A 569,582-nucleotide genomic window follows, 5' to 3' on the forward strand; every position below is an offset into this window, starting at 1 on the left:
ATTGTATTCGGTCAGTGTGCATTAATGTTTCTATATAGACTCGTTTCGAGACGTTCGTTTTGCAAAGCGTTACGCTTTCGGAGTGTTATGCATTAATGAATATAGTATAGGGCATACGTATTGTTTTGCGAATACACGTATCACTTTATTGGTACTTTCGACGACACGTGCGCGGTTTAACTGTAAAACTTAATATTGCGCCACCAAACGACGAAATGCATACACCGTTGTTCGTGTTATCACAAATCGGTCGTTACTGTAGCATGGCACGTAAGTTTACATGATCCGGAGGTGTTTTCTTTTACAACATTATGGTTCTTGCTCGCAGAACAAGCTTGCGAAATCTGAGGACAAAAATTATTGTTACACAGATCTTTTAATACCACGAATAATCAAAGCGATTGACAATGCGTTGACTATTAACGTTAAATATTATTATTATATATCAACCTTGTTTTCATTTTCATATTACACTATTATAAGCGAACAATGCTTAATTTCAAATAAATGTTTTCGATATCTTTATTGAAAAATATAAATTGTAAACTTTAGTCTTAACATGTTGATTGGCGCAATAAACAAATCGCTTTAAATACATATATTGTTTATTTCGTGTATTAAGAATAACATGTCGCGTACATTTTTGACTCATAACAAAATTTCCATTAGCAGACTTTTTAGGAACATTTACTTTTATCCATAGTTATGAGATCATGGACATGTGTATTATGTTTACATCAATTATAAATAAATACTGCTCCATAAACAAACAAACACGGTAATTGATACACCTGGATCAATCAGATCCTACATTTGCTGCGCGAATGTTACAATAATATTATTATTAAATAAATGTACAAAATGACACTCTCAAATATGGAACGTTCTACAAAAAACTGGTAAGAACGCAGTTTTAAAGCGATATTAGATCGTAATTTATAGATTCATCGAATGAAACGTACAAGCCCCTTATTGCCGTTCCCATTGAAAGGACCACTGCAAGGGTAGGATGACCACGTTTTTGAAAAAAAAAAAATAGACATTTAAGTTTAAGACATTCCCGAGTGGAATTTTACAGTTTAGCTGAAGAAACAAATCGTAAAACATAAACTACAAGAGTTATCATTAGAATTATTTTTCCATCTGATTCTTAATCAATTTTTGCACGAAATAATCTACACACCTAATTGTTTTACTTAGCGTTACAACCACTAAACGGAATACAAATTCCAATACAGTAGGGACTCTGTCATCCGACGGTTTATTTTTTTTGCTTTCTCTCTATTCCGGTTGCTGACAGTAACTATCGATGGGGAAAATTACTAGTCTATTACCGTGATAGGCAATCGAAATAGAGATCCTATCACGAATGATTATTACGAATAACCTACACAAAATTTCTTTCACTGATAACTGTTATGAATAATTAGAATAAATTCTAATCATCGAAAATTATTATAAGTGACTGAAATATTATATAATTTCCTTCATCATTAACGATTTATAGCAACAACAAAATTTTCGGTTAATTGTAATTATTATTTGGAACAAAAATTAAAAATCTCTTAATTGTATGGTTTTTTTAACAATTTCTTTCATATTTCGCGATTAATAACTCGAACTTGAATAATAAATACATTCCGAAACTCGAAAATACATAACTAGAACTTGAATAATAAACAAATTCCTTATCTTTTACCATCAAAATTTGTCAAATGACTTTCAGTTTTGGTCCTTGATATATAGCAAATATATTAAATAAATCTATCTTTCAAAAATTAGTGCGAATCGCGCGTAGAATTTGGCGTAGTGATCGCAGGAAGAACTTACCGACGGAGCAATTATAATTTATATTTCTGAATAATGCAAGCTTTCTATAGACCCGTAAAACATGGTTCGCGATTCATGTCTCAGGCTCGATGACTGTCGAGAAGACCTCGATTGAACTTCGATAGATTTCTTTTCGAAAACATTAGCGCCGAGGTAAATGCATCGCCGAAACAACGAACTACGTTCAGAACGGTAGTGTTACGCATCACGTAGCTGATCCTTTTCTTGATCACATGTAGCGTGAGGGCAATAAAAGCGAGCAAATACACTTGTGAAATAAAGCAACAACGTCCGTAGGGACTGGCCATCTTGGAAAGATATGTCGCATCGGTCAAAACGTCAACAATATAGTGTGTATTGTTCGATACATGCCGCCAGCTTGCTTTAACTGCGGTTGACTACACGCCTAATCAACGGGAGTAAAGGCGACACGGTGGCGTATTTGACACGCGGACGTAATCGCAAAAGAAGCAGAGCTTCGTTGAATGATGAATCGCAGTGACGGATTGGTACAACGACGACGTGTAGTTAATAGCAGTAGTGGCAGTAGTCTAGGTCAAGATGGTTCAAACGATATTGGCCACAATGACAAATTGTCTGGCCATGGCGCAGATACAGATTCTTCTACGCAAAAAGATCTTAATTCAAATCCCACGATCGATGACGATTCTGATAAAGAGACACGATTAACGTTGATGGAAGAAGTCTTACTGCTTGGTCTCAAGGACAAGGAGGTTTGTTGACATTATTGGCCTACAGTGGATTTGCAAATGTAACATAACTACAGAGTAAGCGAGCAATTTATACCTAAGTTTTAAAATATATATTCTTTTGCAGGGATATACTTCATTTTGGAACGACTGTATAAGCTCTGGATTACGTGGTTGTATCTTGGCGGAACTTGGATTTCGTGGTCGTGTGGAATTAGAGAAAGCTGGTATGCGTAAGAAAGGACTCTTAGTGAGGAAATTACTATTGAAGAATGATGCACCAACAGGAGACGTTTTGTTAGATGAAGCTCTAAAACATTTAAAAGAAACTGATCCACCCGAAACTGTTCCTAGCTGGATTGAATATCTTAGCGGTTAGTATATACTGATTGTATATATGATATATATTGATTGAGAAACATACTTGTTCAATTAGTAATTTAGTACTTTAATAAAAATTTAAATTCATTTAGGAGAAACATGGAACCCACTTAAATTGAGATACCAGTTAAAAAATGTTAGAGAAAGATTAGCGAAAAATCTTGTAGAAAAAGGAGTTTTAACAACAGAGAAACAAAATTTCTTACTCTTTGATATGACAACTCATCCTCTTACTGATATCTTTGCCAAATGTCGTCTTGTAAAAAAGGTATATATGTCCATATATATTACGACGTTATATTCCACATTCACTATTTCCATTTGTAAAAAATATCTTATCACATGTGTTTGTGTGGGTGTAAACTGATAAGATTACTTACGTTTAGTTGGCTTTAAGGTTTTCATTGTATTGTTTTACATTTGTTAACATTATGCAGGTCATACTATAAGATGATTTTAATGTTTCACAGATTCAAGAAGCTGTATTAAATCGTTGGGTTAATGATGCTGGCCGGATGGATAGGCGAATATTAGCTTTAGTAATTTTAGCTCATGCAGCTGATGTACTAGAAAATGCATTTGCACCACTTTCTGATGATGATTATGAAATAGCAATGCGACGAGTACGGACATTATTAGATCTCGATTTTGAAGCAGAAGCTGCTAAACCCAATGCCAATCCAGTCCTGTGGGCTGTATTTGCTGCATTCACTAAGTAACAGATCTTTTACAAACTACAAGTGTATAAAGTAAACATTGGGTACTAGCGTGAATACTTGGGATTATAAATTTTTGCATGAATTTTAGTTGCAATCTGAAATGTAATATCTACAATCATTGTTAATGATCATACAATTCAGACCAAATACCTTAAACCCGACTGTATGAAGCAGATTTAGAGTATTAGTCATCTCCATTATTGTTATTTAATACATTTGATAGCAGAAATGTGAATGTTCATATTTAAATATTACAAAAATAACAAAATTTAAAGTATGAATGAGTATATTGCGTGTGGGGTAGTGCCATGTCAGTTAAGAAATGAAAGATTGCACTGTGCAGAGTTCTATCTCATATCTTCTCAGTATCTATTGTGTCTGAACATGGACTGAAAATGTTTATAGACACAGTGTTTATGTGGCTATCATGTAATGTCAAATTAAGTGCCACATTCCTGCTAGTTGTCTGAATGTTAAAGCGATGAAAGTAATTCTTTGCACAGTTGTGACAATGACGATGAATTTTTACTATTTCTTTAAATGTTCATAATAATAATTGAAATTGATTTATTTTTAAAACTATTTTTTATGAAAACATTACATTATAGCTTCACTAGGTGGCAGTAAAGTACTCAGATGTTAAAAGCATAATCTACAAATATCATTTTTGTTGCCCATTTAAGTCTTTCTTGATTTATCGTCAAGATCGATAACCAAATATATATTGTGAAAATATTTTCATGGAGCAAATCAATATTCATTCACACGTTTCGTTTTAATCATTTACGACATGCAGATACATTTTCAATGTTTTCTGTTATTAATTTATCATGTACATTGTGAACATTATAAGATGTGATATGTGAGTAGAAAAATGCAAACTGGGGATTTGATTGTTATAAGTAGAGAATCACTCTCTGCGAGAACAAAACAAACATCATTGTGTATAAACTTGGCTTTGTCAGAAATAAGTACTCTTTTTCTTTTCGTATAATGAAAAAAATGTAAGTAAACAGCACTAGCATCTGTCACTTCTAAAAATTTCTTGCGTATATATATATACAGCGATCAAAAAGTACTGAATATTATATTCAGTCTTTATAGTTACGAAAAATCGTATGATCTTATAAAAACATGTTTTTTTAAATCTTCTAACGACACTGGTACTATAAAAATTTAATATATAATTTTCAATGTAACATATCTTTTAAAACAAAATTATCATTCATGTGATTACTTATAAATTCTGGAGTTTACATATATCATAATTATTAAATATTCGTAATATGTATTCTTTTTACAATATTTATTTAACAGTGGCATTTCTATGTATTTAATTCACAAATTTTATTTGTGATATCCATTTACCTTCACAGAAGGAGGTTTATTCTGGATTTGTAAACATAAAATGATCATATTAATTTCAATATGAATTTCCTAAAATCTTGTCTTGATTCAATTATCATTTATATATTTGAACAATTTATAATTCTCAAACCGAAAAACATGAAAAATTCTATACATATTTACTGTTAACTGATAGTAAAGTAACTGAAAATTCTATATTTTTAGTAATAATGTTTCTGTTATTAATTTAATTAACCTACTAGCATAGTACTTCTTAAATTGAAATAACACTTAATCTTAAATATCTTTATGTGATTACATATTTCTTGGACCATCTTGAATGCATTAAATACAATATCGTTGTCCAATAATATGAAGATATATTATGTAATGTATTATTCACAATGTTGAGGGAATTTTTACATAAGTTTGTATAAAATATAAAATTATTTTTTGTTTCCGAAAATAATAAATTTATTTTTGTCTATATATATAATTTAAAAGTAATAAACAAAGATAAAGAAGTAGGAATTTTAAAATCCTTTATTATTGCTGCCTTAGTATTATAGCTATTGTTATTTCTTTATACTCGTATAGCAATACCGAAATATTATACATACTACATTTAAAGTAATATAAAACCAGAAGAGGTTTAGAAAGTATTAGTTATTGTTACATTTCTTGTATTATGACAAATAGTTAATAAACACAATAATTTTATACTTGCACATTATTGAAATATTTGCTTATAAATAATGAATAAACACTACAAAGTGGTTCTAAAAAACAGCTTGCTGGACAAGCATATTGAAAAGATATAATATATCAATCTCAATGCTTCCGTTAATTTAAATAATTTTTCAAATTATTGGAACTCTACTGCCACTTGGTAAAATTCTTTAAAATTCGTTTTACTTTTCGAGAAGTAAATATAGTACATATATATATAAATTAAATTACATGTCACTGATTCAAAGCAAATTAAACCATAAATAGCTGGCATTTTGTTTGGTTTCACAATTTTTTTAAAACACGTAATTTTAAGAATACATTTTTAAAGATGTATATGCATTAAAGGAAAAGAATCAAAATTCATAATTTTTAAGATTACAAATCATAATAGGTTATTGATCACAATTGATCATTTTAGAAATACGTGATAAACCAATCTAATAGAAGGTATTAAGCTCATTTTAAAAAAAACTTATTTCAATTGCTGGTTCAATAAATTTTATTAATTTGCAATATTAATCTGGTATCATGGATACATTTATATTGAATAAAAATCAATTCTTTTCAAGTAAATTATATAGTTTCAATATTTTTATTTGTTTATTTTTGTTGTATGCCCATATTTATTCATGGATTAAGATATTAGATATATATGTACATGTTTATGTGTATTTACGAATTGTAACTTCTTAACATATTTTAATTAAGAGATGTAATGTATATTGTACAAAATTAAGACAAGCAATGAATAACATGAAATTTCCATTTCCACAATAGTTATTTGGTTTTAGTAAATGTATATTACACAATTTTATTGACGAAAAGTTTTAATTTTCCATTATTTGAAATTACTTTCAAAAGCCAACATAAATTATATATTTTAAATATTATTAAATACTAAAACATATTCTCGTTCTTTTTAGACAAAATAAATAATCATTGAAAGTAAAATATATTTTTATTGTTGATTATTTATTAGAAATAAGTTTATATTTTACAAATGGCTTTTTTTATTATATACATCTCTGTACAGTATTGTATGTACAATTAAATCACGCATTTCAGTTAGGTGTATGAAAAGTTTACAGATTATGTAATCATGGTGTCCTAGATAATCAAGTATCGAAAATTTGTATTTGCAACAAGTATTTAAATTAGAAAATATGACAATAGTTAATACATAGTGACTTTTTGTAATTGTAGTAGTAAATAATTGGAAATATTTAATACTCCAGGTACCCATTGAATATTAACAGTCGAAACTACTTTAATAATTGAAGTATAAAAACAACTTGTACAGTTTTAGTTGCCATGCTGTATGCGTATGTACAGTTAATTATACACACTGAACACATAGTAACTAACATACAGGCACGAAATCAGATAGTATACAAAACTATGTATCTCCATTCTTTCATTTCTAACATATAGTAGAACATTCGCAAGTTCCAGCAAAGGTTGTTTGAATTAACCCATATTGACCCGTAAACATCCAACTTTCATTTTTTTCAAAAAGTTTATCTGCTATACCTGATTGCAAACCAACACAGACATCTGATTTTATTGTCCTTAAGCTAAGTATATGTGATGGTTGAAATCCTCTTAATGCTTCAGTAAATGTCGTGGTATATGCAAAATTTATATCGCCAAGTAATTTTCTATAATTTAAGTCCCCTTTAAATATTATTAATTGGGCTTCTGATAGTTTTGCATATAATTCTTTATCATGTTCTCTCATCTCGGCAAAATCATATGGTCCTGTCCAATAGGATTCTTCCTAATAACAATACACATAGAACATTAAATTTCATATTATATTTCACTGAATTACGTAAAAAAAAATTGCTATACCTCGATAATCCATGTGTTAGTTTTCAAATAATTGTTTGCTAGTTCAGCTAATTCTTCTAAATTTTTATTCAATGAATTATTCATGTATTCCAGAGTCCAGTGAAAATCATTTTTTGTTATATCACTTACATACCATGGATATTTTTTTACATAAAATCTTATTTTTGTGGCAAGTTTACTAGCCATCAAAAATGTTGCTAAACATAAATCAGTAAAAAATTCATACCCTGCATTATCCAGTACCATATCTATAATACATGTGCCATTAGTTTTTATTTTTCTTAATAAATTCCAAACAAATTTGGAATTGTCAACTAGAATATCTGATTGCAATGATTCCAGAATTTCTATGGAGTTTTCGCTTTGACTAACTTCTGCTGCAGCACTAAGTGATAAATCACATCTACAAAAAGAAATGCATTGCCAGCTTTGATCAAATTTTGCAAACAAATGCTGAAAATTAAACATACTTATTGCCCCAAAGGTTTAGGTGAAGAAACTTGAACAATTCGTGGATTGTATCATCCAATGATAAAAGGTTTGCTGTTTTTGTGTAGTTCACTGTATAAACACCCAAAGCTTCTATGCTAACTAATGAACCAGTAAAAGCACTTTGCTTCTGTTGTTGAAAAACGTCATAAGTATGCAAATATTTTCTGAAAATAAATACATAATTATGATATATATGTATATGTATATATATAAAATTATTTAGTACGAATTTTTAAACCATACTTAAGAGCAAATTCTTGTGCAAGGGTCCGGTACATGTAACATTCACAATACAACCAAAGTGTATTAAACCATGTAGGTGTAGTTCCTTCTATCTCAGTCCGTTTTACCAGATATTTATTCCATTCATCAGCATCATTATCTTGTGCATCAGGTACTGTTGGCAAAGGCTTCAAAGTCTTATTAGTAACCATTTCATTCTTTAATTTACTAATAAATCCTATGACCTGTTTAATTTCTTCGGATACATGCTAAATAAATATATAATTTTAAATACTAGATTATATAAAAAAATATTTGAAGTGTCAAGCAGCTCAAACTTATATACAATACCTCCCCATATAGTTTTGCAATATCTTCTTTGTTACGACTCAAGGTATCAATTATTTTAGTTAAAATTACTGGTAATCTGTCTTTGATTGTTATGTAAGCAAAACTTCTGTAATAAATATTAATAATTGCTGGTAATTAATTACTAGTAATTAAATAAATAATAAAAGGTTATATATTATTACAAATTATTTACCGCTTGTAAATCCCTCTTAGAGGTACGCCAGTGGGTGTATATATGTCTTGCAAATCGAAAATGTCTATGGAACTTGATTTTTGAGACATGACTTCAGAATCTGGAATCCTTGTTACGCCTAAACTATAATAGAGCAAGATCAGTTGTGCACAAAATGTGAAATCTAAAATAAATAATAAGGAAAGATAACGTTTCATGGTTTGGTGGCATATTACATAACAGCATTGAGATTCTGCTATTTACTGGGTGTTTGTTCTTTTATTTCTGTTAATTGTACTGTACTTTTTTTCAAATATTCAGCGGATGCAAGACGATGACGATCAACAACGAAAGGTACATTGTACATTATCGTCGTATGATAGTAACCACGTGGTCTTACCATAAACGAAGTATAGGAGTAGAATAGACATCCAATTTATTATTTTGTCACCCAAAAATGAAGCTTCAGAATCAGAAGAAGAAGTGTAATCGCTACATTTAAGAACCCCGACTCGGGGCAACCAGGTACTTGCTCATAGGGAAGGACAGTAACTGCTTTGTTTTGATTAAATAGCAATTCACAGCTGATCAGTGCTGCCCTCTTAACCAAAAATAAAGAGATGAAATGGCAAGTGAACAAAAAAAAAGTACATCAGCACAACCACATGCGAAACGTCACACATCAGAGCCAATGTAACTCACTTTACTGTGCTTGCGGTCTTACTCTTTCCGCACATCCGTACGCCTGGCGCACATACGGAGCGATATTCGACTTGCACTTGTAGCCTCGTAAGATTCTCGACCACATTGTTCAGCATATTTTCGAACGATACTTCGAATGTATACAGAGTGTCCCAAAATTATCGTATTTACGAGAAATGAGGGGTTCCTGAGGTTATTTGTAGCAACCTTTTCCTTAGCGAAAATGCAATACGTGGCTTCGTTTACGAGTTATTAACGAAAAATAGTGACCAATGCAAGGCAAGCGCGGGAACTTCGAGAGCCAGTTGCACGTGGCTTTGGCAGAAAGGCGTAACGGATTCCGGCCGCGTTCGAAGTAATGAACAAATGAACTTTCCGAATGCTTTTTACTACGTAACAGTGATATTTTTAAGAAAAAAGCTGTTCACTTTTATTTTAGAACGTCTGAAGAATATTTACTAATTTTTCGGAGTCGAAATAGTAAGTAGTTTAACCGTGACAGCCGTTTTAATTATTAATTGAGCAGATTATAGTGAAGATCAATAATAAGAAATCCCGTCAAACTCACGCAAAAGATATTTTTATTTAAATAATCCAAATAATTAAATGTTTAATAACGAAACAGAATTCAACGAACGATTCACAAAGCAAATTTAATAATAAATTGCATCAAAGAACATAAAGGATATGTTTATTTAAGAATTGTGAAGAATTATTAATAGTAAACTTACTCATTTAGATAAGGATGCATTTGCTGCTTGGAAATGTGGGTCACAATTCACGACGTCGATGCACTGACCTTGCACAATGTTCAGTAAATACCAGGTCAATGGCCTTACCGAGGAAAGGATGCGGTCGGAGGGGCCTCAGGTAGGATCGGCATGGTAAACATAGAGTTCACTTTTACAACATTATCGCCAAACACATCCACGACAAGGAGTTCACTTTCAAATCACTGTCACAATATGTTTTGAGAAGTTGAGCAGGATCAGACCTGGCTAATTATTGCATCTTCCTGGATGTTAATGCAAGAAAATGAAGAATATTTAAAAATTAATGGATGTTGATTTTATCTAACAAATGTTTATATTGGTTGATAAATATCACATGTCTGATTTTTAAATGAATAGTAAAAACTTCATATTTCTTTTTAAAAGATGTTTATTTTATCAAAATATGATTCATTTGCTTTGATACTCTTTTCCGAAGTTTTAACGTATAGATGCCATTTGTAAAGTTCTGGTCTTTCGAATGAGTAAATTCGGCTATGGAGATTTTAATACCATCTTCATTGTGAAGTGTTTATTCCGTAAAGAGAGTTCTATCTATAGATGCTTAAAAAATAAGAATCTATTGGTGATAAATGAGTTAAATAAGACCGATATTTCAAAATTTCATACTTGAATTCATTTAATTTTGAAACTCTCCCTTGAGACGTAATTCATACAAAAAATTACACAAATATTTGCAGGATTTATACTCATAAAAAACTCAAAATAAATGACTAAGGTACAGAATTTCGAAAAAATTCTTTTGTTTATGTTAAGCTTTGCACGTTGTACTCGAAGTCATTTTAACTCCAAAAATAAGACATTTCTTTCGACCTACAGTATGTAATTTCAATTTCATATGATGCATTGCATTTCATACGTATATCAATGAACCCATTGACTTATGTAACTGTTATATTTTTAACAATACATAAAGTCAAAGTCACATAGAAAAGTACATATGTATATATGTATATGTACAATACGAAATATTTTAACTTAACAGGAAACCACCCGGGTGAGAAGCCAGTTGTTGCTAACGAACGGGTCATATGTATTTGTAGGGTACGAACAGCGAAATGTGCAAACCAGGGTCTCATACTGGTATTGTATCACCAAATTACAATACGCACGTTTGGTGTTTATCATAAAGTAGATACAGAACTGAAGCATTATAATTTTGTTATAAGCTATGCAGATTTAAAATATAACACAGCAGCAATGTATCTTTCGGTCTAGCCTAATTACAGTTTCAGTGTCCGTAAATTAAAAAATTGGAATACAAACGAGTTCACAGAAGACGAATATGTCTTAACAAAATTTTTAAAAACGTGACCCCGGATGGCATTTGCAAAATAAAAATATTTTTATTTTTCGAAAAAAATAAAATATTTTTCTGTTGGATTATGTACAACGGACAAAATGATTAAATATACATGTATGTCGACAGGTATTATTTTTCCTGCCTGAACTAACACTTTATTTTTTCAAACAAAATTTGTAACTTTAATAGTTTTGGCGATATAAATTCAAACTTGAAGGTAATTTTCATAAAAATCAGCAAATAGTGGAAACTTTGAGTGCTTGTAACTCTTAAAAATTTTCGACCCCCCACCCCCCCAAATGGGGGTCGTAAGGACTACGACATCTCTACTACGTGATAATGTATCTAGAGACAATATTTAGATAATGGACTTTTGGATACCAGAACAATGCAAAAATAAATGTTCGGTTATGGGAGTTTCTCTATTGTATATGTACTATTACTTCAAATGACCTCAGGAACCCCATATTTTCCGGAAGTACCATAATTTTAGGACACCCTATGTGTACCATGTGTATATGTATATTGTATATGTATAGAAAGTAGAATACTCGGCTATTTAAAAAAGATACTTTATCAAATCGTATCTTCATCAATTTCAACAAACATCAGTCAAATCAAAATTTCTTTCTTTCGTTAACAATCTCAGTGAGTCGAAAATGATACACACATACTCTTAATTTTTAAAAAATAGTTTCGCTATCTTAAATTTCACTTACCCATTTTTATTATAAAAGCATAAAATCCGCAGTCTAGTAATTACACTAACCACCAAACTTATCAAGTTTGACCTTAGATTATAACAAAAACATTCAGCAAATATTGTTTTAAAAATGTAACTCCTATAAGTAACATAAAACTGCAAAGCTATAATCCGCCTATTTTTAGAAACTACTGTATAAAATCTGTATTAAAGTCCATTTCTTAAAATAAGTTGTTAACGATATACATGTAATGTGGTTTCATATTAACGGTTACAAAACTTTTCATTTCTCTCGAGATGATGGCCAACCTGTTTAATCCACAAACAATTTCTTAATTTGATATAATATTTTCATGTTTCTCACCCAATGGCATAATCGTTAATGTGAAACTAGTGCTAACATGCAAGATACTCGACAACAAGATGCAAGAAAATTTGCAGGATTATTCTTTATGGCAAGATAAGATGAAAGTCGAGTGAGAACAAAAATTACGACCTTCACTTTGTCGGTAAGCTATTAACAATAAAAGTTTATAATACTGAGGTGCGAGTCAGTTCTCCGTCTTCGAGGATCAAGATCTTCAATCGTTAACAACTTGAAAATAAAGTTTAAATCATACTTTTTTAATTCTCGATTTTCGTCTTACTATCGTCTTACTTTTGTCTTACTTTCTATCACCCCTCAAATCTCCAAACTGTTGCCGAATACACTATATACTACATATAACAACAACTATTTCATGCTGGTCATAAACCACAGATAACAACAATAATTGGTTATCTGAACTTGTTTGGCACATGTTTCTCTTCTGATCTTATTTTTTCAATGATTTTTTGTTGCTGTTCTATTTTTGTTGTTTTCTTGCGTAAATCCTAAAAAACATGCATTATATTTTATTACATTGCACATAATATTGTATATATACTTTCATTAGGAGAAACCAATTTAAAGATTATTGAACACACCATTTCCAGTTGAGTGATTTTATCTTTCAACTGAGACACGTGTTTAATTCTTTGCTTATGGTTTTGATGGCCTATTAGCTCGGCATATTTTTCACTAATCTCTTCGTGATCTTTTTTTAGGCGCGCATTATATTCAAGAAGTTTTCTGATCTCTCTGCAACAACAAAAACATATTTTATTATTTCAAGAATGAAATCTTTTAATAAAATAATTTATATGCGACTGGAACGTACTCTTCGGCGGCTTCTCGTCGGGCTTTTTCTTCTTCTAGTAATTCAGTCTTGTCCTCTATATTATTACGCCTCTCCTCAAAGGTTCTAACCGTATTAGAAAGTTCTTCTATTCTGACATTTGCCTATAAATGTATCCTTATAAATTCTACAATATAATTATACTATAACAATGATTTGAAGTCAATACCTCATTTAAAGTATCTTTGTATTTTATTGTTTCAGCTTCCAAGAAATTATTACTTTTTGCTATTTCTAATTTACTTTCTTCCAATTGTCGAGCAAGTTCACGATTTATCGTTTCTAATTGAGAAATTTCGAGTTCTTGAGTACTATTCTTTTTCTCCAATTTAAGCAGCATATTTTTCGTTTCATCTAAACGTTCAGCCATGTTTTGAAGTCGGATTTTCATCTAATATTTAAAATCAAAGATGAATTAGGTTAAATAAAATCCATTAAATCAAGATTTATAGTTGTGACATAAAAGCAAATAAAGATACCTCGGCATTTTGTGCATCTTTTTTATCACAGTTCGCATGTAATTGTGTCACTTCCTTCGTTGTTAACTGTTTTAAATCTTGGATTTTGGCTTCAAATACAGATTTAATCACATGAATTTTGTTTACTTTTTCAGATTCTAATTGATTCACTAATACTCGTTTGTCATCGAACTCTTTCATCAGATCATGTATCTGACTATGTACCACTTTCGAATTATTACGCATAATGGTCAGTAACTCGTGATGCTCGTTTACACTATCTTCTCCACGTTTTAATTCACGCTGCAACTTTTCGACATCGGTATTATTTTCAGCTAAATGTTTAGTTAATGTAATAACCAATGCTTGATTTTCTCTCATTGTAGCTTCAAGTCTAAACAATATTATAAATGTTTAGAATATAATGTACATTAAAAAATGTGTATACATAAATAAAACAATACTTCTTTTTCCTAGCTGTCATTTCTGTTGCTTCTTTTCGAATTTGGTTTTTTAGAGTCTGCAATTCTTCCCCTTTTTCTGCCAATTCCGCTTCTGCTTGATCTAATTCCAATTGCAAACTAAGACCAAACGTTTCCTAAATTATATAAAATGTGTTTTTAAAAGTTCAGTTAAATTTACGATTGTATTTTCAGATAGTCACCTGGATCTGTGTAGAAGACTTCAACTCTCCTAAAATTATTGAAAGTTTATTTATTTCTGCATCTTTCTCTGATAGTTTTTCATCCAATTCTGATCGTTCCTTCTCGATCCGAGTCAGGTATGCTGTATATCTTTCTTTGGTTAATCGCATTTCTTCTTCTACGGCAGTTTTTGCTTCTTTGACCATAACATGCACCTACATAAACGAATTTGTACATAAATAAATAAGCGAATTATATTCATACAATTGGAAGCTAGGACAGAAGAAAACTTCTTTTACCCGTGTATCACATTCAATAATCATTCTTTTCAGCCTTTCTTCACATTTTGTAATTTTGTTTGTTAAATTATTAATACAAGTATTAAGTTCAAGCTTCTTCTGTTCCAATGAACAGACCTCTTCTTTATGATTTTCTGATGTTTTTTCTATCTTTTTCATTAATCCTTCAACTTGTTTTACAAGACTTTGAATCTACGAATCAAAATTACAATTACTCAAATAGTAGTTGTACTTACAAAATTTAATATTCTAGTATTTACGTTGATTATTTACTTTATCCTCACTGAGACGTTTCTGGTTGGTCAATGCAGACTCTACTGTATCTATCTTTTTCTCGAAATCTGATATACGACTTCTGAGATCACTTTCTAAGTCTTCCTTAGCTTGGATTTCATGTGCTTTAGCTTCACAAGCTTCAATTAATTGTTTTTGAATGAGCTCTATCTCGGAACGATGTCTCTTGATATGCTCCTGTAATACCTCCTGTTGCAATTGAATCTGCAAGTAAAAATTGCAAATTGTATAATACTTCAATTGAATAAAAATATGTTTCTAATCCTAAGAAATATTTCACAACCATAGATTCTCTTTCGTTCTGATGGCGTTGTTCAACTTCTGCTTGGTTTTTATGTAATTCTTCCAACTGAGAATGTAACTTTTGTATCTCTTCCTGCATTTCATGTATGTGTTTCAAATATTCTTCTATAGTTTTGTTTTTATTTGAACATTCTACTTGCAGATCTGCAATCTTATGATCCGAAGTATATTTTAATTTTGTATCTGATGAAGACAAAATAGATCTACTTTTTATCTTTCCACTTTGATTTTGAACAGCAGGTTTCTTTGCTGGTTGAGGCTACAAAAATATGATTCAATTAAAAATAAAATAATTAATAATAAAATTTCTTTCTTTCAAAAAAGTTACTTACCGTTCTGAAAATTATACCAGATTTGTTACTACTGTGATTGCAGACTGACAAATTACATTCAGTGCTATTTGTACTTCTATTATCCTGAAATCTATCTGATTTGTCTAGCATAGCCCCTCTTACTTCAGTATCAAATTTAGGATCATATGCTCCTGGTGGCGGTACATCATCTGTAAATGTATACTTATATTGTGTAATACTCATTTAATAAACAACAATTACTATTTTAAGTAATATGAACATATGAAATCAAAATAATAAACACCGTATAAGCACTTACTTTCCAATTCGTTAAATCTTTTGATCTTAGCTTTTGCAAACGACATAGTAAAATGTTTATAATGTAACGAAACAACAATGTACAATTGACAAAAGTCTGTGTCAAATTATTAATCACTGAATGTCTGAGGATGTTTTACTTATATTCTATGTATAATCCCTCTTCTTTGGTTTAGTGTATCTTTACGTGACTGTGTAACCGTAACAGTGGCAACTGTTCTAATTTGAAATGACTGTTGCAGAAATCACATCGCTATTTACCCAATGAACGGATAGTATTCGGTAAACGACCAATCTCGTTAAGAAGCTGGAATAGTCACGTGACTTTATCACTCTCTTTTTCATTTGTCGGTATCTGTACAGTTTTCGTTGCAGAAGTAGTATTATCTAGAGATGTGTAGCTGCTTGATAAATACGAGATGGAGCCACAGGCGTTTTTCTTGTGGTAAGTATAGAATAAATAAACTAACAGATTATAATATTTCCACTCAACACTTATTATTTATTTAGGGATTTGATATTTTTAAATTTAAATATTTTGATATGAAATTAGCAGACTACTAAATAAATTATTCCCGTTTCGTATATACATGTTTATTCTAAGAAGATTTATTATAAATGGAATACCCCCGTTGGTAGGTAACAATAATAAATGAATTAATGGTAACGAGAACTTCGTTAACATAATTCGTAAACTTAATCAATTTTTGAAAATCGTCGATAAAATAGAAATAAATTAATTATCTACATCTGCCACATTACTCCCATCCGAGTATTTAAAATCATTTAAATATTGAATCTTATTTTCCTCTCTTCCTTGGACCCAGGATATGTTCGTATCTGCCAATAATTTTGATAGCGAAAATTCGATTTAATGGACTGTCTGGCAATAACTTTATATGGATCTTCGTACTGTGGTGTTAGAGGTAGTTTTACTGCACCTACTCTTAAAAATACATGCGAACATGAATTTAAATCTTTATTAAGATTTAAATACCTTGTTTTTAATATAATGCGTCGTTTGACGTGGTTTCAACATTTTCATGTATTCCCTTAATTTTTGCAGAAATATTCTCTGATTAACCGAAGCTTTTTCTTCTAAAAAGTTTGTAATAAACATTTCTGCTACTGACTTTCTTTTTAAACAGTCCCTAATCCTAACAAATCTATTGGTAAAATTTGTATCCAATCTTCTTTTTTTATGACAATAAATCGCTGTTTTTAATCTTCGATGCAATCTTTCTATTATTCCGTTTGACACAGGATGATACTAAGTTGTTCGGATTCTTTTAAATCCAACCATTTCCGAAAATGCATGAAGAATTTGTGATTCGAATTGACTTTCCCTATTTGTAGTTACAGATAATGGTGTACAATACCTTGAAATCCATGTATTAAAAAATGTCATTGCTATTGTATCTGCAGTAATATCTTTAATTAGTATTGCTTCAGGCCATCGAGAGAAATGATCGATCATCGTTAAACAATAACGATATCCTCACTCAATCTGCAACATCTTTTGTCATATTTGGTTAAACAAATCTTTGCGACGTCTTTTTCATAGACCTACTTCCAGGATGTTATAAACCATGTACAATACTTAAAATTGTCTCAAAATGTTTGGGATTGTAGGGTGCACAGCGAGTACAACCGATACTAAAATTCCGCGATTACAAAATCTCTCGGATTGTAAGGCCGATTACGCTAAGCAACGGAATTGATTAATATCGCTATTCGTCTGATTACAGATGAACGAAGGTTGAAAGACTATCCGAGTGGAAGACTAGAATGAGCTGGAGTCTACTGAAGTTAAATGAAGCAGAATGACTGCGATTCAGAACTTGGTTGAAACGGACAGTGCATGCCTGTTGAAACAAAGTCGCAGACTAGTGACCGAGCGAGAATGACTGAGTTTAACTGACATTGACTGACGGAGAGAAGACCACTGGTGGAATAACTACGTATGAATGACAAGAGAATGACAGGAATGAGACAAGAGAAGAATCAGTTTCGAGTTTTTATACCGTTTCGTGGTCAGAAGACTAGAAACTGATTGGCCAGTAACGCGGCGGGTGGGCGGGGGCTGTAAAAGTGGCGGAGCACGCAATGCCGCAGGTAGCAAGAAACCCCGGATGGGCGGCCGACGCGGTAGGTGTGGCGACCCTGTTATAAAAAAGGGTGCCGATTAAAGATGCTGGTATGGAAAAGGCGTGCATTACTGGAAAATGCAGAAATGTCTTTTTTGCCGGAAAGATGATTCGAAAAAGCATAAACTTAAAAAATGCAATGAATAACGAACGTGACCTTTTGTCGATTGCACGTCGTTCGTTGCAGAACTGTAATTTGACTCGCCGAGCCAATGATTCCCCGTAAATAAAATTGTTTTCTAGGTGTAGAAGAAAATGTAATTCGCCCCGAAAAAAGTTGGGCGGACGCAGTATGAAAATTCCGTTGAGGGACGGAATAGGAACATACGGTCGAATACATATTATCTTGTATAATATTGCAATATAAGATTGAATTTGAATTAGCTATTATATTAATTTTTGTAATCGCAGTATTGCCGAATTTCCTTCGACGATATTGATGTACTTCCGCTAAATCTTCCGTTGTTACTACAACAGGCACTTCAATTGCTTTAGTTCTGGAAACAGCATCTGCAACTACATTCTCGTCTCCTTTAATATAATTTAATTGCGTAGCGAATTGTCCTATGAAGTCCAAATGTCGAAGTTGTCGGAGTAAAACTTCCGAGGATTTCTGTTTAAATGCAACAATTAAATGCAACGGTTTTTGATCAGTTTTAATAATTATGTCCCCTCCTTCTATCATAAACCTAAAAAATTTCGAAAAATTTTTTGAATAAAATGCTATTAGTTGCCACTCTTCATTAACATATTGTTTCAATACAGCTCCCATTGGTGTATCTGACGCATCTATAGTCAACGCTAAACATGCATTTATTGCATGATGTACTAATAACGTTGTATTAATCAATTGTTCTTTAAAATGATGGAAAGAAGTTTTTTGTTCTTCTGTCCATTGAATTATTCTTTTATCCTTCTTATTAGCACGTATAAGTAAAGAAAGTAGAGGAGATAAAAATGTCTTATTCCGGGGGGAAAATCTTCTAAGTTCTGTCCTATCAGTCGGAAGAGGAAAATCTTTTCAAGCTTGTACTTCATCTTCAATAGGTCTTATATCTTCACCATTGACTAAATATCCTAAATATTTAACTTCTTTAACTCCAAAAATAGATTTATTTACATTAATAGACAATCCATATTTTCGTAATCGTACAAAAATTATTTTTAAATGTTCCTTATGTTCTTTTTCATTTTTCAATACGATAATTATATCATCTATATAACCATAACAAAAATTTAAACCTCTTAACACATTATCCAGATACCTTCGAAATGTTTGTGCAGCATTCCTCAATCCAAATCGTATAACTAGGAAATCAAATAAACCAAACGTGGTTTGGTATATCATCAGAAGCCATTGGTATCTGATTATAAGCTTTAATAAGGACTATCGTCGAACAAATGGTTGAATTTGCTAATTTAAAAGAAAAATGTTGGGAACAGGAAAAATATATAGAAAAAGATATAAGGAACAGGATAGCGATCAGAAATTGTTATCGAATTTAATCTTCCACAATCTCTACATGGACGCCATTCTCCATTTGTAAAAGACTTGCCTATTGACTGGACGATGGCCTACACAGTCTTTGCCGCATTATCTCTTCAAATTCTGCTTTCGCAATTTTTAATTTTTTTGATATTAATCACCTATTTTTTTCTGCAATACATTGACCATTAGTTAATATATAATCACAAATATCTCTTTCTCTTTTTACAACATCTTTTCGAATTGGTTTTGTAATATCAATATATTTTTGTAATAATTCTTCATATATAAAAGAATTATTTATCGTTGAAACCAGATGATTGTAGTTTTGTTTTTTTTGTCTAAAATCATTTTTTTATTTATATCCATTAACAGATTATAATAACCTATGAAATCGGCTCCTATAATCGAATTTTGTATATCCGCTATAATGAATTCGCATGCAAAATTTCTGCGTAATCCTAAATTTACAGTAACTAACTTTTGATCATACCATATTAAATTTGTTGATATTGTATTCTTTTCAAATACTTTTCTTGACAATAATGAAATATCTGAACCAATATCAATTAAATATTTCATATCTGAACTTTTGTCATTAATAGTCAGACAATAATTAACATTTAAGCTATCATGGATCCCCTATACTCCAGACAGCATTTCTAATTTTTCGGTAACAATTCTTCATTTTGCCTTTCCCTTCTATCGTTTCCAGTCCATAAGCAGGATTCCTTACATATGAAAGAAATATCTCTAAACTTTTTATGATAATAACATAATGATTTTTCATTATGAAACCTCGTCCGTGATGTGTTCCTACATCTTCTAGATGTAATTGATCTTGATCTGCTTCTAAAATTATTTCTTTTCATATTAATAGCTCCAATTTCAATTTGTTTTTGTAATTCTTGAATTTGCGAATTTATGATATCTATTTTTTCTTCTTTTTCTGTACTGAAATTTAAATTTTCCTCTGATTTAACATTTAATATTACAAATATTTCTTGGCTCAATTACTTCAACAATCTTATCAGCCTGGTACAATAGCTTCGAAAGATCCTGCATGTCAGTAATAGCCAAAAGGCCTCCTACAATGTCTGCAAATTGTTTTTCATCGCATATTTCATTTTCCCATCTTAATTTTGATTCACCTGATTCATCAAATGAAGGAATAATCCGACTTTTCAAATTTTCATATTTATTTTCCGAAAGAGAAGTATTTAAAATATCCGAAATAAAAGATAGTACTAAATGATCAAAGTTTATAATTGTATACCGGGACACCATTCTTTCCAAAATGGTGGAAGTTGTAGTATTGATGCAGCATTAACTTACTTTGTATCACCGGTGTAATTGATGAAGAACATTCCTTACTTGAAGTAGTTTTATCAATATTAATAACTGAATCTTCATTTTCTTTCGTTTGAATCCTGGTTGGAGAATGATATAACGCCATTCTTCTTTGTCCTTTAAAAAATATCACGTCGCCGTTGCCAAATAAGTGTGTGAGTATAGAATAAATAAACTAATAGATTGTATTATTTCTACTCAACACTTATAATTTATTTAGGTATTTGATATTTTTAAATTTAAATATTTTCAATATTTTGGTTAAATTTAAAATGGTTTTAATATTTTAAATCAGACTAATAAATAAATCATTCCCGTCTCATATATAGGTGTTCACTTTACGAAGATTTATTATAAATTGTATACCCGTTTTGGTAGGTAACAATAATAAATGAATTAATATTTACGTGATGACGAAACTTGATTAACATAAACCGTAAACTTAATCGATATTTAAAAATTGTCGATAAAATAGAAAACATTAATTATCTACGTCTGCCATATTCTAACAGGAAAAAAAAATTCAGTTGATATAGAAATATTCTCCGGATTGAAAAATTCTGTGACATTTTGTTATAACTTTTGATCCATTTGAGGTATTGCAATGAAATTTTTACTAAAAATATTTAAAAAATAATCGTTCGTAACTATAGATAATTAAATATTCTTTGTATTTGTTAAGCAATAATTTTTTAATTATTTTAATTGATATTTTTAATTAAATAAATTGGTCAAATTTAATTTCACGAACTATTTGTTACTTTCTATATGTATATTTTATATGTATGTAAAATATAAATTGAAGTAATCTTTTTGTAATCTACATATTTTTATAATTTATTTATAATTTATATTTATTTAGTATGTATTTATTTATTTTTATTATTTATAATTCATATTTATATTAATTACAATTTCTTAGCTAATTGAAGAGTACAGTAACGTTTTTGTATCGAGTAAATTTTATCTGTTTTTTTAGACTTCGAATAAATCTTCGGATAGCTTTTGTCACCTCGAATGAACGCGTTGTCGTGTGTCGTGCGGTGCCTCGAATGTCAAAGACCCAGCGACTGACCACTTTTCAGCAAAGATCCATTTTTCAAGATAATTTCCTACATATCTTTTAAATATTCACTTGAAGATTTCTATTTCAAATGAGTCCCTTTTTCATTCATAACCGCAAATCATTTCCCTTATCACTCACTTCTAGGGATCTTTGTTAGGCGCTATTGCGTGAGGTTCTAATAGATTTTAATTCAGACAAAATCGAGACTTAAATTGTATTAAAGTATATTTAATATTCAGTATGTCTGTCCGGGAAGAGCTCCGAACAACAAATGCCTCAATTTTCAATCGTTCGTTGCTAACATTAATATTTGTATTTTGTTTCTACATAGCGCTATATCGCATAGTTTTGAATATTATTGATTTTATAATAAACAAAATAAAGTAGTTACCTGAAGTTATTCTAATTTGAAATTCTCTCCAAAATGATATTTGGATGTGACGATTTAATTTACTGTGTTCACATACGAACAAGACGGGAGCCGTAATAGCGCTAATTGCCACCACGGGTTATACATATGTATATAGAGAGAAGTTGCGAATGCTGCTCAGTCCTCTACCAGTAATCCACGCAGTTACAATTACGTAGTTGCAGTTGATTAAATGTAATTACAGGAAAAGGAGATGCAGCTGTTGATTGATTTTTTTGTAAATTTTTCAAAATATAGAAGAGAGCAAATAAAACTAATTGTAGGATGAGTGAGGAAGGAACAGTTATTTAAGACATTATTCAATGAGATAGGGGGCAATCGTTGAGTCGGTATAACCTATAGTTGTCATATGTTTTAGAAATTTATTAACAACTAACGGGAAAGCAATTAAAACTAATTTAGGGTCGATGAGGAACAATTAAATAACGACTTTTCGATGTTCTATGTTGAGATAGTACGACTTCTACTTATCGAATTGCAGTGACGCGCTCATACCTTAGATTGACTTTGTGTGTATCGTCGGCAGACATCAGGGAATCGCGATTGCGTGATGATTTTTAGGCAATTTTTTGAAAAGTAGAAGTAAACAATTAAAAGTAATTACAGAACAATAATCAGTGATTAAAGAGCGAATATTTAATAACTCATACAGTAGGTTTTATGCATTATTTCAGAAATGAGAGATATTATTAAGAATCTCCAATCTATCATAAAAGTTCCTAGTTACCCAACAGAAGTTTTATTAATTAGCAATTAAAGAGCAATTGCTTAAGCCATCGCATATTGAGCAATTTAAATTTTGTTCTCTGTGTTTGCAACCGTGGACAGCATGAGCTCCTCTAGTTCCGTATACATTCATTTATAAAATATCTCTAGGTGTGTCAGAAAAGTTTTTTGGATATTTCTCAAAAAAGATAAATGAGCAATCAAAACTAATTAGTTGGTAATTATAGGCAATTAAAGAGCAATATATCCAGCTATGTTTCATTAATATTAGTTGCTATCGTGAGTCAGCTTCACACGAATGGTAATCCTGGACTAACTCGAGACATGGGAATACCCTTTCTGCGTTATCAAATCCCTAGCAAGTGTCGCTAATTATTTGTTTTCGAAAATCGGTTATACATAATAAACTGCAATAGTTGATATAAATGCATATTATAATGTTTCAATTTTAATCTTTGTTTGGAAATACTAGTCGGAATTTCCAAACACTGTAACGTTCACCATCGAATACTTTAATGTTTCGTTTTATACCCGCACTTTCCATTGTTCTAAAACACTTAACAAAGTTAATTAAAAAAAAACGTTGCCTGAGCCCATAACCTGCTGGGATTATGGAATGAAAATGAATATGATTCTAATTCTTTTCTTAAAAAAGACTTTATTTTATTCTTTTATTGAGAGAAGGTATATGGGCGAAAACGATCGAGCGACCAAACTCTACTGAGAGTCCGGTAAGAAAAAAACGCTTCTTTTATACCCTTCTTGGGTTCGTCTTATCCACCAATCAGAGACGTTTATTTGTCGCTTTTCACATTGTATACGTGACGCTGGGATCCCCAAACAGTCAGGGCACGATGTGTATCTAATGGTACCGGTGATGATGTATCGCGGTATCTATTATATACAGTTTACATTATCGTCGTTGCCCGCTGATGGAACCGACGAAAATGTAAACCGATATCTTAGTATCTTAGTACTAAGTAAACTATAGATTAATTTTTGTTCGAGGCTAAAATTTCCTTTTTTTTCAACACGCCCCCTCAAAAATTAAACAAGAAAGAAATACTTGATTTATATGTAACAAAAAAATATGTATGTCTAATATTCTTATATTTATTAACTAGATATGATATACCTTCTCTCTTCTGGGGAAATACAATTGTTCCGTCCTTCCACGGAATTTCGGGCCGCATCGGCTCAGCTTTCTCTGGGACGAATTCCCTTTTCCTTCCACCCCCCCCCCCCCCAAAGAAGAAAAAACATTTATTGACGGAAAAACTCCGACTCAACGAGGCGAGTTGCCCGTCCGTCAACGAGCGACGTGCCATTGACAAAAGGTAGCGTCCGTTAGGTTTCTAAGGTCGTAGATGCCATAACTTTCCTTCCGGCAATGAAACCATTTACACCCTTTAAACAAGGTACGCCTTCATAGGCAGCATTTTTTATGACGGGCTAGTACGCATCGCTTCGGTCGCCGTCCAGGGTTTTTTGCTACCTGCGGTACTGCGTGCTACGTCATCTCCGCATCCCCTTCCATCGCATCAATGTCCACTCAATTTCCAGTATTCGATCCACGAACCAGTATATAAGCTCAAACCCGATGCAAAGGCCAGTCTTCACTCGATAGTCAGCATCACCTTAGTCTTCAAGCAGTCGTCAGTTTCAGTTCATAACATCAATCGTGATCATTCCTGTTTAGTGACACATTCTAAACCAAATATTTGTCCCTTTCTAATCAAACGGACAAAAATATTGCTCCACTCCGTCGCGCAGCGGACTCGGCATTACAACCCGAAGGATAATTAGTGGAACACAGATCAGAACTTTTTAATGTTTTTAAAGATTATGTTGCAAAATGTAAATCTCATTTTAATCTGAGGCTGGATAATTTGTACTGTGATAACGGTAGAGAGAATATCTATCGAATGAGATGAAGAACTATTGTATAGATAAGGGTATAAGTTATCACTTGACTGTTCCACGAACCCCACAATTAAATGGTGTAGCAGAAAGAATGAACAGGACGATCACAGAAAAGGCCCGAGCGATGATAGCCGTTGCAAGTTTAGATAAGAGTTTTTTGGGGTGACGCCGTTCTTACTGCTACATATTTAATAAATAAATCTCCAACGAGGGGATTGAAACAAAATAAAACACCGTTTGAATTATGTGCATGATAAAACTAGTAAATCCAAATTTGACGAAAAGTCATGGAAAGGAATACTAGTAGGCTATGAAACAAACGGGTATAGAGTGTGGGACGTGAAAAAGGAAAAGTATTTCCTTGTCAGAGATGCAATATTTGACGAAGTTAATTTCCTAAAGTCAAGGCCGGTAGTGAATATTAAAGAGATTAGCTGTGAAAAATCTCAAAATAAAATTGAAATTTCTGATGTAATGTCAAATTCAATAAAGAAATCTGATAATGGGAAATCAGATAGTTCAAGTTCGGAAAGTATAGAAAGTAAAACTGATGTTTCTGACGTAAAGTCAAAATTAGTGGTTGAATCTAGTAAGTCTGTTGATGGGAAAACAGATAAACTAGAGAGTATAAATCCGAACAGAATCAATGAAAAATTCCATAATGGTAATATGGAAATGACAGTAGATAGATCTTCTTCTCATAACAATACAAATACAGATAGTAAAATTAGAAATAAAAGAATGTTATCAGAACCAAGAAGGAGTGATAGGATTAAAAGGAAACCGCACATTTCATATGATGAAGAGGACATGCCGATTGATTATATGATGTGTGCACAATCGGTAGTTTGTGAAACTCCTGCATCATATCAGGAAATAAATAACAGGAATGATAGGGAACAATGGGAACAAGCTATTAGAGAAGAAATTAATTTTCTTATGCTAAATAAAACTTGGACATTAGTACCAAGGCCTAGCAATAGAAATATAGTAGATTGTAAATGGGTATTTACGATAAAAGATGATGAATTTGGAAATCCATTAAATATGTAACACAATAATGAGTGTACTCATTTATGAATGTTGCAAAATAATTTTTGTTATTTATTGTAGAAGGAGTGATTGGACCGCACACGTCCGAATGTACTATTAACAAAGGTCTTTTTATATGATTTTTATCCTTTTTCTTTTTAAATGGCAATCGTGCTTGTTTCCCACTAATGCAAGCTTCGCATAAGTTATTATTTGGTATTATTTTATTTACCAATTCTACATCGCTAATCATTCCTTTATTTCTTAACTCTAGGAATTTACCTTTTCCAATATGTCCTAAACGCTCATGCCATAGTTTAAAATCACCTTTGATAATACTGTACATTTGGACTGAGTTCACTTGTTCATGCATTATTTTAAAATCTATTGTAACAAGATTGTTCGAGGACTTACCCCTGATGATCACCTTACCGGACTTCAAAATCTGTACACCTTGTTTATCAAATACAATCGTATTACCCATACTTTGCATCTTCGATACAGAGAGCAAATTATATGGTAGTTCCGGCGAATATAGGACGTCCTTCAATTCTCCTGCGACTCCTGTGTCACTGATTACGTTCAGTGTGCCCCTTTTTGTTGCCATGATGTACTCTCCAGATTTTGCCACCGATATCCTGGTAGGTGTCTTCAGCTCCTCGAAACGTGTTGCCAAGTCCTTCCTATTGATAATATGGTCGGACGCTCCTGAATCCAATAAAAATTGAATCCATTCTCTTCCATCTTTACTGCATTCCACATGTCCTGCCATGAATGCAAATCCATCTGTATTTGCAGCATTTGTATTTTGCTGCACATACTGCACTGTTTGTAATGTTCTCCTGTTTTCGCTATTTTTATAGTCCATGGCTCTCTTGTGGTAGTAACAATCCTTCTTTGTATGTCCTTTTCTTCCACACTGGTAACATTTTGTCGCATGTGTTGCTTTTGTTTTCATGTTCATAGATGTTTTATTGCGTATTTTAAAATTTCCATATTTTTTTGTTTTCATAGGAAAGTCTTGATTTGTGAATCTCCTTTCATTATTTTTTTGTTTAATTGCCTGGAGAATCTTTACACTCGTATCGGCATTCTCATTTAACAATTTCACCTCTTGATCCAATAATCTGTTTTTTACGAATGCAATACTAGTTGTCTTCAGCTAAAGTTTCAATAGCTGTTATCACTCCATCATAAGATAATGGAAGTGTTAGTAACAAATGAGAAATTACATCTACCTCTTCTAATTTTCCTCCAGCTGCTTTCAATTCAGTGATTAGGTCGTCAAATGTCGCGAAGTGTCTCATCAATTGGGTATCACTTTGCAATTTCAAGCTCAGTAATTTCTTCCGCAGAACCAGTTGAGTAGCGAGACTTTTTCGCTCGTACAAATTGTCCAAATTCTTGAAGATTTCTCGCGCATTGATTTCTGGTTTCACGAAACATAGTAACGAGTCTGCCAGATACTCTGTAATTATGCCTTTAACAGTTCGGTCTGCTTTATCCTACTTCTCCGTTTTATTCTGTGGTGGTTCATCGTCGATTACGTGTATAATGTTTAATTCTGTCAGCACAGCACGTACACGGAATTTCCAAACACTGTAACGTTCACCATCGAATACTTTAATGTTTCGTTTTATACCCGCACTTTCCATTGTTCTAAAACACTTAACAAAGTTAATTAAAAAAAAACGTTGCCTGAGCCCATAACCTGTTGGGATTATGGAATGAAAATGAATATGATTCTAATTCTTTTCTTAAAAAAGACTTTATTTTATTCTTTTATTGAGAGAAGGTATATGGGCGAAAACGATCGAGCGACCAAACTCTACTGAGAGTCCGGTAAGAAAAAAACACTTCTTTTATACCCTTCTTGGGTTCGTCTTATCCACCAATCAGAGACGTTTATTTGTCGCGTTTCACATTGTATACGTGACACTGGGATCCCCAAGCAGTCAGGGCGCGATGTGTATCTAATGGTACCGGTGATGATTATATCGGTATCTATTATATACAGTTTACATCACCGTCGTTGCCCGCTGATGGAACCGACGAAAATGTAAACCGATATCTTAGTATCTTAGTATCTTAGCACTAAGTAAACTATAGATTAATTTTTGTTCGAGGCTAAAATTTCCTTTTTTTCAACAGTTTTAATATTTTAAATCAGACTAATAAATAAATTATTCCTGTCTCATATATACGTGTTCACTTTACGAAGATTTATTATGAATTGAATACTCTCGTTTTGGTAGGTGACAATAATAAATGAATTAATATTTACATGGTGACGAAACTTGATTAACATAATCCGTAAACTTAATCGATATTTAAAAATTGTCGATAAAATAGAAAACATTAATTATCTACATCTGCCATATTCTAACAGGAAATAAAAATTCAGTTGATATAGAAATATTCTCCGGATTGAAAAATTCTGTGACATTTTGTTATAACTTTTGATCCATTGGAGGTATTGCAATGAAATTTTTACTAAAAATATTTAAAAAATAATCGTTCGTAACTATAGATAATTAAATATTCTTTGTATTTGTTAAGCAACAATTTTTAGATTATTTTAATTGATATTTTTAATTAAATAAATTGTTCAAATTTAATTTTACAAACTATTTTTTACTTTCTGAAAACGTATATTATAAATGCATATTAATAATATGCATCATATTATTAACACATATTAAACTCGAAAGACCGCCAGGCCCCGTGGCGCGAAATCAATGCGTATGCCTAAAAAGACGATGGGCAATGAATCGACCCAATCCGACTCAGCGTGGCACGTGATCGCCGCCTTTGGTGATCTGTCCTGATCGGTGGTTAGTCGGCGCGGCACCCCGAATCTTGCGATCCAATCCAACAGAAGTGTACGTGCCACGGTCTCGGCGATCGGGAAAGCTTCCTGCCATCGGGTGTAACGACCGACGCACGTCAGGCAGTATCGACGATGTCCACGGACCGACGATGTCCACGTGAATGTGCTCGAATCGCATCGAAGGCGCAACGAAACTGCCGATGGGTGTAGACACGTGTCTACTGATTTTCGCCAGCTGGCACGGAATGCACGCCTGTGTCCAGGATTTACAATCTTTTCAGATACCTGGCCACACAAAACGTTCCGCTATGAATGTCGTGGTTGCCTTGACGCGAAGGCGTCGATGTATCACAATACAAAATGGCATTCGTTCCGAGGAGCGCAACCCTTTTCAGCACGAGGGATGAATCAGAATGTAGAAGAACGCGTAGTTCTTCGTCCTCGCGTTTCCGCAAGTTTCACATAGTCGAGCGCTCTCGAAATTATCGCTACTCGGGACAATTACTCGGCCACCACATTGTCTTCCCCGTATTCGTTCAGGCGACTAAATAGTTCGCGAAAGTATCGTTCATGCTCCTCGATGGAGCTGGATGCCACAAGGACATTGTCTATGTACACATAACACTACTTGACTCCGCGCTGCGAAGTGCGAAAGACATCCAGGGAAATTCGAATAAGCTGAACGGTGTTGTAATCGCGATCTTAAGTATATCGTCTGGATTCACTGGTATCTGATTAATTATACGCGCGTACCAAATAAATGGTTGAGAAAATAGTTTTACTGGATAGACGCTATGTGGAACTGGTTACATATCCGGGATTGTCCTCGCGTTTAACGCATGATAATCGCCACACGGACGCCACAGCCAAGTGAAGTGCCGATGACCAACAGCTTTCTAACCTCCGTGCTGTGCCATCTCTGACCATGGCCTCGAATTCGGTTCTTGCAATTCTCAGCTTGTCAGACGCGAGACGTCGCAGTTTACACGCCACCGGTGGTCCCTCCGTGGTTCGTATGTGGTGTTGCGTGGACGACGAAGCACTCTTCGTCGCTCGGTGTCCTCTCAACGGTCGCGTGATGTCCGGGAATTCGGCGAGGATCAGGTGGTACTTCGTGTCCCCTGATATTGCCCGAACGCTCTGTTCAGCTGGAGAATACGCGTCCGCGCGTCTTCAGGGTCGTGATTCCATCAAGGAGTCTCTTCGCACGCAGGTCAACGAGGAGGTGGTAGAAACTAAGGAAGTCGGCTCCAATGATGGGTGTCGTGACGTCCGCGATGACGAATCGCCCGTCGCAGGTCGCGATTCAAACGCAGTGAGATGTATCCGTACGTCAATATTCTCGAACCGTTTGCCGCGTGAAGCACATATAGTGTCTTTTCACGCGGGCCACTTACGCGCGAGTGCGGATATACACATAGATCGGATCCGATGTCCACCATGAAATTTATTTTCGTATCGCAATCCGTTACGAAAAGGCGGCTCGTCGTCGGCCTGGAATCGCTGGCCGTCGCTAACGATTGGCCCGGTTGTTTCCCGATAGGGAGATGCAAGGGTCGCGGCACTTTCTCGCTGCGAGGCGAATCATCGCGGTCGCGCGATCGCGACCGTCAACTCAATGAACTGCGGTGTCCACGTCTCGACCGTGAACACAAGCGGCGGTAACCGTCCCTTTCGATGCGGAAAGCGGCGATCTTGCGGCGAAACTCCGCCAGTTCTCCGCGAAAATTGTCACTACTGGCCGACGCAACGGCGATTTGCGGGCACGGTTTCATTTCATTCACCGCGTTAGCGAGAGTGGCCAACTCAGTTAAACTGTCCTTCTGTCGCGTAAGTAGTAATGTTTGTACACACGTTGGAAGGCGTCCCAACCACAATGTCTTTAACCCTTTCGCTACGGGCGGGTTCTCCACCGCGGTACTTCTGCTGAACGGAGTGCTGCGACATCACTGCACGCTACGCGACGGCGATCGTCAGCGGGAGTCGGTACTCCGCGGCGGTTGGCGGAGAACCCAAGCTGTTTGAATTGAATGAATTTTTCGAACGAAAAAATTTTTCTCCAAAGGGTATTTATAAATAAAGGGTATTCCAGGGTATTTTATAACGTCTTAGCATGCGCTTTTTAATTTACAGTATGAGAGAAAATAATATTATGCAATATAATGCATCTTATGGAAAGCTACTATAGTGGTCCGTAGTACCTCAGTAGCACCATATGGAAAGCCATTATAGTAGTCCGTAGTACTTCAGTGGCATCATATGGAAAGCCACGATAGTGGTCCGTAGTAGCGAAAAGGTTACAAAAATCGTCAGACACTGTGTCAACCGCGAGACTCTGCAGCTGCTGTAAAAAAATCGACACCTTCCGATCACCAATTTCTTCTTGTTCCAGGAGGTGGCGAATCTTCTGCTCTTTGGAATTCAAAAAGCATCGGATTACCACGGTCTTAATGGTACATACATGCCGGTGGTCAGCGGGTCGATGATTAAATCGATCACTACATCGACAAATCGACTTTCGAGGATCCCGTAGCGAGTCGAGTCCTGCGTTATTGCCGCTAAAGTAAACTGCGACTCCAGCTGCCTAAACCAAGTCGCCGGAATTTCTCCCAAAAAGGCGGGACGCGGACGGCTACGCGCGGAGCGCTACCTCTGCTCTTGTGACGTCTGCAGAGCTCATCTCCGCATTTTTGAGGACACCACAAATTCGAAAAAAAAAACATTTTTTCACGTCGGGGTCACTGTTCCGTCTTGCAACGGAATTTTATTTTTTTCGGTAAACGGTTTTCCATTAGTACGTTTAGGGGACAGCGAGATCCCATCAATAAATTAAATTAAGGTGCGTAGTCACAATCACACCAAGTCCGCTGTTGAAACAACCATAAACGAAAATTTGGAAACACCGTCAGGAACACCATCTGCATCCGTCTTTATTTTTATGATAGGGTCACCCCATTGTGCCGTGTCGTCCACGTTCTCGAGTTTTTCCCGCCATCTGCGTTGTTGTGCGATATGACCAATCGCCTTCAAGTTTTCTCTCGGCGAGAAGTATATAAGAACAAGAAACTCTTGACCAACTCACTACGTTTTATTCTGGCTTAACATCGTTGTCCATATCGTTCAACGTCGCGGTCGCTCGTCACTCTGATTTACGTTTCGTTCAGTCTCGTGGGCCATATTCTCAAGTCGCGGTTACTAGTCACTCCGGTCTATCGTTCGCACATAGTCTTGATACGATTGTCTCTGTTAAGACAGCCTTGTCAATCTTCACAATTCGATCGATCACAACATCTCCGCTAATCGATCATTCTTGTACGATAAACCACGATCTATTTAATAAAACAGTTGTTCATTTTTAATTAAACGGACAACGATATCGTCCTATTCTGTCGCGCAGCGTAATCGGTCTTACAACCCGATAAATAGTTCATATTGCGGAGTAACGATATCAGGTGCTCATACGGCGCACCTCTACAGTCACCAATAATGTGGTAGTCGGGAGGAATAATCGAGAACCGTTCGTGATCGCTGGAGAGTCAACGTTCGACTGTCTTTTTACATCCAGGCCTCGTCGTTTATAGTTTGATCGTTCGAACAAATGACGGACAAAAGACCGATGGTATCTTTAATAAATAGTTACAACATATTTCAATATCGTCAAAATCCCTGACATCGAGGGCAAAGTAGAATGCTTGCCATGGAATGGTCTATCCAGTATCTTATATGGTTCATTTTTGTAATATCCTGATACCAAAACATTCTATTATCTAAAAATTTCATTTAAATTCTCTACTAGATGATAATGTATCTAGAGACAATATTTAGATAATGGACTTTTGGATACCAGAACAATGCAAAAATAAATGTTCGGTTATGGGAGTTTCTCTATTGTATATGTACTATTACTTCAAATGACCTCAGGAACCCCATATTTTCCGGAAGTACCATAATTTTAGGACACCCTATGTGTACCATGTGTATATGTATATTGTATATGTATAGAAAGTAGAATACTCGGCTATTTAGAAAAGATACTTTATCAAATCGTATCTTCATCAATTTCAACAAACATCAGTCAAATCAAAATTTCTTTCTTTCGTTAACAATCTCAGTGAGTCGAAAATGATACACACATACTCTTAATTTTTAAAAAATAGTTTCGCTATCTTAAATTTCACTTACCCATTTTTATTATAAAAGCATAAAATCCGCAGTCTAGTAATTACACTAACCACCAAACTTATCAAGTTTGACCTTAGATTATAACAAAAACATTCAGCAAATATTGTTTTAAAAATGTAACTCCTATAAGTAACATAAAACTGCAAAGCTATAATCCGCCTATTTTTAGAAACTACTGTATAAAATCTGTATTAAAGTCCATTTCTTAAAATAAGTTGTTAACGATATACATGTAATGTGGTTTCATATTAACGGTTACAAAACTTTTCATTTCTCTCGAGATGATGGCCAACCTGTTTAATCCACAAACAATTTCTTAATTTGATATAATATTTTCATGTTTCTCACCCAATGGCATAATCGTTAATGTGAAACTAGTGCTAACATGCAAGATACTCGACAACAAGATGCAAGAAAATTTGCAGGATTATTCTTTATGGCAAGATAAGATGAAAGTCGAGTGAGAACAAAAATTACGACCTTCACTTTGTCGGTAAGCTATTAACAATAAAAGTTTATAATACTGAGGTGCGAGTCAGTTCTCCGTCTTCGAGGATCAAGATCTTCAATCGTTAACAACTTGAAAATAAAGTTTAAATCATACTTTTTTAATTCTCGATTTTCGTCTTACTATCGTCTTACTTTTGTCTTACTTTCTATCACCCCTCAAATCTCCAAACTGTTGCCGAATACACTATATACTACATATAACAACAACTATTTCATGCTGGTCATAAACCACAGATAACAACAATAATTGGTTATCTGAACTTGTTTGGCACATGTTTCTCTTCTGATCTTATTTTTTCAATGATTTTTTGTTGCTGTTCTATTTTTGTTGTTTTCTTGCGTAAATCCTAAAAAACATGCATTATATTTTATTATATTGCACATAATATTGTATATATACTTTCATTAGGAGAAACCAATTTAAAGATTATTGAACACACCATTTCCAGTTGAGTGATTTTATCTTTCAACTGAGACACGTGTTTAATTCTTTGCTTATGGTTTTGATGGCCTATTAGCTCGGCATATTTTTCACTAATCTCTTCGTGATCTTTTTTTAGGCGCGCATTATATTCAAGAAGTTTTCTGATCTCTCTGCAACAACAAAAACATATTTTATTATTTCAAGAATGAAATCTTTTAATAAAATAATTTATATGCGACTGGAACGTACTCTTCGGCGGCTTCTCGTCGGGCTTTTTCTTCTTCTAGTAATTCAGTCTTGTCCTCTATATTATTACGCCTCTCCTCAAAGGTTCTAACCGTATTAGAAAGTTCTTCTATTCTGACATTTGCCTATAAATGTATCCTTATAAATTCTACAACATAATTATACTATAACAATGATTTGAAGTCAATACCTCATTTAAAGTATCTTTGTATTTTATTGTTTCAGCTTCCAAGAAATTATTACTTTTTGCTATTTCTAATTTACTTTCTTCCAATTGTCGAGCAAGTTCACGATTTATCGTTTCTAATTGAGAAATTTCGAGTTCTTGAGTACTATTCTTTTTCTCCAATTTAAGCAGCATATTTTTCGTTTCATCTAAACGTTCAGCCATGTTTTGAAGTCGGATTTTCATCTAATATTTAAAATCAAAGATGAATTAGGTTAAATAAAATCCATTAAATCAAGATTTATAGTTGTGACATAAAAGCAAATAAAGATACCTCGGCATTTTGTGCATCTTTTTTATCACAGTTCGCATGTAATTGTGTCACTTCCTTCGTTGTTAACTGTTTTAAATCTTGGATTTTGGCTTCAAATACAGATTTAATCACATGAATTTTGTTTACTTTTTCAGATTCTAATTGATTCACTAATACTCGTTTGTCATCGAACTCTTTCATCAGATCATGTATCTGACTATGTACCACTTTCGAATTATTACGCATAATGGTCAGTAACTCGTGATGCTCGTTTACACTATCTTCTCCACGTTTTAATTCACGCTGCAACTTTTCGACATCGGTATTATTTTCAGCTAAATGTTTAGTTAATGTAATAACCAATGCTTGATTTTCTCTCATTGTAGCTTCAAGTCTAAACAATATTATAAATGTTTAGAATATAATGTACATTAAAAAATGTGTATACATAAATAAAACAATACTTCTTTTTCCTAGCTGTCATTTCTGTTGCTTCTTTTCGAATTTGGTTTTTTAGAGTCTGCAATTCTTCCCCTTTTTCTGCCAATTCCGCTTCTGCTTGATCTAATTCCAATTGCAAACTAAGACCAAACGTTTCCTAAATTATATAAAATGTGTTTTTAAAAGTTCAGTTAAATTTACAATTGTATTTTCAGATAGTCACCTGGATCTGTGTAGAAGACTTCAACTCTCCTAAAATTATTGAAAGTTTATTTATTTCTGCATCTTTCTCTGATAGTTTTTCATCCAATTCTGATCGTTCCTTCTCGATCCGAGTCAGGTATGCTGTATATCTTTCTTTGGTTAATCGCATTTCTTCTTCTACGGCAGTTTTTGCTTCTTTGACCATAACATGCACCTACATAAACGAATTTGTACATAAATAAATAAGCGAATTATATTCATACAATTGGAAGCTAGGACAGAAGAAAACTTCTTTTACCCGTGTATCACATTCAATAATCATTCTTTTCAGCCTTTCTTCACATTTTGTAATTTTGTTTGTTAAATTATTAATACAAGTATTAAGTTCAAGCTTCTCCTGTTCCAATGAACAGACCTCTTCTTTATGATTTTCTGATGTTTTTTCTATCTTTTTCATTAATCCTTCAACTTGTTTTACAAGACTTTGAATCTACGAATCAAAATTACAATTACTCAAATAGTAGTTGTACTTACAAAATTTAATATTCTAGTATTTACGTTGATTATTTACTTTATCCTCACTGAGACGTTTCTGGTTGGTCAATGCAGACTCTACTGTATCTATCTTTTTCTCGAAATCTGATATACGACTTCTGAGATCACTTTCTAAGTCTTCTTTAGCTTGGATTTCATGTGCTTTAGCTTCACAAGCTTCAATTAATTGTTTTTGAATGAGCTCTATCTCGGAACGATGTCTCTTGATATGCTCCTGTAATACCTCCTGTTGCAATTGAATCTGCAAGTAAAAATTGCAAATTGTATAATACTTCAATTGAATAAAAATATGTTTCTAATCCTAAGAAATATTTCACAACCATAGATTCTCTTTCGTTCTGATGGCGTTGTTCAACTTCTGCTTGGTTTTTATGTAATTCTTCCAACTGAGAATGTAACTTTTGTATCTCTTCCTGCATTTCATGTATGTGTTTCAAATATTCTTCTATAGTTTTGTTTTTATTTGAACATTCTACTTGCAGATCTGCAATCTTATGATCCGAAGTATATTTTAATTTTGTATCTGATGAAGACAAAATAGATCTACTTTTTATCTTTCCACTTTGATTTTGAACAGCAGGTTTCTTTGCTGGTTGAGGCTACAAAAATATGATTCAATTAAAAATAAAATAATTAATAATAAAATTTCTTTCTTTCAAAAAAGTTACTTACCGTTCTGAAAATTATACCAGATTTGTTACTACTGTGATTGCAGACTGACAAATTACATTCAGTGCTATTTGTACTTCTATTATCCTGAAATCTATCTGATTTGTCTAGCATAGCCCCTCTTACTTCAGTATCAAATTTAGGATCATATGCTCCTGGTGGCGGTACATCATCTGTAAATGTATACTTATATTGTGTAATACTCATTTAATAAACAACAATTACTATTTTAAGTAATATGAACATATGAAATCAAAATAATAAACACCGTATAAGCACTTACTTTCCAATTCGTTAAATCTTTTGATCTTAGCTTTTGCAAACGACATAGTAAAATGTTTATAATGTAACGAAACAACAATGTACAATTGACAAAAGTCTGTGTCAAATTATTAATCACTGAATGTCTGAGGATGTTTTACTTATATTCTATGTATAATCCCTCTTCTTTGGTTTAGTGTATCTTTACGTGACTGTGTAACCGTAACAGTGGCAACTGTTCTAATTTGAAATGACTGTTGCAGAAATCACATCGCTATTTACCCAATGAACGGATAGTATTCGGTAAACGACCAATCTCGTTAAGAAGCTGGAATAGTCACGTGACTTTATCACTCTCTTTTTCATTTGTCGGTATCTGTACAGTTTTCGTTGCAGAAGTAGTATTATCTAGAGATGTGTAGCTGCTTGATAAATACGAGATGGAGCCACAGGCGTTTTTCTTGTGGTAAGTATAGAATAAATAAACTAACAGATTATAATATTTCCACTCAACACTTATTATTTATTTAGGGATTTGATATTTTTAAATTTAAATATTTTGATATGAAATTAGCAGACTACTAAATAAATTATTCCCGTTTCGTATATACATGTTTATTCTAAGAAGATTTATTATAAATGGAATACCCCCGTTGGTAGGTAACAATAATAAATGAATTAATGGTAACGAGAACTTCGTTAACATAATTCGTAAACTTAATCAATTTTTGAAAATCGTCGATAAAATAGAAATAAATTAATTATCTACATCTGCCACATTACTCCCATCCGAGTATTTAAAATCATTTAAATATTGAATCTTATTTTCCTCTCTTCCTTGGACCCAGGATATGTTCGTATCTGCCAATAATTTTGATAGCGAAAATTCGATTTAATGGACTGTCTGGCAATAACTTTATATGGATCTTCGTACTGTGGTGTTAGAGGTAGTTTTACTGCACCTACTCTTAAAAATACATGCGAACATGAATTTAAATCTTTATTAAGATTTAAATACCTTGTTTTTAATATAATGCGTCGTTTGACGTGGTTTCAACATTTTCATGTATTCCCTTAATTTTTGCAGAAATATTCTCTGATTAACCGAAGCTTTTTCTTCTAAAAAGTTTGTAATAAACATTTCTGCTACTGACTTTCTTTTTAAACAGTCCCTAATCCTAACAAATCTATTGGTAAAATTTGTATCCAATCTTCTTTTTTTATGACAATAAATCGCTGTTTTTAATCTTCGATGCAATCTTTCTATTATTCCGTTTGACACAGGATGATACTAAGTTGTTCGGATTCTTTTAAATCCAACCATTTCCGAAAATGCATGAAGAATTTGTGATTCGAATTGACTTTCCCTATTTGTAGTTACAGATAATGGTGTACAATACCTTGAAATCCATGTATTAAAAAATGTCATTGCTATTGTATCTGCAGTAATATCTTTAATTAGTATTGCTTCAGGCCATCGAGAGAAATGATCGATCATCGTTAAACAATAACGATATCCTCACTCAATCTGCAACATCTTTTGTCATATTTGGCTAAACAAATCTTTGCGACGTCTTTTTCATAGACCTACTTCCAGGATGTTATAAACCATGTACAATACTTAAAATTGTCTCAAAATGTTTGGGATTGTAGGGTGCACAGCGAGTACAACCGATACTAAAATTCCGCGATTACAAAATCTCTCGGATTGTAAGGTCGATTACGCTAAGCAACGGAATTGATTAATATCGCTATTCGTCTGATTACAGATGAACGAAGGTTGAAAGACTATCGGAGTGGAAGACTAGAGTGAGCTGGAGTCTACTGAAGTTAAATGAAGCAGAATGACTGCGATTCAGAACTTGGTTGAAACGGACAGTGCATGCCTGTTGAAACAAAGTCGCAGACTAGTGACCGAGCGAGAATGACTGAGTTTAACTGACATTGACTGACGGAGAGAAGACCACTGAGAATCAGTTTCGAGTTTTTATACCGTTTCGTGGTCAGAAGACTAGAAACTGATTGGCCAGTAACGCGGCGGGTGGGCGGGGGCTGTAAAAGTGGCGGAGCACGCAATGCCGCAGGTAGCAAGAAACCCCGGATGGGCGGCCGAAGCGGTGGGTGTGGCGACCCTGTTATAAAAAAAGGTGCCGATTAAAGATGCTGGTATGGAAAAGGCGTGCATTACTGAAAAATGCAGAAATGTCTTTTTTGCCGGAAAGATGATTCGAAAAAGCATAAACTTAAAAAATGCAATGAATAACGAACGTGACCTTTTGTCGATTGCACGTCGTTCGTTGCAGAACTGTATTTTGACTCGCCGAGCCAATGATTCCCCGTAAATAAAATTGTTTTCTAGGTGTAGAAGAAAATGTAATTCGCCCCGGAAAAAGTTGGACGGACGCAGTATGAAAATTCCGTTGAGGGACGGAATAGGAACATACGGTCGAATACATATTATCTTGTATAATATTGCAATATAAGATTGAATTTGAATTAGCTATTATATTAATTTTTGTAATCGCAGTATTGCCGAATTTCCTTCGACGATATTGATGTACTTCCGCTAATTCTTCCGTTGTTACTACAACAGGCACTTCAATTGCTTTAGTTCTGGAAACAGCATCTGCAACTACATTCTCGTCTCCTTTAATATAATTTAATTGCGTAGCGAATTGTCCTATGAAGTCCAAATGTCGAAGTTGTCGGAGTAAAACTTCCGAGGATTTCTGTTTAAATGCAACAGTTAAATGCAACGGTTTTTGATCAGTTTTAATAATTATGTCCCCTCCTTCTATCATAAACCTAAAAAATTTCGAAAAATTTTTTGAATAAAATGCTATTAGTTGCCACTCTTCATTAACATATTGTTTCAATACAGCTCCCATTGGTGTATCTGACGCATCTATAGTCAACGCTAAACATGCATTTATTGCATGATGTACTAATAACGTTGTATTAATCAATTGTTCTTTAAAATGATGGAAAGAAGTTTTTTGTTCTTCTGTCCATTGAATTATTCTTTTATCCTTCTTATTAGCACGTATAAGTAAAGAATGTAGAGGAGATAAAAATGTCTTATTCCGGGGGAAAAATCTTCTAAGTTCTGTCCTATCAGTCGGAAGAGGAAAATCTTTTCAAGCTTGTACTTCATCTTCAATAGGTCTTATATCTTCACCATTGACTAAATATCCTAAATATTTAACTTCTTTAACTCCAAAAATAGATTTATTTACATTAATAGACAATCCATATTTTCGTAATCGTACAAAAATTATTTTTAAATGTTCCTTATGTTCTTTTTCATTTTTCAATACGATAATTATATCATCTATATAACCATGACAAAAATTTAAACCTCTTAACACATTATCCAGATACCTTCGAAATGTTTGTGCAGCATTCCTCAATCCAAATCGTATAACTAAGAAATCAAATAAACCAAACGTGGTTTGGTATATCATCAGAAGCCATTGGTATCTGATTATAAGCTTTAATAAGGACTATCGTCGAACAAATGGTTGAATTTGCTAATTTAAAAGAAAAATGTTGGGAACAGGAAAAATATATAGAAAAAGATATAAGGAACAGGATAGCGATCAGAAATTGTTATCGAATTTAATCTTCCACAATCTCTACATGGACGCCATTCTCCATTTGTAAAAGACTTGCCTATTGACTGGACGATGGCCTACACAGTCTTTGCCGCATTATCTCTTCAAATTCTGCTTTCGCAATTTTTAATTTTTTTGATATTAATCACCTATTTTTTTCTGCAATACATTGACCATTAGTTAATATATAATCACAAATATCTCTTTCTCTTTTTACAACATCTTTTCGAATTGGTTTTGTAATATCAATATATTTTTGTAATAATTCTTCATATATAAAAGAATTATTTATCGTTGAAACCAGATGATTGTAGTTTTGTTTTTTTTGTCTAAAATCATTTTTTTATTTATATCCATTAACAGATTATAATAACCTATGAAATCGGCTCCTATAATCGAATTTTGTATATCCGCTATAATGAATTCGCATGCAAAATTTCTGCGTAATCCTAAATTTACAGTAACTAACTTTTGATCATACCATATTAAATTTGTTGATATTGTATTCTTTTCAAATACTTTTCTTGACAATAATGAAATATCTGAACCAATATCAATTAAATATTTCATATCTGAACTTTTGTCATTAATAGTCAGACAATAATTAACATTTAAGCTATCATGGATCCCCTATACTCCAGACAGCATTTCTAATTTTTCGGTAACAATTCTTCATTTTGCCTTTCCCTTCTATCGTTTCCAGTCCATAAGCAGGATTCCTTACATATGAAAGAAATATCTCTAAACTTTTTATGATAATAACATAATGATTTTTCATTATGAAACCTCGTCCGTGATGTGTTCCTACATCTTCTAGATGTAATTGATCTTGATCTGCTTCTAAAATTATTTCTTTTCATATTAATAGCTCCAATTTCAATTTGTTTTTGTAATTCTTGAATTTGCGAATTTATGATATCTATTTTTTCTTCTTTTTCTGTACTGAAATTTAAATTTTCCTCTGATTTAACATTTAATATTACAAATATTTCTTGGCTCAATTACTTCAACAATCTTATCAGCCTGGTACAATAGCTTCGAAAGATCCTGCATGTCAGTAATAGCCAAAAGGCCTCCTACAATGTCTGCAAATTGTTTTTCATCGCATATTTCATTTTCCCATCTTAATTTTGATTCACCTGATTCATCAAATGAAGGAATAATCCGACTTTTCAAATTTTCATATTTATTTTCCGAAAGAGAAGTATTTAAAATATCCGAAATAAAAGATAGTACTAAATGATCAAAGTTTATAATTGTATACCGGGACACCATTCTTTCCAAAATGGTGGAAGTTGTAGTATTGATGCAGCATTAACTTACTTTGTATCACCGGTGTAATTGATGAAGAACATTCCTTACTTGAAGTAGTTTTATCAATATTAATAACTGAATCTTCATTTTCTTTCGTTTGAATCCTGGTTGGAGAATGATATAACGCCATTCTTCTTTGTCCTTTAAAAAATATCACGTCGCCGTTGCCAAATAAGTGTGTGAGTATAGAATAAATAAACTAATAGATTGTATTATTTCTACTCAACACTTATAATTTATTTAGGTATTTGATATTTTTAAATTTAAATATTTTCAATATTTTGGTTAAATTTAAAATGGTTTTAATATTTTAAATCAGACTAATAAATAAATCATTCCCGTCTCATATATAGGTGTTCACTTTACGAAGATTTATTATAAATTGTATACCCGTTTTGGTAGGTAACAATAATAAATGAATTAATATTTACGTGGTGACGAAACTTGATTAACATAATCCGTAAACTTAATCGATATTTAAAAATTGTCGATAAAATAGAAAACATTAATTATCTACGTCTGCCATATTCTAACAGGAAAAAAAAATTCAGTTGATATAGAAATATTCTCCGGATTGAAAAATTCTGTGACATTTTGTTATAACTTTTGATCCATTTGAGGTATTGCAATGAAATTTTTACTAAAAATATTTAAAAAATAATCGTTCGTAACTATAGATAATTAAATATTCTTTGTATTTGTTAAGCAATAATTTTTTAATTATTTTAATTGATATTTTTAATTAAATAAATTAGTCAAATTTAATTTCACGAACTATTTTTTACTTTCTATATGTATATTTTATATGTATGTAAAATATAAATTGAAGTAATCTTTTTGTAATCTACATATTTTTATAATTTATTTATAATTTATATTTATTTAGTATGTATTTATTTATTTTTATTATTTATAATTCATATTTATATTAATTACAATTTCTTAGCTAATTGAAGAGTACAGTAACGTTTTTGTATCGAGTAAATTTTATCTGTTTTTTTAGACTTCGAATAAATCTTCGGATAGCTTTTGTCACCTCGAATGAACGCGTTGTCGTGTGTCGTGCGGTGCCTCGAATGTCAAAGACCCAGCGACTGACCACTTTTCAGCAAAGATCCATTTTTCAAGATAATTTCCTACATATCTTTTAAATATTCACTTGAAGATTTCTATTTCAAATGAGTCCCTTTTTCATTCATAACAGCAAATCATTTCCCTTATCACTCACTTCTAGGGATCTTTGTTAGGCGCTATTGCGTGAGGTTCTAATAGATTTTAATTCAGACAAAATCGAGACTTAAATTGTATTAAAGTATATTTAATATTCAGTATGTCTGTCCGGGAAGAGCTCCGAACAACAAATGCCTCAATTTTCAATCGTTCGTTGCTAACATTAATATTTGTATTTTGTTTCTACATAGCGCTATATCGCATAGTTTTGAATATTATTGATTTTATAATAAACAAAATAAAGTAGTTACCTGAAGTTATTCTAATTTGAAATTCTCTCCAAAATGATATTTGGATGTGACGATTTAATTTACTGTGTTCACATACGAACAAGACGGGAGCCGTAATAGCGCTAATTGCCACCTCGGGTTATACATATGTATATAAAGAGAAGTTGCGAATGCTGCTCAGTCCTCTACCAGTAACCCACGCAGTTACAATTACGTAGTTGCAGTTGATTAAATGTAATTACAGGAAAAGGAGATGCAGCTGTTGATTGATTTTTTTGTAAATTTTTCAAAATATAGAAGAGAGCAAATAAAACTAATTGTAGGATGAGTGAGGAAGGAACAGTTATTTAAGACATTATTCAATGAGATAGGGGGCAATCGTTGAGTCGGTATAACCTATAGTTGTCATATGTTTTAGAAATTTATTAACAACTAACGGGAAAGTAATTAAAACTAATTTAGGGTCGATGAGGAACAATTAAATAACGACTTTTCGATGTTCTATGTTGAGATAGTACGACTTCTACTTATCGAATTGCAGTGACGCGCTCATACCTTAGATTGACTTTGCGTGTATCGTCGGCAGACATCAGGGAATCGCGACTGCGTGATGATTTTTAGGCAATTTTTTGAAAAGTAGAAGTAAACAATTAAAAGTAATTACAGAACAATAATCAGTGATTAAAGAGCGAATATTTAATAACACATACAGTAGGTTTTATGCATTATTTCAGAAATGAGAGATATTATTAAGAATCTCCAAACTATCATAAAAGTTCCTAGTTACCCAACAGAAGTTTTATTAATTAGCAATTAAAGAGCAATTGCTTAAGCCATCGCATATTGAGCAATTTAAATTTTGTTCTCTGTGTTTGCAACCGTGGACAGCATGAGCTCCTCTAGTTCCGTATACATTCATTTATAAAATATCTCTAGGTGTGTCAGAAAAGTTTTTTGGATATTTCTCAAAAAGGATAAATGAGCAATCAAAACTAATTAGTTGGTAATTATAGGCAATTAAAGAGCAATATATCCAGCTATGTTTCATTAATATTAGTTGCTATCGTGAGTCAGCTTCACACGAATGGTAATCCTGGACTAACTCGAGACATGGGAATACCCTTTCTGCGTTATCAAATCCCTAGCAAGTGTCGCTAATTAATTGTTTTCGAAAATCGGTTATACATAATAAACTGCAATAGTTGATATAAATGCATATTATAATGTTTCAATTTTAATCTTTGTTTGGAAATACTAGTCGTGTTTAAATAACATCGTCATCATTATTATCACATAAAGAAGAACATCTGATACCGTGTCTGCTATTTCAAATTGAATTTAATCGTAACGGTTTTCTACTATTTCTCTAGGCTTTGATCAAAGATAAGATTTTTCAAAGATTCTGTGAAATCCTGCAGTAACACAAATACTTTTAACTCTCATTCATTATGGATGATTACATTTGTAACAAGTGTTATGCTACAGCCGGAAGGGGAAGTCAACCGTTTTGTTTAACACAATATGGTCACATATATTGTCAGAGGTGTATTCAATCAGGTAAACGTAATCAAAATAGAAATGTAATAATTTAGTGAAGAAATTACGCAACATTAAAAGTAATGATTACAATACATACAATACAATTTATATTATGTTATTAATATAGTAGTATTTATAAGTAATAAACATTCTCATTTCTCTGTAATGTACATTCTCTTTTGAAAATGCATCGATATTGAAATTATTTGCTTGTCACAACGTTTGTTCCTTCAACCTATAAGTTTTCCTTTGATATCTTTTATTATTATTAATGATAAACTAAATATTTAAGGCGTCTCAGTCAAATCGGACACCCTGTATAATAAACATTTTTACTTTGATAACTACAAAATATAATTTTTTCCAATGCAGCTGAGAAACATTGTCCGCAATGCCAACAAGAAGACATCTTTTCTATAGAATTACAACAACCTTCTCTATCTAAAGTACAAAACTTTTTTACACCAGTTAAGGAAACATTGGAATCTCTGAACACAATTTTTAGTTTTCAACATAATCAGATAAAAATTGTGACACAACGTTTCCTGGAAATGGTTAGTTATTAAAAATTTCGTGGTCATATTGATTATTACTAATTGTACGATTGGATTTAAGGATAAGAAATATGAATCACTGAAAGTTCACTACTACAATCTTAGTCAAAGTATAAAATTCAATAAAGATAAGTATAAAAAGCTAAAGATGGAAAACATCAAACTATCCCAGAAATTGACGTCCTTGGAAATACATAATAGAACATTGGATAACTTTACTGAGACATCAACACCAGTGAACTCTTCAAATAGAAAATTCAGAATAAGGTACAAAAAGTTCACCAATGATCAGCAATTTATATTGATGATATAAAAAATGTCTAGATAATCAATTTTATGTTTGAATTCACAGACACACTGCAAGTATTTCAACTGGTGGAACTAATTTGTCATCAACATATAAAACGTTCAATGATTTGCGCATACCAAATTTCCAATCCGTTAAATCACGTAGTTCTTATGGAAAAACCGATACTAACTCTACACATATATTCAGACGATAAATCAAATTTATTTATGATTTAAATAATTTTATAGTTAATCGAAAAGACTGTATCCATTCCATGTTAGGCACCTAAAGGTTATCGATTTAGATGAGATGGATAATCATTGTGATCAATTTGATATATTTGGACTTTTTTCTTTCCCAAATGAGTTATAATTTAATACACAATCGATAAATCTGAGTAAAGGCGGATAACAAATAGCGATCAAAATTGAATTATGTTCAACTGAATTTCGTAATGCTATCAGTAAAATAAACTTATAACAATAAGAAAAGTAGTAAACTTTAAATTTGTATTTCTTTAAAGGTAGCAGTTCTACTGAATTAATTTTGCAATTGATATTAATATGAGCAATAAAAGTTGCAATAAAATAATATTAAGTTGTTATTACTAACGTTAATATTATTAATAAGATGGTGTAATCTTTATTTCATACAATAAAATTAGGTTAAATTCCCATACATATACATGTAGTTCTTGTTCTTCAAGTATATAACAAATTGTTATTAACAATGTAACTATGAAATATACTGAAATACATATGTAATATCTTAAGCATCTTAAATAACATGTTCTACGATGCAGATGAAAAATGTGAAATGTTGAAAAGAGCGGCAATATTCGGAATATAATATGATATATGGTAATAAAATGACAAATATACGTAATAAGTAATGAAATAAATATTATTTAAAAATTACATATTATAGATGTATGACATAGAATGTGATATAGGGTGTTCCACAATTATTTTAACAGTCGAAAATGAGGGGTAGCTGAGGTCATTTGAAGTAACTTTTTCCTTTGCGAAAATGCAATCTGGGGCTTTGTTTACGAGTTATTAACGAAAAACACTGGCCAATGAGAGGTGACGGTGCGAGGGAGAGGGTCCGCGAGAGAGCACGAGGCTTTGACAGAAGGTCGGGACGAACTCGAGCCGCGTTCGAAGTATTGAACAAGTCACAAGGCGAGAACTTTCCGGATTTTTTTTACTACATAACAGTGATATTTGTAAGAAAAATGCTGTTCACCTTTACTTTAGAACGTCTGAAGAATATTTACTAATTTTTCGGACCCGAAATAATATGAAGTTTAACCGTGACAGCCGTTTCAATTTTCTGGTGTGCATGACACCTCGTGTGTACCGTATGAAATTTTTATGCAAGGTGTACAGTGAAGATTAACGAATGATTTGCAAAGCTGATTTAATAATAAATAATCGAGTTAAGGGACGTAAAGGATTTGTTTATTAGAGAGATATGAAAAATATTATAAGTAAGAAACTCACCCATTTAGTTGAGGATGCATTTGCTGGCTGAAATTCACGATGTCGAAGGGCACTGACCTTGTACAACGTACAGCTGATCTTTCACTGCACTGTCACCAAACACTGATCACTTAATTAATCACTGATAATCCGAAACATTTGTGGATATTACGAAAGATGACTGAGACGCGTTTGCAGATAATCGTTTATACGACACGTTCGCGGATAATCGTTTATTCGACGCGTTCGTTCGGCAATCGACGTTTCACTGCCAAAAAATCGAGGCCTTGACCGTGGGCCCTTGTCTTTCGTCTTTCGGTCGTCCGAGGAAATAACACCCGATACCATTTTCTTCGAAGCGCAGGGTACCGCCAAATGAAATAAACAAGATATGCCGAGACGTAAACTGTGTCCGACCCGCTGTCACCGACGGTACCCTTTTTTTTTTCTTTTTTTTTTTTATCGTGGGGGAAATCTGCTGGCCAGACACCACCGCCCCGCCCGGGGGGGGTGGGACGGGGGTAGTGCGAGGTTTGACCCGCTAAAACCCCCACGGCGGCCTAGGGCGCTGGCGATTACTGGGAATCCACGGAAACTCTTAACGAACACAACCGCGGCTCCCCCTCGCCTGGCCGGCCACCAGGATGGAATGGCGGTGGCCGGCCGCGTCCCGGGGGGAGATTTATCCTCCCCCATGAATAATCTTGATTCGGCGGTGCGGGGGACCGCTCCCCGCACCGCCTCGTCACGACGGCCGCTTTTCAATGAGGGTGCCCAGGGCCCCCGCCCTGGGCAAGGCGGCCGTCGGGGGCGACGATGTTCGTCGCCCCACTCCCGGTATAGGGAGGACATCTTCGGTTGGCGGGCGGCGGGCAATTAAACCAGCATGATCTGGTACACCCACCGCCCGCCTATTCTCAGCTGCTCGGGGGGGGGGGGGGGGCTCTAGGCGTGGGCGCACACGCCGCACCCCCCGCTCACGGCGACCCCGCTCGGCAGCCTCCTTCTGCAACATTACCTGTTCGCAGAAGGCGATGGCTGCCGCCCATTTTCTCGGGCTCTCCAGCATGGCCCCAACTAAGCTGGAGAGAGCGAGGTCGCGACCAACTTCCCTTCTTAGGACTCGGCGCAGCACTGAAAAGGCGGGGAATACCTCCAGTGTATGCTGCGCCGAGTCCTCCTCCGCGCCACAGTGGTGGCACACCGTCGTCGCTTCCCGACCGATGCGACACAGGTAGACACCGAAGCAGCCATGCCCGGTGAATACCTGCGTCGCACGGTAGGAGAGCCTGCCAAACCGCCTCTCCCGCCACGAGGCGAAGTGCGGCAGAAGAACCCCAGTGACGCGCTCGCCGGCATGGGAACAAAGCTCCGCATGCCATCTGGCGAGCGCAAGTCCCCGGGCCTGGAGCTCGAAGCACTGGACCGCCTCCTGCTCCGGCGGGTCCCCCCGAGCCCGGCCAGCGATGCATATGCGCCTATAAATATAGGCGCGCATCAACGCCTGCAGCTCGAAGGGAATTTCTCCCGCCAGAGCAAGCGCCGCCACGGTAGACGTGGTGTGGTAGCCTCTTATGAGGCGAAGAGCCATCTGCCTCTGAAGCCGGCGCAACAACAGTGTGTTGCGCCGGTTTGCCCTCACGGACGGCGCCCAAATCGGGGCGCCGTATAAGGTCATGGACCGCACCACGCCCAGGTATAGGCGTCACACCATATCGCCCGGCCCCCCGAGATTGGGCAACAGGCGGCCTAGCGCAGCCGCCGCCCTCTCAACTCGGGGGACGAGGCGGCCGAAATGCGCTCCGAACCTCCAGTGGCTGTCGAGGATCAGTCCGAAATACTTGATCTCAGACTTCACCTCGACGCAGGCTTCTCCAACCCGGATCCACGATCCGGCCGGTGGCCGCGACCGAGGCCGTCCAAACCAGACGGCCTCGGCCTTCTCCGGGGCCATCTTCAGCCCCAGATCGTGGATCCTCGCGACGACGGCTGCGACCGCAACCTCCGCTCGTCGGATGGCCCTCTCGAAGGTGTCCCCGACGGTGACCACCAACGTGTCGCCTGCATAGCAGACAAGGGTGGCACCGTCGGGCAGGGAGGCCTTCTCCAGGACCGCGTTATACCCCAGGTCCCACAGGAGTGGTCCTAGCACGGACCCCTGTGGGACCCCGCAGTCCACCTCCCTCCGAATCATCCCGTACCGGCCCGGGTATTCTACCCACCTGTCCCGCAGGTAGGCCCCGATCACCCGCCTCAGATAGGGAGGCACCTGATGCTCAACCAGGGCCCCCCTAATGGTGGACCAGGGCAGGGTGTTGAAGGCATTGACGATGTCAATGGACACCGCCAAGCACAACCCGCCCCGTGCCACGGCATTGTCCGAGAGGAACTTAAGACGATCGATTGCGTCGATCGTCGACCGTCCCTCCCGGAAGCCGAACTGGCAGTCCGCCAGATCGGGACCATCGCGGGACAGGTGCCTGGCGAGGCGGGCGGCAATGATGTTCTCAAAGATCTTGCCCACCTCGTCCAGGAGACAAATGGGCCGGTACGCGGAGGGAGAATCCGCAGGCCTCCCATCCTTCCTTAAGAGGACCATCCGACTTCTCCTCCAGAGGTCCGGGAACACCCCGGACCCCAGGAGCCCGGAGTAGAGGCTTCTTAGCCTCTCGCCCAGGACGCTCATGGCAAGCAACCAGACCCGGCCGGGGATACCGTCCGGCCCCGGGGCAGTATTCTTGCCCCGGAGCCATTTGACTACCCCGGCCATTTCCTCCGGCGCGACCTCCAGATCCGGGGACCACTCATGTCCCTCTAGCTGAGGGACGGACTGGGACGCCTCCCCGCTGACGGGGAATAGCGCGTCCACGACCCGTCCGAGCATCCCCGGATCCAGGCTCTCCGTCACAGGGGGCGCCCAGGGACGTAATCGTCCCATCGCCATTTTGTATGGGCGCCCCCATGGGTCTCGGTTTAAGGTACCGAGAAGGTCGCGCCAGGCCTGGCTCTTCGCTTGCCTGATGGCCAGCTGCAGGGCGACCACCTTCTCCCTGTATCGCCCATACAGCTGGATAGCCAGCTCCACGTCGGAAAGTCGTCGTCGACGGGCGCGGGCGTACTGGCGTCGCGCGCGGACGCACTCTGTGCGCAAATCCGCTATCGCGCGCGACCACCAGTACACCGCCTTCCTCGGGAAGACCCTGGCCCGGGGAATGGCGACGTCGCAAATCGACGTCATTGCGCCCCGGAACCAATGGGCCTCCCTTGTCCCGTCGACTGGCCCAGCCGGTGTCGCCGGTCAGGCCTCGACGTGGGCTGCCGCCATCAGAGCGTCCTGGTCGAGGCGCTTCAGCGCCCACCGCGGCTGAGGCGATCCCTCATCAGCGGGGCGACCTCGGGGCGTCGATGGGGCGGCGGGGAGGCCGAGAACAATGTACCTGTGGTCGGACAGCGTCTCGACCTCCTCCGCCACCCTCCACCCCGTAATACGGCGCGCGGCTGGGGACGTTGCCCATGAAAGGTCAACGATGGACCCCCCATTGTGCCGCACGCACGTATGGACCGAGCCCGAGTTTAAAAGACGGAGCTCGAGTCCCGCCGCCCAATCAAGCACCTCCCGGCCCCTCGGGTCTGTCCTGGGGGAACCCCAAGCTGTAGACTTGGCGTTGAAATCCCCCAGGACCAGCACCGGACGTGGCTGGCAGCGGGAGACGCATCTCCCCACCACATCCAGATACTGCTCGAATTCCTCGAGGGACCATCTCGGAGGTGCGTAAATCACCACAACCGCGGTGCCGCCCCAGTCAACGGCCAGGTATCCCCGGCCGCGCTCGATAACGGAGCACGCCGGGGACCCCGGCCGGCCTCCCCATATTATAACGGCGGAGCCGCTCAGGTCCCCCATCCAATGTGGATGGTCGGGAATCCTGTACGGCTCCGCCGCTACGGCCAACCCGGCACCCCGCTCGGCCATGAATTGCACAAGAAGGTCCTGTGCCCTGGCCGAGTGGTTCAGGTTGGCCTGTATTATAGGGCCCTTGGGCCCCATTATAGGCAGGCCTCAACATCCATCGCCGCCGCGGGAGCGGTGGCGTCTGGGGTCTCTTTGGCCCCCCTAGTGTGGCCCAGGCCAAGGCAGCGATAGCACTGCAAGGGCCGGGCGCTGAGGGCCTCCACCGTCGCCTGAGTCCAGCCCACCGTGATTTTGCCCGCGACCGCAACTTTGCGTGTGGCCGCAGCAGGGCATTGGACCCAGAGGGTGCCCAAACCAGAGGGGGAAGGCCGGATTTCGCCGGTCCTCACATCCCCCTGGTCGCACCCTCCCACACGGGCGACAGCTGTGGCAAAATCCGCCGGCGTGGTCGAGTCGACCAGGCCGCGCACCCTAAGGTCGGCCTTCTTTATTAGGCGCGCGACCTTCACGCCGGTTCCCGCCAGCGCGTCCGCCATCTTTGCGGCAAGGACAGTGGCCTTGGTAGCCCCATCTGCTCCGGGGACCTCCAAAATAATCCCCCCCGTCACCGCCCTCCTGGGCTTCAATCAGGCGATGCCAATTTCTGCCAGGTCTATTTTGGACCTGGCAGTGGGCATCGCATCGGCATAACTCATCGACCCGCCGGCCGGTACCGTTATTGTAACGGCAGCCGTGCGGGGCGAACGCGGCGGCAGAGGAGCCCTCCTGGGGGCAGCCGGTGCCACCCGTTTGGCCGCCCTCCCGTTCGGAGCGGCCTTGGCAGCTGCCGCAGATTTAGCTGGTCTTTTTGGTCTTCCGGCCAACTACCTGGGACCACACCTCGGTTGGAGGTGTGGTGGAAGGCAGCGCAACCGCAGGGGCGGCCCGCGGCTGAGCTGGCTGACTCTGGGCCGCCTTAGCGGCCACAGCCCCCCCTTACCGCAACCCTTTTTTCCCCCCTCCTGTTCGTCGGCAGAGGGGGGGGGCAGATGGCACGGGTGCCACCGACTGCGGGCCCCGCACCCGCGGAACCAGCTCCCTCCTGAATGATGCCAGTTTGGCATCAATCAGGGAGCCGATCTGCGCCAGCAAGTCTGCTGGCGCAGCCGCGGGCGGGGGGAAGGACCTTCCTCGTCCAGGGCATTTGGGCCCTCGGACATCGGCAACCGGCAGCTGCCCCGTGTCCCCCCCCCCCGGGGGACAGCGGCGGAGGCATCCCGGCAACGGGCAACCTCAGCCCGCAACTCCGCCATCTGGTCCTTCAATTGGGCGTTTTCCGCCTCCAACAGCCGGGTAGCGTTGGGAGCTGACCTAATTGCCAGCTCCGCAACACCCACCCGGCTGTTCAGGGCCGCCGTCCGCAGGGACCTGACCGTACTGGCCTTTAGACCCATTGCAGAGATGGAGATCCTGGCCACGTCGCCCAGGCACTCCACTACTGCCGCCGCTACGTCCCGCGTCGGGCGGCCGCGGAAATCCGCAGCGACTTCCACCTCATCGGGAAGTGGGTCGCTCGAACTCGCGGGCCTCGGCCCCGGGACAACCGGGTCAAAGATGCCCGCGATGAGGCTTTTTTCGGCCTCAGCCTGCTTACGCTTGGCCTCGTGGAGACCAACGTACACGCCAGTCGACGGTGGCCGGCCTCTCTTCCTTGTTGAAGAGGTGCCCGGGACGCTCTGCGCTGAGTGATGGGAGGAGACAGAAAAGTCTGACTCCTCCCCCCCATCGCAGTCGCCAAGCCCCTCTGCCGGCCTCTTCATTGCTCTGTGTCTTCGCGACACCGGCTCCACATATCTCTCGAGGCGCACGATGGTTTCGCACGCCTCCACCTCACGCTCGCTACCCCCTCCCCGGTTGTTTTTGTAAATGAATCCATAACTGATCCCACGAGTGTGGTCGGAAAGGAGGTCACCCCGGGTAGAGCCGCCATACCCGGGGAAGGTTAATACGCCCGGGGGGTCGCCAGGTACCCCGGGGTTGTCCGCTAACGATTGGTGCACCCACCAACCATAGCTGGCGCTTACTCCAGCTACGCCCTCTTCACCGCGCAACACTGCTTGGGGCTAGGGATTTTTTAGAGAGGTTGTCATCCTCGCGGCCCGGCCGGCTAAGGCAAGACCCCCGTTCCTGTAAAACATAACCACAGGTTTACGGTATGTGTCCGACTTTAGTAGGCCCCTCACCTCAAGCCACTCCAGCTAGGTAGAACCTGCCAGGGAATAAATTCCCCGCTGGCACAGCCTTGAGGATCATTAGGGCACGAAGCCCCCCCACCACGACAAGGTAGCGGACACGGGGGGGGGGCGACGGTACCCTGCGCTCTTAGAACGTAATTAATGGCCGTGCGAAGAAAATGGTATCGAGTGTCATTTCCTCGGACGGCCGAACGACGAACAACAAGGGCCCACAGTCAAGGCCTGAATTTTTCGGCAGTGAAACGTCGACTTCCGAACGAACGCGTCGAATAAACGATTATCCGCGAACGAGTCTCAGTGATCTTTCTTAATATCCACAAGTGATTCGGATTATCGGTGATTAATTAACTGATCAGTGTTTGGTGACAGTGCAGTGTAAGTGAACTTCACAAATAACCATACTAGAGGTTCCACCGACAGTATCCCTCGAATGTTGCGGTCATCGACCTGGGATCAGCTGTTCGTTGTACGAGGACAGTACGTACGAGTCAGCAAATGCATCCTCAACTAAATGGATGGGTTTCTTATCAATAATATTTTTCATATTTCTCTAATAAACAAATCCTTTACGTACCTTAACGCGATTATGTATTATTAAATCAGCTTTGCGAATCATTCGTTGAATTCTGTTCGGACACGGAATTATTTAAATTAAAATATCATTTACGAACTTTGTTAACGTTCACTGTACACCTTGCCTAAAAATGTCGTATGGTACACATAAGGAGTCATGCACACCAGAAAATTAAAACGGCTGTCACGGTTAAACTACATATTATTTCGAGTCCAAAAAATTAGTGAATATTCTTCAGACGTTCTAAAGTAAAGGTGAACAGCGTTTTTCTTACAAATATCACTGTTATGTAGTAAAAAAAATCCGGAAAGTTCTCGCTTCGTGACTTGTTCAATACTTCGAACGCGGCTCGAGTCCGTCCCGACCTTCTGTCAAAGCCTCGTGCTGCGGACTCTCTCGCGGACCCTCTCCCTCGCACCGTCACCTCTCATTGGCCAGTGTTTTTCGTTAATAACTCGTAAACAAAGCCGCAGATTGCATTTTCGCAAAGAAAAAAGTTACTTCAAATGACCTCAGCTACCCCTCATTTTCGGCTGTTAAAATAATTGTGGAACACCCTATAGAATGTAATTGTTGGGAAGTTACAAAGGGACTATAATATTTCTTTTAATTATAGAAACTAAAACAAAATTAAATAAAAATATTTCATTAAACTACAGTCAAACCTGCTTTTTTTCTGCAGTTTTTTTCTGCCGTCCCTATTTACCGCACAAAAACAGCTTTGACTGTATTCATATATCGCATAAAAAGTCGCATAAAAAAACACCGCACAAAAAAAGGTTTAACTGTATAAATTATGAATTTTAATACATTATGAAAAAAAACGACAGAAATCGTTTTTATAATCGTTAAAAATAATATATTATTTTTATATTTACGATTATATTATAATCGTATTAAAATCGTTTTTCGAAATATACAGAAATAGTTTTTTTTCATAATGTATTAAAATTCATAATTGCACAATTATTGTTACTGCACAATTACTGCACAATATATACATATATATTGTATTATATATAACTTGTAAACTACAAATTACAATAAATTATAAAATACAGATGAAATGACATGAAACATAATGTACAATATGAAAGTGTGCTGTCCACTGTCCTGCCTGAACATGATGGGAATCACTATGTCTACACAGGGTGTTCGAAAAGAAGCATTGAATATTATGCGAGAGAGAGTTGTATAGGTGTTTGAAAAAATGAAGATCTATTGGAGATATATCTGGTGAATAGGGTGGATGTTGCAAAATTTCATACTTTTTGATTCATTTAATTCTGAAACTGTTTCTTGCGATGTGATACAGAATTTGCAAAGAATTATTTTTGCTAAAATATGACGCTGACAATATCCAATAATAATAACATAACGGAAGCAAAAAGACAAACATTTGCAGATACCTAATATGTCTAATACCTCATATGCAGCAAGCTAATAACGAAACGATTTGGACAATGTAGCTCTGTCGCTCTTGGAGAGTCCGCCATTGAGAAACCTTTCAAACCTCCAGTTAGTTAATCCAACGAATTCAAAGTAAGAGGACACATTATCTTGTTATTTTCTATATAGCATTATTTTCTTGAATTGTAGCGCCGTACAGTGAACGGTTTCCGTAGAAATAACTGCTTGAAAAAGAAACAGGTACATAACAGTTTCGAAAAGAAAGGCTGTTTTTCATCCTAATGGTTTTAACAAACAATACTAGCTGTAATGCGCAGTTTTTTTGTACGTACATACATTCTTAAGCACCGATTGGTTCACACTTTTACGACCTCTGTTGTTTACCACAAAAAATAGTACATGTTAATGCTCGTTGGTGCTCCTTGTGAGCTTCGAGCTCTGTAGAATTTTGTACGTGGTGTGCCGTCCGATTACTAAGTCTCTTATGTATCTCGTGAGTCCCTTACGGTCTCACGTATCTCTCACGATGTCCCTAGAGTCTCATGTGGTCTCTCCTGACTCTCGTGTATCTCCTGAATGTCTCTTGTATTCCGAACCGTGTCTCTGACGATGTTCTCTCTCACTAGAGGACCGGGGTCATCCCTAATATTACCTCGGTCCTCCCTACTCTTCTTGATCTAGGATGGGCGGCAAGGAATTACGGTCTAATCACTGCAGTTCCAGAAACAGTGAGACTGCCCCAAAACGGTGGGTCGGGAGTTAGCAGGGAGAATGGCAAACTAACACCTGCTAAACATTCCGCGCTGATGGGCCTACGTGCCCAAACAGTGCCAGACCCAACCGTAATTGACTGGACCGTAATCAAGGACCAGGAGACGTTATGACGGGGGCGCACGTGCCCGGAAACGGCCAAAGACAGACCCATACCGTCGGGATACCCAAGCACATAGCCCCTGCCATAAATCCTGGCCACTTGGCCGCAACAGTACATAATCTGTGTAAATCCATGAACAGGTGTAACATAAATTAAATTATTTATCTATAGAATTGTTTTATTATTTTATAAACTGATATTTTAATGTTTTCTTAAGGTAATCACATATCAAACATAAATCAAAAGTTTACATAATTCATTATAATTATGTATACAGGGTGTTCCACAATTATTTTAACAGCCGAAAATGAGAGGTAGCTGAGGTCATTTAAAGTAACTTTTTCCTTTGCGAAAATGTAATCCACGGCTTCATTTACGAGTTATTAACGAAAAACACTGACCAATGAGAGGCGAAGGCAACATTTTTCGACCGTAGCGTGCGATAGAAGATGGGGGGGGGGGCTTCGTGCTGCGTTCAAATCAATGAACAAGTCACGGTGCGTGAACTTCTGAATTTTATTTTACAACGTGACAGTGATAATTTTGAGAAAAACACTCTATTCATCCTTATTTCAGAATGTCTGAAGAATATTTACTCATTTTTCGGATCCGAAATAATATGTTTAGTTAAGTTTAACCGTGACAACCATTTTAATTTTCTGGTGTGCATGACACCATATGAAATTTTTATGCAAGGTGTACAGTGAAGATTAACAAAGTTCGTAAATGATATTTTAATTGAAATAATTCCGTGTCCGAACAGAATTCAACGAATGATTCGCAAAGCTAATTTAATAATAAATAATCGCGTTAAGGGACGTAAAGGATTTGTTTATTAGAGAAATATGAAAAATATTATCAATAAGAAACTCGCCCATTTAGTTGAGAATGCATTTGCTGGCTGGAATTGTGGCTCACGATGTCGAAGTGCATTGACCTCGTACAACGTACAACTGATTCCAGGTCGATGACCGCAACGTTCGAGGAATACTGTTGGAGGGACCTCTGGTATGGTTATTTACCAAGTTCACTTTCACTGCACTGTCACCAAACACTGATCACTTAATTAATCACAGATAACACTGTCCGACAAAATCAAACTTTTTTTCTGGGTTCCTACAGCCACTATGAAATTCTTGTAGAGCTTCACTCCCTGAACAAGAATTCGAGAACCGAATTGCTCCATCACCCTCAGTTTTTTAAATAAACGAACTTTTATAAAAACCCAAAATTTTCGACAAAAAATTCAAATATTATTTACGAAAAGTGGGTGCTCCATTGGATCCCTCCATCGGTGTTGATTACGCGTAGCTTCGGCCCTGTCGGACAGAGAGAAGCGAACAGCGAAGCTCGTGGCGGCAAAACGTTGTATACATGTTGCCGTCGAACATTTTCTCGATCTACTCGAAATGTACATCGTTCCGACACTTTTACCGGACCGTTTCTTCTTGAGGAATGTCTACAGAATCCGATCCTGGGTAGAGTTTTCGTGCTGAACAAAAAACTTTTCGTAAAAATACAAAAATATTGCGCAGAAACTGCTCACGTCGACACTTTTTTAAACTTTGACATTAATTTATTGCTATTTAGGACCAAAAACAATTAATAAATTGCATACCACTATAGTCGGGAAACTTTCCCCTATCTTTTAACACATACTAGAACTTTCTAACGTTTGTACTTTTCATGCAATACCTCATTTTTGTCGAAAATTTTGGGTTTTTACAAAAGTTCGTTTATTTAAAAAACTGAGGGCGAGATGGAGCAATTCGGTTTTCGGATTCTTGTTCAGGGAGTGAAGCTCTACAAGAATTTCATAGTGGCTATAGGAACTCCAAAATCGTGTCGGACAGTGTAATCCGAAACACTTGTGGATGTTACAAGGAATAACTGAGACTCGTTCGTGGATAATCGTTTATTCGCCCTTCCCCATGCGGGTCCAGAGGGGGCCCGCATAGTCGTCGCCCACGTGCGAGAAGGGTGTAAAGGGTTCATCCGCGATAAGGGCAACGTGCCTATGTGCTGGGACGCTGGAGATGTGCGATGCCTTGTGCAAGTTACGTACCGCCAGGTCACTCTTCTCACTGTTTCTCGGGCCCCCAGGAGCCAGTACGTCCTCCTTAGTACGCTCAAAGTGAGCTGTAGTCCACCGAGGAGGGCCGTAATGTGCACAGCCTCCACCAGAAGATCTACCATTGAGTGCTTCGGGAGGAGGATGGGGGGACAATTTTCGTCGTACGCGCGGGACGAGTTGTCTAAACGTCCCCCCCCCCCCCCCCCCACGCAGAGCAATCCTGCCTCGTTAAGAAACGGGTTCAATCGCCGCAAGGGCGGCGATTGCCCGACGAATTAAGATTTTTCAACGGCTCGTATCTCCGATGCGAAGGCGTTACCCTGCAGCCAACGAAGCCACGAGATCCGTGCCTGTCGCATCACCGACATCTTGCAACCCGAGGAACCATTTCTCCCTCGGCGAAGGGCCGCGACGAATAAAAAACAATTGGCGGTGACGCGCAGGTGACGCCAGAGGGGTCTCTTCCTTGCCACTTACGCGAACCGTCTGGACGCGTAATTTCTGCTCCAGGATCGCGGGAAATTCGCGCGGCGGCTGCGGCCAGCCGGACCGTGGTCCCGCGAGTCAACGGGGACCTGTCCACCACAGGAGGTGGTTGACTAGCTCGCTAGCGAGCAGTTCCCGAGATGCGCAGTCTGCGGGATTCTCAAGAGTAGGCACATGACGCCACGGACTATCCGGTAGCAATTCGTGGATGCGGCCCACGCGATTCGCCACAAAAACGGCCCACGTGGAGGGCGTCCGGGTCAACCACGCGAGCACCATGCGTGAGTCCGTCCACGCGTGGATCTCGAGACGATCCTCGAGGATCTCGCCGGCAACGGGCTCCAACAGCTCGGCAGGAGGGCCGCCGCACAAAACTCCAGATGCGGAATATTGACCGTTTTGACGGGAGCGACCTTAGTACGTGAGGCGACAAGGATCACCTTGTTTCCAAGAACCGGTCGCGATAGCAAATACACCACCGCTCCATACGTGTGAGATGACGCGTCCGCGAACCCGTGCAGCTGGTACCGCTCCCCCTTGCGCGGGGACTGAAGGGTGCCGAACCAGCGTGGCACACGCGCGGCGCTTAACAGAGTTCATGCCACGTCTGGCTGAGCTCATCCAAAAGTGGAGCGTCCCAATCCGCACCCCTTAGCCAGAGTTCCTGTAGTAATATCTTGGCGGTCTCCATAGATCAACCCCACCTCCAAGCGGCGGAGACCGGGCAATGTTTCTCTATAGAAGCGGCTAAAAAGGGCTATGGCAAACCATTACGTTAGCAGTGAGCTTTTGCAATGATCTGCGCGCAGTGGCGTTATTTGTGGAATCGGGGACATGGATCTCGTTAAGTTCATGCGTCACTAACATATAACGAATAAAACCAAGAGAGTGAGAAGCCAATCAAAGAACAAACACGTTGTGCATGGCGTGAATGCAATGACTTCCCTACTACAGGCCTAGACGCTGGGTCGACTGCGGTGCTTGCGCGAGGTGCTTGACACTCGCCGCCGCGGCCCTCAGGCTTGTCGAGAGGTGTTGCTTCAGTGACACGGACTGGCTGCATCGGGTCTTGCAGTCAGCCTTTAAACAGGATTCATGAAGCCAAAACTTAATTGTCATCAGCCGGCTTAGCAAGCTGCACAATTGCTGTCGTGTGGCAAAAAGAGGATGAATAAATACGGCAATTTGCCGTCGAATGCAGCGGTGGTGTGCGGTGCCGAGCACCCGCCACCGTGGTCGGACAGAAGTAGGGCCAAAGCCATAAATATAGTTAGAGTAGGATACACGGCCTAATGACCGCATAGAGAAGGCGCCGATTGATCCTTGTCTCGGTCCCCTTGCAACTGTTCACCGCTGATTTAACATCGACCGGCATAAGCGAGATCCGCTTCGTCCAGTCAGAGCTGGCTACGGCCCTAATGCTCCTAAGAATAGACAATAAGTAATATCTTGGCCTTGACTACAGCCGGAGCTGCCCAGCCCAGCGAGCCATACAGCTGCACGATTGTTGACAATACCGTTCTCTTCGTGACCACCGCAGTGGAGTCCGGAGCGACGGTGAACCTGAAGGAGTCGGAGTCGGGGCTCCAATGTGCCCAGCACAGGGTGATTAGGCTGGGCCTTTCCCGAGAGACCCACCGCCGCCAATTGTTAAGTACCAAGTACCAGAGGGATGCTGGCTGCCCACTTCCCGAGTCTGAAACCTCCTCTTCGTAGGAGTTGTTCAAGCTCGTCCCGGCAGTTTCCGGTTTCCTCCACTCCGTCGGCACTGAAGAGAGCGTTATCCACGTAAAAATTGGTCTTCAAGATGGCTCGTGCACGAGGGAAGTCGTTTCTCTCGTCCTCCGCTAGCTGCTGTGAGACGCGCTGTAGGACGTCCTCTTCGTGTACACGGATCTGCAGAAACATCTCGATGTCTACCTTGACCACGAAACACGGGACTCGCCAGCGAAGGGGCACCGAGAAGATGTTTCGCTGTAATTTCGGTCCCGGCAGTAGAAGATCGTTGAGCGACAGCCCGTCGGTAGACAACGTGGACGTGCCGTCCGCGTTCCGCTTCACCAGCAGGTGGTACCGGAGGAAAACCTTCAATTCACTCGGCCCCGAAGGCGTCTCCTCCATATGATCAAGATGCACGTGTTCCTCCAAGAACACTCGGTACACGACCTCCAACCGACTGTCGCCCCTGACGCGTCGCTAGAATCCTCGGAGCACGGCCAGGGCTCGGTTCCGCGATGAACCAAGAGCGAGGAGTAGCTCGGTACTCAGGGGTAGCCGAACTATACAGGGTGTTCCACAATTATTTTAAGAGCCGAAAATGAGGGGTAGCTGAAGTCATTTGAAGTAACTTTTTCCTTTGCGAAAATGCAACCTGCGGCTTTGTTTACGAGTTATTAACGAAAAACACTGGCCAATGAGAGGTGACGGTGCGAGAGAGAGAGAGAGAGAGAGAGAGTCCACAAGAGAGTCCTCAGCACGAGGCTTTGACAGAAGGTCGGGACGGTCTCGAGCCGTGTTATTGAACAAGTCACGAAGCGAGAACTTTCCGGATTCTTTTTACTACATAACAGTGACATTTTTAAGAAAAACGCTGTTAACCTTTACTTTAGAACGTCTGAAGAATATTTACTAATTTTTCGGACCCGAAATAATATGTAGTTTAACCGTGACAGCCGTTTTAATTTTCTGGTGTGCATGACACCTCGTGTGTACCATGTTACGAGCCGAGGGCCAGGCAGTTTGGGTGGCCGGAGGTTGCATGCAATTGGAATTTTTTGGATGAGGTGCGTAGACCAGCCGATGTTTATTTCGACACGGGTGGCTACCTTCAAGGAAAGTTAGGATGAGGTGCGTAGACCAGCCGATGTTTATTTCGACACGGGTGGCTACCTTCAAAGGGGTTAGGGCAAGGTGTTTGGAGAAATTGGTGTTAGGGTGCCTCGTAACTTTGTTAAAAAGAAATAAAGATATACCTCGAGCGGTTGAGGTATACCTTGGTGGGTTTTTACCTACTACTGGTTCGAAGCAGGAGATGGAAATGATTGAAGTAGAAACCAAAGAGAACTGGTAGAAACTAATTTATTGCGCGTTGAGTTTAACAAGTGTGAGTGTGCGTTCGCGGACTCTAAACGCGTTTTCAGTTTTTCGCACTGAACCGGCGGGGGCTTCTGATTCTAGGTTGTTACTTCGTAGATTTGGTCGAAAGAGAATTGAACTCAATCTCGCTAACGTTTGCGTGTCGACGAATGTCACGAAACTAGCCCAATTCCCGGTCGCGTTTGAGTCCTTTATATACTAAGATTTTTGTGGAAAAATGGTAGTGGGGGTGTTGCTACGTGGTCCGGTTCCAGAACGTTCGTCGTCGTACTCCCTCGGAGGTACTCGACTCACGATATACAAATCCACCCCCGGCTGGCTGGCGCCAGCCTGGCGTATGCCTTCAGGAAGGAATATAAAAAATACGCGTGAGAAGATTCTCCGTATGTTACAATCATATGAAATTTTTATGCAAGGTGTACAGTGAAGATTAACGAATGATTTGCAAAGCTGATTTAATAATAAATAATGGCGTTAAGGGACGTAAAGGATTTGTTTATTAGAGAAATATGAAAAATATTATCAGTAAGAAACTCATCCACCAACTCACCCTAAACATATTATTTCGAGTCCGAAAAATTAGTAAATATTCTTCAGACGTTCTAAAGTAGAGGTGAGCAGCGTTTTTCTTAAAAATATCACTGCGGACTCTCTCGCGGACTCTCTCTCTCTCTCTCTCTCTCGCACCGTCACCTCTCATTGGCCAGTGTTTTTCGTTAATAACTCGTAAACAAAGCCGCAGATTGCATTTTTGCGAAGGAAGAAGTTACTTCAAATGACCTCAGCTACCTCTCATTTTCGGCTGTTAAAATAATTGTGGAACACCCTATATACCGCCCATCCGCCTGCCGTGCAACGGTGCTCACGAAATACTCCTCGCATCTCAACTCGTCGGGAGCCCTCCCGCGCGCGACAGTGCAGGGATGTCGCGGTGGACTCGCGATTGCCCCCGGGAGCCGATGTGAGGCCCGAGACGACCCAACCAAATACGGTTTTCTGTACAATAGATTCTCCCATTGTTCCGCGGCGATCAGACCGCCGTACCGATCGGCCCCGATTAAAATATCGATTGGGAGGTTCCGGGTCGGATCAAGGTCCGCCATGACGATATCCTGCAGGTGCGGGTAATTCCGAACGTTGACGGTCGTCTTGGGCGCGTAGGCATCAGCACGAACGCGAAAAGCGCCATAGGGTCGTTCTCGCGCCCGTCACGGTGATAGCTGCGGTCTGTCTGGGCATGCGGAGGGCCTGGACGATGGTCGTCTCCGATTCCTGGTCCAACAAAGCCCTCACCGCCCCTCCCCCTCGTCGCGTGTGACCTACACTAGAGTGGTCGTGAGCAGTATGGGCCTGTTCCCACTCTAGCACGTGACGCAGTTGTGAACCGCGGACGACGCGGAGATGTTCGTCGCATTATCCTGCACGTGTTCGACGGCGATTTTCTCCGGTTTGGCAGGGTATGGTGCGGACCATTGCAAACCGAGCAGCGCGATGCGAAGGAGCATGAAGTCCCGGCGTGGCTCTGTCGGAGGCAGTTGAAGCAGCAACCGTGCCCCCTCACAAATTCCCTACGCAATCTAGGGGGCATACCCTTGTACGCAGCGCACCGGAACAACGGATAGTTGTCTGAACATTTCGGGCAACGCCGCTGCTGTCGCAATCGCAAGGGAGCGTACCGGTGGCGAAGTTCAGGCCGGTCTGCGGCCCGCGGGGCTACGTGATGGCTCAGGGGCCATCACCCGCAGTCGCAATTCGGCCCGAACAGAGTAGGTTATTGATTTTGTGTCCCTTTTCTATATAAGAATTCAATTTTGAAAAATGACTGTTTTAAATTATCAAGCTTTCATAAATACTTAAAATGCTTAACAATATATTCTCTGTTTTTAGAAGAAGCACTTGTTTACTTGACGTTAGAAAATTATTAACATCAATAGGATATTCAAAATTGTTGTCATGTTTTATTATATTTGTTTATTTCGTTTATTTCTCCTAATTTTTTGTTAAGAACTGGCTTAATTAAAAAGTTGTTTACAATGAATATAATTAAACTTAGCAATTCGACTAACTTTTTATCAATAGCATCAATTGGTTGCTGTATTTGCTGTTGGGTGTTAGTTCTGTTAATTATTGCTACCATCTGCTAAATCTAATCCTGTCTTACAACCTAATACAGAAAGAAATCTAATTAATACTCATAATTTTTCTCACATGCAATATTTAAAATTGTTTTGCCTCTTGTATTTAGAGTATTAATTTCTACTCCATTCTTTAGGCAATTCTCAATCTCTTTAAAAGAAAATAAAAATAAAAATTAAATTAATTTAATTAAATTAAAAAATAACCACTCCTCAACCTCTCTTCACATACTGGTATATGCTGTATTATATCTTCTTCCTGTTGTCCTTGATTTTCTTTTCTGGATTCATTCCAAAAGGAATGTGTTTTTCGAAGCTTCCAACTTACTTTCTTCTAAATCATTCTTATGTTCTAATTTGTTAGGTATATTGTTATCTTCATATACTCTCTCTATCTTGCTTGTCAGCATCCATCGACATCAATAAATATAATATTATGATCATCTTGACCTACGCAGTACTTCTTCGCAAGTTATGAAACGTTGGAATAAACATGGTAATCTAAAATATAATCATCTTTAAATGACTGTACCGGAAGAAACCGCTAAAACAGTCTATTTGTTGACAGTGAAAAACCAGTGGATCCAAATGATTAATTTTCGAAACTGCTTGGGTTGTTGAAATAAAATAAAAGACCTACTTCTAATGTTACATCAATAACGCCACGTAAGAGCTATTTAAAAAAAAAACGTCTGAAGACGTTGCAAAAACCGTTCGACCAAAAAAACACAAAGAACTTCTCCGTAAATATTTGGTACGTACATATACAGTAAATTCTCCCTAATTGTCCCTGTTAGAGATCTGCTTACATTATTCATGTGCTACGCTTATACGCGCCATTCCTACCCCTATGCTAAGATTCGACAGTCAGAATGACAACACATGATACAATAACTTTTTTTTTATTTTAACATTTTTAAACTGAATTTAAAAACAAAATTGTGCTGCTGGCTTTTAAATTTGCCGACAGTCCCGATTTTCGTTCCTTCTCCCAGCATCCTGACCGCTTTACGACTTTCTTCCAGGGAAATAGGAATGGAAGAATTACTCATCACAAATGGGATTGGATGATGCCAATGTATTTCCATTGATAATCCATTGGAATCCGCCAATTCCATTTGTGGGGTCTCCCACCTGTCGCTTGGAGCAAATTCCGAGCAGAATCCTTGACACCATTAGACACACTGGCCTTGAGTGGAAATTTCAAGAACGGTCAGGCGCCTGAGAACTCTGTCTTGCAATTTTGTTCATGACCAATGAGAGACGAACTCGATTGGCGCTAAACGATTTTAATGAATACCTCTTCTTTCTGAGCGCTTTAAATCCCATCATTTTAGCCCCAAAAAAAATCTAAACTCGGGCCCAAGTGGTAGGCGTCAAGGCGTGGTAAAGAAGCCAGACTAATGCTCGAGAACAGCCACAATACGAGCCGAAATGTAAAAATGCCTGTAATATAGACAATTTTACGTGATACTGCTATTGTGGAAGAGAGAGAGAGAGAGAGAGAGAGAGAGAGAGAGAGAGAGAGTGTGTAAACTCTAATTCTTTTTCCTTTTATAGATATTATAAATACAGGGCGTTCACCGTAACGGTCGCCACTATTTTTGAGGCATTTAAGCCAATCTGACAAAAAAATGTTTCGAATAAAAGTTATTCAGTACTTTGATGGGAATAAAGGGCATTAATAAAAATTGAGAAAAATTTTTTTATTCAATAAGAAACTAAGGTCACCTTAACTTTTTTAAATAGCACTAAGTATTTTTAACTACTGAACCCGATCCTGGGTAGAGTTTTCGTGCTGAACAAAAAACTTTTCGTAAAAATACAAAAATATTGCGCTGAAACTGCTCACATCGACACTTTTTTAAACTCTGACATTAATTTATTGCTATTTAGGACCAAAAACAATTAATAAATTGCATGCTACTATATTCGAGAAACTCTCCCCTATCTTTTAACACCAATTAGAACTTTCTAACGTTTGTACTTTTCATGCAATACCTCATTTTTGTCGAAAATTTTGGGTTTTTACAAAAGTTCGTTTATTTAAAAAACTGAGGGCGATGGAGCAATTCGGTTTTCGGATTCTTGTTCAGGGAGTGAAGCTCTACAAGAATTTCATAGTGGCTATAGGAACTCCAAAATCGTGTCGGACAGTGTTATTGGACGATGCAGTCTACTCTGCCACACATACAGCGGGTATATCAAACACGACTAGTACTCAACAACACGTTTATTCACGATGATGCTTGGCATAAGAGAGAGTGGTGCTTCGTGGTTTCCAACGGGCACCCGGCAAGTCGCTTCTATAGAGGGGAACTCACTAGCTAACTTGAGGCGGCACGTAGCGTCACCTGGGTACATGGTCGTAACACAGGCCCTACATCCGTTCAACTGGCGCGCCATTTGAGGCACGCGTCGTGAAATTCTATTTGTAAAGGAACTTGAACTTTCAAATGAACAAAATTTATTGCATCTTAGGATGCTAGGTCACATCGTCCAGTGTATTTGCGAAAGATGTTCAATGTACTTTAAGTTAAATATATTCCCTGAAAATGTTTTGACAAATTGCACAGGATTTGGCTAGGGTTATCATTGCATTGGCGTGAAATCTGCCGTGAGAAAATGTAAAATGTTAAAAAGTTGAGCGGATATTGGTTTGATTTAACAAATGTCTAAATATACAAAAATTACCTCTAAAATTACCTCTTTCTATACTTATTCCTGAAATGCTTAAGATAATATAACCTTGTAACTCTTGATTGCGTATTCGTGTTAAGAACAATGCGGTTTGTGGATGCGTTATATAATTAAGCATATAAAGTATTTAATTTAACAGCCTCATTTCCCACAATGGAAAATAAAATGTATTATCGAAGACGTTGGGAGTGGCGGTGATTACAAGGGCATTTAACATTGGCTGTTTGGAGCTGAGCTAATAATGTTCTAGCAGTCATAGCGATGTGCTACCATCCAAGGAATGCGACATGAAATTGCAGTGTAGATGGTGGAGATAAGTGTCAAATGTCATGAAATATTGTTGCGCAGCGTAGCAGGAATTGCACCAGAGTGCACAAAAATGACAGATTCTAATACAGGAATGAGGATAAATGATTACATACATATTCAATCGAGGACCATCGCCGTGAGATCAAAGTGGTGCGCAGACTTGAAATAACATTACCGCACAGTGTGCAGGAGTTGGTCATTTTGACCGGCTCGGTATGTTTACTGTTAAAATGTATATATAGAGACTCGACTTTCATTTAGTTTATGATAGGTTTACGGGTTTAGCGTAGCCACTCAAGATGTAGTCCCGACAACGGGCAAACTCCAGAAGATGGTTGGCAGCTCAAAGTCGTACAGTTATCCGATAGGACGTATTTATTGACACATGCTTAGAAATTTAGGGAACAAGTGTGGTAGACGACCTCAGGTCGTATCGTTATCTTAAGGTATAAAGATAGTCTTTCTAAAATATCTGGCCACAAAGTGGAGAAGTCAGCGATACCTTCGGACCATTAAGGAATGCCTATCTTTAATTTCCTTTTTTTCTTTTCGTATCAAGATTTATTTAAATTAAAACACACATTTATAAATCTCGAAAGTAAAAGAGCTAATTGGACACAAATTTTACTTGTAATAAAATAATTATTAACTTTCCATTGTCACAGTGACTTAAAGTGTCTAACATTTATTATCGAAAAAGTGATATTGTTGTAAGGAATGAAATTAACAATTAAATGAGATATTAAGAGTTCTAGTTTTTGCATTTCAATAGTATTGCTAATTTTTGAGTGACAGTTATTTGAAAACTAAACTGTGTCTGAATGATTCAGTATGACATACACGTTACGCATTAATATTGAACTAATTTAATATTAATGTTAATAATAAATTAATATTAATTAATATTAACATCTAAATATCTAATAGCTGCCACTTTTCGTTTCTTCGGTAAAACATTTTATTTCTCAACATATCCAATCCTTCGCCGGGACGGAATATTCGAGAATCCGATGAGGTAACCGATTTTATTATTTGAAACTTCTTTACAAATTAAATTTCGCGCCGCGTGCCTCTGATGACGCGCCAACCGAATGGATGCGCGAAGATAATAAGTCCACAAGCACTATAGAAAGAGACAAGTTATATCGTTCGTCGGTATGACTTGTTTCACATTTCATGCTCTCGTTCACTCGTTTTTCCTCTTTTTGTTTGACTGTAAGGGCATCACTGTCTTATCAATCGTCAACCAATCACAGCAAAGAAAATGTCTATATTGATCCTCGTTAATGGATCGAGCGGTGGCCTAGAAGTGGGCAGAAGTAGGACTCATCACTGGAGACGTTTTCGGGGGATCGTCGATGCGAGGATCCTTCTATGATGCCGGCAAATAGAAACACTACTTATCAGTGTAGTAAATATACGATTGGGGTCACGTCATTTATACTAAAAAATAAGTTGTTCTATATAGGTTGAAATCTTTTTTATCTTATTTATAAGACTTCAAACTATTATTTAAAACAAAACAAAAAGATCGATTTTTTCAAAATTTGTTTTTCATAACTGTTTAGTTCCTTTAAGACCTAGACGAAAATGACAAAATGTACTCTCTCGTCCTCATCTCATTGGTCAGAGTATGTATCCATTCTCGTCTATATAATATTGTAAATATTGGTTTCCAGCGAAATATGAATAATGTCGAGTGCGACCAGTGTAACAATTTGCTTGTGACGTAGGGACGTCCAACGCATCCCCCGAGTGGTCTACAATGGGAGGTTTGTTGAGGGAAAATTTTGGGGAACTTGCGGGCGCGAAGGACTCCCTATGTTCCAGGTAAATGGTCACATTAAACGAGACACGCAACACGGAATCAGTAATGGACCATAGGGTGCTACGCCTAAGAGCGTGTAAATTATGTGTTGTTGAATGTTGGATCTACTTTTGTACCTTATACCTCATCTGTGATCAAATTGAATATTATTCAGAAATGTTACAACCAGCAATAGTTCTGACATAACTTAGTTTCGCATGATTTCATAGAAAATCTGATATTATTTAAATAATACTTATCGCAATTTCTTTTGGTTTTTAGTAATTTTTAATACATTTTATATGACATTGAATATCACGGCATTTTTAAGAGATAAATATTATCTTAACACATTAAATAATTTATAATTCTTGCACTTTAATGTATTTACAAATAATTGATATGTTTACGAAGAAGCTAACTATGTAATTTTTTTGCAGGAAAGCTAAGAATATTACGATCTATTCATGGAGGTATACTTCAAAAGAATATTTAAAAAATTGCAGGGTAATTTACAATTTAATAAGTATTTTAATGCAGTATAATGATAATAATAATAATAATAATAATAATTAATAATATCAACTAATAATGTTATTAAATATTTTTTACATGTACATAGTAATGTATTTATAATAATTCGTATTTTATCATTAGGGAATTATTAGTGTTTAAAAGTAGCAAAGATTTTATGTAAACAGGTAAGTCTTTTTTGCACGATCAGTCCTTTGTCACAGAAAGTAGAACATTTTTTTAATCCCAACTGTGTTTTCTCAGTGGTGTATTTAACGAAACAGCGTTGTTATTAATTAAACTGCTATAAAATATTTGTTATAGTACTTTACTCGTACATACGATTGTAAATATTTGATTTCTTATAAACATTATTTCTGAAGAATATCTTATGTCGACTATAATTGTTTTTACTTTTGTATTCAATATAATATTACATTTACCAATTATGTTCAGGATTTTTTATGTAGTGTATAAGTTTTCCTTTCTTTTTTTACTTTTCCACCTGTTTATATATTGCTTTATAATCAGGAAAGGAACTTGTCATAGTTCATTTAGGCAAATGTAGCACCAAGAGACAAATATTATTACATAAAACAAATGTTAGTATTGCTTTTTACGTTCGTACTGAAATTTTATACAACAGCAAAAGTAATCAATATTAGAAAAATAACAATAGAAATACTTAATACACTGTATTAAGGTAGAATGTAATATTACAGTGTATTAATGTGGTTAAATAAGCTTACAAAATGGAGACAGTCTTAATATTAAGAGAATATTATTCCTTCTTTTAAAAATCAATTTCTTTTGTATTTCTATCGAATTCTTGACTAATTAATAAATACGTAGAAAATTGAATTATTTTTAATATATTTGGAAGTACAAAACTTAAACATTTTGTATTCACCACCTTTTAAATAATCCTTCACTGTATTTAACTATATATCTGTAGTTGTGTTAATACTAATGTTAACATGAACGGTAGAGATAATGCTTATAAACAGTAATTAATTGTATAACAATATCATTAATAATATTAATAAATAAGTTAAATAAAATAGACCATTAGAAATACTCCTAATTTTGTTAATTTTACTGTTTTCGAATTTCCTACTTTGTATTCGATTTTGAAATATGAAAAGGATTAATGGATTCTATATTCTGTTTAAATTCCGTAAAGCGATCGGTACCATCTCCCTGGATTTAGCATCCTGAACATTTGGTTATCGAATACAAGAACGTGTGGTAAGATAACCGCATTAAAATCGCATTACGTAATAATACTGCGTTAAAGTTATTTTACAGTGTCCATGCAAAACACATACACATTTACAAAAAAGTAGTATAGCTTAATGTTTGTAGCATTAAAGTATAATGTACTTTGCGTTCTTCTTTTATTTATCATTTATTTATTTTACACTCGTCAAGTGTCAACGCAATTTCCAATTATATTTCTTTGCATAAATGCAATAGTATGTACGTTTTACAATTACTGATTCGTCATGGTAACAACACAGTTGGTTTCCATTATATGATATACTATAGGAAATCACAAAAGGTGTGTTTCTTCTTAGATCAAAAACTAAATCGTTCTAAACGCATACAACATATTTCATGTAAATAGTTTCATATGAAATTGTTTCAAAATGACTTTGACAGTGTTGATCACATCTTAATAACAGCATTCCAAAAAACAATTTTCAGTATTTAAATTGCTGCTGTATATAAAACAATACGTTCTAGAAATCGATGTCTTTTGAGACATAGTGTAACAACTCTATACAACAGTTCGGTATCGTTGGAACAGTATAGCTGTATCAATTCCAGGATAATGGATTACGAGAAGATCTCTCCTTAGAAAGTAAGACGGTCCTCATCGAAATTGCTAATTCAAGGATCTAGTCTTCAGTAGTTTCGATAACCTATTGAAGATACCCCCCAACTCTCTAAAAAAGAGATACCCCTCGTTTATATGGTTTTATAATATTCGCAACTCTATATTATTTTTTGTCTACAATTTATGTATAATTTTTAATTATTGACGTGACACGATGCGCAATACGTTACATCATGTAAATCCAGTTACATAAAATCTTTGGCAAAGGCATGATTAATCATTGACCCATGATTCTGTAAATATGTATATAATATTATTATATTCCATAAACAGCTACTCGCCATTTGTCATTGTTTTTTTTACATGATTTTGATTACTTCCAGTATGAGCATTTGGGAACGATCTTGCTCGTGAAATGCACCAGGTCGACATTATTTAATATATGTTGATATTGTTATCAACCGACACTGTCTCCCATTACTTCTGTTTCAGTTTCGTGTTCTGCATGTTCCAATTCTTCATTTGTTTCAGTTTCGTCATGTGCGTCTACAAATTCCTGTTAGCAAAGATTAAAAAAACAATTAAATTTGCGACAAACAAAAAGGTGCAAGAAAAACTACTAATATCAAAGTAAAGTTATGTATTATGCTGAGACGTATCATATTTAAATCTATTGTAAATTAGTGTAATTTCTATTTTTTTCAAATTTTGATAATGCTTTTACCTGAAGAAAAAGAATTATATATACTTTTCAAAACGTATCAATCTTGGGCTAAAAAATATATATTTACAATAATTTAATATTAATAAATATAATTAATAACTTGAAAATAAAGTTTAGCGAACTGAACATCTATTAATTGCTTGCAAAACCTTTTTTAAAACGATTGAAAACAATTAACAGTTATGGACGAAATAAATGCCGTCCATGAATTTATCAAAAAAAAAAAAAATTGTACTAATACTATTATCTACTAATATTAATTTTATACTTGATATTTTGTTTTAAGATATTTAACTTTTTCATATTTTTATTCCTTATCATCATTGTTTTCATTTTCTATTACAATGTCTTTATAATAATTTTTTTCCGGATTTTAGGTATTTTCAGTTATACAGATCAATATGTTTTAAACGCTCATGCAAATATGATGTAACCTTGAATTCGATCAATATTTTACTGAAGAACAAAATTCTGCATACACATTAAAAACACATATTAACACTCGAATGACGATGCTTAGATGCTAGGATGGAAATCTTACCCTAGGAGAAATGTATCCTTGGCAGTATTTATAATGTCTTTGAAGAAAATTTTGAATTTGCAATTCAAAAATTAGAACTGCCGTATAACTAAAAAAATTGATGTTTGAAAATTCTGCAACATTTCTGATACCACATTCACATACAATGAACGTTACGAAGTATACAATCGAAATTTCAAATGTTTTGTACAGAGTCATATTGCTTCGTACAGAGTCATATTAAATAATATTTATTTATATTTATTATCATTATAATTATCATGATTATTATAGTTTGTAAAAATGAAAATGAATATCACTTAAAAGAAAGAAGCACAATTCTATACAAGTAAAAGTTAATGTCCGATCGAACACCTGCTGATCCGTTATCCGTGTGTTAATGAATGTGCAAAGCTTAAGACTTATATGTTTAATAGTTGCCCCCTCAAACTTTTTTCTTGTTTATTATCACAATAAGAAGCTTCGTCTAAATAAATATATACTATAAAAATATAAGTAAATATCATAAATACGCTAATAATAAAGTAAATTTAGTTTCTTACATCTCGTGGGTTATCGTCAATACTGTTGTCTTTGTTCCATACGTCACCTGTAATAAAAATAAAATGAGTGTACTATTATTATCTGTACCAGTTTCTTCATGTATGCAAGATCCAACAAATATTAACCTATATTTCAAATCATTTGAAAAGAATGTAAAAAAAACTGACCGGGCTCCGTTTGTGTCTGATTCGATATAGTGCAGGTTTCTGAAAATTCACGACGCTGTATGTCTGCGTCAAGAGCATGAAGACGTTCTCTGCTTCTACGCAATTCTTTCCTCAATCTTTCTCGTTCCTCTTCTCTACCTTTTATAATTTCCTGTAATGTAGAAACAAATGTGTATAATCTGATATAATTTATAAAAAATTTATTATATAAAATTTTGATTTTGTAAACAGTGTAACTATTTTTATGTACTTTCAGTCTGAGTAACTGTAGTATATTTTTTTGTTCCATAGTATACATTACGTAATGTAACGGTATACTATATATTATATATATTATATATATATATATATATATATATATATATATATATATATATATTATTATACGGTATATATACATTTCTAAAAATCTTTCCAAATATTAAGAAAATATAATTTCTTCATTGGTTTATATTAGTAACAAAAATTAATCTAATTTGAATATTTTATTGAGGTTGCTATTGGTTTCCTTTTTAATCAAACTTTATCTTAAAACAAGCGTCGAAATGTTAAGAGATTTGTGATAGTGTGCCAAAAAATATTACTGCACAAAACAGAAGATGATTACAAGACAAAGGTTAAAACCAATTAACTCATGAACGACAGGGACCGTACGAAATATGGACCTATATCTTTTAATATACATTAATACAAAAATATTATTATAAACTTAATAACATTAACATTATGACATCAATTTTATAATATTAAAGTAACGTTATTATCATGTAAATATATTATTAAAAGTTTTCTATATGTGTATAGCCCCAGTGTTGAGGGGTTAAGGTGTGGTATGATGAAAGAAGCTAAATTTGGAGTTACACATTTCAAGTATAAAAATATATACATGCACCTAATATAGAGCAGATAAGAAGGTTAAACTTGTTTTTTAAAATGGAATGATATGAATGTATTTTATTTATATTTTTTGATAGAGCTTTTCGAGACCAATACAATGATCTATAAATGAAGGGCATTTAAGATTACACAAGGTCAACTGTCGTATCTTACTAATTTATATGTACATATATTGGCGTACTTACTGCTACAACAAATATTCGAAATGATGACCCTGTACTTCAATATAAAAGTGATTTGAAATAATTTATTCTCCATTAGTGTTGACTTTGTGTAACCTTGAATGATCTCCATTTGTAGGTCATTGTATTTTTCTCAAAAGGATCTGTTAAAGGCTTTTGTAAAAGCAAGCAACTTATTCAGGTGGCCTGTTTTAAGTGCCTCACCCTGTATATGTATATATAGTTGAAATAAAAATAAAGGTATAATGTGTATACCCTAATATGGGATCGAAGAAGTATATTTTACAAATTCATACCAGTAACTGCGATAATTGGGATGTTAGAGAATGGCACACTGGTTGTAAGCTGGCAACTGATACGGCAGGTTGTTGAGGGTGATGATACATTCTCGGTGATGGACAACCAGTCGCTTCACAGCTTGGTGGTATTGATAGCACTGACGTTCCACGCGATGCAAGAACGGTTTCCGTTTCACTTACGTTCAAAGCAGAGTTTAGAAGGCCTACTAATTGGTTTGCTAAAAGAATGTAAAAGAATTACACTTTAATGCAAAATCTACACATAAGAAAATTGCAATATTTTATTCTTCACTTATAAAATACCTTGACTAATAGCAGCGAGTATAAGTTCAGCAGGTTCTTTTTCTATGCTCGAAGGTTCAGATGCCATGTCTGCCACATGCTCGAAGTCTTCTTTTGGTATATTCAAGATATCTGCTACTAACAATTGTTTTTCTATCAAAGCTTGCTTAATTATATCATCTTTTCTCCTGAGACACTCTGTAAGTAAATAAATATGGATACAGACTACGGTACGATCGTTTATCATTATAAACATTATAATTCAAGATGTTGCATGATGATACAGGAATTCTTATAATAAATATATAAACAATATACCTATGGATGTAAGTACCGGTTCTGCAACATGTACAGGTGGCACTTCTACGTGTACTTCCAATGGGTCGATTAATGAAACTTGGGTACAAGTAACCATTCTTAATGGTTCTCCCATACCTAAATAAGAAACAATTTTTAATTTATGTTTAATTAAAGTTTAATAAATGTATTTATTAGATCTATATAAACATTCATAGAACAGGTTATACAACTAATCATTTCAATGATTACTTAGTGAAATCTGTGTAGAAAAGAAGCATTATAGTAATAATTATAACATAAGAAAGCCAACTTTTAAAAATCTTTTTACTTGCTTATCCAGCATGTGCGAATTGTATCTGAACATGAAAGTATTAAAAAAAAAAATTTGATAGTACAGAAAAATATTTCAAACAAAAATTGCATTGTATTAATAGTGTTATATGATGTTGATGTTCGTCTGTTTTTGTGATGTTTTTGAATAAGCGTACAAAGGTCAAAATCATATTTTTTAATGGAAAGGATACTTCGCTTCGGAGATATGATCTCTTAAAGTTAATGTGCTGCCAGCTTAGCATTACCCACTGGATAACCGTTTCATCCATCGCCGAACCGTTTCATTCATCAATTGCCAACTAACAAGCAGTGTGTCATTCTTTAACATTCCAATTATCACAGTTACTGATATGAATCCATAAAAAATACTTTTCTGATCCCATATTATGGCATATAGCATCAATATCGTATGTCAATATTAATACCATGCAACTTTTGTCTGAAACATTTCTCTGTATTATCAATATCTTTGGAATATTTTCACTTTCGGATATAGCTGACACACATTGTATATCTTGAACGCAATAAATACTAGACGATATTACTTAAAAGTAAATACCTTTTTTTTCAAACAAAGGGAACAGCGGTAACGATATTATAAATACGTATCAGATAACATTTCGAAATAAAAAATGGTGAATTACACGTTTAACAGAGTGTTCTGTTCTTGAAGAAAACTCGATTAAAAGGTTTTATGATTTAAGTGCTTATGTGTTGTTTATGTTTGCAGTCAGGAGATATGGTAAATTACAAATAAGCATATTATCTGAAACAACCACTCAGTGGTTTGCGTGTCGAAGCGAAATGCAGACTCAATTTTCTCGAAAACAAAGCTTTATAGAAAGAAAATATGATTCATAATTTCGGTTTATTGATGAAATCTTACATTAAACAGTAGTTAGAAAATAAACATTTGAACAAACCCGTGGTAGAAGATTCAGACGGAAGTTGCTGCTGGGGTTGTTGTTGCTTCGTTTGTTCAGTCGTTGAAGGTTCAGCAGTCGCTGCAGATGCACTAGGTTTTTCTTCTTCGTGTTCCACACTAATATTCTGCACGGAATCTCTGGACTCGGCTTCTTGTTCCTGCTCCTGATCCGTTTTGTCAGGAATATTGTCATGTTCGGTCGAGGTTGAGTCCTCGATTGTAGGTCCTGGTTCCTCTGGCAGTGGAGTGGGTGGAGTAGGTCTTCTACCTTGCTTATCACGAGCCTTGTACGCCTCAGCCGCCTCGGATATGTGTTTGCACCATAACTTCCGTTCGGCAGGCGAGGCTGCGACCAGATCGTAGATCTGCGCCCCGTTTTGCGACGTGTTGACAAGGTAGAGCGAGTTCTTGTCCACGGCGTTGTGCCTGACGAGAACGGTGGAGACCTTCACGATAGGACTCAACACCGAATTTGCTTGATTCGTATTGATGAACTTTAGCAGGTACTTTTCGTCTTGCCGATGCAACAGGAATATCGTATCATCTAGCAGTACTACATGCAAATCGACGGGTTTCGCTCGATTCTGCTCGGTTCGTCGCCATTGCAACGGACCTTCGTAGATCAACTTTCGTTTCGTGATGTCTAGATTTTTGAACTCCTGAACGGTCGGATGATCGAATTTATCGAAGGCTGATCTGTCAATGGTTCGCTGGATCTCTGCCAGCCTCTGATAATCTTCGGCCTCGCGAACTGCTTGGTTCACGCGACTAAGGATTTCCTTGCTCCGATCGAGACTCCTCAAAACCGCGGCCCTTTCCTTCTCGTTACTCTCCGGTGTATACTTTGCCAGGTTCTCGAAAAGTAACGGGTACTTGGTCAGTCGCAGCATTCCCGTTAGAATGTGATCCTTAAGTTGTAACCTCCGACACAGGGGGTTCGCTTCGATTTCGTTCAGGAAAGCATTCAATTTCGGATCTTTACGCCGTCGATCGCGCAACGCATCCAGGGCTACTTGCTGTTTCGCGCAATAAGTCGATGCAGCTCTTTCGAATGCTTCCCCATTCTCGCCTTCGAACATGTCCAACAACAGCTCGCTCACGTCGCCCACGCACGGATTCTCCTTTTTTTTGCGTTTCATTGTTTGGTTGAACCGCGAGTGGATCGTCACCATCTCGTCTAAATTTGAAAAGAGTAATTGTATTTGGTCTAACGGAAGTACTAGGGATTCCAGGAGCGGCTTGTGGAAGACGTGCGACAGGACCCTCAACGCTCGCACATGAGATCGTTCGGTGTGGAATAATTCTGAAATCAGAACAGCCGAATTTGTATTCTTACGGAGATCGAACTTATAAAAAAAATTAACAACTGTATGAAATTATTTCATTTACAAATTTACGTGATGGAAATGCAGAAAATCAAAATCTATTGGGTTGGCAACTAAGTAATTGCCGATTTGTTCAATGAAATAAAAAATTTTTTTTCACTTAGAATGAAGTTTAATCTGTAATGTATTTTCCATTTTGTTCGATGACCTTTTGCCATCTCTCCGACAACTTGAAAATTCCACGCTTGTAGAAAGTCTGATCCTTTTCGGCCGAAAACTGAGTTAAGTGAGATTTTACAGCGTCATCATCATTAAAAGTTTTACCACGAAGGGAGTTGTCCAGGGATCGAAATAAGTGGTAATCCGATGGCGCGAGATCAAGGCTATATGGTGGGTGTAACATCAATTCCCAATCAATATCCATCAATTTTTGCCGAGTGGACAAAGACGTGTGCGGCCTAGCATTGTCCTGGTGGAAATGACACCTTTACGATTGACCAATTCTGGTCGTTTTTCCTTGACCGCTGCATTCAATTTGTCCAGTTGCTAACATTCACGGATAATAAAAAATAACATAATAATAATAATAATAATAATAATAATTTTATAATATAACATTTACGGATATCATAAAAATGGGAGTGAGAGACATCTATAACTGAAATCGGCAATTACTTAGTTGCCAACCCAATAGTAACATATGACGATTCTGAAACATTCTGCTTTGCACTTTAATGACACTTTTTTAATCCCTTCGCTAAAACTGATATTCTATACGCAGAACCGTACTACATAATTACATCTATATGTGTACCTTAATTGTTACTACAAAGTGCTACATGAGTATCATGTCTCTTAATTATCTAAATGTTTCTTAAAAGAAAGTCTTACACGTCAAGTGTTGCTTCTTTTACTTCATATTTATGTCGCATCCTTTACAAAATAATAATTCCAGATGATTGGTTGATTGAATGGAGTGAGATTGTTAGCATACTCTTAAAGCATTAACTTTTTACATATTTCTTTATCTGTTTTCCTACTGTTTACGTTATCATTAAGGACGATACCGACATGATAATTATTTACATTTCTGGGAATGATTAAAAAGGTAAAACAGCTACATAAATCGTAATAATTTTCGACATTTTTTGCTTCTTTCTAGGAAAAAACTACTTCTTTATTGCAGTTCAGTGTTTTGAAAGTCTCAAATTGAAATTTTTCACTGGAGGAGCATGTAAGAAGAATCAACTACAAAAATATTTGTAGTAATCTGAATCGTATCGATGTCGTTTAAATAATAGAAATATCCTAACTTACTTTCCATTTGGAATTTATGTATATGTAAATATTGCAAAGTCAAGTTAATATCCATCAAACCGAGGATATAGAATCACGTTACAATGGACCCGAAATATATTTTCGTGGCACAAAAAAAATCTGTTTTCTGCAATTATATGTTTCGTTGTGTAAGTCTTGTTCTCAGTGTGAAAAGTGGCAAAACATAAGAAGCAAAACGGAAATTGACGAATCGAGGGTTGGAACTTGAATGGTTCTCAGACACATCCTACTATATATCCACTATGTTTGTGACGTTTTAACAATAGGTCAGTTTGTACAGTTGACATTCAGTTATCAAAAGTGTCACTTTTAACAATTTTATTTTTAAAATATGTCATGTGTTTTAATCTGTTTAGGTGTGTAGATCTATTTTGTATATCTATGAATTGCATTACAGTACACTGTTCAGAATTTTGTTAGGGAAGAAGGTAAAGAGAATTCTGTTTCTGAATTATCTTCGTTCAATTATATCACTTTGTAAAGAACGATTTGGTCGAAACTTAATTAGACAACGATAAAAATAATTCCTTCGGCTATAAATTCACGGAACAATTATTAACATATACGTATTTTAATCCTACGAAAAATATCTTTTCAGAAATGCCTAATTTCTCGTTATTTTCAAGTTGTATGTTATTCACACAAAAATCTGCGCCATGACTTGCCAATTCAAAAGTTATAACAGCAAACATTTTACTAGCTTTTCCCGGAGATCGAAGATGCAAATGGGTCGGACTACAGTGAAACTGATTCCGGACGAGAAGTTTTGTCAGATATTGAGATATAGGTGCGTTGCGTATTGTAAATTGTTTTTTCGTAGAGTTGGCAACGATGAATTGATATGTATATCTCGAATAACAATCTTCAATTTTAGTGTTTCAATGAAGAATAAATTTATACATTCCGAATGATTTTCTTTAACTTCAACTTCAATTTCTCGCACTTCAAAAATCTCTATGATGAAATTACTATTCTCAACATTACTGAAGGCCAATTTATTATGAATTGTATTGTTATCGTATAACGCATTATAATATTACAATAGATACGATTCTGACAATCATTTTTTTTATGTAAAAAATGTATTTTTATAATAAATTATTTTTAAATGTTTATAAAATTATTGTACATAAAAATCGTTATCAAAATTGGTCTCTACAATCCGAACAAAAATATAACATGGCCTACTTCATAATGAACAGTTTTCTGCGCGTTTAACGATTTAGCTGATTTTATTAGCCCACCGTGCGTCGGTGTTGCGAGGGTTAAAGGATTAAGTATGGAGATCGCAGCGAGGGGAGAGACCAACCATTAATGACTTCCTGTCGCTTTTTCTCGGCATTGCTGAGTCTGGCGAGCACATCCTCAGCGACACCCTGACTCCAGTCCGGCGGATCTGGCTCGACGTCAACATCGCTGTCCCACGAGGTCGATGTGTTCGTCGCTGAGGTGGTTGGATGTACCTGCTCCAGGCTGGTACTTGGACTGTCCAGACTTCTCGTCGACAGGCTGCTATTCGACGAACTGCCGGCTGAGTTCCCAGGGAACGAACCGGAATGATCGCAGTCACTGAAACCAGCCCTAGAGTCAATTGTTAGCGAATTATGCATTCTACGTTTGAACTGTACCAGCCAGTTCAGCCACTCGAAACTTTTTCAAGCCGTCTATACCATCGACTAACATTAACCTTAACATGTTACGTAAGATCCGTGAAATATTCGAATTGGTCGCGGCGCATAAATTCGAGCGGACATGCAGAGACCGTTCCACGCCTTTTATCAATTCGAGATGGTCCAAGGTGCATTCGTATTTTTCATCTTACGCAATTATGTTAAGCAGACATTTCCATGAGACTGTTATTCTTATTTTTAGGAGGGTATAGATACCGCATAGTGGATCCAATATGTAAATTAAAACTAACATTTTGTTATTACTACGTACATTAACAAATAATTTAAGTCCAGCTTAACGCCTGCTCTCGCACAAAATACCAATTATATTTTTAGTTTGCCGACAAGATACAGCGAAAATCGTCGAGTTAATTTCTCGAGAATTGTCACTAATTGATGCGATGAAACCTCAGAAATTCGATTTAAACAAACTAAAAGCGAGCTGAATTTATAATATGACCGTTAAAGTAAATACAGCAACAAGAAAAACACGCGATGAATTTCGATCTTTTGAATACGTAATAGGTTCGTCTCGAAATTTTAGAGAACATTTTTCTTGGAAAATATGTATACATTGCAACTTTACGTTTATATCAGAATTAAGCGCAGTGTCATTACTGCAGCAAGATAATAGTTTTAACGAAATAGTTTCTTACTTAAAAAGAAAGCTTTTCGCTTTGAAAAGTCAACATATTCGACATTTTTAACAACAATGCAAATTCTATCGTAAATACAATGTCAGAGACACTTTGCATTAAGTAAACCAATTATATTGGTGAATTCCAGCGTAAATATAAGAAATCCTGAATCTTTCAGAAGTATGAACATAACTCGTATCATTGTTACAATACGAAGATATTTGGAGGTCCTCCAGTTCTCGCACGAGGTAAACGATGATAGGGTTACAGGTTAACCCCTTGCACTACGATTTCTTTCACAGCTATGTTGATTAGCGCTTCTTCGACTTTAATCATTTCTTCGATAGAACGAGATAATTTTAGTTTCTCGTACACTCGCGTCGGCATTTATGTTGACACCTTCGATTGTTAGGCATTCTTACATATGTCTGTCGCGTATCTCCCTTTTGTTTGAAATTTGGCGTTTGCCGTTTATTGTTTCCCTCACATCGACAATGCATCAATATCGAAGGAGAAGCCGAACTGTTAATATTATTCTAAACTTTTCAATTGAAAGTGTAATTCTTGAATTGTTCTATCGTCGGAAAGTAAGTTTACATGTATTAAATTTTATTTTTTAATTAGAATATTAAATTTATAGTTTGTTATTTGTATGTTTGTGTATATATTTTATATTATAGTAGGTAATTTCTTACGAAATACCAAAAGTTAGAGAATTGAGTGCAACAGAACGAGTACAAATATATAATCGTCGAGCAAATAGGAAATTATTGAAAAAATTTGCTATGGACTTCAGCATTTCAAGAAAAGGTGTAAGAATGATATTTCAAAACATAAATATTAGTGGGAAACCAGAAAATTTAACTGGAACTGGAGGAGGAAGACAACAATTTGAATGGCCGTATATCGCAAAAAGGCATATATATATACATGTTACCGCGAATGACCGAAATTGGAGAATGTCGACTTTCACCGGTGAATGTCAACAGATACCAAATACGTCGGCGAAAGATCGAATATTTCATTACATTGTTGTACATTCGGACCCTCTCCGGCGTGTGTCGACAATCACAGATATGCTCTGGTGGAGGTCCAAAACAGAAGAGTCAAAAAACAAGTGACTCGCTCTCTCCCGCCAAATCCTTTGTTGTAAAAGCAAGGGACTCTTGTGCAATTCAAAGTGTCATAATAGTTTAAGTTGTTGCAATAAATAAGATTTGAATCACATAAGTAAGTAATTTTTTTATTACTATTATTTTCTTTTCTCATGTAGAATGTACCGTGTATTTTAAATTCTTGGTCATTCCTTTCAGAAAGAGAGGCGAAAAAGTTACGTCACCCTTGTGGCGTTTTATAGCGACTGAATTACGGAGAAGAAAATATAAATCTCCAACATGTTTTCAACATTCACCATTAGTGCTTCGGGTCGTTGTCTTGCCGAAAGACGAACAACCTATTTCTTTCAAATTTATGCATCGAAGAAAACAATTTCTCCTGTAATAATTCAACATACTTTGAGTCGGCCAGTCTCCCTTGGGTTATGGCTAAATTTCCAAAATTCGATCGTTATTAAAACAGCTCCATATCATAATGGAGCAACCTCCATGTTTCACAGTTGGAGTCATAAGAGTTGGTTTAAACGCATCTCCTACTTTCCCCTATATATGTATGTATAATATTGTCTTCCTTTTACTTGACTTCATTTCGAATTTTGATTCATCACTCCAAATAACTGTTTCCCAGAACGAAATTGGCTTTTTATTAGCTTAATATGTCTGAGCAAATCTTAAACGCTTCGCAGCATTCGTAATATATACATTCATCACTCCAAATAACTGTTTCCCAGAACGAAATTGACTTTTTAATTATAAATTTTAATTTTAATATTATAATATTATCATATATATATATATGATAATATTATAATATTAAAATTAAAATTAACCCAAGGGAGACTGGCCGACTCAAAGTATGTTGAATTATTACAGGAGAAATTGTTTTCTTCGATGCATAAATTTGAAAGAAATAGGTTGTTCGTCTTTCGGCAAGACAACGACCCGAAGCACACCTTAAGAGTTGCAAAAGAATTTTTTTAAATTTTAACTATATAAACTTTAATTTTAACTATATACAATATTAACTATATAATTTTAACTATAACTGAAAGATACACAAAATCGAAATTTATAGAAGCATTGAAGAAAGAATGGAATGAAATAAGGCTCTCTATGCTGAAAAAATTAATTGGAAGTATGTCAAGTCACCTTTCAGAAGTAATAAGAGCCAAGGGATGTCGAACTTCATACTAAAAAAATTACAGTAATGCAGGACGTGCATTAAATTAAAAAGTCAAAGAGAAAAGTCGTTAACTTAATTTTTGATCATTTATAATAGAACGTGTCAACATAAATACCGACGCGGAGTGCGTGTCACAATTTACCTTCGTTCCTAGATCTTGATAACAAAAGAATCGTATTTTGGTTCGATTTCGAAGAACTGGATAATATTCATATTTGGTTATGCATGATATCTTTATCTCGAGTCTGACTCATTATTATAGTGCAATGGGTTAAGAGACCTCTTTCACACAGTAATACATGTAGGGAAGACCGGTGACGGTCGTAACACTTTAATTTTAGAATACGATTACACGTACACTATCGTATTTAAAACGGCAATTATTGTACGAACCTCTTGCCTATTTATCTGAAATTATTCAGTTACGATGGTTTTGTTGTGCATTAAGGAATATTCAAGTTATTAATAAAATATGGGAAGCGGGTAAAATGTTACAACCGACCCCGACCCCGACCCCGACCCCGAGACGGTTGCAGGACCTTAGACATCTTCGTATGCTTTTATATCCTTGCGCCAGTCGAGCTCGCCCCTCATTGGCTAGTGTTTATCGTTAATAATTCGTAAACGAAGCCGTGGATCGCATTTTCGCTAAGGAAGAAGTTACTTGAAATGACCTAAATAACATAATTTTGGGACACTTTGTATGTATATATCCGAAATTATTGAAGATACAAAGTCGCCCTTTTCCTGGTACACCCGAAAAATACACGTATCTGAATACGTATTTTTATTATATTATATACGTACTTTTATTATATTGAAAAAGATATTTTTCACCACAATAACCGACTCCACGACTCTATTAACGTGTGAAAGAGGCTCCAAGGGTTCGCTGTATCTACTCTCCGCGGACTGTCGGCGTAAGCTGCCGATCGAATGGAAAATAAACGAAGCCAGGTTGGTCTTTATACCTCTCGGATCTCGTACGTCGTTCATGAACACTGTGGTCCTCGTGATTGGCGACGTCGTCAGGAACTTCGGGGAACCGTTTCTCGACGTTCGAGCACCCCGGTAAGATATCGTTCGACTGATCGAGGGGCGAAGATGGTTCCGTGCACGATATTGGACTAGTTAAGTTTTCGTTGCCACGAGAATTAGGTCGAGGACGGCGTCGCGAACTATGCTGCCTCATCTCTTATATCTCTTTAGCCCTAAAGGGCTTCCGCGATGGGACAAAGCCGATAAGCATGAGCTGTCTCTATAGTAAACGCGACATTACGTGTACACCGGTGGATCAGGAATTTTTACCTGTGGAAAGGAAAACCGCGAAACCATACGTTACATACCAATTCGTCGCTTTTCATTTTTTTTCCCCCCACTAAAAGGATTAAGCGATCTCGTTATCATTCGTTTCCAATTACTGATCTATGCGACTATGCGACAATGATGTACGACACTGCATAAAACCGTATCGATTTATGTTAAGCAAAATAATTTCTACTTCCTGTATATTGCTATCCTTAATCGAATTGTCTTAACTAACAGTTCCGACCATTCAAAAGAATGAAGCTTTGAATAAATAAAATCGTTTTTAAATAAGTGAAAGCAAATGGAATCGCATCTGGAACTCTATGAAATATATAAAGTATTCTAACTTTGCTTAAAAGGTAAAAGGCACGCGATGTAAAAATATCCTAAAAAGTGGCATTAGTAGATAAGACGTTTCAACTAAGAACGGCAGTTAACGAAAACTACTGACCAATCAGAGATGAGCTCGGTTAGCACGAGGCGGCGAGCCAACGAGCGGTTGAAGTCTAGTTTCACTCATTGGCTCGGTGGGCGCAAGGCAGCGTCAAATTATCGTCTCTGATTGGTCAGTGTTTTTCGTTAATAACTTGTAAACGAAATCGCGGATTGTATTTTCGCTAAAGAAAAAGTTACTTCAAGTAACCTCAGGAACCTCTCATTTTCCGGAATTAACATAATTTTGGGACACCCTATATACAGAAATGTTTCGAACAAAAGTTGTTTGTTAAAAAGAACAGTATACGCGCGAATAATTAATTCCTTGCAATTTCCATTTTTTATCAAAATACGAAGGACACTTGACAAAATATCAAACACTTACACCATGTGTCAGACGCATTGCCTAATAGCCTACATGCTTGCACTGATTGTAATGGACAAGTTCTTCGACATTTCTTCCATTAAACATCAACTAAAGGTTCCTCGCACCTTAATAATTTTGTATTCTATATTTAACAAACTTTCGAATGGCATAATTAAATGTTGCATATTATGGTAAAAAAAAACTGAATTTTGACCCTAATATTTTGATAAAAAAAGATAATATCAGAAAAAGTAATTGTTGCCGTGTATGCTCTTGTTTATACCAAAAAACGTTCGAAACATCTTTTTATACAAATTGTATTTTACAAGAAAAATTACGGTGAAACAAACGAAGGTTAAACGATTCATCCTTTATACAGTATTATAATTCACACCATGAAAAGTTGGTTATCGGTAAATTGTAATTGATAGCTGCACAAGTTATAACTAGACTGCGGATTTTTATGCAAAATAAAAATTGTCTGCATCGATTGCAAGAAAGATAGCAGAGTCTTTTCTTTCCTCAATAAAATCTTAATAGATTAAAAATAAAACATTGACATTTTTTAATGCTTTTAAGCATTCTATCAATTTAAATTGGAACTACTTAATTTTGGTATAAATGCATAAAATCCGCAATCTAGTTGTGAGTAAAACCATGTAAGATAAGTAGCGTTTTCCTTTGTAAAAATAGAATGCAAATACTTATTGATATTGTACATTGACAACATGTACGGGTACTTCCAACTTTTATAATCTCTGACAGTCCTTTAGTAGATAGATGCTGTTTTTGGTTTGTTTTCCGTTTTAAGCACTTTCACTTTTATTTGAGATACATTTTTAATTTCACTACATTAAAACTTAATTCCTTTATAGTATACTTTGTTAGCCAGTATCTCTCAAATAGTTTTCCATAATATTTATAAATTGACGAATCTCGCGAGTCACGGTAGAACATATATTTTCTTTGCTTCTAGAATTAGCTTTTGTTTTATGCAAAGCTGCGTTACCGTGTCAAAAAATAAACTTTGACTATAGGCTATGGCTGTACCATATTTATTCTACTATTAATTAATTTTTGTATGAACAAACTTCCCTACAATTTCTTTTTTTTTTAAATCATGAAATTAAGAATTTCAACGAGTAAATTCAACCGAATGAAAATAATTCTCGTCGGAAAAGGAAAACTATTTACACGAACGAGTTTGTTGATCTGGGCACAGCCCAATTGCGCTGTTTTCCGGTGGCAGTTTATTCACGTTTTTTTAAAACAATTTACAGCTTTTCAAACGTTTTGAACTCTGTGTATTATTCGCTAAATTGTTCAAAGTTTATGTCAAGGTTATGCCAATTTCTATCGTCATCTGTCATGACATCATTGCAGAATTATTAAAATGAAATTCACGCTGTATTTCAAATAATAAACACTCTGACGACGGATCATATCTACAACTATACAATTGACAATACTTATGACCATTCTCATACAGTTTTTCAGAACACATTTTCTAGGATACTTCTCACAATTTGGTGTTGGTCTTTCTGCTGTTCCTAGCGTAACAGAAAATTTGAATTTGTTTGTATAATTAATCTCTTTTTGGGATTGGACTATTAAATTTCAGACTCGACGAATGATTAGTATTTGTTCGTATTGCGCTATTTCCATGGGCACAGTGATTCGTATCAGCACGTATACCGAGAAGATTTGATTGATTTCTAACTAAAAAATAATTGGCGATTCGTAAAGTAAATCGGCTCGAATCGATAACGTAGGACATACGCGACCTACATGTCACGAGCAGACAGTTATAGACATTTGGTCTATTAGGGAATGTGTTAACATCCCTGAAAAACGCGTCCATTATGTAACTTAGGTTAGGTTTTAAACAGCCGTGGTTCGTCCTTGTGCAGTATTGTATGAACAACGCACGTACTTGTAATGTTTCTGTTCGTTTATTGCGCAAGAATCGATATAATAATAACATCCGTGAACAATTATACTGTCCGACACGATTTTTGAGTTCCTGTAGACCACTATGAAATTCTTGTAGAGCTTCACTCCCTGAACAAGAATCCGAAAACCGAACTGCTCCATCACCCTCAGATTTTTAAATAAACGAACTTTTGTAAAAGCACAAAATTTTCGACAAAAATGAGATATTGCATGAAAAGTACAAACGTTAGAAAGTTCTAATCGGTGTTAGAAGATAGAGGAGAGTTTCCCGAATAATAGTGGCATGCAATTTATTAATTGTTCTTGGTCCTAAATAGCAATAAATTAATGTCAAAGTTTAAAAAAGTGTCGACGTGAGCAGTTTCTGCGCAATATTTTTGTATTTTTACGAAAAGTTTTTTGTTCAGCACGAAAACTCTACCCAGGATCGGATTCTGTAGACATTTCTGAAGAAGAAACGGCCCGGTAAAAGTGTCGGAACGATGTACATTTCGAGTAGATCGAGAAAATGTTCGACGGCAACATGTATACAACGTTTTGCCGCCACGAGCTTCGTTGCTCGCTTCTCTCTGTCCGACAGGGCCGAAGCTACGCGTAATCAACACCGATGGAGGGATCCAATGGAGCACCCACTTTTCGTAAATAATATTTGAATTTTTTGTCGAAAATTTTGGGTTTTTATAAAAGTTCGTTTATTTAAAAAACTGAGGGTGATGGAGCAATTCGGTTCTCGAATTCTTGTTCAGGGAGTGAAGCTCTACAAGAATTTCATAGTGGCTATAGGAACCCAGAAAAAAAGTTTGATTTTGTCGGACAGTGTTATCATCGGATATCCAAAGACAGAATGGTTATTTATTCATCAATTTTATCCTCTGTTGAAAAATTTAAAAAACCGCTATAACACCGTTCGAAAAGGTATCGACACTTCCAAAGATAATTTTAGTTAGACGCTAAAGTTCAATGATCGCATATGCAAATATTATTCTTCGCGGATCGTAACTGTGTAAAACGGAACTGTCCGGAAATGGAAATAATCTCTTATCGGTAAAGAGTTATTCAAGCCTCCAAACAGTTGACAAAGAATTTCATTTTTCTGAGACGCTGTTTGTAGCTTCAAATTTTCGATCGGAGTCGTAGATGTGATCGCTGAAAGAATCCATTTGGTGTTTAACAGTAAACCTTCCATGCCCTAAAACTAACCGCGTGTTGCTTCATAACGATGAAAAGACTGAATTTATTTATATCTTTCTGCTATTTTTATTATAATGTATACTGGAATTTATAAGTTTAATCAATCATTTTCTATGAAAATCTACGAGATCTTACAATTTTAAAACAAAAAATGTGAAATCGATCACTTTGACCGGTTAGGTAGGTTCAGCATTAAAAACGACAATTTTATTTTCATAATATTATCGCATATGCATTAGACGAACTTGATAAAGGAGTTAATAATGTTGCTAAAACATCCTAATGAAATAACCAGTGTCTGTATTTTTTAAACAGATATAAAATAATGTATTGCCTCGTTAGACGTAACAGTTGCTGCATAGAACTTTCTTTCTATTGTTAATGATTTTAATAGTTAGAAAATGACATATTGGTATTCCTAAATCTTTTTTATCTTTTCACTGTTCAAAATTTTACGTAGTCATCTTTGCCATAAATGCATAAAACTTATAACAAAAATGAACACATTAATTTGCACGTCAAGATTTTCTTTATGGCACATGTTATCATTACGTTTACCTTTATCGTTATTGAAAAATCTGTTCACTTTTCAAATCTATAAATATTTATAGCTATTTAAAGAGCACTTCTTGCTAGGGACTGAGTGAACCAAGCAAGATTCTATGCTTAAATAAATTATGATATTTCACTGTAAAAGCTGTGAGATGGAATCAGATAAGTGCATTGTGCGTTTGCAAAACTTTATTGCAATAAGTTAGTATACTGTGCGCATTACTTTGATTACTTTATAAATACGTAAGAGTCTGATTTCGTCTTGCAAGCTTACAGAAAAGACGTTCGTTCTTGCCTCGTTTTAAGGCTACGTGCACGTAACAGAAACAATTACGTCGAAGATAATAGTCTAACAATGTTTTCTGCACAGACGATAATAACTATTTCTGTTGGAGATTGAAAATATGCGCGTTTCGCGTCGAATTTTGCAAACACCAGTCTGCATGTATTTACTATTTCAACTTACCTATATTAAATCTGTCGGGAAAAAAGATTGTAGAGGAAAAGAGAATGCCTCGACGGCGGTAAGTTTGCCTAGCATAAAAATATCTTTCATCTATCCGAGGTGGATTACAATCAGTACGAATTGCTTGGTCTCCATAGAAACCCATAAAACCGAATGTAAGGGATTGTGGTTGCTGAAAGGTTACGCACTCTTTTCGAGTAAAAAGTCGACTAGCAGTGCATTGGCATTTTCGTTCTCTTATTATGGTTATTACACCGTTACTCGCATCCCTTCAAATAATCGAATGTGACAGATAAAAGGGGGGAATGAAGCATCAGAATATTTTATACAAGTATAAAAAACTCGTGATCTTTGCATAAGTATTATTCGGTAGAAGATTAATGCAATTTTCACGAAACGGAAATTATTATAATTTATATTAATTAATTTCTATAATACAGTAGAGACTTCTCCTATCCGAAGATTTATTTTTGTAATATCCTAATATCAAAACATTCTATTATCTAAATAATATAATGATTAGACAATCGAACATTTAGATACTAAAATATTGTAAAAATAAATGTTTTGCCAAGGGAGTCTCTATTGTATCTGAGTGTTTCAATTCTACCTATGAAAAATCTTTAATGTCAGGATGAAGCATTCATGGTACGTTATTTCATTTCATTTTAATCCTTTCAGTACTGAATAACGTGAAAAATGTGTTGCGGAAGAAATATCTGCTCTTTATGTCATTTAATTATTATATAAATATTAGTCAAATATATTACTTGTGTTTAAATTGAATTTATATTATAAAACAGATCAAGTTCGTGGTAGATAAATGACATTTTTTTATGAATGTCTACACATTAGCAGTTAACTAACAATAAATATTTGTCTGCACACAGAATTCCTTCAACAGTATTCACTGTGAAGTAAAGCTTGGTTTAGGAGCAGTTTCCATTTTAATTTACAAGAATAGTACATACAGGGTGAGTCTCGTAACGTGACGACCTCAAATATATTTGTATGAAAACCTCAATATTTGTTGTATAAGAAAACAACAGATAGAAGTTGCATGGCTTTCAGAGGGACATATGAGCCGTTTATTTTGAAAGTGGCATAAGTCACTTTGTTTTTAAGTCGATATATTTAAGGGTTTGCGTTTTAACACGTTTTAACACGTTTAAAAATATGGATGCTAACTTTCGAGAAGATTTACTTGTATTTATTTTTTGTTATTTTGCATTTTTATCAAGATATGGAGGTCACTTTCAATTTTTTAAACGGAATAGATAATATTTCTTCCTAAATTCGGATAAAGCGTTGAATTCTACATAAAAGAAGTATTAGACCAAACGGGGCCTAATATACGTAGTTACTGAGACATTAGCAAAATAAGTTTTATTTTAAGCGATGTTCGAACTGCTGCCCGTTACGATCAATACAATTACGCGATCTTATTATTAGAAAAGGAGAAACATTGTCAAGAGTTTCTACTGTTATTGCACAACATGCACGGCTGATACGTTGTTGCATGCGTTGTTACCAATGCAACATTTAGGACTGTGCTTTCCAATACTGATCAGACGCTCATAAACGAAGTTGTCCGACTACGTTGCGTTAACAATCACGTCGATTAATGGTCTTTCCTAATAAACGTAATTTACTTTCGTTAATATCTCATTAACTATGTATCTTAGACTCCATTTGGTGTAATACTTTTTTATATAGGATTCAACGCTTTGTCTGAATTCAGGAAGAAATATTAACTATTCCATTTATATAGAAAATTGAAGGTGTCCTTCATATCTTGATACAAAAGCAAAATAACTGATTGTAATACTATGGATCCCATTCGAAGCCGTATAACACCAATCTGCAACATTTTCTCGTACAACATATATTTTATGAGTTATTTGAGGCCGTCATGTTACTAGAATCACCCTGTTTGTATAAGCTTGCAATTAGAATGCGAATCTCTCGCACTTTTAGCGAATTTAAATCACAAAAACAATGAAACAAAGACATTTAAAAAAGTCAATCTTATATTTTATCATGTTTGAATTAGGATGTTTAATAAACTCTATAATTAGGATGCAACATATTATTATTTCTGTTTCTATAAAGTAATCGATATAACCTTAAATAACCATGAACACGACACGCTTGATTGTTGCAATCTCTGAACGACTAAAATAAACAAAATGTTTACAGATTCTTCCTGTAAATTTCAACTTCAGAAAGTTGCAAAAATATCGGCAATCCAATAGGTTCGATACGATCCAATTTGATTCGGATATCGTCACACCTATCGTATCATCGTCCCGCGTCAATATTATTTTCATAGTAATCGGGAAAATTTCAGCTGTATTTCCCGGGTTTTTCATTTATCTGGAATAATTGAATAGCGACTGGCAAGGTGTACCGAGTATAAACGAGAGCTTAATCGATGTCGATCAAACTAAGCCTTATCGAAGCCGCTCCTTCATCACTTTAATCAACCCCCACTCCCTCCTCTCACCCCAGATATAGAAGCGACATCGAGTGCGGCCGATACGCTGTCTTGTGCATACAATCGTTGGTACGTAGGCATCAATGGTACCTGTATTCTTCCGACGAGTACCTGTGTTCTTCGTCTCGTACGCTGACACCCTCCTTTAACAAACGTTTGCTCGATGAACTTCCTCACCGACTGATACGAAATATCGAACTTTCCGGCTGTTGATCACATTTCGGTTAAAACGTAGTTTCTTTCAGTGTCATCGGACCACGTTCCTTCAGCACAAGGAAGAAACGCGGTTAACGGGGCTATGAATAGAGACTCCTACGTGTATCCGTCTGTTCGAAGCAATTTTGGTGTGACAAGTGTAACAGAAACAGGCATTCCAAGCTTCCCAATAACTGTAGTTGCATTGGATCGTTGGCCCTTGTTTCTGTCGAAGCTATTAGGCCGTCACGGAAGACGTGCATTTCCAAATGTTCATTTCCGAATCGTCGGCGTGACAAGAAATAATTACAATAGTCAGGATACGTTACACGAAACGCCTGCGAACCATTCTACAATACAAACAGTTCCATTTTGCCACGGAGCCGGGTAAAATAGTATTTTAAATGGCAAATAGTAAATAGATATTTTATTTAGGATCGTGCATGTATTTTTGAGAATAAATTATTTCATTCGTTGTAACGAATTTTTAAGATAATATTTCAATTAGTATTTGATATGAATAACACTAAAAATATTTTTGCCATAGTTCGGAATATGATAGTGCAAAATTTATTTTGCTAATCGAGAACGAACAAAAAAAAAAGTACACTTCCTCTGCATTATAAATATACATAAAATGTGCACTTTGTTACATGCGAATAGCTGTATTTAAACAGACAATCGATTTTATTTGCAAACATGATTTGTTATGTTATCTCATCTCAGGTTACGTTAATCATTTTCACAATTTGTTTCGAAATTAAGAACTATAGAAAGTATGTTACTTCACGTTTTACGTTATTAAAATAAAAACTATTTTATATAATGTTTTAGAATGTACAAATAAAATATTTATTTCATGCTTTAGCTGTGGATTATAAAAATAAAATATTACGTTTACTGAAATTTCATGTCCTACTTGAAGTACTATTTTATTTGAATAGTGAAGAATCTGTTATTTAAAATAGTATTTCAATTATTTTCTCTATAAATATTACCCAGAGCTCTCATTTTCTATCGCTTGAAGCAACGAATGGGAAATGGAGAGAATAAAACTACGCGATATATCCGTGACCGTTCTAGTAATTTTCCACATGTGAAGAATCATAAAGTTGTAAACCGAAGAAATCGATATGTCCACGTTGAAGTTACTTTCCCTCTTGATAATTGAGCCGTTTATTTTGAAAGTGACATAAGTCACTTTTTCAAAAAAATCGAGTTAATGGTAACACTAATTACAATCGAACGGTATCTTTTCATTTATAAAAAAAAAAGTGACTTATGCCACTTTCAAGAGTAAAAAGGAGAATTTAATTTTCCTTTCAATAATTTGAATTATTAACTAGTTAGTTGTTTTTAACGTGTGTACTCGTTGTAACACAAAATGTTGCCGTCTCTTCGCAACGAGTATACTCGTCGAAGACAAAAAATATACAGGGTGTCCCAAAACTATGTTGCTTCCGAGAAATGATGTAGGTCATTTGAAATAACTTTTCCCTTAGCGCAAATGCAATCCGCGGCTTTGTTTATAGATTATTAACGGAAAACAATAACCAATGGAAGGCGAGCTCGGTCGATGGCAAGCCAAGCCAATGAGCGGAACTAGGCTTCGGCCGCTCGTTAGCTCGGCGTTTTTCGTTAATAACTCGTAAACAAAGCAGCGGATTGTATTTTCGCGAAAGAAAAAGTTGCTTCAAATGGTCCCAGTGAGCCCTCATTTCCCAGAAGTAACATAATTTTGGGACACTCTGTATACGGTGATATTCTTTGTTAAATTATATATTTTATAAAAGTGTTGTATTTGAACGAAATATGAAGAGAATCAAACGTATTCAGTTTAATTGATTAAGAATTAACACGACACGAGCTTACATTTTTTTTTGAAATCGCGTACTCGTGTTTCCCATGAACGCATAAAATCCCATCGTTGTTTTACAATCGGAACGTGTGTGTTAATGTTAATTAGAAAGTGAGTGGACGAGGTCATACATAATCTAAAATCCTTCTAAATCCTCAAAAAAATTCCTTCTAAATTGTCTCAAAGTCTAGGGACGAGAGTAAACGAAGACATAAAAAGAACACAAATTGAATCGTTCTATCAGGGAAATTTTATTATATATATAATATTAATATTATAATTATTATATTATAAATTTTTAATTATTAATATAATATATGTATAATATTAACATTATAATTATTAATATTATATATATATAATATTTATTAAGGCCAAAGAAGCGCTATAATCGACGCAGTTGTGAAAGAAATTGTAGTACAAGGGATCGATTAGCATCCACAGCGAAATAAAAGAAGATTGCGCGTTTTTGGAAAAAGGGCAAATAGGAACAGCATAGTGCAGAATGGTCTTCCGATAAGAGGTTCCCAAAGAAGCTGAGCCTACTACGGCTAGTGTATCGATTCGAAACTATCGATTGCTTCAAAAATAAAGGCCAAGACATCTATCTGTGACCCGATATCACTTTGGCCCCCGTTTAGAGGCGTGCACACGTACTACGGCCAGATCGATAACAGCGGATCACTTTCTTTCTTCTCCCCCATTTATGCACATCGATCTTTTTTAAACCTAGATGCATTAGCCAGCTAATTCCTGCGCGTAATACCGGCGGTCATTGGATATTTAACGAAACTTCGCTATAAATGGCCGCCACGTGAACGCATCAATTTCATATGCATATTGTGCCGCGTATGCGATCGTTGGAAACGGAATATTTGTTGCAGCAAAATGTCTCTTTCCTCGTAATGTACAGAACAGACCTGGGCAAATTTTACTTCAAATAAAAACGAAAAATAACTATTCGAAATCATTTATTTCACACCGTTATTTGAAAATAAAAATAATGTCGATTCATCAATTCAGATAAAGCGATTTCAAGTAACGAATTATTTCGTTATTTCTTTATTTCAAATTGGCCAATAGAAAATAATGCTGAAAATAGTAATGAACGAAAAGATTATATTTTATGAGATCCTCGCAACAGTTTGTTTAAAGCGGAAAGTGTAAACCAATCCTAAACATTAAATTCAACTTCATTTCTTGTAAAAATGAATATAAAATAAAAGAACATGTTATTTAAAATAACATAATCGAATAGTGTTCAATACTTTACGAAATAGAATATTCATTCATCTGGGCAATTAATCTGCTTCACATTATTGATAGTAGAGAATTATTATAATATCGATAGGCGAATTATTAGGATAATCATGCTAATAAAACGTTTTTGTGCAGTCTGTATTATTTGACGTGAAAAGGATTTGTATGTTTAGCCTTTGTTATTAGTAGACTGCAAATTTCATGCATTTATCAGAGAAATGATCATCGGTTATTTGATACAGTAGAAAGATTAAAAGCACTTAATAATGCCGATGTGCATCGGGCCTATTGAAGTGATTATAAAGAAGGAGCGAAATGTTTGTAACGCTAAACCTACCAAGCAGTAATAGTAACTAGCATGCATTGCTCGAATTTATTTAGATTTTGCGAAGTTCTTATTATAAAACTTGCAGAATTGCAGAATTGCAAAATAAGAAAACGGTTATTTTGACCGCGGTAGGTTACATCTATTTCTTGCAACAGATGCAGACAATTTTTTTTTTGCATAAAGATCCGCGGTTTGGTATTAGCAATGGAAACATTAGTTTAGTTCGAGAGAAATGAATCTGTGAATCGGAAATAGTGGATTCTTATGCAAAATAAAAAAGTTGCACATCCAAGGCACAGAACAGAATACCTGTAAACATTTAATTCTTTTTTTAATCCCTTAACGATCATATTCCTATATGCCAACGGCACGAAATTAACAAAAAATGGTTTTAAACTGTATAAACTTTATACTTCTTGTAACAATCAAGTGAAAACAAGTTTCAAAATCCGTTTACAGTTCTGGAATGACACATACTTAGATACATTAACATTTGGATAAAATTTCGTACTTTGACAAATGTACGTGTTATTTAAATTAAAAGTGCATATTATAGTGAAACATATAACACATTGTTTATATTGAAATAATGTTTGGTTTAGTGCATAGGACAAATGAAAAAAAGATAGTAGAAATAAAATAAAAAATAAAAATTAAAGAATTCTAAAAAAGGAAATTAATATTTAATAGACAGATTCACTACACCCGCGAATATGCATCCATGCAACATATATTTCTTAACTTTTGTCCGTAAGTGTATACGTATAGATGAAAATATTGTTGCGTTAAGGGATTAATAATTTTAAGATGTTATAAATAATGGAGGTCGATCCTTAAAGTGTTCTGACACCTTCTCAGTTTTATGTTTCACGTACTTATCTTTGTTATAAATGCAGAATATCTGCAGTCTACACACAATGATGTTTTCTTATCAATATTCCAAGGAACAGTTTAAGTTACAAATATCAAAATTTGTCGTGGTCATTTTACGATCGTTGCCAATTGATTGTAATCATAATGGACGCGACCCTACATCATTCTGCCGTTCGCAGAAATCTATTCCACTAATATATGAAACGCGCATGCCTCGAGTTAATATTTTCCAATGAACTAATTGTCCCCGAATCGAGTGTCTGCCTATTGTTGTGCCATTTACTTTACGGAGCTTTAGCTTTCAATTTCCTACTACAGAATTTTTCGACAAAAAAGACGGTGGTATCGCATGAAAGCAAATGAATACAGTAGATGTACCGCTTTATGATTAACGCGTCACTTCCGGCCATCTGTATTATTATTCATATTTCCTTATTTGAAACTGATCACAGATCTTAGCGATCGACAGAACTTCGAACTAGTAAATATCGTTTGCAATGGATACCTACAATTAATGAAAAAAACCATTTTTTTTTCTGCACCACAAATATTCATAGTAAAGAAGAAACTGTGGAATTGTATGTTTCTCTTAGAGAAACGCGGTGAGAAATGCGTATTTTAGTATTTTTGTACTGTGACAATTCTTGAATCATTTTCTTTATCATACCGCATGTTAGATTAAATCTTGCATGTTTGTTATGCGACGCAAGACTAAGAATGTTTTCATTGAAATTCGTATAAATCGTTAACGTGAAAAGCGTGATCGAATTATACGCGTTGTTATGTCATCGTGAGAATTCAATTTCGAACAGCTATATGTTATATGCGATCAATCGTATCACTTTGCTGGGGAACGTTCAAGAGAAGCTGTCGCGGCGATAAATAAAAATGAACGTGGTCGTACCGTTGTTGACGGAAGGGAAAGCCGTAAAAGTGTAATTAACTATAATGCACTTCGCTTGAATTAAGATCCGACGACATATTTGTGTTTATGTTGTACCGAATGACCGTAAAAATGCCGGCCATCTTATTTTATTATTCAAACGGCGTTCACGTACACCCCTGGCAGAATAGATCTGTAAATGTTACTCATTCCGCAAAATGCTAGATCCTGTTTAACAAAAGCTACGATAAAAAACGAAATACTTTCGAATCAAATCGAACATCTTCAATAATTTCTTGCACACAAAGTACAATATTTTTATTTATAAATCGGCGTTATTATTATATTATATATTATAAAATTAATATATTATAAATAATATATATTATATATTATATTATAAAATAACACTGCGACTGTTCATGCATAATGAAAATTGTGTACACGGTTTGCCAGATGCACGAGCTATGTAGATATGTATTTCGTGTTTCAACAGTCTTAATTTGTTGAAAACGATACTACAATACGTTAAAAAACTCTTCAAATCATGTTATTGCTTTGCATGCGATCTACTCGTTTTTGCGGTAAATGCATAAAATACACAGTTCGGTTGTAAAGATATGTACAGCGTACAAAAATTAAATTTACCATAGTGAAGAAATGTATTATAATTTGCTTCCTGATTTGGTTAAAAAAATTGAAGTTACTCTCTGCTCGCAATGTTTAAGGTTTCCTCATAAGCCGTTCTTTCTTACTTTGATAATAATAATTTTCATGCAAAATAAAAATTGCATGCATTAATTGTAAAATACAGGAGCTATATTTATTTAATATCTTAATTATTTTAATAAATGGAAAGTAATTCAACAGTAATTTTTTATTTATCTAAATGTGTTTACCGTTGCATAATTGACCCAGTAAGTTTTATGATAAACGCATAAAATCCGCAGCGCGATTACAACAATTTCAGTTTCCACATACATATTATTCTCAATGAAGCATCGAATCACACGACGAAATTAATGAATTTCAAAGTTTAAACGTTGTTCTCAGAAATCGAATGAATCTATATAAGATATCGAACGAATCTATCAGATTCGCGCGCAGGATTCCCTGAATCCCCGTTATCCAGCATTGTTTTTTTCCAAATAAAAGCACAGAGAGACAAAGACAACATCACCCACACGAGGTTATTTATCGAGTCGCGGGTCAAAGCCACAATGTAGTTTCATGCTCTATCGAGTAAAAGTGAACTTCGTAGTCGGCTCTCTCGGCGGGGTCAATAATTCCACGGTGTAACTTTTTTTTTTTTTTCGAGAAAAGCGATAAAGGCTACACCGATGACTCCAAACTACTCGAAAAGGTTAACGACTTGGCGCTTCACCGTGCAATTTTTCATGGTCAGCATTATCCTTCTTTTCATCCCTTAGTTTTGCGACGCCTGCTGGTTACACACGCCGATGAACGGGGAACGGACTGTTCAAACTGTTCGGCTAGTTCGAGAAGCTTCAGAGTTTGCGCGATGGAAAAGGAAATTGAAAATAAAGGAGTGTTTGACTCGCGGAAAACGGACAATTGTGCCAACGATGACGTCTGGATTCATTTGAATTTAAGCATCGAAGACACGGATTCCGAGACAACGCGAGACAAATTTTTAACAATAGGGTAAGAGGCCCAATTACCGAGAATGTTCGGAATACCGTCACTTTCATTTACTTTAACGGCAATCACAATAACACGACAAGAATTATAAACAAAATTGTAATACAACATTTGATATCATATTAATAGAATAAGATTATTCAAGTATTCCATTAGTTTACTGTAACTTCTAAAAAAATTATTGAAAGTTACTAGTTGTGTGTTCGTCGCGAACGATACCCCTTTCGCTTACCAATTTTGTCGAGAATCGAAATATTTAAACATTCGTGTAAATAATCATATTTATTAATAATTAATATATATTTATATTTACTTATATTATTTTAAATAGTTAGCTTTCTGTTGGTCAAACCAGTACTTTTAAACTATAAAAATCATTAGATTTTATAAAGAACGTATAGACATTAACGTTTCGTGAACAGTTTTAGAATAAATAATGCAGTATATAACTGGTACACGTTTTTGATCTCTTGTCGTATTACCAACACTCCATAATTAATGCGCACACCCTATATTGCAAGTATTGGCTGCGTTTATATCCTATATTTAATACAATTTAGTAAAGTTTGGTTTTAATTTAAGTTGAAGAGGTTAACAGAAAATTTGGGACTTATCGGTATTCGGGCCACGGTAACTAATAAAAGTAGCTTTATAAATATTCTTATATTTGACGATGTTCTGAAAATATTTAGTTGTGTAACTAGAGAATTAAACAATATGAAATTACGTTTGCTTATATAGAAAAGATAATTTGCCAGAAACATAAACAGGATTAACAATTATTTCTGTGCATAGTCGACAACTTCCACTTACAACTCTCTTTACATTAGTTTGAAATTCGACTTTCCTCAAATTGTAAATAAGAAAAATATTCAGTATGTCTGCTTAACCTGATTAAGCATGCAAAATTATGTTTGATTGGTGATGTGAGGTATTATCGATTCTGGGATACCCTATACGTAATACAGTGGTGTGCACAATTACATAACGTTTACATTGTCACCGATATCTAAACAAAAACTGAACAAAATATCGTGTTTGTTTATTTCTACTTTTCATTATTTCTAACATAGCAATATACAAATATAATGTTTTGTTAAGTTTTGTTAAGTGTTTCAGTTAAAGAAGACCCCCTACAGTGTTGTGAATAATTATAAACTCATAGTAACTTTTACATTTTTACCGATACTTATACAAAAACCAAAAAAGCTATATTTGTATATTTCCATTTTCTATTAATTGTAATGTAGAAATATACAAATACGATGTTTTGTTCAGTTTTTGTTTAAGTATAACAAAAAAATGTAAAAGTTACTTTGAGCCACCTACTTATTCACACCACTGTAAGTAAGTGTTACTAACAGGAAACTATCACTATTTAACAATATTTTAAGATGGATCGAAATAGACTCAATCATCGGGGTCTAATCGTAACCAACGTGGAACCTTTCGTCAGATAAAGTTTAAATAAATCAGCAATCCAGCAATTACTGTAACGACAATTCATAACATTAGAGCAACTGTTTGCAAGTGAGAAATTATATTGCTGATAGTTTTTAATTAACAGATACTACTCCATATTCTTAGTTTAAGTTTTTACTGATGAATATTTATAAAAGTTCACAATTTTCATCTAATATTACCGACAATTTCTAAAGAGCGTCATTTAAATTGGGTTTAAGCAATTCACAAGATCAGATGTACATTATCTCCATTACGGGTCGAGTCGGTTTTGTTCGGATCAAACTCGCAGTATCCGAATTTTCGGATCATCAGAAAGCCTCGCGTCAATTTGCTATAAATAGTTTATTCCCTTGTATACTTGCGTTCAATTGACGTGCATCTCGCGATTTTACTTCAAGTAACTCAAAACACAGTAAATTCTCCCCAATTGTCCCTCAGTTTGTAAACGAAAATGGACAATTTGGGAAATGGAGATACGATTATTCGAGCCTCGCGGCTCGTTTTTATAGTTACCGATTGTTAGAAACTATAAAAACGTGACGCGAGGCTCGAATAATCGTAACTTCTCATCCCAAATTGTCCATTTTTGTTTACAAGCCGAGGGACAATTGGGGAGAATTCCGGAATTAGCATATCTGCTTAACTCTCGTCCGTCCCTTCATGTCAATTTGATACAGTAAACTCCCACGTAACATGCGTTTTTTTAACGCGAATTCATAATAACGCGCCAAAGACATTGCGATCACCATTTCTCGCACAACGCGCTATCTAATGAACTGAAAATATGTGAAAACAAACATCTGATTTAATCGAGATAAAGATGTAAAAAACCGAATTCAGACAGCGACTAACAAGCAACGCTACGAAAGCATTTTTCCAATACTGTTTAACAACTAGTATGTAGCGAATTTGAAAATAATAAATTTGTTAAATTATTTCTTTCGTTTGATGTATACGGTATAAAATTCTATCAATTGTTTTTTTCTTTCTTCTTTTTTCATTAAAAAGCGATACATTCTATTTCTTCATTCTAGAAGGAACTGTAGAGATGTTAATTTCTTTTTCATAGAATTGTGGAGGTTGTCAATATTCTTTGCATTATGGAAGGACTCCTCTATGCGACTGATTTTTTGATGTTGGTGTTACAGTTACTTTACAGAAGTAGAGATCGTTTTATTAGCGAATAATATAAACGTGAACAACGTAAACAATCTCCGTTAGAACTTGGCCCATCTCGTCTTGGATTTTCACTCCCGAAGAAGGATTTTACGTTAATTATTTATCGTTACATCTTATTAATCTTTTCCCATTTTGATATTAAAGGATTGACGAAGTTGTAGAAATGAAGGACAAGTGAGAGTTAAACTGTGTTAGCCTGTTTTTATGCAAAATAAAAATGTTCTAAGATAATAGAAAAAGACGAAAGTGAGATAAAAATCGCAATTGCTTCTTTTAATAATTTTGATAAATTGATAAATAACGTAACAGTATTATCAATTTCTTCTTATATAATAATGAAGATATTATTAACATTTATTTGCAAACAATTTTGTATGATATAAGTACGAGAAATTCATAGTTTGATTGACTGTTGAATGATATTTCTTGTAAGTATTAATTAACAGAAACACACAGATTCAGTGCATACCTGTTTAAATTGTGAACTGTATCCTACTATTTATACACCATTTTTATACATTATTTATCCTGGAAACTGAGCACCATTGACATTTCTATAATAAAAAGTAACGACTTGTTAAACACGCTGTGGATTCTTCACGTCAATTTCCTCTGCACTCGATTCCTGATTCCTAAACCTCATATTCCAAAACCAGGATCTATTTTTAAGTCAGCATTTCAAGTCACTACCTTCTCACAACACAATAAATTCACGATCAATTTGAAGGCTGACACGCTGATTTCCGAGCGTCTAGAACATTTATTATTGACGTAAGAAGGCATTAAAGTCACCACTTCTAAAATGCCACGAACTTTCCGAATGACGCGCCACAGCACCTATGTATGTCACACTGACAGATATTTCTTCATAATAACTATTTTTATCATTCTCCCTCAATTAACTCGAATTATCGGATACTTTTAAGGCGCCTAAACAACATTTAAATTATTAACACAGTTTTCTCCGATCTTTTGTATATACATTGGGGCATCCTACAACGAATGTGAGGAAATACAATAAAAGTATAATTGATAACTCTTCTCCTTCCTCTTCTTAATAATTTTTTATAAATTTACACATATGTCCAATGTATAAAATGTAAGTATAATAATTTAAATATATAGTGTGCATATTTCCATGTTATCATTATTTTATTTCATTTTATTCAATTTTGTGTGAAATCATTGTATGTATTCCAGTAAGGTTTGTATTGTATATTTTGGTAATGCATTTACCAAATTGATCTTATAATCATTGTAGGAAAAGTTGAAAAGTCAATCACGGATTGAAAATTTACAGAGTGTCTTTTGACACCTTTGGTAAAAATAGAGCTCGATCAAAATTTTAGGATGTCTTTTTAACCTGTTTGTTAAAAAATAGTGTTAATAATTTTAAGAATGCAATATCATCAGGCAATGTAATAAGGAAAATACAACACAGACGTAGATTTTTAAAATACCGAGAATATCTTCCTCAGAGAAGTGGATTAACTTTCAATAGCTTAAACAATAGGGAAAATGAACAATATATACCTATCATTTATGATGTACACATACAAATTATATGATTGGAACTTCTGTAATAAGAAGTACAGTTCTGATGTCGTCAATATGTTAATATCCGTCCCCAAAGGTTAATTAAATATTTAATTGAGTAGAGAATTGGTTTCGTTCACATAAAATTGAAAAATTTATAGCATATTTCGCTAGTCTCAATTTCATCACGAAAGTAAAAATTTACAACATCGATTATAAGAAATAGGAATTAAATAAAAAAGTCATTCTGTTCCTTAATAATTTCAAAAAAATTATAATAGCATGATCGCAGATTTAATCCTTAACTGTATAATGAATTTCACAAAAATGATGGATCCCAAATAAAAAGTGCAGAAATATGTGTTAATCTAATTCTGAATAAACTTCATTCTTAGTTTTGGTGTATAAAATAATACAAACATGTAAAATTAAACTTCTTCTACAAAACAAAATAGACAATGTTGTGGTCACTCATCTTATGACTTCCACGTACTATTTAATGCTTTGTCTACTGGAAACCTGTTAATAGAATTTTGAATTACTGCGTTATAATACGAGAAATCTAAACAATCTCTTTCTACACGATAAACCCCTTAAAAAATTATTAGATAACGTTACGGGAACGTCTTGTTGGCACACGACAGACGATAACAGAATATTATGTTTCACAATATAAAATTTATACTTTTACACGCATTGTTTTATATCATTTAGATTTAACGAGGTTTAGAAAACTATCTAATTTATTTTTTACACGATTTACTTTAATTGGTCGATCAATTAATTAGTTTCTCCATTTAGATTCGGTTTAAAAAAAAGTTTCTCTTTACGAAAAAGTTTTGAGAATTTCGTAACCGTTTTGCAATCAAATTTTTTGTAAATGTTCTATTTATGCACTCTACGTAAACTAACACATCTGTTGTCATAAATTGGTTACGAATAAAAGATCCGATCAATAAGCATGCTAGTGATAAATCGTTTTACGCTTCTCGAATTAACGACATATTACTTTTTTTATGAAGAATTTATGTTAAATTGATAGTTTCAGTATTTCTTATTTTTAGTTCTGTTTTCGATCATTAGAACATACTTCACCCTTAAAGGACCAGCACCTAATAATTCCCACGCGCGCGCGTGTCGATCATTTATTTAAATCAAACAAGATTGAGTCTAAAGAAGGAAATTCTATGTCGTTAATGATGTTGATGCGATTTGTTCGAAAACAATTCCTTACTTCGTACTCGATTTTCACGTTTAGAGTTGTATCGATTTAATTTTATAATCGTTACAGAAAAGACAATTCATAAGGAAAGATTAAGCTTCAAAAATAACGTCAACGAAAATTTTAACCTATTGCTCTCGAAGAATGTTCTGTAGCGAAATAGTAACGAACGTTTCAAATAAAATATAAAATGATATAACGTTCGACGTAATTACCTTGTTTAAATAGGATCGCATTGATACAAGCCATACAAAACAAAAACGTTTAATTTTAAAAGTGCCATAATTACCAGTGGCGTTGTCACGTCCCCAAAAGTTTTGAGAATGCGTTTACGAAAGCTTTCCTATTTAAATAAAAGAATTAAGAAAAAAACAGAAGTTTCATGCATACCAATCTAATAATATGTTGGATTAAACAATGTAGTTCGTATGAATGCATAAAATAGAAATCTCTGGTATTTAAGCATGAAGGCAAACCAACATAGTTGGTATGTTTTAAATAACTTTAAATAATGTTTTGTATCTGCTTGTTCCATTAGCACAGTGTACACCAGGGGTGTCAAACTCGCGGCCCGAGATGAACATTTCTGATGTCAAGTATCAGGACGTAAACAATAATTTAACTTTATACATGTGTTTATTACAATGTACTAGTCAAAATAAAAATATTTGTTTCTATGAACATTGATTTTTTTGCGGCCCACCTAAAGTTAAGCATTGTTTATTTATTATCATGGCCCAAGTTAGCTTTTGAGTTTGACCACCCCTGGTGTACACTATATGATATATATTGTAAATAAAATAATTTATGTCTTAAAAAGAAATATCACCCAAAGAATTCGAAGCAATGCGTTAAGAACTATAGCTGCTGCCTCGTGGTATGATATTCAAGATGATTTAGATAACAATTTTGAAATCAAAACGCAATAAAATATAGAATAAAATGCCATCCCAACGCATTGACAGAAATTAGAAAATTAAAAAAGAATACGTATATAATATATAGTAGAATGTAGAATATAGTAAAAATAAAAAAAAGAAGTGACCATAAATATCGAAAGTGTTTACGTGATCCCATTAACATGGTCCATGCTCTAGATACATCCTCTAAGATCCTCCTCTTATCACTCGAAATAGAAATTCTTTTTCGAAAATTCCAACAACTGTCGGAGATACTTCAGTCAAGCTATTGTTCCAACAACTTCCCGAAACCTCGATGCTAATGTACGCCCAATCGAACTACAGTTTGCCGGATTGTTTTCACACAATTGTGATCGATTATGCGAGTACGATGATTTATGATATTTATTAATAGATTTATCGGTAGAAGTCAGGCAAATATGGAACTCATACGTCAAAATTGTAACGAAGAATAATGAATAATGTATGTTTATTATTTATAAATTATTATAATAGAGGGTGGTCTAATAAGAGTTAGCACTTGAACAACATTGTTATTTTTGGAGATACGAAGAGACTTTATTAACCCGACGTCTCTCTCAGTATAAATGCGGCAAGATATGTGTTTGATAGGATGTTGCATAGCTTGATCAATTTCTTTAACAAAATATTTAAAACAAATAATTTTAGTAAATTTTTAATTCAAACAACACAATTGCCAATAATATTATAAAAAATATAAGGATACGAGTTATTATTATTAATGTCATTTTGTTTAAAGCAGGTTGATAATTTAAAACTTGGGTACGTGATGTCCCATCACACAGACGTCCTGAGTTAACAGAGAAGTAGTTTGGTTAATAAAATTAAAATATCCCCTGAACTAATCACTTGTTTACATACACAAAGCACTACTTTTTCTATTTAAAAAAATGCTGAACTGCTCAAACTAATATATAAAAGTATAGAATTCTACCTAAAAGAGTGAAAGTAACCTTGAAAGCTCCGAAAAGCAAAAAAATATATTACCGTCGTGTTGTAAACCTCTGTATACTGAGATACATTTTTTAATAACGTTTCTTCATATATGTCCATAAATAACAGAGATATTGAATTTTACTTACTAGATCAGCCTGTATATGAATGTACGTCCAGTTTGTACTTTCCATATTTTCCTATTATTTCTTTATTTTCCTATACTGATCAAACAACTACATGTACACGGTGAGTCACGCAATTAAGACGGAGTATATATCGAGTTTGGTATCAGGTAGAAAAAAGTTGTAGAAGAAACAGTTGATTGGTATGAAGGTGTCTATTTTTCTACGACTTTGTTCTTTTCGTAAGTGCAGCGACGCATCTGAAAAATGCAGATGCACATTTATTTAAAATGGAATCGCATATTTTTGCTTACTCGTACTGATTTCTCGACTTATTCTGCGTAAAAAATCGTTAGGGTACTATGTCAACAAAATCACTATTTCATGAGATATTTCACATTTTTACTAAGATCCTAAATAACCATTTGCGAACGTAAAACCAGTGTTGCTGGGCTGCCGGCTAAAACTTGACGTCAATGGCGTTCGAATCACGTGACGAGGTAAATCGCGGATTATTTAATTTTGTTATGAAAAACATTAAGAAACTATATACGAAGTTCGTCGAATCCGAAGGCTGAACGTTCGAACATTTTTTCTAAGCTAAGTAAAGGATTAATAAAAAAAAAATATCTCACGAAATATTGATTTTGTTAACATGGTAGCCTAATAGTTTTTTATACAGAATAGCCCGAGGAACTAATATGAGTAAACAAAAATATATGATTCCATTTTTTTAAAAATGTGCATCTGCATTTTTCAGATGCATCGCTGCACTTATGAAAATAATGAAGTCGGAGAAAAATAGGCACCTACATACCAATAAACTTTTTCCTCTACAATTTTTGTCTATCTGATACCAAACTCGAGATATAACCCGCCCTAGTCGCGTGACTCATCTTGTGACTACATTGCTTAATAACCATCTGATTTAAAGTACTAATAAATAAATGAATAAATAAATAAAAATACATTGCTTGAAAAAATAAATAATAAGAAACATGTACATGTTGGGTCAAAGTGACCCTGCTACCGTAAGGCTCGTCGTGTCGCGTGCCATGAGTAGTCCGAGGATTAATCTGTTAACCGTAAAAGACCAATTCAAACTGTTGATGAGCTGCTTCACATTTTCCGATTTGTTTAGTTAATCACTCCGACATATGTCTTTCTCTTGTAATATTTAGTTTCATATAGGGCAGCGGAGCCGGTTATTGTGGGGTGACCAATTGCTGTGCCTTTGGTTTCTTTTCGGACATATTTAACTTTATATTCATCGAATAAGAGGTATTAAATTTTTTTATTCTTTTATTTTGTATATTCTGTATATTTTTAAATAAAAAAGTTTAATATATCTTATTCGATAACATAAAACTAACGATGTCCGACAACAAACCAAAGGCACAACAATTGGTCACCTTACAGTAACCGGCTGCGCTACCCTAATCGATTTGCATCGTCGTTGAGAGAATTCTCATTAAATCCATCTTAACTATTTGTTAGTATCACATTCTAATCGACTTGACCATAATGAAAACGAGAACATGCGATCCGACTGGTCTTGGCCCACAACGAACTGGTGCGAATCATCTCACGTCGAAGATCGATGATTACGAACTTTCATCAACACGAGTACCCTTAGTTTAGGTTATGTGTCATATGTAAATGAGTAAATGGATCTACTTAATAATGTCTGTGATGAACAATTTCCGTGTTCAGATAACAGAATATCTGCGATCTATTGTCTTGTTAATGAATTTGTAATTACTTCGGTTAAAACTTGGCTGATTTCTCCGAAGCATATGTATATCTATTAACCGAATTATATCTATATGAGATCCTAGCATGCACAGAAACTAAGTCTACCTAATCCGAACTCTCTTTAATCCGTCTATTTGTTAATCCGTCCCTGATGATCCATGGTGGGACAGTATTTCTCGTGGATAAAATATGATAAATTAGAAATTCGGATAAAGCTAACGAACGAAAACCTCGAAAATTCGATGCGATTAACCTTAATTAATACCAACATCAATATCGATAGTCTCATAGTTCGAGTATTAGCTCGGGGCGTGTGAAACACGTCGGGTTTTTATCACGTGTAAACGTTTGTCTACCTGTTTACGTTATGTTGTTGTTTACGACATAACCTCTTTTACAGTCTTATTGCGTACTGCCAGCGTCATGTTTTACCAAAACGAATTTTTTTAAAACTCTGTATTTTTGTCACTTGTTTTCAGTCTAGTGCGCGTATGAATTCTGCGGACATTCGTATAATTTGTTTATAAACCGAGTCTATTCATTCGAAGTACCGAAACATCTTCAGAAATGGCATTTTTGCATTAAAAACCCATTGGCAAAATGTGTCGAAGCGAACGGCTCGTATTTCGATCGAATAAATATTTTTCAAAAAAAGATACGGAAGTTTCTACCTCATTCATTTAAAAATCCAACAAATTGCTATGTCGTTCATAACACTATAAAATTTATGTAAAGCATTAGGCCAAAGCGTGATAACAAAAAACAAATGAAATATGAATCAGCAGCATGTTACAATTCACTTAACACTTCCAAGACCGCGCTAGAGACCTCGAAAATTCTCATAAAATTAAAATATTTCATTCTATTGAACGAAAATGACTAAGCAAACTTATATGGCGTCAATTACTTCTTCAGCATTCGTACCTCATGAAAATCTTAATAAAATTAAGCAATCAGTTTTAATTTTTCATTAATCATCCATTCGGTCGTCAATCGACTGAATTTAAAACGGGGAGATCTCCACATTCGGTTGGCTAAGTGTTAACATTAAATTATTTGATTTAATAATTCGGTCCGTCCCCTGCATCGCAGACAAAAACTGATCATTTCACCCCCAAACTAGGGGAGTTTGTTCATTCTTGCTAGAATCAAACTTCAACAAGTCTGTTTTTCGGAATCCGGAACAGCGATTTTGATGCAGTCGGTCGCAAAGAATCATAATTGGAAAACATTATGGAAGCAACGATAAGCAAACTCCGTTTTTTTCTTTTTTTTTTTTGTCGAAACGAAAAACAGGTCGATGATCACAATATTCGAAATAATTCAACATACTCAACGTAACTGGTTAACCATATCGAACATTCGTAGTCTGACAGACAAAACTAGTCGCGACAATGAACGTATTAAAAGAAAAAAAAAAAGAAGCACCGACCAGAGAACAATCGTTAATTCGTTGAATCAACAATTGCCTGTTGATCACGCGACTGGTTGAAAGATTGCACAGATATTCGTTCAATGTTTCCAACGGTCGATATCCTTTCACGGTGGGAAACGGGAGAAAGATCAACGATATGCAACACAATAACGGGACGCGGCGCCGGGTAGCGATCCGAGGGAAATCGCGGAACTCGTCGATGCCGATCCGAAATTCTCACGTTAAGGGTGAACGACGACGTTGCGGGAAAACGGTACGTGCGAACGCGTGGGTGTATCGTGCTGTCGAGGCGGCGCAACAGCCATCCGCGGAATTGAACGTTTAACGTCAGACTGAAGTCCTCCTGGCCTGGCAAAGACACCTTCGGCCCCGAGGAAGAGACGGAATCGAGTCTGCGCCGTTCGCACGTGGAAAACACAGCCGATCTAGACCGTCGAAGAAACGAAAAGTCGCCGGGAAGAAGAGCAGCCGGAGAACTCTGCCAAAAATCTATACACGATGTGCCGGAAAAATTCCAGGGTCGAGTAAAAGCCGGGAATAGACGTTCCGAGTGCGGTTTCGGAATTGAAGCCGGAACCGGCGCGGCGCGGCGCGGCTGCTAGTCTCGCTCGCCGTTAACGCTCGTGTCAATATCAAACAATCGAGAAGGCATTATTTCGAATTTATTATCTGTATTCAATACGGTTCGAGTTCGGTGATCGGTGGCCGTACGACTACGCTGCGCGGGGTGTTGTAACTGTAGCGCCGTTACCGTTTTCAAGTGTTTCGGATATTCGCACAGCGACGGGCTAAAAAGTACAACACCTGACGAAAAGTATTTGAACGCCTTTTGAAACGCGCGATTAGTTCTTCTAAAACCGAATAGAATTATTTGAATCTTTTTTTAAATGTTAAAGGAACCCTGCATTGACTAAAGTACGTTTCCTTTTTAATTTTGTTATTACTTGAGACGACAAAAGAAATTAAATAAAAATTAACATTTCGTAAGTTTCCTATCTGAACCTGGAACGAAAATTTAAAAAATGCGTTTCGTAGATCCCGATAACTTACGTGCGTTGTTGCACAGTTACCTACAGCCACCGAATGATTGTAAAGATTACTTGTTTTTCGTTGAAATCCATAAAAAAACTGCGATCGTTAATTGTCTGTAACGCATAACAACATCAACCGATTTCGTGGTGCATTAATTTTGTTGTGGACTCGGATAAAAAATTTAAGAAACGAGGGTTTCTTATTTTTTGTTGTCATTGCAAATTCCAATGGATATGCACATATTCATTTGAGACATTGTCATCACGCTGGCAAGAGGTCACAAGTAACGACAGAAATTATATTGTACAATAAATATTACTAAATTTATGAAAAATCTATTATTTCCTTTCATTTCTTAAACGGACAGAACTTTCCGGTAGACCTAATATTTCAGTAATTGTACAATAAGCTGATCTCTTTAACATTAAAAACAAATTGAAATCATTTAGTCCAATTTTTGAAAAAGTTATCGCGTTTCGAAAAGTGTATCAATAGTTTGGTCGGTCACTGTACACTGATTTCCAAATGGAATACGAGCGAATTTTGCACAGAATGAATGAACTCTTTGCTATCGGAGGATTTTCTTACATCGCCTATCAACGAGTCGAACATATTTATTCGTGAAGTAGTTACTGACGCTTTGAATGAAGCATAAAATGATGTATCTTTATGCAAAATAATACAGCCAAGCACAATTTCTTTCTTTTCTCAATAATTTTAGTAAGTTCAAATTATTATATCAATATTCTCAGTTGTTTTTAATGTTTTCACTGTTTTAAATTGCATCTACTCATTTTTGTCATAAACGCATCAAATATCCATAGTCTATGTCTACAAAATTGGTTTACTCAGCTAAGAGGTTAATATAATAGGAAACGCTGTATATAGCAAACATAATTCATTTAACCACTTTCTTCGTTGAATGCTGTTCCCGTTAGAAAATCGGTTGATATTGCTTGAAAAATCACGCGGTTGTTTTACGATCTCTTCGACAGAAAGTTTATAGAATACTGTTCAAGGTCTAAAAATGAAGTCTGGAACGTTTTGCGAAATGTTCGGAAGAGTATATCCCGGACAGCGGTAAACAAACTATAATAATTGACAGAATGCCTAGAATAGCGGGAAAGAAAACAAATGTACAAGCTCACTTTTCGGCGAAATTTGTTGCTTTTGCATTATTGTTAGAAAGCATTGCCGAATTAACTATTTAGATCGTATTTCACTGTGTCAGGCCACGCTCGAATGCTCAAAATTGCGCCGATTTGTTGCCTCGCTTTCAGTAATTACTAAATCGATAATAAATGTTAAGTCGTAATTGCTGTAAACAAATTTTCCCACTTCCTTTAGATCGTAATTTTCAAATAAATTTATATATCGAATTATGTGATTTCAACTATATTTTTTATATAATGCATGCAGTCAGATTTTCATTATTTTATCCCTTCTACATTAATCATTAAAATTTATTAAAACAAAAAACGTGCTTATCTTTGGAAATAACACTATAATACAATATATTTAAGTCTACTATATAAAAGAGTATAATAATTAATACTAAGCCTATCATGATCAATTCATCAGCTACTACTTCCATCGTTGTAAAAATTATAAATGTACCATCATGGGAAATGATTGAATAAATTACATTATTGATGCAACTGCTATAATAGAAACTATACAAAATCTGAGTAAGTAGAATTTTATTATTTTTATGAGGCAATGCACACCAGTCAATTTTACTGTTCGGTACGTTTAGTATTAATATGAAAATACGAAAGGAAGTGAAAAATTATTTGCAGAATTCAGTAAATTTAACTCGAATAGGGTGGTAATTAAAAAAGTTATATAAGCTTAATGTATGGACTAGATCTTATAATCCCGAAACTATAAAAAGTGGAGTTTTTAAGATTTCGCCAAGTCAGTATTCAACAAATTTTGACTTCTAATCTCATCTACGATGACACTTATATCAAAGAGTACTCCATGCTTCGTAGTTTTTCACCGAATGGGCAAAGATCAGAAATTTGAAATGTCAAATTTCGTAATTTTTCTATGGTAAAACTATTAGTAACCGAACATAGTATATATATATATATATATATATATATATATATATATATATATATATATATATATATATCTTATATTATTAACATTTACTGAATATGTCAATTTCTTGTTAAAATTTATAGACGTAATGTTTACTTTATAAAAATCAATGCACGTTACCAAGTGATTTCGATACGATAACAACAAATTATGCTAACTGTTTATATAGAATGTTTGTTACTTCGGAACACATTGAAATTTATGATGACGTCAAATTCAATTGTCCAAAGTTGCTCGAAATGAAAAAACGGATCTAAATCGTCATTAACACAGAGTTTATTATCATTCATTAGATGTTCATTTGATGTTTTATGTGACGCGTAATGAAAGTTACAGATAGAAAATAAAAATAAAATTTTCAATATATTCAGAGTTATGACATTTGTCTGAAACCAATATTATGCGAAACGATCGCTACGAATTTTCAGATACCTCCGTGAAACCAATGAAAAATTATTTTAAACAAAAGCTACTCAGTATTTAGGCAATAATAAATTATATTAATAAAAATTTATATTAAAGTCTACATTCGATAACACAGGCGTGATCACAATATTGCTTAAGAAAACATATATTCCTTTTTATGTTAATGAATGCATTCTTTTTAAAATTCTCAGCTTAAGAATTATGATTTTTGTCCCGAATTATTTTGCACTTGAAATATACTTTTTCACAGCTATAACAAATTGATTCAATATATCTATTCGAATAAAAATGAATCGCAGATAAATAGCGTACTGGAACGACGATTACGCGTATCTGATACAGATCTCGACTGTATACTACTACCGTTTGTTTACCCATTTACATTGCTCTAGAACTTTTAAGATACATCCTGGGTATATCCGTTTCCAGCCAGTCGCGCAAAAGCAGCACGCCAAGTGGTGACGCTTCAAGGTTGCCAGAAAAGTCATGTATACATGGAATTCTATCATTTCGATGATTTTACTACGAAACTATCCTAGCTCATCGCTCTAACACCTACAACTAAACTTATGAAAGTTGACTTATACGTATTTTCCGAAATGACCGATCTTTACTATTTAAAATTACAAAATTATATAAAATATCTATGGTTGTAAGGAAAAACATGGCACATCAAGATTCCAAAAAATTTTAGTTCATACATTAATACGTAAATGTAGGAGAATATGTACGAGGCGACCCATTTAACTCATTCACCCGAATTTTTCTGCATGTTGTATAAAAATATATTTCGAACAAAACTTATTTGGAATAAAGAGGGACATACACGGCAGCAACTAATTTTTTGCTCTTTTGCATTTGTATCAAGATATAAGGGTTACTTTGAATTCTCTTTAACTGCATATAATGCACAACATTTAATCATGCCATTTAAATATCTATTAAATAATGAATAAAAAATTATTGAGATGCAAAGGTTCAGAAACTCATGTTTATCAAGGTTACATTAACTCAATCAATGTAATCGTGTAGGCGATTAAGCAGTGAGTATGACACATATGTGTGTTTCATATTCTGATAAAAAAAAAAGAAAAATAGCAAAAGATTAATTGTAGCCCCTTTATACCAACAAAACATTCGTTCGAAACATCTTTTTATAAAACACGTAGTTTACAAAAAAAATTACGGTGAATGAATTAAATGACTCACTCTGTATACTCTGCCACTCTGAGACACTACTTGAAATTGTCTCACCATAATTCAGTACTACGTTTATGTTCCTAAAATTGTTTGTATTTAATCTGGTATGAGAAAATTTAAATGCAATTGACGAAGAAATATATCGTGCAGTTTAAATTACTTCGAATGCAGGTTAAAAGATTTTTTTAAGAAATTCTAAAAATTTATTTTGCATTTGCTTCATTGGAAATATTCATTTTTATGTCTCTAAGTTATGTATTGATATATTATGATATGATTATGCATTGACATATATGTTTACCAAGGAAATGCAGCTGCAGGATTGCTGTAAAATTAATTATCGGTTTTAAATAGACTGCGGATTTTTATACAAAATAAGAATTGTCTGCACTGATTACTTATTCATTTTGTTCCTTAACCACTTTAGTAAGTTGAAAATAATGCAACAGGAAGCATCAAATCTTTAGGAGGCATCAAATTTGCGGTCCAATTATAAATGATTTTTTATACGTACAAACGATTTTTTATCTATAACAATAATCGAATCGCAATCGATGCTAGTGCAATCATTAAGAGGGCATATCTACATTTAATATATTAAATGTAATTATGCAGAGTGCTCCGGAACAGTTGAGACAAAATTTAAGAGACGACTTTTCGCGACGACGAAAAAAGATATAATACTAAAGAAATTACGTTTTTAGCTTCGCTTTTAAGTAATCATATTATTGTAATATTTACATTGAACAAACTGAATATTACTGGAATTTGTAAAATATGAAAGAGTTAAACTAACGTTTCCTATGGTAAATCTTCGCTTTTTAGTTTCGTTTTCATAAATTAAATGGCTTTGATATTGATCTTCAGCACTTAACGTGTTAAAGAACCTTCTGACAAAAACAAATTTCTTATTTTTTGATTTTCGTCGTATACGGTTACGAAGAATCATCCTGCATATTAATTACTTCAACAGAATGAAGACATTTTAATTGATAAATGATAATTATTAAGAAAATAAAATTAAAACTTATGGTTTTGTACGATCATTATAATATTCAACAACAATGTCTGTTTGAATACTTTTGGGAAGTATTTCGATCGAAGTTTCTGAAATGAACCGATTTCGATTGCAGTTTGAATAGAAGTTTCGATGTCTCTCTATGATGATGGCAGAAGTAGCCTGCACAACGAACTCTTGATTTCAACTGAAAAATTGTTACTCTCATCTCAGTAAATAAACATTTACTCCGAAATTCAAAGACCTTTGAAATTGAAGCAATTTTCGTAACGAATCTATTTTGGCAATTATACAATTACGCAAGACAGTTTGAGGAAATTGTCGAAATACTTGGTGCTATGATTCGTTCCGTATCTCGATGGAAGTATGCAAGTAGTTCGTCAACGAAAAAGAATTCACGCGAATCTTTCATATACGTGACACACTTTCTCGAACATGCTCAACCAGGGTGGATCTAATTTTTTGACTATCGAAAATTTGGTGCGCGACCCTCTAAATTTGCTTTACTCGATAGAAAAATCATTTCTACAAAAGGGGGGTGTCAGTAAGACGATGGGAAAAGGTGATGCAGTTGACTTAAAATTTGTTTCACTAATTTTACTCCAATCCTGCCTGCAATTCTATTTTTAAAGAATATTTTAATATATTTTAATATTTTAATATTAATATATATTTTATATTAATTATATATTGTATAATATTTTAATATTAATTAATTTAATAAAGAATATGTCTATTTTGTTGGAGAAGTTGTTTTTATTTAACAGAACTGTTATTTAATAATAATATTTGTCTATAAGTTTGAATAGCTTTTCAAAAGTTTGTGCCTTTAGCGTAAATATGGTATGAAGCTAACTGTTTCTTGCGAGCATGAATTTACCTGCTGCAACTACGGTCTACGTGAAAACCTTTTAGCTATTCAACTAACCCTCGGGAACTTTTCTGCTTAGGCCTTTTCCAAGAGACCCTCCCTTCATTTCTAATCATAAATCCGTTTCGTACGCCCTTCGGCCGGAGAACTCATTCCAGTTAACCCTTTTCCCTACAACCATGTGTGAGACTCGTGGCCAAACATGATTATCACGGGTGGTTTCTTAAAAAAATCTTTTAACCTGCATTCGAAGTAATTTAAACTGCACGATATATTTCTTCATCAATTGCATTTAAATTTTCTCATACCAGATTAAATACAAACAATTTTAGGAACATAAACGTAGTACTGAATTATGGTGAGACAATTTTAAGTAGTGTCTCAGAGTCGCAGAGTGTACAGAGTGAGTCATTTAATTCATTCACCGTAATTTTGTTGTTGTTGTAAACTACGTGTTTTATAAAAAGATGTTTCGAACGAATGTTTAAATGGTATAAAGGGGCTACAATTAATCCTTTGATATTTTCCTTTTTTTTATCAAAATACGAAACACACATATGTGTCACACTCACTGCTTAATCGTCTACACGATTACATTAATTGAGTTAATGTAACCTTGCATCTCAATAATTTTTTATTCACTGTTTAATAGATATTCAAAGTAACCCTCATATCTTGATACAAATGCAAAAGAGCAAAAAATTAGTTGCTGCCGTATATGTCCCTCTTTATTCCAAATAAGTTTTGTTCGAAATATATTTTTTGGGTCAGGCCCAATGTAAATGACAGGTGCCAATTTTTTTTTTTATAAGCTGTGAACCATATACAGGATTATCAGCATTCATTTCAGTTATCGTGTTATTCGTGACCGCGGTGACACGTGAAATATACTTATATATATATACTATATATACTATATTTATAACCTTGACATAACCCTATAGAAGATTATCAGCAATCATTTCAGTTATCGTGTTATTCATGGCCGCGTTGACACGTGAAATATACATATTTTCTTAGCCATGTTAATAAAGTGTCACTAAGAAATGTTTTAGAAAAGAAAATTTACTTCCGGAAGCGATAGTGACAGAAGTGATATTGTACGTGCTCTACGCGAAAGACACAAATAATCAACAAAAAGTCTGGAACTATACGGAGACTTCTGGCATAAAACTGGAAAGTTTATATCAGTTAGGTGTTAACGAAAAGGAATTAGACATTTTCAACATAATATTTGATACAATAGAAGTTCGATTAGCCGAATCAAAAATTGATAGATCGAGGTTTAATCGAGGTCCTTCAATGTTTTTAGTTATGAACAATAGTAATTAATATTTGACTTTTGTTTTCGTCGTCTATAATCATTATTGATGAGGAAAATTGTTTTGTGTTGGTCATAACAGTTATTGTTATTGTTAAGGAGAAAAGAGTGTATTCTTTGAAAATTATCTTAATCACGCGACATTAACCATATTGTGTTTTTTCTTATTGTCTCATTGCTCAGAACTGTCATTAGCACCGAATCAAGATTTCCGCCACTGACAAGAATTATGAATGAGAAAAACAAAATTTCCCTCGCCGATAAGTGTTACGTACGAGTAACTGGAATAAATTCCTTCCGTCGAAGATTATTGTAAGCGACCGAAATAGAAATTCCGTCATAGTTGATGTTTATTGGCGACGACAAATATCTACGATTAACCGTAATTGTTATTTTTTGAATAATTTCTTTTATATTTCGCGATTAATAATAGGCTCCAACTTGAACAATAAATATGTTTTCCACTGATTTTTTCATTAAAAATTTTTAAATAATTCTTTTTGGTCTCCTTTAAGACTGGTTCTTATTTGTATGCAATATTTTACTGTAAGATAATTAACAAGTTTATACAAATGAAAATTCTATTTATTTTTAACAGAAACCATTATATTTTAAGTATAAAGTATTTATCATTTTGAACGTATTTTTCTCGGAACTATGTCTTCGAAATCGGTGCCAAGAAAATATCTTTGAAATTAATAAATCGATTCTACTGAAATTTTCTATAATCATTTATAAATACTTTTGTATAGTTATATACACATATATAGAGTTATTTCAGAATTTTTACTACCGTCATAATTTCTGTTCTCAGAAACATAAAGCGAGCGATTTCGTATGCTTTGGAATACATTTTCCAGTTGAAACAATTGCAACTTTTAGAAAAATATAAATGGTACGTTTAAAATAATCAACCACGACAAGAATTATTTCTACTAGCCTATTGTACGATTTCATTTTATTTTCATGCAGACAAATATTGACTGCCGCGAAACTGAGACATTTTGACGAATTGCAATGTGCAATGGGAATAACTGTCATTACTATTTCGCGTTTATTAAACAAAACAATTAATCAACTTGTTCTCGAAATTGTGTTGTAATTTAAACATGGTTAAAATTGCTTTAACGCACAAAACATGGAACTACTTAATACGTCATCTTATGCGTAATGCGGTTTTCCTAAGAACAGAACTTAAACCATAAAACTCGTCACAATTGTGACTTATCTGTTTCATACGTCTACATATACGTATGAACATGAAGACGTATCATACATCATACAAGGTGTTACTATCGAGCAGGGACGATTCTACGTGCGAAAATATATCGAAAAAAAAGTTTTTTGTCCGTTTGAAGCTTCGTTTACGAGAAAATTAAGTTGAAAAATGTGTAGATAATACGTTTATATTAGTCACGACCCGTCCGGCAACATTACTTATCCCCAAAAACTCAGAGGAGATTTATGTATACATATATTATATCTAAATTCGCAAATTATATTTTTTGAAAAAAGGAAGAATTCGCGAACGAGCTGCATTGTTAGGCTCCGCAATTAACATTTCTGTTGTTAAAGGTAATTGTAATCGTATTAAGAGCAAATGTCGTCTAAGCGATTTTCTGCTTCACGTAAATATTCAATTAAAATTATCCTTAATATTCAATCCTTAATATTCAATTAAAATTATCCGTAATATTTAATCCTTAATATTCAATTAAATTTGAATATTAAGGAAACTAAAATAATAAAAATGATATTGTTTCCGGCGTTCTTTATATTAAAGAATGTCCAAATTTGCCATCCAAATCCATCGTAAAAATTTAAACAAATTTAAACGGTAAATATGTATTTCTTGCGTCTGTTAGATATTCGAATGATTGAAAAAATAACTAAAAAATAGGGATAGCCAGAAATTAGGTTTGATGCGTAGCTACTACTAGAAATGAAAGATAAATTGTTATCTACTTTACCAATATCAGGTATAGACTAAGCCGCACAAAAAATAAGTTTTGCAGACTTATGTTGTCGAAGATAGTTTAAGACGTTGCAGGCTAAACACTACAATCTTGAAAATCAACTTTGTGCCTTAAGACCCAAAGAGTTGAATGAGAATGTTTGCACCGGTTACTTTTAAGTAAAATAAAATAGTAATTAATAATTAAATGTCTACGATTTATTGTCACCCATTGTTTATCCTCGCCTAATTGTAATAACTGAACAGTACAGAAACTAGCATTACAGTTTCTTACTTTACTCAATTTTTCTTATTAAAATGCATAATCGCAGAATACGTTAACGCTATTCAATATTCCACATTCCTCCATTTTATACTGGACTTTATTTTATTTGTACATGTGTAACGTAGTAATGGATACTTTAGAACAATCTAAACTTTTAGTAATGATAATACAAAAGCGAATTTATTCAATTTGTTGGCCGTGTACGATCATACCTCGCCCAAAAATATTTGTTAATCTATCTGATATTTGAATATTGGGTAATTCAGAGAAAAAAATACTTACTTTGTTTTGGAAAGATTTGGATCACTGGTCTTCCTTTTTTCCCGTAGTTGTCGCTGTAAAGAGAAGTCACAAGAATATGTAGAAATTTGGTCCGGCAAGGGTTTCTAAGACAAATTGCTTCTACAAAATTTAATGTAGTCGTATTTTTCAAAAAATAATACGCAGGCTGTTCCAGTAAGAATTAGCACTTGAATGTCAAAGGGATATGATATGAAGAAACTTTATTAACACTAAACTTACCAAGCAGTAATACTAACTGGCATGCACTGCTTCACAAAAGTGAGAAGACCGAATTTATTTAGAATTTGTAAAGTTTTTATTATAAAATTTGCTCCAATAATATAACTTATTCAAGCGTTTTCCACGAAAGAGTCTCGGAACTTCTCAGAATTGCAAAATAAGAAAGCGGTCACTTTGGCCGCGGTAGGTTTAGTGTTAACAAAAGTACGTTAGTATATAGAGGATCATAATACAGCTGTAATCATTTATTTCCAGCTGAAAAAGTTTCAGAGATTTCAAGGTCACCTTCAATCTTTTTTATAGGATCATATATTTTTTCGTACATTGTTTTATATATATAATTATTCAACCGGACTTAGATTTGGACAATTTGTTGATCACTTTATAGTTAAATTGTTTTTATTGTCGTAAGTAATCTTGAACATCTTAATTCTCATGGCAACTTGCATTGTCACACTGGAAATAAAAATCGTCCGAATCTTCGTCCTACTGTTTTAGATCCGATATTAAAAAGTTTACTATGCATAAATATTCAGGATGCCCAAAAAATCTCGTAAGTCCTTGAAAAGGGTGATTATATACTGAGGCGATTTCAAGTAACATTTCCTTAGCGGAAACGCTGGTTACGGTTTCGTTAAAGAGTTATCAACGAAAATTTTCGCTAAGGAAAAAGTTACTTTAAATGACCACAGGTTATTTTATAACCCCGTATAATTTAGAGTCCACATTTTTGTACGAAATCCACGTTTGCCAAACATCTTGAAATGTTTTTGCAAAGTTAAAATATCTCCTGAAATAATCATTTGTTGACATACGTTGGTAAATATGTACCTTCTTATAGAAAATATTGAATTGTTTAAACTAATATATAAAAAGATATGATCCTATTTAAAATTAAAAAATAAATACAAAGGATATGATTCCATTTAACTTTTACTACCATATTATAGGACTCTACGTATATGCTGGAATACTTTTGTTAATCAAGTTTCTCCATATTGTCAAAAATAACGAAACTATTCAAATGCTAATCCTTAGAAAATCACCCGGTATAAATAAAGTCTCAAGTGACTCAAACGATCTATACATCTCGTGGAAGCTTACTGAAAATTAGTTAGAATAAGAGTAAGAAAATTAGTAAAAAGGGAGTCCTCACCTTGTGATGTATCCGCTCTTTGTAACTTTCAGACCTGTTTATGTTTGACGTCTTTGGCTTACTGGAAATATTTTGCTGCACCCTAAGTAATCGTAATTAAATAAGCGTAAATTTATATCTATAACGTAAATAAGATGAACAACAGCAATTAGTACAGTGAGAACAAAATCGTAAATGAAATTTGAAATACATAAAATATGAGTATATTCGTGGTAAAACGAATGTAGCAAGTTTGTTGGAAAGAAGATTATTAAGTGTACTTAGGAACAAGTGGAACAAAACCATAAACGATCTTCATTTTCGTAATGATAGATAAGTTTTCATGATAATAGAATCCGTTGCACGCCTCAGTACAAGTGTATTGACGGAAGTTTAGAAAAAGAACCTCTCGGAGTTGGTTTAAAATGGTAAGTGTCTGAACTTTGATCCCACGACTTTCGCTAGAAAATGGGAGACCTTAGCATGTAACGTTGTATATGTAGAGTAAATCCAAAGGTTTTCTAACGAGTGAACGGTGATCTATATCCTTCGATTTTCTTAGTTGTGTAATTTTAATAATGGCTTTATGGGAACCGTCTAAATAACAGGTTACACATTTTTTAATTTACGATTATTGATATTGTTACGGCGACTTGTCTAAATCAAGTCGCTGTAATATGAAACTGTCCTGTTGTGTATAACTCCTTAACACGTTCCGTGCCACGTGTACCATCGATGGTACACGCTTGCATATTTACTTAGTGAACTGAACAAATTGTTTACGAGAAATTTAGAACCGAAGAATCAATTTCCACCGCAAGAATGGGCGTTGATAAGTTTTTGTTACGTTGTTATGTGTACGAGAATTAATAATTGCACGTAATACATCAAGTTTTAGTAAAATATCAAAGTGTGAAGATTCGAGTAAAAAAAGCTCGGCACGGAACGTGTTAAAGAATAATAGAAGATAGGGGTTGCCACGGAAAAGAGTGTTACCAACGGAAAAATCGAAGAGTCGAGATCGGACCGTCGAACGAGCAACATTTCAAATTGAAAGATCTAAGATATAATTGTATCGAGTTGTGTTATAGTTAATATTCTTTATTGTAAATATATATAAAATGCCGCGACGCGAGAGAAATGGTGTAATTCGCAACAATATTGTATGGCGATTCAATTTTCTTCAGAGATACTTTTTTAATAATTTTACTGACTTGAACCGGTTCTAACAGTTAGAACTAAAAATGGATTCGTTCAAATCCGTTGTATGTTTATTTTAACCCTATTTTCAGACACTTTGAATAGAATTACAATTTGATCGTCGGACTTTACAAGAACTACATTCGTTTCACGAAGAATATCGACTTCAAATGTATTTCCAGACAGACAACAATCTAACAGTATAACCAAGAACCAATACCATTTCAATTCTGATTTTTACAAACTTCTTCATATCGTAAATTTGTTTTTAAATTTACGTATTACTTTACACGTAATCAATTCCTTTCGCGACTCAGAACCAATATTATTAAAAGCGATTGTTGAAAAAAATCTTACCTCTAAGATTTCATAAATGAATGCAATTGTTTGAAGTTACTTCTGTTAGTATTTAATTGTAACGCATAATTTTTGGATGATTTTCGTATCATTGTTAAACAATTTTAAATGCGACGAGAAAGGAATATACAGGGTGTTCCAAAATTATTGTACAAGCGGGAATGAGAGGTTCCTAAGGTCATTTGAAGTAACTTTTTCTTTAGCGCAAATGCATTCTGCAGCTTTGTTTACAAACGAAAAAAAATCGTCCCTCGATGGTCAGTGTTTTTCGTTAATAACTTCTAATCAAAGCCGCGGTTTGCATTTTCGCTAAAGAAAAAGTTACCTCAAATGACCTCAGTAATCCCTCATTTCGCGGAAGTAACATAATTTTGGAACATCATGTATATTCCTATCTATGTAGTAATGATAAACAATCTATTTATATATTTTAGAAAGAGGAATTTTGAATTAATTTCAAATAAACGTTGGATCACTTCAGTCATTATTCGTTTTTCTTTGCATAATTATATAATAGAACGATATATTTTTCAATATAAATAAACTGTCGTACTGAACAATATTGGTTAATAAGAGCTCTGTTCTGTACATGTTCATAGGGGGTCAAAAGTGATACGATATCGGTTGAAGAATTATATAGTTTAAGTAGACTGCGCATTATTGTATGCATTCTTAACAAACACATTTGAGTGAAATACAATTGAAAACAATAAAGCCTCCACTTCCGTATTAATAAGAACGCGCGTTTATCATTTCAATATTTACGAATCTCATATGCTTCCGGTTTTTAATTTGCATAAATTTATTCGTATAACCGTACGAAAATTCCATAATAAAATCGTAATGATCATGATTTGTTTGATCAAACACAGAAAAGAATGCTTTGTATATAAACATTGGATATTATTTATTAACAGAGAGACCATTGGTTGCAGAGAGTAATTCTAGTTGTGCACGAGAGGCTTTATTGTAGATATTTAAATTTAGCGTAATTCAAATTTCATTTTATTTGATAACTTAATAAAACTGTTAACACGAGGAGTATGGTTTCGATCCATGCCAGTCTCTGTAAATTTGCATCACCGTTCGTAGTCTAACAATAAGTCGTGGTGTACGCTTCAATTAAAATTAATAGGACAATCAACGCAATGTCTGCTACAACAATATGTACAAAAGGTTTCATCTCCTCATATTACGTCGAATTGCATTGATTAATTAACACATTATTAAAAATTCTATCATATTAATAATTTTCTTAATTTTTTCTCGTGAAATCAACAATACAAAGTGTGCCATATCTCAACGATACGGCGGTCAGCCAGTTAAGCAGTAACAACATTGTCCAACTAATTTTCACCTTTCTGTTTGCGTTTCCATAATTAATAGCCGATACTTATAAATATTGGATGCACTACACACGCATTAAAAATCGTTCTTTTCCAATATTCTTCCTTTTTATAGGAACTAATTTTGAAAAAGACATTTTCTGAACTATTTTCAGCTTTAACCGTAAATACTATACCAATGTTCCTTGCGTATTCCCAACGTGTGTTTTTTGCAAATATTATAAACATTTAAACGTGTTATTTATGATATTTATAAACAGCGAGATTAAAATTTATTTTAGAGATTAGAATCTATAAAAATCGTCAACTAGTTATCGAAATGCAAAAATTGGTGATTAGCAGTGTAATTAAGAATGAAAATGTATCGGAATATGATCGAAACTGTTTGTTACACATTCGTTGTGGCTCCGCAAATACGTTCTTTGATACGTACACCATGTATTGTTCAAATGAAATTGTAAAATATTTCCTTTGCTGCATTAATATCATTGAATACATTATCGTAGAACCAATGTTATTATTGTCATACTGGACCTGTTATTTAATTCTCAAGGATTCTCTATATTTTCCACGTTCAACTATTTGTATGTATTCGTTTGAAATATTTGAAAAATGTAGCATATATTTTCAAACCATAGATATGGGAGCTATGAAAAAAGTTCATATACACATCATGCTTAACGCTCAAAAGTGACAGAACGCTCAATTATTGTAGACGAAATGTAGATTAAATACCAAATGAAATATTACTCTAATTTTTATTAATACCTAATCATGGTATGGTTGCATAAACGTGCATAATTCGACGGAATTGTTCTATTATTTAAAACATTTTGTAACAGCAAAAAGTGTAACTGTCAGACTCTCGCTGCCAGTATGAATCAGATTTTGTATTAAAAAAGGACTGACGCTATTATAAAAGAATATATGAGATCAATAAATATAGCATTAATATTATTTGATATATTTTGATTTAAATAAAATATTTTTGAATATATTTATAATATAATTTTCTCTAGTTCATATATCTTATTAATATTTATTTTCGGTCACTTCACAAATATCACTTCCAGATGTCTGTGTAACAATTATCAATAATCTGTCTATTATTCTCATATCTGGATTTGCATACAATAAAACTAAATTTGATTTATACACGATTATCAATTTTTTTCAGATAGTATAATCGGATGCTATCATTCTATCAGAAATTATACATTCAAGATAATTAAGCTGCATTCGACTAATTTTCTACCGAAATTCCATGACTTGTAAATGTGACTACTCCATGGATTTCTCATATACGTAAATGGTATTATTTCATTTATAGCTGTCTACCACTAACATGTGTCATTTTTGCTATATTCAGTAGTTTTCGTAACATTTCATAAAATACAATCCTAATTGTGAAAATTTATGCTAGAAATCACTTTAGCAAACAAAGATCGGCGCTATGTGAATTCTATCAAAAAGCATGCGTATATACGAACTTATTTCATTTTTCGATACATAAGGTCCAGCTACAAATATACCGGCTGATTCAAAATTTCTCTCCTCCGTTTCAATAACACTGTCCGACACGATTTTTGGATTCCTATAGCCACTATGAAATTCTTGTAGAGCTTCACTCCCTGAACAAGAATCCGAAGACCGAATTGCTCCATCACCCTCAGTTTTTTAAATAAATGAACTTTTGTAAAAACCCAAAATTTTCGACAAAAATGAGGTATTGCATGAAAAGTACAAACGTTAGAAAGTTCTAATTGGTGTTAAAAGATAGAGGAGAGTTTCTCGAATATAGTGGCATGCAATTTATTAATTGTTTTTGGTCCTAAATAGCAATAAATTGATGTCAAAGTTTAAAAAAGTATCGACGTGAGCAGTTTCTGCGCAATATTTTTGTATTTTTACGAAAAGTGTTTTGTTCAGCACGAAAACTCTACCCAGGATCGGATTCTGTAGACATTTCTGAAGAAGAAACGGTCCGGTAAAAGTGTCGGAACGATATACATTTCGAGTAGATCGAGAAAATGTTCGACGGCAACATATACAAGACGTTTTGCCGCCATGAGCTTCGCTGCTCGCTTCTCTCTGTCCGACAGGGCCGAAGCGTAATCAACACCGATGGAGGGATCCAATGGGGCACCCACTTTTCGTAAATAATATTTGAATTTTTTTTAGTACTTTAATGTTCTGTTTTTTTTTTACATATTTCTGTGGATAATAATCACCAAACTGTGATATATTTCACAAAAAAAATCACACCAGAGTATTTGGAGTTGGTAACGAAAGTATTCTAACACTAGTATAATTTTGACTTCTACGCCATATAATTAAATAAATATTTAAATATATATTTAACGATATGTCTCAAGAAGTTTAATATTTTGAAAATGATTATTTATTCATGATCGTATTATCGTTATAATTTAAATGATAACTGTATACATGATATACTTGTAATTCGAACAAATTCAGAATAAAATGAATATTTTTTGTTCATTATTTTTCTTTTATTATTTCTCCATTTTTAATTTATGATTCACAGTTTGGTGATTATTATCCATAAAAATATGTAAAAGAAGACAGCACATTGAAGTACTAAAAAAAATGGCACGCCCCACACGCTGAGTGGGTGCCCCATTGGATCCCTCCGTCGGTGTTGATTACCCATAGCTTCGGCCCTGTCGGACAGAGAGAAGCGAGCAGCGAAGCACATGGCGGCAAAACATCGTGTACATGTTGCCGTCGAACATTTTCTCGATCTACTCGAAATGTACATCGTTCCGACACTTTTACCGGACCGTTTCTTCTTCAGAAATGTCTACAGAATCCGATCCTGGGTAGAGTTTTCGTGCTGAACAAAACACTTTTCGTAAAAATACAAAAATATTGCGCAGAAACTGCTCACGTCGTCACTTTTTTAAACTTTGACATCAATTTATTGCTATTTAGGACCAAAAACAATTAATAAATTGCATGCCACTATATTCGGGAAACTCTCCTCTATCTTTTAACACCAATTAGAACTTTTTAACGTTTGTACTTTTCATGCAATACCTCATTTTTGTCGAAAATTTTGGGTTTTTACAAAAGTTCGTTTATTTAAAAAACTGAGGGTGATGGAGCAATTCGGTTTTCGGATTCTTGTTCAAGCAGTGAAGCTCTACAAGAATTTCATAGTGGCTATAGGAACCCAGAAAAAAAGTTTGATTTTGTCGGACAGTGTAATCAGTTGCGATTCTTAAAGACTTTGATGCACTAAACACGAATCAGAAAAATCATTTTTCTATATTGTCCTCAATTTTTGAAAAAGGTAAAGTCTTTAAATTCAAGAGTTATTTATTATATACTTCAACCGTCAATGATATACTAGTAACATTATAACCAGTTAGATATGTTAAAATAATGTTTAAACGGAACAGGACGGCTATGATCTACCAATTTCCGCGGGCATTTTTCGATTTTGTTTTATTTGTATTAATTTTCATCGATTTATTTAATTTTTTAGTTCGAAAATTATTGAATTTTTAATTTGAAAATTAAGGTTTCGAACTTAACTGGATCGCATAGTTTTTAACTAACTAAAACATTTTAGCATGTCACGCGCTACTGCTAGACTGCTGATTTTTATGCGAAATAGGAAGTGTCTGTATTAATTACAAGATATAGGAGCTACTTAGATATTTATTTCGTTTCTTGATCATTTTGAGTTTAAGATGAAAATACAATGGGACAATCAAAAACTTGCTACATTACTTGAAATAAACCAAATTATACAATCAACTGAAAACGTGACTTTCAGTCGCTAGTATCCCATTCAAATAATATAATTTTAATAAGTAAATGCAAAATGATCATTGACTTCGAGCCTCTCTGATTCCACTATTTTCTTGTGGAACTTTCTATTTTCTCAATCCAAGACTATTAGGTTTTGTAATAAGTTCGTTCGCGTCGACAGCTGCATAGCAGATCTGGGCGCATTTGAAATATTATTTCAAATAACATGTTACTTTATTTCATAATTACTTCCATTCCTGTAATTACTTTTGAAAGAACGTTATTTGAGATATAAACCTATATTTTCTGACAAGAAAACACAAATGGACTTAGTACACAACCTAATAGTATTCTAACATTTGTTGATGGTTTTCGAAGAGCATAAGAGATCTGCTTTATCGCGCCCTAAAAATCTTCGTATTCAAGAAAAGTGTACACAACTATCCGAAAAAATTGGCGCGTAAATGGTGATTCACTCCTGTGAACATTGTTTAAACATGTTTAACTGCTTATAATGATACAAAAATTCCGTCGTAAGTGCGACAGTCTACGGAATCGTTCGTATAACTTTTATAATTAAAGAGAGAAAGAATTGTCAAAAATTGCAAAATCTGTAAGAATTGATTATCGAAACAAAAAGATTCGTGTTCGACGGTGATGAATGTATTTGAAACCGAGCTTCACAGAGACACGTTAATATCAAAAAGATATAATAGAAAGAAAACTGATACCAATTGTCTACTTATGTTAAGGAGTACAAATTTTGGAGGTAGACTCAACGTAGAGAAATCTCAGTCGAAATAACTCTAGACGCTTCCCGTACGGAGGATAAAATTCAACGCGATTTTAAACGACAATCGTATGATTATTGGAAAGAACGAAACAGTCGGTATTAAAACAATTGAGACAATTAAAAAGTTCAACACAACCGACGTGCAGACATCGTTCGATAATGCAGAGTGGCGTGAACGACAACGGGCTTGTTGTGTCTTATAACACTGTTTCCGAGACTGCTTTGTGTATTGAAATATGAATAATGTGGAAAACATACATTTCAGAAATATCTTCTCGCGAGGAAGGATTGTCCATGCTATCAGCGTGATCGGAGGCTCCGCTGTAAGCGGAAATGCGTCCTCTTTCGCTGCTACTGCGCGCGTTTCCGGCTACGCCGCTCCCGCGAAGTTCTCCTGAAAACATGAAACAAACGAGAAACGCGTTCATTAATTACTCCGATTAATACATTCTCCGCTCTAACACACGTTCGAGTAATTGCTAGCGTAAAACTCGATTCACCGTCGTTTCGACGAATATTTTTTTTTTCTGGTTTAACGCTCGACGACAATTTCGTCCGTTAATAGACGTGTGTGTTTGCATAATTCGTTGTTCAGGAAATTATACGACATTGTAAATGATTACGCTCGTCGGAAAGTCCTATAATTTTCTCCTTCCTCTCTTTTCTATTTCAATTTGTTTTACAGAGGACTTCAATATTGTTGCGACCTACAGTGGAATATTAGGTCCAAAAAGCTGGCCAAAATACGATTTTTCAAATCTTCCGCGAAATAAAGAAGTTGGCTTGTTTGAACTATTGAAATATGCGAACGACAGTGGTACCAGTATTATTATTTATGTACTCATATAGCGTTGTTTTAGAAGATTTACTTGTGTTTGTTATCTCAAGATACTGATATTTTTCTCAGTATAAATAATTTCGTATAAACATTAAAAAATCACCACTTTTCATTGCGGTAAAGTGACTTATGCCACTTTTAAAATAAACGGCACATATACAAAATGTATACCACACTCAACTCCGTCTTTTTGTTCGAGGATGAACGACTTGAATGTGAAAAAAGAAAACAGAAAATAGTGCAACAGTAGAGTTAAATTATTTTGACTGGCCTTGTTGCGCATCAAAGGCCATTGCAGACAGATTCTCCGGGTAACCAACGATTTTCAATAGTATATCACGCCACGATTTTATTTTCTTTCGAAAAACCAAAACATTTTTTTTCTGAACGTTTCAGATTCTAGGGAATTGATCGTACAAGTTGAAAAAGCGCTGCGTTCATTGCATATTTAGAAAATACATGGACAAATTAACTCCAAAGACCGTTTGTTACAGATTTAACAAACGGGCCAGATGTAGCCCAGCTCCGTTATCTAATCTTCAACGCACGTACACTCCGCAACGATACTACTGCATAAGATACTCTACTAGGTGAAGCATTTAAAATAGACCATACACAAAAAGATTCTGTCAGATGAAACTTACTTGATTTCGAGAGTAGCATATTCCGAATTCGAATACATACAGGGTATCCCAAAAATATCTCGCAATCCGGAAATAGGGGATTCCTGAGGTCGTTTGAAGTAACTTTTTCCTTAGCGGAAGTGCAATCCGCGGCTTTGTCTACGAGTTATTAACGAAAAACAGTGACCAATGAGGAACGAGATAAGTTGGTGCGAGACGGTCGAGCCAATGAGCGGAACTGGGCTTCGTGCGCTCATTTGGCCCGGTCGCCTCGCGCCAGCCGAGCTCGCCTCTTATTGGTTACTGTTTTTCCTTAATAACTCGTAAACAAAGCCGCGGATTGCATTTTCGCTAAGGAAAAAGTTACTTCAAATAACTTCAGGAACCCCCATTTCCGGATTACGAGATATTTTTGGGGCACCCTGTTAGCTATGTAGTAGATAAAAATATATCAAATTATTTAAAAAATGGAGTTTTTCCTTTATACATCCGTCTGTAAAAAAAAATTAAGAACATGGTTTTATGTCACCATCGAAACCAAACAAGTTTCGTTTGACACATTCTTTTCACGTGGTCTGTTTGAAACATCTTACCCGGTATAAAGCTGTAAAAATCTACGCTATATGAGTGGATTTTTTTTCTTTCGTATACTATACGTCTTAGTTATTTCGGGAGACTTTCTTCGGCATCATGATATAATTGATCTAAGAATTACGAAGCTAGATCACGACACAACCATAAGTGATAGAATAAAGGCAAAGTAAGAAGTAGACTGCGAATTTTATGAATTTATGAAAAAAATGAATACATGAAATTCAAAACGGTAAAAATATTGTTCTAAATGTTCTACCTTCTGTTAATATCCTGCATCTTACAGTCAATGCAGACAATTTTTTTTTTTACTTTGCCTAAAGACCCGTACTCTAATTATAAGTAATGGGTGAAGTCGTGCTATTGTTCATTTGTATAAAATTCTACAAGAAAGAAAATAAAGTTCTAGAAATAAGTTAAAACCATAAAAGTTCCAAAACATTAGGAACAAGATCGATGCTTTGTGTTTAATTATTTACCCCCCCCCCCCCAACCGCGGGCAATGTGAAATTCGCGTTCAAAATATTTCGTAAAATTTATCAAAAATGAACTAAATTCAAAAAATTTGTTTAAATTTTTTATTTCTTTGTTTCTTTTTTTATATCATTAGTTACATTAAAAATGCGATTGCATATCGGAAAATCGAAAGCTCGTCCGTGATTAGAGGGTTAAAATGTGGTACGAATTTAATTTTTTAAAGATGCGGTTGTTCATCGAGAACTAACAATTTCGTGGTTGTAAATGATAAAACTGAAATATACAGGATGCATAAGTTATTTTGTATAATACGAATTAATATGGTTCTACGCAACGTCTCATAGCAATGTAGCAATATAGGGACCAGAAATCGTAGACCACGTGGATTCGTTTCAGAGCTATGAATGACGACTACGCGTCTACGTTATCGCACGGACGCGATAATGAGAATTTCAAACGAACATTTCAATTGAAGTTGCTGTTTAGTGCTCTCGGGCATCGAATTAACACGGGCCTCGGTGTCTGGCATTTCTCCAAGTATCCAGCCTTATGCGGAGGCTTATCAGGTAAGGAATGCGGCTCGTGGTAAAAGCAGATCATGACAGTGCGAACGGATAGGATTGCTACATTAATCTCCTGTTAGACAAACATTCAAATCAACGGTGATTTATTACGTCAATATCCTTTTAAAATCGGTAATAACCGTGATATTTTCTACGTAACACGTACTGTTCCAAGTAGAAGCCACAGACGTTGGCGCGTTCGCAAATTGATGTAACATGCGATTCTGGCTAAACAAAATGATTTTTCTCTTCGCATTTCCTTCTACCCGAACACGCATATATTCGAAGTACCTACTTTGTTTTTTACGTTTTGTGATATTCATACCTATTTATGATTATTTTTCACTTGTTTGCTCGTGCAGATAAAAACGCAAATGGTCTAGAAAAAATTGTAAAATAAATATATAAGCATAATAAGTACATGTATAATATATGTATATATGAATCTATAATAAGCATGAGAAGGTATTGTAATAATTTGATTTAATGAGTGGATTTCTTCCTTTTGTGTGCTAAATTGTCACACAATTTCTGCTACACATTTTTTAAAAAATGTTTTCTCAAAGGAAGGAATATATACATATAAAGTACATATATAATGCATATAGTATAATAAACATTATAATTATAATTTAGTAACTAGACAAATGTGTGCAGAGTGATCATAATTTCATCGATTCTTTAAGTCATGTCTACTTTCAGCATTATATTTAGTTATATGTATTATAACTATATCAAACTATATTCTCTATTGCCATAAACTTACATGTACATAATATACGCAAATAATATAGAAACAAGAATCATTTTGCTCAGCTAGAATGGCGTTATAGACCTCTGTGGTTTGCTAATCAAGATTTCATATTTCGCGTAAAACAGATCGAATTAAGCTCGAACCGTAAACATTCTCAAATTAGTAAGTAACACTTTAAAGAAATAATAAAATATTATTATTAATTAATAGCATATACAACTGTCCTGTAACAATATTTTATCCATATCTTATAAGAGAATAGGTTCCATTTAATAGCACTTTATGAAATTGTGAAGGCTGTTATTGAAATAAACATTGGCAACAGCCATGTCAACGACCAACGATAACATATAGATTGCATACATTGAAAGAATAATTAAAAAATGTAGATATTTTTTATTTTGTATTATTTACGATAAGTCTAAATAGCACACCGTTATAACTATGCACAATTAGGAAAACTATTGTCGAGAGCCTAGCATTTTTGTACTTCAGATATTATAACATCACGCGTTTATACATATACACTTACTGACAAAAGTTAAGAAACAACGTATTCTAAGATACATAGGTTGGAACTAAAAATAGCATAATGAGATAACACATCCCATACATCAATGATCAATGAGTTTTTTCTCATACATGCTTGTACAAGAGCCATAATTAAATTGAATCGAAGAAATAAGACAAAAGCTGCGTGACGTAAGTTAAGAAACATACATCGCTTAAGTTATATAATCACTTTTAATAAAAAACAGCGATGTGTCAATATGTCTGTAGTTTTCATAATAGTCTAATAAGATGTTGGATAACCCTTGGATTTGAGGACTGTATTGCATCTGCGTGGTATAGATTTGATTAATTAATCGAACACAAAACAGTCGAAATTTCCGACCATATTTTCGTGATTGTTTCCATTAATTCTGCTTTATTGTTAAAAGAGTGACTTGTCACCAAAATTATAAAACGATTCGATGAATATGGAACTGTTAAAACGTCACCACGAACTGGCAGACCGGGAAAAATAGATGAAAAACTAGATCGTGGAATTGCAAGAGTTTCTAAATCGAATCTATTTTACACTGCTTTTGAAATTAAAAGTCAACTGTGTCCGGAAAACATTAGTAGCAGGACAATTAGCCGTCGTTTAGATGAAAATAATCTTTTTTCACGTAAAGCATGCAAGAAACCACTTGTGTCGAAGAAAAATAGAGCAGCTCGGTTGGAGTTTGCTTGAGAACACCTTAATTGGACTACTACCGAGTGGTCAAAAATTTTATGGAGAAATGAGAGTACGTTAAAACTGCTTGGAAGCGACTCTAAAATAATATGCGACGCCCTACTGGACAACGATTTCATGTTAAATACCTAAAACCGACGGTAAAATTTGTTAGCGGCATTGTAATAGTGCGGGGTTGTTTCTCGCGTAACGGCTCCAGTCCATTAGTACAAATTAAGGAAACAATGGATAGAATTGCGTATCGTGACATCTTACAAAATCATATGCTGCCATTTGTCAATGAAAAAATGCCATCAAAGTGGTTAAGTTGGTTAAGACGTTTCTTGCAGAACAAAATATTAATGTAATCAAGTGGCCAAGTCAATCCCCGGACTTGAACCTAATTGAACATCTGTGGGATTACATTGGACGTCAGTTAGGAAGTTACTCTTTTAACAATAAAGCAGAATTAATTAATTAACAATCACGAAAATATGGTCAGAAATTCCGACTGAGTTTTGTGTTCGATTAATTGAATCTATACCACGCAGGTGCAATGCATTCCTCAAATTCAAGGTTTATCTAACATCTTATTAGACTATTATGAAAACTACAGGCATTGACGCATCGCTGTTTTTCATTAAAAGTGATTATATAACTCAAGCGAAGTATGTTTCTTAACTTATGTCGCGCAGCTTTTGTCTTATTTCTTCGATTCAATTTAATTATGGCTCTTGTACAAGCATGTTTGAGAAAAAACCCATTGATCATTGATGTATGGGATGCTATCTCATGCTATTTTTAGTTCCAACCTATATGTATCTCAGAAGATAGAGAATATACCGACGTGTATCAAACGATTACGTTGTTTCTTAACTTTTGTCAGTAAGTGTATATGTACTTATTACAAATAGACAAATTCCACAATGATCACTGACTCACTCGATTGATATTTAATTTTTAATTGCTCGAGAACATATAACTATTACGTTTTACGGGCGTCTGATCTCTCAAAGTTGCAATAACAATCTATTTTAGAAGGTTCTGTTTTTGAATGATTACATTATACATACATATGTATGTAGACACGTGGAGATACCGTGTGCGCTTACGCTTCCCGCATAGCATTGGCGACCATTTTTGTAATAGTGATTTGGGTACAATTTTTTTAATATAAGTATCTTAGTCGCTTGATTCCGTGAATGACCTTAGATAAATTCTATAACTTTACCATCGACCGTATAATTATTTCAAAATCGTTCTAAAACAATTGATTATCGGAATAATACATCTGTTCTACGTGAAAAAGTGCACGGAAGGTATCAATCATGGAAAATATATTTTGGCAAAAATCGAACAGTTATCTTTTCAGTTCGTATTAATTATTATCGAATGTTTTATAGCCGCAAAACGTATCAACCTCGAAAATATGTGAAAAGTTATTAAAATGATGATCGACGTTCGCTTAACTAATGTAGAATTTGAACCTCATGCTCAATATTAAAAAGATCAAAGTTTTCCTCTGTCTCAGAAACGCTTCTATCACGAGCATACACGTTTGTTATTTATAATTTCTTGTAGATGTGTCAATTATTGTTTGCAATTGTAGTCTTTGTTAACTACATGTATTGTAAACGTTTAGAACTTGAAAATATGAACTAAGTTTTCGTTTTCTTCAAAAATAAATAAATAATAATAATAACAAATAACATAGGAACCAAGTAAAGTAGTAACATGTGAATATGAATTCTCCTTTGAACCTCTCGAAGTACAAACAAATTTTAGTATTATGGATTATATGTTACTGTTTTCGATACGAAAACTTCAAAAATTGTTCCAAAAAAAATTGTGTTCCGCTTTCCTTGTTTTTTCCAACTTTGTTGTACCTACAAATCTACAATTATTTAAACATTTAAATAATTCTGTAATCAACTATATCTAAATGATAAAATTTTACATATAGCATCTAAATAATAAAGAACTATTAATTTTACCATTTTACAGAGTAACATGGGAAATATTATATTAGACAAAAGACTTGGTTAATTTGAAGAAAAAACATTTTACATTAATAAATATAAATGTATTAAAAAGAATATGGCTAATTACGCACTAAATAATCAAGGTTAACACGTATTCATAGAACTTCAGATTTAATTAATAAATTTCAAAAATTGTAATTTTGGAAGTATCATTCCTTTATATATATAATCGTCAACTTTTTTATTGTTCTAGTATCTGTCATAACCAAACTCGTACTAATTAAGAATCTTACGCAAAAATCGTACTCAACAAATTCTTCGAATAAAATTTTATTCGATTTAAGATATTAAAATTTAAGATATTATTATAGATTATAGATTATATTATATATTTAAGATATTATTGATTTAAGATATTTTTCGAATAAAATTTTATTCGAATAATGACTAACGTCGAATCATGGTAACCATGGCACGATCTTTTCGAAATTCGACTACGTTACAATGTAGCCAATGCTATCAACTTTAACTGTCTTTAACCCAAAAAATTCATAAATGTTATTAAAACATATGTAAATAAACTTCGTGAACGTGACTGCAAATGATGTTACAGTCTTTTCTCGCAAAAGATCCGAAAGAGAGTTGAACAAAAACGCAATTTACACTAGAATATCCCCTCAAATAGCGGAATAAATACTTATTGAAGCATCGGTAGCGCCTAAAAATATCATGGTTAAAAAACTCGGTGCTCTTGAACCCCGTAAGCAGACAGATAGTTATAGATCTGCAGGGGTTGGTATGCCGAAGGGGTGCAACGAAGGAAAAGCTTAAGTCTCGTGTATTTTTAGATAGCGCGATATAGGCGCGTGTCACAGAGGCCGGAAACCGTTTTCTGGGCCCCTCCTTCCCGTTTTCTTCGTCGTTGTTGTCGTTGCCGTCTGCGCTCGTGCCGCGCAAGATCGCTCTTATTTTCCTTCCAGCCATTCCAACGCGTGCCTGTCCCGTATGGCTTCGGTAACGACACCGAACCATTCGTCGAACATGATCGACAAATGAAAACGCGTGCCAGCCGTCGTGCATGAATTGGGTTGGCCCCGAAGTTCGTTTCGTTTTCGACTAACGTGCACAACGTGTACTTCGAGTTATATTTTAAGCAAAGAAATGATGCAGCTGATCGATAAAAGCTTAAAAATTTATCAAACATAATAACAATTTCGTTGTTTCTGAGTATTCATTTTTAACAACAGCATCAAACGTGCACATTGCGGAAGGAACTTTTCAAACAACCTCGTACTTCTCGAAATTCACGTTACGAAGAGGATTTTTGCGAATACTTCTATTCGTATTTCATTTATTTCATTTAGCAACGCTATGTGTACTGTTGTACAATCATAGTCACAACAAAAATATATGCAGCTCGCGCGATAATATCTGTGGATATTTTACATAATGATCGATTCTACATACATCGCCCATTGAAGGAAAAATATAATTCTAACTGAAGAAAGGCAAAAACGCCCAAAAAATGGTTCATTTATTAGGACAAATAAACAAGTGAACTGTGAATACCTATAAGAAGGCATTTTTTCCTGTCCAATGAACAGGACTAAACTTAATCGATTTGTTATAGAAACACACAAGAACGTTGTTACCAGATTGCGTATTTTGTGAATTCATAATATGCTGTATAAGAATATTAGCTGTGCAATGAAATACGAATATTATTTGACAAATGATAAAGCTTAGCTAATATTTCGAATTGGTTCTTTTATCGATCAAAATCATTAGAAGAGAAAATAAGCTTTCGTTGAATGTCATAGGGATATCTTTTTGACAATTATAATTAAAAATTAGAAACAGAATAATTAAAAGTTTTTCTAAAAAATTAAATTTGTCCAGGACGTCTCAGTTCATTAAATTGAAAAATACGTAACCTCATTGTTGATATTCAGCGACAATCGCTTTTACCGTTCGAATCAAAATAAACAGAACTTATTGAATCGAGAATTGTTATGTGCTCATAGTAAAGTCATATCGAAACGTATAGATGAACGAAACATTCATGAAATGAAAAGAAAGGAGCAAGTTCGTTTGCAAGATATGTATTTTGCGAACATATGCTTCTATACGCGTAATGCCTGCATCTTTGTACCTCGAGCATTTTTAGTTCTATTTCGACGTATGATTGCAGTTTTTGTAAATTAGTCGACAAATACGCGAATTCGCACGATGGTACGCAAACGGACTCACGCCAATTAGGCCTTTAATTCGTCTACATATGTAGCTGCGTGCGATTTCCACGGAATACTGATCTAATTTCGTCTTTCGCGAGTATTTGTATGATTGCAACGGTCCGGTTACACGAGATGTATCGGTGGAACGTCGATGGTGCAGAGTGCCTCGCCTATAAACTTCATGAAGACACGCCGCCGTGCACCTTGTCCGGCTTTTATAGGTGCACGAGAATTTATGAACGCGTCTGGTAACACGTCACGACTAATTTCTACAGAGCGGCTTGTTAAAACTTCGCGCAGATCTCGTTCCGAACTTTTCCACCGGCCAAGAACTTTCTTCCTACCGGAAACGCATTCTTTTGCCGGAAGCAGTGAACTTTCGAGAACGTTGGCCAACATTTTCATACGTGGTAGAATATTTACGCGATCATCGAACAAGCGAGAAACAACCGAGAAATAAATAAATCGTTACAGTGGACAAAAGATTTTGCGATAATATTTTTTAAGACTGGACTAAATCACTTGAACTTTTTGGAGATGTTAGAGGGACTAGTTTACTACGTTATGAATGAAATACATTCTTTTAATTTTGCTATTACTTTGATTGAAAAGAAATGAAAAAAACACTCGTTTTTTAATCTTTTTATCTGAGCCTATAACGAAAATGTATAAAACGCGTCTTATAGATCTCCGTAACTTATACGTAAAGATTGCGAAAATCGCAGTTTCATCACAATTTTTGACATTTTCAGAAATCTACAGTTTTTCAAATCTTTCAACGCTTGTAGTTTCACTTGGCGTTAACCAATTTCGATAAAATGTTCAGTACGCACATAAGTTGCCGAGATATGCAGCATTTTCGTTATAGGTTCAGATAAAAAAAATTAAAAAGAGAAACTTTTTTACTTCCTTTGTCATTAAAGGCAATAGCAAAATTAAAAAGATATATTTTAGTCATTGTACAGTAAACTAGTTACTGTGACATCTCCAAAATTTAAAATCATTTAATCCAGTCTTAAAAAAGTTATTGCATTTTAAAAGGTATTACGAACACTTTTGTCCACCACCGTACATATTCAACGATTGTTTCGCAAATATTTGACGAGTTAATCATCGTCTGGACAATGGCAAATCACATTTCGGTGTCCCATTGTGTTTTTAATACAGAAATAATTAAATTGTAGTTGTTTAGCGTTTACATTGTGCATACCTATAAGCAATCTACTACAGTTTAAGTTGAAAATAGCTTCTTCGCATCTTCCGACTACAAAATGGCGTGCTGTGTTGGAAAATAGCAGCGAATAATTCGAGGATAGCGCAGGTTACTGACTTCAAAGGTAAATATTAATTTAGCACAAGACAGCAAAAAATTCTTGTATCGTCCGACGGTGCACGTTAAGGAAACAAACACGATTTTGAATCTCAAATTTCAAAAGATGCTCAACAAAATATTGTTAGCAAAAATTGGATTACACTATTTGCAGCATATAAACGGGTTGTTCAGAAAGTTCAGTGCAGAAAGTCTGTAAAATCATATTTTAGAAATAAACTTACGTAAAAAATTAATTCAGAACTAGATTTTTTTAACATAAATTTAAATTCTAATAAATTTGTAACATAAATTAAAATTATAATAGATTTTTTAATATGTACTACTATAATAACTAGAAACGAATATATAATTACGATCTTTGAAAAATTGTTGATCTTCGAACTCCTGTGACATTCAGTAAAAGGAATTTTAAAATATTTTGTGTCCAGGTCGTGTAAACAGAGACTTGGCTCTTTAAAATAAGCACAAATAGATCGTTGTAAGACTGTTTGACACAAAAGTACAAGAGTTCAAAGTTCGACAATCTTTCGGTTATAATTTCGTTTTCCTACAATTTTGTGGAGAAGTTCGCGTGCTATAATATAATATATATAATATATAAATTAAATATATATATATATATTATTGAATATTTACTTTGTAATAATAAGCCAAAAGTAAATATTCAATAAAATGCAACAACAGTATACATATTAGACAAATTACTATATCATAATTTGAAACCGTTCTCATCATTATCTAATAAATTTGTCTGCGTACAATAAATACGTGTAAATAAGTTTCTTCGTTAATAAAGATTTGAAATAATAACAAAAGTTTTACCCGTTAACATCAATAAACTATTATTATTATGAAAATATACGATCGCCTTTTGTCAAATAATTAGATGCCCGTACTAATTAGTATGTTCGACAATTTAAACATGTTTATAATAAAACGGCTCGCTATACAAATTTTCAGAAATATTTACAACTTTTATAAAAAAAATTCAAATTACTTTTAATAAATTACCCTCCGAATAAGAAAAATTTACCGGATCCGCGAAGTTTGGAGAACAAGAATGTATTGAGAATGATGCCGTAAGTGAAATAGTAGTAAACATAAGCGAATACATTGAATTTATGATCGGTCACGGACGATGAGAGTATTTTTGGGACAAACCTGGATCTTTCTGAACGGCAATGACTTCCTTCGCGTCGGTGTCATCAGGCTTGTTCGATGAATCGGTCTCGTTATAAAATGCACTGTCGTTCAAATTCTCACAACACGATGACACATTCAAATGATCCAAACCGACAATTATCGCTGTCTCTATGATGTCGCTTGGCTCGCGAGTTTTCCGCACGGCGGAAAACGTTTCCCATACTTTTCCGGCAATCGAACCTTTGCTCGTGTGAGGTATCACGTTTCTCTGCTTGATCGTTTTCAGCTTCGTTTTCTTTGTAACTTTGTCTTTGCTAACTTTCTCAAGCACCACGGACGAACCTAATTCGATCGATACATCTTTCTAACGTTTCAGAGCTCAAAGATCCAAGTCCACTTAGAACTCGAAGAATCTCCGCGCTTGACATTGAAATCTACATCTTTCATTCTTTCGAGTATGAGCAAATTGAAATTACTATGTTCTTTTTAAAAACGTTTACTTTCAATTAGGACACGCGAAACTGTTCAACTTGTTAAGCAATAGGTATCGATCGAAACGATGAAAAAACCTTATTCTATCGATACTTCATATTTCCAAATCGTAATTTAATTTGAAGTGCTTCGATGCACTTTGTATGATCACGTGTAACATAAAAGTCACAGCAACGGAACATTTCGCACAATGTTATTGAAGATCTATATTAATTTCGAAACGATATCTTTTTTTAAAGCAGAGTGGAAAATTAAAGCAAGTCATTATTTACGCAGAAACTATGAGAACTGAACAATAAAACAATATATCAAATGTATGACTTGCTTTCGCAATCACCAATATAAGAGTCAAAAGTCACCCGTTCCAGTCAACAAATCCACCAGCAACAACAACAATAACAACAATAATAATAATAATTCTTGAAGTCCGAAGATAATCTGGGTTGGCTTTTATCTTACGAGTAGACGGTGGATCTTGACGCGAAATAAGAACTTTCCACATCATTTATAAGAAACTGAAGGTTAATTGAAAATAAATTTCTTCATCGCTGTATAATCCGAATTTTCTTAAATCGATATAGAAACATTTCTATACTTCGAAATTAATAATTCTGTAGACACAAATGAACGACGAATTCAAAAGTAAAAGTTGAACATCGCGTCTTTGCCACATAATCGATAAAAATTCAGTTAAATTGATAAGCACGACAAACGAGTGTGCGACTTCGAGGTTATACCGAATTATATGAAAGTTTAGTTCCAAAACATTGTTAACACAACGTAACGAAAAGCAAGAAAAAGACGAATCGATGATCGAAATGCATACAGCCAAAGCTACTTGGTTCGAAGTGGACGGATTCAGTTATTCGCACGATCTTTACCGTTACCCTTCAGCTTCCGATTCAATCTGTTCCTGTATCTCTCCGACGAGAGCCTGAAGCTAGCAAAGCCGGCGATCAGGGGCGAGGGGTTGGTGGTCGTCGGGTAAGGGTTGCAGTCCGGTTCCCCCTCCAAGGGGTCGCGCAACTGTTGCACCTCGACCATGTGCACAACTTTGAGTTCTCTGCACCGTCGAGGAAATAATCGGGGCGGTTTCTCTACTTCTCGCGGCAACAACCGAGCTGACACTAATTTCCCTCGAAGCTGCTCACGCTTCTTTTCCACGGAGACTGCCGTTGGTTTCCGGTTAGACCCCACCAGACCGCTCCCCCGCTCGTTTTACAACGTCGGCCGCGTGTGTGCGTGTCCCTAAGCCGTGCCACGGAGATCTACAGGGTGTGCGTGATCTCGATCTTCGAGACCCTCCAGATTAACCCCTTAGGGGACAGATCTGGGACGATCTTCGCGTTCACAAGGTATTGATGTGGTTAAAGTCTGTCTTAGAGGGTGGAACACGTCTCCTGCCTCTAGCTTTCTTGCAACCCTGGCACTGGCCAGACTTCAATTTTCCTCTGTTTATCGATTACTTAACACATTCGCTGCCAGCTACGCAAACAGAAGCTGCTCGATCTGCACCCTTCGTTTCCGTGACCAGATTATTTTCATGCTTAAGGTAAAGGTGTCAATTATGAAACGTCTCACTATCGTAACCCCTCCCTCTTAAAACGATAGCACAAATAATGCAATAAAAAATAGATAGAGCATACGAAGCCCACATCTTAATCCACATCTTTGAACATTGTTATTTATAAAGTCACTCGTGCAAATATCGTTATGTAACGATCGGCTGTAAAAAAGATATCTATTCAAATGCGGGGGGGGGGGCTTCTAAGTAAGAACATACAGTTCCAGATCGGGTACTTCAATCTTTTTCATTGTACCGATTAATGGAACTCGGAGACATATTGGGTACACGCTTGTGCTCTACTATTTCAATCGTATTATTTTTTATTCACATTAAATAATTATTTTAAAATCCATTACGTAGTCTAAAAATATCGATCTATCGAACACTAGTATGTAACAGTAAATATTCGACAATAACATTTTTAAATCGTAATCAAATCGACGATAAACGGACAAAATTTTCAGAATAAGGGAAAAGGCGCCATTATGGAACACTTCTCAAGAGATATAAGATTATCATCAATTATGTTATGTTATGTTAATTATATTGTTATATTATGTTATATTTATTATGTTACGCTATGTTATCTTAATTATGTTATGTTACGTTATGTTAGGTATGTTATGTTACGTTATGTTAATTATGTTGTGTTATGTTAATTATGTTGTGTTATGTTATCATCAATTATGTTACTATTGAATAATTATACTACTGTTCGATAAACTGATGTTTCTAGATAACGTAATGAACTTTAAAACATCTATTTATTATAAATAAAAAATAATATGAATAAAATAGTGAAACATGAGTCTGGAACATCGTTTTCGTAACACATTACCGTGTTTCATAACTCGGGACAATGAAAAAATTAAAGTACGCTTAGAAACACCCGTATTCGAATAAACATTTTTTTAACAGCTGATTGTTACGTAATAGCACTTCTGCGAGTGAATTTATAAAGAACAATGTTCAAAAATATGGGCATAATTTTTACATCCATTTTCATATATACGCTCTATCTATTTTTATTGTATTGTTTGTACTACTGTATCAAGAAGAGGTCACGATTTAGCGGTGTTTCATATTAAGTACTTTTTATCTTACAGTTTGTTACTTTCTAACAATCTGCAGCTGAGTACAGGAAGTTTCTGCTATTTCTATGTATGTGAATTATCAGAAATGTTACATATCAGTATAACGCTTACAATCATTAGTAGTCTGCGAATCTTATGCATTTATAACAAAAATGGCGAGGTCGAATAGAAAACCGTAAAGATATTAGAAAAATTTAATAACGTCGTTTCGTTGTTTTCGACTCATTAAATTTATTTTGAAAGGGGAAATATATTTTCATTGAATTTCTATCTCTGACGACAAACTTAGACAATTTTTATTTTGCATGATGATCCGCAGTCCGGCCATTAGTTCTTTTAAAAAATTTTAAACTTTTAAAAACTTTAAAAAAATTGAAAATTACAAATGCGTACAGAAAAAATATATTTTTAAATAAAATTTGTATGACAAATTTATAGGTGCATAAAATTCCAATAACGTGATCATTGTTATCAAACCGTTTTCAGCTAAAAAATTTGAAATTGCGTAGAACTACGTTTCCCATGTTCAACTAGAGAATTTGAAATGTCGCAGAACTATATTTCCCATATTCTGAATGAATTCTTGAAAATCTACAATGTCATCCATAATTCAAGGAATTATTTGGATAATATAATGTAACCAGTTCATTTGAAATCATTATTTAAAAGAAAATTATCGAGCTTCTCTCAGACAGAGTTTAGCCATTAAATATCTATTAAGGCGTCGGTATGGTTGGACCATAATATATCCCACCAATTTTTAAATTATCAACCTGCTTTAAATAAAATTACAACAATAACGATAATAATAACAATAAATAACGCATATCCTTCTATTTGTTTATAATATTATTCATAAATGTATTATTTGAATTAAAAATTTCTTTATTAAAATTATTGTTCTAAACATTTTGTGCAAGGAAATGATTGATGTATGTAATACTGCACCATAGTGCAGTATCTAACTTACGTCATATTTTTATACCACACTGACGCCAAGTTAATAGGCTTCTGATAAATAAAGTGTTCACACTGTACGTACCAAGCATTCGAAGTAATTGGAATGATTTATCTATGAGAAATGACCGGACTGGATTTATTTAGATTGTGCCAATCTCTATTGTAAGTTGTGTTTGAATAAAGAAACCTATTAAATCGTTTTCTATGGATGTATCTTTATAATTTGAGCAATTATAATCCATTTGTAAAAAGAAATATATATAACTGATCATTTTATCGACGCTGGTAGGTACTGTGTTAATTCGCTGCACTTAATTCATTTGCGATCGCTGTGGCTTCTTTTGAATTTTAATGTATTGTATCGAATAATAATTTAGTGATTAATTGATCTTCAGTTGGTAGCGTCCATACATTTTGAAAGCGTCAAACACATCAGATAACGTCATTCCACAACGAACAAGTTAATACGTGTATAGTAATTGATATAATAAATTAATAAAGTAGCTTGCGGCCCTCAACATATGTATTCGTATTCTCGTGAATTAATAAGAAAAAGAAAAGCTCTTCGTTTTACTATAAGTACGAAATAATAGTCGCTAGCATTATGTTACAACGATGACAATGCTATAATATATTGCAAATAACGCATAAAACACTACATGCTATCATTTATATGAATATAAAATACCCCATACTGTCTACTTCCTAGATTTGTCTCCATTAAATTTCCATTTAGAAAATTAAACAAATTTCTTAAAAGATACTATTTTCAAAATTAAACCGCAAAGAATTTGTTTTATCAATAAATAGTTGTACAACTTTCTTATATGAAACGATGATTTACACCGGTAATAAAATATGTTGAAGTATGTGTCGAGATTTTGAAAACAGAGCATTGTCACTTTACAACAAAAAATTTTCTTTTTCAATAAATCCTAATAACTTTCCCGATATTTGAATCTTATTCATTATTCAAATAAAGATAGTTTTCCACTTGTATTACTTAATATGTATAATAGTCGATTTTAGTATTCGTAATAAATAATCTGCTTATTACTCAAACATTAAAATGTAAATTCTTTTATATGTATATAAAATGAAACCATCATATATTAAACATAAATATTACAAACGTTAGATGTTCCAGTTCGTCCCTCGTTCAATACATAAAAAGCTATTTACACATAAATAGAAAAAAACAATAAATAGAAAAGCGGATAACTTTTTCGAAATCGATTTCAAAATTTTGTTTCATAGACATACTGTATAGTAAGAGATTCTTGTAAAAATGATAATATAATTTCTGATTTATTAGAATTGAAACAAAATAAAAAGTTCATTGAAACTTTATTCGATTGTTAATTATATAGAGTTTTTTATCAGACTATATCTATTATCAAGACTATAATAGATGCATAAAAAACGTAATCCAATAATTAACTTGACTGGATAAATATATCAATTATTAAGGGAACGAAAGTTTAAAATTATTCCTTCTTCAGTTGTACCATCTGTTACGTAACATAAATCTACATACAATTTTGAACTCGAAATATTTTAATGTCTTTTCATAAAATAAATATATAATATAAAGATATAGGTAGTGTAAAACGATCCAAAAAAACTTCTTGTTGATGATAAATTATTTCCACACCCCGTATATAAACACAAATCAGCGTAACAGAGATTCTAGTCTGGTTTTCGCGGTTTCCTCTCCCCTTCTCTTCCTTCCTTCCTTCCTCTCTCTCTTATATTCTATAGAAAAGAATAGCAGACAACTAACACAGAACGTTTTGTGAAACTTCCTTATCAGACTGTGATTATTATAACAGTACCGCTCGATAGGAACCACCCACACTCGCTAGTTTGACATCAAGCACGTACAATCGGTTACGCATCTAAATGTTTCTACGATTGTTTTTCCTAAGAAGTATAAAATGCACATATATAAGAAGCACTAAATGTAAATTTCAAATGTTCGTTCATCTCATAAAAATAAACTGAATATCGTCAACGCTATGAATATTATACAGCATACATAGTATTGGAAAAAATATTCTAATGACAATCTAAAGGTATTTTTGAAAATTATTAAATTATCCATTTAATTTTTGTTTGTTTGAATGAGCTTATAACAATCTAAAATCGTGGATAAATGTAAGTTAACATTTGTCTCTATATCTAATGGAATGGAATCATTAATGGAATCATTAACAACTTTTATGTGCAAAATCGTGCATCCGCACTTACATTACATTTTATACGTTTAATAACTCTGATTTAGCTTCTTGTGCTCGCTAATCGAAGATATTATATTATACACTGTTTAAAAAAAAAAAAACTTTATCGAGCAGATATATCAGATTAGAAGAAAGAGTACATTCTAAACAACCATTATGCACCATCACAAATTGTATCACTATTAATAACCCTATATCAAAATTGTAAAATTTTTATCACCAAGAACATGCACATGGATATATATTTTCACTAAGATAATAAATTTCACTGTTAATTCTTAATGGAGGAGGCTTTAACTAAGCAGAAGCTTCTGAATAATGATTGGTATAACTTGTGTTGTTCAATACTTGTATGAAATAAAGCCAGTAAACTCGCGATAACGAATCATGTGAATAAAGAAGAAAAAATGACGTGTGAGTTATATTTACATCGCTCAATGAGCATATGCCAGTGCCACATAACAATTTAATGTATATCTGTATTAGCACTGTAGATTAGATCTCCACAGGCCTCTTGGACTCGTTATTTATATTTGTTTACCGTTAATCTTTTACTTAATCCATTACTCAAACATTAAAGGAGATAATGATAAAATTATACTTAAGTAAAGTCGATAACATACAGTGTGTTCGAATAAATATGTCAAATACTTTAAGGGAAGATCCAATAATCCAATCTTAGACGAAAATAAAAAGTGACGACTATGCTATAACAATTTTGTTTTCAAGCTATTAACAATTAATATCAATCAACGCCAGTGAATCAGGTATACGTCTCATACAGTAAGTCATTATCAGCGATCTTCCTGAAGTGATTTACGAGCGGCACTATTGCTGAATCACAGAGACTTATTATTGTCAATATCTTGAAAACAAAGTCATTACAGTAAAATCATCATTATTAATTTTAATCTTAGGTTAACGTGTCGAATTGCCCCTGGAAATATTTAACACTCGTAGTTGAACACTCTGCTTACTATATTGTATTATTTAGACTTGTAGAATCATTTTTTGAAATGTCTATTGCATATAACTCAACATTCTGTAATGTTGATTTTTCCTCTCAAAGTCTTATTAAAATTGACAGAGTTATCTCTCTCTGCTAACAGCACATTGATTGACGCGAATAAACATACTCTTATCGCTAACAAAACATAAAGGAAAATAATATTTGTAATTTTCTCATTCAACAAAGAAATGAATTTCTTCGGTATCATAAATTAGGGGAACAGAATAGATCTAAAAACATCAATGGATATAAAATCCCTGGCCAAAAAGATTAGGACTATTTATAATTGTCCTGCGATAATCGTAGGATTAAATGGTCAGAACGTATTTGAATACTAATTTTTATGAATTACTAATAAGGCTTTGCAAGTTATATGATTCACCCTGTATATTCGTACATACATAGTAATAATTTGTGTTTCCCCCTTTACCTTTATTATAGCATCCACACTTTCCGGCATAAACTTTTTTGTGCTTTGTCTTATCGTATTCATTATTTCGAAATGATTTTGCAAAATATCCAACAATTTTTTTTTAGATCAACCATTGTCGTGACAGATAGAAACGTATACAAAAGTCTTAAATAAATTCCAGACATTTACTTAAATTAATACAATATGTCTATAGTGTGTATATATATACATATTATGATACATACAAATTATTAATATGTACGTATGTAATATATATGTGCTTAATAAGTAGTTAATAAATATTATTATTAAATTATATTCTGACCTTTTAATTCTATGATTATCGTGACAGCAGGAAATGGATTGTCACAATTTTTTGGTCAACAATTGTGTACAAGGTATCTTATTTTAATCATTAATATGCGATTATCTCCAAAACTATATATTCGTTACTTTAACAAACATTTCATCCGAAACTTTTTCTATTTCGAGGAGGGCGTAAACCAGTTATTTTATTTGTACGTGTACACCGAAAGGACGCACAAAGATCATCGATATTTGTTTTAATAGAATCACATAATTTGTATGCACGATTCGATGCTCCTCAGAATTTTGAATAAGAATGTATTAACGAACAAAATAACGGCATTGTTTATGTCCCCCTCGAAATAGAAATAGTGTCGTATGAAAAATATTTTCATATAACAAATAACTCTGGAGATAATCGCATATAGTGATTAAAATGAGACACCATGTATTATATTTAATACATACGATTTATTTTGTATTTTATTTGGAAAATATCAATGTTTATTGATATTTGCACTTGACTCATAAATTTTGCAACTAAACCGTGATAAACACATAATCTCTGATAATAAGCTTACACATCTTTCTATGAGTCACGAGAAATTGCTTCAAAACAGAAAAATGTACTTCCATTCCGGAAAAAGAATAACCTAAATAATGGACTTTTAGATAGATAGTACTTATTAAATAGATTAAAAGATTTCAATAAACATGCGTTAAAAAATTAATACTTTCAAAGTTTTCTTTTATTTTATTATTGTATATTTACGATCTATTCTTAAGTAAAATATTAAGGATTGCAAGAATATTATTGCCGAGTGATACCTCTGCTCACGTCAAACTCTTACATTCCATTTTCAAAGTTATGTATACATTTTTGTTTCGATTAAAGGAAATGAAGAATTGTTTTCCCAACTTTGAAAATATTAATTTTTCGACCTATTATTTAAACTTTTTTCATCCATTTGACAATTATATGTAGGAGATTGGAACCCCCTTTGCATAACCTTATATGTATATCAATAATTCATAAAGAGTCTAGAATTGTGAAAGCAGCAAATACAAAGACGATTTTTATGACACAAAATATTTAACTTAAAAATATAAATAAATAACTTGCTTACCATTTTCTCCATCTGTAAGTGCGCCAGCATCTTCTTCACTCTTCTTAAGTTTATCCACTGCAATGACAAGATATTTTGTATTAAACAGAAAATGGAAAACAATTCTACATCAGTTGAACGTTCAGTGACGTAGAACATAAACACTAATATTCGTATACTTACCATGCAGCATATGATTTTGAGAATGGTGATGGTGATGAGACGATGGAGGTTTCCTCTCTGGCCTTATACGTTCCATCAATTTGCTTATACGGTCGTTGCCTCTTTCCTTTCTAACTAATGGCCCAGGACAATTTTCTTCTACTACGCGAACACACTGGCGATGTACACTCAAAGAACAATCTGTAATGAGAAAGATTTATTACATTTCATATTAAACTATTTTGTTTAATAAAGAATTTTTTGTATTGAATTTACAAGGAGAGACCATGGATATGGAAATCGCTTTTAGGATGAGACAGGATATAATTTGTAGTATACATATAGTGTAATAGTAGCATCACACCGTTCGTTAAAATGAATTTTTGTTCTTGAGATATCTCACTTTAAAGTTTTATTATAAATATAGGCAATGTGTTAGTTCCACCATAGACACTTTGTTAGTTGTACGTATCTACACTTTTGATGATGCAGCAGATCTAACAGACAATGAAAAACCGGCTTTTAAAAATATAAATGATGTTTGTTTTTCAAACAATCAATTGTTCAATCAATTTGTAAATGTGACGAAAATTTAGCATTTTTTATATGGTGTTGCATTGTTTCATGAATGGCGTTCCGAGAATTTATGTTTTCCATGCTTTTATGGTACGTACCATCCCACTAATTGTAAGAAATTATGTATGTGCTTTGAAATGTAAACATCATCAGAAGTGTAGATACTGCTCGTCCACGAGAAGATGGCATAGAGAAACTTCTCCACCACCTAATATCCCATCTACTTACTATACACAGACTACACCTAAAAGTGAGGTCTCTCCGTACCCCACTGTCGACATCTGGGTCATTTTCTCGTGGACAGGCAGTACATACTACTAACAATGTCTCCACGGTCAACATTACCTATACTTATAAGAAAACTTTAAAGTGAAATATCCCAAATCATTTTGACAAACAGTATAAGGGTATATTATCGCTTTTAAGATAAGACTGGATATAATTTGTAGTACATATATATACACTCATGATCTCTCCTTGTTAGTTTACATGTAAACATTTACGCACCACTACATAAATATCCTTGAGGTCCAATTCCACCAATGATAAGTTGACAATGGTTACAGTAGGTAATAGTAAAGTACTGATTAGCAATAAAATGATGCCCCCTGATTGTCATTTTCCTCGTTTTCCCCGTAAGCAAACGTGCCTTGATGTTTGACTTATCTTTTGCAACGAAAGTAGGTACTCGATCTAAACCGACGGTTCGCACTTGGAAAATTTTCGTTAATATTGTTGCCAGACCAGCTGCTGTTGTAAACTGCCGTAAATCTACGTTCTCTTTTTCTATATCTTCTCTGAAACATTTCATAAATAAACAATAATGTAATATCAAATACCAATATGACGTAATAAATCTTTCTATTAAAAAGATACAAATTAAGAATCTTACAGGTAAGGCTCCATCTTAGGTAACAAGTATGTTTCTATGATTTTTGTCTCTCGTGTCTTATCTGACGCACTCTCATCCAATTGTGCATCGCTTGGGCCAAATAATGTACCCAAGCCTGCAGTTCTTTTTTGTTGAAAATCTGCAAGTTGTTCGTTTAGCTCTTCCTTCGCCCGCGTTCGTGCTTTCCAGAAAATCTATAAAAAAAAAGATGTTTTGAATGCTAGTGATAACTTGTTAGTACCAAACATGCAATGAAATACATACCCTTCGCAGTATCTCTTCTTTATCAGATTCTTTTAAAAGAACATCATCTATTTCATGTGCTACGTTTTCGTCTACATTATGTAGACGAAGAGGCTAAATGAAAAAGTTTTCGATCAAAAATATCTCCAAATTTTATATCTTTCAAAGATTTATTTATCTTTAAATACTTACTGCACCAGGTACTAAAAAACTAGAATGAATTTCATATGCCCATTTTCTCATTTCCTTTGCATTGCCTTCTTTGTACAGGTCTGTCACTAAATAGAACAACTGTAATAATACAAGTTGTTTTAGATAATGCAGCCTAAAGTTTACATTTTAAAATATATTATCTGTACATCTGAATGATGAACTACTCACCAGACTGGAGGGATCACTATTTGATAAAACATAATTAATAAATACAGCAAGGTGTGCGTGATGCCCCCATAATCGCGTTAAAGATTTGAATGGGCCATGATCTTCCAACTGTCCCTAAAGTTATGATCAATCGAAGTTAAATCAGAGAATAGGTAACTGATGAAGCAGTGTAATATTTTATAGAAAACTTACAACTTCTTGGTCACTCATATCATCATCTTCCATTGACATGATTGGTTGTTGTAACGCTGGCAATCCAGGAATGCTTTCATTTAAAGTTGTCTGTACAAGAAAAGTAATTACAGTATCTAGAATACTTGAAATTTTAACATATTAAATTGCTAAATAAGACTTACATCGTTTATAGTAGAACTGGAGGTATCGTTCCCTGGACTAGCAACTGGATATGGAGGTGGTGGAGTTCCTGGAGGAGTGATACGAGGTATTTCATCTAAATCATTTTCACTATGCCTCACATGCCTTGGAGGAGAAAGATCATTCATTGACTCTGATGCTATTAAGCGTCTACTGGCTTCCGACGGAGAAATTGTGGTAGTTCCTAGTTGTTCGGGGCTCGATTTTGTTCGTTGGTGTTTATTAAGTGAGTGTGAGGACCCCAAATTTGCCCCCTGCGAAAGCTATAATAAAGTTCAACATAATAACTAAAGTATTACTGATAACAATAAGGCATAAGCATAGGAAGAAAATAATGGGATACAATTCATTGTGCAAGACTGTAGTAAAATACACAATATGTACATAACCACAATATAGATTTCATAAATCATAACTAGGTAAATACTAATAATTGAAATAAAGAGATATGTACTTTCATAAGGTATTAAAAGTATGCATAGAGGCAACATACACGTTTAACAAATAACAAAAACTATACATCAATGCATTATACAATCATACCTAAAAAGACATTACTCAAAAATGTTACATATTATTCAAGCAATAAAACATCAATGAACAATGAACGTAGTTTTCTTTGAATAAACATTTGACATGTCTGTACATGAACCTATTTGATTGTAATATTTATTGTAGAAAAGTATAAAAATACCAATTTTCGGTTCTTTAATAAATGCTTAAATATCACATGACATGATTACACTTATTGAAATAAAACGTAGTAGAGTAATTTAGCAAATGTAAAGATATGAAACTATGTGACTGTTCAATGGACAAATATGAGTTAATTGTAGTACATGTATACATTATCGTGTGACACTTTCTCTTTACCATGCATTTGTATACATTACTTATTTAATGACTTAGTGATTAGACTACTTACAGAGTTAGGGATGCCATGACTGGTGGTTGAGGGCGTTAAATGAGTCAACAGATGACGCTCCAGCTCCAACTGGGCTACGTTGTGTGTATTTGTAGGAGGAGGTCTAGGTGGCAATGGTGGCGGAGATAGGCTTTGCATGGACAAGGATTTACGAGATGGTAGAGGTGGTGGCACATCACCACTGCTACTACTCAAGGGTGGATAATAGCCCGGGGAACACGAAGTGTTTGTTACCAACGAGCAAAGCTGTAAGACACAACAAAAGCTGGTTAGATAAAGTTAGCAAAAGCTTAAATACATCCCTACATGACTGAACTTGAAAATTTCAATTATAATGCGAGCACACCTTACGTAAAAATTACACTTACGCAGCTTAAATAGGGACATGTACAGAAGCAATGAACGATCTATCATATTTTGTTATTAACCATCAAACAATATTAGCTATTAATATACTGATAAAAAAATTCAATATACTACAAAATCAATAATAGAATATTATAATAATACTCCAATCAATATGCATTTTATTTAAAAAAAAAAAAAAAAATGAACACTCTAATAACATCATGCTGAGAAAATATTTGGAACATTGAACAGCATCAATTGAATTGTTGAACATTGACATAAAAGCAAGGCAAGAATAAATGTTAATGGAGTAAGCATTAAAACGACCTTGTATTTTATGAACAAAATAATGTGTCATACTATGATATATATATGTTATATATGTATATGTACATGATTGTATAATTTACTAGTATAAAATTTGTGCACTACATTAGTAAAATGAATAGAAATCTAAAAATTTATTTGAAAAATGGATAAAGCACACTATAAAAAAGAAAAATCATACCTGTTCATTGGTAGTAATGGCAGCTAGCTGCTCCTGTAATGTGCGTACTCTCCTTTCAGCTCCTGCTAATTCTGCTTGTAGTCCTACGTTGACATTACCACCACTACTCGCAGTCTTTGCAAGTTCATTACGAAGTTTGTCAACATAACTTTGTTCGTTCTCCAACATAAGCTGGAATGTATGAACACGCTGTGTTTCCAGTTGACGTTTTTTTTCGTGCTAAAATATGTAAAAATAAATTCTTGTAATTATTAATTACATAGAAACAAAACAATGAAAAACTGTAAGCATTATTTTCACAAAAAAGCTATAGAAGTTCCTATGATATAAGCAAAATATTAAAAAATTAAGTCTTACTAATCAAATAAAATAAACTTGAATAAAAAACAAATCATTACAATATTACTACAATAAAAACTTGTATCCTAATACAATTGTAATAGAAACTGTTTTATCTATTTAAAAGATGAAGAATAATTTCAGAGATAAATTACTAAGGAAACAAAGTGCAAAGTAAAAAATGGTCCACCAAATGAAAACGAAAATATAATATGTCACACATTCGAAATCAAAATGATTCCAACAATGAAAGTTGACACATAAGCATAAAATAGCGTCACATACAAGTATTCCGTCCGTGTAGAAACGAATACACAATTCGTCTGCTTTAGCAGTGCTTTGGGGACTAGAAGCGAAGTTGGCACGGTTCTAATGTTTGAAAGCAATTGGAACTTACGTCAACCGGTTGGGGGCCCGTGATGCGTGCATTGCATTGCGCGCCGGCTGGTGCAGTGGACGCTCTGTGCAAAGAAGTCGCTGGCTGCGAGGGTGATACCATCGTAGTACCGGCTGACAGACTGACTGGCCGCTGATGCTGTCCGCCCGCCAGACCAACCTGTAGCCCTGTGGCCGTCGTCGCCGCGCTGCTCGTCGCAACTGGCTTCTGCTGCACTGTCAGTACCACCTGCGTCGAAGCTGCAACAAGAGTTCAAGGACGATGATTAGTCACCTTTCGCATACCTCTGCCGGTCCTTCCCCCGCGTTTCACCCTCAGTCTTTCTTTTCAGAACTACTCGCGAATAATCGTCTCGCCTGCTCTCCGTTGTGACACACACTTTTTTCGACCTTAACGGGGGAGCCTCAAGTAAACCGTTAAAATAAGAATGATTTTCTGCAATTTTTGTATAATGTATAATAAAACATTGATAAAACTTTTCGTCACTTTCCATGTATATTCTTTAACATTTCAAGATACATAAACTTTTTTCGTTATATTTTATTGACGTTTACTTAAATAATAAATCTCGTCCTCCGTGAACCTTCCGATCGACGACAATGTTGATTGTCGTACAGTTTATCATTTTCGTCCTTGGCCTAGAACAAGAAATAAAACGGAAGTTTTTTTCATAATAAAACTACGCGCCTATGAAATTAAATCCTGATTTTAAAAATACGAAATGAATGATTATACGTAATTGTGTAACATTTTTATTTTAACAAAAATCACTTATGTTCTCAGAGTCGCATATTATCATTCCTTTTGTATTTTTTAAAATAGGATTTAGGTTCATACGACGCGTAGTTCTATTATAAAAAGAACTCCGTTTTATTTTTTATTTTAGATCGAAGGATAAAAACCCGTCAGCACCATCGGTCGGGATTATTTCAGTAAACATCCATAAAAAGAAAAATTTTCAGAAAATTTTTCAGTTTCAGAAAAATTGCCAAATATCATCTGTACTTTATCGCTTTACTTGAGGCACCCCCATATTCCACTAACTACTCTTGTCGCTGTGTCGTCGTCGTTGTTATTTCTATTGTAGTCGCTGTCGTTACTTGTGAAATATAAACTTCTTTTGTACAAACATTTAATAATTTTACTGTTTATTCGATGAATAATTGTACGTTTGTAATTACGAGAACTGATACAAACGTAATATCATTATTTTAACCTAAAAAGTGTCGGCCCACAAATTAGTAAAATCAAAATTACTTCACTGTCCGATTTTGTTCAATACGTGTCCTTGTCGTTTTTGTTTCCAGAAGCTATAGTCGACTGATAAATAAAAATCAAATGGGTCTATGTTTTTCATATGTCGTTCTAAAGATTGTATTTTTTATTTATATCCTTCTTATTTAAAGTTTACATAAGGACAAATAGAGTGTGCAAACTATTCTATATTATCATTTTCAAATATTATCAAAGACTTGTCATATCATTACTGTTCCATTTTCTTTTTATATTTTCAGTGTGTAGTTGACAACTGAATCCCGGACAGATCGCGTGCGATGCTTGTAGATTCTTACATATCCTATTCATGCGTAGAGACCGAAACCGCCCGAGACCGTCCGAGACCACCCGAGAACCGAGCATAGTCCCGAAGCTTTCGGGAGTCCCGAAACACTCAGGATCTCGAGATCTCGAGCAGTAAAATGTATCGAGATCCCGCCCGATCCTGTTCGAATTTCTTCGCCCAGTCCCAAACTTCGGGATCCCGAGACTTGAGCGGATTTGTACACTCCCACTGATTATTGTGAGGTTTATACTGTCGCAGGCATTGTAGCTACTTTAGAATACAAAGTAATTAGAGGGGAACCACTGCCTTTCATTTTGCGGTGCGAAACGAAAGAAGCGCGATCGGATTTTGACAAGCATCCGTGACAATGAAACAGTTCAAGGCTTCATAGAACTATACTATGCGACACAAGGGTTCAAGAGTAGAATTATCTACAGTGAACATAAGACCGCATATATTTACACATTTATAGCATGTGGAAATGTGTAAAAATGATATTAACATTTTTAATTTATTTTTATCGCAAACAATCCTCTAATTGGTAAAAGAATTATTTCGCTTATTTCAATTTTTATACAATAATATATGAACATTGAAATTTGCATAAAGTGACCATTACATTGTGAATGGATATGGGATTCTCAATTTTTATAAGATGAATTAATTGTAAAAAAGCATTATATCATATTTTATTATGTTCCATCAAATTAAATATGACACAATTGTGTAATTTCAAACAAATAGAATTGAAATCCTGTACAGAGAATAATGTATTAGAATATGAAATTAGACAATATTTCAAACTTTAAACTACAATATCTCATATTTAAAAAAAATCAGGTAGTATACGATTATTAGAAAATGGAGAATTGATATTTCCTCGAAAAACAGCTTTGGGTATTTTCAGTCAATTACATTGTTTACTCGCAAGTAATACTACTTCGACGAAACGATAACCAAACGATGTTAAATCATTTCACAAATGATTGCACTTTCTGGCATGAATTTTTGTTGTAAAAAAAAAAACGATGTCCATACATCATTCTCGTTACTTTCCATGGAAATATATTAAACGCAAATGTATTTATAATGTGTATCACACATTCTACCAGTCATTCGTATATATGTACCTATTTTCATCAAATTAATTTTAAAATCATTATAAGAAAAGCTAGAACGTCAATTAAGAAAAAGTGATTAAAAATAAAAAATAATTTAGAATAAAAATGTTATTCCAATTCTTTGATAAAAATAGTATTAAATTGAAATTTTAAAAGATATCATTTGACCTCTTTAGTAAAAATAGTGTTAATACCGTGGGCACACGTCCGAGGCACATAGAGCAATGTATCCGGAGGTAACTTTGACTAGAAACTTTATATCTTCTTTTCAACTTTACAACACATTCTTTTCCTCAAAGATTGCACTATATTCTGTTGAAACACATCGTTAACAGAACGTACACGAAAGTCTTAAAAAGGAAGTCTGGCTGGAAAAGATTAGAATTATCGTCTTTTTTCAGAAGGAAATGTATTTTCTGAGAATTCGACGATAACCGGATATGTACTCGTCTGGATCTAGAAACAACCCAACGAGCACCGCGCGGAATATTAAACTGCAAATAAACCGAATAACTGGACAATGCTTGATTATCTTGCACTAGGTCGTGTCACAAGGTTCATTCAACTGTTGAGCGTTGGTTTATTGTTATTGCTGTTATCAATATTATTATTTGGTATCCTTTAATACTGCTATTATGGAAATGTCGGATTATTAAAAAAAAATAATAATAATTTTTTCAATTAAAATACACATCTTATTGATCAAATATGTACCATTTGCTTGTACGCACTTTTGTCAACGTGTTTCCGACAAATAAATAAAATATAATTTTTAAACATCTAATTGACCACTTAGTACGATCAGTTTGCGACTGTTAAAAAATCCGACATCACATTTGATACGACCCTAATAAGCTGCACACTTTACATAAAAGCTCCGTCGAAATGAAAAGTCCAGGAAGATTATACGGAGGCTTATGAGGTGATCAGATAGAGAGGTGACTGAAAATACCGGAGTACGGTTTTGCACGAGCTTTCTTCCAAGCCTGCCTCAGGTCGTACGTGGTTCGCGTCTTCATATAGACACAAATGAAAATAGACGCGTTTGAAATGGATCGATTTTCGAGCGATTTCGTGTCGTCGATCAGAGGTAACATGCGACGGATTGGTGTGCGCGCACTGAGCGCGGTGTCGTTCACGAAACTGCGTAAAATGATCCTCGAGTGAGTCGATGCGATCCGAAGAGCGGGCAACACTCGTACCGAGAAACTTGGCCCCAGGTGTGTGTATTAATATGAATGACGAGATTCTTATGTTTACACGCGCGTACGACTAATCTTCGATATATGACCAGGCACGTGTGACTGTACTGCAACACCTTGGCAATTCCGTACCTCTAATATTATCGTCCACCTTTAAATCTCAATCAACCGTAATGAAAAAAAAGGCTACCGCTGCTAGCCGTATTTTTATCGATCAATCCGTAAACCTAGCGAATCAATAAACGTTTCTCTTTTTTATCCAAGTTTCGTGATGCTAAAAGCAGTACAGAAATTTTCTTAAGGGGATACTCGTGTGTAGAGGTGCATTTTTTAAAGTCTTCTTTGGGGTTCATTTAAAAGAAAACAAACGACTACAGAAATTCCTCCCTAATTCGTGCCCAGATTGCGATTATAAAAACGAGTCCAGTTGAGCAAAACGCCTAGATATATTCTTTAAGTGAATATTTTCAACATTTATCCGTCTGCAAAAAATTTCCTCCTGGCTGAGATGATTTCAACTGTTCTGCTAATCGAATATAAAAAATAAGGTGGTATTTTCAAAAGTATGTAACTATCGTCCGTACCAGGATAAGCAACACGTATCACTATTTAACAATAATGGCGGTAGTTTGAAGTTCAAGTTTTGCTTTTGTAACTACTTTTCTAGTTTTTGTCATATAAAACATTAGATAATATCCAGATTTATTGAAGGAACACGATAGAGGCAGGTCTGTGCCCAAATTTGAAGACAATCGGATAAGTAGTTCTGGAAATATCGAGTCAGCCAAATCAAAAGATATGGTTTCGAGAGAAACGCATTTAAAGTTTCTCTTGCTAATTATATACAGGCATGTTTACGTATTTATAACGTGTATAAATTCGTATTTTTACGAATTGTATGAAATTGTTCCGCAGACATATTTTTAAAATCATATACTTTAACGAAATAAATACTACAATGAAATAAAAATTGACTTTTTCAAATTTGTACATCAGGATAACCCCTTAAGATAAGAACAGAAAACATCAGGAAGGTAGAATACTCGTCAAAGAGAGCTTAAAAGAAATGGAAAGAAAATAGAAGAAACAAGAAATAGCAAAGAAAAAGAATATTTATGATGAAATGGATACAGTCAGGTAGGAATAGAATGTTCAAGGAAACAGAAGATAGAAGTATGGTAGTGTAGCTGATTACTGTGGAGTGACCAAATACTGTGTTTCTACTTTGTTTTCGTGCATAACTAACTCTATATTTATCGATTAAAACATGTTAAATTTTTTTATTCGAAAATAAAATAAAAGATTACAAAAATGCAATATGTTTTATTCGATAAATGTAAAGTTAATTTTGCACGAAAACAAATCAAAGGCGCAGTAACTGGTTAAGAGCTGTATAAAAGAAAAGAGAAAAATTTAAGAAATCAATTAATAAATTTGTGTTATAATATAGTCTTAGGTCAGATAAAATATATGTTCACACACAAAGATAGGGTTAAAAATATATACTTATTTAGGTAGAATTACGTAGGTATAACTACGAATGGAACACATGTATGTATTTTACAAACATATAAGTATTGGGGTATACATACTATGCATCGGTGAGAGTTAAGAATTTCAAAGCAATGAAGTCGAAACAAAAATATCATATGTATGTATAGAGAGAGTTCCACGACACTTATGAATTGATAATTAAAAGAGGTTTCAGATGCTATATATAAATATAAATACTGAACTTCTGATTTTTTTATTCTTCCTGAATGAAAGTTAATTGAGACTAGTAGAAATTCGGATAGTAATAACTTTGTAATAATCATACAAAACTTTCATTTCTGAACTGGCAAAATCATGATGAGTTCATAAGTTTCATCACAGATATCGCATTTACAATTCATTCATTATTACTTGTTACAATATTTCGTTATTTTTTGTTCTCATATTGTCATCATTCCAATATCTCATATAATTCGACCGCTGATTTTTATACAAAATGAAAATGTCTTAACTCATCTCTAGCAACCAGCAAAATTGAAATTTATTTTCTATCTTGCTTATTCTGATGACCATCATTATCTACCTTTTTTGTATCTTTAAAAACTACAAGATAGATCCATCAAGAATTGCTGCTGCGGAGGAGTGTTTTAATTATTATGATACATGATATACGATTATATTACCAAAATTGTTAATACTGCGTATTGATCACAATCTTCGTATTTTATGTTTCTACTCTATCTCATACATATTTGTACCATCCCCTCAATATTAAGAATGTTCCTTTTCAATATCATTCCAAGGTCATAGTTTTATGGAATTTTCAACTCGTCTTGACGCCGACTACAACTTCGCATCATAAAAACAGATGTTAATATGCAAAAAATATCGATGATCTTGAAAAGTCCTTCAATAGTAACGGAAATGATGGCAAGATACGGAAGCTACCTATATATACTTTAAAATGGTATTTTAAAGTTTTTTAGTCATTGAAATTATTCTCTTGCTTTAAATTGCGGTTACTAAAATGATAATAAAAATGAGTAGCTGAAATATACAATTGTGAAAACGTAAAAAGAATATAATAATACTGTTACAGTATTTTCAATTTATCCATATTATTAAAGGAAACAATTTGTTTCATTTTGATTTCCGTTTCTTACAATCGTCTAGAGAAAGGTTTATTTTGCACAAAGATCCGCAGTCTAGTTATTTGCTAAACTAAGTATGTTAACACTCGGATGGCGGGACTCGGGTCCATTTAAATCGGGTCCATTAAATCAAATCATATCTGATCTTACGCATACTCGGTTATATTTTTGTCAAGAAGGTTCGCTGTTCGACTGTTAATACATTGTATTGTATGTGCACATGTATATACATGTAAATACACAAACTCCTTAAAGTGGAAAACTCAAACAACGAGCGAAAATTAAGATAAAAGTTTATGAATGCATTGTTCAGAAGCTATGTATTGTAGCCGTAAAAATATTGTCTGCTTTCATACTCGTGAACAAAGAAGAATACTGATAGTTAGAAAAACAAGAATTAATTTAAGGAATTATTTAAAACAATGTAAGACACTACTACGCTTTATATAAAACGAAGATATCAAAATTGATTTTAATTTGTAGAAAAATGTGCAACTATAGTATTTGATTTGTGATTAACTAAATATAATAGTATTTGATCTTTGAGTAATTAACTATAATAGTATTTGATCTGTTGTTATCAGTAATAGTTGTGTGTAATGATCGTATCTTGAGGAACACCATCCGCGGATGATTACCTCGATAAATTTAAAAAAGGCCGATGTTCAAATATTTTAAACATTACATTACATTTTATTAAATCTTACACACAGACAGAATAATGACTGTATAAAATTAATTTTATAATATAGTAATTTTAAACAAAATTGAATCAAAGAATTTCGCTATTTTTAGAAATCTATTCCTAAAAAAAGTTATTTATATAAATGTCTGGATCAGCAGAAATGAAATGATTAGATTTGATTTAAAGATAACTATTGATTTTTGCTCCTTGATGTCTGCTACGAATTTTTCATGTTTTTCGTAAAATACAAAATTCATATAATTTCATAAAATTCTTTGGAATGTAATTTCATCCTATTTTTAATTTACCTCATGTCTTTTCCGTGAAACATTACCACTCTAATTAGTCAAAAAAAATGTCCTTAAGAATTATTTATCTCTTTTTTAATATGTTAGAACCTCTACGATATGTCCCATTGAAACGTTTGATAAATTCACGAAGATGCCTATATCTTTGAAAAATTATTTATAACCGATTATTAAATAAATACATAGAATATATAGAAACATGGAACATAAAAATATAGAACACCTGAGGTGTTAGAATTTAGTATTAGGTACGTGGTACGTTTACTAGCATCGTTTGTTTCAGGATCAGTCTTCTTGATTACAATATTGCATAAAGTGAAGCTCGTTCTGTATACAAAATATTTTGTCAAAATGTCACGTTCCGCGTTATAACATAACGTAACAATTTGCATAAAATTGGCTTTATAAAACGCAAGATCGTGTCAGCTCAGATATGCAAAACCGGTAGCGATTATTTCGCGTAATTAATATCCGGATACCAGTGAGGTAATTTTTATTAAATTGGTGTAATTGAATGAGCGAATTATTTGGGAGAGAAGTGAGAATCGATGAATCCCATGATCGAGAATGATGAATAACAAATGAGAGGCGATTCAACACGTTCTGTATGTGTGAAAATATTGTTGTGTGTAAAATTAGCGTAAAGATTTGCGTTGATATTTTAATACAACAATTTAATTCTTTGCACTTGAATGCCGACTCTAAGGGGTCGTTAAAAATTTCTGTACCACGTTTCAAAAGCATTTTGATATTATCAAATTTGTTCACATTTCAGAGACTGCTAACAGCCAATAGCCAATAGCCTCAATTTCATGCACATAAAATGCAATAAATCATATAAAATGGAAATATTGCAGGTCAATAAAACTGTCTTGGATTTAGAGTTGAAATAACTTCGAGTGCAAGGGATTAATAGATTGATAAAATGTTATCATTAGACTGCGGATCTTATGCATTTATGGCAAAAATGTGTAGATCAAATACAAAATTGTAATGACATTAGAAAAATTTAAGGATAATGCTTCATTATTTTCAACTTCTTATGATTATTAAAAGAGGAAAAGGATTTTTCTCTCATTTCTGGTACTCCTCTTACGTCAGCAATCCGTGTTATAACGGATGATTCCTAACAAGGAATTTATCAACATGCTCTGAACGTCCGCAGTGATAATCGCCGAATGTCCTCGCTGGACAAATTGTAAAGCTAAAGCAAAAGCAAAGAAATCTTATGTTCCACAAAATTAATTTAGACAGTTTTTATTTTGCATAAAGATCCGCAGTTCGTTGCCAACAATACCATCGCTTGTCTGTAGCGAAACATATTGAATATGTTCGCCTCGCTGCGACTGCAGAAATTTCCTCGTTAACGTGATCTTAAGATAAAAAAGATTCAAGACTCCGGTTTGCGGAAAGCCCCGAATGAACGATTGAGTCAGCTGTAAACCGACTTAGCGGTCAGCTGTGAACCTGCACGTATACTGCAGCCACCTTTCCTCGTAAAACTATATTTGTTTTAAGTAGCCTACGACTCTAACACGATTAATCCCTGTTATAGCATTCGCGATAATCTAGTTCCAATTCCTATGTATTTATAACACGCTAAATTTGTTAGGATACATCGAATGAACAGAATTTTAGTAGCACGATCTCCCTTCTCTTCTTTTTTTTCGAAGAAAAAAACACCTTAAGATTTCCTTACGATTTCCTCGAGGAACGCGTTCTACATTTAGAAATCACGCTATTTCTAAGTCGTAGCGTCGATTTTAAATATTCATGAGTCCGACGAAATCTGAATGCGCGCAAGAGCTACAGCATTAAGAAATTAAGTGGGACAGCTACCGTGCTTCAGAAAGTTATTAGATTTAGGAGGCGCAAGAGCATCTTACGATGACGTGAAAGCACTTCAGCGCCCGTGTCTTTGTCTTTGTTTTTACGTTTTTTATCTTCCGCAGACAGATATTCGATCTGTTACTTCACAATACATAAACCGAACAAAGAAGCTGGTTCGGTTTGACTGATTTATAGAATTCGAAGAAGGAAATAACTGTTCGTGACTTTAAAGGAAGAATCGTTTCTCGGAAAGTTTTAAATTTCAACGATAACGACGATAATTGACGTTTTGCGATTCAAATCATAGCGAGTACCAAATTCTAATACGATGTAAATAAAACAAAGTTGAGTGCGATGTACTGAAGTTATAAGACACTACTACCATGAATTTGTGACATTACGGATTTTGTGCATTTATGTCTAAAATGGCTAAATGATACACAAACAAACCAATGAAAACATGAGAAGAATTTTAAAATGTTGCTACATTATTTCCAACCCTTTAGAACTATTAAAAGAAGAAACACATTTTCATTTATTTCTTGTTTCATATCATTGAAGCATGAAATTTCTATTTTGCCTAAAGATCCGCACCATTTTTTATGAAGGAATCAATAATAGTGAGTCGATGAGTTCTTATTTATCATTTCTATTTTAATCGTTGGTCGATTTGCGCTTGTTCCTCCTTAATAATTACCCTAATAGAACGATCCAATTTTCGTTGCTTGTCTGCCTTTATTCACTTTCATGCTTAGATTTTGATAACAAAAGAATCGTATCTCGTTTCGATTTGGAAGAAACGAATAGCGTTCATATTTAGCAGATTATGTATGAAATTTTCATTGCGAGTCTGCCTTGTCATAATGCAAGGAGCCAATAGTAATAAATTTAAATAGCGATGTAAAAAGAAATAGATTTTGTATTATATAATACCCTTTCTGAAAACGTTTGATAAATCACTCGACCACGTGACGCACAATTTATATGAAAAAATAGAATCGAATCGTTCTATTGAACGTGCCATAGAAGATGCGAATTAGGCAAGAATTCAAACAATTGCACGATTTTGCGGAATAACAACATGTAAGGCAAGTGTCGCCCATTGTGCCTCACCTGGGCTGTTAGAAAGAAGAAGACAGATTCTATGCACGGTCACCGCTATAAACTCGCATGCTTACATCACTGGTAACGTCGCGTCGCAACAGAGACATCGTCTATGCCGAAGTGTCCGAAGCATAAAATTTAAAACAGTCATTCGTAATCTTCTTGAACGCTTTCTCTTCTTCTTCTCTATTTTATGTAATATGGAAAAAACTTTACACGTATGTAGTCATTAATTGGGTATTCCCGTTTAGAGCCGCCAGTTGTCAGGAGTCAAATGGTTTAAAATTTTGTATAAATGTTTAGCTACATTTCAAGATGACACAGTGCAATTTCTATGCAATTATCTTTATTATTGTCAACATTATTTTACAATTCCTGCACGATATGATTTTCTATAGCTGTCATAATGGCCCATTGCAACTTGATCGATCTTCTTCGAAATTTATACGTATAAGAAACAGTCATTCTTTTATCTCGTGAAATAAGATCATCCTAATATTAATAACAGTTTTTGTTTTACAGGTTTTGGACTACGAATTCAACTTCTGCAAGTTCTATTCACCTTTTTGAAAATCAAATTTATCCTTTCGCAAATAAAATTCACTTCTAATAAAATTATTTGTAACAAAATTCGTATCGAATTTAAAAACTGAATAATATTTTATAAATAATTATTTATTGCACATTTATTATTTTTAATGAATTTTACATAATTTTGTAAATACGTATATAAATTCATATTACATTTAAAAACTGTATTAATTTTATAAATAACCATTGAGGTGAATTTAATTTGCAAAAGAATAGATTTCATTTGTAAGAAGACACACAAATCTGTGGCTGCAAGGAAGAACGCTGCATGTCACATGTTTTCACTCCTCAGATATTGTCGCTTAAAGTTCTGATAACTAATGCTTCGTATTAGTGATGTATACATTTTTTGAGTCGATAAAATTTATTTTCACGATGTTTTTCCTAATAAATACGTAAATCCTATACATATACTACAGTTCAGTTAAAGCATTAACTTAAATTTTTTGGAATTGCAACTTACGGCATTTTTCCTTATAACCAAAGAAATAAGGCTAACAAATGAGTTAATTTGAAGTGTAATGAATGTGATTCATAAAAGGATATAAAAGTTTCAATTTTACTGAATTATCTATCGTTATATGTATAGAGTAAGATTGTGATTTTTCACAATTACTTAAATTATGCTGTGTTATTTTGAAAGATGAGATGTAAAAATAGAAAATTGCAGAAAGATCTACAATTTAAAGAAATATAACAAAAATGTTGTTCTCCTAATAAACGATGATAACTTATACAAAACAATCATATTCTGATTATTACCATTGGTCGACATTAGTATTATAATGCGAAGCTTATATGTACGTAGGTACTTGCAAGCTAAATTTTTAGCTAAATTTTTTAACATTTTAACGGCCAGTATGTATCACGTATACATGATCTATCCTATAGTCTGGCTTAGATCAGGGTAGTTATCAATCGACATCGTGTAAACATGGTCTTTTTTGTTCTCAATCTTGAAAATATTTCTTAATAAAGCAGGAAAGTAAATAAATATCTCATTTTATAATTGAGATAACAATGATTCTATAATTTCTTTTTAAATAGGAAACAAATATTTTGCTATAAGCCTACAATTTTTACGATAAGTAAAAATTTGTACATTATGGAGAAATGAGGGAGGGGTGCTATAGAAAGGACGCGTAAATATCCTAAAAGTGGGAGAGCTAATCACGATTCTTCAATACCACAATTAACCCTTCTATGCTCTTTCGGATCTAATTTGACTCAGGCTGTATATTAGGTTTATATAACTTTTTTAATTATCACCTTATCGGAGTCATGAATTCTGCAAATAAATATCTACTGTCTTTGTATTTTTACATTAATTATTATATCCTTTGATATAATAAATTTATAAACATTGTACAGTATTCAAAGATGTGCACTTTTTAATTAAATCTATGTGATCTAAAAACCATTAGTGTAAGTTCGTATGAACACTATAAAAGGGTGACCAACCTTACATTTCTTCTTTTACAATTGTTCCGATTACAAAGACACTTTCACACGGAATAATCGAATACATTTCTTAATTCAAGCATACATTATGATAAACGTGGCAAAAAGACTGCACAAAGTCAGTCTCATTATTCTTATAAACCAATACGGACCGATCACCGTTAGCGCTCGGTAGATTTAATGTTAAACATAGCAGTACGTGATCGAATATTTTTTACAGTAAAAATAAAATTTTTCAGTGCCAGTGAACATTTTTTTTCTTGTAATCTGAACAAGCATTTCTTGATGAACAATAAAATGTTCATTGTTCGTTGTCTTTGTTTTAATATTATTCGAATTATTACTTAGGTTTTCAAATTTACTTGAGAATGGCCTAATAAAATAAATATGATGTATCAGTACCCACACTATTTTAATTCAAAAAGAATTAAATTATGAACCCTGTGAACCATTATCATATATCTAGGTATACGTACAGTGATGTAAATAATTATAAACTCAAAGTAACTTCTACATTTTTAGTGAAATTTAAACGAAGATTTAACAAAACGCCATATTTGAAGTCACATGCTAATCTATCAATGTTTTTTCATTTAATTTCAGTTTTAATGTGGTATTTTGTTTTGTTGTTTCTCCTCCATAACCAAAGAGATGATGCACTGCAATTTTTAAATCTTACTTCACGCATCAAATTGTAAATTTGTTGTTAATTTATATATCACGATTGCATTTTTATATTTACTGGGTTCAAGTTATATCAATTATTATGGGTTCTATAAAATGTCGGATTATAGAGGGTTAATATACATATATATATTTTGTAATGACGTTGATTCGTCATTTTCTTACTTTCATTGCTAATTACTAGATACCGAATTTTTATGCAAAACAAAAATTGCATGCACTAATTACAAGATGCAGGAGCTACGTAGATATTGACTTTATTCTCCAATAATTTTAATGATTTGGAAATAATGTGTCCACTGTTTTGTATTCGATCTATTAATTTTTGTCATAAATGTATAAAATCCATAATCTACTAATCACACTATATTCTTGTCTGTTATCATGCACTACTCAAACATTGAAATCTCTCCATCTCCTATTGGTTAAGCGAATCATCTAGTTCACTTCAGTGTTCATGTATTTATAACTTAATTACTCATTAATTGTGACTGGTTATAAAACAGACTTTTAAATAATTTACAATACACTTCCCTTATTGACTATTTTATAAAATTAGGAATAGAACAGAAGTTCTGTTAAATGTTCACGAAGTTTCCATTGCTTCACATTTTCTGCAGAACCTAGAATCGAACGTTGTTTAACAAATAGTTCTGGGAAACTAATATCAATTTCTTTATTAATTATAAAAAGGATCTGCACAATAAAGTTACTTTATGTATTGAACGATAAAAATTATTAATAAAATTTTCGGACATGACTCGGACATGGAACTGGACGCGTCGCTAAGTCTATTAATTATTTTGTGTATAATGAAGTGGCACATCTCCTCTTGTAATTAGTATTCTACAAATAGTTATCATCGCACATGTACATAGAACGCTATTTATCCGCCTATTTTTATAAAATTACGGGTTAATGTCCCACGGCATGCTACATTAGATTACGCCCTAAGTGATTAAAAATCAATGACTCACAAGAATAACTTGCAAAGTGAGGTATCACCCCATCTAAACTTGTCGGCTTCCTGTCCAGGGTACATGAAAGACGCAATCGACGGGAAAATCCAATCGCGAAAGAAAAAAGTGTTTACCCCCTATCGTATTTTTTGCGTAAACATACCGAGTAAGATGATTGAAACTATTCAAGTAATTTGTGAATAGATTGTTCGAACGAGCCACAATGATGACAACCAACTAATTGTGATATGCACAATTACAGGCTCAAAGTAACTATTACATTTTTACTGATATTTAAGCAAAAACATAATATAAATATAGATATGTACACAAATATGTTGTTAAGTTAAGTTTTTGTTTAAATATTACTAGAAATCTAAAAGTTACTTTGACTCTATAATTATTGAAACCATTGTGAATAGTTTGAATCTAAACAATTGAAAAGTGAAATTAGAATAACTCAAGTGTCATACTGCAATATTTACGACATTTATGAAAAGACTCGAATTAAAGCAATTCAAAGTAAAGAAAAACCACAAATTATGATTAGCATCAAATTATCTTCCATTTGTCAAAACTATTAAAAGAAAAAAATCCACTCTGTGCTACCTCCTAATATTTGAAATTGATGCAGAATATTGTTATTTTGCACAAAAAGGCTAATTATAATACTTAATATCGACTCGCTTGAATACAGCTTAAAATTCCATCACAGTTGCAATGATCAAAAGCACTTTAATTCGAATTGTACCATTTTGCAACTTCCAACTATGTTTTCGGAAAATTTTATTTAAATGCTCCAAAAGGCAGTGCCTATTAAAACGGGTAGAACTTACAACACGTTTTTCCAAAATTGTGTTTTTAAATAGCTTATTAACCTTTCCAACTGTGTAATACCTATTCTTATGCTTGTACATATGAGGGGGTCAAAGTCATAGCAGTGTAAGTCACATTTTCTTCATTGTGAGAAACAAAGAATGTTACTGTTTACTAACAAGTGTATTGTTCTGTACTGATGTCGCAATGTCTTTTAATTTCATTTAATTCTTAGCCACAATGAGCCAAAGGTATGTTGTCCCATTGCTTCTTCTTTACAAGAAGTGAAGTAGTTGCGCACCGCAATTTTTAAATCTCATTTCACACATCTGAGTAAAGTCACTTTTCTCAAAAATTGTAAAATCGTTGTTACTTTACATCTAGAAGTTGGCATTCACTGATTTAAAATTACGTAAATTATTTTAAAGTAGTCCAAATAGCTCGGACCATAAATTGGGGGTTGAGTTAATTTATAGTTAAGAGAATGTATAGTTAAATTAATGTATAGTTAAGTTGTAATTTATTTCACTTGTCTTTCTAACATTTGGCATGGGTAAATCACACTTCAAATTTTCGAAAATATTTCTAACACCACTACGACTTTAATTCCCTTATAGGTGTGTCTTTAATGTGTCGACAGTACCCCTAATATGAACCTATTGGAGTAGAAACTGTTGCACCTATGAATATATGTAGTTTACGTCAGAAATTTTATTTTTTATATTATGGAACGACAACTTGTGGTAATAAATGTTAAAGTTACGTTGTTCACTTTATGTAGTTTATTTCTCGTAGGTGAATGTGGAGATGGTATCGTTACCGCGGAAACGGTTCCAGAATATTAATATCGCGGAATTCATCGCTACATCTCTAATTTTATTAATTTTGTAATTAAAACAATATTATGGTAATGAAGAATTCTCCTAATAACATTGTCGAAGTTTAGGCTTCTTTTCTGTGTTTTGTAACTATGCGAGACCACTTAACGAAACAAGATGACGTTCAAAAAAATACAAAAATATACCATATTAATTTATAGGATAACCAAAACAATTCGATCACTCTGAATATTTCGCTCATTTTTAATTATGTGGAAAAACAAGAATGTAAAATAGTTTTTGAACTGGAAGGACAAATGTTATGAAAATTCTTAAGCTCATATTCTTCTAGATTTTAACATCATCGACGTCATAATTTTTTATATTCAAGGTTGTGTAAAAGTTATAGTATCGTAAGTCATTAGATAAGTCTTGATCCCAGTTTTTACATCATGATAATCAAAATATATACTCCCATTTAAAAAAAAAAAAGAACATCGATGAAATCAAACATACAAAGAAGTATGGCTTTGAGAAAAACTTTCTGTTTATCATAACATTTACTCCTTCAAACCGAACAATGTTTTATTACAACAAGTTTAACACATTACCAAAAACAAGCAAACTATTAAAAGTGATCACATTGATTTGTTCATCCTGTGTGCATTTGTGTACCTCAAATAATTTATAACGTATGCATTTTATGGACAATTGTTGAATACAAAAGTTGAGTACAAAAATGTTTCTATTTCACAATTTTTCATAAAACGCATAATTTAAAAGTTACTTCAGATGTGCAAGTTACGCTATTCACTCTGTATGTCAAATAGCAATAGAATAATTATTTAATTATTGATCGTCATTCGCTTATAAGGCGACTCGAAACACTAATAAGAAATTATTTAGATATTCGTAGTACTAATTCCTATATTTTTTAATGAACATAAAACAGTATTTAATACAGCCAGATCACTTAGGATCTGAATAGCATAATCGATAAAATAACGTGTTGAAATATTTTGCAAACAGAGATGATAATATACAAGAAAGAGGTCGTAGAAAAGAAAGAAAGTATGTAAACTTACACTTTATCAGCTGTACAACATCCGTATGCGTGGACTGCATTACATTCACGCCGTTAACCTGGAAATACCAAGAACAATTAAGAATACTGTACACGTAACACGACATATGCTGTTCGTGAAATAGAAATCAATCAAATTCGTAACAACAGTTGTTCGTAACTCAAATTTATGAATCAGATAATTCCTATGTTATAGTAACACGAATTGCAAAACTTTCTCGTTAAGTATTAACTTCCATGGATTTGATTCATTGCTATTATCCGATTAATAATCGTAGGAAAACTCACCTTGATTATTTTGTCGCCCGCGTGAAGTCCAGCTCTCGCGGCTGCACCGCCTACAATGCATCAGAATTTTAAAATTTTGTATGAGGCAATCGCCTATTTAAAATCAGTTCTCTTGAAACATTTCGAGAGAAACCGTTCGTTCTAACCATAATTTCTTGTTCCTTCATTACATGTACTGTTTTCCTACCAATTCTTCGCTAATCTTCCGGGTGTTAAAACACCTGAAAGTTGAGGGAACATTAACTGGTAATTTGCCAATCACTGAATACTCAATTATTTCTTCTCCGACGGCAGGAGAAAAGAAAGTTTTCGGGCAAATTCAAACAGTTTTGTAAGGTGGGCGTCTTACGAAAACTATTCCCAGTCAAAAGGTGAAAAACATACTTTCTGATACTTTCAAAATACAAGTTAGCAGTGGAGCATTATTTACCGTTAATATGATTGTTTCAGGATATTTTAATGACAGGACAATGGGTCACAATACACGATAATTCAACAATCAATTTAATTATTTCTTCGTGCATATTTCCGCGATTCTAACGAATTTTTATAATGTATGCATACATTGAACTGCGGATGTTTAAGCGAGCGTGGATCTTTCTAAAACATCGTTTTATACAAGATTCTAAATTTTGAGAGACTAAGAATAAAATAGAAAGTTTAATTAAATATCATCAAGTTCTTGATTTCGCTCTATTTTTCGCGATAAATCACGCAATCGGATAATTGTTCGATGTTATATCGCATAATTTCACAAAAATGCGTTTGTTTGATCTGAATTTTCAACATGAAAATGTAAATAAGGAATATCAACTTTCTCTAATTACCGATATCTTCGACAAGGATTTCGTAAGCATAGATTGGTCCACTCTAAAGATAATTTTAAACTATTTACGCATCTATAATCTAAAGCAAATTTGGAGTTGTAAACTCGCTTTTCTAAAATATTTGTTTCTCCAAAAGCTGAATATAACAAAGAAAGAAATGTTTGCAAGTTTCAATCAAAGATCTATAAAATATCTATTAATAGTAGGAACTCCAGATACTGATTGAGTAATGTTATTATATGTATAGAAACACGTTGAAATTCATTGTATAAATCTTAAACACTGCTGAGAACGGAGAAACAGTTCACATAAACGTATGCTCAAGAAAAGAAATTCTACAGAAACTTCATTTTATTTCATTAATCATTCATATGATTAACAATGAAAGAAGAATAACGTGTAATTTTATACACGTTTCTATATACTATCGTGTCTAATTAATTAATATTTATCGTAGGACATAATACACTGTTTGACTAAAGCTATTCAGACGTTACAATATACTGCTTCATAAACCATACATAGCGAGACTAGATTCATTCCTAAAAAATGCTGATTGCGCTGGACTATTTTATAATTTCATAAATTTTTCAGCTATTCGAATTCGCCCAAAAGCTGAGCTTACAATAAAATTCGAATACTCGGACACTATATAAAATGTTCCTCATTTATTTTCAATTGATTCATACTACAAACGCGTAGGCCACTGTCACGTCGATTACTGATTACCGCCGATATCAAATTGTCAAAGAATATTAATAAAAAAAAAAACAATAATAATGAGGTGAACACTATGAGAACGTAGCAGAAAAAGGATTTTAGCACCGTACGAATTAAATTATCTTATTTTTTTACTTAAATTATTTTAAATTGTTTCAAGCCAAAAGTTCGCTATCGAATAATTTATAATTAATGATTTTGTTATTCGTGTCTGTGGGGGTATACGCACTCTCCTAGACGAATATTCCTACACCGTTCCTCGACGAATCCTACATTAATAGATCTAACAGTTCTAGAATAATCCAAAGCACTGTGCAATTTTAATAATTTCGCATATCTGCAGTCTATCAGCAACGTAGTATATATAAACAAATGAATAATACTTACGAGAAACGCAGAAAATTCGCGTGGCTGATCAACGTGTTGGCAACGAAAACATAAATAATTCTCTAATAGTTGTTCTCGCGAATTGCATAAATACATCTACCCCTATAACGCTAAAAGGGGCTCGCCTAAACATCCGCAGTCCGATAATAACGAGATAGAAAAGTGCCGAGCGTGCGAACGTTCTTTTTGTAGTCGGTTTCGCTATGGCTATCCGCACTGTAAACTGACCGAATACACGGCGGACGGCAGAACCGTTCGAACGACTGAATTTTACAGCGGATCCCGAAGCAGCGTTATTCTGCAGGTTTTCGCACTGAAACGAGGCACGTTGAAATTTCGACTGCACGGTGACGTACCTTCCTTCACAGATTGAACATAGACGGGGTTATCACCGGAGACTTTCATCCCGTATCCGGCATCGTCCTTGTAGACGACGAGGGTGGCGACGGGTGCTGGTTCGACGGTTCCACCCCCGGCGGCGCCCACGCCGCCACCGACGCTGCGTCGCAACGCCGCCGTTCCATTCATCCCTTCTTCGATCTCCGCCTGGCCTCCCCTCACCTCTGCGCCGGCTGCAGTACAACTATATCACCTGTGTAACGAAGAAAATCGACGTCAACGATACAAATACCAAACACGTATTCTAGCTATCTAAAAATCTAAGGAAAAAGCAGGGATTGAAAAGGATCCGAAAGTAACTAGTTCAAACTGTTACGGAAAAGTATGCCCGGAATTTCTCATTCTAACGTTCCATGGTGCACGATGGTATGGAAGACGATAATTTGTTACTAAAATGCAATTTTTCAACTTTTTAAAAAATTTCAAGGTTTCTTTGATCGGTATAAAGTTTTCCATTAAATGAACATCAAATCTTCTTTAAATATTAGGAGAAAGAAGAAAAAGTTCTGGAACCAGTTACTATGTGCCTATGATCTACAAAGATTAGCTACTGTGTCTCATTTATCGTGCTCCATCCCTGAATACTGTATTGCAGTTACCATGCTACCTCCCTGAATACTAAGCCTCAATAATTGTGCACAATAAAAATTTAATATTTAACATACTTTAATAAATTTTATGTTCTATAAATAATATAATATTTACATTTCTCCTCTTTAAAAATATGAGACAGATGATTTGAGATTTGAGGTTATGTAGATCTATACTATGTTAAGCGGTACAGTAACGCATCGAGCGAAAAATAGGTTCAGTTACTGTGCACAGTAAACAAACTGCTTAAATTTAAACTAAAAGCAAAAATTAAAATAAGCAACCACTGTTTTGTTTTTACATAATCCTAATACGTTTTACCAATGCAATTAAGATTGTGATATTTTACCTAGAACGATTTATTTTGCTGAATATTGATCTTGAATCGTTCAGTATTTTCTTAAGCTTTTTCATAAATCTTTACTGAATTCAATATCAAAAAATTAAAATCATTTTTATGGTATTTAAAGTAATTCTGTCTTTTACGTATTTAATTTTAACAAATAAATTATGCTCGAAAATAAACTAGAAGAACAGTAATTGACCACCCCATGGTAATTGGCTCCACTATTTCTATTGACGACTCCTTGGAACTTCGAAATCCAGAATGTTAATAACTTCATATAACATTTTGCGATTCGATACAGCATTATGAAAGCAAAGATATGAAATTATGATTAAAACAAACGTATATCAAACTTTATCGTCCAATTTTAGCACTTTTTTAATAATAAATTTGTAGACTCGAAACAGATATAGATAAGAAATGTGCCAAATAATGACGATCTAGCCGCATAGCAAGGTTCAGGTCGGGTCCCGAAAGTTCACAAAATTCACGGGTACCCGAATCCTTACTCGAGTCGAACTGTTATCGTATACACGTAAAGATTATGAAAACGTAAACATGATGGTTTTTTTATGATTTTTCGTACTTGATGTAAATAATAAATTGTAAATCCGCAAGGAGAAAAACATGTATTCAAATATGAGAAGGGGAAATCTATTTTATTTCAAATTAGAATGAAGAAAACGTAATTATTCTACTTTTTCTGTAAGTAATCTCATTCGTGCTGCTGTCCACTTCCACTAATCCATGATATTTATATTTCGTGGAGAAGAAAGTTTTCTGAAAAATATGTTCGCATTTCTTCATTTACGAATAATTGGATAGAATAATTATGTTTTCTACATTCTAATTTAAAATAAAATAGTTCTGTCTCATATTATATTGATATAAATTGTTTTCTTTCCTTGTGATTTTTTACAATCTTATTTTACTTACATAAAGTACGAAAACATATCCAAATCTGTCAGAATAAGATAAATAAATATTTTCTTGAACAATCATTAAAAAACCATGTTTACGCTTTGATAGTCTTTCCACATACACGAGTACCTGAAATCTCGGGTACCCAAACTTTGTAAACTTTTGGGACCCGATCCAAATCCGAAAAAATTGTCGACCTGACTCGAAGGTCGGGTACCTGAGACACATAATAAAAAAATATAGATCATCAATTTATATATAAAACTTTCCTTTTTCTATACGTTTTTAATCCGGGGACACGGAATTTACGACAGGCGCGAAAACTGGAACATCTACCCTAGATGCCGTCCGTCGTATAAATATCTAACATAGTTCAAAATCATTACGTTCCTTCACTGTTTCTGAATTTTACGAGACTTCTGTGATTTTATTATTTTCTTATAACTATCTCTAGTCTACTAAGAATAACTTAAAACCATGATTTGATCATTTTTCTGCGTGCATAAATATAATACTATCCCATTGTCGTGCAATACCGATCGAATTAGGATCGACCATTTCTTTATTTGTAAGTTCAATCTATGGGTATTTCAAAATTATTTAACGAACGGTTCACCAATTTTCTTTTCGCCTTTTCGCACAAAAAAATGTAAATTTCAAAAGAAAAGAAAGTACAACGGACAGAAGGGAATTTGAATGCACGGTGTTGAAATAGATTCTCAAAAAGGAAATGACACAGAGACAGTCTGCTGAAATGTTCAATGTGTCAAAAACCACCGTAGGCGATATATTCATAGCAAATAAAATCATAAAATCATAGCAAGAGAAATAAAGAAAAAAGAAAGCTGCAAGCAAACGGAGAAATCTCAAGAAAACAAAAGAAGAAAGAAACTATAGGAACAGATGAATAAAAAAATAGGATAATTCAATAAATAGAAAGCTGGAGAATAAAGAAATTGCCCAGTTCGTTGGTTACAAGGAAACGTTCGAAGAAGATTTAGTGCAGTGTACAGGTTGGGTACATAATGAGTGCACAAATCACGAAAATATCAATTATTTTATTTGTGATGTATATCAAAATAAAGATACGACATTGTCTTAACAATCGAATGTCTTTTTGTTAATATTTTAATTATTTAAACTACAAATCATCTTTCTTTAATTTCAATTTTATTCTTTCTAACCGAGAATACAACAGTAAAACTTAGAACGATCGACACTGTATGACTTTGCTCTAATCAATCGGTACTATCGACAAATTTTCAATCTTTCATTTTTTTTAGCGAATTTAATTGAATTAGTGATAAGCATTATACAAATATTTATCATCTTACGCGAATGATAATCTCATTTTCTATCTGTTATTATAAAATTATGGATACCGCTTACGAAACAAATTTCAACATCAACGATGTTATTAGACATTTATATAATGTAAATGCAACAACGTTTGCAATTGGGAATATTAATTATTTTGTTAACTGCAATGTTTCATCGTCGTCACTTTTTGTCCCGAGGAAACATCTCTATTTGATTTGATTGTTACTATTAAATATTCAATTTAATATTGACTGCTATCAATACAGAAAGAGTACGTTATTGTTTTATAGTATTAGGCTACCACAACGTGGTTATATTGGGAATACCAATTATCCAATTGTACAATCCCCGCGAATAAATTTACTACCCTCGTATGCGTTTCAAGCATTCGTTGCAACGTTTCGATTTATTATATCATGCACAATGTATCATGTTAATCTAATTAAATATTACTGTGCGAAACAATTTGAAATGTTAAAGGTTACGTCTAGCATCCAAATTTTGTGAACTATCCATACTTTTGAACAAGTGTAGTTTTGAACAACTTTTGCTTACCGTGAATAAAACGGTAATTTTTTTAATGGTATTATTACATCTTCAACTACTTTTTAGACTCGTAAAACATTACTTTCTAAAATCCGTTACATTCATCGTAAAACACAAGGAGCAACTTCGCTCAAAATAATCTTTAACGCAAGAACTAACCAGTCGAAACAACTGGTTCTAGATTTTTTCATTTACAGTTCCTGACATTATAAAAATATTTCTATGACAAATTTTTAAGTGAACTTCTTTAGTCAAACATACATATATTACTATAGAAATCATACGAAGTTTTAATATGTAACTTCAATCTTGTTGTTGCTATAAAACAGTAGTCGTGTTTAGCCCTCGATAATCCCATTGTTAACAATAGAATTCCAAAGTACGATTGAAATCTTATCCGAATGGGAAAGTATCTACAGATTAAGTATCTAAGATGCATTATCTCCCGCATGAAACCCAAAGAAATGTAAAAATATACATATAGTAGCAACTAGACGAAATTCGAGAGTCGAGTTTAAATAAATTGCTCCTAGTGATCCTAAAATAACCGGTTGATTGACTAAATTAATTTCTGTTCGATTTCAGTGTTCATAATACGTATTTGTTTAAACATTTGAAAACTGTTCGTCCTATACGAGACTCACATCAAGTATAAACAAATAGGTGTTCGCACGATAATTAGCTCATTCAATATTTTCCCGAGCTACAGTCATTCTACTATTCTAATGCTATAACACTGCTTACGTCTGTTGGAATTTCTTAAAATGGATACCATCAGGTTAAATGCAAGCAAGCAGTTACTGTGTATTAGGTTTCTCAATCTCCCTGACTGATCATTCGATAGCGAATAATAATCGAGCATTGTATACGAATAAAGTTCGCAGTATCTATGGAACTAGCCGTTGTTTTTCGTTATTAATATCCATCCGTTTTCTATGTCCTACAACATATACGGTGAGTCATCGAACGTTCTCACCTAAAATAAATATCTCCATTGTTCCTTATGATACGAGAAAATGTGTAAAGAAAAAAATGATCGATTCATTGAACAATTATTGCGATAGAGCAAATTTGTCCTTTGAGGTTATATTTTACGAAATTTTAAGGTCACCGTTGCTTTTTTTTTTAATGGAACATCATGTATTTTCATTGGTATAATGCTTTAGCTAGTTGGAAAAACAAATTCAATCATGTATAATATATTGATATTCAGATAAGCTGCGGGGGAATTATTTTTTAAAAAGTATAACTAATCGTCTGCTATGTCTGCAGCATTAGTGTAACGTTGCAGTAATAGAAAAATAAATTCAACTATGTAAATTATGTTGCCCTTCAAATAACCTTCAAAGAAGTTATGCATAGAATGCAATTGTTATTTAAGTCATATAATTAAATGGACAAATATAGAATGTCGGAGAATATGTCTAGAACGGTGTTCATTAATTTTTAAATATTTTTGTGATCTGTTTTTTAAAAATGTTTGCACCCCATTTAAGGTGTAATGTTAGGAGATTATGTATCTACAATATGCAATGATTTTACTTTAAACATTAGTGTCATCCTATTTAAAAAAAATTTTGATAGACATGAAATATCGAAAAACAAAATGTTGAAAAAATCTACTTTAACTCGACAACTGTCCTTCTAAACCCATTTTTCTTAAGACCTTCTTTGACATCATTAAAAACAACAAAAATATTTTAATATTATTATTATTATTATTTTAGTATATTGTAGTATTAGATGAAGGATCTTGTTTGTATTTTACATAGTATCTTAAATATTTGGGATGAAATGAGAAGATTTACACTCGTGTTAAATTCCAAAATTTCAATTTTTGAGTTTTCCACTTGTAAGTTCTCCACTTTCTGTTTGCATTCAATCGAAACAGTATAATCCGTGACTGTGAAGTGAGATTTAATTAAATTGCAAATTTCGTCACAATTTCTAATAGTAGTATTCAACTTTTCCTTATACTTTCCGTTTTCTCAACTTTTCATTTGAGTAACTCTGACAAACATCGAATGAACAAACTTTTTAACATCCTTTTAAAACAATGAGATTTAAAAAACATAGTGACGAAATTATTGCATAAGAGCAAAATATTATATGTACATTACATTTTACAACATTCGAAAGTTATTATTTTTTAATACTCTTCCGTGCAAATTTCATTACGATGGCGTTTTAGGTTCAGAAGTTATGCCAATAGATCACTAAACCTTTGGGTCCCAATTAGTCTGTAGCACGGCGACTGTTACATTAAACCTGCCGAGCACTAAAACTCTCTGTCATTTATATTACAATTTATGCTTGAATTAAGAAGTTTGTTCATCTTTACAACTTCAACAATTGTAAAACGAAAAATGTGAAATTAGTAATTTTAACCGACATGCAGGGTTTAGTGTTAAAACTGAAAAATAGCATAAAAAGAACTTTCAAGTAAGATATTTTTAATGGATAGATGTATTGCAAATTGGACTATTATGAGCTAAACTTGTTGTTTTCTAGACTCTAAAGGGGTTGCTAAATTTTTTGAAAATAATGAATAAATATCTTAAAAAATTTGCGTGCTTGAACTGCAACAAAGCTTTTGACAGACTGGGGCATACGAGTGTTGAAATGTCATGTGTTCGTATATTTTTCTTCGTTGTTTTCAATTCGAAAAATAAGGAAAAGCAAACGGTCGTGTGTTTAAAAATCGTTCATCTGCATCAGGCTATCATTCTAAAAAAACAGCACCGTCGTACAGTTGTCCTTTTCCCCGAAAAACTGACCAAAATATAGACTTTCGAAATATGTACATATAAAGCAAATATAAGCTCATGTGGTACTTTAAAATAAAAATTAAAATATTGTAAATATAATTATCTATTATAATTAATTAAAATATAATGACTGGTTACTAATATAGAGACCTCCAAATGTGACGACGTTTGATTAGCTTCAATAACCTTGCAATCCGTGGCACGTTTAGTCCGTCAAGAATACTTTCTATCTAAAAAATTCTATTTTGAAATATTTTTTTCTTTAAATGCATGTTGCTATTATAAACTCTGCACTTTGACAAAACAAAATAACATTGAATTTACTTATGTAATTCTCTCCAATATACCGTAAATTTTATTCATACTTCGATAAAACGTTAGAGAAATAGTTGTGTTTTACACGAGACTTCACAGCGAGAATCACGGAATCTTACAAAAAATTGCAGATTTAGACAATATTCAAAAAAGTCAATCGGTATCTATGGACGCCTTCCGTAAATAAAGTTACGGACGCTACTCACAGTGCCGAATCACTTTTTCCCCTTTTGTTGTATTAAAAACTTGTAAAATAACATAAAACACATTATTTTAATGCAATGAATAATAAACATATTATAACAAAATTTAAAAATGTTTTCTTCTCTTCAAAAACATGCATATCAATCGGATGTTTCACTGAGCAGGTATGTATATGTATAGGTAGAATCATGTCATAAAATCTGCAAGGAGTTATACTTTAAAAGCATCAAGACAAATTGGGACATTTTTCAATGATTATTACTGTAACATACAGCCGAAGAAATTTAAGAAAAAAAATTCCTTTTAATGTATCGCAAATGCTTTGTGATAGTGAAAGTATTCCACATTCATCAGAATCTGAATTCAATTCAGAATCCGAAACTGATATATAAGATAAATAAATCAAATTGAATAATGAAATGGTGTTTTACGTTAATTCATTTTATTTATAGCCTACGATTGTCATTTAATACAAAAACCTAAAATATCTGTATTTATTTGATTTAATTTGAACTTCTCATTACATATTTTCGAATCAAGAAAATATCATCTATAATGAAAATCAGAAAAATGTTACTTTTTATAACAATTAACTTAAAAGAATATATTTATTTTGAAATTAAAAATTTTTTAATTTTGATTACAAAATTCAGTGTCCCTAAAAACATGACAATACTATTTTTCATTAGAATCATATAAAATTATGGATTGTGGTCAGCTTTCCGGCTAAAAGTACATCTGTGCGCTGTCTTCCCAGTCGATCGTCATCTCGTCAATCATCTTTATTTCTACGATGAACGCGGAAACGACGGACAGTTATAGTGTTCTATCGCGATAGAAAGCGTATCGAAACGTACACGTGTTAAATATATAAATTTTAATTTTTGTTCCGCAATATTTTTCTATGTACAGTAAATTTTTCTTCTTCTTCTTCTTCTTCTCTCAAATTGACCCTCAGTTAGGAAACAAAAATGGACAATTTGGGAAGAGGAGGTACGATTATTCGAGCCTTGCAGCTCGTTTTTATAGTTGTTGACAATCGGTAAATATAACAACGAGCCGCAAGGTTCGAATAATCGTATCTCCTCTTCCCAAATTGTCCATTTTTGTGTAAAAGCTAAGGGTTAATTAGGGAGTATTTCATTATCATCGAACATTAATTTTTATAGCTCTCATTAAATATGGCCAAAAGGAAATGTAGGCAATACACAAATGAGTATTATCTCATTTATAGAAAACCCAATTGCTAACCGAAATTCAGCTTACATACTTCATATACAGAAGATCTCTTTCCAACAGAGCTAGAGCATGACTTTTAGAGCATGTAAAAAGAAAACATCCTGACCACAAGAAACAAGCCCATTGATTATTTCAAAAATTTGAAATTGAAATGTATGTAACCATAGGAATTCTGAATCATCTTTATTTTAAAAAATGTACAGAAAAAATAATGATGGAATAATTGTATTTTACGAAATAGCATTAATAATTGTAAAACGTGGAACCTCGCATACAGTTGATGAAAATGTCATGCGACCTGTCTTTGAAATCTTGTTGAAATGTGTACTGCATCTAGAACCAGCTAGTATGCTAAAAACATTACCAATGAGTAAAGATATAATACGCAAAAAAAATTGATGAAATATTATCTGATATCGAAAAGCAATTGACTGAAAAATTAAAGAACAGAAAATTTTCATTGCAAATTGACGAATCTACGGTTAATGGTAATAAGGAGATTCTAATGGCATGTGTCTGTTCCATACGTGTAGACTGCACGCTATATGAAGAAATGCTATTCGCAAAATTTTGGAAACCAACACTGGATTAAGCATTTTTAATTTTCTACAGACATGGTTTGATGAAAATCAAATACCTTTTGAGAACTTGATATCCTATGTAACTGATGGTGCTCCATCTATGGTTGATAAAAAAATGAATTTACTGTTCATTTAAAAAGAAAATGTCTTTTAATCTTTACAATGTGTTGTGTGACATATTGTCATCATTTAGTTGCCAAAAATATTAGTCCTGATATTAATGAATCAATGTAAGTTATTAAAACAATAAAATTGAATCTCATAGCAAGCATAAACAACTTTGTAGAAAATTTTGTATTGAGTGTGAAGAGCAGCATATTAGACTTATTCTACACATGGAAGTCCAATGACTTCCTGAATAAAATTGCTTGACTAGATTCGTAAGCTTATTTATACAATTATCAAGCTTTTTAAAAAACACAGAAGAGCAAGATTTAGTGGAGGAAAAAAAGAATTACAAATGCAACATTTACTTTTTGTCTTAGATTTGTCTAAATGAGGTTTCTCTTCAGTTTCAATGAAAATTATGTACTTTGGTAGATCATAAACATGTTTTGAAAACTTTTACTCAAAAATTAATAATTTTCCAAATTAATATACAAAAAGGTGATTTAAACAACTTTCCCGAATTATTAAAAAATATTAAAAGTTTCACACAGACCAAACTAGAAGAAAATATACATATTATTTACTGAAATTGAAAAAACTAGGTAGTTGGTTTTCAGATTTATTCCCATTTGAAGTTCAATCTTAGATAATGATCCCATTGTGTGTGGTTGTGATATCAAATTCAGTGAAGTGAATATAATATTAATAAAAGACATATGCACACTCAAGGTGACATAAGGTTGAAACTAAAAATATTATTAAACAAAAAAATAATAAAATATAATAAATATTATTACAAATATTAAGAACCTAGTAACTAAACATCAGGTACAAGGTTTACATTAAATAAAGGAGATATGTGAAATTACTTTAAAATTTAAGCATTAATTCTAAATATTAGATAAATCAGATACATGTATCTTTTTAGTTGAATTAAAACTTGTTGAGAAAAAGGATAGTAAGAGAAAGGAGGTTGAGAATCGCTGGTATAGATTGTTTATGTTTGCTAATTCTAGAAAGAAACAAAGTTGACAGTGTACCTATTTTGCCAGAAGAAATTTGTGATTAATTATTGCAATTAAATACAAGGCGTTATTGAAATTTTATAAAACCATCTGTAGAAAACATTGATGACTCTGCTGATTTGAAATCCTGTGGCAGAAAAGCGTTGTGTGCCATCCTGTGTTACTTTAAGTTAGCGGAAAACAGTACTCAAAAACGATTTAGTATAGGAAATAATCAAATTAATACAAGAAAATACAGATTTTTAAGTTCTTAGGTACATATTAATTTACTATAACATAATTGTAATGTCCTGTGCTAGGATTATTTCTGTTATTTACTGTTTATTTTCATAAGCCTATAACACAACTATCATTTATTCAATAAATGTCTAACCATCTCATTCCAAGGTATGATACATATATCATACTTAGTATGGAACAGTTGTAAATAACATAATATTTTTAAGCTTTAAAATGATTTAAGTTGCTAACAAAGTACAACAAGCTACTATTCCTCAACTGTGTTAAAATGATTAACTTCGTTGAAGTTATAATTACATTTGGTTACTGATAATAATACTATAATCTCGTAACACTAGTAATACTATAAACAACTATATCTTATTTAAATGATGAGTTTACAGCAACTTCTTTCTAAATCTTTCACAAACAAACACCTTCTCAATCTAAAAGGTACATCCAAAAAAGTGAAAGAATATTTTCTTTCTCCAAATTTCGAGAACTAATCGATCTTTGATGTTGAATAATATCAAAGAATTAAAAACTCTAATTGAGGCAGAACTTTGTTGTAACACGTTAAATAATAATAGTAGCACTATGCCTAAAAAATACAGACATTTATAACAAATTGAAAGAATATCAAAGCGTAGAAAATAGATTCAACATGACTTACCAACAAAAAAGCATATGCAATGAATTATTCAATTATTCATATAATATTATTCATATATATAATAATATTCATATAATATAATATGCAATTGAATAGCATATTATTTGTGCTTCATTGTAAGGACAGTCAATTTATAATGACAATGAAAAATATATCCCAAATAAGAATCCAAAATGTAAAAGACAATGGTTGTCACATAATAACATTATACTATACTCTACATCAGTATTTTATCCTGAAAAAATTGTATTATGTCTATAATGAGATATTGTAGGTGATTCACTTTGAATTTCTAAATCAAAATGAAACAATCGAACAACAGATAACACACAGAAGAAATATAACATATTACTTAATAAATGTTTGAACCTTGTGTCTTAATATTTCATTACTTATTGTTTCGCTCATTTAAGAAAATAGTTTATCTACAAAAACATGTTAATTACATTGATATCCTATAATCTGAATGTGAGTAATACATACAATTTGTGGAACGGGTATCAAAAATTGTTCTAATTCATCTCCAATATGTACTGCAGAAGTAATATGATAATGATAAACTGAAAAATAACATACTTTTTAATAATACTGTAAAGGTGTCTCCATACATAGGTTTAGGTACTCGCGCTTATCTACAGTGCTCACTAAATTCATATACTTTACTGTGCTTTTGTGTAGGGAGACTGATTAAAAATTGATGCATTGAAATTCTAGGTTAAGAATAATTTTGTTAACTGCTAATTAATTGACAGTTTCTAATCCAAAGTTCAGTTATCTGTATGTTATTTGATTGTGTGAACAAACTCTTAATGACGTCCTTCTTTATTTTATCATTAAACTATATGATATTTGAAGTTGCCATGAAATTATATTTTCACATGCCATAGATGTAGTTACATTTAAGAAAATAGTTTATCTACAAAAACATGTTAATTACATCGATATCCTATAATCTGAATGTGAGTAATTCATACAATTTGTGGAACGGGGATCAAAAATTGTTCTAATTCATCTCCAATATGTACTGCAGAAGTAATATGATATTGTAATTAGAAGTTTTGTATCTATACTTTAATATTTATATTTTCATTTATTAAAGCTTATTATTCATATATAATAGCTTGCAACTTTATTGATTACCAGACTGCGGATTTTATACATTCTTGACAAAAAGTAAAACAAAACTGTAAAGACATTAGACGAGAGAGGAGGGTTTGAGAATATATATATATATATATATTTTTTTATATTATATAAAAGTTATTAAAATTATTCAAAGAGGAAAGACATTTTTATCTAACTTATGTTTCTTAAAATTAATTATTAATTACAGTTTCATGTGAGAGAAAGTCATTATCAGTGAATGCGATAGGTGTTGTACTCTACTATAGCAATGCACATCGCAAAAATAACCTTACAAAATATTAAAATCTACAATCGTGAAGTTGTACCACACCGACCATACCCTCTAGCTCTGTATCAATTACCATCTATTTGAATCATTGTTAAATTTTCTAACCAAAAACAATTTCAATTGAGGGAAACATGTCAAATTAGCAACAAATCAGTGTTTAATACAAAACTTAAAAATATTTTGCAAAGAAAATCAAACAGTTAATGAAAATCCTGAAGAAAGTTACTGAAAATGAATACATCAATGATTAAATAACATAACCACTGTACATTCATAGTAAGTGTTTAGAAATTGCTCAATTTATGAAATGACCTAATAATAATATTTATTATTATTATTATAAATACAAAACTGGGCAGAGTGCACTACTATCAATAGCATTTGTTGTACAACTTACTGTCTTTTTTTATAAATGATATCAACAGTCTTGTAACTAACGAAATTATCAATACCATCAATGGCGTTAATTATATATTAATTATATATTATTAATAATTTGAGAAGCAATCAATTTTATAAAAAATGAATATCTAAATTATTCGACGGAGTCACACCCCGATAATAAAAATCACGTTCGACCATCTGTGTAACGCGATTAGTGAGAGTTAACAGTTCGCCATCTCCGTATCATAATTCGTCGAAAACATGTTCTGACATCGAAGTATTTATCGTACCCGCAGCATTGCAAACAAAAGATTATATACTTTTTGCATTATTTTACGTTGGTATAACCATATCAACGCGGCAATACACTAGTTCGTTTACGTTTGAAATAGAACAAGATTAGTCTAATAAGATGTTACATAGGATTAACCCTTATCTAATAGAAATATTTTAGTTTTTCAGTTTTCTTTGTGACGCGAAACGGATAAAAAAACTATAAATCAAAATACTGGATTTCCAAAATTTGCCGAAAAACTGTTCATTTTTATTCATCTTTCATTTTTAGAGACTTTATTAATTAACTATATTCACATACTTATACATGAAAATTAAGATGAAAGTTATGAAAACACTGTATATATAGTGTATATGTAGAATTGATTAAAAATTGTCTACAATATAATACAAATGACGCGTTAATCTTTAATATTTTGCGCGAAAAATTTCTTATAGTTTTATTATTAAGTTTAATTAAGTAAGTTTTATTATAGTTTTATTATTATAAATAAATAAGAGTTTCCATCATAGTTATAATACAAAAATATGGAAATTATCAATTTACTCTGAAACCATATTTTTAGATTATATTATAAAACAGAAATAGTGATAAACAAACAAAAATCTTATCATCATTTGACATAGGTATGTATTTAATAAAATAACACTTTTTAAGGAAATTTGTACACACGCTTTACCAATAAAAGAGGGTTAGAATTATAATTCTGAAAAATATATGTAGTTGGAGTCAGTTTTCAGATTATAATTGTATATTTTTATTACATGATAAATGATTAAATTTTATATATTTCCATAGCACTGTAATAATATTGTAAACAATGTCTATAAAACGAGATAGAGTATCCTTGATCTAATAACATATTTTAATAAAACGTAAAATTTCCATGTTATGAATAGTAGGATTTTTTAAGTATCGTCAACAAACTGACTTATATTCAAAGGTAAATTGTGTGCTTAGTAAATTGATATTAGAAATCAAGATACAATTTCAATGAGCCGTGCTGTTTTGTCGACGACAAACCGATACCCATTTTGTACGTTACAAAACATGCAAATGGAAACTGACCGCCGATTCTAAGAAAACGTAAAACAGTATGTGACAGCGAGGAAAATTCAAGGAATATGTCAAAGAGAAACTGAGAAACCATGCATGACATTGTATTAATCGATATAGCAGGTTAATAGGTCAGTCGGTTTTAGTGTATTGTAAGTATGAAGAGATGAGAAAAAAGACAATTAAAAAAAGAGAAAATACACGGATATAAGGTTTCAAGAATGACTCGCGAATAGGCGTACCGACCACAAAAATACGTACCTTTCATTTAATCTATTTCGTAGTGAAACGATTCTTGTGTGACACACCAGTGACGGAGTAGAAGCGCAACAAAGCGAGATATCACTTCACCTTGGCACTATATTCCACGAGAATTATATCACAATTGTCATAACAAAAGAACACATATGAACATGGCTGGTGACGGGTAATTATTCTGCCTCTAACACTTTCACGGCACATTTTGCTATCTCCTGATCATACATGATAAGAGAACTATTTGGTAAAAAAGGAAGACCTTTTTTGTGTTCGGTATGCAAACGAGTATGCACAATACGCTGCTACGAAGGCACTGATTTTTTTTATAAAAATCCACATTCGATCAAACGAAAATACACTACTAACAAGTGTCAGCCATCTTGTATTGGAGCGAAGCACAACCCAACATCCCATAGTGCATCACGACGGCTACAAGAGTTTGTCCCAAGTTTACACTAGCGAGATGTTAAAGAAGAGAATAGCTGCACACGATTGGTCTACAATTTTAAAAGACTTTTCTCATTGGTTAAAAATCTATCGGTGAATTTTCATTTGTACCATCGTGATTCGTTTGAAATGCATTCAATGCATAGGCAATGATTAAATTTGTACACTCAATTATACAATGGAGAAATTGGCAAAATCAATAATTAAGAAAAGTTTATTTAATTATAACCATTAAAATATCTTTTCAGATATTTCGTAATAATTAAAATTGACGTTCTTACTTAGTTATATAGAAACTATAAGCAAATAAAATACATTCGTCAACTTAATATACATAGTTCTCTGTATTAAAGTTCAAATTAAATTAAATTTCAAGCAATTTCTAAAGATTTTCTTTACAAATAACAATATGTATGTGTAATACTTAGAATCTAATCATTTCTTATTTCATTTTTGGTAATTGTAAAAATATTTATGTAATATATTACACTAATGCGATATTTAAAAAAGTAACTAAAATATTATAAAATTATATAACTTACAAAAAAAATTAGATATCCGATACTTCAAAACTTTATTAATTAATTTAATTTCTTTATTGTAAATGCACACTATATAGATGAAATATTTTTATAAAATAGTAATTGTATGTGGTTAAACTTTTCATTTTATTATATACAAACGTAAAATTATTTCTAGTACATTGCTGTTTGATTTATAGTGCAATACATATTTTGAATAATTAAATGTAATGTTGATGTAAGGATTACAGGAAATTAATAAATAGAAATGTGCATAAGTATAATGAACACTACACTACTTATTAAATATATGTTTGATTCAATATATTGTGAATTATTTAATAGTGGATAAAAAAAATCATATGGCAAGGTAAGATCTAAATTTGGACCACCTACGAAATAATATTTTGATGGTTTTGACACATCGTGGAATGTAACATAACTAATGATATCTACTTTTAATATGTTTGTGCAATTCTCTGGCCAACAAGTTGACCATGATATATCAGACTCGTTAGAAAAATAAATACCTATTCCTTGTATATTATAATTAGTCAATGTCTTGGAATTTGCCAAAGCAGAGAACAAAATATGTAAGTGTATAGAAGTTATCAATCCAGAACAATGCAATCGGTCATTGACTATTTGTCCCTCTACAATATTTTGAGGTATTCTATCAAGTAAAATTTGTGCCCAATCAGCTGTATTATTGTTAGTAATATTGCCAGTTTTTGAAACATAAATACTATATTGATCTGTATCAGTAATATTAAACATAGAATTCTTCAGAAGAAAATGCATAGTTCGATTTTGTAATTCTATACAAGATGATGAGTTGAAGTTATCAGTACTTAAAGACACAGAACATCGTAATTTAATGTCTTCTCCAAAGTTGACAATGTGTCTGTTTATTTCACTACATTGGCCACTTCTCATAGCTATAGGCAATGTTAAGAAACTATCGGTTTTATTAAAAATAACAGATTTAATGTCGCCAGTCTTACTTAAACTACCAATGACTAGTGGTTTTCCAAACATGTAGCCGGGATTACCGCTAAGAGTAAAACTCTTTTCTTTATCCAGATCGCTCCACTCATAAACTACTTCAAACTGTTGATAGAAACTTTGAGAAACATTGGCTATAATGAAATATGCATTAATGCTGTTAAGTCCCATTGAACCGTTATGAATAATCAAGTACTTCACACTCGTAACGACATTGTAACATGATCCATTAATACAAGACCCTGGTCTAACAGTATTATTGCATTCCTTCCAAAGATATTTACAATAATAATTATTTAATGTTAGACACACATTCCTCGGACATATCTGCAAATGTAAATTCGTTATAATATATATATATATATATATATATATATATATATATGTATATGTATATAACGGTAATTTGAAAAATGCTACAATTTTATAAGTACCTGTTCTGACATCTCATTGTAAGTTTCATTTAATAAATGTGGTGAAGCAATAACAGTAAAATTATTAAATGCCATTGGGAAAAGAAACCTGTTTGTATTAATTAACTCAGTTTGCAAACACCGATCCTTCCATTGACGAAGGTACATCAAAGTCTTTTTGAATGTGCATGTATCAATAAATCCAGATTGTAAAATTTCTAAAATGTAAACATAAAAAACATTCTTTTAAAATATTTTTAATAATAATCGTACTTACATTATGATTATATTCTACATATACCAAAAGGTTGGATATATGCATTTTGTATTATCCACATGATGTCACCATCTTGGTAAGCATCAGAAGAATTATATTCAGGTACATGTACTTGGTCTTCCCATTTCCATTTCAGTCTATCTGGATTTATTGCCACTCGTAAATCTTTTTCAGTTTTCATATTCTACATAAAATTGAACATCTCAGAAATCATAAACGACAAAATATTTTACTTAATTTATATTGAAAACTTACCAAGTCATTAATAACACTGTATGTTGGTGGAAGATTGTCATACAAAATGCAGAAGAGATTGCTTGCTAGTTTTTCAAGTACAAATGATGTATTATTCCGTTGTATAAAATTTCTACCATAACAGTAACGTTTATCATATAACTCAGCTTGATTGTATTTACAATGCGAAAAAACTTTTAAGTGAAAGTCATTGCAATCCCTGTCACAACAACAATTGATATCACAAGATGATACCTTTTAAATAAATAAAGTTAATTAAATTAGTAAACATAAAGGATATTTTCATATAGTGAATATAAGCTATAATGAAACACATCAACTTACTACTAAGTCACATTCACATACATCAGATTGTATTTTATGTATAGAATGATTTCTTATCTCATTACTAGATTTTATTTTATGAGGTGTTTGTATACTTGGTATAATACGAATTTTTATACTCTCTGTTGAGTCTATAGGATTATTAGAACTATCACTAGGTAAAGTATAAATATTGTTGATTGTGGTAGATAATGAATCATGTATTGCATCTTTTTCTACTAAATCATTACACTCTGTTTCATTAATACAGGTAAATATTTCTTCAATCTTTTTTGCATATATTATTTCATTACACACCAGGTAAACAAATAGTAGTATAAATGGTTTCTTAACCATATTGATACGTTTGCATTAAGTTTTAATATTTTGTAAGCTTTGTTAATAAAAAACAATATCTATATACATGTTTACATATGACATCCATATTTTTCAAAATTTCGTGTGAGTATATGCAATTCTATTCTAATTGTTCCCATACTTTCTGTAAGTAACTCAAATCGATCCAAAGAATTAATTAAAACGTTTGGTGATTTTAATTGTAAAGTTATCCCTAAGAATTTGTCTCTCAGTCTATCTTTCCAGTTACCTATAGAAATATTTATATTAAAAATATAATATATATATATATATATACATAGACTGATCAAACAATGTATAAGATTTTTTAAAAACATATTTAACTTACCAATTGGTTTCCATGTATGACATTCTATGGAATGCGAGCCAGGGGATAATGGAACATTACAAACACCATATGATGTAAATAATATTCTTTCATATGTATCTCTGCAAAATACTTGAAGTAAAAGTTTAGGTGAATTTTGAAGAGACTGTGTTGTATAATGTATATCTATTGGATGATCCCAAAATGGTTCATTTGTATATAAATCGCTACTTTCTTGTGTCTGTCCTTCTTCACAACCATTTAAAATTTTCCAGCCATTACCTATAACAAATGTACATTCTCTACACTCGAAAATAAATTAATAATAATTATTTATACAATAATAATTGCATTACCGGCATGAAAACTCCACTTGCATAAAAGCCGCGATTGTTTAAAACTTATTGCAGACGAAATTTGGCCAATTACATGCAGTTCGGCCATTCCATAGAATCATATTATTTTCTTTATTATCATGAAAATACACATAAAATATTAAATTTGATATTCTTGCAACTTTTTAAATTGCACTTATTAATAAATAATAATTCATAGATTTAGAATCACCATAATGAATGAATTCTGCTTTTCTTAAAGTTTTCACAACTTATAAATTATTTCAAAAGAATAAATATTTATAACAACTTTGTCACATAAATACATTATCACGAAACATGACAGCACTAGATTGCAATGGAAACTGGTACAATGGACTCGTGGAGGGGGTACTATTGGAAAGAGTACCTGTATTCTAATTATATCTCAGCGCCACCGACGGTGGAGTGACAAGCTTTTGGTAACTTGGCGCATGCACCCTGCCTCACGATCCGCTTGTACGTGAGCTTGATGCTTCGGATCATTTCGGATAACTTCGGGAGTCGAGGGAGAAGGCAAATGAGAGTCCTCTCTCGCTCTTGAAATTCCCTCATAGCTGCAACGATAAGGGGCAGGAGTGGCCGTATGCTATTTTATGCTTTTCAAATATTCTAGATATTTTCAGTTCCTGATTAAAATAAAAAAATTTCAATGAAAATTATTATTATAGAAAAGCGCATTTTAATTATTCTTTTTTTTCTACTTATTATTTCTTTTCTTCCATTTCTTATATGTTTATTAACACAATTGCATTTTAACAGTTGAATGGATTTCAATAGAACTTTATACAGTGATTCGCATTAATATTCGGACACGATATTATTAGAAAAATTATTGCTTCTTTTTACTGTTTATGATAGTTTTATTGAATCAATTGTTTTCTCATATAATAAAGCACTTCTTAAAGTAAGTAGAAACATAAAATTTGTTTATTTATTGCACATGTTTTTTTGTATTTTACGTATATTTGTTTATAAACAAATAAAAATTCGACAATTGGTTATTTATCAAAAGGAAAAGGGAAAATTATACAGAGATATAGCTACATTATTAAATATAAGCAAGAGTAGTGTGGTAGATATTATACGTTGGTATATTCGTGAGGATTGAATCGATTTAATTCCTCAAAAAGATCGTCCAAAATTACTAGACTCTCGCGACCAACGCAAGATAATAAGAAAAATAAAGAAAAATGATAGACAAAGTGCTACAAAATTAACAAAGAAGTTGTTCGTAGAATCTGGGAAGAAGGTACACCTGGACACTGTACGACGGGTATTAAAAACCCATGGTTACAACAGAAGAGTTCCTCGTAGAAAGCCATACATAAATTAAGCAAATCGCAAGAAAAGATTGAGCTTTGCAAAAGAATATTTTTACAAACACAACTGGTGGTGGAATGATGTAATATTTTCGGATGAAAGTAAATTTAATCTTTGCGGATCCGACAGTCAAAAAATGGTGCGGCGTAAAGTAAACACAGAATTAAACATTTCAAATTGAAGACCGACAGTGAAACACGGTGGTGGGAGTGAAAAGTGTGGGGTTATATCTCGTTTGCAGGTGCAAGTGATGTAGTTTTTGTCGATGATATTATGGACAAAATGAAGTATTTAGACATTAAAAAAAAAAAATTTATTACAAGTGCTATAAATATACGTTAAATAACAGTTTTAAGTTTTATCAGGACAATGATCCTAAACACAAGTCTAGTATTGTACAGGAATATTTATTATACAATTGTCCAAAAGTACTACATTCGCCTCCTCAATCGCCTAATTTAAATCCGATTGAAAATTTATGGGATCAATTGGACCACAAAATTCGTACAGTACCTACAAGGACAACAACAGAGTTAAAACAACGTTTGTTAGACGAATGGAAACGGATTTCACCGGAGTATTTAAATAAAATTATCTGTAACAAGCCCAAGCGATTACATGAAATAATAAAACAAAAGCGTCAACCGACAAAAAATATTAATATTATGATAATGTTGCGACGGCAACACCGAAGGTCGAACGTTCCTGGCCATCCCTTGAGTAATTAAGCGATATACCTGCGACAGTAAAAAATGCATCCGAACGAAAATACCCTTCGACCCGACGAACGGACAACACGACTCATAAATTCCATATTTCACAAAACGGAAAAATTACAACCCGAACTTTCGAACAGTTTCCCACTCCTCATTTCAAGTTCCTTCCGACACACCCATCTCCAATCAAAAACGCTTCATTTCCTCCACCAAAACCCACCATCCACCAATCAACAAAAAAACCGAGGTGACAAGCGGAAGGGCACCTAAAACGTTAGTCAGAACTGTTAGAACTCCCAGAACTCATAGAACTCTAAGAACGCAGATAGAACGCAAATAACGCATCGCTAAGACCATAGCTGTACTGTAATATTAAAGTGTACATAAAAGCAACCAGCGACTTCGTTCAACTTAATTCCATTTGGAAACATCGCGCATATACAGATAACATAATTAAAAAGATTTTCATTTTATATAAAATTAATGTAATTCATTCACTGTCCGAATATTTTTGCGACGTTAAATTTTGTCACAATCTTGTTTATCGCTTATTATACAAAAGTACATGCGTAATAAATAAACAAAATTTATGTTTCTACTTACTATAAGAAGTACTTTAATATATGAGGAAACAATTGATTCAATAATACTATTATAAACAATAAAAAGGAGCAATAATTTTGCTAATAATATCGTGTTCGAGTCAATGTATACAGATTTAATATTTTCATCGCAACGTCAGATTAGATTTCGAACAAAATCGGTCCACGGATAATGATAGTTATCTCTTGTAGTTCTTTCCTTTTTTGTATACATATATTTAAAAAACTGTTTAAAGTAAATTTCACAGAAAACTAAATTCTGTATAAATCAAGTAAATACATTCTTTTTATATTTTCTCTAATAAAAAAAAATTAGCATAATATTAAACAATACGCATGTATTATCGCATGAACAAAGACAAACAGAACAGTTGCGCACAACATACCACAATTATTTTGCAAACGTAACGAAAATTTTTATCAAAAAGTCTTGTAAATTACATTGCAATACAGTTAGTTCTGATTTATTTATTGCGCTAAGCACCGAAGAAGTTTTATATGAAAGAGCAACAAATCAAATCAATACAATTTAATCACATGTTGCATTGTATTCTAACAAATATTAATATTTTCTTTACCGACCAAGTTTGAAAAGACTTTACAAGATTGACAGTTTCTCGACGGCTTTTTCAACAAATTTTCTTGTGATTGTTGTTTAAAAGATTGTTATGCTTGTTGTAAATATAGTATAGCAAACAGAAGTATGCATAAATTTTAATAAGAAATTATCTTAAAAAAAAAATTTTAAGAAAAGATCTGCAAAAAGTAAAGGGTTCGACGAGGATTGCCCTTACATTTTTTTTACTGGAAGTAGAGCGAACAAACCAATTTCCGAAGTCATCATATATTTCATATGAATTAGCGACGGACAAGAACAACAACACGTGACGTGGAGGAACCGTTCATCACAGTTCACACCATCTTATGCACGATTGTGTATATAGTCAAGGTTATGTCAAGGATCACGTGCGCAACTTATACCATGCGAGTACGTTTGCGCACCCTCGTCAAACCCACCGATTCAATCCTGCAATCGATCAGCTTATATACAAACGATCCACAATGGAACAACAAACGAGAAACGTAGCCCTCTATGAAGAGATGCTAGGATTAAAACGGAGATATCCTACAATAAGATATACTGTCATTGCATTCACCTACAATTGTTATCAGTTGTTATCGAATCAGCAAAAATGACAGTTCACTTGAATCTTTTAGATCACCTTTAAACTGTCTTAGATCATATCGTCTAAGACTTGAGATCATCATAGCAATCATTGATCATAGCGATATACAATGTGACCACTTAACCTTGTTGCTAATGTGTTTACTGATATTGTTTCTGTAAAATCTATCGATGTTTTTGTTCCCTTATTTATAAAAGAAAAATCTGTAACCAATAAACAACAATGGCTGAATCAACTTTTTCGAAATCAGCGAGCGAATCGCAGTTTGTTCGAAATGAACCTGTGAATTATACTACCGGTATTTATAATTTGAAATTTGCAAATTTAATGTCGTTTAGAACATAAATAACATATTTTAGAAATTCGACAAATGATGCATGGTTTTGGAGATGGTTTGTAAGAAAGACGTGCGAAGTTTCTGAAAGACGAGGAACTTCAAAGAAGGGTGCCAGCATCTGTGCAGAGGATCTAATTTTTTTGTTGTGCAATGATAAAGTAAAATTGCAGTGACTTATAAAATATTTAGGCACGTGTAACGTTATTTTTTAGTTCCAGAACACATCAAGATAAATATTTACCCAAACATTTGTATTACAGAATTAAAGGAATATAAGTCTTCTTTGAACAAAACATTGGATAATGAAATGCCCGAGGATATCCTAAATACCGAAAATTTTGAAAATTCCAAGACTAAAGGACCGTTTCATAGTTTTCTGAATTTAATTGACAACACCGGTGAACTTTTCGAAGATGCATCTACTGTTGATGAGATTAAACAACAGAGAAATGTTCGTGCAGCACTCATGACAAGGTCCATGGATGAAGCTAGATATTTCAAATTCAGTAAAGCTCAAAACGCATTGTTTGCAAATAAAAATAGACAGAAATGCAGCGACTGGCTGTTACCAAAGAGTGAGCATTAAAATGAAAATATGCATTCTAACAGATACAGCTTGGAATATTAAATGTATTTTAATGTTTAATGTTTTTTAGGTGATATAACTATATCAACGCATGTGAACAGTAGCATAGATTGTGGATTTGGGTCAAAAATAAAATTTATGGAGATACTATGGATTGACACAGACTCAGTTATATACTTATTATCATGACAAGGTTTGTACTATTTGAAGAAAGTCATTTGAAATACATTCAAAGAAATTTGAGAAAATCTTTCGTTAGCTTGCAGTGACAAAATCAATATTGCCCGTGGAAATTATCAGAATCCGAAGGTTCCGATCTCGACAATTAGACATGACCGGTCCGTTTGATCGTTGGTCAATGAAAAAACCGCATCTGATCTTGTTATTTTAATATTATTATATTATATAATATAATAATATTAAAATAACAAGATCAGATGCGGTTTTTTCATTGATATATATATATATATATATATTATGATTATTATTATTATACATTATATCTTGTTAATATAAGCAGAAAAGATAAGAATCAGTTTAATTATGTAAGCAAGATACATATTTTGTTATCTCGAGGAAACATATCTACGCGAGATTATTTTCTATCAGTTTAAATTGTTTAAATTAAACTGAAGTTATACTTTTTATACTTATTATTCTATAACATTATTTTGAACCCAGTATGTGGAATAAAAGAGCAGACAGTTCGCGAAAATTAAAGTGGAATGTAGTACCTATAGTTTTTAGATTCTATTTATATAAAGAGAATGATGAAAGGAACGAAAAGTATAACAAAGATTCTCGTGTGTAAAATCTGGCAATATATTTCTCATTTTTCCTAAAAAATTATTAAGTATTTATTTAAGTAATTAATTAATTATTTAGATGAGGGCAACATACCATTGATTCCAATGATTTTTAAATATGAACAACATTTGAAGTCTGGTGGTTGGTCATGGAAAAAGGGGATGTTATAATCCTCTATACGTTTCGAGGATGAATGTGGATCTGGTATGTTATAAAAAAAATAAAAACAAATTTTTAAATATTCTTCAAAATTTATTGTTATATTCCAAAAATTGACGATGTTACAGTATAACAGCAAGTATATATGATAGCAGTGCAGATTATTTGATTAAAGAGAAGAATGGTAATATTCCCGTTGACGTGGAACAAGATACAGTCCTCGCAAAGTCCTCGCAAATAATTTCGACAAAATATAACTTTATTATACGTCGGAGTTCTGGAATAACATGTATAAGTGGATAAGAGATACTTTTTTATATAAAAGTAGAAAATTGGAAGACATGTTATTCTTTTTATCTTATTTTTTATGAGGAAACATCTCCTACCTGCTTGTCCATGTTATTCGGGAACACCTATATGATTCTTGCTTGAAGTTTGTTGTTATATATGTTATTTGTATATTTGCATATTTAAAATGCTTTATGCAAGAAATAGAAAACGTTCCTTCAACAAGTTATAATGAAAGATTGATAAAATATGAGATCTATCCTAGTGCAAGCAGTACCTCTGAGTCTGCTATAGATAAGCAGTAATAAGCAACATAAATTATATCAATGAATGCAACACATATAATAAAAATAATAATGTACCTATATTTAATGTTTGAAATAATAAGATATAAATGAAGTAATTAAAAAACACTTCAACTACTTTGCTTTTATCCTTACGTAAATTTATTTTTATAATACCATGAAGAAGAAATAATAGACTAAAAACCATACATATTATCGTAAAGTACAATTGAAGTATGGATATAAGTGAAAAGCAAACAACTTTTAATTTAAATTTTGCGGGTTATGTTAAAACATGTCGTCCAACGACCTAACTTTGTATGTAGTACAAACAAACATCTCTAACAATGTATGTAGTAAGGATTTGAAAATTTTCTATCTCAGCGCCACCGATGGTGGAGTGACGAACTTTTGGTAACTTGACTCATTGAAGAAAAATTCGTCGAATGTAAGTATTTATAACGTAATGTAAATATATAAATTTAATACTGGAAGTTAAGTTTGATTAGAAGTTATATTTTATCTAATATATTTATAATGTTATTTGTAGACAGCTACGAAAATTAAAATATGAAGAATTATGCTTGTTCTATTGTAATCAATGGTCATCATGTTGACATTGCCTTAAAAATTTATAGGTAACAAAATAGATAATCATGTGTTTATTAACTATTATTATATATATTATTTATTTTTTCAGTAATCGCATATTGTTAATTGTAACACATTTTAAGAAGTTTGGGTCATTGGTATCGGTAACTAGAGGACCTTTAATACATCAGTTAACTAATAGTGTATTTTCTACAAAGTAAGTAGCTAATGTATATTGTATTACATATATATGTTTTACAACTATTTGGTGCAATGATAAAGGAAAATGTACATTGCAGAGTTTTGTTTGGAAAGGATGATATCGAGGTTGTGGCAGCTGCTAGGTTCATAGCGGAACAAATTAATGCAGATAAACCATTATTATTATCGATATCTTTGAAAAGTTATGATCCAGATACAATTAAAGCTATTGCCTCAACTGTAAATGAAATGAAAGTGTGGTAATGTGTTGTAAATTAATTACATCATTATGAGTCTCATTTTTGGTCAATTAGTCATTGGCCCACCTGGGAGTGGGAAAACTACATATTGTCATGCTATGTCAAACTTTTTGGAGAAGCTAGGTAGAAAAGTTGCTGTAATTAATATCGGTAAAAATAAATATTTATATATTGTTTATATATATAATAAAAAAGGATTTTATTACTGTTACCATTGTTTACAGATCCAGCAAATGAAAACATGCAATACAAACCAGTAGTAGATATATCTGAATTAATAAAACATGAAGATGTAATGTCACACTATGGTCTTGGACCAAATGGAGCTTTAGTTTACTGTATGGAATTTTTAGAAACAAATATAAAATGGCTAATAACAAAAGTTTTAGATTTAAAGGAATACTATATCATTATTGATTGTCCAGGACAAGTACATACTAATAACTATATATAACTCTCTCTCTCTCTCTTTCTCTCTCTCTCTGCGCGCACGTGTGTGTGTATACATATACAGATTTAAAATACCATAATTTATGAGTCTAAATAAGAAGAAAATCTTACATAAACATAGATTATTTATCGTCTCATGATAAAGTTATAAACACAAATATGAAATTCCAAGAGAATAGAATCAGCAGAATTTAAATTTTACGCGAGTTCATTTATGTAAATTGTGTAATAAAATTTAACAAAAATTAATATTAATTTAATAATTAAGAATAGTTATTCTCAACTGACAGAAAACTACAAGTAAATATCGTTTAACTCTTTCCTTCAAATTCTGTATTTTTATTTATAACTGTTTCATAAAACATTAAATATCCTATGTTTATGTAACATTTTTTTCTTATTTCAATTCGGAATATACTGACAAAGTATGGTACTTTACACTTGGGACATCCTGTAAGTCTAGATAGTGGCTTCTGAATACTTATAACTATGTGAAAAACGATATAATTTTTGTAAAACTGGACTAAATAACTTGAAATTTTTTTAGATGAGAGAAGGTCTAGCCTATTATGCAACGACTAAAATATTATTCTCTAAATTGTCTTTTATTTGAATCTCTAACGAAAATTTAAAAAATGCGTTTTGTACACCTCAGTAACTTACATGCATGCTGAAAATCTCATCGAAATCGGTTGACGCAGAGTCAAGCTGCAAGCATTGAAAGATTAAAAAAACTGCAGGTTTCTGACATTTATTGGTCGAAAGTGTCAAAAATCGTGACGAAACTGCGATCTAATTGTTTATAGCTCACATCAAGGTAATCCGATTTCGATGAAGTTTTCACCATGTACATAAGTTACCGAGATCTACAAAAAACATTTTTTAAATTTTCGTTACAGGCTCAGATAAAAAGTACAGTTTAAAAAAAGTTACACCATTTTCCAAGTGGTCTTGAGTATGTGACCGCCACTGTATATGTATACCTATAGTACTCTTACTATATAAATCTAATTTCCATTAAAATATATTTATATTTTTCACAGGTTGAATTATATACACATCACAACTCAATCAGTACAATTGCTGATAAATTGGAACAAAATTTAGTCAGGCTATGCAGTGTACATTTAATAGATTCTCACCATTGTAGCGATGCTGGTAATTCTTTAAAATATTTATCATACTTTTATTAATATTATATTCACAAAAATAATATGTGCTAATAATATTTTTATTTATAGATAAATATTTATCTTCTTTAATTCTTTGTACCACAACCATGTTAAAACTAGGTTTACCTCACGTCAATATTATGACAAAATTTGATGAGATGAAAAAATTTAGTGATTGCTTAGATTTTAATGTAGATTTTTATACTGAAGTTCTGAATTTAAAATACTTATTGGATAAACTGGATGAAAACCCTTTTACATCAAAGTAATTTTCTTTTTATTATACCGTTTTATACTACTTTTCAGAATTACTATTTTTGATAAATAAGAAGTATTACATTTTTCCAGATTCAAGAAATTAAATGCTGCTTTCGTATCACTGATAGAAGATTACAGTCTTGTTAGTTTTATACCATTGGATATTTCTAATCAAGCATTGTTACTGCAAGTAAAAAATTCAATTGATAAAGCTAATGGTTATATCTTTGGTGGAAATGAACCTCAAGATGTTCAAACTTTACTTGCATGTGCTATTGGAGCAGAAAACGAAAATGAAAGAATGTCAATGATAGATTCATATTTTGAATAAAGATTGAATAAATAATGTAAAAAAGAATCAAAGAGATAATTGTATATATTCTTATTTTAACATGTGTGGTCACGCGGAAATGATTCGAAAAGGAAAACACAGATTCTGAGAAAAATGAGTTTAAGATTAAGTATAGTAAAATATTTATTGATCTAATTTTAAATTCATTTTTCTCAATATCTGTTTTTTTCTAACGATCCCTTTTCAAATGACCACTCACATATTCAGAATTTTTCATTGAAAATTTGTCAGAATCTCAAATTAAGAAAAGGATTAAACAAAACTTTTAACTTCAGTGACTTTAGCTTCAATGCATGGCACATTTATAAACACTAAAATTAACAGCTTTATAACAGCACTACATATAATTACCAGCTTTGAGGCTTCCGACTCATCAATTTAAGCTTCATGTAAATTACAAAGTAGTATCAGACATGTGATCTCTGTTAGGTATTAAAATACTTAAAATTTTTCAAAAATATATCAAAGATAAGTATACTTAGGTATAAGTGTAGGAAATGATACAATTAATCATATTATTTGAATAATTTATTGAAATTTTGATCAGTTGTTTTGACTCACAAATATTTGTGCCAAATCATCATAGTCATATGTCCTTTTCAAAAATATATCCTCCAACTTTAATCCTGAGATAGTCTGAAATATTACAAAGTTTACCTAACATATTGAAATATTGAATTATATATGTCTTGCATTGCTAAGAACATTATGTTTACTATATAATAACTATAATACTCACTATAATACCACTATGTAATGCAATTAGACATAAAGGAATATCAATTGACACACCAGGCTTTAGTGTTCCAATTTTTGTAGTAGATATACCACACCATGCAATAGAGTTACTAGATTCCAAACAAAGCATCAAATCCATACTTCTTTCGCTAAAAATATATGTATAATTATATAATTTTTAAAATTTGTACACATTATAAAAACACTTGTTAAAATACATTTGAAATTCTTACGATGTATTCATTATACGACAATTGAATGTAAGTGATTGTTCAAGGTAAACCTTTAAAGAAATGTCTTTAATAGTAACTCGCAGATCACCATATTCAGGTGCCTAAAAAATTAAGGTATTAATAGAACTACATAAAACTTAAATGTTTGCAAAAGAAATAGTAAATAATATGACAAACCATCCTTTGTAACTGACTTGTTTGTAGCCTTCCTCTTTCTCCTAAATTACTTCTCCAAACAATATCTAATTTTCCAATATTTGTTGCATTGTGCATCATTTTGGGATCTTTTAACAAAGTTAATTGTGGTTTTAAACAATACAAATACTGCCTACTGCAATCAGTATCTAATACATTAACTGATCCATAGATAGATTCTCCCTTCCCATTTGTATTTAGAGTTGACACTGAAAATATAAAATGTATGTAATTTCACCTACTAATAGTACACTGAAAACTTACCACTAAATAAGTGAGATGATTCAAGAGAAACTTTTTCTAAACATATTGGACCTGCTGTGAGATTCTGTATTTGTGCTTCAAGATATACTTCATCTGACTTTAAGGAAATAATGCTTTTTGTTAATTTTTTATATGAAACAATTAAATAAGTAAATATTATAATTAACAAAAATTATTGTCATACAAAATTTATAATCATAAGAATGTTACCTCTGCGTTATAAAACTTTGTTTTTACATCTAATGGTTTCACTACTTGAAGTTTATAAAATTTTTTAAATGACTGTGGAGTAGCACCTAAATTCATAGGTGTGTAAGTTACTTCACATACTAGTCTGAAATATATTTCTATTGGTTATTTAGATTTAAGTATTTACAATAATTTGTTGACTCTACATCCTTACATATGTGTTCCTATTTCTTTCACTTCATGGTGTATTACTTCATCGACTGTACCACCAGGTGGTAAATCTTTCATTTCCCCACTATTACCAGAAAGAGGAATAATTTGAGTACTTGTTTGTAAATCTACCTAAAACATAAAATATTGTTGAAAGTAAACCATTAGTTTGGAACATGTACAACTGCTATTGTAATATACTTTTAATGTATAGTACCTTTCAATAATATACAAATAAAAATATCAAAATCAATATTGTGATTAAAACACAATACTTACTTTAACAGTAACATCTTCTACTAATTGGCTACTACCATTATGTACACACAGATAGCTTGAAAACATTTCACCTAAATAAATATTCCTAGAAAAATATATATATAGTTTTAATTAAAATATTACATATAAAAATTGATAACGAAATATAAGTACATAATATAACTATAACTTTGTTATATTGTGTATACATTCAATTATTTACTAATATAAATTAGATAAAACAATTCGTAATATAATTATTGTACGAGGATGTATATACCCAAAACTTTGTGGTAACACCATAAATTGTCCTACAGTAAGAGTTTCCATTCCTTGCAAAGCAGTACAATCATTTTTAAGTTCATTATTTAATGTATTACCAGGAAGATCCGTTGAATCGCAAGTTACAACAATTGGACTTGCAAGAGTAGGTCGGGTTAACCTCATTACTGAAAATTAATATTTTCAGTACATAAATGCAAATAGTATTTAAATTCTAAATTAATTTAAATGTTTAATTTAAAAAGAGTATAATATACATATCTACATTTCTGTAAAAACTATACCATTATGGAATTGCACTTATTACCTTTCAATGCTAGTAAGTGTTCATTTTTTGGTTTAGTTTCCATTTCAGTAAAAATTATTAGTAGTAAGTATTTTGAAAAAAAATTTCTTCTTAAAGTTCAGCAACAGTATCTGTCAAACGTTACCTATAAAACCTAATCTATAATTCGATTCGATTTCAAGCTCATAACACATATACTGTTTTAAAAACATTGGAAGTAGTTGTCGTACAAATACAAATATGTAAATGAAATAAATATTTAAACAAAATTTCATATGTACGGAAATGTAAAATTTACACACTGATTTACGCTATAAATACACTGTATACTACAAGTAGGGCTCGTGAGCCTCTTGTCTATTTTCAAAAGAAGGACGATTTCTATGTACAATACATAGAAATAAATGAGAGCAATGCAACGCAACATTTCTTTCTTCCTTCCTTTATGTTAAACGTGGTTAGACAAGAGAGAACAAGTTCTCAAATTCTTACATCTTGCAAATCCTGACTACAGGCGATATCTAAAGGCTCATTTCCATTGTATTGGCTTTTGTCACGCTGTTTTGCCGATCGACTGGTATAGACAAAGACAAACAAGTTTGAAGTGTTCAGTATTTCTTCAGTATTATTTGAGAAGGGTACAGTTTCACTTGAGAAGCCAAACGCTATGTCGATTCGTTTTCGATTCGTACATAGATCTGAGAATATATGGATGGAACATACAGAATGTCCAAAAAATGTCTCGCAATCCGGAAATATGGGCTTCTTGAGGTCATTTGGAGTAACTTTTTCCTTAGCGAAAATGCAATCTGCGACTTTGTTTACGAGTTATTAGCGAAAAACACTGACCAATAAGAGGCGAGCTCGGCTAACGCGAGGCCGAACCAATGAGCGAAACTGGGCTTCATGTATTCGTTGGCTAGGCTGCCTCGCGTCAGGTTTTTGTGACACCTTGTATATCATACTCTGACTTTGGAAAGGGGAGAATAAGATCCGCTATAAGAGAGGGCTACATGTTCTTCGACTGTATTCGATTTGACTCGGAATCACTTGGAACCATGCACCTAATTCGGCTTGACTCGGAATCATTCGGAACGCACGAAAATAGCCAAAGCGCATATGGCTCCGACCATATGTACATATGTATCTGGGACCTATGCCTGCAAGCTTGTATTATTATTTTCGAAGCCTGTGTGTACATCCCCACCATTTTACTGCGCATCCAATCCGTAGTGGATCCTGTCTCAGCAGTGAATCGTTAGCCAATTATGTAAAGCAAACAAATTTCTATATCGAGCCGCCCTAACAGCCTGGAGATGTACAGGAGTAGGTCCTATTACTGTATATTTTTAGGTCCATGAGACACACAAACTTAAAATGTAGAGAACACAGTTTCCCCTAATAAAACGCCACCCCGCGTCCAAAAGTCTTAATTTGTTTTTCCGTTTTTTACGTCCATGTATAAGGAGGTTAATTTTTTTGGAATTGTCGAATTACATTTATGAAGCAATAGGAAGGCTGCGTAATGGCTATAGATGGCTCTTGCGTATTCACTTCGCGTGTTTGTCTATCTCGTTCGTAGTAAATCTATGCTCGAGGCAGCCAATCAGATGACAGGAAGTTCAAATTCAAACGAAAGCTGGTCAGGATGTCTCCTCAAACGACAGTTACAATTTCGACTAGAAAATTATAGAAAGTTTTGAGTATTATTAATGACCACGTAACGTGAATGATAAGAATAAATAAATATTAAGGTATATGTTGTCGTACAATTCGATTTTAGTTCATTATTTGTAAATATGTCGGATAGCATAAAAGTTGCGATTAAAGTAAGACCTTTGATCAAACGTGAGAAAGATGACAATTTGCCGATACAATGGGTAGTTCACGGAAACTCTATTGTGTCGACCGACACAGAGCTAAAGAAGCGTGGTGATGGCGGATTCTGTTTCGGTATTTATCAATTATTTTTAAACTAGTCATAATATATATAGTGAATGTTACTTGAATGGACCTTTCACTTCATGCTCTTTGTTGGCGTGTTGACAGATCATATTTTTGATGTAAATGCATCGAATTCAGATGTATTCGACAGTGTAGTAAAGCCTATTGTCGATGCTGCCGTAAATGGTTTTAATGGAACTGTGTTTGCTTATGGGCAAACAAGTTCTGGGAAAACATACACTATGATGGGTACGTTAAATGAACCTGGAATTATACCATTAGCCATTGAACACATGTTTGATGCTATAACTAACTCAGCTGGCCGTGAATTCTTATTGAGGTTTGTGTGTAACATAATTAATAAGAATAATACTATTATATCGATAATGTTATATTTGCTAACATATATTAGTTCGAATCATAAGTAATTTCTGTGCTTTAATATAATTGTAACAATGTATTTATTGTCCTAATTAGGTTTTGCATTTATTATATAAGCAAGTATCTGAATGCAATTTATCATTTTCCTATTATCATCTTCCAGAGTATCATATTTAGAAATATACAAAGAAAAAGTCAATGATTTATTAAATAGAACCGGCACTGACTTGAAGTTGAAGGAAGACAGTAGTGGCCAAGTAATCTTGCAGTGCAAAGAAGAAATCACCAACTGTCCAGAGAATATGTTATCTATAATGAAAAAGGGTGACAAGAATAGGAGAACAGGAGAGACCAATATGAATGAGCGTAGCAGTAGAAGTCACACTATATTTAGAATCGTAAGTATTCATAGAATTCTTTGTGTCACATATGGTATTCCACAGAGTTTATATATATTTTTCTTTAGACTATTGAAAGTAGAGAGGTTGGAGGAGATTCAGATAGTGCGATTCAAGTGTCGCAGTTGAATTTGGTGGATCTTGCTGGGTCCGAGAGAGCACGGCAGACAGGAGCGACTGGTGAGAGGTTTAAGGAAGGGTTGCACATCAATTTGTCTTTGTCAACATTGGGACTAGTGATCATGCAGTTGAGCGAATGTCAGGATGGTCAGAAATATATAAACTTTCGTGACAGTAAATTAACCAGATTATTGCAGAATTCTTTAGGTGGCAATGCTATGACAGCGATAATCTGTGCTGTGACTCCTGCCGCCGTGGACGAAACTCAATGCACTTTGTCGTTCGCGTGTCGTGCAAAAAGCGTGAGAAACAAGCCACACATCAACGAGGTGATGTCTGACGCAGCACTCCTGAAACGTTACGCGAAACAGATCTCGAAACTTCAAATGGAATTGGAGAAAATTAAAACGGAGAACCGGGCCGCGGAAGTCGAGAAAATGGAGTCGAAATTACAAGAGAAGGAACGTGTTAATCAGATGTTGGAAGAGCGTATAGGACTGCTTAAGACCCGAATCGTCTCCGGAGATATCACCGGTGACGGCTCGTTCAAGTGCAAGTCAAAAAGAAGACAGACCTGGGGTGGTCCAGGAATGTTCAAACATGTGGAAACTTTTCAGCCGAAATCAGGCTTACCGACGATAAAAGAGGTATCTCGCGAAAAGTCTTGTAGGAAAAGCATTATTCAATCCGATGACATCGATCTGATGAACCAGACTTTTCAAACGGCTTTCACCGACTTCGAGCTGGAATTATTCAAGAGCGAAATCGATCGAGAAGACGAGGAGAATGGTAGTGACAGCGATGACGAACCGTTTATCACAAAACGCGTTACTTTCAGAGACGATGTCTACACCATTAAATCGAAGGATAGCATTATACCAGAGAAAATCAGTATATCGCCGGAGAAATGCAACAGTGCAACCCAAACTGTTAGCTGCCAGGCGTCTCCTTCGACACCGAAGCAGGTTTTGCGGCGCCGCATTAATTATTTGACCAATGAGTTTACAGAGCTCCGCGAATTCACAACTCTGGAGAAGCAGCTGTTAGGAGCTGGTGATGGGCCCAAAAAATATACTCCAGAGGTGAAGAAGCTGCTAGGAAGTTTGAATCTCACGGAAGAGACAAACGTAAACCGCGTAATCGCTGAATTATGTAAGAAACTTGACAAACTTGAGCAAGAAAGTATTCTGGAGAAAGAGGCGAGTCGGAAAACAATGAAACGGTTTTCGGAGATGGAGATGCAAATGAAAAACATCATTTCTGAAAGAGACGAATTTCAGTATATGAGCGGTGAGTTGCGCGTGGAACTGAGAAAGAGAACTGCAGAATTGGAACTGAAGAATATGTCCGAGGAAAGCGGGAAGGAGGAGGAACTGAAGAAAATTTTGGAACTGGAGAGAAAGCTCAAAGATGTTACTCTGCAGAACACTGAGTTACGCGCTGAATCGACGAAAATGATTAAGAAGTTAGAAGAACAGGAAACGATTGATAAACTTTCTATGTTGAAGGAGAAAGTTGAAAGTATAACATCGGAGAGAAATGAACTGAAAGAGAAGATGCAAATGGAGCAGGCGGAATATCAGAAGATGATGGAAAAGGTGAACGATTTGACGTATCAAGTTGAAGATGCAACAAATCAAAATGGTGAATTCGAACGCATCAATGCCGAATTAAGACAAAATATTTCCGATTTGGAAACCAAAGCGGTGGAACAGATGAAAGCAATATCGGAATTGGAAAGTAAAGTCGGAAACTTAGCGTCCGAGAAAGGGGAACTACATCGTATTATTGCTGAGAAAGACGAAGAGAGTTCGAAGCTGGAATCGATTGCGAAGGAAAGGAACCGTGCGATAGAAATTATAAATCTAGAGAAGAAGGAGCTTGAACACGTCAATTCGCAATTGCTTGATAAGCTGAATAAATTAACTATGTCAAAGTTGGAGTTGAAAGACAATGATAATATCATCCACGATAATGGCAATTTGACTATGAATGAGACGATAAGGGACAACACGGATAATCAATCTTTTCTATCCTATTCGAAACAGTTCAACGACAGTACCTTCGACACATCGGCGTTGATGTTGAGCATGGAGGTGGAGAAAAGTCAGCTGGAACAGACTTTACACTTGAAAAATCGAGAATTGGATGAGATTAAATGCGACGTTCACAGTTTGAAACAGGATATAGAGTCTCTGCAGAAGACTATCTATCTGCTGACAACCGAGAACATGGAGATGGCTAATAAATTGACCGCTGAGCACGAGAACGCGAAACAGGCGGAGATGAATCTTCAGGGGACGATCGACGAGTTGTACATTCGCATTTCCGAAGTGACGAACGAGAAGATCATTTTGGAGAGCAATCTGGCATCTCTGAACGGTCAACTAGAGTTGATGCGTACTAGAGACGCGTCGCCGAAAATCGTTAGCAACGAGGATGACATGTTCGCGTCGTACATGACTAAAATCGACAAGCTGACGGCCGAGAACATCGAGCTATCTGCTACGATCGCCGAAAGGAATAGAGAGGTGGAGAGTATCAAGGAAAGCAAGTCACTTCTGTTCGATCACGAGTGCATGCACAAGGAGAAGGCAGCTGCTCTCGCGGAAAGGAATGAATGTTTGCAGGCGGAGAACGGCGAGCTCTCTACAGACTTGATGGATAAAATTGAAGAGATCGACGAGCTGAAGGAAAAGTGCGAGATACTGGAGAAGAAGATGGAGCAATCCTTGAAATCTGTCGAGTCTGATGACACCGCGAAATATCTACAATCGGAGAACAGTCTGTTGAAAGCGGAAATTATAGAACTAAAGATGAAGATGACAACACTGTCCGAAGAGAACACAAAGTTCTCGAACAACCTACTGCAGACCATCGAGGAGCTCGACAGTTCTCGCAACGAGAAGATGCTCGGCGACAGTGCGGAAAGTACCTGCAAGGAACATATTCAGGGAGATGATCACGAGACTCTGACAAGCGCCAACGAGGTTGTAATGTTGCAGGAGAAGGTCAGCAGATTGACTCGTTTGAACAAAAAACTGAGCGACTTGAAGTTAACATCTTGCAATCAATGCACCTATCTGAAGAACTTGAGCGAGAGTCGAAGAGCTCTGAAACTGGAGGCCAAATCGCAGAACCAAAAGTTCGAAGATCTCCAGAGGAAGTTCGCCCGGAAGTGCGAGGACGTCGAGATTCTGAAGAACAAGATCAATCAGAAACTGAACGCAAGCGACCGCGAACTGTCCCCAAACGTCAGTTACGTCGACGATATGGACGTGAGCCTTGTCGAAGAGAGGATCCACACCTTGAACGACGAGCTTCAGACGTTGAAGACAGACCATGGTAAGTTGACTGGTCTATACGAGGACAAGTGCAACGAGCTTCAACAATTGCACAGTGAACTGAGTATTGACGAAGAGTTGACCTCCAACTTTATACCGAAGGAACGTTCTGAGAAGAACAGCTGCAGAGTGGCTCAGATTCAGACTCACATCGACCAACTGATGGCTGACATAAATGACATGAGGAAGAACAGTATGCACTTTGCTGCTACACTGAACCAGGTCAGAGGTGAGAAGGCGAGCTTGTTGAACAAGATCGATGGCTTGAGAACCAGCAACGAGGAGCTGAAACAGAAGCTGTTCATGTACGAGAACATCGCAACAGGGAACGTACAGGTTCTGGAGAGCGAGCTGACCAACATGAGCAAGGAAGTCGAGCAGTTCTTCGCTCGGGAGAGGATGCTTGAGAGTCAGAGATTGACTTTGGAGATGGAGCTCGAGGAGTTGAAGGTTGACCGGGACGATAAGTGCGCGTTGATCGAAACCTTGAAGAACGACTTGCTGACTGCAAACATCAATGACAACAAGTACAAGGAAGAGCTGAAGTTATTGAAAAAGCAGCGCGAAGAGTTGGAGCAGCGACAAAACAATCTGTGTGAAGAGCTTCAAGAGAAAGGCGTTCACGTGGAACAGCTCTACCGTCAGAGCGAGCAAGAGAAGCTGGCCTTGATGGAGACGCTGCGAACGGTTGAGGGCGAGCTGCACAACCTAACGAACAACTTAGAAACGAGATACAAGAGCGAGTTCGACTCGATGTCCATGCAGTACCAGCACCGAATCGAAGAATTCGAGAACAATCTTCGATTGTTGAATGGTACGTTGAACAAATACGTCGATGAAAATCTAAACTTGAAGCAGGAGCTGGACAAGCTTAAAAGCATCGAGGAGAGTAGTTCTTGCAAAGAAAAGACTCTCATTGCCGACATCGAGAGGCTGAACGAGGAATTGAACGACATTAGGCTGTGCATGATGAAGGAGTTGAGATCTCTCAAGTGTAGCATCAACTCTGCGGAGATCTCCAAACAATCCGTGAACGAGATCTTCCTGATCCTGGTGCAGACTCTGGTCTCGAAGGAGCAGGAGATGATCAAGACAATGCGGCAGACGTATGAGGAGGAGAAACGGCAATTGGAGGACAAGATAAAGCAGAGCGCAGATTCTGAGAAGCGCGCGACAACCTGGACGAAGGAACTGGAGGGCGAGATCGAGAAGTTGCAGGCGGAGCTAACTGAACGGGAGCACAGCCAAAAAGGATACGAGAATAAAATCACTCAGTTGGACCATCTGCTTAGCGAGTGTTCCCGTGAGAACGAGGTTCTCAGAGAAAACATGAAAACGCTCGAGGTAGACCTGCACAATCTGCAGACAGAGTACGAGAAGTTGTACAAGACCGACAGCAAGCAAGAGGAAGCGATCTTCGAGGCTCAGAAAAGGGAGAAAGAGGTAAAAGAAATACTCAAGAGCAAAGAGCTGGAATTTCAGTCGAAGCTCAAGGCTGAAACCGAGATGTATGAGAAGAAAATCAACGAACTCTCTCGCACCCTGGACTGTTACAAGTTAAAGAACCTGGAGATGAGCAGCGTCGTGGAGGGACTTGAGGTCAACGAGAAGAAGCTGAAGAACATCATCGAAACGAACACGGTCCAGATCAAGAAGAACGATCAGAAGATCAAGACAATAGAAGCGGAACTCGAACAGCTCACGGAGGCTTACAACGAAACGAGTCAACAGTTGGAGCAAAAGTCTCTGCACATAGAAGACATTTCGGCGATATTAAGGAGTAAATGCGACTTGCTGACCGAGTATAGGACTAAGTTTGAGGCTATCTTGCCGGAGTGCAAGATGTTGAAAGACCATGTCAGCGATCAGAAAGCAATCATAGAGCGATACAGGCAGGAAGTCGAGGAGTTGAAGACGGAGAGGGAGGAGCAACTCAAAACGATCAAGGAAAAACTCAAGGCGGAGGAGATCAAGAACGCCGGGCTGAGCAATCAGTTGAACAGCAGAAACGTCGCTATGACAGAAGAACTGAATGAGCTGAAAGAGAAGTACGAGGAACTCCAACTGGAGAATGCTAAGTTGGAACAGAAGATCATCAGCAACATCAGAGCAGAGGCGGAAATAGAGGAGTTGAAGGAGATGAACAAGAGACTGCAGAGTAGCTTGGAGGGCGCAAGCAACCGCGTGGCGGAGCTCCAAGAAGTCAGGAACCAGACTCTGACGCAGTTGATTGATATCAAGGCCATGTATGATACGCTGTTGCAGGAAAATACCAAGGTCAAGGCGGCTCTATCCTCATACGAGACCAAGTACGACGCTTTAAATACGTCAACGCATGAAAGCAAATTTAACGAGCTTCTGCTCGAAAAGAATACCATTGCTCTTGAGCTAGAGTACAAGAAGCTGCAGCTGACTCAACAGGAGAAGGAGATCAACGAGTACGTCAGCCAGGTGCAAGAGCTTCGGGACAAGAACAAGGAACTGGACGAGGAGCTGGAGGAATACGCGGTAATCATCCAGGAGCGAAGCGTCGAGATCTCCGAGCTCGAAAGCAAGTTGCATTCCCGTTTTACCGAGAACAATCGAATTGTAGAGCTGGAGGAAAAGCTGCACAGCTTGAACGAGGAGAACAGAAAGCTTCGTGACCAGGTCGACGCCTTGAAGATGAGGCTGCAAATGGACATGGAGGAGATGTCAAGCGATGACGATGTCAAGACGCGACAGAACAAAAACGTGCTTCGGATGTTGAAGAGGGAGAATCTTGACTTGCAAAGCAAGCTGAACAGCTCAAAGAAGCAAATGGAAGCGAAACCAAGCAGCAGCGAAGCGAACATTTCAGTACAGAACACATCGATAATGGATCAGTCCAAAGATTCTAGCAAGAAGGTGCTTAACGACTTGGAAGACGCACAGATCCGGCTTACAAAACTTCACGATGAAAAGTGCGAAATTATGAAAGCGTTAACGAACTCGAGGCGGCAATGCGACAACCTGTCCAAGGAGAACCTCGAAATGAAGAACATACTGCAATTATACAAAAACAAACTAGATCAACCACACTCGGATGCGAGGGTGAACGAGAAACTAGGAGACTCGATTTACGATGAGAACAAGATCACTAGCGAACTAGAGAGTCGAACATCCGAACTGAACCAAATGGAATGCGCCAACAAAATACGAGATTTGACGTCTAAAAACAAAAATCTGGATATCGAGCTTAGAAAATGTGCCTCGATCATCCACGAAAGGGACATCGAGATCTTGAAACTGAGAGAGATAGTGAAGATTTTAAGGGAAGAGCATAATAAGCTGAAAAGCGAGATCGGAGAGTTTCAAAATCGGTCCAGAAGCAACAAGAGCATCAAAAACTGTATCGAAGAGTTTGATTATCGATTGTGGAACAAGACCAGCACAGATAACGAAAGCGTGAAGAAGCAATTGCAAAATAGCATCGCCGAAGAGAACGACAAATCAAAGGAGCTTAAGAAAAAGATTCATGACCTGGAGCTGCAACTGGTGTCGAAAAATGGGCAACTGGCTGCGTTGGAAATTCAAATACAATCCGAAAGTTTTCCATATCAGAGGAAGTGTAAGGAATTGAAGGAGCAATTGCTTGCCTTCCGCAATAAGGTATGGACAAGTACAGGGTCTCCTACTTCTCTAATATCAACGAATTTTTCATTTGAATAGTTTCTTACAGAACACAGAATTGAGTTTGGAAATTCAGAAGCTTCGAAAAGCTGTGAACGATGTGAACTCATGGGAATGCGATGTCTGCAGACGTTGGCGCATAAACAGAAAAGATCAGGGTTGCCAGACAATACCGGTGAAGACAATACGTTTCTGCAGTACTAACAGTGGTGTTGTAGAGGTACGTTCAAGTTGTTAATGACTAGCATACTCTAATTTTTGTAATGCAGAACTTCGAATATTTGTTTGTACAGGATCACGTAAAAATCGAGAAAATTGAAAAAATTGAGAAAGAGAAGAGAATGTTGAAAGAGTTATGCCGCTCTCGGAACCGTCATATCAAAGAATTAGAAATGGAGATAAATAGGTTGAAAGAATTGATAAAGATGTAGGATTGAAGCTCCGTTAAAGAAAAAGATATTTTAGTCACTCAGTTTATTTAACTTGTTTAAACTATTTTAGAGTTTAGATGACGCGAGCATTTTACTTTCATGCGACAATATTTTATTGGAACATAAAATATTGATCAGCCGTGTACATATGCAACAACATGCAATTAATGCGCACTTGAATAAATCTAAGGAAATTTCATCGTTCGTTTTACGACAGCCGAACTACGAATTTTATACATTTACAAACTATGCGAATATAAGAAGCAATATACAGTAACTCTTTGCTCTGATTGGCTGTCGATTGACCGCTGAGACTGGATCCACTGTGGATTAGATGCTCAGTAAAATGGTGAGGATGTGCACGCCAGCTTAGCGAGTAGAAAAACGTACAGAAGTAGGTCCCATTACTGTACATAATAAGAGAAGAAGCTTTTATCACTGTTACTATTCTTTATAGACCCAGCAAATGAAAACTTAGAATACAAACCAGTAGTAGATATATCTGAATTAATAAAACATGTAAACGTAATGCCGAACTACGGTCTTTGATCAAATGGTAAGCAATTCCTACTCCTATTTTAGCTAACGGAGCGCATTGTGGTCGGAGAATCTTGTTGCAGAAACTTACATACAATTTATTCTCGTCCTTAGAGCCGTTTCCGGGGGCAGCGAGGCTTCTCATCCAGGATGTGGCAGACGAACTGCTTTGCTTTGATTGACTGAAGATTCGCGGCTGAACAGTGCTCAATGAATGTTGCAAATGAATAGTATAAATTTCATACATAGCTCTTTTCGAAAAATGTTTATTTGATCGAAATATGACCTACTTGCTTTAATGCACATTTCTTTTCCCAACCAGTTTTTAATGTATAAATGCCACTTTTACAGAAGTTCTGGACTTTTGCATGAATGATTTTAATACTATCTTTGCAAACGAAGTGTTTGTTCTGTGAAAAGAGCTATGTAGGTGTTTAAAAAAATGAAAATTTATTGAAGATAGATCGGGTGTTGCGTAAAATTTCATGCTTTGATTCATTTAATTCTGAAACTATTTCTTGCGATGTAATAGAGAAATTTTAAAGAATTCTTTTTGACAAAATATAACGCTGGTAATATACAATAAAACTTTGAAAGAGATTATGGAATAAACAACAACATAACATTTGCGGGTTATGAAAATCCAACATATCATATGAAATTAATATGTAATTAAGACAATGTAGCTTCGTCGTTCTTGATCGTCTGTTTAGGTTAAGCCTTTTCATTAGTGGTGTCAAGGATTCTGTTTGGAATTTGCTCTGATTGGTGGATTGGAATAATAATCATTGGCATCAATCAATCCCACTAAAGAGAACGGACAATCTCCGTCACAGGCCAAGGATGCATTTTTTGTGTGGCCGTTTCTAATTGGTTCTAAGAACAAAAGTTGACTGCACATTTACTGTACATACTGTAATATCTCAATGTGCTGACCGTACATACAGTAATATCTCAAGTTTTGCAAGATTCTGTGGCCGCAGCGCGTTCCGTTAGCGAAAGTAGGAGTAAAAGTTGCTTTACTCTGATTGGTTGACGATTCGATGCTAAGACAAAATTCACTGCAGATTAGATGCGCAATAAAATAATAGAGATGCTTGTGAAAGCTAAGAGAAGTAGAAAAATAGTACAAAACCTGAGGTATACTGTACATAAATTAGTTTTGCATTTCTCCTAGATGACTTTAAAAAATAAATTTTTTAAAAACATAGAATTTAGTTTCAAATGGTATGAAATTCGAAGTATCAAAGTATATTAAATGAACACAGTATATTTCATAACAAATAACCAATAAATTTCTTTTTTGATCAAGGTGGAAATTTTGCTAGATATAGCCCTCTAGTGGTGACTGCTATAAATTTCGAACATGTACATAGTCAAAGTCAATTCTATACTGATTCTTATTCAAAGGATAATCCATATTGTATTACAATTTCATGGAAGTGTCGCGTTTTTCTCATTTCCATCGTGTATTTATGAGCTGAATAGGATATACCACGACGATACGAACACACGTTTTAAGGAATTTTCTTGTTTATCTTTTCAAGTGTTGATAAAGTTGCATATTTTTATCACTAATAGTTGTAAAAGTAATACCGGGGAAGTGTATGTATGAAATTTCAAAACGGACTGGTTCATGTTAGGGACAATGTCATTATTCAATAAACCGAAGAGGAATATTCGTCGTCGACATTTCAACGACGATGACGAAGATAATGAAAACAGGATGGAAGTGGAAGACGCGCAGCCAGTCAAATCTAAGGCAAAGAAGAAGGATATGCCGAAGCAGACGCTCCTTAGTTTTGGAGAGGAGCTGGAAGAAGGTGAATTTGAGAAATTGAAATATATATATATATATATATATATATATATATATACTCACACACATGGATGTTATATCAATTTTTCATAATTATATTTTAACACGTTCGTTATCAGAGTCCGTTTCGGTAACAGCCTTCATATTTGTAACATTCTACTAAATACAACGTAACTTCATATAAAATATGAAAAAAGATATTGTCTTAAAAAAGTCATATATTCTAGAATATTATGATATGCGTTACAATTTGAACTAATGGTAGGTGTGAAATTAATTTGGTCTTCTTTATAAAAATACAAAATTATAGTAATCACATATTGTACGTAACCATTGATAATGAATGTGTTAATTCTAAGAACTCTGAATAACCTGCGTACGTATGTCTCTAGAAACTATTGTTTGAAACATTCTGTGTTATGCTATTTGAACAAATATGTCTGTAAATATAAATTTCCATATTGTATTAAAATTTGCATACCAAACTTTAAGGTACTAAAAGTTTACGTTTAATTAAAAGATTTTATTATGAAATACATGAAAAAAGTAAAAATTTAATATTGAAAATTAGAATACAATAAATGAATTATGAAAACTATTTTTTTATTTGAATTATTCTAAATGGCTTATACCTATTTAGCAATCAAATTTTTATTTCAGCTTAACAGTGTACGGTTTCTATTAAGATTTCTCCTTCTGAAAACTTGCATTTCTTATAAATATGTTAATAATATTACATTTTACAGCGGATGATGGTGAAGTCTTTAAAGTGAAGAAATCATCAAGGAGCAAAAAATTGATGAAACAGCTAGATCACGAGAGGAGAAAAAAGAAAGGTGAAGAGAAAATGCAAGTGGACTCTGAGCAAGCAAACATGTCCATTAAACAGGAAAAAGATTTAGAAATAAAGACAGATGATCTAGTAGTAAGCCATCTCTATGATGTTTTATTAGTATTAGAATTTCTCCAACTTGTATCGCTTACAATATCTAAAACATAATTTGCTTTTTTCATTATCCATCTGGACTGTCAAGTATACCTCATAAAATCAATTTTTACAAACTGTTTCTATATAAAATTTGGATAACTTATTGATTGTAAAATATGATGATATTCATATATCAGGTGAAGAATGGCATATCAATGATTAATATTTTATCCATATTAAATTATATACATATATTGTATGCTTCATGCATTACAAGTTAGATCTTGTTATTAAAGTTTATTACTAACTTTGAATTATGTATTTATTAACTTTGCATTTTTTCACCATAAAAATTTTGTAAAAAAATGATTACCAAATTTTAATATATAAGATATTATTTTTAATATAATATAATAATAATTTAATAATTAACAATTTTCATTTAATGATTAATATCAATTTTTATCAGGTAAAAATAAAAAATACAGGACCTTTAATTTTAAATGGACGAGCTGCATTGGCAGCTGGAAAAGATGATTACATGTCTGATGAAGAAGATGACGAATCACATAAATTTAGAAGAAATACAGATAAAGCTGATACAATGAAAATTCTTCTGGAAAGTATGTAATCTATTTTTGGCCTTTATTTTTATATTAAGAGTTCAATTTCTAATCAAATTATACAAAATTATAGGTGGATGTATACCTGATGCAGCAATGATTCATGCAGCTAGGAAGTGTCGACAAAAGGCAAGAGAGTTGGGAGCTGATTACATTCCTATAGAAGAGCAAAGGTAACAATAAATGAGAATCAGCAAGAAAATTGATAAATAACCGCAATGTAAAATTTGAATTTAATTGTGAAAATTCTACAAGGTGGTCACATGACTTGTGTGGTCAAATTTAATAACAAAGCAAAATTTTCTTAGCACACGAGAATAAACGTTTACGTAGCTATCCGACTGTGCAATCTTCTCATTATGTGGATTGTGTAGTATGAACATTAGTGGCTTACAAAATTTGAAACTAATAATTCAATAACGTATACTAAATATATGGTTCGACATAAAGTATTCTCCTTTATATTATATAACATTTATCTCAAACATTTTTTTTGCAGTTTAATACTTGGGAAAAGATATCATGCATGCATTTTAGTTGTACTTACCGTAAATACATACATGCATACACACGCGCGCGCGCACTTTTATAGTACATAAAAATGTTTGATCTTGGCTGTCATAGACGTGAAGATTTCCGGATCAGTGAAGATCTGTGCAAGAAAGATACCCCAAAATTGTCCTTGAGAATGATTTTCAGGGTCAAATTTTTTTTATTGCATTGTATTCTACGCATCATGGGGCTAAAAAGTATCAAACGAAACATGAGTCGGAACTCAACAGTTCTCATAAAAAATAATAGCAAAGTCACATTAACATTACACATTAAGTGCCGCGTCGTACTGGTCCCTATGGTCCAGCACTAGATATGCTGTTTACGGCAGGCAAAGATGCCGCGCCGGGCCTTATTATGTTGTGCTTTTATTCTAGGCACAAATGGAAGATGAGCTAAACTTGGTTCGTCAGTGGTCATTTAACATGTAATTAGAATACATATAAAACGCAGTAAAAATGTTTAAACTTGAAAATCAGGCTCAAGGACAATTTTGTAGCATCTTTCTGTAAAAACAGATCTTCACCGATCCGAAGGTGTAGAATACACCTATAACAACCAAACATTTTTATACACGCTGTACACATTCGCGTTCACCATAGTACTCATTATTGTCAGAATTTTCTGAGTTAATTGAAACAAGTATGTAGCAAATACTGACATATTAAATATAGTGCTGTAATGTGTGCGTGTAAGTAATATTTATCTATGTACAGCTATATTGAACTATGGTGAATATAAAGAAATCTTGGTGTTCAGAATTATTGGCAAAAGATCATGCTATGCAGAAATATTTTACATATTTTGTGAATATACATATATTGATTTTTATAGTGATGATAAAGGGAAATCGAGACTTATTAGAGAAGAAGATCATGACAGAAGTGACGATGATGATTCTCAAGATCGAATTGATATGACTGTTAATACTGAAGCTCGTGATAAAGAAAAAAGAAGAGAAGCATTTCTTGCATCACAAGTACCAATAAAACGTAAGTTCTTTCTTGTATTCATGCAATAATGGCACTCTCCAAAACAAATTTTAAACTATTTTGTTTTATCAGTTGAAAATAATATCTATCTTCTAACTTTTTCTTTAATGGATTCCAAGAGAAGAAGGTCTATTTTTACAAAGGTGCGCTTAGATTTTGCCTCAGATCCTTAATTATTAAAATAAACTCTCTTTCTTTAATCCTTTTGATATCAACTATATCGACTGTAGTTGACGGTTGCCAAATGTATTCTTATGGATAAGTATAACCAGCTGGTCTAAATATTATTATTTAAAACAACGAATGTTCGTTGTAAATTAAATTTCTTAAAAATTGAGGGTAATGGGGAGAAATGATTATTGGGTTCAGTATCAAAATTTCTAAGAATGACTACTTCGTTAATTATTGCTTATTGAAGTACCACAAGAAGTTAAAATTGGTCGGTAGTGTAATTAATATGTTATTATAGTAGTAGTAATATGTTACTATTATACTTGTTATTGATACATGATGCGATTTTTATCGTTAGTTTCAGACGACGAAAGCGAACACGAAAATGAAGAAGAAGAATGGGAAGCTCAGCAAATAAGGAAAGGTGTGACAGGTGCACAGGTAATATATCTTTTTGTTTCATTCATTCCCGTAATTATTTTTCTATCGCATTTTATGGTAAAAAAAATTGTAGATTGCAGCAGTTCAACAGGATTCTATGATGCAGCAGCAATTCACACTAGGTATGAATGTAAATCAAATAATAGGAAGTGGGGTACCTTTAGAAATGGTAATGATGCCAGCTCCACCACCCCCGCCAACAATACAACCACCAGATCCAACAAAAATAGTACCAGTTACTCCTCAGGAAGTTGTCAATAAGATACGTGCAAGGTGGTAAATTATTCAGAACCAAATATCTATCATTGATAATGCAATATTTGCATTATTTCTTTTTTTCTCGCTTATTTCTTGTTTTAATATACATTTCAAGTATTACAATTTGAAAAATCTGATATAAAAAATATAATTTTTTAGATTGGACAGTCTAAAAGAAGTACACCGACGTCATCAATTAGATCAGGATCGTTTAGAGCAAGAATTAGGACAAACTATGAAAGAACTGGACGATGGCGAAATTCGCGCACCGCAGCTTGCACAGCGCTTCAGATATTACCAAGAGTTGCGTGGGTATGTCACTGACTTGGTAGAGTGTCTTGATGAGAAGGTGGGTTTATACGCTGTCACGTTTTTTTATGTGCACTGGGGTTTTCCATGCAATTTCTGGCTGCGTAAATCATCCAGCCACATAGAAACAATGCATTTTTCTTTGCCATCATTTCAATTTTTATTTTATTATCTTATTTATATTATATTATGGATAGAATATGATTCTTTTATAGTTTATAGTTTCAATTTATGTTATTAGATGTACTTTAAAAAGAATCAAATCCGTTTAAAAAATTTTAATTACTTTGTTTCTAAACTTATGACTATCTTTTAATATATTTTGGTTGCACGTATTTTGTTTCTAATAAAGAAAAATGTATGTCAAAGATCAAAATATTCAAAAAATTAAGAAAAATTTATCATGTATTCTTATATTGCCGGGGGTCTATATCTTCTCTGTATGAAAAACTTATTTGTAATAGAATAAAAATTACTTTTAAGTATTTATTAAAAATTGAAAAAATTAATATGAGTGGTAAGTAAATTGATATTGATTTTAAACTCGTTCATAAGCAACAGATATCCAATGACTGTGGAATTACATATTGAATTCTAGTAAATGTTACATCTTATAAATTATTTCTATACGAAAAATGATTTCATTATCTGCAAAAGTTGTGGAAATCATTTCTTAGAATAAACATAATTCCCAAAGTCATTGAGTTAATACATTGTGTGAATGTTAACATGTAACTTTTTTGTTAGCTGCCTCTGGTTGTTGGATTGGAGCAACGTTGGTTAGATCTTTATAGCGAGCGTGCGACTGAACTAATGGAGAGAAGACGGCAGGATACAAGAGATCAAGCAGAAGAAATTACAACAGCTGCAAGTCAGTTATTTTAGTATATTTCTGCTGCATAGTTTTAAACCAATTTCTAATGTATTAAGGTTATCAATATAAATGTAATAAGTATTTCATTACGATTTTTAATCGCAACAATAAATATTTTTTATGGCTTCACGTTTAACATAAACTGCTTAACAAATTTTAGGAGGTCAGCCTATACGAAGGGGGCCAGAAGTTGAAGCTCGTATTCGTCGAGCAACGGAAAGAGAAGGCAGAAGAGCTCGTCGAAGAAGAGCTAGAGAACTAGCTCCTACATTACCAAAACATATTGACGGAATGTCTAGTGACGATGAAGTCACAGAACAGCAAAATCTTGCTTTTAAACAAACAAAAGGTTGTATTTTATTAAATTCCACAAAGTTTATTGAAATGAAACAAACCAGCAGAATATCTTAAATTCTTAAAAATTTGCACCTATTTCTACTTATCTTTATATAACTTTATATAACTTACAACTTTTTAGATGAAATTGATAATGAAAGCAAAGAAATTTTCTTTGATGTAATGGATGAGTACTGCACCTTAAGGGGAATATTATCGAAGCTGGAATCTTGGAGAGAAACAGACAGAGATGCTTATATGGAGGCGTATGTTTCCTTATGTATACCGAAAATCATATCCCCTATCATTAGATTGCAACTGCTCACATGGAATCCAATTATGGTATTTATTTCTACGAATTTTATATACTATATTATAGCGAATTTGTTGATGTATAATTTTACGTTTTTATATTAGGAGAGCGCTGATATAGAAAGAACAAAATGGTATAACACACTCTTGTTATATGCATTAGATAATAAAGAAACTGAAGAATCGCTCAAAAGGGATCCAGATATTAGATTAGTACCATCTACGGTGGAAAAAATTGTCTTACCTAGATTAACATGTAAGATTGTTATGTTTAGCATAACTCAAGTATCATATTTTGTTACAAATTTTTCTTGTGTAATTACTGATCGTGAATGCAAAAATAATTTATGATTTATTGATTTTTCTTTAGCTATAGTCGAAAAAATATGGGATCCAATGTCAACATCACAAACATTAAGACTCGTAGGCACAGTGAATCGTCTTATTAGAGACTATCCTAATTTAAACGATACAAGTAAACAATTAGAGACACTATTCAATGCCATATTAGAAAAAATAAAAGCCGCAGTTGAGAACGATGTTTTCATACCAATTTTTCCGAAACAGTGAGTACACGTTGTATTCTTTTCCAAAAACATCAGTAGTGAATTATAAGAAGTAACAATAAGTTTATTTTTCAGAGTTTTGGATACTAAACATCAATTTTTTCAAAGGCAATTTTCAATGGCTGTCAAACTTTTGAGAAATTTATTAAGTTGGCAGGGTCTTCTTGGCGATACACAATTAAAAAATTTGGCACTTGGTTCATTGTTAAATAGATATCTTTTAGCCGGTTTGAGAGTTTCTGTTCCAACTGATGCTTTATTTAAGGCAAACATGGTAAGTTATTATTACCTTAGTTTCCAATTAAATACAGTTTTACTTTAATCGACTTGTTATTAGTTCTATTTCATATTTATTATGAATGAATCAATAATTGTGCTATATTCTTGTAACAGGTAATGAGTACATTGCCCCGTGCATGGTTGCAAGGTGAAACAATAGAACATTTGAGAATGTTTGCTACACTTATTCAACAGCTTAGCGAACAATTGGATCAAGCGAATCCAGCGCATAAGTAAGTATAAATTATTAAATTAAATTCTATCAATTTAATTTTATAATTTACACAATTCTAAGATATATCGGCAAATTTTCCAATTTTTACCACAAAATATTTACTTACTGTTTGTAGTACTAAAAACAAAATTAATAAGTAGATTGTATCGCAGTGTAAATTAACTATTCACTTTTACAGTGAAGCCTGGGAATACTCGAAGTCCATCCTGAAAATAATCAAGCCTTTGTAATGTATTAATCATGTACGCATTTCTTGATAAATTTATGATACCTTTATTTTACGATATTCATCAATACGCCTACCTATAGTTTTGTATGCACCTGAAAAGATCTTGTACATGGCGAATTGTAGTACAATTAATTGTGTAATATATAAAAATGTAATTTTGTATAGAAATAAATTAAGTAAGATTCTGATAATAGTATACTTTCCAACAACTGTAAATAAAAAAGAAAAGTATATGAAAATAAACATGTAAATATTAGACTGTTCAGCGTTTCTATTTATATCTAGAAAAAATAAATTTAATAATTTTGTAATGAATTTGGTCTTTTTAAATTGATACTTAAATTTAAATAATCTAGATAATGATATTTCTTTCTATTAAATGTGAGAAATTTAAATTGGTAAAACAAGATTCACCTTATTTTCGTTAGAACTTATAGGATACTGTTTAAGCATATCTAGTTGTTTAATAAGATTTTATTCAATATAACTATATATATAAGATTATATTATTAAAGTTAATGAAAAGAAATTTTACGTATTACAATTTTTGCTAGAATTATTTATAGGAAATAAATAGGTTTTGCATGCAATAATGTTAAAAAAGAAATATCTCTTATGATTCATATATTACATAAAAATATGCAGAGAAAACGTAATAGGCTAATTTATACGATTGAAGATAATTTACAGAGGAGATAAGATTTACTCACACAGATGAAGAAGTTTGTCATGGGTCACAGAGATAGGGACAGTAAGGGTCATCTCTTGACTCCTATGAACTCAGTTTACTTTTGTTGAGCTACTACTGCACACCATGAGGATTACAGGTACAGACAAAACATTTTTATTCATAATTAGGAAGAAATATTTAATTACTCTTTATTATTAATTAATATATCTTACTACCAGATCACTGATATGATACACTAAACACGAATTTATATTTATTTTAATATATTTATTATAACAATAAATAAATATTTACAGTTCATAAAAATAACTAAAAAATTTTATCGTAATTTTTATAATTATATTACATATATTTTACAGAAATATCTTATTTCTGTTGTAGAAATATATATTTATATAATTATTCTGCTGTGAATAATAATTTTTATGAATAATCATAATGAGATAATAAATTTAATCTGGACAATTAAGGAATATACTATCAAAATATTAATTAAGAAAAATTCTCTTACAGATGTTAATGATATGCTACAAGTGCTAATACATAAATTAAGAGGAGCTATATTCGTTCTACTTGTATTGTGCAATAACAATGTTGTATACATGTTGTTTCAAACAGGAAAAGAGTATACTTATTCTTATACAGCACTTTCAAGTTCCGGTGTTTTACTACCAAATCTTGCATCATCTTCGTGGGGATTTCACGGAAAACTTTTAATTCAATCAGAGCAAAATATAACTACTATGCAGGTATAGTTTATTTAAAGCTATTATTTAAATACATAACATGTGGAAATATTTTTATTACTTGCAAATTGTTGTTTCAAATAATGCAGTTACAATGTATTACTTTTTTTAATTAGTTGGAATCGTTGAAAATGACTGTATGGAATGGTAATACGCAAGAAAAAGGCAATGATCAAGATATTACTGATGATGTAGCAGAACTTCTGGAACCATTTCAAATTACATATGGGAATGGTCTTATCAAAAATTTTAGCACAGTGGCTACCTCCCCTTGGTCCATAAATATAAAACGAAGTATAGCTGGTATTTTTCAATTAGATCTCCTTAATTTGGAGAAGAATATAGCTTTTCGTTCTACTGAGGTAAGTGCTGTATATACTCCTGATAGAAAATTCTCAACTACATAGAAGTATTTACTAATTTGAAGATTAGCTTGATGATTTGTTAAAATTATATAAATCTATAAGAAAGTAGTCTTTATTACGTTTTGGAAAAACTTTTTAGACTTTACTTTTAAACTTTGATCAGTATTATTTAATTTTTTTGTTCGAAAGAACTTAAAATAATTGAGTAATTAGATAATCCGAATACACTGTGAAAAAAGAAGAAAGTAGTATAAAAAGATAATAATCAAAGTTCTGCTATTTGTAATACTAAAAAAGGAAAAAGTGGACTCAACTTTTCCATGGGAAAAATATACTTATTTATAAAGCTATGCCTAGTCTCGTGAGGCAACCTCAACTGACATTTGTCTTAATTATACTGCTTCAAGTACTTCTTTAGTATTTGTGTTACAAGCACGTAAAACTGCATGAATACTATTGTCTCTATACTGTGAGACAAAAAATCGACAGTCTCGTGAAGTTCCTTTGCAATATCTAGACATAGCAAAGTCATTATAACAGTCTATATTTTAGAAAAATCATTATGGACAATGTGATATTGAATATATTACTAATTCTCAAGAAGGCAATGAATTGGTGATAAGAAAATTTGTAGACCCTCGAACATGTATTGGTCATCCTCATCGCACATGGTCTAATGTCCCAAAAATGTTGTGTCCTAATGGTGACCAAGTATGTACATACATTAACATACAAAAAGTAACCATTGTTTTATAAAATAATTTAATTAAATAAACTTGATGTTATTTTAGAATCCAATATTAAAATCCAGTGAAAGGATGTACAAAATTCAGGCAAATGGAACCTTAAACGAAATTTTATTTATTAATGCTACTGGAGGCATATATGTTCAACCTTTTCAAAGTTTTGGAGAAGCTCAGTTTCATTTTACAAGGTCATTCCGTGGTCTTTTATTTTTCTAATTACTAAATCCGAACACCTAAACCTATATTTTAACGTTCATGTTCTGTTACATAGACAAATTTTCAAGTTAATTTCAGTAGAAGATACAGCAAATAAAATACCTACTCAAAACTTACATTCTATGACTCTTCAACATGAACTTCCAGAACTTGATCTTACTCAAGGTAGAGGTACTCCTGACAAAAATACTATTTTCAAATCTGTAAGTTCTTCTTAGTATAATAATAAAAATAATTAATATAAAATAATATATAACATTATATAATTATATAACATTGTTATACATCGTAGATAGGAACTTTATTAGATAGATTAAGTCAAAGACTCGAAAATCCAGGTTTGGATACAGAAACTGATAATTTACACAATAGTACAATCTCTATCTTACTTTATTATCTTGGGATGTTGGATGTTGTTGATTTACGCATAGCCTACACTAAAATCTCAGGGACAAGTTACAAAGAAGAAACTATCCGGTATTTATTCATATTATTTTTGTATTTTTAACATTTCATGCTTGATACATTGTTTCGTTCAATTGTATTGTTATAGAAATATGTTTCTTGAAACTCTTCCACAAGTTGGAACAAAAGATGCTGCACTGTTTATAATGGAAGTAATCCAAGATACAAAAGTATCAGACATGTCTGCAATTCAACTTCTTACTCAATTACCATTTCATATTCGAAAACCTGATGTTCAATTATTACGAAATCTTCAAGCACTTCTAAATTTGCCAGAAAAAATTTCTGCTGAAGTTCAAAATACTGCAATTCTCGCATATGGAACGTTGATCTATAAAACATGTTTATTATATTGTCCGTATGAAATTTTAGATGACTATGTGCGCCTTTATTTGGATAAATTTACAGGTATAAAATTGGTAATACCTACATAATTCGTTTACTTTTCTACTATCGAATAAATAATTCATAGAGACACTGGAATACGAGAAGAAAATGATTTGGTTGGAAGGATTAGCTAATATACAATTAGGAAGAGTAGTTGAATTTTTAAAACCTATTGCTAGTGGTAATAATGCAGAATCACGACATTTTCGAGTTCTTGCTGCTTGGGCGTCTCTTCCAACAGCTCCATTAAGACCTGATGTTGTAAGTATTTTCTTTAAATTTATCATATAACTAATTATTAAAAGTTCCAATTCTTAATTTACAGATTTATCAAGTTTATTGGCCAATTTTAATCAATAAAACTGAACATTTAGAAATGAGAGTAGCTGCATTAACGTTGTTAATTGTTTCAAGTCCTACATCAAGCAGATTGATATCGTTGTACTGGTATATGCAAACAGAACCCAATCAACATCTGTACAATTATTTTTATACTACTTTAAAATCCATGGAACGAACAACGTATCCTTGTTATGTTCACATGTACGTAGATGCACCATTTGTGAAATTTGTAGATATATATCGAATAGTTCTTTCATGATAATAATTACAGAGGAGTTATAGCTGCGCAATTTACAAGAGTACTTCGTCGATTACCAACAAATCAGTATTCAATTACCGGTAATTATTTATTTGATTATCAAGATATGTACAGAAAATTTGGAACAATGATAAGTGGTATTGTTGTTGCTAATCCTTTGACCAACATACCTGAAGTATTATACGTAACCCTCAACACTTATGGAAGTGCAATTAATATGAATCATTTATCTGTAAGTTATAATTCTTCAAGTTTACTATGCTCGTACAAGTGTGCAGTTTCATCTGTTGATTTTTTTTTAAATATGCATATATAGTTATATATAAAAGGTGAAGGTCTTCTACAATCATTATCGACATATTTTGATGGTCCATCACAAGTGAAAGATATATTAAAACAGTTCAAAATAAATCAAAAGGACAGTGGTCCTGTACATTTAGAAGTAATTGCTCGTGTTCAAGAGAAAACGGTTTTATGCCTTCACTTAAATGAAACAAATATTATATCAGGATTTAAGTGTAAGTTTATAGACATTTTCTGTTAAAAAATAACATATTACTTTTACATTTTTGTTTATACATTATACTTTTAGATTTATCATCTTTACCTAGCAAAGTGTATCACATATATCAAAATGTTGAATTTCATATTAACCAGCAACGTATTAACGTACCAGTAACAATAGAATCAGTACAAGTTACAGATTTAGGAGCGAATGCTAGACTTGCAGTGACAACTACATCACTGTTTTCTATGAGGGGAAACTTTACACATGTCCCAAGCGGTCGTAATAACCATGTTATTCTACGGTGAGTAATATATAAAATATACAGTTCGTCTGGTTTGTATACACGCAATTATTTCCCTAATTATTAAGCATGTGAAGAAATGTTCCAGACAAATCTTTTATGATATAAAAGGAGATACATCATGATGTTTAATTTTTCAATGATATTGAAAAATCTGAAGATCATAATTCAATTTCGATATAGATATATATTTTTTTTACGACATATTCGTATAAATGACATCGGACGTATTTGAAAACATTGCTTAACATTAAATTATTCACCTTTAAATTTTGCCTAATGGCATTATTTCATTAGTGATAATGGTTAAGAATAACATGAAATTCTAAGAAAAACATGACAAAAATAACCGTTTTTGATGGGAGTAAAGAACACATAAACACAAAATCGCTTCTTTTCAAAGCTAATACAACGTCCGACCTTACAAATACTTCGTGGTATAAATATATCGAATAATGCTAATGTTGACGTCATGTCAAATTTAAAACTTAATACCTTAATAATGGCTTATGCAAAATAAAAGCATAAGTAATGTTTTGAAATTGGTTCGATGTAAACTATAAGAATATGTAATAAACAATATAAACTTCCATTTAAAAATTTGACTATGACCTTCATAGGATTATTCATTATTGATATCATACAACATTGTCTAAAACAATTCTTTGTATTTAATAGTTGGAAAAATAATTACGTGTATACATTTAAACTGGACACACTACATATTTTTTAATTGTTTTTCATACATTTTATTTTATTAATTTGTTTTTTTCAGTACATCCATTCATAGATCAGAAACAATTGAAAATTATAATCCTTTAATTGATGTATGGCATGGTGCTGAAAGAGCTCATTCTATTCATGCATATGTACCAGTTAATATTACACTTGGTTTCGAAGATCGTCCTTTTATTTCATATAATACTCCTGGAGGTACTAATTGTATAAATTTGATTATATATTGTAGAATAAGATTTCTAATATTCTGTAGAAAAAGCATAATTTTCTTCTTTAATCACTACCTTAGAACATCTTAAAATGGGTCTCACAGTTCATGTTAGGACAGCTACCAATATAAGAGGAAAGAATGTTAAAGCAAAGTTGCTTAAAATTTGTCCTAATTGCAGCCTATTATATATAGTTAAAAAAACACCAATGTATAAACCAGAAGTAAGTATATTATTATTTTTTTGTCAATAATTTACAGGGCTGGACACATTACTTTCTTTTTTTAGGAAGTACCATTGTTTCAAATTGATTTAGCAGAATTAGGAAGCCAAGTATGTGTAAAATTATTTGACTGTGAAACTTCAATATCATCAGAAAAATTAATTCGTGACGTATTCTTTTCACATCAAGCTAATTGTCCGTATGTAAAATTTAATTCATTCCATTATTACAATATTTGTGTCATATATATTATTAATTATATGTTAATTTTTAATTATTTTAGTATTTGGCCATTTCTGCAGTTTGCTTTAACAGCACTTCATTTCCTAGATTACTATACATATGTTCCACCAAAAGGTAGTTGTGGTTTAGCAGCTTATATTAGTACAATTGATTCACAGCGAACTCAAGTTAGTATATGTATTAATATTGATATATTTAAAATACCTAAGTTATACATTTCATATCGTGCATTTTTTTATAAGGTGAGATTTGAATATATCAAAGGCCCAAACCATCATATGCTATCCTTAACACGTCGGAGCCTTGAATCGTCACAAGTTCTTCAACAATGGAATGTAGCTGCTCTTTATGAAATTACAAATTGGGTTTCTGATGTAATGAAAATTAAAGCAACTAAAATTGTACCAGGGCAGAAAGTTTTCAAGGTAAATTGTGTAAAGTACAAGTAAGAAAGTTATCTAAGCTATCACATGTTTTGTGCATTAGTTTTGTTTAGAGACAGAAAAAGAAATACCTTGGGATTGGAACTTCATTAATATTGAACCAAGTGAACCTGCTAAAATAGTATTAAATGCAGCATGGGGATTTGCTGATACAGCAAAAGGTAAATGCACTGGATCTTCAGTAACACTGAATTTACTTGGTGAAGTCAGTAAGGATCAATTACAAGAAGCTCAAGAATCAAAGTGGCCATATAAAGAATGTCGTGAACAGTCTAAGGGAAAACAATTTACACCATTTTCTGATGTATGTTATGAAGCTTCAAGAGAATTATCCACTTTGCGGAAATATCAAGTTATTGCACAACATGAAAATGTAAGTTAACGAATTATTAATTCGAAGAATATATAATAAAAATTATGTAATTACAATTAGATGCCAGAAAATTTGATGAAACTAGCTTGGAGATTTCGTGCATTTTTTGATTTAATTGGGGGAAACAGTAGTTCAAATTCTATGTCCAAAGAGTTTAAAGTTACAGCAAAATTTCCAAAGAACTCGGAAATTGGTGAATTATCACTGAACGATGATAAAGTACTTATCGAATATAACTATTATTTTATTGATACTTTCTTAACAAGAACTAGAATCCACAAATACACAGACTGGTCATTTATGAAAGCATTTTTTGGTAAGTCAATATTAATTTCTTCAGTTAAAACTTTCACGAACAAGATAATAGATAAATATTTGTACCTGCAGAATTGATTCTATTTTATTACAGTACATTACCTGACTTAATCACTTCCAAATTTAGGCACATGTATTATAACACCAGAAACTATAAGATCAATTCACAACGTGAATTATTCATTTCAAAACAAACATGAAGTTTTATTACTTGGTCAGTGTTATGATGAAAATCCAAAATATGCAATAACATCGCGCAATGATTTATATGGTGTTAGTATCAATATCTATGATGAATTAGATACTGTACGAATTATACCTAATGAAATTGGTGGAACTCTATACAATAACACAATATATATTCCACTGCCGCAAAGCTATATGTTCCATGCCCTGGGTTCCAAAAAGTAAGGAATAATTAATATTTTCACAACATTAAATAACTGATTTTATGGCAATTAATGTTATTCTCTTAGATACATATCTATAATACTAATGTATTTTAAAACATTTAAGTTTTAATTTATCATTATTATGTTTCAGAGTACGATTAGATAAGAATACCATTGACATGATAGTTCCTAATCTGTATTTATACCTGCATTGGACACAACAACAAGTTCTTTTGTTCTTTCCAACATATTTACTAGAATTTAGTTGTGGTATATGTACATTACAATCTTCTGATAGTAATAATTTATACGAAAAATTATAACAGATTTTATTTAGAATCGGCAATAATTGAATTGAAATAACATTGTATTAAAATTATGTAATTGTAATAAACTGTTTTTACATATGTTCAATATCAACATGCTCAAAGCATTGTATAATATATCTATGTAGAAAGTGGTACTTGTATCTAATAAATATATCTCTGTTGAGAAATTTTACAACTGGAAGCTAATGTGTCACGTATACATACTTGCATAAAACCAGATTACAAATTTCAATAAAATATGTTTATTTAATAAATATATAAATACAAAATGATAATGCATGTCACAAAACAGAAATATTCCAATATTTAACTAATCCTTGGAAGTTTATGATTATTATGTAAAATTGTAACACAGTTGATTACCTCCTAAATAATGCTATATGCTCTCAAATTAACATAACTTATCAAACAAAATCTAAAATAAAAATATTATTGCAATTACGTGCTTTTGAGACATAAATCTAAATGTTGATTCATAGAAAATTCTAATATTAATTCCATACAAACAGGACAGGGATATTTATCAGTTTGATTGGATGATATTTCTAGAACTGTGTCTGCTGTTCTCTTGTTATCAAAATCTGTTGAGTCATCATTGAATACACTTCCAATACAATCTTCTAAGTGATCCTTCAAAGAAATCTCAGGAGGAATGAAAACATTACAAACTAAACATTTGAAATCATTAGTTTTGGTTACCTGGTTTAAGTTAGAATTTGTAACGCGATAAATATCTAAATCATCAATAACTGAGGAAGATAAATCTTCACTAGGCGAGCTACTTACAGAAATTATACTATTACTTTTAGATGGATTTGTATCATCTACATCTGTTTCTGAAAGACATTTATCAAGATGTTCATTTATGTCATTAAGTACGAAACTTCTATTACATACAGGACAATCTATTAGTCTTGATTTATCTAACTTAGGTTGCTTATTTAAAGATGTATCCATATCAATTTTCCTTTTCCGTGACAACATAAAATCCCCTTCTTTTGGTTGTATTTTACTAATGCTAACTTTACAAGTTGATTGTTTGTCTCTTGTCGTTAAACACAAATCTACATGTTTACTTAGATCATTATTTGATATAAAGTTATCACATACAGGGCACTCTACAAGCTTTATTTCCTTAATTGAATTACTAGATTTTTCCAACTTTCCATTAATAAATGTATTAATTGTTTTATCTAGTACCTGAATATTCACATCTGATTCAAAATATTTTTTATTGTTACTAAATTTGTCTAATAAATTGCTTTTTCCTGTATTGGAACCTCCAATAGTTCCAGAAGAAGAAAATTGTGTACTGCAAACAGATGTATTCTTTATCGAATAATTTGAACTACCTGGACCTCCTGTACCCCACCCATGTACATTGTTTGTATTATTTCCAAGCTTTTTCAATCCATTTTGCAAACCCTGAATGTTTGAAATTGATTTGACATTTTTTGGAGTAGATGTAAATGACTTGTCAGTAATACTGGAAATGGGTTTTCCATTAAGCCAGTTAAGTATATTGTTTGGTGAACCATGACTTTCTGGAGTAGATTTTTCTTTGTCTTTGTTTTTTGAACCTTTTGCTTTAAAGTTCTCTGGCTCTTTTATTTTAATAAACTGACCATTACAATTCAGTTTGTGTTCTTTCCACCAAAAATCAGATGGACCTGGTGGACGATTCATAGCTCTACGTACTGTACCAAAATATGGGGCCCTTTTCTGACAAGGACCATTGCATCTCCACCAATGTTGTTGATAAAGCTTAACTTCATCGTGGAAGCTATGATATATCTGTAAGACCAATTGTTTGTGTTATCCTTGAATTATATAGTTGTTTATTATATATACATACAGTTATTTTTGTTCCAGCTATATTATTTATTCTATTCATATGTTTACAGAACTCTGGCCCATGTCCATCTCTGTCACGATTATTGTTTGTTAGAAATAAATACCCATGAATCATTTCATGCTACAATACAAAATATAAAAATTGTTAAACAACTTACATATATAATTAATAAAGTAATACAAGTAATAAAATATTTACCAATAGAGTTTCCACAAGATCTTTTCTTGGCCTTAATTTTAACAATGGGGCACTCAGTGAAATTACACATTGCCTATTTCTTGAATGAAAAGTACATACTCCGGCACAACTATAATTTGAAAGTATGGAATGAATATAAAATGAATGAAATCATCAAAATTTTCTACAAATTAAAGTAAAACCATGTTTATAATAAAGATTATATAAAGAAATTTCAACTTTCAAATATTACTGACCTTGTCATTCTACTACTCCATTTAACTTCAACAGGCAATAAAACATTCCAGAAAAAGCGCTCATTGAATTGCATGAACAATGTATAAATATTAGGAGTTGGATCAATTAATTCTAAGGTTTGATCAATCAATGTCCGTGGCTTATAATTCTCTTTATCTATCTAAAAACAGATTATTTCAATATTGAAAATAAGTTTACGTTATCAAATTATCAAGATATCGGAGAACATATTGATTTTTACATTTTTTGGTATAATTGCATTTTCAGTTAATCCAAAACAATTCTCCTGCTGATATACCTCGTATGCTAAATTGAAATCATGAGACTTTATTCTCTTTTTCATCTCTTGAGATTTTATCATTATTTACTAATGTAGACAGTGTCTCATAGAAATGTACAAAACCTACGCATTTGTCAAAACTAATGTTTATAACACACAATATGAAAATTTAAATGATGAATCCGTTGCGTGACCACACAAACATAGAAACAATTTGCGATGGCGCTACCGTATTATGATCTCCGACAAATGGCGGTAAGAGGGAAATTCGAATATAAAAACTAACGTTATGGTCATACATAATTGTGTATTTCATAGCTTATGTATATTTTCACCCTGGCGCAATAGCTTACAATAGCTAGAGAGATAACGAGAGAGTTACCATGAAATTTTACGATGAGAGTTTAGTTGGTAAGACTCTCTAATAGAGGAATGTAGGAGAAGTCATCTAGCTTCTTGAAAGATTTCTCTAATTTCTTGTAGATAGAGTCGAAGCTCTGAGTCCTTCAGCATAGGAAGTCATCAATCCTCAGTCAAAGACCTCTCGGACCTCTCTCTCGTTCAGTCCCTGATCTCGAAATCATGATACGTAACATCCTACAACTCTTGTTTTGACGGACTTTCGCGCGCCGATCAATTCCTACGCATCCTCACCCTCGTGCGCGCGCCGTCGAGGCACCACCACCACCAAATGTAATCGAGCTGCAATCGAAAGATGGGCCATCCAGCTGGAGGACTCCAATTTTCCTATTAACCGAGAAGGAAGAACTGGAAAGGAAGTTAGAAAGAGATTCAAGACTCTGCCAAAAACGGCAGATTTTATTTAGAGCTCAATCAATAAATTTTTAAATTTATATTCTAGTTATTTTTGCTATCACACTAATCCGTTACGAACAGGGCGCTTCGGCGCTCCACAAGCACGCGACCCACAAAAATTCCCTAATTCCACCGAAAAATACGCAACATATTTATTTATAAAATTTATTGCTTATTTTATAATTGTTGTTTGTGGAAGAGATTGAATAATTAATTATAAGCAAAGATAAAATCTTTGGTAGGTTATATATTAAGGTTATAAGTTCCTAGCCAGCTTCACACGGATTAAATCTTACGTTACGGCGTGGACCGTGAGTCGTGGGCCAACATCAACCAACGTGGACATCCCTTGCAATGTGTGGCACTGCCAGAAAAAGTAATATCAGACAATATCAAATCGACCAATTGCACTTTCCTGTTTCTTGAAAGACTCTTTGAAATGTTCAGAGTTCCAGAATCAGAATAGGCCCCTACAATCGATCTTAGAATGTAGTATGTATTCTGTTTGTAGAATAGCACTGTCCGACACGATTTTTGGGTTCCTATAGCCACTATGAAATTCTTGTAGAGCTTCAATCCCTGAACAAGAATCCGAAAACCGAATTGCTCCATCACCCTCAGTTTTTTAAATAAACGAACTTTTGTAAAAACCCAAAATTTTCGACAAAAATGAGGTATTGCATGAAAAGTACAAACGTTAGAAAGTTCTAATAGGTGTTAAAAGATAGAGGAAAGTTTCCCGACTATAGTGGCGTGCAATTTATTAATTGTTTTTGGTACTAAATAGCAATAAATTAATGTCAAAGTTTAAAAAAGTGTCGACGTGAGCAGTTTCTGCACAATATTTTTGTATTTTTACGAAAAGTTTTTTGTTCAGCACGAAAACTCTACCCAGGATCGGATTCTGTAGACATTTCTGAAGAAGAAACGGCCTGATAGAAGCGTCAGAACGATGTGCATTTTGAGTAGGTCGAGAAAATGTTCGTCGGCAACATGTACACGATGTTTTGCCGCCATGTGCTTCGCTGCTCGCTTCTCTCTGTCCGACAGGGCCGAGGCTATGGGTAATCAACACCGATGGAGGGATCCAATGGGGCACCCACTTAGTGTGTGGGGCGTGCCATTTTTTTTAGTACTTCAATGTGCTGTCTTCTTTTACATATTTTTATGGATAATAATCACCAAACTGTGAATCATAAATTAAAAATGGAGAAATGATAAAAGAAAAATAATGAACAAAAAATATTCATTTTATTCTGAATTTGTTCGAATTACAAGTATACCATGTATACAGTTATCATTTAAATTATAACGATAATTCGCGATCATAAATAAATAATCATTTTCAAAACGTTAAACTTCTTGAAATATATTGTTAAATATATATTTAAATATTTATTTAATTATATGATCTAGAAGTCAAAATTATACTAGTGTTAGAATATTTTCGTTACCAACTCCAAATACTCTGATTGTGATTTTTTTTGTGAAATATATCACAGTTTGGTGATTATTATCCACAGAAATATGTAAAAAAAAAAACAGAACATTTAAGTACTAAAAAGAAATCAAATATTATTTACGAAAAGTGGGTGCCCCATTGGATCCCTCCATCGGTGTTGATTACCCATAGCCTCGGCCCTGTCGGACAGAGAGAAGCGAGCAGCGAAGCACATGGCGGCAAAACATCGTGTACATGTTGCCGACGAACATTTTCTCGACCTACTCAAAATGTACATCGTTCTGACGCTTCTATCAGGCCGTTTCTTCTTCAGAAATGTCTACAGAATCCGATCCTGGGTAGAGTTTTCGTGCTGAACAAAAAACTTCTCGTAAAAATACAAAAATATTGCGCAGAATTTACAAGAATTTCATAGTGGCTATAGGAACCCAGAAAAAAAGTTTGATTTTGTCGGACAGTGTAGTCGATGACCGCTATGGTAGAGACTACCATACCATACGTGTTGTATGAAACTACGTTGTATATCAAAGTTAAAATTTATTTATTGTCGCTCATAATACATAATTCTATATTTTATTTTCTTATTGCTGATAAACATATATTTCAGTTCTCTAAATTTTTCAAAATTGTAAATATCTGAAGTATAAAATATAACCAACATAAACCTATATTTCAAATGTAAATATTTGTACTTGTTTATTTATTTTGACAACATCCTACACGAGGTATCTTTTGGATCTAGATTATTTGACTTTAGAGGCTGCATTATAATGTAATAATTTAACAATTTTATCAATCACGCTTAATAACTGCCTGATGTACCTGTAAGTTTATAGCAGGATGTTTAAAAATTGTAGAAAATATCACTACCGTTTCGATTGCAGAAATCTGTATGAATATGTAGATGCTTACCACTCCTATTGCTGAATTTAAATCAACTATGTATGTTGTATGCCATGTAATTTTGATTCAGATATAAGGTATCATCACTTTCACAAATAAGTGGAGCACTGGGACTAACCTTGAAAAATACAGGCATTTCACATCTCTAAAAATGTTACAAATTAAAATATCGTTAATCTTGGAAATGTTGTAAAATATAATACCATATTTGCTCCTGTCGTATCATTTGCAATTCTATAAGAGGGCTAAATGTTAGAAAGCGAAAAATTAAAAATAAGACCGAAATGAATAGAAGAATAAAATCTTTTACTTTTTACCTTGAATTCATGTTTTTGGTGATTGATATTGAGATTTGATATACTTCGTATTGGACTGATCTGAAATGTAGAACAAAATATAATTATAACAGTAATTAATTTAATTTTGCAACAAATTTGTAAACATTTCTTAAGAAGGCTACATATATTTACCTTTGTACAACAATTAGTGAAATTATGACATTCACCACACTTCTCACATTTATGTTCATGAGCAGGACAAGCTTTCTGCTTATGCATTCGATTACTTGTTCTATAACATTTTTCGTACTTCATAGGTACATTACGTAGGTATAGTTTTTCATAGTCATGACAAACAGACATTAATTTGATCAAATTGAGGTCTTCTGTTTCCAATAGTTTTGACTGAAGCTGTTTGTCTGTTATATTGATAATTATTTTATCTCTAATTAAACTGTCTGTTAAGTTCCCAAAATCACAAATTATTGCTTTCTCCTTAAATAAGAAAGAGTAGAACAAATATATGATCACTAATATAAAACAAATACAACAAATATTATGGATACAAGTTACCTTCAATTCAAGAATGTAATTATCAATTGATTGATCTTTCTTAGGTAAGCTAGTAAAGAAGTTGTATCGTTTTACAACTTCACTTTCTGGAACTTCAAAGAATGTATCAAGTTTCTCTAATAACATTTCTAAATTATTACAATTATCTATTGTGGCTATGGCATGCAGACCATGTTCTCCTATATTCGTTTTTAATAAATGGATTTTTAAGTCTTCTGATTTTTCAGTATAATTATTCTTTTCTAAATATTCGAGGAATTCTTTTTTCCATTTGAGCCAATTCTTTGTTATATCTCCATCATTAGATAAAGCTGTTGGTTCACTTGGTTGATTACCCATTTCTATATTAGTTTCTTGGCCAAAATTATACTGAACATGTATGCAGAAAGTCTATAATAATTTAGAAACAATTACTTACATTAGTTGTATTTAATTTTATTAGTTGTTCATAATTTGAAAGTATTTTACTTACTTATTTTTCACCAAATGTATTTTCTTCTAAGACTTGAAATTGTTACATACAATGTGCAGTAATAAAGAATTCTGATCGGATCGAACGAGATCTAAAATACGCGTCAGGGAGTCCCCTAAGTTAGTACATACGGCTTCAGACGTCATGCAGTACATATTATCAGATAGTACCAGATTGTACCAAGCTACAAAACGAAGCGTCTTTTTGTTATCTTCGGGTCTGTTTATACCTGTGTGTGTTTGTTGGAATAATAAAAAATATATCTATATTAATAATAAGTAAAATAAAACAAATGACGTTATTACTATTGTGTATACCTTATTTAAAAAATCTTTTCCATATTAAATTAAGATAAATAATAATAAATTAATTAAATTATATATAAGAAGAAAATTAACAAATAAATTGTACATGTAAGATAAGATTCTACGAAGTGCTGTCATACATAGCTGAGATGATAATAAAAAAATGTCCCTAACTTTTCCTACAGAGTTGACGCTCCCTGAGGTAAACTACACTCTGTTGAGTAAATCTTAAACCATATACATATACTATTAGACAAGACGCCTATGCGGAGAAGCCAAGAGTTCGATGAAAAAAGGCGAATCAATCAAAAAGGCGTCATACTGTGACGTGCGCAGAGTAAAAAGATGATCATTTAAAATTGCTAACATGGCATTAGACCAATCAGGCTTTAAGTTCAAACCTTAGATGCTATCTATGTACAGTAATACCCGTAATACCTAAGTTTCTGCAAGATTCTCCGATCGCAGCGCGCTCCGTTAGTAAGAATAGGAGTAGAAATTCTTTTGCCCTGATTGGCTGACGATTTAATGATAAGGCAACATTCACTGTAATTTGAATGCGCAGTAAAATGGTGGAGATGCTTGCAAAACCTAAGGTATTACTATACAGTAATGAGTCCTACTCCTGCACACCTCTATATCGCAGCTTGATCCATTAGCGACTGTTGATATAGGAATTTTCTTTGTTCTGATTGGTGAGATAAGATCTATTGTAAATTGGATGTGCAGTAAAATGGTGGGGATACGCGCGCCAGCTTAGGGAGTAAGAAAAACGTGCAGAAATAGATCATTACTGTACTGTATCGACCCCAGTCTTCACGTTTGCTTCATGCCTCGTGTCTAAAAGTCCAGTTTATACTTAGGCACAGTCCTTCAGGTCCATGGACTCTAAAGCTCAAGGAGTTGGGCCGTAAAAATATATTGCATATATGGTCTATTCTACACCTCCTCTGTAGTTGGACTACAACCTGAGAGTAAAACTCTCGAGAGTTGCTCTATAGTTTCGTATATACGAGACACGCCAGGCCCTTTACCCCTTCTTGCTTAACTGTGTGCGGAGTTTCGAGGCTCGACTCAACTAGGACCACTGTCAGATAACTATTCTCCCGAGACGAATTGGTTTCGACTGTGAGAGTAGCTATCTGTCAGTGGCCCTAGTACAACTCTAGCCACGAGACTCCGTATACAGCTAAGCAAGACGCGGGCAGGGGTAAAGGACCTGGTGGATCTATAGTTATAGAGCAACTCTCGAGAGTTTTACTCTCAGATGGACATTCGTCTTTATTCTTACACCGTGGACGTGGACATGGATCGTGAATCTACTTACAGACGCATGTGTGCTGGATGTTAATTGCCACAAACATCAGAGTTTAGCTTCCGCGGTTTTGTGCCATCTGTCATCATCTTAGATTTCACTTCTCTTGCCATATAGACGCTACTACTTACTCACCTCCAATTACACCAACCATCTCCATTTTTTACAAGTGTTAATGTTTAATATTTAGTTTTCTCTGTATCAATAACATTATTTTAAATTTTCATTTACCATGCCAAAGAAAGGTGGATTTATTTGTGCCTATCGTCCTTGTCCGAATAGCACCGGCCATGGGGTATCACATTTTTGCTTTCCAATGGATCCAATTAGGTAGGTTCGTATAATATTTTTAAACATAATATATGTCATTGTGTAGGATAAGTAAAAGGCAAGGAGACATATTAAATAGGACTTGTTTATTTTCTGTAGTATCGCATTTGGTAAAGAATGAAATTAATCAGAAAGGCTTATTTTTTTATCATTGACATTAAATTCCGAATAAACACATTGAGTCATGTTTTTATATTCATGGACTAATAAAGTATTTAAAATTGATTTTATAGCTGTTTTGTAAACTTGATATCTACCTTTGTTCTTTAAATATCTTTCCTATTTATATTTTTTTTTATAAACAAGAGAAAAATATTTAAATTAAATTTTGCCTTAATTTCTAGTATTTCCATTAAAGTGTAAAATACATATTTTATTATACAATAAAAGAAAAGTTGAGAATTTTTAAACTGAATTGACGTTTTAAAATCTACAATACTATAGGTTACCTTCGTTTAATATAATGCAAATTAAATACAAATTATAAAATTTCAAATCTAAATTTTTATATTGTTCTTTTAGAGCTAAGGAGTGGATAATTGCTTGCGATAGAAGAGATTTAGAAAAATATTCAACAGAACATGTGTCAAAGCATTATAGGTTATGTGAAGAGCATTTCGAAGATAAATATCTAATGAGAGGCAAAATAAGAAAAAACTTGACAAGTAATGCAGTGCCAACAATATTTTTATGTGAAGAACAATCAGAGGTCCATAGAGGAACAATTGGCCAAGAATTAATTATTTCAAGTAAGTAGCTGCTTTCTAGAACTAGATCTTTTTGTGTAGTCATTACTCTTTAAGATTTTGTTCAGTTATTTTTACTAGTGTTATTTCTACATAACTAGCTAAAGTATATAATGCATGTTTATTAATTAAAAATGTATGGATATCTTAGCAACTTAGTATACACTGTTGTATATCTTTCTAAAGTTTTCTTTAAGTCACAAACAAGTTGACACTTGATGTTGTTACTGTGAATAGTTACTCTTTTATAACCTGCACATATTATACATACAGTAAGGAGCATAACTGAACCAGTAACTATAAGTTTTGTATAAATCATTATTTATTGTTAAGAAGATAGGAGAATATTAAAAAGTAAATGTTGTAGTCATTTTTATAACAGCCAGAAGTGACACAAGAAATTTTTTCAATAACTAATATCTCCTCATTCAGCAATGACAATAAAAATAGATTGACTCGGTTTTGCACCGGTCCATAGAAGGAATCTTTACGTGGAATGTTCTAGCAGTGTGTTTATATCTAGCAGTTTTGTATGTTTACAAAATGTTATTGCACGTCTTAGCATTCAGTTTCTCGCAATCAGTCGAACGGAAAAGCACGCAAGTGAAGTAAGAATAAATATGAAGTCAATTGCACCATATTGTTTAAAAAAAGTAATTTCTTTTTTGAATGATGGCGTATTAGTCAATCGACAGTGTAGAGAATAAGAAAAAAATACTGTAAAAATATATTATTAAATGTTGGAGGAAGACTAAAAAAATTATCACTGCATGCTGAATGAAGAATTATATGGTTTGTCACATTTGGTGAAGCTTCAAGCGCTACTGTGGTTGCGAAATTATTAAAAGAAGATACGAATATACAAATAAGCAAGTGGACAGTACGGAGAACCCTCAAAGTAGCTGAGTTTAGAAGTTTTAAAAAAAATAGAAGCCAATGTTATTGAAGAAGAATATTAAACTTCATTTGGAATTTGCCAAAAAATACCAAAACAGACGAGACCAAAATTAACAGAATTTGTTCAGATGGTATGTCTTGGTACTGGATTTGTAAAAATGAAAGGCTTAAATCACGACATGTAAAGCAGACGGTAAAGCATGGAGGTGGATCCCTAATGTTTTGGGGGTGCCTAACAGCATTTGATGTTGGATCATTGCATCAAATTAATGGCATCATGAATCAGTACATGTACAAGGATATTTTACAAGATCATCTCATAGAGGCTGTTAATAATATGCCTTTTTAAGAAGAAAATGTTATCTTCATGCATAATCGAGACTCTAACCACACTGCTAAAAGTGTAAAAGATTGGCACAATACTAACAAATTCTCTGTTCTGGATTGGCCTGCGCAAAGCCCGGACCTCAACTCTATAGAGAATCTATGGGATTTACTAAAAAGACGACTTTGGGATTCATATGACTCCCAACCAACTTCAATCACAGATTTGTGTAATAGAATTCAAGAACAGTGGGAACAAATATCTCCGGATTATTGCAGAAAATTAGTAGAAAGTATGCCAAAACGAATTAGTACAGTTTTGCAAGCAAAAGGATTGTGGACGAAATATTAAAAATAAAGAATACATTAAATATTGTCAAGTATTGGACGTGGTGCAAAACCGATCCAATTTATTGTTGTTGTCATTCCTAAACAACAAGACATTAATTATTGCAAAAATTTCTTATGTTACTCCTAACTGTGGTGAAAATAATATAATTTATTTTTAATTTATTATAATTTATTATAATTTATTTAGTTTATTTTTCGTTATTCTTGTATATTCCTAGCAATAAATAATGATTTATACGAAACTTGTGGTTGTTGGTTCAGTTATGCTCCTTACTGTATATGTATATTAGTTTGATGAATATTTAGCAGGTATATTATAATCACTTCAATATTATCAAGTACCTAAATGTAAGAAAGTAAAAAATTTCAATACAATAATTTTAAATACTTTATGTCACAAATATTGTTATAATTTAATATATATTAAATATAGTTTTAGAAAGTAGTTAGTGAAATTCCCATTATTTTTGATAGCAACTTATGAAAAAACAAAATGTTAATAGTAATTTGTTTTAGGGACACCACAGATACCTAGTGCTCCTAGTACTTACACCAGAAGTATTTTTAACATGCCAGGTAATTGTGCTATTTATATCATCTGTATTAATTTGCGTATAAATAAAATTTCGGAAAAATCCGTAATATTTCCCACTATTTTCTTTCTACAAATAAGTAATTAATTTCAACTATTTAAGAATTTAACAGTAAATATTGTAATTGTAAATAATAAGTAATATTACAATTTATACTTTCAATACAATTGTTATATATATAGGGTGTTCCTTAACTGGTGGTATAAGCAAGCAGGGGATGATTCTGTGTGAAAAATTGAATCAATATGTAAAATAATATTTTTTCGTGAGTAGTTTTGTTTTCAAGAAAAATAACTTTGAAAGTTAGTTGAGGAACATGGGAACGTTTTTGAACAGGAATATAGGTAATCCACAGTGAAATCTGTCGAACTGAAACTAGATCAAGTGCATGCATACTCGACAAATTTTCAAGTTCATTATTTTTTTCAAAAACAGAGCTTCTTATGGAAAAATTTTATTCTACATTTTCGCGATTCAGTTTTTCACGTAGAATATATTCCCTATATATAAAGACTAGAAAATAATATTTTTCACTTTATTAAAGATATGCATTCTTAATTATAGTTCCTATTGCAAAGACTGAAAGTCTTAACAATGTTACTTCAACATCTACACAAACATCATGTCGTTTGACTGGAATCACATTGAGGAAGAGAAAGTTAGAAGACTTCTTTCGTATGTGTGATAAATATTTAAGTAAACCACTTTCCAACATTATTAAAGTTCAAGCAATGTTAAAAGACAAACAAGCCAATGGTGGAAGGTATTCCACAGACTATAAACAATTTGCTATGGCTCTGTATTTTTTAAGCCCACGAGCATATTCTTTTATGACTAAGTTATTGTATCTTCCATCCAAGCGAACATTAGAATTGATGACATCAAAACTAGCTATGAAACCTGGACTGGATAATCTGTTACTTTTTAAAGCTTTAGAGACTAAAGCTAAATCAATGTCTAATTTAGATAAGCATTGTGTCCTATGTATAGATGAAATGCCACTGAAAGCAAATTTATTTTACTGCACCAAACGTGATGAAGTTATTGGCTTCCATTGCACAAATATAAAACGGACACTTTTAGCTCACAATGTTAATGTTTTTATGTTAAGAGGTATAAATTCTGATTGGAAGCAGCCACTTACTTATTTTTTTGTACATTCTCAACTTTCGGCTGTGGAATTGCGAAGTAACATACATAAATGTATAACTCTATTACATCGAGCAGGATTATATGTACATGCTCTCGTTACCAACATGGGTACTAATTTCACACAATTAGCAAATCTTTTGGGAATAACGTCTGAGAATCCAAAATTTACGGTAGATAGTAAAAGCATTTTTTACATATTTGATACTTGCGACTTAATTAAAACGACTAGAAATAATTTATTGGATAATGTTTTGTCTTATAATGAGAAAATAACGTCATGGTCATTCATTGAACAATTTTATCAACAGGATAAAAAACAGTTTTATAGATGTGCACCTAAACTTACAGATGTTCACATTAATCCTTCTAATTTAGATAAGTTAAAGTTGAAGTTAGCAACTCAAGTCTTAAGTTATACTGTAGCAAGTGGAATGAATACATATATAAGTTTGAATGTACTTCCAGGAGATGCTCTCTTTACTACAGAAGTTATATATAAATTGAACAAACTGTTTGATATTTTAAATTCTAAAAAAAAGAACAACAATTGTATATTCAAAAATGTTTTTGAGGGTCTCGATTATCAACTAGAATTTTTAAATGAAATGCTCACTTTCTTTTCAGACTTACATATCTTGGATACCGGAGGTCATGATTTAACTTTACATTCAAAATTTAAAAGTTGCTGGATTATTACCATTAAATCAATTTTGCAGCTTTGGACAGTATTAAAAGCAGCAAATTTTAAATCACTTAGGACTAGATATTTTAATCAAGACTGTCTTAAAGACTTTTTTGACTCTATTCGAGAGAGGAGTAACTGTATTAATCCTACACCTATTCAATTTGCGAAAAACTTTAAAATATTATTTTGTCAAAGCTATTTGTGTACAAATGGGATCGAATTTAAAGATGATTTTGAAGGAATTTTTACCACTATTAGTACCTGTTCTAATGTTGTTTCCCTTCATGTACCAGAATTGCCAGCAAATATAGAAGCAGTAGATTTACCAGATAAAGATTATAGGTACCTAAACTTCAGCGTGCAGAATGCTTTCAGTTACATCTGTGGATATTTATTAAAAAAAGCTTTAATTATTCACAAATGCGACATTTGTATTCAATTTTTAAAGGAGTGTGAAGAACTAGACATTAATAATTTGTTAATTTATTTTAAAACGCATGATAGTAATGAAAGTGTTTACAAAGATTTAAGAGTTCCTAGCAAACAGTTCGTACATTTTCTCTACACATTAGAACAAATTTTTATGAAAATTTTCGAAGAAGTTATTATTGAGCAAGGGATTTCCCATAACTATTTACAAAAAATGATACAAATTCCATTATATCATCCTTGTTCAAATTTTTCACAGTTGTATTTAGTTAAATTATTTATTAGATTAAGAATATTTTATTCTTTAAAATACGTGAATAAGGATTCTAGGATCAATAAAAATAACTACAAGAAATACCGAAAAATTAAAATATTATCATATATATAACAACAGTGTGTAGAAAGAACATTCAAAATATGTGTTATTATTGCAATATGTGCTTATGATTTAAACTGTATGGATGTGCGTATCATTTAATGTAACATATACTTGCAATGTAGACTGTAAGTGTATTATTCTATGTATTTAATACATAATGTATGTTTGTAATATAATGTGTACATAAGGAATGTAATGCAATACATTTATGAATTATGTCTTCGGCTTGTAAATGTATGGTATTGTTTTAGGAATAAAATTTAAAAAAGATACTATTAAGTCCCGTAAACCACAATTGCTAGCAACATATGATTGTATATAGTAAATATAGAAACAAGAAATACTGTAATATATGTAATAAAACATCGTTTATTTACTATTTTCATATAACATAAAGAAAGGATTCATTCTTTATTAAAATTGTGTATTTTCTTAAATTTAATTATCTACACTATACATACTAATAGCTCATAATTTCCATAGAAGTTACAGAAATATATTTATTATTTATCATCGCCTGTAAGTGGCTGATTTTAACGTCGACAAAATAACAAAAGTAGCTAAAATATAAATTTTTGTAGCTTGAAAGGGACTCGAACATGGTACAAGTAAGTGATACGAGCAGATCACAAAGTTTTGATGTAGTTAGGAGAAACTAAAATTACGCAGGTTACTACTGCTTATAACTGCCTATGGTCAGCTTCGAATACACAGCAATACCTTAGGATTTACATGATTTTTCTATATTCGAGAACTTTTGCAAGCATCTCCGCCATTTTCCTGTGTATCCAATCCGCGGGAGATCCTGTCTCAGTAATGAATTGTCAGCCAATTAGAGTAAACGAATCAAGCTATAGCCCATTGCTGTATTGCCATATGTATCAGTAATATCAATCAAAAAACGCAAGTCAAGTCTTAAAATCGCTACCATAGACCATATAAATTATTTCTGGTACACATATCGATTAACGACCTAATTTTACCCTCATTGTACGTCTTTTATTAGAGGGTTTCCGCCAATCTCTAATAGTGTAGAGATGGACTCTATACAGAAGGTCTCCGCCGATGGTGGAGTGATGACCTTTCGCGCAAATGTGAGTCTTTCTCTCTCACTCTTGAAATGTAAAGTTCCCACATAGCTGCAACGATAAGCGGTAGAAGCGGCCGTATGCCATTTTATGCTTTACAAATATTCTAGATATTTTCAGTTACTGATTAAAATAAAAATATTTCAATGAAAATTTTTATTATAGTATAAACTTCTATTAAAGAATAAACTGAATAAAGCACAGTAGCTTTAATGAATATATATATATATATATATATATATATATTGGGTTCCTCCCGTTCTTCTGTACAACAATCCGTCTTAGCCAACGGTCCGATTTTCTTTGTCCATCGGCCCGGCTCGTCCCTGCACAAGGCCAGCCTCCACCACATTGCCAGCGCTTATCTCCAAACCTAAATATCTTGCGTTCTTCGAACCCGAATCGAACGAACCCCTCTCTGCGTTCCATTACACTCGACCCCCTGTCGGTAATGGCGCGAGACGGTACCCCAAAAATTGCGATTACTTGACTCAGCACGCGTAAAACGTTCTTGGATAAAGTGTCACGAACAGGCTCAAGTATACAAAATTTAGTGAATCCATCAATGATCGTTAAAACCTGGGTATTCTTTTTTTGACTACGAACAAAAGGCCCGACGTGGTCAAGATGCACGGTGTGGAATGGCACAGCTATTTTTTCTATTGGATGTAATAATTTAAATTAATATAATCCTCAATAATTGGCAACGGAAACTTCATAAGTTTTGTCTTTCGGTTCAAGACCCGATAGTCTATTGCCATACGCGTGTCTCCAGTAGCGTAGGGCGACGTACTCGGCCGAATTATACCGTTCATTTCCAATTCCGCCACTATGTTACGAACTATTTCCTTATCGGCCTGTGAGAGACGATAAGGTTTATGAAAGACTGGTTCATCATCTAATAATTCAATTTTTAGTTTCGTTACCGAGGTCCGACCTAATTCGTTACAATTTAGCGCTACACAATTTCGATATTCATTTATTAACTCCAATAATCGACTTTTATCTCCAACACTACTATCACAGCAGATATCTGTCTCCACTATCGGTCTTCTTTCACCATAACAAGTCATGTTTACCTCCAACACTTCTCTGCGATAACCACCACAATACATCTCTGCCAATAATAATTTCTTTTGACAATTGATCGACCGCTACGACCAACACCCCAACTTTAAACGGTATATTGTCAATAAATATATTGATTTTAGAGCGTCCAATGGGGACCACTTCCGAATTATTGAAACCGGACAACACCTTATTGGTGTCTTTCAACGTCAAATTTAACTGGCGCGCGAAGCTTTCCCGAATTATCGAACATTCGCTCTCTAAATCAATTGTGCATGTTTTCTCCCTAGACTCTACCACACATTTCTTTAAAGATTTAGCCAAAGGATCGACCTTCACCTCTAATGCTTGAGCCCGATGGTTCCCGACGTTTTCGCCCGACACCGATGCCCCTTCCTTTTCTAGTCATGCTCTCTCACTCTTTCCTTTTCCTGCGTTTTCCTTACGTAGCTTCCTATAGCATTTACTGTCTGTATGGCCCAATATACCACAATACCCACATTTCACACCAGTTCTACCTTTTGCTAAAGCACCATTTCCATCTGTTCCCACGGAATTTCTTACCCCCGCTCCTTGCCAATATCTGTCGTTCCTTTTATATCTAGTGGACAATTATACTTTATATGCCCCTTTTCCCCACAGCGAAAGCATACACCCGATTCCACTCGTCTCGCTTTATTCCATATACTTTCCCGGTCAGAGAAATCTCTTTTCCCCTTGGTAACATTCGATCTATTGGATAGTTCAATCGTAAGCGAATCTAAACAGTTCGTTAGTTCCGGAATTGTTTTTTTCTTGGCCACCGTTAGATTCATTCTAATATGATCGTCATGAATGCCATACACCACGCACTCAACTAACTTCTCTTCTGATACGACCAGATTTAGTTTGTTAATTTTTTTTAGTTTCTTAAAACAATATGCCTGCAAACTTTGCCCCGGCACACTTTTGTACCCGACTGCAACTTCTAAACGTTTGCCAAAATTCTCCTCCCCGGCAAATTGAGTGCTAATCAGTTCCGCAAACACGTCCCACACCAAAGGAGGACTCGTAAGACTATCGTACTACTGTTTGGCAATCCCTTGCAATTTACCTACTGCGTAAAAAACCTTATCTGTCTCCTCCCAATTGCAAACTACTGCCAATTCGTTAATCTTTCGCAGCCATTCCAACACCGACGCGTCTCTAACCTCAGGATCAAAACCCGGAATGATCTTATCATTCGTGAACTGTTTAGCACGTTTAGAGCCTGCTCGAATAGCGTCCGTCAGAGCTGCCGTCAATTTCGCAAAATCGGACTCACCAATCCCCGAGGTACCGTCACCCATACTCGAGCTTCTTCCTCCGTCCGATCGTGCTTCCCTAAATCGCTTCCTGTGGGTGGATGGCTGTGGCCCCGTAACCGAGTCCCTACGTTTCTCCATTTCCCGTGAACTCCGAGACCGCTGCCTATGATATCGGCTCGATTTTCGGACTCGCTCTCGTTCATAATTGTCCGGCGACTCTGATCGTCTCTTACCGACATTCTTCGACATCTCACGACCTTATACCACTTCGTCAAATTCACTTATCATTCACTCGAAGACGATTTTCGAATAATCAGGTCGACACTCAACACGCGAGTGCATCCCACTTCTGAACTATAAACTTCTATTAAAGAATAAACTGAATAAAGCAGTAGCCTTAATGAATATACAGGGTGTTCCACAATTATTTTAACAGCCGAAAATGAGGAGTAGCTGAGGTCATTTGAAGTAACTTTTTCCTTTACGAAAATGCAATCCGCGGCTTTGTTTACGAGTTATTAACGAAAAACACTGGCCAATGAGAGGTGACGGTGCGAGAGAGAGAGTCCGCGAGAGAGTCCGCAGCACGAGGCTTTGACAGATGGTCGGGACGGACTCGAGCCGTGTTCGAAGTATTGAACAAATCACGAAGCGAGAACTTTCCGGATTTTTTTTTTACTACGTAACAGTGATATTTTTAAGAAAAACGCTGTTCACCTTTACTTTAGAACGTCTGAAGAATATTTACAAATTTTTCGGACCCGAAATAATAAATAATTTAACCGTGACGGCCGTTTTAATTTCCTAGTGTGCATGACACCTCGTGTGTAACATGTGAAATTTTTAAGCAAGGTGTACAGTGAAGATTAACAAAATACGTAAATGATATTTTAATTTAAATAATTCCGTGTCCGAACACAGTACAACGAATGATTCGCAAAGCTAATTTAATAAATAATAATCGTGTTAAAGAACGTGAGGGATATGTTTGTTAGAGAAATATGAAGAATATTATCAATAAGAAACTCACCCATTTAGTTGTAAAATCCACTTCATGCACGGAAATGTGTGCAGGATAGTGCATTGACCTCGTACAATGTATGATGAACTGCACAGCTGATCTGTATCCGACGGCGACGAACAGAAGGATATCTCCGGGCAGGCAATTTCAACGTTTACTTTCACTGCATTATAACTAAACATTGATCACTTATCAATAATATTTGTGGACCAACTTTCCTGGGTTAATATGTATGGCCCTGAAAAGAGCAGATTGTTTTATGCGACGCGTTCTTCGAAAAGTTACTTCAAATGACGTCAGCTACCCCTCATTTTCGGCTGTTAAAGTAATTGTAGAACATCCTGTATATTGGGTTCCTCCCGTTCTTCTGTACAACGATCCGTCTTAGCCAACGGTCCGATTTTCTCTGTCCATCGGCCCGGCTCGTCCCTGCAAGGCCAGCCTCCACCACATTGCCAGCGCTTATCTCCAAACCTAAACATCTTGCGTTCTTCGAACCCGAATCGAACGAACCCCTCTCTGCGTTCCGTTACAATAGAAAAGCGCGTTTTAATTATTCTTTCTTTACTACTTATTATTTCTTTTCTTTCATTTCTTATATGTTTATTAACACAATTGCGTTTTAACAGTTGAATGGATTTCGATAGAACTTTATACAGTGATTCGCATTAATATTCGGACACGATATTATTAGAAAAATTATTACTCCTTTTTACTGTTTATGATAGTATTATTGAATCAATTGTTTTCTCATATAATAAAGCACTTCTTAAAGTAAGTAGAAACATAAATTTTGTTTATTTATTGCACACGTTTCCTTATATTTTATGTATATTTGTTTATAAACAAATAAAAATTCGTTGTGAGAACTCGGTACCACAGAAATTATTGGTGGTAGACGCTTTACTTGTGAAAATGGGACGAAAAGGAAGAAATTCGTCTTTTGAAATCCGACAATTGGTTATTTATCAAAAGGAAAAGAGAAAATTATACAGAGATATAGCTAAATTATTAAATATAAGCAAGAGTAGTGTGGCAGATATTATACGTTGATATATTCGTGAGGATTGGATCGATTTAATTCCTCAAAAAGATCGTCCAAAATTACTAGACTCTCGCGACCAACGCAAGATAATAAGAAAAATAAAGAAAAATTCTAGACAAAGTGCTACAAAATTAACAAAGAAGTTGTTCGTAGAATCTGGGAAGAAGGTACACCTGGACACAGTACGACGGGTATTAAAAACTTATGGTTACAACAGAAGAGTTCCTCGTAGAAAGCCATACATAAATTAAGCAAATCGCAAGAAAAGATTGAGCTTTGCAAAAGAATATGGAATGATGTAATATTTTCGGATGAAAGTAAATTTAATCTTTGCGGATCCGACAGTCAAAAAATGGTGCGGCGTAAAGTAAACACAGAATTAAACATTTCAAATTGAAGACCGACAGTGAAACACGGTGGTGGGAGTGAAAAGTGTGGGGTTAAATCTCGTTTGCAGGTGCAGGTGATGTAGTTTTTGTCGATGGTATTATGGACAAAATGAAGTATTTAGACATTTAAAAAAAAAAATTTATTACAAGTGCTATAAATATACGTTAAATAACAGTTTTAAGTTTTATCAGGACAATGATCCTAAACATAAGTCTAGTATTGTACAGGAATATTTATTATACAATTGTCCAAAAGTACTACATTCGCCTCCTCAATCGCCTAATTTAAATCCGATTGAAAATTTATGGGATCAATTGGACCACAAAATTCGTACAGTACCTACAAGGACAACAACAGAGTTAAAACAACGTTTGTTAGACGAATGGAAACGGATTTCACCGGAGTATTTAAATAAAATTATCTGTAACAAGCCCAAGCGATTACATAAAATAATAAAACAAAAGCATCAACCGACAAAAAATATTAATATTATGATAACATGATTAAAAAGATTTTCATTTTATATGAAATTAATGTAATTCATTCACTGTCCGAATATTTTTGCGACGTTAAATTTTGTCACAATCTTGTTTATCGCTTATTATACAAAAGTACATGCGCAATAAATAAACAAAATTTATGTTTCTACTTACTATAAGAAGTACTTTAATATATGAGAAAAAACAATTGATTCAATAATACTATTATAAATAATAAAAAGGAGCAATAATTTTGCTAATAATATCGTGTCCGAGTCAATGTATATGTATAGATTTAACATTTTCATCGCAACGTCAGATTAGATTTCGAACAAAATCGGTCCACGGATAATGATAGTTATCTCTTGTAGTTCTTTTCTTTTTTGTATACATATATTTAAAAAACTGTTTAAAGTAAATTTCATAGAAAACTAAATTCTGTATAAATCAAGTAAATACATTCTTTTTATATTTTTTCTAATAAAAAAAAAATAGCATAATATTAAACAATACGCATGTATTATCGCATGAACAAAGACAAACAGAACAGTTGCGCACAACATACCACAATTATTTTGCAAACGTAACGAAAATTTTTATCAAAAAGTCTTGTAAATTACATTGCAATACAGTTAGTTCTGATTTATTTATTGCGCTAAGCACCGAAGAAGTTTTATATGAAAGAGCAACAAATCAAATCAATACAATTTAATCACATGTTGCATTGTATTCTAACAAATATTAATATTTTCTTTACCGACCAAGTTTGAAAAGACTTTACAAGATTGACAGTTTCTCGACGGCTTTTTCAACAAATTTTCTTGTGATTGTTGTTTAAAAGATTGTTATGCTTGTTGTAAATATAGTATAGCAAACAGAAGTATGCATAAATTTTAATAAGAAATTATCTTAAAAAAAAAATTTTAAGAAAAGATCTGCAAAAAGTAAAGGGTTCGAACGAGGATTACCCTTACATTTTTGTTACTGGAAGTAGAGCGAACAAACCAGTTTCCGTGTCACCATATATTTCATATGAATTAGCGACGGACAAGAACAACAACGCGTGACGTGGAGGAACCGTTCATCACAGTTCACCAATTTACGCACGGTTGTTTAATATATGTAAGGTTATGTCAAGGATCACGTGCGCAACTTATACCATGCGAGTACGTTTGCGCACCCTCGTCAAACCCACCGATTCAATCCTGCAATCGATCAGTTTATATACAAACGATCCACAATGGAACAACAAACGAGAAACGTAGCCCTCTATGAAGAGATGCTAGGATTAAAACGGAGATATCCTACAATAAGATACACTGTCATTGCATTCACCTACAATTGTTATCAGTTGTTATCGAATCAGCAAAAATGACAGTTCACTTGAATCTTTTAGATCATCTTTAAACTGTTTTAGATCATATCGTCTAAGACTTGAGATCATCATAGCAATCATTGATCATAGCGATATACAATGTGACCACTTAACCTTGTTGCTAATGTGTTTACTGATATTGTTTCTGGAAAATCTATCGATGTTTTTGTTCCCTTATTTATAAAAGAAAAATCTGTAACCAATAAACAACAATGGCTGAATCAACTTTTTCGAAATCAGCGAGCGAATCGCAGTTTGTTCGAAATGAACCTGTGAATTATACTACCGGTATTTATAATTTGAAATATGCAAATTTAACTTCGTTTAGAACATAAATAACATATTTTAGAAATTCGACAAATGATGCATGGTTTTGGAGATAGTAGTGAGCCTTTAATGGAATCTGCAAGAATTGTAGAAGAAGTAGTTTTACAACAAATGAGGACGATCGTAAGAAAGGCGTGCGAAGTTTCTGAAAGACGAGGAACTTCAAAGAAGGGTGCCAGCATCTGTGCAGAGGATTTAATTTTTTTGTTACGCAAAGATAAAGTGAAATTACAGCGACTTATAAAATATTTAGGCACGTGTAACGTTATTTTTTAGTTCCAGAACACATCAAGATAAATATTTACCCAAACATTTGTATTACAGAATTAAAGGAATATAAGTCTTCTTTGAACAAAACATTGGATAATGAAATGCCCGAGGATATCCTAAATACCGAAAATTTTGAAAATTCCAAGACTAAAGGACCGTTTCATAGTTTTCTGAATTTAATTGACAACACCGGTGAACTTTTCGAAGATGCATCTACTGTTGATGAGATTAAACAACAGAGAAATGTTCGTGCAGAACTCATGACAAGGTCCATGGATGAAGCTAGATATTTAAAATTCAGTAAAGCTCGAAATGCATCGTTTGCAAATAAAAATAGACATAAATTCAGTGACTGGCTCTCACCAGAGAGTGAGCATTAAAATGAAAATATGCTTTCTAACAAATACAGCTTGGAATATTAAATATATTTGAATGTTTAATTTTTGTTTAGGTGATATTACTATATCAAAACAAGGGTATGCAATTTTGGGGTATTTAGCATACGAAACAGTAGCACAAATTGTGGATTTAGCGTTGTTAGTAAGACAAGACCAAAATAAAATTTATGGAGATGCTATAGATCGACTCAGACTCAGTTACGTGAATCCATATACTTATAAGCCATATTATCATGGCAAGGTTTGTACTATTTAAGAAAAAGTCTTTTGAAATGCATTCAAAGAAATTTGTGAAAATCTTGTGCAATTTTCTATTTATTAGGTTGCAGTAACAAAACCAATATCACCCGCGGAAATTATTGAAGCTCTCAGAAGGTTTTGGTCTCCACAATTAGATATGACGGGCCCGTTTGTTCGTTGGTCAATGAGAAAACCGCATCTGAAACTTCTTGCCTGTTAATATAAGTACGAAAGGGTAAGAGTCAGTTTAATTATGTAAGCAAGATGCATATTTTGTTATCTCGAGGAAACACATTTCGAAATGATTTGTCAGTATTTTATACCAGAAGTATTTTGTTCGACTTTGAATTTAGTATGTAGAGTCAATGTATGCAGAGTCAATAATATAGGATATTTTAAAATTGACCAATGTTTATTGACATGTTCCTGTACCTCCTACACTGTTTAACTTAGATCGCTAGTTTTTCACATGACTGCTATTACATAAATTAGTACAGTTTCTTACTTTTCTTTTATTTTTTTTACAAAATTTTCTACTCATGTGATCTACATTTTAACATAAGATTTATAGTATCCCTTTTTACAGTATTTTGTATACTTTACATTTGGTAGTCCCTGATGTGAGTTTAATTATATAATTATAGTACAGTAAAGTTTTGAACTAATGTACGATACGTTTCTGTTCATTGTACTTTCCAAAAAATACTTGGATCTGTTATCCGGCTTTATGATGTTACGAACCTATACGGAATATTATCGAATTCCGTACTCCGATACTTAGGACAAGTAGCGAGATGTATTCCAGAAATATTGAAGATTCTGCTTATTCCGACTTGTCCTTAGTATAGAAATTGTGAAACCTTTTTCTAACATTGAATGTGCTATATAAGTAAATATTATCTACAAATTTGAGCTAATCTAATGAACTTTACAATCGCTTTAAGAATTCACACAGATGCTAATTCTGTTTTTGTATCATGGTGAAAGCAATGTCGATACTCGTACTTTTCCTTCAGCACCGCCAGTTATGCATGTTCCGGATTGATTGGCGGTGGACCAATCACAACACAATGTGCCTTTATGACCACCTAATTCTAAGACTTTGGCTTGTGCACCTGGTGGCATCTGTAAAGTAATTTCTGTTTTAGTGTTAATTTTAAAATTAAATTACGTTTAAAAAAAGTTACATACCTTGTATATGTTTCCTCCAGTTTGTGTACAGAGTAGCATATAATTACCGCTTTGGTCGAACGTAAACAGTTTCCCATGGACAGTATTTTTCTCCACTTTTATCTTCGTCTCCCAAAGAATCTTTCCCGAATGATTCAAACTCCTTTGACATAGTTTACCGTCTTCACTTTGAGTACAAATGTTCGTATAATCATTAATTAATTCTATATCGATAACTGGACTCGAATGACAACTAATATTATCAATAATTTCGTTCCGTCTTAAATCATGAATCAAAATATTTCCGTTTGATAATCCTGTGATTAGAAGTTGACCATTGTGATTAAATGCAGAGCATAATGCGGTTACGTTTTGTTCTAATGGTAATGTTCTTTCCAATCTTCTTGTCTTAATGTCGTATAACAAAAGTTTTCCTTCGTTTGAGTCCGACACGGAACATACGAACGTGGATTCAGTCGGATTGCAGAGTAGAGTTATGATTCGGGAGTTTTCATGTTGAATGTCCCACAAAGTTTTACAATCGCGAGTATCGTGCAACTGGATTAAACCGTTGTTATCACCGTGTAAAAAATAACGTTCATTCTTTGAAATCCAGTCTAACGCTGTTATAGCTTTGTTCGAGTTTGCTGTGGCAGAGATATATGTAGTAACAGTCCTATTAATAAATAGGAATAAGTTTATTATATTAAAACATTAGCTCACAAATAAAATCAAACTTGATATACTCACTTTGGTGATGGTATCGGAGTCCAAACTTTTATAATACCATCAGCATCACCTGTAGCGACATACGAACCGCTCGCATTACTTTTACATTGAATTATTGACGTTTTATGCTCCGTATACTCTTCCTAAAAATTATTTTCTGTTAAGTAAAATTTGCAATACGCCCATAGCATAAATAAAATTATATTACCTGGCTAAGAAGAATATAAGTAGAATCAATTTTATCTTTAGCCTTGCGTTCAGCTACCGCATCGATGGACGAGTCTCTTTTTCTAGAGCTAGTTAATCTTGAATCACAGCTAATGCTTCTTTTGGTAACGGTATCAGATTTACTGATTGAACTCAATTTCCCCTTGGCGTTTGTTCTTTTTGTAGATACTGTCTCGGGTTCGGTAGCCTTTTTCGAATTTGCTGCAGATTTTCTACTTAAAATCGGACTAGAACCTCCACCTATATTTCGTATCAGGTTCCTTAGAGTTTTAGGATTTTCGAGCAAAGGAGATTCTCTATACAAGTAAAAGTAAAAGAATTAGTCGAGTTGAAGAAAATTATATACATCTTCTCTTTTCTAATGGTATAACTTTTACAACAGATGCAATACTTACTGTGCTATTATATAAAAGTCATCCATAATAGGTGGATGCTGAGGAGCTGGTCCTGGATTCACATCCATTACATTGTCGATCTTAACAGAATCGCTTAATCGTTGCTTGAGGGCTTCATTTTCCTCTTGCAACCGTTTTAATTTATTTGTGTCTTCGTCTATAGTGAGTAATGTTGGTAGTGGCATACACTAGAATTAAAATAAATGTTTCATAGCTTTCTGTTTACTTTTTAAGAAAGGGTTTTTAAAAGGAGCTTGTATCAAATTCTTTGTATTCAAAAGACTATGAAACTTCCATAGAACCCAGCATGTGATTAAATCATGGAACTAATAATATGAGAGACAAGATGCAAAATACCTTTCACCTACTTGGAAAATAGTAGCAAGGAAATTGTGCAGTGATAATAACATAGTGTCTTGCCATTGTCTACTAAAATGCACGGAATATGCTGGGTTGTCTTCTGGATTTTTAACAAATGGTAATGCTGCAAGATAAAAAAAAAATATAAAGTAAAATTTTATCTAGGAACTAAACAAAGGGAACAGTTCAATAGCCTACCAAACCATTCCTTCCACTCTGAATGTCCCTGCAACTCTGGTGTCATTTTCATAAAAAATTCTTGAATTCGATCTTGCTTATTGTTTAGTGCTGCATTTACCAAATACATTTTTAAAACAGCATTTTCTAATTTTCTTACAGCTGGTGTAAAATGGCTCTCTAGTCGAGAAAACATTCTTGTATCTAAATGTCCCCATAATTCCCTCAAAGATGTCAAATCATAATTGTACACATATTGCATCAGTTGATCCACAATCTTGTCTACCTAATAGCAAATAATTAAATAAACATTGAACACAAACACTGAATAAATTTTGTATGATAAATCTAGCTGAAGAGAAATCATATAAATTCTACGAAGTTGACAAATATCATAGTGCAATAGACAAAATTATAGAGACGTGTAAATTCCTATATGCAACTTTTTTAATGTATTGTTTTTATCTTTTCTCTTTTTTATAGTATTTTGTTGTATTCTTACCCGAAAACCTTTCTCCTTTTCAGCTTTTAAATCGTTGTCGAAAGCTTTCAAGGTTTGACTGAAACCTCTAAAAAGTAAGTATTCCTTGACCAATTCATCTACATACTGAATATGAGACATTTTCCCGCGAATCTCGTCAAAATATCTCTTTTTTCCTTCAACTGACAGCTGTGTATTGTCATCCTTTGGCCATTTTGATACTCGCTGAATGTGCTCCCGTTCTTAGAGCCGTTTTTCTCGTCTACTAGTACAAGAGCTTTTCTATCCCCACCATTCTACTGTGCATCCCAGCACCATGCAATTGCTTTAGAAAAAGAATGAGAAATGATCGAAAGAGATAGAACGAAATCAGTGGACTGCATGAGGGAGTGTTCACACGGTCAGAAACCTAGGCCGTCTCACTTTACCGTGTTTCTAGTCTCACTCTTTTAGCGCATCCGTTCGTCTGGCGCTAGATCTGAAACACGCAGCGTGATATTCCACTTATACTTGTCTCGTTGGATTCTCGAGTACATATTCCAATGTATTTGCGAAACAATGCTGAATGCCTATTGAGACATATATTTTAAACATATATGTTTGTAGGAAATGTTTCGACAAGTTGAACAGGATTAGGATCAATGTTGCAAGTGATCGAAATATGACCTACTTGCTTCGATGCACTTTTCCCAACGAACTTTTAATGTATAAATGCCATTTTTAAAAAAGTTCTGGTCTTTTGCATGAATAAACTCAACTATGGAGATTTTAATACTATTTTCGCATGCGAAGTGTTTATTCCGTGAAAAGGAGTTCTATAGGTGTTTAAAGAAATAAAAACTTGTTGGCGATAGATTGGCTGAATAGAGTGGATATTGTAAAATTTCATACATTAATTCATTTAATTCTGAAACTGTTTTTTTGCGATATGATACAGAATTTTGAAAGAATTCTTTCTAGCAAAATATGATGCTGGCAATACACAATAATTAGCTGGGTTTAATTTTGTTTAACTTGTTGTCAAACTTGTCGTTTTTAAATACGCTGGATGATGTGATTTGAATTCTACGGGGAGACAGGTACAAGTAGAATATCATACCACGTGTGTCAGATGAGGCGCCAGGTGTACGGATACGCAAAAAGATTGAGATCGAAAGCATGGTAAAGTGAGATAAACTACATTGGTAGCTGTGTGACTTGTTTTATATGTGTTGTACTGATGTTGTGCTCTCTTGCCCACTCGCTATTTCCTCTCTTTGTGAAGGCAGCTCTATTCAACTGGTAAATCCTCAACCAATCAGAGCAAAGCAATTTCTCTACCATATCCCAGTTGAGGAGCCTCGCTGTCCCCGAAAACAGCTCTAAGAACGGGAGATGACTCAACTCCTACACGGTTTTCTTCCTCTCTAAGGAAGTGCTTATATCCCCACCATTTTACTGTGCACCCAACCCTCAGTGAATCCTGTCTTAGCATTAAATCGTCAAACAATTAGAGCAAAGCAATTGCTATACCCATTCTCGCTAATGGAGCGCGCTGCGGCCGGAAAGTCTTGCAGAAATTTAGGTATTACTGTACTACCAATATTCATTCTGTAAAGAACTCTAGGTATGGTAAATGATCATCATAAATTAGTTTCCATTTATTTCTAAATAACGCGTGGACTAACATCGAATAAATATTCTGACAAAAACATTTTTTATGGAATCGATTTTTTTAAATCGATGCTTGGATATTTGATTTTAAAACGAATCAATTCTTTTAATTATGAATTGATCTTCGATTCAAAGTCGCCATAGTACCATTAACAATTGCCATTTACAACATTTCATCTTCCTAAATTCATTGCCTTTAAATGATTGGTTAATAAATGAAAATCAAATTGTTCAATAAAAAGGTATTTATAACACTATCGAAATATCAATTGCAAAAAATTAAAAACAAATTAAATTAAACTTGTATATTTATTTATTTATTTAGGACTTGAAACAGACGAATATATAGAGTAGTCTAAATTTCGTATCATATTCAAATTCGCGCCATAGACTTTAGATTAGACGCCGCCATTTTACTTTAGCTTCCCTTTTTGCCGTTACCATCCCTTTCCATCACCGAGCAACACCAGCATCGTTCGGTCCTGCTCAAGATTCAGGATGCCGAGCAGAGAGTCATTCGGTTTCCATGGTTTCCATGCGCCTTACAACATAACAAAACGCAGCCACGGCCCATGTCATATGCCACGAGCACTAAAAAACGCTTAACAAATTTCATTTCAGTAAAAATGTTTTGTGTGTATGTACATTTAATAATTTAAGTATTTGTAAACATAAAGAAGAAAATATTACATTTGCAGATTTGTATGACAAATAATGTATTAGTTAATGAACACGATATGTTATCTTGATGAATAAAGTGGAGATTCCTCTTGAAATGCAATTTCGAAATGTAGTTCGTAATTATGAAAAAAAAATGGTTGCACATTTATTTATTTTTCGTAATAAAATAATATTGTGATATTAAACACTTCTATCTATAATTACAGAGTTTTTATGAAACTTCAGCGACACAACAAAACGATGCCGATAGTTAATTTATTTTATTTAATATGTAAGATATGTCTCAAAATTCCATCTTGTATAAATATTTTTGCACATCTCTGTGTCGTAAGAGAATTATTAGCAAATTTAATATTTAAAGTATTATATGTAACTCTTGCAGAATTATTATTATATAATTAGAAACATTAAGAACAATTAATTTCACATTAACATGTTAATCTGAAATGTTAAAACAAACTCAGGAAATTGTTCTAAATATACGTTGTGAAATTTTGAAGATATACTGTGCAGCTGGAAGAAGAAAAAATATGAAACAATTAATAAACAATGATATAAACTTGACTACAAGTACAGTTTTAGAAAAAAATAAATTAGAACTGAATGGGACAAGATTACAATCTTTTCCAATTAAAAATCTGGTTAAGCAACAATGTGTTCAAGATAAAATAATCAGCAAAGTAATAAATATTTCAAATCTAAATGATAGTATTAACATTAAAACAACAAAAGTATTAGAAGAGCAAAATATTACGAAGCCCATTAAATATGAATGGAAAGAAAAAGATGAAAATGTAATAGAGGTAAATGAAAGTACTGAATGCACAACTGGTAAGACAATTTCACTCTATATCTTAATAAATGTATTTTGGTCAGTATATTTTTACTTCTTTAAATTTTCATATGTACATAGCATTAAAAGTTGAGAAAGCTAAAGTTCCAATATTATCAGAGGAAGCTTCACCACTTAACTCAAAGTTATTGGAGTTTTCATGTTCCATTTGTAGTAAAGAATGGAAGACATTGACTGAATTAAAAGTGCATATAAAAACGCATTCTTCAACAAAACCTTATATGTGTGAAAAATGTGGTCAGGCATACAAGCGTAAACATGCATTAGAAATTCATATAGGAATGCACAATGGAATTAATCCATTCCAATGCAATTTCTGTAGTAAGTGCTTTTCACAAAAAGTATCACTTGTAAGACATTTGCCAATGCACACTGGTGAAACACTTTACCAATGTGAGTTATGTGGCAAAAGGTTTATACATCATACATCTTATAATATGCATAAACTATCACACAGTGGAAAAAAATCTTATAAATGCCATGTTAGTAATATGTTTAGATTTTATCTGTTTATCATTTTGTTCTCATAAAAAATATTAAATTGTCATTAATGTCTGCTTTTATTACAGATTTGTGACTTATCTTTGCTTTCAACATCTCATTTAAAAAGACATATGCGAGCTCATACTGGTGAAAGGCCATATAGCTGTACATTGTGTGGAAAATGTTTTGCACAACGATATAATTTACTTGCACACCAAAAGCTTCATTATCCGTTTGAAAATAAAACAAAGATAATTAATGAAACACAATATCAGTATGTATATCAATTTAAAAATTTGTATTATAATTTTATATTTATAACATGACTATTTCATCTACAGATGTAGTTGCTGTAATCTGGTATTTGGACGTAACGAAAGTTTGCAGGAACATATCAGACAACATGGAAATAGAGATGATAAAACTCACTCATAATCTCTTCTGTTGAACCAAAATCAAATAATTTATCAAGGAATGTAAATACCGAGGACAATATACTATATGAAACGTGGATATGATTGAATCATTCGAAATTAGAACAAAATCTGTAATTCTTGAAAACCCTCTGCCCAAAATTGATGAGAGTTCCTTTGCAATCACATTCGATGATCAAAAATTGCCTATGGAAGTACAAATTATAAAACAAGTTTGCAGGTAATTATAGTCATCAGGTACTTCGATTTTAAATGATGATCTCCTCATTTGATGAAACTCATGTGTGATCAACTGTGGGACGATATTACAATAAATGCTAACCAATATTTATAAAGACTAATGTATCTTTCAATATTTTTAAGACCAGCATCTGAAAAAAGTTAGCTATTTTTTTTTTTAAATACACGAACAATTTCTACATTATATTTTAATAATTAGATTATAATTAAATTAATTCATTTAAGTAGAATAATGACAGTTCCTTACATAAAAGTATTTTTGAGACAACGTGTTCACTCTACATGTAACTAATTGCTATGTACCAATGAACTTGTTAAAAATAAAGTATAATAAATCTAAAATAAACAAAGCTTATAAATTCTTGCAATTAATAATTATCTTCATCAGGACATTTCTTTGAATCACGTGGCATTTGACTAGGCATTAAATTTTTAAATGATGTAACACCATAAGTTCTTAGCCATGTCTTTGTTTGCAATTTTGATGATGACAGTGACCTATAAATTTAAATATACAAAGTCAAGCTAATATGAAAATTGGGAAATATATGTACTTACTGTCTTATTTCTTCAATTACAGTATTTACCATTGCAGGAATAGCAACTTGTGAAAAGTGCTCAATTTCAGTGAAAAATTTAGGTTTCTCAGTGGAGTAACCTGTATACGATTTATAAACGAAATTGATTAATGTATTAAAAGTCAGCTTATAATCATCCGTCATCAACTACAAGAGCAATGAAATCTAATTAAACAAGGTTTATAGGTTTTATATTTACAACTGAATTGTGATAAAAATTCATACCACTAAGCAAAAAAATCCTGGATTATTTACGTGATGATTTAAGTAAATTGTTCTTGTTTTTATTACAAGATCAGTATACATTTCTTTCAAGTATTCCGGATTTTTTGTTTCCATCAGGAACTTGAAATAAATGACAAAACTGCATTATATTGTGCAGTGTTATTAAGGTCGAAAGAAATTTTTTTTGTACAAACTTGATCAAATAAGGTTTCTTCACTTGACGCTGATTCGCTTAAATTATCTGGAGTATGTAATTCTCGATGGATTAACGTGCTCCTACGTTGCATCATTTTTGCCTGATGCCGTTTTCGCTTTAAAACTTCGTCTTCTTCTATGGTCAGTCCTTTATCCAAAATGACCTAATCGAGCATACTTATTACTGAATTCGTTAATCATCAATTATTAATATCTTATACCCTTAGATCGCTTTCTTTATTTATTTTGGAATTCGATGTATCAATGAACTTCAGGGTTGCATTCTCTTGTTCTCCTTGAAATTTGATATACTTTTTTTCTTCAATTTCTACCTCACTTTTCGTCGAAAAGACTCTAGGAAGCGATGAATTGCTGTCGCGTATAGAAGTTTCATTTTTACTTTCTGCTTCTTGTTCAAAGTTATCTACTTCCTAACAATGATAATTTTTACAACAGTACTTGTAATAATATCACTGTAATGACATGGGATAATATTATTATTATTCATACATGGCCTGAATCATCGTCATGAACGTGTACCATAGTACCTTCAGATTCTGTACTATATTCGTTCATACTTCTGCTTTCTTTTGGCGAACCCTCCATACTTTCCTTAGCGCATGTATAAACATCAAACTTTTCCAGAATCCAATTGCGATGAATTTTTTCACTTTTTGTCAATACGAGAATTGGCTTAGTATTCGAATACCGTTTACACATTTGTATAGTTGCATGCAAGTCCATTTGTGTAATGCCAATTTTCTTTTCAGATATTAATGAAGCAATTTGATTATGATCTGCTTAAATGTATAGGTCAATTACGATTGGTCTGTACTTGATGAAGAATTTAATATATAATTTAATATATTTTCAACTAACGAAACCCATAACTATTCCCTAACATTTCTTGAATCGCCAGAAATTCTCCACGACGAGACATGTCATTAAATTCTTCTCTATTTGCAAAAATGAATGACTGCCTTTCTAGGTTACTATCTCCTAATTCTTTTGTGGTATACCATGAACAGTACTTTATCTAAAATCAATTGTTAATCTTAAACACTTTACCTCAACATTTCTACATGTAGCTATATTACCTTCTTTGAAAATGTGTGAACAACATGGAGAGCTAAAGATACTTTTTTCACTGCTGATGGACCCGTAAGTACTAATAAAGGAGGGCTTGCTACATCGTATGGTAATACATGCAAATCAATTGTAGGTGTATTTAATTGTTCTAATAAAGTTAATTTTGTTACAGTACGGGCTGCTGTTAAATCTACTGGTGATGCAAACAAAGTGGCTGCAACAATCTGTTTGAATTAATTTCTTCGCTATAATTAAACTATTGTATTTGACCATTTAAATCCATACTTTTTCTGAAGTAAGTACAGGAACACCATCAATTTTTTGTATACTTGGTATGGAGAACATGAGAACAGCTTTATAATTAGGCCATTTTGTGCAACCATTACCTCTAAGATCTATTTCATCAATGAAACCCTTAAAGTTTATTAATTCTAATAAATCTGAGATTCTATTAAATTTCAAATCTATTATCCGTAAACTGTACCCATCCTAAACGAAAATGTGAGATTTGAAATATTTTAATAATTGATGAATCAGGTATGGTATGATGGATATCATTACCTTAAAAAATTCCAGATTGGAGATTCTATTATATCCTAAATATATTTCTCGCAAATGTGGCAAAGTGTTGATATTGTATTCGGGTATAGCAGATCTAAACGATGTTATACAATTGCCTTCCAGGTTGAGATGTTGAATATTCAGTTTATCCAAATTCTCAATACATTCGATTAAATTGTATGACAAATTTAAGTATTTCAAATATCTAAAAATATCACATTGGAACAATACTTTTCTTTCTCAAGTAAACAGTATGTATACTAACTTCAAATTCTGCAAGCCGGTGATTACTTCTATTGCATTGTGAGATAAATCTAAGTGCACGATACTCCAAAAACAACTGATATCGCGCATCTCTGATATATAATTATAGGATAAATTTATATATGTCAAGTACCAAGGTGGATGAAAATCTAAAATCGTACTGATTCTATTATGCATTAAATTTAAATACATTAAGTATGGAACTTTTCCCAAAGGAGACAAATTCGATATATAATTATATGCAAGATCAATATATCGTAAATAACGATGGAAATGTAAAGTTGCAATGTTTGATATAGCCTATAAGAAAATGGTCTGTATTAAAACAAAAACAAAAAAGATTTTTTTGTCAGTGGTGCTAATAAGATACCATATTCCTCATGACATATTTGTTTAAAACATAGAGGCCATTTTCTGGGGATTTAGCCAAGAATGACGACCCAATTCCAATTAATCTATCTGTTAGAAAACCGCAAAACTCTAAATCATTCAACATCACTTCTTTAAGGTTTCTTAATTGCACAATGGGTGCTTTATCATCATCCCATGCATTTGCATCTAAAGCATAACTACCCCAACTGCTTTCAGTGGCACAATATATTGCATCAATATTTGTTGGAACTGGCATATGGTCTAGTACAATCGATGAGCTAGACTTCAAATTTATAAGAAAATTATTAGTTTGGTTTTATTAAATACAACTACCAAGTAATATTTACACTTGAGCTAGATGAAATTGAAGAAGACGATGAACTAGACTTGTCATACAAAATTTCATATGGCACATCTCTGTCTTCTAATGAGCCCCAACTCATATCACTATGTAACAATAAATCAGAATCACTGTCAACATGATCATCTTCAACAGGATCCTTATGTGGTTTTTCTTTTCCAATAGTAATTTGAATTACATTTGATCCATACAGTGATGTGGCAGAAGAGAAGAGATATGTAGGGAACTACATTAAAAAAACGATAGTAAAAATTAAATACTGTAACATTAATCCTAAATTTGAATTAACATATTACATTACCTTCCTATTGCTCATTTTTATATCAAAAATATTCATATAAATCAGTAATTAATGATTTTCACATATTTATAAACAGTTGAATACGTTGTTACATATATGGAGCATAAAAATAAATTAATAACTATATACTAGCAACTAAAGCTTTTAAAGCTACATCCGAAAAACGGTAGTGATGCCATCCTTCATCTACTGTTAAATCTGCCGCTCCTTTAATTTTATAAAACGATTGTGCAGGATTCCACTCAAGGACTGAAAAGTCTAATCTGCAGCAATTGTTATCTAAGGCTTCCTGTAGTGAACAATACATTTGTTAATTAAGATTTATTTAAATATTAACATAATTAATAATGAGTTCTTTATATTAGATAGTTTATACCTTAGCTACACTTTTTAACAATTTACTACCAATATGTTGTTCTCGATACTTTTGAGTTACATATATATCTTCTAAATACATGGCTTTCCCACACCATGTAGAATATGTGTAGTATGAAATTGCATATCCTATTACTTTTTCATTAACTTCTGCTACAAAGCAAATGAAGAAGGGTTGTTTTGTGTCGAATCCATCTTTTTCCAATGCTAAAATTAATAAATTCATTTACAACTTAATTTTTAATATTAAACAAAAATACCTTAAACTACATCAATACTTTTGTAATCAATTCTTGGTCCCTCCGACATTTTTTCAAAATCTGCCAGTTCCTATAAAAATGTAACAACAAAAGTTGAGGGTATATTATCTACATATATATAGATTTGACAACAAATAAAAATGTAATATTCTACTTGTATTAAGTTCCTTATATCTTTGCAATCTTCACGTTTCGCTTTACGAATTATAGTTTCCATATTTAATAATAAATTTAGCTTTCCTCTCTGTTGATAGCAACTTACAAAACACGCGTGGATTAACTTAACCTTCGACTCTAAAAATGTACATAATCAGTACTTATATATGTAAATTATTGACATTAATTAATACTTAATTATATTTGTTAGTTAATAAAAGTATGAATATCTATAAAATATAATTTAGTTCTCTGTAAATAAGTGTATAAATAGAATAATTATTATTCATTAAAATAGGTTATGTATCATTTAAAAAATAATGTTAATGAATATATACGCATAATATTAAAACAATTCTAAAAGCAAATCGTTCTTATCTCTTGCCGTAATAATTAAATACCTATTTCTTGTTAGAAAAATGAGTTTATTTCAGAGTTTAACAATATATAATATAATTAATGATTACAATCGACGTATATAATTAGAAGTTGTATTTAATAATTCAGTTTCTATGCAACTGGAGTATAATCACAGTTAATTAGGAATCAATCAATGTTCAACTTCGTTTTATTCAGTAAGTGATTAAACGTGATTATACAAAACTTCAAAAGAATTTCAAATTTTCGCGGGTGGTTGTATCGATTCCGTTCGTTAAATGAACAGCAACTTCCGGTCAGAGACAACAATGACTTCCGGCCGCTGATGCACGGTTTCACCGTTTGTATTCACTGGGTTCGGTTTCGGTGCGTCGTGTGATGTCATTTTGTGCGATCAGTGGTGTGGTGACGTTCAAAAGATAATTCGGGTACATAGTCGGTTCGCGATCCTCGTGTATTCTTCGTAGTAATTGATACAGAAAAGAGAAAGATAAGAAAAATGTCAGAGATTGACGCGAAAGTGAACATGTCGCTTGGTAAGTGGCCAGAATCTCGAAAATCTAGCGGTTTTGCCGATAATCCTGGGTGAGCGTTCGGCTACCGTTTCTTCTTTTGCACGAATTCAATATGGCGACGGAAAAAATCGTAAGCGTAGATATACTCACCAATTTATTTTCGTTCCATTTACGCCCAACGATAGATAACAACTCCAAAAACAGAGTGCGTCTTAATGACGAGGCTTAATTAATTCAGAAATTAATTCTTAACCACATTTAATCGTTGTCGATAAAAGAGACGTATGTGGGATCTTTCGATTACTGGAGGAAAAAAATGTCCTTGGAAATTTACGATACGTTTGGCAACGTTAATGGTGAGATACACATTCCTATTCGGCAAAAAAAGATAAAAAATAGCATGAAGATAATGGGACCATTCAATACAACCATGACACTAGATACATTCTCGTGAATTCAGCGAATAATAGTGAAAAATGACAAAATAGCCGCCGTAAAGGATTACTCTGATTCACGTAAGATTATAGTGGAAATTGGAAAATTGACGAACATGAACCCGGGACACTACATATTTTGGACATTGCCGCAACCGAGGCCGTGACTCACGTTTCACAGAAAAGAAGTCAACTTTCTCGTTGCGTGGGATACGCGCGTTTGCGTAACTTTCGTTATATTTTTATCTCTGCTATCATGTTCCTCGAGTTTCTCTTCCTTCATGCAATGAACCTGAAATTGTGCACCATCCACGAGACAAGAGACTGATTATTTCATCTTTGGTGTATAATGTAATCTATGCCAACAACTGTATGCAAAAGGTTCTGTTCACTGTTAAATTAAATTGTTTAATTTGTTTATGAATGAGAGTATACAAATATATTTATACAATGAGCGTCTATCACCCAGGATGATTACATTTTATGCTTAAACATGTTCAGTTCGAAAATATATTCATGATAACAGGATATTCCATGAAAATGGTTTGTTATATGTGTATTCCAATGATAAAGAACAGATGAAATCTAGAATAAGCTGATAATGGCTGTAACAATTTCGAGGAAATGAGAACTCTGAATAATTCTGTGTAAACTATTTGTTTGCACAGATACAATGTTTGTGGAAATTTTATATTAGCAGAGGAAACATAAACGGTCACTATGAATCCAATTTAAAGAGGAAGAAGTTCTAATTCAAGATCCTTATTAATATCAGAAAATTAAAATCACTGTTGTTCATGCAATTAAATAATTATAAAATCAATGAAAAGATATGAAACCAATATTTGCAAACATACATTATGCAAACATTCATACAATTTTTCTGGATTCCTTTCATTCAAAGAATAATTAATTACATATCTTTAAAAGAGCACGAACTGAGCCAAAAGTTATGAATAATATAAAAAACAAAAAAAATAGTTTCTTAAACATTATAAGGAAGAAGACAAGAACTTGATTGGGCCAAGTTAGAAATTGAAGGAAGTGTGATAATACAGAAGATTAGTTATCTTATATTAAAAAATTGATGGAGGAGACATTCTATAAACTGTTCAGACATAAAAAGGAAGAATCATACAAAAACAATAGTCACAAAAATATTGGTGAAAGAAAAAGTAATTATACGACTGGATCCACTCCTTGGAATAACAGTAACAATGGACATTTAATAATATCATTAAAGGAGCAAGAAGACGGACTGGTAATGAAGGAAACAATATATTTATAAAATACTAGTAGAACCTCAAAAATATCAGAAAGGAGAAGAAGAAGGAACATTGTAAAAATGATAAGAAGAATCATTGATCATCGTATTAAACATCAGCCTCTGAATGCTTCTTGGATACTACATACAATGCTTGGATGATACTACATATGATGAAAAAACTACTTGGATGAAACTACATAAAAACTATAATAATGATCTTAAACTCATATGCTTTGTGAACTAAAAATATAACATTCTCTATATATTTTATTATAGCATTGAAAGATACAAGAAAATATTAGTTTAAATAGTAGTACACTTCACAATTAGGAGGGTTCTAATGTGTTAACAGTCATTTTGTGATTTTTTCATTATAATAATGTGTTTGATTTTTTGTTACTATTTATATTTTTATTTACTATTAATATTACAGTTAAACTATTAGTAGAAACTTCTAAATTATTGTTGTGTGGTTTAGAAAACATTGAACAATGATTCATAGCACAGGACAATTGAAAGTTATCATTTTAATATATTGAATTAAAAACTTTATCTATATACTTGCATCCAATGAAAAATGATTCAAATATACTTATATGTATTGGAAGAAAATCAGGGAAATGTTTAAAGAAAAATTTATGTGAAAACAGACCAGTTTCCTTAATGGAATTAATACACTGAATTTTTCATCTCAAATTATCCTTCAGTGTTACCTGTACAGGAGGGAATTTTTCACATATTCCAGATTACAGTTTAAACCAAACAAATTATCTTCCTGAACTAAGGCAGTACGTTCACTAAACCTTGTGAATTTTCTTCCTTTTAAGATGAAATCATAAAGATGGAGAAAAAGGAGAAAAAGAAAAAGGCTGGGACCGCCAATGGCAAAGCAGGTGCGAAACGTACACAAGGAAGTACAAGAGGACGGAGTGGACTGAGAGGTAGAGGTGCAAGAGTTAAACGTAATATTGGAACTACTAAAAAAGAACAGCCATGGCAGGCTGGACAGAATAATAACAATGTGCGTGGAGGTTTTGTGAGAAAACGGTACAAGAAAAACAATGGTCTTACCAGATCACGAAGCAATTTAACATTGAATCAAAAGTCTAATACGCGAGGGGCTTTCAATGTTCGCCGTGGTCGAGGCAATAGATTTGGCCTGACTCGTAGTAGAAGTCGTACAAATTTGACTTTTACTCAAGGAGGATTTTTCACCAATAACAAAACACCGTTGAAAAGGACAAATAGTCTGCCGAATTTACGAGACCCAACTTCGGTCCATAATCGGCTGGGATATCAAAGTCCTGCTCAAATTGCTTATCGAAATCGTGTCAAGAGAGCAAAACAATTATTGTTACAAAGACAAAATCAAAGATTATCTTTGCAAAATCAGTTCAGAGTAAGTATTTTATTCTGCACAAATACAAGTATATACAATACATTGTCACATAGAAACTAACATAATTATTTTGTTGTAGGTACCACAAGCAGGGAAGTCCTTGTTGTCGTTGCAACAAAGAAGCGCCATAGAGAGAAGACAACAGATTTTAACATCTCAACGTCGTTTTACTACTGGCGGATTGCGGTCAGATCAAATTGCCAGAGCACAGAGGCGTGCACAATATGAGCAGAAATTGATGAGACTAAAGTATGATTATAGTACTTTTCACATTATCGTTTGAGTAGTTTGTAAGAAATTTTACATGCGATTTTTTGGTATTTTTTTAAAGAGGTTTTTTAAAGAGTTTAATATGATAAAACAATATTTGTAGTTCTCCACGATTAAGTACTAATTCAAATGTGAACTCCATGTGTACGTTGGGAAATGAATATACTCCTAGCACGCATCAACGTCCGCTAGCTCTTGCACCGAGCCGAAACGAAAGCGCTGTAAACAGTTTGCGCCAGTTACCCAGAGGAACTGGACAGGAATTTAGACAGGGTGTACAAAATTCAAATGTGGTATGTTTAAATTACAAGCTGTGAGGACTATTGAAGTAGTTATTGCGATAAGAAAGCAGCTTTAATTTTAGGTAATTTGAATAAATTAACATGAAGTGTTTAATGAACTTGATGGATTTCAGGTCGTTCAGATACATCGTTTTATTCGACAACCTACACGTAACATCCCGTCATTGGATACCGGAGCAGACGTCGATGATCGTACCTTCAGTGAACTCATGTACAGCATATCTTCGAACCTGGGCGTCACGAGAAGAACGTTAAACGATAGATTTAGTTCTTGAATTTAACGAAAGAATTTGTTTTGTATTTAGAGTATAAGACTGTTGAGGCCAGAGATGAAAGTTTTATGCTTAAAACATAGATACAACAATTTTACAAATTGTATTAATATTTAAGTTGTGCCACGTGCAAAAGAAAGAAATCTAATTTCCTCGCACGTACTTTTGAATTTTTTCTTTCATATTTCTGATAATATGAACGTTTATTTTTAAGCCGTAGAATATAGATGATTTATGTTTCAAATCTGATAACAAAATTGATATATATATATATATATATATATATATATATATATATATATATATATATATATATATATATCAATATTATTTTTAATAAAATTTAATATTTCTATTATTTTCAATGTTTGACATTACCTTCAAATATCTTGTTCAGAATCTCACGTATGGTTAATCATTTGTTCAATTCCTTTCAATATTAATTTTTCGCTGATTCATTTGCATATACAAGATTTTATTGCCCAAATTGATGAAATATTATAACATGTATCAAGAGATGGCATTTCGAAATTTTTTGTCAAGACACTTATAAAGTAGAAATTAATGTATACTAATCTTTTACTATTTTGTTCATTTACAACTTAAATACCGAGTTATTTCTAGAAACTCAAGGCCTCGATAAGCATTCTATTTGTTCCATAATTGAGTCATAAGCATCATCTGAAATGTGAAGTATAATAAGAAGTTAAACTGAGATACTGTAACTACATACGAATTATCAGAACATTAGAAAAAAGGATGTAGTTCCTAAGATAACCGTAAGTCTGGTTTAATAAGAAAAATATTGTTATCGAACGGAGTGGTATTAATACACGACCGACTCATATAAAGCGTATCAAGTTACATCTAAACTGACATACCAATGAATATATAATATCGTAGTATGAAATCAATGCTCTCTCTGTTAACAATTATTTGATTATAAACGCTTGTAAGAAAATCTGTATTTCAATTCTACATAGATTACAATGTAAATTGACTTTTTATATTTTACTGTATCAACATAATTTAATACATGTATCTTCTATGCATATAAAAGAGAACAGATAAATATCACAGGTTTATTACAATAATATAAAAATTAAATTTAATCGGAGGATTCATTTTCCCAATTTGCTGTTTCTGCTGTTTCTTCTAGTTACAAGACGATTGTAACAAAAGAACTTTTTAATTACTGTTGACATATATCCTGGAATTATCAAATTGAAGTGATATCGACTGCACATAAATACATGTATTCATTTATTGTAATGAGACAAAGAAACATTCATTCACTGCCTACTCTGCTTAATCTACACTGTAGATTCTGTAGTGAAGTTTATTCTGAATCTTGTAAGTTGAACGTTCTTTATGATGGCTCTACGCACATATTCGCCTGCAAGTCTTATAAGTATCAAAGTGTCACTTTTTGTTTTCTCATAAAAGTTGCGTTGCAGTATTAAGTGAACAAATTAATTAGATCGTCTTCTGCAAAGAATAAATTCTACAAACTTAATTACTGATAACATGTCAGTCAAAACATTATCGCTTGCATCAAACATTACACGAATCCTAAAGGGACAGGTAGTTATTTTAGCTATTTAAGCTAGCTATTTTTATTGAAACGTATTGTTACTGATACGGGAAAATGTTATGTTTCAGTGTATTCTCCGATCATCTATTACTTTTCAACAAATTCGACGGCTACAAGTACACGAGCATGTTGCATATACTGTGTTGAAAAAAGCTGGAATTCTGACCCCGCCGTTTAAAGTAGCTAAAACTCCAGATGAGGTCGTTAATGTGATTAAAGACCTAGATATAAAGGACATCGTTCTTAAAGCTCAAGTCCTTACTGGGGGTCGAGGAAAAGGACATTTTAAAGGTACCAATGTTAGCGGTGTTGTTATGTGTGAAACGTGAGTCTGATTAAAAACCTTTCAATAATTAAGTAATTATCCATTTTAAGAGTATTATTCAATTCAAGTAGTTTCTTTGCAGGCCTGAAGAAGCAAAGGATATAGCCAGTAACATGATAGGTAAATTTTTAATAACAAAACAGACTGGAGAAGATGGACGGATTTGTAATTCAGTAATGGTGACAACTAGAATGTACCCCCGCAAAGAATATTATTTATCAGTTATGTTGGAACAAAGCTTCGATGTGAGTCTTACAAAGAAATTAAATTATTTAGAATTGATTAAGGATTAATAAATTCCTTTACAAATTTCAGGGAGCAGTTGTAATCGTCTCTAAGCAAGGCGGTGTTAATATTGAGGAAATTGCTGCTACAAATCCTGAAGCTATATCGTATATTCCAGTTGATGTTATGAAGGGTCTCTCGGTTGAACAAGCAAATAAAATTACAGATATTTTGGGTATAAAAGGAGAGGACAAACAAATTATTTCAACTATCGCTTGCAATCTTTATGAGTTGTTTATTGAAAAGGACGCTTTGTTGCTTGAGATAAATCCGTTGGCCTTAGATCTTTGTGAAGAATGTATGTTTAAAAATTATATAAATAATTCATTGAATAAGAATATTTGATCAGCAATTTATATATTTTCAGATCATGTATTAGACTGTAAATGTTCATTCGATGATAGCGCAGAATTCAGGCAAAAAGAATTGTTCGCTTTACGTGATATCTCCCAGATGGATCCTAATGAAGTCCGAGCAAGTAAATTCGATCTAAATTATATAGCTCTCGATGGAAATATAGGATGTATGGTAAATGGGGCTGGATTAGCCATGGCTACTATGGATATAATACAACTCTATGGTGGTTCGCCAGCCAATTTTTTAGATGTAGGCGGTACTGCTACTGCAGAAGCTGTTAAAGAAGCTTTTGAAATAATAGCTTCTGACGCAAAGGTAATTAAAATAAATATTTAATTGAGCATCCTGAATAAATGTTTTTGCTTGCTTCGCGTTGCTAGCCTTTGTGAATAAAAATTTACACAATTTATTTAATTTATATAATATAAATTGAATGTTCTTTAAATTTTTAGATAGAAGCCATTTTCGTGAATATATTCGGTGGTATTATGAGATGCGACATAATTGCTCAAGGAATTATTGACGCATCGAAAGACTTGAATTTGAGTTTACCGATAATTGTAAGATTGCAAGTAAGTTATCAAGACACTTGATACATATCTGGAAAAGTCAATACATTTTATTTATCACTTACAAAGGGTACCAACGTGGAGCAAGCAAAGACATTAATTCAGGATGCTCGTTTAAAAGTTATTTCTATAGACGATTTCGCCGAAGCAGCCGAGGCGGCCGTAAAATTGGCACTAATGGTGAAGTTTGCAAATTCGCTAAATTTAGATATTTCTTTTGTAAACAAAGCGAAATTCGATGATAAGAATAGCAAATGCAAAAAATAAGCAAAAATTATAGCGAAAGAATGTAAAAGCATTGTATAATTTTTACTCTTTTTTTTATATATGTAGTCTTTTTGTATTCGCTTTACTATATTCAATTAATTACTTTTAAATCGATAATGAAACTCTTAAAAGCATAAAATATACAATAGACTGTGATTATTGTCGTAGTTTTATATGTATAACATATTTATAGGGATCTGAATGTTATAAAAGAATAAAGGTCTCTTCTCAATTTGCAGTGCGTTAATATTTTAGCTACTGGAAGCCATTTCATTTATTAAAGAACCCTCAATTATTGAGTAATTAATTGCTGCTAAAGTGTTGAGTAAATGTAGTAACAGTACTTTTTATTTTGAATCATTATATGAACCGCTGTTCTCTATTTAGTTTTGTGTAGACAGTCAAAATATAAATTTATGTAGATAATTTGTATAGAATATCTTAACACATATAAGGGCCACATTGAAACATTGAAATAAATAAGCTGATAGTGTGAATGATTTCTGTTTCAAATAATCATTAACTTAGTAGAAATGTGGTGCCGCCACCGCGGCTCAACGCGTGCGGAGTTTGCGTCATGTTTTTGCAGGAAACGTCAAGAAAGGTGGGGACATGAAGGCGCAGCTTACGCTTGGCAGTCCACTGCCACTGCTTTAGTAAGATGGCTACTATGTTGTCACGGTCCATCTCACTTGCTGAGAATCTTGCCCGATTCAACGGCTCTAAGGTACGTTAAGGTCATATTTTACACGTAGTAACCTTCCATCTATTTGTTTTTATTCGCCTGGAAATAGTTGGTTTGTTTACATACCGAATAAAATTCATCGGATACGTCGTATGATTCATACGAAGGGCAACCACCATATTTGATGTCTGTAGTCTGCTAAATTGGGCGCCAGGGTCAGTCGATTCGAAGCCAAAGATCGCGGCCTCGCACTAAACTCGATTTTTTCACAAATTATGAATATGACAGTTATGCAATGTTCATGCTAATATTTCTATGTTCGTTCATACATTCATTGGTCATTGACTCTACGACGTCTGTTCGTATTTAATTAACAGTGATTGAATTATGTCCGAACAAACACCACTTGTCAAACAACCAACAGTGTCATGTTTTTGAAAATTCAAAGTTCAAACTGGTCAAGTGATCATTCGTCGTTTGTTTTCCCTTTATCAGTTCCTTCTGTATGTCTTCATACTCTTCATCGATATTTATCAACAAATCGTTATTTTCGGAAAAGATATTTAATATGGAAATTCCGAAAATTATGACAGGCTCAGTTACGAAAATTACCTAGTAATTATTGCAGTAATTGAAGAAGATAATGTTATTTTTAAACAGATAACTTCTTAACATCTTTAAAGGTTTATTTTAATCCCTTAAATCTTCACAATATAAAAAACTTCTTTGGCTACAGATTTTCTTTTGTTAATTATAAAAAACGAGTTATGGACAATAGAGATCTAATATAACATATGTAGGTCATTATCACTGGTCGATCTCTAAGTTTAGATTATTTTTAAATCTAATAGGCAGAGTATTTTGAGACTATGAAATGTCAATGACAATGACAAGGTGTTGGACTCTGTATCTAAAACATGTTTGTTTCTGATCTTGGACATTATTCCTTGTACTATTAAAAATATAAAATATGGATCAATTAGATGTTGTAATAGCTACATTATTATTTAAATTAATTATTTAATAAGGATATCATGTTTATTATACATAGTATGGTCTATGTTTATTGCTTTTATGTTAAATAAATTTTTTAATTTTTTGTTTTTGTAGATACTAAGATGCAAGACAAACATAGTGAAGCAACCAGTAAGGAATCTAAATGTGCACGAGCACATCAGCTACAGCCTTTTAAACGAAGCTGGAGTGCCAACTCCAAAATTTGGAGTTGCAAAAACTCCTGATGAAGCAGCAAAACTTGCTGCTGACTTAAAAAGCAAAGACATCGTTTTGAAGGCGCAAGTTTTAGCAGGTGGTAGAGGAAAAGGTCATTTTAAAGACACCAATGTCAGTGGTGTAAAAATGTGTGAAACGTAAGTCAATAGAAATGATTGTATTGAAATGTGTATCATTTTTTAATATATACCTATTTTATTTACAGGCCAGAAGAAGCAAAGAAATTAGCCAGTCAAATGTTAGGTAAATTATTAATTACAAAGCAGACCGGTGAAGCGGGTAGGATATGCAATGCAGTGATGGTGACACAGCGTATGTTTCCTCGCAAAGAGTATTACCTCGCAGTCATGATGGAAAGAGCCTTTGGAGTATGTTGATGAATAATATATGAAATTCGAATCGATAAGAAAGGAATGTAAAATATGTAAACTTTTACTTTAAGGGTCCAGTTATAATAGCTTCGAGTCAAGGTGGTGTAAATATTGAAGAAGTTGCAGCAACTAATCCTACCGCTATCATGTACGAGCCTATCGACATTCAAAAAGGAATTACAAAAGAACAGGCAGATCGTATTGCCGTTAAACTTGGTCTGCAAAATGTTAAGGATTATATTTCCAATATCATTGTAAATTTGTATCAAATGTTCATTAAGAAGGATGCTCTTCTCTTAGAAGTGAATCCTCTTGCAGAGGACATTAATGGAAACTGTAAGTTCAAAGTAAGAATTAATAGGAAAAGGTATCAATTAACATTATACTTAATTAGAAACGTTATTTTGTTGTATTTAGATTTTGCTTTGGACTGCAAGTGCAGATTCGACGATAATGCTGAATTCAGGCAAAAAGAATTATTTGCCTTGAGAGATTGGTCTCAAGAAGACACTAAAGAGGTTGAAGCAGCTAAGTTTGACCTGAATTACATTGCACTCGATGGCAATATTGGCTGTATGGTTAATGGAGCCGGTTTAGCTATGGCTACTATGGACATAATAAAACTACATGGAGGAGAACCAGCTAATTTCTTAGACGTTGGCGGTGGAGCATCGACCTCTGCTGTAAAAGAAGCATTTAAAATTATTACATCCGATTCACGAGTAAGTAGTACGATTCAATATTCTTTGAACAAACCATACAAATTTGTTATCTAATTAAAGAAAATATTTTGTTTGCATCAACATAGGTTCATGCTCTCCTGGTTAATATATTTGGTGGTATTATGAGGTGTGATGTTATTGCGGAGGGAATTATAGCTGCAACTAAAGAACTTAGTTTAAAAATTCCTGTCGTTGTTCGATTGCAGGTATTGTGACTAAAGAATAGTGCTTTTCCTTTTTAAAAATCATTTATCACAAAATTCTAAAGCATTCAAATGTTTTCTTATTTTAGGGTACAAATGTAGACGAGGCGAAAGCCTTGATTGCAAACGCAGGATTAAAGATTGTGCCGATCGACGATCTCGACGAAGCTGCCCGAGTTGCAGTTAAATTGTCCACGATTGTTAAGTTGGCGCAATCGGAGAATCTCAGCGTTAATTTCGAGATACCTTCGATTTCATAGATATAGCGAAAATTGTAATTTACACGTTATTACAAAACGAAGAAAATCAAGAATATATTCTCGAGCATTGTTAAACGGTTGGAACAACATTTGAAAGTAATAAGTACATAATAATTTCGAATGTTATTTCTGCGTTATCTCTTTAGAATCATATTTTCAGTGTTTCGAATACCGCTGCGTGTCGCGCTGAATAGAAGAATGTTCGTCAAATGTGTTCTAGACAAGACTTGTACTTTTCTGTAAGAACACACACAGCTTCTTCACAGTCCTGTAAATGTTGAATGCTAGAAAAATTATTCTGACTATATCCATTCGAATTCTTTGGTGTTGCTTCTTTTCCAATGTAAGCACAAACTTACTGTTGACAGAAGTGTGTAGGCTTTTCCGAGGGTATCATTTATTGCTTACCCATCAACGGGTCTCTGTGATTCAGTATTAAAACTAAGTTATATGATGTATATTTATCAACATAGCTATATATTTTTTGCACGGAAATTAATACAACATACTTTCAATCATTGTCCGCGAAGGAACCAATTGTAATACTATCCACAAAAAAGAAATTGTTGTATGTAAGCTATATGTCATCCTAGCAAAGGCCTGTTTAATGTAACATAGCATACATGTAGTTATATGTATACATATATAAATTATTTTACGTAATTTTCATTTGTTTTATTTTTTGTTAACGATGGAGTACGCAACGCGAATGTTTTTCATCACCCTGAAATATAATGATAATATAAATAACACGTCGATTCTCGTGCTAAGTTATCGAAAAAAATATCAAATAATTGACACACTCTGCAATGTCGTCCATTTATAAGAACTCTTTCAGAACAAATTTTCTTTGATAAATATATATATATATATATACAATGTAATGCTACGTTAAATACAATGCAAACGTTTGAATAAAACTGCAAAAGTTCTTTCACGTGTTCTGCAGTTTGAAAGTGTTATCAGTTCATTAATGCTTTTTTTAAAGAAGAATATAACTGTATAAAGAAAAATTTAGATATAAAAACATTATATGAATAACATATTTATTAACTTGAAACTATATACAGGTTTTTAAACATTTGTTACAAAAAAAAAACAAGATTTAATTTCAAAATATATTTGATTTGAATTATTGTATCATGGTTACTTCCAGGTTGGCCCACCTCAGCTGACCAAATACGCCCACCGCGTACGCGTGCACTGTGCACCTGCGTGAGAATTTGAGCCAGTTGTGCTGGCTGAGCGATCTTTGAATTGGTATATGTGCTATGTAGACAATTGTAACGCCTCTTATGGTGAAAAAGTAAAGCTTAATTCGAGGTCCGTACAGCGTCAATTGGTATAGTGGCAAAACGCTCAAATTATTAGCCGAAATCGACTGTCGGTAATATAGCTAACAGTGTGAGCGTTTTGCTACTACTGCAATTAGCGTTGCACGGATCCTGAACGGGGCTTCACTTTTTCTCCAAAAGAAGCTCCATCATCACCCGAATTAGGCTAAATCAGTGTAGTCAGAAAAATAAGTTACGCAAGTAGTGGGACCAAGTGATACATGCGTGGAAATTCCGCACAGCAGCATGACGCGTCTACTGTGTGTAGTTCAGAATTATAATACTCAGAAAAGTAACTAACAATAGAATTAATACTCCTTGGGTAGCTTATTTCTCTGACTACCAGTGTAACCATTTGCCTGCAACATACGGGTATCCCTCGCGGCCACACTTACAGTGGGTGGTTTGAAGTGGATTTTGGGGAGCGTGCGGATGCGAGGAACGCTCTATAGTATGTACGTTGCAGGCAAATGATCACACTAGTAGTCCACTGTGACTACGTGCAGAACTCACACTGCTGAACAGAGCTTCCAGCATCCCACCGTTCGTGAAATTTCCACTCAAAGCCAATGTGTCCATTGGTGTCTAGTGTGTCCAATGGTGTCAGGGATTCTGTTTAGAATCTACTCCATGTGACGGAGAAGAGACTTCACAAATGGGATTGGACAATTCCAATGGATTACCAATGGAAATCCCTTGGCATCATCCAATCCCATTTGTGATGTGTAATTCTCCCACTCCTATTTTCCTGGAAAAACGTCGTAAAGCGGTCAAGATGTTAAGAGCTGTACTGTTGAGTACGCTGGGCTAAATATAATAGCCTTCTAATATTAGTGTATTAGAAGTATGTACATACAGTCGGGAACAAAACTAAGTAGATAAGAAGAGAGAATAGATATCAATAAAATTTAATCTAATTAACATTATTGTTGTAAATCTAAGCTTTATTTATTCTGTGTTCTTATTATACAAAGATTATTTAGTGAAAAATTCATACTAATAATTACATTATTAGGTACATAATCCTCATTTAATAAAATAATTAATTATTTTTCGTGGAGCAAAAATAAGTGGACACACAATAGTACAGTAACATGTAGTACATAATAACAGTAGTTAATATTTTGTGTTAATATTTTTGAAAAATTCGGATTTGTCGGTTCTCTTATCCAATGATTGTTTGCTATCCAATAAACTGTATAGTTTTTATATTGAATTCAAGACAGGAGCAATGGAATATTCGAATCCTTAAAAAACTTCCTAGTTTTGTTTGTGTTATGTTTCAGGACATTGACTTTACCATTGCTATTTCTAAATTTTTATTTATAATATTGAAGTATTTGTACTAGTTTAATATTTTTTAATTTGTCTAATACTGTTTCAAGAAAAACAACTCCGCGCTTTTAACGCTTCATCTTTTTTTCTCCAAACTTGATACTGCCTTTTCAATTGCCGCGATTCAAATTTACTTTCATCAGCCTTTATTATGTTTTTCAAAAGTGACAATGGCATATTTATATATTTTTTTCGCCAAAAACAAACGACTCTTCATATTAATTAAATGACTTACGCCTAGCCTTGTAGCATACTAGACCAGCTTCGTGTAACTTCCTATTTGTTGTTTCTGTTTGAAACATTTACTTCTAACGTTTCTGCAATGTTTCCTGCCGGAATTCTTGGAACTTGTCGGTTTTTGTGGACAACTCGACAGACTTCATCGTGGCACATCGTTTGTGTTGACGATTTGTTAAATTTTCCACGGTTTTACGTAAAAAATACTTTTAATAAATTTGTTCTACTGCACTTTCACACACAGAAACACTATACTTCAGTAATGTCACATAGTAATTTAATTTTTTACGGTAGTCCGAAACAATTAAGTAGCAAACTTGTTTTGAAATTTCTTCTGTTAGCAACATTCTTTGAATATTTCACAAATGACATTACTCTAAAAAAGCTTGGATTGCTACCGGTAGATTTGTTTGGGATTTTTACGTGTAAACATGGCCAATCTGTGAAGGTTGTTTACATTTCCTATCTTGCGGAAGGATTGGTAGGTGCACACTTATTCTTGTCTCTCGACAAATAACTGATTATTTCGTTAAACATCGACTGTATACGCAAATATGTAAATATTAGTTTGAATTTTTCATTAATAATCTATATACTATAAGGCTATAGAATAAATAGAGAGGTTAAATTCATAAAGGTTAAGTTCATAATAACAATATAAATCCGTTTAAATTTTATTGATATCTTTTCTTTCTACTTGTCCACTTATTTTATATATATATATATATGCATACACACACGCGCGCGCGCACACACATGGAAATTTGTAGTAAAAAAGAAAATTTTATTTAATCAAAAATACTATGGTTTGAATAACGCGCGTTAAGATGCCTATTGTACTCGCTGTATGTAGATTGCCAATCGCCACCATCGTGTCCTGGAACTGGTACCTCAGACTTGGGACAGTAATAGGGGAGGGAGACACCGTTTGTTGTCGTTTGTCAGTTGTTTGCACTTGTCTCCATAGTTACGTGGATATCAGTAGATATTGTCGGCATCGTTGGTGTATCGTAACGAAAATTTCGTATTTGTGACGCTATTCTCTCCTGTAATTTTAGTTTATCAAATTCGAGACTTTTAACTTTGAAAATATGGTGAGAACAAAAGCAGATCGCGTGCCAGGCAAAGGTGATGAAATTTTGTGGAAAATTATTTGTCATCGAACATTCTATTCTTTTGTTTGCGTTTGATATTGGTTTCTATTCGGTGTTTAATCTTCTGTCATTCAAAGTTTTAGATGTTAAATTAAACGCTGTCTTTCCTATTTTTCAATTTTCCATAAGAAAATTAATGAATACTAATTAAATTTCTTAAAAATTATGTCTTAAATTCTTTGTAGCCGTTGGCGGCAAAGCACCGGCTAAGGCCATGAAAAGTACTCCAGTGAAAAAAGTTGCAGGAACGAGTAAAGGTAGAAGAAATTTCAAGTTTGTAGTAGCTGCATAAACATTTTTTCTTCATTATGTATAGTATATATTACTGAAATATCAAATATAACAATTTTATTTTAGGAAAGAATTATTCAGGTGGTAATCCATATCATCCAAGAGAGACACCTGTATGGCAAAAGCCAATTACATGCTTCCTCAATCAAGATTCTTCCAAAGATTGTACATATCCTTCGACATCTCAGGTATATTTTTATATATTATATTCAACATGTAACTTGATTAAGAAATATGTTTAACGTTAATTTATCACCGATAGGAGAATGAAGATCAAAACACAAGTGAGGAGACAGGAGATGAATCAGATTAAAAAGTCTGCAGTTCAAAATTTTCCAATCAGTGCCATATTATCTTTTTATCATTTTTCAGTACAATAATTATTTATTTTTTGTAGATTGCATAAGCATAACTAATTTATGTTTTTATTAATACATGACAAAAACTATAAGTTTTTAAACATATGTAATAAGAAACACAGCAAGTGAGTTTAATAGGTTTCTATGTTTTTGATACCGGGAGTATTTTAAATGTATAAGTTATTGTAAACATGTCTTTTCAAATATGATACCAAATATGTTTAGCTCATTGCGGATGCTTATGCAAATATTGTTTCTACTCTTAAGTTAACAATCATGCCTAAAACTTTTGGAACTTTGTATTTTTAATATTGATATATGCATAAAATCTGCAGTCTGGCTGTAAATAATTATCTCTAGTTACGAAGCTTTAAAACTGTAAAATATGTAATAAATAATGTATTTTTATACATAGACGGATGTAGTGATTTTTTAGTGTATCTTATAATGTGAAATTCGTTCTTATTTTACACGAATATTCAGTTGCATATGTGATATGATGAAACAAAATTTGTTGTCAATTTCTTGCACACAGTATGTTTGTCTTCTTTCATGCCATGGTCCTAGGAATATGAGCCGTTTATTTTGAAAGTGGCATAAGTCACTTTGTTTTTAAGTCGATATTAACACGTTTAAAAATATGGATGCTAACTTTCGAGAAGATTTACTTGTATTTGTTATCTCAGGATACTGATATTTTTCTCAGTATAAATAATTTCGTATAAACATTAAAAAATCACCACTTTTCATTACGGTTTCAAAATAAACGGCTCATATATGGATGTAGCATATTGACTTTGGATAAGGGATGATAATGAGATGCGCCGTAAGGGGAGATTGCATGCATTTCGGCTGTATTCGGTTTGATTTGAAACCATGCACCCTAATTTCGACCTCACTCAGAACGCACGAAAATAGTCGAAGTGCATGTAGTACCCCTTATCGTGAATCTCAGCAACGAACCTGAAACTTGTCCATGATCTCAACCACCATGTAAATATACTATTATGGTCTAAGAAGGATTGTACATTTCAACTTATATAACCGGCAACCCTGTTCGCGCATGGGTCAACATTTTTGAGGTCATTAACATCAAAAATTCCAACAGAAGTTTCTCCTCTATGATATTTGTTTCCAGTGACTGTCGTTCCTGGTCGTTCCGATAGGTTCAGGAACGCACAATTACCATCAAAATTTTGGCAGTCGAAGTTGCGGTAAAGATTCGCAGTATTGAAATGTTGCGGGCGGTGAAATTTCATTAAAACAAAGTTTTCTAATAAGGTCTTCGACCGAACGAACGGGTTCGATTTCAGTGTCACCTGTTCTCCGGAATCTCCGAAATTTTCTGTTCTTTTTGTTGAATTACAACAGTAGAAATATTGGGAACGACAACTGTAACCGGCTGTGAAAAAGTTTTCAATCATGGCTAGTGTATCTTATCACATTGCTAACTTGCTGGAGAAGGTACTTATCATAACTTTTTAAACGAACTCTTTATCATATTAGACATTACGAATCTTTATTTGTTACTTTGCTATTATCTTACACGAAAATATTAATACTGCAACCGATAATGATACTCAATTTTTACATAACCTTTATCCGTGTAAAAAACTTCTGTTGATTTTATAAAGTGAGTTAATCTTCGATACGAGTATATATCGATCTATTTATCTAAGTTGATTTTATTTTTTGTAAGTGAATGAATCCACTATTCTTCACTATTACCTATTAAAGATGAAAATCGTTTGCTGTAATAAGTGCATCATTTCGATAAGAGTCAAAGCAGCATAAATTGTTCAGGAATTGTATGTAAAAATTATTATAATTATTTAATAGTCTTTTATGATAATTTTAAACCTTGACATTGCATATTTTCGTGGATAATGGTGTTTTCTTTTATATCTTAGTTTTATTATAAAAAATAAATTTATTCTTTTTTCTAATAAATTTGATTATTCTAGATGACTTCCAGCGATAAGGATTTCAGATTTATGGCAACCAATGATCTGATGAGTGAATTACAAAAAGATAGCATTAAATTGGACGATGAATCAGAGCGTAAAGTTGTAAAAATGCTTTTAAAACTGCTAGAAGACAAGAATGGAGAAGTACAAAATCTTGCTGTAAAATGGTACAGTTATATATAAATTAAGTTTAGAATTAAGACATTGCTTTTAATAGTATATTTTAAATTAGTTTATGATAGATGTAAATATCCAGAACTTCCTTTATTTTAAAAGTCTAGTTAAGTTCTTTCTTGCCTTTGCAAGATTGTCTCTGTATTTGGACATGATTACAGAAACGTGTCCGATTTCAGTTTGGGCCCATTAGTCAATAAGGTAAAGGAGTACCAAGTGGAAACTATTGTAGATGCACTGTGCAGTAACATGGTATCAGACAAAGAACAGTTAAGAGATATCTCCAGTATCGGATTGAAAACTGTAATCTCCGAACTTCCTTTAGGATCCAGCGAACTTGTTGCAAACGTTTGTAAACGAATAACTGGTCGTCTTAGCAGTGCTATCGAAAAAGTAATTGTTGTCGTTAAATTGCTAAAATATTTAATTATGCGCATAAAAGAAAAACTACTAATTATTATTTACATAGCAGGAAGATGTATCTGTACAACTTGAGGCTCTTGATATCGTAGCTGATTTATTGTCTCGATTCGGTGCTTTACTAGTCACCTTCCATTCTATCATTTTGTCTGCTCTGCTGCCACAACTTTCTTCCCCGCGTCAAGCAGTTCGAAAACGTACCATAGTAGCATTGAGTCACCTGTTGACTTCGAGTAACAATTACTTGTACAATAAGCTTTTGGATCATTTGCTTGAAGGTCTTTCTATTCAAACTGCTAAAAATGTGGTACGCACTTACATACAATGCATCGCATCTATTTGGTAAGTATTTATTAGAAAAATGTTTTAGCTCACTCTACTTGTGATTCTCTACTATTACTATTAAATTTCAGTCGTCAAGCCGGACACAGATTTGGAGAGCAAATAGGGAGGGTAATGCCTCTAATCTTACAGTACAGTGTGGACGACGACGATGAACTGAGAGAATATTGTTTACAAGCTTTTGAATCTTTTGTATACAGATGCCCCAAAGAAATTACACCACATATAAGTAAAGTGAGATATCTCTTCATACAATATTGCTACGGACGTAGAAGCGTGCTTCAGACTCAACAAACATCGTTTCTGTAGATTATAGATATTTGTTTGATGTACATCACATACGACCCAAATTATAATTACGATGATGATATGAACGACGCGTCTGATGGAGAAGGTGCTGTGATGGAAATAGAAGAAGATGGAGAGGAAGATGCAGAAGACGAGTATTCAGACGATGATGATATGAGTTGGAAGGTTCGTAGAGCAGCTGCAAAGTGTCTTGAGGCTGTTGTTTCCAGTAGACGAGAACTTCTCCCAGAACTTTACAAAGATGTTTCACCAGCTCTAATTGCAAGATTTAAAGGTATTTGTACAAAATAAAGTATTCAAAAAAATGTCTATTAACTAAATATATTGTGTATGTTAATAGAAAGAGAAGAAAACGTAAAATCGGATATATTCCATGCATATATCGCTCTTTTGAAACAAACTAGACCAGCCACTGGAGTACCACTTGATCCTGATGCGATGGAGGACGATGACGGTCCGATATCGTTACTTCAACAGCAAGTTCCGTTAATAGTAAAAGCAGTCCATCGTCAGATGAAAGAGAAAAGTATTAAAACCAGACAAGATTGTTTTTCACTGTTAAAAGAGTTAGTACTCGTGTTGCCTGGTGCTTTAAACAATCATATACCGGCATTGATATCTGGTATTCAATACTCATTGGGAGACAAAAATTCTTCATCAAATATGAAGATTGATGCACTGGCTTTCGTGCATACGTTATTAATCACACATCAACCAGAGGTCTTTCATCCTCATATGGCAGTCTTAGCACCACCCATTATAGCTGCAGTTGGAGATCCATTTTACAAAATTACAGCGGAGGCGTTATTGGTATTGCAACAGCTTGTTCAAGTAATTAGACCGCATGGTAGGTTGCAAAATATTGCGTTTAAACGAATTTAATAAAATTAGCAGAACTAAGATACATGTTGTTTCAGATAAGCCATGTTACTTTGATTTGACATCATTGTCTGGCGAAATATATCGTTGCACATTGACCAGACTAAGAACAGCGGATATCGATCAGGAAGTGAAGGAAAGAGCAATTGCTTGCATGGGTCAGATTCTAGCTCACTTTGGGGACATTTTGTCAGATGAATTGCATGTATGTCTGCCAATATTCCTGGACAGGCTTCGTAACGAGATAACACGACTTACGACTGTTAAGGCCTTAACTTGTATAGCATCGTCGCCTTTGAGAGTAGATCTTAAGCCGATTATGGTATGTGTAATCCATTGTACGGTATACATAATTCAAAATTTGAATTTTATGTATATTTCGTTGTATTATTATTGTTGGACGTTCTATAGGACGAGGCTATTCCAATTCTTGGGTCTTTTCTCCGAAAAAATCAACGAGCTTTGAAATTGTGTTCCCTACCACTTTTAGATACTTTGGTGCAAAATTACAGCTCTGCTCTTCACGTAGATTTATTAGATAAGGTAATGGATATTAAAGAGCAACATATGAGTAAATATCAACCACATATATTGAAAGTATATAATAAAATAATATTTCGTTCAATAGGTAACGACGGAGCTACCGGCATTATTAAATGAGACTGATCTACATATTGCGCAATTAACTCTTAATCTTCTCACTGTTATCGCGATGTTACACCCAGTCGCCCTGACAAGGGTGTCTGATAACATCCTTCCAGAAATATTAGTGTTGGTAAAATCTCCACTTCTCCAAGGTAATCTTAATTAGTATTTGAAATTGCTATAATATTAGAATTTTCATTCACACACATTGTCGTTCATTCCTTTATTTTTATAATGCAGGGGTGGCCTTAACTTCTATGCTGGAATTTTTCCAAGCATTGGTCCAGGCAGACATACAGGGTCTGGGATATAGAGAATTGCTTTCGATGTTAATAGCGCCCGTTAATCAATCTGTTCTTCATAAGCAAGCCTATCATTCCCTCGCTAAATGTGCGGCTGCGTTAACAATTACTTGGCATCAGGAAGCTCAAGCAGTGGTAGAACAATTTCTAAAAGACGTTCAGAATCCTCAAAGTGACGCACAACACATCTTTGCGCTGTTAGTCATCGGTGAAATAGGCAGACACGTGTAAGTAATGTCGCAAATTGTTCTGAATATACGTATGTCTATTTAATTTTCTTTTCATTTAGGGACTTAAGTGGAATCGCATCTCTGAAGCATATAATTTTAAACTCATTCTCGTCCCATTCGGAGGAAGTGAAATCGGCAGCCAGTTACACATTAGGGAACATAGCAGTCGGCAATCTTCCAGAGTATTTGCCATTCATATTGAAGGAAATTGAGGCACAACCAAAACGTCAATATCTTCTTTTACATTCGTTAAAAGAGGTAGAGAACGTTATGTAAAATTATAAGTGCAAAAGTATACTAAATAATTTTAGACTATCTCTTCAACTAAAAGGTTGTCCTTGCAGGACACATTGTATACATATTTGAAATATAATATGATCATCTAATTTTACAGATCATCACATGTCAATCTGCTAGTCTGTCCGGTGTGTCCCACTTGCAAAACTTTGTGCCTTCAATCTGGATGTTGTTGTATAGGCATTGCGAATGTACGGAAGAAGGCACACGCAACGTCGTCGCAGAATGTCTAGGAAAACTTACTCTGATTGATCCTGCTACCTTATTACCAAAACTACAAGAATCATTGAAATCACCTTCTGCGTTCATGAGAACTACTACAGTCACGGCCGTCAAGTTCACCATTTCTGATCAGGTACATCGAAAGTAATATTGTCGTCTTATACATAAGTAAATTGTAATGTTTCTCACAGCCTCAGCAAATCGACGCCATGTTAAAACAATGCATGGGCAATTTCTTGGTGGCTTTAGAGGATCCTGACCTGAATGTAAGAAGAGTAGCTTTAGTTGCATTCAATTCGGCAGCTCATAATAAACCAATGTTGATCAGAGATTTATTAGATTCTGTGTTACCACATCTGTACGCTGAAACTAAGATAAAGGTACTTGAAGTATACTTTTATTGCGCGCGCGCGAATGTTACTTCTCTATCATAAGAGAATATTAATCTTTTCACTTTCGTATACAGAAAGAACTGATAAGAGAAGTTGAAATGGGACCGTTTAAACATACTGTAGACGATGGTCTGGATCTTAGAAAAGCAGCATTCGAATGCATGTACACGTTATTAGATTCATGCCTCGATCGGCTGGATGTTTTCAATTTTCTAAACCACGTCGAGAATGGCCTCAGAGATCACTATGATATCAAGATGTTGACCTACCTTATGACGGCCAGGCTCGCTCAACTGTGCCCTACGGCCGTCTTACAAAGTGAATATTGCACACTAATTATTAGATCGCAGATCTTATGCATTTATAGTATATGCGCAGTCTTAAATAAGTAGTACATTTATTTTATTTTTATCACAACTTATTAAATTTGGAATGTTTATAAAGGACTAAAATCCACTAATTATAAGTATTACTTATAAAGGATATTACTGTGATTTTTATTTATATAATATTAATGTGCAGGGCTGGAAAGGTTAGTTGAACCGTTGAAGAGTACGTGTACAATGAAAGTAAAAGCAAATTCAGTGAAGCAAGAATATGAGAAACAAGATGAATTGAAACGCTCGGCATTGAGAGCAGTTGCAGCGCTATTAACAATTCCAGATGCTGGTAAATATTTATTCGAATCGCTATATAGATTGAATAATCTGAGCTCACGTATTCTTCTTTTTTAGATAAAAATCCGTCACTATGCGAGTTTGTAACTCAGATCAAAGCAACGCCCGAGTTGCAACCACTTTTCGAAATAATTCAGAAGGATTGCAGCGGAAGCAGTATGAATGAAACCAACGCGATGGATCAGAGTTAAAAGTCTACGATCTGGCTTTTTGTATTTCACATTAGACCGCTGTTAGCTATGCATGATCGCGGTCATATTATTCATAGTTTATTTCTATACGTTATTTTTTCATTATTGTCCTTGACCCGAAACGTAGTTTGAAATGAATGTGATTTCATGTAACACGCCATGTATAAATTACGAAAATAAATTTGCCAATTGTAAGCATTTTACGATAACGTATCGGGCTTCGATTTATCGGTAAAACGACCGAGTTTAATTTTTAAAGCGAAAACGAAAAAATCGTCCGCTGAATATTTTAACTAATAAAAACCAAAAGGTTTTCAAAACGTGATTTTTCTTACATTTGGAGATGCTCAATTTAAGATTGCACTAATCGTTGGTGTTATATATATTCATTCATATTTTAATCGACTCACTTGTTCAAATCCTTAATGAATTTCTTAATTTCCTGACAAGTTTATAATTATTCCTTAAAAATATTATATAAAAAATCTTAAAAAACAAAGGATCGACCAACGTAGGTATATATGTTTGATATTAAATGTCTCTCTCTCTCTTTCTCCCTCCCTATTTACACTTTCCATTTGGAAAGAAATTGGATCAATGTGTGATCATATAAGCGGTACTGTGAGTGAACCGTTTAGCGAGAGAATAAAGTTCAGACAGACCTTCACCTAATTCCGAAACTTGTCACGCGAGTCACATTTTTCATAATTAATTTAAGAAATTAGTTTTTGTTCACCATCATTAATAATTTCAAAGGCTCTTAAAAAATTGTTTAGAAAACATATAATTGTCTTTAATCAAGGATATCAACTGTAACATACAATTTATAAAAATTATGTAATTCGATAATAAAATTCCGGCATTTCGAGAAGTATTCGTTTCGTAAGAACAAGAACCGTAGCATAATACATTCTAGGGATCGAGGTCTACTAAAAATTTCAGACGATGCAAAGAATCACGTAGGCATCCGTGGGGCGAATCGGACGAATCGCTTTTAACTCGTTGTCAGACAAGGATACAACATGCTTTCGTGTGCGTATAATGGGACAGAATGCGAAGATGCAGGCTCATCGATTCGTCAGCGTTAAATTGCTTTTATAGCTCCTCATACACGCAAGAGGGAGGACGGTTATATATCAGTTATCATTCTTATTACTCTCGAGTACAATTTCAAGTGAAAAATATTCAGTCGAATATGTGGATAAAACAAGTTTCTTTACAATCTTGAAAAAATAATGTCTAATTTGCACCATAGATTACGTTACAGTTGCATTCTAGAACAATTGCTGACAGATGGCGTCTATACAAGCAAAATGTTGCGAACACGTTTACTCTATTTTTGTTATAATAATAATTTGTATAGAAAGTTGTACTTTTAAATAAGACAATTGAACGAGTACGTTTCATTAACGTATTAATTACTGTTAGCGATCTTTAATCTGAAATCATCCGGCAGAATGCAATGATTGGCAAATAATACCGAGTGTGGTTTCGAAAGATGCACTGCATGCCTTGGTTCTTCATTTTCTTTTTCCGTGTCCGGTCCGGTTCCTTGCAGCACAGAGAGCTCACAGTAACTTCAGGGCCTGAATAATACATACATTGATTTCTTTCGAAGAAGTCATCCATAACAAGTGACTGAATAAATAATAAAACAAGGAAATATTAAATAAGATAAGAATTAAATTACGAGGTTAGATACCATATATAAGTATATGAAGGATCTGAAAACAACTTAATAGAAACATTTTCCCGCCTTTTGATGACAGTAACAAACAACAACATACGGAAAATATAAGGATGTTGACCCAGAACTGCTATCGCTCGATCATACGCGATAATCTTAACGACAAGAAAAACACAAGTTAATGAACTTTGACATTTCCTCGTTTGTGTTTAATGCATACAATCTTCAAGATTACTTTTTTTCTTTCTGAGATAAATGAAATAATGAATCACATTATGTTGACAGCTTTATCGATTTCCATCGACAGAAAGCAACATGGAAATTCAACAAAAGTACATATTGTGTAACACTTGCTATCCTATTTAAATTGTTTGAGGCAGTTTTAACAAATTGTTACAGGAGCAAATAAAATCGGTAATTTTGTAAATGATTTTTTAATAATTCTATAATATTACACATATCCGAGTGAATTTAACTTTGGTGAATTTAGGATTTCCAAATGGGCCACCCTTTCGCTTTTCGGTCGCTAGGACCCGTGGGTTGGCCGATCGTGAAACAGTGGTGGGGGATATATAAAAGGGGAGTACGTCCACGGAACGACGTACTGTGCGGTAGTACAAGTTCGCGATCGCGTTGATCTCCCGCGGTTTCTAAATTCTTTCTAAAACTTTCGCACGAAATTTTGATAGTGTCTGTTGGTGTAATTAGTGAAACATTATTTATCACATTTCAAGACCTAATTCGCTGTCTTTATTTTTCTTCACGTACAAACTTGACTTGATTGCCAAAGAGAAATACCATGTGTCTTCGTACATCGCTTGGTATAGAATCCATGGAGCCGGCAGTGGCGCATCATCAACAGAACAACAAACTGCAGAAAGCAAAAGAAAAGTACATGAAGTTGCACGACGACTTGGTTGCCAAGGAACTAAACATTATCAAGGAACAGAAGACCGATGCTGTTTTTATTCCGGAACTAGCCGATGACATATTGAGGGCTAGTACCATAAATTACAGCTCGCTTCTGAAGACGTTGTCAAAATATTATGAGACATTGCAACAGACGAAATTTTTCAAGTATGTATCTTTTTATTATTTTCAGTATATATTATTATATTTTTATTATTATTTTAGTTAATTTCACTTCACAGTAATTTTGTGTATTTTGTTATGTATTGCTTTTTATGTGTTTATACATTGTTTTTAAATATGCTCATGATTATGGTAAATATCCATCCTATTCCTTATAATAATTCTTGCATTTTATTACATCATAGTTGGCAGAAAATTTTGGTGTTATTAGGTAAACTAAGTTACTAATTTTGTGATATTAGGTAAACTGGCAGAAAGTTACTTTTTTGAAGGCGTAACATTTGGTTAGATTGCAAAATTTGTATTTTAGATAATATTTTGAAAGATTGATAAGTTTGCAATTAACAGTAATTAATAGATGAAAAGATGAACAGGTAGTATACAGGTTTCTAGATAAAGTTCATTGTTAGTTTTAGGTATATTTGAAAGAAATTTGGGTAATCCCTCTAGGTATATGTAACCACACACAATTGCAAACAATTGAAATGAGATAATAGGTGGCGTTTTACGAGTTATCTCATATAAAACAAATAACCATAATGTGCTTCATATTTTCATATTGTAATTAATGAAAACGTAAAAATATCATTTTCCATCTGGAATATAATAGTCTTGTAGCTGTCTTTTTAAACATCAAACTGAATTAAAAACTGTCGGTGTAAAGTTCTGTAAAATATAGACGTTTGAGCGATGATAAGGTTATGAATTCGATAACGATAAAACGTAAACGGAAAATTTTGCAAATTATTTTAAAAATTCGAACTTTTAACACATTCTTTGCGTATAAATTCAGACTCTGTGAAGAAGCTGATGTGGTTAATATTTTTTCCATTAAATTTTTGTAATTTGAAAATAAATAATATTTTTATTCTATTTTTATCGTGAGTAAATATAAAATTGGTAATTTGCATCGGTATCCTGCAGCCTAACAATAATAGATTAAAATAGATAATATTCGTCAAGAATGAATCACGAATAAAAAAAAAATGAAGCAGAAATTAAATAAGAGGCGAAAGTAATTAGAGCATGGAGCGGTCTACGTGACTATGCGCCTGAATAAGAATGGCACCGAGCTCAACATGATACTAGGGTTGCCACCTTTTCCCATTACAGTATCCGGGTATTACAGGACGTGTAATGGGAGAGATGTACGTATGAGAAATTGCTACGTGATGCTTCCAAATTGAATTAGATCTAAGAAAGATATTTTACAAAACTGTAAAATTTGTAACGGAAACAAAAACATGCGATCTGCAATATTATTTTTCTCTTCCTGCGATTGTAGAATTAATATGCAATTATACACTTTGATCGGCCGCGTGAATCATTCTTGTATCCATCGTTTATTCTTGATGTTTATTGATTCACGTTTGGTCTTTGATCTATTTCTGCATCAGGTGGAGACCGATCAATTATTATCCTTTCTGCAATATGCTTTAGCTGACAGATATCTGTCGTTTCTTCCAGTGCACAAATAATTGACCATTTTGTTTAAATTACTGTAGAAATTTCGACGCGTGACGTAATTGCATTAATGATAATTTGAGATTCGGTTGGCACGAGTATACAGTAAGAACTTTCCATTTGAATACCAGAAGCTACAGGTGGATGTTCATAAAACAGAAATGGGATGCAAGCGAAATAGATTTGTGAATGTTATAAATACACGCCATTGAATTTATAGCATTTTTCTCTTTAGAGTGCATTCACTCGTGACTAAAAATAGCTGGATATTGTACAATAATTGTGCGTCCCATAACGGTGATTCTCGGACACGTGCTTTCTCGTTACCTTTTCAGAATGCCACGTTCCGCGCATGCGTGGGAGAGAGACAGATGGAATGACAGACAAACAGTCGGTCACGCATTCTCCACGCGCGCGAAACGAAACTGGCCAGGCCCCGTAACAATTACGTAACGAATGCAAGTTTGATAACGAAACGATATCGTAGAAAGACCAAATAAAAATGTAGTCCATCCTCGAAGTTAGCTTTTCAATCGTGCCCGAATCTTTCGATGAAACCGGAATGAATTTCGCGTTTTGTCGATAGTGTTTGTAACATTTAAATATGTAGATAGCGCGACCGCCGCCTAAAATATGTTGCACATCGTAACACCGATAAATTGATACGTTTCTTAATCACACTGATGGCCTTTTTATCGCGGTCCCTTCATTGTACTCTACGTTGCCGAATGTTGTGCGTCACTGACGCTTAATTATGCCCGGCCGATAAAAACTAACGCTCCATGGACACGGTGAAAGCGAAGATCGACCTCGCCTTACACCTTTAAGGTTATTTTTATAACGTAACCGTTAACGGTGTCAAAGCATTTTCTAATTCAATTCTAATGTCTCGACATATTAACACAGTACGAGGAAACATATTGAGGTTAATACGTTCACGTAGGATGTAGGCGATCGCCTAATTATATTTAGTGTCATACATATATATACACATATATACCTGACACTAAATATGTATATAATGTATATATATATATATATATATATATATATATATATATATATATATATATATACATATATACATGACACTAAATATAATTAGGCGATCGCCTACATCCTAATAAATATAATATAATATAATTAGTATATAATACATATACTATAATAAATATAATATAATATAATTAGTATATAATACATATACTATAATATATATAGTATATATATAATATAATAATATAATATTATATTTAATATAATAAATATACTGTAGCTAATGTTGCAGTATTTTCCTCATGTGCACAAATGGATATTTATTTATACACTTGCACTTGTCTATTTCGGGCAACACGTGACGATACAAAAATAAGTCTGTCAACGAGAATGAATAGAGGGAACGTACGCTTTCTCGTCCTTCTTTTGCATTCTCAACTGTTTTCAGATTTGTATTTCTGATCAGCGGCCAAGTTACAAAAATCCGTTCGTGTGCATATGTATGTATTTAAGAGAACAAAAATTCCGGAGGCCCGAGGGAATTTGAAGGGAAAAAGTTCCGGAATTATTCATGAGTCGTCTGGGAATCGAACGTCTTTCCCCGTAGGCCTGCCGTTTCGACAGAAATGACAGGTAGTCACGATGGAATTTTAATGACGGTAATCCCGAGGAACATCTGGTCGGGAGTGGTTCAGGCTGGGCTGGCTGGCTGGCGCTCGGTCAGCAGGATGGTTGACGAGCAAGTGTGCGTTAAAATCTGGTTCGCGTCAAATTCGTCTTCGTTCTGTTTGCTTGAACGTCTTCGCTTTCGTCCTAAAAATTGTCACGTGCCATTTGTCGACTAGCATTTCATGACGTCAGCAAAAGTCAGACAGCAATTAATCAATTGAGTCATCTGAATCCGCTAGTGACGTGATGTTATCGCCCTCCAACATCGAAATTGCGTTGATATCTGTTATCGTAAGAAACCGAAAACTGGTGTCGGAAATTCGGAAGTTCTGATTTCGTGTGCGAATAATGAATAGCGCCGCCTACATATACTTGGTATGACGACTAAAGATTGAAAACTGAATATACGTTATTACGAATTGCTATCCTATATTGTTAAAATTATTATTATTTTAGAAAGCCTCTGTTCGGCCAAGCATACGTACGGGGGGAGCAGAAAACCAAGTGCAAAGAACGAGTTGATTCGTCGGGGCCGGTTAACAGAGGCTGACTAAAAAGACGAATGCGTCCCTTCTACATCTGATCGTTCATCTCGAACGGGGTGGGGACTATACATATATGTATGTACAATGTAACTGATCGTTTGATTCGCGTCTAAATCAGAATGGCAATTGCGAGAGGTAGCGTGTGCGTGCCATCTCGCACGTCTGCTGGTTGGTACCTCTTGATAACTGGCTCATAATACCCCGTGTATTGTATATCTTGCAGTTTAATGCTTTGGATGTCGCGCAGAACAGGTCGTAAGCCCAGAAACGGTCGCGCGCATTCAGGCGTCGTATTACGAGCGTGCGGACCTGAAACGTGTGGACTCGATTGTTTCCTTTTCTTACGACTGGACCCCCAATGATAGGAGAAAAATAGATGAATAGAGTCTGGCCACCCTCGTCCGGCTTCTCAGCTGAACAAGCCATTCTGTAAACGTAAACGTCCCTTCCGGACATGGTTTACAACTCCGCTGTTTACACAAAGAATGATTCCTTGCCCTTGGGACTGGAGACCCAACTCTCCTTACATAACCTGCTGTTACTGTCAGCCGATTCCTGTTCTATTAGATCGACGTATAAGATTCAATTTAATAAAAATACAGTCATCGAAAATATTCAACCGTGTGTGTGTCAACCTCGTACAGTTCGAAAATTTGTATAAGAATCGGATATTGGGAAAGTTAAGGATCTCCGATATATGAGCCGTTTATTTTGAAAGTAGCATAAGTCACTTTTTCAAAAAAATCAGGTTAATGGTAACACTAATTACAATTTAACGGTATCTTTTCATTTAAAAAAAGTTTGTAATCAATAAGTTGAGAACTATTGAGATTTGTTCGAGAGAAGTTTTGCTAATTAACGGTATAACAAACATGTTTATTTTGAAAGTGGCGTAAGTCGCTGTACTCAGGAAATTAATTGCGAGGCTTACTGTAAAAGAAATAGAGACGTGTGATAAGTCTGTGTGAAGTATTGTTTTGAATTATTTTCAGTATTATACTCTATTATACCTCCAGACCCGCCAACAGATGGCTATAAAATGTTTTATAAACTAACTTTAGATGAAAAAGATGAATTTCTAACTTTGGATTTGTCACCAAAAAGAGGAAGACCTAGGCGTTATTCACAAATAGAAATGGAACCGTTATACGCTGGATCTCGTCCTGTTTCTTCAGCAAAATACAAAGACATGATAGACTTGCTTAATTATATACCCCCAATATACCACAGTTATTTAAAAAATTTGAAACAAAACACGATTTCCGAGGACTTAATCACTCCTATTGATGACGAAAATTCAATTGAACCGATGTATTTTCATATAAATTACTTATACTTATGTTTCAGAATGTACGAATTATTTTTGTATTTTATGAATATTAAAATAAAAAATACTTAAATCAAACCTTTATATTAAATATGTTCATGGTATAAATTATTATTATATATGTAATTTATTCAACAATTTTAGTAAATCACTGCCCTTTCAAAACATCGCTTCGGTAAAATACGTCGGACAAAATTAATTTTTTGTCAGTCATTTTTCTAAACTATTTATTTTGAAAGTGGCTTAAGTCACTTTACCGTAATGAAAAGTGGTGATTTTTTAATGTTTATACGAAATTATTTATACTGAGAAAAATATCAGTATCCTGAGATAACAAATACAAGTAAATCTTCTCGAAAGTTAGCATCCATATTTTGAAACGTGTTAAAACGCAAACCCTTAAATATATCGACTTAAAAACAAAGTGATTTACGCCACTTTCAAAATAAACGGCTCATATCGAGATACGATCGATGAAAATACGATTTATATGAGATCGGTACAATGTATCGCGTGGTAGAAGATACAGAGAAAAAGGCCTTTGCCCGAGGTTCGGTCGTGTTCTAACTAATTGATGTGAGAGAGCGACGCTGGCCGCGCGGTGATCCAGAATGATTGGTGTAATCACGATACGAGCCGGGATACGGTTACTTGCCTCAGACATCTATTATCAGTGCCGTCTCGCTGCACTTTCATTGACGCGTTGTCGCTAACGGCGGTTCCATGTGCACGCCCTCACAATCTTCGGTCCCAAAATATTGTATACGTATTTATTAAAGTTGCGGCGCGCAAACAAATTTATTCATGGAAGCAAGAAGGAGTCGCGCCGCGCGAATTGATCTTTATTTACCGAACGGTGAATTCGGAGGATTTAGCAGTCGTCTAATTAGTGGCTTGTAGAGATGTTTATGCCGACTCATGATTGCTGTGCATTTTTTTTTCCCCTCCCCACTCGAGAGAAAATTGACCCGTTGTTTCGCAAATTCTCCGTGCTCTTATTGCGTAAATGTATGCAGAGCCTTTACAGGAACACGCGAGGCAGGAACAGAATGCATAATCCTGTTCCGAAATTCTCGGAAATGTCTTCGATAGTGTGCGACGAGAGACGGGTCCGGTCGAGAACCTTTCGCGGGAAGAGGTCCAACTCGGAATCCGAATGTTGCTTGCACGTGATGCATCCACGTATCACAGGATGCGTCAAGAATATTCGGACATTTGTCAGTCTGTCGATATCGCAAAATAATTCGTTGATCGCTCGATAGATACTCTAACCACGGCAGCAGCAATTCTATCCGCGAACGAACAAGTCGGATCAACAATAGTCTAACGGTTTCTATTGGAACAGTTATTTAGTGTAAAACTGGGAATTTTCCAGTGCAGTTATTTAAAAAATCTGTGGAAGGACATTTGCCAATAACGGATGTGGCAACAGGCCTTTAAACATTGTCTGTTTTGCTACGAATTTAGGTCAAGTGTTCCAATCGAAGTGTCAACGTCGATGTGTCTGTTCAAACTTTGCGGAGTCTGTTCGCAGATTTCACTTTGGTAACGCACAATATCATATGTCCGCGATGCACGACACACATTAACCGCTAAATTTGCATTAGATATATCTAAGCGTGAAATATAAGATTGGAAAGTTATCAGTGGTCTAGTTTTAGTAACAGTAACATCTTCTAAATTAACAAGATTAGATTTAGTTTCAGATTCAGGCAGATTTTTCCTTATCCTTAACAAATTTCTAATCGAAAGTTTAACGAGTTATCACGCGACAACTACCGTTTAACCCTTTGCACTCGAGTGGCGACTCTGAGGCATCACTAAAATTTGTTATATCACTTTCTAACATAATTTTTACATTAACAAAGTTTAGATTTTAAAAAATTGTTAAAAGTGTAACCATTGTGTAAGTCGCAAGACTCGATTTCGCACGCATAAAGTGCACATTGTCATGTAAAATGAAGATACTGTAAGTCAGAAAAATTATTTCAGATTTACAGTTAAATTAGCTTCCAGTGCAAAGGGTTAATCATCGAAAATGTATGATTCGCAGTCGGTTGGAAGGGACAAAATTATTTCGAGAGTTTCTTTTTCGAAATGCAAAAAGAAATGAATGCGATAATGTGATAAACAATCTGATAAACAAGATGATAAAGGTAAGGATAGACACGCGACCGTGGAACTTTCATCATTGACGCGGCGAATGAAATGATGCAACCAGTCTACCGACTACGTGCGAATTGATTACGCCAATATGGCAGGCCTACGGTAAATATTAAATGCTACCAGGCCTGCATCCTCTGTTCGAAGTTTAAATATGTTTTTTTGTAGTACAGAGCGGTTCAGTAATCAGTTCTTGCTCTTGATGTCTCTTCGTCTCTCTTCGCCTTCTGAGTTGCACAATTTAGTTTCTCTTGATACATATTTTCTTTCGTAATTATGTTTCGCGAAAGTGTGATCCAAGAACAGTCTGGTCGTTATCTCGGAGAAGAAGAGATCAGTCCGCGAATCGTCTAAGCTTATTTGTTTTAGGTAGCTTCGTTTATTTCCACAGTCAATTTTGTAGATCCTTTCGAATTCGAAATCGTACAGTTGAACAAATTTGAAAGATTAATCTCTCGAAAGATTAATAAATAAAACAGCGATGAAAATGATGTTTTCTCTAGCGCTAGTGCTCTATTGGAAGATTGAATCAAGATTAAAACGGTAAAGCTAACATTGCGAGGTAGACGATTTGTTCTTTCTCGTGTAAACTGAGCTATCTCGGACGTTGGATCGTCTGGCGCCTAGAATGATGATACCGCGCGAGTCTCGTGAGTTGAACTTAACGGAGAACCGGATTTGGTAATAATAAGATGCGGTCACGTGAGACGTGTAAAACCAAGCCGAGAATATTGACGCGTACGTGTTCAGTCAATTTTCGATCTAATTACTAACGTCATTACAGAATTCTTCTTTTTCTTTTTACGGATGGGTACCCGTTGAAAGAAAAAAAAAAGAAGGAAACATTTTATCAAAAGATTTATTATCTTAACAGTGTTTCATTGGATTCCTGGGAATCATAAAATTTATTCATAAAATTATAGGAATAATTCTTTTTGTTGTTGCAGGATTCTGTTCTACACTACACAACCAGCCCATGTAATCATGATCGCAGCAGTTCTGTGTGTAACGTCGGCTTTGGTACCAACGAAAGATAGATTACAGGGTGCTGGTCATCCTTACTCGAGAACAACCACTTTCATTTATTTGGCCTCGTTTGTGATGCACCTCGGCGCTCAAATTTGGATGACCTTCGTTTCAGGTAATTAGAACCGCATAGGGAAGCTCGGCTAGTTTACCGGTGGTCGTTATCAGGACAACAAAGAAGAATAACATCTCTAATAACGATTATTATCACTTCAGGTCTGTCGTTATACTTTGCATTGCCCAGGCACACGTTTGGCGAGGTGCAGCGAATTCTATTCCCCAGATATTTCACCATTAATGCGTGTCTTAGCCTGACTACGCTGCTCATTTTTATCAAACATCATCCAGCCCATACATGGGATACGGAAATAGCGATACAGGTATGCACATTCTCAAATAATTTACATGAGATACACTCATACACGAAAGTATTCGAACGCTTACGTTTCTAACATTCGATTAATAAAATATATGTGTTAAACTGAAGCATTTGATATAATATGACACATATAACAAGGGATCGGTCTTAAGACTGCGTAAGCAAAATTAGAAAATAATTCAAAAATATAGCGCGTTTTTACAGTACATTTATTGTAAACACGTATCAGAAATGGCTCACAAAAGTATTCGAACGAAACAATTAACAGTTATTTAAATTGAACGATTAAAGGTTTTACTAGGAAGTTGATCCACCTTTTGCTTTTATAACAGTCCTAAATCTATTTTCCATTGAGTGGAGCAACTTAGAAGTAACATTTGCATCTATTGATTGCCATATTTCAATAATATTTCGTTTCAACACTTCTTTCGAAGTAATAACCGTATTTCTTAATCATTTTTCTACTTCATCTCATAAATGTTCAATGGGTTTTAAATCGGAACTCTTTGCGGTGAATGTGGCACCACGTGTGGAACATTTTACAATACCTATTCTTTGACTATTTTAGCGGTATGCTTCGGATCATTGTCAGACTGAAACCAATAATCGCTAGGCAAATTCAATTTTGATACATTGCTTTTTAAATTTTCCTGCAAAAATTATTAAGTATTTCGTTTTATCCATTATCTCATGGATGAACACAAGGCTTCCCACTCCACTAGATGCCATGCAGCCCCAAACTAATACAGATCCATCATTATGTTTTCCTTTTCCTCCAAACACTTTTACGTCCATCGCTACCAAAAACGTTAAATTTACTCCCATCAGAGAATAATACTTTGTCCCAGAATGAATTATTTTCATAAATAAATTTGTCGGCGAATTTTAAACGTACAATTTTATTTTTCTTGCTAATAAATGGCTTTCTTCTTGGATCAGACAGAATTAGAACCGCGAAATCTACGGCCGACTATAAAACATAATGATGGATCTGTATTAGTTTGGGGTTGCATGGCATCTAGTGGAAAATTTAAAAAGCAGTGTATCAAAATTGTATTTACCTAGCGATTATTGGTTTCAGTCTGACAATGATCCGAAGCATACCGCTAAAATAGTCAAAGAATAGAAATTGTAAAATGTTCCACACGTGGTGTCACATCCACCGCAAAGTCCCGATTTAAAACCCATTGAACATTTATGAGATGAAGTAGAAAAATGATTAAGAAATACTATTATTATTTCGAAAGAAGTGTTGAAACGAAATATTATTGAAATATGGCAATCAATAGATGCAAATGTTACTTCTAAGTTGGTCCACTCAATGGAAAATAGACTTAGGGGTGTTATAAAAGCAAAAGGTGGATCAACTTCCTAGTAAAACCTTTAATCGTTCAATTTAAATAACTATTAATTGTTTCGTTCGAATACTTTTGTGAGCCATTTCTGATACGTGTTTACAATAAATGTACTGTAAAAGCGCTATATTTTTGAATTATTTTCTAATTTTGCTTACGCAGTCTTAAGACCGATCCCTTGTTATATGTGTCATATTATATCAAATGCTTCAGTTTAACACATATATTTGATTAATTGAATGTTAGAAACGTAAGCGTTCGAATACTTTCGTGTACATGCATGGCGAGGATAACAAAATGATAATGATTGTTTTTTTCAGGTGTGTGGAATGTCTGGTGCATTCTTTTTGGAGCTACTAATTAGACTTTATCTGACTCCGCCCCTGTTGCAATTGATAGTTCAGAAAAATATATTGGAACGTGCTGCTGGAGTCGGTAATGAGATTGGTCGCCACAATCCAGGTCCATTAAAACATTGTCCACACTATTTAAACATTCACAAAACCTTTCGACGTGTTCACGTTTATATTGCTATGGGGAATATGTTGACTATGGGATGTACAGTCTTGCATCTTCATTATATAGCCAGCAAAATATGCGTTCTTTAATAATATTCTAATCAGATCTTCCACGAGCACGTGTACACGGTGAGAATTGTGAAAATAGTTTTATTTTTCACCAATGTCTCCTACAACGCTAGCCATGGTGTTTGGATTAAACATATGGATCTAGCCTTCCAAATTCTCGTCAGATCACTTATCGAAAGTGATACGTGATCTTGTAACACGAGTATTCGATGTAATTTAGCGAAGTTTCATCGGGGATCAGAACTGTAAACGTTAGAGGTGCTTAATACTGGCAAACAAGGGATATGACTCCATCCATTGTTGTCGCAATGCATTAATTATAATAAAATGTTTGAGGAACGATGATCAACGTAAGTTCCACTTTGTATGTAACTGTGAATACGTGCAAATGTGAAATTTTAATGTTAATCACTCTTTCCTTTTTGTTTTCTAGCGACATGAATTTTATCTGTTCGTGGATAGCGCACGTGCCGCGGGATAAAAAGTTAAAGAAATAATATGCTAATCGATACAGAAATTAGTGAATATGGTTTTAATATTTTGTTAAAAAAGAAAGTCGAAATTTCGAGGAATTTTGAAAAGATAATTATCATAAGAATCTGACGTAGCAAAATGTGTAATATATTTTTATAAATTAGAATATTCGAAGATGTAAGAATGCGAAATCGTTGACTATACTGTTAGGTAATAAATAGCTTACTCTGTATCAGAGTTAATAATATTTATTAAAATAGCAGTAGTATATAATGCTAATCTTACAGCTGCGTGGAGTCGTCAGATGTTTGATTGAAAACATGATATTACTGCAAGAATTTAATTTAACTGATTGACTAATTTTCTGACTCATATACTCGCATTACATTATTGTAAATAATGCATATCGCCCATATTATGTTAACTGTAAATTATGATACTTCGAACAATAATATAAAATTTGTTTTTCTTTTTTAAATATTGATTGAAAGTGTATTGATTGTAATCCTATCATATATGTTCGCTATAGAAATTATGATTTCTAATGAAAGCATGGATTATTGGTACATTGAATTGTCTTAATGTTAATTCAAATAATTTATGTATAAAAAAACTACCTTTAATTACAAGTTCATGATACAATCTTACGTTTTAAGGTTCATTGAAAACTTTTCGTAAGTATGTAATTATATTATCACATAAGTTGATTTCTTCGCTAATTCTAGTATCACCAATACTACCGCTATAATATTTGTCATTGTAATAAAAGAATTTACTGTTGCATCCCCCACTTATTAAATCATGATTACCCACACGCTTGGTTGCTACGATATAATTTTCGCTTAATACAAATATATTGATTGAATTTGGAGATTATGGAAAAGTCTATTGTTATATTCTATGATTTTCTAAAAAAATCATGTAAATATGGAAATATAAACATATATACAGTCATGCCGCAATCGAGATATTTCATTTCGATTTATTTCACGGAAGGATTCTAAATAACACAATCTGCTTCGAGTTTCCTGAATTGATCACCAAATGGAATATCTCGAACACGTTAATTTTACATTACGATAATATACATGTGATTCGTCAGTCTCTATATGCCGTGTCCTCGGAACACATCTACTGATGACTGAAATTTCCTCTTATACAAATATTACACTACTATTTCAGTTATCATCCAATGAGCTTCTACGTGTATTTGTTATTGTTATTTCACACGCTCACATGTACATTTGCTTGATAATCCTGAGAATCTTAAATACGTACATAAATACCAGTGGCACAATGATAATACACTGCATTATCGTTCAGTTAACATGTACACATACTCGATATTTTTAGATCAGTTCAGTCATATTCAATTTGAAAATTTCAATTCATAAGTCTATTTGAACTGTATCAAAGTGTTACTTTCTCAAATTTTTTTATAATTCTTTCGATAGATAAGCATTTCCGATATTAATTTTTTTACATCCTTTAAAAATAACTAGTATTTGTACATGCTTATTTTACAGGTACAAAAAGAAATGAGAAAATGTATGATGAATTGACAAATCCATACGGAATATTCAAATGAAACGATCTAACGAATTTGTGTAACAATTCGTCAAGAAACTCTTTTACATGAAGATGCGAACCTATTAGAAAATACATTTTTTATACTCTGAGAATTTCTGCAGCTTTGTTGTAACAAATTGCAATCCAATCAGGCTGGGTTGCACCCCATTGAATTTGATTCACCTCTCCTTCTGCTGCTGTATAAGCTAGAATAGGATCTTCAATAGCTCTTGGCATTTGCTGTATGTCCCAAATTAATGCTTGATGATCATCACCAGCTGTGCATATGTGACAAGAGGAGTGTGGTGCCCAAGCTATACCATTTACACTTGCTCTAAAAAATAAATATAAAAATGAAAGATATGAAATAATAGAAGAAAGGTAACATTAAGACAACAAGATGTTTTTTATACCTATGATTATTTAATCTGGCAACTGGTGTACATGGAACACGAACATCTAAAATGATCACTTCACGAGCATCCATAGCTACTGTCGCTAGATAATTTGGATCCTGTTTGTTCCATGCAAGTCTTAAGAGCGGTGTGTGTTGAGGGTCCTCATAAATTATTGTAGAATGTTCTAAATGTCTTAAATCAAACATCCTGACAGAACCATCAGCTCCAACAGATGCAAACATGTCTCGTCCACCCCCAGCTCGACTAAATGCTATATCATACACTTCCTTGTCGTGTGCAATCAATTGTGTTTTAACATGTCCTGTGACCATATTCACTCTTCCTAACACTTGACCTGTTTCTAAACCCCAAATCGTGCATGTTGTATCTATACTAGCAGTGCCGATTAAATTTGGATCCACTTCATTCCAATCAAAGGATGTAAGAGGAGCACAGAAGTCTGAATTTTTATTATTATTTAAAACACATTCCAAACGAGTTTCTGGCTCAGCAGCTCTCCAAACTCTTAAGTAATCACCGGATGTAGCTAGAAGATCTGGCAGCAATCCTAAACATAAAATTTAAAAAATTAATAAAAATGATTTTTGGAATTAGATAAAGAAAGTGTAAACATACCTTTACTGTCTGGTATCCACATTACTTTTGTTGTTGGATAAGGATGATCGAAAGTGCTTTTTGCACTGAACTCTGATGTTTCTTCATCGAGAGAAACTATTTGCACTTTGTTGTTATATTCTTCTACGAAACTACCAAGGGCCAAACGAAACCTCTTATCAGGTCTTACCGACCAATTCATACTGTAGAGAGGCCATGGTGCCTCGTATTTGTAGATTTCTTTTCTTTTAGGGGGCACACTGTGCAAAGCCATTATTACCTTCTATTTTTCCTACTATAAGTAATATATGTCAAATATATTATGTCATAGTCTTGTAATATTGAAATGTAATAAAATCGTAACAAAGAACTAAAATTATTCCTTATCATAGAAATATGATACTACATTCTGTTTAATTATAACACGATTCGCTAATGTATAAACAAACAGAAAAAATCATTACTTCGTGACACTAACCTCAGAATTTAATGTTTTCGAAATACAATAGCTACGAGTACAATTTACTCAAGAATTTCAGAAGTTTACTCCTCCATGTTAAACTTGCATTCGAGGAAAGAACCTTGTGTTTTCGAATATCGAATAGAAGAAGTTAATAATCACGTTACAGAGTTTCATAAAGGTATACAATATACAATAAACCACATCTCTCGCGATAACATAAAATGGCGCTCTTTTAAATTTGACATTTTGTCGCTATAACAATTATTGTGACGCGGAATTTCATATCAATGGAGATAATCTGATTCATATAACGGGAACAGATTATCTTTTTTGCATACTGAAAATCTAAATATCGTAAACATTGAGTTATGTAATGATATTAATAATTTGTATATTTCATAGTTCTTTTACAAAAGATTACATATATGTATATATATATATGTATATATTACCTATAAATTTTTAATAATTGTGATAATCGTTTAACGTATCGTAAGCTAATTTGTTTAAACTTACACTTCATATAGTGTATGTTGCTCAGATCGTGAATAAGAAAATATACATTCATCGATCAGAAATTCTCAGCGAGCAGGCACATAGATTTAACTTTACAGTGCTGTCGGAATTAATATCCAATTGCAATTTTTCCAAGTACAAAGCGACTTCTTTTAACTTTAATTTAAAAATTCAAACATTGAAACATCTCAAAGAGATAACATTAAAATATAATTTTCTATTCGATTGTTGATAATCCGTGATTCCGGAGAGAATCATTTCATCCTTGATAGTAGCGCCACTTTTGGCGAAATTGCGCAATTTCTTAGACCTTAGACATATTGTATACTACTAGACACACATGTGTACTTACTAGATTAAACCATATGCATATGTACACACACATATATATATACACGGCTTCAGATAGTTCGCCTGAAGTAACGACGAATCATCTATGAAACGTCACGGTGAACCTGCTGTATAAGCTACGCTAGTATGATATATTTGCAATTTCGAAAGAGTGACGCACCGATGTCCTGAATGTGTTGAACTGTTTTGACATTTTGATTTGGCATTAATGAACATGCGAAAATGTTTAATATTTAGAAAGCAAATTCAATTAATCAAATATGAAATATATTTAGCTAATACCGAAATTAAAAGTAATGAAATACTTACAGGTGGTAAGTTACGTTCCCACCACTATTTTGATTCTTTTTGCAGCCTTTGGAACAACACACACGCGCCATTGTCTTAAAAAATGTTCAAAATTAAGTTCGCACAACAAGATGATCGATAGCGGATATGAGCAGATAGCATCTAACAGCATCTAAGGTTTGAACTTGAATCCTGACGCCATGTCAGTCATTTAGAATGACCATCTTGCACGTCACAATGAACTATCTTTCGTGAGTCATCTTTGCATCACCAGCAGGACTCGGAATTAATTGCATGACAGAGACAAAGCATTTTCGGAGACTGCTCTGAAATGTGCTGCAGAATGGCATTATCCAATCCCATTTGTGAGATCTCTCCTGCAGCAAATTTCAGAGCAGTCGCCGAACGTGGTCTATCTCTGTCATGTGCAGTTAACTCCGAGTCTTAGCCTAAGGATTGTTCCGTACACGCACTATATACATGCTGTGTCTACTATAGTAATACCTCAGGTTTTGCACGATTTTTCTACCTCCCACTTTTCCTCCCATTTTTTTACCTCCACCATTTTACTGCGCATCCAATCCGCAGTGAATCCTCTCTTAGCATTGAATCGACAGCAAATCAAAGCAAAGCAATTTCTACGCTTATTGTCGCTACCGGAGCGCGCTACGATCGGAGAGTCTTGCAGAAACGTAGGCATCACTGTCTACGATGTGTATAGTGCGCGTATAGAAAGAGCCAAGAGATCAGTGAAGCAAAGGTAACTGTTCACTGTGACGTCACGCAGATTAAAAAGATGATCATTCAAAATAGCTGACATGGCATCAGGGTTCAAGTTCAAATCTCAGATACTTATCCTCTATCAATCAACGTGTTGTGTGAATTTAGTTTTGAACACTTTGAAAATAATGTGCATCCCTCAATATTTATTAACCATTCAAGACAATATTCTCCATCCCGTTTACCATTGTCCCCTGTACTTCGCCACAAGTGGCACAAGGCATAGTTGAGCGGACTTGGAGAGTCTTACAAGTTAACGAGGAACCATCAATCCTATGTCTGCACGAGCAATATCGGTACGGCTAGTTAAAGCAAAGTTAGTTAATAAAAACATTGGTAAAAGAAACCCGTGAGTGGACGATCTTATTGGCGACACGAATTTACAAAATATAAATCAAATATTTCAGAACTGAATACGAGAGGTGCGTCGCAAATCGCACGAGTAATTTTATAAATAGAAAATGAAAAATTCCCAAGTAGCTTTATTTGTAAATTCGCAACGCTACATGATAATGTCGTGTTTAGCCGTTTAAAGCTACGTGGAATTTTGGCATAACCAACATTTTTCTCTTAACCGTGCTGTTACGTGCAGCTACGGGGATTTTGTTTTACGGAACACTAACGAAATGTGTTTCTCGAGTATCGAAACGTTAATTATAAGAGAATCGTGGTCAATAAATATTGCGAAGTTAATTCAAGAATTAGAGTTCGTAATCAATCGCGTTCAATGAAAATTGCGATGCTACTTCAAAACAGACGCGATCACGAAATCTCGATGACTGTTTCCGCAGTACAATCATTGGGCAATATGAGCCGTTTATTTTGAAAGTAGCATAAGTTACTTTGTTTTTAAGTCGAGATATTTAAGGGTTTGCGTTTTAACACGTTTCAAAATATGGATGCTAACTTTCGAGAAGATTTACTTGTATTTGTTATTTCAGGATACTGATATTTTTCTCCGTATAAATAATTTCGTGTAAACATTAAAAAATCCCCACTTTTCATTACGGTAAAGTGACTTAAGCTACTTTCAAAATAAATAGTTTAGAAAAATGACTGACAAAAAATTAATTTTGTCCGACGTATTTTACAGAAGTGATGTTTTGAAAGGACAGTGATTTACTAAAATTGTTGAATAAATTACATATATAATAATAATTTATGCCATGAACATATTTAATATAAAGGTTTGATTTAAGTATTTTTTATTTTAATATTCATAAAATACAAAAATAATTAGTACATTCTGAAACATAAGTATAAGTAATTTATATGAAAATACATCACTTCAATTTAATTTTCGTCATCAATAGGAGTGATTAAGTCCTCGGAAATCGTGTTTTGTTTCAAATTTTTTAAATAACTGCGGTATATTGGGGGTATAGGTCTTCCTCTTTTTGGTGACAAATCCAAAGTTAGAAATTCATCTTTTTTATCTAAAGTTAGTTTATAAAACATTTTATAGGGAATATCATGGTAAAATCGTATCCATTGAATTTTTAGCACTATTCTTTCGCACTTATAAAAATAAGACCAGTGATCACAACTTTTGTAAAAATACTGAAAATAATTCAAAACAATACTTTGCACACACATATCACACGTTTCTATTTCTTTTACACTAAGCCCCGCAATTAATTTCCTGAGTACAGCGACTTACGCCACTTTCAAAATAAACATGTTTGTTATACCGTTAATTAGCAAAACTTCTCTCGAACAAATCTCAATAGTTCTCAATTTATTGATTGAAAATTTTTTTAGAATGAAAAGATACCGTTCAATTGTAATTAGTGTTACCATTAACTCGATTTTTTTGAAAAAGTGACTTATGCCACTTTCAAAATAAACGGCTCACATACAAACAACAATTATTAAATATACATACATTTAAATATAATTTCATTTAGTAATTGAAACTGGAACTTTATTCCGTGCGAATGATTATATCATTCGCAAAGCTATCGTTAACATAAATCTACTTCCAAACTTGAGAATAATCCAAACCGTAATTTTACGTTCGCAACACTAACTCAAATAGCTGTTAGACATTCGTAACGCTAATTCAATTCGCGATATGCCCATCATTGATAGCCGTTGTGAGGCGGTAAAGCTAGGCCATATACTAATACTACAACACAACTATTGCTACAACCACTATTACTATTGCAGCAAGTAGAGTGACCAATTAACATTACATATACATAATCATTTTTACCTTACTTTGCGTGATATTAACCTATAAGTAAAGAATCTGAAAATCTTAGCTAAAAAGAGTGTGTTATTAGTTTCATATTATTCTTCAAAATGAATCTGTTTCGATTGCAATTAAAATTATGACAAGTTACGGTCGAAAATTGAATACGTATCAACGCGAACTCTAGTTATCCGAAAAGAAAAAGGTAATGACTATTGCATTCGTACAGAAAACGCAAATTATGGAAATATACACACTAATTAGATATAAAATACAATTCAATTCGTAGAATTGAGAAAACTATTAATAAAAAAGTGCATGCGACCCTCATTTCGATGTGTCATTGGCTTTGAAATTTGAAGTAGGAAGAATGTAAAGGAAAGTAGGAGAGAAGAAGCAGCAGCAGAAAGTGAAGAAGTTTCCATAACCCAAGCATCAGGTCTGATTTAAGATTAGAAACAAAAATATTGATTTCTATTAAGGAAAAGGTAAAATTCATGTTGATATTGAAAAAGATCAAATTTTGTTACATGAGGAGAAAGTAAAATAAATTTAGATCAAAATTAAGAAGAAACTAAAATTTTGTTTTAGTAAGAAGTATATTAAATTTCAAACATAAAATTGGAAAGTGAAAATAAGATTTGGTTTTAGGTGAAAGTTTATTAAATTTTAATTAAAATTGAGAAGAAAACTAGAATTTGATTTTAGGAGAAAGTAGGGTAAATTTAGATTCAAATTGAAAAGAAAAGGAAAATTGTTTAAATTGGTTGCATAAGTTAAAGTTAAAATTGCGTCTGAGGGAGAGAGAGAGAGAGAGAGAGAGAGAAAAAAAATAAAAATTTTAAATAAAAGGGAACATACATTTGGGAAGATCTTCAGAAGCAGGCCTTCAAGGCAAGAGGCAGCTTTCGGAATGGGAGAGTGAAGCAGTGAGATTGGAAAGTATCTTGTTGTCTCATTCTCACTCATTCCAAGAGGTGCCTCTCCTTCAGCATTACTAGGAAAATCAGATCTGACTTATCTTCCTGCGAACGCTGCTCTCGCCTGGAAGGTGCTCCCTTGATCAAACCACTCCTGATGGAGGAACCCCTGGAACCCGACTGTTTTCTCTGGCGATTGCATTGCTGCAACTAACTGAGCCATGTAGCGTATATTGGGTTGGCAACTAAGTAATTGCCGATTTCAGTTATAGATGTCTCTCACTCCCATTTTTATGATATCCGTAAATGTTATATTATAAAATTTATTATTATTATTATTATTATTATTATTATTATTATGTTATTTTTTATTATCCGCGAATGTTAGCAACTGGACAAATTGAATGCAGCGGTCAAGGAAAAGCGACCAGAATTGGTCAATCGTAAAGGTGTCATTTTCCAGTAGGACAATGCTAGGCCGCACACGTCTTTGTCCACTCGGCAAAAATTGATGGATATTGCTTGGGAATTAATGTTACACCCACCATATAGCCCTGATCTCGCGCCATCGGATTACCACTTATTTCGATCCCTGGACAACTCCCTTCGTGGTAAAACTTTTAATGATGATGACGCTGTAAAATCTCACTTAACTCAGTTTTTGGCCGAAAACGATCAGACTTTCTACGAGCGTGGAATTTTCAAGTTGTCAGAGAGATGGCAAAAGGTCATCGAACAAAATGGAAAATACATTACAGATTAAACTTCATTCCAAGTAAAAAAAATGTTTTATTTCATTGAACAAATCGGCAATTACTTAGTTGCCAACCCAATATAATAGCCGCGAACGGTTTGTTGCCGACCTAACGGAGATAGATAGACGAGAGTGGCGGTTACCTCTCGATGAACGTTGATCGCTGCGATCGATAACGGTCGATAATTTTGATTATTTCTAAATATTGAATGTTAGTAACAATTTATTTTGCAAGAAAGCTATTGGGCACTCGCAAGACTATTTTATCGTCTAAATTTTTTATAAAAAATACCAACGAGATTGAAATAACAAAAGAATTATAATTGCACAAATCGATCGATGGTTTATTAAATCAAGCTCCTTTTATTAATGAATTCTGGCTTCTTAATGTTTGTTAGAGATACGGTTAAGTATGTCTCCTTGGCTATTTCGCCATTTATTTTGTTAATGGAAATAATGAACAACTCCAAACATACAGAGTGATTTTTGAAAAGAATTCTTACATCGAAAATATACATTTGATAAATTTATTATTTCTAGCTGTTTAATAATTATAAGAATTTCTTTCAGAACACGAGGTACACAAAAACTTTTCGAGCATAAGTATTTCGAAAAATTATTTCGGCAAATTACCTTCCTTGCATACAGATCTCGAAGTTTGTAAAACTACTAGCTCCAGTTTTAAAACAGTCTTACACTTCTATTAATGACATTCACTGAAACTTTTGAAATATAAAATGTTAAATTACAAGTACCATTTTCATCGTTTAAATGTATGGCCCGCTCAAATTTTTGGCCTTTGAATCGCAAAACATACCATAATACAAACGAGGTATAACGAATACTCGATTTTTGCTCAGACGTTTAAATTTCGTAGGTAACGACAAGTGTGAGACGGAAATGGTAATGGGGCTTCAGGTGACCCGTTATACTAGGTGACCTAGATATCAGGTGACACAAAAATATATTGGATACTATAGATCTACTCTGTCTGTGATCAAGCCATAGACTTAGGATCCGTAGAATGGATTTTAAGTCTGTAATTAAGTACTCGTAATAGAAACGGAGTATATGAGATATTCGCTTCCCGCTAACGTACCTAAATTCATGAACTATCGGTAACGCAGAGTGCGACACCGAAATGGTAAATGGATCTTAGGACCCCCTAAACAGACCCCCAGCCTAACCTAGACAGAAAAGCCCACATATGCAATGGCTGTGCGTATTCTAAGCGTGTGTTTGAATGTTTCTTCGAGATATCAGCGTATGGTTAAGGTTATGTATATATATTCGCAGTAGATGTTAATTACTAAATTAAATCACTCTTTAACGATTTACGGTAGCAAGGAATGCGAAGTTACCTCCGTTAAAGACGGAAAGCTGTAAACTTCAGAGTAGTCAATCGTAATGGTACGTAATTCGGTAACAATCGGTTAAAGGAGCGAAAACGCTGAATTGTATTCCGTTGCGAAGATCAGGCCGTAGATTTCGGTGCAGCTAACAATGCCCGTTTTGCTCGGTTAAAAATGATGTAGCATAGAACAGAAGAAAGATGATAGAGAAAAGGTGAAAGGCGAAAGAGAAAAGAGGCGAAAGACTAGCGCGAAAGAGACAGAACGACGAGCGTGTTCGAACGGACAGAAGAATGGTTTTGGGGTAAGGGGCAGCGGTTCGATTAACGGTCGAAGCTTTTAAAGGAGAAACGAGAGGCGGTGAGGACGCGCGACAAAGTTTTCGATAGCTATTATCAATCGACGCGATAGAAAATCAGCGATAACGTGACACGAGCCAACGAGAAGTCTACTTACGTGTTCGCGAGTGGGTAATGCGGCTCAAGATCGCCGAACGAAGCGTCAGTACCGTTTTCGATCTCGGTGCCGCGGATCCGATCGTTTCCACGTTGTCGTTGTCCCCTCGTCGGTAGAGAACGTTGTCCGATCGCACAGGACAGATAGGAGACGGATAGGGATCGCGTGGTCGGGGTGATCGCGGGATCGTAAATCGTAACCTGTGGCGGTGTCCGTAACGTACGCGTAAGCCTAAGAATAGTTGTCCAGTGGCCGAAATCGATCCTCGACGGTCGTTTCGGCGGCGCGTCGCGGCAGATGCGTGTTCGCTTCGATTCGCACCGCGTTCGTTCCCTTGATCGATCGAGTTCTCGTCAGGAGCACCGCGAAGAGGAGATCCGGGGAAGTACCGTGGTTCGATCGAACATGGACAGGAGCCGGAAACGATTCGACGCGGCCGTGACCGATGCCGCGAGCAAGCCGGAAACGCGTCGAACGCGCGGTCTTCTCGTCTAATACGACACGGAAAGCAAAAGGAGGAGGAGGAGCGGAGGAGCAGATTCGCGAGGCGGCGGTGCGTTCGTTGGGCCGGTGGCTTCTACATGGATACCAAATGGATCGTCCTGTCGACGGTCGCATGGCTCGCTTGGTCCGCTCGGTTCGCGTGTCCGGTGAAAGGGGAGTCCGGCTGTCGCGAGGCCCGGTTGGCCCGCAGCTGCGAAACTCTCTGCGAGATAAACCGTCCGCAGGTGTCCTGCGAGCTCAGGATAGCGGTTCTGCTCCCGGCGGATCCACGATTCGACATCTCGTTGCCGAAGGTGCTGCCGGTCCTGGGTAAGGTTCTGGCGAGCGCGATTTCGATTCGCGGCGCGCGCGCTTCGATCGTTTCGACCGGCCGTTAGAATTGTTTTGTCCGGTTCCGCAGATCTGGCGGTGAACGACGCGAGGTCGCGGGGCTTGCTACCGCCTTGGTTGCAGCTGCAGTTCCTGTCGCAGAACGACCATTGCGACGCGACGTACGCGCAGATCGGCGCGATCGACAGTTTCTCGAGCTGCGTACACCTGTTTCTTGGGCCCGCCTGCGACTACTGCGTTGGTAAGGGATCGTCTCGTTCGGCGTTCGAAGGGGCGTTTGAATTCACGGTTCGAGTTACGGTTCGTTTTCAGCGGCCGTCGGCAGAGTGGTGAAGTTTTTCGACGTTCCCCTGATCACCACCGGCGGTTTCACGTACGACTTCACCGAGAAGAAGACCGAGTGCAAGGACGAGTACTTTATGACCACCAGAATCGGCAGTTTGGCGTTCAGAGATCTCGCGAACTTTTTCGTCGGCCTGATGAATCGGTGCGTTGCAATCGCGTTGTCACCCCCCCCCCCCCCCCCCCGCCCCAATGTCATCATCCCCTATCGCGTTGTCGTTTTCTATCCCGCCGAAACCAAACTGGTCCGACACTGTCTTCGTGATGTTCTGCCGGTAGATACGAGTGGCGAAAGGTGCATCTGGTTTATACAACGAACGGACAGAGTCGAGTTGCCGGGAGGCACACTTGTCAGTTGATGATGAAATCCATGGTAGAATTTATCAAGAAGCATCCAAACTTTGCGTACGGCACGTTTGATGTCGAGAACACAGAGATCGGAGATTATCCAGAGGCGTTGCGGGACCACGTGGGCTACGGGTACGGTGGTGAGTTGTGCCATTTCTCTACGTCCATGTAATCGCGCGTTTGTCTATTTTCGACGCGGATTCGAATCTCGGACTCGGGCTCGGACAAATACGTACTCCCGATCGACCGATCTCGAGGAATCGCGCGTTACTATCGCGAGCGAACGTGCTTTCGCGCTATCTGTCCGACTATCTAGCTGGTAAGCTCCGATCCGGTTCCGCCATCCGCGATACCTTTGCTCGCGAGAAAACGGCTCTCCGCGATCGTGTACGCATTCGATCCGTCGTATCAATTAGACGAAGCCGAGCTTATCTCTGCTTCGTTTCGTTCTTCCGTTATCGGGTCGCGTTATCGTTCGGCCAAACCGATTCTATTATTGTTCTTTTCTCGTCGAACACCTCTCGACGTGTCGGCGAATAAAGTCTATATTTAAACGTTTTCACGACGAATGCGAGAGAACACGTATACACGCCGATCGATATGCTCGTTGCAAGGATCTCGCGATCGAAACGTTCTCCCCTCCCGGATAATCGCGCGAAGCATCGTTAGGAGCCATTTTATAGAAAACATTATCTGTACCGTACACACGTACATTGATTAATTTATGCTTTCTTTTGTTCGTTTTCGTCGTAATTTTGTATCTCTCTTTTCCTTTCTATTTCTATACGTTTCATACTCTTCCTCCGCATCGTTCACGTTGCTACGACCGGCCTAAGGGACCCGTATATAACAAATAATAATAATAATAATAATAATAATAATAGTAGTAGTAATAATAGTTGTTGTTGTAGTAGTAGTAGTAGTAGTAGTAGTAGTAATAATAGTAGTAATAATAGTAGTAGTAGTAGTAGTAGTAGTAGTAGTAGTAGTAGTAGTAGCAGTAGTAGTAGTAGTAGTAGTAGTAGTAGTAGTAGTAGTAGTAGTAGTAGTAGTAGTAGCGGTAGTAGTAGTAGTAGTAGTAGTAGTAGTAGTAGCGGTAGTAGTAGTAGTAGTAAAAGCTCGGCTCACGGATCGTCGATCGCCGATATCTCGAGCTTCGAAGCTTCGAGATATCGTTGCTCGTTGGATTCGAATTCGAACGCTTCGCGGTTTTTACTGGAGGCGAGAGCAGATCGCGCATATCTCTCGTCGATATACTGGAACTCTCGTCCCGGTTCGGTCGGTACATCGTGATCGGTGGGAAGTCGCTGGGGAGCCGAGGGCGAAGGATAGCACACGGGCTAACGTGTCCGCGGCTCGATTAGTTTATTAGGTCGAACACGCGGTGGACCAAGGTGGAGCACGGTCGGAGGACCACGCGATGATCGGACGCATGCGTTCGCATTCGCGTCGCTCTGCCAGCCTGCGAGCTTTCTGATCGCGGCGCGGCGAGGCGAGGCGAGGCGAGGCGAGGCGGTAATGCGAGGCGAGGCGACGAGGCAAGGCAGGCGAGGCAACGCGCAAGCACGAGCGCCGCGGTTTCGTTCCGGAGAAAGAGAGATGCTGGACGAGATCAGCGAGAGGAAAAGGAACGGGACGATCCGCGACGGCCGGAGGACCGTCGTCTCTGGAACGCGCTCGAGTCGCTTCAGTTTCGATCGCGCTGCCCGTGGAAGTTTGCTTCGCCCGCGCGAGCCGCGTCGCGCCGATCCGCTTCCACGCGGAGCTTATCTCCGGCAGTCGAACCCCGGTAACGGTGGCGGGAACGAACTTTGAAACTGACTCGGAGGCGAGGGGACAGTTCGAGTTTCGAAGTCGCCTGTCGAACGGGAAACGCGAAGGACGGGATGGAGAGGAAGAGACGTCGGGAATCGGCAGACGCGGCCGAGTGAATCGACGGTCGAATGCGCACGACGACGCCGCGGCTTCGATCGGGACGCGCGCGAACCGACCACGCGATCTCGCGAAATCGGTCATGTCGTCTGGACGGGGCACTACGCGCGCGGCCCGCCTCAACGACGCTCCTATCAAGCTGACGTTGTTCCTGACCACCATGTGCTGCAGCGCGGGCACGATACAACAACCCGCGAAAGGGTTGAAAGAATTGAAAGAGTGCGGCGAGACGCGGCTGCGGGAGACATCGTCGAAACAACGGGAGCCGGTGATGCTGGCCGTGATCACGCCGGCCGATCCCCGACACGAGCAGAGCTTGCTGAGGGTTCTACCGGCGGTTCATCTCGCGGTGGAAGCTGTCACCTCGGCGAAGGGACCTCTGCCAGGATGGAGGATCGAGGTCGAGCATCGGGACTCGCGATGCTCGAGCACGTACGGCCCTTTGGCCGCGTTCGACTTTTACATCAACCGATCGGCAGGTCTCCTCCTCGCGTTGCCTTCTTGCGTTTTCGATCGAGCGTTATCGTGCCCGATCTTTCGAACGCGACGACGCGTCGACGGCACAGTGATCGGTTTCTGTACGAAAAGCGGGCACCTTTCTTCATTTTATTGGGTCTACCGGAAAGTTCTGTCCGTTTTTGAAACGAAATATAACACAATTTTCATACATTTAATAATATTTATTGTAGAATATACTTTCCATCGTTACTTACGACTTCTTGCCAGCGTGACGGCAACTTGTAAATGCCATTTTTACAAAAACGATTTATTTTTAGAGGCGAAGAACTCGACTAGTGCTTGGTTGACGTCAGCTTCAGTTTGGAATTTTTTTTCCTGTAAAAAGTTTTGCAAAGAGAGAAACAAGTGATAATCGGAGGGTGCTAGGTCTGGGGAGTACGGTGGATGCGACAGAATTTCCCAACCTAGCTCTGCGATTTTCTGACGAGTCGCCGAAGCAGCATGTGGTCTGGCATTATCATCGGTAGCCATGTTTTCACGATCGCGTTTCACTTAATAATGACACGAGACATCTTTGTTTCAGTTTATTTAGGAGAGTACATGCGTGTAAACGCAATGATAAAGAGAGATAGTCGTATATGTCTCAAATCAACATGTGCATATGGATTGAAACTTGAAGTGACACTATCGGACAGAACTTTCCGGTAGACCTAATATTTGGATTTTCCTTGGAATGGAATAATGAAAAGAGAATGCGGTGTTTTAATTGTTTTGTAAAAGGTTTTTTCTAAAATGCAATTTTTCTTTTCGATTCAATTAAATCGAACACTCACGATACGATATTTTCATGTTACGGACATTGTTCCGAAACCGATGGTTCGTTCGATTCTTTCCGGGAGAAACGGTTTTGTTTTCTTCGTCGTTCTTTTCCTCGTGCTCGACATCGACGGGCCGGATGCCAGTGAAAGTCTGCATACGATCGTAAAAAAGAAAATAATTCATAATTATTCTCGTCGGTTTCAACGGAGCGCGGTCATCGTTGAAAATGCGATTTTCAAAATACGATCAACTCATAATTAAAGAATAAAATGAAAATTGTACGTAACCCAAAAAGTGCGAGGAGATAAAAAAGTGTCCTACGACAGAATTTAAGTACATAACCAAGTGCATTACGAAATAATTATAAACGATGATGCACAATTTAGGACGATTCGGAGATGGGCTACTCCGAAGCCCATCCTCAAGCCGTGTCCGAAATGGACAAACGGTAAAAAAGATCATAGTAAATGATATAAGCAGCATGCTTAATTGACCACCGGCGAACAAACTTATGCATTACGGAGGTATTTTTTAAAACCGACTTTTTTTCCCGCTTTTTGGGTATGAACCGAGCACTGTGCGACGCCCGACGGACGCTCATCGACGGATTCGATTGTTATCCGCTATCTATAATTAGGATTGTTTACGCGACGACGTCATCGTATTTTCAGTCGGCTACCGATCGTTTTATCGACGACGCGTTATCGAGTCGCCGCGAAAGATCGAGTCACGATCCCGACTAAGGGGTTTGAAACGGGGGGTGAAACGAGTTCGCTCCGCGAATGCACGACGCGCGATCCTCCGTCCATTCTCACATTTTACGCTCCGGGCACCCGAGGGAAACGGAACGTCGGGAGAACGTGCCCGGACCAGCAGCTTTTGCATAAACAATGGGATAAAAGCTTACCGCGGCTCGCTCCTTAACCCGCCCTCTCGCCGCGAATCCGATTTCTATTCTCCGAGCGCAATTCTTCTTTCTTGGTCGAGCGCAAGAGTCGTCTTCTTGTCTTCGGTCGGCTTTACGCGGCGAGTCGGAAAAAAGTGTTTACAAGAGCAACGCCGCGGATCCGCCTCGATCGAGACACGCGGGAATCATCAGCACGGTCCTCGACGCCTCGATTCGTTTCAGGCCCGCGCGACACGCGACGAGCGAGCAAAATTCTGCTCTCCCGTTTGCATCTCATGAATCGCAAAGGTTTCTCGAACGCGTCCAGCCGTTTATCCGGTCGCAGATCTCTCTCTTTCTCTCTCTCTCTCTCTCTCTCTCTCTCTCTCTCTCTCTCTCGCTGTCCGAAAGTTCCCGAAAGCTGTCGCAGCGTATCGTCGAGAGTCGTATTCTATCGTCGTTCCGTTCGAGATTTACGGCCGGTCGTATTTTTACGGTGACGGATAGAGAGGTAACGGCGAGAAAACCCGACGACGACTCTGGGCCTGGTTTCGCCGCCTCGCTTTCAGCGTAATTTCCGCGAGATTTTTTGGACCACCGATTACGCGCGACGCGATAGAGTGCTCGGAGCCAACGTGATCGGTGGAAAGTAGTTCGAGTTCGATTTATAGCATCTGCGCGCCGATAAACGTTATCTCATTGTGAAAACATTGTCCGGAGATCTGTATCGGTAGCCGTGGAATTCTCGTCGGACGTCGAGCGATTCCGGCGCGGGAATGGCAATGGATCGCGGGAACGGTGATCGGTGGGATCACGCGACGATACTCGTGACGCCTGTGCTTATGACGATCTCACAGGGATCCTAACCGTCACCTAACCCTAACCATAACCCGGCAAAATAACCAAGGCAGGTTACAGTAACCCACAGTAACCTACAGAGCGGGAGAACGGCTCCCGAGTCAGCCAGAGAGTGGGTTAACTCGTTAAGGGCGGGTGACATGACCCGATCCGTAACCCGGTTACTACAGGAAGGTTACAATAGACGGTTAGTAGATAGGTAAAAATGTATAATAATACGTAACCGGGTTCGGCTCTGTGTAACCTGTAAGAGGGGCTGCTGATAACCCGATCAATCCGTTCTTGAAATCTGTTGCAGTTATGGAATAAAGCTACGAAAAAAATTGTTGAATCTGCTAATTGTTTTACTTCGATTAGACAAATGTTGTCATCGAATTCTATTGGAATATTCTACGAACGTGCCGTCCATCGGCGCGCAGAAACGTGTTATATTCTAGATTGCAACTGTGTTAGAGGGAAATTCTCTTTTGTTTTGTTACTGTCGATGGTATTCGGTCTTTATCAGTTTCGGAAGAAGCGCGCTTTACGTTCTTCAGTATTTCGATCGTGTTTTACCAGTTGACACGTTTAATAATTTCATTTTACGTATCTTTTTCGTTTGGTTATATAATATACGTACAATGGAACATCCTGTTCGTCGGTACTTCTAATTTAATGCGAACGAGGTGAAATCTACGCAGCTCTCTTGTCAATGGATGTAAAATAAGATTAACAGAATGTTATTTTCGATTTGTAAATATCAAGTCATCGTTTTATCAAATCGATGCGTGTTAGCGAAAAGCGACGCGTTTCAGTTTCCTTGCGAGAACTTTGTGCACAAGAAAAAGTAGTACATTTCGATTTTTCTATCGAATAGTAGCATTTTCTTTACATGAGCCGTTTATTTTGAAAGTGGCATAAGTTACTTTGTTTTTAAGTCGATATATTTATGGGTTTGCGTTTTAACACGTTTAAAAATATGGATGCCAACTTTTGAGAAGATTTACTTGTATTTGTTATCTCAGGATACTGATATTTTTCTCAGTATAAATAATTTCGTATAAACATTAAAAAATCACCACTTTTCATTACGGTAAAGTGACTTAAGCCACTTTCAAAATAAATAGTTTAGAAAAATGACTGACATATATTAATTTTGTCCGACGTATTTTACCGAAGTGTTGTTTTGAAAGGACAGTGATTTACTAAAATTGTTGAATAAATTACATATATAATAATAATTTATACCATGAACATATTTAATATAAAGGTTTGATTTAAGTATTTTTTATTTTAATATTCATAAAATACAAAAATAATTAGTACATTCTGAAACATAAGTATAAGTAATTTATATGAAAATATATATATATATATATACATCAGTTCAATTTAATTTTCGCCATCAATAGGAGTGATTAAGTCCTCGGAAATCGTGTTTTGTTTCAAATTTTTTAAATAACTGCGGTATATTGGGGGTATACAATTAAGCAAGTCTATCATGTCTTTGTATTTTGCTGAAGAAACAGGACGAGATCCAGCGTATAACGGATCCATTTCTATTTGTGAATAACGGCTAGATCTTCCTCTTTTTGGTGACAAATCCAAAGTTAGAAATTCATCTTTTTCATCTAAAGTTAGTTTATAAAACATTTTATAGGGAATATCATGGTAAAATCGTATCCATTGAATTTTTAGCACTATTCTTTCGCACTTATAAAAATAAGTCCAGTGATCACAACTTTTGTAAAAATACTGAAAATAATTCAAAACAATACTTCACACACACTTATCACACGTCTCTATTTCTTTTACACTAAGCCTCGCAATTAATTTCCTGAGTACAGCGACTTACGCCACTTTCAAAATAAACATGTTTGTTATACCGTTAATTAGCAAAACTTCTCTCGAACAAATCTCAATAGTTCTCAATTTATTGAATGCAAATTTTTTTAGAATGGAAAGATACCGTTCGATTGTAATTAGTGTTACCATTAACTCGATTTTTTTTGAAAAAGTGACTTATGCCACTTTCAAAATAAACGGCTCATATGCAGCGACGAGGACTAACATATTGTGCTTCTCGCTGCGAAAACCAGTTCATTTTAGTGGTTCGACTAGCAACGGATCATTTTTATCCGCGTAAAATAACACCTTTCGCTCCTTGCTGCGAATAGCAAATAGCATGTTTTATTCTTCGCCGCAGAGAATGTCGCATCAAATAAATTAATAAAATAGGTTGCTTGACGTTATAATATCGCAAGCATCGCACAGTGATCTCTCTGGACCAAAACAATTGTTTTAACCCTTTGCACTGGATGCTATTTCAACTGTAAATCTAAAATAATTTTTCTGACTCATAGTATTCTTATTTCACATGACAAAGTACATTTTATGCACATGAGATTGACTCTTGTGATTCACACAACGGTTACGCTCTTAACAATCTTTTTAAATCTAAACTTTGCTAATGTAAAAACTATAATTAGAACGTGACATCATACATTTTAATAGTGCCTCAGAGTCACCACTCGAGTGCGAAGGGTTAAAAAAGTGGATGCAATTATATACAGATACAAACAAATTCTCTAATGAATAATATATATATTCTGATCAAATTCAATATACATTCTCTTGGGATGCATTAATCCGTCATAAGAGCGGGTTAACCGGGTTAACCGGGGTTACTCTACGAAACTGAGAGCAGAACCGGGTTCGAGTTAGGATTAGGATTCCTGGATCGGTGGGATCACGCGACGGTACTCGTGACGCCTATGCTTCCGGCGTTCGTATTCGCTCGAGCTTCGAGCAACTGGTTGCCCATCGTGCCCTCCTTCTCGATAGATGTTCGTGTTCGCGATCGAACCGCGGGGAGAAAGAGAACGGGGGAACGAGATAGATTTTCTACGGGTAGCCAGAGGGCGAGAGAAAGGGATGATCGCGCGAACGGCTCGCGTCACGGAAGCCTTCCCTGGTTCGCGTTCGCGTTCTCGTTTCTGCGTCTCGGAGACGGAACGGTTTCGATTCGTACGCTGATTTTTGGCAGCGCAGATGCGTTTCTGGGTCCAGTCTGCGACTACGTGATCGCACCTGTCGCGAGATACGCCGGGGTTTGGGGCATTCCCGTGCTGACGGCGGGCGGTCGGGCGGAAGCGTTCCGCCACAAGAGCGAGCACTATCCGACCTTGACCAGAATGATGGGTTCTTATCGGCTGGTGGGCGAGGCGCTCAAGAACATCTTGAGGCGATTCGGGTGGAAACTGATCGGGCTTTTGTATCACAATCATCCGATGACGAGCAGCCGCGGCCATTCCGAGTGCCACTTCACCCTCAGCGCCGTTTTCACCGCTCTAAACAAGACGTCTTACCATCGTAGTTTCGATCAGGACGAAAGCCAGAATTACAGGCGGTTGCTCGAAACTCTCTCGAATTCCGCCAGGAGTAAGTGTTATTTGATGTTTGAATAACATTCGGAGGATTGCAAGTTACAATAAATTCGTAAACCTCAGCTCGTAAACCAAAATGGGCAATTTGGGAAGCGAAGATTCGTAGAGCTTCACTCCCTGAACAAGAATCCGAAAACCGAATTGCTCCATCACCCTCAGTTTTTTAAATAAACGAACTTTTGTAAAAACCCGAAATTTTCGAGAAAAATGAGGTATTGCACGAAAAGTACAAACGTTAAAAAGTTCTAATTGGTGTTAAAAGATAGAGGAGAGTTTCCCGAATATAGTGGCATGCAATTTATTAATTGTTTTTGGTCCTAAATAGCAATAAATTAATGTCAAATTTTAAAAAAGTGTCGACGTGAGCAGTTTCTACGCAATATTTTTGTATTTTTACGAAAAGTTCTTTGTTCAGCACGAAAACTCTACCCAGGATCGGATTCTGTAGACATTTCTGAAGAAGAAACGGCCCGGTAAAAGTGTCGGAACGATATACATTTTGAATAGATCGACAAAATGTTCGACGGCAACATGTACACGACGTTTTGCCGCCATGAGCTTCGCTGCTCGCTTCTCTCTGTCCGACAGGACCGAAGCTATGGATAATCAACACCGATGGAGGGATCCAATAGGGCACTTCTTCAGAAATGTCTACAGAATCCGATCCTGGGTAGAGTTTCGTGCTGAACAAAAAACCTTTTCGTAAAAATACAAAAATATTGCGCAGAAACTGCTCACGTCGATACTTTTTTAAACTTTGACATTAATTTATTGTTATTTAGATCCAAAAACAATTAATAAATTGCATGCCACTATATTCGGGAAACTCTCCTCTATCTTTTAACACCAATTAGAACTTTCTAACGTTTGTACTTTTCATGCAATACCTCATTTTTCTCGAAAATTTTAGGTTTTTGTAAAAGTTCGTTTATTTAAAAAACTGAGTGTGATGGAGCAATTCGGTTTTCGGATTCTTGTTCAGGGAGTGGAGCTCTACAAGAATTTCATAGTGGCTATAGAAACCCAGAAAAAAAGTTTGATTTTGTCGGTCAGTGTTATTAGAGTCTCGCGGATTATTTTTATAGTTGTTGACAATCGGCGACTATGAAAACGATCCGCAAGGCTCGAGTAATCGTATTCTCTTTTCTCAAATTGTCCATTTCCGTTTACAAGCAGAAAGGTGATCGAGGAGAATTTACTGTATCGGTTAACGATAGGAGTTCGAGAAAACAATGCACCCGATGCTCGAAATACGTACGGATAGAACAGAGATCCAAATGTTTGCAGCAGATATTAACATTCCTAAGTAATCTTGTTTAAACCGTTATTGCTGTCGTATAGCATGATTTGATTCTCCTGTTGTAAAATAATATGGTGTCCGATGGATGTCCGAGATGAGATAAAATAAAATCGGTCTAGTAGTAGCGGGCAACGGATGGGGATCCATTGATGATTTTATATCTATTGGATTGGCAACTAAGTAATTGCCGATTTGTTCAATGAAATAAAAAATTTCTTTTTACTTGGAATGAAGTTTAATCTGTAATGTATTTTCCATTAGTTGCCATCTCTCTGACAACTTGAAAATTCCACGTTCGTAGAAAGTCTGATCGTTTTCGGCCAAAAACTGAGTTAAGTGAGATTTTACAGCGTCATCATCATTAAAAGTTTTACCACGAAGGGAGTTGTCCAGAGATCGAAATAAGTTGTAATCCGATGACGCGAGATCAGGGCTGTATGGTGGGTGTAACATCAATTCCCAAGCAATATCCATCAATTTTTGCCGAGTGGACATAGACGTGTGCGGCTTAGCATTGTCCTGGTGGAAAATGACACCTTTACGATTGACCAATTCTGGTCGCTTTTCCTTGACCGCTGCATTCAATTTGTCCAGTTGCTAACATTCACGGATAATAAAAAATAACATAATAATAATAATAATAATAATAATAATAATAATAATAATTTTATAATATAACATTTACGGATATCATAAAAATGGGAGTGAGAGACATCTATAACTGAAATCGGCAATTACTTAGTTGCCAACCCAATAGATCAAAGATTAAGTAAAGTATGACGTATTTAAAGAAAGTTGGTAAAATTGGTAAAGTGTACCGATTTTGACGATTAATGACTTGACTTTTTTTTTATAAATGTTAGTGGAACCAGTTCACTGTACAATGACTAAAATACTTTCTTTTTCTAGTTTTGCTATTACAGTAAATCCTTCCTAATCGACGCTCCGATTGTGCACAAAACTGAACAGTTTGGGAAGAGGAGATACGATCATTCGGACACCTCTCGGCTCGTTTTTATAGTTGTTGACGATCGGTGACTATAAAAACGAGTCGCAAGCCTCGAATAATCGTATTTCCTCTTCTCAAATTGTCCGTTTTCGTGTACAATCTGAGCGTCAACTAGGGAGAATCGACTGTATTTGGAATAAAAAAAAATGTAAAAAATTATCGTTTCTTTCACTTTTCTATCTATAATGAAAATTGAAAAGATGCATTTGATATTTCTCGGCAACATGTGCGCACGCTGAAAATTTCATTGACATCGGTTCATCACGACATAAGCTGTGAATAATTAAATATCACGAGAATCGTAATATTTCATGAATATTTAACCAGAAACAGGTAATTTTTACATGTTTTAGCGGCTATGCGACGACCGATTTCAATGAAATTTTCAACGCGTATATAAGTTACCGAGAAGTATCAAACACATTTTTTAAATTTTCATTACAAATGAAGAAGTATTTTCAACGTATATAAGTTACCGAGAACTATCAAACACATTTTTTAAATTTTCATTATAAATGAAGAAGTATTTTCAACACGTATATAAGTTACCGAAAAGTATCAAACACGTTTTTTAAATTTTCATTATAAATGAAGAAGTATTTTCAACGTATATAAGTTACCGAGAAGTATCAAACACATTTTTTAAATTTTCATTATAAATAAAAAAGTGAAAAAAACGGGAGTTTCTTAAATTTTTTTATTCCAAATAGTAGCGAAATTGGGAAAAAAGTATTCTAGTTATTGTGTGTGTAGAGTGAACTAGTTCCCCTAACATTTACAATAATAATTACACCGTTTTAAAAGGTGTGTGTGCGCGTGTGTGGTCACTTTTGCTCCTTACTGTAGTTGAGACATTTTTCAAAAATCTTGACGTTCTACTGACAAATCCGACTATGTACATACATGGTAGAACGAGGTGACCACATTACGCATGTGTCTGACAACGGAGAGTTTGGTGAGAATGCGACTCCTCGTGTATCTCGTTGATAGATGAGAAACTAACACGACGAAATCATTTTTTAGGAACGAAACGCGTAACATTGGGATTTAGAAACGTCCTCGCCGTTGTCCGAGTCGAGTCCGGGTCGCGATCCAATTTGCGAGAGGCGTTCTCGCGAACGCGAGAGCCGGCACGAAAGATCATTTTTCCCTGGTTGTTGCAGTTGTAGTGATGTGCGCCAACGCGACCACCATCCGGGAGATATTGTTGGCGGCCGAGGAGCTCGGCATGGTGGATTCCGGGGAATACGTGTTTTTCTCCATCGAGCTGTCGTCCAGGTAAGCCGACGATATCCCTCGCCCCGACCCGAGGGCGAATTACGAAACCGATTAGAACGTAATCAAGGCGGGATCGTAATGCGATCAGAACGCGACGCGCGCAACCGGAAACGCGAGTCGAGGACTCGCGGCGTGCCGCACCTTGCAATCCCATCGATCGAGCGAGAGAGGACGAGAGAAGCGCGTCTCCACCCGATTTACCCTCGAATCGGATTTCGTGGAACGCATCGGAGCAGCCCCCGCAAACCGCAATCTTCCCTCCCGCCCTTCCCGAACGCCGACGAACGCGGCACCGGCGTGTCTCGTTCGCGGAAAGCGAAATTTGTTTATTTGTTTGGTTGATTTTTGTTTTTCAGCGACAACGATTCGCTGGAACCGTGGAGGGTGGAAACGGACAGCGACGAGAGAAACGAGAAAGCGCGGAAGGCTTATCAAGCGTTGCTAACGGTGACACCCCGCACACCGGACAACGTCGAGTACTTGAACTTCTCGCGAAAAGTGAAATCGTTGGCCCAGAGCAAGTACAATTTCACTTTCGGGAACAGCACGGTCTCGACGTTCGTCACGGCGTTTTACGACGCCGTTCTCCTCTATGCCCTCGCACTCAAGGACAGTCTGCCGGAACATCCCGATAAGGTCAATTTGGACGGCGGTAATCTCACGCGACGTATGTGGGGGAAGAGCTTCAAAGGTAAAGGAGTCGGCACCCGGCACCCTTTTCCCTTCTCCTAGGGTGGTGGAGCCAGTTTCCGCGGGGTGTGATCAATTGCCTGTGGCTTCCATTTGTTTTCCGCTATGATTAACTTTATATTTGTCAAATAATGATGGAGGACCCACTTGTTTGTATAGGGTGTCTCAGCTAAACGAGGCCACCACCTAAGTATCTCTGTTATTTTCGAAGGTATCGAAAAACTTCGCGAACAAAAGTTTTTCAATTCAGAGAGACGCGTGATACGAGCTTTCGCAGCTGGCGAATTTTCGGAGATTTCATCTTCACTTTCTTTAATTATGATCATATTTTTTTGTTTATACATTAGTTGATCCAGCTGAACATTTTCTACAAAAAAGTATTCATTTATGTATGTCGAGAATTTATTAGATTAGCAGATATTTTCTCTTTAATTTTGTGCTTTTTGCCGTGCCGAAAAGTGCGTATTATGTACATTAATCTTATGCACATACTTTCATCGGAAAATAACACTGAACATCTGCTGAACTAATCATTCTTCGACATACTTAAATTAATACTTTTTTGTAGAAAATGTCGAGCTGCGTCAACTAATGCTTCGAAAAATATACGATTATGATAAAAGAAAGTGAAGATCACCTTGAAATCTTCGAAAATTCGCCAGCTACGAAAAAATGTATTACGATCATATGGACCGTTTATTTTGAAAGTGGTGTAAGTCTTTTTTTTTTAAAAATGAGATATGACGTAATTTATGCTTGATATAGTGTAAACTTTTTGTTTATAACTAGTTAGTATTAAATATCTTAAAAAATGCCAATGCTTTGTTCAATTTAAAATTGGCCGGTAAAAGAAATTGCGTCATCATTGATTATGAAAGTGGTGTAAGTCCAATTTCCATCACGATGCCAAAGCCTATTACATACGAAAAATATAAGGATATGCAGCAGCTATTACCTTATATACCTCCTGCGCATCATGAATATTTCAAAACACTGCCACATGAAGAGCATAAATAATTAATAATACCAATATCTTGTGTTAAGTTTAACAATATATAAATATAATTAACGTTCAAAATAAAAAATGCTAATCCTATTTTATTTCTTGTTATTATTTATAAACAAAATTGGATTAATATGAGATATATTTTAAGCGATATTTGTTATTTCAAAATTGAAATTAAATGATATTTACAATTGACTAATTATGGAAGTGGTGTAAGTCCATTTGCAGCCTGGAAATTGTATATTATTTTAGTTAAATTCGCCTAAAAGAAATTTATATAATCAAATTACATATTGATAAATTAGTACAAACATTCCCAGATTGCACGTAATTAACCTATATTTTTTAATTGTGGACTTACACCACTTTCAAAATAAACGGTCCATATTATGCATCTTTTTGAACTGAAAAACATCTGTTAATAAAGTTTCTCGATACCTTCGAAAATAACCGAGATACTTAGGTGGCCTCATTTAGCTGAGATATCCTGTATAATATAGTCCTTACTGGTACGCGTTTACATTTCGAGGATCTGTACAAAACGGGAAGGACGAGCACACGGGAACGTGCAATATCGTCGCTTGGCATGCACACATATGCATGCATCGCACAAAGGTCCCGAACGCAAGCTACATTTAAATCATAATACATATGAATCCAGTGCACAAGTAATAATTTACTTGCATCTTAAGAGATGGATTATCTAGCGTTAAGCGCTACATTCACGGAGCACAAAAAACAGCTGTTTTACATTGGTTTATAAAAGTAACAATAAGACATTGATTCTGATTTTTAACAGGTGTTATTGTAACATTTGCCGTAAGTGACATATAAATTGAACAAAAAACTCATGAATGTATCTTCACGATATAAATGATCGTCATTTTGACGGGTTCCGTAAATCTAGTGTTAATAGAGATTTCGCGATTACCATAGAAACTAATGTTCTCGGACAAATAATATATATTATTTTTTAATATTATATATATATATATAATATTATTAATATATTATATTATATTATATTATATTATATTATATTATATTATATTATATTATATTATATTATATTATATTATATTATATTATATTATATTATATTATATTATATTATATTATATTATATTATATTACATTATATTATATTATATTATATTATATTATATTATAGATATATTATTTTTAATATTTATATTTTCTTTTATTTTTATTTTGTTTATTTTTGAACAAGGAAATGGAACGCATACTTATTCGACAAAAATATAAAGTTAATTACGCCTGAAAACAAAATAAAGGCAAAATTGGTCACCCCATAATAACCACCTACGATTTCTCGTGCATCGGCGCACTGTTGGTTCCAATCGATGAATTAGCTGTTCACGACGATTTCAGCAATGTTTTAAGACGCGAAGACGCGTTTTATATAAGTCGTTGAATTCGTCTTGACGTCGACTATAACATTATTAAGTAAAAAAGACATAGTATCGATTAAAAAATCATGGTGACTTCTTATTTAAAAAATATTTTATTTTAATTTTCTATATTGATCTTTAGAGAAGACCGAGAACTAATTAATTTTTGTTCCAAACATTTTCTTTATCAAAGCAGCAGATCTGTGACCGGAACCGCACGGAGTGTCAAGAGATCGTTGTTGGTTCTGTTAATTTATAGTGTTTATATTTTGATAGTAGTATTTTTGTTGTTACCTAATATTGTTGTTGTTCGATCGATAATCAAGACAGTAACCTCTTGACGCTCCGTGCGATTCCGGCCACAGATCCGCTTTAAACAATAATCATTTTCATTGATGGACGTTAGGGGAAGTGGTGTTGGTGTGATTATACAGGTAAATGTATGTAGAAATCATTCCACTTTGAAAGAATGTGCTATCCGTTGATAGTCGAAAAATATTAATTGTTGACAATTATCGTTAAAATTATCGCAAGTTAAAGTTATCGTAAAATGTTGACAATTATCCTCAGTTAATTGAATATTAATGTTCAAATAACTTACAAACGATATTTCTTATGGACAACAGAATTTTTAACACGTTGAACGCTGCGTCACCCATATCTGGGTGACGTTTTCGCAGTCATCGTCCAATTAAAGCAGGATTTTGAAGGTAATTTATAGTAATTTTATTTGTAACACAACTATGACGAATATAGACAATATGGGATAACAATAAAATGTAAAGTAAACAAAAACAAACATTAAAAATATACTTATACTAATAGTAAAATAAAATAATAAAATATAAAAGTATATATATATATACTTATATAATACTATTTCATCGTAACTAATAAAGTGTTATAATATTTTAAAAACAAATTTAAATATAACTAACAAATTATACTTATATTTAAATTTGTTTTTAAAATATTATAACACTTTATTAGTTACGATGGAATTCGTTAAAACATTGTAATCATAATTGGGGTGACTCTGAACACCCGGGACAATGCGTTGTAGTATTTTGTAAATTTTTTTTCGCTTCTTGGCGCCGGGAGAAACTCCACCGATTCACGCTGGGCGTTCAACGTGTTAGGTACGAGAAATGTACTATTGGTAAGATAAATGTTTACAAACATCATTTTATTATTCACATGTCATCGCAATTTTTCAGTCAATTCCGGTGCTTTGAAAGAGAAAAATGTTTCGAACAAAAATCAATTGATTCTCACAGTCTTCTATAAACATCTCAACATAAAAACGCTTGAATAAGTTATATTATTGGAGCAAGTTAGTATTACTGCTTGGTAGGTGTATAATAAAATATAGTATAGTGTTAAATAAAAAATTAAGGTCACCATGACTTTTTAATTGTTACCATATCTTTTTTACTTAATAAAGTTATGGCTGACGTAAAGATGACATTCAACGATCTACACTCATACACGAAAGTATTCGAACGCTTACGTTTCTAACATTCAATTAATCAAACATATGTGTTAAACTGAAGCATTTGATATAATATGACACATATAACAAGGGATGGGTCTTAAGACTGCGTAAGCAAAATTAGAAAATAATTCAACAGTATATAGCGCTTTTACAGTACATTTATTGTAAACACGTACCAGAAATGGCTCACAAAAGTATTCGAACGAAACAATTAATAGTTATTTAAATTGAACGATTAAAGGTTTCACTAGAAAGTTGATCCACCTTTTGCTTTTATAACACCCCTAAGTCTATTTTCCATTGAGTGGACCAACTTAGAAGTAACATTTGCATCTATTGATTGCCATATTTCAATAATATTTCGTTTTAACACTTCTTTCGAAGTAATAACCGTATTTCTTAATCATCTTTCTACTTCATCTCGTAAATGTTCAATGGGGTTTAAATCAGGACTTTGCGGTGGATGTGGCACCACGTGTGGAACGTTATATAATACTCATTCTTTGACTATTATAGCGGTATGCTTCGGATCATTGTCAGACTGAAACCAATAATCGCTAGTTAAATTCAATTTTGATACACTGCTTTTTAAATTTTCCTGCAAAATTTTTAAGTATTTCGAATGTCCATAACACAAGGTTTCCCACTCAACTAGATGCCACGCAGCCCCAAACTAATACAGATCCACCATTATGTTTTATAGTCGGCCGTAGATTTCGCGGTTCTAATTCTGTGTTCCAAGAAGAAAGCCATTTATTAGCAAGAAAAATAAAATTGTACGTTTAAAATTCGCCGACAAATTTATTTATGAAAATAATTTATTCTGGGACAAAGTATTATTCTCTGATGGGAGTAAATTTAACGTTTTTGGTAGCGATGGACGTAAAAGTGTGTTTGGAGGAAAAGGAACACAGAATTAGAATCGCGGAATCTACGACCGACTATAAAACATAATGGTGGATCTGTATTAGTTTGGGGTTGCATGGCATCTAGTGGAGTGGGAAACCTTGTGTTCATCCATGAGATAATGGATAAAACGAAATACTTAAAAATTTTGCAGGAAAATTTAAAAAGCAGTGTATCAAAATTGAATTTAACTAGCGATTATTGGTTTCAGTCTGACAATGATCCGAAACATACCGCTAAAATAGTCAAAGAATGGGTATTGTAAAATGTTCCACACGTGGTGCCACATTCACCGCAAAGAGTTCCGATTTAAAACCCATTGAACATTTATGAGATGAAGTAGAAAAATGATTAAGAAATACGGTTATTACTTCGAAAGAGGTGTTAAAAGGAAATATTATTGAAATATGGCAATCAATAGATGCAAATGTTACTTCTAAGTTGCTCCACTCAATGGAAAATAGACTTAGGGCTGTTATAAAAGCAAAAGGTGGATCAACTTTCTAGTGAAACCTTTAATCGTTCAATTTAAATAACTATTAATTGTTTCGTTCGAATACTTTTGTGAGCTATTTCTGGTACGTGTTTACAATAAATGTACTGTAAAAACGCTATATATTGTTGAATTATTTTCTAATTTTGCTTACGCAGTCTTATGACCCATCCCTTGTTATATGTGTCATATTATATCATATGCTTCAGTTTAACACATATATTTGATTAATTGAATGTTAGAAACGTAAGCGTTCGAATACTTTCGTGTATGAGTGTATATAAAACTGTTTTTACGTCTCAAAACATTGCTAAAATCGTCCTGAACAGCCATTTCATCGATTGTGGGACCACTGTGCGACGCGGCGCTTAACGCCCGACGCGCGAAGTCGCGCGTTCATCTCCGTTTCCGGATGTTCGGCTTTGCAGGGATCACGGGAGACGTGAACATCGACGAGAACGGGGATCGTATCGCGGACTATTCTCTTCTCGACATGAATCCGGAAACGTCGAGGTTCGAGGTAAAACAAACCATCGGCGAATCGTTCGCGCGAACTCTATCGTCGTTCGAACCGTTTGTCCGCAGATCGTAGCGAATTTCTACGGGGCCAACAAAACGTTCGAATATGTCCCCGGGAAGAGGATTCACTGGTCCGGTGGTCGCGACGACGCGCCACCGGACACACCCACATGCGGATTCGATGGTTCCTTGTGCCCCGACAACTGTAAGTGTCCCGTTCAACGATCAACGCGATCCGCCCTCTAAAATGTTCTCCGTTTAACAGCTCTGCCAGGTCACGCGATTCTCTCGATGGTTTTGAGCTCGATCGTTGTCGTTCTCGTTGTCGCTTCGGTCTTCATTTACAGGTAAGCAGGTGCTTGTTCCTTTTCCGCAAAGAGGGACCCATTCACCGGTTACAAGTGGAAAAGGAAACCGTGTTTATGGGGGGTGCAGCGCATTGTCGATTGTCGTTCGTACCCAGACCCAGCGGGTCGTCGAATGCAACGATAATATTTGACTTCGCTTTTGTAGGCACTTTAAACTCGAAGCGGACATAGCTTCCATGACGTGGAAAGTACACTGGAGCGACATCGAGGTGGTACCGAAGGCGAATTCCGGCGGTTCCGTGACTTCTTTCATCGTGTACAAGCCGCGCGGAAGCCACACAGTGAGTACCAAAACGCGAAATACAGTAAATTCTTCCTAATTGTCCATGTTAGAGGCTTGCCGACATTGTCCCTGTGCTATCTCCTACGCCTATACAGGGTGTCTAACAAATTACTCGCAATCGGGAAATGAAGGATTCCTGAAGCCGTTTTAGCCCAAATGCAATCCGTGACTTAATTTACGCGTTATGAGCGAGAAACAGCGACCAATGAAAGGCGAGCTCGACTGCTCAGTTCTGCTCATTGGCTCGGACGCCCCGCGCCAGCAGATCTCCCATCACATTGGTCACTGTTTTTCGTTAATAACTCGTAAACAAAGTTGGGGATTGCATTTGTGCTCAGGAAAAAGTTACTTCGAATGACCTTAGGAATCCCTCATTTCCCGATTGCCAGTGACTTTTGGGACACCCTGTATATGGTATTATCATGTCTGTTGCTAAGGTTCGACGGTGCCCGTCAAACGTACAATGCGGCACGCCACGCGACTCCTTTGACTAGAATTCTCGGAATAATATACTCATAATATGCTCGAAACATAATCTTTTTAATTCTAACATTTTTAAACTGAATTTTCTTTACATATTGCTGATAATTTTCTGATTAACATAAGATCAAACAGAATTCGGGCAGATATTTCTGGTTAAATCAAATCAAATCAATCACGATGTAGTTGAATAAATATGGTCTAAAGCATGTCGTCTTTAGTCTCATTTTAATTGGAAAAATCTGACCAATGCGGTAAAAAAATAATCATGAGCGAAATATTAGAAATAAAAAAGTTAAGCCATCGTTTTTAATTCTAGCATTATTCTGTATTTGTATTAATGTACACCGATATACTGGCCGCTGACTTCTAACTTTGCTGACTGCCCTGATTTTCGTTCTATCTCTCTCTCACTCTCCCTCTCTTTTTTCTTTCACACACACACACGCATACGTACGAGATGTTGGCAACTATAAAGGCAAGCCGCAAAGAATCGTGTCTGGTTTGCCTAAGTTGTCTATTTTCGATTCCAAGCTGCGAGACTATTACAGAGAATTTATTGTATTGGGAAATACGATATACTCGTTTTCAACTGGTTTATTTATTTATTTATTTACAAACGGGTTTGATCCTTTGGTATAATGAAATACGGTCAAAAGATTTCACACAGAGCCGTCGTAGGACATTTTTTTTAAAGGTAACACTGTCCGACACGATTTTTGAGTTCCTATAGCCACTATGAAATTCTTGTAGAGCTTCACTCCCTGAACAAGAATCCGAAAGCCGAATTGCTCCATCACCCTTAGTTTTTTAAATAAACGAACTTTTGTAAAAACCCAAAATTTTCGACAAAAATGAGGTATTGCATGAAAAGTACGAATGTTAGAAAGTTCTAATTGGTGTTAAAAGATAGAGGAGAGTTTCCCGAATATAGTGGCATGCAATTTATTAATTGTTTTTGGTCCTAAATAGCAATAAATTAATGTCAAATTTTAAAAAATATCGACGTGAGCAGTTTCTGCGCAATATTTTTGTATTTTTACGAAAAGGTTTTTGTTCAGCACGAAACTCTATCCAGGATCGGATTCTGTAGAGATTTCTGAAGAAGTGCCCTATTGGATCCCTCCATCGGTGTTGATTATCCATAGCTTCGGTCCTGTCGGACAGAGAGAAGCGAGCAACGTAGCTCATGGCGGCAAAACGTTGCCGTCGAACATTTTCTCGATCTATTCAAAATGTATATCGTTCCGACACTTTTACCGGGCCGTTTCTTCTTCAGAAATGTCTACAGAATCCGATCCTGGGTAGAGTTTTCGTGCTGAACAAAGAACTTTTCGTAAAAATACAAAATATTGCGTAGAAACTGCTCACGTCGACACTTTTTTAAACTTTGACATCAATTCATTACTATTTAGGACCAAAAACAATTAATAAAATGCATGCCACTATATTCGGGAAACTCTCCTCTATCTTTTAATACCAATTAGAACTTTCTAACGTTTGTACTTTTCATGCAATACCTCGTTTTTGTCGAAAATTTCGGGTTTTTACAAAAGTTCGTTTATTTAAAAAACTGAGGGTGATGGAGCAATTCGGTTTTCGGATTCTTGTTCAGGGAGTGAAGCTCTACAAGAATTTCATAGTGGCTATAGGAACTCAGAAAAAAAGTTTGATTTTGTCGGACAGTGTAATAGGAGAAGTGAACAGGAAAAATCTGCCAAATCTATTTGCGTTAAGAAATATTCTGTCGAGACTATAGAAATGACCGTAATTTCATCCATGGAATTCAATTTGAAGCATCGAATGGTGTCACAGAGTTCTAATTAAATAGAGAATTGATAAAACACCAAACGCGGACATATGACAATTTACTTTACGGAATGCTATAGAGAGAAATTGATGTACACATTCGAGTTTCGAGCAAAAATGGCGACGATAGGGGTCCAAACAACAGAAAAGTATTCTAAACGTTTTCATCGAACGCAGAGTAGAGAATCGGGTCCGATATATCCCGAGATGGAAATCGGGAGGACGAGCTCTCGAGCTTTTCCAGTGATCGTTTATTTTTGATCTTCTACCTCTGGCTTTCTATTTGTACACCGATGTTGCGGCGAACGAGATTATCCGGGGGGAAAAAAAAATCAGTCGCGGCAAAGCTGATTCAGCTTTTCCTCGATTCCCCTGCCGTTGATTGGATCTCGTAATCGTAGTCGTCGTTTTCCTTTGGTTGCAGTCGATGTTCACCATAGACGAACTGGACAGGAGCCCTTACGTTACCACCGGTATTTACAAGGTTCGTAATAACGTTTCTAGCTCACATTCTCGTATGTTGTAATAATCCTAGACAGCGGTAGATCGGAATTCCACGTCATGTTCGCTACGTTGCAGAACTCGAAAGTCGCTGTAAAATTCATATCTAGGCAGAAGGTGGAAATCTCTCGGCCCCTGTTGCTCGAATTGAAGAAGGTGAGCGAGTTTTTCGTGTCCCCGCGGGATCATTTTCTCGATCGAGGCGAGTTTTTTCGTTTCGCCTCTCCGTAGGGCCCTTCGACTAAACTAGAACCGTTCTCGTTGGTTGCGTGCAGATGAAAGATCTTCAACACGATCATCTGGTGCGATTTTACGGAGCCTGCGTGGATCCGCCGAACTGTTGTCTCCTGACCGAGTTCTGTCCGAGAGGATCCCTTCAGGTACGTGGCGCGTTCGTGAAATTTTGAATATACAGTGAGGAACAAAAGTGACCGCACACCATTTAAAACGGTACAACTATTTCAAAACTGTTCTAAATGACTTGCCTTTTTTTGTAAATGTTAGAGGACTGTGCAATGACTAAAATACTTCTTTCTTTTCTAATTTTGCTATTATTTTGAATAAAAGAATGTAAAATACTCTCGTTTTTTCATTTTCTTATGTGAGCCTATTATGAAAATTTAAAAAATGCGTTTGATACATCTCGGTAACATATACAGGGTGTCTCAAAAATGTCTCGTAATCCGAAAGTGGCGGGTTCCTCGGGTCATTTGAAGCAACTTTTTCCTTTACAAAAATTTTCTCCGAAGCACCGTTAACGAGTTATTAATGAAAAACAGTGACCAATGAGAGGCGAGCTCGGCTGGCGCGAGGCGACCGAGCCAATGAGCGGAACTGGGCTTCGAGCGCTGGTTGGCTGGGCCGCCTCGCGTCAGCCGTACTCGATTCTTATTGGTCACTGTTTTTCGTTAATAACTCGTTAACGGTGCCTCGGAGAAAATTTTTGTGAAGGAAGAAGTTGCTTCAAATGACCCGAGGAACACGCCACTTTCGGATTGCGAGACATTTTTGGGACACCCTGTATACAGAAATTCACGAAAGTATTCGAATGCTTTTTAAAACGCAATAACTTTTTTAAAACTGGACTAAGGGACATGAATTTTTTCAGATGAAAGCGGGTTTAGTCTACCAGACGATGACTAAAATGCTTTTTTTAAATTTTGCTATTACTTGAAATGACAAAAAAAGAGATAAAAAAACTCCCGTTCTTTTAACTTTTTTATCTGAGCCTATAAAGAAAATTTAAAAAATGCCTCTCGTAGATCTGGGTAACTTACATGCGTGTTGAAAATTTTATCGAAATCGGTTAACCCAGAGTCGAGCTACAAGCGTTGAAAGATGTAGGAAACTACAGATTTCTTCCAGTTTTTGATCAAAACCGTGATAAAACTGTGATTTTTGCCATTTTTAATTTGTTATAACTCATAGCAATGTCAACCGATTTCGATGAAATTTTCAGTATGCCTATAAGTTACCGAGATCTACGAGAGGCATTTTTTAAATTTTCGTTATAGGCTCAGATAAAAAGCGGGAGATTTTTTTGTCATTCCAAGTAATAGCAAAATCTAAAAAAAGCATTTTGGTCATCGTCTGGTAGACTAGTCCCGCTATCATCTGAAAAAATTCAAGTCCCTTAGTCCAGTTTTAAAAAAGTTATTGCGTTTTAAAAGACGTTCGAATATTTTCGTGAGCTACTGTACATGTTGAAAATTTCATTGTCGCATAGCCACTAAAACATGTAAAAATTATCTGTTTCTGGTCGAAATTCATGAAATATTGCGATTTTCGTGATTTTAGTGAAATTTTTAGTATGCATACACTCAATAAGCACTGGCCGTCTTAAAGACATCCATTTTACGTCCGTTTTAGGTCTGAATATCGCACGCCCTAAAATGGACATTTTTAAAACACTTGGGATATGTCTTTAAAACATTTAGAATATTTCTTTGAGGCATCTTTAATGTTTTCATGGTTTTTTAAATAAATCTATTTAAATAAGTCTTTTAAATACAACTTTAATATAAACGATGGAACCAGAAGATAAAAATGACGATGTGAATTTTGTTTCTACGCTTTTTATACAAACTGGTGTCTTAAAGATGTCCATAAAGAGTCTTGATTTGTAACATAGAACGTTTCTGGGCCGTTCGTAGGCCGTTTATAGGACACTCGGGACGTCTGAAAGACGTCTTTGTGCTATCCCGGTAAGATACTGAGAAGTGTCAAATGCATTTTTTAAATTTTCATTACAGGCTCAGACAAGAAACTGAAAAAACGAGAGTTCATTTACATTTCTTTTATTCCAAATAATAGCAAATTTAGGAAAAAAGCATTTTAAAAAGCATTCGAATACTTTCGTGAATTACTGTATACAGGGTGTCCCAAAAATGTCTCGCAATCCGGAAATGGCGGGTTCCTCGGATCATTTGAAGCAACTTCTTCCGTTACAAAAATTTCCTCCGAGGCACCGTTAACGAGTTATTAACGAAAAACAGTGACCAATAAGAATCGAGTACGGCTGACGCGAGGCGGCTCAGTCAACCAGCGCACGAAGCCCAGTTCCGCTCATTGGCTCGGTCGCCTCGCGCCAGCCGAGCTCGCCTCTCATTGGTCACTGTTTTTCGTTAATAACTCGTTAACGGTGCCTCGGAGAAAATTTTTGTAAAGGAAAAAGTTGCTTCAAATGACCCGAGGAACCCGCCACTTTCGGATTGCGAGACATTTTTGGGACACCCTGTATATGTTACCGAGATGTATCAAACGCATTTTTTAAATTTTCATAATAGGCTCACATAAGAAAATGAAAAAACGAGAGTATTTTACATTCTTTTATTCAAAATAATAGCAAATTTAGAAAAAAAGTATTTTGGTCATTGTATAGTGAACTAGTTTCTCTAAGATTTACAAAAAAATAACGATGTCGCGCGAGTCGGCATAATAACGATAATCGCGCGGCTGCAGGACGTGTTGGTGGACGAGCGAATCAAACTGGATCGGGTGTTTCGAGTGTCGTTGATACACGACATTATACGAGGCATGGCGTACCTGCACGCGTCTGAGGTGAAGAGCCACGGCAACTTGAACTCGTACAATTGCGTGGTTGACTCGCGGTTCGTCCTAAAGATCGCCGACTTTGGACTGCACGAGCTGAGGGAAAGGTTCCCGAGCAAAGAGGACCTCGACGATTCCGTTTGCCAGACAAGTGAGCTCCCGCGCGTACAATAACTAGGGTAGATGTTCCAGTTTTCATGCTCGTTCCAATTTTCGTGTCCTCGGATTAAAAACGTATAGAAAAAGAAAAGTGTTATACAGAGTGATGCACAAATTAGTCCCCTCGATTTTTGAGTCCCTTCCGATGTTCTGACAAAAAAATGTTTCCTATCAAAGTTAAATAGTATTTAACCGACAAGAGATTGTAGTCGTTTAAATTTAAAAACAAATTAAATGAAGCTACTAAATGAAGCTGTGCGATTTTAAGTTCACATTATTGGGTTAGTAGGAAAGTAATTTCGGTATTTCAATGTGAAATAAAATTCAATTTTTTCTATACAAGAAATGAACTTTAATTAGTCAAACATTTTCGATTCTGTTCGATGACCTTTTGCTATCTTTCTGGTAACTTCATGCTTCCGCGCTCATAAAACTTCTGGTCCCTATCAGTAAAAAACTCAACCAAGCGCGATTTGAGGCTATCGTTAATATTGACATTTTTATCGTTTAAAAAGTTTTGTAAACTTCGAAATAAATGATAATCTGTTGATGCAAGGTCGGAGCTATATGGTGGATGCGACATCACTTCCCAACCAAGCTCCAATGATTTTGTACGTATTGCTGAAGATGTATGAGGCCTCGTGTGGTGGAACACGATTCCTTTGCGATTCGCCAACTCTGGCCTTTTCACTTTGATTGCTTCCTCCAATTTCATAAGTTGTTGGCAATAAACATCTGAGTTGATCGTTTGGTTGCTTGGAAGCAGATCAAAATACACAATACCTTTATAACCCCGCCAAATTGGCAGCATAATCTTGTTCTGATGCAATTCAGCTTTCGATATGGTTTGTGCTTAACCCTTTCGCTACTACGGACCACTATAGTGGCTTTCCATATGGTGCCACTGAGGTACTACGGATCACTATAGTGGCTTTCCATATGGTGCCACTGAGGTACTACGGACCACTATAGTGGCTTTCCATTTGGTGCCACTGAGGTACTACGGATCACTATAGTGGCTTTCCATTTGGTGCCACTGAGGTACTACGGACCACTATAGTGGCTTTCCATTTGGTGCCACTGAGGTACTACGGACCATTATAGTGGCTTTCCATAAGATGCATTATATTGCATAATGTTTTATTTCCTCTCATACTGTAAATTAAAGAGCGCTTGCTAAGACGTTATAAAATACCCTGGAATACCCTTTATTTATAAATACCCTTTAGAGAAAAATTTTTTCGTTCGAAAAATTCATTCAATTCAAACAGCTTAGGTTCTCCGCCGACCGCCGCGGAGTACCGACTTCCGCTGACGATCGCCGTCGCGTAGCGTGCAGTGATGTCGCAGCGCTCTGTTCAGCAGAAGTACCGCGACGGCGAATCCGCCCGTAGCGAAAGGGTTAATGTTATTGTGAACGATCCACTTTTCATCGCCAGTGATAATTCGTTTCAAAAAAGGCTCGATTGCATTAAGTTTAAAATGCATATCGCACATACCGATTCGTTGTGTTAAGTGAATTTCTTTCAATTCATGCGAAATCCAAACATCGAGCTTCTTAACAAGTCCAATGCATCTTATGTGATATTCAATTGTTGTGTGTGATACATTTAACCTTTTTGCAATCTCTCGTACAGTTATACGACGATTCGATTCGATTATGGCTTTGATTTTGTCATCATCAACTTCAGAAGGTCGACCAGAACGTTGGTCATCTTCAAGAGAAAAATCTTCAGAACGAAATTTGTTGAACCAATTCTGATACGTGCGTTCTGTTAAGCAATCGACGCCATAAACTTCACATATCTTTTTGTGAACCTCGGCCGCTTTCTTGCCTTCACGAAAATAAAAAAGTAAAATGTATCGAAAATGTTCATTTTTGCACTTCTAGTTAAAATTGACAGCAAACTATCAGTTGTAAACAAAACTGCGCGGAATTTGTTTCTATAGTAACCTAAACGTGTCACTAAAGAATGACAATGCAAACATAACGCTATCTATTGGTGCAAACCGAAATTACTTTCTTGCCAACCCAATATTATAAGCGATGTTGAGACGACGACAAGACGCTACACGATGACCATCGAATGACATTGATGGAAAAATTGCCATGAATCGATTGCCACAATATCTGAAATAATTCGGCGATACATAACACCAAGGTTTCGCATGTAAACATAAACAAATGAACGTAAACATTACAAATGCTCATTTGTACGAGCATACGTACGAAGTCGTCTACAGCAGGGGTGTCAAACTCAAAAGCTAACTTGTGCCATAATAATAAATAAACAATGCTTAACTTTAGGTGGACCGCAAAAAAGAAAATCAATGTTCATAGATACAAATATTTTTATTTTGACTAGTACATTGTAATAAACATATATAAAGTTAAATTATTGTTTACGTCCTGATACTTGACATCAAAAATGTTCATCTCGGGCCGCGAGTTTGACACCCCTGGTTTACAGTATTAGGAAGTTGAAATAACCTAGTTTCATTTAAAAACATAACGGTGATCTTGCTTTTTTTATATCGAAAATCAATTTGTTTTTACATTTATACAATTGCAATTTCTTGTCGGTTAAATACAAATTAACTTTTATACGAAATATTTTTTTGGAAGAGCATCGGGAGGGGCTGAAAAATCGTGGGAACTGATTTGTACCTCACCCTGAATATAAATTAATGATTTATTTCTTTTTTATGTTTATCTATTAACATGTAAGATCCAGGGAAGAGTATTACATTTTTCATATGTTAAAATGAAATATAAACATTTTTCAATAGATGCTACAGCAGTTCTGAGGAACTTAAGTAGTATGTCTTGTCAAAAACCTTGCCGAGGATTTTTGTATAAATTAATTATTAAAGTGAGACATCGTATAAAACGCATATTGTGTCGTAAGAGGGTTTCATTTAGGAATGAAAAAGGATAGTGATAAAAGGTACTAGTGATAAAAGGAGCACTAATCGTGCATATTTTTATATTTTTAATATAAATCCGTGGAAATGGGGTCAGATTTTAGAACGTGCCCGTATTTCACTGTCCTCCTGTATTAGACCGCGTGATGGAACTTAACCTCATTTTCATCCAAAACATTTGAGAAACCGTGCATGAAACGGGAAATATACACGCACGTGAATATGAAAAAAAAAGAAAAACACGGAAATACGGAGCACGGAATCGTGTGCAGAGTTGCCGGAAGGGCACGGAATTATGGTCAAAAATACCTTTTCTTATTTCATTAAAAACAATATTAACCCTTAGCACTCCGAACCATTCTGGACGTTGGCTACCAGCTACTCAGCGCCACTTTTCGGCAGAAACGGGCATTTACAGACCCTCGTATTATTTAGTATGGTTTTGGAACTAACTAACATATTATAATGATATTGGACTTTTATGAATTGGCTGAAATCGAGAAATTTGCAAAAAAATCAATATTTTATTTTTTATAATTTTGTTATTGTTTGTTTTATAATTTTGTTTTGTTGTTGCAATCGCTATCTATGCGAACTCTTTCTCTCGTCGCCTTGTTGCTTGGACGATATCACTATCACTGCTATCAAAACGATAGACTAACTGTAGAAGAAAACCTTCTACAGTTAGAGTCTTTCTAACATATCTGTATAAACGTCTATCTGGAGCTCATCTTCACTACTACTTGTATCATGAGACTCATTCGTGTTTGAACGTTTTGCCATTGTTCTAATAAAAAATATGAATAAATACATAGGTTGAAAATTTCTAATTGTTATTACTAACTCACAAGATGATATTTACCAAAAAAACTTTTACCAAACAATTTATTCACCAAGAGAAGAATCACTTGTCCGATTTTCTCACTCGTTAGATCTATCTATACCGCTCGACGCTTCAAACCAGACTGAGTTCAGCTTTGAAAATCTTTTCCTCCAGATTTTGTGATTATAAATCTCACTATACAGTGCGTGCTATGTTCGCATACCGACCTTTCTTCTACAAACTTGCCTTATCGCTCTTTTCAAATGGCGCCTTTGAAGTGCTCGGACCGTCGTGAGCACGCCTCTCACGTTCTCGTCAAAAACCGCTGACATTTCTTGTATATACTTAGTAATTTTACCATATTTTGATTTGATTTCTTGTGCCATTTCAAGAGAAAACTTCAGGGAAACATGCATGTCTCAAAAAGTTGCGCTGAAATAACTCAATTCCCCGTAATTACTAATAAACTTTAATGTCCCACGAGAGGGGACATCCGAGTGATATGCTAGAATTACGATGTCTCACGAGAGGGGACAGCGGATTGCAAAGGGTTAAATTATGAATTTCTATCGTGCAAACAGATATCGTGTTTCAGATCGAAAAAGTCTGAAAAATCAGAACATGTTTGTAGCGCGTTAAACGAAAATTCCAGCATCTAACGAAGAGTTACGGCGAAGCAAAAATTGGCTTAAAGGCACTGTAATTGGCACATCTACCCTAATTCGTATTCTACCATGAATTCCAATTACTCTCGACACGGTAGATCGTTTTCTTGTGTACGCAGAAAAGTTGTGGACAGCCCCGGAGCTGTTGAGAATGGAGAGACGACCACCGGAGGGCACCCAGAAGGGAGACGTGTACAGCTTCGGAGTGATCATTCACGAGATCGTTGTGCAGAAGGGACCGTTCTATCTGGGCGACAACTATCGTTTCACCGTGCGGGGTAAGTCAGCCCTTTTTTCACAGCTTTGAACGCGTAGACGAGTATCGGGCGAGGTTCGACCGGTAAGGGAGGATCGTTTCGCCTCGTCCTCGTTTCGTTCTTGGCCCGTCCTCGTGTCTCGTTCTCCTCCCCCTCTCTCCTCTCTCTCTCGTGTCGCGTCGCGGGAGGAAGTTTTCGTATCGACGGATCCCGTCCCGGTGATATATCCGAGGGTAGGAGAGATCGCAAGCTCCGGGAAAGCGCCGCGAAAGCCCCGCGAAAGCGCCGCCCTGCGGGCGAATCGATCGGTAACAAAGTTTACGAGTTTTCGCGAACTCGGTCTCGGCGACAGAGCGGGCAGGATCGATGACAGGATGGAACGAGCCGCAAGTAGGCTAGGAGCGTGCGTTTCGAGACTGGGCTCGAAAGCTCAGTCGAAGCTTTCTCGCGTCCTGGAACGCACACGGTCTCGCGCACTCGCTGCTTTTCCGTCCTGCCTTCTCGTCTACCCCTGTCGCTCGCTCGCTCGCAGCTCCGTTTTGTCTCGTTGACTCGTTCTCTCGTTCTCTGGTTCTCCGGTTCTCCGGTTCTCCCGTTCTCCCGTTCTCTCGTTCGCCGGTTGCGCCCGTTCATCGGCTACTTCCTTCCTGGTTTTCTCCTTCGGCCCGAATTCGCAACGTTCCGCAGCGTTTGGCTGGCCTCGGCGATCCTGCGAGAGCAAACGACAGAGATCCTGCGATATCTAGTCGACGAGAGAGTGGACAGAATCCTTCTCCGTTGGACGTGGTATGCCTTGGTTTACGGTCGTTTGATCAACCAACCACGGTCGGCGATTGTGGAGAAGGAGGTGGGTGCGCGCGTGTTCCTCGACGCGTTTGCGTGTTCCGGTGTCCGCGAGTGTGTTCCCCGCGAGCTACGTGCGTGACGTGCCGCTGTTACGTTACTACGATACTACGTTTGGTACGTCGGTACGCGGCTACGTACATGCCACTCCAATTCGGTACGTGCCCGGTTTGTGTTTACCATCGGTTCGAGCAACCCCGACCGACCCATTTATTCGGCCCGATTTTCGCCGTTTGCTCGATATTCAACCCCCTACCCTCCATCCTTCCAGCCCTCCGCAGCTCTCCACGGCCCTACACGGTCCTCCACGGCTCTCGACAGCCCTCCGTTCCTCCGCCGGCTCACCCCTTCTCGCTCAGCCTCTCCCCATAGGCTCGTGGGCTTCCCCGGCGTCGCGTCCCTTCCCGCCCTCGGCTCTCTCCGATGTTCTCGCGCCTCGCGCCGCGGGAGCAACTTTTTCGAAGCCAATTACCCTGATTCCGTATCCGTGGCCCGTCGACGGTTAATTGATCGGTTCGCGCGGACCCGAAACAACGCGGCGCGACGCGGAGCGGAGCGGAGCGGAGCGGAGCGAAGCGTCGAAACAGTGCGTCCGATTCGTCGGCAGTGCCACACACGGTCTACGGTCCACGGGTCCACGGTCCACGTTCCACGGTCCAAATAGGTGTACAAATAGGTAGCAACGTCCTGGAAACGGAGGGTCGGTCGTGCGGTTGACGAATCGATTCCCGAGCAATATTACCGTCGGTCGCGAATATCGGTGTTCCGACCAGATTCGATCGTGGAGAACGCGGATTCGTTAACAGACTATCGATTCCGACGGACCTACCTACTGCCGCCGGCCTCTCGACGCCGGCCGGTCTCGCTTTTTCGTTTCGCGAACGATTCGAGAAGAGCGCGCCGAAAGTTGTTCTCGAGAGCGATCCCACGGATCTCGGTGGGAATACATCGATCGAGGGATCGCCGTAGAGCCGGAAGCGTGAACGTTGTTGGTCTTTTCGGGTGGTCGAACGGCTCGGAGGGCGATCAACCCCCCGACGAATAATCGTCGACGAGCGTCCGTCGGAGCGGCGCGCATCGTACCCACGTTCCTTGTTTTCGAGAGGCGGTCGAGAAACGGGGAGCGGAAACGGAGACGGAAACGGAAACGGAAACGTGTGCTGGTCGGGTGTACGGAATGAAGAGTTAAGAGTTAACGAGCCTGTTCGTGCGAAAAATCGCGAGATCGATCGAGAGATGGCGGAGAGAAGCAAATCGTCGAGCACGAGCAGCTTGACGCTGCCGGCGATATCGGGCGCCAGCCCCGACGGCGGGGCCAGTCCTAGAAGAGCGGTCAGTCCCCTGCTCGAGGTCCGCAGGCCCCACTGCACCCTCAACTGCGAGACGTGCAACGCCGTCATGGAGGATTTGTACAAACACAACAGTAGGTCTCTCTCTTCCTGATTCACCACCGTTCGCGCCCCCGTCCGGGGGTGGTCGCTCCGTTTACGATCGACGACGCGAACGATCTCGGTTTTCGATCTCGCCGACCCGACGGCCGACCCGACGGGCGAACCGGGTCGGTCTCGGCGAACCAACCGCGCGGTTTCTTTTCTTCTATGTTTCAGAGATCGTCGAGGGGGTAAAGAGAGGCGGAGGCTCTCCGCTGAGGCCCGCGATCAACAGCTCGTACGAGGAGGAGGTAAGCGCGATCATCTTTCCTCGCACAGAGCGGAGAACAGGCCCAAATGCGGGACCGATAACGATCGTGTTTTCGATCACAGGTGATCGTTTTGATGAATCGGTGTTGGGCGGAAGATGCGGCGGATCGACCCGACTTCTCCATGCTCAAGCAAATGATACGGAAAATGAACACGTGAGTTGGCTGGGCCCGAGGATCGATCGAGCCGCGCGTTTCCCTTCGGCGACCAGTTCCGTCACCTTTTCCCCGATTGTATAAAAGCTTTCCGTCGTGGACATTTCGAACGGCGCGCGAACGGGGCGGTCACAGACTCGTGCGAACGAGAGTGCAGCGTTCGATCGATTCCGTGTGCCCCTTGTTGCGCGAGCTATCGGCAACACTAGGATGCTGCGCAGATTCCCTTTGGACGCTTACTCGCGGCTTCGATTCGATTCGATTCGTTCCGGCTCGAGTTACCCGTAAACGCGACTCCGAAACGGAAGTTTCGTTTGTAACGCGCGAACCGTTTAAAGAACGCGATCCATCGCGACACCGTTGATCCATGTACGCGCGGGGGGACTCTCTGCCCCATCATCCTCGACCCTGTTTCCCTCGGGCTCGATCGATGGGAAACGATCGGCGTCGTTCGCTCGTTTCAGGGAGGAGGAGAGCAACATCCTGGACAACTTGCTTTCCCGCATGACGCAGTACGCCAGCAACCTGGAGGCCCTCGTGGCGGAGCGAACCGCCGATTACCTCGAGGAGAAACGAAAATGCGAGGAGCTTCTCTATCAATTGTTGCCGAGGTAAACTTTCGCCGCGAAAGCTTTCGTTTGCGAAACAGAGAGAGAGAGAGGGGGGTGGGGAGAGGAGGAGAGACGTTAACGACCGAGAGGGCATGCAACTTTTAGGTCCGTCGCGTCCCAGCTGATACTCCAACAAAACGTGATAGCCGAAACCTACGACCAAGTGACGATCTACTTCAGCGATATCGTCGGCTTTACGCAACTGTCCGCCGAAAGCACGCCGCTTCAAGTGGTCGACTTATTGAACGATCTTTACACGTGTTTCGACTCCATCATCGAGAACTTCGACGTGTACAAGGTGAGCGGTCGGTTTCGAATTTTGTTCGACGAATCCGACGAATCGTTGTTTTCGTTTACAGGTGGAGACGATAGGAGACGCTTACATGGTGGTGTCGGGGTTGCCTGTTCCGAACGGGACCAACCACGCGAGGGAAATCGCGAAAATGGGCTTGGCGTTGCGAGACACCGTGATGACGTTCAGAATTCGGCACAGACCGAAGGAGCAGCTCAAGCTCAGGATCGGCATGCACACTGGTAAATCGGCCGAATCTTTCTTTTTTCTTCTTCTTCTCTTCTTTCGAAATCTCGCGAAAGCGTTCGTTGATCTCCCGTTGTTCAGGTCCCTGCGTGGCCGGTGTGATCGGATTGAAGATGCCGAGGTACTGTCTCTTCGGGGACACCGTTAACACCGCTTCGAGGATGGAGAGCACCGGAGAAGGTACGACCGCGATTCTCCCTCTTTTCTCACGCGGTGTCGTCTCCGTCTCACGATCTTTCGTCTCGTTTCCCGCAGCTCTGAAAATCCACGTAAGCCCGAAGACCAAAGAGATCTTGGACACGTTCGGAACGTTCGAGCTCGTTTGCCGAGGAGAAGTCAGCTTGAAGGTGAGACCCTTCCCCCCTCCCCACCTCTGGAACAACGGTCGACGCTATCGTAACGGTGTTCGTTTCTAGGGCAAAGGGAAAATGACCACCTATTGGTTGATCGGCGAGAAGTCGGGCAAGGAGATCGTCCCCAGAGGGAACGCGTCGACGTCGGTGACGATAACGGCGGCGAACGCGAGCACGGGTCTAATGTCTTCGAGAAGCGGCGACCAGCGGGCCCAGGACCATCAGCGACCCGTTTCGAATCAAGAGAGAAGCGGTCGAGGTCGCGACAACGGCGGAGGTGTCGTCGATGAACCGAACAGAAACGTCGTGGTCGCGTCGCCTTCGCGAACTTCCGTCAACGCGACGTCGCAACCACGGCGATTCCAAGCCGAGTCGTTGCCGAATCACAGGGAAAACAGTCCAAGCGCTCCTCTGCTCGTGCCCGCGACCACGACCGCAATCGCGACTACGACCGTGGCCGCGACAGCGAACGCGAACGCAAACGCAAACGCGAACGCGACCTCCCGTCCACGAATTTAATTTTGCCTCGATCGATCGCGCGATCCTCGCGCAGGTAACGGTCGATTTCATTCCTATTGCATAGCGTATCGTTGTTTCGTCTAGAATAGGCGGCGTGCTCGGATCGGTGAGCCCGATCGGAATTTGGGTCCACACGTTCGAAAGGAACGCCCTTTCGAACTACCGTTAAGATTATCAGCGGCGCGAAACACCGCCGACTTTCGTTCTAAAAAATTACTTCCCGAGGACCAGCGCTTTCAGTAGGAGAGTTCCAATTAAACAACTCTAAAAGGCGGGAGGATGCACCGCGTCACCGATTCGTGGACGATCCGGCGGTGAATAATCGAACCAGTCGGGCCACGAGTTTCTCTGCAAGCGCATCGTATTTCTATGTTGAACAAGAATTGTAATATTCAAATATTTATGAAGAGTTAAAGTTTAAGCGTCGGTGTAGAAAAGAAAAAAGAATGAAACGCGTGTTCTAGAGGCGGCTAGAGAGGCTGGGCCTCGCGAACGAACGAAACCATCTTCGATACGATCGTGCTTCGGTAACGCGGAGCACCCGATACGGCCAAAGAAAGTAACGAAATAGTCGCAACGCGACGAAATTTCTCTCTATTCGTGTCAATCTCTTTTAAGAATGTAACGATCGATATTTCGGAAATAAAGTTTCGTCGTTTTTGGAATCCTCGCGGCTGCTCGCGGTCCCTCGGCTCGCCGCGACCACTCAGAAGACCGCGTTCTCGAATATCCAGTCGAGATAGGCGTTCACTCTGGTGTAGACGCCAGGACGTCCCGGTTCGCCGCATCTGATCCCCCAAGACACTATCCCGGCGTTGACCCATCTGCCGTTGGCGAGTCGATGCAGGAGCGGTCCACCCGAGTCGCCCTGCAAACAAACGCGATCGATCCTACGGTTTCCAAGTGGTAGGCCAACAGCATCGGCGAATGGTATAGCCGTATCAAACACACGCCACCGTAGTGTCGTATGCCATGTACCACCGTACCTGACAGGCGTCCCGGCCTCCCTCGTACGCGCCCGCGCACATCATCGTCTCCGGAATCCTTCGGACGAAGCTGCGAGCGCACAGATTCCGCGGCCATATCGGAACGGCGACTTCCATCAGAACCGAACTAGCCGGGCCTCCGTAGTAACTGGTCCCCCAACCTGAAACAAGAGGATCGCGAGTTCCAACGTTTTCAGATCGACAGATCCGACGGTGGTAGATCTTCGAGATAGCGGAAACGCCCGTTTCCAACGAACCCGTGACAACGGCGTCCTCGTTCTCGAAGGTCTGGTCGATCGGTGGCAGGCAGACGGGCCAAATGTGCTCGTCGAACACGGTCGGTCGGAGCAGCTTCGCTATCGCTATGTCGTTCTCGTACAGAACGCGGTCGAAGTATCGATGGACCCGGATCTCGGACACCGCGAAGTCCGAAGCTCTGCTGTCCTCCGGTGCAGCGGAGAAGTCGTACTCGCCGAGTCTCACTTTGATGTCTCTGGGAGCGTGCCTGGAACCGTGACGCGCTAAAAGTAACGGAACGGATTCGAGTCGATGGCGGTCGTGGAACAACGTGGCACGCGTTTACACGTTGCTTACCGGTAGACGCAATGGGCCGCCGTCAAAACGTGTCGGTCGGTGATGAGAACGCCGCCGCAGTAACGGCTCTCGTCTTTTCTGAGAAGAGCCGCCATCCAGGGCCACTCCGTGGGACCGGCCGGTTGCCCGCCCACGAGCCTGCTCAGGCTCTTCGCGCTGGTCCCGCACGCGCGAGGCCCAGAAATCACGGGGACGGCCTCCTCCTCCTCCTCCTCCTTCTGCCAAACGATCTTCGCGGTGTTGGTCCTTTCGATCGTCTCGAACGACTCTGCCGACGTTCCCTCGGTCCCATTGGACGCTGAAGCACGGTCCACGTGGTCGTCGACGATCCATCCACGCGATCGGTTCGCTACCGAGCTCGCGGCTCCAACGCGAACGCTGTCTTCGACGAACGAACAATCGATCGAGAGCCGAGCGCAGAAGAGATAGAAGAGCAACGCTCGACGAATCATCTCGATTTTTATCCTCGCGACACCCGAACGTTCGCAGAGCGCCGGGAAGAAGCGACGAAACCGCCGAAATTCCAGCGTCCGGTGCTTATATACGGTCGCGCGTCTCCCCGCGATACATGCAACCCGCCCAGCGTACTAGAACGGCTGCCGTCGTACCGCTAGGCGCGCGACCACGATCCGTCGTAACGTAACGCGAACGTTCCAGTTGCCCTCCGACGATCCTCCCATATGTTCGGTTCTCGCGCGTGCTCGATAATTAACGCGCCCTCGTCCACGATACATCTCTTCTCTTTACACGGTAACCCATTTTTCGCGTTTCCGCGTTGCCGTAGCGCGGCCGTGCCGGGAGTCGTCGCAGCGAGACCCGACGAAATCCGACGAGAACCGCCGAAATCTGCCGATCCGAATCCGAAGACCTGTTTCCGCGCCTACGGAAGAAATTGTCGACAGCTGGACGACTGGCGCCATGCCGCTGTGCCACGCCACGCTATGCCACGCAACGCAATGCCACGCGTCGAGCATCGAGAATCGGCATAGCGATTCGCGGCGATAGCGATCGGAAGCGAAAGAACCGCGGGCCATGCGATGCGAGAGGAGGAGAGTCGCGCGCAGCCTTCGCGGCCAGGAGAGAGGCGGGGACGCGGGAGAAGGGAACGAGAGAAAGATCGCGATCGAGGACAGGCCAGAGGCATTTCCATTTAAGGGAGCCTCCGCGCAATCTCTCGCTTCTCTCGGCGCCACTTTGACACGCGCGTTCGCGAATCGTTCACCGCCGATGCAACGCGGCTTTTTGCCGGAGAGCCGGCGCGCTCGACGTCGCGGTCCGCCGCTTTCTCGCGGCGGCCGAGAATTCCTGCTGGGATCGATTCGTTCCTGCTTTCGTTTACGAAGCTTGCTTTATTTGAAGGTTATTTAACAGTAATCGTGGACAGAACCTGCTTACGCAGTAGCAATTAGAATTACGCCTTATCGTCGACAATGGGCACGGGCTTGGCTCCGGGAACGTTCAGATCCAGGGTCCACGCGATCGTCTGCGTTTGGTTCGTCTTGGGGTAGTAGATGTTCTCGACGTGTCGCAACACGCCGTCCTGGACGCTTTCCATGATCGTGCGAACGTATGGGATTCCGTTCGGAGTTTGGCCCGATATAAGGATCTGCGATACGCCGTTCGACGCGATGACGATATTGTTACCGTTGGCACTGACGATACTGCCATTCGCGACTGCAACAAATTCGACGATTACCTCTCGCGCGTCGGGCTTCCGTCGCCGGAAAGACTACGTCGAAATCGTATGGGAAAACGGCTCGCACTCTCTCGGTGAAAGGACCGGCTAAAAAATCGAGAAACTGTAGCGCTAGCATACCCGCATTTTCGATCGCGCGATCCGCCTCTTTCAGACTCTGCCCCAGTGCGCGATTCAGCGACTCTGTGATCTCTTGATTCTGGCGCTGCACGCTCTCCTGAATGTTTTTGTTCAAGTCGCCGAGACTTTTGGTCAGGCCGTCCAGCCAATTCGGTCCGAATATAGCTTGGCCGTTCGTGCCGCTGCTGCAACGATTTTCAAGCAAGTTTATACAGCGTTCGATGCAACTTATGTTAGTCAGAGTGCGCGCTAGGCGTGACTAACCTGTGCAACATTGCCACGCCGACAACTATCGCAACGACGATTCCCAGCTTCATATCTGCGTTCTGCAGCGTTTTAACGTCTCCTTTTTCCTCCGGCTGCTCCTTTCCCGCTTCTTACCTGTAGGAAATCCGTTTCTCTCGAGTCCTTCGAACACGCCGCTCTGCCACACGGAACCCTGCGAATAGAGTTCCAGAGAAATCGTAACTACGACGCAGCCCGTGCAATCGTATACCAACGTTCGAATCAATTGCACGAGCGGCCGCGCGCGGCGCCCCTTTTAAACGGTTTACTTCCATCGATGACTACGCGCGCCTCCTGTTCACACGGCCTTCGTGTAAACGGTAATAAGCGGGTTCGCAGGGTGAATCATAAACGTAATCGCCGTTTTATCACGTTAAAAAAATTCCGTGATTACATAGCGAAGAAGGCTTTGTCTCGGAATTGTCGAAGTGCTCGTCGCGTGCTCTGCGACGATAACAGCTCGCGGGGTTATCGGAGAAATGCCCGAACACACCCCGAAGGAGAGATGCCTCGGACCATTCCCCTCGGCTGTCAGCTGTCTTTCGCCGATTTTCTGATTCTGTGCCACACGCGGCTTTCCGTCGAGCAACGATCGCTTCTCGATTCTAGCGGGTAGAAGTCGCATCACCATCGCCGAGTGGGACGTTTCGGTTGACCCTCGCGCCACGCCGCACACGGATCCAAAACTGGTTTCGGGCTTGGATTATAAGGCCGAAACTGTACTCGCGTAGAACGCAAACAAAACGGACCGGGCTGCGACTCGAGACATGCGACTAGCGATGCATCGACCCCCCATGTGACGCCGTTCCACGCTAGGGTGGTGGAGCCAGTTACTGAAGTGCAGGACTGAGGAAAAATAGATTTTTAAAATAGTAAATAGACTATAAATATTTGTATCTTCTCGTGTACTACAGAATGGCAAATAAACTTTTTTTTTGAGATAGTAATATTACGCACGAATATTACGTAGTTATATGTATAAACTATTAGATACACATTATTTGAAAAATCTATTTTTCCCCGGCCCTGCTGCGGCGTGGCCAATAGCTGTGGCTTCGATTTCCTTTTGGGCATAATTAATTTTATATTTATCGAACAGGACATACGAAATCTTGTTATTCTTTTATTTGGTCTATTTTCAACAATTTGGTACGTTTTACTCGATAACTGTAAAGTTAATGGTGCCCGAGAGCAACCTAAAGGCAGAGCAATTGGATCGTTTTCGGTCGTAACTAACTTTATCTTTATCGAATAAGACATAATAATTTTTTTTATTCAAAGATCAACCAAATAAAAGATTTAATACGTCTTATCCGCTAAAGATAAAGTTAATTATGACCGAAATGAAACCAAAGTCACAGCAATTGATCACCCCACAGTAACCGGCTCCACTACCCTACGCCGCATCACGACGATCCTACCGTAAACACAGTTTGTCCATCTTCCCGGCCTTGAACCCTCTTTATCCTCCTGTTCTTCTCCGACCGTCTCTCGGAACCCCGCCGGTTCCCCCTCGCCATAGGATTCGAGCGTACCCGTCCACGGCCTTCCTCGTTTCTCTTCGGCCAGCGCTGGTTTCTCTCCTCGTTCTCCTCTCGACCCGGTCCCGCTACTCCTACTCCTCCCGCTGCTCCCACTACTCCCGCTACTCCCACTCCTCTCCCGCTACTCTTCCTCGTTCGCGTATTCACGAGCGATACTCGAACGCTTCCCGATGTTCCACGCGTATATGTATCTTCACCTCCGGCCCCGCGGAGTAAGGAGCAGAGAGCAGAGAGTATGGAGCGAGCAGGTAGCCGCGGAGAAGCCGGATCGTAAACGTGTAATATGTTTCGCTCCACCCTCGCTCAGTTCCTCCCGTCTCGTACCCCTAGTCCCCAATCCCCGCCCCTGGCGGACCACTCGATCGCTCCTTTTCCTCGAGCTATTACTTACAGGTTTTTCGAAACAATTCTTATAATGCCACGCGCGAGATGTCTAAATATCAGCCCAGCAAGACACTGACACGTTCTTCATGTCTCACAAGATATTCAGGTAAACGAATGAAGGAGAAACCTCGAGAACCGGAAAACTTCGCTGAAGGAAAACTCCGGGAAAAAGCGAAATTCAATCGCTTCGTTTCTAAGGGTTGCGAGGTAAGACCCGTTTCACGCGAGGACGCTTGTATCGTGATGCGCGTACGACGAATACCAGTCGTACGTGTAATTCAATGGGAGGGTTCAGGTGACAGTACAGCATGTACAGTAAATTCTTCCCAATTCTCCCCAATTATTCGACCCTTGCGGCTCGTTTTTATAGTTGCCGATTGTCAACGATTACAAAAACGAGCCGCAAGAGTCGAATAATTGTATCTTCTCTTTCCAAATTGTCCATTCTTGTTTACAAGCTGAGGGACAATTGGAGGAAATTTACTGTACCGCGATATACAGGGTGTCCCAAAAATGTCTCGCAATCCGAAAGTGGCGGGTTCCTCAGGTCATTTGAAGCAACTTTTTTCTGTAGAAAAATTTTCTCCGAGGCACCGTTAACGAGTTATTAACGAAAAACAGTGACCAATGAGAGGCGAGCTCGGCTGGCGCGAAGCGATCGAGCCAATGAGCGGAACTGAGCTTCGTGCGTTGGTTGGCTGGGTCGCCTCGCGCCAGCCGTACTCGATTCTTATTGGTCACTGTTTTTTGCTAATAACTCGTTAACGGTGCCTGGGAGAAAATTTTTGTAAAGGAAGAAGTTGCTTCAAATGATCCGAGGAACCTGCCATTTCCGGATTGCGAGACATTTTTGGAACACCCTGTATGTTAGGTTGGGGAATAAGTTCGTAGCGTTTTTATATTTTCTTTTCTTTTACAACGAGATTTTTTGCTGTTATTTGCTGTTTTTTTTTGCTATTCGTCTTTTTGAGTAATTTAATTTTTTATTACTTTCGAGGCTTATAAATGGAATATCCAGGAGGTAAAAAGCAACATTTTCGACACCTTCTCTTCTTCGCTTTTCATCGAGGCCAAAAAGCTGCTGAAGCAGCTCGGGACATTTGCAACGTATACGGAGAAGGTGTCATAGGCGATTCTACAGCACGGAAATGGTTTGCGAAGTTCGAAATATGCATGCTGCATATTTCAGAAATATTATATTATCGAATAATTAAAAAATAATTAAATTTGTTAATTATTAAAATTATTAATTTATTAATTTAATAATTAAATATATAATCGATAACAATGTAAAAGTTACTTCGACTTTATAATTACGGACACCACTGTGTCGTCGCGTGAAACGGTTCCCGAAGCAGCTTTTCGTTTCCTATTAACCCTTTGCACTCGAAGCCATTTCAACTGTAAATCTAAATTAACTTTTCCGACTTACAGTATTTCCATTTTATACGACAAAGTGTATTTCATGCATATGAGAACTGAGTCTTGCGACTCATGCAACAGTTAGACTTTTAACAATCTTTTTGTATCTAAGCTTCGATAATATAAATATTATATTGGAACACGATGTGATAATTTTAGTGGTGCAAAGGGTTAACATGGGATCGGTACATCGAGAGTCAGGCCCGCTTCGAAGCACGCGCGGATCCTTGCCGCGTAGACGGTGTAGGGCAGGGGTGTCAAACTCAAAAGCTAACTTGGGCCAAATAAACAATGCTTAACTTTCGGTGGGCCGCAAAAAAAAAAGAAAAATCAATGTTCATAGAAACAAATATTTTTATTTTGACTAGTACATTGTAATAAACATATACATGTAAAGTTAAATTATTGTTTACGTCCTGATACTTGACATCTCTTCTCCGATACTATCTTTCATATTTCGGGAGAAATTTTATTGGCCGAGACTGCTTTCAAAATTTCTAATTCACATTTCTATTTTACTTTTACTTTACGTCGGATATATTGACTGGACCGCAAAAATGTTCATCTCGGGCCGCATGCGGCTTTGACACCCCTGGCGTAGGGCGTAGGGCGTAGAGGAGAATGAATTTTAAAGAAGCCGCGCGCGATTCCCGGCCATCTATGGAGGATCGAGGAAACCAGAGGGCTCTAGGAAGGTCGACGCGTGCGTCGCGTCGCGTCGTTTCAAGCACGTACGCTCCAGTCACGACGGAAAGAGTAGCGCAGACTATAAACTGCGACTACGCTTACAGCAAGCTATAGCTAGAGAGCTATACGGTTGTGTAGCTGTAGCAAGCTACGCGGACAGGGCATAGGAGCAGGCAGGCGATTCGGGCAGGCAAGCGGACAAGCGGGCAGGCGGGCACAGGCAGGGTCGAGAAATACTCGACGATCGTGGATCAGTGGTCTCGCGGCAGTCGAGCTGTACAGACGTGGATTCTGTGTCCGCTCTTTCCGCGCTAGATTCGATCGAGCACAACGGTTCGTTTCAATGTTTTTTCCCTCGATAACCTCCGCGTTCTCTGCTCGATCGCGACGCGAGTTTAATGCTCGAGCAATCCGCGATTAACCGCGTCGGAAGCACGGTATCTCGTACACGTTCGCGAGTTACATGGGAATCGGAGATCGTAGCCGATACTCCGTATAATCTGTTGGAGTACGCACGTAGAACAACTCCGGGTCAAGCAACTCCGGCCATGCAAGAGAAAAAGGAAAAGACCGGCTGGGTGAAATCGGAGGATATGTGATCGAGTCGCTCCGGATCGGAAACTGTGTGAGTACGTTTCGTTTCGAACTTTTTAACGAGCGTTTTACGAGAGCTGATCGCGTCGCGTCGTCGGTCTCGTCTCCCGTTGGTTTCGCTCGGTTTCTCTCGAACGGAGTTACGGACGTTCGCCGGGATTTTTCACAGGTCGAATATTTCCTCGACCGGCCGAGCTAATAAATCTCTCGGCTCTCGACGCGATCGTGTTTCGGGGAAACCCGACTTAGGGACCTCTCGGGGCACGCGGAGCGCACCCGAGAAGCAGCCGACCGATTATCTGCTTTCTCGGATAACCGAGAAAACCCCGAGGAACCCGAAATACATACAGAAACTATCGACCGGAACGAGTTTGCTCCTCGCAAACAAACGAACGTACTCGAAGCTCGTGGTTCTACCGAATCGGTATTCGGCGAGAATGGCGACGGCCGAAGGGCCGCGGGGGGTGTGTGCGCAGGGGAATACACTCGAAAGGGAGACAGACAGGTATTTTACGGGTAGAATCGGCCGGTTGTCTCGTCACGCGTTCCTGTCGAAACCGCCCGTAAATCGTCTCTTCCAGTCACGTACGCGCCGCGTTCGCGCGCTGCAAACGATGTTTTTGTTCTGGCTCCGGTGACCACCACCGTGTATCCTTGGGTAATTCGAGCGGTCGCAGGGTTCCAAGCGTTTCGATTCGTGACGCGTAACGAAAAAAGAAATCACGTATTGTCCGATATACAGAGTGTCCCAGAAATATCTCGCAATCCGAAAGTGTTCCTCGGGTTATTCGATGCAACTTTTTCCTTTAGAAAAATGTTCTCCGAGGCACCGTTAACGAGTTATTAACGAAAAACAGTGACCGATAAGAATCGAGTACGACCGACGCGAGGCGGCCCAGCCAACCAGCGCGCGAAGCCCAGTTCCGCACATTGGCTCGATTGTCTCGCGCTAGCCGAGCTCGCCTCTCATTGGTCACTGTTTTCCGTTAATAACTCGTCAACGGTGCCTCGGAGACAATTTTTGTAAAGGAAGAAGCTGCTTCAAATGATCCGAGGAACCCGCCATTTCCGGATTCCGAGACATTTTTGGGACACCCTGTATTCGTTGGATCGTGCTTGGAGCAGAGCGGAGTCGAGAAGAGCGCGGAGTCCGGAGCGGAGCGGAGCGGAGCAGCGAGCCACGCAACGAGTTTCAACGATCCGTATAAGGAGTTGCTCTGCCGCCGGTTCTCTCTTCTGCCAGTCGGTCCACTCGAACAACCTCTCGAGGCTCGTTCGAACGAACGCGACGACGACGACGACGCCGACGACCTAGAAAATGCACCTCGCTCGTCTCCGGATCTTCGCTCGGATCCACGCGCGCAAATTCGCGAACGATCTCTCGTCGCCTGTCGAGCGTGTACGCGACGCGTAAAAGTCACACTTTCTCTCGCCCGCGGCAAGGCAGCCTCGCGACGATCGGCTTACCTTGCCGCGTGCGTCGTCGACCGCCGTCGGGCTATAAAGAACGTCGAGCGACGGAGCGTTCGCGCGGTCGCTGCGGAACAACCACCGACTCTTACGGATCGAACGAATCGAAACGGTTCCCGAGCGTGATTCCGAAGCGGCAAGACAGGGCGACGCCGCGCGCCGCTGTATTTCCGCTTATCGCCGTTGTCGATCGTCGTCCCCATCGATCGTTAGGACGCGGCGTTCCGCGCCGCGGAGCATCGCGAATCCTCCTCGACCTCGGCCTCGGTTTCGGTTTCGCTTTCGAGATCGTCAGGCCGCTCCAAGCCGCGTCGACGCTTGGCCGAGATTCGTCTTTTAAACGACCGTGATTTATTGCCAGCTATTATACCGGTCGGACCGTGTCGTTGCTCCTCGCCGTTGTTCCTCCTCGGCGCGACCCGCGCAACCGCTCGCTCGGCGACGCTACCCTTGTTCTCGCGGGGCGAAACTCCCTCTCTGAAAAACTCGTGGCTCCGGAGCTCGAGGCTCCGTTATCGGCGACAAGCGCGACGGACCACCTGTTTCCATCTGGTGCCGTTTTCTTCCGTCGCACTCTCCGCAAAGAACCGACTCGACTCGACTCGACAAGACGGTATCGACTCGCGTGTCGCGCCGAGGAGAGCCGCGTCCGCGTGACGTGACCATGTTTGGCGACCCGCTCCCATAAAATTTCTCGCAGGCCGTTCGCGCGCGCTCCGCCACGCGCGGCTACACTTTATTCGTGGTACATTGCAATCTATTCGCCTACCGGCCCGAGATAAATCGCGGACCGCGCGCCGTGCCGGGTTGTCGCAGAAGAAACCGCAGCCCGCGGTCCAGCGACGCTTCTGTCCGTGAACCGAGGGAACGGGTTGCTCGCGAGCAGATGCGAGGAGAGAACGCGAGGAAAGAGAGAAGGCGCGCGAGCCACACCCTGCGAAGGGGATTCGCTGGAAAAACCGCGTGCGGCGGACAAGCGGAAAGGTGGGACCGACGAATTAACGTTCGATGCCCGTCGACGTAACGTTTTATTATTGATTTATTTGTTTATTTATTTATTTATCGATTAAAATTCTTTAGTACGGTTCGGTACAGTACTTGACAGCAAAACACAGTGAACACCTTTGGGAAACTGGTTATTATTACTGTTTATTTGTTTACGGGAAGAAGAATCTCCTTGGAAAACGTACAAAAAGATTGCAAATTAACGGTACGTTGGAACATAGTAACGGTTCTAAGCTATAAAAGATCGACGATCGTGAATTTTACCATTCCAATCAACCAGGGCTGAAGAAGAAAAGAATAGATTTTTTAAATAGTTTGTATCTTCTCTCTCGTGTCGTCGTGTAATACAGAATTTGGCGAATAAACTTTCCTTTAAATAGTAGTTGACCATGTGGAGATAGCATTTTCAAATACATACCTATGTGTTCGTATGTAATTACCATTTCAAAAAAAGTTTTTTTGCTACTCTGCGGCGCATGAGAACATAATAAATAAATATATATAATAATATATATAAATAAATATATATTTATATTATAAATATATAACAAATATATATAAATATTTATATTATAAATATATATAAATATTTATATAACAAATATATATAAATATATATAAATAAATATATATAAATATATATAATAATAAATAATATATAAATATTTGTAGTCCGTTTACTATCTCAGAAATCGATTTTTCCGCAAAAATTGTTTTAGCTAACAAAAATTAGTCTTTAATCTAAAGAAAAAAGAAATCCAAGCGGATTGGTCCATATCGAAGAAGTTGTTCCGTTCGAAAAGTTGTTGTCTCAATGTTGCTGTTCAGCGTGTACACATGTACACGGAGGTCCGTCCGTCCCTCTTTTCGAAGACGTGGGTGACGAGCAAGAGTTTCGCGTTATCCTGCTTGGACGAAGAAACCGATCTAATCTCGCGTTACCTCTTATCTTTGGTAATCAAAAGCCGAGTGGAAAGAGTCTCGCGCGATACGAAGTACATATACGAAGGCGTTCGTCGAGCCGATGCTAACGGTACTCTCCGTCGCCGACTCCTCCGCGGGTTTCGCCGTCATGACATCGAGCGTCTCTCCTCGGTGCTTCTCTCCGAAGCCGCGCGAAGCCTCGCGGAACTTGTTCATCGAATCGTGTTCACCGACGCGAGAGAACCTTCGAAGCGATCGAGTAGAGTTTCATCGCGAGTCCCCGTCGCGTTTCGCCTCGAGGTTCTTCTTCGAATTCTTGCGCGCGCGACACCTACGCGCTCTCCCCGGCCCGTCCCTGATCGATCGATCACGGGCTATCTTTCTGCGGCTGTTAATCAGCCGCGATTAACACCGGCTAACGCGCCGTCTATTTTCCAACCCGAGGTTATCTCCGGCACGATAGATAAACAGAAGATCTGGAGCCCGAGAACGAACGGTGCGTACGCGTACGTCAGCTTATGCGCGTACGCTCTACGCGTACGCCCTACGGGTACGATTGTATTGGGTTGGCAACTAAGTTGTTAAACACATACGTAATGTGGTCACCTCGTCCTGCCATGTATGTACATAGTCGGATTTGTCAGTAGAATGTCAAGATTTTTGAAAAATGTCTCAACTACAGTAAGGAGCAAAAGTGACCGCACACATACACAAACACGCGCGCGCGCCTTTTAAAACGGTGTAATTATTATTGTAAATGTTAGAGGAACTAGTTCACTGTACACACACAATGACTAGAATACCTTTTTCCCAATTTCGCTACTATTTGGAATAAAAAAATTTAAGAAACTCTCGTTTTTTTCACTTTTTTATTTATAATGAAAATTTAAAAAATGTATTTGATACTTCTCGGTAACTTATATACGTTGAAAATACTTTTTCATTTATAATGAAAATTTAAAAAATGTGTTTGATACTTCTCGGTAACTTATATACGCGTTGAAAATTGCATTGAAATCGGTCGTCGCATAGCCGCTAAAACATGTAAAAATTACCTGTTTCTGGTTAAATATTCATGAAATATTACGTTTCTCGTGATTTTTAATTATTCACAGCTTATGTCGTGATGAACCGATGTCAATGAAATTTTCAGCGTGCGCACATGTTGCCGAGAAATATCAAATGCATCTTTTCAATTTTCATTATAGATAGAAAAGTGAAAGAAACGATAATTTTTTACATTTTTTTTTATTCCAAATACAGTCGATTCTCCCTAATTGACGCTCAGATTGTACACGAAAACGGACAATTTGAGAAGAGGAAATACGATTATTCGAGGCTTGCGGCTCGTTTTTATAGTCACCGATCGTCAACAACTATAAAAACGAGCCGAGAGGTGTCCGAATGATCGTATCTCCTCTTCCCAAACTGTTCAGTTTTGTGCACAATCGGAGCATCGATTAGGAAGAATTTACTGTAATAGCAAAACTAGAAAAAGAAAGTATTTTAGTCATTGTACAGTGAACTGGTTCCACTAACATTTATAAAAAAAAAGTCAAGTCATTAATCGTCAAAATCGGTACACTTTACCAATTTTACCAACTTTCTTTAAATACGTCATACTTTACTTAATCTTTGATCTATTGGGTTGGCAACTAAGTAATTGCCGATTTCAGTTATAGATGTCTCTCATTTTTATGATATCTGTAAATGTTATATTATAAAATTATTATTATTATTATTATTATGTTATATTTTATTATCCGTGAATGTTAGCAACTGGACAAATTGAATGCAGCGGTCAAGGAAAAGCGACCAGAATTGGTCAATCGTAAAGGTGTCATTTTCCAGCAGGACAATGCTGGGCCGCACATGTCTTTGTCCACTCGGCAAAAATTGATGGATATTGGTTGGGAATTGATGTTACACCCACCACATAGCCCTGATCTCGCGCCATCGGATTACCACTTATTTCGATCCTTGGACGACTCCCTTCGTGGTTAAACTTTTAATGATAATGACGCTGTAAAATCTCACTTAACTCAGTTTTTGGCCGAAAACGATCAGACTTTCTACGAGCGTGGAATTTTCAAGTTGTCAGAGAGATGGCAAAAGGTCATCGAACAAAATGGAAAATACATTACAGATTAAACTTCATTCCAAGTAAAAAAAATGTTTTATTTCATTGAACAAATCGGCAATTACTTAGTTGCCAACCCAATATAATAGCCGCGAACGGTTTGTTGCCGACCTAACGGAGAATCGGGTATCGGCTACTCGATAGACCGCGTACGGTCTCTCTGCGAGCCGATACGGTAAACCGTATTGGTCTTCCGCTTGGCCTCGTTCGTTGCGGACATCTCCGTAACGGGCATTGCTCCGCTCTCGTGGACATCGTCCGCTCGTTAACGTCGCGTTTTCGCCAACCCACCCGATCAGCCACCCGGATTCTCCGGCTTCTTCTCCGTATCATCTGATCGGGTGTTCGCGCGGTTCGCGTGATCGAGAAGAAACGATCGGCGACGATTCGCGGTCTCTCGACTGCTGGCCGACGACGCTCCTCTCGATATTTCTGTTCGACGGAAAGCTGTTCGTGTTCCTTAAAGAGTTTCGGGACCACCGTGGCGTTCGTGTATTATCGTACCCTCGGCGGACGGGCTTTTTAAAAAGTTTACCCTCTCGAGACCACCTCGACGCGGACCGGAATATTTTACGTGGGACGAAGGAACGCGACCAAACGATTCCGCCGATCCGCAACGGTAAACGCTGCTCGGCGGACACGCTGGAAACTCGCGTCGAAACTACTCGCGTTCACGGCTCTCCGGGCTTTCCCGCGAATCGCGACGCGAGCCGGCCTCCGAAAGGAACGTCGTGGTCTCTCCTCCGCTTCTCTCCTCCTCCGCCTTCCAGCGGGACGGAAATACGCGGACGTAGAGCGGCCACGTGGGTCCGACGGCGTATCCCGAGGTTCCCGTCTTCTCGCCTCCCTCGTCCTTTGTCCCGCTATCTATTCATAGAGGAGAAAGCGCGAGCTGTCACGGTGACGGCCGCTCAAAGAGGACGCGAGAACGCGAGAACGCGAAAAACGGCAGACGGGCAAGCGCGTCGTCGACGATCCACCACCGTGTCTCGTAGTCTCGTTGCGTCTCCGGTCCGCATTTTATAATAAATATTATATTATTTATATATATAATATTATAATATTTATAATAAATATTATATTATTTATATATATAATATTATAATATTTATAATAAATATTATATTATATTATTTATAATAAAATAACGATAATTTATTCATGTAATGTGTACTGGTAGGAGAAGTAATAAAAAGGAAGAGATTTCGCATAGCAATCGCACGAGCACGTGCAAACAGAAGGAAGAAGCAACTTCATTTTGCAACTCCGAACGAATCGTCCTGCGAGGAATCGACTGATCGACTATTTCCTCGTTCTTCGTTTCAGGTGATACGTGGACGCGTCGTTTCGAGATGGATACGAGACGGGGCTCGGCGCTGGTGGCGATGCTGGGAACGTTGGTCGCGGTCCTGAACGCTACCGACGACTTTCGACGCATCTCCTACGATGGTAAGCGTGCATCTGCAGAAAACGATCTAGCGAGATCAAGGGAGCAAGTAAGAGATCCCCTAATAATAAGAGTCACGAAATAAGGGTAACGTTAGATCGTTCGACTATCGTTAGATCTGTCAGCCACTTATCAGCAACAATCTACGAAATACGTGTGTTGTCCACGTGCAACTCTACTAAGCACAAGCAAATAAAATGGCGACACAATCGCGTCGTACTATATACACTGTCGATCAAAAGTACATATGTGGATACCTGCCTGACTCTTACTATTATCTGAGAACGAAAATTGCGTAATCTTTATAAACTTGATTGCATTTCATGAGTTTTAATCAATAATTAATTAGCATTAATTAGCACGAGCATTTAATCAATAATTAATCAAGTAACTCATCAATGTACACTTCCAGACAAAAGTTAAAGAACATCTTTTAAAACGCAATAACTTTTTTAAAACTGAGCTAAATGTCTTGAATTTTGTTTAGATGATAGCTGGAGTAGACTACTGGACGATTGTTCTTACAGGCTCAAATAAAAAAGTTAAGAAGCGAGAGTTTTTTCTTTTCTTTGTCATTCCAAGTAATAGCAAATTTAAAAAAAAATAGTACTTCAGTCATTGTACAGTAAAATAGTCTCTCTAACATGTTTAAAAAAAGTTTCAGTCGTTTGGTTCAGTATTAAAAATGTTATTGCGTTTAAAAAAGTGTTTCTTAACTTTTGTCTGCAAGCGTATCCGCTGTGTGCTTTTATAATCGCATTTATTAGTCGTAGTATTCTGGCTGTTAGTTTTTTTCATTACTTCGCTGTCAATTGAATTTCACTCCGATTGTAAAATGTCCCACAAATGTCTTCAAAAATAAATGTTTTGATAAATATAAATATATTATTATTATTATTATTATTATATAATATTTATTATATTATTATTATAATTTAATTTTTAATTTTTTTTCGCGTAAACTTTTATTTATTTAAAGGATTTAAAAACTTGAATTCTTCGATTTGATGTTATTAATATACATTTCATATGGCACGCATCAATAGTGGTACAGAGACTCCCATTAATGTTCGGACAACTTTTATAACGCAATAACTTTTTTATAACTGCACTAAACAACTTGAGTTTTTTTTAGACGTTAGAGAAACCAGTGTATTAGACCATATCAAGAATGTTATCTTTTAAATTTCGGTAATGCTTGGAATGACAAGAAAAAAATAAAAAAAACTCATGTTTGAATATTCAAACTCGATTTTCTCGGAAACTAAGTCTGATACAAAAAGGAACTATTCTATATTTTTGTCACGTTTTTTTTAACGAGGAATCACCCGATGCCCGCTTGTACATACTTTTAAGGGAGGCCCTGTACGTATATTATACAGGGTGTCCCGAAAATCTCTCGCAATTCGGAAATGGAAGGTTTCCGAGGTCATTTGAAGCAACTTCTTCCTTTGCGAAAATTTTCTCCGAGGCTTCGTTTACGAGTTATCAACGAAAAACACTGACCAATAAGAGGCGAGCTCGGCTGGCGCGCGGCGAGTGCACGGAGCCCAGTTCCGCTCATTGGCTCGGCCGTCTCGCGCCAAATGATCTCGCCTCTGATTGGTCACGCTTTTTCCTTAATAACTCGTAAACGAAGCCGCGGATTGCATTCTCGCAAAGGAAAAAGTTGCTTCAAATGACCCCAGGAATCCCCTACTTTCGGATTGCGAGACATTTTTGGGACACCCTGTATGTATATTATATGCGCTTAAACATGGAAACACCAATCAGAATCGCGTTATTTCTTGACTCTTATTAGCGTGCCCCTAAGAGCAAGCGGCTCGCGACGCCGCGACTCGCCCACTCGTCTATAGAAACGACTGCGCCGATCGAGCTTGATTTCGCCGGTCGCCGGTCGCTGCATCTAGCAACAAAGTTTTCTCGATCCGCGCGTGGGCGACTCGTCGCGGGCGCGTGGCGGATGCGCGATGAAAAAGTTGGCAGAGCGAGCGAGCGGACCGCTATGGTTTTGGGCGTGCGGCGCGCGGACGACGCGTATTGCGTGGGCGGCGAGCATGGCACGCGTCGGCACGCGTTCGAATCCTCGGCGACATACGCTTCGATTTCACCACCGCGCTCGGTTCTCCCTATTGTCTCCTCGTTGTTTTAGCATCGAGTCGCGTGCCGTCGTTTTCGCGTCGCGTCGTCGCGTCGGGACGCCCCTCGTTCCAGCATCCAGCGCGTTTCCTTTGTTTCCCATCGCATCCTACGGCGCGGCGCGACGCGACACGGAGCGGCGTCGGTTTTCCTTTCTCCGGAGGAGCGGCGAGGCTGCGAGAACGCGCGCGTAATCCCTCGACCTCGGACGTCGTCCTACGTTGCGTGGAAAGCTGACCAAATCGGTGCCGGGTTACCAACCGTTTAAGGTTCTTTAACCCTTATGTCGACCAGGCGATCGGGCACCCTTTGCACATTCTCTTTGACCCTTAGATGCATGATTTTTTGTTCTGAATTTTAAAAAATCATTTTTTATAGGAATGTAGTCATACGTTACGTAAAAAATAAATAAAAGAATCTAGGTAATGATATTGAGTATTTATTTTGAAAAAAAATTGTATGTGGACTTTTGGCAACAATATGCGTTTATTACTAAAATTATTGTGGACGTGAACAAATGGTCATGTATTTATATTATCTATTAGTATAGGAATCGAATGCAACATCAAACATTCATAGCTTATCTGACAACAGATGAGAAGTAATTTTATTTTTCATTTAGATAAATCACTGCTTTATAGGAAACTCGAAAAAAGAAAATATCTCTCCAAGTAACACATCGAAGGTTATCAGCCACCACATTCAAATGTCAAAAAACATATAACCTACTCGCCAGAAGTAATGTCAAGTCTTTTATTTCACACATGGTCTATTGTCTATTGTTATCAACATGTGTTCGGAAACGTACATACTCGGGTTTTTGAATAAAATTATGTGGAACTGGAATGTAGACAATTGGCAATAATATGCATTTAAGGGTTAAAATCTCAATATCCGACTAGATCCTCGTTATTTGGCACATTTCCTATCGATATCTATTTCGAGTTTACAGTGCTGTTATCGGAATATTATTAAAAATTGGACGATGAAGTTTGACATATGGACCGTTTATTTTGAAAGTGGTGTAAGTCTTTTTTTTTTTAAATGAGATATGACGTAATTTATGCTTGATATAGTGTAAACTTTTTGTTTATAACTAGTTAGTATTAAATATCTTAAAAAATGCCAATGCTTTGTTCAATTTAAAATTGGCCGGTAAAAGAAATTGCGTCATCATTGATTATGAAAGTGGTGTAAGTCCAATTTCCATCACGATGCCAAGCCTATTACATACGAAAAATATAAGGATATGCAGCAGCTATTACCTTATATACCTCCTGTGCATCATGAATATTTCAAAACACTGCCACATGAAGAGCATAAATAATTAATAATACCAATATTTTGTGTTAGGTTTAACAATATATAAATATAATTAACGTTGAAAATAAAAAATGCTAATCCTATTTTATTTCTTGTTATTATTTATAAACAAAATTGGATTAATATGAGATATATTTCAAGCGATATTTGTTATTTCAAAATTGAAATTAAATGATATTTACAATTGACTAATTATGGAAGTGGTGTAAGTTCATTTGCAGCCTGGAAATTGTATATTATTTTAGTTAAATTCGCCTAAAAGAAATTTATATAATCAAATTACATATTGATAAATTAGTACAAACATTCCCAGACTTCACATAATTAACCTATATTTTTTAATTGTCAGATCTGCTAACATTCAATTTTCTCGAAACGAAAGAAAGTGGCCTTGCACCATTTTCAAAATAAACGGTCCATATGTTTGCTCGATAACTGGGTACCCTTTTGTGGATTCTCTTCAAAATATTCTTTCTCTCCGGTTGTATATTTCAATATCCGTCTAGATCATCGTTTGTTGGCACATTTCTCATCGATGTCTGTTTTCGATCTATAATTTTATTATCGGAAAAGTACTAAAATTAGATGATAAAGCTCGAGCTACGTTTGCACCCCTATAGGAGATGAGGATAGATAATGTAGGATGAGCAGAAATTCTCCAGACAATTAATAAAAATGATATTTCATCGCGGTGATAACTATAAAATCAATAAAAATCAATATTTATATAATTACATATTTATATAATGTACATATTTGTATAAAATAGTAACGTAATATGGGAACTCGAACATGGGACTACTACTATAGGGAGCTCGCGCGCGCGCGACGTAGTATAGAAGTACACTCCCGCTTAAAAGTATGTGGACACTTATTAATTTTATAAAAACTACGAAATGTAATGAGTATTACTATTGTTAAATGATGATTGCTAAATTCTATTTTGAATGCATGTATACTTGAATTCTATAAACAAATAAAAGTTTACGCGAGAACAAAAATTGAAAAGAAATATTCATCGAAACACTTACTTTTAAAAACATTTATGGGACGTTTTACAATCGGAATGGAACCCAATTAACAGCGAATCAATGAAAAAATTAACAGCCTAATAAATGCGATTATAAAAGCAGACGGCCGATACACGCTTACGTACAAAAGTTAAGAAACACTTTTTTAAACACAATAACTTTTTTTAACACTGGACTAAATGAGTGGAACTTTTTTAAACATATTAGAACTAGCTTACTGTACAGTGACTGAAATATATTTTTTTAATTTTGCTATTACTTAGAATGACAGAGACAAGAAAAAACTCTCGTTTTTTAATATTCTTATACGATCTTATAACAAAAATCGTCCAGTAGACTGGTCCAACTATCATGTAAACAAAATTCAAATCATTTAGCTCAGTTTTAAAAAAGTTATTGCGTTTCGAAAGGTGTTCCTTAATTTTTGCCTGAAAGTCTATATCGATGAGAAGAGGATATAATTATTTCTTTTATTGTTATTGGTGAGTTATTTGATTATTTATTGGTCAAATGCGATCTCTAATATCGTACAAACTAGCACACATGAAATTTAATCAAGTTTATTAAAGATTTCATCATTTTTATTCGGATAGTAGTAAGAGTTAAAAGAAGGTGTCCACATTGTATTGGGTTGGCAACTAAGTAATTGCCGATTTCAGTTATAGATGTCTCTCACTCCCATTTTTATGATATCCGTAAATGTTATATTATAAAATTATTATTATTATTATTATGTTATATTTTATTATCCGTGAATGTTAGCAACTGGACAAATTGAATGCAGCGGTCAAGGAAAAGCGACCAGAATTGGTCAATCGTAAAGGTGTCATTTTCCAGCAGGACAATGCTACGCCGCACGCGTCTTTGTCCACTCGGCAAAAATTGATGGATATTGGTTGGGAATTGATGTTACATCCACCATATAGCCCTGATCTCGCGCCATCGGATTACCACTTATTTCGATCCCTGAACAACTCCCTTCGTGGTAAAATTTTTAATGATAATGACGTTGTAAAATCTCACTTAACTCAGTTTTTGGCCGAAAACGATCAGACTTTCTACGAGCGTGGAATTTTCAAGTTGTCAGAGAGATAGCAAAAGGTCATCGAACAAAATGGAAAATACATTACAGATTAAACTTCATTCCAAGTGAAAAAAAATTTTTTATTTCATTGAACAAATCGGCAATTACTTAGTTGTCAACCCAATATGTACTTTCGAGCGGTAGCGACGTCGATGATTTCGATTACTTACACATAAGGGTTAAACTCGTCGCTTCACGAATCACGGTTCGCGGTTCGCAGTCTTTCCGGTTTGAACGCGAGAGCGGAGTGCAGCTCGCGTACTCACGGCTCTGCCGTGCTCCTCCGAAACAAGATCCGCGCGACCGCATTTCGCATTATCGTTCCCCGTTGAAATTCGCGAACGTAGTCTCGTTAGCGGGTTCCGCGTTGACTTCGAGCCGGAGCTATTTCGAGGACGAGCGGTATCCGAGAGCCACGTGGAATCGATTCCGCGTGGCTATTCGCGAGGCTATCGATGGAGGACGCGTCGCTCGACGTGGCGTTCTTAGAGGCTGATTATCGCGAATCGACGATATCGATGAATCGATAGAAAGGGGAACACCGCGCTACGCCGCCTCGAACGAGGATCGGATTCCAGCGCTTTCCTTTTTTTTTCGTTTTTCTTTTTTCATTTCCCCCATCTATTCGCAGAAGAAGTTCTTTAGTACGAAAGAACTTCAATACGTTGAGAAAAATACGTGACGTTCGTACAAAGAAAATGTCGTCGTTTAAATTATTATATTTACGCTTACATGCGTACAATATAATTTCGCTTGTAATGTTACATTCGATGGATCGTTGTATAATAATTAGACTGCGGATTTTATGCGTTTGTGAGAAAAATTCATGGATCAAATTCGAAACTGTAAACATGCATATATTGCAATAGTTTAAGGATATTATTACAGCGCGTTCAACTTATTAAATTATTATTAAATGGGAAACGACATTTTCATCTCATTTACGTTTCTCGCAACGAACTCGGACAATTTTTATTTTGCATAAAGATCCGCAGTCCAATAATAATACATTCTTGTTTTCTCTTTTCTTCTTTTTGTTATTGTATTTCATCTATTCTTGCGTGACTGCGACCATATTATTACACACACACACTCTCTCTCTCTCTCTCTCTCTCTCTCTCTCTCTCTCTCTCTCTCTCTCTCTAATTCTAACGAAAGGTTCATTCCGTTGATAAATAAAGTTATTATTATTGTTATTATCATCATCGTCATCATTATTATCATTATTATTATTATTATCATCATCATCATTATTATTATTATTAACCCTTTGCACTCGAGTGGTGACTCTGAGACACCATTAAAATTGTTAGTTTGTGTTCCAAACTAATTTTTATATTAACAAAGTTTAAATTTAAAAAATTGTTGAAAGTGTAACTGTGTCATCACAAGTCATCGCAAGACTCAATTTCACATGCATAAAATGCATTTTGTCGTATAGAATGGAAATACCATAAGTCAGAGAAATTATTTTAGATTCACGGTTAAAATGGCTTCGAGTGCAAAGGATCAATATGCTGCAATGATAGCTTTAGACTTCATAGGGTTTGTTCAATTACATCTGTTTTTACGGAGTTAGGATCATTGATCATTCAGTTAATACAGCTTCGAGATTGCACTATGTAATGCGACGATCTTCAGAATAAGATACGCGTGCAACACCTTGAACGTTTTCATGACGCATGCAATGAGAACGATCGAATAATTTCCATTAAATATACCAATTTGATTCGATTTCTAAGAAGGCGACGTGTTGTCCCTCGCTGCGTCGAGTTTTCCCAGCGCCGATCGTATCGCGATCGTTTCCCGATAACGAGAAAGAAAGGTCGCTGGTTCCGCGGATCGCGAAAACCGCGAAAACGTTCGTCCGATCGACGCGGACGGAAAGACCGAGCGGGGAACCGGCACGGATAGGAGAAAAAGTTGTGGAAAGGGAGGGCAAAAGAGAGAGAGAGAGAGAGAGAGAGAGAGAGAGAGAAAGAAAGAGCGAGAGAGTGAGGAAGAGAGGAAGGAGGGGACTGGTCGTACAGGGAAGGGATCTCGGCGAAAAAGAAAAGGCGGAGAGTGAAGGGAGGATACCCGAGAGGCCTTCGTGATCAGGTTATGCTAACTGGGGCCCGTTCGTCCCACACGTATCTACTTATAAGCGCGTGTACGTGGTCGCACGGACGCCGATGTCGCGGCGGTATAGGTTCGCGGTGTGTTTGCGCTCTCGCATCGCGTTCAACGTTTGTGTTCGCGCACGGTGCGCGCCCGCGCCAGCGCACGCACCGCCGATGAACGAGTACCTGAATACGTGGAAACGCGCGCGAGAGAGAGAGAGAGAGAGAGAGAGAGAGAGAGAGAGAGAGAGAGAGAGGTACGACCAGCGAGATGCAGGTATCTCGGCGGATTCGTTTCTCCTCGGTGCCGGCAAACCGGCTGAAAACTAACAAGACCAATGCGACGTGCCGTGGAAAAACCGAGACGAGACTCGCCGCGCCGCGCGCACCGGCTCCGCTTCGCGCGAATAACTCGAAACGCTTCGGAAACGGGAAAGAAACGAGTCCACGACCTCTTCGCTCTCTGCTCGCGCCAGTTTCTCGAACGAGAAGTCGTTCCTCTTGCGCGCGGCGACCAATGGCAGCAAGCGACCGTCCGCGTACGGTCGCGAAAAAACTGGAAAATTTTCTGCCCGGGAAGAAGTCGCCGCCGTTGGACGCTAAACAAAGGGGCAGAGAGGCGCGGAGCGGGGAGAAGAGGGTGGGGTGCATCGTCGCGAGATGCCGCCGCGGCGTTCCTTCGACGTCGACAAACTAGTTTGTCCGGAAGGGAAAAAAGATTTCGCGGAACACGGATGCGATCGTTGTCGCGATCGTTGTCGCGATCGCGACAACGATCGCGGTTACGATCACGGTTCAGCGGATCGAACTCGGTCTCGATCGACGCAGAAACGTCGTAAGAATCGTCGCGGGACTGTACGAAAAACGTCGACGTGTTTCAGATTTGGCGGACACCGCTCTGTTCCAGCAAGAGGGGGTGTCGACGTACTCTCAGCTGCTGTTCGACGTAGCCAGACAGCAGGTTGTCGTCGGAGCACGGTAAGCGAGACGAGTGGCCACAGACGAACGTAAACGAGAGGAGCCCGTTTCCGGGTTCGCGGAAAAAACCACGAGCCGCCTCGTCGGTCAAATCGTGTTACGGAACGACTAAAGCTTGGCGATCCGCCAGGTCCCGAGTGTCACGCGGTTCTCTCGTCTTCCCGGGATCGTCGACCGTTTCGGCGATCCTCGCAGAGAGAGTAGGGGAAACACCCTACGGGCGTTTCGCACTATCGGAAAAGAACTCTATATACAGTGACTCCCATTAATATTCGGACACTCTTTTAAAACGCAATAACTTTACCAAAACTGGACTAAACTGTATTTGAATATTTTTTCAGATGCCTTTTTTAAATTTTGCTGTTGCTCAGAGTGACAAAAGAAAATCGAAAACTCTCATGTTTTAGCTTTTTTATCTGAACCTATAATGAAAATGAAAAGAATCTGTTTTGTAGATCTCAGTATGTTATATGCATGCTGAGAGAGAGAGAGAGAGAGAGAGAGAGAGAGAGAGAGAGAGAGAGCAGTGCGAGCCTCGCGTAGGCGCCGAGCCGAAGAAATTTACGGAATCGATCGAAGATCGGCGCTCGCCTTTCAAAGGAGAACGCGCTCCGCCCTCGCGGTCTCCCGATTGATAAAAGTCGGTCGTTAGTCTCGACCTACGCGCGTCCCGACTCGTCCGGAAAGGTACGTGCGCGAATTCGAAAAATCGGTCCGGTTCCGACGGCCGCGCGCTTCGCGCGTTCGGCCGAAAGTCAGGCGGGCGGCCGGCGAAATCCGGCTCGGGCCCGAGCCCGAGCCCCGAGCCCGATTCGCTCGGACAGAAATAAAATTCGGTCGAGTTCTTCCAGTCCGCGTTTCCCTTCGAGAGCAGAGGCGGTCGGTTATTCGGAGCGAAAAACAGAGAAAGGAGAGGCGAACGTCGGAGAACGTCGAGACGGCGCCAAAGTGTCCTGCGCGCGAGTACGCAATCGTTCTTGTTCTCGGATAATCGCGCTCACGCTCGCGAGCCTCGCGAGCCGACAGGTAAAACGTGTGGGCCGCGTTCGCGTTCGCGTCGCGATATCGGTCCAGCTGCGAACGGAGCGACCGTTCCTTGTTAACCGAACCGTGGAAATTGGACGAAACCAGGAGGAAAACCGTGGCGCCGAGTCTGGTCGGCCAGATCCCCCTCCTCCCCCTCGCCTCCGACGCCTTTTGCATTCCGACTCTGCGAATTGCTCGCGGTGCAATCGCCGCGCGTCGTCGCCACGCCAAATTCGATTTCGATGTCGCGACAGGTGTCGACGGGCGAAAAGATCCGGATTCGAACGCGTCGCGTCGTTCGTAATCGTCGTCGTCGTCGTCGTTGCGGAGGCCGACTAGATGCGCGGTGGTGCCACGACGTAGATCGAATCGAAAAGACACTCGCGAATCGTCGGACAATGCGCGGTGGCGCGAGGGAGCCAACAGGAAGCAATCTGTTTCAATGAGACGGCTCGAACGTCGCGATGCGCAGTGTTACGAGCAATGGACAAAACTCAAAAAAAAACTGAAGTCTAAAATTCGTAGCTTATTGTATCTTGAAATGCTAATAAAGAAATATAAAGAAGATGATTAGAAATACTAATACTGTTCAGGATTTTTACTGAATTTTCCGGTTTGTTCTAAAAAATGATGCTTGATATTTATTCCAATCGTCAGTGCATCTTCTTAAACGCGTGCCATTCTTCCAACATTCATCCGATTGATCTGATTTTTATAAATTATTTTTAGTATTGTAAGACCTTTCAAGCTGTAGAACAATTCTTTTACGATATCAACAATTTGATCCAATTTTGTATGTTAAACGTTTATCAACTTTGTCTTGAGTTTTGAAAAAAGTATGAAGTACCTCCGTAATTTTTTGTACATTAATTGGGGGCATATTAAAATTCGTATTCGCGTCGAATTTAGCTGCACGAAGTTGCTCAAAATTGTAAAAATAATCGAAATCATTATTTAGACGCTCGAATTTCAACGCTCAAATTTTTTATTTGCTTATACAATTTTGTGAATTATTCGAAATGAATTTGGAGGAGTTATATTGCTCTACTTATATCAATTTTAATTTTAATATTTATACCTCTATTAAATTTTAATAAATTCTCATCAAATAAATTTTACTGATTAAATCAACATTCTTATATTGAATACTACTTCTTTCATTCATTATATTAACTTGATTAAGATGACAATTAATTGAATATCCTTTCACCATGATAAGAATAATATTTACAATTATATATTTTTCATATTTTATTATTTCACCACTATTAAATTATTATTTGAGATAAATTATTATTTTAAGTTAACGAATTTGATAAAGTATGTACTTTGAAGATATAATATAACTATAAAATTATTTATTAACTTAAAATTTAAGTAAAATAAGTAATAATTTCCTTCATCCGTATAGAAAATAAAATAAATAATAATATTGAGGATAAAATTTTCTTCCAACATAATAGCGTAGTCTCTGAGCGTCCATTCGTAGTCTCGTAACTCAAGAATAAATAGCGACAGGAATTTATTAAATCGACTTATTATAGTGTCAGGCTCAATAATATCTCACTACAAAAGAAAAATACAGGAATGTTAAGAAACACGATTTAAGAGACATGAAACGAGACTATTTAATAATAGAAGAATCGCGTCTTGAATCATCAGATGCAAACACCGACTAGTGTTCTGATTCAGATATAAGCATCGTATAGCAAACAATTGATTTCAAGAATATCTTTAAAATAAAATCTCAAACAAGCGTTAATTCATTTCCTTTGCTCCAAAATTCATTTCCGATAAACCGACAGAAAAGTTTTTCAAACTAAAGTTGCTCGGTAATCGCGTGACAATAAATTTCAATTGAAAAAATTAGTAAACGTTTTTTCATTATTAAAATTGCGCTTTTCCTCCTATAAATCAATGCATCTTTGTATCCCCTTAAAAAAGAAATATTAGGTCGAAAATTAATTAATTTAGAAGCAATGAATTTTGTCCCGAACGCCAATATACTCGTTACACTGTGCGATGTCCCGAACACTCCTCGACACTGCGGAATTTATGAATTCGTTGGAACGAACGCGAAACGGTCGCAGCGACAAAGGCGCTTCATTTCGATTTTGCCGGGATAACGATAGATCTTGTTCGTTCGAACGCAACGGCGGAGTGGACGTGGCGGAAGAGGGTGGAGAACGACGGGAGGGTGGCAGGCGTGGTTTACGCTTCGCTGCGAAGTAGCCATCTTCGTTCTCGACGACTTTCGGCTCTCTATCTTGCTCTCGTTTTCAGGGACAATCTTTACCGATTGACGCTGACGTCGTTGACGGCGCTGGAGCAGGCCGCCTGGCCCGCCCCGGACGACAAGACCAACACGTGCCAGAACAAGGGCCAGACCGTCGAGGACTGTCGCAACTACGTGAAGGTGCTGCTCAGCAACGGCAAGAGCTTGTTCACCTGCGGCACCTACGCGTTCAGCCCTTGGTGCACCTGGAGAGAGGTAAGGTCTTGTCTTCCTCGCTCGAAACGATGGATCTGGATGATCGAGAATCTTTGCCGATCGATCGTAGATCGAGAACATTACCAGCGTGACCAGCGAGATGTCGGGCGTGGCGATGTGCCCTTACTCGCCGCACGCGAACGTCACCGCTTTGCTAGCCAGAGGACCCACCGGGGGGTTGTTCACCGGTGCGCCGAGCGATTTCTCCGGTGCCGATTCCGCGATCTGCAGATTTCTCGCTTCGCCGAACCTCCGGACGCACCAATACGACTCCAGGTACGAGACGTTTCCGATCCCGATCCCCCGATCCTCCCTCGTGACCGTCCTACATTTGAGCCGTTTATTTTGAAAGTGGCATAAGTCACTTTGTTTTTAAGTCGATATATTTAAGGGTTTGCGTTTTAACCCTTTCGCTACTACGGGCTACTATAGTGGCCCTCCATAAGATGTCACTGAGGTACTACGGGCCACTATAGTGGCCCTCCATAAGATGTCACTGAGGTACTACGGGCCACTATAGTGGCCTTTCGTATGATGCCACTGAGGTACTACGGGCCACTATAGTGGCCTTTCATAAGATGCCACTGAGGTACTATGGGCCACTATAGTGGCCTTCCATAAGATGCATTATATTGCATAATGTTATTTCCTCTCATACTGTAAATTAAAGAGCGCATGCTAAGACGTTATAAATACCCTGGAATACCCTTTATTTATAAATACCCTTTGGAGAGAAATTTTTTCGTACGAAAACATTCAAGCAGCTTGGGTTCTCCGCCGCGGTACTCCCGCTGACGATCGGCGTCGCGTAGCGTGCAGTGATGTCGCGACGCTCCGTTCAGCGGAAGTACCGCGGTGGAGAACCCGCCCGTAGCGAAAGGGTTAACACGTTTCAAAATATGGATGCTAACTTTCGAGAAGATTTACTTGTATTTGTTATCTCAGGATACTGATATTTTTCTCAGTATAAATAATTTCGTATAAACATTAAAAAATCACCACTTTTCATTACGGTAAAGTGACTTCAGCCACTTTCAAAATAAATAGTTTAGAAAAATGACTGACATATATTAATTTTGTCCGACGTATTTTACCGAAGTGATGTTTTGAAAGGGCAGTGATTTACTAAAATTGTTGAATAAATTACATATATAATAATAATTTATACCATGAACATATTTAATATAAAGGTTTGATTTAAGTATTTTTTATTTTAATATTCATAAAATACAAAAATAGTTAGTACATTTTGAACCCAAGTATAAGTAATTTATATGAAAATACATCGGTTCAATTTAATTTTCGTCATCAATAGGAGTGATTAAGTCCTCGGAAATCGTGTTTTGTTTCAAATTTTTTAAATAACTGTGGTATATTGGGGGTATATGATTAAGCAAGTTCATCATGTCTTTGTATTTTGCTGAAGAAACAGGACGAGATTCAGCGTATAACGGATCCATTTCTATTTGTGAATAACGCCTAGGTCTTCCTCTTTTTGGTGACAAATCCAAAGTTAGAAATTCATCTTTTTCATCTAAAGTTAGTTTATAAAACATTTTATAGCCATCTGCTGGCGGATCTGGAGGTAGCCGCCACATCACTATGATATAATTTACAAAACTGCACTATTCTTTCGCACTTATAAAAATAAGTCCAGTGATCACAACTTTTGTAAAAATACTGAAAATAATTCAAAACAATACTTCACACACACTTATCACACGTTTCTATTTCTTTTACACTAAGCCCTGCAATTAATTTCCCGAGTACAGCGACTTACGCCACTTTCAAAATAAACATGTTTGTCATACCGTTAATTAGCAAAACTTCTCTCGAACAAATCTCAATAGTTCTCAACTTACTGAATGAAAATTTTTTTAAAATGAAAAGATACCGTTCAATTGTAATTAGTGTTACCATTAATTCGATTTTTTTTGAAAAAGTGACTTATGCCACTTTCAAAATAAACGGCTCATTTATGCGTTGCCTTTGCGTAGGTGGTTGAACGATCCGCAGTTCGTCGGCAGCTTCGAGACCGAGGACCATGTCTACTTCCTGTTTCGCGAATCCGCCGTCGAGTACATAAACTGCGGCAAGGTAATCATATTATACATACTTTCCCCGTCCGCTCTTCTTTTCCCGCAACCAGTTTCTTCGTTCGTTGACACAGCGGGGCTCTCTGTTCTTTTTTCCAGAAAATCTATTCGAGAATCGCGAGAGTCTGCAAGAACGACCGCGGCGGACAGATCATGATGAAAGAGGTTTGGACGACCTTCGGCAAGGCGCGACTCAACTGTTCGCTGCCCGGCGAGTTTCCGTTTTACTACGACGAGATCCAAGGCGCCGTTTATCACGCGGAAGAGGGCATCGTTTACGCGACATTTACCACGCCCATGTAAGTAACGCGCATCCATCTCATCCAACTCACCTCGAGTTACCGATTTCGCTCAATCCGTTCGCGATTTTCCATGTCTGCGCTCTCGATTCCGAAGGGGCGACCAGAAAGGTAGGTAGCTGGCCCGTCTCGACGGCGTTCGCGGCGTATTCCGTGTTCGATCCGAGGGAGAAAATAAATGGAGGCGGTGTACACGGCTCCGCTAAACTCTGCGTTGTCGCGTATTTTTAGCAACGGCATCGCGGGCTCGGCGATCTGCGCGTTCAACATGTCCGCGATCACCGCCAGCTTCGAGGGGCCCTTCAAGCACCAGGAGAACTCGGGCGACGCCTGGCACAGGGGCCCGGTCCCTCACCGGTCGCGGCAGCGGTGCGGAATGTCCGCCGACGTGGCGCCCCATCAGATCGTTGACAGCCAGAGATACCAGCTGATGGACGACGCGGTGCAAGCCACGACCCTCGAGCCGCTCCGCGTCGCAACCCTCGAGAGGTTCACGCACATCGCCTTGGACCAGACTCCGACCAAGCTGCACCGTGGCGTTACGGTTCTCTACGTCGCCACCGATGCTGGCCTGATCAAGAAGATCTCGGTGCTACCCAGAACTCGAGAAACCTGCGTCGTCGAGGTCTGGGGCCCGTTGCCGTCTCCACCGTTGACCCTGCAATTCCTCAAGGACACGCAGAGTCTGTACGTCGGCACCGAGATCGGATTGTCGAGGTACGTGCCGCGACGCACTCTGCTCGATACCTTCAAAAAATGGGACAAAAATTATTGCGATTTGAAAATTTGTTCTATAGGCAGGTAACAGGATGCAACGTATCTTATTTACCTTCGTAAATGCACGTACCGTTCCTGTCAAGTAACGACGCAACGTCATTATTGATTTCTACTTTTTCATTCATTGGTAAACCTACGAGGCTTGTTATTAGAGGATCCGATGTTGTGCGAAGCATAACAGTGATTATTTAATTTAATTTAATTTAATTTAATTTAATTTATTCGTTTAATGGTTTAATTCCTCGATATACAGTTAATACGAAATATACATTTACAAACGAATATAAAAAGGAGAAGAACGAATATATAAAATGTATCTGTGAGAACTTTTAACGAAGACTTTTAAACTAATTAAACTTAAACTTAAAATAAAACATCGAACCGTCAAATAACGATTATAGCTTTCAGACAATAGAACCACGTAAACTTTGCTATTGCAGTAATAGGAGTCACGTTAAGTACCACAAGAAAGAATTCATTCGAACAGATTCGAAAGAAGTTGCATGTCAATACTCAAATTGTAGGCTAATTGTAGTCTAAGTCTATTTATTTTAAAATCCAGATATTTCCAAAAGTATTAACGTTTATGCATAAATTTAAAAATATTGGTAACTGATAACATGGTAGTAAATCTTTTTGTGTTTCTAAGGGTTATTGCTTTCTAGAGGCTTTGCAGAAATCAAATTATATGTAACGTAGTAAAATGCAAATATTCAAATAGCAAGCTCGATGTTTTTGGAAGATCGACTTAGGCCACTTGCAAAATAAACGGCTCAGTATCACGAATTTTTTTTCTGTTATCTAACTGATTCTTCAATTATTATAATACTTTGTGTGAAACCACATTTCCAGTTTTTAAACAATTGGGAGCATACTGATTTTAATACAAGGGAGATATAAACAAAATTTAAATAATTTTCAATTTGTTCGATGATTAGTAAAAATAAATGTATAACACTCATCAATTATACGTATTAGACAATAATAAATCAATCTACGTAACAATTTTCTATTTACAAGATGGTCGTTATATTAACCTTTTAGGCACGACGTGCCACTATAGTGGCTTCCGCGGATATCATCTTTTAGAACGACACGCCACTATAGTGGCTTTCGCGGATGTCATCTCTCTGGACGACGCGCCACTATAGTGGCTTGCTCTAGTAGCTCACTCGCTCATCGTTTGAATCAAATAATCGTCTTCATATGCATTGTTTCACACTTCTTTTGTCTTCATATCGATTTACAACAGTCTACAAGGTGTCCCAAAAATGTCTCGGAATCCGGAAATCGCGGGTTCCTTGGATCATTTGAAGCAACTTCTTTCTTTACAAAAATTTTCTCCGAGGCACCGTTAACGAGTCATTAACGAAAAACAGTGACCACTAAGAATCGAGTACGGCTCACGCGAGGCGGCCCAGCCAACCAGCGCGCGAAGCCAAGTTCCGCTCATTGGCTCGATCGCCTCGCACCAGCCGAGCTCGCCTCTTATTGGTCACAGTTTTCCGTTGATAACTCGTCAACAGTGCCTCGGAGAAAATTTTTGTAAAGGAAAAAGTTGCTTCAAATGGCCCGAAGAACCCGTCACTTTCGGATTGCGAGACATTTTTGGGACACCCTGTATATACAGACAGAATATACAGTATCAGACTCTGTACAGTACATATCAGACTCTGCCGTCCAGAGAAACAGCCTCGCGCAGAATTCAGCCGTACCTAAAAGGTTAAGTTTTGTCCCAATTTTCAAAGACAATCGATCACTACGCGAGGCAATCGAATAATACCGGTCGAACACTTTTGAATCGGGCGCTTTTGTTTCTCGTTTGCAGGCTGCCAGCGGTCCAGTGCCATCGACATCGTAGCCGTCAGGCCTGCTTGAACGCTCAAGAGCCTTACTGCGGCTGGAACGAGCTGATGATGAAGTGCGCGTCTGCGCCGAGGCAGAATCATTTGGCGAACCATTGGCATCAGGAGGTGACCAAGTGCCCAGTCCTCACGGATCCCGTGGACGGCGGCTGGAGCGCCTGGAGTTCTTGGTCCGTTTGCCAGCACGGAACCGCGGACCATGGCCGATCGCACGTCCACGGGCATCCGCACGCTCACCCGCACTCGCATTCGCATTCGGAGCACGCAGAGGTAGGTGATCGTGTTGCGAGTAACGATGAACTCGATACTGACATTATTGATGATATTCAGTCAGTTCGATACCAAAGTACTTAATAACAGGCGAAATTTTAGGCACTCGGTACATCTTAGCGATAACGAGACTTCTTATAATGATACCAAACCAATACTGTATTGAATCGAAGTTTTCTTGACACTTTTCGAAACTATCGCTATTCGTTTGATACTTCACGAATGGATCGGTGGTCTTCCCTAACGAAATTGTAAATGCCTGTTTAATACTATGAGATATTAAATACAGAGTGTCCCGAAAGTTACTGAAAATCGAGAAAAGAGGGATTCCTGAGAACATTTGAAGTAACTTTTTCCTTAGCGCAAATGAAATCCGCGGCGTTGTTTACGAGTTATCAATGAAAAATACGGACCAATGAGAGGCGAGCTCGACTGGCGCACGCCGGCCAAGCGAACGAGCCGATGAAGTCGAATTCCGCTTATTGGCTCGGCCGCCTCGCCGCTTATATTTCGATAAGGAAAAAGTTACTTTAAAGTTACTTCAGAAACCCTCCATTTTCGGATTACGAGACAATTTTGGGACACCCTGTATACTCATTTGATGCTTCATCGAATCATGTTAATAGACGGAGTTACGTTTTCATAACTGTAGGATTACGCAGTGTTGATGTCGTTCGCTAGCCGAATGTTGTCGCGAGCGATCGTGGAATATGGAGAAAAAGAATGGGAAGCGTTTCGACCGGATCCCGCTAGAGGACTCATTAGTAAGGATATCTTAGCGATGCCCTGTTTCAGACGCGGGTATGAAATTTGTATATACAGGGTGTCCCAAAAATGTCTCGCAATCCGGAAATGGCGGGTTCCTCGGATCATTCGAAGCAACTTCTTCCTTTACAAAAATGTTCTCCGAGGCACCGTTAACGAGTTATTAACGAAAAACAGTGACCACTAAGAATCGAGTACGGCTGACGCGAGGCGGCCCAGCCAATCAGCGCACGAAGCCCAGTTCCGCTCATTGGCTCGGTCGCCTCGCGCCAGTGAACTCGCCTCTCCGTATTAATAACTCGTTAATGGTGCCCCGGAGAAAATTTTTGTAAAGGAAAAAGTTGCTTTAAATGGCCTGAGGAACCCGCCACTTTCGGATTGCGAGACATTTTTGGGACACCTTGTACATATACAAATTGAGGCAGATCGGTATTTGCGGGAAAGGAGAACTCATCTGGCGGAGATAGCAGGCGGTAGCTCCCCACGTAACTAAACAAAATAGTTGTAAACACGATTAACATAGAAAGAATTCCTATCGAATTTATTGAATCTTACTTCCTCGTGTGTTGTATTAGTATTAATACTTTCGTTCTATGTAAATTGATACTTTCATCAAGGTATACACACAAAAGAGAGCGGGCCGGCACCGGTATTCTTGTAAATGTATCAGTCAGGCATCGATATTTTGGACTAAGTATTGATAACTACGTCTTTGATACAATTCAGTATTGGATCGAAATTTGTCAATTGATATCGACAGATATCGATGCTGTATCAGTCGCAACATTAGTCGCGAGTTTATCGGTTCGTCGAAAACGAATGAATAACGCGGAACGTTCTCAGGTGACGGACAGCTGTCAATGTCAAACCCGAGAGTGCAACAATCCACCGCCGCAACATGGCGGAGCGAGCTGTACGGGCGCCAGAGTCCGCGTGACCAACTGCACCGTGCACGGAGGCTGGACAGCCTGGTCGGCTTGGTCCGCATGCTCCCAGACCTGCGGCTTGGCGATGAGAACTCGTCGACGCTCCTGCACCAATCCTGCTCCCGCTTTCGGTGGTAGGGTCTGTGTCGGCCATGATCACGACGACATCGTCTGCATAGACCTGCCGCCTTGCCCCGCGCCGATCAAGGCCGCGACGCCGTCCCCACAATCCGGTCAGTGGTCGCCGTGGGGGCCCTGGAACTCTTGCTCGCGACCCTGCAACACTGGTAACGATCCAACTTTTTACATATTTATTTAGACAGGTTATGTCAACAACATCGAAAGCATATTAACTTATGATGCATTACGCAGAGTCAGTGACTGGAGTAAACGGTTTTTAAAGACTCATTTTAAGTCCAGGAACACTGAATGCGAATGCGTCAATCTTATCATTATTATTGTTGATGAATGTATACAGGGTGTCCCAAAATTATGTTACTTCCAGGAATTGAGAGTTTCCTGAGGTCATTTGAAGTAACTTTTCCCTTAGCGCAAATGCATCCCGCGGCTTTGTTTATGAATTATTAACCAAAAACAGTGACCAATGAGAAGCGAGCTCTACTAACTAAAACAATTAGCGGAACTGGGCTTCGTCCGCTAGTTGGATCGGCCCTCTCGCACCAGCCGAGCTCATCTCTCATTGATCACTGTTTTTCGTTAATAACTCGTAAACAAAGCCGCGGATTGCATTATCGTTAAAGAAAAGGTTACTTCAAATGTCCTCAGGAATCTCTCATTTCCCGGAAGTAAACGTAATTATAGGACACTCTGTATGACTTGTAAAACGGGTCAGTCGAACGCCAAATCTCGACGAGTGCCGTGAGGCAAAGCGAGATGGAGCATTAACCTTTTAGGTACGGCTGAATTCTGCGCGAGGCTGTTTCTCTGGACGGCAGAGTCTGATATGTACCGTACAGAGTCTGATACTGTATATTCTGTCTGTATATACAGGGTGTCCCAAAAATGTCTCCCAATCCGAAAGTGGCGGGTTCCTCAGGCCATTCGAAGCAACTTTTTCCTTTACAAAAGTTTTCTCCGAGGCACCATTAACGAGTTATTAACGAAAAACAGTGACCAATGAGAGGCGAGCTCTGCTGGCGCGAGGCGATCGAGCCAATGAGCGGAACTGGGCTTCGTGCGCCGGTTGGCTGGGCCGCCTCGCGTCAGCCGTACTCGATTCTTATTGGTCACTGTTTTTCGTTAATAACTCGTTAACGGTGCCTCGGAGAACATTTTTGTAAAGAAAGAAGTTGCTTCAAATGATCCGAGGAACCCGCCATTTCCGGATTGCGAGACATTTTTGGGACACCCTGTAGACTGTTGAAAATCGATGTGAAGACAAAAGAAGTGTGAAACAATGCATATGAAGACGATTATTTGGTTCAAACGATGAGCGAGTGAGCTACTAGATCAAGCCACTATAGTGGCGCGTCGTCCAGAGAGACGACATCCGCGAAAGCCACTATAGTGGCGTGTCGTTCTGAAAGATGACATCCGCGGAAGCCACTATAGTGGCGTGTCGTGCCTAAAAGGTTAAGCTTTACGAGCCACGTTCCGTTTTTTCCCCGCAGGAATTCGAGTGCGCCGTAGAACGTGCGAGAATCCCTCGATGCGGAAGTCCGGCGTCGTCGAGTGCAACGGATGCGACGTCCAGGTGGAAGAGTGCAACAGCCATCGGTGCGTCGAGACCAAGAGGTATTCCGGTTGGACGCCGTGGCTCGCGGCGAACGCGACCGCCCTTCAGATCGTTGGGAACCTCGGGTACGTCGAGAAACGATTCCGGTTCAGCTGCCGCGCGCAAACCGACGACCCGTCGAGCGTCAGAGTACAGCTCGCCAAAGAGGAGGAGCGTTACTGCAAGAACGATGGTTCCTGCACCAAAGGTAGCCTCGGCCAGAGCGGCTACGGGGATCTCGCGGTGGAAACAGGATGGAGCGAGTGGTCTTCCTGGCGTCTCTGCGACCGGCCTTGCGGCGGTGGTTCGCAACGCAGGGTGCGTACCGTTGTCTCGATTCCAGCATCAAGCCGTGAACCAAACCGCAACACAGAGATTCCTTTGATTAAATACTCGCAAAACGTAAAAGCCGATGCTGCTTGACAATCACAACTACACTGGTATTCTCAACGATGTAAATCACGAGACTGTCGGCTGGCAGAAAGATTGCCAATTTATGCTTTACATACTGGGTGTTTATTTTATCCTGCACATTGAAATAGCTTCGTTATTTTCCGCAGAGATCGAAAGATTTGCTAGGACAACTTTGTTCAGATCGAAACTAAGAATATTATGATTCATGTGTTTTCTTTCTTTCAAGGTTATATTTTTTGAGTAGCGGAGGTCATGGTTATTTTTGCACGTTAATCCCTATTTTTATAACGCAGCACCGTGGTGTGCATCAAGATAAATTCGACGACCTCTGACACTGTGACCTTTAAATGATCTTTAAAAAATAAGAGTTAATGTGCAAAAGATAGCGATGACCTTCAACAGTTGAAGAAAAAAATGATTTTGAAAGAAAGAAAACATGAATCATAATATTCTGAGCTTTGAACTAAAACAAAGTTGTCCTGATACGTTTTTTATATCAGCAAAACTAACGAAGACATTTCAACGCGCAGGATAAAGTAAACACCCTACATAATATTGTACATTATCTCATTGATTGTCCGTATCTACTAGCACAAATTGGTCTCTACGCACCGACATGTGAATTAAGATCGCGAGTTTGTATTCAAGCATCGTTCACGAATTGCTCTCAGCTGTTCATTTTCCATTTATAGCTCGTCTATTTATTAATAATTTCTTTTTCGCGCAGTCGATCTTTGACACACCAGCGTTTATTGTAATTAAGTAATGCACATATAGGGTGTCCCAGCATCGGTGGTACAACCGAGAAGAGGGTAATTCTACGCAAAGAAACGAATCAAAAATAAGGAATACAATTTTTTCATTCGAGGCTTCGTCGTCGAGAAAAACGACTCTGAATATTCAAACATGAGATTTTTTATTTTATTGTTGTCATTCCAAGCAATATCATTCTAATTATGGTCCAGTACATTGGTCGCTCTATCATCTAAGAAAATTCAAGTCGTTTAGAATCCAGTTCTAAAACAGTTATTCCGTTCTAAAAGACGTTCGAATACTTTCGTTACCAACTGTAACTATAGTTTAAAATAGTTTAAATGGGTGGGTCTCGATAGAAGTCCTATGTCACTTATAAATAGTGTTACTCATTTCTGTCTATGAATTTAGAATGGATTTAAATGAAAATAAGACATGTAATTCAGTTAGAAACTTACTTTATCAATGGAGAAAACGTTGGAAAAGCTGAATATTCAAAATCGTTTTTCTCGACAACAACGCCTTAACTGAACAAATTTTATTCTTTATTTTCGATTTGTTTTTTCATCTAGAATCATCCCTTCTCGGCTGTACCACCGATTCCGAGACATCCTGTATAAGGGCTTCTTGCTCATATATTAACACTATGCCGTCCGCAGATCTTAGCTATGATTCTTTTGTTTGACGCCGGCATAATAACTTGGATATTTTAGATTTCAAAAAAAATTTCGAAGATGGCGGTAATATAAATTCCTGAAATTAAGATATGTCATCCAAGAATTTTCGTACTTAATTCTTAGTTAAATAAGCACGAAGCTATAGTTAGTTTGCTGCCTTTTAACACCCAAGAAATACAGTTCAAATGTTATTTCAGTTTTTTGAAATGGCACCAAAGTGGTACCACCGGCATACAACAGATAGCTTTTGCATGGCACCAGCGTGGTGCCACCGGACGGCATAGTGTTAATAACAATAATAATAATAAAATCGATTCACGCGTTGTAGGTCAGACAATGCGAATCCCCGCCTTGCGAGGGTGGTATGTCGCTCCAGACGAAAGCGTGCAACACGCACCCGTGCCGGTCGACGAGTCTCATCGACGACAGCAGCGGGACGGCAGCTGCGATCGCGGAGAGCCAGTGGTCCTCGTGGACCGAGTGGTCCGAATGCTCGGCATCCTGCGGCTCGGGCGTTCGAAGCAGAACCAGGGAGTGTCTCGGCCCGGAAGACTGCGAAGGGCCGCGCCTGGTCCGCGAGACTTGCGAGATGCCCAGCTGCGAATCGCTCTACGGATGGGACACGTGGTCCAGGTGGACTCCGTGCGACGACGATCGCCAACAGCATCGGAAACGCTTGTGCGCCGAGCCCGGGGACGGAGCCTGTTTGGGGCCGAGTCGAGAGACGCGCGACTGTATACCGGATTGCATGGACAACGGTGAGTGTCTCATCGTTTGTCATCTTGTCGCAAATAAACATGATCATACTTTAGCATAGAGATGTTCAAAGGCGGACTTGGTGTTTACGTATAAAATTTTAAATGACTTCGTCTCACCTCCTGAGATACTATCGTGTTCTACATATACTCGATCAATTTGTGTTTAACGATTTATTCTCTCGAGTTCCACGGCACATCTTACTACATATACAAGTGTCTTAATAGAATGGTTATCGCGATAAATAATTCTGGCCACTTGTTAGACTTGGATTATATATGGATATATACTATATATACATGGATTATACAGGGTGTCCCACAATTATTTTAACAGCCGAAAATGAGGGGTAGCTGAGGTCATTTGAAGTAACTTTTTCCTTTGCGAAAATGCAATCCGCGGCTTTGTTTACGAGTTATTAACGAAAAACACTGGCCAATGAGAGGTGACGGTGCGAGAGAGAGAGTCCGCGAGAGAGTACGCAGCACGAGGCTTTGACAGATGGTCGGGACGGACTCGAGCCACGTTCGAAGTATTGAACAAATCACGAAGCGAGAACTTTCCGGATTTTTTTTTTACTACGTGACAGTGATATTTTGAAGAAAAACGCTGTTCACCTTTACTTTAGAATGTCTGAAGAATATTTACTAATTTTTCGGACCCGAAATAATAAGTAATTTAACCGTGACGGCCGTTTTAATTTTCTAGTGTGCATGACACCTTATGTGTACCATATGAAATTTTTATGCAAGGTGTACAGTGAAGATTAACAAAGTTCGTAAATGATATTTTAATTTAAATAATTCCGTGTACGAACAGAATTCAACGAATGATTCGCAAAGCTGATTTAATAATAAATAATCGCGTTAAGGTACGTAAAGGATTTGTTTTTTAGAGAAATATGAAAAATATTATCGATAAGAAACTCACCCATTTAGTTGAGGATGCATTTGCTGACTCGTACGTACTGACCTCGTACAACGAACAGCTGATCCCAGGTCGATGACCGCAACATTCGAGGGATACTGTCGGTGGAACCTTTGGTATGGTTATTTGCGAAGTTCACTTACACTGCACTGTCACCAAACACTGATCAGTTATTTAATCACTGATAATCCGAATCACTTGTGGATATTTAAGAAAGATCACTGAGACTCGTTCGCGGATAATCGTTTATTCGACGCGTTCGTTCGGAAGTCGACGTTTCACTGCCGAAAAATTCAGGCCTTGACTGTGGGTCCTTGTTGTTCTTCGTTCGGCCGTCCGAGGAAATGACACTCGATACCATTTTCTTCGCACGGCCATTAATTACGTTCTAAGAGCGCAGGGTGACAGCGGGTCGGATACAGTTTACGTCTCGGCATATCTTGTTTATTTCATTTGGCGGTACCCTGCGCTTTGAAGAAAATAGTATCGGGTGTTATTTCCTCGGACGGCCGAAAGACGAACGACAAGGGCCCACGGTCGAGGCCTCGATTTTTTGGCAGTGAAACGTCGACTTCCGAACGAACGCGTCGAATAAACGATTATCCGCGAACGAGTCTCAGTGATCTTTCTTAAATATCCACAAGTGATTCGGATTATCAGTGATTAATTAAGTGATCAGTGTTTAGTGACAGTGCAGTGAAAGATCAGCTGTACGTTGTACAAGGTCAGTGCCCTTCGACATCATGAATTTCAGCCAGCAAATGCATCCTCAACTAAATGGGTGAGTTTCTTACTGATAATATTTTTCATATCTCTCTAATAAACAAATCCTTTACGTCCCTTATTTATTATTAAATCAGCTTTGCAAATCATTCGTTAATCTTCACTGTACACCTTGCATAAAAATTTCATATGGTACACACGAGGTGTCTTGCACACCAGAAAATTAAAACAGCTGTCACGGTTAAACTTCATATTATTTCGGGTCCGAAAAATTAGTAAATATTCTGCAGACGTTCTAAAGTAAAGGTGAACAGCGTTTTTCTTAAAAATATCACTGTTATGTAGTTAAAAAAATCCGGAAAGTTCTCGCTTCGAGACTTGTTCAATACTTCGAACGCGGATCGAGTCCGTCCCGACCTTCTGTCAAAGCCTCGTGTTGCGGACTCTCTCGCGGACCCTCTCCCTCGCACCGTCACCTCTCATTGGCCAGTGTTTTTCGTTAATAACTCGTAAACAAAGCCTCAGATTGCAAATTCGCAAAGGAAAAAGTTACTTCAAATGACCTCAGCTACCCCTCATTTTCGGCTGTTAAAATAATTGTGGGACACCCTGTATACTTCTCCATTTAATACTTAATAGGCTTACAAATACTTCTCTATTCCTATTTAATTTATATCGTAATGTTTATAACTAAAGGAGTTTTGCCCCGTTTAATAAATAATATTATTTCAGATGTGAACGCGCTCCGGTCAAGCGTAGAACACTCGGGCGTCACGATCGGCGTGGTGGTCGCGAGCTGCGTGGTCGGATTCCTGGTCGGTTTGGCTTTGACAGCGGTCCTGGGCTTCTGCTACCTGAAACGACGGCAGCGACGAGTCCCGGGTAGTCCGCACTACGCTGCCAAGCAGAACCCGTACGTGACAGTGCCGTTGAAAGAAGTAAGTTGGTTCGGAATGGCGAGAAGATCGAAGTAAACCGTTAACCGCGAATCGTTGGTTTGCTTGAGCAGGTGAACGCCAAGCGGCAGCCCAGCTTTTCCGGCAGCACGAACGGTAACGGAACGCTCCGGGGCAAGAACAACGCGAACGTGAACGGCCTCGGGAGCCCGAAACCGTATCCGAAGAGCCTCGACTACGAGTCCGCCACGCTGAAGCGCAACAGCCACGGCCAGCAACACATCCGAGTCGACCTGGACCAGGACAAGTACTACTGAAGCGCTGCGAACTCTCTGGATGGAACCAGTAATCGCGGGAGCAAAAGGATCTGCTCGACGCCGAGGAACCGAGCCGTCCAAGGCGGACAGATCGTTCGCGGGAGGGTTGGAAGTTCGAGACTACGTGTAGGAGGAGAGATCTGCTCGATCTGCTCGTGTCATACTCAAACGACAGCTACGGTTATTCTTTTTTTATTGTACAGACAAACGACTTCTCTTCGAGTTTCATATCGAACGAATTAGTGCCATTGCATGGAATTGAACGAATGCAACGAACCCGAAACGGGAGTGTGCGTGTCGTTGGATGTATACGTGTGGATGCGTGGATGAGTGGATGCGTTATGTGCGGTCGAGGCACATCGTTTTTATTGGCTCACATTGAGTCGCGAAAACGCGTTGAGAATACGCGCGAACACCGGTCGAGAATACCAATAAAGCAACGACCATTCGTCCGGATAGGGCGAGCCGTGTCAAATCGAATGACGTTTCGCAAACAATTTCGTTACGTGAAAACCGCGGGCGTTATCGCTCACAAATCACGAGCCAATTGTTCGAGCTTGTCGATCGCGAAGTCCATCGAAGCTTCCGTTTTAGGGGGTTGGCAAGTGACGACCATACGGAAGAAGTTCCCGTGATTTTTATAGGTGAGCGGCGTGTAGCCGATCATCAACGAGCCATCCAGCATCATGAGCTCCTTGATCTTGGCAGTAATCCTGTATAACTTGTTCCACCAATCCTGCGTTTCCTCTTGGCCGCGCATGCTCGGCGGCACGTACCTGGAACAGACGAAATTATTATTATTACTATTATTATTTGTATTATTATTCTTCCTTTTACGAGCTTTGCAAGCTCTTTTAAGTAGCAAGCTTTTAAAAGTAGTCGGCCTTTTAACTCTTCAAGAACGATGCCTGTGCAGCGTGCGGACACTTGTGCCATTCCCGTATGAATGGATAATTTTTATAATCCATAAAATACTCAAAACAAATGGCACAGATTGTGTAAAGACTCTTTCTCTCTCTCTCTCTCTCTTATATATATATAAAAAGCTAAGATCGGGAGAAATAATTTCCCAGCATGATGGGCTGATCATTACTATCGTTGGCCGCACGATAAGCAACCACGAGTTTTGCATCGTCCTTGATGGGTTAAAGTTGACTGAATGTCGCACTAAACATCTGAGAGCCTTGGGTGCTGAGAGTTTCACCTGGGTGAGATGTTCAGTAAAAGAAAGCGAATCCGAGAGAAATGCATGCCCCGATAACGAGTAGTTGAACAACTAGATGAAACAGTATCGTTTGAAAGTTTACGGATAGCCAATGATCGAATGCTCGAATTTTCGCGGTCGAAATGAGCCGTTTATTTTGAAAGTGGCTTAAGTCACTTTACCGTAATGAAAAGTGGTGATTTTTTAATGTTTATACGAAATTATTTATACCGAGAAAAATATCAGTATCCTGAGATAACAAATACAAGTAAATCTTCTCGAAAGTTAGCATCCATATTTTTAAACGTGTTAAAACACAAACCCTTAAATATATAATAATATGCCTGTCACTTTGTTTATATATATATAAACATATATATATATATATATATATATATATATATATATATATATATATATATGTTTATATATATATAAACAAAGTGACTTATGATACTTTCAAAATAAACGGCTCAAATAGAACGCGCGAGTTTCCCCGCTTTCTACCGACCAGAAGCAGATGTTGCAGCACTCGTAGCTGGGGAGAACCAGCCGAAATCCTTCGCGGTTCTTGATGCGCTCGAAGAAGTATTCGGCGGCGTGCATGGCTGTGTCGACGGATTCGCGAAGACCCCTGGTGCCTCGCGCCTTCCACATCAGCCACAGTTTCAGAGTATCCACCTAAGGAGAGCAGATACGTATAGGTCGTAACGGATGATGCGACGCGGGTTGCGTGTCACTGTTGTTCTCTCACCTTTCTTCCGCACTGCAAGCTCTTGTCGCCCGTGTCCCACGATACGTCGTAGTGCTTGTCCTGCTGGAAAAGGTACTTTGCCCCCGCGCAATTCGTCTCGTGCATCAGATTCTTACCCTTGGTCAGGAACATCGAGCACTGGAACGGGGCGCCGAGCATCTTGTGCGGATTCCACGCCACGGAATTCGAGCTACGGCCGACAACAATGGAATACGATCAACTATAAAAAAGAACCAAAACAGTATCGACCGCGTACCGATCGAATTACGTACAGCTCGACCCCCTTTAGCCGCGCCCGGTACTTTTCCGACAGCAGCAGCGTACCGCCGAGACAGGCCTGGAACAGGAAATCGATATCTCAACATTCCCGACGATTGTTTGCGATTGCCGGATGCATCGTGACGCGCTCAATACGTACGTCGACGTGCAACCATAGATCCTCTTTTTTGCAGATCGCGGCGATTTCGGGCAGCGGATCGAACGAGCCGAGGACCGTCGTTCCGCAGGTGGCGTTCACGAAGAACGGCACGTTTCCCTGTTTCCTGGCTTCCGCGATGGCGGAGCTCAGCTTGTCGGGTCGCATGCGACCCAACTCGTCGGTCTCAACCTTGTAGACGTGATCGGTTCCCAATCCGAGCCAGTGAGCTCCCTTCGTGATCGAATAATGGCCAGCCTCGCTGGTGAAGCACGCCAGCGGCGGCAGACCCGCGAGACCCTTCCGTTTTACGTCCGGAAACTTGTTGAACCGCGCGACCGCCATCCCGTACATGGCGGAGATGCTTCCACCGGGACAGAAGATGCCGTCGCCTTCCGGAAACTGAGGGTAGCCGAACAGTTTCAGCGACTTTCCGATCACTTGACGTTCCATCAATGTGAACACCGGGGACACCTCATACGTGTACCTAGAGCGTGTACGCGTATTCGATAAGATATCGCCACCGAGGGGTACGGTTCCCCACTCGTATTTAATTCTAATAATAATATTTATTCGTTTAACGGGACAAACGCTTTGCTATAGAATACAAAAATACGGTATCGATTGAACAGGGTGCGAACGAAAGGTAGATAAAGAGAAGTGTTAAAACAAACGATATAGATAGAGATATAGAGATACGATACAGATATATTATAACACAGTCATGTAAAATAATAGAAAATCCAGGTATCTAAAGATCAGTGAAAAGCGCGACGTACGATACGTAAAGCTGAATTTTTTAAAGTATCAAGTGAGATACAAAGAAATATCTACAGAATCGCTAAAACAATTGGAAGTAGGGAATAATTGATTTATACAATTATTACTGTCGCAGAGTGTACGGTGGAATTCCCTAGCTAGAAGAGATGGTTTTTAATATCTACAGAATCGCTAAAATAATTGGAAGTAGGGAATAATTGATTTATACAATTATTACTGTCGCAGAGTGTACGGTGGAATTCCCTAGCTAGAAGAGATCGTTTTGTAAAAGACTTTGTCGAGACGTGTAAGCAAAATTAAGTAGGTCGGGCGAACGAACGAGTCGTCGGAACATCCGATAAACAAAGATCAGCTGAGCGATCACACAGCGCGACGCTGAACGACGTTCAATAACCTAAACAGTGTCAAAGCAGGATCGCCGTTGCGGTCGTAAACACACATAGTTTGCATCTATGTGGTGAGAGATAAACTGTACACTTTCTATCAAGGACATATACGGTATTTATGATACGAATCTCGAACCTTTGATCCATACTTGTGTAACCAACGAACTAGACATTTATAGATCATTAGAAGCGCGGAGGAAGACGAAAAAGATTCAGCCAGACGGATGACGAAACCAAGATTATTTAGTATTTCCAGCGTCTCGAAAATCTGTCAACTCACTGGCTCGTATTGAGTACGTCCGTCAACCAGGAACCCGCCAAGCCGTACACTTCGATGCCGGCGTACAGTTGATTGTGGAAATGCGGGCTGGTCGTTTTTACAGAGTACCTGATGGTCTGTCGCACGGCAGTCTCGATCTCCTCCTTGGTGGCTGGTTCCTCGTCCAAGTCCATCGGCATCCGATTCTTGAACAGCAAGAAACGCACAAATTAATCGGGTTAGGTCGTCGCGATCGTGGCCTCGCGAAAGCAAGACGCTTACCCTAAGCTCCTCCGGCTGCACGAACCGCACCACGGGCTCATCTCCCGACTCGTTAAACGCATTTTCCTCCCGCAGGATCTCCAGTAGCCGGCTCAACAGCTCGAACGACGTTCCGTCGGTGGATCGTGATCCTTCCATCGCGTATCAGAAACTGCGCTCGGGTCGAGTCGAATCGAACGGGATCGGGATACCAGCAAGCCCCTTCTTCCCCACCACGTCCGATTCGATTCCACTTTTCTCGGTTCGTTCACTCGGTTTTTTGACGAGCGCACGCATTCGCTTTCACGCAACGCGTATACTTTGGACGTGTATTCGTGGACGTACTTCGAGCCGCGTAATCGGACAGCGACAGCAACGCGATCATTTAATCATCGGGTCGAACAATTACGCAGGTTACATCCGCATGATTATGCGGGTGATGATCAAAGCAATACAGATAACGGATGCGCAAGATCAAACGAAAAAATGGGAACGCAGATAAGTTAAACTCGCGATATCGAAGCGTTGTGTTATGTTTGTAATATTCCATTCTCGGCGAGCAAACTCGGTGGAACGAGTCAACGCGTCGCGAGTAACGCGAGGAAAATGGGAATGTTCGTTAAGCCGGCGACGAAGTGGAGTCTTGCGCCGACGGTTTGTCCGAGGATTCGGTAGTGTTGCTAGCTGCTGACCCGTGGCCGATGTGGTCTATAGGCAATCGCGGTACCAGGCCCCTCATCGAGGCCCATTGGCCCTCGCAGAGCTCGTAGATCGACAGGCGCATCAGCATCTTGCCGCCCAGAGTGCCGGGCCCCCTGCATACTGCTCCGGCTCCGAATTCCCATGCGGCGAAACTTTCGCTCTCGGACGAGTTCGCGGTGGCGTTCTCTCGGGAACGATATCGTTTCTGCAGCCACGTAGCCAAGTAAGAGACGGCGCAGTCGCAGTGCCACGGATTTCGAGCGAGACGAAGCTGCTCAATGGACGCTACCGGGTCCAAGATCCGAGCCGGTAGCGAGGACAGATAATTTGACTCCAGCTGTCTGAAATTGATTATTATTGTTATTATTATTATTATTATTATTAAGTATTTTTTACAATACAGAAATAAAAGCTAATATTAATATAATACAGGATCTGCGTGTCAGCGGTTTAGGTGAACAGCTTATGTAAACTCGTTTTAAATTTTGTAATATTGGTTCCAAATATGTCTATATTTTGTCGCTGTTGTCGTTAACAATTCGAAATGTCCTGCCAAAAGGGTCGCACTAGATCTCGATGAGTAGAACGAGGATCTAAAAGGCAGCGTCGACTCAGCAAATCGAGAAGGAGCATTAAAGTTGACAAGCAGGGTGACGCTCGGATTATTGGTCAAGTCATGAATAAGTTTGTAAAAAAAACATAGATGTGCAATGAATCCTCTGGACTCTAGGGAACTTACATTAAGGGAAGACATTGAAGAAACCGTAGTTGTGATCCATTCGCGGAAACGGTTGACCCATTTTAAAAGGGAACAAAGCGAAGAAGCCTATGCTGGATGCCCTCAATTTTGTAGACAGTTTTAACGCTTCGCACTTTAGTGACGACTCAAAGGCGTCATCAAAAATTATTTTATCACGTGTCAAAATAATTTTAACATCATCAAACTTGTTCATATTTTTAAAAAAACTGTGCGAAGTGTAACTGTTGCTTGAGTCACAAAATTCAATATTGTACGCATAAAATGTGGTAAGTTACATGAAATGGAAATACTGTAGGTCAGAGAAACTAGTTTAGATTTCGAGTTAAAACAGCTTCGAGTGCAAACGGTTGATAGTAAAGGATACTGTTTAGCACTTGTCTTCTCGACCAACGAGAAATTTTTGAGAAAATTCTGCTTACAATTTCCGAAGGTTCGGCGTGTCCTGGAACAGCTCCGGATGCAGGATCCTGAGATGATTCGAGTGCAGAAACAGAGACGTTAAATTCGAGAGGCCGCGGAACGCGCCGTGCGTCAGCCTTTCGATGCCGTTCGCGTACAGCACCAGTCGCTCCAGCGAGCTCAAGGTCGAGAACAGACCCGGTGTCACGTTTCGTATTCGATTGTGGCCCAGCTGAAGATCTTTGAGTGCCTTAAGACCGTGGAAAGCGGTCAGGTGTATCTGCGGACAGACGATCGATTTGAATTCTTCTTCTTCTTCTTCAATAATAATAATAATTTATTATTATTCAAATCTTCTTGGACATATTTAAGGAACATACTCTACTATAAATTTTAAAATCATCTGCAAAGAGTAGAAAATTGCAGTTTTTTAAGGACTTTGGTAACATAATTTATGAAAAAGATAAATAAAAGTGGCCCAAGATATGAGCCGTTTATTTTGAAAGTGGCATAAGTCACTTTTTCAAAAAAATCGAGTTAATGGTAACACTAATTACAATTGAACGGTATCTTTTCATTTTAAAAAAATTTGCGATCAATAAGTTGAGAACTATTGAGATTTGTTCGAGAGAAGTTTTGCTAATTAACGGTATAACAAACATGTTTATTTTGAAAGTGGCGTAAGTCGCTGTACTCGGGAAATTAATTGCGGGGCTTAGTGTAAAGGAAATAGAAACGTGTGATAAGTGTGTGTGAAGTATTGTTTTGAATTATTTTCAGTATTTTTAAAAAAGTTGTGATCACTGGACTTATTTTTATAAGTGCGAAAGAATAGTGCAGTTTTGTAAATTATATTATAGTGATAATAATAATATAATAATATAATAGAAAAATGGATCCGTTATACGCTGGATCTCGTCCCGTTTCTTCAGCAAAATACAAAGACATGATGGATTTGCTTAATCATATACCCCCAATATACCACAGTTATTTAAAAAATTTGAAACAAAACACGATTTCTGAGGACTTAATCACTCCTATTGATGACGAAAATTAAATTGAACCGATGTATTTTCATATAAATTACTTATACTTGGGTTCAAAATGTACTAATTATTTTTGTACTTTATGAATATTAAAATAAAAAATACTTAAATCAAACCTTTATATTAAATATGTTCATGGTATAAATTATTATTATATATGTAATTTATTCAACGATTTTAGTAAATCACTGTCCTTTCAAAACATCACTTCGGTAAAATACGTCGGACAAAATTAATATATGTCAGTCATTTTTTTAAACTATTTATTTTGAAAGTGGCTGAAGTCACTTTACCGTAATGAAAAGTGGTGATTTTTTAATGTTTATACGAAACTATTTATACTGAGAAAAATATCAGTATCCTGAGATAACAAATACAAGTAAATCTTCTCGAAAGTTAGCATCTATATTTTTAAACGTGTTAAAACGCAAACCTTTAAATATATCGACTTAAAAACAAAGTGACTTATGCCACTTTCAAAATAAACGGCTCATATGTTGAATTGCCTCGAATTGGCAGGAGAGTAAACGATTCTCCGAATTACCCGTGAGATTTTGTTGTTGGACATTTCTAGGGAGTGCAGCTGCTCCAGCGGGACCAACAATTCGGCGGATATCTCGGCGAGATTATTTCCTCTCACGTTCAGTTCCCGAAGCGACGCCTGTCCGCGGAAAACTTGATCGGGCAACGCCTTCAGTCGATTGTCCTCCAGACTGAGGAACCTGAGACTCGCCAGATCCCCGAAGAGATCGTTCGGCAACGACGAGAGCCGGTTCTTCCCTAAAAGCAGTTCCTCCAGCGTCGACAATCCGCGAAACGTACCTACCGTGAGCGTCGAGATCCGATTGCACGATAGATCGAGCAACACCAGCAGGTTGGTGCTCAAGAAGAGGCTTTCCGGCAGCGTTCGCAGCCTGTTCGAGGAAGCGTCCCTTCGACCCGGAAAACGAGAAACCGTCGTTGCATCGTTTTCAACGTCAACCCGCGAGATTATTTCGGACGATCACTCACAGCATCCGAAGATTACGCATGCTGAAGAACTGAGAACGGTGCAGCTCCCTCAGTAAATTTTTGCTCAATCTCAGGTGCGTGACTGCTTGCAGCGAGAAGAACAAGTTCAACGGGAGGTGTTCGATCGAGTTGTCGCTGAGATCTCTGAAAACGGTTCTGATTTTATCGCGAGCAGCGTCCATCTGGTACTCTACTCACAGATGATTCAGTCTTGTCATGTCCAAAAAGGTGTCTCTGTGAAGCGCCGTCAGTCGGTTCCCGGCCAGATCCCTGAAAGAATCGCGTGAAATAATCGTTTAACACTTTGCCTGCCGTGCCAACAATCTCAAAAATGTTATAAAATTAAACTATTTGATTTGATTGATCAATAATTAATTAATAAAGTTGTACGACATTAATTATTACTTCTTCGGCATTCTGACATTTTGATAATGTTAATAGAAGTTGGAAATTATAATAAATTAGCGTGAAAATTAATTTTCAAATTCTGTCACCTACATATTAGTGACACGACAGTCAAAGTGTTAACATTACGCCGTCCGCAGATCTTAGATGTGATCCTTTTGTTTAACGCCGGCATAATAGCGTGGAAATTTTAGATTTAAACAAAAATTTCGAAGATGGCGGTAATATAAATTCCTAAAATTTAGATATGTCATCCAAGAATTTTCGTACTTAATTCTTATTTTAATAAAAATTAAATTTATATAATAATAATTATAATTATAATATATAATAATTATAATAATGATATATAATAATATATAATTATTATATATAATAATATATAATTATTATATATAATATATATATAATTATATATAATAATAATAATTACATGATAATATTTAAATATGAACAATGCCATAGATAGTTTGCTGCCTTTTAGCATCCAAGAAATAGAGTTCAAATGTTATTTCAATTTTTTAAAATGGCACCAAAGTGGTACCACCGGCATACAATAGATAGTTTTTGCATGGCACCCAGTGTGGTGCCACCGGACGGCATAGTGTTAATCGTTGAACCATTCGGCTTACAATTTCAACACATCCTTCGGAACGAGCTGTGCGGCCGGAAGGTCCAACAGCTCTTGCCTCCAGCAGGACACCGACTTGATCTCGGGCTGACATCGACACGGCCCTTCGGCGCAAATCTCCCAGTCTTCCTCGGCAGCGCCCATCTGCCAAACTAATTCGAATGGGTTTACATCAAATCACCCACAATCATTTCACCGAGAATGTCTTAATAGACACCATTTGACCGACAATATTAATTAACCGACATGGAAAAATCACCGACAATGTTTACATCGACACTATGCATGCTTCTTTCAAGGAGAACTGGCACAAAATGTAAACAGAACGTTCACGTGATCGATGCTGCGGGCGCAGCTGAGTGGCTATCCGACGACGATGCTCAGGGACGAATTTTAAAGAACCCTCATCGAGTGCCCTTGCATGTGGAGTAGCCTCGTGTAGAAGGGCCCGAAAATTCTGATTCGGCACTGCTCCGATCACGTGTCGCTCGTGTGCAGCTGTGATGTATATTTTGTGCCAGTTCTCGTTGAACGAAGTAACATATAGCGTAGGGTTTTCCGCGTACGAAAGGCGGAATGATCAAGAATGAGAGTCGTAAGATACTGAACGAATGGCACAGATGTATGCAGAGTGTTTGGGCAGCTTTGAGTGATCGGAATTTATTGCTTAGGTTCCTCGCAGTCTTGCGTAGCCAAAAAGATATAACGTGAGTGATTCAGAGGGAGAGAGAGAGAGAGAGAGAGAGAGAGAGAGAGGGAGAAAGAGAGAATGAGTAAGAGTGACACAACGAGTGAGATAAAGTGAGAAAGAGTGTGTGCAACAGAGAGAGAGAATTGTAAGATAATGTTGGGAAGAGAAACAAGTAACGAAGGAAAAGATTGATAAGGGTGAAAGAACCGAATGGAAAGATCGGGTCATTCGAAGGAGAGCCGTGACCCAGTAAACTTGAACGTTGTCGTTGTCATTGTTATTGTTGCTGTTATCGAAGTCATTAACGTTACTGTTGTCGCAGTGTTTCCGTTGTTTAACTCCTTGTTGTTATTGTTGTTATTCGTGAAGAGGTGTTGTGTTCTATAGACTGGCTGTTATTTTTGCTAACAAACTGTTATCGTCATTATTATTTAAGTTGTGTGTTGTTGGCCGTTTTACCACGGAGTCTCGTAGGATTTACTAAAATAATCCCTACACTAGTTTCACCGACATCGACTTTACGTTTTCCTGCCAATGATAGTCATTCGGTACGATTGGCAGATAAACATATAAAGTCAGTGCCAGCGAAGCGAGCGTCGATGCAAAAATTGTCGGCGGAATCGATGTCGGTGAAATGGCGCAGGCTAAGACATTGTCGGTGAAATGAATGTCGATGTTTCGATACAAACTGAAATCGGATAGCATCGTGTCGAGTCGCGATCTCGGCGCAGCCGTACTCACCGGGTTGCTCGACTGCTCTCAATCTTCTCTCGAGTCGCGACAGTCGGCCCTCGAGTTCCTCTAAGAAAATCGAGAGATCGCTGCCCTCGACCACAGCTCCTGCGCGCATTCCCGATTCCGATCCCGGCTCCGCCTCCGCCGCCGTCAATCGTTCGACGTTCGAATTCGGAACGACGCAATCGCTGGTCGTTTCGGACCACGGCAACGCGAGGTAGCGCCGGATCGTCGTCGTCGAGAGGAGCAGAAAGAGTAGAAGAACCTGTATCGCGCGGCTCATGCTCGAGAACGGGATTTCGAGCGAGCTTCTTCGATCGGTCGCGGACGACTCTCGACTAATTCGGCCGTGCGTCCTATTCGTCTTTCGGGTTGCAGCCTCGTTGAACGCGCAACAATCGAGATTGACGAACAATGGAGGAGCGACCGCGCAATTCGTTTCCCTCCGAACTGTCGTCCCTCTTTTCGCAACGAAACGGAGGAGAATTGGTTTCGATGGAAACGACGATCGGTACTAGAGCGTAATTGGGTTGCTGGGTCGAAAGCTGCGTATCCTCGGACGGGAAGAAACATTGACGTGTAACCTCGTTGGGAAAGCCTCGAGGAAGCGTCGCGTAAGCCTTCGGCGCAAGCCTCGCGTAAGCGGCCTCAATTCGGTATATCATTAAACGATTAGCCATCCCCTTGTTCGTCTTGCTCGCCTTATTCGCCTCGACGCCTTGCTCGCTTTGGTCGCCTCGTTCGCGTTGCCCCGGTTTGTTTGCGACCGCAACCTCGTTTATTTCGGCGTCGCAGACTCCGCGAGATAGTTCGCGTAATCGAACGTCTTTGGAGACGAATAATTTATTTGTTTTATTATTCATTTGTATGGACGTAGATATGGCCATGAACCTTTGGCAAGTCTCGCAAACTTGTGCGTCACAAACGGTCGTATAAATAGCAATAAATAAATGTGGAATCTACAAAAACGTCGCGCGGTCCATCGAGATCGAAAGCGGTCGTTGACGATCGCGTCGCTCCTATCTATCTAGTAAGTGCTACGATTTCGCACGCGCGTATCGCATTTCTTCCAACGCGTAGCTATGCAGCAGGCGAGAGTAGTCGTGCCAGGTTTCGCCGAGAAGTTGTCCCCGCGAGCTTCGGGACACTGTCTCTGATCGATCCACGTTGTTCAAACTCTCGTACTCCCCGAGCGCGTCGCTCGCGAACGCAGCCAGCTCGTTCAGTCGTCTCCAAAACCTCGGATTACCTGGAACGAAGCGACACGATTTTAACCTTTTAGGTACGGCTGAATTCTGCGCGAGGCTATTTCTGTGGACGGCAGAGTCTGCTATGTACTGTACAGAGTCTGATACTGTATATTCTGTCTGTATATACAGAGTGTCCCAAAAATGTCTCGCAATCCGAAAGTGGCGGGTTCCTCGGGCCATTTGAAGCAACTTTTTCCTTTACAAAAGTTTTCTCCGAGGCACCGTTAACGAGTTATTAACGAAAAACAGTGACCAATGAGAGGCGAGCTCGGCTGGCGCGAGGCGATCGAGCCAATGAGCGGAACTGGGTTTCGCGCGTTGATTGACTGGGCCGCCTCGCGTCAGCCGTACTCGATTCTTATTGGTCACTGTTTTTCGTTAATAACTCGTTAACGGTGCCTCGAAGAACATTTTTGTAAAGGAAGAAGTTGCTTCAAATGATCCAAGGAACCCGCCATTTCCGGATTCCGAGACATTTTTGGGACACCTTGTAGACTGTTGCTAATCGATATGAAGACAAAAGACGTGTGAAACAATGCATATGAAGACGATTATTTGGTTCAAACGATGAGCGAGTGAGCTACTAGAGCAAGCCACTATAGTGGCGCGTCGTCCAGAGAGATGACATCCGCGAAAGCCACTATAGTGGCGTGTCGTTCTAAAAGATTAAACGGCACGATCGACCAATTCGGGTAATCGTTAAACCTGCGAAGCGTATAAATGTTGCGCGATTACCATCGAGCGATCGTCGACCCTCGTCATCGTCGTCGTCGTCGTCGTCGTTGTTGTTCATCGGTTTGTTTCCTTTCTTCTTGATCTCGAGCTTCGGAATAAAGAGCAGCAGGCATATCACGGCTATGAACTTGACGATCATCTTGAAGATCACCAACTTTAGCAGAATCTTGGCCAAAGTGAAGGCATTCAGCTTGAGCGCGAACGGCCAGGAGAAGTCTATCGTTGGTAGCACGAACGATGGAGTTTCGGACGATCCGTGGGGCACCCCATAGGTGGGCGCCGGTGGTCCATAAGCTGAAAAATTGATTTGTCGAAGGATCAACGATTCCACTGGCGACCGATTCGTTTACAGCTTTGCGAACACGATTGGAAATAAGACAAACCAGTATACCATTCGAACGAAACGCCACGAAAAAGTTCGGAATCGTCCAGATTTAATGATTTTTTTATATGGTTCCGAATTTATTTTTTACTTTTACAATCTAGAAATAATCTAGAAAAGATCTCTAGCAACGAACTTATAATAATTTTTCGCGTATTAGAGACTTAATCAATTATAAGCGTTTTCCAGTTTCATGTTCCAATATTGAATTTTGCAGAAAATAATTCGTGCCGCCGTTCCCGTAAGTAGTAATACCAAGCCCGGCACAAATTTTCTGCTGCCTCTAAACGACTGAATAGCGCCAATCGATGCAGCGGTAAAACGTCCAAACTGTTCAGCGAATTACCGACAGGTAGTTGCAGATCGGTAACCATAGTGACGCACAAATTAAGGGGCTGGACTCCGCAGTGACGCGATAAATTAGAGCTCTTCAAGTCTTTGTCCTTATATGAGAATATTTTTCGATGGAAAATGACAAAATGATGGATTATTTAGGCTCCCCAACTTTTTGTCCTTACATGAGAAAACTTTTCGATGGAAAATGAGTTATTCGAAAGAAGGAGATTTAAAAAGTAGCGCGCCGGTCTATTTACTAATATGTGTTAAAAAGTAGGTCAAAAATTAAGTCATGGAATCCAAGCATGTTTATGCCATTAGATGTATTTTCTGGGTAAAATCATGAGAACGATGGGCTGCTGTGAACTTTCCTCTTTCGAATTACTTATATTCCATCGAAAAATATTTTCATATAGGGACAAAAACTTTGGGAGCGATTCAGTATAGTTTTGCGGCGCCAGAATTTACGATATCGATGATATGGAACAAAAAATGTGACAAGATTAGTTAGATTGGTGCGTATAAGGTGGCGCCTAAGTAGAAGGACTGTCGATGTGGAATTTGAGGCAGATGCAAGCTTGAATTGTGGTTATGTCGGATAACTATTCGCTCATCGGCAATATGTGTCTGTATATGTAATTTTCTGCAAATATGTACATACTACTCTAGTTCAGTTTTTCGAACACATGGGAACGATGAGCAGTTGTAAGCAGTTGTCATATGTATATACATATGTATATACATATACTTACTGACAAAAGTTAAGAAACAACGTATTCGTTTGGTATATTCTCTATCTTCTATATATAAGATACATAGGTTGGAACTAAAAATAGCATAATGAGATAGCATCCTATACATCAATGATCAATAAGTTTTTTTTCAAACATACTTGTACAAGAGCCATTATTAAATTGAATCGAAGAAATAAAGCAAAAGCTGCGCGACATAAGTTAAGAAACATACATCGCTTAAGTTATATAATCACTTTTAATGAAAAACAGCGATATGTCAATGTCTAACCGTTGGTTTTGAGGACTGCATTGCATCTGCGTGGCATAGATTCAATTAATCGAACACAAAAACTCAGTCGGTATTTCTGACCATATTTTCGCGATTGTTTCCATTAATTCTGCTTTATCGTTAAAAAAGTAACTTCCCAACTGACGTCCAATGTAATCAAACAGATGTTCAATTAGGTTCAAGTCCGGGGATTGACTTGGCCACTTGATTACATTAATATTTTGTTCTGCAAGTAACGTCTTAACCAACTTAACCACCTTGATGGCATTTTTTCATTGGCAAATGGCAATGGCAGCATATGATTTTGTAAGATGTCGCGATACGCAATTCTATCCATTGTTTCTTTTATTTATACTAATGGACTAGAGCCGTTACGCGAGAAACAACCCCGCACTATTATATTGCCGCTACCAAATTTTACCGTCGGTTTTAGGTATTTAACATGAAATCGTTGTCCAGTAGGGCGTCGCATATTATTTTTAGAGTCGTTTCCAAGCAGATTTAACGTACTCTCATTTCTCCATAAAATTTTTGACCACTCGGTAGCAGTCCAATTAAGGTGTTCTCTAGCAAACTCCAACCGAGCTGCTCTATTTTTCTTCGACACAAGTGATTTCTTGTATGCTTTGCGTGAAAAAAGATTATTTTCATCTAAACGATGGTTAATTGTCCTGTTACTAATATTTTCCAGACACAGTTGATTTTTAATTTCAGAAGCAGTGTAAAATGGATTCGACGTAGAAAGTCTTGCAATTCGACGATCTAATTTTTCATCTGTTTTTCGCGGTCTGCCAGTTCGTGGTGACGTTTTAACAGTTCCATATTCATCGGATCGTTTTATAATTTTGGTGATAAGTCACTCTTTTAACAACAAAGCAGAATTAATGGAAACGATCACGAAAATATGATCAGAAATACCGACTGAGTTTTGTGTTCGATTAACTGAATCTATGCCACGCAGATGCAATGCAGTCCTCAAATCCAGGGATTATCCAACATCTTATTAGACTGTTATGAAAACTACAGACATATTGACACATCGCTGTTTTTCATTAAAAGTGATTATATAACTTAAGCGATGTATGTTTCTTAACTTATGTCGCGTAGCTTTTGCCTTATTTCTTCGATTCAATTTAATTGTGGCGCTCGTACAAGTATGTTTGAGAAAAAACTCATTGATATATGGGACGCTATCTCATTATGCTATTTTTAGTTCCAACCTATGTATCTTAGAAGATAGAGAATATACCGAAATGTATCAAACGATTACCTTGTTTCTCAACTTTTGTCGGTAAGTGTATGTATTTCAGCTCTATATACATCATTTGAAATTGTGATAAAGTATTCTAATCGTAGAAATTTCATACATTATCACGTTATACAAAAAATAAAATAAAATTGGTTGGGAAATGTGATAAATATAACCTAGTATGTCTGGAAAAGTTACTAGCAAATGTTATTATATTTTATGGTTAATTTTTCAAGCAAACTTCTCAAAACTATCCCTCTTGGTTTTTTAAAGCAATTTCTTAGTTAATGCTGCTTGTTTCTTGTAACTAATCCAATTAACTACAATATCTTTTTGGTTTTATTTTTTAGATGCTGCTTTTCTTTGTCCAATGCTGACATCACATTCTCTGTCCCAACAATATGATTTAGGACATTCTTCCTTCCTTCTGTATACTTTATAACGGAGTCGTTCATTACTATGACCATTCTATTTGTATTTGTCAATTATCGACCCACTTGAATTTTAACATAATGATTCATATTGACTATCCATAAGTCTCTGATATAATCCCCAATGTCTTTGTAGCCTTGGTAATCTGTTATATTTCCTTTTATATAAACATTTTTCATTGCTGAGCCTTATCCTCAGTGGAAAATGGTCAGACCACAGTGGATCTTCATCCTGGGAAACTAATTGCTTCACTAGCAACTTGTTGTTTCGACAGTATCAAGTCTAAATTACTGTAATTCTAATATAAATGTGTGATTTAGTATTATAGTTGTTAATTATACCCATTTCATATTTATTTTGTAACGTACCGAGAATCTTCCCACGAATTTTTTATATTCCTTCCTGAAGGCATACGCCAGGCTGGCGCCAGCCAGCCGGTGGTTCATTTGTATATCGCGAGTCGAGTACCTCTAAGGGGGTACGACGACGAACGTTTCTGGAATCGGACCACATAGGAACACCCCCACTACCATTTTTCCAGAGAAAATCTGACTATATAAAGGGCCCAAACGCGACCGGGAATCGGGCTAGTTTCGAGTCATTCGTCGACGTGGAAACGCTAGTGAGATCGAGTTTCAATTCTCCTTCGAACAATCTAATAGGTTTCTTTGGTTACAAGTCTAATTATTTCCATCTCCTATTTCGAAGCAGTAGTTGGTATAACCCACCAAGATATATCTTTACCGCTCGAGGTATATCTTTATTTATTTTCTAACAAAGTTACGAGGCAGCCTAATACCAATTTCTTCAAACACCTTATCCTAACCTTAAAGGTAGCCACCCGTGTCGAAATAAACACCGGCTGGTCTACGCACCTTATCCTAACCTTAAAGGTAGCCACCCGTGTCGAAATAAACATCGGCTGGTCTACGCACCTTATCCTAACCTTAAAGGTAGCCACCCGTGTCGGAATAAACATCGGCTGATCTAGGCACTCCTATCAAAAATTCCAATTGCATGTAACCTCTGGCCACCCAACCTGCCTGGCCCTCGGCACGTAACAATTTATTAACTGTATCCAGGTGTCCGGAACAAGATATAGAACGGATTTTCTAACTGATTTTCTTATCCCTGTTATGAGTAAGACAAGAATACATGATAGTATTTGTCCATCCATCGTGACGTGCATACGTTACGCCTACTTCTGCTGTAGGCCGCTGTCCCTCCTATGATCGTAGGCAGCGATTGATATTGACCGTCAGTGTCCTTTATCACCGCCTTCAGCCAATAGAAAACTTATTTTTCTTCTATCGACCGAAGACACGGAGCAATCACTGCATACATCTTATTGTTAATTAAGTTTATCGATGTAAGAATAGGAGTCATATCGAATACCGGCTTCGTTTTGACTCCCTTTCATTATTATAAAATGATTGTAAAATAGAATAAGAACCGTAATGTGTGAAAATAAAAGTACTATAAAACTCACACACACACACACAGTCCAAACGTCAATTTGTTTGTCTGGCTTGTGGATGAGTTATACTACTTGCGAGAAAAATTTTCGAAAATTTCTGCCGAAATTTGGACTTTTGACTCAGGAGAACGTGATCTTCGAGGAGGTATCTCGTTTTGTCCAAATTTCAGTAGTTCAAGTCAATCGCAAGCCTAACAAAGAATTTCGGGAATTTTCGAAATATTAGTATTATAATAGAAGTTCTTATTATCCTAATTAAATTTTAATATGGCAGAAATGAATGCAGAGAGTTCAAGCCATTCGAGATACCTCCTCGCATATTCCCTTATTACGATTAGCAAGTAGATTAAGTTAATGGAAAGTCAGACGAAAATACATGAGTGAGAGAGGGGATAGAGCGATTTTAGAGAAGGGCGAGAAGGAAGAGACAGGCGGAGTGGAAGAAGGTAGAGAGGAATGAAAGAGGGATGCAAAGAGGGGGGAGAACTATGGAAAGATACTAAAGTTACAATGCAACAAGTGGTTGAGGTTCCAGAGTATTTGAAAAGGAAAGGGAAAGACGCGAGAAGGGTCAGGATAGCAAGATATAGATGTCAAGGAAGAAAGTGGATGCAAGAGATGTGGAGGAGAAACAGAAACGTGGGAACACGTGTTAGGGAGGTGCAGGGAGAAGGAAGGGATTCAAGAAAAGAGTAGCAATCCGAACCATTCTGATCGTTGGCTACCAGCTACTCAGCGCCACTTTTTGGCAGAAACGGGCATTTACAGACCCTTGTATTATTTAGTATGGTTTTGGAACTAACTAACATATTATAATTATATTGGATTTATATGAATTGGCTGAAATCGAGAAATTTGCAAAAAAATCAATATCTCATTTTTTATAATTTTGTTTTGTTGTTGTAATCGCTATCTATGCGAACTCTTTCTCTCGTCGCCTTGTTGCTTGGACGATATCACTATCACTGCTATCAAAACGATAAACTAACTGTAGAAGAAAACCTTCTACAGTTAGTCTTTCTAACATATCTGTATAAACGTCTATCTGGAGCTCATCTTCACTACTACTTGTGTCATGAGACTCATTCGTGTTTGAACGTTTTGCCATTGTTCTAATAGAAAATATGAATAAATACATAGGTTAAAAATTTCTAATTGTTATTACTAACTCACAAGATGATATTTACCAAAAAAACTTTTACCAAACAATTTATTTACCAAGAGAAGAATCACTTTTCCGATTTTCTCACTCGTTAGATCTATCTATACCGCTCGACGCTTCAAACCAGACTGAGTTCAGCTTTGAAAATCTTTTCCTCCAGATTTTATGATTATAAATCTCACTATACAGTGCGCGTTATGTTCGCATACCGACCTTTCTTCTAAAAACTTGCCTTATCGCTCTTTTCAAATGGCGCCTTTGAAATGCTCGGCCGTCCTGAGCACGCCTCTCACGTTCTCGTCAAAACTCGCTGACATTTCTTGTATATATCTTAGTAATTTTACTATATTTTGATTTGATTTCTTGTGCCATTTCAAGAGAAAACTTCAGGGAAACATGCATGTCTCAAAAAGTTGCGCTGAAATAACTCAATTCCCCGTAATCTATCTATATTCCCGATATGCTAGAATTACGATGTCCCACGAGAGGGGACAGCGGAGTGCAAAGGGTTAAATGAGGATGGTAGAGGAAAGAGATGGATGGTTAAGTTAAATGAAAAAAGGAAAAGAAATGTGGGTGAAGGTGAGAGAAGAAGGGAGGGTTATTGTGGAAAACAGCGGAAACGGTGGGCAAATGAGGAAGGATGAATCAGCGGAAGTGGAATGATGAGGGAGGAAGGGAGGAGTGAGAGAGCGGGGGAAAAGCGAGATACACGCTTTGAGATGAGAATGAGAGATACACAATGAGAGCAAAGGGTGAAGTATAGCAAGAGTGCAAATGAAAAGTGGGGAAAACGAGAGATATAGAAAAGGCTGCGAGGAGAGAAGAGAGAGGTTACTGGCACCACGTATGTTTATAGTATGGTACAGATAAACAATTTTCGACTCTCTAATCTCTGTTCACATTTGGACATCTCAGAATTATTCTAATCCTTTCGCATCTAGCATACGAATAAAAGTATTCACGAAGATAATTGAGAACTTAGACAAATTGTGTAATAATAATAATAATAATAATAATAATAATAATAATAATAATTTATATATTTTTAATATAATTTTTTATGATTTTTCAAACCTGTTTGTCACATAACATTTGTGTGTTATTGTGATCAAATCACGTGTCAATATCTGTTACGGTTAAAAAGATATTAAAAAACGGCATTGTATTCCACAATCCGCACCGCTGAAAAAATTACAATTATTATAAATAATTATAAAAATATCTGTTTGCACGCTTGAGATGCGTATTTAGCTTTTCGGTCATTTTTGTATGCGTTGATTACAAAAAGATTATTCGCTTTTATATTTTACATACATATAAAATACACATTTAGAAAGAAAAAGAAAGTTCGTAAAATTATATTTAAATAACCTTTCTATCAAAAATATCAATCGAAATTAATTGAAAATTATTGCTTAACAAATGCAACAAATATTTAATTATCGAAAGTTAAGAATGATTATTTTTTAAATATTGTTAGTGAAAATTTCTTTGCAATACCTTCAATGGTTCAAAAGTTATAAGAAAATGTCACCGCATTTCTATTTGAATATTTCTGTTTGAATTGAGTTTCTCTAATAAAACGCCGGTGACTCCATCTCGTATTTATCAAGCAAGTACACATCTCTAGATAATACCATTTATGTAATGAAATTTGTAAAGCAAATGCCAACTTATTGAATCCGTAAAGTCATGTGACTACCCTAGCTCCTTAAGAGTGGGGCTCTCAATACACTGTTACTACACACACATAAAAAAACACATATACGTATATTAGTTTTTAGAGATTTACTCAAACATTTAACCAAATTAGCGACAGTCGATTTCGGCTAACAGTTTTTACCACAGCTCCAATTGGCGTTGCACGGTCCTCGAAGTAAGCTTTTCTTTTTCTCCGCAAGATGCGCCACAATCGTCCATGTGGGCACAATGCAAAGCTGCTTAAAAACATTAATTATGACAAAATTAGGCAATCAAAAAGTAAAAAATGGCCACAGATCTATTTAGAAGAATCTATGGTATCGATATCGCGTAAAAAAAAACAAACGGCAATGAAAAATATAATTAATTACCATTACAGTTAACTAAACTTCAAAGAGCGAGTAACTATGTTCAGCAATGTTGTAATTTACTTTTCTAATATGATACCGATGCAGTAGATTCTTCTAAACAATTCCGAACCCTCCGTTTAATTTTTTATGCCCTAATTTTGTTATAATCTAGGAATTTATCTTGCGCGTCACCATGGTTACCGACTTGAAACCATCTGTCGGTAATTCATCGAATAGTTTGAGCGTTTTACCACTACATGGATTGACGCTATTCAGATGTTTGAAGACAGCAGAAAATTTGTACCGAATTTTATATTGCTACTTATGGGAAAAGCGGCACAAATCATCTGCTCTGAAATTCAATATTGGAAGCTAAAACTGGAAAACGCTTGTAATTAATTGATTAAGACTCTAATACGCGAAAAATGATTGTAGGATAGTTGTCAGAAATTTCTTCTAGGTTTTTCAGTGGTAAAAGTAAAAAAGAAATTCGGGATCATGTCGAAAAATCAATGAATCCCGATCGTTAACTGTGAAAAAAGATGACTGGATCTTGAAGGATAATTTTGAATCGATGTTAGAATGTGTTCTCGTAGGAATTTTCGGTCGTTTAGCGATTCAAATTCAAGTTAAACGAATGTACTTTGATACAGAGAGATTTCAAATTGAAAATAATTATGCAAAATAAAAATTGTTTGCAACAATCGTGAGGAAGCAACAGCCAGATAAAAGCTTCTTTCTTTCATGAACAATCTTAATAAATCCTGCATACTGCGTCGACATATTAAAATTTCTTGAATCTTTTCACCGTTTCATATTTATTCTACTAATTTTTGTCATAGATGCATAAAACAGTCTACTAGTAATCTAATTTTGGTAACTAATTAACCCACAGAATTATTTTGGGGGGGGGGGCTTTCCCGTTAAGATATTTTAACATTGAATTTTCTCCACATTGACAACATAACACTGTCCGACACGATTTTTGAGTTCCTATAGCCACTATGAAATTCTTGTAGAGCTTCACTCCCTGAACAAGAATCCGAAAACCGAATTGTTCCATCACCCTCAGTTTTTTAAATAAACGAACTTTTGTAAAAACCCAAAATTTTCGAGAAAAATGAGGTATTGCACGAAAAGTACAAACGTTAGAAAGTTCTAATTGGTGTTAAAAGATAAAGGAGAGTTTCCCGAATATAGTGGCATGCAATTTATTAATTGTTTTTGGTCCTAAATAGCAATAAATTGCTGTCAAAGTTTAAAAAAGTGTCGACGTAAGCAGTTTCTGCGCAATATTTTTGTATTTTTACGAAAAGTTTTTTGTTCAGCACGAAAACTCTACCCAGAATCAGATTCTGTAGACATTTCTGAAGAAGAAACGGCCCGGTAAAAGTGTCGGAACGATATACATTTTGAATAGATCGAGAAAATGTTCGACAGCAACATGTACACGACGTTTTGCCGCCATGAGCTTCGCTGCTCGCTTCTTTCTGTCCGACAGGGCCGAAGCTACGCGTAATCAACACCGATGGAGAGATCCAATGGGGTACCCACTTAGCGTGTGGGGCGCACCATTTTTTTTTAGTACTTCAATGTTCTGTCTTCTTTTACTTATTTTTATGGATAATAATCACCAAACTGTGATATATTTCACGAAAAAATCACACCAGAGTATTTGGAGTTGGTAACGAAAGTATTCTAACACTAGTATAATTTTGACTTCTACGCCATATAATTAAATAAATATTTAAATATATATTTAACGATATGTTTCAAGAAGTTTAACGTTTTGAAAATGATTATTTATTCATGATCGTATTATCGTTATAATTTAAATGATAACTGTATACATGATATACTTGTAATTCGAACAAATTCAGAATAAAATGAATATTTTTTGTTCATTATTTTTCTTCTATTATTTCACTATTTTTAATTTATGATTCACAGTTTGGTGATTATTATCCATAAAAATAAGTAAAAGAAGACAGAACATTGAAGTACTAAAAAAAAATGGTGCGCCCCACACGCTAAGTGGGTACCCCATTGGATCTCTCCATCGGTGTTGATTACGCGTAGCTTCGGCCCTGTCGGACAGAAAGAAGCGAGCAGCGAAGCTCATGGCGGCAAAACGTCGTGTACATGTTGCTGTCGAACATTTTCTCGATCTATTCAAAATGTATATCGTTCCGACACTTTTACCGGGCCGTTTCTTCTTCAGAAATGTCTACAGAATCTGATTCTGGGTAGAGTTTTCGTGCTGAACAAAAAACTTTTCGTAAAAATACAAAAATATTACGCAGAAACTGCTCACGTCGACACTTTTTTAAACTTTGACAGCAATTTATTGCTATTTAGGACCAAAAACAATTAATAAATTGCATGCCACTATATTCGGGAAACTCTCCTCTATCTTTTAACACCAATTATAACTTTCTAACGTTTGTACTTTTTATGCAATACCTCATTGTTGTCGAAAATTTTGGGTTTTTACAAAAGTTCGTTTATTTCAAAAACTGAGGGTGATGGAGCAATTCGGTTTCCGGATTCTTGTTCAGGGAGTGAAGCTCTACAAGAATTTCATAGTGGCTATAGGAACCCAGAAAAAAAGTTTGCTTTTGTCGGACAGTGTTAATCGGACTTCTATTGTACGTAGAACGCGATCGCGATACGATACCTCTTCCCTCACCTTGCTGCGGCGGCAAGTATTCGTAGGACGTCGGAGGGTAGCTGTGGCTCGGTGCGCCGTAGGTTGCTCGGGGTGGTTGCGATTGCGGGTACGATTGCGGGTACGATTGCGATTGCCCGTAAGCGTTTTGGAACCCGGCGAAGTCCGCGGATCCTCTGGTGGGAAGGCTGTACGAATTGCTGGGCACCATCGAGAAGGTGTCCCGGTCCGGCGAACCGTAAACGATCCGTGGATGGGTCGCACCGATTTCGGAATCCTTACCCGTGTAAACGGGACCCGCGTACTCCTTCCTGCGCTGAGCAGGTCCCGTTCCGTCCGCCGACACGACACCCTCTCGAGGATCCGAGCTGGTGCGAGAATGGCTCAACGCCTCCAAATAGCTGTCTCGATGCGAGCTCGCCCGACCGATTTTCCAACCGACGCCCTTGACCGATTTCGACGCGATCGTCGGCGCCGACGTTACAACGTCCCTCGCAAGGGGCTGTTTCCCTTCGTCGATCACCGTCCCGATCGTCTTCTCCAGCTTGACCACGGTCGCGTTCCCTTCGTTGTACTCGATCGACGGCGAGGGGCTCTGCGCGAGATCGCTGCCGCTCGCAAGCCCGAAAACGATCAGCAACGCGCCACATGCGCGAAAAACCCGCGAGTCCTTGCCGGCCGACACCATCATCCTCTCTGGTAGAATCTAATTCCCGTCGACCACCGATCCCCCAACGAACACTGGATAACCGATCGCTGTTCTCGTTCCGAGCAATCGAACGATCCTCGACGTTCTGAGTTTTTGGACGACGCCGAACCGTCGAGCAAGAAAACGCTCGTTCGCTGCTCCCCTCGGACGCGTCCTCGGCATATTAATCGAGTAGCGGTGTACCTCGGCCTATATCCGAGCTTCCTTTTCACCCGGTCACCCGCTATCGGACGAACCGAGCGTGCTCTCTTCTCTTTCGCGTCGCAACGGAAGCAATTTTCCTTTCTTACGCGGATACAGTTTCTCCCAGGCGCCGGCCTTTCGCGAATTCCGTCGATTTTGTCGCGGGTATTGTCCGCCGCTGACGAACGGAATTCCGCCCGCGGGATCGCGGAGATTGCCATCGCCCCATTGCTATGCGTTGCACGAGGTTCGCGATAACGGTCGCACGATTCATCGAACCCTCCTACGATCGCCACGATCCGTTGACCTACTGAGCCTCTTTGTTCGCATTCTCTCGGCAATCCTTCATTCGATTGGCATTCAACGCGGTCGTGAAAATTGGCCGCGACGAAAGGGAAACGCTCGAACGGAATGAAACAGTGGGTTCAAATTGTATGCGGCCTTTTATTGCTTTTCTTCTTTCTTCATTGTCAGGTTTTATCTGCTTTCTAGTTCTTCTATTCACGTTTATGCGTCCAGCGCAATTCTAATGAAACGTTACTGTAGCATAGTTTTTTCATTTTTATTGCTTTTTATTTCTTTTCAACTATTATATATTCGATGTGGCCATTAATTAACAAACAACACTCGCTTAAGTTCATTAAGTAAAGAGCTAGTTGACGATTGTATTTTCGTTAGTAGAGAATGTGATAAGCTAATAGGTTCAATTGAACATAACCGCAAGCTACCGCGCCTAATCTTAATCATGTGTCATTGACTACATTGCAATGCATTGTTTAAAGTAATACCGAAAGCGGAGAACAGAAGGGGAGCATCGTTTTGTTCTAACGAAATTCTAATGAATCTTTATTTTTCGGTGATTTACTAAATCGGTAGCCCGCTAAGTAATTATGATGCCTTTGTGAAAATATTTATAGCAAACATTATCGTAAAACGTATCGCTACAACAAACAAGAATGTTCATTGCGTTAGCGTTTATTTATAAAGTACAAATAAACATCGAAGTCGGCGTTTCATTACAGGTGCAGAACGCAGGTTCGTTTTAAGTTAACTTTGGTATTAAAAATACAGTACTTTATCTTTGAAAAAGCAATAAAACTATACGGAATAGTATTAAATGTTTGTTGATCTATTTGTTTAAAATTACATTAAATAACATACATTTCCAACATTGTGAAAAGAGGAGTTTGTGCGCTCCTGAACCACTATGCTGCGTCACATTTTTGGTAGACGCTATTGGATCGATCGACTTCAGGTATCCGGGCAACCCTTTCGTGTTGTCGGCGAACCCTTTGAACGGTTAGGATCGTCGAAAAGTCATGCGGTACGCCAACGTCGAAACACTGTACGTATGCAATCCAACGAAAATTTATTTATGTATTTATATGTTATTTATGTACTTATATATTTATTTATGTAATTATTTATGTATTCATTTATGTATTTATATATTTATTTACATATTTACTTATTTATATATTTATTTACGTATTTACTTATTTATGTATTTATTTATTTATTTACCGATAAAAAAATTCTTTAGTATACAATGGTTAATTACCAATTAATCATAAGTAGTGAGGATAGTAAGGACGTTTCTCCCAAAAGTAGTCTCGGAACAGAAGTCAATCCAATATCAAGGATTAATATCCTAGCAAATGACTATTGTGTCGAAATTGATCCTTTTGATGTCGCAATCAATCAAGAAATCTATTGTAATCGTCGCACTAGTACCTTCTATTTGTACTTTAACGGGGTTTCCCGGTTATAAATAAATAAGAAAATAACAAATAAATACAGTGGCGTGAATAATTATACAGGGTGCCCCAAAAATGTCTCGCAATCCGGAAATGGCGGGTTCCTCGGATCATTTGAAGCAGTTTCTTCCTTTATAAAAATTTTCTCCGAGGCACCGTTAACGAGTTATTGACGAAAAACAGTGACCAATAAGAATCGAGTACGGCTGACGCGAGGCGGCCCAGCCAACCGGCGCACGAAGCCTAGTTCCGCTCATTGGCTCGGTCGCCTAGCGCCAGCCGAGCTCGCCCCACATTGGCCACTGTTTTCCATTAATAACTCGTTAACGGTGCCTCGGAGATCATTTTCATTTGCCACTCTCGGATTGCGAGACATTTTTGGGACACCCTGTAGACTCAAAGTAACTCTTACGCCTTTAGTGATATTTAAACAAAAACTTAACGATATATCACATTTGTATGTTTCTAATTACTATTATTTCTAATATGGAAATATACAAATATAGCTTTTTGTCTTGGTTTAAATATCTGCAAAAATGTAAAAGTTACTTTGAGTTTATAATTATTCGTAACACTGTAGGTGATCTCTTTTAGCTGAGTCATTCTACACATTTAAAAAAAGCTTAACAAAATGTCGTATTTCTATATTAGAAATAATAGAAAATAGAAATATATGAATATAATATTTTGTCAAGTTTGCGTTTGGATATCAGTAACAATGTAAAAGTTACTTTGAGTCTATAATTGCGCCGTTCATTTGCCAAATCGATTAACTCCATAAAACAGAAAGTGGAGAAATGTGATGAAATAATATACATATATTATTCTTCAAAGTTCCCTTTAAAATAAAAATTGAAATAAATATTGTATAATGCATATATGTATATACTGGGTGTCCCAAAATTATGGTACTTACGAGAAATGAGGGGTTCCTATGGTCATTCGAAGTAACTTTCTCCTTTACAAAACTTTTTCCGAGGCATCGTTCACGCGAGTTATTAACAAAGAAACACTGACCAATGAGAGACGAGCTTGATTGGTGCAAAGCGGCCGCGGATTGCAATTTCGTTGAGGAAAATGTTACTTCAAATAACCTCAGGAACTGCTCATTTCCCGGAAGTACCATAATTTTGGGACACTCTGTAGATGTAGCTTTCATATAAAGACATGTAGAATGACTGAGATAGTATAGCTTTGGTGTAATTGTTCACCAAGAAATAAATTATTTATTATTCGGCGACCAAACAAATTTTTGTATTTTATGAATATTAAAATAAAAAATACTTAAATCAAACCTTTATATTAAATATGTTCATGGTATAAATTATTATTATATATGTAATTTATTCAACAATTTTAGTAAATCACTGTCCTTTTAAAACATCACTTCGGTAAAATACGTCGGACAAAATTAATATATGTCAGTCATTTTTCTAAACTATTTATTTTGAAAGTGGCTTAAGTCACTTTACCGTAATGAAAAGTGGTGATTTTTTAATGTTTATACGAAATTATTTATACTGAGAAAAATATCAGTATCCTGAGATAACAAATACAAGTAAATCTTCTCGAAAGTTAGCATCCATATTTTTAACGTGTTAAAATGCAAACCCTTAAATATATCGACTTAAAAACAAAGTGACTTATGTCACTTTCAAAATAAACGGCTCATGTGGCAAATCTATTATACATAAAAAAAGTTATGACTGAACCAAGTGCTTCGACAGTTAAATTTAAAATATTTCAAAAGTGGAGTTAATCGATTTGGCTCAATTATTGTTCGGGAGATTGACCAAGCGGATCGGTGGACAATGACGGAGGTCGCCGTCGACTTTGGCGCAAACACAAACAGACCAGATCGTGTGAAGTTCGGCCAGACGCGATGCGACTAGGAGAGACAGGACCTGCCATCTCTGAGTGAGCGCATCACTCAATTACACCAATTCCTTAGTCGCACAGGAGATCGAGTGACAAACATCCTGCTCTCGCCTGGTCGTAACCGTAACGTTCCATTTCGAGGCAAGCACGTATTGTGTCTCTCTATCGTGTTCGCAATAAGGACAGTGTATTATCGCTACTGCGAATCCTGGTTACATCGAAGTATTCTTACTTATTATTACTCATTTCTTGTTATTCTTGTCAAGGTTATTGTTGTTTCTTTACATTGTTAGGTCACAGTTACTTTCGTTTAAATAGTGTACACTTACTTTAACTGCCGTTTCAGACAATTATGCGCATCACCGTACGTATTCAGCGAAAAAACTACGGCGAATCTCGCGAACATGAAAGATATGATATAGATCAGGGGTGTCAAACTCGCGGCCCGAGATGAACATTTTTGCGGCCCAGTCAATATATCCGACGCAAAGTAAGAATAAAATAGAAATGTGAATTAGAAATTTTGAAAGTAGTCTCGGCCAATAAAATTTCTCCCGAAATAGCAAAGATAGTATCAGAGAAGAGATGTCAAATATCAGGACGTGAACAATAATTTAACTTTATTTATATTATTATTATAATGCACTAGTCAAAATAAAAATATTTGTTTCTATGAACATTGATTTTTTTTGCGGCCCACCTAAAGTTAAGCATTGTTTATTTGGCTCAAGTTAGCTTTTGAGTTTGACACCCCTGATATAGATGATATCAATGCGTTCCCACTAGTTTTCCCACTAGTTATAGTTCTCGTATTTTCCACAGATGGATCAAGTTCGGAAAAGCTCGGGACTTTGCGTTCGTCGGAAGAGACGCCATGGTCACGGTCTCGGGTGTCTATGCGCGATTCTACGACTGGAACAGCGGAGAGACGCGGATCGAGAGGTTCGAGGGCCGCCAGAGGGGAGACGGTGCATCCTGCGTCGCCGGACTATCGGTGGCGCCGATTTTCTCCCTGGTCGAGAGGAAGTCGAATCCCAGGATCACGGTATTCGCGTACCCGTCGTTGCGACAAGTGGCGAGATGCGCGAACAGCCAGGAGGCCAACGGGTACGCGTGCTGCGCGTTCGTTGGCACCGAATATCTGCTCGGCCAAACCATCTACCCCGATTTTCGGACGATCTTGTGGCACTGGAGAACGGGCGAACGACTTGCGACGACCGATCCGGGGACCTTCGCAATGGATCCCGCTGCAGATCTGTGCGCAACCTTCGCGTGAGTGCCCGATCGAACCGTGATCGATACTTACTCTGTCTCGTGTAGCGTTGAAACTGATACCGCATCCGATATCTATCGATACCAGTTGACAAATTTCGATCCAATATTGACAAGGGGACCCTACGATAGTAGAAATCGCTTTTGAAACGGTAATAGGTACGAGTTACTATGAACTTGTATTGATCAACTAAAAAATTACTTAAATTCAAAATTCTAACGTTAAATTTAATTCAAATTTAATTCCTCTAATTGAATCCTCTTACAATTCGTTAAAATATATTTAAATTTAAAGCAATTCGTCTATAAACTATGAATTTTAATTAAATCTTTATAAACAAGCAATACAAGTTTATAAAATTTCGAAATTACAACCTTAAATCTACTAATGCTATTTTGAATCATTGTTTTAGCTAGTATCAAGAAACCGTAACCCGTTACTTCACAATGGGCTTTCGTGTTTCAGATATATTGGTTTAGAATTTTGTACTCACCTAGTAAATGAATTATTACTTAGCAGTCTTTAGCAGAACAAGTAAAATTTATGTTTTTTGTTTTACCATTAATATTGATGTCGTATAAGATTAACGTTAAATGCAAAAATAAATAAAATATTTTTTCATTTTAAAGTTGTATTTAAAAAATAAAGAAGAAAATAGTAACAACAGCGAGGATTCGGACTACCACCTGCAACAGCTTTCTAATCAACCGTCTTATCGACTTACTCACAACTTGTTTTGCTATAGCTTGTTAAATAATTCATTAACTAGGTGTGTAAACATATTAGAGTCTTTTTTACACTAGGCAATGTAAAACAATATAAAACAAAGTAAAAGCAATGAATAACAACCTACAGCAACGTAATACTGTTATAAACAACAACGCGAGACAACGTAAAACAACGTAAAGCAAGGTAAAACAATGTAAAACAATATAAAACAACGTAAAAACAATGTATAACAACGTAAAACAATGTAATTCTGTTCTATACAACCACGGGAAACAAAGCAAAACAACTAGGTATGTACTATAACTTGCACCTACTACTGTTTTAAAAGCGATTTCCACTATTGTGAATTTTAACTTCCGCTCACCCTTGTGAATTGTATCAAAGATGTAGGTATCAAAGAGTATTTTCAATACTTACTCTAAAATACCGATACTTGACTACTGCTACAAAAATACCGGTGCCGGTACGCTTAGTATTAATACTAATACAACACACAAGGAAATAAGAATCAATAAAATCGATGAGAATTGTTTCTACGGTAATCATTTTTACAACTATTTTGTTTAATTAAGAAAACTTAACTACGTTTATTAAGATGATTCGATGAAGCATCAAATGAGTATAGGAAAGACCGAGAACTGCTGCAATACTTTGGTATTGCTATTGTATTTACAACGACAATTATTGTGTGAACCTCTCTTACCTACCATATCTCAGATTATTCAGTTACAGTGGTTTTGTTGTGCATTAAGGAATATCCAAGTTATTAAATAAGATATAGCAAACTGGTAAAATAATGTTATAACCAACTGTGCCCAGTCATTGCAGCCACATTATTGGACCTACTTTTCATTCAATTTGCTTGTTTTAAGAAATCTCGGTATCGACAAGAGATACTAAGTGCCTAAAATTTCGATACATATGGACACCTGTTATTAAGTATTTTTCTATCAAATTGACCGAATTTCATCAATAATATCAGTATCGGTTCCATCGCTAATTCCATGTCTCCGTAGATGCTCGTCGGATTCGCCGCTGCTGATGGCGCGGAAGCTTTCGTCGGACGATACCGCAGCAACAGACCTAGCGATTTTCCGCGTCCTAAGCTGCTGCAAGTTCGTGCGATTGTTTCCTATCGAAACGAGCGGTATCTCGGATCGTGAACCAGTCTCCGTTTCCTGGACCTCCGACGGGACACTGCTTATCTGCGATCGACTCGGTAACGTCGAGGCAATCGAGGTCGACGAAGATGAGGCTCGACGCGTTGGGACGGTGGTGCGATCGTCTGGCCAGCCGGCGAGAAATCCTGTCCTGGTGGCTCACAGGGATGGAGCAATGCTCGTCGTCGTTGACGAGTCGGATCATCGAAACATTCGCGCAACGGTACCGTCCCGTTTGTCGACTCCATCGCGTTCAGTCCAACGAACCGTGTCTAACAATTTAATAGGATTTAATAGGTTTAATTTAATAGGTATAACAGGATAATTTAATTTAATTTATTTACGGACTAAAGCCCATTTCAGTTAACGCTAGTAAAGGACTACTTAAATAGGCCTACACTAATTTCTCTCACAGCGTTTCTCAGCTTGGAAACGAAAATGGACAACTTGGGAAGCGGAGATACGGTTATTCGAGGTTTACGCCTCGTTTTTATAGTCGTTGATAATCGGCAACTATAAAAACGAGCCACCTTTTCCCTAGTTGTCCATTTCGGTTCCCAAGTTGCGGGACAATGTAAGAGAAATTACTATAATTACATTCTGTCGGAAAGTGTAATACAGTGGCATGAATAATTATAGACTCAAAGTAACTATTACATTTTTTGTGATATTTATCCCCTTACCGTACCATTTTCTTTACAATTACGATGATTAGAACTTTTTCGACCGCAATAATTTCTTAGAAGAAAAAGAAACTTTATATGTATTGTGTGTTTAAATATTGGTGACAAGAGAATAGAATTTAATTCCGACTTAAAGGAACGGAACAACATTCATACCTAACAGCTTAATAATAAGCTGTTATCTCCACTATTAGAGGCTGACTCGTTAAAATACGGCAAGGGGTTAAACAAAAACTTAACAAAACACCACATTTGTATATTTCTATATTACAATTAATAGAAAATGAGAATATACAAATATAGCCTTTTCTGGTTTTTGTTTAAATATCAGTAAAAATGTAGAAGTTACATTGAGTTTATGTAAGGGACTTCCTCTAACTAAAACACTTGTATATTTAAAAAAGATTTAAGAAGACAACATATTTTGATATTTCTATATTCGAAATAATAGAAAATAGAAACACACAAATATGCTGTTTTGTTAAGTTTTTGTTTGATTATCGGTAACAATTTAAAAGTTACTTTGAAGCTATAATTGTGCATACCACTGTACATGTAATCAAAATTTAATCAGTCACAAGACCAATTCATGTTGCAAACGATTCTGCTAATCCTCCGAGTACCGGGACGCACGTTACCGTGGCGGGATCATTTCCGACCCATACCGATATTTCATTAACGCAGCCGCATTTACGGTCCCTCGAGGTTCTCTCATTGCGTGCAACTCAAGCCGTTTCGAGCCAGGTACAGAAACGCACACAAGTGTTCCCGTCGTAGAAGCGATGAAGATGATGGTGGAGAGAGGGCCTGAGCCAGCGCGGACGAAAGACACGGACACAGTACTCGGGGGATTAACCCTTTACACTCGAGTGGTGACTCTGAGGCACCACTAAAATTTGTTACATCACGTTTGAAGATAATTTTTATATGGACAAAGTTTAGATTTAAAAAATTGTTAAGAGAGTAATTGTTGTGTGACTCCCAACAGTCAATTTCATATGCATAAAATGCATTTTGCCATATAAAATAAAAACACTATAAGTTAAAAAAATAATTTTATATTTACAGTTAAAATAGCTCCGAGTGCAAAGGGTTAATGTAGTTACTATGAGTATACAGAATCTAGTGAGATTCTAAGGAGAATAAGGAGAAAATTGTATCTCGATGACGAACCAGATGCACTGAGTTTAAAAAGATCGCAGATTTTACGGTTGTTAACATTTATTATTCAATACTCTGCAAGCAAACAAATCCTGCAATGAACGTCGACAGTTTTTCAGAAAAGCGACGACTGATCGAAACGAGTCCTGGCGGCTGAGCTGGTCCATCTTGCTGCCGTCGTATCCCAGTCGGGCGGAGAGCGATTCGCGAGGCGACAGGATTATCCTACTAGGGGAAGGTGGCGAGACGATGGTGATCATCGGCGAGTCGCGTGATCGCGATCGCGATCGTCCGCCACGACTCGAAACACTGGCCAGAGACGACGTCGTCGACGCGACTGCAATCGCTCCGCTTCAGGGCTCATACTTTGCAACTTTGTCCGATCGTCGACGTAGCCGGTTGCTCGTTGTGAACGCGGCAACTGGAATAGTCGTCTGTCCGAAGAATCGTCGCCTGTCGTTGAATCATCACGGCGAAGGTTCGTGTAGACGTAGACGTCGGCGACGACGATGGAAGAGGAAAAGGAAGAGGAAAGCGGACAAAGATGGATCGCGGCCGTTTCGGTTTCAGTGACACACTTGGCCTCGCATTCTTCCTTGCCGATTCTGGCGACGTGCAGCGACGCTGGAAATTGCTTGGTGGTCGACGCCTCGGCGCCTTGCGCTCCAAAGATGCTGGGCTGCGCTCATCTGCAGACGGAACCGTTGGACAAACTCAAATTCTCGGTAGAAGGCAGCTTGCTTGGGGTCGGATCTTCCAAATTGGGCCGATTGTTTCTTCTAGGACCAATGGCCATCGGCTCGATGGGCCTAAAGGTTGCGGCCGCGTTCAATGTCGGTCGTCAGGTAGGAAATGCCGTAAATGTCGCCTCGATTTTTCAGGCACTATCGATAGTCTGGCAAGAAAATGTTTCGAATGAAAGTTAATCAGTATTTAGGTGACTATATGTTGAAAAATAGTAAATATCAAAAACTATTGTTTTTCGACTAAAAGTCAAGGTCACCTCGACCTTTTTTAAATGGCACTCTGTATTCTTTACTTCGTAGTGTTATCGCTAATCAAAAAATAAACTCAATGACCTACTATACTATGACATACAGATGACTCTGACTTTAGTAATTTAGGGTTAATATCGTTAATATCGATAGCTATTTTATTTCAATCAATTTACAATAGGTAATCGAAGTGTAATCCATTTTCTTGTAAGCACAATTTCAATCGTATAAGCAAATTACGATGAATTGCAAATATCAACATAACATGAAAAAGAAGTTTTTAAATAATGGCGAAATTAACCGTTACACTTGGTGTTCCATTTGTGTTTTTGGTTTAGAGTTACCCTCCATTGATTCAGAGAACATAATTGTCAAGAAAAATTTGTAATAAACTATCTCTGTTGTTCAAACATATATGGCTGTGGTCAAGGTCATCTGAAGATCATAGCATACTGGGTCGTTGAATTCATTTTTTCATCACCAATTACGCTACGAAGTCAAAAATACAAGGTACCATTTTAAAAAGTCAAGGTGACCTTGACGTTTAGTAGAAAAACAACAGTTTCTGAAATTTTTTAGGTTTCAATATGTAACCGACTAGATACTGATTAATTTTTATTAGAAACATTTTTTGGTCAGACTGTCGAAAGCGACAATTATGTGTCACAGACTGATATTATAAATAAAATATTGTCTTATAATTATGTTTATTATTTTATAATTATATTAATTATTAATTTCATTTCACACACACACAAAATGCATAATTTTCATTTATATTTGACTCGTATATAAATTTTAATTTAATGACACATATCGATATACAGTGGTGTGCATAATTATAGACTCAAAGTAACTTTTACATTGTTACTGACTCTCGAACGAAAACTTAACAAAATATCGTACTTGTATATTTCTATTTTTTACTGTTTCTAATACATAAATATACAAATGCGATAGTTTGTTAAGTTTTTTTTTTAATATACAGGATGACTCAGCTAAATGAGATCACCCACAGTACTATGAATAATTATAAACTCAAAATAACTTCTACATTTTCACTGATATTAAAATAAAAATTTAAAAAATCTGTATTTGTATATTTCCAGTTTCTATTATTTTTAATCTATAAATATACAAATATGGCGTTTTGTTAAATTTTTGTTTAAATATCACTAATAATGTAAAAGTTACTTTGAGTCCATTTATTCAAGATGATTGAATTTATATTTATACAGAATGACTCAGGAATTTTAATTTATACAGGATGACTCAGCTAAATGAGGTCACCCACAGTACTGTGAATAATTATAAACTCAAAGTAACTTCTACATTTCACTGATATCGAAACAAGAATTAAAAAAATCTATATTTGTATATTTCCAGTTTCTATTATTTTTAATATATAATATATGTATAATTATATATAAATTAAATTAATATATAATTAATATAAATATACAAATACGGCGTTTTGTTAAATTTTTGTTTAAATATCACTAATAACGTAAAAGTTACCTTGAGTCCATTTATTCCCGATGTATTATGTCTATCGATATTCTGTACATATACATTCAGACATATATGTATATTAATGTACAGAATATCGATACACTTCGGACGTGTCGCCATCGATACCGCGACCTTTTTCGTTTCGATTTTCGATCAGGCGTAATCAGGATACCGTTTGCCCCGACTGGCAGGTGGTCGACTTTTTGATTTACAGCACGGATTCGCGTTTCTCCTGCGAGGCAAAGGTATTGGTTCTCGTTGGAGCGGAGAAAAGGCATGCCCTGGTAGGTGGCACGATCGCGGTGTTCTCGTGCCCCTTGAACGGAGATTTTCGCGAGATCGCTGGACCTGATCACGCGATAACTACTTCGTTTCTCTACGAAAGCCTGTTCGATGAGGGAAAGTCGGTGCTCGCGGTCCCGTACCTCTCGAACGAGTTGCATCGAATCGAATTCGAGGTAAGGGTGCGCGAGTCGCGCTTCAATTTTGATTTATTCATTTATTTGCAGATATAAATCCATTAACATACAATTGTTGATTATGAGAGATAGGATGAGGGAAATAACACCAAGATCATGAACATGGTTTCGTTATACATTCGGCATAAGCTTCTTCGCTTTGTTGCCTTTAAGATGGGTCACCGTTTTCGGAATTGTACTATAAGTGCGGTCCATTAACCCTTTGCACTCCGCTGTCCCCTCTCGTGGGACATTAACGTTTATTAGTGATTACGGGGAATTGAGTTATTGCAGCGCAACTTTTTGAGACATGCATATTTCCCTGAAGTTTTCTCTTGAAATGGCACAAGAAATCAAATCAAAATATTGTAAAATTACTAAGTATATACAAGAAATGTCAGCGGGTTTTGACGAGAACGTGAGAGGCGTGCTCACGACGGTCCGAGCACTTCAAAGGCGCCACTTGAAAAGAGCGATAAGGCAAGTTTGTAGAAGAAAGGTCGGTATGCGAACATAGCACGCACTGTATAATGAGATTTATAATCATAAAATCTGGAGGAAAAGATTTTAAAAGCTGAACTCAGTCTGGTTTGAAGCGTCGAGCGGTATAGATAGATCTAACGAGTGAGAAAATCGGAAAAGTGATTCTTCTCTTGGTAAATAAATTGTTTGGTAAAAGTTTTTTTGGCAAATATCATCTTGTGAGTTAGTAATAACAATTAGAAATTTTCAACCTATGTATTTATTCATATTTTTTATTAGAACAATGGCAAAACGTTCAAACACGAATGAGTCTCATGACACAAGTAGTAGCGAAGATGAGCTCCGGATAGACGTTTATACAGATATGTTAGAAAGACTAACTGTAGAAGGTTTTCTTCTACAGTTAGTTTATCGTTTTGATAGCAGTGATAGTGATATCGTCCAAGCAACAAGGCGACGAGAGAAAGAGTTCGCATAGATAGCGATTACAACAACAAAACAAAATTATAAAACAAACAATAACAAAATTATAAAAAATGAAATATTGATTTTTTTGCAAATTTCTCGATTTCAGCCAATTCATATAAATCCAATATCATTATAACATGTTAGTTAGTTCCAAAACCATACTAAATAATACAAGGGTCTGTAAATGCCCGTTTCTGCCGAAAAGTGGCGCTGAATAGCTGGTTGCCAACGTCCAGAATGGTTCGGAGTGCTAAGGGTTAATCCTCGCCGTGTCCACGTCCGGGTTCTTTCGAACCCAGAACTCGGGACCTGACTTGACCATTTGACCCTTGATGCCGTCTGCTGTTTGTTCGCATTAGAGCAACGACAATAAATACAGAAAGAAATGTAACAAATGTAATTACTATGTACAAAAAAGCATGGTAAGATAATAATAATAATAATAATAATAATAATAAAAATAATGATGATAATAACAACAAAGTTTTAGTTCAAAATTTAGGGCTGCGCATGAACGGTCAACCGCCATGCCGGTACTCACCTATGTTTTACATACAGAGTTATACGTGGTATGACACAACAGCGATAAAATAGACGTATTTCCAGTCAATGCCACAAAATTCAAAACTTGTTTACATAAACTGTTTGCCTAAACTGCTGATTCGCCGATTCTCTGTCGGTTTTAACCCATGTACAGTGGGTAACGAAAGTATTCGAACACTAGTATAACATCGATTTCTACGCTATATATTTAAATAAATATACATTGAAGGAAAAAAGTACTGTACGATATATAAGAGTATGTAAATGTCAAAATACAACAAACTTTTGATTTAGTGTAAAACGTTATATAGACAATTAAAAAAATATTAAGGAACATCGAATTTTCGTGCAACATAAGTATTCAAACGCCTTATAAAATTCAGTCGAGAAATTATAAAAATACATCTTTTTATTAATTTTTATTACTAATTTTATACTTGTATTGTTTAACAATATGTTTCAAGAAGTTTGACATTTTAAAAATCATTCTTTATCTATGATCGATGTTGTTTTATATCTCTATTTTACACGATTTTATGATTTGTTTATAGTATGTATGTTTTTTGTTGCAACTGGTATGACCGAATTCACTTCATGAGAATACACAGTCGTGTATAATTTGTTAATGCATTTGAAGGAATCTGTAAAATTAGAATGCAGTTTTGGCCCATTTACCCGCTAATATTGATGTAACATGGGAAAAATCAACCAAAACTGCAATCTATTTTTACAAATTTCTTCAAATGCATTAACAAATTAAGATAACAATTTATATTTACACGTGCCTTACACAAAACTTTGTATCCCCATGAAGTGAATTCGGTCATACGAGTTGCAACAAAAAACATACATATTATAAACAAATCGTATAAAATAGAGATAAAAAACGACATCGATCTTAAATAAATACTTATCTTTAAAACGTCAAACTTCTTGAAACATATTGTTAAACGATAGAGGTATAAAATTAGTAATAAAAATTAATAAAAAAATTTATTTTTATAACTTTTCGACTGAATTTTATAAGACGTTCGAATACTTATGTTGCATGAAAATTCGATGTCCTTAATGTTTTTTTAATTATGTAGATATCATTTTACACTAAATCGAGTATTTCTTCCCTTCAATGTATATCTATTTAAATATATGGTGTTAAAGTCGAAGTTGTACTAGTGTTCGAATATGTACTTTCGTTACCCACTGTACGTCGAATGCAGAGTCATTTTGACCTGCGAGCGATAAGACGGCTTGGTATACTATAGCATTCCATATAAGGACAACATTCGAAGGCAGTGACGACACCAGTTTCCAACATAAATTTTATTACAAGTCAAAATGACCTGTATTCGTCTCCCGCAACCATCGAAAATCATTCGTCTTCGGCGGGTTCATGCTATATGTTTCTGTTCTGTACTGTAAAAATGGGTATTTATCCGTATATACAGAGTGGCCCACAAAAGTGTTCGTACACCTTTTAAAATGCAATGAATAAAATTTAAAAAAAATGTTTTTTAGATACTAGATTACTAGATACTAGATTTAGACTATTACTAGACGCAGACTAAAAAGCTTTCTTGTTTAATTTGACTATTACTTGGAATGAAAAGAAAAAATTAAAAACCCTCGTTTTTTAATATTTTTATCTGAACCTATAACAAAAATTTAAAGAATGCCTTTTGTAGATCTCGGCAACTACGCGTGCTGAAAATTTGATCGAAATCGGTTCACCCAGAGTGGAGCTACAGGCGTTGAAGGATTTTAAAAATTGCAGATGTCTTAAAGTTTTTGGTTGTTACGAGCCGAGGGCCAGGCAGCTTTGTGTGGTCGGAGGTTGGATGCGATTGGGATTTTTCTATAAGGGAAAATAGCGTGGACCGGCCGATGCTCCTTTCATCACGGATGGCCACCTGATAGTCAGGATAGGATTCGTGGTCCAGCCGATGCTTCTTTCAGCACGGGTGGCCGCCTGATAATCAGGATAGAATTTGTGGAAATTGAAGTTTGAATGCCTCTTAACTTTCACAAGAAGAAATGAAGATATGCCTCGAGCTGTAAAGGTATATCTTCGTGGGTTTGTACCAACTACTGCTTCGAATCAGGAAATAGAATAATTGAATTTTACAACCAAAGTAAACTGGTAAAAGATAGTGTAGTTACAAGTTTTGGTTAAATACAATTGTATATGTATGAGTATGTTGCGGATTCAAGATCGTGGTCCCAGTTTGTGTCGCACTGGGTAGACGTGGGCTTGTAACCTTGTAACGAAGTACGTACTCGGTTGATATTATAACGTACGGAGAATCTTTCCACGAATTTTTTCTATTCCTTCCTGAAGGCATACGCCAGGCTGGCACCAGCCAGTCGAGGGTACATTTGTATATCGCGAGACAAGTGCCTCCAAGGGGGTACGACGACGAACGTTTCTGGAATCGGACCACATAGGAACACCCCCGCTACCATTTTTCCGGAGAAAATCTGGCTATATACAGGGCCTAAACGCGACCAGAAAGCGGGCTAGTTTCGAGTCATTCGTCGACGTGGAAACTCTAGTGAGATCGAGTCTTAATTCTCCTTCGAACAATTTAGTAGGTAATTAGATATCAAATCAGAAGCCCCCGCCGACTCAGTGCGAAAAGCTGAGAGCACGATAGAGTCCGCGAACACCTACATACATCTGTAAAAACCCAAAACGCGTAATAAATTAGCTTTTACCAGTTTTCTTTGGTTACAAGTTCAATTATTTCCATTTCATATTTCGAAGCAGTAGTTGGTATAACCCACAAAGATATATCTTTACCACTCGAGGTATATCTTTACTTCTCTTTCTTACAAAGTTACGAGGCAGCCTAATACCAATTTCTCCAAATACTATCCTTACCTTAAAGGTAGCCATCCGTGCCGAAATAAGCATCGGCTGGTCTACGCACCCCTATCAAAAATCCCAATTGCATCCAACCTCCGGCCACCCAACCTGCCACGCCCTCGGCTCGTAACAATGTGCTCGAAAGATAATTAAACTCGATCTTGCTAATATTTCTTCGTCGGTGGTTGACTTGAAACCAGCCCGCTTTCTGGTCGCGTTTGGGTCTTTTATATACCCACATTTTCTTAGTAGTAGTGGGGATGTTCGTATGTGCTCCAAACGAACCCCTGGCTGGTTGGTGCCAGCCTGACGTATGCCTTCAGGGAGGAGTATAAAAAACACGTCGGAAAATTCTCCGTACGTTACATGGTCAAAATCGTGATAAAGCTGCGATTTTTCCGATCTTTAATTTATTGTAACTCGTAACAACGTGAACCGATTTCGATAAAATTTTCAACATGCATATAGGTTGCCGAGATCTACGAAAGACATTCCTTAAATTTTCATTATAGGCTCAGATAAAAAAGTTAAAAAAGGAGAGATTTTTATTTTTTTGTAGTAAAAGTAGTAGCAAAATTATAAAAAAAGATCATTTCAATCATCGTCTAGTAGACTAGTCTCTCTATCATTTAAAAACAATTCGAGTCATTTAGTTCAGTTTTAAAATAGTTATTGCGTTTTAAAAGGTGTACGAATACTTTTGTGGGCCACACTGTATGAGTAAAATAAGTTAAAAATTAATTAAATTAAATTAAATTTAATTTAATCAACTGGTTCTTCACACTTTTTCGCGTTTTCCTGTGTAGGCAGAATTCCGAGAGGCTACGCTGATCGACGTGGTTCCGTCGCTCCATCGAACGAGAAATCTTGGGATCGGTCTGCATCGCAGAACACGCGACCATGCTCTGTTGCTCGCGTGCGGGTACGACGGATCGATCGTGGTACGAGAAAACACGTTGCGAGCTTTATTGGTATTCGTGGCTCATCACAGAAGCGAGGGCGGCACTCGGAGCGCCATGCTCGTCGGCGACGCGATAGTTTCCCTTGGTCGAAACGGGGACTTGGTCGCAAACAGGTACAATATTTTCCTATCTCGTATCGTCTCGTCTCATCATTGAACTTGTCGTTCCTGCCGTTATCGCCGCAGAATGTATAATTTCTACTATTATTCTTTTTATCATTATTATCATTATTATTATTATTACAATTACTACTACTACTACTATTATTATTATTATTATTATTATTATTATTATTATTATGTATTTGTTAATTTCAAATCTCAACTGTCGTATGTCACCGTTTGATCATGATTACACGATCTCGCCTAATCTCGCCTCAACTTACCATCTCTTGGACATATGTATGAATTACTGTTTTCCCATTTAAGGCGTCAAATGTCAGTAAATATCTTATCTAATTTCAACTTAAATACCCTCCCTTTTTAAGCCCTCTCCCCCCTCAACCTCCCTCACTGCTGAGAGATACCTTCGCAATACTGGAATATCTCCTGGGTTGCCCTAAGACATCATTCTTTGTCAAGACGAATGGATAAATAAATTATGCGGATCACTGAACTTTTTCTGTATACTTTCAAAATTTAAACGGAATGCTTTATAACTACTATGATCTTATGATGGTTCCGTATAATTTTCTTAGAATTTGTAATTTTTGTATAACTTTTAGTATTTATGTTACACTAAAGAGTCTAGAACCTGTATATGTAAATCAATTCTGAATTCTAAATACAAAGGAGTGCAAATTTTAAAAGAATTGGTAGAATTAGATCAGTACTAAAAACTAGTACTAGTAATAAGACGGTTAAATGTTAAGATAAGTCATGAACCGCTGCGACAATACAGGTTCTAGATGAGGTGAAAGATATACATATATTATACAATAAAATATTGTATACATTATATTATATGTATAATTATATATATATATATATATATATAAAATATAAGTATAAAATATATATATTTAGCATTTAAATGAAAACCTACATTAATAACTGTAATCTTCTTTGCGACACACTAGACTTCTATAAAAGCTAATTAAGAATTAAACTATTACGAACCATATTATTATAACACGAGTATAACTTGTCTTTCTCTCTCTCTCTCTCTCTCTCTCTCTCTCTCTTCTCTCTCTCTCTCTCTCTCAGCATGCATATAACATACTGAGATCTACAAAACAGATTAATTTTCATTTTCATTATAGGTTCAGATAAAAAAGCTAAAACATGAGAGTTTTCGATTTTCTTTTGTCACTCTGAGCAACAGCAAAATTTAAAAAAGGCATCTGAAAAAATATTCAAATACAGTTTAGTCCAGTTTTGGTAAAGTTGTTGCGTTTTAAAAGAGTGTCCGAATATTAATGGGAGTCACTGTATATAGAGTTCTTTTCCGATAGTGCGAAACGCCCGTAGGGTGCGATGGGATTGTATTGAGTTGGCAACTGAGTAATTGCCGATTTGTTCAATGAAATAAAAAATTTTTTTTTACTTGGAATGAAGTTAAATCTGTAATGTATTTTCCATTTTGTTCGATGACATTTTGCCATCTCTCTGATAACTTAAAAATTTCACGCTCGTAGAAAGTCTGATCCTTTTCGGCCACAAACTGAGTCAAGTGAGATTTTACAGCATCATCATCGTTAAAAGTTTTACCACGAAGGGAGTTGTCCAGGGATCGATATAAGTGGTAATCCGATGGCGCGAGATCAGGGCTATATGGTGGGTGTAACATCAATTCCCAACCAATATCCATCAATTTTTGCCGAGCGGACAAAGACGTGTGCGGCCTAGCATTGTCCTGGTGGAAAATGACACCTTTACGATTGACAAATTCTGGTCGCTTTTCCTTGACCGCTGCATTGAATTTGTCCGGTTGCTAACATTCGCGGATAATAAAAAATAACATAATAATAATAATAATAATAATAATAATGATTTTATAATATAACATTTACGGATATCATAAAAATGGGAGTGAGATACATCTATAACTGAAATTGGCAATTATTTAAGTGCCAACCCAATAGATTGTACAAAGTTTTATTTCTGTCGAATTAGGCTGCTGGAAGCGATCATTAAACGCGGTCCCGATTTACCGTGTTCGACAACTCCGAGCGATTCCACCCGAGGGATCGCACACGAAAACGATTCCGATCCTGCTCCCGATCGCACATCTAAAAGCGAAAGCGAGTCGACCACGACCACGGAGGAAGAAGACTGCTCGAGCGAAACGTGGATAGAACGGAGCATTCGCAAACGAAACGCCGCCGAAAAACAGCAAGCCCACTCGTCGCGTCTCTCGATCCTCGAGGATCTGAACGGACTGAGTCAACGGGTAAGTAACCAGCTCGGTTTTTAGCGGACAACGTCAGTAAAGCGACTCTGACGCAGATAAAGGCGTTGCTCGATTCGAACGAAGAAGAGACTCCGGCAGCGAGGCTTCCGACCCGTTCGTTCGATCTCGATCTAGAAGCTCGAGCGCGCAAACTGGCAGAGGCAAAGTCGACCGGAGAACGACTGTTCGAGACTGGCGAGCAGCTAATCGAGCGATGCGATCGGACCAGTAGATATCTGCGAGAAAGGTTCTTGGAACCCCTGCGCGTTCCGCCGAGCAGCATCGCCTCCGTTTTGGGCGAGACGAAAGTGACCAACTACCCCCTCGGCGAAGTGACTTCAAGGGACGCGGATCTGCTGTCTTGGTGTCGGTTCTCCGAGGCGACCAGACAGGCGGTATCGAGGTAAAGGTGGAGCCAAAGGCACCCAAATGCGGTAAAAAAAACATTTTCTGACGGAAATCAAATATTTATGCCTAATTTTTTAATATTATACGATAAGGTGTTATACATGTGTACTTTGATCACATTGAATCAGTTGTAGAAACTATTTCTTAAGAACATTTCTAAACAAAAATATTATTACAAAATACGTGCATTTAATTAATTAGTTGTAAATTCGTTGTTTTAGAGTTGTCAGTTTGTCTGCCATATATACATATGAGCCGTTTATTTTGAAATTTGTTTTTAAGTCGATATATTTAAGGGTTTGCGTTTTAACACGTTTAAAAATATGGATGCTTACTTTCGAGAAGATTTACTTGTATTTGTTATCTCAGGGTACTGATATTTTTCTCAGTATAAATAATTTCGTATAAACATTAAAAAATCACCACTTTTCATTACGGTAAAGTGACTTAAGCCACTTTCAAAACAAATAGTTTAGAAAAATGACTGACATATATTAATTTTGTCCGACGTATTTTACCGAAGCGATGTTTTGAAAGGACAGTGATTTACTAAAATTGTTGAATAAATTACACATATAATAATAATTTATACCATGAGCATATTTAATATAAAGGTTTGATTTAAGTATTTTTTATTTTAATATTCATAAAATACAAAAATAATTAGTACATTTTGAAACATAAGTATAAGTAATTTATATGAAAATACATCGGTTCAATTTAATTTTCGTCATCAATAGGAGTGATTAAGTCCTCGGAAATCGTGTTTTGTTTCAAATTTTTTAAATAACTGTGGTAAATTGGGGGTATATAATTAAGCAAGTCCATCGTGTCTTTGTATTTTGCTGAAGAAACAGGACGAGATCCAGCGTATAACATAATATAATATATAATATATATGTATTATATAATATAATTTACAAAACTGCACTATTCTTTCGCACTTATAAAAATAAGTCCAGTGATCACAATTTTCTTAAAAATACTGAAAATAATTCAAAACAATACTTCACACACACTTATCACACGTTTCTATTTCCTTTACACTAAGCCCCGCAATTAATTTCCCGAGTACAGCGACTTACGCCACTTTCAAAATAAATATATTTGTTATACCGTTAATTAGCAAAACTTCTCTCGAACAAATCTCAATAGTTCTCAACTTACTGATTGCAAATTTTTAAAAAATGAAAAGATACCGTTCAATTGTAATTAGTGTTTCCATTAACTCGATTTTTTTGAAAAAGTGACTTATGCCACTTTCAAAATAAACGGCTCGTATATACATGTGCGTGGCAGACAAACTGGCAACTCTAAAACAACGGATTTACAACTACTTCACAGCAAATTATTGAAAATTGATAAACAAAAGTAACAATTAATTAAAAATTAGTATTTAGACTTTAAATACATGGTCTTACCAATACAGAATAATTTCTAAAATTTATATTACAGGCCTCCAGTATATATCTATATTCAAGCAATTCTTGGAGTTCTGAGTCGCGAGCATAATCTGACATGCGTTTATATTGCTGTAATTTTCGCATTGACAGCTCTTGACAGCTCTTGGCAGCTAGTTTTTTTTTTAAATAATGGTAAAACTTTAGTCTACAAAATGAAGCCGAAACGAACACTTCATCGTACTGCATTTATAATTTAAGAATAAAATGAAATTTGAACACATTTAGTTGAATATAACCGAAAAAGTAGCTGAGATATAAAAACAAAATTTTGTGTAATTCAAGTATATACTAGATAGAGTTAATCCTATCACTCATTATTCAATTTCAAAAAGTAACACATTTATAAACGACGATTTTATTTGGGAAATACTCTACTCGTCACCAAAACAAATAAGTGGTAAAAGAAATCATGGCAAATCATGACACATATTCCCAACGAATTGTATGCGAATTAAGTTTTCATTATAGAGATATTGTATACCAATGACTTTCTTTGCCGGCTTTGGGTGTCTTTGTCCCCACTTTGCGGTGATCGCGTTTGTGTCGGTGCAACGTAATGATACGTTCAAATACGTCCCGATACATCCAAAGAAATGTCTATTCTGATATCCATCGACGCAACGGGTAAAAATTGCTTATAAGAAACCAGTCCAATGATTTCCATCGTTTCAGTGCGAATACGTCGGACGCGAAATGCAATCGAGACGTCGCGAGGAGATTCGTTCGCGTCTCCATTCGCGCACTCTGCGTTTTAGGTTGGAGGCAGAGTACGAATCGGAGTCATCGAACCAGGAAAACCCGCCAAACCAGCCGGACTTGTTCGACTCGCGCCGCGGATACGTCCAGGTTCGAGAGGCCAGCATCCTAGCAAATGACAGCGAATGCGATGCAAAAATCCGTTTCAACGAACTGTACGAGGAAACCCGATCGATCAAACAGAGGGAGACAAAGGCAGCGATCGCGCTCGCCGAGGAAACGCGTCGATGTGTCATCGAACTGATGCGAACGTTTCACGTGGACGCGACAGATCGGGTACCGGATATTTCTCTGTGGCATCGAACCGTGGAAACGTCCCTCTTCGATGGCGATCGGATCGAACCCGTGAACAATGAGAACAAAGCGAACAAAGAAGAAGGAGACGAGATAGCCTTCGACTTGAAAGATTATGCGTTTCGTGGGTCGACGCTCGAGCGTATGATGGACGGTGTGCTGGAAGTCGGGTAAGCCAGGCGACTTATTATTATCATTACTATTATTCAATTAAATTCCAAATTCCAAATTGCAAATTCCAAATTCCAAATTTCAAATTTCAAATTTCAAATTCCAAATTTCAAATTCCAAATTTCAATTTCAAATTCAATTTCAAATTCCAAATTCCAAATTTCAAATTTCAAATTTCAAATTCCAAATTTCAATTTCAAATTCAATTTCAAATTCCAAATTCCAAATTTCAAATTCCAAATTTCAAATTCCAAGTTCCAAATTTCAAATTTCAAATTCCAAATTTCAAATTCCAAATTTCAAATTCCAAATTTCAATTTCAAATTCAATTTCAAATTCCAAATTCCAAATTGCAAATTCCAAATTTCAAATTCCATATTTCAAATTCCAAATTTCAAATTCCAAATTTCGAATTCCAAATTTCGAATTCCAAATTTCGAATTCCAAATTTCGAATTCCAAGTTTCGAATTCCAAATTTCGAATTCCAAGTTTCGAATTCCAAATTTCAAATTCCAAATTTCAAATTCCAAATTCCAAATTTCAAATTTCAAATTTCAAATTCCAAATTTCAATTTCAAATTCAATTTCAAATTCCAAATTCCAAATTCCAAATTCCAAATTTCAAATTCCAAATTTCGAATTCCAAATTTCGAATTCCAAATTTCGAATTCCAAGTTTCGAATTCCAAGTTTCGAATTCCAAATTTCGAATTCCAAATTTCGAATTCCAAGTTTCAAACTCCAAGTTTCAAACTCCAAGTTTCAAATTCCAAGTTTCAAATTCCAAGTTTCAAACTCCAAGTTTCAAACTCCAAGTTTCAAATTCCAAGTTTCAAATTCCAAGTTTCAAATTCCAAGTTCCAAATTCCAAGTTTCAAATTCCAAGTTTCAAATTCCAAGTTTCAAATTCCAAGTTTCAAATTCCAAGTTTCAAATTCCAAGTTTCAAATTCCATGTTTCAAATTCCAAGTTTCAAATTCCAAATTTCAAATTCCAAATTTCAAATTCCAAATTCCAAATCCCAAATTTCAAATCCCAAATTTCAAATCCCAAATTTCAATTTCAAATTTCAATTTCAATTTCAATTTCAATTTCAATTTCAATTTCAATTCAAATTCCGATTTGATTCGATTTAATTTATTTATGGATACGGGTAAATACCCATTTTTGCAATGGAGAACAAAAACATATAATATTAACGTAGGATCAGAGCTGTGGGGATATTAATAAAATGTTTAATTAAAAGCTAAATACACCAACATAATAATTAAAACCTTTAACACTCAACACTTAACTAAGATACAATGAATTCAACGCGCAACTCTCCGTCTGAGGTTTTCCCGTTTTCAAAATCGTTGTCAAATACGCCGATTCGCTTCTATCGCTCAAATACAACTGCTACACGAAATCGCATACAAACGATATAACTGTCGTTCAGTTGCTGAAAAGCAGTGACGTACCAATTTGGCCAAAAATCCTCATTCCACATGAATATTGACAGAGAATCAGCGAATCAGCAGTTTAGGTAAACAGTTTAGATAAACTCGTTTTGAATTTTGTAATATTAAATGCAAATATTTTGTAATATTAACTGAAAAATCTTGTAAAATGATCAATTAGGCTAAATCGTGTCGAGTGGAATTTAGTTCTGAAGGGCAGTGCTGACCTAGCAAATCGAGATGAGTATTGGCTGTTTTGTCCGTACGTTCGGTTAGTCGCCTAACGTACATGCGCGACCGAACTATTGTACGCTCGATTCGCGCTTCCTACGGCAAACTAATGACGTGGAAGGGTCTCTAGTAGTCTTAGAGAACTTTATTTTTTGTGTTGCACTCTCTGCGAGCGCTGGTGGAAGAATGCTCTTCCAACGCTGGAAAGTCGTGGAAGAGCACCCGTGGATGGAGGTAGATTGTTTATTATTGGTCGAGGCACGAATCACCCCTTGGAGGGGGGTGTCTGCCTTGACCCTTGTTGGGGCCTGAGAGGGTTTCCCCAATGGTGGGACCTTTTTATGGCCCTTGTCTCTGGACGCAACATTGACTATTGGTCATGCCAGGTATAAGGTGTTAAAATATTATACGTCACGACCACCATAGCGGAATTCTATACTACTGGATCGGTGGAGATCTGTCAAAAAAACTTCGTGCAAAATTGACCTTGTCTTTAAAAATCACGGTCAAATTTTGTTCGCTGTATCATATTGTATTCGTTAAGAGTAACAATAGCCTCGAAGGAACTATGAGCCGTAAGTCAACCGTTTACATAAAAAAACGATGTTAAAAACGACATACAGTGGCCCACAAAAGTGTTCGTACATCTTTTAAAACTCAATAACGTTTTGAAAACTGAACTAAATGACTTCAATTTTTTTTAGACGACAAAGGGTCTAGTCTACTAGGTGATGGCTAAAAAGCTGCTTTTAAATTTTGATATTATTTAGAATGAAAAGAAAAAATTAAAAATCCTCGTTTTTTAACTTTTCTATCTGAACCTATAACGAAAATTTAAAAAATGTTTTTTGTAGATCTCGGTAACTTACATGCGTACTGAAAATTTGATCGAGATCGGTTAATCCAGAGTCGAGCTACAGATGTTGACAAATTTGAAACACTGCAGATTTCCTACAATTTTTGGTCAAAATCGTAATAAAACCACGATTTTTGCCCCCTTTAATTTGTTGTAACTCATAACGTCAACCGATTTCGATAAAATTTTCAGCATGCATATGAGTTATCAAGATCTATGAAAGGCATTTTTTAAATTTTCGTGTTATAGGATCAGATAGAAAAGTTAAAAAACAAGGGTTTTTAATTATTTTTCTTTTCATTCCAAGTAATAGCAAAATTAAAATAAAGCTTTTTAGCTATTGTCTAGTAGACTAGTTCCTCTATCATTTGAAAAAGAATTCAAGTCATTTAGTTCAGTTTTTAAATAATTATTGTGTTTTAAAAGATGTACGAACACTTTTTTGGGCCACTGTACAACTGGCCAGGTAGTGGTCTCCTGACGAGTACTATGTTACAGCAATAAAAATTTGACTTTGATTTTCAAGCTCGTGTTCAACTTTGCACGAAGTTTTTTTAACAGATTTCCGCTATGGTGATCGTGGCATATAATTTGTTGACACCCTGAACAACTTTGTATACACGATGTCCCAAAATGATGGTACTTCCAGGAAATGAGTGATTCCTGAGGCCATTTGAAGTAACTTTTTTCTTAGCGAAAATATAAACCGCGACCTTGTTTACGAGTTATTAATGAAAAAGCACTGACCCATGAGCAGCGAGATTAACTGGCGCGAGCCGAGCTCGATTCTCATTGGTCAGTGTCTTTCGTTAATAATTCGTAAACAATGCCGCGAATTGCATGTGCGCTAAGGAAAAAGTTACTTCAAATGTCCTCAGGAACCCCTCATTTCCCGGTAGTACCATAATTTTGGGACACCTTGTATAAAACATAGGTCCGCAATGATCCTTCTGGACTCCGGAGAGCGTATGTTCTTATCTATTAAGAATTCATAGAAGTAATCATTATCTACTTAGTGTTTACGAGTGAGAAAACCCTTCGTTACAAAGATGAAAATGATACAATAAATTCATGGTCGATGATTAACGATAACATCGAAAAGATAGGTTTGCTGCCGTATCATATTCGCGACAGAGCGTTTCAAAAGTTGGGCTTTGACTTGATATCGTGGGATGGTGTCAAACGTTTCAGATTGGAAGAAAAAGCGAAGCGAATCGTGCCCGTGCCGGAGTGTCTTGCCAACGACAACGACCCGTCCAGTTACACGAGCGAGGATCTAGAGGCGATCGAGACTTACGAGAACAAGTTGCGAATGTTACGAGCCGATCGTCTCGCGTACAGGTCGACGTTGGAAGAGAACATCGACCGAGCGACCGGTTCGTACTGTCTTTGTCTTTGTCCTTCGTCGTCGATGTTTGTTCAACATTTTCCTCGTTTCAGGAGAATTTTGGAGCCGCGCGAGAGCGTTCGACGACCGGTTGAACGCGCTGGCAGCGGAAAAGATTCGAATCGAGCGATCCCTGCTCCTGGAGAGGTTGACCGGAACATGGACGATTCTCTGGCACCGTCGAATCGGCAGACGCAGACGAGAGATTCGACTCGCGAACGAGCGTTCGCTGGCCCCGGCGATCAAGCGGGTGCGCGCCCTCGCCGCGGAGTGCGATCTGTTCGAGGCGGGCCTGATCGAGCTGAGGAATCGGTACGAGACGAAGCGCAGACGGGACAAGCAGCTCGAGGAGAAGTTTCGCGCCGATTTCCTCGACTCGAAGCAGCCGATGGCGGCGGAACACCTGCTCCGGCATTATCGGAAACGTCCGAGGACCGCGTTGACCGCCGCCTGCGGGACGTCGCCCGTGTTCCTTCGCGAACTCGCAGACCGAGTCCTCGATTCGACGCCGAACCAATCGGAGCTGCTGCCGCGGGACTGGCTGGCCTATCTGCGTGGCTTGCGCGATTTAGACGCGATCCCGGAAGGCGGCCTGCCTTTCAGGATAGAGGCTGACCAGTGGCGGGAAGCGTGCGGACTCCGGAGGCTCAAAGTCGAAGCGGAGATCAAGGTAAACGTAATTTTGTCTCACAAGGAAGAGTTTTTAGATGTCCGCCTCCGATTGCTTTGATTTTTGGATATGTTACAGAGGACCAAAAAATAAGGGAGACGTATTTTTTTATGTATCGACCCATTTTCATATTTAGGAGGAGAAACCACCCCTCGAAAAGTTGATAAGACAGAATACGAAAAATCGCTTAAAGTTAGTTGAAGGATTATTATCAAACTTGTTATGAACTTAATTTGTGGCATATCTGGGTGGGCGAATGCTGCTCTTGTTGTCAGTCACCCTTGGCACGGGAGAAACTACCGTTAATCGTTTCAATGTACGTTTAAAAGACTTGAAATCTGCGAGGAGTTCATATAATCTTTAAGAAATCTTAGATTTCATTCTAACAAATTATTATGCTATAACAAATTCGTGGATCTATGACCGCCTACTCTTGCTGAAGGGTAAACCATCCCTACGGTGAACTAAATTTGCTTTAATAGGGGCCGATTTATAAGTAAAGATTATTTTCAAAAAATTGTGTTCTAAATAAATACTAATAACATTACAGTATTATTAGTTAATACTAATAATATTAATTTTAAATATTATTTACAAAATATATATTAAATATAAATATATTATATATATAATATATTTATAATATTATATTATAATATAATATAATATAATAATAAATATTATATAAATATTAATATTTAATAATATTATATAATAATAATATGTAAATATTATATTATATAAATATATATTAAATTAAATATAAATAATATATATTAAATATAAATATAAATATATATAAATAAATTATATTAAATTATTAAATTATAATATATAGATATTATAACACTATCTATGGAAAATTAAATAAACTTGAGACACCGGTGGGGAATTGTTATAATTTCCTCAATTTATTTCAAAGTTAATTCTGTGAAATTGTAACGAATCTTATAAAAGAAAATTAAATTTTCTTTTTGTCAATATATTCACCGCGTTGTTAATTACTTCTCAGACTAATTTAGACATTCGATTTATCAATTTATCTATTATTTCTGATTCTATTTGGTTGCATTCATGTTGTAGTATGTTCCACATATTTGGGTAATACAACGGGTGAATGGGTAAACACATAATGGGCGAATTAATTGCACAAGTGAAAAACATTTCTAACTTAATGTAAACTGAATGAGAAATTCCAATTTATACTAAATCAGCAGATGAGTCGTTTATTTTGAAAGTGACAGAAGTCACTCTACCGTAATGAAAAGTGGTGATTTTTTAATGTTTATACGAAATTATTTATACTGAGAAAAATATCAGTATCCTGAGATAACAAATACAAGTAAATCTTCTTGAAAGTTAACATCCATATTTTTAAACGTGTTAAAACGCAAATCCTTAAATATATCGACTTAAAAACAAAGTAACTTATGCCACTTTCAAAATAAACGGCTCAGATGTCCTAATACTTATGTAGAGGGATGTAAATCAATAGCCGATCTGACTTTTCTTTATGAAATCATTAATAGCCAGCTCACGATCCCTTCCATTTCTGTATGCATCCATTTCAATGTATCACCTGAAACATTACGTAAACCCATATTTAGTACTACATACTGCTTCAGAACAAAGCTAGAATTCGAATCTATGTTCAAATTCTTTATCGCACTTTGTTCGCCTTTTCTCTGCCCCTATATGTATAGTAACCTTCAAACGCACCGCTATTTTAGCTTTAACAGCAATTAGAAATCTTAACCGAGTCTTTAAATATATTCGAATTCATTAGCTTGCCTTCCTTTTTCCTATTTTCCTGCAAGCATTTTTTTCTTTATACTTTGTGTTACTTACTCTTGTCTACTTTACTTTGTCATCTTTTGTATAACCACATTAACGTCCCCGTAAGGATCTCCATTTTATATGACAAAGTGCATTTTATGCATACGAAATTGAGTCTTGCGGTGACTCGTATAACAGTTAAACTTGTAACAATTTTTTAAATTTAAACTTTGTTAATGTAAAAATTATCTTGGAGCGTGAATGAACAATTTTAGTGGTGTCTCAGAGTCACCACTCGAGTGCAAAGGGTTAAATTAAGTAAATAAATTTAAGTCAATTAAATAAATTAAATAAGTTAAATAAGTTATTAGATAAAGAAATTTAAATTAAATAAATTAATCTGTTCGATCGGAAACGCATGCGTGCAGATGAGAAGCTGTGCGATCGAGCTGGCGGAAGCGGAACAGAGTCTCGCGTTCTATCGAAGGGCTTGCTCGAACGCGCGCGCGACCCAAGGTCGTCGCAAGGAGGCCATCCTTAAGCTCGAGAAGGCTATGACCGAGCTGCTGGAGGACCAGGAGGTTCGGTTGGTGCTAAAGACTGGACAGCTGCGTCAACAACCTCGAGGCGATTCCACTTCCGAGTGGTCGGAATCGGTGCTGATTCCGCGTCGGGAACTCGATCTTGTTGCCGAGGCTGTCGCTGCAGCGGGCCAACGAAAGCTCACCGAATTGCGTCGGCTGGTCAACCTGCAAAGGGCCCGATCTCGGGAGGAATGGCGACAGGCGTGCCTGCAAAGAACGATGCAGGATTTGCGAGCAAGCTTGGTCGACCTGACCAACGTCAAGGTAATCGTTACTTATTAATTTATTTATTTATTTTCGGTTAAATGAAACACATTGGTTAATCCTCGCAGTACCGATGGATGGGCGTTCACACGAAGCCCCATATTTGGGTTCGAACAAATTCACGACCTTATGTATACAAAGGATTTTCAACTAAAATTTTGTTGTTATTATCATCGTTATTATCATCATCTTACAGTGAGAATCTAAACTTAAATTGAGATATGTGCGCGGCATGTACATTATAAACATACGGTTTTATTTTGTTAAAACAATAGAAAAATTTGTACAAAACCAAATTGAAGACACGCATGTTAGAAATCTGTATGCGATTAATATTAGGTCTACCGGAAAGTTCTGTCCGATAGTGTCACTTCAAGTTTCAATCCATATGCACATGTTGATTTGAGACATATATGACTATCTCTCTTTATCATTGCATTTACACGCATGTACTCTCCTAAATAAACTGAGACAGAGATGTCTCGTGTCATTATTAAGTGAGACGCGATCGTGAAAACAAGGCTACCGATGATATTGCCAGACCACATGCTGCTTCGGCGACTCGTCAGAAAATCGCAGAGCTAGGCTGGGAAATTCTGTCGCATCCACCATACTCCCCAGACCTAGCACCCTCCGATTATCACTTGTTTCTCTCTTTGCAAAACTTTTTACAGGAAAAAAAATTCAAAACTGAAGCTGATGTCAACCAAGCACTAGTCGAGTTCTTCGCCTCTAAAAATAAATCATTTTTGTAAAAATTGCATTTACAAGTTGCCATCACGCTGGCAAGAAGTCATAAGTAACGTTGGAAAGTATATTCTACAATAAATATTATTAAATGTATGAAAATTGTGTTATATTTCAATTCAAAAACGGACAGAACTTTCCGGTGGACCTAATAATTAAACTGCATCCCACCTTCTGAAACGCAAAATTCTGCTCTTTGTAATAAAGTTTTATGCGTGGCTTCTATTAGAGTACTTCTTTGTATATTTCCGCACGCATGAATCACGCGCTCTTTAAGATTTTCAACACGTTTACGGGTCTTTCGTATACGTACAATCGATTGCAAATATCCCCAAAGATAAATGACATCCGAAGGTCATCATGTAGCAGGTCGTTGAATTCTCAGGTCTCGGTGTCGCTTGCAGTACTGTGACGTTAAAATAACCTAGTTTTATTTAAAAATGTAACGGTGAGCTTGTTTTTTTGCCGAAAATTAATTTGTTTTTAAATTTAAGTAATTGCAATTTCTTGTCGGTTGAAATACCAATTAATTTTGATAGGAAACACTTTTTGTCAGACCATCGGAAGGGACTGAAAAATCGTGGGGCTACAGTAATTTCTCTCAGAAATGTTCGGCGGTCGCAATTGAAACCGGCAGATCTGAGAGTACTAAGCCGCGATTCTTCGAGCCTCGCGGCTCCTTTCTGTAGCAACTCGGGGCAATCGGCAAAAAATGGCAGCGGCATTCACAGTGATACTAGGATAAAAACGATGACTTAACTTTTTAATTTCTAATTTTTAGCCACGATTCGAAGGCAATTCGAAGGCCACATGCCACGTTTTGACAGACAACTCGGAGGCCACATGACACGATTCGACGCTCGCGTACCTTTTGGTTCTGCGGTTTTCCTTAGCTGACTCACACCGAAACATATCATTTTCGCGAACAATTCACGTTGCGTATCGCATCACACGCTTGACTCTTAGCATCGACGTAGTAATAAATTACATAGGCGTAAAATTAACACAGAGAAATTCACAGCAACCCGAAATTTGGCATTTCCGGGAGAAATTATTGTAATTTGTTCTTCACTCTGTAGACAGTGTTTCGATCAATTTTTTAAAAATCGATTTTTCTCGCTGCGATCCAGAATCGATTCGAGAATCGATATTTTTGCTAGAATCGGCCATCCTTAATTGTTACCTTAGAGCGACTTTGTCCATTCGTAGGCGAGGAAGCTCGAAAGAGGAGGACTCGCCGAGCCATCGAGCGTCGATGCCGACGAGCTTTCGTCGGCGAAACTCTCGTTCCGGCAGCTGGAGGACACCGTGAGGAAGGAGAGGAGTAGATCGCAGCGCATTTCGGACGAATCGCGATCCTGGCGTAGGAGAAACGCGAAGCTGAAGCACCGGGTCCAGGAAAGCGAGGCCGAGACGAATCGGCTGACGGTTGCAGCACGCGACCCTTTCCGCCTCCAGGCTGTCGCTTTTCGCGAAAGAAGGATGCGCGCCGTAACGACGAAGGCGAAACTCGCCAGAACGATTCGAAGCAACTTCGAGGAGCTGCTCGTTCTCGAGAGCCGGCTAGAAATTTCCAAGCTGAGAACGTACCCTACCTTGAGACTGAAGATGTGAGGCGCGGCAGCAACGATCGTTCTCTCCGGGAAATCCCCTTGGAGATCGTATTTGCAAATTCTATTGGTCTCGGCCGTTGGGATTCCTGGAACACGACTGCACTTTCCTCTTGCGCAAAGCCGGCAAGTTGTCACGCCCGTAAACTCGCGATACGAACGAACGAGCGTACGAGCGATTCAAGGTCAAAGATTATCGCAGCTATCGAAACTTGTTTTCACATGTGCTCGCAATCCGTGCAGGGGTCGCCGTGGTATCCGGCTATCGAGACGAGTCGTCGCCAGTAACAGATCGCAACCTTGACACACGGGGAATTACGCGATTCGTTTGCACGCGTCCCGCGTTCCATATCGCGTCCCGTCTTGCATTTTGTCTAGCAAGCAGGCCTCGCACCTGCGGGGTCGCCAATTTTATCCGAACATTTTCTGGCGATTCTAAAGCAAAAACGCGTGGACACATATCCGAGCTTTTTTGCCAATGCTCATATTATTTATGAAGATATTTAATATTTAATTTTTAGATTAAATTTTGGATCATATATGTAGTTTCGTCAATAGATCGTAACAGGTGCATTGGCGACTGCTATTAATACGTGGATTCGTACTATCAAGATCCAAAGCTTGAGTCTCGTTAATAGATAAATATAATCTCGCTAATATATTACATTAATTATAGTAATAAGTATAGCATAGTATATAGTATATAGTTAAGTAATATAGTATAACTAGTAATATAGTATATAGTTAATATATTATATGTATATTATATGTATAAAACCTTTTTTATTTTTTATTTTTTTTTTGTATTTTTATTTCTCGAAAGTACTCATATTCCACATGTTTTTAGGATGCACTGCATCCGCAGCGTTGTGATAAGCATGCAAAAGGAAACAGATGAACACAAAAATATTAAAAAAATAAAGAAAAAAGTTCTTGTCTCTAACGAGATCCATGTACATACTATTCATATACATATTAAATAACTTGATAAATAATGAGCATTGGCAAAAAATAAAATTGGTGAACCCACAAGTGCGAGGTCTCCTCTTGCGAGTTCCTTTAAATGTATTGTCTTAGAACTACAGTTGTTTACATCTAACTCCTCAAAATGCGCCCCTCAAAATAACGATACCACAATATCTTTGAAACTATTTCTTAACGACGAAAATAGATCTTTATTTGTACGTAAAGCTTCCATTTCAATATCTAAATAACAATGAAGTGTAATCGTTAATTACAAAAATACTGATATAACCGAGGGTTACTTTAGCACTGACGTACTTACCAAATATAGGATGAAAAATGTACTGAACATAACTGAACCAAACGTAGAATAAATAATAACATAATGACACACAATAGACTGAAAACAATAATACACTACGTAAATATACGTACATATTGTATATATACTATAAATAACAAAACTTAAAAAAAGAAAAAGAAAGAAAACAAAAATTATAATATACAAAAGGTTAAATGCGTGAAAAATAAATTGATAGAACTGATCCCAGACAAAATATTGCTCGATAAAACTGTTGAACATAAATAGGTGACGATCTCACGTTCAGCGGCCATGTTCTAACCGCCAGAGTCTCGTAATAACAGAGTTTCCAACAACAGATACGCTTCAAACGATAATAATTTTCCTTCAGTGACGTTATAGGAAGTAATCTTAGCGCGATTATATAGGGAAAGTATAATGAAAATATTCTGTTTTTTAGAAACGCTGAATAGGTGGAGCTAAATATATATTCATCATCAATTATGGAAAACTTACAAGATTCTCTATACTTCGTTGAACATACTTCTTTTTATAAATTATAAACAATGCCTGTCAGTCCAAGGTTTATTCACAGTAGGCGAAAATACTGTTTAATTAAAAAAAATAATCGGAGAGATAATATGAAACAGTTTCTTCAGGATATCGGTACAAAGAGCAAGCACGTTTTTGGGGAAAAAATAGAATTAACAAAATGATGATCTATAAGTGCTGTTTCTAATCACGATTGTTGATAAACTTCATTAATTTTACCGTTTTTTAAAGCATTGGACATTTAGAAAGCTGGATACGCACGATGAACTTCGATATGTTTATCAATATGTCTTTTTATGCTAGTTCTTCAGTAGGAAACTGTGCGCGTCGTCGGGATCCTGGGTGTGCGAAATCATAAAAATAATTCTAGTTCGCGAGAAGTGGAAAAGGACTCGCATTCCAAAGGAGAGGAACCGCGAGAAGATCGCCGTGTCGAGTGGAAGAAAAAGACGCGCGATAACCGCGGCGAGGTCAGCCATCTCCTCCTACGAGATCTCCGCGTCCCTGCGTCTCTCTCCGGAGGTAGAAGCTGCGAGACCAGACCGGCAACGAGACGTTGCTATATTGTATATAAGAAGCCTGTCGCCGTGTCTCGCTGGTAGTGTTGCATAGATCGCGAGGCAACGAGCCAACGCGCAGCATCAATCCGCGATCGCACACCCTTTCGTTTCGTACACCGAACTCGATCTCCGTTTTCGCCTTCGCGAAGTTTCTCTTTCGAACCGATCGAGTTAGAAACTCATAGAACGATGACGAGAGGTGAAATCGGCAGCGCGGTCGTCGCACTGTTGACCCTCGCGTTCCTCGGCGTTTCCGTCGCCGACAGCGGGGCCAGCACCCCTGCACCTGGAAAAGTCTGTAAGTATTCCGAAATCCTTAGAAATTATTGAAAACTTGCTCGATCTTCCCTTGTTTAGTCACGATCTGCGTGCCCGATGTCTACTGGGAGGAATGCAAGGATATGGTCGAGGACTCTGCCGTCAATGGCATCCCGGTTTCCTGCATCACTGGCCGCGACCGATTCGAATGCATCGAGATGGTCGGTAAGAAGCTGGTCGACGTAGTGGCCGTCGACCCCGAGGACATGTATCTGGCAGCGAACAACATGCTGGCCAAGCAAGCCAAGTACAGCGTCGTTGAACAGGTGAGGAACCAACCGAGTCACTTTTCACTAGTTTAATTTAATTTAATTTCATCTAATCTAATCTAATTTCATCTAATTTCATCTAATTTCATCTAATTTCATCTAATTTGATTCAATTTGATTCAATTTGATTCAATTTGATTCAATTTTACTCAATTTGATGCAATTTGATTCAATTTTACTCAATTTGATACAATTTGATACAATTTGATTTAATTTGATTCAATTTGGTTCAATTTGATACAATTTGATACAATTTGATTCAATTTTACTCAATTTGATTCAATTTGATTCAATTTGATTCAATTTGATTCAATTTGATTCAATTTGATTCAATTTGATTCAATTTGATTCAGTTTGATTCAGTTTGATTCAGTTTGATTCAATTTGATTCAATTTGATTTGTTTTGATTTGATTTGATTTGATTTGATTTGATTTGATTTAATTTGATTTGATTTAGTTTAATTTAATTTAATTTAATTTAATTTAATTTAATTTAATTTAATTTAATTTAATTTAATTTAATTTAATTTAATTATACAGAGTGTTTCAGAAATGCATGTCAATACTCGAAGAGCCGAATCTCTAAACACTAATTTAAATAAAAAGTGTCCAATGCACGAATGTCCTAAGTAAACTACTTTCCGAGTTATAACCGAAACAAGAAATCAACGTATAGCCGCCATGGTCCCCCGGCTTCAATTCGTTAGGTTTTTACCTTTCGGGCGGTTTTTTTTTAGAGTATTCGCGAGAGCAACGCCTGATATTTTTCAGCGAGTGTAAAATTCTATATGAGTACTCGAACACGCGATGGTCATGTCAAATATTTTCTTGAGTCATTTATGCTACAAAAAGTAATGTACAGGGTGTCAGAAAATTATACGTCACAATCGCCATAGTGGAATTCTACACTCCAGGATCGGTGGGGATGCGTTAAAAAAATTCGTGGAAAGTTGACCTTGACCTGCAAAAGCAAGGTCAAATTTTTGTTTGCTGTATCATAATAGTATTCGTCAGGAGGAACAATAGTCTCGAAAAACCACATATGAAAAGCATATGTCACGACCACCAGACCCAAAACTGCGGCACAACTGGCCGGATAATGATTCTACATGCAAAAATAAAACGAGAAGAAAAAGAAAAAGAACTGGGTTGGAAGATACATCGAGTTGGCTCTTGTTATACTATTAAATTATATATATTATACTATTATATATATTAATTTAATAATATAATATATATATATATATTAATTTAATTAATATATTATACAATTAAATAGTATTATTATTTCAACCGAATTTTTCTCGTAAACAGAGCCTTGAACGAAAAAATGTTACTCATTTTCTTTGTCTTATTATTACATGCAGAATCGCTATCCCGCCGATTGTGCGGTGATATGTCGTTTTTAACATCGTTTTTTATATAAATGGTTGATTTGCGACCCATAGTTCCTTTAACACTATTGTTCCTCTTGACTAGTACTATATGATACAGCAAACAAAATTTCACCTTGATTTTCAATGTCAAGATCAATTTTGCACGACATTTTTTTTAACAGATCTCCACCGATCCGGAAGTGTAGAATTCCGCCATTGTGATCGTGACATATAATTTTTTGACACCCTGTACGTAGGACATTCGTTCGCTCAAGTATGTGTTTCTGAAATTCTTTTTATATACGGGTAAACATTCGTTTTTACAATAACAGAAACAGAAACTTATCTTATTTCGAATGCGGAGTATCAATAAATTAGGTAATCAGTTTATAAAGACGTTTCAAATTGTGCAACATTAGTTGCATTTGGTATCGGTCACGCGGATTGGTGGAGATCATGATTGATGGTGTCATTGGTGTCGCAGCCAATTTCGGCGCGGCAATTAAAATCGTAATTAGCGCTGCGACGTTCGATCGGCTTGTGGTTCGGCGAGTTGAAGTAGGTCTTGTCATCTCTGAATGGGCGCATCAGTCAATTGAGGCAATCTCTTTGTTTAGAACAAGAGGCCGTCTTTGAGTGATGTGCCTACGTGACGAACAGCAGGTATCCTTCTCGCACCTCATTGTGACCGTAACGATCGAACTTACTTCGAGGACACTTTTGTTTAGGACAAGATATCAAAACAACTAAACGACCTACAGTGGGCCACAAAAATGTTCATACACCTTTTGAAACTGAACTAAATGACTTGAACTTTTTTAAATGATAAAGAGGCTGGCTAGTCTACTAGACGATGAATGAAATGTTTTTTTTTAATTTTGCTATTACTTCGAACTAAACGACCTACAGTGGGCCACAAAAATGTAAATGTTCGTACACCTTTTGAAACTGAACTAAATGACTTGAATTTTTTTTAATGATAAAGAGGCTGACTAGTCTACTAGATGATGAACGAAATGTTTTTTTTTAAATTTTGCTATTACTTGGAATGATAAAAGAATAAAAATCTCTCATTTTTTAACTTTTTTAATTTGGACATCATTTATTAACGTAATATCTCGGTAATATAGATAGATACGCATGTTGAAAATTTTATCGATATCGGTTCACCCTGTTACGAGTTATAACAAATTAAACATCGCAAAAATCGCAGTTTTATCTCGATTTTGACGAAAAACTATAAGAAATGTGCAGTTTTTAAAATCCTTCAACGCCTGTAGCTCGACTCTGGGTTAACGGATTTCGATTAAATTTTCAGCACGCATATAAGTTATCGAGATTTACAAGAGGCATTTTTTAAATTTTCGTTATAGGCTCAGATAGAAAAGTATAAAAGCAAGGGTTTTTAATTATTTCTTTTCATTCCAAGTAATAGCAAAATTAAAAAGAAGCATTTTAGCCATTGTCTAGTAAACTAGTTCCTCTATCATTTGAAAAAGAATTCAAGTCATTTAGATCACTTTTGAAAAATTTATTGCGTTTTAAAAGGTGTACGAACACTTTTGTGGACCACTGTATGTAATTCTAGTTTGAAACACCCAAAATATCAGTTCTTTTACTGTAAGAATACATACATAGTGTCAATGTATTTCTTTAACGTTTACTTGCTTTACTTTCAATTTGTTTAAAAGGTGCACTTTGTTCTCTTTATCAATTGGTTGTATTGAATGGGGCAGTGTAATCAAATAAAATAATCTTGGTATTAATCTTATAAGTATAAGCTATATAATGATCTTAAATTATACATAAATCTTTCTTTGCATCTTTGGTTATATCAAGGTTATTATACTCTTCGAGAGTGATACTTTCTTCGTGATTTCCTTTCCTATTGTTTTGTTTTATGCAGATTTTTCGACAAAATTTGGTTTTTATTTTCCTGTTTCTTAACTAAATTATCTTTAAAAATATTTCTAATACATTTTAAATTTTCTTTATCGTTTAATACACTAGATGATTTATTCGCGTCCCATCCATAAACATTCTCTGTGTTCCATTCATAAATTTGGTAACAACATTGAAACTTTAACTTGTTTAATTACTATGATGAAAGAAGACTCTCTCTCTCTCTCTCTCTCTCTCTCTCTCTCTCTCTCTCTATTCGATGTTATATGTTAACATTGTTAAAGGAATACCTGATCGAATGCAATAAATAAAGACTCAGTGAAAAATAACAGTATTTTATACAACATTATGAGAAAAAATGAAAAAAGAATTAATTATCTGGTATAATTATGCATTAACTGATAGCGGCTTCGCATTACATGTGATTAGATATACGTAACATAGTTACAAAACAAGTGCAATCGTATCATAAAACGATTCATAATTTTTCAGATAATTGTAATGTCCAATTCAATATGTGCCCCATTCATTCTATATTTATCTCGTTTCTGTGTACTCCGTTGTTATTACTTTGTTATTATTGGGTCGTTCGGAAAGTTGTTTCGTTTCTCAAAAAATAATTTCGTTTTGTAAGCTCGTTAACCCGAGAAAGATAACCTACGTCGCAGAGGCGCCTGCGAAGACTGTTGATTTTTGTTAATTTTTCATAGAGGTCTAGTGATTTAAGTTTAAAATTACTTAAAATATAAAAAAATATAATATAAATGCATTTTATTTTTACAATAATGCCAAACCTTTAAAATGACTAGATTAACTTAAATAAATATCCATTGTTAGTATAAAATTGACGCCTTAGAAAAGCATGCGCCTCTGAAGCGTATGGTTATCTTTTACGTACGTTGTCATATGGTTATCTTTCTAGGGTTAAAGAAGCACGTGATTCAGCAAACGACGGGACTTCTACGAGATAAGATTTTGAAAACACCAGAAAAATGTCGGAAGGTTTTTTTTTATTTGAAACGTAAAAAAATTGTCTTTTATTTTCTCGTGAAAGAACGAAATAACTTTCCGAACGACCCAATAATTACAATTTTTTATTATTACAAAAGTGTTGTAAAGTCTACGATACTGCCCACACGATTTGAAAGACTCCTTTGAATCACGATTCGCACAAGCTGCAAATAAAGTGATTAATTTTTTAAAAACCATAGAGTATCAAGTTAACAAGAATTTAAACATTTACGATACGTACAGCAAAATATATCGGTGATGTTTATTCTTGTTAATTCGACACACCATAGTTTTCAAAAAATTAATTACTTTATTACTCGCGTGGAACGAATAAGGAAATAATCGCATATCAAGAAGAAACCAAACCTTTCGAATGGCGTATGAGATATAATCGTTAGGCAATTATTATGTGGAAAATTTAAGTCCAAATTAACCTTTTAGGTACGGCTGAATTCTGCGCGAAGCTATTTCCCTAGACGGCAGATTCTGATATGTACTGTACTGAGTCTGATACTGTATGTATTCCGTCTGTATATTGTTAACACTGTTGTAAATCGATGTGAAGACAAAAGAAATGTGAAACAATGCATAGGAAGATGATTATTTCATTCAAACAGAGAGCGAGGAGCTACTAGAGCGAGCCACTACAGGGTGTCCCAAAAATGTCTCGCAATCCGAAAGTGGCGGGTTCCTCAGGCCATTTAAAGCAACTTTTTCCTTTACAAAAATTTTCTCCGAGGCACCGTTAACCAGTTATTAACGAAAAACGGTGACCAATGAGAGGCGAGCTCAGCTGACGCGAGGCGATCGAGCCAATGAGCGGAACTGGGCTTCGTGCGATGGTTGGCTGGGCCGCCTCGCGTTAACCGTACTCGATTCTTATTGGTCACTGTTTTTCGTTAATAATTCGTTAACGGTGCTTCGGAGAAAATTTTTGGAAAGGAAGAAGCTGCTTCAAATGGCCTGAGGAACCCGCCACTTTCGGATTGCGAGACATTTTTGGGACACCCGGTATAGTGGCGCGTCGTTCAGAGAGATGACATCCGCGAAAGCCACTATAGTGGCGTGTCGTTCTGAAAGATGATATCCGCGAAAGCGACTATAGTGGCGCGTCGTGCCTAAGAGGTTAAAACCGTACGAACTTGTGGACCGACCCAATACATAAGATTATCAAGAGATTTTCAAGAGAGCGTATATTCATCGAGAAAATAGTAGTGAATGGACATCATGATCTAATCGCAAAAACTGTTGACCCATTTTAAAGACAATAAAACAAAGAAACTTATGCCGAATGCTCTCAGTCTTATAGATATTTTTCATGGTATTACGCAACCATATTGACGAAGCATATTAGAGTATCGAACGCGTTATTGTAAAATGTAAATATAAGATTGTTTTTGCTTCTAACAATAAAACCTAGAGAGATTGAGATTAATGACAAAAGTCGCATTCTATCGTGAAATCACGCCACAGGTGAGAACGAAAGAGGAGCCTGAAGCGATCTATCGATACGAAGCCGTGGCCGTGATCCACAAGGACCTGGATATAAGCAACGTGCAAGGATTGCGCGGCCTGAAGTCCTGCCACACCGGAGTCGGTCGCAACGTCGGCTACAAGATTCCAATCACCAAACTGACCGCCATGGGTGTCCTACAGAACATCCACGACCCACAGTATTCGGCTCGCGAAAACGAACTTCGCGCCTTCAGCTCGCTCTTCTCGAAGGGATGCTTGGTGGGCACATGGTCGCCGGATCCGGCCATCAATCGACGACTGAGTAAGTTTCCCGTAAATTTGTCGATGGAGCGCGTTCTCGGGTTCGTAATTGCATTGAATTGAATTGAATTTTATTAAACATACGAGTGCGAGCTCTTCGTACAATAGTAATCTTAATGCTATAATGTGAGATACAGTAAGGTCTCCCTAATTTTTTGACGCTCAGATTGTGCACAAAAATGGACAATTTGGGAAGCGAAGATACGATTATTCGAGCCTGGCGGTTAGTTTTTATAGTTACCGATTGTCAAGAATTATAAAAACAAGCTGCAGGGTTCGAATAATCGTTTCTCCTTTTTCCAAATTGTCCATTTTTGTGCACAATTTGGGCGTCAATTAAGGAGACATTGCTATACCCCTTTGAGAAGGGGAGATACGATTATTCGAGCCTCGCGGTTCATTTTTATTGTTACCGATTGTCAACAATTATAAAAACGAGTTGCAAGGCTTGGGACAATCGTATCTCCTCTTCAAAAATTGTTCATTTTTGTGTACAATCTGAGCTTCAGTTGGGGAAAATCTACTGTAATTAATGAAGTTACGTCTACAAAATCAATCAATCTACGAAATCAATCAAAGCTTGAAAAAGATTAACATTGATAAGGGCACGATTCAAAGAGTTAAAGCGGCGGTGAAATCCTTTCACGGGGATCGGACAGTGTCTAAAAGCTATGGATGATAAATTTAAATTGAATCTCCATAGAATACCAGGTTATGAGACCTGTTCCATTTAAGTCTTTATGGCGTAATGTCTAATTCTTCCAGAGGAAACGTATTCGAACATGTGCGCACTCTGCGAGAAACCAGAAATCTGCGACTACCCCGACATTTACTCCGGCTACGAGGGCGCGTTGCGCTGTCTCGCTCACAACGGCGGTGAGGTGGCCTGGACCAAGGTGATTTACGTGAAACGATTCTTCGGGTTGCCCGTCGGCGTGACCCCCGCAGTTCCAACGTCGGAGAATCCCGCCGAATTCCGATACTTCTGTCCTGACGGCAGTAAAGTGCCTATCAACGCCGACACGAAACCGTGCACCTGGGCAGCCAGACCTTGGCAAGGATACATGACCAACGGTGACACGGCCGGCAACGTGAAAGCGTTGCAAAATGTGCGTACTTTTTATTTATTTATTTATTTATTGATTTACGACACGACCAAGGGACCCTTTAATGTACAAGAGAATACACCCAGTTCTGTTTTCACACGGTAGATATGTTCCAGGAAAAGCCGTCCAAAAAATACCCTTTAAGAGAATATATCGTGTACATATAATAGAAAAATAGGAGATTTGTTATTGTTTAATTATTATTGTTTAATGTTTGTATCAAATAACCTTTTTAGCCGTGCTAAGATGAATGAAATCGTGCAAAAAGGAAATTGAATTTATTTTTCGAGATCGTGTTAAATATCATAACCGTGTGGAAAATACAGTCTAAAAACAAAACTGTACATGAGAGTGAAGAAGATGTTGAATAATTTGCTCGCCCGCAATCGCACGAGAAAAGAAGGAAAAAGCGATCAAGAGTTACACAATCATATCTCCCCTTCTCAAATTGTCCATTTTTGTCCACAATCTGAGCGTCAATTCGGGAGAATTTACTGTATTTTGCGTCAATGCGAGGTACAGCAATGTCTCCCTAATTGACGCCCAAATTGTGCACAAAAATGGACAATTTGGAAAAAGGAGATACGATTATTCGAACCCTGCAGCTCGTTTTTATAATTGTTGACAATCGGTAACTATAAAAACTAACCGCTAGGCTCGAATAATCGTATCTCCGCTTCCCAAATTGTCCATTTTTGTCCACAATCTGAGCGTCCATTAGAGAGAATTTACTGTATTTTGCGTCAATGCGAGGTACAGCAATGTCTCCCTAATTGACGCCCAAATTGTGCACAAAAATGGACAATTTGGGAAGAGGAGAAGGTAGAGGTAGGTTTGTTTTTTGAAGACCGCCGTGTTTTGGGCGAAGAAGTCCACTCTGCCACGGTTTGTGTTTACGAGTAGAAGGATTCTGTTTATCGGGTCTTCTCTCGATTCTTTTCCTTTTCTTTCTGCCTTTGTTCCGTCGGTGACACGCACTATCGTCCGTTTCCGCAGGAACTGACCGATCTCGGTAAGCTGGGAGAACAGGAGAATGCCGATTGGTGGAAGAACATCATGATGCTGGAGAAGAAGACCGTTGCCGTTCCGGCGCCGCCAATTCTGCCCGAGAACCATCTGAAGGCCTCCAAGTACTTGGACGTGATCGAAAGGGATTCCGGGGCCGTGGGCAAGATTGCTCGTTGGTGCGTGTGGAGCGACAGCGCGCTGGACAAATGCCGATCTCTTGCGCGAGCAGCGTTCTCCAGGTACGCGAGAATGTCTCCGAAAGTTCTCGATATCCTTCTCGTACGCAACAAATCCAGCGAATCCAACGTCTGTTCGTCGACAGGGAAGTCCGGCCGAAGTTTGAATGCTCGAAAATGGGAACGGATCAGAACTCGTGCTTGAACGCTCTGAAGGAAGGCAAGACGGATCTAGTGGTCGTCGACGGAGGCTCGGTGCTTCAAGCGATGCGAGAGTCCCACGGCTCGCCGATCGTCGCCGAATCCTACGGATCGGGATCCAGCAAGCTGGGCGAGAGAGCTGCGGTCGCGGTGGTCAAGAAGTCTTCTTCTATCAACGGGCTGGGTGAGAGCTCGGGTTTCCTTCGAACGCGATCGAACCCATCGACGGTGCACGATGAAACGACACGCTTATTTTCTTGGATATCATCGACCGAAATTAATTGTCGAAATTTCGTACCATAAATTCAGTACACTTTTAACGAGTGATCGTGGCATAAGAAAACACAAAGAAATGACTTTCGCATTCGCATTAGCTTTAATCCAAATGCACGCGTATTTCAGTTGCTTCACGTTAAATAATTATTGCCTAAATCCTATTAGTTTATTAGTTCTCAATGTTTCATATATTATTGAGTATCTTATTAACAATGATTTTCTAAACAAGTTACTCCATCTGAAAAGGTATTATCATACTTTTCGACGCGAGCGTATGTTAAATTTATTTGCTTTATTTGCTAAATTATTTGCCAAATTTTCTGCTTCTTAAAATTTGACCGCTAAAGGTGTGAGTGTAGGTATTGTAGATCTTCGGCGGTTTTCAGCAAAACTTTAAATCATTAGTTGAATTATGATAGCATTTAGTGTAATGAATTTTGAATGTATATAGTCGTTAAACAGTGAAATTGAATATCCAGTAACATGTAAAGTAGTAAAAACTTATAAACTAATAGGATTTAGGCAGAAAAAGACCGGAATTTTCGTAGCGATCATACTCACATGCATTTGGATCAAACCTAATATGAATGTAAAATTTCTTTCTTTGTGTTTCCTTATGTTTCCTTGTGTTTCCTTATGATCACTCATTAAAAATTTAATGAAGCTGTAATACAAAATTTCGACAAGTCGGCCAATCAGGTCCAAGAAAATAGATACAATGACTCAGATTAAGATTCGAACACCTCTTAAAACGCAATATGCATGTAAGTTACCGAGATCCATAAAACAAATTTTTTAAATTTTCATTATAGCCTCAGCTAAAAAAGTTTAAAAAATCAGAGTACTCGATTTTCTCTTGTCATTCTAAGCAACAGCAAAACTGTTATTGCGTTTTAAAAGGTGTCCGAATATTAACCCTTTGCACTCGAAGCTATTTTAACTCTAAAATATAAAATCATTTTTCTAACTTCTAGTATTTCTATTTTATATGGCAAAATGCATTTTACGCCCATGAAATTGACACTTGGGACTCGCCCAATAGTTACATTCTTAACAATTTTTGAAAACTAAACTTTGTTAATATAAAAGTTATCTTAAAGCGTGATACAACAAATTTTAGTGGTGCCTCCGAGTCAGCACTCGAGTGCAAAGGGTTAATCAGTATCACTGTACATATTTCGTTCTACTGTGGGACGGTCTTGTCACGAACGCGTCCGCCCGTTTCAGCCGATCTGCGCGGTAAACGTTCCTGCCACAGCGGCTTCAAGGGTAACTTCGCCGGTTGGACAGTGCCGATCCATGTGCTCAAGGACAAGGGCCTGATAAAATCCGAGGACGACGTGGTCGACTTCTTCGCGGGATCCTGTGCACCTGGCGCGAAACCTGGCTCGAAGCTGTGTCAGCAGTGCGTCGGCAGCATCGCGGCCAACGACGATCGAGTGCGGGAAGCGACCAAGTGCGCGCCAACCGCGGCCGAAGCTTACCGAGGCGGAGCCGGAGCCCTCGCGTGAGTTTCAATTTAGCGTTTTCGAGCGTTGACGATCACGAGCAATCCGACCGTGCGTCTCGTTTCAGGTGCTTGACGGCCGACAAGGGAGACGTGGCCTTCTTGTCGTTGACGGCGTTGTCGCAGCTCGGTGAGTAGCACGCAACACGCGACGCGAGGTACGTTTCGCGGGGAATGTTCACGTTGCTTGTTCGCAGACGAGAAGGAGAAAGAAGACACGAAGACGGACGCTGATCGACAAGGGTCTAAGACCACGGACTTCGAGCTGCTGTGCCCGCAAGGTGGACGCGCGCCCATCGACGATTGGGCACGATGCAATTTGGCCATCGAGCCACCCCGTGTCATACTGAGTTCCGCCGATAAATCCGCCAACGCCCTCGAGGAATTGACGCACGCGACGCTGGCCGCGAGCAGCCTCTACTCGAAGCGACCGGATCTATTGCAACTGTTCGGCGCTTGGGGAGGCGTGAGCAACGCGTGGTTCAAGGTAACGCCGCGATTCTGACAACGTCACCGTGCTCGCCCCGTTTCCAAACGCGTGTCCTCGCAATCAGTTTCAACCAACGCGAATTCATCCGATTTCAGGACGACGCGAAGGGCCTGGTCTCGGTGGACAAGTCCTGGGACAAGTGGACCGATTGGCAGAACACGCAGCAAAAATTCGGCATGGCTTAAGACTTTGAAAGCCTTGGCCGAACCTAACTCGCGCGAACGAGCGCGCTTCCGACGGATGTCGCGAACGCAAAATAAAACAAAGCATTGGAATTTCCAACAACCAATTCTTCTTTTATTCGCTCTGATAAAGGTATAACAATAATAAAAGTCAAGTGGTAAAATCGTAGCCGCGACACACGAGGGCGATTCTCTAGGGATCAAAGAGTTCGAACGGCGACAGTTTGGCTGCTAGATCGAGCAAAGGCTTCGCAATGCGACCGTATCTGCTGCGGCTGTACTTTCGATATACCACCTCGAATCCAGAACCCGTTCTATTCGAGTTCAGCATGGAGCGCAGCATCGCAACGCGACATCGGTCCGTCTCTGATCGGTCGTTCTGTAACCTGTTTCGCCGCGCAACACCGTCACTTTCGCGTTTCAAAAAAGGAGAACTCGTCGAGAGGTTTTCGCGTGGAAAATCGCCAAGATCGCCACTGACCTGTCCATGAAGATAAAACCAGTAGCCCCGGCAGCGGCGCATAGCAATCCTCTCCAAAACTGCCATCTGGGTCGAATCATATTGTTAACGTCAGCCTGGTTCTGGTCCAGAACAAGGCCGAGGACCAGCTCAACCGCCGTCTCCGTGACCAGACTCGCAGACGTTCGACAAAAACTTTCATCCAACAGGGTCAGGTCGATCTAGAAAACATGTTTGGGAAACGCCGCGTCGTACAGTGCGGCAAAACACGGTCTCGCGGGACAAAAATATCAAATACAAATATTCTCGTACAACGATATCAGATCTTAAATTATTATGTGCTTATGGAAACGTATGTATTATATAGGAAGCAAGGTTCTAGGCGAAGCTCAATTATTTTCAGTTTCAAGTTAACATATCTCAGAAATGCCACAAAATGTTCTGAGGCACAAATAGTTTCTAATTCGTTGCTTGTTTTATTATGAGGCAAACAACATTGTCGCTAAAAAACGAAAATCGCTTACAAAAAACTTTCATTAAAAACATAGAAAAATACTCAAAAATAGTTGATATTTACACACTTCATATCCAATAACGATACAGGAGATGTGTGGATATCATGATACGCGGATATATAATTGGTCTTCGAGAAATAATTGTAGAAATAATGCAAAGATAGAACAGCTATTGCCAATCTTATTTTCTCTAAGCGAAACTATTTAAATCTTAGAATATTTTGTGCCGCTTCTGAGATACGTTAACCCTTTGCACTCGAAGCTATTTTAACTGTAAATAGAAAATTATTTTTCTAACTTATAGTGTTTTTATTTTATATGGCAAAATGCATTTTATGCATATGAAATTGACTCCTGGAAGTACGCTCTTAACAGTTTTTTAAATCTAAACTTTGTCGATATAAAAATTATCTTAAAGCGTGATGTAACAAATTTTAGTGATGCCTCAGAGTCACCACTCGAGTGCAAAGGGTTAACTTGAAGCTGGATAGTTCCCTTACTTCCTATATGACATGTACGTTTCCATGAGCATATAATAATTCGAGAAGATCCGATATCGTTATACGAGAATATTTGTATTTTATATTTTTGTCCTGCGTTAACGCACTTCTCGTCAAAATCGCGAAGTTCGAATGCTTACCACGTAACTGCCCGCGCAAAATAAGAACTGGAACACATCCTGAGTAATGTTCGAGCAAAAATTGTAGTTGATCAAATGGTAAGAGAGGAGAGAGTACGCGTCGGCGAAAGAGACGTTGTAGTCCAAGGCTCGTAGAATTTTTCTCTCGTATTCGATCAGCAAGTGCTGCTTTCCAGCGTAGAGGTCCTTGGCCAGGCTGATCATCAGCGAAGCCTAGAAACGAGAACACAACCAACACGGAGAAAACGAGGTAAAGCCGACTTCGGCGCCAGTCGACTCACCGTGGGTATTTTGTCCGAGTTCTCTAGAATTTTTAACGCTATCCACAAGCTGGCCAGCGCTGTAATCTGTATGAACGCCGTGTCGACTCGTATCCTATCGATCGTCGTGTCGAAAATCTTCACCGCTCGATAGATTATGTACGAGGGGAATTTGCAGTGCGTCTGCGAGCAAACACCTTCGATTAGCTTCCATTCGATCGGTGTAATCTCGCATCGAACGTTACTTACTCCCAAACGAATCATAAATTTAACTATGACTTTTCTTTGTTCGGCGTTCACGTGCACCATGAGAAAATTTCCCGACAATTTCGGAGCAAGGTATTCCTTTTCTCGTTCGACGATCGGCAGATCCGCGTGATAGTCGGCGTTGCAGGCCAGTCCGCCGAAACGTGAATTCGTCGTCTCTGGTAGTCGAACGTTTATTACAGGTGTGCTCGTTATCTTCGGAAATACTGCAGAATCGATCGAGTCGATCGAGTCGACGATTCGATTCCCTGGGATCCTTCCGTTGCTGAGGCAAAATACAGGGTGTCCGAAAAATGTCTCGCAATCCGGAAATGGCGGGTTCCTCGGATCATTCGAAGCAGTTTCTTTTTTTACAAAAATTTTCTCCGAGGCACCGTTAACGAATTATCAACGAAAAACCGTGACCAATAAGAATCGAGTACGGCTGACGCGAGGCGGCCCAGCCAACCAGCGCACGAAGCCCAGTTCCGCTCATTAGCTCGGTCGCCTCGCGCCAGCGGAGCTCGCCTCTCATTGGTCACTGTTCTTTCGTTAATCTACTCCGTCAAGAGTGCCTGGATTGGGTTGGACTCGAGGTGGCAGCGGGAGTAGCACGTTGTCTTCCCCTGTCACGATAACGAACGAGGGTAGAGCCAGACCAACAGCACGCGTCGAGAGAGCGGCTAGTATAGTCCACATAGGACCCAGGCATAGCCCATCTTAAGACTCACAACGACGACACTAACTGTTCTTTCGTTAATAACTCGTTAACGGTGCCTCGGAGAAAATTTTTCTAAAGGAAAAAGTTGCTTCGAGCAACCCGAGGAACCCGCCGCTTTCGGATTGCGAGACATTTTTGGGACACCCTGTAGAATGCGATAGAAATTCGACGCGGTAGAAATACTCGAGCGTACCAGTTTCTCTGGACCATAGCATTAACATTGGGAGTAACAGCGATATACGCTTCACGCGTCTCGGTTGCAATGCGGTCGATCATGTAAGTTTGGTCAGTGGTCGAGCACGAACTTCCTGCGGTTACAAACGCTACAGTTTTTGGCGGTGGTCGCGACGAAAGACCTCTGGTGTCCGAGTTGGTGGAACTCGATCTGCGAGCAACGATGATTTTCGTTCATAAAGAACCTCGTTCCTCGCCCGTCGTTTCTCATCCGCTCACCTGACTCGCCGCCGAGGAATCTTCGACGGTAAAGCGTTTTCGTGTCTGCGCGGCTGCCTCCCCTCCGTCGCAATTCTGTCGTCCTGCGACAGTTTCCGCGAGAGCCCGCGTCGCTTGCCGGTTCCCAGAACAGACTGAAACACCGAAGGTCGAAACAGGTATTGCGGGGAAAAAATGCAAGGGATTGTCGTACCTGCATGCGATCGATCCGTTGATCGCGCGAGGACGCACTGGACGCAGAGTAAGCAGAGGATGCAATAGTTTTGGATGCCCCGGGTTCGGAGGCCAAACTGGAGGGTAGTCGTAGGTGTCGTTGCATGGCATCCTCTTCGTCGCAGTGGACGTCGAACGGCAGCTTCTTCCCCGACGAAAAAGCATTGGCGATCGCGAGTCCCTTCTGGCATGAAACTGATCCAGCGATCGTTCCACCTTTCGTTTGATCGTCATTCGAGCAAGGTATAACGAGTATTCGAGGAACTTGCTGCTTGCACTTTTTAACGGCTGCAGTCGCGGTCGAGGGAGGACGTTCGTTCTCCTTTCCGCTAGACCTGTCCTTTGAACTAGAAGCCTTCGCGAGGAATGCCTTTCGCGGAGCCAACGACATTTTGAATAAAGGTGTATATATACAAATAAATTAGATTGAATTAAAATCAATTAGAATAAATTAAATCGTTCACGAGATCGCATCCACAACCGTTGACGGACTCGTCCGTTTTTGAATCGCACCTACTCGACGTACAGTTACGTGTCCGGACGCGCGTAACAACATTTAGCGTGTTTACGTTAGAACGACAGTGCGACCGTTCGTCTTAACTGATCGTCGCGCGAAGCCTCGCGACGTTCGTGACACTAGCGACACTCGCGAGCCTCGCACACGGGCAGGGTGCCGAACAGGAACGATCGCGGGATTCGTGTTCGGCTCGACAGGAGCGCGACGGATCTTCCCGGGGATCGCGTCGCTTCGCCGCGAGGCGATCAATCTTTCGACAAGCAACGCCATCCAGGTGACGAGAAACGCGAGGGCTAGAAAGATGAGCAACGGCATCGCGTCCTCCAGTTCGACCGAGGACCATCCGCTTTCGAGCTGAAACCAGACGAGCATCCGCGTACAATTACACAGGACTGGCCAAGCTCGCAGTGCGACAAACAATGGACTAAAGCGGATACTTCGCATTGGTGTCGAGTTAAAAAATTAAGATCAGCTTATCTTGTTTTACGAAAGTGTTGTTATTTAGTTTTGTCGATCGGTGCATACTTGTTCTTTCTTGACAGAATATCAGGTGTTGCGTCTAGAAACGATCAAAAATCATTTGCCCTACAACCACGTGTGAGATACGTGGTCAGATAATCGGGCCAGAAGCGAGAGCCGTGGTGCGTCAGTCGGGCCAAATATAAACAACACGAATCAGACTCGTGTTAGAATAGGGAATACGTGTTTTGGGATTTTTTGTTTTTCGTCGTTTAACAATAATTATGCATAACGAATGATAGTCTTGCACCACGTGCGGAGGTATGTATGTACTCTCGCTTGTTTTGTAGAATTATAAGCGTATAAACGTATAAGCGTTTATAGTATTTTAAACGATAACACTGGGTTGTATGTCCTTAGTGTCATTGAGTACAACAAAAGAATGATTGGAATTGATCGGGAAGACCAAACGCTAGTGTGTGTGTGCTTCCCTGTTATGAGAAAATATATGGAAGGATACCGAAAATTTTCTTTTATGTCTTTGATATACAAAATAAATGATGAAGAAAAACAGAGTTATACGTTGAACATAAAATTGAAATAGCCGAATCATTACTAAAAAATCTACCATTACACTGTCCGACAAAATCAAACTTTTTTTCTGGGTTCCTATAGCCACTATGAAATTCTTGTAGAGCTTTACTCCCTGAACAAGAATCCGAAAACCGAATTGCTCCATCACCCTCAGTTTTTTAAATAAACGAACTTTTGTAAAAACCCAAAATTTTCGACAAAAATGAGGTATTGCATGAAAAGTACAAACGCTAGAAAGTTCTAATCAGTCTCAAAAGATAGAGGAGAGTTTCCCGAATATAGTGGCATGCGATTTATTAATTGTTTTTTGTCCTAAATAGCAACAAATTGATGTCAAAGTTTAAAAAAGTGTCGAAGTGCGAAGTTTTTGAAAATTAAATATAATTAAATAAATATTTAAATATATATTTAACAATATGTTTCAAGAAGTTTAACGTTTTGAAAATGATTATTTATTCATGATCGAATTATCGTTATAATTTAAATGATAACTGTATACATGATATACTTGTAATTCGAACAAATTCAGAATAAAATGAATAGTTTTTGTTCATTATTTTTCTTTTATTATTTCTCCATTTTTAATTTATGATTCACAGTTTGGTGATTATTATCCATAAAAATATGTAAAAGAAGACAGCACACTGAAGTACTAAAAAAAATGGCACGCCCCACACGCTAAGTGGGTGCCCCATTGGATCCCTCCATCGGTGTTGATTACGCGTAGCTTCGGCCCTGTCGGACAGAGAGAAGCGAGCAGCGAAGCACATGGCGGCAAAACATCGTGTACATGTTGCCGACGAACATTTTCTCGACCTACTCAAAATGTACATCGTTCTGACACTTCTATCGGGCCGTTTCATCTTCAGAAATGTCTACAGAATCCGATCCTGGGTAGAGTTTTCGTGCTGAACAAAGAACTTTTCGTAAAAATACAAAAATATTGCGGAAAAACTGCGCACTTCGACACTTTTTTAAACTTTGACATCAATTTGTTGCTATTTAGGACCAAAAACAATTAATAAATCGCATGCCACTATATTCGGGAAACTCTCCTCTATCTTTTGAGACTGATTAGAACTTTCTAGCGTTTGTACTTTTCATGCAATACCTCATTTTTGTCGAAAATTTTGGGTTTTTACAAAAGTTCGTTTATTTAAAAAACTGAGGGTGATGGAGCAATTCGGTTTTCGGATTATTGTTCAGGGAGTGAAGCTCTATAAGAATTTCATAGTGGCTATAGGAACCCAAAAATCGTGTCGGACAGTGTTATCAGACTGTAAAGGACGAGGACGACTTAGCGACCGGAGATTTGCCATAGAGACTGTACCACGTTGACCCAACATCATCGAAATCAGAGCCAGTTTGTAGGAGACACAAAAAACGTAGGGAAACAATGTGAAGTGCAAAAGATGTAAAGTTCCATTACATATACTAAAATGCTTACCAAATGATACCATACGGTTGAAGACTGTTAATTTACTGTAAATTATTATAAATTGGAATTAAAACTTATTACAACTTATAAAATTATAAAACTATTACAGAATTAAACCAGTTGCACCTTAGACACGTATTTACATTCCGCAAGACATGTGCAATTGGCTCAACTTCAGACGTTATCGAAACTTAAATCATAGGACAAGGGGTAACCCTTTGCACTCCGCTGTCCCCTCTCGTGGGACATTAACGTTTATTAGTGATTACGGGGAATTGAGTTATTTCAGCGCAACTTTTTGAGACATGCATATTTCCCTGAAGTTTTCTCTTGAAATGGCACAAGAAATCAAATCAAAATATTGTAAAATTACTAAGTATATACACGAAATGTCAGCGGGTTTTGACGAGAACGTGAGAGGCGTGCTAACGACGGTCCGAGCACTTCAAAGGCGCCACTTGAAAAGAGCGATAAGGCAAGTTTGTAGAAGAAAGGTCGGTATGCGAACATAACACGCACTGTATAATGAGATTTATAATCATAAAATCTGGAGCAAAAGATTTTCAAAACTGAACTCAGTCTGGTTTGAAGCGTCGAGCGGTATAGATAGATCTAACGAGTGAGGAAATCGGAAAAGTGATTCTTCTCTTGGTAAATAAATTGTTTGGTAAAAGTTTTTTTGGCAAATATCATCTTGTGAGTTAGTAATAACAATTAGAAATTTTCAACCTATGTATTTATTCATATTTTTTATTAGAACAATGGCAAAACGTTCAAACACGAATGAGTCTCATGACACAAGTAGTAGCGAAGATGAGCTCCAGATAGACGTTTATACAGATATGTTAGAAAGACTAACTGTAGAAGGTTTTCTTCTACAGTTAGTTTATCGTTTTGATAGCAGTGATAGTGATATCGTCCAAGCAACAAGGCGACGAGAGGAAGAGTTCGCATAGATATCGATTACAACGAAACAAAATTATAAAAAATAAAATATTGATCTTTTTGCAAATTTCTCGATTTCAGCCAATTCATATAAGTCCGATATCATTATAATGTGTTAGTTCCAAAACCATACTAAATAATACGAGGGTCTGTAAATGCCCGTTTCTGCCGAAAAGTGGCGCTGAGTAGCTGGTAGCCAACGTCCAAAATAGTTCGGAGTGCTAAGGGTTAATACTAAACCTGTATAGTACTAACAGTGTAAGTGCCTTGTGTTATACTTTATCAGGCAATTCTTTAGAATAACATCCTCGTCATCGGTTTTGTTGTGCCTTTGCTATATTGAATTGTTCGATGTGCGGATTAAAAATCTGAAACGAAAAATTGTTGCCCTCTTCTCGTTTTCGAGATATAAAATCTTATATTATGGTTCGGGCGCCAATGTACAAGTTTTACAATATTAGCAAAATAGAACTCACGAACACATGCAGTTTAGCATTCAATCATAATCTTGACATAAACTTGACATTTTAAACAACTGTTTCCTATACATATAAGCGTCGCTCGACCTTAGCTTTCGAGATAGGTCTAGGTTCGGGTTAGATTTGCTCTCGTCGCCGAGCGAGTGCAACACCTTGCCAGCTCCTTATTGCATGTAAAATCTCAAAAACTAAGGTCGAGCGGCAGTTATATACTGGATGTCCCAAAAATGTCTCGCAATCCGAAAGTGGCGAGTTCCTCAGGTCATTCGAAGCAACTTTTTCCTTTAGAAAAATGTTCTCCGAGGCACCGTTAACGAGTTATTAACGAAAAACTGTGACCAATGAGAGGCGAGCTCACTGGCGCGAGGCGACCGAACCAATGAGCGGAACTGGGTTTCGTGCGTTCGTGCGCTGGTTAGCTGGGTCGCCTCGCGTCAGCCGTACTCGATTCTTATTGGTCACTGTTTTTCGTTAATAACTCGTTAACAGTGCCTCGGAAAAAATTTTTCTAAAGGAAGAAGTTGCTTCAAATGATCCGAGGAACCCGCCATTTCCGGATTGCGAGACATTTTTGGAACACTCTGAACATAGATAAAATTTGTTCGAAATGTCGAATTCTACAATATATTAAAAAATCATCGATATCGGAAGTGGCCACCTCTCTTTACCTACATACAATAAACATTTATATCTCGAAACTGAAATGGGAGCAACAATTTTTCCTTTCAGATTCTCAATCCATGCATAAAAATATACGATACAGCAAAAGCGTAAACAAATTGATGAAGAGGACGTTATTCTAAACAATAAACCTTTATCAAAATAACGAAATAGAATTTGTATAGATATTTCGCCACTTCTATCATAATGTATACATGAATTAAGATATTTACTCAATTATTTCCTGCGAAAGTGTGCCTCTAACCTAGCACAGTTAAGACTTGCTTAGGAGGATATATTAGTGTGAACTTTTAAAATATCAAATTTTGTTTTCGCATGTTCTTAAAAGATATGCGAACTCCTAAAATTAACAACGATCTTATTATTGGTATACTAAACTTTAAAAGCATCTCGAAACTATGTTTTTCAGTACGATGTCCATGATGTCTCAAAACCTACTTAACCAATTGACTCGAAACTTTAAGTACGTACTTAGTACATACATATGTGACCACAGCCCCTACTAGAATCAACCAAAAATTTTTATTTTTCCTATTTTTTAGGTCTCCGAAGTTTAACAAAACCGCTTAGCTGCGTCGATCTATTTTTAAAATCAATTTTATATGCGTTTCATCGACCACACTGCAGTGCAGTTTCTTTCGGCAAGTTGTTCTAGAATTATTCTAAAACGTACGACATTTGTGAATGTTTCACAAGCATTTTAACCTGAATCGTAGGAGAAGTACATATTTTTATCCTAAAATGTAAAAATGCCATTTCTTTATGACGTGCATACACGTCGTCCACAGCTAAGAGGTTAATTACCGATCCCTTTCTTTTGTTCTGGTAACTGTTATAGCCAAATTCATACTAATAAAGGAACTTCCACGTTTTTTTTTTAAATTCAGGCAAACAGAATAGCCGGAATCATGGACACCGTGAGACAATCTTTTTTTTAAAGCGACTATGTTTAAGAACATGCAGTGTTGGTGGGATAATTGGGACCCTGAATTATCGATGATGTGAATAAGTAATTTTGGAAGTGAAATATAGGGGCGTGGAAGAGTGAGTGTCGAAGGAGTGAAGAGAAAAGAGAGAAGGTGCTCGAAAGGAAAAGTAGAAATGTGCCAAAGAGTGTGTGCAAACTAAAGAACTTTAAGTTTTATCCTTTTTACTTTTATAATTGCTTAAAGATATGAAACATAGTTCATCTATACACTTACTGAACTGAAGTTTAATTTATTCGATAACCATAACCATGGTTTTATATAAAATTATCACGCAGTGCCACTGATCTTAACTTCTTTCTCTTCAAAAAAAACTTTTGAAACGTCGTTGAAATGCATACAAATAAACCTTATCAATTTGATCACTAAAGGTGCAATAGTTCCTTTGCAAAAAATTCCCTAGCAAAGTTAAAGTCACACTAGAATATCTCCGTGTATCGAAACTCGAATGCCTACTCGTCACACTGCGAGGTTATGTTAACGAAATCGTGAACAAAATCGGAAATATTATTACCCTGTTCGAGTGGACGGCCCACTCGGTCTTTAGTAGCCTTTGAAGGATTCCGCTGTCGCGCAACACCAAAAGACTGAAAGCCGACGACAATGAGGAGGATAAGTGGAACGAGAGAGAGAGAGAGAGGCGAAGAAGAGAATGCTCACTTGGTATCGATGATGCCGCGATAAGGGCTGTGCTCCGGCACCGCCATAGCCACGGTCGTCTGCACCATGGTGTCGAGGGGCTCCAGCGTGCAGTCGACGACGCCTTGGAGCACGTATGCCATGTTGTCCAGAGTCATGAACGCGTACTTGTCCTCGCGACAGACACGTTCCAGCCCGTCCCGATAGTTCACCGGCAGATCGGTCTCGCTGGCTAACAGCTCGTCGAACATGACCCCGAGCACCCGATCGGTGGTATTCTGTCCGAATCGTGTCCGATCGGTGAACCTTGCTCCGAGCAGGTCGCGGGATCGCTTACCTGAAAGAAACTGTAGTCGGCCGAATCGCCGATCACCGCGAAGCGGTAGCTACCGTCGGCCAGCATGCCCTCCATCGTGGTGAACGGCATCACGAACGTCTTCACGGCGAGGAAGCTGATCAACGCGGCCGAATAAGCCGCGAGCACGACCACCGCCGCCAAGTGCACGCTCAGATGCACCAGTCGGATCGGATCTAGCTGCGACGGTTCCATGCCTGGCGGATTTTACGAGGATATCAGACGACGATTGCGCCGCGATGACGCGCAGTGTTCGAGAACAGCGATTTAGACGCGATGAAACCATGCTTTTTATCGTCACCAATCCTTTAATATCCGATGTAATTAAGTTCCTGAAGCTTTTCATTTGGACTACAATTTGTCTGTAACAATTGTTCGATTGGAATAATTCGAAGTTTCTATCACTCTTAGGTATCTTCTTTTGCAGCATATATTTCTCCTTATAAGAAATAATGGTATAATGGTATATAATGGTAATATCATTATTATATACATAATATATAATAATGGTATTGTAAGTCTTCGTTTTTATAGTTAACGATTTTTGCACAGGAATGTAGATGCTTTATTGTAGAATATGGATGATTCGTAAGAATCTACAGGTATTTTAAATGCGCTTCATCGAAGAGAAGCAATTTCAGTACCCGTTTATATATACCGTAAGTTTTTGGAATAGAAGTTATCGCATCGCTACGCATCAAAATAAAACCACTAGTCTTTAGTTTTGGTTCAGTTCTTTGATTTCTGTGAAAATTAGCTGCTAGTTTCTGCAAGTTTTTTAATAACGTAACTTTAAAATTAGCGAATCACGGATTCGCAGTGTGTACGAGGAATAATTTGGCTACATCTAGAAGAACTTTTAGCTCCTATTGTTTCTGTTATTGCGTATATTATAATTTCTAGAGTTTAGAGATGTAACAGTTAACAAAAACATAAGTATGCAAATTTAATTCTGTGGTTTGAAATTCAATTTTAGAAATTTGAATTTTAAATATATTATTTTCGATGCAAGCCATCGGTAACGTTTTATCAATGACAGGATAAATAGATTGTAAATTATTTCATATTTGTCCTTTTTTTAGACTATGTGTTCATTATCTCGCAAGTCCTTCTAACGTCACCCGTAACTTTACAGTGTTGTATTCGTGCATTTGAAACAGCAAGAGCATCGTCGGAAGTGTTGCCGCATTTGACTTCGATGATCCAATGTAAATAAGTTTACACAAGTTGTTAATCCACGATACTGACATTGGCAAAAATATGTTGCTACCCATAGGAAGATTATCGGAAGAAGCTCAAGAAGTACTGAATAATGATGTTAAATATTGTAGACAGTTTAATGCCAGAAAATATTCCAGGAAAGGATGTATGGAAGACCTTTTACTTATTCATTCAGTATCTTCAGATCCACTAATAAGCTCGTTAAGCTTAAAGAAAAAAAAATATCAGACCCATTCCCAAAAGAGTTACGGTTGCTAAAATCCTCAGATCCGTTTATTAGCGATAATAACGTAGACTAATTAATTCTAAAAGTATGTATTGTTCTTGTAACACATTTTATTAATCTTTTTCCTTTTTATCTTTCTCATTAAGTTCTACTATTTCTTCGGTATTTGTACACATTATGTATTAGGTCTACCGGAAAGTTCTGTCCGATAGTGTCACTTCCAGTTTCAATACATATGCACATGTTGATTTGAGACATATATGACTATCTCTCTTTATCACTGCATTTACTCGCATGTATTCTTCTAAATAAACTGACACAAAGATGTCTCGTGTCATTATTAAGTGAGACGCGATCGTGAAAACATGGCTACCGATGATAATGCCAGACCACACGCTGTTTTGGCGACTCGTCAGAAAATCGCAGAGCTAGGCTGGGAAATTCTGTCACATCCACCGTACTCCCCAGACCTAGCACCCTCCGATTATCACTTGTTTCTCACTGCAAAACTTTTTACAGGAAAAAAATTCAAAACTGAAGCTGATGTCAACCAAACACTAGTTGAGTTCTTCGCCTCTAAAAATAAATCATTTTTGTAAAAATGGCATTTACAAGTTGCCATCACGCTGGCAAGAAGTCATAAGTAACGATGGAAAGTATATTCTATAATAAATATTATTAAATGTATGAAAATTGTGTTATATTTCAATTCAAAAACGGACAGAACTTTCCGATAGACCTAATAATTATATAAAAATGTCACTTCTCGCAAATACATTTCTCTTGTTTTCATTCGTTAAATAATTGTATCTTCATTCAACATGAAATAACGCTAAAATTATCATATACAATTGACATTAATTTCGTTGAGATATTCGTTTACCGGGATTTTAAAATATAGTTTTTCGCGTCCGAATCGCCGTTTTCGAGCACCGTGGGACGGGTCGCGTGGTTCTACGCACCTTGGCCGCAGAACACGCCGAACACGAAGAATATCACCTCGGATAGCATAGGGTGCTGCATCGCCGTCTCCTCCGGCGACAATGAGTCAGGATGTCGATCGATTCTGAACGAGAACGCGTCGATCGTGGCGATGGAGAGCCCTACGACCGCGATCGTTAGCGCGATCGCGTTCCACGTGTTGAAAGAGAACGGCGCCAAGTACGCGTTCCACTTGACCGCCGTTGTGTCCGGCCTCTTCATGTAAACGCGGCATCTGAATACGGGAATAGAAACGCACATCGAGATCGAGTTCGAGTTTCGATCGAATCGCGTGTGATACTCGCTTGGTCGAATAGACGGGAGTGGTGAACTCCACGGCGTCCAGCCTGTCGGAGGTCATCATCAACTCGGTGGCAGCGAGGTCCGCTTGGTCCTCTATCAGCATCCTGATGGAACCTGTCCACGTGCCGTTCGGTAGACGCACGCCCCACGATCCCGCCTCCATGTAACTGAACCTGAAATCGTAACGCTGATCGCCTTTGGTTTCCCGGAAATGACGGCTGCGTTCTCGTCGAATATGTTACGCGAGTTAGGATCGAGGCTCGCGGGACCCCGGAGTCCCCGATCTCATCTACGAAGCCTGGACCTCGCATCCCGTCGGCTTTTCTCCGAGCGACGCCGAAGAAGCGGCGACGGTCGGAAAAAGGACGCGTTCGAGGAGCGGTCGGCCGCGAACCAGGAGGAATACTTTCGCAGGGAGACGGCAAGGCAGTTGGAAGAACTTCGACAGCGCAAAAGGAAGGCCACGGAGGACGGCGACGCAGCGCCGGAGAAAACCCCGAAGACCGAGGAGGACAAGAAGTGACGAAACCCTGGAAACTTCCACTCACGTGCAGTTCATCCCCTCTTGCAGCAGCTTGATAACTTCGCCGAAGAAACCCGCGATATCGACCACCTGATTCGCTTTGCCCCGAAGTACGCGCGAGACCGGAGGATCCTGTGAACAATAATTGCGACGGTATGTATCCACGGAATTTTTGGCGAACGATAAAATGTCCGAGAAAAGATACGTGCGATCTTCTTGAAAATTGTGTAAGGAATAAATAAGGTAAAGAAAGCAATTCGATTGCTTCAACGATTGTGTAAATTAACGCGTTAAGCGCGGAGTCGATTTTGCTGGACTTTCCATTAAGGCGGCAGGCCACCATTATTTGAGCCGTTTATTTTGAAAGTGGCATAAGTCACTTTTTCAAAAAAATCAAGTTAATGGTGATACTAATTACAATTGAACGGTATCTTTTCATTTTTAAAAAATTTGCAATCAATAAGTTGAGAACTATTGAGATTTGTTCGAGAGAAGTTTTGCTAATTAACGGTATAACAAACATGTTTATTTTGAAAGTGGCGTAAGTCGCTGTACTCGGGAAATTAATTGCAGGGCTTAGTGTAAAAGAAATAGAAACGTGTGATAAGTGTGTGTGAAGTATTGTTTTGAATTATTTTCAGTATTTTTAAAAAAGTTGTCATCACTGGACTTATTTTTATAAGTGCGAAAGAATAGTGCAGTTTTGTAAATTATATTATAGTGATGTGACCGCCAGCAGATGGCTGTAAAATGTTTTATAAACTAACTTTAGATGAAAAAGATGAATTTCTAACTTTGGATTTGTCACCAAAAAGAGGAAGACTTAGGCGTTATTCACAAATAGAAATGGATCCGTTATACGCTGGATCTCGTCCTGTTTCTTCAGCAAAATACAAAGACATGATATACCACAGTTATTTAAAAAATTTGAAACAAAACACGATTTCCGAGGACTTAATCACTCCTATTGATGACGAAAATTAAATTGAACCGATGTATTTTCATATAAATTACTTATACTTATGTTTCAGAATGTACTAATTATTTTTGTATTTTATGAATATTAAAATAAAAAATACTTAAATCAAACCTTTATATTAAATATGCACATGATATAAATTATTATTATATATGTAATTTATTCAACAATTTTAGTAAATCACTGTCCTTTCAAAACATCACTTTGGTAAAATACGTCGGACAAAATTAATATATGTCAGTCATTTTTCTAAACTATTTATTTTGAAAGTGGCTTAAGTCACTTTACCGTAATGAAAAGTGGTGATTTTTTAATGTTTATACGAAATTATTTATACTGAGAAAAATATCAGTATCCTGAGATAACAAATACAAGTAAATCTTCTCGAAAGTTAGCATCCATATTTTTAAACGTGCTAAAACGTAAACCCTTAAATATCTCGACTTAAAAACAAAGTGACTTATGTCACTTTAAAAATAAACGGCTCATTTTTTGACCTTGATACTGCCGGTCCCATGCCGGGCAATTGATGCCGCTCAAACGGAAAGCCCCGGGGGACCGATGCACGGTGGGACGGATCCCCGAAAACGCGAACTAAAGTGAAATTTTCAACCTTTTTGAAAATGTATGAAACTTTAGATACGGGTTCTTACATACATGAACTAACATTTTGAATGTTATGAGTTGCCAAAAGTCACCTCGAATTTTGTTTCAAGCAATTTGATAATGCGGTGAAACGTCTATTCCAGAATGACTTGTATAGAGTAATTGTTCTTTGGTTAATTAAATTTTTTTTAGGTTTCATCCAATTATATCCTCTTTCTGTACGATTAAAGAGCATACTTATAATTATAAATTCCAGAAGCGATAGAGAGATAAACATAATTTAACTCCTTAAAATTGTCTTTTTTTTATACACTTATTTTTTCGATTTCATTTTGCTTCGATTAGAGCTACAAGGCCGTGTCACGATAGATCTTGCAGAAACAAATTTTTTGCATTTGTAGCCAATGCGTGAAAGACCGCTGCGACAAGCCAAACACCTTCGCGTCAAATCACTCTCCGCCCCGATTTATTTAGCCCGATACTTCGCGAGGGTTTAAAGTTATCAAAAATATATACCTACAAAAGTTGTTTGGTATAGAGGGAGACGTTAGGTGATATAAAAAATATACCTACAGGTGTAATGATGGGGGAAATATTGAAATCAAATTAATATTTTTAAATGGGACTCTGTATTTTTTTGTACATGATATAACAACATTTGTTGGTACGAATACAATGACCTACAACATGATATCTCTCTCTCTCTCTCTCTCTCTCTCTCTCTCTCTCTCATTCCATGTAGTAAAATAACATAAATGAAATGCATGCGTTTTAGTCCATTCTAAAAATTCATTGTGCGATATAACTGTAACCTAAATATCTATTTTTATACAGATACTATAAAATATGCGGAAATAAGGATGAAAATTTGAATAATTAATTAATTAAACAAATTTTAATAATTTATAAACATAATTTTTCATCGTATTAAAAAAATAATACCATAATCGGTTTCTACAAAAACTCCACCAAAACCCTGAAACCATTTTACTTATAATGAAAGATGTAAACATAACAATATTATTCGTTTAGTTCGTGTTTTCGGGGATCCGTCCTACTGTGCGATGCCGCGCTTAACGCGTTAAAGAGAGTATGTTAGTTCTACATAGTAATTATTCGATTGAGTCTTCTTTGTTTATAATTACCACAAAGATCTTGGGAATTCTACCTGTGAACAAACTTCTAGCAAAACTGTGGTGATTTGATTACTACTGAAAATTCCATAATTTCCAAAGATAATTTTGCAACTAATAAGACAACGCGAATAAAAACATGTCGCATTAACCCTTCAAAGACGACGCGCATTTCCCGGTTTCCTATCGTACGGTCGACATTTTGCGTCAGATATGTACTCTGAATGTTTCCATAATATTTGTTAATTATTGAAACTTTTACATATCTGTCACAGCTACATTTAATTAATGAAATTATATAATTCGTAATAAGAAAAAATATTAGTTTTCTCACCTTAATAATTTAATACCGTGTGACAAATACTGAAAGACTTTTCTAAACAAAGTCCTACGTCACGTGTGGACAAAAATATACAGTGTCTTTTTTTCTTCGGTGTTTTGAGCATACCACGCACCTTCTTTGTGGTCTTGTTTTATTATCCGTGAAAGGAACTTTCGAAATTATCTGGTATTGTGCACGATATATACAGGGTGTCCCAAAAATGTCTCGCAATCCGAAAGTGGCGGGTTCCTCGGATCATTCGAAGCAACTTTTTCCTTTACAAAAATTTTCTCCGAGGCATCGTTAACGAGTTATTAACGAAAAACAGTGACCAATGAGAGGCGAGCTCGGCTGACGCAAGGCGACCGAGCCAATGAGCGGAACTGGGCTTCGTGCGCTGGTTGGCTGGGCCGCCTCGCGTCAACCGTACTCGATTCTTATTGGTCATTGTTTTTCGTTGATAACTCGTTAACGGTGCCTCGGAGAAAATTTTTGTAAAGGAAGAAGCTGCTTCAAATGATCTGAGGAACCCGCCACTTTCGGATTGCGAGATATTTCTGGGACACTCTGTATGTATATCTAGGATCTGTCATGGTTAGGCCCTGCAATCCGAGCCTTGAGACCAACCATTGATACTTTGCATATGTTTCTATCTCGCTTTACGGGACAGTTCTGAGAACATTGATTTGTTTATGCTCTCGAACAATGAGGCCATTGTATTGGTCATGTATCGATGATCCAATACGATAAATACAATAACTATGGACGCCGGTGAAACTGGTAGCGAACGTGTTAAACAATCTTCTATCGTCAATGTACGCTACTCATTTTAATGACTACCTCCGTCCTTTTAAGAATACATATGTATTATCATCGTTATCATTTATTATTAGACATCGGATTCTTATACAAAATAAAAACTTTCTTCTTAAATTTCAACAAACAAGAACAAGATAGAAATTTCGTTCGTTGCTTAACCCTTTGCACTCGAAACCATTTTAACTCTGAATTCAAAATAGTTCTTCTGACTTACAGTATTTCCACTTTGTATGACTCAACTGCATTTTACATATATGAAATTGAATTTCGTGCAACAATTACACTTTTAACAGTTTTTGAAATATAAACAAGATTGGGCAATGTTAAAATCATTTTGAAACGTTATTATAACAATTATAAGTGGCGAGTTGTACTCATCACTCGAGTGCAAAGGTTTAATAATGTCAGTTAGTTGTTAACAATATGTAGATAATCTTAAATTCTTATAAGCTCTCTGCAGTTTCATATTTCACCAATCTATTTTTATTTTATCATAAATGCATAAAATATCCGCAGTCTATTTATTATCGTTGTTATTATTATATATTACTGCCTTCCAACATTCCTGCAGTTTTGTCCGATGACCTTTTGCCATCTCTCTGACAACTTGAAAATTCCACGCTCGTAGAAAGTCTGATCGTTTTCGGCCAAAAACTGAGTTAAGTGAGATTTTACAGCATCATCATCATTAAAAGTTTTACCACGAAGGGAGTTGTCCAGGGATCGAAATAAGTGATAATCCGATGGCGCGAGATCAGGGCTATAATGGTGGGTGTAACATCAATTCCCAAGCAATATTCATCAATTTTTGCCGAGTGGACAAAGACGTGTGCGGCCTAGCATTGTCCTGGCGGAAAATGACACCTTTACGATTGACCAATTCTGGTCGCTTTTCCTTGACCGCGCATTCAATTTGTCCAGTTGCTAACATTCACGGATAATAAAAAATAACATAATAATAATAATAATAATAATAATAATAATAATAATTTTATAATATAACATTTACGGATATCGTTAAAATAGGAGTGAGAGACATCTATAACTGAAATCGGCAATTACTTAGTTGTCAACCCAATATATTTCTACCAATTTGGGTGCGCCGGTCACCGGTGGCCCCCATGGTGTCACCGCCAAGTTAAGTGCCGGTTACCAGTGACCCTCGTGGCATTCAACGTGTTAAATAACATTATGAGACGTTGGTAAGAGTGATATAACTCTCAGGTACGCGTCAACAATAGTAAACAAACCAGGAAGACGGAAAAGGAAAACGTATCACCTCTTCCGAAATTGTCCATTCTCAGTGTACAAGACGAGGGACAATTTGAGAGAATTTACTGTACCTCGTTCGTCCCGAGGGCTCACCTGTACAGTGACCACCCTGATGTTACGCCCGTAGAGATCGTGCCTGCGTTGATAGAGGCCCATCATGGGTCCCCGAAAACCACGGTCCTGGTTCCACTCGCCGAACTTCATCCACCTCAAGTCCTCCTCCCTGCCGATGCGGTACACGTCTCTGATCACCTCACCGTCACCCCGATCGTCCGGCTGGACGACCATGAAGATGCAGTCGAACGGCACGTGAACCTCCGACAGGAAATCCTCGAACCTGGTGTCGTTTCTCAGGAACAGCAGCCACGTGGGATAGGCCATCGTGATCCATTTGGAAACCTGTTCGATTTCGAAAGAAAAGTCAGCCGGCCGGCTTCGATACTCACCCGAGACCGCGAGACGCGATTCGCTTCTCGTTCGAGCCGCGACATTTAGCGCGAAATTTACCCGGGAGAATTCCACCCTGAGTTCCTCCAGATCGTTCAGCAGAACGAACAACGGCCTCTTGATGGAATTGTAGGTGCCCGACAACTGAAATCAAATTTCGGAATGACGACTGGCGTTGCCGCGACGACGTCGACGGACGCAACGCGTTCGCAACCTACTCGGCTCTCGAACGTGTGGAAATCCATGATGGCGGTTCGTATGCTCAGATTTCCGCTGAAGTACTTTTGCAGGGACAGCAAGCCGTCGATATCCTGCAAAGCTGAAAGCGTTCTCGTTCGATGAGGATTTCGTTCCGAAACGACTCTGTCTCTCACCTTTCGTCTCGATCGGGTTCGGCGAGTCGTGGAAGAGTATGATGCAGGTATTGTTGAAGTAGTCGTGAACGCCCCTGATCAAGTTTTGGTAGACCGGAAGCGGCCTGATTAGAATGGGTTCCGCTTCGATCGGCTCGAGACAGACAGCCCTCTCCGAGGCGCAAAGCACGAGCAACAGCCACGCCTTGGTGCTGATTCTCGGTCCGGCGAGTCTCGACGAGGATCTCCGTTGCCGTTGCCGCGACATTTCTCTCTCGTGGAATCGTGTTCGCGTTCGCGATACACGTAGAACTGACTCGCGACACGGTGCCGAGAATTTCTGATGAAACGCGCGCGGAAAATCTTTGTTACCCCGCCCCGATAGTTGCCTAGCCCGATTGGAATCGACGAAAACACAACAAACGTTCTAGCGCGAAATCGATCGCCGCTCGCGGACTAACGACGAGCAATCGCTGGCGATCGCTCGGACGATTCGCGTAGCTGATTTCCCGCGAAACGAATCCCGACCCGTTCTCGATCGCTTCGTGGCGCATCGAAGTCTCTTCCAATATTTGCCGAGCCGAGCAAACATCGTTCACCCTCCTAAATCGGCGTGGACCCGGCGCGCGGTTCCCACGCGAATAATTCATCTCGCCGATCGGTGGAGAGCACGGTTTACTTTTTCGCTTCGCTCCGATTCGATTCGATCGAGCGTAGTCGGGGTTTCGCCGTGGACGAACGCGTCGGCCGCGGGAATATTCCGCGTTCGATTCCTTGAGCGGCTCGAGTCGTTCAAGGACCGTCGCTATCGGCCGCGGTTGTTTCAATTGCCAGTTAGCAAAACGTTGTTGTTATCCGTGACGCGCAACGCGATGATCGTAAATTTTCGGAAAAATGGCACAGTCTGGTCGGCCGTACGTCGGATCGGGCTGGGAAAATTACAGAAACCGGGTTGAGGCCGCGCACGGCGGCGGCGGAACGCGCGCGTCCGCGGCACGGGAAAACTACGGGGGAGCGGATCGCGACGAGGGGCTCCCCTCGATTTTGGGGCAAGTATTCGGTCGAATCGAGCGGTCATCGGGCGCGAACGCGAAACGAAACGGAACGCGAACGCGAGCGCGGTCGGAAAATTAGCATCGATAACGGCAAAAGCGCAGATAGGACGAGCCACGCGAGTCGTCGTTTTCGTCGTATCGTTCCGTGTCGTGTCGTACCGTGTTATGCGTTATCGTGTCCTATCCCGTCCGCCGCGCGATATCGCGGTGGTGGAAAAGGGTAGAAAAACAGCGGTGTCGATCGGTAAGACCAAGACAAGCTTCCAACGATCGGCGAAACCGAGTCACGCGCGATTCGCTTCGTTTGTTTGCTCGTTCGCTCGTTCTGCTTCGGAACTGGAACCGAAAGATTGCGATGAAGCCTTCCTGGACGATCACCGCGTTCGCGTTCGCGATCGTGATCGCGTACGGCCCGAACGGGTCGCCGACGAGTTGCACCGCGCTCAGCATTCCCGTCGATCTTACCAACGCGATCTCCACAGCGGAGATTCCAAACTTGCTCAAGGCGGTGTTCCAATCAGGTACGCTTCGACGCTCGATCCATATCGTCGACGCCGAATGACGCAAGTCGATATTTATTTATTTGTTTGTTGTTATCCAATATTCCAGTATTCGATACAAGGCGAACTTGATAAAGTCACTTTATGTCGTCAACGTGATAGGCTTGCTACGAATGTACAGAGTGTTCCCGGGTTAAATCGCCAAACTTTAGACACAAAGGGACTCTAAAACAAACAAATTTTTCCTCCTTCTGTTATTTATAGGCGTGATGTTTAGCTATAACGTATGACATAATTACGATTATTTTTATCATTATTTTTGCTATAAATAGAACAATTTTCTTTTGTAATTTTCCCGGTAAACCTGAATTATTTCAGATACTACAACTATAGTAATAATAAATGCTCGTACTTTTGCAGAGGAGAAATTTCTTTTACCATACTAGATTCAGATCCAAAGTTTGGTTTATTTAACGTGGGAGCACTCTGTATATATTAATGCTTTATCATTCACTTTTCTCGTCGAAAGAATAATTTGATATACGATTATACGATTAATGAATCAATTTTGGGATCACTGCTGGAAATTCGTTACTTGGGAGTAATTCTTTTCTATGATTTATCTTTCTCCAGTCACATTCATAATGTAACCAATAAAGCTTTGCATACTTTATGATTTATCTGTAGAGCATCTAGATATTTCAGCAACGTAAATATTCTTCCAATACCGTATTGTGCATTAGTTCGATCACGATTAGACGATTGTTCCACCATATGGCGTCCATATTACAGAAATCAGTGCTACAAAATTGAAGCCATGCAACATCAATTTTTGCGTATCTGTTCTATCAAACTGGGACATCAAATATGCCTTATTATGATCACAATTACCTTTCGATATCTGCTCACATGAATATACATATACAGTTTCTTCAATGTCGCTTCAATGTATTGTTCTTCATTTGCGTTTCCTTCTAGAATTTTTAACGAATTTATCGCTTCTGCTGACTAACCACGTTTCAAAATAACCCTATTTGCCTCTAAGACAATCAAGACACAGTCTTCTTTTACAAGAGAAGCAGCACAGAACATTATTCGATCAATTCAACTGCTTGAACAGGATTTTTATAAATGCAAATAAACATTGTAACCGTATTGATTGTTTAGTTCCATTAGTTCCATTAGTTCCATAGACATTAAACATTGCATCACCTATGATTCATAACTACTTTACGTGTCAAACGATTTTAACTCGTCAATGAATTATTACTATTAACGCTAGATTTACGGAACCTGTCAAAATTCTGGGTCACGAATTCTTTAATTTACGATTGTTCATATCGTAGAGATACATTTGTAAGTTATTTATTCAATTTATATGTTACTTACGGCAAACGTTACAATACCACTTGTTAACACTACGCCGTCCGGTGGCACCACGCTGGTGCCATGCAAAAACTATCTGTTGTATGCCGGTGGTACGTGCCATTTTAAACAATATAAATAAATAACATTTGAAAATAACATTATAATAACATAATAAAATATAAATGAAATAACATTATAAATAATGAAATAACATTTGAACTATATTTCTTGGGTGTTAAAAGGCAGCAAACTAACTATAGCATCGTGCTTATTTAACTAAGAATTAAGTACGAAAATTCTTGGATGACATATCTTCATTTTAGGAATTTATATTACCGCGATCTTCGAAATTTTTTGAAAAATTTAAAATTTTCAAGCTATTATGCCGGCGTCGAAGAAAAGAATCATATCTAAGATCTGCGGACGGCATAGTGTTAAAAATCAGAATCAATGTCTTATTGTTACTTTTATAAACTAATATAATGCTCCGTAAATCTAGTGTTAAGGAAGACCGGTGACGAGAGTGTTGTAACGCTCCGATTTTAGAAGAGGATTACACATAAACTATTGTGTTTACAACGACGATTATTGTACGAACCTTTTACCTACTTATCTGAGATTATTCACTTACAATGATTTTCTTGTGCATTAAGGAATATCCAAGTTATTAATAAAATATGGGAAGCAGTTAAAATGTTGCAACTGATCCCGACTCCGGGTCGATTGTAACACAGCATGACACTCTTTGCGTGCCCAGTCATTATAGCTACAACATTGGACCCATTTTTCATTAAATTTGTTTGTGCTATAAGGTTCCCAGCCATCTTCGTATGCTCTTCTAACCATGGTTTCTTTATTAGTTTTTACTAACTTTTATACGAAGCATTCCAAAAGTTTAATTATGATATTTTAAATGTATTAATTTATTATTATTTATTATTTATAAATTTATAAATTTATTATTAAATTTATTTATTGATTTTAAATTTATTAGTTAATCTAATAAATACGGGTACTAATCTAAATTATAAGATGAAGAAAATTAAGCGTAGAAACGGACTGTCGGTGTTAAACTTTAATTTTAAATTGTTATTTCTAACATGCTTATTAATGCGAAGTAACTGTCGGTATTTTAGAAGAATATATTTGCTAAAAAAAGCACTTGTATCACAATTTTAAAACAATACGGAAAATTAACTTTCAGATATCGATAAGTTGTGTTCCTCATTATGCAGATGTATATTTCGTATTTACATAAGTATGATAGGTGAATGTGTTCCTAGATGTTATTTTACATTATACAAAAGTTTCATGGTTTAAAGGAATACATTATGTAGTGCATTTATTTTTTCTATAAGTGGAGGCATTTCGGAGATTTAAAGATCAACTTTCTTTATTAAATAGAATACTATGTTTTTTATTTTAAAATATGGAAGAATATCGAATTCTGACTAAAAAAAATATTGACCTTAATTTTAGTTTATAAGTAGTAATACAGTAATTTTACTTTATTTCTTCAACCATATCACAAATTTCCGCAGGTCAGCGGAAAGTGAAGAAAATTTTCGAAAAATAAAGTTAAATTACTCGTTAGCTATTAGGTTAAATTATAATAATAAAAAAAAACCTTTTCACTCATAATTCGACATTCTTCCATATTTTTATATAAAAAGAATAGTACTCTATTTAAAAAAATAAAACCGACCGTCAAATCTCCGAAACGCCTTCACCTATAATAACAATAAATGTGCACTGCATAATGTAACCCTTTAAACCATACAACCTTTGTACACAAAACTTTTCCATGCAACGGATATTTTCGAAGTTATAGAGATGCACGAGTTGCGTAGACCACCCAGTATAGCAGAACCGTGTAATAATATCTGTCATATATTTTGAAATGTTTAACATGTCACAACCGTTTCCGTGTTACAAAGGTCATCGGTCTCCCCTGTTATCATAGGTGACATAGCGTTTAACACTAAACTTACCAAGCGGTAATACTAACTGGCACTTCACGAAAGTGAGAAAACCGAATTTATTTAGGATTTGTACAATTTTTATTATATAACTTGCTCCAATAATACAGGGTGTCCCAAAAATGTCTCGTAATACGGAAATGGCTGGTTTCTCAGATCATTTGAAGCAGCTTTTTCCTTTACAAAAATTTTCTCTGAGGCACCGTTAACGAGTTATTAACGAAAAACAGTGACCAATCAAAATCGAGGACGGCTGACGCGAGGCGGCCCAGCCAACCAGCGCACAAAGCCCAGTTCCGCTCATTGGCTCGGTCGCCTCGCGCCAGCTGAGCTCGCCTCACATTGGTCACTGTTTTTCGTTAATGACTGGTTAATGGTGCCTCGGAGAAAATTTTTGTAAAGGAAAAAGTTGCTTCAAATGACCTGAGGAACCTGCCACTTTCGGATTGCGAGACATTTTTGGGACATCCCGTATATTAGGTCTACCGGAAAGTTCTGTCCGTTTGAGAAATGAAAGAAAATAATAGATTTTTCATAAATTTAGTAATATTTATAGTATATATATAGTATATATAGTATAGTATAGTATATATAGTATATAGTATATAGTATATATAGTATAGTATAGTATATATAGTATATAGTATATAGTATATATAGTATATAGTATATAGTATATATAGTATATAGTATATAGTATATATAGTATAGTATATATAGTATATAGTATATAGTATATATAGTATAGTATATATAGTATATAGTATATAGTATATATAGTATATATAGTATAGTATATATAGTATATATGTGTATTGTAATTTCCGTCGTTATTTATGACGGCGTGATGGCAATTTGTGAGCAACATTTTTCAAAAATATATGTCTCAAATGAACATGTGCATACCTATTGAAATTTGCAATGACATTATCAGACAGAACTTCCCGGTAGACCTAATAATTTATTCAAGTGTTTTCCACGAAAGAGTCTCGGAACTTTGCGGAATTGCAAAATAAGAAAGCGGTCACTTTGACCGCGGTAGGTTTAGCGTTAACGTCAAGCTCAAATATATGGTTAGAATTACAAAATCGACGTGGTTACAATCCGTATTTATATTTATAAAATAGCGGTAAATATCGACAACGATAAAGAAATCGTTTATAATGAGTATTTTAAGAATAGGATATGTTGAGTTAGGATTTTTTCATATATTTATTCATACTGTTTTTAAATCTTTGATATTTATGTGTGTTGGGAGCTTTATTCATAGTAATATATATTCTCAAGATTTACGACTATTAAGAGATTTATTATATATATATATATATATATATGCAATAAAATCAATTGTTTCAATTTTTTCTATTATAAATTTATGTGGCTTTTCTTTTTTATCAGGATTTTATTCGAAAGATTTAATTTTGGAATTTTATTTAATTAATAAATTAAGAATTATAAGAATTATATTTATATATTTGGCTACTCTTTTTACTATTAGATATTCTATTCGAATTATTATGATTTTGATTAGTAAAAATAAGAATATATTTATGTATATATATATATATATAATAAAAATGAATTTTATGTATATATGTAAATTTATTATAATATTATTAATTATTTTTTGGGGGTTATTATTTATTACATTAATTAATAAAGAATTTTTTATCGATAACGTAAATATCGACAACGACGATACAGAACCGATTCTTTCAGGAGGATTGGGAGGGAGCGGGCCGAATGCCGTTGTTCCGTTCATGAACGCGATCGGCAAAGCCGTCGGCGTGGATTTGAGCGACTTGCCGAACCATGTGATCACGAAACTCAGAGGCCCGCTGAGAGGTCTGTCGGTGACCTTCGTGGAACTTGCTCGCAGTATTCTCTTGGACATCGAGGTTCCGCTTAAACGGTGGATCAAATCTGTTGATACGGGCCTCGACAGGATCGAGGCTTCGCTTGGAGCGTCGAATGAGATCGAGGGCCGCACCACCGAAACGACGAGACACCGGAGGCAGCTGATACCGTCGTTCGAGAACCCTATCGATTACTTCATCGATCAGGTGCAATTACTGATCGAAAAGTTAGAGAATATCCTGGTGGGCGTCGCAAGACAGATTAAGCAAACGCCAGGCTTGGTGATAGATACCCTGACATCGTCATTTAACGTCGTTACGCATCCGATAGAATATTTATCGAACATTCTGAACTTTATCCAGAGATTCTCTCTCGACTCGCTGCGAGCGTTCTTACGGTCTCTTACCCCCATGTTCCTCAAGTTTACGACCACGCAATTAGTGCCCTTCGCGCATCGTAGCCTGAACAACATCGACAAGGCGGGCTTGCTACCAGCGCAACTTCACGCAGCGGTATCGACGTTCAACACCATGTACGATCTTTCAAGAATGCTCGGTTACGTTAGCTGAAGCCTGGAAGAGGAACCACGGAAAGCGGGAACAGGAATGCGACCGTAACTTTGTTACACTTGTACGGCAATCCTACAGTCTTTGCTCCTTTGTGCGAAATAAAGTGTCGTCCAGCCTGAAATCGTTTGAAAACACCTCCTCTGACTCTAAAGCAAAGGAAAGGAAATTACGGTCGGATGAGGCAACGCGAGCGGAGAAATCGGCCAGATCTTCGTGTTCCGGTGATCCGCGAGGCGCGGACGCGCGTCTACGATGCGGGCGCGAGAATCGTTTCGCGAGCCGCTTGCGACAGCCGAAAACGGGATGCGGGTCCGTTCTGATTCTCGCGCAATCTTCTCTCGTCTTCGCGTTGCCTTTCGAATTCTTGCGAAAAGCGTTCGCCAGCTTGGCGTACGCATTCGAAGTTCGCCGTCGTTACGCAATCCGAAGGACGTTCGCGGTAATTCGTGCGCGTTGCGTCGCGTCGCGAGCGCGAGCTCGTACCTCGTTCCGCTTTGCTGTCGATCGTCGATCCCTATTTTATGTACACCCCCCTCTAAAAGTATTAGGACAATCGCGGAAGAATTCGGCGAATGTGGAAAACCGATATGAAATTCTTGCAATTTGAACGACTTTTTCTTCAAAGTTAATTACATTGAACTGTAACAAGTGTGTAAAATATATTTTACGTTTGCCAGTACAAACAACGTGAATTTTATGACAGGAAATTCAATATTCTTTTCGTCGATACGTCCACCGCTTTTTTAAATTACTTTTTTGCACTAATTTCGGCATCCGTTTCAGTGGCTGTTCCATTATTTCTGATAATCTTTGGTCCCGTGCATTTTTTAGTATGCCGGTACAGTAAATTCTCCCTAATTGACCCTTACCTTGGAAAGAAACATGGGCAATTTGGGAAGAGAAGGTGCGATTATTCGAGTGTCGCGGCTCTCCGTTTTATAGTTGTTGACAGTCGATGACTATAAAAACGAGCCGCGAGGCTGCACTTCCCAAATTCTCCATTTTTATTTACAAGCCGAGTCACGATTGGAGAGAATTTACTGTGTTCGAGCAATCGGCAACTATAAAGACGGGCCACGAGGCTCGAATAATCGTACCTGCTCGACCGAGATTGTCTCATTTTGTATACAAGTTGAGGTACAATTGTAGAGTATTTGCTGTATTAAGAATTGATGCGTGTCGCACCGAGCAAGAAGTATGGAAATGTACCCTGGATTCGATTTCAACGAACGAAAATGCAATAAATGATCATTGAATTATACACCGTCGACGACACGATGCCATAAAACTCGCAAACATTGACCGATCTGAATGCGATATTACAATTAACGCGAAATAAGGAGATCTCCTAATACTTTTGGAGGGGGGTGTACGTTCGTGCTTCGGTCTTGCAGCTTGCAACCGTTGGCGTGGCGCTTCTTTTCCCGCGATTCGTCACCGCGAAACAAACGGAAATAGATGACGAGGCGAGATAACGATCGACGGACTGCGAATGCCGTGTCGTTTGTCTGGCATTGCGCGTCACGCGTCGCGCGTCACTCGTTCGCGGTCTGCCCTCCGCTCGTCTCGCCGTTCGTTTCGCGTATTCGTCGAGCACCGGGGACCAAGCCTTCGGTTCGCGATCTTCCGCGACCAGTCGCGGCGTTCGTTGTTCTCTCCCTCGCCTCGCCGGGGACCGACGCCGCCGAAACGGGGACCAGCAGCAGCTTCGGTCGGAACAACGCGCAGCCATGCGGCCGATTACGAATTCGCGGCGACATCCGTTTACGCGTTTTGTTACACCATAGCCCGATGATTGGCGAAGCGTGGTGCGCGCGCGGCCGAGTTTGTTCCCATTCGTTTTAGTTTTCGAGGATACAGGTGAACGCGCGAGCCCGTGCACTCTGCACTGTAGTTGTGCCCACGTTGCGGGACGCGTCAGTCATCGGTGCATCTGCGACGCGTCTGCATTTTTTCCCGTGCTCGCTCCGAGGAGTTTCGGATCGGGAAGCATCTCCGTCGCCATATCGCGTTCTGATTCGCGAGATCGGGCCCGTCGCACCTCGTCGTTGGCGCCGTTCGAAGCTTAGCGATCGCGATTCGCGACCGATATCGCGGTCGGACCGCGCGCGCCGATCGGAAACGATATCTCGCCCGGAACCGAAGGGAGGAACGATTCGCGGAGAACGAGCTCCGGTTTACAATACTTTCGAATGGAAATCGGTTCTCGCGCAACGCTCGCGTTCGCGTTCGCGTTCGCGAGGATCGGCGCGGCCCGCTTCGTTACGTAAGCGGGCTGTGTGCATATAATCTACGGCGACCGACGACTCGCGGCTCGCGGCTCGCGATAGGAAAAAACGATCCAGCGATCGGGAATATCCTTGGCACAGTCTCGTACGGCTCGACGGGCGCGCGGAACGCCGGCGGACAAATGAAATCGAACGCGTCGACGATCGCGCGTCTCGTGGTCGCGATCTCGTTTTGCGGCGGAGTCGCGGCGGCCGACCGTGCCGTCGAACGAGAACCGCGATCCGTGTCGACCTGCTCGGACCACGCTTGGGAAAAGATCGGAGGCGTCAAACCGGAATCGATAAAGTCGCAAACGATTCTGTTCAGCGCCGTGAACTCGAACGGGATCACTAAGAGTTGCTTCGAGAGGTAGGTCGGAGCCGAAGGTGATAAGATCACGGGTGATGCGGGAAGCGGGACGGATCGGTTCGTGATCGTCGTTCGTTCGACTTGCAGATGCTCGCGCTCCAACTGCACCGCGTTCGTCGTGGATTTCGGCAGAAGCGTTTGCTACACCATGGAAACGGAAAACGACGATCTCGTGCCGGAAGCCAACTCTACGTATTATCATCTGATCTGCGCGAAAGGTAGCCGTAATCACGAGTCGCTCGCTAGTGTCGCTTTGTCGAGTCTGCTGGAACGCTGTCGATTAAACGCTTGCGATCAGTTCCAGCGAGATGCCGGCGGGACAGATTTTGGCAAGTGGAAAGAACCGTGGGCGCGGTGTTCATCGATCCAGGCGCGTATCACTTGCCACGCTCGATCACCAGGAGCCAGTGCTACGAGATATGCGTGGAAACGGGTAAGCGCTAGGAGTGTGCGGGTACCCGAGCCACGGAGTCGGATCGGATCGGGCCCCGAAATAGAAGTCGGGTCGGATCGGCTCGGGATCCTGAAAGTTTATATGATTCGAGTATCCGTCGGTATCCTGAAATCAATTGTCTTTTCTATATGCCAATTTGAAAATAAAATAATATTCACGTTTTCTATCGCGAGCTGCCTCGCATCCTTTATTTTATATTTCATTATATTTCATTATATGGAAAATTATTATTATTATTAATTATTATTATTATTATTATTATATATTAATATATATAATAATAATATATAATATAATATATTAATTATTATTATAATTAGTATTATTATTATTATTAATCATTAAGAAACATCACATTTCTGTCATCGAAAAGCCCCCTTTGTTAAATTCGGATACACAAACATTGCAATTTTTCGTGATCCCGACTTGATCCGACTTCTCCTTCGGATACTCGAATTCTATAAACTTTCGGGATCGACCGAAAATTTCGGGTACTTGAACACTCCTAGTAAGCACGGGTTCGCCTCGAGCGCGTTCACGGTTCGAAAACGGAAACGGAACCGATATCGTCATCGGACGTCTCGATCACAGGTAGTGATGGAATCGAGACTGATATTCAGTTAATTCGATGTCAAAGTACATGATAGCAGAGGTCGATATGTATCGAAATTTTAGGTACTTAGCATCGCTCCTTCTTAAAACGATACCAAACCAATACTGTGTTGAATCGAAGTTGCTTTGATACTCCGCGAAAGTATCGATACCCGTTTGACACTACACGAATGAATCGATAGCCCTCCGATATCTAACAAAATTGTAAATACCTGTTTAACACGTTCACGCCGGCGCGTTTCACCGGTGACTCACACTTAAATATTCCATCGAGCGGCGCTTATCGCCGATGGTTGACAAGTCTTTCTCATCGGACAACGAGTGCCATCAAATATGAACATATTGGGTTACCATGGTGTACGTAATAATGAGTTTTAAAAACGTTTGTTAAAGACTGTCATCGATAATTCTATACTTCAGAGGTTGGGCTGCTCCCAAAGCAGGCGCCCAATATGTACCGAGAAACTGAAATAGCAGCGCCGACGTAAACCTGTTAATATCATACGATATTAAATATACTCATTTGATGCTTCATCGAGTCATCTTAATAAACGGACTTACGTTTTCATAATTGAACGAAATAGTTGTAAAAATGATTCCCATAGAACGAATTCCTATTGTTTTTATATATTCCTATTTCCTCGTGTGTTGTATTAGTATTGATACTTTCGTTCTGTGTACACTGATACTTTCATAAAAGTTTACACACACAAGAGAGTGTACCAACACCGGTATTTTTGTAGCAGTTACCAGTCAGGCATCGACATCCCGGTAAAAGTATCAATCAGGTGTCGATATTTTAGAATAGGTATTGAAGAGATACCGATTCTGTTTGTTACCTACAGTGACGCTTATTAACCTTTTAGGCCCGACGCGCCACTATAGTGGCTTGCTCTAGTAGCTCACTCGCTCATCGTTTGAATCACAAATAATCGTCTTCATATGCATTGTTTCACACTTCTTTTGTCTTCACATCGATTTACAACAGTCTACAGAGTCACCCAAAAATGTCTCGCAATCCGGAAATGGCGGGTTCCTCGGATCATTTGAAGCAACTTCTTCCTTTACTAAAATTTTCTCCGAGGCACCGTTAACGAGTTATTAACGAAAAACAGTGACCAATAAGAATCGGATACGGCTAACGCGAGGCGGCCCAGCCAACCAGCGCACGAAGCCCCGTTCCGCACATTGGCTCGATCGCCTCGCGTCAGCTGAGCTCGCCTCTCATTGGTCACTGTTTTTCGTTAATAACTCGTTAACGGTGCCTCGGAGAAAATTTTTGTAAAGGAAAAAGTTGCTTTAAATGGCCTGAAGAACCCGCCACTTTCGGATTGCGAGACATTTTTGGGACACCCTGTATATACAGACAGAATATACAGTATCAGACTCTGTACGGTACATATCAGACTCTGTCGTCCAGAGAAATAGCCTCGCGCAGAATTCAGCCGTACCTAAAAGGTTAATATTCGGACATAATGCTATTCAAAAAATTTTGTTGCTGGTCTCGATTGTTTGCAATAGTAAATTCGGTGTTCTTGTTTTATAATATAATAGAACATTCATTGTACTTTGTAATAACATAAATTTTATTTATTTATTGCACATACTTTTATTAGCACCAAACAGTGAACTAAATTATGTCGAAATTTATCGTCGCAAAAATATTCGAACAGATAATTTATTTTCGCATTTCTTGCGGATAACGACACACCTTAGCCGTTTGTTTACAAACATAACATCGAGCAAGACGAAAGAACACACTTCACAATGTCAGTTATTGTTCGCGAAGGTCGTTAGGATCAATTAGAAATTCCAAGTATGGGATGAAAAAGTAACAATACTTCCTTTGACGTACGACAATTAGGAATTTTTCACTAAGAAAAAGAGAAAACGTATCGAGAAATCGGTAATTTCCTGAAATTAAGTAAAAATACCTTAGCTGATATTATAAGATATATAAGTAAAAGTGAACCCTAAATAAATAAGGCGAATCGCAGAAAAAAGTAGCTTTTGCAAAACAATATGTTTATAAGGAAAAAATTTGGTGGAATAATGTAATTTTTGCCGATGAAAGTAAATTTAATCTGTTTAACACTGATGGACGAAAATTAATATAGCGTAAACGAAATCAAGAGCTTAACCGAATAAATTTAAATCCAACAATAAAGCACCTTGGTGGAAATACAGTAAACTCTCCCTAATTGACGCACAGCTTGGAAACAAAAATAGATAATTTACGAAGAGTAAGTCGATTATTCCAGCCTTGCGGCTCGTTATTAACACTCGGTTACTATATAAACAAGTCACAGGGCTCGAATAATCGCATCTCCTCTTCCGAAATTGTCCACTTTTGTGTACAACCTGAGCGTCAATTAGAGAGACTTTACTATATTATGGTGTGGGAGTTTGGGAGTTTATTTCATCAAAAAGAGTTGGACAACTGGTTTTTATAAAAAAAATTTTTAGATAAATTTAAGTATCTAAATATTTGAAAACAAAATCTTAAGAAAAGCGTGACCGCAATGGATATAGAACACACATTTAAATATTACGGAGATAATGATCGTGAACATAAGGCCAATAATACCTTCTATGTATTAATTGCCCCACAGTATTACATCCGCCACCACAGTCACCAGACTTGAATCCCATTGAAAATATAGGGGATCTTTTGGACAGGAAAATTCGAACAATACCGATATAAGATCGAAGGAAGAATTTAAAAAACGATTAATTGAAGAATGCAAACGTATACCACTAAGTTACTTACAAAAAGTTATAGACAATATGCCTAAACGGTTGCGACACGTAATTAAAGCTAAGGGGTTATCCAACGAAATATTAATTATTGCTTACGTTAATAATTTTCATGTTTAAATATTATAGTTTGTCGAGCGTCCGAATATTTTTACGACGTTAAATTTTGACACAATTTAGTTCACAGTTTCGTACTAAGAAAAGTATGTGCGATAAATAAATAAAATTTATGTTATTACAAACTACAGTGAATGTTCTATTATATTACAAAGCAAGAACACCGTATTTACTATTACAAACAATCGAAATCAGCAACAATTTTTTAAATATCCGAATATTATAAGAGTCACTGTACGTCTCTGATACAATACGGTATTGGATCGAAATTTGTCAAGTGATATCGATAGGTATCGACGCGGTATCAATCTCAACACTGGTCACAGGTAGAAGCTGCAAATCGGCTCAGTTCCGCACGAGTAAGCCGCTCTCGGCCGAGAACGCGATCGGCCGGTGTTCGCTGTCACTGCTCGAGAGAGGCATCAGACCGCAGGCCTACAGGGCCTCGATGTACAGGGACGAGTACCTTCGGGACCAGTGTCGAACCGTCTGTGAGTAAATCGGAATCGCGCTAGGCCAGCTTACCCACGGTCCACGTGTCTATGCTCTGCGATGTTTTTCAGCGAACCGAGAGTACTGTTCGTACGCGGAGTTTCGAAACGCGACGCTGCCGTACTCGGAGGTCGCTCTGGCCGGTATCGACGAGAAGCAGGTAAGAAGAGCGCGAGCACGCTTGTTCTCGAGTTATCACCGATGATCCGTCGTCGTCTCGAATTCAGTGCGAGCGAAGCTGCGACTCGAACGATCACGGTTTCCTCTGTCGGGGATACACGCTGGAGAATTCGACCGGCGACCCGATCTGTCTGTTGCACGCGGAGGACACGAGCGGCCTCGGCGTTAGTTCGTTGATACCCACGGCGAACGCGGTTTACCGGGAACGAGAGCCGTGCCTCGATCGTAAGTATTACGCAGAGTTGGGCACATTTTATTCGAATCAATTATTCGAATAACGTATCGAATAAATTATTCGAATAACATCTCGAATAATTTTTAAGAGGAAGTATTAACCCTTTGCACTCCGCTGTCCCCTCTCGTGGGACATCGTAATTCTAGCATATCGCTCGGATGTCTCCTCTCGTGGGACATTAAAGTTTATTAGTGATTACGGGGAATTGAGTTATTTCAGGGCAACTTTTTGAGACATGCATGTTTCCCTGAAGTTTTCTCTTGAAATGGCACAAGAAATCAAATCAAAATATAGTAAAATTACTAAGATATATACAAGAAATGTCAGCGGGTTTTGACGAGAACGTGAGAGGCGTGCTCAGGACGGCCGAGCATTTCAAAGGCGCCATTTGAAAAGAGCGATAAGGCAAGTTTGTAGAAGAAAGGTCGGTATGCGAACATAGCACGCACTGTATAGTAAGATTTATAATCATAAAATCTGGAGGAAAAGATTTTCAAAGCTGAACTCAGTCTGGTTTGAAGCGTCAAGCGGTATAAATAGATCTAACGAGTGAGAAAATCGGAGAAGTGATTGTTCTCTTGGTAAATCAATTGTTTGGTAAAAGTTTTTTTGGTAAATATCATCTTGTGAGTTAATAATAACAATTAGAAATTTTCAACCTATGTATTTATTCATATTTTTTATTAGAACAATGGCAAAACGTTCAAACACGAATGAGTCTCATGACACAAGCAGTAGTGAAGATGAGCTCCAGATAGACGTTTATACAGATATGTTAGAAAGACTAAATGCCCGTTTCTGCCGAAAAGTAGCGCTGAGTAGCTAGTAGCCAACGTCCAGAATGGTTCGGAGTGCTAAGGGTTAATACTGTAAGATAATATTTGAAGGAAGGAAATATCCAAAATTACGGAAAATGTAACAAGATCTTCTCGTTTCTATAAGATAAATATTGTAATTTCATTTTTCAAGCAGCTCTTACAGATCTTTCAAACGTATAAAATTCTGCTGTATAGAAACATATTATACACATAACTCTGGTCTTATCGAAATAATTTAAAGCAAGAAGGAAGAAGATTCTTCTTATCGTTGTGGTTTATTCAATAAATTATTTTAATCAGACCATAGTTATATGCATAATATATTTCCACATAGCGGAATTTTAAATGTTTAACAAATCTCTGAGAGCTGCTTAAAAAATGAGATTACATTTTCCTTACAGAAACGAGAAAATTTCGTTATATTATCTAAATATATTTTATTTCGAATAATTTACTCGAACTTATTCGAGATGTTATTCGAATAAAATTTTATTCGAACAATTTATTCGAGATGTTATTCAAATAGAATTTTGTTCGAATAATTTATTCGAGATATTATTCGAATAAAATTTTATTCGAACAATTTATTCGAATAATGCCCAACTCTGGTACCACGAAATCGGATAAGAACGGAATGGAAACCGTGCTGCTGTTGCCGCTGCTCCGTCTTCCAGTGAGGGTGCGATGCAACGAGAGCACGATGCGGGTAGAACTGAGCACAAGCGACGCCTTCTTCGGTCGGATTTACGCGGCGGGCTACGCGGAAAGCTGCGCCGTTGAAGGACGAGGCGCGAATCGAACAACACTGATGTTGCCGTTGCCGCCTCTGCCGCCTCTACCTTCTCAACCTCGACCAGAACAATTCGCCAACGTGACGCCGCGATGTGGTCTCAACATCGCCTTCTCCGTCGACGATCAAAATCGGTAAGAAATCGGAAAAAATTCGTTCCGACTTTATTCAGACCGCGACAACCCCGCGAACGATAACCTGTCGCAGGACGCGGCCGCTGTTTTGGACGACGATCGTGGTGCAGTTCAACCCGATCGTACAACGTCTAGGCGACCAAGCGGTTCGAATCGGTTGCTCGCTGAACGATCGAGAACCACCGGGTCCGAGGAACGTCACCGTTCATTCGAGCTTCAGCTTCCTCGACCCAAAGTAACAAGACACTTCTCTTCTTTAAAATTTGCTCCGTGTTCTTTAACTCGCCCCGCGATTCGAATTTCGTCCGTTTAGCGCAGGAGTGCCGCCGATATCGTCGACGATAGTGAACGCGTCGTCTCAACCGCCGCTGGTGACCATGAGGATCCTCGATGAAAATTCCAAGGACGCCGTGGTCACTCATCTCGGACAGAAACTGATTCTCAAGATCGAGTTAAATCCGGCGAACGGTAAGCGCGCGGAAGCGGACACGCGCGACATCGGTCGACTTCAATTCGTTTACTTTCACTCGTGTTTCCGCAAGGTCCGTACGACATCGAGGCTGGCCACCTTGTGGCGAGCAGCGCGTCCGGCGACTCGTCTTTCCTGCTTCTGGATGAACTCGGTTGCCCCACCGATCCGTCCACCTTTCCCGCTTTATCCAAAGACCCCGCCGACGGAAGATCACTGATCGCGACTTTCGCCGCCTTTAAATTTCCCGACAGTCAGCTGGTTCGATTCAACGTGCTGGTTCGATTCTGCGCGGAGGCGTGCACGCCGGTGAGTATCGTCTGCGTCCGTCGCGGTTAAAGATCCGTTTATACAGACCGACACCGAACCGACACCGATCCGAGAATGATATCCTACGCATAATAGCTTGAACGTATCGATGCCGATTCAACCTCCAACCAGTGCAGTCAAAAATATTAACTACGCAAGGCGGCGCATGCGCGGCGAGTCCCGCACTACGGCGTGGGGCGTCTACCGGGTGAACATTGTAATTGTGAACTACGATGGCGACGCAGCGCAGAGTCTGTGTCCTGATCTTAGTCCAGAATTGTAATGTTGATCCGGCAGACGCCACGTCACTGCGCGGGTCTATCTGCGCATGCGTCGCCCTACGTAGTTCATTTTCATGCCTGCACTGCTCCAGACTTCTCCCCACTGAGTGCTACCGTTTCCAAAAATCTCTCGAGTTCCCCGTCTCGCTCGCTTTTCCCACTGTTTCTGCCGCGTCCCATCACACATCATCTGATCAGTATAGACAGAGTATAGAAAAAGAGCTGGGAATGTAACGACAAACAGCTTTTCGTTTTCGAGGAGTGATTTGATTGCAATACCAATTGCACTGAACGTAGAGAATAGAAGTACGAAAAAGAGAAGAGAAAGAAATTGGAGCGTTCATTCAATTTGGAGAAACCGAAAATCGGAAGAAGTTCTCTTATATAAACAATTAACACGTTGAATGCCACGGGGGTCACCGGTGACCGGCGCTTAACTTGGCGGTGACACCATGGGGGCCACCGGTGACCGGCGCGCCCAAATTGATAGAAATATATATGATTTAAAACAAATGTCAATATCTAAAATTTTGTATTATTACCATTGTCAATTCAAACAGTGACCCCTGTCGCAATTAACATGTCAAACATGGTTATACACTGTAACTTATCTATTGCAGATGATATTTCAACATTATATGTATCACATAAAAGAAAATTCATCGTGGCGCCACGGACAATTTCTATAAAACCGGCGTGGCATTCAACGTGTTAATCGACCACAGTTCAAAATTTTTATGAAAACATACTTTCGAATGCCAAAAATATTCATTCAACATTTGATTGAATAAAATTAACCGGATAATTGCGAATGAAAACGTAGTAAAAGGACGATATCGCCAACGGAACATTTATATTAAATTTAATACAATTGCAAAAAGTTAACACTGTGATAGCAATGACAGTACAAAGATCAGGAAAGAACTGAACTAAGTCGGTCTGATATCGGTCAGATGTAGTTCAGAACTACACTTCTCCGAAACCCGGCCGATACTCAGCGAGGCATCGTAAATTCTGTCATTATACCCTACACGTATCTTTCCACAAATAAGTGAACGACTTCTGTGGATCATACTGATGCGTTGATGTGAGTTCGACGTACATAAGACGATAGCTTTGTGTTTATATACAGATGAAGAGGCTGGCATCGCTCTTGGATCTCGCTAAGTAGGCGGTGACCTTCGAGACGCGAAAAATCGGGCCGGTGTCGGTTTATATTAGGTCTACCGGAAAGTTCTGTCCGTTTTTGAATTGAAATATAACACAATTTTCATACATTTAATAATATTTATTATAGGATATACTTTCCATCGTTACTTATGACTTCTTGCCAGCGTGATGGCAACTTGTAAATGCCATTTTTACAAAAATGATTTATTTTTAGAGGCGAAGAACTCAACTAGTGCTTGGTTGACATCAGCTTCAGTTTCGAATTTTTTTTCCTGTAAAAAGTTTTGCAAAGAGAGAAACAAGTGATAATCGGAGGGTGCTAGGTCTGGGGAGTACGGTGGATGTGACAGAATTTCCCAGCCTAGCTCTGCGATTTTCTGACGAGTCGCCAAAACAGCGTGTGGTCTGGCATTATCATCGGTAGCCATGTTTTCACGATCGCGTCTCACTTAATAATGACACGAGACATCTCTGTCTCAGTTTATTTAGGAGAGTACATGTGTGTAAATGCAATGATAAAGAGAAATAGTCATATATGTCTCAAATCAACATGTGCATATGTACTGAAACTTGAAGTGACGCTATCGGACAGAACTTTCCGGTAAACCTAATATAAATGAACCTGAAAGTCGGTATAATCTTGTTTTCATTGAATTGTAATCGAGAGCATTCTCGCAATCGATTTTAGACCAAGTGCAACGGCAACCGGTTCTCTTTCGGAAGAAGAAAACGTGAGATCGTGAAAGCGAGCTCGAACGATACCACTCCGGAAGAACTTCCGCTTCAGCTCTCGATAATCGTTCAGAATCCCGTCGCACCCACGCCGGACCGATTGTCCTCGAGGGGGAGGAACGGGAACCCCGACACGGTCTTGATCACGGCTGGAAGTAAGCGCGTTTCGCAGAGCGAAATGCAGAACGCAACGCGGAACGAAACGCGGAAACACGCTTTACCACCGCGTCTCCTCCTCTGTTCCCAGACTCCGTAGACGGACTGTTTTGCGTCGACGCGAGTCTCGCTCTCAGCCTGCTGATCTTTTGGCTGATCGTACAAATCGCGCTGATTCTTGGCTGCCTGGTGACGGTCGCGCGATACAGGCGAACCGCTATTAGAGCGGAAGAAGAGAGAATCAACGTGCTGACCAGGCATCTCTACGGCATTCACGGAGGAAACTATGAAATCGTGCGAAGAGTCAGGTGGGCCGATCACAACGCATCGACGACGTCCCTCGGCTGACAACCTACATAACCTACAACTAAGGATAACGAGTAGTATCGAAAGGATAACGAATAAATAAGAGTCGCGAATCGGTCCGTTTCAAAATCAGGTTTTTATTCGACCGGCGATCTTTTTGCGAAGCAAAGCTCCAGGAACGACTATCCCCTTGAGCTCGCAGTCCTGCAGGGTCCAAAGTGCTGTATCGACACACCTGCGAAGCAGCAAGAACGTTGCGTAGATTAACATTGTATCTGTACCGCGTTGTTTCGTCCACCCTATTGTTTTCCGAGACTTACCTTTACCGCACAACGACGCGCAATTCAACCGTCCTGGATTCGGATACAAGACGTTGTCGGTCCCGCAAACCGGATTATATTCGAACGTTGTCTAAAAAATTAATGGTTTCCCGTTACCGTTACCGTCACCGACGCGTCGACGACGCTACATCGCGATGCATCAATAAACGATACGTTGTACAGCGGGCCGGAACGCTGTACGAGACTTGATTTTTCGAAGTAACGGATATAGTTCAAATAAATGGTAAATCAATAAATGATACTTCAAAGTATATGAAACAATAAACATTGACAAGACGAAGTTATTACTGAACCGTTAAATCGTAACATTAATGGTTCTTTTGTTATTTAGAAAAGAAATAATAATCATAGTTTTATTTTCACAAGCCTGCACACGAGGAAATACGCGGCTCAGAATAAATGATTCTATGAAAACGATTAATTTGACCAACTTTCTTTTATAATAACAAAATCTCAAATATTAAAATACTATTGACCAGTAATCTCGAAATTCACTGTTTCATTGAAAACATGTATGTGTTATTAAATAAAAGTTGATTAAAAAATTAATTTGGTGTTAGATTCGTGTTCAACGATCTAAAAAACCGTACTATAAAGCGTATTAAACAACAACTTTTTCCAGCGTTTCGGCTGATTGTACGTTGCGAGTCACTCTGCGTGAACTTCCATCTCGAGCGATAAACTCGACGGCGAAACCGGTACGATAATCCTGACGACCTTGTTAACGCAAGCGTAACGTCGCGATCAGATCGATCCGTTCTCGATCGAAGACCGTGCTAGAACTCACCGGACATCTACTGATGCATGCGGAATCCATCGTTGTTGAAACAGGTGCATCCGTGGTTGTGCTCGGTGTCGAAGTTGTTGAAGTCGTCACCACGTTCTCCGTAGTCGTATCACCGGAAATTGGCCCATCGAACACGAATCCATCCACTTCCGAAGACCTCTAACAGTCCGGCAAAATATCGCGCGACGATTCGTTATTTATGCGCATTTATCGATCGCCCGAATCGTCCCAATCGTGTCTGAACGAGTGCGAGACTTTTCGAGAAATTGCTTACCTGTGGAGACGCGATCAGGCTTCCAGTGAACGCGGCAACTGCGTGAAAATCATTTTATGTAAAGAACGTAACGTTTATTCGACAACACAGGATACTTATTAGAAATTTCAAGAGCGCGTGTGTACTCACCCAACGCTACGTAAAGCATCCACATAATGCTCGATTTCGCGACTTTTAACCGTATCTACAAATCTATCCGCAATATTTTGTCTCTCCTTTGTGTATCCGAACGTAGAAGCTTAACTGTTGGAAGGTTGATTTGCGTTTGCTTTTATAGTTGATGACGGACCAGTCGAGGAAAACCCGTGAACGAATCAAACTTCCGCTTCTCCTGCATCCGAGAACTCGTTTCTTCTCTCTGTCTCTCTCTCCATCCATTTATTCTGTATGTCCCCTCGTCTGTAACTCTGACTACGTACAAAACGAAGGGGGAAATTGGAAAAAGAAAGAAAGAGGGAGAGGGTGGGAGGTATAACAACATGCTCGAATATATAGATGAGCAATGCGAGCACAAGTGCTTGTGGTAAATCCCACTTTCCTTGAGACCGCAGGATCAAGGTCCGTTCGCGATGTCAAAGAATCGTGTGTGAGACCGCACACTGTTAACTCCCGACTTGGGATACGAACCAGCTAATGGACGGACAACAATGAAAAAGCAACAGTCTTTTGGAACTACATACATGTAATTAATTACATTTTATATAGTTTTAGTGAATCCCTTCTGATATCGAGCGATTCTCGCATCGTTGACGGACAATACTGGCTAAAAATAGACGTGTGAGTTTTTATTAATTCCTTGATTTCCTATGTAGTTTCTGGCTCGTGGTTTGTATACATTTCTACCGTACAAACACAGGAATAGCACAGACTACATACTATATTTGGATCTACGCGAAAGTAATAATTGCACGCGTGAAGCAAAATTGACTATGAATGCGCACCGAAATAAAATTTTCTGATCGTCGTTAGTACACCAATTCCATTGTACCAAATAAATATGCACGATGCGTCACGAGAAATCGGGCAAAACGTGAGAAATGCGACGGATTGTCGCGCCGATCGCAAGATACGAGATGCACGAAATGCGTACCTTATTATAACCATATGACACCCATAACCAGACCGAACCCAATCGTACTCGTTTCACGAGAATCACATTTTTTGGTTTATTCGGACGAATCTAAGACTACGCGTACATCAAAATCTAAAATACGTTCCTCCTTTGAACGTATCGTCGCAATAATAGTACCGTAACAGCGCCGCATTCAAACATTTTCGTTCCGTTATTGTAAAAAATATGATTTTGTGTTTGAAAACGCTTACTACGAAGATATACATATATGACACAGAAAACTAAACGATTAAACCACGGATTGGTAGTTGAAAGGAATGATAGTGTAGCGTAATGTGCATTATACATTATCGTGACAGAGTAGTTCGCGCGACAACATTTTACGATTCTTGTGCAAGAACAAATGACGCTTCTAGTTAGTGTTCGAACTTGGGAAAAGAAATAACATTTGGACGCATATTTAAACTATTCTCTGGTTTCCAATGTCCTGTCTCTGGAAGGAACGTTCTAGCATTCGAAACTGTCGGAAAACTAACGCGCGTCTCTGGTTATCTCTTAGCGATTTACAATTTCCTATGCAACTTAACAACAAGATAAGTAGTTTTAGTCGTTTCTCATATCGCGCCGTACTTGGCCGGCGCGTCTCATTTATGACTGTTGCGATTGATACGCAGCGTAAAACGGTCCAGCCTTCTTCTTCGCTAAATCCGTTGCCTTCTTCGCAACGTCCTTCACCTTCTCTGCTTTGCCTTGCAACGAATGTTGTAAATCTCCCGCCAGACTAGATTTATTCGCAGCTCCATCGTCATGCTAGCATCAAACAATCGATTAAAACGTGTAATACCTACCAATTGCATCGATTGTGTGATTTATTAACTCACTCGATGAACGATACCCATTTGAGAAACAGTTGGGTTCATGTGCTGTGCCGTGTGCGGAAACATGTTAACCAACACATACTCAAAACCATCAAACATCCGTTTAAAACCCTTCGACAATAATTCTAATCCATATGCCTGTAGAGATCCACCACCAAACATTTTACTGTCAATCCACGCCGATCTGTTTGCTATGGTCCAATTAGGATTGTCTTCGCACACTCTATAAGCAACCTTTTCCACAATGGTCTAAAAAGCATATATATGAGTTTCATGTTCAAACATTTTCACGAAATTTTCTATGACAAAAAGAAGCCTGCTCGGTTTACTATTAGTTTTGCGCTGCTCAAATTTCTCGTATATGTGGTCATGATCTTGGTATGAGGATCCACCGCACTCTCCTCAACAACTTTGGTAATTGCATTTTTTCCAGCCAATCTCTCTCCCCACTTGGGTAACCAGGAGACTTTCTTTGTTACCAGCCTTTTGGTATATAGAACTCCATCTCTGACTTCCCTTGATATAATATCCTCTGAAAGGACATGAACGCTAAAAACAAATTGAACTTTGTTAGCAAACTCTTCTATATACTATTATTCTACAAAATGAATACACGTTAAAATAAAGTTTCACATACCTATGAGGATTGGGATATCTGTGCCAAAATGCTAGGGCCACTTGATTCCAATCGAATTGGAAGATTTTACTGTGCTCATAACGCTTAACCATCGTTTCAAGGTGCACAAGCTGTTCTAGAGAGAGAACAAGATCATAAAAATGCACAGCCTTGGCCTGTGAAACACTGAATCAACCATACATACAGGCAGCACGATCAATTTAATTCCTACGGTTTCCTCTGAAATCAGAAAGAAGTGACATCTACGTTTTTAGATTTGTAGACATTTTTGGAAATTGATTTGGGGAAGGAACTCCACTTGTAATGCCACGAAACGAATACATATGACACACATATATAAATATACACGCGGAGATTCCAGCGCTCAATAACATCAAAATCCAGAACAATTTTATGACTGACACGAAATATATTTTTGCTATAAATGCATCTGTTCGATCATAGCAATGGATGGAGTCGAAAAATTTTGCAGAAATAATGGTGTCTTGGTTAAATAAATTTGATAAATTACATAACCCTCTTTCACGTCCAATAGCTACTAACCACTTATCGCGTGAAATTATTAAACAAGGACACATAAATTGCGTTAGTTTGGATTCATACTGGTTTAAGGATACAATCAAATTACGCACAAGCGATAACCGACAAAAATTTATCAGAAGAACTTATCAGAGAACCCACTACACGATCATACGCGATCACGTAAGAGTCACAAAACCACATAAGTGAGGTGTATGTCATAAGAGGAGACCAATAACCATATGTAAAAATTGGTGGTTTTCTTACGCCCTCTATCTAAATACACATGGAACCGTCAGCTTATAGACTGTTATAAGGTACAATGCAAAATAAGCTACATGAGCTGCAGTCACAAATAATCGCAAATGAATAATAAAAACAGATGAGATCTAAGAATAAACAACACACTGATATATTATGTAGGGAATTTCTCCAGTTTTAATTTGAGATCTCTAGGGTTCAAATATGCCCACGGAAATACATTTTAATGTCTAATCTAATATAGTAATCCTCCAAAATTTTATCATTTTGCTCCGAGTTGCGATCAAGATTTATTGATTTTTCGTTACGATTTTGAATTCGTGTTCACTTTTATGATTGTAAAGCCTAGAAGAGATCTCTAGCACGAATTTATAATAATTTGTCTCATATTCGAGTTGTAATTAATCAGCTGTAAATAATTAATCATTTCATGTACAAATATCAAGTATCTGAACAATTGATTCGTACCGTTACTGCTTATAAAAAACAATGCAAAATTCGGCATAATGGGTTTGCTGCTTTCAAACGTTAAAATAGCGCCAATCCATGCAACAGCAAACGCTCAAACTGGTAGTTAAATTACCGACTGTCGAGATTGGCTCATTATAGTTTGAGCGTTTTGCCACTACGTATAATGATGCTATTTTGACATTGTCATGATCAGATGATTCTTTCCGAAATTTTTATTTTGTCATATGGCAAAAGTGGTAAGAATCATATCATCGTATGCACTTGAATAAAAACCAATATTCCATTGTCTTCTCACTGAAATTTTTCAAGTTTACAAAGCTGAAATTAAATGAAGTAAAAAAAAAAATTAATTACCGTGACTGATTATTGGAATATTATACTACGTTTGTGATGCATGCGCATGCTTTATTCATAGTATGTACAAAATGGATGGGCGGATTGATAATAAAATAAGATTGTTACAAAGTCCGTGAAAATATTGCTACTACTTATTTTTATGGAAATAAATATTGAAGAATTTTATACGAAATAAATTGAATCAGCAGCGGTGAAAGCAACATGTTGCTTTGACGCAAAGATGTGATTCGTGAGAACGCAGAGAATAGTGGCAACATGAAAAATTAACGGATGTCGACTTTCATTGTTAAAAACAGTAAAAAAGAACGTATTCGTTTGCTATATTCACATTACAATTTAAAAACAATCACGAGTCGCAAAGTTGACAGCATCGCTTGATTAAACGAAAATAAAAAACGTTGAAATGTCTATAAAAACGAAAGAAATAAAGGGGATATTAATACCCATAGAAGAACAGGTAATAGTACATTGATAATTTATTAATATAATAATCTTCATAATTAATGATATGGTCTTATTACATTGAACACTTTAGGTAAATAAATTGAGAGAATTAATAAAAAGTAACTCTTTGTGTACAAATGATGCATTAAGTACAAAGTCAACTCTTTCCAATCGATTAGAGAGTTTAGGAGAAAAATTTGATGCTTTATCGAAGGAAGATATTACTGATTACGAAGAAATGGAATCAAGAATCGCCAATATAGTAGAGGAGTTTTGCTCCCTCGAACATGTGAAAGATGCGGTATGCTTAATTGAAATATAAAAATAATGTAACTTACTGCTAATTGCTATTCCAAAACATTTTGCAGGGAGAAAGAATAAACAAAGAGATAGTTGAACAAATTCTATCAATTGTACTCGATAAATTTAAACTAGCATTAGAAAACTTGGAAAAATTGGAATGTCTGCCACTGAAGCAAAGATTAACGGATTGTTTGGATTATGTTAGCGAAATGGGCAAAGCCAATGAAATTGAACATTTTCAAAATATAAAGGTCTAGAAAATATTTATGTAAAACATTCTATACTATTTTTAAATGCTTTAAACAACATTTCATTTCTAGGAGTTTGGAATGTCTATTTTGGAGTTGCTAGGGCCACTACAAATATACAGAAAAAGCTTAGCATCTCGTGTGGATGCAGAAAAAATCATATTATATTCCTGTCAGTTGTGTGCAGCTTTTAAATTACTAATCCAAGTAGTACAAGAACAGCATCAATTAAATGCACCCATCTATGTAATAGCATAATTTGTGATATTGATATTACGAGTATATATAAATCTTTTTTCTAATCGAACGTTTATTCTTTTGTTTGCATAGAATTGTAAGAAATATATCTGTGAAAGGATTTGTTTCTGTTTGAAGATGGTACTAGAAATATTGGATGCGCCAGACCCATTACCCGAGGATGAAATATTGGAAAGCGAAAATCATTTTGTTTATAGGTAGGATATAACGCATTCGTTGGACACGTCAATTTAGTACTTTATTTTGTTTCATTTGCATTTAGAATGGACTTAGTATTGGATATTTTGGCAGAAATGCCAAACAAATCTCAAGAAGAGCAAATAGAAGAATGCAAAGAGTTATGGGTACAAATTGAAGACGTATTCGCACATGCGATGGCAATAGCGCAAGTGTGCAAACCTTGCAACTTTAAAGCAATCACCGGAACCTGTCACTCTATCATATTGGAATACGAGAATTTAAAGTATCAGTTAACGTCCGAATCATCAGACTCTGCTTTGAATAATTTATTTATGAATAGTTTAAACGATGCCCTCTATCGTTTGGAACGTAAAATTAATGTCTCGGTACTGAATCTTGTTATGGAAGTTTTCAGCGATCCTTTTAACGCTTTAAGAAAACTCGTCACGATTTGTGGCAATTCGTTGATTGCTAAAAAACGATCCAAAAATGATTTGACCGATGCGGTGGAAGATTTCGATCAAATTATAGATAAAACTATGCAAATCGGTCTGTTTGCTGTTGCTTCTTGTAAAGATAGAAATCGTAAGTGTAAAAACACGCGGAAACCATTAACTGAAAATGAAGAAAATCTGAAATTAAAATATTCCTTGTTCTACACTAATTTGTTTTAGGGATCCTTCAGATTCGAAATTGTTTAGCGAGTCTTGAATCATTAGAGACTGAACTGATTTCTTCGATTACTACATTTTACTTACATCCAGAAAGCAAAGAGATGCGAGCAAACGTAAAACTACTGACTGCTCAGTGGAAATTGGAAATGAATAAGTTACACGATGCGATCAATCTGGTTATAGATTCGGCAGCCTATTGTGAGGTATTTATACATATACATGTATATATTACTATAGGATCATTATCGATGCAAGATTTATAGTTCACGCGGAAGCAAAGCATTGAACGAAATTTGAACAAAGTGTCGCTTTACATATTATTATTTAGGTAGTTTTAGATGATCTTCAAGAACGTGTCACAATAATGTCGAATTGCCTTGACAATAGAGAGCCAGTAACTCAAGCACAGGTACAGAGCGTTGTGCTCAGATCCGTGTCGTTGTCTCGTCAGATTAGTACAATTATAAATGATATTGGAAGCGATATAATCGAACGGCAAACAATAATGATGATCAGGGAGTTAAAAGCTGGTAAGAGTTTATAAACTGAGTCTCTTTAGATTCGTTACTTACGGAAATCGAATAATTCCGTGTACTTTCAAGCAATATTTGAAGCTGACGCTGCATCGAAAAGTCTTTTAACGGACAATGCCACCGAACCACAACAGTTGCGAGTAATCAAGCGATGCGAATTAGTCTTAAATGTCGTAAAAAGATTGCATCCTGCTCTGATTGCCATCATGAATAACACATCGTTGATGAATTCAAATTACGGAAGAAACGGCAAAGGTCAAGGAGACACTATTCATGGTACATACAATTATTGTTGAAAAGTAACGTTGTTACGATATTGATTTTAATATTTATTATTCTTAGACATAAATAGCCGATTAACGTCTACACTTTGCGTATCGTCTTATGATCGACGACAGAAACCTGTAACGTACATACGAACACCCTACACAGGTGAATACCTTTGTTTTGTAATAAACTTAGCATACGATTGCTGCGCATGCTCATTACATCTTCCTATATTTTTTTAGTGAGCAACTACAAGTCTCCATTATCCATACAAACTGCAAACAGCGTTTGTAGGACGGAGTTAAATTTATCGTGTCTGATACCGTACATCAAGAAGGGTCGTGAAATGCGAACAGAACGTTCTGTCATGTATAAAACACCCCATAGAAATGATTCCCTTGATCGATCAACAAAAACCGCCCAACTAAAGACCAGAAATTTGTCCAATGTTAGACAACACCTTTTTAGCAGAGACAGTATCAGTTCTCAAGATGATATTTGCTTGGCCGAAGAAAGTATTAACTTGACAGGTAATTTGCATACGCATTGTAAATGCATTAACACGTCAACTTTGTGAATAGCGACCGGCCAATCGATGTGTTGAAATTTTTAGATATTTTGGAAAAGTTTGTAACTTCTTGCGCGACTTTAAACACGACTGTATCGAAATCCCATTCCGATAAATCGCAGGACGATGCGTCGAACAAAAGTAAAAAGTCGATTGCAAGAATGACAGAGCCATTGGTCGAATCCATTGAAATTCAATCGGAAATAACAACTCGTCAGATAGATCAGTGTTCTTCGATCGGAGGCGGAGACGGGCCATCGATCGTTGAAACGTCAAAAAGTTACGGCGATGTTCCAAGGCTGAATCATGCTGCAGAAGTAACGCAAAAAAGATTATTTGGAGATTAAGCATATGTATATGTCATGTCGTGTTTTTATGATTTAGCAAGAACTTATTGACTTATTTTGTCGAGTTCCGATTTCAGTGTACTCTCTTCGGAACAAAAAATGTGAAATATAGTTATTTGCATTTAAATCGTTAAAATAAAATGGCCTACAATATTTCTTATAAAACAGTTTTTGAACTAATTTATTCCTCCACCAAGAAAAGAAATCGATATTACTTTTCGCTATCTGTTTTGAAATTTGAATAATTTTGGAATCGATAAATAAAGCTGTAATTTGAGCACTCGAGTCTTACTTCGATCACTTTCGATTATCGAATAATTGTATCTTATCGTATTGTATCTCGAAGCATGTTCAGTCGAGATACGTGTACGTCCTATCGAATTACTGTCAGAAATCGAGATTCGTATTCACGTGATTCACATTTGGGTTAGTACTGTCGTTGATTTTGTGATTGTCTCAACCCATTCGTTAAATTACTAAAGAAACGATTCAATAAAATGGGAGCATCGTGGATACCAATATTATTTTTTACTGCACTCTGGGCCATAGTGGGAATCCTATTACCCATTTTTGTTCCGAAAGGCGTTAATCGGGGGTATGTTGTTTATTATCTTATCTACTTCTCCTGTAAGAATTTATATATTCCGAAAATGATTCAAATTACGGAACATAATGAAAAGTAACGAAAACATCATTGTTATTGTCACAATAAGATTTGCGTGTTAAATAACCCTTTTTTTCTAGAATTCTTCAGGTTATCCTTATGTTGACAGCTTTCACATGTTGGTTATTGTAAGTTGAATAAAACGAATTAAAAATATTTCAACAAATTTTTCCCATAATTGTGTTTCTCAATTCATATTATAAACGAGATAAAAAATATTTTGTTCTTGTAGCTGGTTATGTTGCTACATGGCACAGATGAATCCACTTATTGGACCAAGACTAACCAACACTACAATTTTCATAATGGCTCGCGAATGGGTAAATATTATATCCTTCACCATATCATTTTTATGTTACAAATTACAATTGATAACCTTGGCATATATTTTACAGAGCAACATAAAACTTTAAGTGTAATCTACAGGAATTAAGGAACAGTATTCAAGTGAAAATATTCTAATGATTCCATAAATATAATGTGTTATTGTTTATGAAACTAATTTGTAATTAAAATTATATCATCAAAATGAAAATTGATCGTTTAGGTACTCACGCACGTTGAAAGCTCTGTAGATTTGTTCATAAAATTAACATTCCAAAACATACAGAAGATTGTATTACAAATGGCGACATCATTTCATTGTTGTCAAATCATTGGTTTGGTAATGCAAATATATTTTAAAAATCGTGTGTACAGTACGCTATTCGATGTGAACTATATGTAATATATGTAAAGATGTTTAATACGATAATAGAACTAGATAATAAGTGAAATGTATATAAATTCGAGTTAGTTATTTTTTCATTAAACTTCCATGTGTTTTTTGATTTGCGTATTATTTTCGAAATGTATCATGAAAGAGGCAAACTGATACGGTGATCCGAAATCGATATGAATTGGACGAGCATGGTGCGCGTGCATGTCACATGACGGTCATGGCCGTGTCGCGTGCAGGGTGCTCTCTTTTGTAGCGTAGCCAGTAGCGAGCGAGACGCGCGGGTGCGCACTTCAGTGTCTACGGGTGTGAGACTGGGAAAGCCTATATGGCATGTGATTCGTACATAAAGCAGACGTGACGCGATGTCAGCCAGGAAAAACAATAATGGAGGCGTGTAATGCGGTTGAGCATGAAGTTGACAAGGTTTTATTAAAATTTGGTGCGATAAACGAACATGCGGAGACAGTACTGCAAGATTTAATAAATCATATAGTTCACGCCGGCTTGACCCACCGGTGGGTCATGCTTGATTGTTCCGTGGGGCGGCATGACCCACCGATGGGCCACGCTCGTATATCAAAAAATACATAGTATAAAATAAATTTTATTTTAATTATTCATCAGTAAACATTAACATTTCAGCATTATAATCAAACATTCAGTATAAAATACTTAAATAATAATTAAATTAATAATTAAATTAATAATTATTCTATTTTTTATGCAATTTTTTAAAGCAAGTTAAGCAAAGTGCCGGTTTACCCTCACAATTATTGCAAAATGTTTTTACTTTTTTTGTTGTCTTCATAGCGTACTGATTGCCTCTTAGGTTTGCTAATCGTTTATTACACTCTTTACATCGCCTTCTCGACTTCCTCGCGGGTCCTTCGTAGGAACTCAGAAAATAGTTTTTCTTTTTTGTTATTATTTCCCTAGGGGAATTTACAACATCCATCAACAAATGGTCAATAATCTTTCCTCTGAATTTAAAAATTTTCATCCGTTTACTTCCCCATTTTATGTGAACGTACCACGCATTCACCAGACAGGTTCCGCATATCAACTGTATAACAAGTTTCCGGTACCATTTGATTGTTCTTCGTAAAGAATTATAATATGACGACATTTGATCAGACAGATCGACTCCCTTTTTTGCATCATTGTAAAAAAAAACAGTGTCTGGCTTTACTTTATCTTTTTTGCCGCGAATAAGACTACATTTGTGATTGCTTGAAGTGGTTAGCATGCACACAGGCTTTTTATCAGTCCACTTCATAAACTTCACCCCTCTACGATTTTGAAACGACATAATGTCGCCTCGCTTTTGTTTCTGCTTTACCTGCGGTGGTAAAAATTTGTTATTCATTCTTATGGTGCCACAAATATATGTATCTTTTCCGAGTAGTTCCTCGGCCAAGGGAACACTTGTATAAAAACTATCAGTGAACAATATCCGGCGCACGAACAATAAATTCCCTATCAATTTCATTACGACATCTTGAGAATGTGGTTTTCCACATCTCGCTTCATCCTTCCCGGAATAAATATGTATATTATACGTATAACCTCCTGGAAGGCACAATTTGTACATTTTTATTCCGTATTTGTGTCGCTTGCCTGGTATATATTGCCGAAAACTGAGGCGTCCTCTCCACGGAACCATGCTTTCGTCAATTACTATATTTTTACCGGGTTTCACGGTATTTCGAGAAGTGCGAACAATTTTGTCAACAATGTCTCGAACTTTATATAACCGATCCTCGATTCTATCAGTCGTATTATCAGTGAAATGTAAATATTTCAATATCGACATAAACCGATCGCGTTTCATTGCTTTCTTTATGCGCGCATTCCCATACATTTCCTTCTTTGACCAATAAAGTCTAATTTCCGGTAACCGCACTACACCCATAATTAGTAAAATAACAATAAAAGTACTCATTTCGCGTTTCGTAACAGGCTTCCAAGCTTGTTGATGCCTTCTGCTGCCAGATGCTATATTGGATATGCGCTGTACTGCATATCTATTTGTCTCTTCGACAACCATCTCCTATATCTCATCGGTGAAGAATAGTTTGTATAATTCAACTGGATCGTCGCAGTCCGTCTCTTCATCCAAAAGTTCTTCTTCCTCCGAGTATTCTTCCTCTGCTGTACCTTGTTCTCTTATTGGGTGCCATTCCGCATCAAGATCAATTTCCTCTACATCCACAAAGAATTCGAAGAAGGTAAAATATTAATGGCTAACGCGCTATGTATCAATGATATTTCGTCGAGCGAAGAGTCAAACTCTGCTGAGATGTTGATATCGATAATAACCACGACGTACGCAGAGAAACATTTAATATTATTTATTATGTTAGTACGAATATCTAAGAATGCATTGATATTGTAAAATCGACCTATTTTGATGCATGCTTATACTTTTATCTTGTTTCTCTTCATACGTTCCTAACCTCTTTTATCGAGGCGGTAAATTAAAATCTCTTAAGAAGCAAGTTCGCGAGAATTCTTAAATGGAGAATTAATCGTAGAAGAGATCATTCTTTTAGAATTATGATATTCCAATTTAATAGCGATGACGTTTCTTCTTTGTCAGCACCGTCCGATCATGAGTTAACACCAGGTCAGGCACAAGTATTGAAAGACACGATGAAAAAGGTCCAAGAGACCAGACATCACTTGGCAACCGAACATCGGGAACTACATAGTACTGTGTCGAAAGTTGGGAAAACTATCGATAGGAATTTCATTGCACATTTTGCAAGCACCAGCAAAGAAGACGTTTTTTCTGGTCCAGAGAAATCACACATGTTGAATCAAGTCCTTTGTCAGCATTTCTACCGTCATGGAATGCTATATATTGCAGTAGAATTAGCAGCGGTACCCATATACAAAATTACACAACCATTGGGATATGCTGTATGCATAGAATCATATTTAATTTTTGTTATAGGAAGCTGGAATCATAATACACAATGGAACAGGAGAACCGTTCACAGAACTAAATTATATACTTGATTGTCTGAAGTAGAGAGATCTAGATCTGGCACTTCAGTGGGCTAAAAAGGAAAGAGATGCACTTTCAGCATAGGTATGAGTGGTTTTACATGCCACTTTGGTAACACTTCTGGCAGAGAATAACACACGGTCGCTATCGTAGAATTCGTCTTTGGAATTTCAGCTGCATAGATTACATTTCATAAAGTTGATTCAACAAGGACCTTGTAAACAAACCAAAGCAATAACGATCCAAAAATGATTTTTCCGGTGCAGTGAAAGATTTCGATCAAATTATAGATAAGACTATGCAAATCGGTCTATTTGCTGTTGCTTCTTCTAAAGATAGAAATCGTAAGTGTAAAAACACGCGGAAACCATTAACTGAAAAGGAAGAAAATCTGAAATTAAAATATTCCTTGTTCTGCACTAATTTGTTTTAGGGATCCTTTAGATTCGAAATTGTTTAGCGAGTCTTGAATCATTAGAGACTGAACTGATTTCTTCGATTACTACATTTTACTTACATCCAGAAAGCAAAGAGATGCGAGCAAACGTAAAACTACTGACTGCTCAGTGGAAATTGGAAATGAATAAGTTACACGATGCGATCAATCTGGTTATAGATTCGGCAGCCTATTGTGAGGTATTTATACATATACATGTATATATTACTATAGGATCATTATCGATGCAAGATTTATAGTTCACTCGGAAACAAAGCATTGAACGAAATTTGAACAAAGTGTCGCTTTACATATTATTATTTAGGTAGTTTTAGATGATCTTCAAGAACGTATCACAATATTAGAGTGCCAGTAACTCAAGCACAGGTACAGAGCGTTGTGACCAGATCCGTATTGTTGTCTCGTCCGATTAGTACAATTATAAATGATATTGGGAACGATATAATCGAACGGCAAGCAATAATGATAATCAGAGAGTTAAAAGGTGGTAAAAGTTTACAAACTGGATCTCTTTGGATTCGTTCCTTGTACGGAAATCGAATAATTCCGTGTACTTTCAAGCAATATTTGAGGCTGACGCTGCATCGAAAAGTCTTTTAACGGACAATGCCACCGAACCACAACAGTTGCGAGTAATCAAGCGATGCGAATTAGTCTTAAATGTCGTAAAAAGATTGCATCCTGCTCTGATTGCCATCATGAATAACACATCGTTGATGAATTCAAATTACGGAAGAAACGGCAAAGGTCAAGGAGACACTATTCATGGTACATACAATTATTGTTGAAAAGTAACGTTGTTACGATATTGATTTTAATATTTATTATTCTTAGACATAAATAGCCGATTAACGTCTACACTTTGCGTATCGTCTTATGATCGACGACAGAAACCTGTAACGTACATACGAACACCCTACACAGGTGAATACCTTTGTTTTGTAATAAACTTAGCATACGATTGCTGCGCATGCTCATTACATCTTCCTATATTTTTTTAGTGAGCAACTACAAGTCTCCATTATCCATACAAACTGCAAACAGCGTTTGTAGGACGGAGTTAAATTTATCGTGTCTGATACCGTACATCAAGAAGGGTCGTGAAATGCGAACAGAACGTTCTGTCATGTATAAAACACCCCATAGAAATGATTCCCTTCATCGATCAACAAAAACCGCCCAACTAAAGACCAGAAATTTGTCCAATGTTAGACAACACCTTTTTAGCAGAGACAGTATCAGTTCTCAAGATGATATTTGCTTGGCCGAAGAAAGTATTAACTTGAAAGATAATTTGCATACGCATTGTAAATGCATTAACACGTTGACCTTGTGAATAGCGACCGGTCAATCGATGTGTTGAAATTTTTAGATATTTTGGAAAAGTTTGTAACTTCTTCCGCGACTTTAAATACGACTATATCGAAATCCCATTCCGACAAATCGCACGACGATGCGTCGAACAAAAGTAAAAAGTCGATTACAAGAATGACAAAGCCATCGGTTGAATCCATTGAAATTCAATCGGAAATAACAACTCGTCAAATAGATCAATGTTCGATCGGAGGAGGAGACGGGCCATCGATCGTTGAAACGTCAAAAAGTTACGGCGATGTTTCAAGGCTTAATCACGCTGCAGAAGTAACGTAAAAGAAATTATTTGGAGATTAAGCATATATATATATGTCATGTCGGGTTTTTACGATTTAGCAAGAACTTAATGACTTATTTTGTCAAGTTCCGATTTCAGTGTACTCTTCGGAACAAAAAATGTGAAATATAGTTATTTGCATTTAAATCGTTAAAATAAAATGGCCTACAATATTTCTTATAAAACAGTTTATGAAATAATTTATTCCTCCAACAAGAAAAGAAATCAATATTACTTTTCGCTATCTATTTTAAAATTTGAATAATTTTGGTATCGATAAATGTAGCTGTAATTTGTACACTCGAGTCTTACTTCGATCACTTTCGATTATCGAATAATTGCATCTTATCGTATTGTATCTCGAAGCATGTTTAGTCGAGATATGTGTACGACCTATCGAATTACTGACAAAAATCGAGATTCGTATTTACACGATTCACATTTCTGTCAATACTGTCGATTTCGTGGTTGTCCCAACCCATTCGTTAAATTACTAAAGAAACAATTCAATAAAATGGGAGCATCGTTGTTACCAATATTATTTTTTACTGCACTCTGGGGCGTAGTGGGAATCGTATTACCCATTTTTGTTCCGAAAGGCGTTAATCGGGGGTATGTTATTGTTTTATCTACTTCTCCTGTAAGAATTTATATATTCCGAAAATGATTCAAATTACGGAACATAATGAAAAGTAACGAAAACATCATTGTTATTGTCACAATAAGATTTGCGTGTTAAATAACCCTTTTTTTCTAGAATTCTTCAGGTTATCCTTATGTTGACAGCTTTCACATGTTGGTTATTGTAAGTTGAATAAAACGAATTAAAAATATTTCAACAAATTTTTCCCATAATTGTGTTTCTCAATTCATATTATAAACGAGATAAAAAATATTTTGTTCTTGTAGCTGGTTATGTTGCTACATGGCACAAATGAATCCACTCATCGGACCAAAACTATCCAACACTACAATTCTCATGATGGCTCGCGAATGGGTAAATATTAATACTGAAATATTAATAACCAATTGATAACTTTGGCATATTTTTTGCAGAGCAACAAAGATCTTTAAGTGTAATCTCTAGGAATTAAGGAATAGTATTCAAGTGAAAATATTCTAGTGATTCCATAAACATAATGTGTTATTGTTTATGATATTAATTTGTAGATAAAATTATATGATCAAAATGAAAATTGATCATTTAGATACTCATGCACGTTGAAAGATCTGATCATAAAAGTTAACATGAAGATTTGTTCATAAAGTTAACATTTCAAAACATACAAAAGATAGTATTACAAATGGCGACATCATTTCATTGTTGTCAAATCATTGGTTTGGTAATGCAAATATATTTTAAAAATCGTGTGTACAATGCGCTATTCGATATGAACTATATGTAATATATGTAAAGACGTTTAACACGATAATAAAACTAGATAATAAGTGAAATATATATAAATTCGTGTTAGTTATATTTTCATTAAACTTCCATGTGTTTTTTTTGCGTATTATTTTCGAAATGTTTCATGAAAGAGGCAAACTGACACGGTGATCCGAAATCGATATGAATTGGACGAGCATGGTGCGCATGCATGTCGCATGACGGCCATGGCCGTGTCGCGTGCAGGGTGCTCTCTTTTGTAGCGTAGCCAGTAGCGAGCGAGACGCGCGGGTGCGCACTTCAGTGTCTACGGGTGTGAGACTGGGAAAGCCTATATGGCATGTGATTCGTGCATAAAGCAAAAGTGACAAGTAGTGACGCGATATCAGCCAGGAAAAACAATAATGGAGGCGTGTAATGCGGTTGAGCGTGAAGTTGACAAAGTTTTATTAAAATTTGGTGCGATAAACGAGCATGCGGAGACAGTACTGCGAGATTTAATAAATCATATAGAGTCTCTAAAAAAAGAATTCGAAGAAGGTAAAATATTAATGGCTAACGCGCTATGTATCAATGACATTTCGTCGAGCGAAGAGTCAAACTCTGCTGAGATGTTGATATCGATAATAACCGCGACGTACGCAGAGAAACATTTAATATTATGTTAGTACGAATATCTAAGGATGCATTGATACTGTAAAATCGACCTATTTTGATCCATGAATCATACAAACCTTGCACTTTTATCTTGTTTCTCTTCATACGTCCCTAACCTCTTTTGTCGAGGCGGTAAATTAAAATCTATTGCGAAGCAAGTTGCCATTCGTGAAAATTCTTGAATGAAGAATTAATCGTAGAAGAGATAATTCGTTTAGAATTATGATATTCCAATTTAATAGCGATGACGTTTCTTCTTTGTCAGCACCGTCCGATCATGAGTTAACACCAGGTCAGGCACAAGTATTGAAAGACACGATGAAAAAGGTCCGAGAGACCGCACATCACTTGGCAACCGAACATCGGGAACTGCATAGTACTGTGTCGAAAGTTGGGAAAGCCATCGATAGGAATTTCATCGCAGATTTTGCAAGTACTAGCAGAGAAGACGTTTTTTCTGGTCCAGAGAAATCACACATGCTGAATCAAGTGATTTGTCAGCATTTCTATCGTCATGGAATGCTAGATATTGCAGCAGAATTAGCAGCGGTACCCATATACAAAATTACACATCCATTGGGATATGCTGTATGCATAGAATCATATTTAATTTTTGTTATAGGAAGCTGGAATCATAACAGACGAAGGAACAGGAGAACCGTTCACAGAATTAAATTATATACTTGACTGTCTGAAGCAGAGAGATCTAGATCCAGCACTTCAGTGGGCTAAAAAGCACAGAGATGCTCTTTTAGCACAGGTATGAGTGGCTTTACATGCAACTTTTGGAACATTTCTAGCAAAGAATAACACGCGGTCGTCGTCGTAGAATTCGTCCTTGGAATTTCAGCTGCATAGATTACATTTCATAAAGTTGGTTCAACAAGGACCTAGTAAACAAACTGAAGCCATAATGTACGCCCGACAAAACTTTACGCAATACGTCGGACGTCATGGGAAAGAAGTACAAGCATTAATGGGTACGCTACTTTACTTGCCAAATGGGATACAATCCTCCCCTTATAGTCATTTATTAGATCCAACTTTATGGCTTGATATCCACGACGTTTTCACGCGGGAGGCTTGCACGTTATTGGGTTTGAGTGTCGACAGCCCACTTTCGGTCTGGTACGTGTTTTATGATTCGCTAAGATTAGAGTTTGGAAGGTGCCCGGGTCGTTAGAAACATGTTCTCCGTTATAGCATTAACGCGGGATGTACTGCGTTGCCTACGCTATTGAATATTAAGCAAGTAATGCAACAAAGACAAGTAACGGGAGTGTGGAACGGAAAAGACGAGCTACCCGTAAGTATATGTTATCGTCGACACGTTGTGGTCGTTCATGGATCGTCGACTTACGTTTGCTTGTGTCACTCAAACGAATCTTTCTATGTACAGATCGATATAGATTTGGGCAAAGAGAGTCGTTACCATTCTGTGTTCGCATGTCCGATTTTACGGCAACAGAGCACGGAGAATAATCCACCTATGAAGCTGGCTTGCGGTCATGTGATCTCGAGAGACGCGCTGAACAAACTCACCAACGCGAACAAGTACGTAATGGAATAGAAAAACGATAATACGAAACGACAGTCAAAAATTCGAGAAAAAAATCATCGGTTTCCTTTCAGATTGAAATGTCCATACTGTCCAGTGGAACAGAATCCGGAAGATGCTAGGTTGATATATTTCTAGGATACTGCGATACAGCTGCACGAAAGAGACATTACGAGTTTCTCTGTAACGTCACGCCTAAACCGATTAAGTATTTAGTGACTTTTGCCGGTATATCCTATCTCATGAACTCTCGTGGTGAACATGATAAACACGGTAATTACGTTTCATTTCGCTTATTTGGTTTATTCGTCTGATCAGGCAGATTGAGATCGATTCGCATGGATCGTTTAAATTATTTGATTATTTTGGTTGATTTTTTTGATCGTCGGTAACAGTGACAACTATTATTTCAGTTAATTAAAATTTCGGCGTCTTTCGGGCGGCAAATAAAATGAGTTGAAAAGGTAATCGGAATAAAAATAAGTAAATAAAATATATATTAATCGAGTTGCGATTCACAGAATGAAATATATGTTTATATTCATGTACGCGCGGATGTGACGATACTAACATTGAAATTACATATTCGGTAGCACGAGCTCGGACATAAACGTAAAATATCGTTGCTCATCATTCAAGTTAATTGCAAGTGTAAACCAATTCGCGGTGCCACACGATTTTTCGTTCTACCGTTCGCATTGTGTCGTATCGTATCGTATAGTATCGTACCGTACCGTACCGTACCGTACCGTATCGTATCGTATCGTAGCGTATGATCTTAATACAAACAAGAGTTTCGTGCTACAATTACCGATAACACTATCTTTTAACGAAATATTTTTCTAACTTGAATATTTAGAGAATAAACGAAAGAAATTGTATATCTATGAATTGTATATCTATTGTAAGAATATTTCGTACTGTAATTAAATAATATAGTATTGTACAGGAACAGAAAGGGAATTGTCCAATATCGATGACATAAGAATAAGATCCTTTTGCACCTGTCCACATATAGTTGTACCGTTATACATATTATTCCACGTGTAATAGAATGTTCGAATCCTCGAGCGAAACACGTTTATTGGTGCGATACACGATATATCGAACAATACACACATGAATGTAGAACGCATTTACATTAAGAGTAAAGTTGATTAATGCTGGTTGATTCGTCGAAATAAAGCTAGATGCAAAAATGAAACGAAAATATATATTGGTCAAACTTTTGAATATCGTTCGAGAATATTAGACACCAAAAAAACTTCCAGAATAATTCGAATCCGATACCCGCGGGTCTCAATGATCTTCCCTAGCATTCGGATCCGCTTTCTCACACCACTCGCTCACTTTGACAGCATCGTTTATCTAATACAAGGGACATCTTTATTTTTCTCAAATCTCGTTGTCTTTGAACAACTACACAGGCATTAAGTATCGGACCCATACACCAGCTGATTAAGTATTTACGTTACGATCATAGGAAACGAGCTGTAAATCAAATGACGCGTACGTACAGAAACGATTAAATAGGATCGACGTTCGTTCGTTTTGTTTGTTTGTTCGTTGGTCGGTGTAGCTACATAGATTCATTAAATTTCTTCGATGAGAACGTTATATTATCGGTAACGAGAAAACGATCGTTCGTTTCCGTCATCGTTGCTTATTGTCTGTTCACAATAGCAGCTGTCGACAAATTATTCGCTAAGGTTTTCTTCGAGTTTTCTTCGCGCTACACAAAGAGGATACATTGAAAAGCATATTAGAATCGTGTACAGTACACAGTAGTGTATATGTATCGCTTAATCCAGATTCGATATTGTTTGGAGATCAGGGTCGATCGTACCGATTCGCATTATAAAATAGGAAACAGAGGTATCTTCTTTCAACGGTACCATCTATCGCGTTCTCGACACTTTGCATCGTACAGCTACCGATAAAGTGAAAGTCAAATCGTACGATCGTGAACGAAACGGAAACAAAGCGATGAAAACGTGGACGATTACCAACAAGACAGTTGGCCCGAATAAATAGACGCGACATGCTACATTACGCTATAATCCCAAACACGTAGAATACATATATGTACGTATGTCTTTTCGGTATTTACAGAAATCCGAAGGATTCTTGACGCGAGTGCACCGCACCATACATATAGATATACATATATCATAAGTTATAATAGAATAGAATATAGAATAGAATATAGTGGACAGCGTAACATTATGACGAAGCAACGAAGGCGATTCGTCGTTTCTTGGTGCGATTCTTTACCCTCCTATAACACATGGCGACTTTGATTTCGTTCGAAGATTACACGATTTTAAAAATCGCTCGAGATTTCTCGTACTGTTCGCGCCGCGTGTGCCTTGTTCCTTCTTCGGTTTCCGCGTTTTCTCGATGAATACGCGTGGGTCAATGGTTCGTGACGAATTTGCAGATCGAATTGACTCGTTCTTTTCATCGGGAGTAGGTGTGTCGTAACGGACACAACCTCGTGGATTGCATCGAATTCGCGGCGGAACTCTACACACGTAATCGTATTTCCTATCAAAATCGGTTTCCCGTTTTCAAAGATCGCCCCGTTACGTGCCATAGCGTTCGACCAGCTGTTCTCTTCTATTTCCTCTCCTCTCATCTCGACTTCATCTTTTTCTTCCTCTTCGCTTTTCATCCGAGCACGTTATTGTTCCTGGGATGAAAATCGCGATGGATCCCGGAGACTACGCTAATGCACCGTTTCGGGTGCAAATGACGCTACCAGCGTTCTATATAATTTTCATAAGATTATTTACGAGTACAATTCCATTACGGAGATATCCTACATTACACAGTGTGCGTCTATCAACTCGTTATTTTTTTTTTTTTCGTTTAACAATACTATTTTATATAGTCGACCCTATCACGCTATAACGTAAGTAAAGCTTTATCTTCTCCTGTACAGCTTCTTTGTATGCGTTCGCTGTAGCTTGGTATGCATTCGCAGTAGCTTAGGACCCGTACGATCGGACTTATCTACTCGACCGCGATCGACACTACATTACAATGAAACCATTAGAATGGTTCCGGAAAAGTTTCGCATTTTTAACAGATAGACTATAATATCGAGGGCTCTACAACGATTTGAACTACCATGCTTGCGACTATCGCTATCGGAGAAAGAAGTGTACGCGTTATATATGTGTTAACGTGTTCGTCCGTTACGCAAACATACTATACTACAACCCGTTCTATGTATATCATATCGTATGTCATATATCGTGCTATGCATAATAGTATAACGAGTGTAGGAATATACGAACTCGTCCGAGATCCAGCGCCAACGTAAAGGAAGCGTAAATTGCTTGTTCGTGCGAGTTGACCGGCCCGAATTTACATGTACGTGTTTTTCTATGTGATTTGCAAATTCGACGAACGCTCGACGCAAGCGTGTTCAGGAACACCGGTATTACTCGCAACGATCGTGGATCGTTATCGAGGGAATTGTCGATCGCGCGTATCAAGCAATATCAATTTAGGAACCAAAGTAGAAAGAAAGGAACACCAGGTCTGCCGTATCATTCGCGTGGAACCTGTAAATCGCGAAAGCTCGGTTCTCGGGACGGATACACAAGATTCGAGGAAGGACGCTTTGGAGAACTCTTCATCCTGCCTAATCGCTGATTTCGCTACCGGTTTCCCTGCAGCCATTCAGGGAATCCTAATTAGGCGGTTCTCCGTTCGTTAATGGTCTCGCTGTAACAATTCGAGCGGGCTCTCCGCGGCTCCGTCACGAGAGGTCATCGGCGACATTCGATCGACCATCGAATACGATCCAACGATCGAATACCGATCGAACGCGTTCTAATTATCAAACGTACAACTCGATCGACACGCAACGCGCACAATACGTTCCCTGTATTTTGATTATCCTGTCGACGCGATTCATGCTTTGGAACGCACGCACTCGTTATTACCGTCTATCCCGTTACACGCAACTACATACATATTTATATACAATCTGCGTTGAACGAGAGATTAACTGGGATATAACTTTTCGCAATATTGAGAGTCGCTATGATTCCGGTACAGCTTGTTCTACACTTTGTTTTTTTTTCTTGGAACGATGGAAAAGTTACAAACGCTTTTCCAAGACGGTTCTTTTCGGTTCGGTTTTTAGCCCGGTTTTCGAGCACGGTGCTGCTAATATTTTGATCGTCGAGAATCAAAAGAGAACAAATTGATTTAAACAGCGATTGTTGGTACACGCGATCCACGCGTTACCGCGAGACGACCACATTGGTAAATTACTTATAGACGAACATCGAGTTTCAACAACAAGAAGAAAGCATGCTCCGTCATCCTGACTGATTCAACCTCTTCGATGAAAAGGCGCCGAGTAATCGATAATCAATGGAAAAATTTGGCGAATTGCGTCCAGCCGGTGGTTCCTCCGAGAATGACGAAAATGGAAAATTGTTCGTTGAAAGGTCGTGCGTCTATTGCTCCTCTTCCTCGTTCTGGTACGTTACGTAGCGCACAGACGATTTCTCGCCAATTATCAGGGACTGAAACGTAATGGTCGCTAATTGTCGCGTGTTGTCGCAATTGCGAGCAACGTAGATCGTTTGCATGAAGCGTGTTACAGCGTGTTATAGCTCCAGATCTAGATTTGAAATCTGGTCAATTACCTTCTTCTCTTCTTTCGTCGGCGGAGCTCTCAAGAAATACATCAATGGCGCGTAAAGGAAATTTAAGACCGCTATACCGAATAGCATCCACTCGAATCCGATGCTGTTCACCAACGTACCACTTAGCGCAGGACCTGAAAAACGCATGATATAAACACCCGTGACATATTGGTTATGTCAAGGTTATGTCAACTAAGTAATGCAACTAAGTAATTGCCGATTTCAGTTATAGATGTCTCTCACTCCCATTTTTATAATATCCGTAAATGTTATATTATAAAATTATTATTATTATTATTATTATTATTATTATGTTATTTTTTATTATCCGCGAATGTTAGCAACTGGACAAATTGAATGCAGCGGTCAAGGAAAAGCGACCAGAATTGGTCAATCGTAAAGGTGTCATTTTCCACTAGGACAATGCTAGGGCCGCACACGTCTTTGTCCACTCGGCAAAAATTGATGGATATTGGTTGGGAATTGATGTTACACCCACCATATAGCCCTGATCTCGCGCAATCGGATTACCACTTATTTCGATCCCTGGACAACTCCCTTCGTGGTAAAACTTTTAATGATGACGACGCTGTAAAATCTCACTTAACTCAGTTTTTGGCCGAAAACGATCAGACTTTCTACGAGCGTGGAATTTTCAAGTTGTCAGAGAGACGGCAAAAGGTCATCGAACAAAATGGAAAATACATTACAGATTAAACTTCATTCCAAGTAAAAAAAATTTTTTATTTCATTGAACAAATCGGCAATTACTTAGTTGCCAACCCAATACATAAGTTAGCAGCAAGGCGACGGAAATCAGAGTTGGCAGAATTCATACATCGAAAGCATCGGTGGTTCAGTGGTAGAATGCTCGCCTGCCACGCGGGCGGCCCGGGTTCGATTCCCGGCCGATGCAATTTATTTTTGATTTTTTTTTTTATATATTGAGTTTGGTTAAATGCAAAGCAGTTTATACAAACAGCTGATTTGGGAAAAATTGGTTCCATTTTCTAAGGGAAAGTTTTATAGGAATTTTAAGTTGCAAGAACTTTTTAAATGATATTAATCTCAGATTAAAAGCGAAAGTGTTTACGACGGAGTAACATGGATTGAAAGAGAATCGCGTGATTGTTTCGGAAAATCGAAAATGATACGATTGTAAAGGAAAACTTCAAGTCAACTTTAAGTTGTGCATAAAACAGTTACTAGTACTTTCTCTTACAAAATATTTTATCTAATATGCAAATCAAAATTTGTATAAAAAGAAGATTCAATTCCCGGTCGATGCAATCATATTGTGCTTTTCTGACTTTTCATCCATTCTCGATGATTTTGTTCTGTTAATTGCCCTCGTTGTCCGTCGACGCGCCGAAAACTCGATGAAACGGATGGAATACGTACCAATGGCGAAACCTAAGCAGAACGCGACGTCTCCGATAGCGTAAACGCTTCCATAAACAGCGCTATGTCGAATGTCGACTAGATAGCCCAATTCGGGCATTATCGAACTGTCCACCATACCGATAGCGAATCCCAGACCGGCATTGGGTACGATCAAATGGTCGATGCTCGTTGCGAGTGGTATCTACGGGTGTAAAAGATCGTGTTTATCTCGGAGAGGCAGCAGAAATGGCAAAATAGCTTTGCAATTAGCCGATGGGTCAGATCGGATGAAATAGATACTCACGCACATCAGACAAACACCGATAACCACGAGTCCGATCAAAGAAGCCAACCACCTGTGACAAAAAATTTAATTTAATTTAAAAGTAAAGGATAATTGCTGGAACGACGATCTCGACTTGAAACTACGAAAAAAAAAACAAGAAAAAGATATCCCGCCCGAACAGGGACTCGAACCCTGGACCCTCAGATTAAAAGTCTGATGCTCTACCGACTGAGCTATCCAGGCAATGAAACTCTCCTGACTCGTTGCTCCTCAGTAGCATCGATCGCCAGCTAAAACGAATTCTCGAAATACGTATACGTACTATTAGTCTTAAGTACTTGAGTCTCTATTAGGATTAACCCTTAGCACTCCGAACCATTCTGGACGTTGGCTACCAGCTACTCAGCGCCACTTTTCGGCAGAAACGGGCATTTACAGACCTCGTATTATTTAGTATGGTTTTGGAACTAACTAACATATTATAATGATATTGGACTTATATGAATTGGCTGAAATCGAGAAATTTGCAAAAAGATCAATATTTTATTTTTTATAATTTTGTTATTATTTGTTTTATAATTTTGTTTTGTTGTTGTAATCGCTATCTATGCGAACTCTTTCTCTCGTCGCCTTGTTGCTTGGACGATATCACTATCACTGCTATCAAAACGATAGACTAACTGTAGAAGAAAACCTTCTACAGTTAGTCTTTCTAACATATCTGTATAAACGTCTATCTGGAGCTCATCTTTACTACTACTTGTGTCATGAGACTCATTCGTGTTTGAACATTTTGCCATTGTTCTAATAAAAAATATGAATAAATGCATAGGTTGAAAATTTCTATTTGATATTACTAACTCACAAGATGATATTTACCAAAAAAACTTTTACCAAACAATTGATTTACCAAGAGAACAATCACTTTTCCGATTTTCTCACTCGTTAGATCTATTTATACCGCTTGACGCTTCAAACCAGACTGAGTTCAGCTTTGAAAATCTTTTGCTCCAGATTTTATGATTATAAATCTCATTATACAGTGCGTGCTATGTTCGCATACCGATATTTCTTCTACAAACTTGCCTTATCGCTCTTGTCAAATGGCGCCTTTGAAATGCTCGGCCGTCCTGAGCACGCCTCTCACGTTTTCGTCAAAACCCGCTGACATTTCTTGTATATATCTTAGTAATTTTACTATATTTTGATTTGATTTCTTGTGCCATTTCAAGAGAAAACTTCAGGGAAACATTGCATGTCTCAAAAAGTTGCACTGAAATAACTCAGTTCCCCGTAATCACTAATAAACTTTAATGTCCCACGAGAGGGGACATCCGAGTGATATGCTAGAATTACGATGTCCCACGAGAGGGGACAGCGGAGTGCAAAGGTTTAAGTCAAGAGAATCGATATCTTTACAAATAAAAGAATTTGTTAATTATAATTCCACGCTTGTGTTCACCACCGACCTGCCCATTCTATGTCCGAGCGGCCCGAACAGATTAGTTCCAATTAAATAGCTGATGCTTGCTGGCAAAAACGCGGCGCCTTGTTCCCATCTGCTTGCACCCATCGTGTCCATCATCCAAATCGGGAGACTGGGTTCGAGCATAGCTATGCCCATATTGGCGAACGTAATGGCACCTGACACGGGAGATAGATTTTAGGGAGACAGATAGAATCCAGAATAGAATTAAACGGTATCGACGAATCGAATGAAAAAAATTCGGGCGAATGGACGCACCCGCAGCCAGCACGATGTAGGGATCGGTGACCAGTGCTTTCAGCGAAGGTGGGTCCGCTTCGGTGTAAACGACGGACGGTTGAAGCACCAGAAGTTGAAGAACTGAAACATTTTTGACGTTCACTTCTTCACCGATGATTTGAATAAATTCAAAAACCAACTACATATATGGCACTGCCAGAAGCTAGAACGTTTAGTTTGTGTTTACTTTGTATGCTGTAATCATGTGGTTATCATTTTTATTAGTATTATTATTAGGTTGAATTTTTGTAGAAAAATTAAAGGGGCATCTTGCTCGTTTATGCTAAATACAATACATTAAATCTTCTCAAAAAGCTCTGCACGCTTCGAGCGTAGCGAAGCAATCAGGCAAGCTACTTACGACCATCGCCGAGGGCTAACGCTGAAAGTACCAAGAACGGAGCCGATTTGCCAACGAACTCGTACATGATACCTCCGAAGGGCGGTCCGATCAGAACACCAAGGGCTAAACCACCAAGCGCTATGCCCATCGCGTTTCCACGTTCCTTGTCGTCTTGGTACCTTTCGGCCAACATGCCCATACCTGCGGACACGATACAAAATCGGTTGCTTCCGGCCGATAGGATTTTCGCGAAGGAAACGATCTACGCGACCGTAATTACACCTAGTGCCGAATAGTTACCTGACACGCTCGAGCACGAGGACCCAACACCTTGCAACGCCCGGGCCAAGAAAAGGATGCCGTAACTTCGTCCGAACGCAAATATCAACGTGGAAAGGAACATGATGATGAAGCCGGTGAACATGGGTATACTGTAACCGATCCTGCAAGCAAGGGCATCGTTTCATTTCGATACACACGTATACCGCGTGTACTTGTCCATGTGGTAGTCGGGATCGCGAGTCATATCGTAACGGAGCGGGCGTAACTCGTAACAGTTGTGTTTTACTCACTTGTGCGTAAGCGGACCTACGATCGGATTGGCAAGCAGCTGCACGAAAGCTTTCGAAGCAAACATTATTCCGACGGCGACGGTCTCTTCCAACAGTTCTCGATGCCGTTGTTCTTTCTCTCTCCATTCCGTCAAATTCTCGATGGCTGCGTCGCTTTCTACGCATTCGGTAAGTCGTTGGCAGGGCAGAAACGCGGGGAAAATCGGGAAATAAGTGAGCCGTTTACTTTGAAAGTGGCATAAGTCACTTTTTCAAAAAAATCGAGTTAATGGTAACACTAATTACAATTGAACGGTATCTTTTCATTTAAAAAAAATTTGCAATCAATAAGTTGAGAACTATTGAGATTTGTTCGAGAGAAGTTTTGCTAATTAACGGTATAACAAACATGTTTATTTTGAAAGTGGCGTAAGTCGCTGTACTCAGGAAATTAATTGCGGGGTTTAGTGTAAAAGAAATAGAAACGTGTGATAAGTGTGTGTGAAGTATTGTTTTGAATTACTTTCAGTATTTTTAAGAAAGTTGTCATTACTGGACTTATTTTTATAAGTGCGAAAGAATAGTGCAGTTTTGTAAATTATATTATATAATACATATATATTATATATTATATTATGTTATACGCTGGATCTCGTCCTGTTTCTTCAGCAAAATACAAAGACATGATGGTCTTGCTTAATTATATACCCCCAATATACCGCAGTTATTTTAAAAATTTGAAACAAAACACGATTTCCGAGGACTTAATCACTCCTATTGATGACGAAAATTCAATTGAACTGATGTATTTTCATATAAATTACTTATACTTATGTTTCAAAATGTACTAATTATTTTTGTATTTTATGAATATTAAAATAAAAAATACTTAAATCAAACCTTTATATTAAATATGTCCATGGTATAAATTATTATTATATATGTAATTTATTCAACAGTTTTAGTAAATCACTGCCCTTTCAAAACATCACTTCGGTAAAATACGTCGGACAAAATTAATATATGTCAGTCATTTTTCTAAACTATTTATTTTGAAAGTGGCTTAAGTCACTTTACCGTAATGAAAAGTGGTGATTTTTTAATATTTATACGAAATTATTTATACTGAGAAAAATATCAGTATCCTGAGATAACAAATACAAGTAAATCTTCTCGAAAGATAGCATCCATATTTTTAAACGTGTTAAAACGCAAACCCTTAAATATATCGACTTCAAAATAAAGTGACTTATGCCACTTTCAAAATAAACGGCTCAAGTAATCAAGTTCAATATATGTATACTCACGAATCCGTGACAATTTCAATAACCGAGTTTCATTTCATATGTTTCGATTATTACCCGAAAAAGCAGTAGTGTTTTAACGATTATTAGACTGCGGATTTTTATGCAAAAATGTTTCCATCAGTCGCAAGATACAAAAACCATATAGAAATTTTTTTCTTCCATCAATAATTTCTACAAGCCAGAACAAATATATTGACATTCGTAAATACTTTTAACCTGTCTAATGCTTTGCATGATATATATCTATTAATTTTTGTCATAAATGCATACATTTTTTTATCGGTTTCCTACAACTCTTTAAACATCGATTGCATAATATTTTCACAAGTGCAATAACATAATCTAATCTAATGTCTTGCTCCTATCTATAAACTATTATGTATAGAATTTTTGTCATAAACGCATACATTTTTTTATCGGTTTCCTACAACTCTTTAAACATCGATTGCATAATATTTTCACAAGTGCAATAACATAATCTAATCTAATGTCTTGCTCCTATCTATAAACTATTATGTATAGAATTTTTGTCATAAACGCATACATTTTTTTATCGGTTTCCTACAACTCTTTAAACATCGATTGCATAATATTTTCACAAGTGCAATAACATAATCTAATCTAATGTCTTGCTCCTATCTATAAACTATTATGTATAGAATTTTTGTCATAAACGCATACATTTTTTTATCGGTTTCCTACAACTCTTTAAACATCGATTGCATAATATTTTCACAAGTGCAATAACATAATCTAATCTAATGTCTTGCTCCTATCTATAAACTATTATGTATAGAATTTTTGTCATAAACGCATACATTTTTTTATCGGTTTCCTACAACTCTTTAAACATCGATTGCATAATATTTTCACAAGTGCAATAACATAATCTAATCTAATGTCTTGCTCCTATCTATAAACTATTATGTATAGAAAGATTTTCCAGTCCGTTTATCAATAAATAATAAATCAAATATACATACGATTGAAATGTATTCATTCCATATAAGATAGCATTGAACAAAATAAAATAAAAAACTCTCGTTTCTTAACTTTTTTATCTGAGCCTATAAAAAAGAAATCGGTTGACGTTATGAGTTACAACAATTTAAAGATTGCAAAAATCGCAGTTTTATCACGATTTTGACCAAAAACAGGAAGAAATCTGCAGTTTTTTAAATCTTTCAACACCTGTAGCTCGACTCTGGGTTAACTGATTTCGATCAAATTTTCAGCACGCATATGAGTTATCGAGATCTACGAAGGCATTTTAAAAATTTTTTCTAGGCTCAGATAAAAAAGTTTTTTACCCTCGACTTCAATACATCTGATTTATCGTTATCAGATTTTTAAAAGAATTCACCCATCTTTACTGATTTTGACCTTATGTCAGATGCACCAGTTTTATTATGAACATTTTCATTAATCCTTTCAGGTCTCATTTCTGGTAGAGTTACAAGTGTAATTCGTTTCATTTACAATTACGTCTCTAATTACAACGTATGTTTCACTTATCACATCTCGCACATAATAAGCGTTTGGTTCATAGCAAAGTAAAATTCGTTCCCATGATTTTTCATCTTTAGTTTCCCTAACTTTATTGTGAATATAAACAGTTGAACCAAAAATTTTTTAATATCTGAATTTAAATCTCTTACCGTGTCATAATTCAAACGGTGTTTTATTTTTTTTTTAAAGCTTTAGTTCGAGTCAAATTGATTAGAAATGTAACGGTAAGCACTACTTCTTCCCAAAATACTTTATCTAATTTAGCAACAAAATCTTTAAATACAGAAAATACGTATTTATACGTGATCAGATATGTGACACAATAGTGAATGAAATTATCTGTAACTAATAAAAAATAATTCTTGCTATTAACGGTATATGAAGTAATAGGTAGATATGAAGTAATAGTCCGCAAACGTCAGTGTAAAAAATAAACAATGTCTTATCTTTAGCTTTTTCAAAGTATAATCTAATCTACAAGTAATAATGTAATCACAAAGTATGATGCAATCTACAAGTTACACATAAACCACCATTAGGTTCAGTATTTTTAACTATATCAACAATCATTTGTTTCTCCCTAAACTGCATAAATTAACTTTTCCGATATCCATCATCTTCTATACCATAATTCATAGTTATTATTGATAGCATTACGAACTTGTGACATTTGATTGTTTATCCTGTTCGTATTAATTTTAAACTCAATGCATATTAAATTATCTAATTAACATGAACATCTTCCTCATCGAAGGTGATGCACATCCTTACCTACTACATCCTCCTTACGGATAATAAATTATATGGGACATCCTAACAGTAGAGCACATCCTCCACAACACCCTCGATCTCAAAGTTGCTTGTCACGTGGATGTTCCCCTCCCTCGTCATTGTGATAAAAGTTTCGGCCTTTGCGATCCTTATAGGTGGCTTCAACGTTTCGAAGGTTATAAAATAATCGTCTCTACTTATAAAATGGTCTGACGCCCCCGCGAGTCTAGTAGACTCCAGATGTTTCCAAATTTCTGGCTATAAATGTAAAATTTGAACCTTCTGCATGCGATCCGCTCGGTTCTGCCACTTGAACTGTCTGCGCCGTCGTTTTCTTCTCATCATGGTATCGTTGATTTTTCTTATAGTAGAAAACAGTCCTTAATTTTGTGTCCTCTTCTTTCACAATGTTGACACTTTGATATCTGTCCACGTTTGTTATTTTTTAAAGATTGGTTTAACGCATTCATTTTATTTCTACTATTTTTAAAAAACTTTTACACTTCGATCGCCATTATTACACCGTCACAATTAGATGCGATGCAATGTTAACAATAGATGCGTCACCGATAAGGTGTTCCAATTTTGCACCCGCGGAACCCGATAAATATTCGATTATGGTGTTTCTTGCAATCCTTTATGTCGCTAAATTAAATGTCACTTATATGCATTAATTAGCGATAGTTTATATGCAGTTTATAAACTTACAACACAGCTTTTAAATAAAAAGTACAATATCTAAACGTTAACTAGGCCCATAAACTATTGGAAACGGGTGTAGAATAGAACATACACTTTAATACATACTTGTTGTGGTAGGAACTTTACTTCACGACACTTTATTTCACGACACTGCGGATAGCTCTTTACGGAACGAATCTTTAGCAGTGACTGACTTTGAAATCCCGAAAAGAAAACTCGAGTCTCCATGTATACAGGGTGTCCCAAAAATGTCTCACAATCTGGAAATAACGGGTTCCTCGGATCATTTGAAGCAACTTCTTCCTTTACTAAAATTTTCTCCGAAGCACCGTTAACGAGTTATTAACGAAAAACAGTGACCAATAAGAATCGAGTACGGCTGACGCGAGACGACCCAGCTAACCAGCGCACGAAACCCAGTTCCGCTCATTGGCTCGGTCGCCTCGCGCCAGTGAGCTCGCCTCTCATTGGTCACTGTTTTTCGTTAATAACTCGTTAACGGTGCCTCGGAGAAAATTTTTGTAAAGGAAGAAGCTGCTTCAAATGATCTGAGGAACCCGCCACTTTCGGATTGCGAGACATTTTTGGGACACCCTGTATGTATATTTAGGATCTGTCATGGTTAGGCCCTGCAATTCGAGCCTTGAGACAAATCATTGATACTTTGCATATGTTTCTATTTCGCTTAACGGGACAGTTCTGAGAACATTGATTTGTTTTTGCTCTCGAACAATGAGACTATTGTATTGATCATGTATCGATGATCCAATACGATAAATACAATAACTATAGACGCCGGTGAAACTGGTAGCGAACGTGTTAAACAATCTTCTATCGTCAATGTACGCTACTCATTTTAATGTCCACCTCCGTCCTTTTAAGAATACATATGTATTATCATCATTATCATTTATTACTGGACATCGTATCCTTATACAAAATAAAAACTTTCTTCATAAATTTCAACAAACAAAAACAAGATAGAAATTTCGTTCGTTGCTTAACGCTTTGCATTCGAAACCATTTTAACTCTGAATTTAAAATACTTCTTCTGACTTACAGTATTTCCACTTTGTATGACTCAAGTGTATTTTGCATATATGAAATTGAATTTCGTGCAACAATTACACTTTTAACAGTTTTTGAAATACAAACAAGATTGGGCAATGTTAAAAACCTTTTGAAACGTTATTATAACAATTTTAAGTGGCGAGTTGTAGTCATCACTCGAGTGCAAAGGTTTAATAATGTCAGTTAGTTGTTAATACTATGTAGATAATCTTAAACTCTTATAAGCTCTCTGCAGTTTCAGATTTCACCAACCTATTTTTTTATCATAAATGCATAAAATATCCGCAGTCTGTTTATTATCGTTGTAATTATTATATATTACTGCCTTCCAACATCGTTAATTTTCGAAACTATCTGACATAGATTCGCGAGTATACTTGGGAGTTCTGTTTTTATTTCTCAAAGTACCTTGCATTGGGTTGGCAACTAAGTAATTGCCGATTTGTTCAATGAAATAAAAAATTTCTTTTACTTGGAACGAAGTTTAATCTGTAATGTATTTTCCATTTTGTTCGATGACCTTTTTCCATCTCTCTGACAACTTGAAAATTCCACGCTCGTAGAAAGTCTGATCGTTTTCGGCCAAAAACTGAGTAAAGTGAGATTTTACAGCGTCGTCATCATTAAAAGTTTTACCACGAAGAGGGTTGTCCAGGGATCGAAATAAGTGGTAATCCGATGGCGCGAGATCAGGACTATATGGTGGGTGTAACATCAATTCCCAACCAATATCCATCAATTTTTGCCGAGTGGACAAAGACGTGTGCGGCCCTAGCATTGTCCTGGTGGAAAATGTCACCTTTACGATTGACCAATTCTGGTCGCTTTTCCTTGACCGCTGCATTCAATTTGTCCGGTTGCTAACATTCGCGGATAATAAAAAATAACATAATAATAATAATAATAATAATAATTTTATAATATAACATTTACGGATATCATAAAAATGGGAGTGAGAGACATCTATAACTGAAATCGGCAATTACTTAGTTGCCAACCCAAATAGAAAGTTCGAATTTGAAAACAATCGACGTTCAAACCTGTTTGCAAGGTACTCGATCCGATCCCTAGAAATGAGATCCGCGAACTCTTACCGGTCGGATCGTTGACAGGAAGGATCGGCGGGTAGAGAAATTCCAGCTGTGAATCGTTCGATCTGTTCGGCGCGCAAGGACATTTAGGCGTGGTGGTGAAACTCGGGTTCGCCGTCGTGGTCCTGATTCCGTTCGCGGCCATCCGCTGATTGTTAGCGGCCACTGCTCGGGCATGATTCTCTGCTTCGAGGTGCTGGCTCAGGGTCGAGTTCGGGTGCTTGATGTCGTACAGAAATTCCGGTATGATCGGAACTGCAACAACAAGACTCTTCCATCTTCCGCAGTTTCGAGACGAGCTCGCGTTCGACGGGAACGCGATTCGCGAGCCGTGACTTTAACGCGGGGGTGTAACTCAGTGGTAGAGTGTCTGCTTCGCATGCTGAAAGTCCTGGGTTCAAATCCCAGCACCTCCAAACGACATCGATCATTTTTTTTTGTTCGTGGTCGGATTTTTTGATTTCCATTCGACGCGGAGGATCGCGCGGCGGTTGTTCGAGTTCGCAGCGAAGTCGATCGAACCGCGTGCGAAACTGACGCACGAAAATTGCCCGGTCGGATGACGAAACACGGAAACGGGAAGCGGTAACCGAGGCTGCGAGGCCCGGACGAACGTAGGTACTCGACAATGATCCGAGTTCTGTTTAGCAAACGAAAAGCGCATCTCATGATTTGTTAGCGCGCGCGCAGGTGGGGAGAGCACGAGGAAAGCGCGAGAAAAGCGCGAGGAAAAGCTGTTTCGTATACGCTCCATAAATGTATGACCACTTATCTGGATTGCCGGAACGCATTGGACGTCCCCTCGCGTATATTACGTTTTCGACGTCTCCGAACCCTGGAGGGACCTGCTGGAAACTCGTGCCTCGTGAATTAAACATCTTACCGGGCGATAAAAGAAATCAAAGCACATCGGACCATATCCGACGCGCAAAGAGGGGGAAGTTAAACCGCTGGAAAATCCGTAACCGTAAAGTCCGACCGAGTCGAATCGAGCCGAGCCGAGTGTCCAGCAGAGTATGCCGGCTTGCCCTCTGATCCTCTCGGTCTTCCGGTTCTTTCATCGCGGAAAGGACCTCTTTTTGGCGCTAATTCGATCTGCGGCGAACGCGACAACGGCACACGGGAAAGAGAAATAGGCTGAAGCGAACGAACGGCCGAGCATAGATCAAGATTTATTCTCGCGTCGCGTTCTTTCGGCCACATTCTACGGCACGATGCTTACCCACTGCGGTCAGCAGCATGTTATCCAGAAGCAGGGCGATGGCAACGATCACGAGAATCAGTCTGCGCGATTCCCGGCATCGTTGCAACCAACCTGTCCATTCCACGCCACTCATCTTCACCTTTCGCACCGCGTTTGTCTTCCACCTCTTCCGTCGTACCACCTGAAATATAAAAACGCACGATTCTGACAGATGGACGAATAGAGAGATCGAGTTCGATTCGTGCGTCGCGCAGTGATGCGATCTTATGGACGTTCGAGACAGTAATCATAATTTCGAAACTAATTAATTTTCGATCCAAGTAAGTTAATATTTTGTCAAGGAAATGCAAAGATGAATCGATTTCTACATAAATAATATGCAGTCATGTTAAAGAAAAGTGCAATGATTTTGTTCTTTTGTTGAATAAAAATATCTTCTAGCAACATTTAGTGTTGTAATTTTGTTTTAAGAATTATTGGATATACGAAAATATTTGAAAAAATCAGACATCAATAGCATATTGTTCATAGAAGGTTGAACAATTTCTCTAAACCTTTTTAAACTTCTTCTGTGCGATCGTTTAATTGGAACGTGTTCCGAATGAAACGAAACACATCCATTTGTTTGTCATTAGGTAACGAACAAACCCATTTCTTAATAATGTCTTGATTTGTTCTCGAACGCGCTACTAATAACCATGATTAGAATTACAAATGCAGGCCACTGCAAGAAAATTTTGTATAATAATGTCGAGGACAGATCAAGGAATAGTTTTCCGTTGAGAGATCCCAGGACATGTTTTAGCAATTTGGAGGAAAGTTAAGTTAAAGATAATCGAACGTACATAGTAAGTCCTCAATGGATGTGTAACTTCGAGACAATAAAACTGAATATACGATAAGTAAATAAACGATTTCACGATCGAAGTAACAAGTGTTTAATATCTTCAACTGAACAATCCATTCATATTTATATTTATCGCCGTGTACTTTGGATAACTCGATGTTAGAAACACTGCGGCATACAGTAAATTCTCCCTAATTGAAGCTCAGATTGTACAGAAAAATGGACAATTTGGGAAGAGGAGACACGATTATTCGAGCCTTGCAGCTCGTTTTTATAATTGTTGACAATCGGTAACTATAAAAACCCGCCGCGAGACTCGAATAATCGTATCTACTCTTCCCAAATTGTCCACATTTGTGAACAACTTGAGCGTCAATTGGGGAGAACTTACTGTAACGAGCAAATGCTTGAAAAAGCAAAGGCAAGTATTGGCTTGGCAGGAAAGTAATTTCGGTATTTCAATGTGAAATAAAATTCAATTTTTGCTATACATGAAATGAACTTTAATTAGTCAAATATTTTCCATTCTGTTCTATGACCTTTTTCCATCTTTCTGGTAACTTCATGATTTCACGCTCATAAAACTTCTGGTCCTTATCAGTAGAAAAACTCAATTAAGTGCGATTTGAGGCTATCGACAATATTAAAATTTTTTCCATTTAAAAAGTTTTGTAAACTTCGAAATAAATGATAATCCGTTGATGCAAGGTCAAAGCTATATGGTGGATGCGACATCGCTTCTCAACCAAGCTCCTATAATTTTGTACGTGTTGCTAAAGATGTGTGAGGCCTCGCATTGACGTGGTGGAACACGATTCCTTTGCGATTTGTCAATTCTGGCCTTTTCATTTTAATCGCTTCCTCCAATTTCATAAGTTGTTGGCAGTAAACATCTGAGCTGATCGTTTGGTTGCTTGAAAGCAGCTCGTAATACACAACATCTTTACAAGTCCCACCAAATTGACAGTATGATCTTTTTCTGACGCAATTCAGCTTTCGATATGGTTTGTGCTGGTTCATCGCGCTTGGACCATGACATTTTTCGATTAATGTTATTGTGAACGATCCATTTTTCATCACCAGTGATAATTCGTTTCAAAAAAGGGTCGATTGCATTACGTTTAAAATGCATATCGCAAATACCGATTCGTTGTGTTAAGTGAATTTCTTTCAATTCATGCGAAATCCAAACATCGAGCTTCTTAACAAGTCCAAGGCATCTTATGTGATATTCAATTGTTGTGTGTGATACATTTAACCTTTTTGCAATCTCTCGTACAGTTATACGACGATTCGATTCGATTATGGCTTTGATTTTGTCATCATCAACTTCAGAAGGTCGGCCAGAACGTTGGTCATCTTCAAGTGAAAAATCTTCGAAACGAAATTTTTTGAACTAATTCTGACACGTGCGTTCTGTTAAGTAATCGACGCCATAAACTTCACATATCTTTTTGTGAACCTCGGTCGCTTTCTTGCCTTCATGAAAATAAAAAAGTAAAATGTGTCGAAAATGTTCATTTTTGCACTTCTGGTCAAAATTGACAGCAAACTATCAGTTGCAAACAAAACTACGCGGAATTTGTTTCTATATAGTAACCTAAACGTGTCACTATCAAAGCTGAGGACTAATAACTTATAACCATAACAAAATAATGACAATGCAAACATAACGCTATCCCAACCCAATAGATCATTATCCATAGTAACGTCGTGTTTCCTGGGTGTAGAGGGTTACCTTTTTGTTCTTTTTTTCCCCTAATTGTTCGCGTATGAATAAATACCCTAGATTACTTCTTATAAAAAAGAAGAAAAGATATTGATTTTTTGATGTTTTTTTCCATTGCTCGCATCACTGTCCGCCGTTCCGATCGGTCGCCGCGTTCGAGCTGTTCCGTTTAAAACGAAGGAAGTTGTCCGGCTGTAAAACGGATAGAGAATTGGATGTATTGTCCGCGCAAACGACCACGGGGACAATAGTTGCTCGCAGATCCAACACGCTCGTATCGCTCGCGATCGAAAATTCCCAAGAGTTGTCTTAATTAGATTTGTTACGAGCACAGGATTTGTCGATCGGCCGTACGGATCGATCGTTGGGCGCAGGCCCGACAAATAGAATTGGCATCGGACGACATTTAGACCGTTTTTTTTCTTTTCTTTTTGTCGAGCGGCCCGAACACCAGAGGGTCTTTATACGGGAAGATTGAACGATTTTTCCATTCCACGAACTGGAAACGAAACTCTAAGACCGGATCGTCTACGCGTCCCCTCGACGATCGCGGTCTCTGCTTTTACCGGTGATGAAACGCTCGAAACGAGGAAAATGACTAAAGTGCTAGGAAAATGGCCGAACTCTTTGCGAACGTTCCCGCTCGTGTAGAACTCGAATCGGAATGCCGATCGGATCGGATTGGCTCGGCGAGGATCTACTCGCAACGATTATTGCCGCTATCCAGGAACGATCGCGGACGCTTCGATCGCGCGGTGCACAGCCTATGAAGCCTTAACGGCATTAATTAGACGCTTTTAATGGTATCTACGATGGCCTCTCGCGCGACCATTCCGCAGCCCATGCTCTCACCGCTTCTCTTTTATTCGTAATAACTCGATTACTCGATGCTTTTAGCCCAGCTAATTTTCACACGCTCCCCGTGAATAGCAAACCATTAAGACCGTTGAAAGCGACGCCCGCCAACGAATCGTACCACGCCCCCTTTTCGCCGTTATATTCGAAAGCGTTTTCTCGATTTTCAACGAAAGTTCGGGCTTCGTTCAGCCTCTGCGAACCTTGCGAGAAACGCGTTTGTCACTCTCCCCGGGGCGCGCGACGCGTTCTCGCGAGGCTTGGCACCCTGAGATAAGTCGCTCGTTTGATTCCTCCCCCGTCTGGTCAACTGTACCCTATATTCCGCGCTGCTCTCCATCAAACTCTGTCCACCCCCGGTATCGTCCGATCGCGGCCGATCGTTCGATCGGAGACCGCTCTCGGCCGTTTTTATTCCGTCTTTTCCCGCGTCCGTTTCTTGGCGTGTACAAACGCGTGCCCGAGCGGCACTGGGAGAGGTTTCTAGCGCGATCCCACATAATATAATAGAAAATACATAATACATGGTATAGGTTGGGTGCAGACGATATAAGCATAGCCGCGATACGGCACATGGTATGCGGGTGCCTGCGGGGGACGCGAGTCAAAGATTGATAAGGCGGTGGGCAGGGGAATCGAAGGATCCAAGAGAATCGGCGGCCGGGAGGAAGGAAGCCGCGGCGGGAGAGGGGGAAGCAATCAGCATTTCTCTGAAAGCCGGGTCCCCTGGGTGCGTGCATTATTCTCGGGAAAAGCCGGAGAAGATTTTTCTCCGGCCGCTGAGCCGTCCAGCCGCCCACCCGTCGGCGGTCCGATACTTTGCTTTCTCTCCTTTCCGTCGTGTTTCATTCTCTTATCTGTTCGGTAATTACAACGAAGAATGACCGCGAGCGGTTCCGTTGTCGGCTATATTGTACGAGAAGTCTTTATCGGCTCTTTGCTTTCTTTATCGTTCTTTCTAACTCCGTCCGTCCCGCCGCCTGTCTCCCTCTCCGGTTTCCTTTCATTACGTTGTCCGGGTCGAAAAAATTGAATTCTCGCGACAGTCGCGCCGAGTGGCGACATAGCCGAAAAGCGATCGTTGATCGCGCGAACGCGAATTCAATTTTCGATAAGTCGCGTCGCGTCGTCGCGCGAGGCCACCGGAAACGCGAAACCAGGAGCCCGGAATCGATGCTTCGAGAGAGCGTTATCGAGGGAACCGGCTGCTGTCGAAAGGGTTTGACACGGTAGTGGTTTTGCGATTGACAGCTTAGTTGGTTCCGCGTTGATGAAGTGACTGCGGGACCAGCAACTCATCCGACCTCGTTATCCCGATTCGATGGACGTGTCGCGCTATGCCATCGGTTCCCGCCCCTCGTTCTCTCCCTCTCTCTCCTTCTCTCCTCCCATTTTTTTTCGTCTCTTATCAACCCCGTCTACTACGCCCCTTTTCTCGTCGCACTCGCGTTCGCGGCAGAAACGCGCGATCATAATCCAGAAACGAGAGTTCGGGGACCGACGGGACGGGACGCGTCGGAGGGTGCGAGCAATAGCGCCGACTTCAGGAGTGGAAGGGGGGGCAAGCTAATAGAAAAATCGTGTCCGGGCGTCGAGTCGCTCGATTTATCTTAGAATCGTGTCACTGGTCCGCAAGCGTTCCTCCCGGCGCTCGATTGTTATTCCGTCTTTTCCGATGATTTCGCGACGAACGCGTGCGAAAGACGAAAAGTACGAAAAGTCAGGGTGGCAAGGGGCGGGTAACGCGATTATGACGAGACGCGCTTACAATCGCGCCCGATGAAATTCTCGACGAGCCGCGCGCCGTACGCCCGATTCTCTCCACGAAGCAAGTCTGAACTTTGGAAAGCAATTAGTAGTACTGCTGGAGCCGAACAGTCTAGCCGGGAGAGACGGCGGTGCCTACAGTTCCGCCGAGTGAATAGCTTGATCGTGTCTTTGAAACAACTTTAACGCGGCCCGCAATCGAGGGCTGCTGCTCGTGGATCGACGCGATTAGACGCTACCGGATCTCTCGAACGTACCGGGGCGACGTTTCCTTGATACTTCGGCGGGCGGCGCTAACTAGATCCCGTTCGCCGACAATTACGCGCCGTTTCAAACATTGTTCGACCCGTGAAACGCGCGCCCCCTCGTTCCACGGGCCATCGCGGCCGCGATATTCTTTCGGTGAAAATTGTCCGATTTTTCTCTGCGACGAATTCGCGGAAGCGACGCGTGAGAAAGGAACGGGGATGGCGAGAAGAAAAGAAAAGAAAGAAACGTCTGTCGATAGGGTCGATGCCGAGGAGGAGAAAAGAGGGAAGAGAGAAGCTGGCGCGTTTAAAAGGCAAACTGTTGCTTCGCGCCTCAACAAGTTGGTCGTCGACAAGTAAGATTAATCGAGCAACCGATCGGTTCGGCGATCGTCGCGAAGCGTTCGCGCGATCGGCCCGATTTTTCCTGGAAACGCGCGGGAACCGCTTGTTTTCTTACACGTACGTTTACCTTCCGGTTCCTCCTCCGATCGATCGTTCTGCCCTCGATACGTTTCAACGGTTCGCTGTCGGTGGATTATCTAGCTTCTCGGTTGCCGGTGACAGCGGCGTTGCAAACTGTTCGCGACGACTCGCCTAAGCGGCACACATTGCCTTTATAACCAAGTGTACATAAGTAATGTTGCCGTCTGGTCGGCTCGTATCGCGGATCCCGTCTCACCCCGTCCAGTCCGGAATTGTCGCGTCACGACCCTTCTTCTCGTCTCGTTTGTATCTCGTTTCGTCGCGCTGTCGAGAATATTTACGACGAAAGGCGGCCGACCGGGGGGAGGCCGATCGGTAAGCCGGTGTAAACGCACGATTCAGGAAGCTTCGGGATTTTCGAAATGCGTCCCGCAGCCGGGACGAAAACTCGACTCGCTGCCCCTTAATTTCGGAAGGAGAAACGAAGCGAGAGGAGAAACGAAACGCGCGTCGTCGTCGGGGCGAGGTGTTTGCGCGACGAACGGCAGAGGAGAAGGAAGGCGAGAGGCGGAATGGAAATCGAAGCGTCGCCGCTGCTACTTTGAAAGGAGGCGATTGAATACAAACAGGAAAGCGAAATAAAATTACGTGTTCGATATCGTCTAAACGAATTTACGAGGCCCGGCGAGAGTCTCGCAGCTACCGGCTGGAAACGGAATTTGCGTTCCACGGAAATAACCCTGACGATCGTTTCGCCTCGGCTTCTTGCTCGACGGCATCGTAGATTGCCGGACGAGAACGGAAAGATGAACTCGGCACCCGTCGACGACACGGTCAAAGGTGACCGGGGGGGGGGGGGGAGACGGAAAAAGGGAGTATAGGAGGCGGCAGCGATGGTGGAGGAGGGAGTAAACAAGTGTTTGGAAGAGGGATGCGCAAAGAATGCGGAAAGAGCGAGAGAAAAGACGACGGGAGAGCAGAGTGTCCGACGGCGACTTCTCGGTTACAGGGTCTGGCGATCGAGTAATCGTATTATAGCCGGTAATTACGAGACCGCTCGCAGTGGTACAGGAGAAGCCTGCAGCTCGGGCAAAGTACAGGGTAGGGTTATGCAGATTGCTTTATAACCTAGTTACCGATCGCTCTATTAACGTCGCGAGCTTGATACCAGAGATTCCGCTATACCTTTCGAACCACCTTCGAAGGGGCGCGCGCCGAAAGAAGGGGGAAAGATCCAAGGGTGGTAGGAGGATAATATCTGCGCGTCGCGTTCGATATTACTCCGTTCATCGATATTTTCGCTGACATCTCGATCTCTGTTTTTCGCGGTTTCGTTATCGGCGCGCGAAACCCGGTCGCCTCCGCGAGATACCGAGTGGCCGTCGTCCCGTTCGTAGGAGAGAGCTGCGAATGACACGCGGAAATGAGGGTAGAACTCCCCGAGAACGAAAATCTCGATTAGGAAGTTACGCGATCCGTCGCAAACAAAGAGTAGTAGTAGTAGACTATCCGGATGAAGGCCAATTCCGCACGCGAAAGGATCTCTCTCCTCGATCGAGATAAACCGCGAGGACGCGGCCTAAAAAACGTCCACGCAAAATGTAAAACGTGCCGCGTAATCGTGCGCGTAAACGGTAAAGCGAGCGTAATCGATAATAGCGCGGGGCTCGAAGATCGCGAAAGGGCGTCGTCGTCGTCGCGTGTCGATCGAGAGAGGATCGCGAGGCGAGAAATCGAAATTGCCGCGGTCGGGTATCGTTTGTCTCCGCGACAGCGATAAACGAGAAACAGAAAAACGGGCGCCGGTGTTATTATTGCGAGGAGAATAGAAAAAGTTTGTTTCTTACCTATGACGGGCCGGATCTTTGAAAGGTACTGCGGCGATACGAAGATTTACGGCCGGGCAAACGGTGCAGCAGATCGGTTGCAATCGGTGGGTAGACGGTTGGCTGGACGTCGAGGAGCAGCCGTGCTTCCAGGTGGAAGCTCCGCGGCCGATTGAGAGCGACGAGAGCAGTAAGGGTGCATCTCACCCCGATTTTTCCGGCTCGGGGCCGTCGCACTCTCTGCCCACCGTTGTCCGCGTTCGCGTTCGCGTTCGCGTCCGCGTTCACGTTCGCGACTCCGCCGTTTCTTCGCCCGTCACCCTGTGCCCTGTCCCCGATCCCCCTATATCCCCTGTCCTCTATCCCCTATTTCCCTGTACCCTGTGTACCCCCTGTATCCTACATAGTCCGCGCACCCACTACCCGTTAACCGTTAACCGTTAACCGTTACCCGTCACCAGCTGCCCGTCGCTCGTCACCCGTCCTCGTCCTCTATTCGCGATCCTCGAAGATCCAAAGTTTCGCGACCGAAAGCGCATGGTCCATCGCGCCTCCGGAAGCCCCCACTGTTCTCCTTTGCTCCCGCCCCTTTATAGTTTCGCATCGTTCACCGATCCGTTTTCCTCCTCTTCTCTTCGCTCTGTTCCGCCAGCTACCACGTTAACGCTGTCCCTACCCCTAATACTGCACCCCTACCAACTTTATCCCTATCGTCGTCGTCTTCGTCGTCGTTCTACTCCGTTCTTCCAATTCGATGCATCATTCGTCTCTTTCTCTTTCTCTCTCTCTCTCTCTCTCTCTCTCTCTCTCTTTCTCTCTTCGTATTTCCATCGCCTTGATCGCCCCCTGATTGCCTCGCTCGTCTCGCTTGTTTTGCTCGCTTTCGACGTTGCTCGCCCGAGTGCTCGCGAATCGCGTCGATTCGCGCACACCGTTAACGTTGCAAGCGTTTGCCGAAAGTCTGCGAATCGTTTCGACCGAGACGGGCCAAAGGGAACGGAATTGTTCCACCGCGCCTAGGATGCGGAGAGCTTCGTGGTTTTCGGGGGTAGCCGCGATCGTGGAACAAAGAAGTATTCGGCGATAGACCGCCGTACGGATTACGGCGAAAGCGGGGGAGGACGAAAGAATGGGACCGAGCGGATCGGGGGAATGCGGTTCGAGGTCAGAGGGAACGCGAGGCTTCCCAGGAATTCTTGATACGCGGGCCAGGATCGGGGCTTTATTAAACTGCCTTTCATCACGTTCCATAAACGAAGACGCCCGGCTCTGTCGTCCTTTCCGTCTCTTCCAGCAGCCGCCGCCGCCGCTGGATTGCCGGCGTAAATGACGAGGGAGAATCGTCGTCGATCGATGAACGACACCCAAAGACGATAGGCGCTCGACGGTCGACGAGGCTACGTCTGAAATTCGTTCGACGGTCGCATACGTTCCCGATCCGGGGCCGGGCCGGGCCGGGCACGTTCGCCGTGTCGCTTTGACAATCGGCGACAATCGACGTCGGGGTGTTCGCCGAGCGAATCTTGCGAATCCAAGTTTCAGTTACCACCTGTGGAGCCAAACCGAAAGCGATATAGAGATTCCAGCCAGGAAGCCGATTCACTTGTTGATACCAGGAAACTCTAGGGGAAACGCACGAGGTACAACTTGTTGCTAAACCGTATTATCGGATCGAGTTCTCGAATGCTTCGAATGCTCGTTCATCGGGAAATTAAAGACACGCGTGTGTCGTCGAATGAGAACCGCGTCGCTGTTTTTAAGGGACAGCATTTCGCCATGCATATTCCGTTGCGTCTCGCCGGGCAGAATCGCGCGAAATATCGTCGACTGGTCGGTCGATCGTCGACGTTCGATAACAGAATTTTGAATGGTTTCGATTCTTTCGCCGGCTCCCGAGAGTCCTTTTTTCAGCGGTTACCGAGGTCGAAGGTGGCGAGGAGGAAGAAAAATCACGGAGAACGTAGGACCGTGGTCTGAAAGGAGATAGAAGGTCTGGCCTGTCCACGGCAGCCACTCCTCTATCACGGTAGACCCATCTTCCGTGTAATTAATTCGAGGAGGAACGGATGGATCACAACGGGGGAAGAATGCCTCCAATGGCATCGGCCACTTGCAGCTTCTCTCTCTCTCTCTCTCTCTCTCTCTCTCTCTCTCTCTCTCTCTTCTCTCTCGCTCTCGCTCTCGCTCTGTCTCTCCCGCTCCCTTTCTTTCCCCCTCTTTCTGCCGTCTATCTTTATCTATCTACCTCCCCTTACCTCAACGCCGTTTCTTTGCCGCTGCACCGGCTGAATCTTTGTCTAGTCCTCCTACCCGTACTCGAGTCCTCATCCTCTTCGTTCCTTCGGCCGGCTCTTTCTTCCTCGATTTCGCGCGATCGTCCGCGATTTACGAGGGCGAAACACAACACGGACAGATACGTATATACAATTCGGCGGGATTCGCGCAGACACGAATCGCGAGATTACAGAAAACCCCACTTAACGGGGAATCGCCGAGCACAATCCGATGAACAAGGGCACGTCGACCGACCGGGCACGGCACGGCGCGGTCGCGACGTTAAGCGACTCGAACCTTCTCGGCGGAAATGCTTCGGCAAAAGTCTGCTGAATACGGAGCGCGTTGCGACAAGCTCGGGCCACCTAGACGTCTCGAGAAATTTCCGCGCTCCCAAAGAAAAGAACTGAACAACCGACGAACGTGATCGTCGCCAGAGAGGCCGATTATCTTACCGGATGGGAAGCGCGCGCCGATCGTAACGAGCAAAGTAAAACGGCTTCGAGACTGGGAGGTTCGCGTCGATCGAAAGTCAGCCTCGTCGAACGAGAACGTGGCTTTTACACTTCCGGCCAATACTCGGCGTAGCTCGGTGCTTGTTCTTTGCCGGCGGCCGCGTCTCGATCGAGAAGAATCTAATCGCGCTACGAAGATTCTTGCCGTGCTCGACAAACAACGAATACGGTGCGATGCGACGCGACGCGACGCGACGCGATTCAGTTCGATGCGATGCGACGCGATTCAATCCAATGCGGTGCGACGCGACGCGATTCAATCCGATGCGATGCGACGCGACGCGTTTCAATTCGATGCAATTCGATTCGATGCGATGCGATGCGACGCGACACGATGCGACGCGATTCGATGCGATGCGACGCGATTCAGTTCGATGCGATGCGATGCGATTCAGTCCGTCGGAAAGGAAAGAGATCCTGACAAATTAAAAGCACACGCACGCGAATAGCGAGAGAAGAGAGGGACGTAAAGAGAGTAAGAGAGAACGATCGATGTCCATCACGAGCGGTGAATTACATCGAAACCCTTTTCTCTACCACTCGGCTTTCTTTTGCGATTCCCTGCACGAGTTACACTTTGCGTCGGTTGGTCCTCTTTCTTTCCGCCACTCTTCTCTCTCTCTTTCTCTCTCTCTCTCTCTCTCTCTCTCTCTTCGTCGTAGACACATCTACGCAGCCAAGATTATAAAGAAAAGTCGAAAAGCCAAATGGAAACCAGAATATACGACTTGTACAGAGTACAGAGACAGTAATTGCAACGAACGCGAACGATTGGCTCCCCGTGTAGAGAATCGTATATCTCCGAGAGTTAACGAGTTGGTTGTTAATCTTATCACGGGGCGCCAGTCGACCGCAAAAACGGAACTTCGCCGAATCGAAATTTCGATTCCTACGCTCGCCAAGAACATCGATCTCGAGTATGCTCTTAACCTTTTAAGTACGGCTGAATTCTGCGCGAGGCTATTTCTCTGGACGGCAGAGTCTGATATGTACTGTACAGAGTCTGATACTGTATATTCTGTCTGTATATACAGGGTGTCCGAAAAATGTCTCGCAATCCGAAAGTGACGGGTTCCTCGGGCCATTCGAAGCAACTTTTTCCTTTACAAACATTTTCTCCGAGGCACCGTTAACGAGTTATTAACGAAAAACGGTGACCAATGAGAGGCGAGCTCAGCTGGCGCGAGGCGATCGAGCCAATGAGCGGAATTGGGCTTCGCGCGCTGGTTGGCTGGGCCGCCTCGCGTTAGCCGTATCCGATTCTTATTGGTCACTGTTTTTCGTTAATAACTCGTTAACGGTGCCTCGGAAAACATTTTTGTAAAGGAAGAAGTTGCTTCAAATGATCCGAGGAACCCGCCATTTCCGGATTGCGAGACATTTTTCGGACACCTTGTAGACTGTTGTAAATCGATGTGAAGACAAAAGAAGTGTGAAACAATGCATATGAAGACGATTATTTGTGATTCAAACGATGAGCGAGTGAGCTACTAGAGCAAGCCACTATAGTGGCGTGTCGTTCTGAAAAATGACATCCGCGAAAGCCACTATAGTGGCGCGTCATGCCTAAAAGATTAATCGCCGGAGCCTATTCTTTATATAAGATGCTTCCGTAAGATGATCCGTCTTCGATCGCTTTGTACATACACGCGCGAACGGGAAAAAGCGAAGAGAAACGCGCGAGAAACCGACCGATTTGATATTATATTTTGGACGTACGTCCCGTTCCATCTGGTGGTCGGCCGTGAAAAAGCGTCGCTCTCGAACTGGAAGACCCGGATAGAGAGGACGTCGCGGACGACGTGGACCGACTTGGGAAACGCGGTTTCCCGCGGAAACAGCATCATCGACGAAGAACCGACGTATACCCTCCCGGCTGTTATCCGCCGAGAAGTTGCGCTTATCGACGTCGAACGTCGACGTCGAACGCCGGCGTCGGCGTCGGCGTCGGTGGCGTCGGCGTTGGCGTCGGACAGCGGCAGAAAATTCCGAGGGATGGCAGGGCGAGAAGATCGATCGCCTGCGACGGGAATTGCACCCCCCTAGAAGGGGTCGCGGGCGGTGTGTGGCGTGCTGTGCAACGTGCAGCCGTGCGGCGTGTAGCGCGCAGCCTGCAACGTGTGCAACGTGTGCAACGTGTGCGACGTGCAACGTGGTACGAAAGCAGCAGCGCGTCGAAATCAGAGCCAACGAAGGGTGGGCGGAGTCGTCGTGGCCGTGGTCGTGGTCAGAGTTGTTGCTACCGCCGCCGTCGTCGTCGTCGTCGTCGTCGTCGTCGTCGTCGTCCAGCTGAAAATTAGCGAAAGCAAAGACCTAACGATCGTAGGCAGTTTCGTCGGCTCGAGCTGCGAGCTGCGAGCCGCGTGCAACGGAAAGAGCCGAGGAGTCGAGGAGACTGAAGAAAATACTGCGGGCGGCGGTAGCAATGACGCGTCACTCCTCCTGCCCCACGTTCCTCGCGGCCCAACTCGACGCTGTCGCCGATACGTGATCAGTCGAGTCCAAAGACGTTTCGCGACCGCGGATTCGCCAATTGCATCGGAACGTCCTGATGGTGAGCCCGCGTAAGTAAATCCCGATTTATCCATCGCTTCGCCTCGCCTCGCCACGTCTCGCGAGAATTCCTTCCGGTACACCCGGTTTCCGTCTCTTCCGGTAACCGGCAACTTCTGGTCCCCGACCTGGCCCTGGGGCCCCGGCCACAGCCCCGGTTCGCGTCCTCCCGGACCTAACCCGGGCCAGACCCACCGATCGATATTCCATACTTCTTGTCCTCGTTGCCTCTTTCCGTTTCTCTCTCTCTCTCTCTCTCTCTCTCTCTCTCTCTCTCTCTCTTCCCCTCCCGTCGTGTCTCTCTCTTTCTCTCTCGTCGCGTATGTGTGTGTGTGTGTGCGCGCGCGCGCGCGCGTGCGAATTTGCTTCTCTCGTTAGAGAGCTATCTCGATTCTTTCCACTCGTCTCTTGGCACTTGCCAGCATCGCCAGCCTTTTGCCAGTGCAAGGTCTTCTCAATCTTTCCAATCTCTGTTTCGATCGCCGATATTTCCTGGTCGAGATCTCGACGTTCGAGAATGCCAGCCCCTTTTAACCTTTGCTTCGCCCCTTTCTATATTAGCCCGATTCGATCGCCGCCCTCGTTCTCGCCTTCGATATTCCCTAGAACGAATCGTAACTAACTCCGGCTTCTCGTTCGCGGTCGCGTGTCGCGCGAACCGCATCGCCGGCTCCTGATACGCGGCCGACTATGAAGTTTTCCGATTTACCTTGAAAACGACAACGCGAGGCCGACACGCGTACCAGCTGCTCGTATTTGCGCGTCAAACGTGCGAACCGTCGCGTTTCCCGGCGCTCGATCCTCTCGTCGGCCGCTGCCTGTCGTCGCACGCTACATACGATACACGCGATACATACATGGTATAACGTGTGTGTATATATATATATATATATACATATACGATACACGATACAAAATCTATGACATACGATACGCGATACAAGGTATACGACGCGTGTAACGCGCAAAAGACTTGTTAACAAACGGTCGCAACGCGTTCGCGTCAATTAGCGGCCGATGAATAGTCGTCGAGCATTTCACGGTGGGCACCGCGCGAGATAAACGCGACGAGAAGGCTGAGACAGAAGCGGCGAGGTGACGGAACATAAGCGTCGCGGCGCGACCAATCAAGACCGCCGCGGAAAATCTGTGCTCCCGCTGTCTTTGGATCATTTTCTTGAGTTCCGGTAAAAAAAGACGGTTCGCGCGTGGGAGAGGGAGGAATCCAAGGTCCGAGAGAGAGGGGGGGAGAGAGAGAGAGAGCGTGAGCGTGTAAAGCACTGGGAGAGCCGCGAGGAAGGAGGAAATCGAGAAGGTTAAAGAGTTTTATCGTAGCTCGAACTCCTTGCCGTTCAAGTAGTCCGGCTTCTCTCCTCCCTCCGTCCTCCTTCCTTGTTCCTCGTTCCTCTCGTTTCTCTCTCGTCTTCTCTGTCTCTCCTGCGCCACTCTAGAGCCGTTCCCCAGCCTTCCTATGCTCCTTTGGTTCGCGAAACGACGATATCGTTGTGGTTGGCTCTCGTTCTCGCGGATATCCGCATTGTTTCGCATCAGCCAGCCAAGTCAGCTGACCTAGATTTGCACGGGCACGAAGCAAAATGGTATATCGGGCCACTCGATGCTCGTCTACGGAAAACTGCAAGCGATCCTGCAACCGAAGTGGTCTCGACGACGGCTTCGCGCTTCTTTTCCCCCGCTCCTCTCTCTCTCTCTCTCTCTACGCGGATCCGGTGCGTCGTTGTGATCGTTCATTTTCAACCCTTGTTCGTCGATCGCCGAACGTCGTGCCTACGAATTTTCCGCGAGTTCCGCAAGTTGCGGGTGTTCCGCGTGTTCCGTGAGTTTCGCGAGACTCCGCGAGGTTCCGCGAGGTCCCGCGACTCGGCGAATTTCAACGCGGAACGGTAATTCGCGCGTTTTCCTCGCCGGTTTCTTCGTTCCTCCGCGTTGTTCAACGATCGTTCGACGATCGGGGGCTGCCGCAAGCGCTGAATAACGGCTGGAGCCCAGACGAAACCCGTCGAAGAGGTTGGAGCTGCTCGACGGTTTCGATTCGTGTCGTTCTACTGCCATGCTCCCAACGGCGGAGCCATCTCTCTCCCCTTCTATCTTTCTCTCTCGCTTTCCTACCCCTCTACCGCGACGAAATTACTGCGGGTCCGCGTGCCGTACTAAAAATATATTGAACATCGGTGAGACGTGTTCCACGTTCCACGTGCATCGGCGATCACGGGAGAAACACTCGAGAGGAGCCGGGATCGCGTTGCTTCCACCTTGTAGGTGGCGGAAACGCGGTCATCGCGGTCGCCTCGGGAGGATAGTCTTAATAACGGCGACGAACGATCGGCGGGACAAAAGGCTGCTGCCGCTGATTCGCGCGGAATCCGCTCGATCGTCGCCGACCCCGGTGCTCTTTTTCTTCGCAGACTCCGCGAAAATGAAAAGCCGTTCGCCGCCGCCACTTTTCACCGAATCAAGATAAAGAGCGGGGCTCGCCTTGAACCGCGGATACCACGCGACAACACGAGCGACCAAGGATGGGCGCCGAGAAGATTTGCGGCCAACAAATTCTCCGGCTACGAAACAGCGTGAACGACAGCTTCGCGGCGAGCAAATTTCTGGAAAAAGTCGAGCAACGGCTCAGCGTAACGTCATACTTGTTTCGGAACGATCGCTCAGGAATGTCAGGATGAGAGGTAACCGAGGACCACGAGTATTCGTAACTAGACCGATATTATCTATCGATCGTTCACCGTTTCGCCGGCATTGGCCGTTCGACCCCGAACGACCGTTGCACATTGCGGTCGATTCGAGCCGAGAAAGCGGCCGAATACGAATTTCAAAACGTTTGCACGATCCAACAAAATTTTCGTTTCTCTAGATAGCAAAATGTAGGGAAAATAATGTACCAAACTTTTTGTTGTTTTTTTTTTTTAGACAGCAGTGACGTGTCTTGAAAGTTTGAAGATTTTCTGGCTCTGCTTTCGTGAAAACATCTTTCGTTCGCTAACGATTTTTCAATGTTTTAAGAAACTTCACAGATTTGCATTGCTTCTTTATAACACGTATATTTGCGTAGTTATTGAACTTCGAAAACAGAGAATAATCTACTCACATCCTGTGCGATTCTCGAACTTCATTAACGATTTTGTTACACTTCCGAGTTCGTCCGAGCATTTTGATCGATGTCATTGTATTCGGGAAAGATTCGTTATTACGACGGCGTTAAAATTTTCTAACAGTGTTATAATATAATATAATATAACAGTGTTGCAGCTAATTGAAGTTGAAATGTCGCAGCGCTTTGCGCGTATGCCTGAGCGTCCGCGCTCACGGGGCGTTTCGTTCCGAGTCGCCAAGACCGAAGTTTATTGTTTATTGTTTATTATTTAGTCCATCTAGCCCAGGGGTGTCAAACTCAAAAGCTAACTTGGACCAAATAAACAATGCTTAACTTTAGGTGGGCCGCAAAAAAAATCAATGTTCATAGAAACAAATATTTTTATTTTGACTAGTACATTGTAATAAACATATATAAAGTTAAATTATTGTTTACGTCCTGATACTTGACATCAAAAATGTTCATCTCGAGCCGCATGCGGCCCGCGGGCCGCGAGTTTGACAGCCCTGATCTAGCCTATTTATACGTAAACGAATATTTATAGCTTGTAATGGTTAACTAATATCAAGAATTTCTTTCGAATTAACGTACCTTCTTTACACTCCGATTTTACGCTTTAGACACCGATTTGATACGATAAAGATCGTATAAAGCAGGGGTGTCAAACTCAAAAGCTAACTTGGGCCAAATAAACAATGTTTAACTTTAGGTGGGCTGCAAAAAAAATCAATGTTCATAGAAACAAATATTAGGTCTACCAGAAAGTTCTGTCCGTTTTTGAATTGAAATATAACACAATTTTCATACATTTAATAATATTTATTGTAGAATATACTTTCCATCGTTACTTACGACTTCTTGCCAGCGTGATGGCAACTTGTAAATGCCATTTTAAAAAAATGATTTATTTTTAGAGGCGAAGAACTCAACTAGTGCTTGGTTGACATCGGCTTCAGTTTTGAATTTTTTTCCTGTAAAAAGTTTTGCAAAGAGAGAAACAAGTGATAATCGGAGGGTGCTAGGTCTGGGGAGTACGGTGGATGCGACAGAATTTCCCAGCCTAGCTCTGCGATTTTCTGACGAGTCGCCAAAGCAGCATGTGGTCTGGCATTATCATCGGTAGCCATGTTTTCACGATCCCGTGTCACTTAATAATGACACGAGACATCTTTGTTTCAGTTTATTTACATAAACTGAAATTATTTACAGAGTACATGTGTGTAAATGCAATGATAAAGAGAGATAGTCATATATGTCTCAAATCAACATGTGCATATGGATTGAAACTTGAAGTGACACTAGCGGACAAAACTTTCCGGTAGACCTAATATTTTTATTTTGACCAGTACATTGTAATAAACATATATAAAGTTAAATTATTGTTTACGTTCTGATACTTGACATCTCTCGCAAAAATGTTCATCTCGGGCCGCGATTTTGACACCCCTGGTATAAAGGATTAAAAAGTAGGAGGTAATAAATTGCATGAAAGTAGTATCGCATTTAAAAAGGCGTAGCCAACACGCGACAGACTATGTATGTATGTATGTATGTATATCGTCTGACGTTCTTCTTTCAGGAGGGACGCTGCTGGGAGGAGGAATAAGATCAATCCGTGGAACTTTTCTAAGAACGTTGATAGTCATTTTCCTTGTCACGTTTCTTTGGCTTCAAATTCACGTGATCAGCCTAACCGGTCGGGACTCTACCGGCCATGCCTCCCCGAACGAAACGCTGTTCGCTCTTGTACCGCAAGAGTTGCACAGGTAAACGAAACGTGTTTCGCAGCGAAACCGGGTAATTAGTCCAAACGAGAATCGAGAATCGAAAAGCGACGCGACACGATGCGACGACGCGCGAACAGTGGACACGGCGGTCGACAGTCGGTAGCGCGCGAACCTGTAGTAGTATTCTATGTAGATAGAACAGAGTGTAGGGCAGGGATCCTAACCCTAATCTGAACCCGGTTCTGCTCTCAGTTTCCCAGAGTAACCCGCCTAAACGGGTTAACCAATAGGTAGAAGTTTGGTTAACCCGGTTAATCCGCTCTTATGACGGGTTAACGCGTCCCAAGAGAATATATTGAATTTGATCAGAATATTATTCATTGGAGAATTCGTTTGTATCTGTATATAATTGCGTCCATTATTTTTAAAAAATTATTTTAGTCCAGAGAGATCACTGTGCGATGTTTGCAATACTATAATGTCAAGCAACCTATTTTATTAATTTATTTGATGCGACATTCTTTGCGGCAAAGAATAAAACATGCTATTTGCTATTCGCAGCAAGAAGCGAAACGTGTTATTTTACGCGGATAAAAATGATCCGTGCTAGACGAACCACTAAAATGTACTGGTTTTCGCAGCGAAAAGCACAATATGTTAGTGCTCGTCGCTACATATAAAGAAAATGCTACTATTCGATAGAAAAATCGAAATGTACTACTTTTTCTTGTGCATAAAGTCCTCCTAAGGAAACTGAAACGCGTCGCTTTTTGCTAACGCGCGTCGATTTGATAAAACGATGACTTGAAATTTACAAATCGAAAATAACTTATCGTTAATCTTATTTTACATCCATTGACAAGACGCGTAGATTTCACCTCGTTCGCATTAAATTAGAAGTACCGACGAACAGGATGTTCCATTGTGCGTATATTATATAACCAAACGAAAAAGATATGTAAACTGAAATTATTAAACGTGTCAACTGGTAAAACACAATCGAAATACTGAAGGCCGTAAAGCGCGCTTCTTCCGCAACTGATAAAGATAAACAAAACAAAAGAGAATTTCCCTCTAAAACAGTTGCAATCTAGAATATAACACGTTTCTGCGCGCCGATAGACGACACGTTCGTAGAATATTCCACTAGAATTCGATGACAACATTTGTCTAATCGAAGTAAAACAATTAGAAAATTCAACAATTCTTTTCGTAGCTTTATTCCATAACTGCAACAGATTTCAGGAACGGATTGATCGGGTTATCAGCGCACACAGCCATTACATTTACCTATCTATTGGGTTGGCAACTAAGTAATAGCCGATTTGTTCAATGAAATAAAAAAATTTTTTTTTACTTGGGATGAAGTTTAATCTGTAATGTATTTTCCATTTTGTCCGATGACCTTTTACCATCTCTCTGACAACTTGAAAATTCCACGCTCGCAGAAAGTCTGATCGTTTTCGGCCAAAAACTGAGTTAAGTGAGATTTTACAGCGTTGTCATCATTAAAAGTTTTACCACGAAGGGGGTTGTCCAGGGATCGAAATAGGTGGTAATCCGATCGCGCGAGATCAGGACTATATGGTGGGTGTAACATCAATTCCCAAGCAATATCCATCAATTTTTGCCGAATGGACAAAGACATGTGCGGCCTAGCATTGTCCTGGTGGAAAATGACACCTTTACGATTGACCAATTCTGGTCGCTTTTCCTTGACCGCTGCATTCAATTTGTCCAGTTGCTAACATTCACGGATAATAAAAAATAATATAATAATAATAATAATAATAATTTTACAATATATAACATTTGTCTCTCACTCCTATTGGAGTGAGAGACATCTATAACTGAAATCGACAATTACTTAGTTGCCAACCCAATAGTAGCCAGCTATTGTAACCTTTCCGTAGTAACCGGGTTACGAATTGCGTCATGTTACCCGCCCTTAACGGGATAACCCGCTCTCCGGTCGACTTGGGAGCCATTCTCCCGCGGGTTGCCGTGGATTACTGTAACCTACCTCGTTCAACCGGGTTATGGTTAGGACTAGGTGGCGATTAGGATCCCTGGCGTAGGGTAGAGAAGGAAGACAAGCAAAACAGATTGATCGGTTTCTCGCAGGTTTCTGAAGGATCGTCGAAACGGTTCGTCCTCCGCTCCGAACGGTAGCTCGGAGGGTCTTACAGAGTTCGAGATAGCGGAGATTCGACGGAACATAGAGAGAGCGAATGCCGAGCAGAAAGTGTACAACGAGGAGGCGTTCGGCCCGCTGGCCACCGACGCGCCCGTGATAGTGGTCCAGGTGCACACGCGTCTCACCTACCTGAGACACCTGATAGTATCGTTGGCGCAGGCCAGAGGCATCGAGCAAACCCTACTCGTCTTCAGTCACGATGTCTGGCACCCGGACATCAATTATCTAGTGCAGAGCGTCGACTTTTGTCGCGTGATGCAAATCTTTTATCCCCACAGCATACAGACGCATCCGCACTCGTTTCCCGGCGAGGATCCCAACGATTGTCCGCGAAACATTCGCAAGGAACAGTGAGTAACGTCTCTTTTCTTGTTCCGCGACAGCGACTCCGCGGCGGCTCTCGCACGTATCTCAACTAGCGCCGTTCGTCTCGACGATCGTGTTCGGTTTCTCGGGTGCATGGTGCAGGGCCTTGGAACTCGGCTGCATCAACGCGAAACATCCGGACCTCTATGGCCACTACAGGGAGTCGAAGTTCACGCAGACCAAGCATCACTGGTGGTGGAAGGCGAACCGCGTGTTCGATCAGCTGTCGATTACGAGAAATCACACGGGCATGGTTCTCTTCCTCGAGGAGGACCATTACGTCGCCGAGGACTTTTTGCACGTTCTCAGGCTGATGGAACGCACCTGCAAGCACAGCTGCGAGAAGTGCAACGTTCTGTCATTGGGAACCTATCTCAAGACGTATAATTATTTCGCCGATTTCAGCCGGAAGGTGAGAATCCCCCGGACTCGCGAGCACATTCCCGTATTCGTTTTCATTCCTCTCGTCGACCCCGCGCCGTGGTTGTTCCACGTTAGCTGCATCCGTCACGAAAAATTCATTCGCTTCATACACGAAACACTTTGTGTTGGTCGATCGGTATGCGTCGCCTCGTCTCGCCTCGCCTCGCCTCGCCTCGCCGCCAAATTCAACTTCTCTCAGCTTCTCTTTACGTTTCTCCGCCATCTTCGCCCTTCTCTCGTGCTTTTGTTCCGCGACGTCCGCTCTCTGGTGCGTCCGGTCTCTTTCGTTCGATTCCCGCAAACTGTGGGAAAAGAGACCGCGATGACCGGGGAACGGGACATCTTTGGTTTTTCGAACAATCCGTCACGAAATAGAATCGGCAGCGGTAGTAGCAGCTAGCGAGTAGGCAATAGCAGTAGACCGGCATTCGTTGCGATAGGAGGAAGAGCCGCGGCCGGTAAGCGATTCGATGTCGCGAGATAAAGGGGCTGTACCGAAGTTACGCGAACGCTGCTCCGGTTTAACCCTTTGCACTCGAGTGGTGACTCCGATGCACCGCTAAAATTGTTAATTCACGTTCCAAGATCATTTCTATATCGATTAAGTTTAAACTTAAAAAATTGTTAAAAGTATAACTGTCATCGCAAGTGGTCGCAAGACTCAATTTCATACGCATAAAATGCGCTTTGCCGTATAAAACGGAAATACTATAAGTCAGAAAAATTATTTTAGATTTACAGTTCAAATGGCTTCGAGTGCAAAGGGTTAAAGAATTTCAATTGGATACGCGTCGACCGTATGTAAATATAACCGTGTGTGTAGACGGCTTTATCAGAACCGAGGATTGAAAAGATTCCGAAAATAACTGTTTCGAACCGTTACATAAGGCGTCGCGCGTGACTGTCGCCACGACTTTTCAAGCACTTTCGACTGTCCGATAAAAAAAAGAATGTTTCTAGTGAAAGGGTATCAGTATTTAGTTGGCTACATATTGAAATGCAACAAATGACAAAAACTTATTGGTTTTCGACTAAACCTTAATTTTTTTAATTTTTTAAGATACGATCTCGGGATTGACTTCAGCAATTTAGGGTGGAATAACAAAAGCGTTAATATCAAAAGCTGTTTTATTTCAATCAATTTACAATAAGTGCTCGTAGTGTAGTCCGTTTTCTTGTAAGCACAATTCCATTGGCGTAAGAACCTCCTCACATGCTGTGCGAATTCGCCACAAAGAATAATCCAACAAAGACAATACAGGGGACTGCACCCCACGAGTACTTATCGTAAATTAATTGAAATAAAATAGCTTTCGATATTAACGCTTCTGTTGCTCAACCCTGATTTGTTGAAGTCAAGGCCATTCGAAGGTCATAATATAGTAAGTCGTTGAACTTATTTCTTCATCGGCAATAACAAAGCGAAGTGAACGATACAGAGAGTGTCGTTTTAAAAAGTCAAGGTGACTTTGACTTTTGGTGGAAAAACAATAGTTTTTGAAAATTGATGTACTTGAATATGTAGCCGTGTAAATACCGATTAACTTTCATTCATTTCATTTTTTTATCAGACTGTCGAAAGTGCCTGAAAAATCGTGGCGACAATTACGCTGTACATGTCGGTTCTGACTGAAACAGTTACGGAGAACCGAAAAAGTTACGTGACAGTTACGAAATATGTGTATCGATGCTGATTTATTCGGTTCCTGAGAACCGATATTATTATCGGTTATACAACTGTCATTTTCCGGTTCCGTGGATTTCGGTTATACGTGCACACATACGAATGTAAAAATTCAACGTATTGGAAGAGATTTTACACCCTTAAATTTCTGTGCGGTAAACAAAACATTACATTGGCCGTAGTGCCAGCTTGTCAATAATACAAAGCATTTCAGAATCCATATTTATAATCCCCGAAGGAAATACAATTGGGATTGAAATAGAATTAGAACCGAAATCCATAACCGACATAATAACGGTTCTAAAGAGCCAAAACCGAAATCGACATACAGGGTGTCCCAGGTTTTAATGTTCAAACTTTGTCAGTATATTCTATGGCACAAAGTAAGAAAAAAATGTTATGTAAACATAGGTCATATAGAGCTTTATTAAGAAGTTATAATACATTTCGCAATGTATTAATAAACACACGGCATGTGCTGATCTATTCAAGCCAATGCTCGCAGTAATAGCAAGTTGATTACTATTCCTATTCTGAATTTTTGTTATAACTTCTTAATATAAAGCACTATATGACCTATGTTTGCATAACATTCTTTTCTTACCTTATACCATAGAATACGCTAACAAAGTTTGAACATTAAAACCTGGGACACCCTGTAATGTACTTTGTAACAGTTACGAGAACATTTCGGTTCTTCGTAACTGTTCCAAGAACCGAAACCGAGATGTCACAGCTGTTTTCAACCCGTGAATTTAAAACGCGACCGCGTATGAAAATCGTTCGACGACAGCTGCGTACCATTTGTATCGAACAGTTAGCTCCATCTCAGTGTGAATATCTGTGTGTCGATGTTTCACGCACGGCCCGACCATTAGTTCGTTGGCGTCAACAGCGCCCTGCAAAAGGAGCTCCTACGCGGACTAAAGAGATGGGACACTTCGACGGGACAGCAACAGCCGGCGAAACCGGAGGGCAGCGGCATCGTTACCGGATCCGGGACCGGGACCGGGACCGGTACCGGCACAGGGACCGGAAGCGGCACCGGAACCGGCACCAGCACCGCCGGATACTCCAGCTCGAGCGGGAACGGCAGCGGGGCCGCAAGGACCGTGTTATCCGCCGGTCGGAACAACGCGCTCACGGCGCAACCTGTTCCCGCATGGGCTTTTCAGCTCCTACCCGGTCTCTACAATCATTATCAAAAGGTTCCCGACATCTTACGACGATCCAAGCTCCAGAATCTAGCCGGGTGTTCCATCTCGTGTCCCGTGTCTTTGTTGTCTCTCGACGCTCTTGTTCTCGTTTCGCGAGTGTTACTCCCGCAAATGATGATGTTCGACGCTCGATAATTCGAAATAAGAGCGCCCCCCCCCTTCCCCTCCCGCCGCGATTATATTCTTCCCTTCCCCCTTGCCGACGGACGGATACGCCGACGCTTCCTGTAAACGGATTTCTGTCTGTTACCAACAGGCCGAGGTGATCTCTTGGATATCGAGCAAGCATAACATGGGCATGGCGTTCAATCGCGTCACTTGGAACAAGCTGAGAAAGTGCGCCGCGCAATTCTGCGCGTACGACGACTACAACTGGGACTGGAGTCTGCAGCACATAGCGCAGTCCTGCATGCCGCCGAGCAAGGGAGCCGGGGTCTCGCCGCGAACCGAGTCCGGCTTGGTCACGATGATGATGAGGGCGCCCAGGGTCTTTCACATCGGAGAATGGTAAGGGACGCGCGCCGCGTGCTCTACCGTCGTCTTCTTGACCAATGCTGCCGCGAAAAGTCGCGTTATGCAAGGAGTGGGGAGAGAGACTTTTGCGTCGCGTCGCCATCGTAATTTAGTAATTATACAAAGTGTCTCAGAATCTGAAAATGAAGAATTCTTGAAGTTATTTGGAGTAATTTTTTCTTTAACAAAAATGCAATCCGTGGCTTCGTTTACGATTTATTAACGAAAAACAGTGACCAATGAGAGGCGGGATCAGCTGGCGCGAGACGGCCGAGCCAATGAGCGGAACTGGGCTCCGTGCGCGCGTTGGCCGAGCCGCCTCGAGCCAGCCGAGCTCGCGTTTTATTGGTCAATGTTTTTCGTTAATAACTCGTAAACAAAACCGCGGACTGCATTTTTGCTAAGGAAAAGTTCATTCAAATGACCTCAGGAACCCCTCCATTTCCGCATTACGAGACATTTCTGGGACACTCTGTAATGTTCACACGGTAGACGCGCCACGCCGCTGTGCGGGACTCCCGACGCGCATGCGTCGCCACCCCACTCTTTGCGTAGCGACTTCTCGTGACTGCACTTGGTCTTGACGGCAGCCCGCGCGTACCTGTGAACCGCTTATTCGAGGCCCGTTCGTTGTTTTTCGTTCCAGCGGAGTTCACCACAAGAAGACGAACTGCGAATCGACCGCCGCGATCGCAAAGGTTCAAAACGTGTTAAAGACCGCTCAGCATCATCTTTTTCCCAATCAACTGACGCTGACCGTGGCTGGCACTGCGAAAAAGACGAAACTCAGAAAGGGCAACGGCGGATGGGGGGACATTCGAGATCACCGACTGTGCTGGAACATCACCGTTTACCCGGATCTCGCTCTGCCGTGAAATCGAAACGCGACCGAGTCGCTGCGCCGTCTCTCGACGGTTCGTCTCAACGGTTCGCCCCGACGTTTCTGCCACGGCACCACGGCTCCTCCGTACCTCGGATTCCCGTGGAACGCGAAAGCTAATCGCGCGCTGCCTCCGCGTATCCTTTGATTTCCAACGAAAGACTCTCCTTGTACAAGTTCCTCCGGCGAAACTAGACTCGCTTTCACGCGATTCCTGGGTCGAGCCTCTTCCGTATCGTCGCAAGATTACTCGGACTTGCACGCCTAGCGACTCGATTACTAAATTACGATTACGCGAACGCCGTGCCGGCGTCCGCCGTTTTTGTCACGAACATCCGCAACGAATCGACGTGACCCAGCGTATAACTAGTTATCATCGCGACTCGAGCCTATGCAAGTAGCTGTACATTTACTTTCCCCGCCGTTTTTTCTCCCTTTTAAACACACGTACACACGATACATTCACACGCACGCACGCACACGCACACGTACACGTATACACGCGCGATCACGCACACACGAGACCTCTCTTTATCCCTTTTGTCTCTGTTTCTATTCATCGAAGAACCCTAACGCGCGAACGAACGAGCCACAAGAGAACGTTCGCGACAAGTCGAATCGCGAAGCGACCTCGCGAGAACCTTTGCCATTCACGAACCGAGTCGAAGTTATGTCGAGTCGAGTCGCGACATATACATAGGGTACATTTTATATTTATAACGACGTCAACGAAAATAAACGAATCGACCGATTTTCTCGTACATGTTTTTATCGTTGAAACTTTATTGAATCGCACCAACGTGTCTCCATCGATGCTCGTAGCGCGGATCGTATCCGAATCTGGGTTACTCTTACAATTAGTACCACCACCTTTATCGCTCTATGTGTTCTGAAACGACGGGCCGGATGTACCGGAAGCCTGTGCCGCGCTTAAAATCCTAGCAGCTTCGCGTACTTCGGCACATTGTCGTCGTACTCCGCTTTCATAAAGTTTCCCGCTATCGGACCCTCTAAATTGTACTTCTCCGCGAACTTCTTTATAGAGAATCGTCTCCTCTGTTGGCCGTCCCTGCAATCACAACATCGTCCCCCAATTAGCGTATACCGCGACGCGATCGTCCCCGGCAATTGTACCGTCTTTCACCTGTTGCTCAGCCTTCTCTCGTCGAACGTGATGGATCCTTGATTCTGTTTGTAAACGAGGAAAACGTATCGATGCTTTCCGGTCCCTTTGGGTGGCGCCGGGCCCACGTATTCGGCGAGTACCTCTCCTTTCGCGACGTTCTCCTCCGGTATGTTTCCAACGAGCCAATGCCGGAACTCGCGATTGTAGCCCTTCCTTGTCGGTGCATCAGGATCTGCGGACAATTGCGATCGCAGCGGTCAACCGATATGTGTACCGTCGATAATACCCGATACTTAACGATAATACCCTCGAGACGGATACGATCGCGTTGATTCGACGCAATCGAACAAACAAAACCTGTTTCTACGCGTCTACTCGCTGGTCACGGTGAAAGCCGGTTCGTGCCTCGAGCCAAGGTAAAATTAAGGTCGTAATCTTCTCTCCGAGACTCGAACGAGAACGAAAGCGGATGGAAAGCGAAGTTCAAAGAACATTTTCGAATTACCAGATTCCGAGATATCCCGTTTACCTGTCATTACGAGCGTGTAGAGAACTCCTCCATCGTGTTTATAGTGGATCTGAGGTATCTGTTGCGTGTCGGTCGGTGTCAGTTCGTTTCCAAGCTCGACCGCTTTATCTCCATAGCTGACCTAATTCGTGCAACGTGCAAACCATCCGGATTAGACGTTGTCGTACGTAACCATAAACCATAAGTAACGCGTATAGCGCGACGAGCGCAAACGTACCTCGATCTTCTCGACGGGCGCCGAATCTATAATTTCCGGCACGATTTTGGCCGCCTCGAATTCCGACTGAACGTTTGCTGCCACGATTACGCGGAGACCGCAAATAAAGATTCCTGAAATGAATCGAACGCTCGTTTATTTCACGGTGATTCACAACGATTCGAACAAAGTAAGCGAATTCGTGCCTAGGGCAACGAACGTAGCTACGCGCGTTCACCGACCTATGGCTAGAGAATACATAATTTTCTTGTTATATTTGTTCGCTCGATACCCAACCGTACGAAACTGCGGTTCGAACACCGCCGGTAAAACCTTTTATGCATATATTCCTTCCACCGGTTTCTCCTTCCACGCACAGCCTCGATGCTCGATGTTCCATCTACGATCTGTGAAACCTCTCACCGGTTTAGCTCGATGCTCAACTTTTCCTTTCCGATGTCCTCCGAACGTCAACGTCGAACCGTCTGAACTCCCACCATCGACAATGCGTTTCAGCTTCGACGATTCGCTATTCCACCTGCACCTATACGAATACGCTCCTACGCGACGTTCCTACTCGTGCATTGACCGTACCGTAGACGTTCGAAATTTAGAACTCCATGTACGCGATACCTGAAGCTGGGAAATGGCACACTTGCAGAGGAAAATAACAATGCCGGTTAGATAAGTAAGAGATTTAATGATACGTCGTAGGTTACATTGGAAGAATTGAGTTCTCCGCGAACAAAGGCTTCAGGGACGATTTTATCCTTCCAGCTGTTTGTAGAGGAGGGGAACGTAGTCGTCGAACTCCGCCTGGTACATGTTCCCGGCGATGGGATCGCCGAGTTTGTACTTCGCGGCAAATTTTCTTA

At 37.3% G+C, this 569,582-nt stretch overlaps 51 protein-coding genes, 11 long non-coding RNA genes, 3 other non-coding genes and 2 pseudogenes across 126 annotated transcripts in view; 35 read left to right on the top strand and 32 right to left on the bottom strand.

Annotated features, from left to right (window-relative positions):
* The first annotated feature begins 1,905 nt into the window (after window positions 1–1,905).
* sau (Golgi phosphoprotein 3 homolog sauron) lies at window positions 1,906–5,715 on the top strand. The gene is made up of 4 exons (XM_033481403.2): window positions 1,906–2,564; window positions 2,668–2,914; window positions 3,014–3,189; window positions 3,392–5,715. Exons 1-4 carry the CDS (start codon window positions 2,316–2,318, stop codon window positions 3,638–3,640), a joined length of 921 nt encoding a protein of 306 aa, XP_033337294.1. The 5' UTR covers window positions 1,906–2,315; the 3' UTR covers window positions 3,641–5,715.
* A 943-nt stretch (window positions 5,716–6,658) lies between these two features.
* On the bottom strand, window positions 6,659–9,625 carry LOC117226747 (damage-control phosphatase ARMT1). 11 transcript variants are annotated; one of them, XM_033481391.2, is made up of 7 exons: window positions 9,510–9,625; window positions 8,829–8,951; window positions 8,636–8,741; window positions 8,306–8,553; window positions 8,041–8,226; window positions 7,571–7,973; window positions 6,659–7,496 (listed from the first exon to the last, which is right to left on the bottom strand). In XM_033481391.2, the coding sequence occupies exons 1-7, from the start codon at window positions 9,623–9,625 to the stop codon at window positions 7,140–7,142; spliced, it is 1,539 nt and encodes a 512-aa protein (XP_033337282.1). In that variant the 3' UTR covers window positions 6,659–7,139. The 11 variants fall into 11 exon arrangements, with proteins under 11 accessions (XP_033337282.1, XP_076383331.1, XP_033337288.1 ...); XM_076527216.1 differs by lacking the exon at window positions 9,510–9,625 and adding an exon at window positions 9,208–9,349; XM_033481397.2 differs by lacking the exon at window positions 9,510–9,625 and adding an exon at window positions 9,208–9,347 and having other exon boundaries at window positions 8,829–8,946.
* A 223-nt stretch (window positions 9,626–9,848) lies between these two features.
* LOC117226748 (uncharacterized) lies at window positions 9,849–18,659 on the top strand. Its single transcript, XR_013035024.1, has 6 exons — window positions 9,849–9,989; window positions 10,249–10,379; window positions 11,286–14,231; window positions 14,638–14,762; window positions 16,375–16,577; window positions 17,881–18,659. It is a non-coding gene; the product is annotated as an uncharacterized LOC117226748 (long non-coding RNA).
* Window positions 12,308–28,847, bottom strand: LOC117228356 (uncharacterized). 3 transcript variants are annotated; one of them, XM_076527213.1, is made up of 13 exons: window positions 22,573–22,659; window positions 21,101–21,232; window positions 15,854–16,023; window positions 15,502–15,780; window positions 15,198–15,422; window positions 14,925–15,116; window positions 14,646–14,840; window positions 14,446–14,579; window positions 14,003–14,375; window positions 13,693–13,914; window positions 13,506–13,627; window positions 13,273–13,426; window positions 12,308–13,179 (listed from the first exon to the last, which is right to left on the bottom strand). In XM_076527213.1, exons 2-13 carry the CDS (start codon window positions 21,219–21,221, stop codon window positions 13,084–13,086), a joined length of 2,283 nt encoding a protein of 760 aa, XP_076383328.1. In that variant the 5' UTR covers window positions 21,222–21,232; window positions 22,573–22,659; the 3' UTR covers window positions 12,308–13,083. The 3 variants fall into 3 exon arrangements, with proteins under 3 accessions (XP_076383328.1, XP_076383327.1, XP_033339951.2); XM_076527212.1 differs by lacking the exons at window positions 21,101–21,232; window positions 22,573–22,659 and adding an exon at window positions 26,707–28,847; XM_033484060.2 differs by lacking the exons at window positions 21,101–21,232; window positions 22,573–22,659 and adding an exon at window positions 16,134–16,375.
* A 4,442-nt stretch (window positions 28,848–33,289) lies between these two features.
* LOC117223676 (uncharacterized) lies at window positions 33,290–43,909 on the bottom strand. 2 transcript variants are annotated; one of them, XM_076527214.1, is made up of 13 exons: window positions 43,503–43,909; window positions 42,031–42,162; window positions 36,836–37,005; window positions 36,484–36,762; window positions 36,180–36,404; window positions 35,907–36,098; window positions 35,628–35,822; window positions 35,428–35,561; window positions 34,985–35,357; window positions 34,675–34,896; window positions 34,488–34,609; window positions 34,255–34,408; window positions 33,290–34,161 (listed from the first exon to the last, which is right to left on the bottom strand). In XM_076527214.1, exons 2-13 carry the CDS (start codon window positions 42,149–42,151, stop codon window positions 34,066–34,068), a joined length of 2,283 nt encoding a protein of 760 aa, XP_076383329.1. In that variant the 5' UTR covers window positions 42,152–42,162; window positions 43,503–43,909; the 3' UTR covers window positions 33,290–34,065. The 2 variants fall into 2 exon arrangements, with proteins under 2 accessions (XP_076383329.1, XP_076383330.1); XM_076527215.1 differs by lacking the exons at window positions 42,031–42,162; window positions 43,503–43,909 and adding an exon at window positions 37,116–37,357.
* On the top strand, window positions 35,120–39,956 carry LOC143260730 (uncharacterized). Its single transcript, XR_013035025.1, has 4 exons — window positions 35,120–35,213; window positions 35,620–35,744; window positions 37,357–37,559; window positions 38,863–39,956. It is a non-coding gene; the product is annotated as an uncharacterized LOC143260730 (long non-coding RNA).
* A 22,797-nt stretch (window positions 43,910–66,706) lies between the features above and the next one.
* LOC143260733 (uncharacterized) lies at window positions 66,707–69,880 on the top strand. Its single transcript, XR_013035029.1, has 2 exons — window positions 66,707–68,982; window positions 69,400–69,880. It is a non-coding gene; the product is annotated as an uncharacterized LOC143260733 (long non-coding RNA).
* RhoGEF2 (Rho guanine nucleotide exchange factor 2) lies at window positions 69,460–189,788 on the bottom strand. 4 transcript variants are annotated; one of them, XM_076527236.1, is made up of 27 exons: window positions 189,388–189,788; window positions 175,079–175,314; window positions 172,789–172,838; window positions 172,502–172,559; window positions 155,632–155,870; window positions 154,896–155,114; window positions 154,040–154,285; window positions 153,096–153,377; window positions 152,932–153,021; window positions 152,740–152,853; window positions 152,551–152,649; window positions 152,380–152,472; window positions 152,116–152,309; window positions 151,731–152,020; window positions 150,669–150,848; window positions 150,507–150,563; window positions 129,801–129,936; window positions 122,088–122,169; window positions 120,692–120,744; window positions 80,478–80,737; window positions 76,504–77,808; window positions 75,266–75,382; window positions 74,969–75,145; window positions 74,663–74,883; window positions 73,288–73,438; window positions 73,120–73,166; window positions 69,460–71,868 (listed from the first exon to the last, which is right to left on the bottom strand). In XM_076527236.1, exons 2-27 carry the CDS (start codon window positions 175,248–175,250, stop codon window positions 71,770–71,772), a joined length of 5,031 nt encoding a protein of 1,676 aa, XP_076383351.1. In that variant the 5' UTR covers window positions 175,251–175,314; window positions 189,388–189,788; the 3' UTR covers window positions 69,460–71,769. The 4 variants fall into 4 exon arrangements, with proteins under 4 accessions (XP_076383351.1, XP_076383350.1, XP_076383353.1 ...); XM_076527235.1 differs by having other exon boundaries at window positions 80,478–80,749; XM_076527238.1 differs by lacking the exon at window positions 154,040–154,285 and having other exon boundaries at window positions 80,478–80,749.
* LOC143260734 (uncharacterized) lies at window positions 164,888–167,054 on the top strand. 2 transcript variants are annotated; one of them, XR_013035030.1, is made up of 2 exons: window positions 164,888–165,603; window positions 166,610–167,054. It is a non-coding gene; the product is annotated as an uncharacterized LOC143260734 (long non-coding RNA). The 2 variants fall into 2 exon arrangements; XR_013035031.1 differs by lacking the exon at window positions 164,888–165,603 and adding an exon at window positions 165,958–166,305.
* A 600-nt stretch (window positions 189,789–190,388) lies between the features above and the next one.
* On the bottom strand, window positions 190,389–194,023 carry LOC117223680 (tectonic-3). Its single transcript, XM_076527246.1, has 8 exons — window positions 193,647–194,023; window positions 193,312–193,572; window positions 193,038–193,212; window positions 192,627–192,972; window positions 192,303–192,536; window positions 192,072–192,231; window positions 191,792–191,988; window positions 190,389–191,684 (listed from the first exon to the last, which is right to left on the bottom strand). Exons 1-8 carry the CDS (start codon window positions 193,732–193,734, stop codon window positions 190,608–190,610), a joined length of 2,538 nt encoding a protein of 845 aa, XP_076383361.1. The 5' UTR covers window positions 193,735–194,023; the 3' UTR covers window positions 190,389–190,607.
* A 3,360-nt stretch (window positions 194,024–197,383) lies between these two features.
* LOC117223678 (transcription initiation protein SPT3 homolog) lies at window positions 197,384–200,082 on the top strand (annotated as a pseudogene). Its single transcript, XR_013035021.1, has 6 exons — window positions 197,384–197,790; window positions 197,852–198,018; window positions 198,090–198,404; window positions 198,486–198,608; window positions 199,301–199,426; window positions 199,510–200,082. The product of XR_013035021.1 is annotated as a transcription initiation protein SPT3 homolog (transcript).
* A 165-nt stretch (window positions 200,083–200,247) lies between these two features.
* LOC117223675 (GPN-loop GTPase 2) lies at window positions 200,248–204,387 on the top strand. The gene is made up of 8 exons (XM_033476080.2): window positions 200,248–200,401; window positions 200,504–200,591; window positions 200,654–200,761; window positions 200,844–201,155; window positions 201,230–201,435; window positions 202,499–202,613; window positions 202,697–202,892; window positions 202,976–204,387. The coding sequence occupies exons 4-8, from the start codon at window positions 201,035–201,037 to the stop codon at window positions 203,214–203,216; spliced, it is 879 nt and encodes a 292-aa protein (XP_033331971.1). The 5' UTR covers window positions 200,248–200,401; window positions 200,504–200,591; window positions 200,654–200,761; window positions 200,844–201,034; the 3' UTR covers window positions 203,217–204,387.
* LOC143258740 (proteasome assembly chaperone 3-like) lies at window positions 200,249–201,009 on the top strand. Its single transcript, XM_076527247.1, has 3 exons — window positions 200,249–200,367; window positions 200,654–200,761; window positions 200,844–201,009. Exons 1-3 carry the CDS (start codon window positions 200,249–200,251, stop codon window positions 201,007–201,009), a joined length of 393 nt encoding a protein of 130 aa, XP_076383362.1.
* On the bottom strand, window positions 203,751–217,570 carry LOC117223674 (trafficking protein particle complex subunit 13). 4 transcript variants are annotated; one of them, XM_076527147.1, is made up of 10 exons: window positions 216,794–217,570; window positions 205,605–205,773; window positions 205,346–205,430; window positions 205,071–205,198; window positions 204,878–205,001; window positions 204,668–204,764; window positions 204,386–204,612; window positions 204,209–204,309; window positions 203,977–204,124; window positions 203,751–203,894 (listed from the first exon to the last, which is right to left on the bottom strand). In XM_076527147.1, exons 2-10 carry the CDS (start codon window positions 205,769–205,771, stop codon window positions 203,781–203,783), a joined length of 1,191 nt encoding a protein of 396 aa, XP_076383262.1. In that variant the 5' UTR covers window positions 205,772–205,773; window positions 216,794–217,570; the 3' UTR covers window positions 203,751–203,780. The 4 variants fall into 4 exon arrangements, with proteins under 4 accessions (XP_076383262.1, XP_076383261.1, XP_076383260.1 ...); XM_076527146.1 differs by having other exon boundaries at window positions 216,790–217,570; XM_076527145.1 differs by lacking the exon at window positions 216,794–217,570 and adding an exon at window positions 205,914–206,425.
* On the top strand, window positions 207,508–216,697 carry LOC143260727 (uncharacterized). Of its 2 annotated transcripts, XR_013035020.1 has the most exons (7): window positions 207,508–207,845; window positions 207,942–208,176; window positions 208,381–208,615; window positions 208,684–215,709; window positions 215,780–215,950; window positions 216,024–216,510; window positions 216,619–216,697. XR_013035020.1 is itself a non-coding variant. In XM_076527130.1 (6 exons), exons 1-6 carry the CDS (start codon window positions 207,692–207,694, stop codon window positions 216,159–216,161), a joined length of 7,959 nt encoding a protein of 2,652 aa, XP_076383245.1. In that variant the 5' UTR covers window positions 207,508–207,691; the 3' UTR covers window positions 216,162–216,697. The 2 variants fall into 2 exon arrangements, 1 of the variants encoding a protein (XP_076383245.1); XM_076527130.1 differs by having other exon boundaries at window positions 216,024–216,697.
* A 533-nt stretch (window positions 217,571–218,103) lies between the features above and the next one.
* On the top strand, window positions 218,104–225,878 carry LOC117223677 (PAX3- and PAX7-binding protein 1). 2 transcript variants are annotated; one of them, XM_076527141.1, is made up of 16 exons: window positions 218,104–218,521; window positions 219,264–219,442; window positions 219,915–220,068; window positions 220,142–220,241; window positions 221,455–221,612; window positions 222,142–222,224; window positions 222,298–222,497; window positions 222,642–222,831; window positions 223,539–223,662; window positions 223,826–224,014; window positions 224,144–224,343; window positions 224,419–224,569; window positions 224,684–224,879; window positions 224,955–225,153; window positions 225,273–225,391; window positions 225,572–225,878. In XM_076527141.1, exons 1-16 carry the CDS (start codon window positions 218,335–218,337, stop codon window positions 225,621–225,623), a joined length of 2,481 nt encoding a protein of 826 aa, XP_076383256.1. In that variant the 5' UTR covers window positions 218,104–218,334; the 3' UTR covers window positions 225,624–225,878. The 2 variants fall into 2 exon arrangements, with proteins under 2 accessions (XP_076383256.1, XP_076383257.1); XM_076527142.1 differs by lacking the exon at window positions 218,104–218,521 and having other exon boundaries at window positions 219,265–219,353.
* A 419-nt stretch (window positions 225,879–226,297) lies between these two features.
* LOC117223671 (vitellogenin-4) lies at window positions 226,298–234,094 on the top strand. 3 transcript variants are annotated; one of them, XM_076527132.1, is made up of 22 exons: window positions 226,298–226,449; window positions 226,827–227,062; window positions 227,176–227,421; window positions 227,977–228,135; window positions 228,216–228,358; window positions 228,442–228,589; window positions 228,679–228,863; window positions 228,940–229,259; window positions 229,324–229,499; window positions 229,564–229,781; window positions 229,852–230,071; window positions 230,156–230,357; window positions 230,432–230,648; window positions 231,424–231,581; window positions 231,676–231,818; window positions 231,884–232,017; window positions 232,102–232,228; window positions 232,304–232,486; window positions 232,548–232,877; window positions 232,938–233,193; window positions 233,320–233,599; window positions 233,736–234,094. In XM_076527132.1, the coding sequence occupies exons 1-22, from the start codon at window positions 226,437–226,439 to the stop codon at window positions 233,905–233,907; spliced, it is 4,266 nt and encodes a 1,421-aa protein (XP_076383247.1). In that variant the 5' UTR covers window positions 226,298–226,436; the 3' UTR covers window positions 233,908–234,094. The 3 variants fall into 3 exon arrangements, with proteins under 3 accessions (XP_076383247.1, XP_076383248.1, XP_076383249.1); XM_076527133.1 differs by lacking the exon at window positions 233,736–234,094 and having other exon boundaries at window positions 233,265–233,538; XM_076527134.1 differs by lacking the exon at window positions 233,736–234,094 and having other exon boundaries at window positions 233,287–233,448.
* Window positions 234,095–234,139: 45 nt separating this feature from the next.
* mh (DNA-dependent metalloprotease SPRTN) lies at window positions 234,140–237,005 on the bottom strand. 3 transcript variants are annotated; one of them, XM_076527143.1, is made up of 5 exons: window positions 236,866–237,005; window positions 236,203–236,363; window positions 235,967–236,075; window positions 235,769–235,888; window positions 234,140–235,707 (listed from the first exon to the last, which is right to left on the bottom strand). In XM_076527143.1, the coding sequence occupies exons 1-5, from the start codon at window positions 236,866–236,868 to the stop codon at window positions 234,352–234,354; spliced, it is 1,749 nt and encodes a 582-aa protein (XP_076383258.1). In that variant the 5' UTR covers window positions 236,869–237,005; the 3' UTR covers window positions 234,140–234,351. The 3 variants fall into 3 exon arrangements, with proteins under 3 accessions (XP_076383258.1, XP_033331969.2, XP_076383259.1); XM_033476078.2 differs by lacking the exon at window positions 236,866–237,005 and adding an exon at window positions 236,445–236,706; XM_076527144.1 differs by lacking the exon at window positions 236,866–237,005 and adding an exon at window positions 236,445–236,677 and having other exon boundaries at window positions 236,203–236,359.
* On the bottom strand, window positions 236,771–241,726 carry LOC117223668 (uncharacterized). Of its 5 annotated transcripts, none has more exons than XM_076527149.1 (8): window positions 241,305–241,726; window positions 241,038–241,216; window positions 240,516–240,905; window positions 240,135–240,437; window positions 239,982–240,041; window positions 239,868–239,909; window positions 239,674–239,782; window positions 236,771–237,230 (listed from the first exon to the last, which is right to left on the bottom strand). In XM_076527149.1, exons 2-7 carry the CDS (start codon window positions 241,140–241,142, stop codon window positions 239,696–239,698), a joined length of 987 nt encoding a protein of 328 aa, XP_076383264.1. In that variant the 5' UTR covers window positions 241,143–241,216; window positions 241,305–241,726; the 3' UTR covers window positions 236,771–237,230; window positions 239,674–239,695. The 5 variants fall into 5 exon arrangements, with proteins under 5 accessions (XP_076383264.1, XP_076383263.1, XP_076383265.1 ...); XM_076527148.1 differs by having other exon boundaries at window positions 239,674–239,809; XM_076527151.1 differs by lacking the exon at window positions 236,771–237,230 and having other exon boundaries at window positions 239,675–239,782; window positions 239,868–239,898.
* A 635-nt stretch (window positions 241,727–242,361) lies between these two features.
* On the top strand, window positions 242,362–248,765 carry LOC117223670 (transposable element P transposase). Of its 5 annotated transcripts, none has more exons than XM_076527135.1 (5): window positions 242,367–242,627; window positions 242,849–242,941; window positions 243,460–243,686; window positions 245,772–245,831; window positions 246,413–248,765. In XM_076527135.1, the coding sequence occupies exons 1-5, from the start codon at window positions 242,560–242,562 to the stop codon at window positions 248,500–248,502; spliced, it is 2,538 nt and encodes an 845-aa protein (XP_076383250.1). In that variant the 5' UTR covers window positions 242,367–242,559; the 3' UTR covers window positions 248,503–248,765. The 5 variants fall into 5 exon arrangements, with proteins under 5 accessions (XP_076383253.1, XP_076383250.1, XP_076383252.1 ...); XM_076527137.1 differs by having other exon boundaries at window positions 242,371–242,627; window positions 242,849–242,937; XM_076527138.1 differs by lacking the exon at window positions 243,460–243,686 and having other exon boundaries at window positions 242,362–242,627; window positions 242,849–242,937.
* Window positions 248,766–254,515: 5,750 nt separating this feature from the next.
* Window positions 254,516–255,966, bottom strand: LOC143260723 (uncharacterized). The gene is made up of 2 exons (XR_013035016.1): window positions 255,845–255,966; window positions 254,516–254,730 (listed from the first exon to the last, which is right to left on the bottom strand). It is a non-coding gene; the product is annotated as an uncharacterized LOC143260723 (long non-coding RNA).
* Window positions 255,967–256,063: 97 nt separating this feature from the next.
* LOC117229836 (Transcription initiation protein Spt3) lies at window positions 256,064–257,885 on the top strand. 2 transcript variants are annotated; one of them, XM_033486676.2, is made up of 5 exons: window positions 256,064–256,533; window positions 256,574–256,825; window positions 256,897–257,211; window positions 257,294–257,481; window positions 257,563–257,885. In XM_033486676.2, the coding sequence occupies exons 2-5, from the start codon at window positions 256,606–256,608 to the stop codon at window positions 257,698–257,700; spliced, it is 861 nt and encodes a 286-aa protein (XP_033342567.1). In that variant the 5' UTR covers window positions 256,064–256,533; window positions 256,574–256,605; the 3' UTR covers window positions 257,701–257,885. The 2 variants fall into 2 exon arrangements, with proteins under 2 accessions (XP_033342567.1, XP_033342557.1); XM_033486666.2 differs by having other exon boundaries at window positions 256,595–256,825.
* On the bottom strand, window positions 257,874–261,477 carry LOC117229809 (WD repeat-containing protein 91). 2 transcript variants are annotated; one of them, XM_033486635.2, is made up of 8 exons: window positions 261,042–261,477; window positions 260,561–260,821; window positions 260,371–260,486; window positions 260,003–260,190; window positions 259,588–259,903; window positions 259,401–259,522; window positions 258,672–259,326; window positions 257,874–258,605 (listed from the first exon to the last, which is right to left on the bottom strand). In XM_033486635.2, the coding sequence occupies exons 2-8, from the start codon at window positions 260,799–260,801 to the stop codon at window positions 258,456–258,458; spliced, it is 1,788 nt and encodes a 595-aa protein (XP_033342526.1). In that variant the 5' UTR covers window positions 260,802–260,821; window positions 261,042–261,477; the 3' UTR covers window positions 257,874–258,455. The 2 variants fall into 2 exon arrangements, with proteins under 2 accessions (XP_033342526.1, XP_033342517.1); XM_033486626.2 differs by having other exon boundaries at window positions 260,561–260,825; window positions 261,042–261,472.
* Window positions 261,478–262,859: 1,382 nt separating this feature from the next.
* Window positions 262,860–265,201, top strand: LOC117217366 (uncharacterized). The gene is made up of 4 exons (XM_033464927.2): window positions 262,860–264,185; window positions 264,268–264,689; window positions 264,777–264,964; window positions 265,032–265,201. The coding sequence occupies exons 1-4, from the start codon at window positions 263,801–263,803 to the stop codon at window positions 265,123–265,125; spliced, it is 1,089 nt and encodes a 362-aa protein (XP_033320818.2). The 5' UTR covers window positions 262,860–263,800; the 3' UTR covers window positions 265,126–265,201.
* LOC117229844 (uncharacterized) lies at window positions 264,974–266,496 on the bottom strand. Its single transcript, XM_033486689.2, has 4 exons — window positions 266,362–266,496; window positions 266,168–266,287; window positions 265,923–266,089; window positions 264,974–265,862 (listed from the first exon to the last, which is right to left on the bottom strand). The coding sequence occupies exons 1-4, from the start codon at window positions 266,455–266,457 to the stop codon at window positions 265,733–265,735; spliced, it is 513 nt and encodes a 170-aa protein (XP_033342580.1). The 5' UTR covers window positions 266,458–266,496; the 3' UTR covers window positions 264,974–265,732.
* LOC117217360 (uncharacterized) lies at window positions 266,205–268,468 on the bottom strand. Its single transcript, XM_076527121.1, has 7 exons — window positions 268,278–268,468; window positions 268,013–268,217; window positions 267,737–267,940; window positions 267,460–267,675; window positions 267,242–267,398; window positions 266,873–267,159; window positions 266,205–266,793 (listed from the first exon to the last, which is right to left on the bottom strand). Exons 1-7 carry the CDS (start codon window positions 268,466–268,468, stop codon window positions 266,578–266,580), a joined length of 1,476 nt encoding a protein of 491 aa, XP_076383236.1. The 3' UTR covers window positions 266,205–266,577.
* Window positions 268,469–268,619: 151 nt separating this feature from the next.
* Window positions 268,620–269,325, bottom strand: LOC143260737 (uncharacterized). Its single transcript, XM_076527248.1, has 3 exons — window positions 269,311–269,325; window positions 268,996–269,235; window positions 268,620–268,931 (listed from the first exon to the last, which is right to left on the bottom strand). The coding sequence occupies exons 1-3, from the start codon at window positions 269,323–269,325 to the stop codon at window positions 268,635–268,637; spliced, it is 552 nt and encodes a 183-aa protein (XP_076383363.1). The 3' UTR covers window positions 268,620–268,634.
* LOC117229852 (thialysine N-epsilon-acetyltransferase) lies at window positions 268,939–271,276 on the bottom strand. 2 transcript variants are annotated; one of them, XM_076527123.1, is made up of 6 exons: window positions 271,145–271,276; window positions 270,100–270,239; window positions 269,964–270,015; window positions 269,687–269,892; window positions 269,311–269,599; window positions 268,939–269,235 (listed from the first exon to the last, which is right to left on the bottom strand). In XM_076527123.1, exons 2-5 carry the CDS (start codon window positions 270,160–270,162, stop codon window positions 269,432–269,434), a joined length of 489 nt encoding a protein of 162 aa, XP_076383238.1. In that variant the 5' UTR covers window positions 270,163–270,239; window positions 271,145–271,276; the 3' UTR covers window positions 268,939–269,235; window positions 269,311–269,431. The 2 variants fall into 2 exon arrangements, with proteins under 2 accessions (XP_076383238.1, XP_076383237.1); XM_076527122.1 differs by lacking the exon at window positions 271,145–271,276 and adding an exon at window positions 270,503–270,649.
* LOC117229820 (uncharacterized) lies at window positions 270,837–276,050 on the top strand. 2 transcript variants are annotated; one of them, XM_033486646.2, is made up of 5 exons: window positions 270,837–271,015; window positions 273,523–274,094; window positions 274,174–274,343; window positions 274,468–274,657; window positions 274,780–276,050. In XM_033486646.2, exons 1-5 carry the CDS (start codon window positions 270,979–270,981, stop codon window positions 274,939–274,941), a joined length of 1,131 nt encoding a protein of 376 aa, XP_033342537.1. In that variant the 5' UTR covers window positions 270,837–270,978; the 3' UTR covers window positions 274,942–276,050. The 2 variants fall into 2 exon arrangements, with proteins under 2 accessions (XP_033342537.1, XP_033342544.1); XM_033486653.2 differs by lacking the exon at window positions 270,837–271,015 and adding an exon at window positions 271,640–272,689.
* A 137-nt stretch (window positions 276,051–276,187) lies between these two features.
* ScsbetaA (Succinyl-coenzyme A synthetase beta subunit, ADP-forming) lies at window positions 276,188–282,472 on the top strand. Its single transcript, XM_033465094.2, is given in 14 exon segments — window positions 276,188–276,522; window positions 276,601–276,857; window positions 276,940–277,102; window positions 277,173–277,440; window positions 277,510–277,786; window positions 277,953–278,071; window positions 278,925–278,986; window positions 278,988–279,062; window positions 280,131–280,390; window positions 280,459–280,621; window positions 280,696–280,960; window positions 281,042–281,346; window positions 281,433–281,552; window positions 281,639–282,472. Coding segments are annotated over 14 exon segments (2,562 nt in total). The 5' UTR covers window positions 276,188–276,465; the 3' UTR covers window positions 281,810–282,472.
* A 366-nt stretch (window positions 282,473–282,838) lies between these two features.
* LOC143260722 (uncharacterized) lies at window positions 282,839–287,673 on the bottom strand. Its single transcript, XR_013035015.1, has 2 exons — window positions 287,483–287,673; window positions 282,839–285,761 (listed from the first exon to the last, which is right to left on the bottom strand). It is a non-coding gene; the product is annotated as an uncharacterized LOC143260722 (long non-coding RNA).
* LOC117217458 (PCNA-associated factor) lies at window positions 285,667–286,933 on the top strand. The gene is made up of 4 exons (XM_033465082.2): window positions 285,667–285,843; window positions 286,055–286,126; window positions 286,227–286,348; window positions 286,423–286,933. Exons 1-4 carry the CDS (start codon window positions 285,807–285,809, stop codon window positions 286,471–286,473), a joined length of 282 nt encoding a protein of 93 aa, XP_033320973.1. The 5' UTR covers window positions 285,667–285,806; the 3' UTR covers window positions 286,474–286,933.
* Window positions 287,674–287,699: 26 nt separating the features above from the next.
* On the top strand, window positions 287,700–293,775 carry Cand1 (Cullin-associated and neddylation-dissociated 1). Of its 3 annotated transcripts, none has more exons than XM_033464940.2 (17): window positions 287,700–287,983; window positions 288,484–288,653; window positions 288,840–289,053; window positions 289,130–289,422; window positions 289,494–289,656; window positions 289,732–290,005; window positions 290,072–290,578; window positions 290,649–290,932; window positions 291,022–291,153; window positions 291,239–291,407; window positions 291,496–291,784; window positions 291,847–292,045; window positions 292,182–292,439; window positions 292,498–292,686; window positions 292,773–293,016; window positions 293,221–293,367; window positions 293,433–293,775. In XM_033464940.2, the coding sequence occupies exons 1-17, from the start codon at window positions 287,942–287,944 to the stop codon at window positions 293,564–293,566; spliced, it is 3,708 nt and encodes a 1,235-aa protein (XP_033320831.1). In that variant the 5' UTR covers window positions 287,700–287,941; the 3' UTR covers window positions 293,567–293,775. The 3 variants fall into 3 exon arrangements, with proteins under 3 accessions (XP_033320831.1, XP_033320839.1, XP_033320848.1); XM_033464948.2 differs by having other exon boundaries at window positions 289,133–289,422; XM_033464957.2 differs by lacking the exon at window positions 287,700–287,983 and having other exon boundaries at window positions 288,515–288,653; window positions 288,822–289,053.
* Window positions 293,776–295,832: 2,057 nt separating this feature from the next.
* LOC117217428 (transmembrane protein 205) lies at window positions 295,833–307,808 on the top strand. Of its 2 annotated transcripts, XR_004489557.2 has the most exons (5): window positions 295,833–296,330; window positions 304,457–304,650; window positions 304,752–304,915; window positions 306,590–307,206; window positions 307,290–307,808. XR_004489557.2 is itself a non-coding variant. In XM_033465027.2 (4 exons), the coding sequence occupies exons 1-4, from the start codon at window positions 296,053–296,055 to the stop codon at window positions 306,875–306,877; spliced, it is 924 nt and encodes a 307-aa protein (XP_033320918.1). In that variant the 5' UTR covers window positions 295,833–296,052; the 3' UTR covers window positions 306,878–307,808. The 2 variants fall into 2 exon arrangements, 1 of the variants encoding a protein (XP_033320918.1); XM_033465027.2 differs by having other exon boundaries at window positions 306,590–307,808.
* On the top strand, window positions 299,068–301,336 carry LOC117217474 (uncharacterized). The gene is made up of 3 exons (XR_004489566.2): window positions 299,068–299,849; window positions 299,931–300,094; window positions 300,243–301,336. It is a non-coding gene; the product is annotated as an uncharacterized LOC117217474 (long non-coding RNA).
* On the bottom strand, window positions 307,563–311,727 carry wap (DDB1 and CUL4 associated factor wap). 2 transcript variants are annotated; one of them, XM_033465015.2, is made up of 4 exons: window positions 310,391–311,727; window positions 309,934–310,204; window positions 309,313–309,865; window positions 307,563–309,233 (listed from the first exon to the last, which is right to left on the bottom strand). In XM_033465015.2, the coding sequence occupies exons 2-4, from the start codon at window positions 310,184–310,186 to the stop codon at window positions 308,999–309,001; spliced, it is 1,041 nt and encodes a 346-aa protein (XP_033320906.1). In that variant the 5' UTR covers window positions 310,187–310,204; window positions 310,391–311,727; the 3' UTR covers window positions 307,563–308,998. The 2 variants fall into 2 exon arrangements, with proteins under 2 accessions (XP_033320906.1, XP_033320897.1); XM_033465006.2 differs by having other exon boundaries at window positions 309,934–310,207; window positions 310,391–311,719.
* Window positions 311,728–317,986: 6,259 nt separating this feature from the next.
* On the top strand, window positions 317,987–354,702 carry LOC117217388 (atrial natriuretic peptide receptor 1). Its single transcript, XM_076527267.1, has 24 exons — window positions 317,987–318,799; window positions 318,891–319,061; window positions 319,133–319,307; window positions 319,442–319,650; window positions 327,495–327,884; window positions 331,362–331,476; window positions 331,833–332,167; window positions 337,907–337,998; window positions 338,064–338,202; window positions 338,263–338,344; window positions 338,511–338,646; window positions 341,362–341,421; window positions 341,517–341,594; window positions 341,714–341,818; window positions 344,400–344,640; window positions 349,181–349,339; window positions 351,769–351,842; window positions 351,925–352,016; window positions 352,481–352,627; window positions 352,733–352,925; window positions 352,987–353,161; window positions 353,247–353,345; window positions 353,421–353,512; window positions 353,582–354,702. The coding sequence occupies exons 1-24, from the start codon at window positions 318,568–318,570 to the stop codon at window positions 354,035–354,037; spliced, it is 4,047 nt and encodes a 1,348-aa protein (XP_076383382.1). The 5' UTR covers window positions 317,987–318,567; the 3' UTR covers window positions 354,038–354,702.
* LOC117217406 (trypsin-1) lies at window positions 354,598–356,280 on the bottom strand. 2 transcript variants are annotated; one of them, XM_033464994.2, is made up of 4 exons: window positions 355,618–356,280; window positions 355,281–355,528; window positions 355,024–355,184; window positions 354,598–354,905 (listed from the first exon to the last, which is right to left on the bottom strand). In XM_033464994.2, exons 1-4 carry the CDS (start codon window positions 356,067–356,069, stop codon window positions 354,744–354,746), a joined length of 1,023 nt encoding a protein of 340 aa, XP_033320885.2. In that variant the 5' UTR covers window positions 356,070–356,280; the 3' UTR covers window positions 354,598–354,743. The 2 variants fall into 2 exon arrangements, with proteins under 2 accessions (XP_033320885.2, XP_033320877.2); XM_033464986.2 differs by having other exon boundaries at window positions 355,024–355,528.
* A 666-nt stretch (window positions 356,281–356,946) lies between these two features.
* Window positions 356,947–357,954, bottom strand: LOC117217439 (uncharacterized). Of its 2 annotated transcripts, none has more exons than XM_033465055.2 (3): window positions 357,698–357,954; window positions 357,434–357,615; window positions 356,947–357,291 (listed from the first exon to the last, which is right to left on the bottom strand). In XM_033465055.2, the coding sequence occupies exons 1-3, from the start codon at window positions 357,748–357,750 to the stop codon at window positions 357,029–357,031; spliced, it is 498 nt and encodes a 165-aa protein (XP_033320946.2). In that variant the 5' UTR covers window positions 357,751–357,954; the 3' UTR covers window positions 356,947–357,028. The 2 variants fall into 2 exon arrangements, with proteins under 2 accessions (XP_033320946.2, XP_033320935.2); XM_033465044.2 differs by having other exon boundaries at window positions 357,434–357,618; window positions 357,698–357,952.
* Window positions 357,955–361,840: 3,886 nt separating this feature from the next.
* Sema5c (Semaphorin 5c) lies at window positions 361,841–396,185 on the top strand. 2 transcript variants are annotated; one of them, XM_033486745.2, is made up of 14 exons: window positions 361,841–362,384; window positions 369,215–369,337; window positions 377,896–377,992; window positions 381,302–381,509; window positions 381,580–381,785; window positions 383,507–383,606; window positions 383,705–383,904; window positions 384,136–384,621; window positions 386,510–386,816; window positions 388,425–388,794; window positions 390,139–390,560; window positions 392,415–392,844; window positions 395,225–395,430; window positions 395,502–396,185. In XM_033486745.2, exons 2-14 carry the CDS (start codon window positions 369,241–369,243, stop codon window positions 395,703–395,705), a joined length of 3,333 nt encoding a protein of 1,110 aa, XP_033342636.2. In that variant the 5' UTR covers window positions 361,841–362,384; window positions 369,215–369,240; the 3' UTR covers window positions 395,706–396,185. The 2 variants fall into 2 exon arrangements, with proteins under 2 accessions (XP_033342636.2, XP_076383213.1); XM_076527098.1 differs by having other exon boundaries at window positions 361,841–362,378.
* Window positions 395,882–400,295, bottom strand: LOC117229882 (cysteine sulfinic acid decarboxylase). The gene is made up of 7 exons (XM_033486785.2): window positions 399,786–400,295; window positions 399,525–399,709; window positions 398,082–398,565; window positions 397,936–398,000; window positions 397,664–397,853; window positions 397,421–397,590; window positions 395,882–396,481 (listed from the first exon to the last, which is right to left on the bottom strand). Exons 1-7 carry the CDS (start codon window positions 399,921–399,923, stop codon window positions 396,235–396,237), a joined length of 1,479 nt encoding a protein of 492 aa, XP_033342676.2. The 5' UTR covers window positions 399,924–400,295; the 3' UTR covers window positions 395,882–396,234.
* On the bottom strand, window positions 400,282–406,870 carry LOC117229879 (uncharacterized). Its single transcript, XM_033486770.2, has 7 exons — window positions 406,151–406,870; window positions 404,720–404,870; window positions 403,881–403,952; window positions 403,683–403,826; window positions 403,216–403,603; window positions 401,646–401,905; window positions 400,282–400,807 (listed from the first exon to the last, which is right to left on the bottom strand). Exons 1-7 carry the CDS (start codon window positions 406,425–406,427, stop codon window positions 400,384–400,386), a joined length of 1,716 nt encoding a protein of 571 aa, XP_033342661.2. The 5' UTR covers window positions 406,428–406,870; the 3' UTR covers window positions 400,282–400,383.
* Window positions 406,871–406,971: 101 nt separating this feature from the next.
* On the bottom strand, window positions 406,972–419,727 carry LOC117229885 (uncharacterized). 2 transcript variants are annotated; one of them, XM_033486799.2, is made up of 3 exons: window positions 418,922–419,727; window positions 408,130–408,423; window positions 406,972–407,393 (listed from the first exon to the last, which is right to left on the bottom strand). In XM_033486799.2, exons 1-3 carry the CDS (start codon window positions 419,601–419,603, stop codon window positions 407,182–407,184), a joined length of 1,188 nt encoding a protein of 395 aa, XP_033342690.2. In that variant the 5' UTR covers window positions 419,604–419,727; the 3' UTR covers window positions 406,972–407,181. The 2 variants fall into 2 exon arrangements, with proteins under 2 accessions (XP_033342690.2, XP_033342698.2); XM_033486807.2 differs by having other exon boundaries at window positions 418,934–419,726.
* LOC143260714 (uncharacterized) lies at window positions 409,775–411,648 on the top strand. Its single transcript, XR_013035000.1, has 2 exons — window positions 409,775–411,161; window positions 411,470–411,648. It is a non-coding gene; the product is annotated as an uncharacterized LOC143260714 (long non-coding RNA).
* LOC143260715 (uncharacterized) lies at window positions 411,314–412,996 on the bottom strand. Its single transcript, XR_013035001.1, has 2 exons — window positions 411,920–412,996; window positions 411,314–411,849 (listed from the first exon to the last, which is right to left on the bottom strand). It is a non-coding gene; the product is annotated as an uncharacterized LOC143260715 (long non-coding RNA).
* A 3,795-nt stretch (window positions 419,728–423,522) lies between the features above and the next one.
* Window positions 423,523–453,284, top strand: LOC117229865 (cilia- and flagella-associated protein 43). The gene is made up of 14 exons (XM_033486732.2): window positions 423,523–423,803; window positions 424,262–424,711; window positions 426,458–426,824; window positions 428,557–428,923; window positions 429,016–429,290; window positions 431,144–431,410; window positions 436,574–436,842; window positions 438,844–439,120; window positions 439,177–439,523; window positions 441,747–442,211; window positions 445,930–446,114; window positions 446,179–446,795; window positions 449,000–449,419; window positions 451,376–453,284. The coding sequence occupies exons 2-14, from the start codon at window positions 424,314–424,316 to the stop codon at window positions 451,778–451,780; spliced, it is 4,659 nt and encodes a 1,552-aa protein (XP_033342623.2). The 5' UTR covers window positions 423,523–423,803; window positions 424,262–424,313; the 3' UTR covers window positions 451,781–453,284.
* On the bottom strand, window positions 447,688–451,488 carry LOC143260717 (uncharacterized). The gene is made up of 2 exons (XR_013035003.1): window positions 451,350–451,488; window positions 447,688–450,572 (listed from the first exon to the last, which is right to left on the bottom strand). It is a non-coding gene; the product is annotated as an uncharacterized LOC143260717 (long non-coding RNA).
* Window positions 453,285–454,195: 911 nt separating the features above from the next.
* Tsf1 (transferrin 1) lies at window positions 454,196–465,854 on the top strand. Its single transcript, XM_033486853.2, has 10 exons — window positions 454,196–454,450; window positions 454,510–454,736; window positions 460,503–460,806; window positions 461,571–461,914; window positions 462,908–463,158; window positions 463,242–463,480; window positions 464,800–465,079; window positions 465,148–465,209; window positions 465,277–465,566; window positions 465,665–465,854. Exons 1-10 carry the CDS (start codon window positions 454,342–454,344, stop codon window positions 465,752–465,754), a joined length of 2,196 nt encoding a protein of 731 aa, XP_033342744.2. The 5' UTR covers window positions 454,196–454,341; the 3' UTR covers window positions 465,755–465,854.
* On the bottom strand, window positions 465,845–469,652 carry LOC117229941 (uncharacterized). Its single transcript, XM_033486912.2, has 8 exons — window positions 469,240–469,652; window positions 469,047–469,180; window positions 468,787–468,978; window positions 467,876–468,158; window positions 467,648–467,809; window positions 467,367–467,579; window positions 466,233–466,432; window positions 465,845–466,137 (listed from the first exon to the last, which is right to left on the bottom strand). The coding sequence occupies exons 1-8, from the start codon at window positions 469,648–469,650 to the stop codon at window positions 465,945–465,947; spliced, it is 1,788 nt and encodes a 595-aa protein (XP_033342803.2). The 5' UTR covers window positions 469,651–469,652; the 3' UTR covers window positions 465,845–465,944.
* On the bottom strand, window positions 469,616–486,428 carry LOC117229933 (putative glutamate receptor). Its single transcript, XM_033486897.2, has 11 exons — window positions 485,559–486,428; window positions 485,403–485,503; window positions 485,245–485,328; window positions 484,831–485,136; window positions 479,632–479,738; window positions 479,086–479,256; window positions 478,762–479,015; window positions 476,335–476,549; window positions 476,019–476,275; window positions 475,873–475,945; window positions 469,616–470,130 (listed from the first exon to the last, which is right to left on the bottom strand). The coding sequence occupies exons 1-11, from the start codon at window positions 485,803–485,805 to the stop codon at window positions 469,825–469,827; spliced, it is 2,121 nt and encodes a 706-aa protein (XP_033342788.2). The 5' UTR covers window positions 485,806–486,428; the 3' UTR covers window positions 469,616–469,824.
* Window positions 486,429–486,947: 519 nt separating this feature from the next.
* Window positions 486,948–492,986, top strand: LOC117229991 (uncharacterized). Its single transcript, XM_033486983.2, has 2 exons — window positions 486,948–487,113; window positions 492,159–492,986. The coding sequence occupies exons 1-2, from the start codon at window positions 486,948–486,950 to the stop codon at window positions 492,863–492,865; spliced, it is 873 nt and encodes a 290-aa protein (XP_033342874.2). The 3' UTR covers window positions 492,866–492,986.
* Window positions 492,987–493,122: 136 nt separating this feature from the next.
* LOC117229920 (uncharacterized) lies at window positions 493,123–506,404 on the top strand. Its single transcript, XM_033486866.2, has 12 exons — window positions 493,123–495,502; window positions 495,590–495,720; window positions 495,801–495,935; window positions 499,769–499,933; window positions 500,006–500,094; window positions 500,162–500,339; window positions 501,842–502,091; window positions 502,165–502,326; window positions 502,405–502,559; window positions 502,634–502,869; window positions 505,009–505,207; window positions 505,300–506,404. The coding sequence occupies exons 1-12, from the start codon at window positions 495,276–495,278 to the stop codon at window positions 505,554–505,556; spliced, it is 2,184 nt and encodes a 727-aa protein (XP_033342757.2). The 5' UTR covers window positions 493,123–495,275; the 3' UTR covers window positions 505,557–506,404.
* Window positions 505,632–507,277, bottom strand: LOC117230036 (uncharacterized). Its single transcript, XM_033487089.2, has 5 exons — window positions 507,046–507,277; window positions 506,917–506,954; window positions 506,643–506,801; window positions 505,835–505,925; window positions 505,632–505,749 (listed from the first exon to the last, which is right to left on the bottom strand). The coding sequence occupies exons 1-5, from the start codon at window positions 507,068–507,070 to the stop codon at window positions 505,697–505,699; spliced, it is 366 nt and encodes a 121-aa protein (XP_033342980.2). The 5' UTR covers window positions 507,071–507,277; the 3' UTR covers window positions 505,632–505,696.
* Window positions 507,278–507,578: 301 nt separating this feature from the next.
* prel (preli-like) lies at window positions 507,579–510,273 on the bottom strand. 4 transcript variants are annotated; one of them, XM_033487051.2, is made up of 6 exons: window positions 510,136–510,273; window positions 509,688–509,722; window positions 509,504–509,618; window positions 509,196–509,415; window positions 508,870–509,115; window positions 507,579–508,798 (listed from the first exon to the last, which is right to left on the bottom strand). In XM_033487051.2, the coding sequence occupies exons 3-6, from the start codon at window positions 509,593–509,595 to the stop codon at window positions 508,637–508,639; spliced, it is 720 nt and encodes a 239-aa protein (XP_033342942.2). In that variant the 5' UTR covers window positions 509,596–509,618; window positions 509,688–509,722; window positions 510,136–510,273; the 3' UTR covers window positions 507,579–508,636. The 4 variants fall into 4 exon arrangements, with proteins under 4 accessions (XP_033342942.2, XP_033342933.2, XP_033342925.2 ...); XM_033487042.2 differs by having other exon boundaries at window positions 510,047–510,195; XM_033487034.2 differs by having other exon boundaries at window positions 510,015–510,195.
* Window positions 510,274–510,409: 136 nt separating this feature from the next.
* Window positions 510,410–515,098, top strand: Spt (Spitting Image). Of its 2 annotated transcripts, none has more exons than XM_033486831.2 (12): window positions 510,410–511,568; window positions 511,647–511,856; window positions 511,924–512,109; window positions 512,179–512,352; window positions 512,437–512,561; window positions 512,627–513,129; window positions 513,219–513,421; window positions 513,547–513,748; window positions 513,821–514,027; window positions 514,094–514,183; window positions 514,261–514,548; window positions 514,632–515,098. In XM_033486831.2, exons 1-12 carry the CDS (start codon window positions 511,515–511,517, stop codon window positions 514,931–514,933), a joined length of 2,544 nt encoding a protein of 847 aa, XP_033342722.2. In that variant the 5' UTR covers window positions 510,410–511,514; the 3' UTR covers window positions 514,934–515,098. The 2 variants fall into 2 exon arrangements, with proteins under 2 accessions (XP_033342722.2, XP_076383215.1); XM_076527100.1 differs by having other exon boundaries at window positions 511,735–511,856.
* Window positions 515,099–515,289: 191 nt separating this feature from the next.
* LOC117230041 (V-type proton ATPase subunit e 2-like) lies at window positions 515,290–516,427 on the top strand. Its single transcript, XM_033487103.2, has 4 exons — window positions 515,290–515,528; window positions 515,678–515,725; window positions 515,830–515,917; window positions 515,993–516,427. The coding sequence occupies exons 1-4, from the start codon at window positions 515,431–515,433 to the stop codon at window positions 516,008–516,010; spliced, it is 252 nt and encodes an 83-aa protein (XP_033342994.2). The 5' UTR covers window positions 515,290–515,430; the 3' UTR covers window positions 516,011–516,427.
* A 475-nt stretch (window positions 516,428–516,902) lies between these two features.
* LOC143260718 (uncharacterized) lies at window positions 516,903–519,007 on the bottom strand. The gene is made up of 2 exons (XR_013035004.1): window positions 517,350–519,007; window positions 516,903–517,250 (listed from the first exon to the last, which is right to left on the bottom strand). It is a non-coding gene; the product is annotated as an uncharacterized LOC143260718 (long non-coding RNA).
* A 565-nt stretch (window positions 519,008–519,572) lies between these two features.
* Window positions 519,573–521,621, top strand: LOC117230022 (serendipity locus protein alpha-like; annotated as a pseudogene). Its single transcript, XR_013035002.1, has 6 exons — window positions 519,573–519,672; window positions 519,762–519,964; window positions 520,090–520,272; window positions 520,347–520,553; window positions 520,620–520,709; window positions 520,787–521,621. The product of XR_013035002.1 is annotated as a serendipity locus protein alpha-like (transcript).
* Window positions 521,622–521,837: 216 nt separating this feature from the next.
* Window positions 521,838–522,901, top strand: LOC117230029 (V-type proton ATPase subunit e 2). The gene is made up of 4 exons (XM_033487076.2): window positions 521,838–522,048; window positions 522,194–522,241; window positions 522,346–522,433; window positions 522,493–522,901. The coding sequence occupies exons 1-4, from the start codon at window positions 521,951–521,953 to the stop codon at window positions 522,508–522,510; spliced, it is 252 nt and encodes an 83-aa protein (XP_033342967.1). The 5' UTR covers window positions 521,838–521,950; the 3' UTR covers window positions 522,511–522,901.
* Window positions 522,902–523,099: 198 nt separating this feature from the next.
* Sou (required for meiotic nuclear division 5 protein souji) lies at window positions 523,100–525,996 on the top strand. The gene is made up of 7 exons (XM_033486965.2): window positions 523,100–523,363; window positions 523,746–524,029; window positions 524,103–524,240; window positions 524,310–524,608; window positions 524,684–524,786; window positions 524,880–525,034; window positions 525,113–525,996. Exons 1-7 carry the CDS (start codon window positions 523,228–523,230, stop codon window positions 525,174–525,176), a joined length of 1,179 nt encoding a protein of 392 aa, XP_033342856.1. The 5' UTR covers window positions 523,100–523,227; the 3' UTR covers window positions 525,177–525,996.
* Window positions 525,997–526,101: 105 nt separating this feature from the next.
* Window positions 526,102–549,679, bottom strand: Vmat (Vesicular monoamine transporter). Of its 3 annotated transcripts, none has more exons than XM_033486924.2 (12): window positions 549,411–549,679; window positions 541,710–541,872; window positions 540,491–540,742; window positions 534,058–534,214; window positions 533,786–533,928; window positions 533,504–533,686; window positions 533,122–533,223; window positions 532,847–533,021; window positions 531,396–531,447; window positions 531,110–531,293; window positions 529,709–529,842; window positions 526,102–529,585 (listed from the first exon to the last, which is right to left on the bottom strand). In XM_033486924.2, the coding sequence occupies exons 2-12, from the start codon at window positions 541,822–541,824 to the stop codon at window positions 529,517–529,519; spliced, it is 1,566 nt and encodes a 521-aa protein (XP_033342815.1). In that variant the 5' UTR covers window positions 541,825–541,872; window positions 549,411–549,679; the 3' UTR covers window positions 526,102–529,516. The 3 variants fall into 3 exon arrangements, with proteins under 3 accessions (XP_033342815.1, XP_033342822.1, XP_033342829.1); XM_033486931.2 differs by lacking the exon at window positions 549,411–549,679 and adding an exon at window positions 547,604–547,880; XM_033486938.2 differs by lacking the exon at window positions 549,411–549,679 and adding an exon at window positions 547,610–547,879.
* On the top strand, window positions 530,554–530,624 carry TRNAG-GCC (transfer RNA glycine (anticodon GCC)). The gene has a single exon. It is a non-coding gene; the product is annotated as a tRNA-Gly (tRNA).
* On the bottom strand, window positions 531,548–531,620 carry TRNAK-UUU (transfer RNA lysine (anticodon UUU)). Its single transcript has one exon. It is a non-coding gene; the product is annotated as a tRNA-Lys (tRNA).
* Window positions 534,208–567,617, top strand: Mgat2 (alpha-1,6-mannosyl-glycoprotein 2-beta-N-acetylglucosaminyltransferase). 6 transcript variants are annotated; one of them, XM_076527101.1, is made up of 8 exons: window positions 534,208–534,225; window positions 557,155–557,424; window positions 559,429–559,615; window positions 561,701–562,123; window positions 562,242–562,551; window positions 565,125–565,454; window positions 565,720–565,970; window positions 566,623–567,617. In XM_076527101.1, the coding sequence occupies exons 2-8, from the start codon at window positions 557,418–557,420 to the stop codon at window positions 566,849–566,851; spliced, it is 1,737 nt and encodes a 578-aa protein (XP_076383216.1). In that variant the 5' UTR covers window positions 534,208–534,225; window positions 557,155–557,417; the 3' UTR covers window positions 566,852–567,617. The 6 variants fall into 6 exon arrangements, with proteins under 6 accessions (XP_076383216.1, XP_033321200.1, XP_033321234.1 ...); XM_033465309.2 differs by lacking the exon at window positions 534,208–534,225 and adding an exon at window positions 554,224–554,742; XM_033465333.2 differs by lacking the exon at window positions 534,208–534,225 and adding an exon at window positions 556,137–556,329.
* TRNAA-CGC (transfer RNA alanine (anticodon CGC)) lies at window positions 540,832–540,903 on the top strand. The gene has a single exon. It is a non-coding gene; the product is annotated as a tRNA-Ala (tRNA).
* On the bottom strand, window positions 567,608–569,233 carry LOC117217641 (protein D2). Its single transcript, XM_033465401.2, has 5 exons — window positions 568,950–569,233; window positions 568,729–568,841; window positions 568,512–568,632; window positions 568,001–568,214; window positions 567,608–567,925 (listed from the first exon to the last, which is right to left on the bottom strand). Exons 1-5 carry the CDS (start codon window positions 568,966–568,968, stop codon window positions 567,787–567,789), a joined length of 606 nt encoding a protein of 201 aa, XP_033321292.1. The 5' UTR covers window positions 568,969–569,233; the 3' UTR covers window positions 567,608–567,786.
* Window positions 569,234–569,387: 154 nt separating this feature from the next.
* The window catches only part of LOC117217626 (protein D1), a 1,253-nt gene continuing 1,058 nt past the window's right edge, over window positions 569,388–569,582 (bottom strand). For all 3 annotated transcript variants that reach the window (XM_033465373.2, XM_033465386.2, XM_033465379.2), the window contains exon 3: window positions 569,388–569,582. This exon is cut by the window's right edge and continues 243 nt beyond it. In XM_033465373.2, the coding sequence (XP_033321264.2) occupies window positions 569,473–569,582 (110 nt within the window). In that variant the 3' untranslated portion in view covers window positions 569,388–569,472.

Source organism: Megalopta genalis, chromosome 17 (genome assembly GCF_051020955.1).
Source record: "Megalopta genalis isolate 19385.01 chromosome 17, iyMegGena1_principal, whole genome shotgun sequence".
NCBI classification, from domain to species: domain Eukaryota; kingdom Metazoa; phylum Arthropoda; class Insecta; order Hymenoptera; family Halictidae; genus Megalopta; species Megalopta genalis.

Bases quoted from the DNA above. Each gene is read 5' to 3' on its own strand.
- LOC117217366 (XM_033464927.2), top strand. From the start codon at position 263,801: ATGTTAAAACAAACTCAGGAAATTGTTCTAAATATACGTTGTGAAATT. The intron at 264,690-264,776 runs GTTAGTAATATG...CTTTTATTACAG, and splicing joins AAAAATCTTATAAATGCCAT to ATTTGTGACTTATCTTTGCT. The intron at 264,965-265,031 runs GTATGTATATCA...TTTCATCTACAG, and splicing joins ATTAATGAAACACAATATCA to ATGTAGTTGCTGTAATCTGG.
- LOC117223671 (XM_076527132.1), top strand. The intron at 227,063-227,175 runs GTATAGTTTATT...TTTTTTAATTAG, and splicing joins AAAATATAACTACTATGCAG to TTGGAATCGTTGAAAATGAC. The intron at 232,878-232,937 runs GTAAGTTAACGA...AATTACAATTAG, and splicing joins TTATTGCACAACATGAAAAT to ATGCCAGAAAATTTGATGAA.
- LOC117229865 (XM_033486732.2), top strand. From the start codon at position 424,314: ATGGTCACGGTCTCGGGTGTCTATGCGCGATTCTACGACTGGAACAGC. The intron at 439,524-441,746 runs GTAAAGGTGGAG...TCTGCGTTTTAG, and splicing joins ACCAGACAGGCGGTATCGAG to GTTGGAGGCAGAGTACGAAT. The intron at 449,420-451,375 runs GTAATCGTTACT...GTCCATTCGTAG, and splicing joins TCGACCTGACCAACGTCAAG to GCGAGGAAGCTCGAAAGAGG.
- LOC117223675 (XM_033476080.2), top strand. From the start codon at position 201,035: ATGAGTCTCATTTTTGGTCAATTAGTCATTGGCCCACCTGGGAGTGGG. The intron at 201,436-202,498 runs GTACATACTAAT...TATTTTTCACAG, and splicing joins TTATTGATTGTCCAGGACAA to GTTGAATTATATACACATCA. The intron at 202,614-202,696 runs GTAATTCTTTAA...TTTTATTTATAG, and splicing joins TCACCATTGTAGCGATGCTG to ATAAATATTTATCTTCTTTA.
- LOC117226747 (XM_033481390.2), bottom strand. From the start codon at position 9,174: ATGTACAATGTACCTTTCGTTGTTGATCGTCATCGTCTTGCATCCGCT. The intron at 8,742-8,828 runs GTAAATAATTTG...TATTTATTACAG, and splicing joins CTAAGAGGGATTTACAAGCG to AAGTTTTGCTTACATAACAA. The intron at 8,227-8,305 runs GTATGGTTTAAA...ATTTATTTTCAG, and splicing joins GCACAAGAATTTGCTCTTAA to AAAATATTTGCATACTTATG.
- LOC117223674 (XM_076527145.1), bottom strand. From the start codon at position 205,956: ATGGAAACTAAACCAAAAAATGAACACTTACTAGCATTGAAAG. The intron at 205,002-205,070 runs GTAAGGATGTAG...AATATATTTCAG, and splicing joins AAAGAAATAGGAACACATAT to ACTAGTATGTGAAGTAACTT. The intron at 204,613-204,667 runs GTAAGTTTTCAG...TTATATTTTCAG, and splicing joins ATCATCTCACTTATTTAGTG to TGTCAACTCTAAATACAAAT.
- LOC117223680 (XM_076527246.1), bottom strand. From the start codon at position 193,734: ATGGCCGAACTGCATGTAATTGGCCAAATTTCGTCTGCAATAAGTTTT. The intron at 193,573-193,646 runs GTAATGCAATTA...CATTTGTTATAG, and splicing joins CAAGTGGAGTTTTCATGCCG to GTAATGGCTGGAAAATTTTA. The intron at 192,537-192,626 runs GTAAGTTGATGT...TTTATTTAAAAG, and splicing joins TATGTGAATGTGACTTAGTA to GTATCATCTTGTGATATCAA.
- RhoGEF2 (XM_076527235.1), bottom strand. From the start codon at position 175,250: ATGAATGGAACGGCGGCGTTGCGACGCAGCGTCGGTGGCGGCGTGGGC. The intron at 155,871-172,501 runs GTAAGTTTACAT...CTCTTGTTGCAG, and splicing joins TGTTGTACAGCTGATAAAGT to CTTCGACGCAGGTGGTACTG. The intron at 153,022-153,095 runs GTAAGTCTTATT...TTTCTTGTACAG, and splicing joins CCAGTTCTACTATAAACGAT to ACAACTTTAAATGAAAGCAT.
- LOC117217641 (XM_033465401.2), bottom strand. The intron at 568,633-568,728 runs GTACGTTTGCGC...TGCACGAATTAG, and splicing joins CGCCCGTCGAGAAGATCGAG to GTCAGCTATGGAGATAAAGC. The intron at 568,215-568,511 runs GTAAACGGGATA...AATTGTCCGCAG, and splicing joins CTACACGCTCGTAATGACAG to ATCCTGATGCACCGACAAGG.
- Tsf1 (XM_033486853.2), top strand. From the start codon at position 454,342: ATGACGAGAGGTGAAATCGGCAGCGCGGTCGTCGCACTGTTGACCCTC. The intron at 454,451-454,509 runs GTAAGTATTCCG...TCCCTTGTTTAG, and splicing joins CCCTGCACCTGGAAAAGTCT to TCACGATCTGCGTGCCCGAT. The intron at 463,159-463,241 runs GTACGCGAGAAT...GTTCGTCGACAG, and splicing joins GCGCGAGCAGCGTTCTCCAG to GGAAGTCCGGCCGAAGTTTG.
- LOC117229879 (XM_033486770.2), bottom strand. From the start codon at position 406,427: ATGAGCCGCGCGATACAGGTTCTTCTACTCTTTCTGCTCCTCTCGACG. The intron at 403,604-403,682 runs GTGAGTGATCGT...TCCGGGTCGAAG, and splicing joins ATGCGTAATCTTCGGATGCT to GGACGCTTCCTCGAACAGGC. The intron at 400,808-401,645 runs GTAAGCAGAATT...AATCAATTTCAG, and splicing joins ACGCCGAACCTTCGGAAATT to ACAGCTGGAGTCAAATTATC.
- LOC117223670 (XM_076527135.1), top strand. From the start codon at position 242,560: ATGGACATTCGTCTTTATTCTTACACCGTGGACGTGGACATGGATCGT. The intron at 243,687-245,771 runs GTAAGTAGCTGC...AATTTGTTTTAG, and splicing joins CCAAGAATTAATTATTTCAA to GGACACCACAGATACCTAGT. The intron at 245,832-246,412 runs GTAATTGTGCTA...TCTTAATTATAG, and splicing joins AAGTATTTTTAACATGCCAG to TTCCTATTGCAAAGACTGAA.
- LOC117217388 (XM_076527267.1), top strand. From the start codon at position 318,568: ATGGATACCAAATGGATCGTCCTGTCGACGGTCGCATGGCTCGCTTGG. The intron at 341,595-341,713 runs GTGAGCGAGTTT...GGTTGCGTGCAG, and splicing joins TGTTGCTCGAATTGAAGAAG to ATGAAAGATCTTCAACACGA. The intron at 353,513-353,581 runs GTGAGACCCTTC...GTTCGTTTCTAG, and splicing joins GAGGAGAAGTCAGCTTGAAG to GGCAAAGGGAAAATGACCAC.
- Cand1 (XM_033464940.2), top strand. From the start codon at position 287,942: ATGGCTAGTGTATCTTATCACATTGCTAACTTGCTGGAGAAG. The intron at 290,579-290,648 runs GTAGGTTGCAAA...ATGTTGTTTCAG, and splicing joins TCAAGTAATTAGACCGCATG to ATAAGCCATGTTACTTTGAT. The intron at 292,046-292,181 runs GTAGAGAACGTT...CTAATTTTACAG, and splicing joins TTTTACATTCGTTAAAAGAG to ATCATCACATGTCAATCTGC.
- LOC117217360 (XM_076527121.1), bottom strand. From the start codon at position 268,468: ATGTATTTAAATTTAATGCATAATAGAATCAGTACGATTTTAGATTTT. The intron at 267,941-268,012 runs GTAATGATATCC...ATTTTCGTTTAG, and splicing joins CCAATCTGGAATTTTTTAAG to GATGGGTACAGTTTACGGAT. The intron at 267,399-267,459 runs GTAATATAGCTA...AATTGATTTTAG, and splicing joins TTCACACATTTTCAAAGAAG to ATAAAGTACTGTTCATGGTA.
- LOC117217458 (XM_033465082.2), top strand. From the start codon at position 285,807: ATGGTGAGAACAAAAGCAGATCGCGTGCCAGGCAAAG. The intron at 285,844-286,054 runs GTGATGAAATTT...AATTCTTTGTAG, and splicing joins AGATCGCGTGCCAGGCAAAG to CCGTTGGCGGCAAAGCACCG. The intron at 286,349-286,422 runs GTATATTTTTAT...TATCACCGATAG, and splicing joins CATATCCTTCGACATCTCAG to GAGAATGAAGATCAAAACAC.
- LOC117223676 (XM_076527214.1), bottom strand. From the start codon at position 42,151: ATGGCGTTATATCATTCTCCAACCAGGATTCAAACGAAAGAAAATGAA. The intron at 35,823-35,906 runs GTAAAAGAAGTT...TCGTTTATGTAG, and splicing joins TTATTGAATGTGATACACGG to GTGCATGTTATGGTCAAAGA. The intron at 34,897-34,984 runs GTATCTTTATTT...TTTAAATATTAG, and splicing joins AAGATGCACAAAATGCCGAG to ATGAAAATCCGACTTCAAAA.
- LOC117230041 (XM_033487103.2), top strand. From the start codon at position 515,431: ATGGGAGCATCGTGGATACCAATATTATTTTTTACTGCACTCTGGGCC. The intron at 515,529-515,677 runs GTATGTTGTTTA...CTTTTTTTCTAG, and splicing joins CCGAAAGGCGTTAATCGGGG to AATTCTTCAGGTTATCCTTA. The intron at 515,726-515,829 runs GTAAGTTGAATA...TTGTTCTTGTAG, and splicing joins GCTTTCACATGTTGGTTATT to CTGGTTATGTTGCTACATGG.
- LOC143260737 (XM_076527248.1), bottom strand. The intron at 268,932-268,995 runs GTAAATATTACT...ATAAATTTGAAG, and splicing joins CAATTTCATCTAGCTCAAGT to TCTAGCTCATCGATTGTACT.
- LOC117217406 (XM_033464986.2), bottom strand. From the start codon at position 356,069: ATGATTCGTCGAGCGTTGCTCTTCTATCTCTTCTGCGCTCGGCTCTCG. The intron at 355,529-355,617 runs GTAAGCAACGTG...TCACGGTTCCAG, and splicing joins GCGGCCCATTGCGTCTACCG to GCACGCTCCCAGAGACATCA. The intron at 354,906-355,023 runs GTACGGTGGTAC...GTTTGTTTGCAG, and splicing joins GAGGCCGGGACGCCTGTCAG to GGCGACTCGGGTGGACCGCT.
- LOC117230029 (XM_033487076.2), top strand. From the start codon at position 521,951: ATGGGAGCATCGTTGTTACCAATATTATTTTTTACTGCACTCTGGGGC. The intron at 522,049-522,193 runs GTATGTTATTGT...CTTTTTTTCTAG, and splicing joins CCGAAAGGCGTTAATCGGGG to AATTCTTCAGGTTATCCTTA. The intron at 522,242-522,345 runs GTAAGTTGAATA...TTGTTCTTGTAG, and splicing joins GCTTTCACATGTTGGTTATT to CTGGTTATGTTGCTACATGG.
- Vmat (XM_033486924.2), bottom strand. From the start codon at position 541,824: ATGAGTGGCGTGGAATGGACAGGTTGGTTGCAACGATGCCGGGAATCG. The intron at 529,843-531,109 runs GTACGTATTCCA...TGCGTTTTTCAG, and splicing joins CTGCTTAGGTTTCGCCATTG to GTCCTGCGCTAAGTGGTACG. The intron at 529,586-529,708 runs GTAATTGACCAG...ATTACGTTTCAG, and splicing joins CGACGAAAGAAGAGAAGAAG to TCCCTGATAATTGGCGAGAA.
- LOC117230036 (XM_033487089.2), bottom strand. From the start codon at position 507,070: ATGTGGATGCTTTACGTAGCGTTGG. The intron at 505,926-506,642 runs GTGAGTTCTAGC...TTAATTTTTTAG, and splicing joins CATGCATCAGTAGATGTCCG to ACAACGTTCGAATATAATCC. The intron at 505,750-505,834 runs GTAAGTCTCGGA...GCTGCTTCGCAG, and splicing joins CGCGTCGTTGTGCGGTAAAG to GTGTGTCGATACAGCACTTT.
- Mgat2 (XM_076527101.1), top strand. The intron at 562,124-562,241 runs GTGAGTAACGTC...TGCATGGTGCAG, and splicing joins CGAAACATTCGCAAGGAACA to GGCCTTGGAACTCGGCTGCA. The intron at 565,971-566,622 runs GTAAGGGACGCG...TTTTCGTTCCAG, and splicing joins GTCTTTCACATCGGAGAATG to CGGAGTTCACCACAAGAAGA.
- LOC117223668 (XM_076527148.1), bottom strand. From the start codon at position 241,142: ATGTACTGCATGACGTCTGAAGCCGTATGTACTAACTTAGGGGACTCC. The intron at 240,042-240,134 runs GTAAATATATGT...TCTACATTTCAG, and splicing joins TCACTAATTGTTGTACAAAG to ATCAGTCCAATACGAAGTAT. The intron at 239,810-239,867 runs GTATTATATTTT...TAACATTTTTAG, and splicing joins ATACGACAGGAGCAAATATG to AGATGTGAAATGCCTGTATT.
- mh (XM_033476078.2), bottom strand. From the start codon at position 236,564: ATGATAAAATCTCAAGAGATGAAAAAGAGAATAAAGTCTCATGATTTC. The intron at 236,364-236,444 runs GTAAAAATCAAT...ATCTGTTTTTAG, and splicing joins ATGCAATTATACCAAAAAAT to ATAGATAAAGAGAATTATAA. The intron at 235,708-235,768 runs GTATGTATATAT...TTGGTCTTACAG, and splicing joins TAGCTGGAACAAAAATAACT to ATATATCATAGCTTCCACGA.
- LOC117217439 (XM_033465044.2), bottom strand. From the start codon at position 357,750: ATGAAGCTGGGAATCGTCGTTGCGATAGTTGTCGGCGTGGCAATGTTG. The intron at 357,619-357,697 runs GTTAGTCACGCC...AAATCGTTGCAG, and splicing joins GGCGTGGCAATGTTGCACAG to CAGCGGCACGAACGGCCAAG. The intron at 357,292-357,433 runs GTATGCTAGCGC...AATTTGTTGCAG, and splicing joins TCGCGCGATCGAAAATGCGG to TCGCGAATGGCAGTATCGTC.
- LOC117229941 (XM_033486912.2), bottom strand. From the start codon at position 469,650: ATGTCGTTGGCTCCGCGAAAGGCATTCCTCGCGAAGGCTTCTAGTTCA. The intron at 467,580-467,647 runs GTGAGTCGACTG...TCTCGTTTCTAG, and splicing joins ACTCGGACAAAATACCCACG to GCTTCGCTGATGATCAGCCT. The intron at 466,433-467,366 runs GTAAGCATTCGA...CATGTTTTCTAG, and splicing joins TTTGCGCGGGCAGTTACGTG to ATCGACCTGACCCTGTTGGA.
- LOC117229991 (XM_033486983.2), top strand. From the start codon at position 486,948: ATGAAGCCTTCCTGGACGATCACCGCGTTCGCGTTCGCGATCGTGATC. The intron at 487,114-492,158 runs GTACGCTTCGAC...CGATTCTTTCAG, and splicing joins CAAGGCGGTGTTCCAATCAG to GAGGATTGGGAGGGAGCGGG.
- Sema5c (XM_033486745.2), top strand. From the start codon at position 369,241: ATGGATACGAGACGGGGCTCGGCGCTGGTGGCGATGCTGGGAACGTTG. The intron at 383,607-383,704 runs GTAATCATATTA...TCTTTTTTCCAG, and splicing joins AGTACATAAACTGCGGCAAG to AAAATCTATTCGAGAATCGC. The intron at 392,845-395,224 runs GTGAGTGTCTCA...ATATTATTTCAG, and splicing joins ACCGGATTGCATGGACAACG to ATGTGAACGCGCTCCGGTCA.
- LOC117229882 (XM_033486785.2), bottom strand. From the start codon at position 399,923: ATGGAAGGATCACGATCCACCGACGGAACGTCGTTCGAGCTGTTGAGC. The intron at 398,001-398,081 runs GTACGTATTGAG...TTCCTGTTCCAG, and splicing joins ATCTATGGTTGCACGTCGAC to GCCTGTCTCGGCGGTACGCT. The intron at 396,482-397,420 runs GTCGGTAGAAAG...CGTCTGTTCCAG, and splicing joins TGCTGCAACATCTGCTTCTG to GTACGTGCCGCCGAGCATGC.
- LOC117223677 (XM_076527141.1), top strand. From the start codon at position 218,335: ATGTTAGGGACAATGTCATTATTCAATAAACCGAAGAGGAATATTCGT. The intron at 221,613-222,141 runs GTAAGTTCTTTC...TTTTATCGTTAG, and splicing joins ATCACAAGTACCAATAAAAC to TTTCAGACGACGAAAGCGAA. The intron at 225,392-225,571 runs GTAAGTATAAAT...TCACTTTTACAG, and splicing joins CAAGCGAATCCAGCGCATAA to TGAAGCCTGGGAATACTCGA.
- prel (XM_033487051.2), bottom strand. From the start codon at position 509,595: ATGGTTAAGCGTTATGAGCACAGTAAAATCTTCCAATTCGATTGGAAT. The intron at 509,416-509,503 runs GTATGTGAAACT...ATTTGTTTTTAG, and splicing joins AGATATCCCAATCCTCATAG to CGTTCATGTCCTTTCAGAGG. The intron at 509,116-509,195 runs GTAAACCGAGCA...TATGCTTTTTAG, and splicing joins TGAGCAGCGCAAAACTAATA to ACCATTGTGGAAAAGGTTGC.
- sau (XM_033481403.2), top strand. From the start codon at position 2,316: ATGATGAATCGCAGTGACGGATTGGTACAACGACGACGTGTAGTTAAT. The intron at 2,565-2,667 runs GTTTGTTGACAT...ATTCTTTTGCAG, and splicing joins TTGGTCTCAAGGACAAGGAG to GGATATACTTCATTTTGGAA. The intron at 2,915-3,013 runs GTTAGTATATAC...AAATTCATTTAG, and splicing joins CTGGATTGAATATCTTAGCG to GAGAAACATGGAACCCACTT.
- LOC117229844 (XM_033486689.2), bottom strand. From the start codon at position 266,457: ATGATGCAACGTAGGAGCACGTTAATCCATCGAGAATTACATACTCCA. The intron at 266,090-266,167 runs GTATGAATTTTT...TTGCTCTTGTAG, and splicing joins CAGGATTTTTTTGCTTAGTG to TTGATGACGGATGATTATAA. The intron at 265,863-265,922 runs GTAAGTACATAT...TTAAATTTATAG, and splicing joins GTAATTGAAGAAATAAGACA to GTCACTGTCATCATCAAAAT.
- wap (XM_033465015.2), bottom strand. From the start codon at position 310,186: ATGGCTTTGCACAGTGTGCCCCCTAAAAGAAAAGAAATCTACAAATAC. The intron at 309,866-309,933 runs GTATGTTTACAC...TTTTATGTTTAG, and splicing joins GTGGATACCAGACAGTAAAG to GATTGCTGCCAGATCTTCTA. The intron at 309,234-309,312 runs GTATAAAAAACA...TTTATTTTTTAG, and splicing joins GCCAGATTAAATAATCATAG to AGCAAGTGTAAATGGTATAG.
- LOC117229920 (XM_033486866.2), top strand. From the start codon at position 495,276: ATGAAATCGAACGCGTCGACGATCGCGCGTCTCGTGGTCGCGATCTCG. The intron at 495,503-495,589 runs GTAGGTCGGAGC...TTCGACTTGCAG, and splicing joins ACTAAGAGTTGCTTCGAGAG to ATGCTCGCGCTCCAACTGCA. The intron at 502,560-502,633 runs GTAAGCGCGCGG...TGTTTCCGCAAG, and splicing joins CGAGTTAAATCCGGCGAACG to GTCCGTACGACATCGAGGCT.
- LOC143258740 (XM_076527247.1), top strand. From the start codon at position 200,249: ATGTCGTCCAACGACCTAACTTTGTATGTAGTACAAACAAACATCTCT. The intron at 200,368-200,653 runs GTAACTTGACTC...TTATTTTTTCAG, and splicing joins GGTGGAGTGACGAACTTTTG to TAATCGCATATTGTTAATTG. The intron at 200,762-200,843 runs GTAAGTAGCTAA...TGTACATTGCAG, and splicing joins AATAGTGTATTTTCTACAAA to AGTTTTGTTTGGAAAGGATG.
- LOC117217428 (XM_033465027.2), top strand. From the start codon at position 296,053: ATGTGTCTTCGTACATCGCTTGGTATAGAATCCATGGAGCCGGCAGTG. The intron at 296,331-304,456 runs GTATGTATCTTT...TTGTTGTTGCAG, and splicing joins CAACAGACGAAATTTTTCAA to GATTCTGTTCTACACTACAC. The intron at 304,651-304,751 runs GTAATTAGAACC...TTATCACTTCAG, and splicing joins TTGGATGACCTTCGTTTCAG to GTCTGTCGTTATACTTTGCA.
- LOC143260727 (XM_076527130.1), top strand. From the start codon at position 207,692: ATGTCGGATAGCATAAAAGTTGCGATTAAAGTAAGACCTTTGATCAAA. The intron at 208,177-208,380 runs GTTTGTGTGTAA...ATCATCTTCCAG, and splicing joins GGCCGTGAATTCTTATTGAG to AGTATCATATTTAGAAATAT. The intron at 208,616-208,683 runs GTAAGTATTCAT...ATTTTTCTTTAG, and splicing joins GTCACACTATATTTAGAATC to ACTATTGAAAGTAGAGAGGT.
- LOC117229809 (XM_033486626.2), bottom strand. From the start codon at position 261,161: ATGTCTCATATTCAGTATGTAGATGAATTGGTCAAGGAATACTTACTT. The intron at 260,826-261,041 runs GTAAGAATACAA...ATTTGCTATTAG, and splicing joins AAAAGGAGAAAGGTTTTCGG to GTAGACAAGATTGTGGATCA. The intron at 259,327-259,400 runs GTGAGTATATCA...ATTTATTAATAG, and splicing joins ACTCCGATACCATCACCAAA to GACTGTTACTACATATATCT.
- Sou (XM_033486965.2), top strand. From the start codon at position 523,228: ATGGAGGCGTGTAATGCGGTTGAGCGTGAAGTTGACAAAGTTTTATTA. The intron at 524,241-524,309 runs GTATGAGTGGCT...TCGTCGTCGTAG, and splicing joins GAGATGCTCTTTTAGCACAG to AATTCGTCCTTGGAATTTCA. The intron at 525,035-525,112 runs GTACGTAATGGA...GTTTCCTTTCAG, and splicing joins AAACTCACCAACGCGAACAA to ATTGAAATGTCCATACTGTC.
- LOC117229836 (XM_033486666.2), top strand. From the start codon at position 256,458: ATGGCTGAATCAACTTTTTCGAAATCAGCGAGCGAATCGCAGTTTGTT. The intron at 256,534-256,594 runs GTATTTATAATT...AACATATTTTAG, and splicing joins ACCTGTGAATTATACTACCG to AAATTCGACAAATGATGCAT. The intron at 257,482-257,562 runs GTTTGTACTATT...TCTATTTATTAG, and splicing joins AGCCATATTATCATGGCAAG to GTTGCAGTAACAAAACCAAT.
- LOC117229852 (XM_076527123.1), bottom strand. From the start codon at position 270,162: ATGGAAACTATAATTCGTAAAGCGAAACGTGAAGATTGCAAAGATATA. The intron at 269,893-269,963 runs GTATTGATGTAG...TATTAATTTTAG, and splicing joins ACCAAGAATTGATTACAAAA to CATTGGAAAAAGATGGATTC. The intron at 269,600-269,686 runs GTATAAACTATC...TGTTCACTACAG, and splicing joins TGTTAAAAAGTGTAGCTAAG to GAAGCCTTAGATAACAATTG.
- LOC117229885 (XM_033486799.2), bottom strand. From the start codon at position 419,603: ATGATGGTGTCGGCCGGCAAGGACTCGCGGGTTTTTCGCGCATGTGGC. The intron at 408,424-418,921 runs GTATCGTATCGC...TCAATTTTTCAG, and splicing joins GCAGCAAGGTGAGGGAAGAG to CTTATGGACCACCGGCGCCC. The intron at 407,394-408,129 runs GTAATCGCGCAA...GCTTCGTTCCAG, and splicing joins GGGTCGACGATCGCTCGATG to GTAATCCGAGGTTTTGGAGA.
- LOC117229933 (XM_033486897.2), bottom strand. From the start codon at position 485,805: ATGTCGCGGCAACGGCAACGGAGATCCTCGTCGAGACTCGCCGGACCG. The intron at 485,504-485,558 runs GTGAGAGACAGA...GAACGCTTTCAG, and splicing joins GAACCCGATCGAGACGAAAG to CTTTGCAGGATATCGACGGC. The intron at 479,257-479,631 runs GTGAGTGGAAGT...TTACGATTTCAG, and splicing joins CAAGAGGGGATGAACTGCAC to GTTCAGTTACATGGAGGCGG.
- LOC117229820 (XM_033486646.2), top strand. From the start codon at position 270,979: ATGTCAGAGATTGACGCGAAAGTGAACATGTCGCTTG. The intron at 274,095-274,173 runs GTAAGTATTTTA...ATTTTGTTGTAG, and splicing joins CTTTGCAAAATCAGTTCAGA to GTACCACAAGCAGGGAAGTC. The intron at 274,658-274,779 runs GTATGTTTAAAT...GATGGATTTCAG, and splicing joins GTGTACAAAATTCAAATGTG to GTCGTTCAGATACATCGTTT.
- LOC117228356 (XM_076527212.1), bottom strand. From the start codon at position 27,304: ATGAAAACAAAAAAATATGGAAATTTTAAAATACGCAATAAAACATCT. The intron at 14,580-14,645 runs GTGACTATCTGA...TATATAATTTAG, and splicing joins AGTCTTCTACACAGATCCAG to GAAACGTTTGGTCTTAGTTT. The intron at 13,628-13,692 runs GTATTGACTTCA...ATACATTTATAG, and splicing joins ACAAAGATACTTTAAATGAG to GCAAATGTCAGAATAGAAGA.
- Spt (XM_033486831.2), top strand. From the start codon at position 511,515: ATGTCTATAAAAACGAAAGAAATAAAGGGGATATTAATACCCATAGAA. The intron at 514,028-514,093 runs GTACATACAATT...TATTATTCTTAG, and splicing joins TCAAGGAGACACTATTCATG to ACATAAATAGCCGATTAACG. The intron at 514,184-514,260 runs GTGAATACCTTT...ATATTTTTTTAG, and splicing joins CATACGAACACCCTACACAG to TGAGCAACTACAAGTCTCCA.